Source organism: Meles meles, chromosome 17 (genome assembly GCF_922984935.1).
Source record: "Meles meles chromosome 17, mMelMel3.1 paternal haplotype, whole genome shotgun sequence".
NCBI lineage: Eukaryota > Metazoa > Chordata > Mammalia > Carnivora > Mustelidae > Meles > Meles meles.
Genome location: NC_060082.1, coordinates 53600376 through 54177091, shown reverse-complemented (window position 1 = coordinate 54177091; position 576716 = coordinate 53600376). Strand labels below are relative to the sequence as shown.

The window sequence follows — 576716 nt, the reverse complement described above, 5'->3', positions numbered from 1 at the left end:
TTTTCCTGCAATAAAACCTTCCTCTTCTTGCTTTGTTTTGCCTAAATTTTAACAAAACAAGGAGTACCCCAAATTTTAGTATTCCAATCCTGTAATAAACAGCCACTATGGGGTGGGTGGAAGCCCACAGAAGGGTGCAGAGAGGGGTTTCTGGGAAGACGTCATGCAGATTGACTAGGAGTTGTGCAGTGGATTGAAAGGCAATTAAGCTGAGGGGTAGAGCATAGGCACCAGTGGGAATGGGGCCGTAACAGAACCATGTTCTAGGGGCTATTCGATGATAGTGTCAACAAGCCAAATATTTTGAGATATGGCGTTGGCAGAAGAAAGACACTTCAAATCAGCACCTGTGGATGAGATGGAGCAGCAGCTAAGATTTGAGCAGAGGTGGCAAACTGAGATGCCTTGTGGGGAGTGGGCGGGTGGCCTACATGCAGGAATGCTATTAATAACATTTAGCAGCTGATATGGTACCAACCGTTAGCCATCGGGACAGACACTGGCCATGGACGTGGAGCAGATCCAATAGCCGGGATCCTTGCAACATCTGGCATTTCTCTTTTATTTCTTGGATCTTGCAGAGATCTGAAGGACCTTTAGAGGGGGGCAGGGTCTGGGACAACTAGAGAGGCAGGAAAACATTTGGAAGGCACAGAATAGCACTGATTTACCAAACCAATTTAAAGTATTTCACTAGTCTAACTCATTTAACTAAACTGTACTGGTGGATTATCAGCCCTTCCACTGGGCAAACTGGACTGCGTGGAGGGACAAGGGAGTGGGGCCAACTGCGGTAAGTCTGAGCAGGCATGCGTGATTAGCTGAGTCCACTGGGTTTTTTGTTCAGTGAAAATCTTTTAAAAAACTACTCTTTAACTCTTTGTGGCTGAAACCAAACACATTTGCAGGGCGATCGAGGGCATTTGTCTTCGTGGGAGACATCGTATTCAGATTTTTATCTGAATATCTCATGCATTATAACACCAATGTCTCAGGTGAGAAACCTCAGCTGTTTTTGACCTCTTCATTCATTCATTTCTCCTTTCCTTCATGTATTTACTCAACATTACTGAAGATTCTTTTGTTCTCCACATTTTGTCCCTTCTTTCCTGATACCTTTCTTAGACTCTCCGTCGCCATCTTCCAACTAAGTTCCCAGAATAGTACCCAGGCCTGTCTTTTCTGTACTTTAACCTCCTATGGTAATCCTCAAATTCATTTGCTTTTTTACTTACCTATTTAACATTTATTGGATACCTTCCATGCCCCAGACAGGTGCTGATATAAAAGACTATAAGAGTCTTTTCTTATTGCCCTTAAGGAGTTTTGGTCCAACTCAACCCACTAACAAAGTATTATTGACATTCTGGTTGACATCATTTTACTCAGTCCTTATAGATGATGATTAAATGGCCTTCTCTCTTTTTTGTTTCCCACTTCCTGCTCCTCATGCTACCCTAATAGTTTCCTCAACATCTCACTCCAGGACCTAGTTCTTGGTCTGTGTTTCTTCACACCCTTCTCTCTTCCTTTTGCGAAGACTCTCTGTCCTCCTGAGCCTTCATGGTCATCTCAGGTCTCCAGTGGTACCAGGAAGACTTTCGGCAGCCTAGTTCATCAAGGCCATGGCTTTCTCTGAGCTGCTGCCAAGATCCTACTTCATCTGGGGGAGATTTGTGTCCTTTGCCTATGGGTGTTATATAATGTTACCAAGTTTCCTAGAAGTTTGATGCAATGCAAAATACCACATGCATGGTAGAAAGAGGTTGCTTGACAAAAAGGAGGAAACATATCAGACTGACTTAGCAGAGGAAATTAGGGAGGGGGTGGGAAGGAAAGGAGGATAAGTGCAATTTTTTTTTTTTTTAAGAGGGAAAGATTCCCTCATCTGAACTTCCAAGAGGGCATGAACAGTGGTGAGTTCTGAAAGCAACACTGTGTAGGCCAGACTACAGAGGCCAATCTGGTGGGATGCCTTGAGTCCCATTCAGAGTTGTTGTCTCCTTAGTTTGCCACCATGCCTGCAGTGAGCTGAGCAGAGAAGACACTGGGGAAGATTAAGAACAAGTGGATGAGACTTCTCCATATTTTCTGCTCAGAGTTGTATGGTCAAGCCTGTGTATGTGGACATGGGAGCCAGCCAGGACAACTGACCTGGTCCTGCTGCCTTTCAGGGATTCGTGTGGGAGAAGGGCCCTGTCAGCTTTCAGGGTTCTGCCCACTTCCACACAAGAATATTTTTGCTATACTTAATGTTATATGTTGAATTGTGTTTCTCCCCCAAAAAGATGTGTTGAAGCCCTCACCCCCAATACTTCAGAATGCGTGACCTTACTTAGAGTCTTTATAGATGTAGTCAAGTTAAAATAAGGTTATTAGGGTTGGCCTAATCCAATGACCAATAATTCTTATAAAAAGGGGAAATTTGGACATGAGACAGACACACAGAGGGAAAGCAATATGAAGATACACAAGGAGAAGACAGCCAGAAGATCCAAGCAATGCATCTATATGTCAAGGAACACCAAGGATTATTGGCAAACACCTGAAGCTAAAAGGAGCCAGGAAGGACTCTCCTGTCAGAGAGAGCGTGGTTCTGCTAAAACCTTGGTTATGGACTTGCCTCCAAAACGTGAGGCAATACATTTCTATTGTTTCAGTCTACTCAGTTTTCGGTATGACAGCCCTAGGAAACTACTAGTCCTTCTTAATTTGTCAAGAGTGCCACAGCAGACATGCCTTCATGGTCATCCACAAGCCTACCACAAGCCGTATAAAAAATCACAAGTTTCTTCCACTTAACAGCATGGAGAACACCACTGGGTTTTACAGACACATTTGCATATAGTGGTAGTGTTTATCTACAGGCTAATAACATGTAGTACCTTCTTTGTTGTTCTAGAAATGCACTGTCCAGTAATACATTGCCTACCAGTCTACAGAATAGGAGAAGATATTTGCAAATGTCTTATCAGATAAAGGGCTAGTATCCACCATCTATAAAGAACTTCTCAAACTCAACACCCAAAGAACAAATAATACAATCAAGAAATGGACAGAAGACAGGAACAGAGATTTCTCTAAAGAGGACATACAAATGGCCAACAGGTACATGAAGAAAAAACATTCAACATCACTCAGCATCAGGGAAATAGAAATCAAAACCACAATGAGATACCACCTCACACCAGTCCGAATGGCTAAAATTAACAAGTCGGGAAATGACAGATCTTGTCAAGGATATGGAGTAAGGGGAACCCTCTTACACAGTTGGTGGGAATGCCAGCTGGTACAGTCACTCTGGAAAACAGTATGGAGTTTCCTCAGAAAGCTGAAAATAGAGCTACCCTACAACCCAGCAATTGCATTACTAGGTATTTACCCCAAATATACAAATGTATTGATCTGAAGGGGCACCTGCACCCCAATGTTATAGAAGCAATTTCCACATAGCCAAACTATGGAAAAAGACCAGATGTCCATCGACAGATGAATGGATAAAGAAGATGTGGTATACATACATACAATGGAATACTACTCAATCATCACAAAAATGAAATCTTGCCATTTGCAGTGACGTGGATGGAACTAAAGGATATTATGCTAAGCAAAGTAAGTCAGTCAGAGAAAGACATCATCATATGACCTCACTCATATGTGGAATTTAAGAAACAAAACACAGGAGCATAAGGGAAGAGAGGAAAAAGTAAAACAAGATGAAATCAGAGGGACAAACCATAAGAGACTCTTAAGCATAGGAAACAAACTGAGCGTTGCTGGAGGGGAAGCTGGGGGGATGGTGTGACTGGGTGATGGACATTAAGGAGGGCATGAGAAGTAATGAGCACTGGGTATTATACCAGACTGATGAATCACTGAACTCCACCTCTGAAACTAATAATGCACTATATGTTAATTGAATTTTAATTTAAAAAATAAAATTTTAATTAAATTATTAAATTAAAAATTTAGTTCCTTAGGCACATGAGCCATATATCAAATGCTCAGTAGTCATGTAGCTAGTAGCTACATGATGCAGAATACGGATGCAGAACATGTTCATCACTGCAGAAAGTTCTATTGGATAACGCTCTCAGTTGAATGTTCTGGTTAACAGAGAGATACTGTATGCCTAAAAGATAGGAAGGAAGGAAAGAAAGAAGGAAAGAAAGACAAAGAAAAAAGAAGCCAATATAGTTAACTTAATCCTGAAACTGTACTCTGATAGTTCTAAAAGGGATGCTATAATCCTGAAATATTTTAGAGGTGGGAGGATGAATTTCAATCCTCACTGTACAGAGGGCCAGAATGCCAGCAAATTGAGAGTTAGGTTGATTGAACGTTAAATAAATCAGTGTTTGCTGTCTCAGCTATGGCCCAAGTACAAAATTTAACCAAGTCTGGGGAATAATTTAGAAACATTTAAAGTCATTAGGATCATTAGATCTGACTTGAGCAAAGCAAAATAAACAGCCCTCCTGGCCTGATTTGGAACCAGTTCTTCTATGCCTTCTAAATCAAAGCTAAATCCTCCGAGTTTAAATATATTACAACTATTTTTCTTGGTTTGGATGTGTGTATCCAAACTTCCATGTTTTTTTCAGTGTTTGTTCCACTGTTTTCTGTACCCTAATTACTCACCGTCTCAGAGCCATAAGACTGTAAAAACCAGAGTCTAGTTGCCTCTGCCTCAAGTCCAGAAGTCAACGGAACAGACTGTCTGTGTCTTCCGTGTTCTAGGTCCCATCTTCCATGCAAATGTCATCAGCCCACGAGTGTACTTCGACTTTACCACCGTGATTTCTTGTGCTCCCTCAGTTTTCATAACGGAATTTTTACATTCCTTCCAAACATTTGGGTCAGAGTGACATTTAATTTGCCCCTCTGAACTCTTCACTGCAATTTTCTTTGTCTGGCCTGCAGGGAGAGAGACTAAATTTCCTTTTTTATTGTGGTTAGGGGTTCACCAAGGAACAATGGCAGGAATGTGGCTCTGAATTCTTAAATTATGGATAGCTAAATAATACTTTACAAATAAAGAGGACTCCAGAAAATTCTTAGCTCATTGGTTCACTTAAAGACATTAACACTCTTCTTTAAAAAATAGCTTGGTCTGTATTTAAGAAATGTGTGGTGCTCTGAGAAATAAATTGTCAGAGAAGGACTTTCATTACGAAGGCCAGCCATCTGAATACGTGATTGTGAGATTATTATGCCAACTAAGAGCAGAGATGAGTAATAAAACGAGAAATATTTAATAGGAGAACATTTTCTGTGTTGAGAGTAGACAGATTCTACCACATTTTGGTACAGGTTTCTATCCTTCTTCTGAGTATGGATGATACATGGCCTTTCTCATTTTAAGAAATTCAACAAGTGGGGGTGCCTGGGTGGCTTAGTAGGTTGAGTGTCTGACTCTTGATTTCAGCTCAGGTCATGATCTTGGGGTCATGAGACCAAGCTTCACACTGGGCTCTGTGCTGAGCAAGGAACCCCCCTTAGGATTCTCTTTCTCCCTCCTATGAAAAGATTCAGAATATTTTTAGAAAAATAGCTAGTATTGAGGAAAAAAATTCCAAATCACCAAAGGAAAAATACACACACACACACACACACACACACACACACACACACACTCACAAGATTTCTTTGAATAATGAGATTTGGCAGACATCTCTGTTCTGGTCTTATGCAAATTAATTTTTTTTTTCCACCTGGGTTCTGAACACCTCATGATTTACTCATGGTTTACAATGGGCTGCTTTTTCTTTTCTATCAAGCTTCTTATTTTAAGTTATAGACAATTCTCAGTCCTTACTCCCAAATTTGTAGCTCCAGGCCAGACCTCTTTCTTGGATTCCAGATCCACATACCCAACTTGATGGTCTTATGGACATCTGAGACTTAGTGTCCAAAACTGTCCTTCAATCCCAGAGCAGTTCTACTGATAGTCTTCCCTTGGTCAGTATCTGGTAATTTCAAAATTCCATTTGCTTAGGTCAAAACCTTTGAAATCAAAATAACTCCTTTATTGCACATCCCACATCTACCACATCAAGAGAGCCTCTTTTAAAATATCTCCAGAATCTGATCACCATGTCTCACCATCCCCACTGCCACCATCAGCCGCCAGGATCTCCCCCTTTGATGACTGCAGGAGCTTCTGAGCAGTTTCTCTGCTTCTCTCCTTTCCATGTATAGTTTCCTGACAGCAGCCTGAGTGGAGGAGTGACAAGATCTGACTTATGTTTTTAAACAATCTCCTTCCTTAAGTATCACTCAGTAAGGCCTTGCAGGGTTCTGAGTGGAGGAGTGACAAGATCTGACTTATGTTTTTAAACAATCTCCTTCCTTAAGTATCACTCAGTAAGGCCTACAGTAAACACCAATTTAAAATGACAAGTTACCAGCATTATTTACATTAGCCAAGACTTGGAAACAACCTAAGTGTCCATTGACAACTGAATGGATAAAGAAAATGGGGTGTATATATGCAATGGCATATCATGCAATCATAAAAAAGGAAGAAATTCGGCTATTTGCACAACCTGGGTAGATCTTGAGGGCATTATGCTAAGTGCAATAAGTCAGACAAAGACAAATACTGTATAATCTCTCTTATATGTAAAAACTAAGAAAAAAAAACTCAGAAAAAGAGAATGTATTTATGGTTACCAAAGCAGGGAGATTGGATGAGGTGGTCAAAACGTACAGACTCCTGGATATAGGATGAAGAAACACTAGGGATGTAATGTACAACATGATGACTATCGTTATGTATAGTATAACCATATTGTAGTATAGTAGTATTGTAGTATAGTATAGTATAACTGTACTATAGTAAATATATAGTGTATATAGTAGTATAGTATAACTATATTGTATATATGTATATTTTATTTTATTCTATATTATATTATTTTATTCTTAAAAAGATTTTATTTAGTTATTTGACAGAGACACAGCGAGAGAGGCAACATAAGCAGGGGGAGTGGGAGAGGGAGAAACAGGCTTCCCACTGAGCAGGGAGCCTGATGCGGGGCTCCATCCCAGGACCCTGGGATCATGACCTGAGCTGAAGGCAGACACTTAATGATGGAGCCACCCAGGTGCCCCTGTATGATATATTTTAAAGTTGTTAAGAGAGTAGATCCTAAGAGTTCTCATTACAAGGAAAAAAAATTCTTTCTCTTTATCTCTCTCTTTTTAGAATTAAAATATTTTCTTTTTTTGGTTATCTATGAGATGATAGATGTTAACGAAACTTACTACAGTCATCATTTCACAATATATTATTTTTTTGTACACCTTAAACGTACAGTGTTATATGTCAATTATGTTGAGATATAGAATTACAAGCTACCCTACCCTGGCATTCTCAGTGACCTTAGCCCAATCAATTTCTCATTGCACTAATCACTTTTATCATATTGTATAATTTCCCTGTTTATCATGTATATTGTTTGTCTCTCATCCAAACCGTCCCTCCCCCTGTCCCAATAGAACATAAGCTACATGAAGGCAGATACCTGGTTTGTTCCCTGATACATCCTAAGTTTTGAAACTATACATAGTACATTGCAGGCATTCAACAAATTCTTCCTGAATGACAAAGACAATTTTCTTTGTAATCTACCTGGGAATCTTCAACTCTGCTCAGTGAGATCTACCTTTCCCCGCCTACTCTTAGATAAATAGCTTTTTCAGTTAGATAATGGCGAGGCTGTGGGATAATTCCTGCCACAGGGAGAGTCTTATTTCAGTGCTGCAAATGACCCATTTCTGTGTGATACATGTAATTTGGACTTTCAGTCAAATTTAAAGTGTTTCCTTCCTGCTGGGGCACCTGAGTGGCTCAGTTGGTTAAGCATCTGACTCTTGATTTTGGCTCAGGTCATGATTTCAGGGTCTTGAGATCCAGCCTTGCGATGGGCCTGTGCTCAGTGCAGTCCCTCTCTTTCTTCCCCCTCTTCCTCACTTGCTCTCTCTCTCAAATGAATGAATGAATAATCTTAAAAAACGAAATAGAACTGTTTCCCTCTTGCCAGTTCCTGGATCCTGCAATGGGAAGGGGATCGCGGATACTTCTGTTCCACATTCCCACCTTGTTCTACTTTTCTAACCTCTGTTCACTAGTCCAGACTCTGACTCCTGAAATGAGAAGGAATTAAGGCAATGCACAGTATTCAGAGATCGGTATTTTAACCATCTGTCCCTGTTGTTCATGAGGCTTGGCAAATGTATCTTTGGGATATATTTGTGGTCTTTCCCTTGGGATACATTTTGTGGGTTTCTAGGAAACTCTCACTGGGATCCTCTAATGACCATGTCTGTGATGTGGGATATGGCTGGCCACTTAACACTGCAAACACTCAGGCTCTGGGCATTGGGGCTTCCACTTCACAAGACTCTCTGGTAAACCTCTTGAGCAAGATCTCTTTGAAGATGGCTCCAGTCTGGTTCCCACAAGGGCCATATATGGTGCATGTGAACCTCTCCAACATCCTTGCCTGTGGAAAAGTGCAGTTCTGTTTCCCTGCTTCCACTTCCTCTGAATGCTGCTCTTTTCAGCTGAGTCAGCATTGGTCCATTGAGTGGTTCCTTCACTAGGGACTCTCTCACTAGGTCTTAAAGTGGGAGATAAAACACCCTTTTTTCTTCCCCTTGGTGGAAGAGATAGGACAAGGGAGTGGATGCAGACCAAAGTGACAGCTTCCCCAGAGAAATTCTTATTCTCAGCCTTTTCAACCCCAACCCTGTTGCATCTTCAAGGTTGGTGATAGATTAGGGATTGACAAATGGATGTCTGGGTATCCTCTTTGCCACGTTTTATGGGGGCTATGGGATCTACTATTTTGTTGCTAGCCTATGGGAGAATAAACAGAATGAGCCACAGTTCAGCATGTTCTTACAATTTTAAAATAATAAAGAAATGAGTTGGTGTTGTCAGGATGTCCCCTGATTCAGTCTTGCTCCCACAGGTGGTGTCCTTCTTGTCTTGGAGCCTTCCTGTGCCTGGCTCCTCCTCCATTTCAGGGTTAATCTTAGATATAGCTTTCCATAGAGGCCTGCCCAGCCTAAAGCAGACTCCTGTTGTGCTCTCTCAGGTTCCTCTTTATTTCCGTCATGTATTTATTACAGTTTGTAAACGCATATGTGTTGAAGTGATTAACTTCTGTCCCCTGTATCAGACTATTAGCCCCAGGAGATCAGTGTGGTTGGTTCATAGCAGCCTTGTTGGAGTCCAGGACAGAACCGAGCACACAGCTCCTGCTCAGAAATGTTAGGGGATCCTACACTGTAATTTAGTGCCCCACCGTCCGGTAGGGATGTTGGCTCTGCTGCTGACGAGCTGTGCACCCTCGGGGAAGTTCTTTCCCTCAGCTGTAAGTTTGGGACAATAATAGTACCGATTACTAGGTGATATTACATGAATTAATACAAATACGGGGTTTAGAAGAGGGCCTGGAACATAGCAAGTACTTTAGAGGTGCTTGTAATTGTTCTTAACTGCACGTGGGTGAAGCATTATCTAAGTGGCAGGTGAAGTGTTTCTAGGGACCATTCAGTGAAGAGTTACCTTTCCACTACGATCCAGACAAAACTCACCAATGCAAAATGTTTCAAGGAATGTGAAGGCATCCCCATGGCCTGGTGCTGAGAGGTGCTCTCTAGTTCCTGCGTTCCACAGACCTGGAGACAGAATTGAGAGTAACTGTCTAGTTTAGTGGGTCAAGCTAGCTTTGGAGACAGAGAAATCAGGATCCAATCTTGTCTGTTTTACTTAAAAACTCTAAGATATTGGACACAATGGAGTATTATGCCTACATGAGAAAGGATGAATACCCAACTTTTGTAGCAACATGGACGGGACTGGAAGAGATTATGCTGAGTGAAATAAGTCAAGCAGAGAGAGTCAGTTATCATATGGTTTCACTTATTTTTGGAGCATAACAAAGAACATGGAGGACATGGGGAGATGGAGAGGAGAAGGGAGTTGGGGGAAATTGGAAGGGGAGATGAACCACGAGAGACTATGGACTCTGAAAAACAACCTGAGGGTTTTGAAGGGGCGGGGGGTGGGAGGTTGGGGAACCAGGTGGTGGGTAATAGGGAGGGCACATATTGCATGGAGCACTGGGTGTGGTGCAAAAACAATGAATACTGTTATGCTGAAAATAAATAAATAAATAAATTTTAAAAAATTTAAAAAAATAAAAATGAGAGAAAAAAACTCTATGATATTGGGAGGTTATTCAGTTTCTCTAAGGCTCAATTTCTTTCTATTTAGAAGAAATAATAATACCTAACAATATGATAATAATAGTATTATAACAGTACCTGCCTCACAAGGCTGTTGTGAGGATTACCTGATTTATTTCACTATTTATATCATAAATACTCAAAAAAGGTAGCCATCCTTAATACCGTTACTAGGAACAGTTAACTGAAGCCACAGAAAGTCAGGGGACAAGGGTTCTGCACTCTAGAGGTAAACTTTTAGAAGTTGCATGGATGGAGTGTGTTCTTTGAACTCAGTGTTGTGACTAGCAGGTAGCTGTTGGATATAATCCCGCTACGAGAAAACTAAGCCAAAAAAATTGTCAGTACAAATTAATAGAAGGTATTTATATCCCCTGCTTATTCCAAGTTACATTGGCTGCAAGTAATTTCTAGCATATAACATAAATCAGATTGCAAGCATGAGGAGTCATTTGAATTCTGATAATCTCCAGTTTTACAGGCATGTGAATCCCTTCCCCGAGAACAGCACTTTAGAACTGAATGGACCATCTAAATTGAAGGGGCAGGTGGTATTTCAACCAAACTCAGCTTCTGGGATGCTTGTTCCTTACTCAAATAAATCTTGCAGTTTTAAATGTGCAAAACATTCACATCAGATTCTAAATGTCTAATTTACCAGTAAAAATGTGTTTGGATTACCTCAGAAATGCAGAGTTCCTCTTTTTTTTTTTTTAAAGATTTTATTTATTTATTTATTTGACAGACAGAGATCACAAGTACGCAGAGAAGCAGGCAGAGAGAGAGGAAGGGAAGCAGGCTCCCCGCTGAGCAAAGAGCCCGATGCAGGGCTCGATCCCAGGACCGCGAGATCATGACCTGAGCCAAAGGCAGAGGCCTCAACCCACTGAGCCACCCAGGCGCCCCAGAAATGCAGAGTTCTTATTAGTTCTCTGATAACCTGAGTGAAAAAGCTAGATTTCTGTTTAGTATTTCATTTACATTTATATTTTTGTGAAAACTGTATACCTATTCATTTTTTGCAGGAAGCAAATGAAGTTGATAAAAGACATTCTGCCTACAAGATTAGGGTCTCTCTTCAGAGCCGACTGGGAAGGCTGTGCCTTGGGGCTATGCTCACCACATCCCCATCATCATCAGTCTTCATGATTTGACATTCCTTTTTTTTTTTAAGATTTTATTTATTTATTTATTTATTTGACAGAGAGAGAAAGAGAGAGAGATCACAAGTAGGCAGAGAGGCAGGCAGAGAGAGAGGAGGAAGCAGGCTCCCTGCTGAGCAGAGAGCCCAATGTGGGCTTCGATCCCAGGACCCTGAGATCATGACCTGGGTGGAAGGCAGAGGCTTAATCCACTGAGCCACCCAGGCATCCCTCAACATTCTTTTTTTATTAATTTAATTTTATTTTTTCAGTGTTTCAAGATTCATTGTTTATGTACCGCACTCAGTGCTCCATCCAATACGTGCCCTCCTTAATACCCACAACCAGGCCCAACTCCCCCTACCCTCCAGCCCTCTAAAACCCTCAGTTTGTTTCCCACAGTCCTTAATCTCTCACGGGAAAAGTGAATTGGGTGAAATTGGAAGGGGACATGATCCAACGGTCTGAGGACATTAAGACAGTTATTCTCTTCGACCGTACATACTTGGTATGATGTCATTTTCTTGTTTTTTCAAGAAAACTAAAAGCTAGAGTTGAGATTTTTTTGGCCAGGGCTAATGGAAACTCAAGTAATACATTCAGCAGGACTCCAAATCTGTGGTCACTTGTCTGCTCATGACAGTCACATGTTCCTGCGCTTACCAGAAGCCTGGGGTTATTGTCATTTCTTTGATCTCCCCAGGCTGCACTTCTGAACCTCGGGCTGTAGAACGTCAGAGAAACTGTGTTCCAGTGTTAGGAAGCCCCATGACCTCAGGCAGGAAGCCCCTGGCTTGCCTCTTTGTCCTGGGTCCATTTCCTGTGTGATCCTTCCTCTCTTTCTGCACTTGGGCATTTGGGGGTCTGACTCAAGATTCAGAGAGGCCGAGCTTGGGAGCTGGGGGGATGTGGTAAAGAAAAGGGGCCTTTCCCTCTTTCTCTTAGTACAGTGAAATGCCTGGTCAGGAGACTGAAAAAGAGGCCGAGTCACTCTTTTCTCCTGATGAGACTTTCCTGTTATCTTTCCTACTAAACACCCTCCCTTCACCCAAAGCTTTCCTTCTATCACAAAGTCATGTCTGTAGCACTTGGATGTTACAAATTGGCAGAGAGGGAATGGACCCGAGGGTGACCTGGCTGCATCTCAGTAGTGCAAGCTGGAGTCCACGTTCACCAGGCTATCTGGAATTGTGCACGCCAGAAATGCCGCATGGGGCAACCTTAACCAGAGTACTCCTGTGCAACAGAAATTTACCATGAAAATTGACTGGTCTGCTTTTAGTATTAGCAACTACTTCAAATAAGTCTTTAGGTTTCACTTATGAAAACACTTCTAGCACACTGGAGAAATGAACTATTTTTTTTTTTTTAAGATTTTATTTATTTACTTGACGGAGAGAGGTCACAAGCAGACAGAGAGGCAGGCAGAGAGAGAGAGGGAAGCAGGCTCGCTGCTGAGCAGAGAGCCCGATGCGGAACTTGATCCCAGGACCCTGAGATCATGACCTGAGCTGAAGGCAGCAGCTTAACCCACTGAACCACCCAGGCGCCCGAAATGAACTATTTTAATAGCAATTTCTTCTGAGAGCTTGTAAAATCCACCTTAGCTGTCAAAAAGCATGGTTTATGGAATTTAAGAGATAATACAGACATGCAAAAATCACCCCCTTGTCTCTTAGACAATGTAGGTGAGGTGGTGATGGTGTTAAAAGAGCATATGAACATCTAGTGTTTTATCAGGAAAACTGTGGGATGAGTCAAAGTGCGGGGGTGTGGCAGCTTACCAGATTTTACAACATCCAAACAGAAAATGTCTGTATTTTAAAAATAAAACTATCGAAGTATTATATACAGGAGGATACTTTTGTTGTCTTAAAGAGGGGAGAGGCCTTTCCAAGCAGATACAACACCAGAATTACGAAGAAAAAGTTGGCAGAACTGACTTTATACATTAATTTCTTGTTAACTTTTTGTTTTCATTAAACTTTTTATTTTGAGATAATTGTAGATTCATCTGTAATTGCAACAAGCAATACAAAGGGAGCTGCTGTTGCTTTACCCTAACTCCCCTAATTTTGCAAAAATGATACTGTCATATCACAACCAGGATATTGGCATTCATGCAGTCAAGATCACCACAAAGAACCTCCAAATTACCTTTTAAGACCACACCCACTCACTTTCCTTTGAAACCTACCTTCTACTTTACACTTTGCAACATGAATCTGTTCCCCATTTTGCAACACTAAACTGTTCCCCATTTATATAATTTTACATTTCAAGGATGTTGTGCAAATACAATCATATAGCATGTAATCTTTTTTTTTAATTTGGTGTAACTCTGGAAATTCATCTAGGTTATTGTGTGCATTAATAGTTTGTTCCTTTTTATTGCTGAGTAGTATTCCAGGGTATGGACATACCACAGTCTGTTTAACCTTTTACTCCTTAAAGGACTTCTGGGTTGTTTCTAGTTTTTGGATATGAATAAAGCTATTCATATCATATGAGTATTATATGTATACAATATTCCACATGCAAGCGTTGGTGGACTTGTTTTTGGGTGAACATAAATTTTCATTTCTCTGGGGCAAATGCCCAAGAGTGCAACTGCTGAGTCATGTGGTCTTTGCATGCCTCATTTTTAAAGAAACTGCCACACTATTTTCCAAAGAGGTATAATATTTTACATGCCCATCAGCTATGTATGAATGATCCAGATTGCCCGCATTCTTGCCAACATTTGGCATTTCCACTAATGTTTATTTTAATTATTCTGATAGGTGTGTGCTGATATCTCACTATGGTTTTCATTTACATTTACCTAGTGGCTAATGATGTTGAACATCTTTTCATGTAGTGTTTGCTATCTGTGCATCTTTGGTGAAATATCACTTCATGTCTCATGACCATCCTTTAATAGGATTGTTTGCTTTTTCTTTCTATGTTTGCTTACTGTGCTCTTCCTTCCTTTATGATATACCTAGGTCCTTGTTTTATTGTTTACTTCCCATTTGGAGGACTTCATTTAGCCTTTTTTTTTTAATGTGGAGAGCAAAGCAAGGTTTATTGAGTGGTAGCAAAGCGATGGTGTACAGATCTCCTGAGGAAGAGGGTATTTAGCTATTTTTCAGGGTAGGTCTGCTGATGACAAATTCTCTTAGTGTCCCTTTGTCTGAGAATGTCTTGGTTTCCCCTTCATTTTTTGAAGAATATTTTCACTGGGCATAAGATTCTGGGCTGACAGGGTTTTGTTTTGTTTTGTTTTAAAGACTTTATTTATTTATTTGACAGACAGAGATCACAAGTAGACAGAGAGGCAGGCAGAGAGAGTGAGAGGGAAGCAGGCTCCCTTCAGAGCAGAGAGCCGGACATGGGACTCGATCCCAGGACCCTGAGATCATGACCTGAGCCGAAGGCAGCGACTTAAACCACTGAGCCACCATATCTGAAAAATTTGGCACCCCTTCTTTATGATCTCCAAGCTTTCTGATAAGAAATCAGCCCTCTTTCTGGTTCTTTTTTCCCTGTAGATAGATATTATTTTCTTTGACTGCTTTCAAGGTCTTCTCTTTGTCTTGGTCTTCAGAATTTTACTTACAATGTATTTTGAAATCGATTTTTGGGAGGTTTACCTGTTTTATCCTGGGATTCATTCAGAGTTTTGATTCTGTAGTTTTATGTCACTTGTTAAGTGAGATGTTTTCAGTCATTATTTCTTTGAGGACTTTTTAGCCCGCCCCCCCCCCCTCCACAGTTTTTTCCCTGTCCTTCCAAGACCACAATGACGTGAATGTTAGATATTTTGTTTGAGTCTTAGGTGCTTGTAGCACTATTCATTTTTTTGGTCTATTTTCTCTGTTGTCCAGACTGAGTAATTTATACTGTTCTATCTTCCAATTCACCATGTCTGTTCTCCGTCCTCTCCATTCTGCTGTTGATCCCATTCACTGAGCTTTTTATATTGGTTATAGCAGTTTTCAGCTCTAAAATTTCTACTTGATTCATCCTTATACCATTTTTATATTCCTTTGATGAAACTATTATTTGCTGAGCCTTTTTTTTCATTTGTTTCAAGCATGTTCCACATTTTTCATTGAAGCATCATTATCACGAATGCTTTAAAGTCTTTGTCAGACACTTAAAAAAAGAAGATTTCATTTAATTATTTACCTGACAGAGAGGGAGAGAGAGAGAGAGAGAGAGAGCACAAGTTGGGGGAGTGGCAGGCAGAGGAAGAGGGAGAAGCAGGCTCCCCGTGGAGCAAGTAGCTTGATGGGGCTCAATTCCAGGCCCCGGATCATGACCTGAGCTGAAGGCAGAGGCTTAACCCACTGAGCCCCCCAGGCACCCCTTTGTCAGACACTTTTAACATCTTTGTCATCTTGGTGTTGACATTCATTGGTCTTTTTTTCTCATTCAGTTTGAGATATTCCTTATTCATGATATGACAAGGGATTTTCACTAGAAACTTAGACAATATTGTATTATGTTAAAAGGCTCTGAACCTTGCTTGAATTTTCTGTTTTATCTGGCTTTTCCGGACACCACTCTGGCATGGATAGGGATCTCTGTCTTGTTTTTGCCGATGGAATTAGAAGTCCCGTTTCCCTACCTGGCCTTCATTGACAGGTGAGAGCAGAGCCTCTTTGTTATTGCTGAGTGAGGGTGAAAATTCCTGCTTTCCAGATGGTTCCTACGGACACCACAGCAGGATGGTCTTATTACTGTTGGGTGATAGGGAAGATCCCGAGTCTCCACTAGACCTCCTCTCATGCCACTCCAGTGGAAAGTTTCTGGGTGTCTTGTTATAGCCTTGCTGGGGTGGAAGCCTGGCTCAAAGGCCCTTTGCTGACATGGGTAAGAATGGAGTCACAGCATTTTCTGGGGTGCCTGGTGGAGGAGAGTGACTATTGTCTAAAAAATGTTTCTATTTTGCGGGGCTTAATCTCTCTTGGTCCTTTGACTAGAAATAGCAGACTTCTGTTGGAACTTCTTATTGGCATTTCTGGGTTGGCAGAGACTTCAGCATGAGGTCTGAGCTATCTGAGGCAAAAAGAAAGCCCAGGAAGTGCATCAATGGATTGTTCCTTGGGTCCCAAGGTCCTTAGCCAATCTGCCTTCCTTTTTAGTTTTTAGTTGTTCTTGGTGAGAGGAATAGGGAAAAAGCACATCTATTTCATCTTTCCAGATACGAAAGTATTCCTCATTGATTTTTAAACTCTCTTCTAATACCCAGGTATTAATACTTTTCCTGTGACTCGTGTTGTGGATATTTTCTCCCAGGTACAAATTGTCTTTTAATTTTGTTTTTGAAATCTTTCATCATTTCGTTCACAGGAGTTTTTAAGAAGACAAAAATTTAAGAACAGGTAGAAGAAGGGCAGACAATTAAAACAGAAAGAAATGTGACTGGCTAACAACCAGCATATGACATTTGATATCAACAATTTCATTTTGAAGGACGATGGTGAAATTACAGGGTGATACAAATGTAAGGTTTTAAGGTCACATTTTAAGTTTCAAAATATAAAAGCCATTATGAAAAAATTTAGTGAAATATCAGTCAATCCATGGTTTCCTATATTTATAAAGAACTGTAATAACTATCTAAAACTTTTTCATTTTATTATGATATCACTAGCAGCAAAAAAAAAAAAAATATATATTGATAAGCCAAAAGAAGATATTCAATTTATTACAAGGACTGTCATAGAGATGTTAGAGATTCCTCTAAAACTAGGGATGTAAAGAAGCTGTTTTATTCTGTTTTTGTTCAGTTGCAGAAGAGCTATAAAATTAAAACATGGGAAGTATTTAGAGAGGAATTCCTTTCAAAGGTGTAAAATTCTTAGTAATCTAGGTAAGGCAAATAATTTCTATGAGGGCTAAATGATCTTTTAAGTGTATAATAGAACCATACTGTATTTTACTAAATGCATCAAATTACTAGGCCCCAATAAAGAAAGAAATATTATCCAAATATAAGTTTCCTTTTAGTGTAATGGCCTACTTTTCCTGTTTCCCAAGATGCCTTCAGTCTCTTATGTGCTTTTTGTGTATAGTATTAATTCGGCACCATAATGCCCTTGAGAATTCACAGTGTATCTAGTTTCCTCTGAAAAGGATTTTAGAGGATTACTTTGGTTGGTTTTGTGTTACTGGCCTCACATAATCACATATCCTATATTCGACTGGATGAAAATTACCTCGGAAATTTTGGGAAATTTTATGGATGCTAATATAGATATCTATTTCATCATTATATCTGCAATTGGCATCCAGTTTTCTCCAAGGAAAGGGGACACAGGCACTGTATTATTTTCTAAGCCTCACTTCAGCCTTGTTCGTAATAAATAGTTACCTGAACTATAAACTATCAGGAAAATTAGTTTGATTTATACTTGTCATTTACTTGTCTATTTCCTGAAACAGTTGCTAATGCAATATGCAAGATGGGTAGGGATAGTGACAAAGAGAAGCAAGTTAGCCGCAGTTGGCCAGAAAATTCTCTCTTCAAATTATAGTCTGACATACCAATTAAATGCCTTCATGTCATGATGTAGGTATAAAATAAAAGAATGATACCTGGTTAATTATCCCAACTATGGAAACATAACGCTAATATAATATTTGATAGCCTGCAAAGGAACATTTTTTAAACTAGCAGTATATTCCACTGTATTGGAAGATGGTATTTGTAGAGTGGTTTTAGGTGGGAACCATATGAAATTGTCCCTTTTGTAGGTCAAATATTGTCAATTTCATATGGTTTGATCTATAAAGATCACCTAAACAGACCACACATGTTGGGCAAAACATTTTTAAATAGCAAAATCCTTGACTTCTCTTTGTAGTTGGTGAGCGGGGATGAAGTTGGGGAGAGAGGTGTAATGTGTTGGGTCACATGACACAGGAAACAGGAAAGCCATCTCTTCTGTCCAGCAGGAGATCAGTTTTTACAAGGTGGAACTTCACTTCCTGCCCAACTGGGAAATCTCCACCGCCTTCCCCCTCCCCCCACAACAGGTGCTCTGAGGTGTGAGAGTCTGGGTCAGTCCAATGGCAGAGGAACCATCCATTCCCAGCACGACAGGGACCTGCGACGGATGCTGGAGCAGCATGAAAAATAACATGGAAAAGGGGCGCCTGGGTGGCTCAGTGGTTTAAGCTGCTGCCTTCGGCTCAGGTCATGATCTCAGGGTCCTGGGATCGAGTCCCGCATCGGGCTCTCTGCTCGGCGGGGAGCCTGCTTCCCTCTCACTCTCTCTGTCTGCCTCTCTGTCTACTTGTGATCTCTCTCTGTCAGATAAATAAATAAAATCTTTAAAAAAAAATAACATGGAAAATACAGGAAAAGTAATCGTGGAAAGATACAGAAGTACAAAAAGAGGAGCAGTGCCTCATCTCGATTTATACCATAGCGTGTGACCTACTTTATGGATTTGGTGCTTTATAGAATAATTCTTCAGAAAGCTCTGGGTATTCTTTCCCTCACACACAGATCTGTGTGGTGTACTCGCAGCACTTGAGAAGTGGTTTGGGTTTATGAACTAACATGCTTCCGTGAGGAACAAAGCTACAGTTCTCTATGGAAAATGTCACTGGGTTTCCTGAATTGTTGTTCTACTCGCTGGCACAAAGAGCCCATGTATGTTTTAAAAATCATACAGCCTTTTGGATCTAAGTTTCTGTTGGCTCTTCTCTGCCAAAAATGATCTCTCTTTGACGTATTACTAAGAAGAAGTACCTCAAAAAAAACCCAGAATGTCCCAAAATATGGAGAAGTGGCTCCACACCATAGGCAGCTAAAAGGAAAAGCAGCACAGAACCCAGTCATTCGTTTCTTGAACCGTGTGCAGGAATTGTGTCTGTGTCTGTGTGCTCTAGTTGAAGAGGGAAGATATCAAAGATCTCTTCCTGCAGTGTTCTGGAGTTACTCTCGAGAAGTTGTCCTTGTTTGCTTGGGAACACGCATGGAGAGTAACCGCTGCACATAGCAAATAAAATAAAAACATACAGGTAGAGATTCCAAAGACATGTGTCACGAAGTCCTGTAGGAAGGGGTGGAATTTATACCTTTGGCTGACTCCGAGCTTGGCGCTGACTTTTAAGAGAATCCCCAGATGGCAGCAATGACGGAAAATCAGGACTCGTGGGGGAGAGAGGTCATTAAAACGGGAAACAACTCTGAAGTGAGTCCAAGAGGGGGGAAGCAGGGATCACTTCTTTCCACAAAGTTCCTTTTTGTCAAGAAGATGAACTGATTTTAAAAGATTTCAATTTATTTCTCCTCCAGAGACAATTCACTGTCTACTAAGGTCATTCAAATGAAAATGTAAGCAACCTGGAAAACATCCATTCTATACTAATTGAGACCCCCAGGAAGCATCGAAGACATCTTTTTGAATTTAGTGCCCTTTCGAAGTGTGTGGATCGTGACTCAACAGTCATACAGTACATATATTTTGTTCTCACATATCTATCATGTAAAAGAATGTAAAACCAGCCATCAGGATGCTGACATTGTCTGTGGGGAAAAAGATAAAATGTGGGGAAAAAATGTTTTGGCAAGTTTTCAAAAACAGTAAGGTCAACCTGATTTCTCCATAATTTGAATAACTTTATTTTTTTAAATTTTTGTTATCTTAAAAAAATCCCACTATTTATCTATCTATTTATTTATTTAGAGAGCACACGAGTTGGGGGAAGGGGCAGAGGGAAATGGGGAGAGAGAGAATCCCTAGAAGAATCTCCACTGAGCGCAGAGCCCCACGCGGGGCTCGATCTCACAAGCCTGAAATCATGACCTGAGCTGAAGCCAAGAGCTGGGTGTTAACGGGCTGAGCCACCCAGGTGTCCCCATCTCCACAATTTGAATAGCTCTGAAACCATATCACATTCATTTCAGAGATGTCCTCTGCTTTTGATTTGGTTACCAGAGAACAGTTATACTCACATGAATATTATCAGGAAATCTTGGAGAAGTGATCACTACTAAGATTAAATACATTATTTTAATTATTTTAGATCAAATGAAATTGCTTGCAAACACCATTTCCTTGAGGACGGATTTCTGGTTTCTTTCTCAGAGGTCTTATCCTTGTGGTCAAAGTAAGTGCAAATACTTCATCATGCCACGGTATTTTACTAATCACTCGTCTCCCTAGGCAACACTACCCCAGTAAATCAAACCAGCTCCCTCCACACTGTCTGACAGGGGAAGGCAGCCAACCTGGCCAGACAGCAGGTATGCAAATGTGCGCCACAAATTAAATAAAAGAAGCGGTTGTTTGCAAAATCAGTTTAGCAAGCTGCAGGATATTACCCGCATGGTGGGGTTTCAAACTCTGGCTCCCTATTTTTCTATGCATAATACTCATTTTCAAATATCTAAGACTGGGCAGATGAAACACTGTTGATAATGAGATTTCAAAACTTTTCTGCTTTTCAAATGCTTTCAACTAATCTCTGTTTTTCTGTCTCGTGACAAATAACCCTAGCTTCAGTTTTACAGACAAGATTGAGCCCTGTATCATATGCATGCCTTAATTTTCCTCCTCGCCACCTCTAAAATCCCCATGTATATCCCCTAGACCCTTGTCCACTCCTTTTCTAGGTAAAACCAGCCTTTGTCCTTATTAAATCCGAAGCTGATTATCCAAGCTTAGGATTCCATTTCGCTTATCCTCACACATGATCACACTTCATGTGTGACGTCTCGTGTCTTTGATCTCTTCACCTGCCTTCTCTGCTTGCTCCCCTTCCGAACATACCAGGTGTTTGGGTTCAACATGTGTTTCCTTGTTCATGCCACCATTTCAACTTCCAAGGTTCTCAATATATGTATGGGTAAGGGTTAAAAAATCTAGAATCTATAGCTGGACTGCTTGGGTTCAATTTCTGTTGTTTCTCTTTCTAGCTGTGTGACGTTGTGTGAGAGCTCTCCTGTCGAACAGGCATAATAATAACAGTGGTGTTTTGTTAAAGTGGTTCCGGGGGCAGGTGAGAGAGGAAGCTCTGATTTGTGTGTGTAATTTCCATGGTGTAAATACTTCCACCCTGGTTGATTTCAAGCTACCAGCATGACCTTGCTGAATTCTGAGTTGGGATGAGATGCTCCCATTCAGTTCAGGGGAGCAGGGTCCAGCTGGCTCCCTGTGCAGCGCATTCACAGGATTGCTGTGATTAAGGTAATAAAAGCAAAGCACTCAGAGCAAGCTGTATTAGTAATAAGTACTCAATAAGTGCTGGCTTTTCCATGTCCTTGCAGAGAGAATTTGAAAATTATCCTTAACCATTCAATTATTTCTTTTTTTTTTTTAAGATTTTATTTATTTATTTGACAGACAGAGATCACAAGTAGGCAGAGAGGCAGGCAGACAGAGAGGAAGAAGCAGGATCCCCGCTGAGCAGAGAGCCTGATGCGGGGCTCGATCCCAGGACCCTGAGATCATGACCTGAGCCGAAGGCAGAGGCTTTAACCCACTGAGCCACCCAGGCGCCCCAACCATTCCATTATTTCTTAAATGCGGGGAGGTTTTTGGGCGTAGAGCATGGACTTCGTAGTTAAATAATCCTGGTTTGCATTTTTCATTGTGTGAGTTTATGCCAGTTTTTTCTTAATCTGTACAATAGTGACTACATATTAGGGTGGAAAAATTAAATGAGATAATACATGTAAAATGCTTAGCACACAAAAGATGTTCATTAAATGTTTATTTCCTTATCTTTCCATACTCTATTAAAATTGCCTTCAGATAATTAATACAATGCAAGCCAAAAATATATAAATCTGATGGGAATTTCTCAGTCTTTATCTTCTTGACTTCTGTCTTATTTCATATATTGGTTATCCTCTCTCTGGACTTCCATAACACTGAATCCTTCTTATCTTCCTACCTTTTTTCTTAACTGTCTCCATTAATTTCTTTTCCCCATTCTGCCCTTTATAGATAGACATTCTCAAGGCGCCTGGGTGACTCAGTCAGTTGAACATTGGGCTCTTGGTTTTGGCTGAGGTGGTGATCTCAGGGTGGTAAGATCAGCCCTGTGTTGGGCTCTGTGCTCAGCGGGGAGTCAGCTTGAGATTCTCTCTCCCTCTTCCTCCCCCTCCGCCCTACCTCCAGTCTCTCTCTCTCTCTGTAAAGTAAATAAGTAAATCTTAAAAAAAAGAGAGATAGACATTCTCCATAGTTCTCTCTCTCTTTTTTGCTTCCCCGTCAGTTGTGCTGTTGTTACTGAAGTGTAGTTGACACACACTGCTACATTAGTTTCAGGTGTGCGACATAGTGATTCAATGCCTCGTATGTTATGCTGTGCTCCCTGGGAGCGCAGCAGCCCTCTGTGTTATTACAGTACCATTGACTCTACTCCCTATGCTGTACCTTTTATTCCCACAACTTATCCATTCTGTAACTAGAAGCCTGTACATCTCACTATCGTTCACCCATTTGCCCATCCTCCCCAAACCCTCTATTCTGGCAACCATCAGCATATTCTCTGTATATATAGGTCTATTTCTATGGTTTTTATTTGTTTGTTCATTTGTTTTCTTTTTTAGACTCCATATAGGAGTGAAGTCCTATGGTATTTGCCTTTCTCTGTCTGACTTATTTCATTTGACATTATGCCCTCTAGGTTCATCCATGTTGTTGTAATGGCAAAAAAAATCTCATTCTTTTTTATGGCCGTGTAATATTCCATTGTATATGTCTACACCACATCTTCTTTACCTATTCATCTATCTATGGACACTTGGACTGCTTCCATATTTTGGCTGTTGTAAATAATGTTGCAATAAACATAGGGGTGCATGTATTTTTTCAAATTAGTGATTTCACTTTTTTTAGAGTATCTTTTTGTTTCTGGACATACCAGATATCACACTTTTGTTTTATCATCTCTGGACCAGACTGTAAGTTCCTGGAGGAAGTCATTGTTTACTTTTCCTCACTGTACTTCCTTAAAACACTTACCACAGATATTCATAGCTTTGTAAGTACTTAAATATACTTTTAAGATAAAATTGGTACTCTACAGTAGAAAATTACTAAATTAATGCTGACAAAGCATTTTGTTGTTGCCAGTTACAATGATTGTGTTTCTTTGTGCCAGGCTGTAAAGAACTGTCCTTTCAGGAAAGTTATACCCTATAAACTGTCCAGCTGAACATGTCCACTGAACAAGCAACAAGCAATAAGCTTCAGAACTTCAAGAAGGTGATTATATTCTTACTTTTCATGTGGCTTCTATGTTAGCCACGTCACTGAGCCACTTTCCCCTCCTTTCATGAAGGTAGATGCCACCAACCTGTGGAAGGGTGGAAAGCTAATGACCCTGTTTTTTCCAGCTCTGCATGTATTTGTTTGCATAATCCAATGAAACTAAAGAACTTAGAAGGAACAAAAATGCTACTTCTTATTTTCATATCCCATGGCGCCACATGTATGTCTATTTCACTCTTTGCTGTACATATCTGACTCTCCTGATCTCTCCATCTCAATAGATTGTGATGAGTATCATTTTGCTAGAAATGATGAATAAGAGTCATTATTTCTGGGTCCCTGAAAGGCATTAATATATATAAATTCTACTTTTAAAATTTCTTGGTTAATTAAAAAGAGAGAAACTAGGGTATGAATAAACAGTTTGAAGTCACTCACAGGCACAGAACATTCATAAATAGTTGATCCAACTGTCGTATGTTGCTGCTTTTATGCTATTTATTGTTCTGACCCTAATTCTTATTTATGGATGGCAGCCTAAAGAATGTGACCCTGGATGAACGACTGTTCTGCTGCGTCTGTTGGTCACAGTGAAGAAGTCACTATGCAAACAGTGATCTCTTCTCTCCCTCCACTTCCTGACCCTCTCACCATTTACTGTTCAAAAGCTTCTGAGTCCATTCATGCGCATTGCATGGGCAATGATCATTGTAGAAAGGATGACCTTAATTTTGAATGCAGATCAAAGTGCCTTGCAGGAAAGAAGAATGTCTTATTTGATGTATGGAGATTGATTGGGAAAGAGACATATCTTTGGACATACATTTAAAAAGCCCCATGTAGGTCAAATCAGCTAGAGAAATCTCCCCCCCATAGGAAACATTTACATGTAGCTTTATATTTAGTTGTTTTAAAAACATATGTTGGTGCTTTATTTTCATTTCTTTAGGTATAAAATGTGTTTCCAGAAATATTGTCCCTACAGGGAATAACAGCTCAGTTTACAACATCTTGACTTCTAGTTGTTGTCCAACAAACCAGTAAGGTTAGAGGTTGGAGGTCATTTGCCTCTGAATATCTGTGTTTGTTTCTCTTTGTGTAGAGGCATGCCTCAGAGCAAAAGTTTGCTTCTTGTCCCATGAGAATTTTCAGTCCATTCATTTGTTCATTCATTCATTCATTCATTCATTCAACTGAAGATGCCCAGGTTCCCTCATATTTCTATAAGAGGAGATTGCTACTCTTTTCACACTGGATGAAATACTAATGGAATGACCACTTCAGTTTCCTTGTTCACCTAATTAAATGAACTAATGAAGTTTATTGGTCAGAGCTATTACCTGATAGTGGGAAATTTCTCTTTCAGGAAATGCCTATAGCCTATGTTCATGCAAGACGGGCCTACCTGACTATTCTCCACATCTTAGGCCCACTGGGTGGGATTTTTTAAGGAACTAGAGCTGCAGACGGGAAAGTCTGACAGTTCCATTTGTTTTGCAGGCTCAGTCGTTTTCAAAGGCTCCCCGTTTGGCCTCAGAATCCAGCCATATTCTCCAATCTAGCTTTATCCGTCTTGATTTTTTTGTTTGTTTGTTTTTGTTTTTTAGTTATTGGGTTATCATTATCAAAACTGATTTTTAGATCTCTGTACAACTTCCAATGTCTATTCTCTACCGTGAAGGGCTTGGAGGGGAGGAATGATGAATGTCTGACACTCCGAATCTCTAATATTATGAGATATAAAACAGGTAAGGCAGCAGCCCTCACGTAGCTTATAGTGTAGCTGAGGTAGTCAGGAATGAGCAAATAAATCCAATTAAAAATTTAAAGCATCGTGAGTAAGTTTCAATTTACCGGTGCAGACAGGGATTCATAAAAGACGGTAATCATTGAATGTTGGAGTACTCAGAGCAGGATTTCTTACAGAGGAAGTGGAACTCTGGAAGCAAGGTGGTTTCAAATATGTAGAGAAGCATCTCAGAAGACAGAAACGGAGCCCATTGAGAAATTACAAAGAACAGATTTGGGACTAACATAAGGAAGCTCTTTCTAATATGGAAAAGTCATATTAGTTTAATATTATTGATTCTAGGGAAGGGCCAACTAAAGTAATACCACTTCAAACAGAAAATATAGTAAATAAAAAAAGTTTGAAATTTAGAATTGAAGCTACAATTATGCAAACAAATGTATTTTATTGTAGAGTTAACAGAATCCTGGTTTTAAATACACATATGTACTAATTCTTAGGGTAAAAATAAATCAAATGATTTTTAATAAAATGTTTCTGATTATATTATATGATGGCATGATGTGATAGTTTCTTTTTTTTTTAAGATTTTATTTATTTATTTGACAAACACAGATCACAAGTAGGCAGAGAGGCAGGCAGAGAGAGAGAGGGAAGCAGGCTCCCTGCCGAGCAGAGAGCCCGATGTGGGACTCGATCCCAGGACCCCGAGATCATGACCTGAGCCGAAGGCAGTGGCTTAACCCACTGAGCCACCCAGGCGCCCCGATGTGATAGTTTCTATAACAAGTTCGATTTTTGTAACCTGAGCAAAAAATTTAATGCTTGAAAAATTATTCTCTCCTTTTCTTTTTCTTTTCCAAATTTGGATGCCCAGTGTGCAGTACTGAGATAATCATCAGCCTTGCTCATTATATGGTCTAGTCATTGGCCTTTGGATTTATTTATTTAATAATATAAATCATATCGTCAAATCCATGATCCAATTCAAGAGCCATAATGCAACTTTCTTCTTTGTCCCCCCTATTTGCCTCTACCCTTCCTGTTATCACTGACTTGAATTTTAGGCTTATCATTCTCTTGTCTTATTTCTTTAGTTTTAGTCCTCACATTTGCTTTAACATTTAGTTTTACTGAAGAAGTTTCATGTTATACATAGTCTTTTAGGACTTGCTTATTTTTCAAAATGTAATATCACAAAATTCAGCCATATTTCTGAATATGACTTTGATAGTATACTATTCCATTATATGACCATATCACAATTTATCTATCTTGTTCTTCAGTCAATGAAGTTGTTTCCAGTTTTGTTCTTCTTGCTACAAAAATTCTCTTTAATGTTCATCCTGCTACAAAATTTCTCTTTAATGTCAATCTTGTTCACATGTGCAAGATTGTCTTTTGTCAAACTGTATGTCTAAGAATAGAATTACAAGGTCGAAAGGTATGCGTGTCTTTAATTTTATAAGGTAATGCTAACATTTTTTCCAAAATCGTTATCCCAGTTTATGTCCCCACTAGTAATGTAAAGAATTCTACTAATCCGGGGCGCCTGGGTGGCTCAGGGGATTAAGCCGCTGCCTTCGGCCTTGGGCTCAGGTCATGATCTCAGGGTCCTGGGATCGAGCCCCGCATCGGGCTCTCTGCTCCGCAGGGAGCCTGCTTCCTCCTCTCTCTCTGCCTGCCTCTCTGCCGACTTGTGATCTCTCTCTCTGTCAAATGAATAAATAAAATCTTAAAAAAAAAAAAAAAAGAGTTCTACTAATCCACATCTGCTACAACACTTGATGTTGTCAGGTTCTTCGTTTTTATCAGACCATAGCTATAAAATGGGATCTCATTTGGAATGATTTGCATTTCCCTGATTTCTTGGGAAGCTGAGCTCTTCATGTGTGTTGGTCACATGTGATTACTCTGAAGTGACTGTTTTGTTTTTCTCTGAGCCTCACTTTGTTTCTTTTCTTTTCTTTTTTATCTAGAAATTCAGATAATAATATATATCTTATGGAGTTTAACCAGATACTTAATGCAAAGCATCTGGTTCAGTGTCTGTCATAAAGTCAATCTTTAATAGAAAATTTTTTCCCTTTAATAGAAATTATCTTTTCCTGTTCCTGATGCTATCTTCTGTTTTTCTCCCATATTTCTGGGTTCCTTCCTCCCTTTCCTTCCTCCCTCCCTTCTTCTTTCCTTCCTTCTTCACCCCACCTCAGAACTCCTCTCTTCGGTCCCAGCTCAGTGTCTGAAGCTTTGGTTCTTACGTGGATCATCTAAGAAGCCCAAAGGTGCTTACTACGTCTCTGGACTTCCAAGGGGTCGATCTGAATTGACCACTGCTGTCTTTCTCCCAGCTTTTGGGAAGTACGTCCACTTGGTCTTCTACCATATTTCATTGACAATTTGTTCAGTTTCTGATCAGGCACTTTTGTATCCTTTTAGATCCTGTTCCTGCTCCTCAGACTGACTCTGCATTGTATCACTAGTGGGATCTGTCTTCCCTGGGCCTCTAATTTCCAACCCATCCGGTGGTAGGTGACCATACTTGCTCCCTGGATCCCTAGATACAACTCTGCTATAGGCATCAGAGTCATTTAAGTCTGGGCTTTGCAAAGTTTATTGTGCATATGAATCACCCAGGGTTGCTTAAATGCAGATTCTGATTTGCTACATCTGGGTGGGCTTTGAGACTCTGCAAGTCTCGGGTGATGCCAGAGATCCTGGTCTGTGAAAGGTCTAAAAAACAAAGGTCTAGGTAATTTTTGAAGGTTTGAAGATTTCTTCCGGCTCTGAATTTTTACATGACAGGGACAAATAACACGACTCTTTCTTATAGTAGGCTCTGTGTGTGGGTCTCTATTTAACACAATTTTAAAATTTATTTTTTTATTTTATTTTATTTTTTTAAAAGATTTTACTTATTTGACAGAGAGAGACACAATGAGAGAGGGAACACAAGCAGGGGGAGTGGGAGAGGGAGAAACAAGTTTCCCGCTTAGCAGCAAGCCCGATGCGGGCTTGAACCCAGGACCCTGGGATCATGACCTGAACCAAAGGCAGAACGCTTAATGACTGAGCCACCCAGGCACCACAAAATTTATTAGGATTTTAAAAAATACTCAAATTCTTTACAATATTGTCTTATTTAGAATGAACAACTTGTATCATTTGGTTGAAAGTTACTCATAGAATAAACCATGAAGAAAAAGCACGCTGAAACTTTTGTAAAATAAACATTTTGTGGGTTTTTTTTTTTGTAAGGGAAAAATGTGATGTCCATATCTCTTTAAGTTTTCTTGGAGATTGGCTTTCCCGCATTTATTATTTTGCTTTTATTTTTCACCACAGGAAGTCATTCTCGATAAACCTTAAAATTCAGGATGTCTTGGTGTGCATTTCTCTCCATAACACACTTCAAGGCAAAGCTTTTGAAGTGGAACAAACTTCAAAGTTGGACCATAAGCTTTTGAAGTGCATCTACCCTGAGACTGATTTTTGAAACAAGAGAACGATACGGTCATTCTCCCTTGTGCTTCACATATGACAGAAAAGAAATTTGTAGTGACAAACAGTTGCCTCTAACAATGCCTGAAGTATTTAAACCAGTGAGCACAGTACCCAAATGCTTTAACTCCAGATTATAGAGGCAGAAATAAAAAAAGTGTCAAAAAAATAAAAAGAAGGTCGGAGGCTCTCTTTACTATCTGCAATCGCAGTGGATGAAAACAACTAATTTTCAAGCTTGGTTTGGAAGACATAGGCTAGTTTGTGAGCTGACTACAAAAATGCAAATTTAAGATATTTAAATTAACCCATGGCATCAAGCCTAGTTTTTAATGTATGCTTGAAATGCTAACAAATGTCCTGTGAAATAGAATAAACAATAAAAAGAGATGATCAGAAAAAGAAAATAAAAACATCCAGCTCCTTAAAAAAAAAGCAAAAATATTAATGGGGTATTGGTTGGTTGTGACACAGTTCAAATGGTAAAAATTGTAACTCTATGTCAGGCTCCCTTGTTTTTTTTTTTTTAATATTTTATTTATTCGACAGACAGAAATCACAACTAGGCAGAGAGGCAGGCAGAGAGAGAGGAGGAAGCAGGCTCCCCGCGGAGCAGAGAGCCCGATGCAGGGCTCGATCCCAGGACCCTGAGATCATGACCTGAGCCGAAGGCAGAGGCTCAAACCCACTGAGCCACCCAGGAACCCCAGGCTCCCTTGTTTTCTAAATAAAGTTGTAATTTTTAAAATCTTTCAAAAACTCTAAATACTTACATTAATCAATGACATGCCAGGATGGAAAATCTAGAACTCAATTATCTTTTAATTTCTAATTATAGTTCCCAACTAGAGCTAAAAGAATTTAGGGCGCCTGGGTGGCCCAGTTGGTTAAGCGACTGCCTCTGGCTCAGGTCATGATCCTGGAGTCCAAGGATCGAGTCCCGCATTGGGCTCCTGGCTCTGCAGGGAGTCTGCTTCTCCCGCTGACCTCTCTCCTCTCATGCTCTTTCTCTCTCAAATAAATAAATAAATAAATAAATCTTAATAAATAAATAAAGCTCCCTCTTCACTTTGTGTATGGTGTGTGGAGTGTTTGTGTGATGTGTATGTCTAAAAAAAAAAAGAATTTAATACAAAGAAAATACAAAAGCCTAAATATTATAACACTACACTATGATAAAAATATACACTTATGAGAGGTGAATATGTTACTTTCATTTGAGCATTGCCTTAGAGCAGAATTTTTATATTGTCACTTCTGGTTGTATTTTTTGGTTTCAATCCTCCTACCTCTCATTCCTAAAACTTAGTCAATTACTGAAAATATGTTTTATTAAAATAATTTGAATTCCCATAGCTTGTTTATGTTGATTTCTTAAAGAAAAGCCTGCCTTTTGATTCGTCACCGCAATGTTTTGATGTATCAACCCCTTACACTTCTAGAAAGAAATTATTTCATACTCTCTGTGCTATGGTCATGTCTTTGTCACCATCTCTGTTTTATCTTTTTGATTCTGGAGCTTGCAGTTTAAATTTTGTTGTTATCTTACTGGAGGTGATTGGACGGCAAATTAGTGAGTAACCCAAACAATCATGGATCTTATGCTTAATTAGACTGCAGTTACATTACCTTCCTCAAGGCAACATTGTACTCTTCCACTCTGTTCCTCCCTGTTAATTGATAGGTGAAATCAATCATACTAATTTGAATATTAATACAAGAAATATACCCTTATAAGACCGATGCAACAGGCTGAATCCATGAAACCAGGTTCAGAAATTCAACTGATACATAGGCTGTTTAGTGTCTCTGTGTTCTCCAACCTGGTGGCCTCAATATCGTGTGACTGATCTCAGTGAAACTAGGTGAAAGAGGGGAGGTAGATCATCTCCTATCAGTGACGACAGATAGGAAAAAGCTGAGGACTTACGGCCTCTTGATGAATCAGGGACACCAAATTTCTAAAAGAAGAGTATTTTTTGTGTTGTGGTGATTGCTAAGTAACAAACAATGCCAAAGTTTGTTAGTTTCAACAGCCATTTTGCTTTGTTCACAATTTTATAGGTTAGGATTTTGGGAAAGTCTCCTCTGGGAAGTTTTTCTCCACTCCCCCAGGTGATCACTGGGGAGGCTGGGGTCTTGTGGACCTATTCCCAAAATGAGTTTTTCACTCACTCTCAGTGCTCCTTGATCCCTCTTTTTGTCCATTTGGCTTCTCATCCTCCAGAGGCTCTCCAAGTTGCTCAGGATTATAATACCATTGGTGCCAAAGGAGTCAAATTTCTCACATGGTAGCTAGTGGTCCCCAAGAGCAAGGGTTTTAAGAGAAAGCGAAAATGTATCAAGCTGTAAGGCTTCTAATTACTTAGCTTCAAAAGTCCCAAAGTATCATTCCCCTGCACGCCATCAGTCAAGCGAGTGTCCCAGTCCAACCTTGTTTCAAGGGAAGGGTGAGAACAGATTCCACTTTCTTAAGGGGTCATAACACCAAAATAGATTCCATTGTTTGATGGAATCTATCAGAATGGTAGAAATTAATGGCAGCTCTCTGGAAACAAGCAATCACAAAGACTGTTATTTTTATGATATGGGAATTGACTATTGCAAGACTCTGGGGGCTAAAGTCTATCACTATGCATTAAACAGTTACCTGCAGGAGTTTACATGGTTTCCTAATGGGTGAGCTCCTTGGGGTAGAGTGTATCTTAGGGGCTCAATTCCCTTTAACTTGAAACACATTAAAATTCACTTTGCTAGGATGTGAGTAGAATCAAAAATATTTCAAACAAAATTAAATCATGGTAGCAACTTCAACATTATAATTGATTTTTGTTCATTACCCTTTTATTAATAAAATATGCCCTTGAACATATATTATCTGCTGGTAATTACTTCATTAAGGAAGCATAACTATGATTCTGGACTTAAACTTCTTAGGAACGTTATGAATGTATGAACACAGAACTTCCTCATTAATGTCTGCCAACTGTCTTTGAGGTTAAATACTAGGAGTTCCCTAAAATGCTTCAATTTGACATCTATCATGAATAGCAAAAGTTATTCTATTTTTAGGAAACGAACAGAGGGAAAAAGAGGGAAAAAATTAAATACAAACAAGTATTTGCCCCTACTTTTATTCTCACATCAGAAGTGCTTGAAACAGAATTATGACTTAATCTACCTCTAAGAAATTCTTAGTTAAGTTCAAACAATCTTAAGTCCATTGAAAATGAGCAATTTAAAGACTGGAAAAGACCAGGAGCTGCAGCTCTGGAAGAGATGGAGCCTGAAGACTAGAATGACTCCGGGACAGAGGCGCAAAACCCAGGTCAGGCGGTATTCATGGCCCTAATCAAATGCATTTCTATGGCCACCTCTTTCCACAGCACCAGAGCTCACAAGAGTTGACCCTGACCTCTGGTTTCTGATCTTTACATCATCAAATGCTAAAATGTGCTCCTTCATTTGTTCTTTTGTCAACAAATATCTATTTAGTGCCTCCTATTTTACAAGCAGGTGAAAACATTTAAGGGAGTTGCGTAAGATGCTTCTCCCTAGTTCTTTTGCCCAGAGAAACTTTGATTCGTGTTTGAAATAAACAGAAAACCCAAAGATTTAAGGTAGCACCTGACTCAACGTTCATTTTTATGTCAGCTCTGGGGTGGGTTGGAATCAAATTTCTGCCAAAATCATGGACTTGCAGTCAGCTGAGACATGACCTAGTGAATTTTGTTGGCAAGTTGCTTCCTCGACTAAGGAAAAGTCAAGGCCTGAGTGGTCTGTGGCCAGAATGATCCCTTTGTATGCTGGAGGACGTGGCCTTGTCTCCTCTGAAGCATGTCACCAACTCACATGGAAAAAGGACTTGAGGGGGAAGAGCTTTCTTTTTGCTTGTGGTAGTACAGAAACCGATGTGGAAAATGACGGGGGCAACATGAGTAAAGACACCCTTGGGGAGGTGCTGTATTATTTATTTCCATTTTCTTTGATTTTTGAGATATGCCTTCATGTTTTTAATTTTTTTATTTTTTTTAATATCAGAGAAATCTCTATATTCTAGTGCCACCTTTATTTTATTTTTTAAATTTAAATTCAATCAGCCAACATGTAGTACATCATGAGTTTCAGATGTCGCATTCAGGGATTCCTCAGTTGTGGGTAACAGCCAGCGCTCACCACATCACGTGCCCTCCTTACTGCCAGTCACCCAATCACTCCACCCCCACCCCCATTCCCCTCTAGCAACCCTCAGTTTGTTTCCTAGAGTTAAGAATCGTTCATGGGTTTTCTCCCTTTCTGATGAGTTCCCAGTTTTCCCTCCCTTCCCCCACGATCCTCTGCACTGTTTCTTATATTCCACATGTGAGTGAAACCGTACGATAATTGTCTTTCTCTGACTGACTTTTTTCGTTCGACATAATACCCTCCAGTTCCATCCACATTTATGTAAAATGTAAGTATTCATCCTTTCTGATGGCTGAGTAATATTCCATTGTGCCTATCTATCTATCATCTATCTATCTATCATCATCTAGCTCACATCTTCTTTATCAATTCATCTGTCGATGGACATCTTGGCTCTTTCCATGTTTAATTTATATTTATAAAACTAAGACAAACTGGGGCGCCTGGGTGCCTCAACTGGTTGAGCCTCCCAACTCTTGGTTTTGGCTCAGGTCATGATCTCAGGGTCATGAGATCAAGCCCTGCCTCAGGCTCTGCACTCAGCACAGAGTCTGCTTGGGATTCTCCCTCTCCCTCTGCACCCGCACCCCACGCTTTATCTTGCTCTCAGATAAATAAATAAAATTAAAAACCACTGTAAGCCACACATAGCAATATGGTGCACATTTCTTTTACAGCTCTGGTATGAGTCTGAGAGGAAGTGCTTGGGGTAGGGGTGTGGGTCAGGGTAGAAGGTCTATCATTAAATTAGTGTTTTATTAATATCAAAAATGAAAGCATATCTCCACAACAGAAAGGGAATTTGGGGACAAATAATGACATACAAAATATTCATGATACAAAACCTCCGAAAGCTCAGAAGACAATAGCATTCTGCAGACTGAGACCACTAAACTAGAAAAAGGGACTGGAAGGAAAAAAATAAGATAAAATAATAGAATAAAATAAAATAGAATAAAATAAAACAGTAACTGTGTTATCTTTGGATGGGAATGTTCACTGTGATTTTAATTTTTTCCTAGTGCTTCCCTGTGTTTCTAAACTCTCTGTGGTGATCATGACTTTAGTAGTCAGAGAAAAGGTTCATCAGGAAAAGTGAAGTTGTTTCCTCATCTTTGGGCTTGAACAGTGAGATTTCCATTATGTCCAAATCTAGTTAAAATGCAACCCCCCTCCCAATGTTTCCCTTACCAGTTTGTTGTTCTTTCATCCCATTAGTGACCTCTGTGTACTCCCATGACACCACCCAAGAGGAGACAGAAACCGAGAGACATTTTAGGTAACATCCCCACAGGGAGAAAAGAGCAAAGAAAGTGAAGAACATGGTGGTGAAAACAGGAAGAAACAGGGTGAAGACTCGAGGTTCTCACCCTCCTTTTGAACAAATACAACCAACAAGAGTATCTCAAAGTCTGTACTCTTTCCTCACTTAACCCTTCTCAGTTGGTAGAATTCCCTTTCTCCTTCCTTTCTCAATACTTCTCTGCCCTTCTCTTTCAGATATTTGTTTTTTGGATGATGATAATAATTATGGCTAGCTACAATCTGCATGGTAATGTGAGTTTATAAGGGACAGGGCCAACAAAACTGGCGGCATCACGTTACCTGATTTCAAGCTTTACTACAAAGCTGTGATCACCAAGACAGCGTGGTACTGGCATAAAAACAGACACGTAGACCAGTGGAATAGAGTGGAGAGCCCAGATATGGACCCTCAACTCTATGATCAAATAATCTTCGACAAAACAGGAAAGAATATACAGTGAAAAAAAGACAGTCTCTTCAATAAATGGTGCTGGGAAAACTGGACAGCTATATGTAGAAGAATGAAACTCGACCATTCTCTACACCGTACACAAAGATAAACTCAAAATGGATAAAAGACCTCAACATGAGACAGGAATCCATCAGAATCCTAAAGGAGAACATAGGCAGTAACCTCTTCGATATCAGCCACAGCAACTTCTTTCAAGATATGTCTCCAAAGGCAAAGGAAACAAAAGCGAAAATGAACTTCTGGGACTTCATCAAGATCAAAAGCTTCTTCACAGCAAAGGAAACAGTCAACAAAACAAAGAGACAACCCACGGAATGGGAGAAAGATATTTGCAAATGACAGTACAGGGCCAGGATTCAAATCCGAAGTCCTTCTGACTCCCAAACTCTACGTCATGTGGCTTCCATATGAATTTCTCCATAACATCTCCATCTATCCACAATCCAAGGAAAAAAAATTAGTATTTGATTTTTTTTCTTGTTCAAAATAAAAGAAAATGCTGGTTACAAAACTGCCTGGGACATTTCCATGTCATTTTGATTTGCTCTCAAAGAAAAAGAAAACCCAACCCAAAGTAAGTGTATTTTCCAGCTTTTCCAATGTCAAATGACAATTGCAATATGTGAAATAAGGATTCGGATGTAATCTTCATATCAGAATAGAAATACAAGCTAGGGAAGCCAAGCGAGTAGGCTGTTGAAAACAAAGGACTGACCATAAGCCACAGAACATTTATATTCATATTTCTAAATAGCTCTCATTCATTATATGCTGAGATATAATTCTCATCTTCATCTGAGTTTAAAGTAGGAGAAATTTCCCACTTGTTATAGTAGCAGCATTGAATCAAAAAGCAATTTGTTTTTTGCTAGAAGATAAAGGTGCTTCAAGGCTTCTCTGTACAAATGTGAGAGAGACTCAGCATCGAGAAACCCTCGCTGCTCTCCCGACAATTTTTGTTTCTCCCGTAAACTGCAAACAAATTTGCAACTTTGCTTGTTATGTTAATGTTTTAGCAATGATGAGTGTCATTTGCTGTGGTTCTAATATTTAAGAAGTCTTTCTGGAGAAAATAAATCATGTTAGTTATTACAAAGCTTAATTAGAACTCAACTAATTGACAATTCACATCTACAGCTTGATTATATATGACATCTATTGTTCTTGTCTAGTAAGTGTTTTTTTTAAGAGAACATATTAAAGTGAAATTCACAAAATAAAATGAACTATTTCACTATTTTTTAAAGATTTTATTTATTGGGGTGCCTGGGTGGCTCAGTGGGTTAAAGGCTCTGCCTTCGGCTGAGGTCATGATCCCAGGGTCCTGGGATCGAGCCCCACATTGGGCTGTCTGCTCGGCAGGGAGCCTGCTTCCCCCTCTCTCTCTGCCTGCCTCTCTGCCTACTTGTGATCTCTGTCCATCAAATAAATAAATTAAAGGCAGAGCCTTTAACCCACTGAGCCACCCAGGTGCCACAAAATGAACCATTTTAAAGTAAACAATTCAGTGGCATTTAGTTGTGCAATCACCAACTCTATCTAGATCCAGAACATTTCTATCACTCCAGAGTTGAACTCCTATCTAGTAAGCAGCTTCTTTGCATTCCTTCCACTCCCCAGCCCCCGGTAGCCACCACTCTCTGTTCTGTCTCTAACTTCATCTTTTTGATGGTTCATATAAATGGAATCATCCAGTATGTGACCTTTTGCATCCAGCTTCTGTTTTCAACACAATGAAGTTGAAGTTACTCTGCACTGTAGCACGAATCAGCTCTCCATTCCTTCTTTTGTGCAGGTTTTTTTGTTTGTTTGTTTGTTTGTTTTTAACCAGATGCAGTGTAAGGGACAAATGAAATTGCAAAATGTGGATGTGTACAGTGTTGGGGAGCACCTGGCTGGCTGACTCAGTTAGTAGAGCATGAGACTCTTGATCTTGGGGTCATGAGTTCGAGCCCCATGTTGCATGTAGAGATTACTTGAAAATAAAATCTTAAATAAATCTTTAAAAAAAGTATCCAGTGGGATGATTTCATATCCATACACAGGATGTCCAGAACTGAGTCAACACATCAGTCCACCCCAACACCTCATATATTTACCTTTATTGTTGCTGTTTGCTAAGAACACTTAAAATCTACAGTCTTAGGAAATTTCAAGTATTCCGTAGCTTATCTGCTATAGTCACCATGTTATACAGTAGACCCATAGAATGTACTCATTAAAACAGGAAATTTGTACGTTTTTCCACCCTATTTTCTTTCCCTCACCCTAAACCTCAGGCAACCACCATTCAACTCTGTTCCTGTGAGTTAAATTCTGCATATGTGAGATCATGCAGTGTTTGCCTTTCTCTATCTGTCCTAGTTCACTTAGTATCATTCCCTCTTGATTCATCATGTTGTTTCAAGTGACAACATTTCCTTAATTTTTTACTAACATATAATATATTATTTGTTTCAGGTGTACAGGTCTGTGAATCGTCAGTCTTACACAATTCACAGCACTCACCATAGCACATACCCTCCCCAATGTCCATCCCCCAGCCACCCCATCCTTCTCACCCCCCTCCCCTCCAGAAATTCTCAGTTTGTTTCCTGAAAGTAGAGTCTCTTATGGTTTCTCTCCCTCCTGGGTCCCTTCTTGTTTCATTTTTCCCTGCTTACCCCCCCATGACCCTTTGCCCTGCTTCTCAAATTCCTCATATCAGAGAGCTCATGTGATAATTGTCTTTCTCTGATTGACTTATTTTGCTTAGCATAATACCCTCTAGTTTCATCCACGTCATTGCAAATAGTCAGATTTCAAATTTTTTGATGGCTGCATAGTATTCCATTGTATATATGTCACATCTTCTGTCAGTGGACATCTAGGCTGTTTCCACAGTCTGGCTATTGTGGACATTGTTGCTATAAACATTCAGGTGCACATGACCCTTCGGATCACTATATTTGTATCTTTAGGGTAAATACCCAGTAGTAGTGCAATTGCTGGGTTGTAGGGTAGCTCTATTTTAAACTTTTTGATGAATCTCCATACTGTTTTCCAGAGTGGCTGCACCAGCTTGCATTCCCACCAACAGTATAAAAGTGTTCCCCTTTCCCCACATCCACACAAACACCTGTCCTTTCCTGACTGGTTATTTTTAGCCAGGCTGATTGGTGTGAGGTGGTATCTCACTGTGGTTTTGATTTGTATTTCCCTGATGCCAAGAGATGTTGAGCACTTTTTCATGTATCTGTCGGCCCTTTGGATGTCTTCTTTGGAGAAATGTCTTTCTTGTTTCTTGAGAAAGCCTTGTATTTCTATATACTTTTCTCTCAAGACTGCCTTTGCTGCATACCAAAGATTTTGAACAGTTGTGTTTTCATTTTTATGAATTTTTAAAAATTCTTCTTTAATTTCCTGTTTGACCCATTCATGCTTTAATAGGATGCTCTTTAGCCTCCATTATTGGAAGTCTTTCCAACTTTCCTCTTGTCACTGAGTTCTAGTTTTAAAGAATTGTGGTCTGAAAATATGCAGGGACTGATCCCAGTCTTTTGGTACCAGCTGAGAACTGATTTGTGGCCCAGGATGTGATCTATTCTGGAGAATGTTCCATGTGCACAAGAGAAGAATGTGTATTCCGTTGCTTTGGGATGTAATGTTCTGAATATATCTGTGATGTCCATCTGCTCCAGTGTGTCATTTAAGGCCTTTATCTAAGGCCTGTTGATCTTTTGCTTGGATGATCTGTCCACTTCAGTGAGGGGAGTGTTAAAGTCCCCTACTATTGTTGTATTTTTGTTGACGTGTTTCTTTGATTTTGTTATTAAGTGGTTTATATAGTTGGCTGCTCCCATGGTAGGGCATTGATATTTAAAATTGTTAGATCTTCTCATTGGACAGACCCTTTAAGTATGATACAATGTCCTTCCTCCTCTCTTATTATAGTCTTTCGCTTAAAATCTAATTTGTCTGATAGAAGCATTGCCACCCCAGCTTTCTTTTGATGTCCATTAGCATGGTAAATTGTTTTCCACCCCCTCACTTTCAATCTGGAGTTGTCTTAGAGTCTAAAATGAATTTCTTACAGACAGCATATCAATGGGTCTTGTTTTTTTATCCATTCTGATACCCTGTGTCCTTTGATTGGGGCATTTAGCCATTTACATTCAGGGTAACTATTGAAAGATATGAATTTAGTGCCATTGTATTGCCTGTAAGGTGACTGTTACTGTATATTGTCTCTATTTCTTTCTGGTTTTTGTTACTTTTAGACTCTCTCTTTGTTTAGAGGATGCCTTTCAACATTTCCTGTAGGGCTGATTTGGTGTTTGCAAATTCTTTTAGTTTTTGTTTGTTGTGAAAGCTTTTTATTTCTCCTTCTTATTCAATGACAGTCTAGCTGAATATAGTATTCTTGGCTGCATAATTTTCTTGTTTAGTGCTCTGAATATATCATGCCAGTCCTTTCTGTCCTGCCAAGTCTCTGTGGATAGGTCTGTTGTCAATCTGTCAACCTAATATTTCTACTGTTGTAGGTTATAGACTTCTTGTCCTGGGCTACTTTCAGGATTTTCTTTTTCTCTAAGACTTGTAAGTTTTACTATTAGATGAAGGGGTGTTGACCTATTTTTTTTTTTTTTTTGAGGGGGTTCTCAGTGCCTCCTGGATTTTGATGCCTGTTTCCCAAATTAGGTAAGTTCTCTGCTATAATTTGCTCCAATATACTTTCTGCCCCCTTCTTCTTCTTCTGGGACCCCAATTATTCTAATACTGTTTCACTTTATGGTATCACTTATCCCTTGAATTCTCCCCTCGTAATCGAGTAGTTGTTTATCTCTCTTTTTCTCAGTTTCTTTATTCTCTATCATTTGGTCTTCTATACCACTAATTCTCTCTTCTGCCTCATTTATCGTAGCAGTAAGAGTCTCTATTTTTGATTGTACCTCATTAATAGCTTTTTGGATTTCAACTTGGTTAGATTTTAGTTCTTTTGTTTCTCCAGAAAGGGATTGTCTAATATCTTCTATGCCTTTTTCAAGCCCAGCTATCATCTTTATAATCATCATTCTGAACTCTAGCTCTGACATCTTACTGATGTCTGTATTGGTTAGGTCCCTAACAGTTGGTACTGCCTCTTGTTCTTTTTTTTTTTGAGGTGAGTTTTTCTGCCTTGTCATTTTATCCATAGAAGAATGGATGAATGAGGGGCGCCTGGGTGGCTCAGTGGTTTAAGCCGCTGCCTTCGGCTCAGGTCATGATCTCAGGGTCCTGGGATCGAGTCCCGCATCGGGCTCTCTGCTCGGCAGGGAGCCTGCTTCCCTCTCACTCTCTCTGCCTGCCTCTCTGCCTACTTGTGATCTCTCTCTGTCAAATAAATAAAATATTAAAAAAAAAAAAGAAGAAGAATGGATGAATGAGAGACTAAAATGCTAAAGGGTAAAAATGACCCCAGATAAATATACACTAACCAAATCAGAAGAGATCTAAAACTGGGAGGAGAAGAAAGCAATAAATAAATAAATAAATAAATAAAATAAAATAAAAAATGTGTGCGTGTGTGTGTGTTGTGTGTGTGTATACACATACATACATACATACTGGTGACTAGAACAGAGCCACACACTTGATTTTGCGTGTATTTTGGTCTATTAGAAGAAACTGTCTCCCAAAATTATAAAGAAAGAAATACTTATATGTATACAAAAAATAACGTAAACATGATGAAGGGATGGAATGTGACTATAAAGATAAAGATTAAAAAAAAATTTAAAAAGGAATTGATAAGAAGTTGGCCGAAAAAAGAAAAAAAAAGGAGAGAATGTGATCAGGCTGGAGACTAGAACAAATCCATATGCTAGATTTGGGGTGTAGTTTGGTCTGTTAGAAGAAACTGTATCCCAACATTTTAAAGAAAGAAAAACTTATATGTATACAAAAAATAAGGTTAAATACAATGAAGGGATAGAATATGACTATACGAATAAAAATTTAAAAAGACTTTTTAAAAGGTATTGATAAGGGGGTTTGTGGGTGGCTCAGTCCTTAAATGTCTGTCTTCGGCTTGGGTCATGATCCTGGGGTTCTGGGACCGAGCCCCGCTTTGGGCTCCCTTCTCAGCGGGAAGCCTGCTTCTCCCTCTCCCACTCCCCCTGCTTGTGTTCCTTCTCTCACTGTGTCTCTCTCTGTCAAATAAATGAATAAAAATCTTTAAAAAAAAGGTATTGATAAGATAAAATATTTAAAATAAGAAAGAGAAAACATTCAAAAAAATGGAAAAAGAAAAAGACAATGAAAATGTTAAAAATTTAACTTTGAAAGACTCAAGAATCATGGGAACAAAGCCATGAATTCTATGTGCCGTGTTCGTGTTCTCGTGTTCTCGTGTTCTGCAGTTCTCACTGATTCGTAACCTTGGTCTTGGCTTGGATATTCTTGCTGATCTTCTGGGAGTGGGGCCTGTTGTATTGATTCTCAAATGTCTTTGCCCGAGGTGGAATTGCACAGTCCTTGCCCGGGGCTGGGCTGAAAAATCTGCTCTGGTTCGCTTTTGGGAGCTTTTGTTCCTTGAACGCTTTCCGTAGAGCTCTGGAGGCGGGGAATGGAAATGGCGGCCTCCTAGTCTCCGGCAGGAGGAGCCGAGAGCTCGGGCCTCACTCCTCAGCACGCCCTCCGAGAAAAGCGCTCAATCACTCCTGTCTCCCTGGTCTCCAGCCGCACTCTGAGCTCACCCAGCCTGTGACAGGGCGTTTCTGACTCTGGCGCTCGGCCCTGTTTGGAGTCTCCAAATCCAGCAGATTCCTGCTGCGCTCCTGTGCCACTCCCCAAAGGGAAGGAAGGTGAGTGTCCCCAGATCTGCCACTCTGTGGGGTCCCTGCTCGAAAGCAGTGTCCCGACTGTGCCCCGGATCATAGTTTAAGGCAAACCCTGAGCTGAGAGCCCCCTTCTCTGCTCTGTCTCTGCTGCTGGTTCCCCCGCTCCGATACCTGGGAGCTCTGCTGCACTCAGACACTCCTGGTCTTTCTGTGACCCTGCGGGACCGGAGACCACACTGTGCCCCCGAGGGCTCCACCCTCCCCTTAGCCTCTGGAGTGATGTCCCCCAGGGGAGCAGACTTCTGGAAGTTCCGATTTTGTGCTCTGCTGCTAGCGGTAGCCGGCCCCTCCCCCACCCTGCAATCTCTCTTCCCGTCTATTACTTTGGATTTACTTCTCCGCACGTCCTACCTTCCAGAAAGTGGTCGTTTTTCTGTTCCTAGAATTGCTGCTCTTCTTCTCTTCCATCTCCTGTTGAGTTTGTAGGTATTCAGAATGGTTTGATAACTATCTAGCTGAATTCCTAGGACCCTATGAAATTTAGGGCTCCTACTCCTCTACCTTCTTACTCCTCCTCCCTAAATTTCCTTAATTTTTAAGGCTGAATAATATCCCATTGTATTTATATTACATTTTCTTTACCACTCACCCATCAGTAGACCCTCAAGTTGCTGTTTTCATATCTCAGGTATCTTGAATAATGTTGTGACGCACATGAGAATACTGGTACTCCTCAAAATCATAATTTCATTTCCTTTGGATATACACCCACACATGGATTGCTGGATCTATATGGTAGCTTTATTCTTAATTTATTGAGGAAACTGGTTTCTATAATGGCTGTAACAGTTTACATTGCCATCAACAGTGAAGAAGGGTTTCCTTTTCTCCTCACCACCATTTGCGATCTCTTGTCTTTTTGATAAAAGCCATTTTTAGAAGTGTGAGGCGACATCTCACTGGGGTTTTGATTTGTACTTCCTTGACGATGAGTGACGTGGACCTCCCTTTCATGTAGCTGTTGGTCATTTGTCTTCTTTGGAAAAACAGTACTATTCAGGTCCTTTGTCCATTTTTAAGTTGGTTTATTTGTTTTTTTGTTACTGGGTTATAGGAATTCCTTGTATATTTTGGGTATTAACTCCTGATCAAACTCCTATTGTTTGCAAATATTTTCTTACCTTCCATAGGTTACCTTTTCATTTTTTGATGGTTTCCTTTGCTGTGCAGAAGACTTTTAGTCTGATGTAGTTCTCTTGTTTATTTTTGCTTTTGTTGCCTTTGCTTTTGGTGTCAAATCCAAAAAAAAACATGGCTGAGACCAAAGACAAAGGGATTATCTTCTGTATTCCTTCTTGGAGCTTTATAGTTTCAGGTCTTGTGTTCAAGACTTAATCTATTTTGAGTTGATTTTTGTGTATGGTTTATGATAGGCAACTCGTTTCATTCTCTTGCATGTACATATCTAGTTTTCCTAATAACATTATTGAAGACACTGTCCTTTCCCCATTGTGTATTCTTGGTGACTTCGTCAAAAATTAATTAGCCTGGGTGGCTCAGTTGAGCACCAGACTCTTGGTTTTGGTCAGGTCATGATCTCATGGGTTGTAGTCAAGCCTGGGGTTGAGCTTCATGCTCAGCGGGGAGTCTGTTTGAAGGTTCTCTCCCTTTGCCCTTCCCCCATCCCTATTCTCTCTCTCTTTTCAAAATAAAATAAAATAAATCTTAAAAAAATTAATTAACTATATCTGCATGGGTTTGTTTCTAGTCTCTTTATTCTGTTCCACTGATCTATGTGTCTTGTTTTTAATGCCAGTCTCATGCTGATTTGATTACTATAGCTTTGTAACATAGTTTGAAATCAGGAACTATGATTCCTCCAATTTTGTTCTTTCTCAAGATAGATTTGACCATTCAGGGCATTATGTGGCTTCATACCATCCACTTAATTGTTTCTTCTTTAATTTTTCTCATCAATCTTTTATAGATTTAGTGTACAAATATTTTTTGTAATTATATTTTTTTTTGTAATTATTTTTTGTAATTATATTTTTTGTAATTAATTATAATTTTCCTAATATACAACTGATTTTTGTATCTTGATTTTGTTTCCTGCAACTTTACTAATTCCTTTTTTAATTCAAACAAGTATTTTTTTGTTTGTTTGTTTGCTTGTTTTTTGTTTTTGTTTTTAGTATTTAGGGCTTTCTATGTATCTTGTTACCTGCAAACAGAGATGATTTTTCTCCTTCCTTTCTGATTTGGATGCTTTTTATTTCCTTTTCTTTCCTAATTTGTCTTTTGAGTTCCCAGGAGGATCCCTGTCATGCTGACTAATTAGATGGCAGACCTTCAGGGAGCAGCTAGTAAGGTCTGTTGTCTAACCCCTTCCAGGGAACAACTGGGGACTGGCTTTTTTTGTCTGCTTTCTCTGTGCTGAATGGGATAGCCATGTGGAGGGTGCACATGTCCTTTTAAAAACTGCTTCTTTGTTGTAGTCCTGTAGGATTACATTTCCTCTCAGAACTGATGACTGGGGACTTTTGGGGGGTCAGCCTTGATAATCAGAGGACTATATGTGTAGTCCAAACCCTTAGCTTCTTAGAAAGAAACTGAGATTTGGGGTTCCCTCCTTATTGTGAGGTACAGTACCAAGGGTGAAGTTGAGGGTGTATCTCAGTCTTTCTTCTCGATGTGCATATTTTCTCAGTTGCCTGATATGAAGGGATCAGTCAACTAGTTCCTGGCTTTCTCTCAAAGGGAGTACCTCTATGTGTAGCTGTATATTCTGTGCTTCCATGGGAGAAAGGAAACTCGTGATCTTCCTGTAATGACATCTTGATGATATCACTCCAAAATCATCCCTTTGTTCCTTTTTATGGCTGAGTGACTCTCCATTGTATGGCTCTCCCATGGTCTGTTTATCTACTCATTTGTTGATGGACACTTGGGCTGATTCTACTTTTTGGTTCTTGTGAATGGTGCTGCTGTAGTAAGTGTTATTAGACTTATTTTTTTTTTTTAAATCAAAGCTGTACAAGCACATAGTTTCAAGAATCAAACAGCCCTACAAGCCTTCTTATAAACAGCAGAAGTTACCTGAACCACCCTCATACCACTTTGCTGCTGAAATTCCCCACTCCTTAAAAGTTGGTAGAATGGTTAAGATTCCTAATTCTTTGTGCTCTTTGAAAATTGTTCTGCTCCCTTCTTGGACGTTCTTTCCATGGCCTTTCACATCACATGCATACCATTAATTCTCAGCCTGCATGTCCTCAGGGCTCAGGAACTCTCTCCATTGTCCTCTCCTGAAAAATTCTGTCTCGCTTCTCTTGACTCCATTTTTGTGACCTGCTCAGCACCCCCTGCCCTCCCACCACCACCTCCCATACTACTGTGCAGCCTGGAAATCACTTCAATCCAGGTCAACTCTAGGTTGTCTCCTTCTTGGAGACTGCAGTCCTGTCCTGCCTGTTGTCCACTGGCTAGCACCCCTTTTCCCTATCTGTTTCTCTAGGTGTTTAATGCAAAAGCATGAATAAATCCAGTTGCTGTTAGTCTATCATGACAGGATTCAGAAGTCCCTTCTGTGGAATTTTGGTGATTGCTTTCTTAAGTTTCTTTCTTCCAGGTCAAGCCTTTTTTTGTGTTTGTTGCTTTTGTTTTTCCAATTTCCCCTCTTGTTTATTTTGTTCTTTGTCCTTGGTTAGACATAGAAGTTTTCTTCAAGTTCCTGGTGACTCTAGGCTGTTCATAATTAGGATGAGAATGCTAAAACTGATTGGAAACTCGATGTTTGTGGGTGGAGTTTTTTACCTGATGGTGTCCCTGGAGAGAGATCTAATTCATAGCTGTTTAATATTTAATATTGATCTTCAGTTAAGTAATAGTATACTTTGTTCAGAATTAAGACATGTGCTTACTACATTCTTGAACTTGTAGTGACTGAAGTAATGGCCAGTAGAATGTATAAGGGGAAGCTGATGGAAACAAATAGACTTTCTTTTACATATTAAATTATAAGCTGACCTTTCCTTATTCTGCGTAAACAGTAGTACTTTGTTTTACATGAATTCTTATTTTATTTTGAGAAGATGATTGTATTCATCAGCTTAGGCTGCCATCACAAAGCATCATAGACTAGGCAGCTTAAACAACAGGAATTTCTCACAGTGCTGGGAGCTGGAACCCCAAGATCAAGATGCTGGCCAATTTGGTTTTTGGTGAGAGCTCTCTTCTGGCTTGTACAAAGATGCCTTCTCACTGTGTCCTCATGTGGAGGGGAGTGGGAGAGGGAGAAGGAGAGTGAGAGGGAAAGGGGTGGGAAGGACAGGGAGGGGAAATGGTCTGGTGTCTCTTTTTATAAGGACACTAATTATATCGGATCAAAGGTCCATCCATATGATCTCATTTAACTTTACCTCGTTAGAGGCCTTGTCTTCATATATAGGCCACTGGGGGTTAGAGATTCAACATACGGATTTGGAGAGGCACAAATTCACTCCAGAGCAATGATCAGCTACTTTTTTGTCTAGAATGTAAGCTCCTTTGAAGAGAAGAATCATGTTTTGTTTTGTTTTGCTTTATTTCCTTTTCTCTTTTCTTTAACACTTTTTCTGCTGACCAACCCCTAATCATGTCCATAACCACCGAATCGATAATTAGATCATGTGACTACGTTCATGCCAGATATAGCCTCTTCAGTTCATATTTCATGTTTTTTTTTTTTTAAAGATTTTATGTATTTATTTGACAGACAGAGATCACAAGTAGGCAGAGAGGCAGAGAGAGGAGGAAGCAGGCTCCCTGCCGAGCAGAGAGCCCGATGTGGGGCTCGATCCCAGGACTCTGGGATCATGACCCAAGCCGAAGGCAGAGGCTTTAACCCACTGAGCCACCCAGGCGCCCCATAGTTCATGTTTTAAGGTCTCTCCAAGGGCACTCTGTTTGCAGCGGCCCCCCCAGACACTAAACGACCTATTCAATCACTATGAGATACAGTGGAAGGTAATCAAGATAAATGCTACTATATATAAAAGTCTTTCTCTATCTCTGACGTGTGAAATGATAATCTGGGAATAAAATGGAGAATTTGTGGCCCCATAAGTACACATTAAATGTCAATCTCAAATGAAAGAGTTTTAAGGAGGCACCTGTTAGTATTATAAAACCTCCTTTTAAATCATCTTACCCTATTCATGTATGTGTACAGGAATTATCATAAGATAAAATAGAAAAGTACTTCACAAATCATTTTGCAACCATGGTGAAAATTAACACTTGGGTCAATATTTTTTCTAACGAAATGTTTTCCAGTCTAGCTCTCCACGCCTGGGTGGCTCAGTCGGTTAACACTCCAACTCTTGGTTTTGACTCAGGTCATGATCTCAGGGTCATGAGATCGAGCCTGGCACCAGCTCCAGGCTTAGTATGGAGTCTTCTTTGGTTTCTTACCCCCTCTCGTTTTGTGCGCACCCCACTTCCCACCCCCTACTCTCTCTCTCTCAAATAAAATAAATAAATTTTAAAAAAAGGAAGTCTAGCTATCTGATCATCAAATCAATCTTTTGTTACTTGAGTAATTCTGAGACTATTTCTCTTATAGGAACATTATGAATTATCAGCAGACATGATTTTGTATATCCGTTTGTAACAACTCAGTTCTTAGCTGACCTTTGACTATTTCTGGTCCCTGAATTAAACATAAAGATCAACTTGTGTGACTCATCTGGATTTTAAATTTTGGATGCGACAAGGAGAAAACTTTAAAATAAACATTGCATTTTAATATGCTTATTTTTCTGAAGTGAGTGAATTGAACATTTCAGATTTTAGAACCCATAATGCATCTCTGTGTTTTTCCAACAGAAAAATGAGCAGAGGAAAAACCCATCTTTATTATATTAGCTCTCTGTATTATCTGACTTTGTGTTCAGTGAGATCATTTTGAAAGGTTAAGTGACTTGGAAATTTACAAGATGTTCTTAGTTTCATGTCCTATTCAGTTCTTCTCCCAGGAGAGGACGTTGAAGACACTGCCCATGTTAGCCATCGTTTATTTCTGGCCTGTGGAGCCATTTGGTAAAGCTGTATGGAGGAAAGCGGAAAAGAGAAATAAGGGTAATATGTACCAAGAGCAATGAAGGACATAGGGAAAAATATATGATTCCTGTCCATATGGCATTTTTAGTAAAATCCTGTAAATCAGACTGACATAAAAATTAGGGAACATACAAGACGGAATATAATTAAGAAGTCGGTCATGTGGCATACACTGTAAATGCTAACACGCATTTGGAGAAGGGAGACATCAGTGTATCTTTAGAGGAACCGAGACAGAATGTGTAATATTCTAGGAGTTTATTACTGAAGGGAAGGCAGAATTCGATCGGTAACCGGGAGGAAGGAGTGCATGCTCTCTAGCTGGAACAGCAGTCCTCAAAGACAAGGAGGTGGAGAAAGAGTGTTTCTGCCCAAAGGGAACCTGCTGGAGGAGGGTTTGATTGGAGAAGTTCCATAACATGGGGATAAAGTCGAAGAAAATGCTTTCATGATGTAAAACCATTAACACACAAACGGCTGTTTTTTCCCCCTGGAAATTATTTCTTTCTACCATGCAAAATTTTTTTTTTTAAAGATTTTATTTATTTATTTGACAGACAGAGATCACAAGTAGGCAGAGAGGCAGGCAGAGAGAGAGAGAGGGGGAAGCAGGCTCGCTGCTGAGCAGAGAGCCCGATGCGGGACTCGATCCCAGGACCCTGAGATCATGACCTGAGCCGAAGGCAGTGGCTTAACCCACTGAGCCACCCAGGCGCCCCTCTACCATGCAACATTGGGGGAAATATGTCTGAACTGGGGGTTGTATACAAATGTGGCAGTGGTTCTGGTGGGCTGCCTCTTGGCTTGAGCCCTTGTTGCCTGCATGATCTTGGCAGGATTCTTAATTTGTGAAGCTTTGAATGCTGCTGTAGCCTTGGCCTCTTTCTCCTTATCTTGCTTTACTTCCTTGCATTTTCTGATACATATTTTCACATGTATCAAGCTGATTTCTGCCTGGGATCATAAATTTCTGCCTTCATACCTTCCACCTAGGTTAAGCTTTATAATTTAAAAAAATATATCCTCCCTAGTTACAGCATCTTGGTGAAGGCTGGGGCCCCTGCTGGTTATATGGATGTTTGCTCTTCCTCTTCTTTGGATTCCTAGTACATTTGGAATCTGTAGCACATCCCATTAAATCCTTATCATAAATTCTCCATATTATGTATATATTTGCTTGTGTATCTCATACTTCGTCATGATTTTTTTTTAATAGCAGTGACCACGATATAATATTGGACCCACAGTAGATGCTTGGTGGGCTCGTGTCAATTAAGTTAATTGGTTGATGTTTCTGAATTTTTGGTATGCTTTTTGGTTACTATGACATTCTTAAGGATTGTTTACTAAAGTATGTTTTTAGAAGTCAGGTAGGGAAAAATATTGCCATATCCACTTGAGTTTCTTTCCATTTATTTTGAGATCTTTCACAGCAAAAACTGAAGTAGGAAATAATGAAATGAAATCCTAGAAATAAGTCTAGTGAACCATATAATAAAATCTATTTATAGAGTGTTTCTTAAAGTTTTTCCCATATGATAGTATCATAATTTTGGGTGAATAGTCATGCAGCTGTGTTCCTCTCCCTAAGAAATTTTATATTTTCATTAGTAGATCATCTGAATCTCATCTTAACAGAATTTATTATATTTTAATGTTCATTTTTTATATAGCGAGCTTTGAGAATTCTCACATATTAAAAGTAATTGCTATCACATTTCCTAAAATTACATTATCTCTATAAATGCTCTATAAATGCCTATTCTTAGGCACTTATATTTTTGATTTATATTAAAAAATTAAACTTTAGCACTAAAATTATTATCATTATGTAGATGATTAGGATAAACTCAGAAAATTGTGCATGTCTGAATTGCTAAAACAGATTTACAGAAATTTTTATTTATGAGTATAGATGCATCATACCCCCAGTAAATATGGAACATCTTAATTGGAAGATGGGTGGAATAATACATATTTTTCTTTTTATTGTGTATTTTCCAAAGACCTAGAAGGTTTTTTTAAAGCAACTAAATTAAGATAATTTTGCTCTTTTGTGTGATTTGCTAAATTCTTCTTAAGAAGCTTATTAGAACAAATGTAGCAAAATTATAGTCATATTTCTAATGTGACTTTAATAGAGCAAATGGATATATTTTCCTTCATGTAGCATTTTACTCTTCAAATTCTGTTTATATTAGTATGTTATTTCTAACAAATTCCTTGGCAGAGATAAACTTTTGTTCTAAAAGGGTGTAATACTGGTATTTTGAAAAAAGCAAAAACGAAAACAACGCCTTTTCACATGGTGTTTCAATATATACAAGTTACCAAGCTGACAAGGCACAGGAAACCAGTTTATTTATTTGAGAAGGTGGCCACTATGTATATTACCTTAAACATTAATTAAGTTTCAGATAATTAATACATATGGTATATAATTTTAATGTTTCAAAAAGAGATACAATGTAAAACAAATTTTCTACTTACCCTTGCCTACCAGCAACCCAATTTTCTCTCTGAGTGAACGGCAATCACTTTATTATATGTCCTTCCAGAGATAGTCTGTGCTCACAGACATATGAATATATATGTGTGATGTTTTTCATCTTTTTTTTTTTACCAAACAATATTTACTGAGGACTGTACAGTTTTCAGCTTCTGTGGAGATGTACTTTTTAGTGGCTGATTATTAATCTATTAACATATCTCTACCAAGATGTCTTCAACCAGTCTGCTATCAGTGGGTTTTCTGTAGTTTGTTTCTGAAACAATCTTGCATTCACGCTCCAAGAATAGCTTTGCACCTACGATCCTGGAGCATTTCTAAATTTGTAGACTGAGTTGTTAGCATGAAGGGATTGTACCTGTTGAAATTTGATAAGACACCCACAAGCTACCAGAATAAAACCAGGGTTAGCTTCTTACCAGTGAAGAGGATAAAGCCCTGTTTATCCCTCTCCAGAGTGAAAAAGCATCAAACTTTTTGATTTTTGCAATTCTGATTTTGTAAGGTAGTAAATAAGATAGTAGATGGGATCTTACAGTTCTGTTTAGAAATTTTTTTTATTATGAGTGAAGTTCAATATCTTTTAAATGTTTAAGGACCTTTTCTATTGTATTATAAATGATACGTTTGTATCCTCTGCCCATTTTTTTTCTGTTGGTCTGTTGGCCTTAGGAAGAACTCACCATTATTAAGGGCTAATGACCTATTGCAGAAAATTTTTATCCCTGTTTGGTTTTTGTCATGAAAATATTGGTTTTTTTTCTATGTGCTTGAATTTGTTATTATTTTCTCTTTTGTCTCCTGACTTTGTGTTGTACTTAGGATTTTTCTACCTTAGGATTAAAGAAAAATAATTTTTTCCTCTTTGTGCTTGCTAATGATTTATGGTTTCCTTTACTTTTCTGCCTTTTTTCTTTTTAAAGATTTATATATTTATTTTTAGAGTGATAGAGGGAGAGAGGGAGTGAGGAGCAGAGGGATAGAATCTCAAGCAGACTCCCCAGTGAGCGTAGAGCCCAATGCAGGGCTTGATCTCATGACCCCGAGACCATGGTCTGAGCCAAAATCTAGAGTCAGGTGCTTAACTGACTGAGCCCCCCAGGTGCCCCCTTTTCTGCTTCTTTTAAAGATTTTTTTTAAAAATTTATTTGACAGAGAGAGAGGTCACAAGTAGGCAGAGAGGCAGGCAGAGAGAGAGGGAGAAACAGGCTCCCCACTGAGCAGAGAGCCCAATGCGGGGCTCGATCCCAGGACCCTGAGATCATGACCCGAGCCAAAGGCAGAGGCTTAACCCACTGAGCCACCCAGGCGCCCCTTTCTGCTTCTTTTAAATAAATGTTTTATATCTTTGCTCCATCTGATATTTACTTGGATATTGATATAGCATTATTTATGGAATAATAACTTTATCTAGTAACTCATCTGTATCTTCTGGAGCAGAACGATATTTTGTCATATTCTAAAGACCTCAATGTATTTGTTCCTGTTTCTGGATTCTTTCTTTGATCCATTGATAGTGTGTCTTGACTACTTTAGTACCATCATACTGTTCTGATTATTGTAACTTTAGAATAGATTTCAATATCTGATGACCTCATCATTATTTCTCTATTTTTTAAGGGTTTTCCTGGGTATTTTTTCATGGGAACTTTAGAATCAGCTTTCCTATTTAAAAAAACAAAACAAAACAAAACAAAACCAAAAAAACCCAAACCTCTTAATTTTATTTTAATTGCAATGACAACAAACATATATTTATTTAGGGAGAATGGGCATCTTTGCAACCTTAAATTTTCCTATCCAATAATAGTACATATTTTCCCATTTTTTAAGATCTAATATTGTATCTCTCAGTAGTATTTAAAATATTTCTGCATACAGAGTTTTTATATTTTGAGTACGTTTATTTCTAGACTTTGCCATACTATTTTGAGTACCTCTCTAGTTTGTCTTTGAGCTAGTTTTGGCTATTTTTTGGATTAATTTTGAACAAAATCATCTTTCTGAATTCTCATATTTTTATAAGCATCTAATCTTCAAAAAATGTAAACATTACCTCCTTTCTGCTGATCACACCTTGGTCTGTCTTTGACTTAATGGAAATGATTTTACTGCTCTTGGGCTCTTTCAAAGCAATTTCTTTCATCTATGTTTTCATATTTACTTACATATAACTGAGAAGTCTGTTTTGATTTGTGGTTTTATTCCACATTTGTGATTTCTTTCTCTTATCCCTATTAATTTACTATTTATATGCAAAGAGTCACCTAATAAAACAGGTTCAGGTTTACTGGAGATAGGCAGCTGCCGGATTTGGCTTTCATATTCATGATTTTACTTGATTTTTGCATCTGGAGATTGGTATTGCTTCCTGACAAGCTCAGCAATGCATTTAAAAGTCTTGAATTATTTTATCAAGCATTTCCAAGTGTTTTATGGCCTGGAAGTCCTATATGTCTTTTTGAAGGTTACCAATATTTGTTTTCCAGAAAATGCTTTCCTTAGCTACTTTCACCCCTTGGTCTCTTACTGTATTTCTCTTCTCCATTCTTCTTCCTCTTTATTATTACTTTCCTTTCATAAGTGGTGGGTTTTGTTTTATAGTTTCTTGAATTTATTGGCTATGAAACATAGCAGAGGAACATAGGAAACACGGTGCTTCCCAGTCAAGGAAAGGAATCTGTTTTCTCGAAGGGTTCAGAAGAACCTGTCAGTGTAAACAGCAGTTTCAAAGATGCCAAAGAATGTGGATGCAGAATTCAGCTTATTGGAATGAAACTCTTTCTGACACTCAGAACTTTCACAAACTCTAAAAAGCCCATGGTCTCCCTCACTGGTTCTTTTCAGCAAGACTGCATCCTTGGATGTGTTGTGGAGGAACATGGGGCATGGGGTAGGGAGTTGCAGTGGGTGGTCTCTCTAGTCCCTCGTAGCTCTGATGCAAACAAATGCCCCCAACACTAGCCCCACTCTGGCTGTCACTCTCAATGGCCTTGGATAGCACTGTAATAAACAGCTCTACTGAGTCCGCCTGCCTTCCGTCGAGCCTGAATATAATCAGGACTCATTATTCATAAAACCAGCCTGCACACTCCGTTGCTCATCTTGTGGGGCTCCTGGGAAACATTTCTGGAGTTAAGGAGGGCTGCAGAGTAAAGTTAAAGCATTTCTTTCGTAGGCTTTTAAAGGCCAGATCAGTTTTATATTTCTTCTGCTGTTTTATCTACTATATAGGTAAGCACACACACAAAACTGGTGCACAGTAGTTCGTATATGATTTCAACGTGATGCTTTTCATTTTTTCATAGGCCAAATTGAGTCTTGAGTCATTTTGGACCAAGGGGTGTTTTGAGAGAGTGTTGTGGGACAGGGAGGGATGTGCTGAGAAACTATGGCACGTGAATAATGAGACTATGTGGGCCATGTGAATGGGAGGAGGAGAAAAGAGGCTTAGAACCTTCACTGAAGACTGTCCACGGCGCATCGCTTGGCATAACATGACAGAAAGGCACTGGGCTGCTTTGCAGTCTGCGCTCTTGCAGAATATGTATTTCTAATATAGCGGTAGTGATGTACAGTTGTGCAGGGTGTCTTATATTAGTTTAAGCCACTTACTAGCTTCCAGAGTAAGAAAAATTATACCCCTACCCTTCCCAATTGTTGTGGATAAGAGAAATGAGATTTAGAGGGCCTAACTGCCCATTTTGTTACTCTTAGAGGTGATTCCATCACAACTGGTTGCAGACCAATCAGCCGGTACTAAGTCCAGTCCACTGGACGAGATGCAATATTGCCACTCGGCCCTATTAATCTTAATTTCCCCCCAATTAGTTTTGAAGATCACGACCACTGCCCTCACTCCCTTCCCGTTCGTCTCACACCCAGACAGCCCTTCTTTCTGGCGTGGTCAAGCACATGGCCGCATCTTTCCTCACTTCAATCTAATCTCACGTCACTTCCCAACCTGCCCAAGTCCCTCAGAGGTCAGGTCCTGGATGTCCTCAGAAACCTCCCACGATTCTTCACTTCTGTTGACTGCTGTCCTCTGCTATTTATGGAGCACCCACTATGTTCCAGTCCAGATGTTAAGCTGTTCCCACACATTTTCGGGTTTTAATATCACAGAAAATATAATGAAGTAGATACTGTTTCTCTATCACAGATGACGAAAATAAAGCCGAGAACCCTTTACCTGCCCTCACGCACCTTCTATAGGGTAGAACCAGGGATGAGAATTTGCCTTGCTGTCTAAACGCTTTAACTTTGTTCATACAAACCCTCTACAGTGGGTTCAAGAGCCATAGGGTAGTAGTTACTCAGTAAGTATTTGGTGGTGAACAAATGGATGTTCTTGTATCTTTATCTCTTGACTCTAGCAACCTTGGCCAATTTATTGTTCCCCAAATGTGCATTATGTATAAATATCTGGAGGCTTTTATCCATGTAGTTCATTTTGATTCCAACATTCAGATACCCCTCTTGATACTACTTGTATGTGTAATTTATTACCATTTTGTACTATATACTATTTTTAAATTTCTCATTTAAAAAAATCAATTAGATGGTAAATTTTTTGAGGGGATGCGCAGTCTCTGTAATTCCTTGAATCACAAACACAGTGCCTTGCTCATATTCATGATTATTTGACTAATGTTCGTCTTACCTTTTGGCACCCATACCTCATGATGGCAAGAATCTTGTTCACTTTTGCTGAATATCGAATCCCCAGGGCTGAACACAGGAGCAAATTCCATAACAAGTGCTCAAAATGCTACTATTAATATTCATTCTGCATTGTTATGTGTGAAAAAATGCAATGACTTTTGAAACAGACTTTCATTTTGCCCCTTAATTGCAACACAATCCTGTACAAGTTAATTAATCTCTCTGAACCCAGTTTGCTCATTTGTAAAATGAAATAATAATAGGGCTGCCCACACAGGAGTGTTATAAACACTTTGCACTTAGCATGAGCATAATAAATGGTTTGGTTGAAATAGATGTGGAATACAAATGAACTGTACTGAGATTCATTTCATGATCTAGAAAGTTCATTATAGAGTAACATAAAAGTGTGTTCCTTCTTGAGAAGTCCCAGAACACTATAAATCAAAAGATTCTCAGTTATGTTCTAGGAGGACTCTGAAATATCATCCATACAACCTTCAGCCTTACTGTTCCCTAATCCAGCATTTTCCAGGGCACAGGCCAAGAACAATCGATGTTTAGGAGCTTATGGATGCTCTGTGGGAAGGAGTTTTGCAGTAAAGAAAAAATTTACAACAGCTAGATTAAAAACAGTATCGTGTTCCTGAAAGATACCTTGTAATATGCAACAAATATGGCATAACTTGTAGCATTTCCCACTCTTAATCCACTGAGCCACCCAGGCGCCCCAGCATTTCCCACTCTTACTTGACTACCAAATACTCTTCTTTTCTTACATGCTGTGTGATTAGTAAATATTTCTTAAAACTATCCTTGAGAAAATCAGGATGATTAGTTTCCATTCTTGTGCCAAAGTTCTGAAAAAAAAAAAGTAACCCAGTGAAAAAATTTTTCTTTAGAATATAGAAGAAGGGGTTAGAATAGACTTACGGGTAAGTGTGTTAAATATTCCTAAAATCAGTGTTTTGTAAGAAAAATAGTTACTAAAATACTAAGTGACTAACCAACGTAATGTTTAGATAACAAGGCAAATAAAGCCAAGTTAAAAAAATTTTTATTTAAATTCAGTTTAGTAAACATGCAGTATATTATTAGTTTCAGAGGTAGAGTTCAGTGATTCGTCAGTTTCATGAAACACCCAGTGCTCATTCCATCACGTGCCCTCCTTCATGTCCTTCACCCTGTTACCCCATCCCTCCTCCCACCGCCCCCTCCAGAAACCCTCAGTTTGTTCCCTAGAGTTCAGCATCTCATGGTTTGCCTCCCTCTCTGTTTTTATCTTCTCTTTTTTTCCCTTACGTTCCCCCATGTTTATCTTTTTTGATTCTTAAATTCCACATATGAATGAGATCATGTGGTATTTGTCTTTCTCTGGCTGACTTACTTCACTTAGTATAATACCCTGTAGTTCCATCCACGTCATTGTAAATCAAGTAAAGCCAATTTTTAAAATTTTGTCTTATTCTCCCTCAAACCACCATCTCTCAATAAGTGTGGGAATTTTAACCTGTATGCTGGAAAAGAAACCGAAAACTTGTTTTCATTCCAAATGCATGCTTCTTAGAAGAGAAATTTAAGCATAACAAGAGTAGGACCCTTCAGGTGGAACGAGCTATAGATAAATCAAAATATATGATCCTTCATCACTTCTCATTTTATTTTCGACTATTTACAGTGGTCAGAAAACGACGAAGCTTCTATTCATTGAAGATCACGTGTTCTAAGTTGAGGGCTGGCTGCCATTTTCAAAGTTTTGAGATTCTTTTATTCTCTGAAAAATTGTTTCTGTTTCCACATTGTGTCATGGCTGTGAATATCTATTGGAAGCATTAAGTAACACTTTGTAGATATTGTCCTAAATAAACATCCTTTATTATTGTAGTTTCCTCTTTAATGATTTCCAAAAGCTGAGGTTGAGCTAGCCCCTAAATGTTTTGCTTGGATTCTCCAGGTGATAATCTGAGATAGTGGGAGAAGGGATTCCAATGACAGCACTTTTTTTCCTTTATATTTTTCTTTCATTTTCTTTTTTTTTTTTAAGTGAAATTTACTCAACTTTGCAATGGACTTTTCCCTCCTTAGAAACCATTCCATTTTTCTTTTTATAAAACAGGGCTTTGGGAGCAAGAGCCACTGTGGACACATATACCACTGTATACACAAATTTTTCCAATTATATATGTACCTTAGAAAGGCAATATTTTATGTTGTAAGAAGGTCTACAAGATCTTTTTTCAATAGTCACATTTACTTATAAGGTAGGCAAAACAAAGGAAAAGTTTTTTTCTCGAGACCCAATTTTTCTATCATAAAAACAGTTCCTGAGGGCTGACCATATGTCAGACTTTAAAATAATGATTGAATCATCCCAGCAAACCCTTTTTACAGATCCAAAAATGGAAGAGTCCTGATGTCACCCAGGCAGCAGCTCTTACAGCCTGGCTCCTAATAGCCTCCTCCTAAGACTGTGCGACGTCCTGCAACAGAGACGAAGAGAATTATCGGGGAACAGAAGCTATACCTTCCACCCACATCCCGGCTCTCTCCTCAACCCTTTCCTTGTGAAGTAAATGCTCGGCTTGTGAAGCAAAAGTATACCCCTGTTAGTGGTGCAGTAGATACCTGAGTGGGGATGAGATGTGGAGCTGAGGTCGGGCAGAGACGTGATGTCCGTCCGTATTCAGCACGTGTGGACCCCAGCTCCGCCAGCCATACATGCCGGGTTAACGGTGGACCCCGGTTTAGCATCTAGCACTGCCTCTGGAGGGACTTTCACCAAAGCCTTAGAGGGAGGGGCTGAATGCGAAGTTAAAAGTAAATAAAATAAAATAAAGCGAAATATGCACAATTAATTCTCTAAGAAATTGAGTGACTATGCGGAGTTGGTAATACAGGCAACACACGTGGATTTCCTCTGGTTTAGCCCAACGTTGGTGAGGATGGAAAGGTTATGGCTGGGGCCATCTTCCTGGCACTTTGGGGATCTCCTGAGAAAAAGAGTAGCAAGGGAAAGTGGTGTCAGTCATGGCCATGTGTGTGCCTATAAGAAGAGTGATGCGCCCAAAGGTCCTTGCTCTGCAGGAGGTGGGTCTGGTGCCTGGATTACAGTGAACCTGGACGTGGGTCTTGTTAGCTGTAATTGTGACCTTTTTGTATCCTGTGGGCCAATTTGTTTTAGGAAGATTTGGGTCAAAATTCTGGTATTTATAAATCTGTTTATGAGAAATTTAAGATAATAGGTTCTATCCTCTCAATATGCCCACACTGTATTTATGGAGTTATTTGATCTAATAAGGCATCTTCTTTTATTTAGGAATGAGCGACTCTAATGGAATTCTTTTGTTCCTTTTCATATCCTTACGTGTATCTTCAGTATATGTTTTCATTTTCTTGTATCTTATACTCCATTCAGGTGGTCTTTATATTTCCTATGAAAGACTCAAAATATTTTATATGAACAATAGTTAAGAGGGTCAAAGTCTGCGTCTACATCTATGAACCAGAAGGCAGATACAAAATATTTTTTTAAATTTCTGGTTTCTGAACCAGAAATTACTTCTTTGCTGAAATTCTGTAGCATTATCATATCATATCCTAAAGCTCTCAACCAGGAGAGCAAATGTTCTCTCTGTACCAGGAAATGACTGAACTAGCATCATTTTTTAAAGCATATTTCGTGGAGTCCTGGATGAGCATGTGAAAAATAGTTCCCTTTTATTATTGAGGAAAATTATGCCTGGCAAGAATACAGCCAGTCACCATTAAATGGGTTATTATAAACTTAATTTCTTAATCTATCTGCACAAAGACACATCAATTTTTCTTGTTCCGTTGTTGACATTTGCTGATGCCTAAAGAAAATATATATCGTTTTAAACATATGTCCATGTTTTCAGGTTTGAATTCTAGAGAAAGAGTTATACAAATAAATCTTGGTTAACTAAGCTGGACTTGGGTGAATAATTATGAATGATTTGCATTTTTATTTTTTCTAGTTAAGTGCATCTCCTCAATTAAAATATGTTTATGTCAATGACTTTCTTAGTTTTAAATTCTATGGTGGAGGTGGGTTCTTTCCGACTATCACTTCATACAATCAGAGAAAAGTCAGTATGAATCTTTGCGCCTCAACCAATACTATTTGCTACCATCACGCTGGTGTCTCCTGTTTGTTTCTTAGCCCTGCTGTGCTCAGCCAATTTAGAATCTTAAAAAAACAAACCTACATATATATATACACACACACACACACACGGTCTAGAAGACCTTCCCCAGTCCTATTTTGCCTACATCCTGTGAGGCCTTGTTCAGGATATCCACACACCTAGAAAATTTTCTTTTTCAAATCCTTCCAAGTTTGTCTGTACTACCCAATCAGAATCTTAATACATGCCTTTCTATTCTCTAGGTGTCTCTACCATGTAATTTTACACAAGTAGTAGTGGATATAAGTTTTGTGACTTCTTTGCATATATCTTGCTTCTTCAATTATATTATAAGCCTCCAGAGAACAAGCTCTATGTATCAGTTTAATTATTTTATGTTCCTTCACACTTAGAGGAAGGCTAGTGAGAGGTGGGTAATAATTTTTTGGGCATTGGTTGCCATTTGGCATTTTCTCTGCTAGCTCTCAATTATTCTGTGGGCAGGTTAATTCATAGTCTAACTTAAGTAATTTAATAAGTTTACGATTTCATACAACTTAGTAAGTCATTAGCAAGACATTTCTCTCAGTTACATATAAAAGACTATGGTTTTCAAGAGTTTCATTTCCAATATTTTTTACTCAGGCACTGAGAGCTTGCTATATGTATATGATTGATAGGTAGTGGAGGTTTGTTTTTCTTTTGTTTGTTTGTTTGTTTGTTTTGTGTGTGTGTGTTTAAACGATGTTTTAAATTCAGCCTCAGGGGTCAGTTAAGATATAAGATTAATGAGTGTTAGTATATAAAAAAAACTTTGCAGTTCTCTAAATGTTTTTTTACTAAAAGTTTTTTATTTTTTAATTGTGATGCAATACATGCTTGGTGTAGAAAATTGGAAAATTTGGGAAAGCAGAACAAGCCAAAACAAGAATCCCCCATAATTCCACTGGTTTCCTCATCACGAATACCGTGGTGTATTCTAATACTTACAGTACTTTTACTAGATCAAAGAAGACTAGAACTTTTGTGAGGCCCAAGTTTTTACATTTACATTTTCCTCTTTAAGAAAAAGAATACAGGGGTGCCTGGGTGGCTCAGTTGGTTAAGCGACTGCCTTCGGCTCATGTCATGATCCTGGAGTCCCAGGATCAAGTCCCGCATCGGGCTCCCTGCTCGGCAGGGAGTCTGCTTCTCCCTCTCCCAGTCCCCCTTTTCGTGCTCTCTCTCTCTCTCTCTCTCATGCTCTCTGTCTCAAATAAATAAATAAATTCTTTAAAAAATTAAAAAAAAAGAAAAAGAATACAAAATTATAAATAAAAAATCAAGTTCGAAAAGGAATATTTATATAGAAAATGAAAGAAATCACAGAAATTACAAATTTTGTGATGCAGAAAACTACCACAAATGTCAGAAAATAAGAAATTACTGTTTTAATGTTTTACTGTTTGACACTCCTCCTTATGTTTTGGGTTGAATACTGCTTCTTTGTAAGACAATGATTTTTTAAATGCCATTTTCTACATAGAAGCAAAACAGATCATTTATCTTCCTTCTCACTTAGTTGATCAAAATTCACTTATCATGGATAATTTAGAGGACTCTAGCTTCATACTCCTTAATGGTACTGCTTTATCTGAAACTTCTCTGTTGCAGATGGGAGGGAGGAATGGGTGTTTCTTATGGGGGACAGTCTTGCTCCCACGAAGTCTGTCTAGTTTGGAGAGGGTGGAGATGTCCATGAGATCAAGGCCAAGGTGGCCCTCTGATCTGAGAACTAGGCAGTGACTCACACAGATCTTTCTCCTTAGGGGCAAAGAGAAGACCTGAGTGTTGTAGAAGATTCTTCAAGATGTGTTCTTGGTGGACCTGGTGGATATGGAGGTAGGTGTGGTAGCCTGCAGGCTCTTGAAACTCCAGATGGAGGGTGACCTCCAGCCTGGGGAAATGGCTAAAGCTGCTCTTTTCTTCTTGAAAGAGGACAGGCCTGATTTTGGAAGAGCTTGTGCAAAGCAGGTGCCTGGAGCCAAAGTATGGTGGCTTTGTGGTTAACCTAGTCCTCTTCTTCTTCTTTATTTTTTTTTAAAGATTTTTTAAAAATTTATTTAAGATAGAGAGAGAGAGGAGTGAGAGGAGGAGCAGAGGGAGAGAGACAAGCAGACTCCATGTTGAATGCAGAGCGTGGAGCCTGATACTGGGCTCTATCCCAGGACCCTGAGATCATGACCAGAGCCAAAATCAGAAGTCGGTCACTTATTGACTGAGCTACCCAGGTGCACCCCCTGCGCTCTTCTTGATATATATTTACACCAAATAGTGTTTGAATGATGTGATTTTTTTTTTTTTACTTAACAATACAGTATATTGTGATTTTTTTCTATACTAACAAATATTTTTCTATAATACAATATTTTAAAAAGATGTTCAGTAACCATCACATAATAAAACTTACCCTACTTTTCTTAGTCAATGATCTGTTGCTAGACATTTTGGTTCTCTGTAATTTTTTAATATTGTAAACAACGTGGCATCCAACAGTATGCACCTATCTGCCGCTGTATTTCGGGGTAATCTTTCCTTAGGATAAATTTCTAGAAGTGACAGTTCTGGGTAAAATGGTGTGCAGCATTTTTCAAAGCCTTTTATGTATACATTAAAGACTTGACACGTTGTCAAGCTGTCCTGTAAAAATATTGTAACAATATATCCTCCCAGTAATCATTTATGAGAGGAAAGAACTTTGTGTTTCTTCACTGGAAAACACTATAAATTAAGACTTACTCAGCAAGCCCAAGAGAGCCATTAAGGAACTGTAGACTTTTTTGAGAAAGACAGACACAAGGCATGCCTGTCTGATGCATTTGTCAGAACAAGGCCGCAGAGAAGCCTGCATGAACAACTTTCCAAAAACTTTTTACTGACATCACATCTGTGATCTGTCATTGACTTTTGCTGCTTATGCAGTATGCACGATGTTTGCTCTGGTAGTGAAAGAAATTTAAGACAGAATCTTGAAGGTGTGGGTGTCTTTTGGGAAGCTGGTAGAAGGCGAGGCAGTAGGAGTTCAAGTCCCCAGAACATTGTGTGTCTAAAATGCAATATTAATGTCCTTTGGCTCTGAAGGATGGCAACAAGAAGCTTTTCTAGTAAGTCATGAATGTATCACTATGGTTTAATGTAAGTAAATGTGATGGCATGATTATTTTCTATCCTGTTGTATTTACTATGAAATATGAAAATGCAAGGGAAGATAGTATAATAAAAACTACAGAACACTGTTAATAAAAACCAGGAAAGAAAAAGAACAAAAGGACTCTTGCATATTGCCAAGCAAAGAAACCAATTAATGTTTAAAATGATGGGAGTTTCTACATGTTACATAGAAATAATTTAATTTGTAAAAAATTTAATTGTTTTGGATGTTTAAAGTCTCTTAGGAAGCCCACAATTTAACATTCATTAAAGTCTTACTGTCTAGGGACGATACTTTAGCGTGACATGTTATAAATAAGTCAAAGAAATTTAATCAAAAATTTCATTTCAGGTTCCATGAAAACAAGGAATGGTTCCTTTTAATAACTGGCTCCTGTGTCTTTTCTAGGAAATACGAAGTGAAACACTAGAAACATAATGTATCAGCCTAAGGTAGACGCCACAGAATTGAAATGGAAGGTAGAACAGGAACGTTCAAGAGACATGTGGCACTTGCTGAGTTCAGGGTCTCACGCTACTGGACAGACGTAGGATCTGGGTGTAGGAGGCAAAAATGGCTCTGGCTGGTGGCCCGGGCCAGGCACCGCATCCACTGCTCATATGTACCTCCGACTATGACGTAGTTGGTATTTTCTTTCTCAGTGTCCAAGCCATGTGAGGAGCCCTAGCTATAAGAGAATCTGGAAAGCCCAAACACTCTGGTTGAGTTTTTGTCTGCAGGTGCTAGTTTTCCAGCCTCTCTTGTCCAAGAAGCTACGCTAAAAAATGGTTGGAGTTGTTTTTGAGTAAGCACATTTCCCGATGGGGCACAGGTGATTTAGCTTCTCTTCTTCACACCGAACAGGTTATCACCTCATGGGTTAGAGGTCAACGCTTTTATGCAGAGAATTCACTGAGCAATCTAATTCAGTCGTGTTTTGGGGGTACTTCCCGGGTGCTTCGGGACCCACAAAGAAAAACCATTAAACTACTTCTATGATAACATGACAAGAAAAATCCCCAAATAACTAGAGCACAGAATGCTGTGATTGATACAAGAGAAGAACCAGAAAGTACTCAGAAAAATTCAAAAAGAGGAGAGATTACGTGTGTGTGTGTGTGTGTGTGTGTGTGTGTGTGTGTGATTTGAAAGACATCACGTAGGAGGCAGCACTTGAGATGCACCTTCGATGGATCGAATTTTGGCAGGTGAACACGTACAGTTACAGGTGGAGAGAACAGGATGAGCCGAGGTACAGTACCTTAAAAACATGACTTGGGTTTGGAGAACAGAAAGTCATCAAGTTCTACAGCGACAGAGAGGTAGGGAGCATAATGCCAGAAAATTCTCCCATGATGAAAGGCAGTCACTTCCTTCAGTAGGTGAATGGTGGTAGCAGAAGCGAGGAGTGACAGGCGATGGTTCCTAAGGTTTCGAGCCGGGAACTGACGTGATCGGAGTCTAGATTTCATCAGTATACTCGGGTTTGAATGTGCTGGATTGCTTCCAATAGAAACAGGCTTGGGGTGGGAAGCAAGAATAGAGACTACAGCCATAATCTCGTAGACTGACCAGAAGGAGGTGAGCAAAGGGGGGTGGCAGTGTGCATCCATTCCAGATGCTGGTGGTGAGCAAGAGATACATCTCTGGCTAACCTTGGCTCAAAGGCAAGGTATTGGAAAGACCCATAGGTTGCCTAGAGAAACAAGCACAGAAAACAGAATCCAGAGGAGCCATTGTCAAGAAGAACTTACCTAAGTAGCCTGATTTGACAGGGACCTGCTCTAGCTCTAGTTGGCGGATACACCATGGGTCCCTGGATTTTGCTGTTCTGTTGACTTACTGAAGTGTTCCTACATGTTTATATTGTTTCTTTAATTTTCGCAGGCCCAGATGGCAGAATCTGATTGGCTGAGTTTTTTTCCCCACATGCCACGGGCTGGGAGAGAGGGGCTTCTGTGTGGTAGCTTCTGGAATGGGAGCTGGAAGTCCTGTGGCTTCCCAATCCCACACACAGTGAAGAAGAGGGTTTGGCTGCTAGGAGGCCAAAAAAAGAGAAAAGGTCAGTGTTCATTGGTTCTTGCCTCCTTGTGTGCTTAAGAAACGCACCCTTTATCTACACTTACACTGAAAAAGAAAAACAAGTAATATTGCTCGAACAACCCTCATTTCAGTGCGAAATACCCAAAGCCTTGTCATATTTTGTATCTGGTTCAACATCTCTGAAAAATGATCGTTTTTCCTCTATATGGGTCTTCAGTCCATTTGATATTCTGCCATCTCTGAACTGATTTTTTTCAAGTTGACAATCACCAATAAAAGTCACATACCATAACAGGACAAAGGGGGAGAAAAAGAGAGAGAAACGTTTATGCAGCTGGTCAAGAGGCTATTTTCGGAATTTATCATTTCTGTCCTCCACCACCCTTGATGATCCGTTCCCTTGGGTGTGTGGAGGTCAGGGTGGTCCTAATCTAGTCTGCTTTTTAATTTCTCTGTTCTAAATGCCTCTTACAGTGCGTGGCACAGAGTAGATTAATTACTTAACTTTTCCCCTGGACAGGCTTCTACAAGGGGATGTCCACATATGATGACTGGCCTCCAGCCATGCTCTTCCTGTCCCCCCAGAAGTAGCTGTCAGTCCATTCCTTCTGCTACTCAGAAGGAATCACTAGGGCCGTGACGTTATTTCCCTCCTTTTTACCCATGGTCAGGAGATGCCCGCCGTTGTCAGCTTCCGAGTCAGCGGAACCATTGTTAAATGCTGCAAATTGACTTCTATTTCAGAACGTGTACCGTGTCTTACAGGACAGCCCTCCCACTTTGCAAATGTTGAGTCCTTTCGGGTGCTGTAACTAGGTCTCCAGTAGACTGATTGTATGTCTGCTCCATGCGGATGTCATGGAATGTGATAATTCCAGTGATTCTCACCGGCACCGGCATCTTGCCTTCATCCTTTCACAGCAAACTGGGTTTGTTGCTCAAAAGGAATCCCCTGTCTGGGATCCTCTTACCATGAGGGTTGAAAAGAGCAGTCAGAGCTGGCAGATGGGGAGGGACGGGCAACTCACTCCAGCAGCTTCGTCTGTCTTCAGGACTTGATGGAGCCCGGCTGCCTGTATATCTTCTGCACTTGAAGATGGATGGGCTCGAATTTAGGCCACTCAGGTCATATATATCGCTTAGGTCCCATGGTCCCCTGTAAACTATTAGAAGTTGTTCCATCTTGACCCTGTGCTCGGTAGCAAGCCCTGAGCTTTGAAAGAGGGCCTTCCATGAGAACCTAAGGGACCTCTTCTCTGATTCTCCTTATAGGAGTTTGTGACAATTTTCATACAACATCCCAATCTATCTGAGACCTTTGAGTCCCCCCACGTGGTTGGGTCATAGTGTTGATGCAAAGATTCCTGGCTCTACTGTCTCCCCAGCCAGAGAGCATTATTCTTGCTGTTGGTCTCCCTTAAGGCCAGCGGCTAGCAATCCACTTGGTAAATGTATCAGCACATCGCCCCCAAATGTGACTTCTTTTGCCTTGCACATTTGAAGAGACCCAGGATATACTGTGGCTCTTTTCTTACTGGTGGGGTGATGACTTTGTCTTTTTCTTTAGAAGGGATATCCCACATACCTGAACCACTGATCCCTGAATCGTCGTCTTTACTGAATTGTTAGGGCCTCTTTATTCCTATAGGTTCTATCCCCTGATCTCTAACACATATGTCTCTTTCTAAGAGTACCTGTTAGCTCCTGCTGTCTGGGTCCCGCCGGCACGAGATATCAGCAAATAGTGACCCAGTGTGATGGTTATGTGGTCGATGTTCTATAGGCTTAACAGTGGCACCGGGCTGAGAGTTGATCGAACCCTGGAGCAAGAATGTTAAGGCACACTGCTTTCTTGCCAAGTGACAGAAATTGGTTTTATTGTCTTTATATTTTATATATTAATATTTTATAGACACACACACACACACATAATGCATTGTCTTTATATTGAGATACAATAGAAGAACTTGCCGGGTTAAGAGCTGCAGCCCAGGTACCAGACTTGTAGTGTTTTGCTCCTGAAAGGAGACAACTTCCAAAACAGGTCATGTTTGTCACAGGACTCAGGTTCTCAGAATCCAGTTCTATTTCTAAGACCTATCTGTCTTCTGCAATGGCCAAACTGAAAAACTTAAATGGGGATTACAGGGTCACCACCCCTGCATCTATTAAATCTTTGATGACAACATTCCCTGCAGTTTCTACCAGGGAAGTGGTTAGCTCTTGGTTTTTTCAATTTTGGATTTACTCTTTGGTGAGGAGGAGGAGAAACAGACTTCTCTTTGGTTCTTGCTTTTCCCTCTTATCTCTTATTGCCCCAGGCTAATGAGTTCATATGAAGAACCTTCTAGTTTCTGACGTTATCCGTTTCAACTATTGGCTCTGAAACTGGGGAAATAACCTCAAAATGTGTTGGGGGATTCACTCATTTTACTATGTCTGAACTCCATTTATTGTTTGATTCTCACATCAGACCTCTATTTAGTAAGGATGGAGAATTTTTTATTTAAAAAATCAAATAGGGCGGTGTCTGCGTGGCTCAGTTGGTTAAGTGTTTGCCTTGGGCTCAGGTGATGATCCCAGGGTCCTGAGATCAAGCCCCGTATCGGGCTCCCTGCTTAGTGGGGAGTCTGCTTCTCTCTCTCCATCTGCCTGCTGCCTCCCCACCCCGTTTGTACTCTCTCTCTCTGTCAAATAAATAAATAAAATATTTTTAAAAAATCAAATAGGACCTCAGTAGGTCGCTTATATATTCTGTCCCTAGGAACCCTGGTCACTGCCAAAGAACTGGACCATTTTGCTTGCTTGCTTTGATACCTATTAAAAAACACACCCTACTTTGTTGCTGGAGTGTAAGGCTTTTGCTGCTCCAGGATCTTTCAAATCCACTTCAAATCTGAAAACCCATTTCAGTATAGTGTCTTGCAATGGAATCCCTAGTTTATGCAGATCAGCGACTAAAGAGCTCTTCATAGATACTGCTGTTGTCCCTAAAGAACTTAGGGAAGGAAGTGCCTTCAGGTCACTCTGGGGCTCACAGTCCAAGACTGAGTGGGCATCAGTCCTATGATCAATGCATTTCAACGTTCCTATCTTCCAGAGTCTTCAGAGTCCATTCATTACATTACACTGAGGAATTTCTGGCATTTCAGCTTTGCTTAAAAAGTGTGGTCCAACATTGAGTCAAGATTTCTGTGAGGCAGCTGAACACACTACAAGAACCACGCCCAGCTATCGAGCAAGGGCATTAAATCTAGAATTTCTGCTTGGTGTGCTCGCGTTGATACATTCAGCTCTAATAGAAAACTACATTCCTTTCTTCCTGGGTTGAAATTCAAACACATTCTTGCACATACTCCTTAGAGTTTTGCCAACACAAACAAGCAAAGTTCTGAATTGTTTTTGGTGTATAATTCTTTATCCTTGAGTTTGACTTTTTTTGTTGGCCCCTTGGGGCATGTTTGGATCCAACTGTAGTAGTAGGACTGGTGACAAGGAGTGTGTGTGTGCGCATGTGAGTGTGAGTGTGTGTGTCTGCCTGTCCCCACGTGAATGTTGGGTGGAACATGAGAATTAGCTTCGTTATTGTAGGTAACTCTCTGAGGCAAGGAAGACCTTTTAAAAAATTTCTGTCACATGTGGATATGCAATGTCCAGTTTGAGTTTGTAGATCAATTCTGGAAACTATAGACACTTAAAATAATGACCATTCAGAAAATGTTGCCAAATTGTTGAAATCTGATTTCCCAAGGGATTCATTATCCTGAAATCTCTTTTCCAGATGAAGGAAGATTTCCCTGGATCAGAGGGATTAGATCTGGCTAGTTTAGATTTCTGAATCAAAATCAAGACCCAGATAATACCATTGAAATCTAGCCTTGAATCTGATAGTCCTTTGATCAAAGATGCCCTTCTGCTCTCTGTAACCTCGGTTTTCTCTTTCTTTCTTTTATTTTTTTTCCTCTTGCGTTGAAGCATCTGCTCTTCTCTGTTTATCAGAGATAATAATATATTAAGCTTAAACAAGAACTTGGTTTTTTCATACTCACTTGGGTTTACAAGCCCTCTAACTGCAAATCTAAATAAAAAAAGAATTTAGTGAACATGTTTAAAAACAGAAACAGAAGTCCTTATACATCATACACCACAGTGCTTTTTTGTACTAAAATAATCAACTGAACTATAACAGACTACAATAGCTCTGACATATCCCCGTTCAGTAGCCAATATAACAATTAAAAATTCAGATCATGAACACATCCTGTTCACATTTTACCGAATAGAGTTTCTTTTGCCTGAATATAATTTGTCCTCCCTTGCCTGGGGATCTGTGGAAATCTGCAGCACAGCCAAGTCCCTTTGATTCCTGTTGAGATTCTCATGATGCCAAGTCACTTCTCACATCCCTGACCTTGGGCTCATAGTACTCAGGAGAATGCTATTTACTTAAGAAAGAACAAAGTAGCCATGGGGTTTAAGTTTTTATATATCATTTCTTTGTTTTTGTAAGGATATTATTAAAACAACTATAAAATACTGTGGAAGGAAAGAAAATTCTAATTTCAACTCTAATTTTAACTCCCCGCCAGAGCAAATATTTTCATTCTTTCTTGTGCTTCCTTCATGTCTGAACCAGGAAGGGACGGGCTTTGGGCTTCACAAGCAGCTCAAGTTTCCATGTTTGATTCCAGTCAATTTCAGATACCAATAACCACACCACAGTTCCTTTCTAGACTTCTAGACTTTTACCCGTGTGTGTATTATATATACTTCTGTGTGTATATAACATTTAGATATATTTTACTTTCCGATCCCGGTGTTTCTTTCTCTTGACTAAATTATTAATTTGCAAAACCTTATTTCTTTTAGTGGTGCATGCCCAGAGAGGGTCAGCAGTGGGCTCTGCCTTCCTCCTGACCTTTCATTTCTCTCTCTCTCTCTGTCTTTCTCTTTTTAGCCCTCTTGTCCCCTTGAAAGATGTCAGTGCACACCACACCCTAAGCTGATCACTACCCCCAGGTACTCTTAAACCATTAGAGATTTTAGATATGGGTAGGATACTTTTGATTTAATCCTTGCTTCCAGCCATTGCCTCTTCCCTCCTTGCAAGTCTCTGAATTCATGGGCTCTGTTACCTTCCTTGCCTGCTTTCAAGAGGGGCCGATTATTTTCTGAGCCCATCTCCCCCTCCTAAGCCTTGCAAATGCAACACTTGCGTAAGTACAAAGGATTAACAGTACACCTTGCCTTCTCACGGCTTTCCTAGATGTACAGGCTCAGGGGTGTCTGAGCTCTTTCCCAAGTTACAGGTGGCAGTGTTTTTCCGGTGTGTTGCCACAATGTAATTGGGCTCGCCACCTTTCTGACCTTGGTCTACAGTTTTCTTACGCCCTCCCGATGATCCACCAAACCCATACCACACCGTTTCGGCTTTCTCTTTTGGTAGCATTCCACTTTCAGGGGCCGACTTTTATATCTGTCTGTGTAGGCTCAGTTATGGTGCAGTAAAAACAACTCTAAAATATCAATGATGTAACACCTAACACGTAACATAATGACGTATCAGAGAATCTATTTCTTGCTCATGATGTCCACAAGAGAATTGGATCATCAGAATGATTCAGGGCCTCGGACCAGTGGAGAATGCTTCTGAGTGCGTCTTCTGATGGTTGCCGAGACAGGAGAAAGGTACTGTGCCTATCGCATGCCACCATGACTCTCATCCGTTCTGTCCCCGTTTCACTGGTCATGATAAGTCATGAGCTCAGACTTAACTTCCAAGTGCGGTCCTACTGTTGTGGGGTGAACTGTACCCCTCCCCCAACAGAGGTTGAAGTACTAACTGCCAGGACCTGTGAATGTGGCCGTATTTGGAAATAGGGTCTTCACAAATGTCATCAAGTAAAAATGAGGTCAGTAGAGTGGCCTCTAATCCAATATGACTAGTGTCCTGATAACAAGGAGAAATTTGGATGGAGGCAAACATGCAAAGAGGCAAAACATTGGGAAAACACAGGGAGAACATCATCTACAGGCCAAGAAATGCCCACAGTTACCAGAAGCTAGGAGAGAGGAACGAAATTGATCCTCACAGCCCTCAGAAGGAACTTCTGGCATTTAAAATTGTGAGATGATACAGTTCTGTTGTTTGAAGCCACTCAGTTTGTGGTACTTTATTACAACAGTCCCTAGAAATGAAGACAGCCTACTATGTATGCAGAAGGAGGAAGAAATTGGAATATTTGTGAACAGCATTAGCAATCATCACAATGTCTGTATTCATGTAAAAATACATAAGTTTAATAGTTTTAGTCTAAGTTAATAGGAAAATTGGTCTAATTTTCTCCACTTAATGTGAATTTACATGTGTTGGCATTTTATACTGGCATTTTCATTATTAAATTGCTGTAATATACTTTATGATATAGTCTAAAATTTTAATTTACAATCCTCATGCTGTGAACAAGTACCATGAATTGCAAAACCAAAAATTCTGAGAAGACTATACAATTCTGAGATAGCATCAATTGCCAATCGAGCAATTAATGTGTTTGCCAAGAGTGCAAACACATTATATAGTGTTGCAATTAGTGTACCTAATGCTAACTCTTAGAAAGTCAGAGATTATTGCTAGAATATGGTTGAGCTTATTATTATGTAGATGACATATACCAGTCTGTTCTGTTACTAGACTTTCTGAGAGCTGAAAAATACATGTGCTGTATAAAAAACTTCTATCTGTAAATATTCCAAGAAATATTTCAATTTTATCCCTTAATTCAGAGATACATAAAGCAAGGGCTGGCTCTCTAGGGAATAGTCAATGGTAAAAATCCAAATTAGATTTGTTCTTATTCTCAATATCTGGTGTTGCTCAGGAAGGAAATCCTTTGATCTTCAACCCCTATCCAGATATATATCCTTGTAAGGGATGTTGTAGTACACGCTGGAACACATTCTTTCTTCTTTCCTGCTCCAGAATTAAATTATGTATGAATCCCTGGTGTATATAAATATTTCCTTCTAGTTGGAATCTCACTTGCAGATGGTAGAATGTCATAAATATAACCAAAAAAAAAAAAAAAACCCAATAATAGGCTCAGGGTACTCAAGGTATATTAATGTCACACATGTATGAAAAATGCATGAGATTCTTTCTTAGAGTGAATGGTGCCATTTTTATTTCTTATCTATAGTTAACCCTGAGAAAAAGTGAGCAAAATAACAGGATGAAGTGAAATGTTTTCTTCGGGCTACGTCTCATGGTTTCAGGGTTGAATTAAAGAAATCTTTATTTAGCCCTGAAATTTGTGTAGCACGCTGAGACCATTTCAGTACTAAGCCCCATTTAATAAACAAAAGAATTTTCAGCACATTGTGTGGGAAATAAGTTTCTCAATTCTTGTACTGGCAATGTGTATGCAAGTCTTACTATGTTTCATAAAGCTCCAGACATGGGAAAAGTCAGAGTTCTGGTTAGCTCAGGATGTCAGAGGAAGGGACATGTAAAATCCATTCCATAAGATGACAGATTTTGGCTTGGAGAATTGAAGTTCAGAGAAAAATTTGGTTTTGGAACCAAGGCTCCAAGGCCTGACTCCCACATATGCCTGTTAGATAACATTGTATGTCCAGTACTCTTGGTAAGGTCCTTCCCTTGTTGACTGGACACTTAACATTTTAAAAATGGACTATTTCTTTCTTTCTTTTCTTTTCTTTCTTTTTTTTTTTAAAAGATTTTTTTTTATTTGTCAGAGAGAGAGAGAGAGAGCACAAGCAGGCAGAGAGGCAGACAGAGGTAGAGAGAGAAGCAGGCTCCCCACTGAGCAGGAAGCCCAGTCCAGGACTCAATCCCAGAACCCTGGGATCATGACCTGAGCTGAAGGCAATGGCTTAACTGACTGAGCCACCCAGGAGTCCCCAAAATGGGCCATTTCTAAATGCTATTCAAAGTCTTGCTTAATCTTTTAAATCTTGAGATTTACTTCTGTCTTATACTTTCCTAGATATAATTAGGTAAAAAAGACCATCCTGTCTTATATGTATCAACAGTGAGTTCCCAGATGGCATCTATAGTCCTGAACAGCAGGAAGGGTCCATTCACGATTACTGCTCATCTAAAATGTGCTAAGTATTATGCTAAATGGCACCAGAGTGTACTAATGATTTGGGGGTGTGGGGTGGGGAGAAAGCCCTGGAAATGGAAAATGGGTTGCTGCATATCATATGATTATAAGTGACGATCCCATGAACTCTACTTTAGAGCACCATGAAAGACTTCCCAAAGAAGTGACGCTTGAGCTGGTTTTTGAAGTGTGAGTAGGAGTTTGACAAATGATGGGTGTACAAGAGCACCGTGATGCTCTGAGCTCTTGCCAGGCAGCGAGGGGATATCATGATATAGTGGAAAGAACTCTGGGCAGGAAATCAAGAAACACACGTTCCTGTCCTGATTTGTATGCTCTAACTTCTGGAGAAGTCATTGAATATTTCTATCCTGCAGACTGCTCCATGAAAGTGTTTCAAAAAAGAAAAAAATCTCTATAGATGTAAGGAAAGTACTCCCTCTCAGCAACTGGCTTTTCTACCCTCAGTCCTCTCACACAAGATTTTATGACTATGTCCGTTTGCAGTTCACGTTTTCTCCCTTGCCCCTCTTATTTCTAGTGCTATCTGACATTAAAAGTCATCCCTTTTCTCTTAGTGCAGCATTTCAAAGACAACTCTCACTCAATACCATATACTCATGAAGAGAAAGATTTTAATTTAAGTCTTTTTTAAAAAAAGATTTTGGGGATGCCTTAGTGGCTCAGTTGATTAAAAAAGATTTTATTTATTTGTGAGAGAAGGAGCGATCCAAAGAGAGCTGGAGTTGGGGGGGAGGGGCAGAGGGAGCGGGAGAAGCAGACTGTCCGCTGAGCAGGGAGCCCCACACTGATCCCAGGACGCTGGGATCATGACCTGAGCTGAAGGCAGATGCTTAACTGACTGAACCATCCAGGCGCTCCTAAATTTAAGTCTTAAAATTTAAATACATATTTGACTTCCCAGTATATGTGTGACATTGTGTTATGCACCGCGGATACATAAAGTTCGCTAAGTTCTGCCCATTCCCTCAGGAATTCATCATTCAGAAGTAGAGATTGTTCCAGAAGTAACTGCAACGTAGTCAGACAGCGATAAAGTCAGGGTTGTGATCTAGTAGCGGGGGCACAGATCGACTGTACAGGAGTAGCTCTCTCATGGAAGTCAGACTTGAAAGGTAGTGACAGTTGCCAATGAAGTGGCCTATAGAGCGCCCCTCTGTTTGTAGTGTGTTCCCCTTTGCTTTATATTACAACGAACTTGGGAGGTAAGAAAGGTAACTTTTTTTTTTTTTTTTTAACGGATGAGAAATTCAAACTCAGGGAAAGTAACTCACCTCCCCAGAGTTCACAGTGGCGAGTGGAAAAACTGGGATGGATTTCTAAATTCGGTCATTTTTGCATGGCACCAACTGGCTGGGCACGGATTCGAGGCTGGACATGGGAAAGCACAAGCCTGAGAAACAAGCTCTTGGTATGGCTTCCTTTTTAAAGAATTCTGGTTGAGGGGTGCCTGGGTGGCTCAGTGGATTAAGCCGCTGCCTTCGGCTCAGGTCATAATCTCAGGGTCCTGGGATGGAGCCCCGCATCGGGCTCTCTGTTCAGCGAGGAGCCTGCTTCCTCCTCTCTCTCTGCCTGCCTCTCTGTCTAGTTGTGATCTCTCTCTCTGTCAAATAAATAAATAAAATCTTAAAAAAAAAAAAAAAGAATTCTGGTTGATGAGTGTTTGTTGTGGGGGTATCGGGGTGAAAATCGCCAGTTTCATGGATTAACCAACAGGTGGCACCAGGTCCCAATGCAAGGGTTGTCTTCCTGAAGTTAGAGCCTGGACCACTGACTTTCCCTGAAGGTTTATCCATTAAATTAGGCAGATGAAAGTAGATCTCCTAACTGCTTCCTGGGATAGAAAAGGTCTGCTTACCTACACACCTCAGATCAATAATCAAGAGGATCTAAAGCAGGCATGAGAAAGTGGAAGGCCTGAGGGCTTCGGAACCCACGGGCTTGAGCATATCCATTTTGCCATCTAGAGCTGAAGCCCATCAACCAACAGCCGAGGCCCTCTCCACTCTGTCCTCCACCTCCAAATTGAGGGGACCAGTGCCCGCCTTTCACAATGATTTTTGTGAAGATTTATCCTAATGTGTATACATAATAGCTGTTCAGCAAATGGTAGTTATAGTTACTCATGTCTAAAAAAGAGCTAAGGAAAGCATGAATAAATGTTCTTATAACTTCCTACCCATTTGTTATTAGAAAGACGTATGTGTCCCAAGTCTTTAGTCTGGCATCTACTCTTGGTGGGGTATTATTCTTGTAGCTGTCCTAACTGGAAGAGGACTCTTTGATGAAGACTGGGTAAAGTGGAGAGTATTAAGTGGTAAAATGAAAGGAAAGATGGTCTTTGATTTTGCTATGGGGTCTTTGATTATTTTTCTCAGAAACATTATTTTGTCAACAGCCTCAAAGGTAGTGAACCTATACATATTAAATGCGTAATTGAATACTCTACATTATTGAAATATAAGATACAGAGCTCCTCTTCTCAAAATTTATAGCTTAATTTGGGAGAAAGGATGAATTCCTGTGAAACAGTGGAAAACACTAGGTTATAATTATGCATATAGTTTATTGCTAAATGGTATGTGTGTGTAGGATTAAAGGTCTTTTTGATTTCTTGCTCATAATCAGACTCTGCTCATTTCTGTAACGTTTGGAATGTGATGTCATATTTGGAGAGTAATTTCTGGGGAATCGTAGCCAACTTCTCAAATACAACCTAAAGGAAACAATAAATGAAATCCAGAAGGGTCAAAAGTCAAGTGTGCCCTTACAATCTATCTGTTTTCTCTTCTTTTCTTTTCTTTTCTTTTTTTTTTTTTTTTGAGTGTATGTGAGCAGGAGGTGGGAGGGTTGGAGTCTGGGTGCTGGGTTGGGGGTCAGAGAGAGGGGGAGGGAGAGAGCAGGGGGAGGGGCAGAGGGAGCCTGCACTCTCAGCGTGGAGACCAATGTGGGCTCCATCTTGATACCTTGTGATCAAGACCCGATCCGAAATCAAGAGTCAGGCACTTAACCAACTGAGCCACCCAGGTGCCCCTTTTCCTTTTTTCTTTTTCTTTTTTCTTTCTCCTTTCCTGCCTTCCCTCCTCCCTTCCTTCCCTCCCTTTCTCCTTTCCTTCCTCCCTTCCTTTCTTCCTCTAACAATATCCTTGTTTTCATTCAGCAGGGCAGACCACCGTCAGTAAGTCCGTGGAGTCATGTGAAAATGCTAGTTCAGCTCCTTCAGGTTGCAAAACAAGAGATATGTCAGGTTACCTAGGAGAAAAAGGCTTATTATAAGAAGGCAAAGAATAGGGACTAAACAATGGGAAACTTTCTCAGAAGGTCCCTGCAGCCTGAAAGCTTACCACATGGTTCATATGATCTTACTCCTTTTATGCCTCCTTAACAGCAAAAGGTCTTTGCTTCCTTCTTGGTGCACAGGTGTTCCCTTTTTTTTTTTTTTAATACCAGGGTATCTGCTAATTTGTGACTTATATTCATGCTTTCTGTTAGCTTCTGAATGGCTTCTTTCTACCACTTTTCTCTGTGTGTCTTCTTCTGTCCAACAACTGTCTGGCTGATGACCCTTTGGGTGCTGAATAGAGGATTTGATCATGTTGTCCATACACCATAGACTACATATGGTCCTGGTCACCCAAAAAGCTTCTGGTGAGCTACTTTGGTTGCCTGAGGTCAGGTGCCCTTTCCTGGTTCACTCAATTATTCCCATGGGATTAGGGTTACATGGTTCAAAGCCTAGAAACCTACATTTCAGGAAATCTTTAGAAGAGGGTTGTGGTCATGGTGGCCATTTTGAGCAGGGACAACATGACAGCAGCCACCTTTCATGGAGCTCCCAGTGGGCTATAGGGACAACTACTGCATAAGAAATAAGAAATTAATGTTTTGGCTGAGGTTTCCCACACAAGTTGTGGGAACTGTGCCCATGTGTATTAGTTTTCAACTTCTGCTGTAACAAATTACCACCAATTAACTGGCTTAAAGCAGCACAAACTCATTATTCCATAGGTCTGTAGGCTGGAAGTTTTGTAAAGGTATCACTGGACTAAAAAATGGTGTTGGCAGGGCTGTGTTCCTTTCTGGAGCTCCGTGAGAGGGTCTGTTTTTAGGATCATTTAGGTTTTTGGCAGAATTCAGCTCCTTGCAAATGAAGGTTTAAGGATTCTTTATTTTGTTTATTTATTTTTCTGCTGGCTGTCAGCTGAAGGCCCAGCTTCCAGAAGCCACCTGCTTTCCTTGGCTCCATCTTCAGAGCCAGCAAGAGTACATCAAGTCCTTCTCAAGCTCCCAATCTCTCCTGCTTCTTCTTCTGTTTTCCCACCTCCTTGACAGAGCCTTCTGCCTTCCCCTTCTACTTGTAATTCTCATGTGATAAGATTGGGCCCACCAGAATAATCTAGGATAATCTTCCCTTCTGAGAGTCTGTAATATTAATCACATCTGTGACATCCCTTTTGCCAGATAAAGGAACACATTCACAGTTTCTAGGATTGGTGATGGACATCATTGGGGGGGCCATGATTCGCCTACCATACCATTTCTTGACTTGAACTTGTCTTGGCCATGACAAATTCAAATCCTTCAGAATCCATCTCATTTTTTATGTTCTCCTGAAGTCTTCAAATATTCTTGGCAATACTGATTTTTTTCTTCCTTTGACTTTCTACAGCACTTACTACTATCTATTGTCCCATGATTTTTATTTTTTTCAACTGATTATTTTATTTTATTTTTCAGTGTTCCAAGATTCATTGTTTATGCACCACACGCAGTGCTCCATGCAATACGTGCCCTCCTTAATACCACCACCAGGCTCACCCAACCCCCTCACTTCCCTCCCCTCCAAAACGCTCAGTTTGTTTCTCAGTGTTCACTGTCCCTCATGGTTTGTCTCCCCCTCTGATTTCCCCCAACTCACTTTTCCTCTCTTTCTCCCAATGTCCCATGATTTTGTAGTTCTCTTGATGGTTCTTGATAATCTTTGTGTGCATTTTGGTTTCTGTCATTTTCTCAGTAAGACTGTTAATTCTTGAGGAAATTCATGCATCTTTTGTATTCTTCATAGCATTTTCCCAGTGCTGGGTGCATACAAGCTGGTCAATAAATATTTAAAATATTATATAAGTCACAGACTTTGGGGGAGGAATCCTAATGGAGGATCTGTCTGTGGGATGATAATCGCTAAATCAGAGATGCCAGAAGATTCTCTTAATATGCTTTCTAATTCCCTTCTCTTACTCTGGCAGCCAGAGTTGATTAGAATTTAAATCATTCTAGCAAGACCTTTCAAAAAATATGGGAGAGTCTCTGCTCTTGAATTTTATTGCTTTCTTCATGAAAGAGAGCTTCAGTTGACAATTCAGGCATGGTTAGAATTTAGGAAACCTTTATGGACAAAGATCACATAACATATCATAATTATGCTAAATTCAAGTCTCCTATGAAAATAAGAGAATAGAATGATATAACATTCAGAGTCAGGTTTGATCCCTAGATTCTATCATTTCTCTTCCAAAGTCCAAAAGCACGTCCAGAGAGTAAGGAACAGAGATACAAATATATATGTTATAAAGGACCAGACAACAGTTCATTAATTCATTTCTAGAAACACTGCTTTTTAGTGAGGACTGAACTGAAAATACCCATTGGTAAATGATCTTGGGGCATATGTTCTCCCACTTACCCACTTACCTGCGGAAGGAAGACTGAGGGAGGCCAGGCATGCTGAAACAGGTCTCTCTTTGCTTATTGCATGGAAGATGAAGGCAGGTTGCTTTCTTTTCTTAACAGACATCTGAGGCAGGCAGCCCATAGTGAGTGAGAAATGAAGGATTCTGTGCTGATTTGGAGACCCTCACTGGTTATATGGTCTGGTCTCATTAGTCACTCTGTGATTTCAACACTCAGAGAAGATATTCCTCCTCCTAAGGAAAAGGGAGGAAATGAGGAGAGGCTGGAAATGTTATTGCTACTGCTTCTTCCTGGGGAGTGGAACAAGAGTCTTCTGTGGATGTGTGAGGGCAGGGGACAAACACTAAGCCATCCCCGCCCTTCTAGAAACTAGTCTTTGTAGTCAGTCACCACATTGGGCTCTTCTGCACACGTTTCCTCACTAATCTTCACTGGTTAGGGGTGGGAGTTTTTCTGAGGGAATAATTTGGGTCAGATTATGTCTTCCATGTAGTTCTATCTTGCTTTTATAGTTGCCTTTGTTTTGTTCTTTTGGAACCTCTTTATCTGTAGCATATCTTCTCTTTTGAATCCTGTGTCTCCTATAGCAAGATGGTAAGAGATGCATCTTCCTCCCCAACGTCTTTTTTTGAAAACTTACAGATTTTAGGTGTACATAAAAGTTGCAAAACATCACTAATTTACATGTACCTTTTATCAAGCTTCTCCTGATGTCAATAACTTCTATAACCATAGTACAGCCATCAAAACCAATGACCAAACTTAAGAAATGAAATGAACATGGGTACAGTTCTATTCACTCAACCATAAAGTTGTATTTCACATTTCACCAGATCGCTCTTCCTCGAAGGTCCTTTTCCTCTCCTGGGATCTTACCAGGATCGTTCCCGCCTTAGTCATGCTTTCACTTTAGTCTCCTCTGCTCTCTGATAGCTCCATGTTATTTCTAAGTCTTCCATGACCTTGACACTTTGGGTGAAGATCAGTCAATTTGCAAAATATCTTTCAATTTGGGTTTGTCTGATGTTCTCTAATGACTTGACGGAGATTATACATTTCTGACTAAAAACCACAGAGGACCCAAACAGCCGCCCGGCTTTCAGGCTTACAGGGAGGCTTCACAGACTCCTGTGTCTGAAAGCAACGTGTTCACTCTGAGGTTCCACAGAATTATCAGGTGTTGTTTGCCTTGGAAGCGATTCTTAAGGTAAGAATAAAGCAAGCTTTTCATCCTGACTTGTCAACACCAGTGTATCAGTGGGCAGATGTGTCCCACTACTGTTGATGTTAATGTCCATCATTTGGTTAAGGTGATGTCTGCTTGATTTTCACTGTAAAGTCATTATTTTTACATTTGAAATTGGTCATTATAATGGGGGAGATACTTTGAGAGTATAGTATACCCACTTTTTCCTCAAACTTTTGCCCACTGATATTGAGCATCCCTCAAATCTTTTTAGTTTAGGGTTTTGGTTTTTTTTTTTTTTGTTTGTTTTTAAAGGTTTGTTTATTTGAGAGAGAGAAAGAAAGAGAGAGAGTCTTAAGCAGACTCCATGCTGAGCACAGAACCTGATGGGGGATTGATCCCACAACACTGATCAGGTCAGGGTCTCAGCCCAAACCAAGAGTTGGACTTTTAACTGACTGTGTCACCCAGGGGCCCCTCAGTGGATCTTGTCTGCAATAGACATTACTGTGGTGCTAGCTTAATGGTGATTTTCTAAGTCCCCTTTCACTTTTACATTTTTTTTTTTTACTTTAACATTTATTAATTGGAATTCTTCTGTAAAGAGGAGATGTTCCATATCCTACATTTGCTCATTTATTTGAGTATGTATATCCACAAGGATTCATGGATATTTATTTTGTTCTATGGCTAACGATCCATTATTCTTTTTCTTTTTATTACTATTATTTTGCCCAAGTGGTTCTAGCTGTGGCCATTGAGAGCCCCTTCTAGTCGGCTCTTATAACCCTTTGACAGGCCTCCTTTTGTTTTGCACACTTCCTTATTTTCTAACATTGAAAGATGCCCCAGGCTTCTCTTTCTCTGTTCCAGTCTTGCTGTTCACCAGTTCTTCAAGGAGCTTGGCTTCCTTTTTGGAGAATGATACTTAGAAGATACAAATCTGGGGACTGGGTGTGCTCGTTCTTACTATGGCACCACTCCTCCTCTCAGTAGGTAGTATATATACTAACTCACATGTACATCCATATATCCATATATTTATATATTTTTTGTATATTCTTCCATCTGCATATGTATATACATAGATGTAAATATATCTATGTGTATGTATATATATATATTTTAAACTATGAGTTCTTACTAATATCACTGATTCCAGTCTAATACTATAAGGTCTTTCTAGTCTTCCCCTTTTCCTTATTGGTAATTTTTTTTCCTCCCACAATGGGAAAGCTGGATCTCATTATATATAACATATTTACTTATTTGTTTAATCCTAGAATACCCATAAAAAATTATAGAACTGCTATCCCATATCCCTATAAGAAACAGATTTACTAACTAGAGTATAATATTTTAAAAAAAAGATTTTATTTATTTATTTATTTATTTATTTGCCAGAGAGAGAGAGAAAGAGAGAGAAGGTACAAGCAGGGGGGTTGGCAGCAGTGGGAGAAGGTGAGCAAGGAGCCCGATGTGGGACTTGATCCCAGGACCTTGGGATCATGACATGAGCCAAGGCAGATGCCAGCTGAGGCACCCAGGCATCTCCTAGAGTGTAATATTTTTATATATGGTGTGAGATATAAATCTAATTGTATCTTTTCTGAATGACTTGTCAATATCATTGAGTTGTACCGGCACCACTAACTGTGCTGTTCCAGAACCACTGATTAAAAAATCAATTTTTATCCCAGTGTTTTAAGATGCAACCTTTGTCAGATACTGAATTCTCATTTACACTTGCGTCTGTTTCTGGGCTTTTTAAAATCCTTTCCTACTGACCTGTTTGTCTGTTCATGTGCCAGGGCCTCGCTTTTCTTACAGGAGTTTCATAGTGTGTTTCAGTGTTTGCTGGGGCTTGTTCCTCTCTGCAGTGTTTCTTTTTCAGTTTTTTTCTAACACCCAGTGTATCAGAATGTAGCTATATTTGGAAACAGTCTTAACAGAGGCAATTAAGTTAAAATGAGGTCATTATTGTGGTCCTAATCCAATATGACTAGTGCCCTTATAAAACGGGGAAATTTGGGCAGAGACGCATACTGAGGGAAGATCATGTGAAACACAGGGAGAAGACAGCCATCTAGAACCCAGGAGAGGCGTCAGGAGAAATCAACCCTATTGACACCTTGATCTATACCTTCTGCCCCTCCAAAACTGTGAGAAAATAAATTTCTTTTGTTTAAGGCACCCAGTTTGTAGTATTTTCTTATGGCAGCTTTAGCAAACTAATATACTTGATGCAAGTAAATTTTTTTTTACTTGTATCAAGAGACCAGCCCTAATGATTAATTAATAGTCTTTGTTTATCTGCAAATTCCACTTCAGAGACAGATTTTTTAGACCAGTTTGAACGTACTTTGAGCCTTGATTTTGCTGTCACTGAATCAACCAATAGGCAAGAGACGCAATAATATTTTCAAGCAATGTCCTCAGGGGAGCTAGAAATGTAACTTTATCTTTATATAACTCATCTTTATCTCTCTCTTGAGCCTTGTTTCTGGCTGGTGGCAGAATATTTACCTGGGTAATTCCAATTTTGATTAAGTATTTCAGATTAGGTGCATTTTTTTTTTCTTTCCAAACAACTTCTCAGAGATTGGTTTGGAAAGAGGCAGTGATTAGTCATATTTGGTAGTGGCTACCTTGACGAAGCCTCCTGTCATTATCTCCTTCTCAGCCCCCCTCCTCTCACTCCTACCTCTTAGTGCTCCCTGAAAAGTAGTAGCAAATAGAGCTTCTTCTTTTTTTTAAAATTTATTTATTTTCAGCGTAACAGTACTCATTGTTTTTGCACCACACCCAGTGCTCCATGCAATCCGTGCCCTCTCTATTACCCTCTACCTGGTTCCCCAACCTCCCACCCCCCACTCCTTCAAAACCCTCAGGTTGTTTTTCAGAGTCCATAGTCTCTCATGGTTCATCTCCCCTTCCAGTTTCCCACAACTCCCTTCTCCTCTCCATCTCCCCATGTCCTCCATGTCATTTGTTATGCTCCACAAATAAGTGAGACCATATGATACTTGATTCTCTCTGCTTGACTTATTTCGCTCAGCATAATCTCTTCCAGTCCCGTCCATGTTGCTACAAAAGTCGGGTATTCATCCTTTCTGATGGAGGCATAATACTCCATCGTGTATATGGACCACATCTTCCTTATCCATTCATCCGTTGAAGGGCATCTTGGTTCTTTCCACAGTTTGGCGACTGTGGCCATTGCTGCTATAAACATTGGGGTACAGATGGCTTTTCTTTTCACTACATCTGTATCTTTGGGGTAAATACCCAGCAGTGCAATTGCAGGGTCATAGGGAAGCTCTATTCTTAATTTCTTCAGGAATCTCCACACTGTTCTCCAAAGTGGCTGCACCAACTTGCACTCCCAACAGTGTAAGAGGGTTCCCCTTTCTCCACAACCTCTCCAACACACGTTGTTTCCTGTCTTGCTTATTTTGGCCATTCTAACTGGTGTAAGGTGATATTTCAATGAGGTTTTAATTTGAATCTCCCTGATGGCTAGTGATGATGAGCATTTTTTCATGTGTCTGATAGCCAGCAAATAGAGCTTCTTAAGGCTCTGTTTTGTTTTTGTTTTTGTTTTTTTTTTAAGATTTTATTTATTTATTTGAGAGACAGCAAGCATGAGAGGGGGAAGGTCAGAGGGAGAAGCAGACCCCTGCCGAGCAGGGAGCCCCATGAAGGACTAGATCCTGGGACTCCAGGATCATGACCTGAGCTGAAGGCGGTCACTCAACCAACCAAGCCACCCAGACACTCATGGCTCTGTTAAAATTTTGTTTGTTTATTTGATTGTTTGTTCTATTTGTTTTGCTTTTTTGCAGGCTGAGACAAAACCTTTGCTTGTTATTATGGACCCTATTTGTTAATAAGCCCAATCATTCTGTGCTCTGTAAATGCCAAAATTATTTGAAAGGAACATTTTAAAATTTATCTTTTCCCTTACTCTAAGATCTGATCCTCTGTAGGAGATGTAGGGTTTAGAGTCCTTTCTTTAAAGATGGAGATTCCCACCCTTGGCCCCAAGATCATTACATAGGGAACTTCCTGGTTCTTTTCAATATCACATTCTTCTCCATGTATAATGCATAATTTACGTACATGGTGTCCCAGTGATGCTATCCTTTGCTATTGCAAACGGTGTGATTGTGAATATCCTTTTGCATTTCCAAAGCAATATCCAGATTATCTGTGCTGTCTCTCATTGTCTCTGTATTCCCATCAGCAATGTGTGAAGATGACTTGTTTCCCTACAATTTCACCAACACTGAGGCCTATCACACTTTTAGATATTTGACAATCTGGGAGATAGAAAGAAATTGCACCTAATTTGGCTTAAATATTTACTTCTCTTTTACTGAGATTGGATATCATCTTTTCATGTGTTTAAGGGCTATTTATAGTTTTAGTATCTTATATGTTCTCCTTTTTCCATTCTTCTACTGGTTTTTTGGTGTTACTGATTTTTCTGAGGTCATTACAAAGAATATTATCTCTTTTTCTTTATGAGTTTTAGATATGGTTTCCCTCGAATTGTCATTTGTCTTTTGACATTGTTTATGGTGAGTTTTGCCATCCAAATTTTTTGTTTTGTTACTATTACTTTACAGTTGATTCCTTTGACATGTGTGAATATTTAAAACGAGGAATGCTAGCAAAACAAGTTTTTTTTTTTTTTAAAGATTTTATTTATTTGATAGAGAGAGACACAGCAACAGAGGAAACACAAGCAGGGGGAGTGGGAGAGCGAGAAACAGGTTTCCCGCTGAGCAGGGAGCCCAATGTGGGACTTGATCCCAGGACTCCTGGATCACGACCTGAGCCCAAGGCAGACGCTTAATGGTTGAGCCACCTGGGTGCCCCAGCAAAACAAGTTTTATTTTTCTTTCCTCACTGCCAAAACAGGAAGCAGGGGGCAGTAAGTATCACAGTGTCTTTCAAACTTAACTTTAGATAAGTCCTCTGTAGAAATACATCAGAGTGGATTTGAAGTGTTGTCTGTTCAGTTTTCGCAAAAGAAAAACTGAAAAAGTGGTTTGTCCTAATTTACAGACCTATTAGTGTCTTATATGCTCCTTCAAAACTCTGGACAGTTTTTCTGAAAACAAAACAAAACAAATCAAAACAAAATTAATGGTGCAGAGCAGGTCCTTGGGTAGATGCCATGTTATGTGGAAACAAGCAGGCTTTGGTTATAACAATTCCACTATTGATAACTGCTAGATTCTTCTCCTTTGCCCAAGGTAGTAGATAAGAATAATACAGAGAAAAAAGATAATATTGTGCTTTTGCTTTCACTTCTTGACAAACTTCAGTGAAACAGAAAAGAATATCTTCTAGAACATGTTTTATCATTTATAACATTTTTTCAAAGTGTCACTTGTAAACATTTTCCCAAAACTTCTAGTATGACAAGTGCTACTGGATAGGGGTACATAAGAATTGGCTTCCAACAAAAGGGGTTACATTTCTAAGTGCTGCAAAACTAGAATTTGCCATTAGCATGGCAATGGCATGCTTCTTCTTATTAGCATAACTTTAAATAATCTGGCAAGATTATCCAATTAATTGGATGTATGCTCTCCTGTGTGCCTGAAGGAACCTGTTCCATGTTGACAGCCTGGTTTATTATTAGGAATAAAGGATGGCTTTAGGAAACAGCTGAGCCTGTGGGCTTGCCTTTTCAATAAGATAGACTTAACATCAGCTAACTAAAGCTGAAGTTACAGTCTTGGTTAAAAATTTCTCTAAATTTAAATTTTTTTAAAAAGATTTTATTTATTTTTTTGACAGAGAGAGATCACAAGGAGGCAGAGAGAGAGGGGGAAGCAGGCTCCCCGCTGAGCAAAGAGCCTGATGCGGGGCTCGATCCCAGGACCCTGACATCATGACCTGAGCCGAAGGCAGCAGCTTAATTCACTGAGCCACCCAGGCACCCCTCTAAATTTAAATTTAATGCACACCTAAAAACACCTTTCAACAGACGATAGCAAAATTAAAAAAAAATTGGCAATGTAACCAATTAATTATGAGATTGCACCAAGTTTTCTTTTACAGCATTTAAAACCAGACATTGACCTGTATTCAGTATTTGTTAGAGACTCTCAAGCTCTTCTGAAGATCACATGATTTCTGAATGAAGGTGTAGAGACTCTCTCACTTAAAGGTCAGGAGAGAAGATCAATCCGAACTGCCAGTTTATTATCCTTTAAAAATATTTGGTTCTTATGTATAGTTTTGTTTTCTGTTCTTTAATAGTGTTTAGCAGTTACTGTTAAATGACATGGAAGTGTAAATTTGTGACTCAGTATCCAAGAGCTTTAAGCAGATTTAACATTTCCTTCCTTTTTTAAAAAAGTAAAATCTTGGTCATTCTATTCCAGTGTTTCATTTACAGTGAAGAAAACACACAGGCACCTAACTTAAAACAAATTTGTTATGAAATTTTCCAAAATTTGAAATTAAGGTATAATTCACATATAATAGAATGCACAGATTTTGAGTTTGGCTTGATGGGTTTGGTAATTATGTACGTCCAGGGAACCTCCATCCACAAATATCATATAGAACATTTCCATTTCCTCTAAAAAGTTTCTTTGTGTTCCATTTTAGTCATCACACTCCCGCTCCAACAGGTGGCTACCTGCTGATGGACAGTTGGACTGTTTCCAGAGTTTGGCTGTAATGAATAAGTTTGCTAAGAACCTTGGTCCACATATCTTTTTGTGGATAAATGCTTTCAATTCTCTTTGATAAATGCCTAGAAGTATAATTATTGGCCAAGGGGCAGATATATGTTTATAAGAGGTTGCTAACCATTCTCCAAAGTGGTGTACCATTTTACATTTTCACCAGTAGTGTGTGAGAGTTCCAGGTGCTCCCCATCATCACCAACATTTGGTATTGTCAGTTTTTGATGTGAACTATTCTAGTGAATATAAAATGGAGTTTCCCTTTTGAACAATAATGAGCTTTTTAAAAATATCTCTTTGGTTACTTGTATAGATGTGTGTGTGTGTGTGTAGGTGTGTACTATATATACCTTTTATCTTGGTGACAGATTTATTCAAATACCTTGTCCATTTAGAAGAATAAGCTTTTTTTTTAAACCATGGATTTTTAGGAGTTTATGTGTCCTGGATACCAGATTTTTCAAAATGGATGTTTAATAATTTTTTTTTCTTAGCTTATCCTTTGCCTATTGATATTTTTAAGTGGTAGTCTTCAATGAGCAGAATATTTTAATTTTAATGGGTCTGATCTATCATGTTTTTCTTTTATGGTTAATGCTTTTGTGATCTAAGAAAACTTTAACTAATGTGCAACCTTATAGCTCTTATATTCAAGTTTAGCTCTATGATCCGCTTTAAAATAATTTTTCTGTATGAAATGAAATAGCAGTTGAGGTTTATTTATTTATTGTGTGGATGTGGATTCCAGTTATTTTACTACCATTCGTATGAGAGACTTTCTTTCTCCCGTTGAATTTCCTTGACCATTTCGGGGAAAATCAATTGACTATATATGTGTGGATCTATTCCTGAAATCTCTATTTCGTTTCATTGATCCTTTGTTTATTTTATAGAAATAGCACACTGTCTTGATTAATACTTTTTTATGGCAAGTTTTGAAATCTGGCAGTATACAACTTCAACTTTATTCTTGCTCAAAGAAAATGCTATTTCAGATTCTTTGCATTTTCTTATACATTTTAGAATGAGCTGGTCAATTTCTTCTTCAGAACCACCTTCTGGGATTTTGGGATGGTATTAAAGAGACCATTTGGGTAAAATGGGCAACTTAATAGTATGAATCTTTCAATTTATGAACATACTGTATCCTTCCATTTGTTTAAGTCTTCTTTAATTTCTCTTAGAAATTGTTGTAATTTTTAGTGTAAAGCTCTTGTGCATCTTTTTGCTGGAATTCCTGATGTTCATGTTGCTATTATAAATGGTATTGTTTTATAATAATGATGAGTGGGCATCACTGTTGTGTTCCTGACCTTAAGGAAAAAGCTCAGTTTTCCTCTATTGAGAAAGATATTCGCTGTTGTCTGTTCATAGATATATTTTTTTTATATTGAGGTATGTTCCCTCTATCTTATACTTTGAAGAGTTTTAATCAGGAAAGGATGCTTTATTTTGTCAAATGCTTTTTCTGCACCAATTGAAAGGATCATATGGTTCTTGTCCTTTCTTTTATTAATGTGTACTCTCACATTGATTGATTTGCAAATGTTGAACCACCCTTGCATCCCAGGAATAAATCCCACCTGGTTGTGGTGAATAATCTTCTTAATGTACTGTTGGATCGTATTGGCTAGGATCTTTTTTGAGTATTTTTGCATCCATGTTCATCAGGGATATTGGTCTGTACTTCTCCTTTTTTTTATTATTTATTTTTATTTGTTTATTTACAGCATAACAGTGTTCATTGTTTTGGCATCACACCCAGTGCTCCATGCAGTACGTGCCCTCCCTATTACCCACCACCTGGTTCCTCAACCTCCCACCCCACCCCCCCACCCCCGCCGCCCCTTCATAACCCTCTGGTTGTTTTTCAGAGTCCATAGTCTCTCATGGTTCATCTCCCCTTCCAGTTTCCCTCAACTCCCTCTCCTCTCCATCTCCCCATGTCCTCCATGTTATTTGTTATGCTCCACAAATAAGTGAGACCATATGATACTTGTACTTCTCCTTTTTGATAGGGTCTTTGGTTTTGGAACCAGGGTACTTGTTCAATATAGTATTAGAAGTCCTAGCCTCAGCAATCAGACAACAAAAAGAAATAAAAGGCATTCAAATTGGCAAAGAAGAAGTCAAACTCTCTCTTTGCAAATGACATGATACTTTAGGTGGAAAACCCATAAGATTACACCCCCAAATTATTAGAATTAATACAGAAGTTCAGCAACATGGCAGGATAAAAAATTCAATGCACAGAAATCAGTTGCATTTCTATACACTAACAATGTAACTGAAGAAAGAGAAATTAAGGAATGGATTCCACTTATAATAGCACCCAAAACCATAAGATACCTAGGAATAAACCTAACCGAAAAGGTAAAGGATATAGACTCTAAAAACTGCAGAACACTTATGAAAGAAATTGAGGAAGACACAAAGAGATAGAAAAATATTCCATGCTCATGGATTGGAAGAATAAACATTGTAAAATGTCTATGCTGTCCAGAGCAATCTACACTTTAAATGCAATCCCTATCAAAATACAGTTGGCATTTTTCACAGAGCTGGAACAAACTATCTTAAAATTTGTGTGGAACCAGAAAAGACCCCAAATCACCAGGGGAATGTTGAAAAAGAAAAACAAAGCTGGGGCATCATGACTTGAAGCTATATTACAAAGCTATGATCATCAAGACAACATGGTATTGGCACAAAAACAAACACATAGATCAATGGAACAGAAAAGACACCCCAAAAATGGACCCTCAATTCTATGGTCAACTAATCTTCAACAAACCAGGAAAGAATATCCAGTGGAAAAAAGGCAGTCTCTTCAATAAATGTTGCTGGAAAAGTTGGACAGCCACAAGCAGAAGAATGAAACTGGACCATTCTCTTACACCATACACAAAAATAAACCCAAAATGGACCAAGGACCTCATAGTGAAACAGGAATCTATCAAAATCCTACAGGAGAACATAGGCAGTAGCCTCTTCTACCTCGGCCACAAGCAACTTCTTTCAAGACACATCTCTAAAGGAAAGGGAAACAAAAGCAAAAATGAACTTTTACTTCCTCAAGGTAAAAACCTTCTGCACAGCAAAGGAAACAGTCAACAAAACTAAGAGGCAACCCATGAAATGGGAAAAGATATTCATAAATGACATTACAGATATAGAGCTGGTATCTAAGATCTATAAAGAACTTCTCAAATTCAACATCCAAAAAACTGGATTATTATCCAGTCAATAAATGGGCAGAAGACATGAACAGATACTTCTTCGAAGAAGACATACAAATGGCCAGCAGTCATGTGAAAAAATGTTCAACATCACTTGGCATCAGGGAAATATGAATCAAAACCCCAATGAAATACCACCTTACACCAGTTAGAATGGCAAAAATTAACGAGACAGGTAACAACAAATATTGGCGAGGATGTGGAGAAAGGAGAACTCTCTTACACCATTGGTGGGAATGTAAGCTGGTACATCCAGTCTGGAAAACAGTATGGAGTTTCCTCAGGACGTTAAAAATAGAGCTACCTTATGACCCAGCAATTGCACTAGTAGGTATTTACCCAAAGATACAGATGTGGTGAAAAGAAGGGGCACATGCAGCCCAATGTTCATAGCAGCAACCTCTATAATAGCCAAACTGTGGAAGGAGCTGAGATGCCTTTCAACAGATGAATGGATAAAGAAGATGTGGTTCATATATACAGTGCAATATTATTCAGCCATCAGCAAGGATGAATGCCTACCATTTACATTAATGTGGATAGAACTGGAGGGGATTATGCTAAGTGAAATAAATCTGGCAGAGAAAGATAATTATCATATGGTTTCACTCATATGTGGAACATAAGGAATAGCACAGAGGACCACAGGTGAAGGGAAGGAAAACTGAATGGGAAGAAATCAGAGAGGGAGAAAAACCATGAGAGACTCTGGACTCCAGGAAACAAACTGAGGGTTAAAGAAGGGAGGGGGATGGGAGGATGGGGTAACTGGGTGATGGGTATTAAGGAGGGCATGTGTTGTGATGAGCACTGGGTGTTATATGCAACTATTAAATTGTTGAACATTACATCAAAAACAAATGATGTACTATCTGTACTATATGATATACTATATAACTGAACAAAATAATAATAAAAACAAATGGTATTGTTTTAAAATTCCATTTCAAAATTGTTGTTAGTTTAGTATGTACAAATACAATTTCTGTACTTTACCTTAATATTCTCCACCCTTGTCAAATTCACTTACCAGTTCTTTTTTTTAATTAAATGTCTATTAATTTATTTATTATTACTTTTTAAAATTATATCTATGCTGGCTCACTTATTGGTTCTAATAGGATTTGCTTTCATAGGGTCCATAGGGATTTCTGAGTACACAATCACATCATCTTCAAATAACGACGGTTTTATTTCTATCAAAACTATATGCCTTGTTTTTCTTTTTCTTGCCTTATGAGCCTATTGCATTTAGTACAATATTACTACTGTACTAGGATAGTACAATGAGTAGAAATGGTAATAGTGTATATCCTTGCCTTGCTCCCAATTGTAGGGAGAAAATTTTCAGTGCTTTATAAGTAATATATCACCTATTAAGTCTGTTTTATTTTCCCTTCATTAGATTGAGATTTCCTTTTATTCCTTTTTTGCTGAGTGTTCTTTTTAAAATCATGAGTATGTGTTGAATTTTGTCAAATGCTATTTTTGTCACCTTTTGAACTGATTTTATAATTTTCCCTTTTATTCTTTTCATGTGTCAAATAACATTGATTAATTGTCATATGTCAAACTAAACTTGTGTTCCTGGTATAAATTCCTCTTGGTCGTAATATATTATCCTTGTTGTATATTGTTGCATTCAATCTGTTAATATTTTGTTAAGAAGTTTATGATTACATTCATAAAATATATTGGCTTGCAATTTTCTTTTTCTTTCTTTTTTTTTTTTTTAGGTTTTGGTATTAGGGTTATGTTGAAATCAAAATGAGTTAGGGAATATTTCCTCCTTTGTTTTTCTGCAAGATTTGTATAAATCTTACTATTGTCTTTTACATCAACATTACAGAATAGCAACACTTTAGGCACATTGAATTAATGGCAGTTCAGCAATTTCCAAACTTTGTTATTTTAAAGGAGGTACCTGAGACATATTAATTATCAATTCCTCTATTTTCCTAAATTCTCCTTATTTCCAAGTTACATAATCAGAACTCAGTTTGTATGGACTCTAATTTCTTTTTTTTCTTTTTTTTTAATATTTTATTTATTTGACAGAGAGAAATCACAACTAGGCAGAGAGGCAGGCAGAGAGAGAGGAGGAAGCAGGCTCCCCGCGGAGCAGAGAGCCCGATTCGGGGCTCGATCCCAGGACCCTGGGATCATGACCTGAGCCGGAGGCTGAGGCTTTAACCCACTGAGCCACCCAGGCGCCCCTGGACTCTAATTTCTTGAAGTGACATTTTGATTTTTATGTAATACCACACATTGTGTATAAGGATAATACTAAAGTGATAATTTGTAGTCTGTATTATTTGCAAAAACATGATAGTAAGCATTTTCTATTCTCATCCAATGTCCCTGAAATGAAAATTCATACAATAAATATTTCATAGATATATACCAGAAAGAACATCTTTATCCAAACAGATATATAGGTCTTTTTAAAATCTGGACTTTTAATTTTTTTAAAAAAAAATTTAAAATTTAAAATCTTTAAAAGATTTTATTTATTTGAAAGACAGAGAGAAAGAAAGAGCAAGAAAATGAAAGCACAAGTGGGGAGGAGAGAGGGGCAGAGTGGGAGGGAGAAGCAAGTTCCCTGCTAAGCAAGGAGCCCGATGCCGTGGGGCTCAATCTCAGGACCCTGGGATCAGGACCTGAGTTGAAGGTAGACACTTAACCAACTGAGCCACCGAGGTGCCCCAAACTTATACTAGTTTTTATAGATAACTTTCAAAAATTGGATTAGAAGGATTGGGAGGAATCATTTTTGCTCATTGATTCAAAGTAATATATTAAAAATGTTTTTCCAAAAGTGAGATAATAATAAGAATTTAAAGGAAATTTTCCCCTGGAGATTGTACTTACTCTCCTTTCTTCTTCCTGAAAAATGTGATGATCATAAAAGAACTTAGAGAAATCTCTATCACAGGTGCTTAGTTTACTTAATTAACTTATCTAATTGCTACTTCTACATTTTTAAATTGTAGTGTTTCTATTTTATGTCTTATATATTGTGAACCACCTCATATTTTTTAATAGAAAGGTTATAAAAAATAAATGTACAACAATCTAGAACATTGAACAGAGTGTGGTAAGTCATTTTTATAGTTCTCCCCATAGAGGGTTATAGAACTGTCACAAGTCAGAGGCAGGGTCACCCTCCCTACATTGTCAAATTATGCAGGGAAACAAGAAGTGTTGTGGAGAGGCATAAGGGATGCATCGGCACGTGATACCATCTCTGTTCCAGCAACTTCTAAATTTGTATCTCCTGCCCAGACTTCTCTCTAACTCCATCTTGTGTAGCCAACTGCCTTGTCAGTGTTCACACATACATCTAAATAATATCTCAAGGTTAATATGCCCCAAATAGATTCCTGATCTTCCCCACCATGCCTCATCCTCCCACTGCCTTTCCCTCTCAATAAAGGACAAGTCCCTTCCTCCAACTCCTCTGGCAAAGCATCTTGGACCAGTCTTTGAGTTTTCTTTTCTACTGGTGTCTCACGTCTTATTCATGTAAATATCATCAACCACACTTACAAAATATTTCCAGGAACTGACCCTGTGCAATCAGTGTTACCTCCTCCACCACTACCATGGTCCAAGCCATTGTCATTTCCTACCTAGATTATTGAACTTGTTTTCGAACTGCTTTTGTCCTGTTCTTTTTAAAATGATCTCAGTAATTCAAAGATCCTATTAAAATATAAGTCAGATCTTGTCATTCCTCTGCTCCTCTTCCCTGTTTCAAAGTCTCCAAGAGTTTCCTTTCTGTCTGAATGAGAGAAAATGCCAAAGAGACTTTACAACAGCTCACCACATTTCCATGATCTGGATACTGATCCCCTCTCTGAGCTCTTTTTCTCCTCTTCCTCTCCTTGTTTGTTATTCCACTCTAGCCAGACTGTTCTCCTTGCCGGTCTTTGAACAGGGCCTTTGCACATGCTCTTCCTCCTATCTGGAATGCTTTTTCTAGGTACCTTTATGTATCCTCATCGTGTTTGGGCTTTACTCAATATTACCTTCTCATTGAGGATTTCCCTAGCCAATATAACACTGCAACCTCTTCCAGGACTTTTTGTCCTGCTTCACTGTTTTATTATTTTATTCTCCTAAGCTTTTATTGTCACTCACAAATCATGCTAGTTTCCTTGGGCTGCTGTAGCAAAGAACCATAAACCATCTATCTCAAAACAACAGATATTTATTCTACCACAGTTCTGGAGGCTAGAAGTCCAAAGTCAAGTTGTCAGTAGGGTTGGTTCCCTCTGGAGGCTCTGAGGGAGAACATGTGCATGTCTCTCTACTTCTGGTGGTTACCGTCAATCCTTGGTGTTCTCTGGCTCAAAGCTGCCTCACTCCAGTCTCTGGCTCAAAGCTGCCTCACTCCAGTCTCTGCCATATATTTATGGTCCACCCTAATCTCATATGATCTCAACTTATTTTGATTACACTCATAAAGACTATATTTCTAAATGAGTTCATTTTCACAAATTTCAGGAAGACATAAATTTTAGGGGGAGGGACATGATTCAACTCAATACATTAACATATTTATCTTATTTGTTATCTATTTCTCTCAACAAGATGTAAGTTCATGAGAATTTTGCTCATCACTGCATCCTTCATGCATAAAATAATCTGAGGCACATAGTAGGGCTTAGTAAAATTGTTAAATAAATAATACCCTTGGTTGGCCAAGCTAGATTTCACTTGGATGTCAGAGGTTCAGTTACATTGCACCTGATAATTACTGTATTATAAAGGGAGTCCATTGTTCTAAGAAGTATAGCTTCTGGGCTAGGGATTCAATCATAATCTTTATTCTTTGATTTTCCCCCAAATCTATTCATGGAGCTTGGACTTTTTCCAACCACATTTGAAACTATAAAACAGAAAATAATACCTGTTGTAAAAGACTCCGAGTTCCTGAATAAAAGTACTACATCCATGCAAGGACCATTCTTTTAAGACCGTTCTAATGTGACTCGATGGTAGGGGACACTAAAGAAGCTTGATGTGCTTCTGCTTTCTCTAAATTCCCTGGATAATAGAAAATCAAATAAGGCAGTCCAAGAAAAATATTTCCAAACAAAGCAAATAAAAGCCCTAACATACTTTTGACGTCAAAGCAAAGCTCTGCTCACATTTAATCTTAGTGTGTAAACTCTTGGGTACAGATGAGTCAACAAGCAGCTAAGTTAACAGATAAAATATGAAGGCTCACATCTCAATATGAGCCTTCATAGCCCACTCAAAGAACGTGACTCCAAGTCATGCACTTTTCTTTCACGTAATAGAAATTATATTTGATTTTCTAAGATTTAAATCATTAATTTTTAAAAATTAAATAATTACTTTCTACTATTACTTGGTATTATTAGCAGACTAGGATAAGAGGAACATGTTGGTACCGATGTCAATCTTACTTTATAGTGAGTTGATTATTTAGTTGCTGAGTGATTCCCTCACCTGAGTGAGGTTTCTCGCCAGGCTTTTGTTTATATGTATTTTTTAAAATCGTAATCATAGTTAGAGTGGGATGATACTCTGCCAATGGGATGAAACTTTTCTTCTTTGCTTAAAACTGTTATGGGTTGAACTGTGTCTGACCCTCCTCCCCAAATTCATATGTTGAAATCTGAACTCTCTGTAGTCCCATAATGTGACCTTATCTGGAAATAGTGTCTTTGCATCGTTCAGTACGGCAGGTGTCCTTATAAAAAGGAGAGATTTCGACACAAAGACATGCACACACAGAGAAGGCCATGTGAAGATGAAGACAGAGATGAGGGTGGTGTTTCTAAAAGGCAAGAAAAACCAAAGATTGCCAGAAAACTAGAAGAATCTAGAAGAGAATCACAAAATAGATTCTCACAGGGCTCAGAAGGAACCAATCCTGATGACAGCTCCTGAACTATGAGGGAATAAATATATATAGTTTAAGACATACAGTAGCTTATGGCAGGTCTGCAAACTTCAGAGAACTTGCCAGCAATATCATCTATAGGTGGAGACAGAATATAATTTTTTTTTATTTAAAAATTTTTTTAATTTTTTATAAACACATAATGTATTATTAGCCCCAGGGTACAAGTCGGTGAATCTCCAGGTTTACACACTTCACAGCACTCACCATAGCACATATGTCCATATGTCCATAACCCTCCCCCCGGCCACCCTCAGTTTGTTTTGTGAGATTAAGAGTGTCTTATGATTTGTCTCCCTCCTGAGCCCATCTTGTTTCATTTATTCTTTTCCTACCCACGTGGCATCTCCACTTCCTCATATCAGGGAGATCATATGATAGCTGTCTTTCTCCGACTGACTTATTTCACTAAGCATAATACCCTCTAGTTCCATCTACGTCGTTGCAAATGGCAACAGCATGGAGGTTCCTTAAAAAGTTGAAAATAGAGCTACCCTACGACCCAACAATTGCCCTATTGGGTATTTACCCTAAAGATACAAATGTAGTGATCCAAAGGGGCACATGCACCTGAATGTTTATGGCAGCAATGTCCACAATGGCCAAACTATGGAAAGAACCTAGATGTCCATCGACAGATGAATGGATAAAGAATATAATTTTGGAATTGCAGAACATGGCCTCCTTTTGTAGGTACCTACAGGACGCATAAACCTGATTTTCCTCGGAAAAGGGTGCATGAGACCTTTTCTACTTTGAAGTAGAAACAAAAATCTGCCCCACCCATTGGGTGTTTGTCCATGGGGAGAGTTTTCTGGGGGTTCAGGTTTTTGTGATGTTTGGTCCTGGAATCCATTCTGACCTTGTAGTTTGGGTCCTGTCCTGTGCATGAGAAGTGATTGTGTGAAATCAGAGAGTGAACCATAGAGAATGGGAAGACCTGGACTCAAGATCTCCAGGGTACAAATGTCTTGAGACTGTGCCCTGGGCAATTAACTTTCTTGACAGAATCACTATTAAAATACTCTTTCCCAAGTAGGAAAGGACAGTTTTGATGGTACAGGCAACGCTTCCCCTCCCAGAAAGCCATGGTTTCTTCAAAACACTCTGATTTGACACTCCTCCAAAGCAGCCTCATGTCTCCTGCTGGTTAAACCCCACTGCCTTCACATTTTTGACCTGCCTTGCTCCCCAGCATCTCCGGTCCACAGCAGGCCAAATTCAGAAATCAAACTTTTATCTCTCACCCAATTCAACATTTTTTCCTTTCCCCAGCTTGGGCGTAACACATAGCTCTGCACCCTGCAGCGGGAAAGAGGCTAGTGGTTTGTTCTTTTACTCTCCTCCCTTCACCTTCTTCTTCATCCTCCAGACTCAGTGTCTGAAGGGAGAGAAAAACAGAAGAAAAAAGAGTGAAGGTCTTTTTCCTTAGCAGCTCTTGCTTTTTGTTCTTATAATTTCTTGGCTATATAGTTTCTTGGCAAATGTTAGGTGTCCAACTGTAAATTCTTTTCTCATGAGGCTCTTCTTGTGGGTTCTTCAAGATTTCCCTGAGGGAACTTATGTACTATACCATTCCCTGGCCTTGGTAATGTTCTTTCCTACCGGCTTCAATATGCTCTCAGATCTTGTGCTCTGGAAAGACATGCAAGTCTACACAAGTTCTTTCTGCTAGAAATCCCTTGCCCTGTGTTATGGGCTGAACCCAAAATTCACGTGTTGAAGTCTTAACCCCAAGCACCTCAAAATGTGACTATAGTTGGAAACTGGATCTTTTAAGAAGTAACTAGGTTAAAATGAGGTCATTAAGGTGGTCTTAATCCAGTATGACTGGTGTCCTTATAAGAAGAGGAAATTAGGACAGAAGCATGCACAGAGGAGAAATGATGTGAAGACATAGGGAGAGGATGGTTATCTACAAGGTAAGGAGACAGGCCTCAGAAGAAATCAACCCCATCAACACCTTGGCATTGTACTTCAAGCTTCCAGAATGGTAAGAAAATAGATTTCTAATGATTAAGCCACCCAGTCTTTGGTACTTTGTTATGATGGCCCTAGCAGACTAATATAGCCTGGAAAGCCCTTGGGTGGGTCTCTTTCAATATGGCATAGCCTAGCTGCCTTAGTTGTGTCCACTTGACAGATGGGAAGACTTAGGTATCCCTTTCCTTCCAAATTCCTAACCCCTTCCTCTATTTCCATTCTCTGCAATATCAGAAAACTGTATGTAGCCCCTCTCTTCAGAATATTTTACTTCAATAAACATGCAGTCAAGGGTGTGAAGTCAGGCTCTTCTTTTACAAAACCCCAAGCTCTCTTGAGGTCCTCCTCATCCAGCTTGGAAATGGACACAAAAGAACCTATACTAAGGAAAGAGGAAGGGGCACCTGGGTGGCTCAGTGGGTTAAGCCACTGCCTTCGGCTCAGGTCATGATCTCAGGGTCCTGGGATCGAGCCCCACATTGGGTTCTCTACTCAGCAGGGAGCCTGCATCCCCCTCTCTCTCTGCCTGCCTCTCTACTTGTGATCTCTCTCTCTCTCTCTGTCTGTCAAATAAATAAATAAAACCTAAAAAAAAAAAAAAAAAGGAAAGAGGAAATACCACAACACTCTTTCTTATGTGAGTTTCCTGCAAGTTTGTTCATTCATTGTCATTCTTCCATCTTCCTCTCTTCATTCATTCCACTGGCAAATATTTTGTTGAGTGCCATGCCCTACTTTAGACATAGGAGCGAAGAAAACAAGTTTCCTGATCCCTTGTATCTCAGACATGAAGAAAGATCCCTTAACAAATAAGTAGAACATATGATAATGTCAGATGACATTAGGTACTAAGAATAATAAAACAACATATGAGAGGGGTTGGTAGTTCTGTTTTATATAAGATGATTTTATAAGAGGAAATGCCTCTCTGACACAAGAACTTTTATGTGCCAACTTGTGGGAATTGGAAATAAGGCAGTGAGATTATACGAGGGAAGAAATATCCAGGCAGAAGGAGTAGTTAAGTGCAAAGATCCAGAAGTGAGAGCATGCATGGTTTGTTCATGGAAGAGGAAGAATAGCAGTATTTCTGCAGCACAGTGATCAGGGGGAAAATTGGTAGCAGAGGAACTCCAAAAGGTGGGGCAGTTGCAGATCAGGAAAGGGCTTATAAATAATTGGAAGGACTTTTGATTTTAATCTGAGAGAGATGGGAAGCACAGATTTCCCTTCTTCCACCTCTGTGTGGTCTGTTCTTCACCTGAGGCCAGAGTGATCATCCATTCTTTCCTTCTTACTTAGAAATTCCCAGTTTTGGGTGCCTGGGTTGCTCAGTCATTTGAGCATTTGCCTTTGGCTCAGGTCATGATCCCAGAGTCCCAGGATGGCGCCCCACATAGGGCTCCCTTCTCAACAGGGAGTCTGTTTCTCCCCCTACCCCTCACCCTACTCATGCCATCTTTCTCTCAAATAAGCAAATAAATAAATAATATTTTTTAAAAAAAGAAAGAAATAAATTTCTAATTTCACCAAGGTAATGCATTCATATTTAAAACAACAAAAAACCATTAAACAAAAAATTACATTTCTTAACCTTCCTTGCACATAGGGGTGGTCTTGTAACTAGTTCTGGTCAATGATAGACAATCAAAAATTGTTGGGTGGGGCGCCCAGCAATGCCACTTAAAAAGGGTGCCACTTGGGTGGCACAGTCAGTTCTGTGTCTGACTCTTGGTTTTGGCTCAGGTCATGATTTTAGGGTCATGAGATCAAACCCCAAGATGGACCCCACTCTCTGTGTGGAGTCTGCTTAAGACTCTCTCTCTCTCCAACACTTGCCCTTCAACAAATTAAATAATAAATAAATCTTTTAGAAAAAGAGAGTCACTTCCACTAGCATATGCGTTTTGCCTGTTGTCTTTCCATTCTTCTTACCTGAAGTATGGATATGATGATTGGAACTGAAGGAGTCATTTTCAAGGAGATGCAGTTTAAAAGCACAATTATAGGGGTACCTGGGTGTCCGAATTAGTTGCGTGTCAGCCTCTTGGTCTTGGCTTGGGTCATGATCTCAAGATGGTGGGATTGAGGAACTCCCTCCCGCCCCCACCCCGGTCAGGCTCTGAGCTCAGCGGGGAGTCGTCTTCTCTCTCACTCCCTGTGCCCTTACCCATGCTTGTGCACCCTCTCTCGCAAATAAATAAATAAATCTCTCCTTTTTAAATAAAACACAATGATGAACCTCACACCTATCAGAATGGCTAAAATTTAAAGAAAGGATAGTACTAAGTGCTGGTGAGGATGTGGAACAGCTGGAACACTCTTGGATTATAGATGGGAATGTAAAATACACAACTCCATTGAAAATCTTAAATGTTTTTTAAAAAAAGTTTAACCTACCCTTACTACAAGATCTAGCTATCTCATTCCTAGGTATTTAGCCAAAAGATATAGAAAATTAAGTCCCTATAAAAATCTGTACACAAATGTTTATAGATGTTTTATATGTAATCTCCAAAAACTGGAAACCACCCAAATGCCCTCTAATGGGTGAATGGATAAACACATGGTGGTATGTCCATATAATGCAATTCTACTCAACAACAAGGAAGAATGAACTATCGATACATGCAACAACTTGAATGAATTTCAAATGGATTTTGTTAAGTGAAGGAGCCAAATCCAAAAGGCTATTCAGTGCATGATTTTATTTATATGACATTCTAGAAAAAGCAAAACTGTAGGGACAGAAAAGAGAAGAGTGGGGATGATGGAGGGAACATGTTGATTACAAAAGAGCAGCATGAGATAATTTTGGGGGAGGGCAGTGAAACTTTGTGTATCTTGATTGGGCTTGACACACACTTCTATGTATTTGTCAGATCCCACAGAATTAATTGTATAGCACAAAGAGTAAATTTTACAGTTTACAAATTAGAAAATACAACTTATTAAAAAATTTAAATTCAATTAGCCAACATATAGTACATCATTAGTTTCAGATATAGTGTTCAATGATTCATCAGTTGTGTATAATACCCAGTACTACAACTTTTTTTTTTTTTTAATGAGAAGAAAACTGGTCAGTATAATCTACCCTTTCTATTAGGAAAACAACCTGAAGCAGGAAAGTCAAATCATCTTGATTCCTAAACTTGTTGTTGTAGTTCAAATAATAGATAACTTAATTCCCCTCCATGGATACATAGTCTGGTTCCCATTTTTAAAAGAAGTATTTTGTGTTAAGAAGGCAACACAGTGAACAGAATAGTCTGAGCAATTGAGTTTGGCAGGTTTTTTCCATCTTACTATCTATCCTGCAAAACATTTGGAGAGGGTCAGAACTGACAGAAAAATAAGCAGTACGTTTGGCTTCTTTTATTTCTGGTACATAAATGCTAATATACCAGATGAATTTCACCATCGCAGTTGTTGTGGGGATGACATAGGGATAAAAACACCACAATTTTCTCCCCCCAGAAATTTCCCTCAACTGCGATACACCATTTAAAAAGTTTTTATATGCAAATGATTCAGAAATACTGGGTTATTTTTGTTATTAGAAATGAAATGATTTGGAAGGAATATTTGGTGCTGAGTAGCGATCTAACAAGACAGCTGAAATCTTACAAAAGGACGAAGAGCTGCAGCATCTGAACTAAATAAAGCTGCAGTCTGCTTCATCACCAGATGGAGAGCCCTACAAGCCTCTTTCCCTGTCACCAATTACTCCCCATCAGTTTTCTTTCCAGGGACATGCTAAGAAAGTTCTACACTTAAAGACACATATAGAGAATCCGCAAGCAATTCCCTTCCTTGCCCTAAGCTGGTTCTGGGCCACTTTCCAGGACAGAGGTGAGACCCGCTCTCATTTAACTCACAGGGAATACCAAAAACGAACAACATTTAGTACACTCTGTGCCCCTAGTTGGTACACATGTTATGGTACACATGTTATGGTACACATGTAATAGAGGAGATCTATTTGGGGAGGAGGATGAAACGGGGCTCAATCATTGCGTTTGCACTGAAAGATATTTCTTAGTCAGAGGCTAATACAGACACTGTGTTTGATCCTCTTAGATCAGCCTATAAAATTTGTGATGTTGCCCTCATGCAGGAATGACTCCGTGGTACCCAAAGTCAGCATACAAAAGGCAATGCTAGAGTAGTTGTCCCACACTAGAGGTTAAGGAGGCACAGGGCAAGTAAATGTTGAGGAGGACTCCAAAGCCCCCCTTGGTTTTTCCTAAAGCAGTGGAGCCCCCATCTAATGGCATCTGGACTTTTTACTGGGCTACTCATTGGTTCGATATTTTCTTTTTAAAGCAATTCCTTCGCCTGCCCAGCAATAGTGACATCCTGGCCCCCAACAGTCATCTTTTCCAGCTGTGCGAGTGTAGTGCTTTCCAGCAGGGTGGGGTTAAGGGAAAAAGAAGGTAAGATGGGCCAAGCAATGAAAAACCTCCCCTCCAGTGTTTATGGCTGGGTCTAGAATCCTTCCTTAGTGACCTGAAATACACCTGACACATAGGCCAGGATAGCAAAATAGACTCAAGCAGAACTAATCCAATGATATTCGCTAAGTCGTCATTCCAAAAAGGAATAGTTTCCAGCATGATTGGTGAAGATAAAATGGGAAGTTTGTACAGAAGGGAAAAGAGAAAGTGTATGCTTTATACAGAGATCTTCCTTTGTCCCCAACATCTACCCTGTGCCCCAGACTTCTTTGGAGCTACTGTACTTTTTTCCATCTCCATTATGTCATGGGCCCATTTCCCACTTCTCCCCAAGACTCCCATACTCTCTTGCTTTTACTCCAGTTTGTTTCCACAATGCAGCCAGAGTGACCTTATAACTAATCCACCAGATTTTGTCACTCCTTGCTTAAGACAGCCAGTGTTGCCTTTGCACTTGGAACGAACCCCAACATTCTTGTCTTGGCTGATGAGATTTTGAGCTCACGGGGCTTCTACCTACACCTCTGCACTCAATATTAAACACCTGCTTCCTCACGTATGATATTCCCGGACAACCTTGTGTTCCTCCACCTGCAAAACCCTTCCCCTTCCCAGCCTTTGCACTTGCTGTTCCATCTACCCAGAATGCTCTTTCTCCAACTCTGTGCATGGCTTGTCCCATTCTCTGATAGAAGCTCGAGTTTTCCTGATCACTCCTTAAATGGCCATCTCCAGGTACTTTCTACTCCTCATCCACATTTGTTTTCTTTATAGCACTTCCCAGAATGGGGACTTTAAAAAATTTTTTTTTTTTTTAGTATCTCTCCACAGGAATGCCTATACTATGAGGCAGATAACTTGTCTTGCTCACAGTTCCCTCTCTAATGCCTAACACAGCCTAGAACATTAAAATGAGCTTCTAAAATATTTGTTGAATGACTCAATAAATATTAGTGGGATGAATAAATGAATGAGTAAATGCCTAGAAGGAACTTCTAGTTTCCTGATGTTTTGTTTGTCATCTGAGAAAGTTATTGTTGGTGGCTTAGCTATAATTCTCAGTTAGCTTTTCTGGGTCATTACCTGAAAAATGAAAAATATTTCCAGGATGGAATATGAAATTGAAAACACTAAAGTGTTGGGGCGCCTGGGTGGCTCAGTGGGTTAAAGCCTCTGCCTTTGGCTCAGAGTCCTGGGATGGGGCTCCACATTGGGCTCTCTGCTCAGCAGGGAGCCTCCTTCCCCACCCCCAACCCCCCGCCTGTCTCTCTGCTGACTTGTGATCTCTGTCTGTCAAATAAATAAACAAAATCTTAAAAGAAAAAAAAAAAGAAAGAAAATACTAAAGTGTCTCAGATGAGAGGAAGTTAACATTTTAACTAATGGGGGAATGTCTCTCAAGGTATGTAAAAGTTCCTCAAAAATACCAACTGATTAATGTCCAACTGTCCAAGGTGTCATGTTAAAGACAGAGTCACAAATCAAGGGAAGGTAGGGAGCCACTTAGAGAACTGAGGCACAAGCTATCAGTTCCCTTTGGCTGACAGGGCTTGGGCATTATGGGGGTGAATAGCAAATGCAAAAGCAAAAAGCCAAAGGATAGGGCAGAGGGCAGCTTGGGGGCTCCTTTTGCTTCTCTCATCTTTCTTCTGGATCTGATGCTCCTTTTCTGAACCTTCTGGGTCCTGCTGCCTGCATACAGGGTGAACCTGTGATGAGGACTATCCAACTGGCTCTTCAAACATGTCCCCTGCCCATCCTAGAGCTGAAGCAGGAAACCTAGACTTCATCCTTAGTTCATTCTTTCTTCTGGCTCAGGCCCAATCTAATCGGTGCCATAATGTATTAAGCCTACTTCCTAAATGGCTCTTCCTAAATCTTCCTAACGCTGTCACATCCTTATCTGCATCACCAGAGTCGCTGTCTGGACTACTTCAGCAGCACCCTAAAGCTGTGAAGCCTTGCATTAAACTTTCCTCAAATACATCCTTGACATCAAAGCCAGTGATGGTCAAAGACACAAATCAGAGCATGTTTCTCCTCTGCTTATATTCCTTAATAATATCTCTTGGTGCTTAGATAAGTCTTAACCTGAGTTACAAAACCTGTAGGAATTTGCCCTTTTCTCCACCCCTCCTTTCAAATCACTTCCTGTTATTCCCAGCGGATGTATTCTAAACCCTAAGACAGTGGTGCACTCCAGTTCATCAGACATCCATGGACTCCTTCTCTGTAGGACCTTAGGACGCCCCCTAGCTCAGGATGCTCTTTCTCCCGCTCTTCACCTGCCTGGCTCCTATTCATGCTTTAGGTTGGCCAAAGTGTTGCTGCTTCCAGGAAGTCTTCCCTAGTGTCGTAGCCTAGATAGGAGCTCCTGCTAGATCCTCCTAAGGCACATCTTACTTTCTTTATCATAACTGTCATCCCTACTGTTTGCAAGATAGCTCAGGGAAGAGACACTTCCTGGTTGGTTTACCATTCCTAAATCCTGACACAGTGCCTGGCACATAGTAGGTGTTTAATAAAAGAGTTGACAAATGAATATCCCTGGATTCTCCTCCAGTGCATTCAGTAGTGGTTGTTAGAAGACACTATTTCTCTGTGCTGTCCATCCTGGTGCCCCCTCTTTGCTTTTACTCTGTTCATGCTATGCTCCCCCGACTTTAGCTCCTCTAACATCTGCCCCATCTCAGTAGCTAGGTTCAGTTTTAGGTCAGCTTTTCTTAGCATGCTCTGTTCCACTCATCCCCAGCCAGTTATTGCATTAGATATGGCACCAAAGGGGGAGAAAATAGATGTTTTTATACTTGTTGATTATAAGAAAACTGGAACACAGAGAAGAAGTGCTTGCCTTAGGTAGCAATTTTTATAATACAGAGGTCTTATGCTACAGATAATGCTTGTGTCAAGAACTTTTCCAAATTCTTAATTTCCAAATATAATAACTCCACCACAAACTAAACAGCAAATAATTAAATTATCTGGGATAAAGTGTGATGTTCAGGGACTTTGCAGATTGCCACTATATCTTGCCCAGACTTGAAAGATGTGTTTCAAAAGGTAATCAAAGTGCTCCATAACTCCTCCCCCTCACTTTCTCTAAAAGGCTTTGAGTTTGGTTGTGAGTTCTGCCTCACTTTGGGGACAGGAGTGAAACTCCTGAAAGTCCTCTATGACTTAGATCTCAGTGGCCTGATTCCAACATGAGAACCTCCTTTCCACTCTCTTCCCTTCATTCTTCTCCATGACTTACAATTTGACACTTACCCATGAAACATCAAGAAAAGTCACTAAAATTGGATTTTTTTTGAGTCAAAATGTCTAAAATAACAAGATTCCGAGAGAAAGGAGATGATGGTAATAATCTTGACCCCTTTCTTACCTCTTTTGGTTCTTCTTTGGCATTCCCCTCTCAACATTGCCATAGGAACCACTGACTCCTTTCTTGTCAGGGTGATTATACCTTTTCAGATTTTGACAACTGGAAGATACAAGCAAAAGCAACCCAGAATCTTTCATTCCAAGTTCCCCTCCCACATTGGTACTGCTTATGCAAATTGGAGAAAATAGGCTTTGTTATATTTTATTTTGTATTCTGCTAACAAATACAGTGCATCTGTTAAGTGCTTGTGTGAGGGAAGGAACACTGGTTACCCAGACATATGGGGAAGCACCAGATTTTCTTGGTTTTATGATATTACTTTAACTATCTGCTTGACAGATACAGTAATCATTACAGATTGGAAATACCTTTGTCAGACAGCAATTTCCTGTGATGGGCAGCTTCACAATCCTGCATGATATATTGGGTTGACAGCTTGCAGGGAGATCCAGGAAAAAAAAATAACTGTGAAAGGGAAAAGCTTATTTTAGCCAACAGACTTGGAAATTTCACAGACGTTACAGGATTCTTTTAAAGCTACGCATTATTTCTCCTCATCAGCTGCTAATTAAGGACATTAATTGATCTATTTGTTTGATACTGGAAACATAAGGCTAAGTTCAGCATGTGTTATAATTTATCATGGTTTTAGTATCTTTTGAGTAATTCAAAATTATGCTTTGCAATAAGTGATTTATGAGGAGTTTATAACTATTCTTATTAAATCAGCATTTTTTATGTATTATTCTCTGGCATTACGTACCTCTGGAGACTATTAAAGTTTATTACTCAGCGTTCACTTTAATAGGAACCTTCTGACATTCCCCAAGGGCCTGAGAAAAACTATCCACGAGTTCCTGCCCAATATCAAGTGTGGCTCTGGTTGTAAGGCAATCCTCTTTATCAATACTTTTAAAGGAAACATCAGTGGATGGTTCAAATTTTGATTTTTATGTAATCGTGAATGCTGGAGCTTCCTAGTCATTTTGACTTCCTGACTCATTTGCAGACTTCCAAACCTACAGCCCCAAGCCTGGCATGCAGTGAATGGGAGCACATCTGGAAGACAGCAGTGCTGATAGCTGCTGGGAGGGTTTACACCGGATGCCACATAATCTCATGCACCTAAGTTGCCTGGGTCTTAAGTGTTGACTCTGGAAGGAGAAAGGAGGAATGGGGATTTGTGGGGATATTGAAGAAAGGTACTATATTGGACTTGCATTGTTCTGAAGCATTTTGGTGGAAAAAAATTGTCTGAGCTTTAGACAAAATGTCAAGCTTGCTTCCCAGACAGAGAGAAAGACACAGAGAGAAATACAGAGAGAGAAAGACAGATAGACAGAACCTCTCCCCAAACCCCCCTCCCGACACATGCATGAAGCTATTATATGTACTAGTTGAGATACTGGAGACTCAATATTTGAGAACTGGAATATAGGCTTTTCTTCTCTTCTGTTTAGTATGTAAATTCTTTTTTATACACAATACATAGTAACAAATTGCCTTTCTTATGATGAATTTGGTATGACATTTACAGGCTATCATGACTGCTTGCCAGCCAGTAGCTCAGTGTTGGCTGTACTTCTGTAATTATTTAAATAAGTATCTTATGGGATTTCGTTCTTAATATTTAAACAAGAATGGAAAACAGGAAAACCAAGTGTTTGACACAATTGGTGAAGTGTTGCCACTAGTGAGGGAACGATTAAAATGAAGACTGTGGCTCCCAGAGTGTTTCCTTTTTTAGCTTCTATTGGATACTTGTCAGATGTCAGAGTTGACTGTGGCATTCAGTTGTAAAGAAAGAAAAAAAAAAGAAGAAGTTGGGAATATGTCATTGAAGGTGATCTAAAAGCCAAAGTGTGCTTAGGAATTTAACTTTATTATTATTTTCATTTTTATAGCTTTTTTAGAAAAGACCATCTGCTTGTAATATGTAAGGCTATCGTTCAACTTTTCTGTATTTGGTTTTAGTATGTGTTCTTAGGAATTCACCATGTGTAAAAATAAGAACTCGTCTCTCTACCCCATCACTTTACTGCCTTTCCACAAACTGGTGCTTTCAGGTTCAGAAGATGTCTTTGTCCCCTAATATACCAATACAACTACTTACCATTATATGTGTTAAAATCCATGCATCAACCTTGTCAATTTTCAAAACTATAAACACATTTTTAATACTTTGTTTACTACAAATATTATTTTTATTCATTTTTATGTGTCTACCTTTAAATAGATAGGGGAATTCTTCCCAGGGACACAACCTATTAGAATTATTTCAAGCAACTATAAACTACTCTGAGACTTTAAAACAAAAAGGAAATAAAATAATAAGCCCTCTAGATATTATTAACATTATTTTAAAACTTTCATTTTCTAAAGATCTTTGCTTCAATACCTTAAAAGGCATAGGCAGGGAATAGAAACAGGTAGGTAGGGACAAAGTCCTCGGAAGTAAACTGAAATTAAATTAAATTAATTGTTACTAGCTTTCTCTAAAAAAAGGACAACAGGGGAGGAGAGAGATGGCAGAGGAGTAGGAGACCTAAATTTCATCCAGTCCCAAGAATTCAGCTAGTTATCAAACCATTCTGAACACCTACAAACTCAAAAGGGGATCAAAAAGAAGAAGAGCAGCAATTCGAGGAACAGAAAAGTGACCACTTTCTGGAAAGTAGGACATGTGGAGAAGTGAGTCTAAGGGGATATATGGGAGGAGAGACTGCGGGGTGAGGGGCCGGCTCCTGGCAAGTGGTAGAACAGTGGAGCACAAAATCAGAACTTCTACAAGTCTGCTCTATGGAGAGATGATCCTCCAGTGGCTAAGTGGAGGGTGGAGCCCTCACAGAGGCAGTGTGGTCTCAGGCCTCCCGGGGTCACAGAAAGACCTGCGGGTGCCTGAGTGTGGCAGAGCTCCCAGGTATTACAGTAGGGAAGCTGGCTGCAAAGACAGAGCTGAGGAGAGGGGTCTCAGCTTAATGTTAGCTTAAACCATGATCTGAGGCACAGTTGGGCCACTGCTCTTTGAGCAGAGACCCCACAAGTGGCAGATCTGGGGAGACCCCCCCTCCTCCAGGAGAAGCGGTTCAGGACGATGCGGCGGGAACTGCTGGGTTTGGAGACTCCAAATGGGGCCGTGTGTCAGAGATAGAAACACTGCATCACAGGTTGGGTGAGCATGGAGTGCAGCCTGAGACCAGGGAGATAAGAGTGATTGACTGTTTTTCTCTGAGAGTTCACGGAAGAGTGGGGCCCCTGAGCTCTAAACTCTTACAGGGCCAGATTGGGAGGCTGCCATCTTCATTCTCATCCTCCAAAACTGTATGGGAAGCATCAGGGAACAAAACCCTGGGAGGCTCAGTGGGTTGGGCTGCTGCCTTCGGCTCGGGTCGTGATCTCAGGGTCCTGGGATCGAGTCCCGTGTCGGGCTCTCTGCTCGGCGGCGAGCCTGCTTCCATCTCTCTCTCTCTGCCTGCCTCTCTGTCTGATTGTGATCTCTCTCTGTCAAATAAATAGATAAATAAAAATCTAAAAAAAAAAAAAAAAGCTATCAAGAGGAAACCCAAGCAGATTACTTAGCCTGGCCCCCAGCAAGGGTGGTGCAATTCAGCTTTGGGCAAAGACATTTGAGAATCACTGCAACAGGCCCCTCCTTCAGAAGATCAGCAAGAACATCCAGCCAAGACCAAGTTCACCAATCAATGAGAACTACAAAATACCAGTGTTAGCAGAACATAGCCCATAGAGTTAGTGGCTTTTTTCCCAATGATTCTGTAGTCTTTCAAAGTTGAATTTTTAAAATTTTCATTATTTTTTTCATTTTCTATTTTTTGAATGTTTCCTCTTTCCTATCTTAACCTATTTTAACTATTTTATTTTATCAATACCTCACTAAAAATCTTTTACAATTTTCATTTGTATAGTCGTATTCTATCCCTTCATTGTATGTAACCCTATTTTTTGTATACATATAAGTTTTTCTTTCTTTAGAATTTTGGGATACAGTTTCTTCTAACAGACCAAAATACATCCTAAATCTAGCAAATAGCTTTGTTCTAGTCTCCAGCCTGATCACATTCCCTCCTTCTTTTTTTTTTCTTTTTTCAGCCAACTTCTTATTAATTCCTTTTTAAAAATATTTCTTAATTTTCATCTTTACAGTCATATTCCATCCTTTCATTTTTACCCTTATTTTGGTATATATAGATATATATGGTATATATTTGGCATATATATATGTGTGTGTATATATATATGTATTTTTTTCTTTCTTTAAAATTTTGGAGCCACTTTCTTCCAACAGACCAAAATAACACCCAAAATAAGTGTGTGGCTTTGTTCTATTCACCAGTCTAATTTTATCAGCTTTCTTTACCTCCTGATATCAGGTCTCTTCTGATTTGGTTAGTATATAGTTTTCTGGGGTCGTTCTTACCCTATTAGCATTTTGTTCGCTCATTCATCTATTCTTCTCTGACAAGGAAGAAAAATTCACTTCAAAAAAAAAAAAAAAGAGAGAAAGAAAGAACAAGAAATAGTACTGACTGCTAGGGACCTAATCAATATGGACATTAGTAAGATGTCAGAACTAGAGTTCAGAATGATGATAAAAAAGATGCTAGCTGAGCTTGAAAAAAGCCTGGAAGAAACTAGAGAATCCTTTCTGGAGAAATAAAATCCCTTTCTGCAGAAATAAAAGAACTAAACTATCAACAAAGCGACATAAAAAAAAAGTTATTAATGAGATGCAATCCAAAATGGAGGCTCTTACTGCTAGGATAAATGAGGCAGAAGAGAGGATAATGACATAGTAGATGAAATGATGGAGAATAAAGAAACTGAGAAAAAGAGAGATAAAATGTTTACTGGATCACAAGGGGAGAATTCCAGAGATAAGTGATACAATAAGACAAAACAGTATTAGGATAATTGGGGTCCCAAAGAAAAAGAAAGAGCAAGAAGGATAGAAGGTATGTTGGAGCAAATAATAGCAGAGAATTTCCCTAATTTGGGGAAGGAAACAGGCATCAAAATCCAGGAGGCAGGGGCACCTGGATGGATCAGATCTCTGCCTTTGGCTCAGGTCATGATCTCAGGGTCATGGGATCAAACCCTGACATTGGGCTCTCTGCTCAATAGGGAGCCTGCTTCCCCCCCTCTCTCTGCCTGCCTCTGCTACTTGTGATCTCTCTCTCTCTCTGTCAAATAAATAAATACAATCTTTAAAAAATCCAGGAGGCACAGAGAACCCCCCTCAAAATCGATAAAAATAGGTCAACACCCCTTCATCTAATAGTAAAACTTACAACTCAGAGACAAAAAGAAAATCCTGAAAGCAGCTACGGACAAGAGGTCTGTAACCTATAATGGCAGAAATATTAGATTGACAGTGGGCCTATCCACAGAGACCTGGAAGGCCAGAAAGGACTACCATGATATATTCAGAGCACTTAACAAGAAAAATATGCAGCCAAGAATACTGTATCCAGCTAAGCTGTCATTGAATAAGAAGGAGAAATAAAAACCTTCCAGGGCAAAAAAAAACCTAAAAGATTTTGCAAACACCAAACCAGCCCTACAGGAAATATTGAAAGGCATCCTCTAAGCAAAGAGAAAGCCTAAAAGTAACATAGACCAGAAAGAAATACAGACAATATACAGTAACAGTCACCTTACAGGCAATACAATGGTACTAAATTCATATCTTTCAACAGTTACCCTGAATGTAAATGGCTGAATGCCCCAATCAAAAGACACAGGGTATCAGAATGGATAAAAAAACAAGACCCATTGATATTCTGTCTGTAAGAAATTCATTTTAGACTCTAAGAAACCTCCAGATTGAAAGTGAGGGGGTGGAAAACAAGTTACCATGCTAATGGATATCAAAAGAAATCTGGGGTGGCAATGCTTCTATCAGACGAATTAGATTTTAAGCCAAAGACTGTAATAAGAGAGGAGGTAGGACACTGTATCATACTTAAAGGGTCTGTCCAACAAGAAGATCTAACAATTTTAAATATCTATACTACACTATGGGAGCAGCCAACTATATAAACCAATTATAACAAAATCAAAGAAACACATCAACAATAATACAACAATAGTAGGGGACTTTAACACTCCCCTCACTGAAATGGACAGATCATCTAAGCAAAAGATCAACAGGAAAATAAAGGCTTTAAATGACATACTGGAGCAGATGGACATCACAGATATATTCAGAACATTACATCCCAAAGCAACAGAATACACATTCTTTTCTAGTGCACATGGAACATTTTTCAGAATAGATCACATCCTGGGCCACAAATCATGTCTCAGCTGGTACCAAAAGACTGGGATCAGTCCCTGCATATTTTCAGATTACAATGTTTTGAAAGTAGAACTCAACCACAAGAGGAAAGTTGGAAAGAACTCAAATAACGAAGGCTAATGAGCATCCTACTAAAGAATAAATGGGTCAACCAGGAAATTATAGAAGAATTCAAAAAATTCATGGAAACAAATAAAAATGAAAACACAACTGTTCAAAATTTTTGGGATGCAACAAAGGCAGTCCTGAGAGGAAAGTATATAGCAATATAAAGCTTTCTCAAGAAACAAGAAATGTCTCAAATACACAACCTAACCCTACACCAAAAGGAGCTGGAGAAAGAACAGCAAAGAAAGCCTAAACCCAGCAGGAGAAGAGAAATAATCAAGATCAGAGAAGAAATCAAGGAAATAGAAACCAAAGGAATTGTAGAACAGATCAAGGAAAGTAGGAGTGTGTTTTTTGAAAGAATTAATAAGATATACCCTTGGCCAGACTTATCAAAAGAAAAGAGAAAGGATGAAAATTAATAAAATCATGAATAAAAGAGGAGAGATCACAACCAACACCAAAGAAATACAAACAATTATAAGAATATATTATGAGAAACTATACGCCAGCAAATTTGACAATCTGGAAGTAAGGGATGCATTCCTAGAGATGTATAAACTACCAAACTGATTCAGGAAGAAATAGGAAACCCGAACAGACCCATAACCAGTAAGGAGATTGAACAGTCATCAAAAATCTCCCAACAAACAAGAGCCCAGGGTCAGATGGCTTCCCAGGGGAATTCTGCCAAACATTTAAAGAAGAATTAATACCTATGTTTCTGAATATGTTAAAAAAAGAAAGAAAGAAGGAAAGAAAGAAAGAAAGAGAAAAGAAAAGAAAAGAAAAAGAAATGGAAGGAAAATTTCCAAACTCATTTTATGAGGCCAGCATAACCGTGATCCCCAAAGTAGACAAAGATCCCATCAAAAAGGAGAATTAGACCAATATCCCTGATGAAAATGGATGCAAAAATTCTTACCAAAATACTAGCCAATAGGATCCAGGAGTACAGTAAAAAGATTATTCACCATGACCAAGTGGGATTCATTCCTGGGCTGCAAGGTTGGTTCAACACCCACAAATCAATCAGTGTGATACAATACATTAATAAAAGAAAGAACAAGAACCATATGAAACTCTCAATAGATTCTGAAAAAGCATTTGACAAAGTACAGTATCCTTTCTTGATCAAAACTCTTCATGGTGTAGGGATAGAGGGTACATACCTCAACATCATAAAAGCCATTGATGAAAAACCCACAGCGAATATCATTTCCAGTGGGGAAAAACAGAGCTTTCCCCCTAAGTTCAGGAACATGGTAGGGCTGCCCACCACCACCACCGCTGCTATTCAGCGTAGTACGAGAAGTCCTAGCCTCAGCAATCAGACAACAAAAAGAAATAAAAGACATCTGAATTGGCAAAGAAGTCAGACACTTGCTCTTTGTAGATGATATGATACTTTATGTGGAAAACCCAAAAGACTCCACTCCAAAACTGCTAGAACTCAGACAGAAATTCAGTAAAGTGTCAGGATATAAAATCAATGCACAGGAATCAGTTGCATTTCTATACCCCAACAACAAGACACAAAAAAGAGAAATTAATGATCGATCCCATTTACAATTGCACCCAAAACCATAAGATACCTAGGAATAAACCTAACCAAAGAGGCAAAGCATCTGTGCTCAGAAAACTAGAGTACTCTTGAAGGAAACTGAGGAAGACACAAAGAAATGGAAAAACATTTCATGCTCATGGAATGGAAGAACAAATATTGTGAAAATGTCTATGCTGCCTAGGGCAATCTACACATTTAATAAAATCCCTATCAAAATACCATCAACTTTTTTCAAAGAAATGGAACAAATAATCCTAAAATTTTTATGGAACCAGAAAAGACCCGGAATGATGATTACAAAGCTGTAATCATCAAGACAGTATTGTACTGGCACAAAAACAGACACATAGGTCAATGGAACAGAATAGAGAGCCCAATAATGGACCCTCAACTCTATGTTTAACCAATCTTTGACAAAGCAGCAAATAATGTCCAGTGGAAAGAAGACAATCTGTTCAACAAATGGAGTTGAGAAAATTGGACAGCCACATGAAGAAGAATGAAACTGGACCATTTCCTTACACCACATGCAAAAATAGAGTCAAAATGGATGAAAGACCTCAATGTGAGACAGGAATCCATCCAAATCCTTGAGGAGAACACAGACAGCAACTTCTTTGACCTCTGCTACAGCAACATCTTCCTAGAAACATTGCCAAACACAAGGGAACCAAGGGCAGAAATGAACTATTAGGACTTCATCAAGATAAAAAGCTTTTGCATAGGAAAGGAAACAGCAAAAAAAACCAAAGACTGCTGACAGAATGGGAGAAGATATTTGTAAATGACATATCAGATAAAGGGCTAGTATCCAAAATCTATAAAGAACCTATTAAACTGAACACTCAAAGAACAAATAATACAATTAAGAAATGTGCAGAACACATGAATAGACATTTCTGCAAAGAAGACATCCAAATGGCCCACAGACACATGAAAGAGTGCTTAACACCACTCAGCATCAGGAAAATGCAAATCAAAACCACAGTGAGATACCACCTCATACCAATCAGAATGGTTAAAATTAGCCACTCACGAGATGATAGGTGTTGGTGAAGATGTAGAGAAGGGGAATCCTCTTACACTGTTGGTGGGAATGCAAGCTGATGCAGCCACTCTGGAAAACAGTATGGAGGTTCTTCCAAAACTTTAAAATAGAGCTACCCTATGACCTAGCAATGGCACTACTGGGTATTTACCCTAAAGATGCAAATGTAATGATCTGAAGGTGCATGTGTACCTGAGTGTTAATAACAGTAATGTCCACAATAGCCAAACTATGGACAGAGCCTAGATGTCCATTGATAGGTGAATGGATAAAGATGTGGAATCTATATACAATGGAATACTATGCATCCATCAAAAAAATAAATCTGGTTCCCCCAACCTCCCACCCCCGCCCCTTCAAAACCCTCAGGTTGTTTTTCAGAGTCCATAGTCTCTTATGGTTTGCCTCCCCTTCCAATTTCCCTCAAGTTCCTTCTCCTCTCCATCTCTGAATGTCCTCCATGTCATTTGTTATGCTCCACAAATACTTGACTCTCTCTGCTTGACTTATTTCACTCAGCATAATTACTTCCAGTCCTGTCCATGTTGCTACAAAAGTTGGGTATTCATCCTTTTTTTTTTTTTAATGAACATATAATGTATTTTTATCCCCAGGGGTACAGGTCTGTGAATCGCCAGGTTTACACACTTCACAGCACTCACCATAGCACATACCCTCCTCAATGTCCATAACCCCCTCCCCCTCTCCCAACCCCACCTCCCCTAAGCAACCCCCAGTTTGAGATTAAGAGTCTCAAGAGTCTCACCCCCAAGTGAGATTAAGAGTCATTTATGGTTTGTCTCCCTCCCAATCCCATCTTGTTTCATTTATTCTTCTCCTATCCCCCTAACCCCCCATGTTGCATCTCCATGTCCTCATATCAGGGAGATCATATGATAGTTGTCTGTCTCCAATTGACTTATTTCACTAAGCTAGTCATATGTCTGATAACATTTGTAAAGTGTCTAGTACAAGGTTTGATATATGGTAGACACTAAGTGATTGCATTGTGGCGATCATCCATTGTCCTTGGATTGGCAAGTTGGACTATGGAAAGCTGAATAATGGAGTTTCAAAGATATCCACATTTGAATTCCTGAAAACTGGGAATATGTTATTCTACATGGCAAAAGGGACTTTGCAGATATGATTAGCTTAAGAATCTAGAGGTGGGGAGAATATCCTGGATTATCTGGGTGGGCGCAATGAATTAACAGAGTTCTTGTAAGAGGAATGTGGATGGGTTAGATTCAGAAAAGTCATTACAATATAAGAAACACACAGAGATTGGAAGATGCTATTGCTGGATTTGAAAGTGGAGGATGGGGCCATGGGTAAGGAATGCAGATAGACTCTAGAAGCTGGAAAAGTTAAGGAATCAGATTCTTTGCTAGAGCCTTCAGAGGGTGTGCAGCCCTGCTTACATCTTGGTTGCTGCACAGTAAAACCCATTTTAGACTTCTGTTCCTCAAATGTAAGATAACAAATTTGTGTTGTTTCAAGTCACTAAATTTGTAGTGACTTGTTTCAGCAGCAATAGGAAATGGATACACTGATTATTATTATTTTGGTATCACATGAAAAGAAAAGGACTTCCATAGTCCTTTGGAATGAACAATATTTGATATAAACCAGGGCATGGTAATTCTATTGCCCTTTGATGTTAGTGGCTTAAGTGTGGGCATGTGACCCAGTTCCATTCAATGAGTCCTGAAAGGGAGACTGCTGGGTGGGGAGACTTTCTGGGAAGGCTTTTGCTCCCTAATAAAAAGAGCTGTTGAGATGAGAATCTTGCCCCTTTCTGACTGCCTTGATCAACATTGAAGGAGTATGTAATGCTTGGAGCTGTTCTGAAAGACCGTTAATCATGATGATCAAATCTGTGATAATAAGAGACTGAAAAGTGTGGTCAGAAGGACTGAGCAGATAAAAACTAATGGCTGCTTGAGGTGAAGAGAAGCTCAGTATATTTCCATCACTGAAGCATCAAAAAAGAGCAAGGAGTTTGCAGTTCACACAAATTTAGTTTTCTGTAGGGAATTTGTGGTTGATTCAGGAACATTAGATCATGAACTCAAGATGTTCTGTCAGAAAACAAGCATCAAACAATACGCTGGTATGATTGTTCCAATGTAGGTCTGAAAATCATACAAAACCTTTTTTTTTTTTAAATCTACTTCTTCCACTGAGCTTTTCATAAAAGGACAAACTAATCAAATCCCTTGTACTGAATTTGACCAAGACAGACTTATTATAGAGAAGCATTCCATATAAGATGAATGTTTCTGGAAACTTCTATAATGATTTTTTTTTCTTTTTGAAGAACTTCCTCTTGTTTCTCCTGTCATGGTGAATGGAAAAGCCCAGTTATCTTTTCAGCTACCTACGTCAGAAACTGGGCCTTTGCTAGCTCTCTACTTATTTCTCTCATTACACATCTATTAGCTGCCTTTACTGTTAACTGCACCCACGTCCTCTTCTTTTTCTATCTTTGTCTGATCTCTCATCATTGCCTGCCAGGTTATTGCAGTGATCTTCCAACATGTCTCCTTGAACCTTAAGTCTTCCCCTTTAACCATCCCAGGTCCCAAACTTCAGGCAAATGATCTTTTCAAATGCAAAGCGATCAAACCAATGCCTGCCTCCAATCAACCAGTACTTCCCTATCACTTACAGGGTGAAGTCCAAACCTTTTAGTATCACCACTAATAAATCCTTCCAAAGTGTGGCTCTTAATTGAGGTCTCTGGCTATGACTTTCCTTTCTAGCATCTTCATGTCTAATCCATCAGAATGACCTTCAGATCTGTGGTACAGCCTGGCCCTTCCCTGCCTCTTGCCTTTTATCACACTGCCTCTTGTGCAGCAATAGAAACCCTTCACCTCTCTGTACACTGAGGTCAAGCATCACCACTTCTGTAATGCTCTCCTGGCCCTCTTCTCTGTACGCAGGGGAATTGGCCATTTCTTCCTTGGTGCATACACCCTACCCTCACCTTGTTTTTTTAATCTGTCTCTCTGATTGCCTTCTTAATTTGTGTCATTTTCTTTACAGGCTTAGAAATTGTTCTTTCCCTGTTAGATAGTGAACTTCTGGAGATTGGAAACATTCCTAAGTTGTTAGCCTTTTCCTGGAACTTAATACAGTACCTGGTACGTACAGGGCACTCAATCGCAGAGATGGATGGATAGATAGATAATAGATAGGTAAGGGTTGGTGAGATATTAGAAAGTTAGATGTTTCATAATTGATGTTATTAAGAGCAAAAGGAAACTTACATATTCTTTAATCCCACCCTTTCATTTTATAGTTCTGGATTCTGCTGTCTAAATCTCTATTAAATACTTAAAATGTAACTTTTCTGAATTTAGATGTACTCTAAATGTAAACTATACAACAGATTTTTAAAAAGCATGTATATCTCATTAAAAATTTTTAAACTGATGTGTTTTTATAATGATGCTTTAAATACTTTGGAATAAATAAAATAGAGCATTAAAATGAATTTCACCTATTTGTTTTTACTTTTTACACATATGGCTAGTAGAATACATAATATATATATTACATATATATAAGATATAGGGCTACTAGATAGAAAATTTTAAATTACTTATGCAGTTCATCTTTGAGGCTCACTTTTATTTCTGTTGGACAGGTTTAGCCTAGACCCAGAGTTGGAAAACTAAGGCACATGGGTTACATCCGACTGGCCACATGTTTTTCAATGTCTATAAACTAAGAATGCTTTTCTTCTGGTTGTTTTATGCTTAAGTGGTTACATTTTAAATGGTTTTATAATTACCTAAATAATAGCCTTGATTTTGCCTCTGGGCCAACAGATCCTACAATATTTACCATCAGGATCTTTTTTTTTTAAATCTTTTTTTTTTAATTTATTTTTTCAGCGTAACAGTATTCATTGTTTTTGCACAACACCCAGTGCTCCATGCAAAACGTGCCCTCCCTATTACCCACCACCTGTCCCCCCAACCTCCCACCCATGACCCTTCAAAACCCTCAGGTTGTTTTTCAGAGTCCATAGTCTCTTATGGTTCGCCTCCCCCTCCAATTTTTTTTTTTTAATAAACATATCATGTATTTTTATCCCCAGGGGTACAGGTCTGTGAATCGCCAGGTTTACACATTTCACAGCACTCACGATAGCACATACCCTCCCCAATGTCCATAACCCCCTCCCCCTCTCCAAACCCCACCTCCCCCCAGCAACCCCCAGTTTGTTTTGTGAGATTAAGAGTCATTTATGGTTTGTCTCCCTCCCAATCCCATCTTGTTTCATTTATTCTTCTCCTATCCCCCTAACCCCCCATGTTGCATCTCCACGTCCTCATATCAGGGAGATCATATGATAGTTGTCTTTCTCCGATTGACTTACTTCACTAAGCATGATACCCTCTAGTTCCATCCACGCCGTCGCAAATGGCAAGATTTCATTTCTTTTGATGGCTGCATAGTATTCCATTGTGAATATATACCACCTCTTCTTTACCCATTCATCTGTTGATGGACATCTAGGTTCTTTCCATAGTTTGGCTATTGTAGACATTGCTGCTATAAACATTCGGGTACACGTGCCCCTTCGGATCACTACGTTTGTATCTTTAGGGTAAATACCCAGTAGTGCAATTGCTGGGTCATAGGGTAGTTCTATTTTCAACATTTTGAGGAACCTCCATGCTGTTTTCCAGAGTGGTTGCACCAGCTTGCATTCCCACCAACAGTGGAGGAGGGTTCCCCTTTCTCCGCATCCTCGCCAGCATCTCTCATTTCCTGACTTGTTAATTTTAGCCATTCTGACTGGTGTGAGGTGATATCTCATTGTGGTTTTGATTTGTATTTCCCTGATACCGAGTGATGTGGAGCACTTTTTCATGTGTCTGTTGGCCATCTGGATGTCTTCTTTGCAGAAATGTCTGTTCATGTCCTCTGCCCATTTCTTGATTGGATTGTTTGTTCTTTGGGTGTTGAGTTTGCTAAGTTCCTTATAGATTTTGGATACTAGCCCTTTATTTGATATGTTGTTTGCAAATATCTTCTCCCATTCTGTCAGTTGTCTTTTGGTTTCCTTTGCTGTGCAAAAGCTTTTGATCTTGATGAAATCCCAATAGTTCATTTTTGCCCTTGCTTCCCTTGCCTTTGCCGTTGTTCCTAGGAAGATGTTGCTACGGCTGAGGTCGAAGAGGTTGCTGCCTGTGTTCTCCTCAAGGATTTTGATGGATTCCTTTCTCACATTGAGGTCCTTCATCCATTTTGAGTCTATTTTCGTGTGTGGTGGTGTGGTGTAAGGAAGTGGTCCAATTTCATTTTTCTGCATGTGGCTGTCCAATTTTCCCAGCACCATTTATTGAAGAGGCTGTCTTTTTTCCATTGGACATTCTTTCCTGCTTTGTCGAAGATTAGTTGACCATAGAGTTGAGGGTCGATTTCTGGGCTCTCTATTCTGTTCCATTGATCTATGTGTCTGTTTTTGTGCCAGTACCATGCTGTCTTGATGATGACAGCTTTGTAATAGAGCTTGAAGTCCAGAATTGTGATGCCATCAACTTTGGCTTTCTTTTTCAATATTCCTTTGGCTATTCAAGGTCTTTTTTGGTTTCATATAAATTTTAGGATTATTTGTTCCATTTCTTTGAAAAAAATGGATGGTATTTTGATAGGGATTGCATTAAATGTGTAGATTGCTTTAGGTAGCATGGACATTTTCACAATATTTATTCTTCCAATCCAGGAGCATGGAACATTTTTCCATTTCTTTGTGTCTTCCTCAATTTCTTTCATGAGTACTTTATAGTTTTCTGCATATAGATTCTTAGCCTCTTTGGTTAGGTTTATTCCTAGGTATCTTATAGTTTTGGGTGCAATTGTAAATGGGATTGACTCCTTAATTTCTCTTTCTTCTGTCTTGTTGTTGGTGTACAGAAATGCAACTGATTTCTGTGCATTGATTTTATATCCTGACACTTTACTGAATTCCTGTACAAGTTCTAGCAGTTTTGGAGTGGAGTCTTTTGGGTTTTCCACATATAGTATCATATCATCTGCAAAGAGTGATAGTTTGACTTCTTCTTTGCCGATTTGGATGCCTTTAATTTCTTTTTGTTGTCTGATTGCTGAGGCTAGGACTTCTAGTACTATGTTGAATAGCAGTGGTAATAATGGACATCCCTGTCATGTTCCTGACAATAGAAAAGATTTCAGTTTTTCTCCATTGAAAATGATATTTGCGGTGGAGTTTTCATAGATGGCTTTGATAATATTGAGGTATGTGCCCTCTATCCCTACACTTTGAAGAGTTTTGATCAGGAAGGGATGTTGTACTTTATCAAATGCTTTTTCAGCATCTATTGAGAGTATCATATGCTTTTTGTTTTTTCTTTTATTAATGTATTGTATCACATTGATTGATTTGCGGATGTTGAACCAACCCTGCAGCCCTGGAATAAATCCCACTTGATCGTGGTGAATAATCCTTTTTTTTTTTTTTTTAAAGATTCATTTATTTGACAGATAGAGATCACAAGTAGGCAGAGAGGCAGGCAGAGAGAGAGAGAGAGGAGGAAGCAGGCTCCCCGTTAAGCAGAGAGCCCGATGTGGGGCTCGATCCCAGGACCCTGGGATCATGACCCGAGCTGAAGGCAGAGGCTTTAACCCGCTGAGCCACCCAGGTGCCCCCGTGAATAATCCTTTTAATGGACTGTTGAATGCTATTGGCTAGTATTTTGGTGAGAATTTTTGCATCTGTGTTCATCAAGGATATTGGTCTGTAGTTCTCTTTTTTGGTGGAATCCTTGTCTGGTTTTGGGATCAAGGTGATGCTGGCCTCATAGAATGAGTTTGGAAGTTTTCCTTCCATTTCTATTTTTTGGAACAGTTTCAGGAGAATAGGAATTAGTTCTTCTTTAAATGTTTGGTAGAATTCCCCTGGGAAGCCGTCTGGCCCTGGGCTTTTGTTTGTTTGGAGATTTTTGATGACTGTTTCAATTTCCTTACTGGTTATGGGCCTGTTCCGGTTTTCTATTTCTTCCTGGTTCAGTTGTGGTAGTTTATATGTCTCTAGGAATGCATCCATTTCTTCCAGATTGTCCAATTTGTTGGCGTAGAGTTGCTCATAGTATGTTCTTATAATTGTCTGTATTTCTTTGGTGTTAGTTGTGATCTTTCCTCTTTCATTCATGATTTTATTTATTTGGGTCCTTTCTCTTTTCTTTTTGATAAGTCTGGCCAGGGGTTCATTTAATACTTTTTGATAAAATAAGGGAAAGATAACAATAACTCTAATCTACATAAATACAGATTTTTATGGATACAAGATTCTTTTTAAATCAAACATTTTTTTTTCTCCTAATTAGGGAAAAAACATAAATCTTCAATTCATAAACTTGTAGCTTCATCAGGGTACAGGCTAAAATGACTTCTGGGTGTTAGCCAAACATGTGTTCTGAAGATGACTTTCCATCAGAATTTTTATTTGGGAAAGGAAAAACTTGCATTTTTTTCAACATGAATATAAATCATACAACCTCATTTGTAGAATTTTCCTAGAACACTGAGACAGATATTTGGCTGAAGAATTTGAATATTTATTTTTTTTAAGTAACTATTTATTGAGCTCTTTTTACTTGCCTGTTACTGAAATAAGAGGCATTTTATGTTTATAGTAAGCAAATGAGTTATTATTATTTTCATGTTATAGATGAGGAAACTGAAGGTCAGTAAGTTTTAATTTAATTTAATTTGCCCAGGTATCACTTCAATCTTCATACTTTTAACTGTCATGCATGACTGCTTCTCTAATGACTTACATATTTTAAATCAAGGATATTTCAAAAGAACTGAAAAGTTTCCTACTCGAAGGAGTCCTATGGCAAGTCTTTTTATAAATCATCTGAACATGGAAGAACAATCTTTTAAATTCAACCTTTGAAATATGGCTCATTTTAATTTATTAGGGAGTGATTTAGGCAGGAGGACAAAACAGCAGGTTTCTAAAAGACCAACTCATCTTTTCTCATCACAAGAAGAACTAGGGACACCTGGGTGGCTCAGTGGATTAAAGCCTCTTCCTTCAGCTCAGGTCATGATCCCAGGGTCCTGTGATCGAGCCCCGCATCGGGCTCTCTGCTCGGCAGGGAGCCTGCTTCCTTCCCTCTCTCTCTGCCTGCCTCTCTGCGTACTTGTGATCTCTGTCTGTCAAATAAATAAATAAAATCTTTTTAAAAATTGTATGTTGAATACATGCTCACAAAGCAGACTGTCAATAAATATTTATGGAAATTCTTGTCAATGGCTATAGATCCTAACAGATGAAGACCTAAAAATGGTTTAGAATAAGTGAGTAATGACCTGAGCCGAAGGCAGACGCTCAACCCACTGAGCCACCCAGGTGCCCCTCAACATAGAATTTGAGCAGAACAACTGTGGTCTCTTTTCTGATGGATCTTAAAATCTTGTGAGGAAGATATATCTTAAACAAATAAATAAAATCCATAGAACTTGAGAGGAAGAATAATTCAAATTAGCAACAATTATTGGAATAATAACTTTTCAGTGATGCCATAACCTTAATGCTCTTAAATTATTGGAATGGAGATCTACCTAAGCTTCATTCATCAAAACAGTTTATGGTTAGCGTTCATGGAAATGGTGCCTGAAATTGCCTGAGAAAATTTTCTCTCTCAAGTTAGACATTCTTTCCAATCTTATATTTATTTTTTCATTCATTAATTAGTCACTTAATTCTTTCAATGAAGCCTTGATAAAACTTGTGTTGAAGACCAGTTGTTCAGAAGGTACAGCATGGTTCTTGCCTTCAAGAACCTCCCGAGTCCAGTGACAGGGGGAGATTATCATAAGAGCAAGAAAAGATGATGCCAAATAATTAGTGCTTGAATATAAACATGACTGATATGTTGTGAGAGCATGGAGTTGGGGCAGCAAACTCTGGAGGTTGGGAGTTTTCAGAGGAGGGTCTTGAAGAATGAATAGAACTTTGCCTTGAAAAAAGAGGGATGTATTCCAGGAAGAAGGAATGGCATGTAGAAGGCTGTGGAGGTCTAATGTATTTGAGGGACAGGAAGAAATTCAGCTTGGGAAAGTGTAGGTGTGTGGGTGAAAGGACACGGGTGAGAAATGAGCTTGAGGAGAAAACCTGGAACCTGGTCATGGACCATATGCATGTTCTGCAGAAAAGGCTGAGCTTTTCTCATTGGTGATTAAAAAAAATTTTTTTTGTTTTTTTGAATTTTGTTATTTATTTATTTAGCAACATAATCTGAATTTTTCAAGTTAATCTTCTCAGTGAGAGATACATTGGAGTGGGGGAAATATGTGGTGTAGAAGTCAGTTGTAAGTTGTTGAAACACTTCAAGTGAGAAATGATCAGAAGCCAAAGTAGGGCATAGTAGGGAAGGTGAAGGAGAACAGATTTGAGGCACATTTTAAGAGAAAAATTCATTGATTTTGTTGTTTTTGTTGAATAGTTTGATGTACATGTAAAGAAAAGGGAAAAGTCAAGATGGCCACCACATTTCTGTGTCGAGAGCTACTGGAGTGTGACACCAGTAATTTAGAGAGAAAACAGGAAAAGGAGCAAGCATGGGTAGGGAGGTTGATGGTAAACTGTATTTGAGACAATTCCAGGCTAACACCTCCCTGAGTGAGGGACATGGATGCGGAGGCACTGCCCAGGGAAAAAGGATACAGAAAAGAGTAAAATGTCAGCACCTCACCTTGAAGAAAGGCATAATCCAGGAAGGTGGCATGGTGTAAGCAGCTTATTTCAATAGAGCAAATGTCTTAGCGTATTTGGGTTGCTGTAACAAAATATCATAGACTGGGTAGCTAATAAAAGAAATTATGGCAGGAAGGGGTTAGGGAGCTATGTGGGGTCTCTCTTTTTATTTAATTTTTAAAATAAAAAAATATTATTGTTTATGTATTTTTAAATTTAATTTTTTTAGTGTTCCAAGATACATTGTTTAATAATATAGATAATATAATAATTACATCATGCGTATTCTTTTCATGTCAATCTATACTGGGGAAGGGGGAACCATTCTCCTTTTTTTCATATTCCTATCACAGCAAATAGAAGAGGGAACTTCTCTCCCTTGGAGAGTATTGGAGGGACCACATTCTTCTGGGTTTTTTCTCTTTATGTACCCACTCCTGTGGGCAGCCGTAGCTCTTTGGTGAAATACTGGGCTATATTTTGCTAGTGGGCAAGGTTTAAAGTGTTAGAAATTCAGCTCTAATGATGTGGGCTCACCTGACCCTTCTTCACTTTCTGTCTCTGTGTGGTGAACTCCCCCATGGCAAAGCTGGGCACCTGCTTCTCTTATTGTCTCCCTTCCATAGTAATTAAGCAAGGGAGACTGGCCAGTAGTCCAGGAAGCCTGCTGGGGAACTGGACTCAGAGTCAGTTCTGTGGGTCCAGTTTTCCCAGGGTCAAGTCCTTAGCTCTCTATCCAGGGGAGAAAGGAGGATGTACTTCAGCTTCAACTCCAAGTCCTATTCTCCCAACAAACTGACGATACAAGAGAGCCCCACATAGGGGTGTGGGGGGGGTGATGTGTGCATGCCTGATAAGTAATAAAGCTATTATTTTGATATCCATTTTTCCCAGTGATTTTCCATTGGCCAGAATCCCAAGGAAAAAGGGGCAAATAAGATTTGTGTACCCAACCTCACATTCAAAACCCAGAAATATACTTTACATCATCTTTTTTTTTTTTAATTCCAGCAAAGTTAACATGCAGTGTCATATTAATTTCAGGTCTACAATATTCAACAGTTCCATATATTACTCAGTGCTTATCAAGATAAGTGCACTTTTAATCCCCTTCACCTATTTCATCCCCCCAACCCACCTCCCCTCTGGTAACTATGTTTGTTTTCTATAGTTGAGTGTCTATATTTTTGGTTCATCTTTCTCTCTTTTTTCCTTTGTTCATTTGTTTTGATTCTTAAACTCCACGTATGAGTGAAATCATATCGTATTTTCCTTTGTCCGGGTTATTTTTGCTTAACGGAGTCTCTAGATCCACCCATGCTGTTGCAAATGACAAGATTTCATTCTTTTTTCTAGTGGGATAAGATTCCATTGTATACATATACCGCATCTTCTTTATCCACTCATCTATCAGTGGGCATTTGGGCTGCTTCCATAGTTCGGCTCTTGTAATAATACTGCAATAAAAAAGGAGACTTTATCTCTTCAAATTAGTGTTTTCAGATTCTTCGGGTAAATACCCAGTAGCGCAATTACTGGATCATTGGGTAATTTTATTTTTAATTTCTTGAAGAACCTCTATACTGTCTCCCACAGTGACTGTACCAGTTTGCATTCCTACCAACTGTGTATGAGGAGTCCTTTTTCTGCTCATCCTCGTCACTACTTGTTATTTCCTGTCCTTTTAAATTTAGCCGTTCTGACATGTGTAAGGCAGTACTTCATTGTGGTTTTGATTTGCATTTCTCTGATGAGTCGTGATGTTGAGCATTTTTTTCATGTGTCAACTGGCCATCTGTATGTCTTCAAAAAACTGTCTATTCAGGTACTCTGCCCATTTTTAAATCAGGTTGATTTTTTTTCGGTGTTGAGCTGTATAAGTTCTTTCTGCATTTGGGATACTAACCCTTTATCAGATATGTCATTTGAAAATATCTTCTCCCTTTCAGTATGTTGTCTTTTAACTTTGTTGGTTGTTTCCTTGGCTGTGCAGAAGGTTTTTATTCTGATGTAGTCACGACAGTTTATTTTTGCTTTTGTTTCCTTTGCCTCAGGAGGCGTATCTAGAAAGAAGTTGTTACAACTAGCATCAGAAACATTACTGCCTGTGTTCTCTTCTAGGGTTTTTATGGTATCAGTCCTCACATTTAGGTCCTTAATTGTGGGATCTCTTACAGAAGGCACTATTTCTACCATGTGGGCTCAAGGGCTGAAGTACCTTCCTAGGGTCCTACCTTCTAACACCATTAAGTTGGGCATCAGGATTTCAACATATGAATTTTAGGGGGACACAGGCATTCACATCATAGCAGTGTGATTAAAGCTAAAGTACAAAACACCATTAAATATCAACAGTACTTACCATACATAGAAAAGATAAAAACAAACTTCAGCTCTCCAGCTCTCTCCGCTGAATGAACTATTAGAGTAAATGTAGTGAGTTCCTACACATTAGCACCCTTAGGTCTTTGATTTATTTTCCTGGGCTAGAATTTTGTCTGGTTTTATGGGTTCTAAAGCACTTTGATATTTCCAACAAATAAATAGCTATTAAATAATTATGAAAATAGTATTTGTTCTATTTTGAAATCTCACTTCCATTTCCACTTTCCTCCCACGGCTGTTTTCTTCTGGCTGGAGTTTTAATTGTTTCCTTTCTTATATCCTATTCCTCTGTATATTTCTTCAGTCTGTGTTTTTGTTTTTTTAATATGGCATCAGAGTTTTTGCCATAATGAAAATTATTATCCTCCACTATCATTTACAAGACCCTAAACTACCTTATCCTTGGGGGAAAAGTAGGGGAAAAAAAAATCTGATTTTGATATCCAACATAGATTAAGCCCACCAAGATTTGGCCAGCTTCTAAAATAATTCTTATTCAAAATTTCCCATTGGGGACTTTTTTTTTCATAGAGGAGTAGCTAGAGAAGATGTTATTTTAAGGATTTATGCAATTTAAAAATATTCTTCTAAGGGGAATGTTACGATGACAGTTACAGATAGTGTGAAAAGCAATTAAATATTATTAAATACTATTTTCATCATGTAACAGTATGAATTATATTAATCTTTAATAAATCACTGAAGTTATAAAAAGTATACATTTACTATTATTATTTTCAGGGAGTTCTTGCTTCTATTCACTAACATCCAGAAGTTCCATTCAGGGGAGTGTTGAAGATTCAGAGTTACTGGAGTGAAGCCCTTTTTGGCAGATTTTCCCAAGTGGTTCCCTCTGTTAGCAAAGGTGTGTGGTTGGATAGGGACAGGATTTGGATTTGCTTCCCACTCTCCCTGTTCTTTCTTTCATCCTCTCACAGATACAGAGAGATTTGTTTCTGTCCCTAACTTTCATTGCTTTAGGAGGCCTCGTATAAACTGAAGTGGAATGCCATAATTCCTTCAGCAATACCTTCTTTTAAAGTCTGCTTCTGGGGCGCCTGGGTGGCTCAGTGGGTTAAGCTATTGCCTTTGGCTCAGGTCATGATCTCGGGGTCCTGGGATCCAGTCCCGCATGGGGCTCTCTGCTCAGCAGGGAGCCTGCTTCCCTCTCTCTCTCTCTCTGCCTGCCTCTCTATCTACTTGTGATCTCTCTCTGTCAAATAAATAAATAAAATCCTTAAAGTCTGCTTCTGAGACAGAATTTGGAGTGGCAAAATCTGTTTACATCAATGAGTTCCTACAGGCTGCAATATTCTTTCAAAAGTTTTTTTAACCAGCAGTTAAAAAGAAATCAACACAGAGCCACAATGTGGATTCCCTCTGAGCCTTCCATCAGTTTCAAGATAGAAGGAACAAATAAAAATCTATCATTCCATGTTGTTAATTGAGATGTGGCTAATAGTGGTAAGAAGATTTTTTTCTGGGCCTTCAGACAAATCTCTGTTCCTTGGCCACCTTATAACTATATAACTCTAAAAGGAGAGACAATAACTTACCCGCAGGGTTGTGAAAAGCATCAAACATAAGGCACATGAAAAGCTATTTAGGAATATAAAGTACTATATTAGTATAAGCCAATGTTGCCACTGTAGCTTTCGATGTTCTAGGAATGGAAGTCATGTTGATACCTTCTCCTTCCCAGACCAGGTACTGCTTGGTGGACTGACTGAATATCTGTCGGCAATATCGGTGGAGAGGAAATTTTAAAAACTGAGAGAGAGAGAGAGAGTGGTAGAGAGGAGAATGTGTCTGAGGCCTGGGGGGAGGTGGTTAATAAGAGCAATAAAAAGGATAGGACATCATCTCCATAACAAATGGAGCAATCTTAATGTAATCAAAGTGGGAAAGGGGCCAACATTTAAGGAGCACTTACCATATCCTAGGTGCTGAAAGATGTTGATCTTCACACCCCTCCCCTGAGGTAAGTTTTGTTGTTGTTGTTGTTGTTTTTTCCATTTTATTTATTTTTTCAGCGTAACAGTATTCATTCTTTTTGCACAACACCCAGTGCTCCATGCAAAAGGTGCCCTCCCCATTACCCACCACCTGTTCCCCCAACCTCCCACCCCTGACCCTTCAAAACCCTCAGGTTGCCCCAACCTCCCACCCCTGACCCTTGAAAACCCTCAGGTTGTTTTTCAGAGTCCATAGTCTCTTATGGTTCGCCTCCCCTCCCCAATGTCCGTAGCCCGCTCCCCCTCTCCCAATCCCACCTCCCCCCAGCAACCCCCAGTTTGTTTTGTGAGATTAAGAGTCATTTATGGTTTGTCTCCCTCCCAATCCCGTCTTGTTTCATTTATTCTTCTCCTATCCCCCTACCCCCCCATGTTGCTTCTTCATGTCCTCATATCAAGGAGATCATATGATAGTTGTCTTTTTCAATTGACTTATTTCACTAAGCATGATACGCTCTAGTTCCATCCACGTCGTCGCAAATGGCAAGATTTCATTTCTTTTGATGGCTGCATAGTATTCCATTGTGTATATATACCACATCTTCTTTATCCATTCATCTGTTGATGGACATCTAGGTTCTTTCCATAGTCTGGCTATTGTAGACATTGCTGCTATAAACATTCGGGTACACGTGCCCCTTCGGATCACTATGTTTGTATCTTTAGGGTAAATACCCAGTAGTGCAATTGCTGGGTCATAGGGTAGTTCTATTTTCAACATTTTGAGGAACCTCCATGCTGTTTTCCAGAGTGGTTGGACCAGCTTGCATTCCCACCAACAGTGGAGGAGGGTTCCCCTTTCTCCACATCCTCTCCAGCATCTGTCATTTCCTGACTTGTTAATTTTAGCCATTCTGACTGGTGTGAGGTGATATCTCATTGTGGTTTTGATTTGTATTTCCCTGATGCCGAGTGACGTGGAGCACTTTTTCATGTGTCTGTTGGCCATCTGGATGTCTTCTTTGCAGAAATGTCTGTTCATGTCCTCTGCCCATTTCTTGATTGGATTGTTTGTTCTTTGGGTGTTGAGTTTGCTAAGTTCCTTATAGATTTTGGATACTAGCCCTTTATCTGATATGTCGTTTGCAAATATCTTCTCCCATTCTGTCAGTTGTCTTTTGGTTTTGTTAACTGTTTCCTTTGCTGTGCAAAAGCTTTTGATCTTGATGAAATCCCAATAGTTCATTTTTGCCCTTGCTTCCCTTGCCTTTGCCGTTGTTCCTAGGAAGATGTTGCTGCGGCTGAGGTTGAAGAGGTTGCTGCCTGCATTCTCCTCAAGGATTTTGATGGATTCCTTTCTCACATTGAGGTCCTTCATCCATTTGGAGTCTACTTTCGTGTGTGGTGGTGTGGTGTAAGGAAGTGGTCCAATTTCATTTTTCTGCACGTGGCTGTCCAATTTTCCCAGCACCATTTATTGAAGAGGCTGTCTTTTTTCCATTGGACATTCTTTCCTGCTTTGTCGAAGATTAGTTGACCATAGAGTTGAGGGTCGATTTCTGGGCTCTCTATTCTGTTCCACTGATCTATGTGTCTGTTTTTGTGCCAGTACCATGCTGTCTTGATGATGACAGCTTTGTAATAGAGCTTGAAGTCCGGAATTGTGATGCCACCAACTTTGGCTTTGTTCTTCAATATTCCTTTGGCTATTCGAGGTCTTTTCTGGTTTCATATAAATTTTAGGATTATTTGTTCCATTTCTTTGAAAAAAATGGATGGTATTTTGATAGGGATTGCATTAAATGTGTAGATTGCTTTAGGTAGCATAGACATTTTCACAATATTTATTCTTCCAATCCAGGAGCATGGAACATTTTTCCATTTTTTTGTATCTTCCTCAATTTCTTTCATGAGTACATTATAATTTTCTGTGTATAGATTCTTAGTCTCTTTGGTTAGGTTTATTCCTAGGTATCTTATAGTTTTGGGTACAATTGTAAATGGGATTGACTCCTTAATTTCTCTTTCTTCAGTTTTGTTGTTGGTGTACAGAAATGCAACTGATTTCTGTGCATTGATTTTATATCCTGACACTTTACTGAATTCCTGTACAAGTTCTAGCAGTTTTGGAGTGGAGTCTTTTGGGTTTTCCACATATAGTATCATATCATCTGCGAAGAGTGATAGTTTGACTTCTTCTTTACCAATTTGGATGCCTTTAATTTCTTTTTGTTGTCTGATTGCTGAGGCTAGGACTTCTAGTACTATGTTAAATAGCAGTGGTGATAATGGACATCCCTGCCATGTTCCTGACCTTAACGGAAAAGCTTTCAGTTTTTCTCCATTGAGAATGATATTTGCGGTGGGTTTTTCATAGATGGCTTTGATAATATTGAGGTATGTGCCCTCTATCCCTACACTTTGAAGAGTTTTGATCAGGAAGGGATGCTGTACTTTGTCAAATGCCTTTTCAGCATCTATTGAGAGTATCATATGGTTCTTGTTCTTTCTTTTATTAATGTGTTCTATCACATTGATTGATTTGCGGATGTTGAACCAACCCTGCAGCCCTGGAATAAATCCCACTTGATCGTGGTGAATAATCCTTTTAATGTACTGTTGAATCCTATTGGCTAGTATTTTGGCGAGAATTTTTGCATCTGTGTTCATCAAGGATATTGGTCTGTAGTTCTCTTTTTTGGTGGGATCCTTGTCTGGTTTTGGGATCAAGGTGATGCTGGCCTCATAAAATGAGTTTGGAAGTTTTCCTTCCATTTCTATTTTTTGGAACAGTTTCAGGAGAATAGGAATGAGTTCTTCTTTACATGTTTGGTAGAATTCCCCTGGGAAGCCGTCTGGCCCTGGGCTTTTGTTTGTTTGGAGATTTTGGATGACTGTTTCAATGTCCTTACTGGTTATGGGCCTGTTCAGGTTTTCTATTTCTTCCTGGTTCAGTTGTGGTAGTTTATATGTCTCTAGGAATGCATCCATTTCTTCCAGATTGTCCAATTTGTTGGCGTAGAGTTGCTCATAGTATGTTCTTATAATTGTCTGTATTTCTTTGGTGTTAGTTGTGATCTCTCCTCTTTCATTCATGATTTTATTTCTTTGGGTCCTTTCTCTTTTCTTTTTGATGAGTCTGGCCAGGGGTTTATCAATCTTATTGATTCTTTCAAAGAACCAGCTCCTAGTTTCATTGATTTTTTCTATTGTTTTTTTGGTTTCTATTTCATTGATTTCTGCTCTGATCTTTATGATTTCTCTTCTCCTGCTGGGTTTAGGGTTTCTTTCTTGTTCTTTCTCCAGCTCCTTTACGTGTAGGGTTAGGTTGTGTACTTGAGACCTTTCTTGTTTCTTGAGAAAGGCTTGTACCGCTATATATTTTCCTCTCAGGACTGCCTTTGCTGTGTCCCACAGATTTTGAACTGTTGTGTTTTCATTATCATTTGTTTCCATGAATTTTTTCAATTCTTCTTTAATTTCCTGGTTAACCCATTCATTCTTTAGAAGGATGCTGTTTAGTCTCCATGTATTTGGGTTCTTTCCAGCTTTCCTCTTGTGATTGGGTTCTAGCTTCAGAGCATTGTGGTCTGAAAATATGCAGGGAATTATCCTAATCTTTTGATACCGGTTGAGACCTGATTTGTGACCCAGGATGTGATCTATTCTGGAGAAGGTTCCATGTGCACTAGAGAAGAATGTGTATTCTGTTGCTTTGGGATGAAATGTTCTGAATATATCTGTGATGTCCATCTGGTCCACTGTGTCATTTAAGGCCTTTATTTCCTTGTTGATCTTTTGCTTGGATGATCTGTCCATTTCAGTGAGGGGAGTGTTAAAGTCCCCTACTATTATTGTATTATTATTGATGTGTTTCTTTGATTTTGTTATTAATTGGTTGATATAGTTGGCTGCTCCCACGTTAGATATTTAAAATTGTTAGATCTTCTTGTTGGACAGACCCTTTGAGTAGGATATAGTGTCCTTCCTCATCTCTTATTATAGTCTTTGGCTTAAAATCTAATTGATCTGATATAAGGATTGCCACCCCAGCTTTCTTCTGATGCCCATTAGCATGGTAAATTGTTTTCCACCCCCTCACTTTAAATCTGGAGGTGTCTTCGCGTCTAAAATGAGTTTCTTGTAGGCAACATACTGATGGGTTTTGTTTTTTTATCCATTCTGATACCCTGTGTCTTTTGATTGGGGCATTTAGCCCATTAACATTCAGGGTAACTATTGAGAGATATGAATTTAGTGCCATTTTTAGCCTATAAGGTGACTGTTACTGTATATTGTCTCTGTACCTTTCTGATCTACTACTTTTAGGCTCTCTCTTTGCTTAGAGGACCCCTTTCAATATTTCCTGTAGAGCTGGTTTGGTGTTTGCAAATTCTTTCCGTTTTTGTTTGTCCTGGAAGCTTTTTATCTCTCCTTCTATTTTCAATGATAGCCTAGCTGGATAGAGTATTCTTGGCTGCATGTTTTTCTCGTTGAGTGCTCTGAATATATCACGCCAGCTCTTTCTGGCCTGCCAGGTCTCTGTGGATAAGTCTGCCGCCAATCTAATATTTTTACCATTGTATGTTACAGACTTCTTTTCTCGGGCTGCTTTCAGGATTTTCTCTTTGTCACTAAGACTTGTAAATTTTACTATTAGGTGACGGGGTGTGGACCTATTCTTGTTGACTTTGAGGGGGGTTCTCTGCATCTCCTGGATTTTGATGCTTGTTCCCTTTGCCATATTAGGGAAATTCTCTCCAATGATTCTCTCCAATAGACCTTCTGCTCCCCTCTCTGTTTCTTCTTCTTCTGGAATCCCAATTATTCTAATGTTGTTTCGTCTTATGGTGTCACTTATCTCTCGAATTCTCCCCTCATGGTCCAGTAGCTGTTTGTCCCTCTTTTGCTCGGCTTCCTTATTCTCTGTCATTTGGTCTTCTATATCACTAATTCTTTCTTCTGCCTCATTTATCCTAGCAGTGAGAGCCTCCATTTTTGATTGCACCTCATTAATAGCTTTTTTGATTTCAACTTGGTTAGATTTTAGTTCTTTAATTTCTCCAGAAAGGGCTTTAATATCTCCAGAGAGGGTTTCTCTAATATCTTCCATGCCTTTTCCAAGCCTGGCTAGAATGTTCAGAATCGTCATTCTGAACTCTTGATCTGACATATTACCCATGTCTGTGTTGATTAGGTCCCTAGCCTTCGGTACTGTCTCTTGTTCTTTTGTTTGTGGTGATTTTCCACCTTGTCATTTTGTCCAGATAAGAGGATATGAAGGAGCAAATAAACTACTAAAAGGGTGGCAAAGACCCCGGAAAAATGCGCTGTAACCAAATCAGAAGAGACCCCAAATTGTGGGGGGGAGAAAGGGGATAAAAACAGGTTCTGAAAAAAAAAGAAAAAAAAAAAAGAAAAAAATTTAAAAAATAAAACAAAAAAATATAAAAAAGAAAGAAAAAATATATATATTTAGATGAACTAGTCAAAAAATGTTAAAAAAGAAAAGGGTAAAAGTTTTAAAAAATTTAGCAGAAGAAGAAAAAAGAAAAAAGAAAAAAAAATTGAAAAAAGAAAAAAAATTGAAGTAGCCGCAAGACTAAAGAATCATGGGGAGAAAGCCATGAGTTCCGTGCTTTGCTTTCTCCTCCTCTGGAATTGCTCTGCTGTCTAAGGAATTGAATCTGCTTTCTCCTTGATAGATGAACTTCGTCCTGGCTGGATATTTTGTTGCTCTTCTGGGGGAGGGGCCTGTTGTAGTGACTCTCAAGTGTCTTTGCCCGAGGCGGGATTGCACCGCCCTTACTGGCGGCCGGACTAAGTAATCGGCTCGGGTTCGCTTTGGGGAGCTTCTGTTCCCTGAACGCTTTCTGTAGAGTTCCGGAGGACGGGAATGAAAATGGCGGCCTCCCAGTCTCCGGCCCGGAGGAGCCGAGAGCCTGGGGCCCCACTCCTCAGTGCGCCCCCAGAGGACAGCACCCAATCACTCCCGTATCCCCAGCCTCTAGCCGCGCTCCGAGCTCACCCAGCCCGCGACCAGTTCAAGGTAACCCCGAGCTGAGAGTTCAGTCCTCGGCTCTGTCTCTGCAGCCGGCTTCTCCGTTCTAATACCTGCGAGCTCTCCGACACTCCGACACCCCCGATCCTTCTGTGACCCTGCGGGGCCTGGGGCCACGCTGGCCCCGCGTGGGCTTCACCCCGGTTTAGCCCCTGGAGCAATGTCCCTCAGTGGAACAGACTTTTAAAAGTCCTGATTTTGTGCTCCGTTCCTCCGCCGCTTGCCGGGAGCCGGCCCCTCCCCCCGCGGTCTATCTTCCCGTCGTTTTAGATTCACTTCTCCGCCAGTCCTACCTTTCAGAAAGTGGTTGATTTTCTGTTTCTAGAGTTGCTGTTCTTCTTCTCTTCGCTCTCCCGTTGGATTTGTAGGTGTTTGCAATGTTTAGATAAGCTATCGAGCTGATCTCCTGCTACCTGATGTAGTCTCAGGCTGCTACTTCTCCGCCATCTTGACTCCTCCCCCTGAGGTAAGTTTTATTAGACCCATTTTGTAGATGTGGAACTGATGGCCAGAGTGGTCATGAAACATTCTCAGTCTTCCTATAACTAGTAAATATCAGAAGCCAAGAGCAGAAATCCACTGAAGAAGGCAATAAAATAAGAAGGAACTGGGGTACAAAGTAGAAGATATGTGTTGCCTGAAGGCACTTGAACTCTCTTCCCCTCAAACCTGTGCCAACCTAACAAGGATTCAATTTTGGCACTACAGTGGAGGCAGGAGTTCCTGTGCCAAACATGAAATTGTGCTTAGCCTTTTTTTTGGTACAGATCCAGCCCCCAAACATCAATCAGAACTTACAGGGATCCTTATCTAATTTTACAGAAGAATAAAGTAAGGTTTTTGGGAATTACATAACCTGTCCAAGACCACACCGCATGTAACTGGAGGAGCTGAGATTTGAACGCAAATTTTCCAGGCGCTTAAACAAGATATGGACTCTCTTGGGTCTTGTGTAGTAGGAATATATTATTTTATTTCCATATGTTCAAGCAAAACATTAATGCAGTTCAAAATAATGAAACAGTCATCAACAAGTGAATGGTATGAAACAGGGAAACTTTTAAGATATTTTTGAGACCATGTATAAAATTAGAATACTGACTAGGTGTCAGGTGAAATTAAAGGGTAATTGTTATTTTTGTTAAGTGTTTTAATGTATTATTGTTAGGTAAGAAAATGTCCTTATTTTTTAGAAATTCACACCTGAAGCATTTCAGAGTAAAATGTAATGGTATCTTCACATTGAGATACCACCTGACACCAGTTAGAATGGCCAAAATTAGCAAGACAGGAAACAACGTGTGTTGGAGAGGATGTGGAGAAAGGGGAACCCTCTTACACTGTTGGTGGGAATGCAAGTTAGTGCAGCCACTTTGGAGAACAGTGTGGAGATTCCTGAAGAAATTAAGAATAGAGCTTCCCTATGACCCTGCAATTGCACTGCTGGGTATTTACCCCAAAGATACAGATGTAGTGAAAAGAAGGGCCATCTGTACCCCAATGTTTATAGCAGCAATGGCTACGGTTGCCAAACTGTGGAAAGAGCCAAGATGCCCTTCAACGGATGAATGGATAAGAAAGATGTGGTCCATATACACAATGGAGTATTATGCCTCCATCAGAAAGGATGAATACCCAACTTTTGTAGCAACATGGATGGGACTGGAAGAAATTATGCTGAGCAAAATAAGTCAAGCAGAAAGAGTCAAGTATCATATGGTCTCACTTATTTGTGGAGCATAACAAATAACATGGAGGACATGGGGAGATGGAGAGGAGAGGGAGTTGAGGGAAACTGGAAGGGGAGATGAACCATGAGAAACTATGGACTCTGAAAAACAACCAGAGGGTTTTGAAGGGGCGGGGGGGGGGGGGTGGGAGGTTGAGGAACCAGGTGGTGGGTAATAGGGAGGGCATGTACTGCATGGAGCACTGGGTGTGATGCCAAAACAATGAACACTGTTATGCTGTAAATAAACAAATTAAAAAAAAATGTAATGGTATCTTGGATTCGCCTTTCAATATTTCATGAGAAGAAAAAAGCAAGAGGGAGAGTGAGATGGTATAAAGATAGCAAAAAGCTGACAGTCATTGCATCTAGATGATGGATAAATGGTGGCTTATGGTGCTATTCTCTCGACCTGGTATATATTTAAACTTTTTCTGTTACAAAAATGCAAAAAAAGAAGCAGTTCACTTGAGTTCACAGAAGCCCACTGGTCATGCCAACACCAATATGTGACAAATGAATGTAGTAAATACAGAGGAACAGCTTATTAGCACCAAGCAATTTACATGGAAGTGTCATTGTAAGCCACAAAATTGCACTGTTTACTTTTCATGTGTTAGTGCTTTTTGGGAAAAAAAATGTAGAAAGACAATAATATCTTCTAAGTCAGTTTATTTACTAGGGATAATGTTTGTATAATTGTTTTAATGTGTTGTAGCTTCAAATTTTATTTTTAGCATTCTTTGTTTTATTGGTTAATTCAAAACATAAACACTTCCTGGCTTGAGCAAAATCAGCATGTCACTTCCACACCCGATGGAGGTCATAATCACTTGTTCTGTCTCATTTGAACTTTGTGAAAAGACAAATTTTCACTTTTCAAAAGCTCACAAGTAGGAGGCAAATATATTTGCAAAGATTTTTCCTATTTAATTGCACTCCAAACTACCAGACATTTTTAAAAATCTCTCCCCCCGACATTTACAGACCAAATTTGATGAGGAGATAAATGAAAACAAAACACTTGATAAAAGTTCTTCCCGTTTTAAAAAGTATATATCTAGCTATATTACACGGGTTCATATAAATTTTGTCTAATCCTTTTAGCTTCCTTTATCTATAAATATTTGTCTTCCCAACTTTGATACAGGGAGCTCTAAAATGTTTTTTAAAAAATTAACATTTGAGTATACAGGTTTCATGAGCTTTCCTCTGAAATTTTTGCAGTCAGGTGTCTTTTTTTTTGAATTTGGAATATTTCAGATTATAGAGAAGTAATAATTTGCATATATTATATATAACTGCATAATACCATACCAGTTTAGGTCAGATTTCACTACCAGAGGAGAAGAACCTGAGTCTAGAATATCAACTTCGGGTTTTCAGTGCCCTTGGACTTCAGAACTGCGGGGACTGCGGAGCTGTGTAATGCAGATAGGAATTCCAGCTTTAGAGTCAGACAGACTCTGGTCTAAGTCTTTGAAGTGGCCCTTACTAACTTCCTCACTGGCTTACTCATTTCCCTCATTTATAAAATGGAAGTAATACTGACTTGATAGGATCGTTGTGAAGATAAGTTATGCAAAGTGCTTATCAGAATGCCTGGCCCAGTGTAGAAGGTCAAAAAGTAGTAGCTATTAAAATACTATAAGTGTTAAGTGTACAAAAGATGCAAAAAATATTTTTTATTCTTTTAAGTCAGCCTCCATGTGTTTTTATCTTTGTGTTTATGACTGGGTGGGGTATGCATCTGGGTCCAAGCTATTAGAGAAATTGAACCCTAAGATAATGATCGTGGAGCTCTGACTCTGATGAGTTTTGTCCAGACCAAGGTTAGTGTCAGCTAAGTGATCTTCTAAGTTGGGTAAATTTGAGAGATTCTCAAGCCTTTCCTTACTCCTGGAATCATCCCTACAACTGGAATGCCTATGCTTTTAAGACTTCTTCAAGTAATAGTGGCTGCTCCTTGTAACAAGTTAATTTCTTGCTGGATTACTTCCCATCCCATTTACATGGTCAGAGACAAACTTTATAATTGTTTCTGCATTTGGAATTTAAGAAACAAAACAAATGAGCAAAGGGAGAAAGAGAGAAACCAAGAAGCGGATTCTTAACTCTAGAGAACAAACTGATGGTTACCAGAGGGGAGGTGGTTGGTGGGTATGGGTGAAATAGGTGAAGGGGATTAAGGATTACACTTGTGATGAGCACTGGGTGTTGTACGGAAGTGCTGAATCACTATGTCATACCCTGGAAACTAATATCACAGTGCCTGTTAACTATACAGGAATTAAAATAAAAACTTATAAAAAAATAACATTCTTTCTACTTTTGTTTCTTCTGCTGGTCATTTTCACAGCTCCAGTTAATCTGCCTTTTCTCCATTTCTGACTCAGTATGAAAAACAGTTAAATAATTTATACTTTCTTCCCATTCTCATATACCCACCTTCTAAAGTATCATCATCTTAAGTTCTTCTTTTGATAATCTTTATAATTCTAAACATAACCTACATAAATATTCACTGTTCAATTAATTTTCATTTTAAGATGACAATATTAGCATCCATTCTTTACCCTTCTCTGTTTCTTGCCATCCCTTCTGTCAGACACCTTTTTACTTCTATATTGAGAAGGTGTAAGCACTATATTTTGTTTTACAAGCAAGTTTTATGTGCATTATCTGGAGTTGACTGTGAAAGCCAAAAACCAATGAACAGAAATTATATTATTCTGAGTATATAAAAATATTCACTTCTGGGCCAAGGAATGGTCTAATGCCACAATCAAAGGGCCACTCAGAGGAGAGTGTTGTGAGCTTCAAATTTAAATAAAGTCTTTCTTGTTAACTCTACCTCTTCCTAAAATCATGCCATACTTGATTTTGTCATTTTGACTAATGATGTTCTTGCATGATATTTGTTTGCTTGTGTTTCCGAAAGATTTTGATTGCCTTTTTCCCCTGCATTATATACTCATGTTATTCCATGCTCTCAACTATTGTATCTAGTCTAAGGAGTCTTTCTTATTTCCCAACTTAAACTGTACATATAACACATGAATACACTAACTGTTTATAACCTTGAAACATTACATAAAATGGAAAACCACTTTTAACCATTGGCCTAATCTGAGAACTGTACACCATTCTCACATAACTTGAAAACTTTAATATATTTCATGATGATTTCTGTTGCTGATCTCCAGACTCATACTGTCTATTAGAAATCTCTCCCTGCAGTTAGCCAAAGCATTCTCAAATATAACATGACTGAATTACAAAAGAAATTTTCAGAAGCATAGCGAACTTATGGTTCCACCTATATAAGCTTTCCAAATAGGCAAAATAAATCAAAACATTGTTTAGGGATATGTATAAAGGATAAATGTATTTTAAAAAGCAAGGGGTTCATTAACTCAATATTCTGTGACTGCTTACTTCTCGTGGAGAGAAGCAGGTGTGATCAAGGAGGTGCATTGGGGTGGGAAGGGATTCAAAGACATTAATCATGCTCTTTTTTTTAGCCTGAGTACAAGGGTGTTTGCTTTTAACAATTCACCTATGTTAGATACCCTCCTCTGAACATGTATGAAGTATTTTGCAATTTAAAAGTAGAGATGAAAGACTATCTCTCTTCTCATTGGTTTTACTTATTGTTCTTCAAATTCATTTCTCAAAGCACCCTATTTTGGTTTGTGATTCTCAGTATTCTCTCAGAACTGTTGGCTCTGGAGTGATTAATAACTTTCTAATCAGTATAGAGACAAGTATATCTCATTTGGCTGAGAGCCCTTCCTTTCTTGCAACGTTCTTCTACATTCTTCTCCAGTGGTTTCTCTAGTGGTTTCTTGTCTGCATTTGAAGCCAAATGATAAAATAAAAAACAAATATGAACACATACTACACTTTCATCTTTCTGACATTTTAAATTCTCCCCTTTACCCAATCCCCTCTCAAACAGAGCAGCTCTATTTTTTTATTAACCAGAATATCACACTAACCAGATTACCACCTGCAAAAATGGACAAGCTGACTTCTCAGCTAACCTGAGCACTTTTCCCCAACGTTTTACAATGCAGATGTTTGCTGACTTGACTTGTAAAATTCCAGATTAAAATCTTCCTAGTTTTGAAATAGACTTTAATTTTTTAGAGCAAGTTTAGGTTCACACCAAAATTGAGCCAAAAGTATAGAGAGAGCTCATATATTCCCTGCCCCAAGCAGTCACAGCTTCTATAACTATGAATATTCTATACTTGAGTAGTGACATTTCATCACCAAAAGTCCAGAATTTACTTTAGAGGTCACTGTTGGTGCTGAACATTTTGTGAATTTTGACAAGTGCCTGATGGCACGTAATCACCATTGCAGGAGCATACAAAATACCAACGCAGCCCTGAACATCTTCTGAGCTTGCCCTCTTTAGGTCTCGCCTTCCCCCACCCTGGCAACCACTGATCTTTCCATGGTCTCCATAGCCTTTCTGAAAATCTCATATTGTTGGAATCACACAATATATAAACTTTTTAGATTGCTTTTGTCACTTAGTAACATGCATTTAAGATTCCTCCATTCTTTTCCTCACTTTTTTTTTTTTTTAAAGTGCTGAATAATAATCTGTTGTTTAGACATATCACACCTAACTCCTTCATTTACCTACTGAAGGATATCTCAGGGGCTTCCAAGTTTTGGCAGTTGTGAAAACAGTGGCTCTAAACATCCTGTACAGATTTTTGTGTGGGTACGCTCTTGACCCTTTTTAGCTAAATACCAAAGAGCATGATTGCTGGATAATATGATAAAAATATGTTTAGTTTTGGAGGAAACTACCAAACTGTCTTCCAAAGTGGCTGTACCATTTTGCATTCCCAACAGAGCTGTTTGGGTAGGGATTTCTGCCCACGTTGATCATGTCTGGCCACTGGAAAATTTGTGGTAGAGAGAAAACCCAGGAGGAGTTGGGCTAAGAAATGATCAAAAGATTTGATTATCATACTATTCCTAAAAAACTGCTTTGTTTACAGGGAAATTGTTACAGGCAACCTACTGACTGAGGAGGATGTCTTTTTAAATTTCCAAAGTAAATTGTTATGATAATATGGTAAAAAAAATCTCTTCCGAAAGTTAAATTAACTTGAAGCTCTAAAAAAATCATTTGCCATATTTTACACATTTCATCTGATAAGTAAGCACTTACTGAGCATACACTGTTTATAGAAAAATGAGAATTCAGGAAACAATCTCTACTCTCAGTTCTGTTCCTTGACCCATCTTGTATCCTTCAGCAAAAATTAATGATCACATCATAAGGTCATATTGAATGTACCACTTTTAACAAGAAAATTACTATTGTGCTTGCATAATCCAGCTTTTTCTAAGCTTCAAATTAGCAAGCATTCAAAGTTCGGATTTTCTCCAAATGGGTAAATATGTGATCTCCTTTTTGAGGCTTGCTATATTTATATTTTGGTTTTTATAAATATGTATGGTAGGTTTATATTAAAGATTTTGCAATTGCTGATCCTTTTATTTAATTAAACATTTGAAGGAATGCATTTTTTCCACATTCATAAGTGATCATACGGATTTCCTCAAATTTTCCAGAGGAGAAAAAATAACTATAGTTGGGTGGAGATAGAACATGGAATGGAAAGTTTCAGCCCCAAAGACATTTTTTTTCATCGAGTTATGAACATGTGAACATGGAATTATAATTGAAACCATTTTGTATACTTTACCATCAAATTTACACTGCAAGGAATCTTACCCTAATTTAAACAATGGATATAGGCAACTCTCACCAGTCCACAGGGTTTATTAAATAGCCAGTATAGCACCACTGTAGTAATGATGGTGGGATGGTGGATGAAGTACATGGTCAGCTAGTCAGGGGCGGGGGGGGGGGGGTTAGACACATAAAAGAGCTAAGTAAAGCCTATGGGTATGTCTGACTACGTTTTATATTAAACCCCAAAGTTTTTGAGTTGGTTTAATGCAAGGCAATTATGTTGAGCCAGTGTTATCTCCTGAACTGCTAAATTAAAACAAAACTTTGCCCTTGACTTCTTATACATTTGTTTTTTTATTGTTCACCCTCTAATGATTTACCTGAGCAGGGGGAGACTGATAATAGTGTAATGGATAGCTATAAAACAAACATCAGAAAAGAACGTTAAGGCAGAGGGACCTGGGAGATAATTAATTTAACCTAAAACAGCACGATTTACATGAGATATAAACTGAGGCCCAAAGAAACCAGAATATCCACAAACCATGCAGGTCAGTAAAAGGCCAGTTTCAACCCCCAGGCCTCTGAAAGGCTAGTCCAATGTCGCTTTCCTCTTGAGTCTTGTCCTGCTTTAGTGTTTTCTATGCAGTAGAGGCTCAAATATACTTGATAAGTAAATGAGTAATGGAGATTGATTTTATATTTGTACAAGGAGCATTTAGATGATTGGAAATGAAAAGAGAAGTAAATGGATCCTGATAGAGATTTTTATACATGTATTTTAACATTTTTCCTTAGTAGGGTTAACATTTTAGCCACACTTCATTATTGGTCTTCTGTAAGTTTAATAAGATCCACCATGTTTGGATAAAGTCTCCTTTGAGGAGATGCAGTCCACATATATGGCTCTTCACCCTCTTCTGGTCTGTTATCCATTCATGTCCTGGCCACACACTCCAAAAACATCTACCATCATCCTGGGCAGTGTTCATGCAGATGATAATTTTGACATGCATCTTCATGGGTCCCTAACTTAATACCATGGCTGTCGTCGACACTTGACTTCAGTCCCTCTGTCATCATCCAGGACTGCTCTGGCTCTACATCTCAAGTCCCCATTTGTTTTCTGTCCACAAACTCTTACCCTTTCAGGTTTTTCTGTCCCTTACTGATGCCACCAAGTCCTCTGGTCTCTATAGCCCTCCTTTAACTCCCAAGCTATCAACCTCATTCTGGCTTCCTTTTCTTCTTTAGAAAGAGCCCATGGTCCCTCATAACACAGTTTTGCACATATCTGTGACTCCCTTACCACCTACTCTACAAACCTTTCCACTCGGATGAAATTAATCATCTTATTGCGGTAATTTTCTGTTAAAATTGTCTCCAAGTTGTGGATGGGTGCTTCAGTCTTAGCTTTTTCTTCTTTGCCATCCAGAGGCAAATTCACATGGATTTCTTTTGCAATTTCTTATTTTAGTTCCCTTCAGACACATAACTAAACTTTCCCCTTTTCTTGCTTAGTTAGGACTCTCCTAGACCCTTGAAGGTGGCTGTCCCAATCTCTACTTTCAACTCCTCTCTCTCTTCCCTGACCTGGATCTTATTACCTGGTATGATCCAGGTAATAAGAGGTAAAAACTTGACTTTTTCAGCCTCCCTTATACTAGAGGTGGCCAAGTGGTATAATTTTTTTCCAGCTAAGTAAAGCTGAAGTGTTGGTGCTCTTCTTCTTATTTTACCACTTCCTTCCTGGACTGTGGATGTGAAATTTACGACTGCAGCAGCCATGTTATAACCATGACTTAGAAAGCAACATTCAAAGGACAAGGAAGCAGAAAACCAGATGGGCTCTGTGATAATGATTTTGCGGAGCCACTGTGCCAGCAAGCCACTTCTGTAGCAGCCTAATCTTTCAAAGTTAGCAAAAGAGTGGTTTACATTTGTCATGCCTACTTCCTGTCTTCTTACTGACTTCTCAAACCACAGTACTAAAATTGTTCTTGAAAAGATTGCTCCTAACTTCATTTTAAGTTTCCAGTTAATCTAATTGAGTTTCCTGTAGCATTTGTGTTATTGAACAAATCTTCTTTGAAATTCTACCTCTGGTTTCTCCTGGTTTTCTTTTTACCTCTAAGACAAATCCTTCTCAGCATCTTCTCATTTCTCCACCTGACTTTTCCCATTCCCCCAATTTCCAGTTTTTGCTCTTTCCTAACTGTCCCCCCAAATGATGGTGTCCCAAGGCTCCCTCCCTATTTCCCTTATGGTTTATTTTTGTTTGTTTGTTTTTGTTTTTGTTGTTGTGGGTTGTTTTTTTTTTTTTAGCCCCCTTATGTTTTTATGATTAATAAAACATGTTTAATCCTCCGGTCTTTGATTTAAACACCAGTCATATTCTGGAGACTTCCAAATGTGAACCTCTTATTTTAAATCTCCTTTAAAGTTACATTCACAGCTCCTTAACATGCATCTCAACTTGAATCTTTTATGGGGGAGGGTCCAGTCAGGAGATAGAAAATGCACAAGTAACTTAGAGACTATTTACTATGAAGAAGTGTTAACTAGTAAAAAGTGATTAACTACGAAAAGGAGCAATAGAAGAAAACCCTAAGGTATGAAACAGTAAATACAGAAAGCAACTGGTACTTTTAGGGCTTTAGAAGTGTGAATATATAAGAAATTAAGAATTTTGAAGAGATGCCCTTGAGGGAAAAACTGGCCAGTGGGCACAGGGCTGGAGCTGGTCTGACAAGAGTTTCTGAGATGAACACCCCTGTGCCTTCTACCTGCTAATTTACTGGCTGCCATACTAAAATAAAAGCCAATTGGAAATAGGAAGGGAGTCCTTCCTGGTGGCTTGCAGTGTCTCTCCGGGGCTCTCTGTTGGTAAAGGCTAACATCAAACCAGCTGGCAAAGGAGCAATGTCTATAGGGACAGGCTCTAATGGATGTGGGGACTCAGAGACAATAAATAGATAACGGGCACAAATGGTCCACTTGCACCTCCAAGTCCATCTGCCAAAAGTAGAACTAATTACATTTCCCTCTGATTTCTCTCTTACTGAATTGTATCACCATCTGCCCAGTCACACACTCTGGAAACCTGTAAAGCATCCTAGAGTCTTTCCTTTTTCAAATTCTCATGTTTAATCACTCAAGTCCCACTGATTTTATTTCATTTAGTAAATATCTATGGAACACCTAATATGCCCCAGGTGCTGTTCTAGGTATTGGAGATACATAGTAATGGCCACATCAGACAAAAACACCTACCCACTGAAGCTTATAGTCCAGGACTGAGGGATGGGGCACAGAGGAAAAACAAACAAGTAATATGTTATACAGTATATTTGTAGACAATAGAGTCATAAAAAAATAAAGAGAAAATAAAGAGTATTGGGGTTGCAGTTTTCTATAGGGTGCTTGGAAGGTAGTATTTGAGTAAAGGTTTGAAGAAAGTAAGGGAAGAAATATTTGGGGGGAAGAGCAGTCCAGATAGAGGAACCGACAAGTGAAAAATTGTCAAGAGTGCACCTGGTGTGTTTAGGAGTGAGTAGTAGGAAAAGAAGTTATAGAGGCCATAGACCCATAGAGGAGGACAAGGCTGTGTGGGCTTGTAGACCATTGCAAGGGCTTTGGTTTGTGTGGTTGGAGACCATTAAATGATTTGAACAGGGGAGTTACATCATCACATCTAAGCTCTAGCAGAGTCATTCCGGTTGCTGAGTGGGAATGGTCTAAAGGGGAGGTGAGGGGGAAAATGGGGAGACCAGTGGGAGGCTTTCGTGAGAATCCAGTCAAGAGATGGTAACAGGTTGGCCCAGGTGGTAGCAGTGGAGGGGGCGAGAAATAGTCCCATCCTGGGTGTACTTTGAAGTCTCTCTGTCATCCCGGCCCACACTGTCATTATCTCAGACTTTGCTCTTTATCTCCGGCACTGCCCTCTAACTCAGCTCCCGGCTTGCAGCCCCATCTCTCCTTCTATCCCTTACTAAGGCTGATCTTCACACTGATGCTGAGTAATCTGCAATTCTGGAAATGCAGTTATGGTTCCCTTAACTACTTGACTCCTTGTTTCCAATTGGATAAAGCCCAAATTCTTAGCATTGTATACAAAATCTTGTCTTGTGCTAAATCTTTTCTTTCTCAGCAATGTGCCATGTTCTGGACAACCCAAGTTACTCTCACATCTTCAAATTGGCTATAACCACCTTTTTGCCTTTTCACATTCTGTCTCTTCTCTCTAGAATTCTTTAGAATTTAGTTTTGAACACTTCAACAGTTCAGTAAGTCTTCTCTCACCCCTCTCCACCCAGATTCTTTACCCCTCCTCTGACTCTAATTATCCCACACATTGTTCTGTTAGACACACTTTTACCCACATATATACCCTATGGTTTAAAGCCTGCCTTTCCCCACCCCCAAGAATGAGAACACATTGAAAACAGCGTAATACGGTTTTCATTTCTATATTCACATTTAAAGTACTTAAACATTGTGGAATGAATAAATTAATCTAGTAAATGAGAAGTAAGGGCAAATACATCTAAGACTGAGGCCCCACACACAAAATTCTAGAGAACGACTGTGCCCCAGCAAAGTTCCATGGAAGTCAGCTATGAGCCAGAAATAAATTATTGCAGGTCAGCTGCAAGATCTAGATCTCTGCATGAGGATGGAAGCAAGAAAAAATGAGGGAGAAGAATGTTTTCCTAACACTGATAAATTCTGTCACCAGCTTGGTACATCAGATGGCTGTAACCTATAGGTTTGGACCGTAGACCCTTGATCATGCCAGAGATGGGATTTGTTCTCCCCCCACAAACCAGTGCTGAGCTAGCAAATAAGACTGGAGCCAATGTTATATTATGTGCCATAATATATTTTCATTTTATCCCAGCCCTGATCATATCAGAGGAGGGGTGGTGCTTCTATATTCATGTAGTGTAAGGACCTCACTCACCATGAGCTGAAATCCTTTCCCAGGCTCTGAAGTCAAACCGTCTAGAGTTCTTGTGCTGACATAGAAGATGCCAGATCATGGGGGCACCCTCCTATCTGCTACAGTTCCTGTCTCCAGCAGGCCTTGGAAGAAGAGTGGTAGACAATGTGCCCCTATTGGCATGATATTAAGTTCCTTAACAAACAAAAATCACCTGAACTTCTGATTTAATTTGAATAAGATAAACTGAAACTTTTAGTTGTCTTTTGATGTGGAGATCAGACTGTTCTTCCTTGCATGTAATTTAATTCTTCTTGAGACTTACTAAGATAGGTAGACCAGGAGACCAGATGCTTTATAAAGACCCTGGGAAGAGACTTTAAGCCATTATGGAGAAGGCGTTAGCACACAAAATTTTAGTTATTCCTAAAACCCTTTTAGCCATGAATATGCTGCTAGGCATTTTGATTGGATTTCCCTAAGGTGACTATTTCCCCCCTTTAAGTCTGAGAGTATCCATACAGATTTTGACATATGGCTTTCCATAGTCACCTTCCTTAGCATTCCTTGTCTCCCAGTGGCGTTGGAAACTGCAGCTGGGCCATGGTGGTGGGAGCATGTGACAGTGCACCAGGTTCAATCCTTAGCTCAATGGGATTGCCTAGGCAGAGAGCAGGGTTGACAGTGGGAGTCTGCATGAGGCTAAGCCACATGTTCTTCCAGGGAGAATACCTAGGACATGGGTGAAACTGGGTTGGGATGAGAAATTTGAGTTGACTCTGCCAGCTTCTTATGAAATACCTTGTTGCTCTTTAAGCTGCCTTTCCAATGGCTCAGGGTTGTAAGGCTGTATGTAGCTCTAGCTCTGGGGATATCTTTTTCTGAAATTATTTAAATTTTGATACAAGAAATACAAAAAAGAATCAAATACTGAAAATGCTAGAAGGGTTATGAAACATAATAATACTTCCCCTTAGTTCCTCACCTCTGGTCTACTCTCCAGAGGTAAATTCCTTGTAGTCTTTTACTAGCTTCTTTTATGTTTATCTTCATACTTTTTACACTATCTATTGATTTGCCAACTTTAGACATTTTTTTATAGCTTGATTAAGAAAGATTAGGATTTAGTCCCTTACATGGATCTGCCTCCCCACTCTCAACATACAGCGGAGTCTTCACACTCCATCACTCCAATAGAGTTACATCACAACTTGGGGTAATCAAGATTCAAAGTTTACATTTTTGTGACCATGTAAAAATTGTTCACTGCTGAGCTAAGTAACATTTCCTTGCTTGAACAAACATTTGTTTTCCTGGAGTTAATCATTGCCTCATCTTTTCATTTGTTAATTTTTTTACACCTATTGCTGAATGTTTTCATAATCTTCCACAACCACTTAATGTAATGAATCAGGTCAATAATCAGATTCTTGTTTTCCCTTGAAGATGTCCTTGTTGGAGACTTTCAACTTTCTGCTTTAGTCTGGATGGTGTTCTCTCTTTTGCTTCATAGTTGGTATCCTGGGATTTATCTTTGAGTGTCTTTTTTGGATTCCCTACTTCCTATATCTTGTATCTTTTCCTTTCTGATTTTTTTCTCACTTATTTCAGTAGAGCCCTATCCTTCAATGGCTTTTGAGAAAAGTGCATGGGAAATAAATTTATGAGACATTTCATGTGTGAAAATATATTTATTTTACCTTCACATCTAATTTATAATTTGATTTGGGATATAATTAAGGACTTAAAATAATTTTACTTCAGATATTTGAAGAATTTATTCCATTGTTTTCTTCAAAGATTGTCAACAACTGGTCATTTTTTCTCTGATATTTTTGTATGTGATCTATTTTTTCCTCTCTGGAAGCTTTTATGATTTCATTATTTGGCATTTCAGAATGATGTGGCTGGTGTTGGGCCTGTTTTTATTCAATGAACTAGATAGTGGGTGGGTCTTTTAAATCTGGAGGCTTCTGTATTCAGTTAAGTGAAAATTTCCGGTAGTCTTTCCTTGACAATCCCTCCTCACTCTTACTGTTTTCTCTCTGGAATTTCCATTAGTAGAGTTTTGGATCTGTTGAGCTCATCTTCTAGTCCCCTTATCTCTTCTGCTTTTGTCCAGCATTTAGTCCTCTCATTTCATTCTATGAGATACTTTGGCTTTATCTTCAAACGATTCCACTGAGTTATTTATTTTAGCTGCTGTATTTTTAAGTTCCAAGAATGTTCCTTTCTTTTGTAATAGTTCTTTTTCTCTCTCTAGCTTATTCTGGGTTGGGGAAAGGAGACAGTCCAACTGTTCCTTAGATAATCCTTAGCCACTTTTTGAATTTTCACCACAACACTTCACCACTGCCTTGTGTTGTACATGATGCTTATGAATCATGAGCCTTTCCCAGGCTTTCTGTGGGTGAAAAGCATTGTTTATCATTAGGGTTACAAGTCTGTGGGCACTCATGTTTCACCCTCTTCTACCCTCAGCTATTGGCCACTCCTTTCCATTTGCTGTTGGTTTTCATTTATTGTGGTTTAGCTGTCTCCTGGTTTTACCAAAGATGAAGTTTGTGTTTTGATTCTTAGGACTTCATGCTATTTTCAGATAATTTCTCAGAGAAGAAGGGGACACAAATATCTATTTTGCCACCATAAAACCAAAAATCCTTGGAATATATCTGAAAGACATAATAGAATTTTTCACCCAACAATTATCTGACTGAGGAAAGTGCCCATGACTGCTTGTTGAATCTAATGTAGAAATATTCACGTTCCCTTTATCCTTACACATGTGTAGCCCGATATTTATTTATGCAGTCAGGAAAAATTGTATCACCACAAGCTTTCCTTAACTTGAGGGAAGAAATTGCAGGTTTACTAAATCAAGATATCTGCTTATTGGAAACTACCCATTTCTGCAACATTGGTTAAGCTTTACTCTGATCCTGCACCTAAGCTTAGGCTCTTGACCAGGTGTTTTCCACAACAAGAGACTAATAATTTGACACTGGACAAGTGACAATGACTACTTCTCTGTTTACTCACTACTGCCTCATGTTAATTACAATTTAAGCCTTTTCTTTTCCTTTCCTTCCCTTTTCTTTCTTTCTTTCTTTTTTTTTTAAAGACAGGCTTGGTCTGACCACATGGAAAACCATGTCTCCATGGGTCATATCACAGATGTTAGGCAGTCCTAGCTAGTGGGATGCTATAGTTCTTTCCTAGCGTGATATATATTTGAACTCTATAGCCTTATGCAACTTTGAACATCTTTAATTTCTGGGAAGTTCTCCACCTTACAATGGGTCTGTGTCCCAAAGGTTAAAATCGTATACTGGTCTTTCCATTCTCCTCTGTGTTCAAAGCGCAGGTATGACATCTGGCCTCCATCAATTAAGCTCATCATGAAAGAGTTCAATTCGGAAACTAATAGCATTAAAACGAAGGTGTTGTGAGGCACGCAGCCTGGTGAGGGTGGGAGAAGGGCAGCCATTTCCCAGAGGCAGCAGAATGGACATCCAGCATCAATGGTGCACAATTTGGGGTCTCTGCCCAGTGATGTTGGCTGTGGCAGATTTATGGTATAATGGGGACATCATGCCCGGAAGCATAGCCTTTAAACTTAGTTTTCTGACCTGCCTGGGATATTTTGAAATTATTTTAAAATTTTCTTTTTTTGGTAAACTATCCTTATTGGATTCCGTTCACACATCTTCCTGATTTGCTCATGAGAGATAGAATGTGACACCCTCTCTCACCTGTGCTGTTTCCCTTGTCCCTAATATCTAGTTTGAGCTTGGATTTTGTTCATCTTGTTACTCTACCAGCTTTATATCATGTGAGGAAGTTCTTTTAGCTGATGTTGAAGTTCTGGTCCCAAGAAGTTAAAAAATGTCTTTCAGAAACCACTTTTTAAAAATATTTATTTTCTTACAGAGAGAGGGAGAGTGCAAGAAAGGGGAGGGGCAGAGGAAGAGAGAGAATCTCCAGCAGACTCCCCACTAAGTTCAGAGCCTGAGGGAGGGTTTGATCTCAAGACCCTGAGATCAGGACCCGAGCCAAAATCAAGAGTTGGACACTTAACTGACTGAGCTGCCCAGGAGCCTCATTCAGAAACCATTTCTAAGGAGTCTTAAGTAGGGTACAGGAAATATGGATCAGACTGACTGGGTTAAATTTCAGACCTTGTTGGCCATTGTGGGGTGGAGGGAGGGCAGGGAGGTGAGGATGTGGGGGTGGGGAGAGGGTGAGATCTAGGTGACTTACGTCCCCCCCAGCTCTGCAACACTACTTGGAAGGACAGGTGACTCTCTGCCATTCTTCACATTCAAGTTCTTCCAATAAAATACAATGGTGATTGTGGCTGAGTAAGGTAATATTTTGCTATGAATTCTTATGAGAAAGCTTATTTTAACATATTTTCAGTTCTTTTTTGCTCAGACACATCCTTTATGTTTTCTGTGGAGTGACAAAATACTGACTAATGAAGTTTCCTGCTGCTTCACAGATGCAGTTCAGGAGGTGAAGGTGGTCCTCTAGTCTCAAAATATATGGCTAGTCTTAAGGAATTGCAATCTGCTGTTTGTGCCCTGAGGAGTTACAAACTACCTGATTATTTTACTTCAGCCAGTGGCTCAACCTCGACAGCAAGACTTGTCTCTGCTGTGGAAATGGAGCCATTGCCTGTGGTTCCCATCTTCTGCTCCACAGTCTGAGTCTTGGGGAAAATCCCTCATGTATTTTGCTCCATAGGACTCCTTGAGGCTAGCTAGTCAGAAATGATTATAAGGGGTGTGTATTTTCTTCCATTTTATATAACCCAGAGTGGAAGTATCTGAATACAGCAACTTAGGAATGCAGTTAACATTACAGATGACTGCATCTCATTTATGGCTTATTTTAAAACAGTCTCTAAAATTTTCTGATTTCTTCTTGAACATGTATCTTCAATATGTGTATAATATTAAGTATAAATTATATGCACATTTTTACAATGCATTATATGTATGTACATAATGTATACAGAAAGAGTGACAGACAGGTTGCATTAATATAGATAAAAATCTTAGTGTTTTCTTCTTCCACCCTGATGGATTATCTTGTGTGTTACTTAAGGACCTATGCATCCAGTTTTAGAGATGACTCTGCTTGCCTACACATGGATAGGGCAAGTAGGAAAAGAGAGGTCTGAACATTCTTCAAGGAAGCACCCTACTTTCAAAAAGGTGACTATGCTTCATTCAACAAAGATATGCTTTCTGACCTTGCACTTGCCTTACCATACACATCTTTTGGGGGTTCCTCCTCATACAGAGGAAGCAGAACAGGAGAATGGAAAGAGAATTGATGAGCCTTTGGAGAGCTGAAATTGCAGCTATGCCATTAATTAACCTGTTGATATTGTGCAAGTAATCTGACCTGCTTTCGCCTTGGTTTTCTGCAATTAGGAGGAATCAACCCAGAAGGATCCAGGATGTACTAATGAAACACATTCTTTTCCTGATAGTGTAAATCAGCTCAGATCTGTGATGAGAAATTAGTGTATAAAGAGAGACCAAGATTTTCCTTGGTTGGAAAGGAGGTAGTGTTGGAAATAAAAGAATCCACAGACCTGGAGATTTTTATAAGTGGTGCTCCTGCATAATCACTATATTAATGCCAGAATATCATCTATAACATTCCTGATAGAGGGTTATCTATCTTCCAGCTCTTGCAATTGAAAAGAGTAGACCATTCATTCAGTTAATAAAGATTGGAATTGAGACTACATATTTAATGCTTAAAAACCATGAAATAATACACAAATGTAGCAGAAAAATTTTTATTTATAGATGTACATGACAGGCCTTTAAAAACATCTGAAAATAATTATTATACTCCTCTTAGACTCTTTACATTTAAGATATAGATGCTAAATTATTTTTTTAAAAGACTTATTTATTTTGAGAGAGAGTGGAAGGGCGAGGAGGGGGAGAGAGAATCCCAAGCAGACTGCCTGAAGTAGGGCTTTGATCTCAGGACTCTGAGATCATGACCTGAGCTGAAATCAGAAGTTGACTGCTCAACCCACTAAGCCATCCAGAGCCCAGATGCTTGATTATTTTAATAAGTCTTCACATGCAATGATTTCTAGATACCCTGTTACTCTCTGCTATTCTCTAAATGCTCTGGAATTGGTTTGAGGGTTTCTGATTCTCAAACATGACTCCCAGGGTTGGTTTTCTGGGCAAATACTAGCCCTTGGGGAACTTTGGTAAGCCCCATTCCTGCTCCACAATCACTCACTCCAGAGAATCTATTTGAAAGCAGGCAGGGCTTCAAGGCTTTGGGATGGAACTTCATTCTTCACTTGTTTCTAGATAGCTGACTTGAAGATTGAAACTGTAGTAGTAGATGTATTTTTGGATTTTATTCCATTGTGTCTTTCTGCCTGGCTGGGATCTCAAAGCCAAATCTAGTCAGCTATCTTGTATATGAAAACTCATGTCATTTGGTTTGCCCTGATGCCCTGGATTCTGACTTCATCTATGGCCATCCAAGAACATTCTGCTCTGTGTGACTAAATCTCAGGCCAAATTTTCTTAGAATTGCTTGTCTTATGGTAATCTCAAGCCTGGAAAAGGCTCTCCTTCTTCCCACTCTGTCCCCATCTAAATGGCTGCATAGTTCATTTCACCTTTAAAATACACAGACTTGAATAGTCAGTTTCCCTTATATGTACACATCTTGTCTGTTCAGCTGTTCAGGAGGATACATACTCTATAGGCAGGAACTAGAAATCTTTGTATCTTGATATTCAGTGCAATGCCTAGTGTAAATCCTTGCATATATCACATGCTTATAAGTAGTTGTTGAGCTAAAACAATGGTAAGGTATTACTTCTAACTTAAGGTAGTTTGGAAAATTATTTGATTTGTTGGATCTATCACTGTATTTGTATTTTGAAGAATTTGTTTCCTCTTTGCTGACTTTATAAGTTACAACAGATAAGATATCCCTTTTCATTTTGGCTGACAGGAAAATTATACCTAAGTTCACTTACTCTATTGGCTCCCTGCTCCATTTACCCTCCTCAATCGTCATTTCTCATTTCTGTTTCCATATTTTTATTTTATGCTTCTCTCTCTTATTTTTTTACAAGACCTTTTAAATCTTTTTTGAGGAGAAAGGATATTGTATAAGGCTATTTTAATAGAAATCAAATTGTTTTTATTTATTTTCCATTTAGACATTCAGAGAATATTAAAAGAACTGAACTGAAGAAAATGGAAGAGGCAGAGAAGGTCTAGATGTTTACCCACTAAAGAAATATTCAGCATTTTTACAAAACAAACTGACTGTAATGTTTTTTCTTGGTGTAAAGCAATGTAATCTATGTTGAACTGAATAACTGGAACTTCAAATGGAGAAGAGACTAAAAGATTCATGTATTTCAAATAATACCAATTTCCCAGAATATAGCCATTTGGACAATGCCATGTTAGTATATGAAAGAAAGACAAGTAATTTCCTTGGAGTATACCTGCATGAAATATCTTCCAAAAAGAGAAAATATGAATTTGGGGAATGATGAGAAATACTGAAACTTAAATCAATATTAAATGACTCTAAGGGATATTGAGTAACTATAAAATAATCAGAAGTTTTGTGAGCTGTTTTTGAAGTTGTTCTTATTTATTTGGAAGTCCTGTCTCCATGTTACTGTAATGTGACAAAGTGACAATGATAACTTTCCTATAATCAGTGCCAGAAATGAGTACATATTCCTTATCTAGGTTTTGTTGGAATTTATTATATACTACTTATTTTGCACTTTAATCTTACATTGTTTTCTAATTGATTCAATGACATATTTATATACAGGAGACACAAAGGAGGAAGACCCATAACTGACCATCCAGTATTACTACTTATTTATTTTAAAAGATTTATTTATTTATTTATTTATTTATTTATTTATTTATTTGACAGACATCACAAGTAGGCAGAGAGGCTGGCAGAGAGAGGAGGAAGCAGGCTCCCTGCTGAGCAGCGAGCCCGATGCAGGGCACGATCCCAGGACCTTGGGATCATGACCTGAGTCAAAGGCAGAGGATTTAACCCACTGAGCCACCCAGGCACCCTCAGTGTTACTATTTAATAGAGGAGCTCATAGTCTGGAACTAATCTAGTTATATCGGTTATATTCATCTCCCCTATTTCAGTATGTGATGTGTGGCCCAAGAGAACTATGGTCATGATCTATCAGCCATCATCATAGATCCCAGGAGGTCAAACACTTTGGTTGCCCTTCTAGTCTTACTACCTGTTGCGATTATGTCCATCTTGCCTCTGACAGTTAAGTGCTGCAAATTCCACCCTGCATTCCAGGACCACATCATCCCCATTGATATCAGGAATCCAAATCCATGTAGCCTCCACACCATCATCTCCAAATTACAAAAGATAATCTAGAACCGAATTTCTTGAAGATGCTACTGCCCTTTTAACATGATTATAGTAACTGTCTTTGTGAAAAGAATGTCCTCTAAGGCCCTGTCCAAACATTTAAATGCATGTTATCAAACCATATATAATAAATCCATTTTAACATTTCTACCTTCCTGAACTTTGTACTCTCTCCTCTAATACTATGCCAAAGATGTCCTATCACTCCTACTTCATTTACTGTGGGCCATAATCAAGTGTGCAATTCAAAGAATTTCCCAATCAAACCATACCAAAGTCTTCTATGTATTCTTGCCAAAATATTGAATCTTGAGTCAAGGGTTAGTGCCCCCTTGTTGGTAAATTCTCCCCTTTCTAGTCCTATATTCTGTACTTTCTATCTCACTCTGCATGGTCAAAATCAACTTCACATGTTTCCCTAGTTTCTGCCAGGAAATATTTGTAGGTTTTGCAATTTATTTAATGTGCTGGCTTGTTTTTTGTGTGGGTGTATGTTTTTGTTTTTGTTGCTGTTGTTTTCTTTGAGTTTATACTTCTCTACTCTATGTCAAACTGTGTTAAGACCTGACTCAGTTTGTAGCCAGGAAGCAATGAGGAAGAAGCAACTTTTGTCAAGAACCAAATTTCTACTATAATGCTGTCCTGATTATTTCCTAATAAAAAGTTCATCTATTTAATATGTACTCAGAGCATGCTTATATTTTATGTCAAATTGTAAGGATATCAACTTGGTAATATTTCAGATATGCACTTTTGTCTACAAAGAAATTTTTTTGCAGTGATAATTGTGGAAAATTTATCAAATTTTTTTGCAATGATAATTGTGGAAAATTTATCACAAAGCATTCTTAAATAGTAATCTCTCCCGGAAAATTCAAGTAATGATTGTTTAGTAAAAGTATATACTTAAAAAACAAATTGATATAATCACTTTTCCTGGCCTTTTAGTGTAATTTTATTTAAAGACTATAATCCTATTGATGAAAGAGAAGAAGACAAAAATCTTCATTTGGGATTGTTTTCAGTTGTGTTTCTCCATAGGGAGAATTCATAAGGAGAATAAGGAATTAAGTAAAAGTGGCTTATTTGGGACCTGTGTTCCTAGGAAACATAGACTATGAGGGGGACTGGAAAGGGAAAGATGCGGATTTAAAGTACATTAATGAGTAGTAATCCCAATGGGCAACCAGCACCTAATCCCTGTGGGATCTCTGGGAGATGGTATGTGCATGGAATCCCTCAGAATTATCTAACCCAAGGAGCAAGGGAGCTGAGGCACTATTCTTTAACTCCCAGCAGTCACTAAGTCTTGTCTCTCAGGGCATTGACTCCCTAGCACTCCAGGCCATCCCTGATCACCTTTAAAATGCCCTCAGGTAGAGAATTACTGGTGTTTGCAATTGGGCATTTTTGACCTGTATAAAAACAATGAGTACCAGGGGATATGGACAGGATCTCCATAAATTTCTGTTGTACCAATGCATGATTCCCACATTCTTTAGCATTTAGCTCTCAAAATAAAAATTCAGTGATATTTGTTACTCTTTTATCAGTGGAGAGCTCAGAGAATAGAAGGATCATTTAATGTACAAAAACTAATGTACAAAATCTTTCCCCACCATTCTATTAGTACTGTGAGAGAAAAAAATTTATTTCCTTTGATCACCATGATATCCATATTTTTTGACATGATCATGTCCACTTTCTAAAATTATTGGAATGGAAAGTTTCCTTTTAAAATTTTTAATAATAAGGGGCGTTTTGTTTGTTTGTTTTGTTTAATATTTTAGAGAGAGCGAGAGAGACGGGAAGTAGGGAGGGGCAGAGGGAGTGGGAGAAAGAGAATCTTAAGCAGGCTCCATGCTCAGTGCTGAGCTGGACCCAGAACTCAGTCTCATGACCCTGAGATCATGAACTGAGCTGAGTTTATACTTAACTGACTGAGCCACCCAGGTAACCCTGGTTTAATTTTTTTTTTTCCATTTTATTTATTTTTTCAGCGTAACAGTATTCATTCTTTTTGCACAACACCCAGTGCTCCATGCAAAACATGCCCTCCCTATTACCCACCACCTGTTCCCCCAACCTCCCACCCCTGACCCTTCAAAACCCTCAGGTTGTTTTTCAGAGTCCATAGTCTCTTATGGTTCGCCTCCCCTCCCCAATGTCCATAGCCCGCTCCCCCTCTCCCAATCCCACCTCCCCCCAGCAACCCCCAGTTTGTTTTGTGAGATTAAGAGTCATTTATGGTTTGTCTCCCTCCCAATCCCATCTTGTTTCATTTATTCTTCTCCTATCCCCCTACCCCCCCATGTTGCTTCTCCATGTCCTCATATCAGGGAGATCATATGATAGTTGTCTTTCTCCGATTGACTTATTTCACTAAGCATGATACGCTCTAGTTCCATCCACGTCGTCGCAAATGGCAAGATTTCATTTCTTTTGATGGCTGCATAGTATTCCATTGTGTATATATACCACATCTTCTTTATCCATTCATCTGTTGATGGACATCTAGGTTCTTTCCATAGTCTGGCTATTGTAGACATTGCTGCTATAAACATTCGGGTACACGTGCCCCTTCGGATCACTATGTTTGTATCTTTAGGGTAAATACCCAGTAGTGCAATTGCTGGGTCATAGGGTAGTTCTATTTTCAACATTTTGAGGAACCTCCATGCTGTTTTCCAGAGTGGTTGGACCAGCTTGCATTCCCACCAACAGTGGAGGAGGGTTCCCCTTTCTCCACATCCTCTCCAGCATCTGTCATTTCCTGACTTGTTAATTTTAGCCATTCTGACTGGTGTGAGGTGATATCTCATTGTGGTTTTGATTTGTATTTCCCTGATGCCGAGTGACGTGGAGCACTTTTTCATGTGTCTGTTGGCCATCTGGATGTCTTCTTTGCAGAAATGTCTGTTCATGTCCTCTGCCCATTTCTTGATTGGATTGTTTGTTCTTTGGGTGTTGAGTTTGCTAAGTTCCTTATAGATTTTGGATACTAGCCCTTTATCTGATATGTCGTTTGCAAATATCTTCTCCCATTCTGTCATCCAAATTGGTAAAGAAGAAGTCAAACTATCACTCTTCGCAGATGATATGATACTATATGTGGAAAACCCAAAAGACTCCACTCCAAAACTGCTAGAACTTGTACAGGAATTCAGTAAAGTGTCAGGATATAAAATCAATGCACAGAAATCAGTTGCATTTCTGTACACCAACAACAAGACTGAAGAAAGAGAAATTAAGGAGTCAATCCCATTCACAATTGTACCCAAAACTATAAGATACCTAGGAATAAACCTAACCAAAGAGACTAAGAATCTATACACAGAAAATTATAAAGTACTCATGAAAGAAATTGAGGAAGACACAAAAAAATGGAAAAATGTTCCATGCTCCTGGATTGGAAGAATAAATATTGTGAAAATGTCTATGCTACCTAAAGCAATCTACACATTTAATGCAATCCCTATCAAAATACCATCCATTTTTTTCAAAGAAATGGAACAAATAATCCTAAAATTTATATGGAACCAGAAAAGACCTCGAATAGCCAAAGGAATATTGAAGAACAAAGCCAAAGTTGGTGGCATCACAATTCCGGACTTCAAGCTCTATTACAAAGCTGTCATCATCAAGACAGCATGGTACTGGCACAAAAACAGACACATAGACCAGTGGAACAGAATAGAGAGCCCAGAAATCGACCCTCAACTCTATGGCCAACTCATCTTCGACAAAGCAGGAAAGAATGTCCAATGGAAAAAAGACACTCTCTTCAATAAATGGTGCTGGGAAAATTGGACAGCCACATGCAGAAAAATGAAATTGGACCACTTCCTTACACCACACACGAAAGTAGACTCCAAATGGATGAAGGACCTCAATGTGAGAAAGGAATCCATCAAAATCCTTGAGGAGAACGCAGGCAGCAACCTCTTCGACCTCAGCCGCAGCAACATCTTCCTAGGAACAACGGCAAAGGCAAGGGAAGCAAGGGCAAAAATGAACTATTGGGATTTCATCAAGATCAAAAGCTTTTGCACAGCAAAGGAAACAGTTAACAAAACCAAAAGACAGCTGACCCTGGTTTAATTTTTAAAATAAATACTTCCTGGTGATGGACATTAAAGAGGGCATGTGATATAATGAGCACTGGTTATTATGTAAGACTGATGGATCACAGGCCTGTACTGCTGAAACCAGTAATACATTATATATTAATTAATTGAATTTAAATTAAAAAATAAAGTCTTTTTACAAAGCAATAAGCTATTAACCAGAGCCTGCCAAAAAGTAAGCACCTAGTAAATGTTAGTAGAATGAATAAATGAACCAGAAAAAGTTATTTTTAGTCCTGCTTTATTTATTTTAATTAATTCTAATATTTAGCTATTAGAAACATTATTTTAAATTTTATTGCGGACTTGGGTAATTGGTCTTTTGATAAATACTAGAAGATACAATTATTTTATAAATGATACATGAGTCTACTTAATCTGCATACACTTTCCATTAGTTCTAGCATATTTAGAATGTCAGATTATTCAGTTTAAGTCTATATTAAGGAATTTTTTTGACTTCTGAAATGCAAATACACACACACAACTAGCCATACTCCTTTATTCTTGTCATAGAGGTGTAGAAGATTCTGTTGAGTTCAGAATAATTTATATTTGGCACTGGACTGTATTAAATAATTTATTCTTGAAAAACTTTTTCTTAAAGCTTTTCCTCCTAGCTTCTTGAAATTGGCTTGTATGCACTGAAAATATATCAGTTGAAAATAGAGGGAGTCTAACCCATAAAAATTTGAGGGAGAGAGGAGAAACCAACCTGAAATTAAACATGGACTTCACACAATCCACACAATAGAGAACTGGGTCTATATTTTCTCTGTCATGAACCCATGTTTAGAGCATTTGAAGTCTCTTCATCTTAATTCTCCCCTTCCCTTTGGCTAAGACTATATCTAACTATACCCATTTTTATTGACTTGTGACCTGGCTAATTTCCCCAGTTTCTTACAAGAAGGAAAGTAATGGGTGCCTGAGTGGCTCAGTGGGTTAAGCCTCTGCCTTCGGCTCAGGTCATGATCTCAGGATCCCGGGATTGAGCCCTGCATTGGGCTCTGCTTACTTGCGATCTCTCTCTCTGTCAAATAAATAAAATCTTAAATTTTTTTTTAAAAGAAAAAATATATATTTAGATTGAGAAATTACAACAAATTACAAATTTATCAAAACTAAAAAACAATCCTCCTAATTACAAAACCTGGAAAAATAATATAACCTATTTTTATTAAATACCTGATGCACATGTATAATATTTTTTCCTATGTTTTAGACTGCATATTTTTGAAAGTCTGTTTTCACTATACCTACATAATTTAATTTTTTATAGTAAATAGAAAGATAATTGAGTCTTTCCTCTGAGCATGTTCAGCCAAATGTTGTTTTTATTATTGATACTTTAAAAAATTTGCCTTCAGTCGCCTAACTTCTATATAATGCCCTATAATTGTCGACATTGACATCAATTTGGGAAAACATTTCTCAAGTTTTTTTTTTCATAACTGTATTGTGATATTGAAGGGCTTCTTTAGCTGTGACTCAGTTATTGCCCACCCCTGATTTTTTTTTTCCACCCCTGATTTTTACTCAACTCCCCTTAGATGTATGTTGGTCTTTTTCATTATATCCTTCATGTTTCCCAACTCTTCTTTCATCTTTACTCTCTTTGCCTTTTGTTTATTTAAGTTTTGAATCTTCTCTTCCAATTTCCCTTGCCTTTGGAGACGTGTCTAGCAAGAAGTTTATAAATCTTGTTAATTCTTTCAAAGAACTAGCTTCTAGTTTTGTTGATCTGTTATTCTGTTCTTTTGGTTTCTATTTCACTGATTTCTGCTTTAATCTTTATTATTTCTCTTCTCCTCCTTGGTTTAGGCTTTATTTGCTGTTCTTTCTCCAGCTCCTTTAGGTATAAAGTTAACTTGTGTGTATTTGAGACTACTAATTTTTGAGAAAGGCTTATATTGTCCTTAGGTCTTAGGACCACCTTTGCTCTATCCAAAAGGTTTTGAACTACAGTGTTTTCATTTTTATTTATTTCCATGGATTTTTAAAATTCTTTTTTGATTTCCTGGTTGACCCATTCATTCTTTAGTAGGATGTTCTTTAATCTCCAAATGTTTGAGTTCCTTCCAAATTTTGTGACTGAGTTCAACTCTCAAAGCATTGTGGTCTGGAAATATGCACTGAAAAATCCCAGTCTTCTGGTACCAGTTGAGACCTGATTCATGACCCCATAAGTGATCTATTCTGGGGAATATTTCATATACAACTTGAGATGAATGGGTATTTTGTTGCCTTTTTTTTTTTTTTTTTAGATTTTATTTATTTATTTGACAGAGAGAGATACAAGTAGGCAGAGAGGCTGAGAGGGAAGCAGGCTCCCTGCCGAGCAGAGAGCCCGATGCGGGACTCGATCCCAGGACCCTGAGATCATGACCTGAGCCGAAGGCAGCGGCCTAAACCACTGAGCCACCCAGGCACCCTATTTTGTTGCTTTTACATGGAATGTTCTATATATATCTGTGAAGTCCATCTGGTTCACCGTGTCATTCCAAGCCCTTCTTTCCTTGTTGATCTTCTGCTTAGATGATCTGCCCATTGTTGTGAGTGGAATGTTGAAGTCTCCTACTATTATTGTATTATTATCAATGTGTTTCTTTAATTTGGTTATTAATTGTTTATATAATTGGCTGCTCCCAAGTTAGGAGCATAAATATCTATAATTGTTAGATCTTCTTGTTGGATAGGCCCTTTAAGTATGATATAGTGTCCCTCTTCATCCCTTAGTACAGTCTTTGGTTTAAAATCTAATTTGTCTGATATGAGGAATGCTACCCCAACTTTCTTTTGATGTCCATTAGCATGATAAATAGTTCTCCACCTCTCACTTTTGATCTGGAGGTGACTTTAGGTGTAAAGTGACTCTCTTGTAGACAGCATATGGAGGGGTCTTGCTTTTTTATCCAATCTGATACCCTATGTCTTTTGATTGGAACATTTAGCCCATTTATATTCAGAGTAACTATTGAAAGATATGAATTTAGTGTCATTGTATTACCCGTAAAGTCCCTGTTTTTGTAGATTTTCTCTTTTTCTTTCTGGTCTATGTTAGTTTTGGGCTCTTTCTTTGCTTAAAGGATCCCCTTTAATATTTCTTGCAGGGCTGATTTAGAGATTACAAATTCTTTTAGTTTTTGTTGTCTTGGAAGCTATTTATCTCTCCTTCCATTCTGAATGACAGCCTTGTTGGATAAAGTATTTTTGGTTGCATGTTTTTCTCATTTAGTACCCTGAATATATCATGCCAGCCCTTTCTGGCCTGCCAGGTCTCTGTGGATAGGTCTGCAACCAGTCTAATATTCTCACCCTTGTAGGTTAAGGAGTTCTTGTCTCAAGTTGCTTTAAGGATTTTCTCTTTATTTCTGAAATTTGCAAGCTTCCTATTATCTGTTGGGATGTTGACAGATTATAATTGATTTTTTTCCATTTTATTTATTTTTTCAGCGTAACAGTATTTATTCTTTTTGCACAACACCCAGTGCTCCATGCAAAACGTGCCCTCCCCATTACCCACCACCTGTTCCCCCAACCTCCCACCCCTGACCCTTCAAAACCCTCAGGTTGCCCCAACCTCCCACCCCTGACCCTTGAAAACCCTCAGGTTGTTTTTCAGAGTCCATAGTCTCTTATGGTTCGCCTCCCCTCCCCAATGTCCGTAGCCCGCTCCCCCTCTCCCAATCCCACCTCCCCCCAGCAACCCCCAGTTTGTTTTGTGAGATTAAGAGTCATTTATGGTTTGTCTCCCTCCCAATCCCATCTTGTTTCATTTATTCTTCTCCTATCCCCCTACCCCCCCATGTTGCTTCTCCATGTCCTCATATCAGGGAGATCATATGATAGTTGTCTTTCTCCGATTGACTTATTTCACTAAGCATGATACGCTCTAGTTCCATCCATGTCGTCGCAAATGGCAAGATTTCATTTCTTTTGATGGCTGCATAGTATTCCATTGTGTATATATACCACATCTTCTTTATCCATTCATCTGTTGATGGACATCTAGGTTCTTTCCATAGTCTGGCTATTGTAGACATTGCTGCTATAAACATTCGGGTACACGTGCCCCTTCGGATCACTATGTTTGTATCTTTAGGGTAAATACCCAGTAGTGCAATTGCTGGGTCATAGGGTAGTTCTATTTTCAACATTTTGAGGAACCTCCATGCTGTTTTCCAGAGTGGTTGCACCAGCTTGCATTCCCACCAACAGTGGAGGAGGGTTCCCCTTTCTCCACATCCTCGCCAGCATCTGTCATTTCCTGACTTGTTAATTTTAGCCATTCTGACTGGTGTGAGGTGATATCTCATTGTGGTTTTGATTTGTATTTCCCTGATGCCGAGTGACGTGGAGCACTTTTTCATGTGTCTGTTTGCCATCTGGATGTCTTCTTTGCAGAAATGTCTGTTCATGTCCTCTGCCCATTTCTTGATTGGATTGTTTGTTCTTTGGGTGTTGAGTTTGCTAAGTTCCTTATAGATTTTGGATACTAGCCCTTTATCTGATATGTCGTTTGCAAATATCTTCTCCCATTCTGTCAGTTGTCTTTTGGTTTTGTTAACTGTTTCCTTTGCTGTGCAAAAGCTTTTGATCTTGATGAAATCCCAATAGTTCATTTTTGCCCTTGCTTCCCTTGCCTTTGCCGTTGTTCCTAGGAAGATGTTGCTGCGGCTGAGGTTGAAGAGGTTGCTGCCTGCATTCTCCTCAAGGATTTTGATGGATTCCTTTCTCACATTGAGGTCCTTCATCCATTTGGAGTCTACTTTCGTGTGTGGTGGTGTGGTGTAAGGAAGTGGTCCAATTTCATTTTTCTGCATGTGGCTGTCCAATTTTCCCAGCACCATTTATTGAAGAGGCTGTCTTTTTTCCATTGGACATTCTTTCCTGCTTTGTCGAAGATTAGTTGACCATAGAGTTGAGGGTCGATTTCTGGGCTCTCTATTCTGTTCCACTGATCTATGTGTCTGTTTTTGTGCCAGTACCATGCTGTCTTGATGATGACAGCTTTGTAATAGAGCTTGAAGTCCGGAATTGTGATGCCACCAACTTTGGCTTTCTTTTTCAATATTCCTTTGGCTATTCGAGGTCTTTTCTGGTTCCATATAAATTTGAGGATTATTTGTTCCATTTCTTTAAAAAAAATGGATGGTATTTTGATAGGGATTGCATTAAATGTGTAGATTGCTTTAGGTAGCATGGACATTTCCACAATATTTATTCTTCCAATCCAGGAGCATGGAACATTTTTCCATTTCTTTGTGTCTTCCTCAATTTCTTTCATGAGTACTTTATAATTTTCTGTGTATAGATTCTTAGTCTCTTTGGTTAGGTTTATTCCTAGGTATCTTATAGTTTTGGGTACAATTGTAAATGGGATTGACTCCTTAATTTCTCTTTCTTCAGTCTTGTTGTTGGTGTACAGAAATGCAACTGATTTCTGTGCATTGATTTTATATCCTGACACTTTACTGAATTCCTGTACAAGTTCTAGCAGTTTTGGAGTGGAGTCTTTTGGGTTTTCCACATATAGTATCATATCATCTGCGAAGAGTGATAGTTTGACTTCTTCTTTACCAATTTGGATGCCTTTAATTTCTTTTTGTTGTCTGATTGCTGAGGCTAGGACTTCTAGTACTATGTTGAATAGCAGTGGTGATAATGGACATCCCTGCCATGTTCCTGACCTTAACGGAAAAGCTTTCAGTTTTTCTCCATTGAGAATGATATTTGCGGTGGGTTTTTCATAGATGGCTTTGATAATATTGAGGTATGTGCCCTCTATCCCCACACTTTGAAGAGTTTTGATCAGGAAGGGATGCTGTACTTTGTCAAATGCCTTTTCAGCATCTATTGAGAGTATCATATGGTTCTTGTTCTTTCTTTTATTAATGTGTTCTATCACATTGATTGATTTGCGGATGTTGAACCAACCCTGCAGCCCTGGAATAAATCCCACTTGATCGTGGTGAATAATCCTTTTAATGGACTGTTGAATCCTATTGGCTAGTATTTTGGCGAGAATTTTTGCGTCTGTGTTCATCAAGGATATTGGTCTGTAGTTCTCTTTTTTGGTGGGATCCTTGTCTGGTTTTGGGATCAAGGTGATGCTGGCCTCATAAAATGAGTTTGGAAGTTTTCCTTCCATTTCTATTTTTTGGAACAGTTTCAGGAGAATAGGAATGAGTTCTTCTTTACATGTTTGGTAGAATTCCCCTGGGAAGCCGTCTGGCCCTGGGCTTTTGTTTGTTTGGAGATTTTTGATGACTGTTTCAATCTCCTTACTGGTTATGGACCTGTTCAGGTTTTCTATTTCTTCCTGCTTCAGTTGTGGTAGTTTATATGTCTCTAGGAATGCATCCATTTCTTCCAGATTGTCCAATTTGTTGGCGTAGAGTTGCTCATAGTATGTTCTTATAATTGTCTGTATTTCTTTGGTGTTAGTTGTGATCTCTCCTCTTTCATTCATGATTTTATTGATTTGGGTCCTTTCTCTTTTCTTTTTGATGAGTCTGGCCAGGGGTTTATCAATCTTATTGATTCTTTCAAAGAACCAGCTCCTAGTTTCATTGATTTTTTCTATTGTTTTTTTGGTTTCTATTTCATTGATTTCTGCTCTGATCTTTATGATTTCTCTTCTCCTGCTGGGTTTAGGGTTTCTTTCTTGTTCTTTCTCCAGCTCCTTTACGTGTAGGGTTAGGTTGTGTACTTGAGACCTTTCTTGTTTCTTGAGAAAGGCTTGTACCGCTATATATTTTCCTCTCAGGACTGCCTTTGCTGTGTCCCACAGATTTTGAACCGTTGTGTTTTCATTATCATTTGTTTCCATGAATTTTTTCAATTCTTCTTTAATTTCCTGGTTAACCCATTCATTCTTTAGAAGAATGCTGTTTAGTCTCCATGTATTTGGGTTCTTTCCAGCTTTCCTCCTGTGATTGAGTTCTAGCTTCAGAGCATTGTGTTCTGAAAATATGCAGGGAATAATCCTAATCTTTTGATACCGGTTGAGACCTGATTTGTGACCCAGGATGTGATCTATTCTGGAGAAGGTTCCATGTGCACTAGAGAAGAATGTGTATTCTGTTGCTTTGGGATGAAATGTTCTGAATATATCTGTGATGTCCATCTGGTCCAGTGTGTCATTTAAGGCTTTTATTTCCTTGTTGATCTTTTGCTTGGATGATCTGTCCATTTCAGTGAGGGGAGTGTTCAAGTCCCCTACTATTATTGTATTATTATTGATGTGTTTCTTTGGTTTTGTTATTAATTGGTTGATATAGTTGTCTGCTCCCACGTTAGGGGCATAGATATTTAAAATGGTTAGATCTTCTTGTTGGACAGACCCTTTGAGTAGGATATAGTGTCCTTCCTCATCTCTTATTATAGTCTTTGGCTTGAAATCTAATTGATCTGATATAAGGATTGCCACCCCAGCTTTCTTCTGATGCCCATTAGCATGGTAAATTGTTTTCCATCCCCTCACTTTAAATCTGGAGGTGTCTTCGCGTCTAAAATGAGTTTCTTGTAGGCAACATATAGATGGGTTTTGTTTTTTTATCCATTCTGATACCCTGTGTCTTTTGATTGGGGCATTTAGCCCATTAACATTCAGGGTAACTATTGAGAGATATGAATTTAGTGCCATTATTAGCCTGTAAGGTGACTGTTACTGTATATTGTCTCTGTACCTTTCTGATCTACTACTTTTAGGCTCTCTCTTTGCTTAGAGGACCCCTTTCAATATTTCCTGTAGAGCTGGTTTGGTGTTTGCAAATTCTTTCCGTTTTTGTTTGTCCTGGAAGCTTTTTATCTCTCCTTCTATTTTCAATGATAGCCTAGCTGGATAGAGTATTCTTGGCTGCATGTTTTTCTCGTTGAGTGCTCTGAATATATCACGCCAGCTCTTTCTGGCCTGCCAGGTCTCTGTGGATAAGTCTGCCGCCAATCTAATATTTTTACCATTGTATGTTACAGACTTCTTTTCTCGGGCTGCTTTCAGGATTTTCTCTTTGTCACTAAGACTTGTAAATTTTACTATTAGGTGACGGGGTGTGGACCTATTCTTGTTGACTTTGAGGGGGGTTCTCTGCATCTCCTGGATTTTGATGCTTGTTCCCTTTGCCATATTAGGGAAATTCTCTCCAATGATTCTCTCCAATAGACCTTCTGCTCCCCTCTCTGTTTCTTCTTCTTCTGGAATCCCAATTATTCTAATGTTGTTTCGTCTTATGGTGTCACTTATCTCTAAAAGTCTGTTCCACTGAGGACATTGCTCCAGAGGCTAAACCAGGGTGAAGCCCACACGGGGTCAGCGTGGCCCCAGGCCCCGCAGGGTCACAGAAGGATCGCGGGTGTCAGAGTGTCGGAGAGCTCGCAGGTATTAGAACGGAGAAGCCGGCTGCAGAGACAGAGCCGAGGACTGAACTCTCAGCTCGGGGTTACCTTGAACTGGTCGCGGGCTGCGTGAGCTCGGAGCGCGGCTAGAGGCTGGGGATACGGGAGTGATTGGGTGCTGTCCTCTGGGGGCGCACTGAGAAGTGGGGCCCCAGGCTCTCGGCTCCTCCGGGCCGGAGACTGGGAGGCCGCCATTTTCATTCCCGTCCTCCGGAACTCTACGGAAAGCGTTCAGGGAACAGAAGCTCCCAAAAGCGAACCCGAGCCGATTACTTAGTCCGGCCGCCAGTAAGGGCGGTGCAATCCCGCCTCGGGCAAAGACACTTGAGAGTCACTACAACAGGCCCCTCCCCCAGAAGATCAACAAAATATCCAGCCAGGACGAAGTTCATCTATCAAGGAGAAAGCAGATTCAATTCCTAAGACAGCAGAGCAATTCCAGAGGAGGAGAAAGCAAAGCACGGAACTCATAGCTTTCTCCCCATGAGTCTTTAGTCTTGCGGCTACTTCAATTTTTTTTTCGTTTTTCAATTTTTTTTTCTTTTTTCTTTTTTCTTCTTCTGCTAAATTTTTTAAAACTTTTACCCTTTTTTAACTTTTTTGACTAGTTCATCTAAATATATATATTTTTTCTTTCTTTTTTATATTTTTTTATTTGTTTTATTTTTAAAAATTTTTTTTCTTTTTTTTTCAGAACCTGTTTTTATCCCCTTTCTCCCCCCCACAATTTGGGGTCTCTTCTGATTTGGTTACAGCGCATTTTTCCGGGGTCTTTGCCACCCTTTTAGTAGTTTATTTGCTCCTTCATATCCTCTTATCTGGACAAAATGACAAGGCGGGAAAAAATCACCACAAACAAAAGAACAAGAGACAGTACCAAAGGCTAGGGACCTAATCAACACAGACATGGGTAATATGTCAGATCAAGAGTTCAGAATGACGATTCTGAACATCCTAGCCGGGCTCGAAAAAGGCATGGAAGATATTAGAGAAACCCTCTCTGGAGATATTAAAGCCCTTTCTGGAGAAATTAAAGAACTAAAATCTAACCAAGTTGAAATCAAAAAAGCTATTAATGAGGTGCAATAAAAAATGGAGGCTCTCACTGCTAAGATAAATGAGGCAGAAGAAAGAATTAGTGATATAGAAGACCAAATGACAGAGAATAAGGAAGCCGAGCAAAAGAGGAACAAACAGCTACTGGACCATGAGGGGAGAATTCGAGTTATAATTGATTTTTGAGGGGTATTTTGTGTAACTCATGGTCTTGAATGCCTGTTTCCTTCCCTAGATTAGGGAAGTTCTCAGCTATGATTTGCTCAAATACACCTTCTATCCCTCTCTATCTTTCTTTCTCTGGGACCCCAATAATTTAAATTTTTTTTTCTTTATCATATAGATGATTTTTTAAATCCTCCCCTCATGGTCCATTAGTTGTTTTTCTCTCTTTTCCTCAGCTTCCTTCCTTTCCATCGCCTTGTCTTCTATGTCACTCACTCTATTGTCTCATTTACCCTTGTTAGAGCATCCATTTTAGACTGCACCTAAGTTAAAGCATTTTCAATTTTGTCTAGATTAAAGTTTTTTTTTTTTTAAAGATTTTATTTATTTATTGGACAGACAGATCACAAGTACGCAGAGAGGCAGGCAGAGAGAGAGGAGGAAGCGGGCTCTCTGAGAGCCCGATGCGGGGCTCGATCCCAGGACCCCGGGATCATGACCCGAGCCGAAGGCAGAGGCTTTAACCCACTCAGCCACCCAGGTGCCCCTAAAGTTTTTTTTAAAAGATTTTATTTACTTATTGGGGATAGCAAGAGAGAGAGAGAGAGAAAGAGAGAATGAGCAGCGGGGGAGGGGCAGAGAGAGAGGGAGAAAGAGGCTCTCCCCTAAGCAGGGAGCCTCTTGGTGGGACTTAATCCCAGGATCATCATGACCTGAACTGAAGACAGATGCCTAACCAGCTGACACACTCAGGTATCCCAGTTTCGGCCTGGTTAGATTTTATTTCTGCACTAAGAGATTCTTTGGTGTCTTTCATGCCTTTTTTAAGCCCAGCTAGTAGCTTTATAATCATTATCCTGAATTTCAGCTCTGATGTCTTTTTTTTATCCATATTGATTAGGTTTGTGGCAGAGAGTATTACCTCTGGTTCTTTCTTTTGTTGTGAATTCCTCCTTCTAGTCATTTTACCCAGAGAAGAATGGATGAACAAGAGAACAAAATAAAAAATATCACCTATGACCCAAGAGAAATGCACACTAGACAGATGTGAAGAGGTCAGAACCAACTCCCCAAAAGAAAAAGAAATTGAAAAAAGAGAGAATGTAATCTTACAGTTGGACACAACAGGGTGATTCACTTGGCCCTGGGTGTATTTTGGTCTGTTGTTAGAAGACACTAAGTCCCCAAATTGTAAAGAAAACAAAACTTATTTATATATAAAAATAAAATTGAATACAGTGAAGGGAAGCCAAAAATGAAGAATATATCTGTAAAATGTAAATGTAAAAATTAAAATGAAAAGAAGACTTAAAAACAAAGAGTTGATAAAGTAAGAAATACTTTCACCTAAAAAATAGTTGAAAAGGAAAGAAAGAAAAAAGGAGAAGGAAAATTTTAAACTGAAAGATAAAAGAATCATGAGAAAACAACCTTGAATTCTGTATACTATTTTTCCTAGCACTGGAGTTTTATAGTTCTGTGTGCTCCATAAACTTGGTATTCTCCTGATGTTCCAGCTGGTCTTCTGGGGGGAGAGCCCTGCTATGCTGATTCTCAGGTGACTTTGCATGGGTGGAATTGCACTGCCCCTTGCCAGGGGCAGCACTCAATATAAGCTACTTTGGGGTTTCTGTGTAGTTTTTGTTTCCTGAAGGCTTTCCCCATGACTTTAGAGGATGAAAATAAAAATGGCAGTACCCTGATCTCTAGCCCCAGAGCTGAAAGACCTCAGCCCCCTCTCTTCTGTAAACCCCCAGGGAAAAGCAATCTTTTTTTTTTTAAGATTTTATTTATTTATTTGACAGACAGAGATTGCAACTAGTCAGAGAGGCAGGCAGGGAGAGAGAGGAGGAAGCAGGCTCCCTGCTGAGCAGAGAGCCCGATGTGGGGCTTGATCCCAGGACCCTGGGATCATGACCTGAGCTGAAGGCAGAGGCTTTAACCCACTGAGCCACCCAGGCGCCCCGAAAAGCAGTCTTCATTTTTGTGTGTGCCAAACCCTGAAGTTTCCTGTGGTGTGTACCCATGCCAATCCGTCCAGAGAAGGGAGGTGAGTTGTTGTGGGTTTTCCACTTGCAGGGTTCCCGCATGAAGATCAGTCAATGAATAGATCCTGTCCAGGTTACTGTTTATGGCAATGTGAGCTGAGACTCCACTCACTGACTTGCTGGCCACAGCCAGTTTCCCACTCCAATACTTGAGAATTCTGCAGGCTCAGGCACCCCTGTTCTTTCTGTGACCCTGGGGATTCTGAGACTACTCTGTCCCACCTAGGATTCTGCCCCACTTTGCCATCTGAGCACCTTTCAGGCAGGGACATCTCTCACTGGAACAGACTTCTAAAAGTTCAGATTTGGTGCTCTAGGGCTATATCACTTTCTGGTAGCTGGCTTAGGGAAGCTCCCTTCCCTTGCTATTTATTGATTTTATTGCTTTCATGGTGCCATATCACCTGTGTATTTTGGTTTTGACTGTGAGCTCACATTTTCTGGAACTTTATCTAGGGGAATATTTTAAGACCTCAGTTGAAGGTGCTTAAATCCAGAAATGATTTTTGTTTGCTTCTGCTTCATCATCAGAAAACTCAAGACTACTTTAAGGTTAATTCTCAGCTCAAGGTTTTATTTTTATTTTTACTTTCTTTTACATTTCATAGCTTGTATGAATTTCAGTAGCAGCTTCTATTTCTGAATTTCTAGGGGGGAATTGCCCCCTTGACTCAGTGCTAATGTTAGGACAAGTGTTTATCCTGAAACCCCCTTCAGTGGATGGACTTTCAAGTTCTCTCTCACATTGAAGGTGATTCCCATTGACATCCCACATTGTAGGGGTGTTTGTTTGACTCCCCATCTCGAGTTGGCCCTGGACTCTGTCTTCTTTGCCTCATACCCAGGGCCATCAAAATTCAAGCTTAAGTTCACCAGGATTCAGCTGATTCTCTCAGGATGAAGTGAGTCAGTGCTCTACTTCTCAAGTCACCCTTTCACTGATTTTGTTTGTTTGTTTGTTTTGTTTTTGTTTTAGCCTCTGAGCATTGTTTCCTTCTTTTTCAGAACAGCAATACTTTTTTTTTTCAGAACAGCAATACTTTTTAAAAATGATGTTTAAAAAATGTCCACTGTATTTAACGTTCTCAGCAAGAAGGTATTTCAGGTTATCTAATTTCAGTATTGTGAAAACAGAAATCTCTGTATCTTTTTTTTTTTTTTTAAAGATTTTATTTATTTATTTGACAGACAGAGATCACAAGCAGGGAGAGAGGCAGGCAGAGAGAGAGAGAGAGGGAGAGAGAGGAGGAAGCAGGCTCCCTGCCAAGCAGAGAGCCCGATGCGGGGCTCGATCCCAGGACGCTGGGATCATGACCTGAGCGAAAGGCAGAGGCTTAACCCACTGAACCACCCAGGCACCCCCGAAATCTCTGTATCTTTATGTTTAAAGTATTAAACCTGTGGAAATAGGAGGGATTATGAATTCCCACAGCCTCATGTTTGGATCCCACATCCACCAGTTATTTTGCATAGCTTTGAACTAATCACAGTTCCTCTAAATCTGTTTCCTCAACTTTGAACCAGAGATAGTAATATTATCTATTATCAATGATTATTACTGTTAATGTAAAGTACCCAGCTCAGTGTCTAGCATATTGAAAATATCCAATAAGTGGTAGCTATCATCATCATCCTAATATTACTATATATATAATTTCTTATGATGTGTACTATTTAACACTTATTGTGTGTGTGTGTGTGTGTATACACATAAACCATTTTAACATTTTGTTGTTAAAATAATACATATCCAATTTATATACTTTGGAGCGCACAATTCTTTTTTTTCAGTTTATATACTTTATATATAATATATAATATATGTAATCTCCATGTATGCTTTTATAGATAGGTAGATAGATAAATAGATAAATTTATCTGTTCTTTATCCTAAATTTTTTTTTAGTTTATGATATACAATCATAGACAAATAAATTAAATCCATAAAACATGGGGCACCTGGTGGCTCAGTTGTTAAGTGTCTGCCTTTGGCTCAGGTCATGCTCCCAGGGTCCTGGGATCCAGCCCCACGCTGGGATCTCTGCTTGGTGGGGAACCTGCTTCTCCTTCTCCCACTCCCCCTGCTTGTGTTCCCTCTCTCACTGTGTCTGTCCCTGTCAAATAAATAAATAAAGTCTTTTAAAAAAAATCTATAGGGGCGCCTGGGTGGCTCAGTGGGTTGGAGCCTCTGCCTTTGGCTTAGGTCATGATCCCAGGGTCCTGGGATCGAGCCCCGCATCGGGCTCTCTGCTTGGCTGGGAGCCTGCTTCCTCCTCTCTCTGTCTCTCTGCCTGCCTCTCTGCCTACTTGTAATCTCTATCTGTCAAATGGATAAATCTTAAAAAAAAAAGGGGGGGGAGGGCAAGAAGGCAGAGTTAGGGAAAATGTGTAATAAAGATTTAAAAAAAAAAATCTATAAAATGCTTCCCCATATATTACACTGCCAATCCCCTACTCCAAACTGTCATCATCCCTCATCGATATTATTATTACAGCCTCTTAACCAGTCTTTCTATAACCAATCTTGGGCACTTTCAATCTACTTTGTATATCTTAATGAGAATTATCCTGCTGATATGTAAGTCTGTTCACATGATCCCCCCTGCTTAATGGTTTTCACTGCCCTTGAGATAACAGTAAATTCCATTATGTGGCTGATGAGTCCCTTTGAGCCTTAACCCCACTTCTCTCTAGTTTTGCCTGGTGTCTTGTTTCACATTTGATGTTTCAGCCACAATGAAGTCCTTCCAGTCCTTGGGCTTTCTTTCACTTCCAGACCTTGATACAAGGTTTGTTCCTCTTGTCTGAAGTATTCTTCCTCTTCATTCCCCTTTCCATGGATAATTCCTATTCATTCTACAAGTATCCTTTTAAAGGTTCCATTCTTCAAGAAGCGTTCCCTGAATTCTTGTCCACTAAGTTAAAATTGGGTGCTCCTGCTTCCTCAATTCTCCCGTTCTAAGATGTTGTGTGAGTTTACTGGGAGCAGATCCATATCGATTTTGTAGAACACCAACACCAGCACAGAACCCACCATAATGCAGGTGCTCAAAATCTCGAAATACATGAAAGACTGAAGCAAAAATCATTAGTAATTTTTGCCTTCAGCCTCATCCCCACCCCCACCCCCCGCCTTTCCCACCTTCCACTGCTCTCTCAAACTAACACATTTCAGTTCCTCAGTGGTGCTGTGTGCTCTCTCTCTCTCCCAGGCTTGGCACCTGCTGTTCCCCAGAGCAACAGTCTTCTTCCTGTTGATCTTGCTAAGTGCTCCTTATCCTTCAGATGCCAACTTACATGCCACCCTCCTTTGAGATGCCTCTTTCACCCCTGCTGCTACTTAGATAGGTGTGGCACTTCCGCCCTCATAACACTACCCACAGGTTCTTTCAACATTTGTTGAACTATGTCTTCCCTGTTCCCTTTTGGATATCTACTGCATATCCCTGTTCCTGTCACAGAGTCTGAGTACCATCAGTTTTTGAAGAATGAGTGAATGAGTGACTCCATCTTCTCCTAAACACACTGTGGAAAACCCTTTAGAAACAGTGGTCTCTGGGTATTCCTTTTCACTTCTTGGGTAAACAAAACCCAAGATGAATTTAAATTTGGGGACATGATATTTTATTCAGAGTGGGAGGTATCAAATTATAAAGGGAGGTTCCTGACATTTTTGGGTTTCATATCCCATTTATAACATAATTTTCAGCATGTGTCATATTTTTATATGTTTGTGTTTATACAAATACAGGCATTTTATACAAATATGCATTCAATATAAAACACAAGATACGGGACGCCTGGGTGGCTCAGTGGGTAAAGCCTCTGCCTTCGTCTCAGGTCATGGTCTCAGGGTCCTGGGATCGAGCCCCACATCGGTCTCTCTGCTCAGCAGGGAGCCTGCTTCTCCCCTCTCTCTGCCTGCCTCTTTGCCTACTTGTGATCTCTCTCTCTGTGTCAAATAAATAAATAAAATCTTTTTAAAAAACCCAAGATAAAGTATCAAGATAATTATAAACAGAAATTATCATCTACCCCCACACTCCATCTTGAACACAGCCTTAGAGATCCCGTATGCAGATTGAAGGGCACTAACCAGACCTTGGCTCTATTGGTAGTTGCATAATTCACAAGCAGTATAACTTTGGTCATAAACTCCAGGTATGTTTAAAATTGGAACAATAGCTAATATGTGTGGTTTTTCAATGATTAAAGAAGATACTATATGGAAAAATGGTAGAAGGCTGAGCACATATCACGTGCTAAATGTTATCTCACTTAAGTAATTCTTCTGATGAATTATTGTTAGATAATTTAAAGTATTCTCAACTTATTTCAGATATAACATATGACTGTATGCTGCAATTATTTTTAATTATTGTTTTATGACATCATGTAATGGAAATATATTTATTTTTATTAACCAATTTGATTCTGCTATAAGGAAGATCATTGGAGTAGTACATTGTTATTTTGACATAAAACTTATTTTAATTCTTTTGATATGAACTTCAAAAATAGAGTATTTTATATATATATATATATTTCCTAAGCATATAGATATGAAAATTCAGAACTGTATGTTATTAGTATATGCAAATATCTTCCATTTTTAAAAGAATACAACAGTGGAAAAATGTATTGGTAAAACCATAATAATATTTTATTTTTGGTCAATGGATGATCTACAACACTTCTTCTGAGCTAATAGAAAATTAAACTATGTCGCAGGCTTATCTACAGTAAACAACACTCAGACAAACAAACTGTAGAATGTCATGATGTGAAATATGCTTTGCAGAAAACAGTATCAGGTAAATGGATAGAGAATCGGGGGGGTGATGCAAGCTGTTATTATAGCAGGTTGGTCAGAGAATACTTCTTTGGAGCGTATATTTGAGCTTAGACCTAAAGGAAGTGAAGGAATAAGCAATACAATAACCCAGGTAAAGGGAAGAGCACGTACAAAGGTCCTCAGGTGAACGTGCACATAATATATAAGGAGTCAGTGTGGCTGCAGAGTAGGTGAGGGAAGACCTGTAGAGTTATCCAGGGGCTAAATTATGTCAGACTTTGTCATACATGCTAAGGAATTTACATTTTACTTTAAATGTGGTGGGAAGCCCTTGGATGATTTTGAATAGGGGCAGTAAGAAATAAGATGCAGGTTTAAAAGGACTTCTCTAGATGTTGCTTGGCCACTATACTAGGGAGAGGAAGGGAAGGAGCAGAAGCAGGGAGATAAGCAGGGAGCTATTGAAATGATTCAGGTAAGAGGGTGGCTTGCACTGGGAGGACGGGCTGTAGTGGTGGGAAATCTCTGTAGCTAAGTCTATACATTCAGCATGTGCATGCCTTTTAGTGCCTCCGCCATCAGAATTTGCTGATGGATTGGACTGGAAGTGCAGGAGAAAGAGAAGTCAAACATGACTCCAAGTGACTGAGTGAATGGAGGAATCATTTGCTGAAATAGAGAGCAGTGTGAGTTGCCACCGTTTTTGGAGGGAAGATTAAAAAGTTGGTTTGGAATTTTTAAATTTGAGATGCTTATTGGGCAAAAAATGGATATGTCAGCAAGACAGTTGGACACACTTATCAAGGAGGATGGGAATTTCAAAGCGACCCATGATCAGTTAGTATTAAAAACCGGGACATTAGAAGACATCACAAGATTTTCTTTTCTATCACTAGTTTTCTTCTTGGAAACATTAAGTAATAATTCTATCTTTCCATTATTGCACAGGAAAATTCAAATGATGAGCATAATATATGTCAGCTGATTTCGTCACCCAGAAATTAACCTATGTATGATAATTATTTAAAGGGTTTCAGGTACTTTAGATGCATTTGCCCTTCAAAATGAACCTTTTTAAACCAGAAATTAAATTAAAAATTTTATAAAATTCGTTCTGTTTAAAAAGTGAAAATGAGGGGCGCCTGGGTGGCTCAGTGGGTTAAAGCCTCTGCTTTCCGCTCGGGTCATGATCCCAGAGTCCTGGGATGGAGCACCGCATCGGGCTCTCTGCTCAGCAGGGAGCCTGCTTCCTCCTCTCTCTCTCTGCCTGCTTCTCTGCCTACTTGGGTTCGCTGTCTGTCAAATAAATAAATAAAATCTTTAAAAAAAAAAAAAGTGAAAATGAAAGGTACTCTTTCCCAACAAGGAAAAAAAGAGTCTGAAAGATGCTTAACACAGATGTGAAGCAGCAAATATAAGACCTGAATTTGAAACCAATTTTTTTTAAAAAATTATTGTTCAGAGCCCAACTTTTAAGCCATATATATTGCAATCATTATGTTTTTTTAAATTTTTTTTAAATTTTTTTTTTGCAATCATTATGTTTGACAAAGACTGTCATGTTTTCTCTTCTTCTCATTTGCTTTTTTGTGAAAAAGTATAACTTGTTTTTATTTTCCTAATTTAAATTCAATTAGCCAATATATAGTACATCTTTGGTTTCAGATGTAGTGTTCAATAATTCATCAGTTATGTGTAACACCCAGTGCTCATCACATCACACTGGGCATTAAGAAGAGCATGTGAAAAAAAAAAAAGAGCATGTGATGTTACAACACTTGTTTTTAAATCACAAATATCTACACCATTAAATTAAATCATTTAAAAAGTTAATATTATTTTTCATGTAGCATTCTGAACCATGTACTTACATTTTATTATATATTTCAAAAGTTCTGTTCACTTTTCTTTTTTTTTTAAATATTTTATTTATTTGACAGAGAGAAATCACAACCAGGCAGAGAGGCAGGCAGAGAGAGAGGAGGAAGCAGGCTCCCCGTAGAGCAGAGAGCCCGATGCGGGGCTCGATCCCAGGACCCTGAGATCATGACCGGAGCGGAATGCAGAGGCTTTAACCCACTGAGCCACCCAGGCGCCCCCTGTTCACTTTTCTGATTGTAAAATAAAATATATGCTTTGCAAAAATTCACATAATACAAAAAAATATGGAGAGGAAACTTCTACCATTTCTACCATAGAGAGCGAATCACCATTAAAATGCTAACTTTTTTTGGAGTGCCTGGTTGGCTCTGTGAGTAGAGCATGTGACTTTTGATATCAGGGTTGTGTGTACAAACACCATGTTGGGTGTAGAGATTACTTAAAAAGAGCATCCTGTGTGAGAGATAGAGAAATTAAGACAGAGAGCATGCACATGAGCATGAGCACAAGCGAGGAGCAGAGGGAGAAACAGACTTCTCACTGAGCAGGAAGATTGATGTGGGGCTTGATCCTGGATCCTCGGATCATGACGCAAGCCAGAGGCACACCCTTAACCAACTGAGCCACCCAGGTGCCCACAAAATTACACCTTTAAAAATAAATAAATAAATACATACATACATACATAAATAAAACAAATGTGCTGTTTTCCCAGACTTTTTTCTGTGCATGCACATGAAAACACATACATATACACACTCATACTTTTTTTAAAGACCAATATAGAAATATGATAAAATGGCAAAGCCATGTTATGTAATGGACATTTAAGTATGTGGACTAATAAATACAGATTGCTATTATTTTTTGCATTAGTTGCTGAGTATTACATTGGTAGGAAAATCATCACTTAACTTAGCAAATCTCTAACTGGTGGATATTTCAACTATTTTCATTTTCCTCCATTAGAGTCCATATTATGGACTGTCCTTAAAAGGGTACTATTTACAATAAAAATGCTGATGTCAAGTGACAAATTATCTTCTGCAGACATTGTGCCAATGTATATTCTTATTGGTTTTATTGGTAGAATCTGAAAGTGCTCCTTTGCTCCAATTCTTGCCAGCATCTTGTTTTATGATTTTTGCCCATTTACTCAGTGAAAAATATTGCTTCCCTATCTTTGATTAAATTTGATTTTTCATTACAGTATTCCAAATTACAATTTATTCCTTTGTCAATTTGTAGACTTTGTCCCTATTTCCCTTGTGACACTTACCTCTTGAGTTTGCTTGCATATCTCTGAGAATTTTATATAGTAAAGATACCAATCCTTGATTGTCAAAAATTGTAACTGTCCTCCCTTCCCCTTCACCCTTTGTCTTTTATTTCCTATATGTTTTTTTGGCCCATCGAAGTTTTTATTTGTGTTTTTTTTAAATGTTTTGTTTTTCCTACTGACAATTTTCTTTTTTTAAAAGATTTTTATTTTTAAGTTATCTCTACACCCAGCATGGGACTTGAACTTACATTCGCAACATCGAGTTGCATGCTCTGCTGAGTGATCCAGCCAGGTACCCCATTAGCCCATCAAAGTTTTATCATTTGGTGTATCTCAATCTATCCTTCATACATTTGATGACTTGATGCTGTATTAGTTACTGTTTCATTTTTAGTTTTTGGTATCATGATTTAGCCTGTTTGTTAAGCAATATAATCATATCCAGTGTGTCATTTTCTACTTTTTGAAGTGCTTTCTTATATAGTATCTTGTTTTATCTTTACAATAACTATGAGAAATAGGCAGAATAGGCATTATTTTCCTCATTCTCTTGATGAGGAAGTTGAGCCCCACAGACATGAGAAACTAACCTGAGTTAACACAACTGGCGAGTGCTCAGGCTAGAAGATCAACTTCAACTCTTGCGTTCTATCTACACCAACAAAAGTCTTGTTCAGTAACTGTGTGTGCAAGACTTCTTGTTTGTGTCCACATCTCCTAGTCTTATTTTCATCTTTTAGCAGTTAGCTGAGGTTGGAGGTACGTGGTAGGTACTCACAACATGCTTTGCGGTGGATGCTCTCCATCAGTGACGACGACGATTTCATCATTGAGTGACTACCCACTGATTGGTAACAGCCTTTAATAGGCCTATGAATTGGATGCTGAGGTGACATCTGGGAAAAGTGTGTTGACTGATGAGCGACATTTGGGTTTGAGTAGTGGAAGACCACGCATGCATGGTATTGGAGAAAGTAATTTTGTGTACAATTTATGTTTTGCTTTTGAATTCCCTCTCTGATTTTTAAAGTAGTCTTTCTACCTAGTGTTTTTAAATTGTGGCATAAGTTTACTCAACACTAAGAAGTTTATAAGAGATCTATGATTGTTTGAAAACAGTAATTTTGTAAGTTAGGCATACTCTGTGTGGGTGTGTGCATGTGCAATACACATGAGTTCCTTGAGGAAGGGTCTGTGGCTTTTTGTCCACTGCTGCCTCCCCAGTGCCTGCATACATTAGGTGCTCAATCAGTATTTATTAAATGAATGTATAAAATCTAAATGAGTTCCAGGGTTTTATTTTGAAACCATGGTTTCTTTTTTCTTTTTTCAGTTTATTATCTGCTTAAGTAATTACCTTTTCTTTTTTTTCATTTTTAAAATTTAATTTAATTGTGTTTGTGTGTGTGTGTGTTCCAGAATTAATTGCTTATGCACCACACCCAGTGCTCCATGCAATACGTGCCCTCCATATTACCCACCACCAGGCTCCCCCAACTCCCTCCACCCTCCCCTCCAAAATCCTCAGTTTGTTTTTCAGAGTCCACAGTCTCTCATGGTTTGTCTCCCTCTCCGATATCCCCCAACTGCCTTCTCCTCTCCATCGCCAGTGTCCTCCATGTTATTCCTTATGCTCCACAAGTAAGTGAAACCATATGATAATTGACTCTCTGCTTGACTTATTTAGCTCAACATCATCATGGTTTCTTTATGTGTTGTTTTTCATTGATCAGAAGATGAAATCTATCCCTGTCCGAGGATTGGATGGGCCCTGAAACTATTAGAATCAAATAAGTTAAACAGGACATTTAATTTCATGAATTTCCAGAGTTGTCATATAGAGCCTTAGGATTACATGGATCAAAATTTTAAATCTACTTCCTGACTGTTGATTAGATTGAGGCACGTGTAGTAGACTCATGTAGTGTAGTGTAGTCTAGCCTTGGAAGGAGCTTAATAGTTGATTCATTTGCCATTCTATTCATAAGTATGAACCATTTGAGGATTGTAATACTAATCTTTATATCACTAACACCTAGCATATGGCCTGGTACCTCTTGAGGAGGGAAATTCTTCAGTTCAAATTCATCTTGTTTCAAAAATGGAGGAAGAATTAGTAAATCAGTTGGTCAGAGTTATAGTTTAGTACATGGTTGGGTTAAAGGACATTAAAACCCAGGACTGCACTCATAGTGTCTTTATTCTTTATCTCTACATCTCTATACTTAACCTTCATCGACAGCTACATCCATACCTGTCTTTCCATCTATATGCATTATCTGTATTTCCTTCCTGTCTCTTTCCTGGGAAAGTTAAGGCCATAAGGTGAAAATTTTTCATCTTCTCCTCTTCTGCTCATTGTAATAAGGTAGTTAAATGAATTCAAGGACCCCCTTGTGACCTGAGCATCTCTCTTCGTATGAAGGCAACTAATACAACCAGATCCTAAATTCACATTCGAAATAGTGGTAGTAGTGGAAAATAAAATGTCCCAGTTGGGTCTCCAGATTAGGCTTTTGATGAAAGAGTATTAATTATCAATAAATTGATGTTTTGACTTTTGTTCTGCTCCTGTCCTTGGGGATAGGGTTGATCTAAAAATCCTTTAGGGAGGAGAAATGAGTAGCAGGGAATTATAGAAAAATAATTGGTTTTGCTTCCTTTTGACAGCAATAAAAGTAAGCTCATAATCTATTATAGCTCACTTTATTCACTATATAAATGTTTATTGAATGAATCAATAACTTCTGTTGAGCTCACAGTCTGATGCTTGTCTCCCTTCAAGGATGTCTCTCCCAAGAGATTGATCTTTGGTAAGTTTGTAAAATATCAACTACCTTAATAGACTGAAATTTTAAATTAGAAAATAATAGTTCTGTACTATATATATATTTTTAAAGATGTTATTTATTTATTTATTTGACAGACAGAGACCACAAGCAGACAGAGAGGAAAGCAGAGAGAGAGGAAGGGAAGCATGCTCCCCGCCGAGCAGAGAGCCCGATGTGGGGCTCGATCCCAGGACCCTGGGATCATGACCTGAGCCGAAGGCAGAGGCTTTAACCCACTGAGCCACCCAGGCGTCCCTGTACTATATTTATTTTAGGGGAAAAATTGATCATTGTAGAGACAGATGGTAGAGTTCTCACCTTTTAAAAAAATGCAAATAGGAGCTTTTAGAAACTTGGTGTAAAAATCACATAAGAATACAAATTAAGGAACAAAAGTTGCAATCTAGGAGGTAAACTGTGCATTTCGGATATTTTCAATTCTACACAATGACAACTGAACTGATCAGTCATCTTTGGTAGCAAGTACATAAATTTTGTAAATGGACAATCAGATAACCTCTAAATTAGGAAAGAAGAAAAAGAAAACCCATCTAGCTGCCGAAAACAGACAGCACACATGGCAAAATGAAAGAAAACATGAGCAAGTGAAGTGGGAGTCACTGGATTAAAGATGTGCTTTATCACACTCCATGAGGAAAAATGTGAACATAGAATGTCTAATACTATTGAAAATAGTACCTACTGATATTGCAGCAGGTATTGTATAAGGGAAAAAAAGGACTAAAATAAGAGGGGAGCGGGCTATGGACATTGGGGAGGGGAGGCGAACCATAAGAGACTATGGACTCTGAAAAACAACCTGAGGGTTTTGAAGGGTCAGGGGTGGGAGGTTGGGGCAACCTGAGGGTTTTGAAGGGTCAGGGTTGGGAGGTTGGGGGAACAGGGGGTGGGTAATGGGGAGGGCACGTTTTGCATGGAGCACTGGGTGTTGTGCAAAAAGAATGAATACTGTTACGCTGAAAAAATAAATAAAATGGAAAAAAAAAAAAAAGCAAGACATATCCAGAGCAGGAATTTTCCTTTTTTTTTTTTTTTGACCACACAGTTCCACCTTTCTTCCTCTTGCCCCCCACCCTCAGTGTGAATACTATAATTTGGAGATTCCTATAATTTTTATGACCCATTGAGTCACTCTCCCAAAAATGTTTAGAAATGTCCATTCACTTAGAATGGAGATGCTGATGGTGTGATTTCTATTGTTGGAGGAAGGGGAAACAGGGAGGAAGGAAGTGAGAGGGAACAGGGGAGGAACCAGGGTGTCGTGTCCTGGAGGAGAGGTGCTTATCAAAAATGGATGAAGGCAAGAGATCATGAAACAGGTGTTTCTTTTCAGCTTCATTGTCCTGAACTTCCCTCAAAAGACTTTCCTTATAAGTAGGATGACTATATAATGTATTGTCACAACAGAGACACTTTTCTGAGTGAGATGGAGTGCTATTAATAATTATGCCTGTAATGGTGTAAATCCAGCTTTCCTAGGCAATGAATTCCTAGGAATAAACGTCCACTTTACACCAGGTTCCCTGTGGCACGAGCTCTATGTCCTGTGATTACTATCTTCCCCTTCTCTCGTAGATACTACTAGAGTTTGATCCGTATTCTCAACCACACAGGCTCCCAAAAGGTGGATACTCTGCCTTTGTTTCCTTTGTTTTTCTCACAGCACAGAGCCTAATAGGCGTGGAATATGTGATGCTCCCTTTCCAGAGAAACCCCAACAATCTTCTTTTACCTTCACTTCTTCTTTGGATCTTTATGACTCTTTCAGTGCTCTGTGGTAGGCTAGTCAAGGGCAAGCCAGTCAAGGGAATGGCTTTTCCACTCGCTGCCAACTCTTTTCCTCTTGATGGTATGTGTGCTTGGACAGGATTTTCTTCACCAGAAGTCTAAGACAGCTGTAGGCTTAGGGAAGGCAACAAAACAAAACAAAATGAAACAAAACATTCTTGCTGCCATGCTTTAGGTCCCCGGACTCAAATAAGTCTCAGCAAAAACTGCTAACCATGTGGGTCTGTCTAGTTTATCAGGATCCTGCACTGAGACTGGAGATCAAAGTTCCAGCTGGTAATAAATTCTTCCTTTACTCAGCTTGTATGCAAAATAGATAAATATATAGGGAGGGTTTTCACTTTGGCTTCCTTTTATTTTCTATTTGAGCTTTCCAGTGCTCATAGTTCCATCATCTGGAATATCCTGTCTTTTACCTTCCTGGAATCTTCAGGCAATATCAAAAGTTTTGAAGTTGTTTAACAGGTCTGTATCATTTTCTCAGAAGCTAGTAATTCTCCAGTTGGGGGCTATTCAGAAATATTTCAGAGACAAAGGTTTTATTTACTTCCAGACACCAACTCTTTCTGTTCAAATATCTTTGGTTATATTTCTTTACTGGTAAGTTGAGCATCGTTTCCAGCAATTGAGGAACCTTTTCTTTCTACTCTGTTTAGTCCATGTTCATCTCACCAATGCATGGCATTGATTTTGCTGTTTGTTGTTTCTTTATGTTAGTTTTACCTTTACTTTTAAAAATATGAAATATACATCTATGAAAACGTGTGAGCATATATGTACCTCTTAAAGAATAATAACAATAAGCCAAATATTGGGTACGCACTACCCAAGTAAAAGTAGAGTATCAGAGACACTTCAGAAATTCTCTATATGTTTTTTTCCAATTCTATTCCCATCCTGGGTAATATTTTAACTATTGTGTTAGTCATTTTCTTATTTTTCAAATAATTATTTTTAAAATTGACTTTGTATTATTTATCTCTAGGCAATATATTATTTAATTTTACCTTTTGTTTGAACTTTCAAAATGGAAACTATCAGTTTACACTGCAAAACAAACTACTTCAAAACTTATTGGTTTGAAATAATAATTATTTGGCCATAATTTTTAGGTCAATAAAAATCAGTTATTTAATTGAAAAATTAAGCTCTGGTTTTTCTCTGTCTAAAATACAGTCTTTGAAACTAAAATAAAAAAGTAAAATAAAATTAAATAAAACACAGTCTTCCCATATGTCTGAGATTTTTTTTGACCATTATTCTCATATCTTTTCATTACAACATAAAATACTATTGATGAATGACATGAATTTTTTTCACAGATGAAAAATTTGACATTATGATACAATGGACTTGCAATAAAACCAAATTAAAAAAAAAATAAAGAACCAAGACCAAAACAAAACAACGGTAGAGTAACTACAAATTGCTTTTTGGTATGCTATGATAAGCTTTTTTTCTTCACTTAGATTTTCTTTTTTTTTTTTTTTAAGATTTTATTCATTTATTTGACAGAGACAGAGGGATCACAAGCAGGCAGAGAAGCAGGCAGAGAGAGAGGGAAGGAAGCAGGCTCCCTGCTGAGCAGAGAGCCTGATGATGCAGGGCTTGATCCCAGGACCCTGAGATCATAACCTGAGCCGAAGGCAGAGGCTTTAACCCACTGAGCCACCCAGGCACCCTTTCACTTAGATTTTCAAAGGCAATTGTGTATACTCTGATCCGATTTTAAGACTAAAAATATGAAAACATTTTTATACACTTTGAAATAATACTATATAATATATACATGCCGTTGTCTGGTTTTTCCACATTCCCAAACTTTCCTTGAGAAAGCTCTTAAAAATTATGTTCAACAGTAGAAAAGTTAAAGTCTCTTTTTTTTTTTTTTAAGATTTTATTTATTTATTTGTCAGAGAGAGAGAGAGAGAGATATCACAAGCAGGCAGAGGTGGAGAGAGAAGCAGGCTCCCTGCTGAGCAGAGAGCCGGATGCGGGACTCGATCCCAGGACTCTGAGATCATGGCCTGAACCGAAGGCAGCAGCTGAACCCACTGAGCCACCCAGGCGTCCTGAAAAGTTAAAGTCTCTTAAAAATGTTTCTTTTTTACTTGAGTGTAGTTGACATACAATGTTACATTAGTTTCAGGTGTATAATATAGTCAATAGAGTGATCCAACTTCTTATGCTGTGCCCACCACAAGTGCAGCTCCCATCTGTCACGGTTCAGCACTATTAAAACAACATTGGCTATGTTCCCTACACAGTACCTCTCGTTCCTGAGACTTTTTCATTCCATCATAGAAGCCTGGATCTCCCACTCCCCTTTACTCATTTTCCTCACCCACTTTCCCTCTCATGAGCATTAGCTTGTTCTCTGCTTTCTGTTTGTTTGTTCATTCATTTCTTTTGTTTTTGGATTCCACATATTAGTGAAATCATAGTCTTTGTCTTTCCCAGTCTGACTCATTTCGCTTAGCATAATACCCTCTGGGTCCATCCACGTTGTGGCAAGTGGCAGGAACACATCCTTTTTATGGCTGCAACTATTCCATTATGTATGTGTGTGTGTATCTTGGCTGTTGTAAATAATATTGCAATAAACATAGGGGTGCTTATAACTTCTTGAACTTGTGTTTTCCTTTTCTTCGGGTAAATGCCCAGCAATGGAATTATTGGATTATATGGTATTTCTATGTTTAATATTTTGAGAACCTCCATACTGGTTTCCCCAGTAGCTTTACTAGTTTACATTCCCATCAACAGTGCACGAGGGTTCTTTTTTCTCTCCACATTCTCACCAACACTTGTTATTTCCTGTCCCTTTGAATTTAGCCATTCAGACAGGTGTCAGATAATATCTCATTGTGTGAGTGTGTGTTTAAAGATTTTATTTATTTATTTATTTATTTATTTATTTATTTGACAAACAGAGAGAGAACAGGAGAGCACAAGCAGGGGTAGAGGCAAAGGGAGAGGGAGAAGCAGGCTCCCTGCTGAGCAGGAAGTCAAATGTGGGGGGCGGGGCGGGGCTTGAGACCATGACCTGAGCCAAAGGCAGTCACTTAATTAACTGAGCCACCCAGGCGCCCCTCTCATTATGGTTTTGATTTGTATTTCCCTGATGAGTGGTGATGTTGAACATTTTTTTTCATGTGTCTGTTGGCCACCTGTATGTCTTCTTTGGAAAATGTGTTTTCAAGTCATCTACCCATTTTTAAATCAGACTGGGGTTTTTTTTGGTGTTGAGTTGTATGAGTTCTCTATACGTTTTGGATATTAGCCTCTTATTGAATATGTTATTTGCAAATATCTTCTCCCAGTCAGTAGACTGCCTTTTGTTTTGCTGATGATTTCCTTCACATAAAAAACAAAGGCTTTTTATTTTGATGTAGTCCCAATAGTTTCTTTTGCTTTTGTTTCCCTTGCCTTAGAAGACATATCTAGGAAAATGTTGCTACAGCTGATGTCAAGGAAATTACTGCTTGTGTTCTCTTGAAGAGTTTAAAATTTTAAAAACGAAAACAAATAAGACAAAACTTTTTTAAAGTCTTATTGTCTACTTTCCAAACATCAACTTTTTGTCCTCAGTCCAAAAGTCAATGTTCCATTTTTGAAATTTTTTTTTTTTAAAGATTTTATTTATTTATTTGACAGAGATCACAAGTAGGAAGAGAGGCAGGCAGAGAGAGAGAGGGAAGCAGGCTCCCCGCTGAGCAGAGAGCCCGATGTGGGGCTCGATCCCAGGACCCTGGGATCATGACCTGAGCCGAAGGCAGAGGCTTTAACCCACTGAGCCACCCAGGTGCCCCTTTTTTTTTTTTTTTTCATTTTTGAAATTTTTATAATGCATGTATTTTCTGCTTCTCTCTAGCCCTTGCTTAAGCACACACACACACACACACACACACACACACACACACTCATAGACATTGAAAGCACTAATGAGTTCCACATAGGAGAGATGAGTTAATTGTTTAAAAATAATAGGATAAAGTTAAGAAGATGCAAAAGCAGCTTATGTTTTATAAGATCCCCAAAGAAATTAAATGGATCCAAAATGAGCTGATCATAGGAATTGTCTTCCACATATAAGAGGCCAAGCATCCACAGCTCTCTAGAGTTCTTGAACATAATTAGCTAATTTGAATAGAATAGTTGAACTATAATTTTATATAATGATATCTGAAATTATTAAAGTATAAACTACATTTGTGTTTAGTCATGTTAATGTAGATTAAGAAAATATAGATTTGCTAAACAATTACGTAACTTGTGAGGATTCACATTACAAGAAGAGTGACCTCATTTTGCAAAACTGTGAGTTGCTTTCCTTGATGCATGTAAGTGTTGGCTAACAAGTCATTAACCACTTTGTAAAAGCAAAAATGAAGACAGACAAATCCTGAAAGCTACACCTTTAGGAGCCATTGCTAAGAAAAATAATTCAGAAATGGAGCTAAAGTATGCCTAAAACTGTACAACAATAAAAATAAGTTTTTAGTACTGAAATAGACTTCACCCAACATCTTCAGACATATATCTTTCAACAAATACCTTTTCATGTTTCCTATATTGTTCTACATTTTAAAGGTCTTTCTCTCTCTTCTTTTGTTTGAGTGTAGTTATATGAGACTCCTGCAAAAATCTCCTACTTGGCTCCTTACTTGGGACCTAAGATCCACTTTTCTTATGAGAAGCCAATGAACAAGTGGGTGGTGATGATAATGTTTTGTTCTTAGCAAGGAGACCACATCGCATCTGATAATCTATGGTTAAATGTTCTCCTTATTTGGAAACAATCCTTTTTTTCTTTATATATTTTTATGAAAACTAAGGTGAAACTTGCCCATCAGTGTTCTAAAATAAGGTGAAATAGAGTTGAACATTTGAAACCTGAACCACCACAAAGGGTCATATTTTCTTCTGTGGAGGGAAAATTGTACAGCTGTGCTCTGTACATCAGTCACCTTGACTTACTGCACAAAGCCTTGGTTGCCTCCACAGCAGTCCCTCTGTTATCTGGCCCTGCTATTCCAAGATCCATCCTGCTATGGATTCTGATACTCCTCAAATAGTTGACAAGCTCCTCCTCTCAACAGAGGGCAGGAGCTGTGTGGGTTTTTATGATTGTAGTGCTCTTGGTAGGGACCCAAGTGAGAAAAAGACTTTTGGCCACTCCTTACCTCTTGGTCTCCTGAAAATTTCCTTTCACGGAAATGCAAAGACTCAAGGTACTCTTCTGCACAGTTTGGGGAGGCACCATCAGTGTGGTAGGTAGTAAGACAAGTATACATTGAATTCTTATCTGTTAAATAATAAGAACATAATATGCCTCATAGGAGTAAAATGATCTAAAAGTGATTTTATATTTTGTTATATTTTATTTTTAATGCACAATGGTTTTGTCCCCATTTCCGTAAATGGCCTAATAACACAAAAATTCTTGAGATAGGTGTCCAAAAGGAGAAATTATCTAACCAGAATCATGGGCATTTCTTCCTATGAGCCTCTACATCTTCTATGTGGTGGTAATAGGAAAACAGTGAAAAGATTGGATGCATCTCACTCCTTAAGAGGCAACTATTTATATTTGTTATCATTATTACTTTACATTTTCTAGCTTTCAACCTTCCATATTTCAAGAAGGTAATTTTTTTCCTATGAACAGCTAATGGGTGTCTTGGAGTACTTACTGGGAGGGAGAAATAAGAGAAAAGAAGTATCTACTTCAAAAGATGATATTCACTTCAAATTTGCTTCATTACTCTTCATAGATTCCTTTTCTTAGGCGGGAATGGTTATTATAAGACTGGATAAATACTATGAGGTGAAAGCAAAATAAGAAAAAATTTCCTATGTGAAAAGTAAAGATACTTTGTGTTTTTTGATAAGTAGATATGTGTGTGTGCATAAAGTGTGTGTGTGTGTGTGTGTATCTGTGTGTGTGTGTGTGTGTGTGTGTGTGTATACTTGCAAAATAAGCTGGCAGTAAAGCAGTTGAAATAGCAAAATCTGAAAATATGTACATGTAATTTATATAGACATGTAAAATATTCCAATATATATCAGGTTCTTACCTTTTCTTCTTCTAGAGCATTAGATGGCTTGATCTCAGTTTAGAGGGGTAGTTTTTCATCCTGACCTCCAGAGTCTTTATATCTTAGAAAAAATCACAAAACATATGAAGCAAGATAAACTGATTTGAGAAATCAACTCTTATTTTCCAGACTGAAGGCTGAGAGGAATTTTTGCCTTCCTGTCCCTTTTGGAGGGTTAGCCAAGCATTTGTATTGTAGGACCTAGGCCCATGTTTCTCCAAGTGTGGTCCTGGAACCACCTGTTTTCATTTCTTGCAAATTTCCGGGAGCCACTCAAACTGAATGAATAAGATGTACTTGTTAAAAGGTACTTCAAGTGATTCTCATGCACAGAGTGTTTTGAGAATGATTGACCGAGGGCCCTGCTCTTTCCTTTTGTATCATTTCAGGTTCAGCCATAGAGCCTTTGTTGGGTAAGTCAGGCTCAATAAGAGATGGAGGCAAGTTGCCCAGAAGAGAGGTGAAGAGGGCAGAGAGGCTGATGCTTGGAAGAGAGAAGAGAATGGCCAGAGGAGGAATTCAGTGAGCCAGGCTGAGTTGATAAGGAATGGATTCTCTGCGCAGAGATTTGCAAAGCTCCTCAGGAGGTAGCAGGTTGCTGATGGCAATGACTCATGGATGCTGGAAGATTGACCCCTGTGGCTGGGCTGGCGCTCTGTGAGAACAGACACTGGAAGGGGCACCTCTCTAGCTTGCTTTAAGAAGTATCAACAGGTACTTGGTACTTGATCAATTATAGCAGAAAGAGAAAATAAATATGGAAACCACCACTGACCAAAGACCAGGCATACCTTCAATTTTCTGACATTGCATAAATATTCACTGGATGACTGTATGGGATAAGGGAATAAGAGAAAACATGTATTACTTGATTACACTCCTGAATTTAAAATGTTCTAAAGACACTCACAAGAAGACCAACTAACACCCCTCCATAGACAAACACCATTGTGAAAACCCCAGGACCCAGGGATATGGCTGAAGTACTCACCTGGATCACAGACACCAAGAAGGACTGAATTAGAAAGGTAGGAGGAGCTGCTTCTCTTTAACTACATTGCCCTTCCCTATCCTGGCACAGTACTGCACCAAGATGGCCCCCTTAGGCCTGCAATTTCTCCAGTGGGAAAAGAGAGCCCAACGTGGACATTCAGTTTCCCAGGCATCGCAGGACAGTTCTCAGGAGGTCCGCTCAGGTCTCATTTCATGAAGGCCACTGGGGGTATCTTTAGGGCTTGACCACTAAGGATCAGATAGAGATGAAGGGAGTGGGTTTACAGCTACCAGGTCTCAGATCTCAGTGGACCACATTCCTGCTTGCAGCAGTGCCCATGCACAGATCTCAGCCAGTGGGACCCCCATCCTAGTCAGATGGGCAGAGTCAAGCCAGTGGACCCATTTGGCCAGGGAGATTGGATGGCAATTCAACTTGATTTGAGTCCCTAGCCAATGAGCCCTACCTGCCATGGAGTTTATCCCATGATCACACTTGGGAGAAGAAACATATTCAAAAACCCATCTGTTGAGCACAGCCTCCAGTCCTATCCAACCAGGAATGGGGGGCCTAGACAAGAAACCCAGGGAGATGCAGAATCCATCGCACATTCTCATTTGGGCAAGGAGCCAATCCAACAGCCTTGTCCAACTGTTGAGCATAACCTTTGGCTCTATATAATCAGAGAGCATGAAGAGTGACCCCGGGCAGCCTTCAGGTCAGCCTACAGCCCTACCAAATTGTGGAACACAGCCTGTAGCCTTGCCCAGCCAGTGTCCCCACCCGCCTAATCAGAGAGCATAGCCTGCTGCCGCATCTGACCAGGGAGCCTGGACAGGAACCCTCCTCAACTACGAAGCACATCTTCCAGTGCTGTGCAACTGCGAAATACAGCTGGCGGCCCTGCCCAGTCACAGTGTCTGACCAGGAAACCTAATCAAAAGATCAGCACAGCCTGTAGCCAGCAGCCTACCCAAGTGCAAAGGCCAACCTGTGGCACTGATGAATTTTGGGATAGCCTATGGGCCCCACCAAATCACAAAGCACAGACTGGGCCCTATCCTACCAGTAAGGTCTGTCCACATCCCACCTGAACATGAAGTCCATCAAGCAGTACTATCCAGTTGAGGAGTGCAGCCCGATGCCCTGCCAGACCAGGAGCAATTGTGGAGCCCAGCCCACAACCCTGCCCTACTGCATAATCTAACTGGTGGTACCACCCTGCCAGGTTGCTGCCTGCCTCTCCTAACCACAGGTGATTGCAGAGCCCCACCAGTCACCTCACTTGACTGTGGAGCACAACCAGCAGCCACTCTCAATCAGGGAGCCAACATTGTGGCATTGCTTCAACAAAGAGCCCAGCCAGCAGGCCCACTCAACTATGGTGCTCAACCAAAAGGACATGCTCCGTACTCCCTGAGCTTAGAGCATAGGCAGCGGTCTCACCCAAATCAATACCCTCATAGCAAGCCCTGCCTTCCCATGGACTCTTCAAGTTAGATGACATATCCAGTACCCCACGCTGGGCTGACTAATGAAGGGCTTTCCCTGCAAACATGGACCTATAAAGTCTGGAAGAGGAGACAACTTACTTAAATGTGCACATACCAATGCAAGGATATAAGGATCACAGAGAATTAGGTCAACATGACACCAGTTTAGTAAACTACTAAAGATCCAAGGACTGACATGAAAAAAATGGAGCTCTATGGACCGTCTGGCTAAGTATTCAGAATAATCTCATAAAGAGGTTCAGCGAACTACAAGAACACACAGACACCATTAAACAGAGTTTAAAAACAAGCAAACAATGCATGAATAAAATGAGAATTTCAACAAAGGAAAAGAAACCATTAACAAAAACCAAGAGAGATTTTTTTTTTTTTTTTTCTGAAGACAGGGCAGAGTAGGAGGATGCTGAGCCCACCTCTATCCACAAACACACTGATGTGTGTGACTCCATATAACGCAATTCACTCCGAAAATGACCTGAAGACTAGCAGAACTATAGACACAAGAAATAGTCACATCAAGAAGGGTAGAAGGGACAGAGATACAACCAGGAACCAAAACCCCAGCATGGCAACTCACAAGAGGGAGAGATATTACAAGCATGAAGTGCCTCCCTGGGGAGTGAGGAGCGCAAACTCCACATTAGGCATACCCATTCCTGGGCACCTGCACCAGAAAGATGGATTCCTCTAATGTCTGGCTTTGAAAATCAACAGGGCTTAACTCTAGGAGAGTTGGAGGGCTATTGGAAACCAGGACTTCGCTCTGAAAGGGCCAGTGCACTATGTCACTTACTCCTAGACCCAGCACAGAGGCAGCAATTTGAAAAGCTCCTGGGTTATATGTGAAAGAATAATTGACTAATTTTAGGGCATGTTCCAGAGGGGCAGGGATCTATAGAAACCTTCTCCAAGAACAGAAGTGCTGGTGGGTGCCATTTTTCTTGCTCTTCTTTAGTCAAACTGGCTGGACACCAGTGAGAGCCAGTTATGACATTCTCCATTTACCTTGCTAGTGGCTGCTTGCCCTGCCTTCATGTTCCTCTGTAGACCCACCTCCTGTAGACCCAAGATACCTTCCTGGCAGGTGCCCCCCAAAACAGCCCTGCCCTACCACACCCAGCAGGCAGATTTGGTCTGAATTGGTGGCTCGCAAAGTGACTCCCACCCCAGGGGACTGGGAGGGTTGCCCTGCCCACCAGCACATCCGCAGCAGTTGTAACTGGGCCTCTCTTCCAGCTGCATCAGGGCCTAATCCCACCTAGTAGTAAACCTACAACAGCTACAGCCAGGCCTCTCAGCTAGCTGTGCCAGCGGGCCAACCCCTACCCACCAGCATGCCCAGTGTAGTAGCACCCGTCATTACAGCTAGCCGCAATGAACATGCTACTAACCAACCAATGGGTCAACAAAGAAATCAAAGAGGAAATAAAAAAATACCTTGAGGCAAATGAAAATGGAAAACAATGGTTCAAAATCTTTGGGATGAAGCAAAAGCAGTTCTAAGAAGGAAGTTTATAGTCTCAACACCTAAAGGAACTGGAAGAAGAACAAACAAAACCCGAAATTAGCAGAAATCAGGAAATAATAAAGATCAAAGAAGAAATAAATGAAATAGAGAAAAAAAAAACCCAGAAAAGATAGATGAAACTAATAGCAGTTTCTTGGAATTTCAGTATTATTTCAATGTCTGAAAAAAGCATCAAGTTATGTATTAGATATTTATCTCTTAAACCATTGAATCATGAAGTAATAGTTCTAAAACTAAATAATATAATCATATAATGATGTGACTAAAATATTCTCTAGATTACATTTTTCCTCAATATATGAATAATGGGATGGAAATTGAGTTATTTTGATTATACGATGAAATCATTAAACACGTTCCCTCTATTATATGGGCAGTTGGAAATAATAATTTTAAAGGTTTTATCTTGAACTCTAGATAATAATAAATTCTCTAGTCTGTGTCTGAAATATAATGCAAGCATTTGACAAAGCTTTAGGCCCGACTTTTTCTTTTTTAAGAGAAAGGCAATCTGAATCATGGCATTCTAGGCTATTCTAAGCTTTCCCTATTTTTTTTTCCTTTTTTTGTGAGTATTATGGAAAGCTTCAATTAAATCCTTGGGTATGAATGGAAGCCTTTGATTTGGGGGGAAAAAAAAAACATTTCTTGCTGGTTAGGATGTCATCCTAGAAAGAGTAGTGCATGATGGGTAAGGGAGCCAGGCTCTTTGTCCTGCTGACACCAATGAACTGTGTGACTGAAACAAGTCATTTCATGTCTCTGAATCTTAGTTTTCCCATTTATAAAACAGAGATAATATCTTCTGTTATGCTTATTTGCAGAATTATTGGAAGTGTAAGTTGAGCTCGTCTCCAATGGTCAAATGCTTCCTGAGATAAAAGTAACGTGGACATCAATAATGGAGAGAAGAAAAATTAATGAATGGACTGAGAATCCGTAGAGATTCCAACAGGTATCAAGAGGATGAAGAAGGGTCAGGATGCCCTGAAGGCATGTATTCAAATGATACAGAACTTGCAGGAGAAAGAGAATGCCAAGATCAGCAGTGGTGGATGCTAGGACCCCAGACACATAGGAGTTGAGGTAGCTGAAGCCCCGAATATTCTTTCCGTGGCTCCAGCCAGGGACATTGTCAGTGTTAACCATCAGCTAAAAATGGGAGTTTTCATGAATTGAGTGACAGGGAGAAACTGAGAAGTTAGAGGAGGAACAGAAGGAGTGAGGCGCAAGGGAAGAAAGATACTTCTGGTGTTCTCATTTTGTCTTCTACAAGGGCTACAGAATAAGAGAAGGAAGAGGAGAAAGGGAAAGGAAATAAGAAATACATGGCTTCTATGCAGGAACAGAAGTATGAAGACCCTTCCAGGGAAAGATATATTTAGTTGTAAGGAGCAGTGTTAGCAAGAGGATATGTAGTGGAAAATTGATTATATATTCAATTTGAATCAACACAAGAAACATATTTGCAAGAGGCCTAATTCTGGAAACAGGAACAAATACATCTTCAATTATCAGAGAAGCTAGTTCTAACTTTAACATCAAGTTAAGAGAGACAGGACTAGAATCTGTAGACCTTTTGTGGAAGACTTCATCATCTGTCACCTAGACTAGTATAGTAGTTTCTACCTTTTAGTTTCTGCTGCTGGTCGCCTCCTGTCACATATGCTAGGCATGGCTGTCAGAACGATCTTTAAAAAAACACACACACACGACTCACAAATCTGATCATTGCCTAGAAGTATTTATTACTTATATAATAATGTCCAAATTCTTCAAGGTGACCTTGGTAACTCTGGTCATACTCCAGCCTGCCTCTCCAACCTCATCTCCCCAATCCCTTGATCCCAGAAAGTTTTGTCTATTACCAATTTTCTCACTCTGCAGAGCTACTAGGAATCTTTGAAAGCAGATCTGCCCTGGATGCCTCTTACAGACCCAGCACCATCTGGCTCCAGATTTCTGGTCCCCACGCTGCTTGTTTCATCCACACAAGATCACTTTCTATCATCTCCAGAACAGTTTTACTTGGATTGTAGCTGATGGTAAGTCTGAAGCTGTGAAAAGTCTGAACTCTAACCCTACCTACAAGTTAACAAGCTCACCTGCCATCCTTTTCGTCTCTATCTCAATCCCAGTCTGCCTCCCTCTCCACATCTATGTGTTTATTATCTCTATCTAGATCCATAAACATAACATCCCAGGGTCAGGGAACACACCTTCCTTAGAGAACAGTTCCCCAAGCCCTAATTCTTCATGTGGTGGCACAGGGAACTGTGTTGCGTCTCTACTTGTATGTAAGGGTGTTTGCATACAGGGGGGAAACCCCCAAATTAAGAAACTTGGAATTTATATCAGACTTATTGGCATATCTGACCCCACTCTGGGAGCTTGGAGGGATGTAGGGGAAGAGGAAAGGAAAACAAAGGAAGAGAGAAGGAGGCAGAGAGGGAGGGAGAGAGAGGATTTTGTTTGGAATATAAATAAATCCTCTCTGGGGAGAGGTAAGAAAAGTGTCCACTTTGCCATTCTGTGATGTAAACAAATGGGTCCAGGGAGATAAACCTCTCTATCTCTCCAGATGTCTCTATCTTTAGGTTGCTCTTCATTTATCCTTTAACACAGGTGCCAGTGCTCTTTTCTCAGAAAGCCCTGGCTGGAGAAACAGGAAAATATTCATGGAATCTTGTCTCCCCAAAGCTACCCTGCCTTGTACTATTTCATCTCATTACTTCCTGGTATCTCATCTTCTTTCTCTTTGCAAAAGATGAGGCAAGGCTATAAAAATTAGCACAATTTGTTGTTGTTGTTAATTTAATGTAATTTTTTTCAGTGTTCCAGAATTCATTGTTTATGCACCACACCCAGTGCTCCATGCATTATGTCCCCTCCATAATACCCACCACCAGGCTCACCCAACTTCCCACCCTCCTCCCCTCCAAAACCCTCAGTTTGTTTCTCAGAGTCTCTCATGGTTTGTCTCCCCCTCCAATTTTCCCCAACTCACTTCTCTTCTCCATCTCCCATGTCTTCCATGTCATTCCTTATGCTCCACTTATGGTTTCACTTACTTAACATGATTTTCATGGAGGTTTTGGGATGATGGGAAGAAGGCATAGCACACAGAGTCGTTTAGGATTGGTTCTGGATGTGGTCACTTTCAGCATTCACTAACCCTGAAGCAGGCCCATCTTCTGGGACTGCCCTTCAGGTGACTGGCTGCCTGTATCACAGGAGCCAGGTGCATGGACCCATCCTGCCTTCCCCAATTAAGGCTGCTCAGGAGCAGTTTATGTGCTTGGAGAGCCCACCACTAATGCAGAGATGGTGAAACAGTACAGTGGGCACAACAGAAAGCCGTGTCTCAATTTCAGCTAGATAGATGAGGAGGCCTGCACTGCAGATCGATGAAGGAATTCTATATGATGTAATAAATGACTCTGGGAAAGGTTTGCATATTGACGGAAATTAAAATATATCCCACTTCACACCAATAGCAAAATTTAACTTAAGGGAGGTTAACTACTTAGGTGTGAAAGGTAAATATATTCCATTAGTCTCTCTCAATAACAAACTGTGTTTTCTGTCATATGGTATGTGCTCAGTATACAATGTTTGAAAATACCTTTTAAGATTCAGGAGAGATGTCTCTATGTCTCTAGTGCCCTTTAATATATATATATATGGAGCATAAGGAATAACACAGAGGACATGGGGAGATGGAGAGGAGAAGTTGAGGGAAATTGGAGGGGGAGATGAACTATGAGAGACTGTGAACTCTGAGGAACTAACTAAGGGTTTTGGAGGGGAGGGCGTGAGAGACCCTGGTGGTGGGTATTGTGGAGGGCACATATTGCATGGAGCACTGGGTGTGATGCATAAATAATGAATTTTGGAACACTGAAAAGAAATTTAAAAAATAAATAAAAATTTAAAAAATACATATATATTTAAGATACATATATAGTTTGATATTTTTCTATTGCCTTTATTTAAAAATTTAAAATTAAAAATTTTAAATCTTTAAATTCATTTTTAAATTGATATTTTGAATTGATTCCATGAGACATTAAGATGAAAAAGATCAGAGATATGCAAAAACTTAGAAAAGAATGTAAATTCAGAAAACATTCAAGGATATAGTAGAACTATAAAATTGTATTTTTTCTAAATTTCTTTCTTTAATGAGTAATTTTCAGCTATTTAATAAAATCTTTGGGTAAGGCATTCTACCTTGCTTTCAGCTCTCCTAACTCTAAATTATTACTAAATACCATGAGTTAAGATTCTGCATTTATAAGTACTTATGGATTGGGTTGAATAACTGAATTTAAAGAAATTTTAATGACAGCAAATTTAAATTTCTATTCATCAGGCAATTATACTGCTGTATCTCTTGGTTTCAAGGTAGAAAATGAAGGTGTTGTTCACACAACTAACATTGCATTGTATTATACGACACCACCGTATTTAAAACGATGTTGGAATGTGCAGTGGGCACTTGTCATTGTTTTGTCTATTCAAATTCATTCTTACTCGTGGGGATCCCCCACCTCAGCGGGAGTGGGTTGGTATGGAGGCGAGGATGGTGGCAAAGACCTTCTCCCTCTACAGGAGTTGTCAGGGCTCCCCTCTGGCTTGCTCAGTCGGCCTGCAGACGGATTCCCAGGGTCTGCCACCGAGAAACCCTCTTCTCAGGAGCCAGTGACATGAGGGGGTAGGGAGAGGCAGCTCTCTCTGTGGTCACAGGAGAGTGGCTCCAGGTTTGGGGTCCTGAATGGGGAAGCGCATGGAGTGGTGAAAGTGGCTGTAGCCAGATGAAGTGGTTGCCAGTTGATGCTGGTGGGGTGTTCCCTCCCCTGAGTGGAGCTGACTCATAACCCATTCCTTTATGGTCTTGTCCTGGAGCCTCCAAAGATCATCACACCTCAACAATGTAAAAAAAAAAAAAAAAAAAAGTATATTTTCCACATTCTGTGTTATTCCCTGCTGAGCAATACCATGTGTAGAGCATTTTATTTCCAGTTTCTTTTTACAGTGTCTTGTCTGCTCACAGTAAATATCATATTTCTTTAGTTTTTAGAGTCTGCTCCCAAACTGCCTTTGAGAAAGTGCTTGAGCTTGAGTACACATATACACACACACACACACACACCTACAAAACAAACAATAATAGATAGGGGATAGAAACTGCCCCACCAGAAAATGAGAAACATTTATCTCAACAAGCCAACTGAGTCTTCAGAGACATAACTCTACTAGAAACATCAGTACTTGGAATGGATGCTATGTTGTTGCATTGAGGTGGGTTTTTTCCCATAAAAATGAAGGAGCAATTTGCCCCAAATTTAATTTGATTCCTCATCTGTCAGGAGACAAGAGTATTGCAGTTTCAAATGGCATTTTTTTTCCAGTTTCTAGCCATAAGATTAAAAGAAAGGGAAAAAAGCAGGCTAAGCATTGTTTATAAAAAAGGAAGTAAAAAAGTAAGATTAACAGAACTTAAGGGGCAAGAAAGACCATGGTGTTAATATAATGCATATATGTCTCTTTTGGCCAGGCAAGCAGCCCAACACCCAACCAGTTTGATTTTTAAATGATCTCATTACGTAGGCCTCAGTAGGAAACAGATCCATACCTTTCACTATTGGAAATTGAAAAATCGTGTTATTCTCTCATCTTATCTCTGAAAACCAGAGCAGGCACATGTGATTTTGACTCCACTGTTAGGTTATTCCTGTCTGGGAACCTGAGCCTTGAGAAGGAGCTGTGGAGATGTGAGCTTTGAGCTGTGTGTGGTCAGGTATTATAGCCTGCTGTTGGCTTCCAGACCCCCTTGGCTCCTGCTTACATTTCAAACCTACTTCTTTACTTTGCAAACCCCTCTAGAAGATATTATTAATCTCACCTATCCATTAGAGAGCCAGAGTTACTTTCTTTTGCTTGCAACCAAGAATGTCAATCAGAGAAAATGATAACTTTTCTGAGTCATGAGAATAAAAACTCTAGGATATTGGTCATGGTTGGGATAGGAGGGGGCCAATAAAATGACACCTCTGCATTCCTTGTGCAAGTTCTTAACTGACATCATTTCACTTATTTATCTTGTTTGTTTTTCCCAACCTTCATCATAGATCAATGAGCAAAAGATTTTTTTTTTTTTTTTTGGTCTATTTTGTTTATGGCTATATCCCCAGCATGTTAGATAGGACCTGGCCTAGAACAGCTTTATCAGTTGAATGGATGGATGAATAAATGAATGAATGGGAAAGGTATATGAAAATAAGAACATCAGCTTTCTTACAGATATAAGATGTGATCAAATGTATACCCCACAGCTTCTGGCCCTTTCGATGCCACTGGCAGATAGCAGAGCAGGACACAGGTTCTCCATGGGCAAGCCAGCTGACAAGAGAAAAGGAGGGGTAGTACCAATTATGCCAGCTTATCACTTCTAATTCTGCTTACTGATCATGAAGAAGAGTGGACAGGGGGTGGACATAGGCCAGGAGCGTTATGACAGGGAAGCTCGTTCCAAAGGAAAGAAACACGAGGTGGTGGGAGGCACTGCCCTGTGATAATGAGTGGTGATGTCCAGATTTACAGCTGTCTGGGTGATACTGACTGGGGGTTACAAAGATGGGTCATGGTGTTATTTACATTTAGAATTTGATTAAAGTTTGGGCTACAAGTAGGAAGAAACTTTTCCCACTAAAATGGCTTTAAAATCTTCCTTTCACCAAAACTATGAGCAACAAAAGAAAAAATAAATAAATAAAATTTCATCAGAATGAAAACTTTTATGCTTCAAAAGACACTATCCAGAATGTGAAAAAAAAACAAACTATAGAATGGGAGAAAATATTTGCAAGTAATATATCTGATAAGGGTATAGTATTCAGGATATATATAAAGAACTCTTTTAATTCAACAATAAAAATACAAAACCCTAATGAAAAGGTGAACAAAGGACTTGGATAGACATTTCTCCAAAGATATGTAAATGGCCAATGAGCACAAGAAATGATGTTCAGTATCTTTAGTCAGTCATTAGTCACCATGGTGAAATGCCACTTCGCATGGACTGGGATGCCATAATAATAATTTTAAAATGGAAAATAACCAGTGTGAACAGGCTGTGGGGAATTTGGAACTCTTGCACATCCCTGGTAGAAATGTGAAGTGGTTTGCCTACTGTGGAAAACACTTTGGTGGCTTCTAAAAAAGTTAAGCATAGAATTACCATATGGCTCACCAGTTCTATTCCTAGGTCTATACCAAAGAGACTGAGTGTTGGCAGAGAAGTGAGGAGGTCATGGCCCTGAGAGAGCTCTAATTTCAAGAGTTCTGAGAGGTTAAGAGGCACCAGCATAGTAGATAAGAAAGGGCAGCGGTGAGATGGGAGGGAAGGCAAGGAAGGATAGCATCCTGGATATTCTAAAGAAAATCACAGACATGTAGTCACAGATGATATAGGGACCCAGTGTCTCAAACACTGCTCTTTATTCAGTCAGGCATGGACTGAGAATTGGCCACTGGATTTGTCAATGTGATTATAATTTGAGACCTTTACAAGAGCAGCTTCAGTGTACTGATGGGAGAAAATCCTGCTCAAGTGGGTTTAGGAGACATTAGCAGAAGAAGGATTGCAGACAAGGAAGGCAGTGATTTCTTGGCTGAATTTTTCTACAGAGCAGGGCAACAGCTGGCAAAGGAAGTGGTTTCAAAAGAAATTATTTGAAGATGAGAAAAGTAAGAGCATTCTGTAAAACACATTAGGGTACAGCAGAATAAGCCAGGAAATACTGACATCTTAAAGACAGTAGTGGTTCAGTAAGGAAAGATCAAGACTCAGGATTAATCAATAAGGTGTTAATATCCAAAATATAAAGAACTCAAACAATGCAACACCAAAAACCAATCTGATTAAAAAATGAGCAGAGAATCTGAATAGACAGTTTTTTGAAGAAGACATATAAATGGCCAACAGACCCATGAAAAGATGCTCAACATCATTACTCATCAGACAGATGCAAATCAAAACCACAATATCACCTTACACCTCTCAGAATGGCTAAATTTAAAAGGATAAGAAATTGAAAGTCACTACTTTGCGAGGATGTGGAGAAGAAGGACTCCTCATGCACTGTTGATGGGAATGTAAACTGATGCAGCCACTGTGGAAAAACAGTACAGAGGTTTCTAAAAAAATTAAGTATAGAAATACTATATGATCCAGTAATTCCACCACTAGGTATTTGCCCAAAGAAAATGAAAACACGTTTAAAAAGATAGAGACACCCCTATGCTAACTGCAGCATTATTTACAATAGCCAAGATACGGAAGCAACCCAAGAGTCCATCAATAGATGAATGGACAAAAATGTGTGTGTGTGTGTGTTTATACACATATATACATACATGGTGTGTGTATACATATACACACATATGTTAGTATGAGCTCATAACTGAGGTATTTAAATATATATTAGTATGTATTAGTATGTATACAGACACATATGTATATATGTGTATAGATATCTATAAAATGAAATATTAGTCATAAAAAGGATGGTATCTTGCCATGTGTGACAACTTGGATGGAACGATTATGTTATTATAGTAAGTGAAACATTTCAGACATGAAAGACAAATAGCATATGATTTCATATATATATATATATGGAATCTAAGAAACAAAATGATGAACAAACAAAAAGCAGAAATAGACCCATAAATACAGAGAACAAACTGATGGTTGCCAGGGCGATGGGGGTGGGTTATGGGCCAAATAGATGATAGGGAGTGGGAAGTACAGGCCTCCAGTTATGGAATGTTTAAGTTACAAGGATCAAAGGTAGAACATAGAGAACATAGTTAATGGTATTGTAATGGTGTATGGTGATAACAGCATAATGTATAGACTTGTTGACTCACTATATGTACACCTGAAATGAATGTGACATTGTGTGTCAACTATACTCGAACTGAAAAAAAGACTAAGAATTAATAAGAAAGACTTGAAGAAAGAACTGGTCTTAGTACTAACTCGATCACATGGGGGATGAACAAGATGGAGACACTATGGAGAAAGCAGTAGAACCCATTCTACTTTCTTAACCACATGAACATAGAGACATGGGAAATTCTCACCAGAACCCACTGTCAAATAAGTTGTATATTCTTCTCATTTCAGTTGGTAAAGGTGCATTTTTGGCAACATCGCTTATCATCTCAAGCCTTGGTTTCTTCAGCTATAAAATATAGATAGTAACAGGGCATACCTCATTAGTACATGGTATATACCTTTCTCATCTTTATAAAATCCTAAAATAAGAAATTCCTCTAAATTTTGTATTATGTATGTAGGCCCAATACTCAAAGACTCAGGTGTGATTTCTCACACCTGACTCATCAGTGTGGCCACCATCTATACTGCTAGAGCAGGGTTCTGGGGTCCCCTACAGTGTGCGGCATTATCTCTTCAGTTGAGGGACTGTGAAGAGAAAGTGTATAGATAAAATCAGGATGGGGGAGTTTGTAGAGGACGACAGATATTTGTACATATGACAGAATATTTCACTATTATAACAGTCTGGTGATACTAGGTAATATTCATTACCCCAGGGGATCCTGAGTTTAGAAAAATTCTGATATCCAGAGTGGGAAAAATCAGGTAAATAGTACCCCTGATAGAAATACATGGTAAGAGTGCTTCTTTCTATTTGGCTAGCCTAATTTTTCAAAAGCAGGGAAAGTCAGCAGAAGTTAAAACTTCAGGAAAATAAAAACTTTCCTCTCCATCAATGTGTGCGTCTGTGTATCAAAGTATGGAGACTGTTTTTTTTTTTTTTTTTTTTTTTTTTGCCAGCCCCATCTGCCTACTCTTTCTTGTTCCTCCCTAGGAGAACATTCTAAGTATTGGGTCAAGCTGCTGGGAATGTTGAGATCACATTATGTAAAAGGTTGTGCATTTATCTGTGCATAGTTTCCATTCTAGCTTCCACGGGGTAAACAGATGTATGAGGTCAGCTATCTTTCTCATTTCTTCTTGACTTTAGGGCCTGAATGCACAACCATTCTTCAGAATTAGTTGATAATAAGAGCTGGGGTTGCGTTCTAATGAGGTTTTTAGTCTAGATCAAGTTGTTGTGCTTCTGTCTTTGCCAGATTTGGAATAGTATTCTGTATACCATGTTGTTTAATTCTTTAAATTTTTGTTTTTTAGGGGGGAATCCATGGGGATAGAGTGATTGACTAGTCATAATTAGGGTACCTCTAATTTCTCTAATAATATCATTAAAATCTCATTCTAAACTGCTAACAGAACAACCTTTAAAAGATAAGAGGGTTTGGGCATTTGGGTGTCTCAGTCAACTCAGGTCACCATCTCAGGTTCCTGGGATCAAGCCTGCATCTGGCTCCCTGCTCAGTGGGGGGCCCACTTCTGCTCCCTCTGCTGGTTCCCCAGCTTGTGTTCTCTGGCTCTCTCTCTCTCTCTTTTTAAGATAAATAAATAAAATCTTGGGTGTGGTACATAAACAATGAATCTTGGAACACTGAAAAAAGAAAATAAAATTTAATAAATAAATAAGTAAATAAATAAATATAATATAATAGGGTTGATTAAGGTAAATGAAGATTTGGTCCTAAAAAAAAAAAAAAAAGAGGAGTGGGGTGCCTGAATGGCTCACTCAGCTAAGTATTGGATTCTTGAATTTCAACTCAGGTCATGATTTCAGGGTGGTGAGATCAAGTCCCACATCAGGCTCTGCCAACAGTAAGGCATCTGCTTGAGATTTTCTCTGCCCCTCTCTCTGCTCACACTCTCTAAATACATTAAGTAAATAAATAAATATTTTTTAAAAAACACAAAAAAGTGACGGAATTGTTGAGGGACACATTTCAAAAAAGAAGAAGGAAGTAAATCAAGAAGGAAAAAAATCATAGATACTTTAAAGGACACAGTAGACATTTCTATAAGCTAATGCAGTGGAGATTATAGATGACATAAAAGGTTAAATGATTGTGACTGGGTACATTTAAATATAAAGAAGGTAATAATCAAAGTTAGTAAGAGGAAGATAGAAATAGTCAACCATAGGAGTGCCTGGGTGGCTCAGTCGACTGGTCAAGCAGCTGCCTTCGGCTCAGGTTATGATCTCCGAGTCCTGGGATTGAATCCTGCATCAGGCTCCCTGCTCATTGGGAAGTCTGCTTCTCCCTCTCCCTCTGCCACTCCCCCTGCCTGTGTGCTCTCTCTCTCTCAAATAAATAAATAACATCTTAAGAAAAAGAAATAATCAACAATAACACCATGAACAGCAAAAGCATAACAGACTTCCTAAAATTTTCAAGAAGAAGGAAAGATGAGTGGTTAAATTAAGAGATGAGAAACCCTCTACTTAATATGGCATTTGTACAGAAATGATGGAAGGTGCAATCATTATTAACTGAACTATGAGCCTACACAATGTGGATGACTGACAGTTACAAATGTATATTATCATCACTTTGTCCTTTTGTATTTTAAAGATTTAGAAGCAGATATAATACTAAATGCTTTAAGAGATTGACTATCTTTTAATCTTGAGCATCTAAATAAACATGTAATAGTAGTTATCTCAGCTTTAGTTCCCTGGAAACCCAGCCCTGGAGACACTGAGATTTATATGCAGGGAGTTCGGGACTGGGGGGGTCCTCTTGGGATGAAGGCCAATGAGGGAGTCAAGGAAGAAGACTTGGGCAAAGAAGAAGTAGAACTCTATGTAGTTGCCACAGAGGACTCAGCTGGCTGCAGGAGTGCTGGAATTGGCTTGACCCTGTAGAATTGAGCAGATACAGGGCAGAAACCAGACAGGGGGGTCTGGCTTTCTATCCCCATCAACCAATCATTGGGTGTGGATTGTCCTTGTGCATAAACTTGGATGAAGCATTGTTTCTGGCTGAGGGAGGGTCTCAGCCGTGAGTGGTCAAGGCTCTCCCAGAAGCCCACAGAATGGGTACCCTAAGCTTGAGGTCAGGGGGTCTAGGTGGCATAGCACAGCACTCACCATGTCAATTTTTATGAAATGTTTTCTCTTAGGTAGGAGAATACTTCTGGATATTATCCTTTGCTCTTAAAGAATAGTATCTGTTAACATTAGGCAGCCAGGCAGATTATACTGAGGAGATCTTTTTATGACTGTCTGAATAATGTATAAAGGAAGAAAATAAGATTTAAAAAAAATCAAATTACTGCTCTCCTAGCGCACATTCTCCTAATAGATATGTTTCTGGACATTCGGTAATCTGTATTTATTCTCTTATACCATTTACTACAACGTCTGACCCAGTGACCTGAAAGATAGAATGCAGCTACTAAATATGCCTAATTTTCACCAGGCAATGGCTGAAGCTTTGTAACTGCTAGGCTAATGTTATTCTATGCTAATGTTGGTTTCCTTGTGACTTTTGGCTTTATCAGTCAAGATGGAGGTGATGTATGACCCCTCAGGTGCATCTATGATTATCATTATCCCATAGGTGTGAAAATAAGAAAGTCATATACTGGAACATTCAGAATATATTTACCTGTTGGTAATGAAAACTGGATTAAAGAGAAGTAAATTATTAGAGTTGAGAAGAAATTAAAACCGCTGTTTAATTCAAATCAGCCAAATCTCACACTGTTTTTCTTCCTTCAGTAAAGAAGAAAATCCAAGGGAGAATTTTTTTTGGTCCCCCAGAATTTGACTTCTGTTCAGTTTTAACACTGTGATCAGTTACTCTCCTTCTGGAGACTTTCTTCTCTTGGCTTTCAAGACATTGGTTCCTTCCTGATTATTATAGCACATTACTCCATTCTGGCAGCCCCTCCTAGCTCTGCAAGGACCCGTTTTTCTCTCTCTACTACTTATGTGTAGATGGCTTCCCAGTTTTCTTGTTACTTCTCTTCTTCATTCACATTACACTGGCCCAGGATTGTATGGCTTCAAAGCTACAGAAATTCTGCTGATATTTAATTGTATTTCTCCTGAGTTCCTGACCAGGAAATCCAATGACCTAGTAGACAACTTCACTGCATGTTCCAGACATCTCAACTCAATACTTAAAAAAATATATACCAATTAATAATAATCCTTTAATATTCTCTACCTTGGGTGAATATCATTTATGACAGTCCCAGTTGCCCAGTAAGAAAATAAAATTATTTTTGACCCTATCTCTCCCTCCACAAATTTGTTATCCAATCCATCTTCAAGCACTCTTGATTTGTCTCATTGTCTCTTGAAATAACCATTTTATCTGCATTGCTACTATTTCAGGTTTCTCATAATTTTTTTCCTTTATATTTCTGCACCAACTATTTTTTTCTCCATTGCAACTCTGCCTCCTTTCAATCATTTTTATAACGATGAAAAAAATCTAACTCTCCTAACAGTTGTTGTGAGAGTTTCTTCTGAGAAAGAAATACTCTTTATGAGACTATGCCTTGATACGCCTGCTTAGGGTCAGCTGGATCCACCCCAAGACAGAGATGTTCACAGGAATCAGACATGGAAGCAGAGGGCATGCTGTTCAAATAGAGGGAAAGGCATTAGTACTTCCTGGAATATTCCAAAAAGAAGTGTGAAAATCACAGTGGTCCGATAGGGAAAAAGTAGAGATGAGTGCCCAAAGCAACCCAGTAAAGCCCTAGGGCAGTGGATTGCCAAGGATATTTTGGGAATAATACTTCATTTTTCATCAGTTTACATCATTGAGATGTAAACCTTTCTGTATCTTTCCTAAGAAATCTGTGCAGTTTTCAAAACCAAACGAAATGAAACCACACTATCAAAACTAAAAAACAAACAAAAAAACAAAGACTATGTAAACAAAATGAAACTGTTGTTATATTGTGTGTTTGAAACTGAAGGAGAGAATTGGATGTCTGATTAGGACTGATGTTGAACAAGAACAGGAGCCAGAGACTGGGGAGGCCAACCAGGAATTCCCTGGGAAATAGCAGAGATCTATGAGAAGACCATGGACTTGGGAGAACCCAAGGGCATTTCCATTGTGTCCCTGGGCAGGGTCAATACTGCTGACATCTGGGTTACACACATGTCACAGTATGGTCAGAGCCATTATGTTTTCAAAAGCACAAATATATCTTTCCAACATTCTTCAATAACTCTCTAGCTTCCAGAGAGAACCTGATTTCTTCTTGGTGAACACATGACCTGCAATGTGCACCATCATCCCCCATCATTTCTGCCTCTGTCTGTAAACTCTAGTCACATACAGCTAGTGAGCCTACCCTCTGTGCAGTGCCGTTCACCTTCTCTTCTCTGATTAGCTAAGCTCATATTTTGATAAATTTAAAAATATTTCCCTGTCCTTTCTCTCTTCCTTTACCCTTCCTCCTTCATTCAACGTGTGAATCATCTGCTTCTGCCTATTCATAAGGTTGGGAGTTGGAGAAAGGATATTTTCATTTCTTTGACACATATGTACCAAAATATTTGAATGGATATGTAACAAAACAGATATGGGTGATGTCAGATGGAGAAAATAATATCCATTGGAAATGTTGTAAAGGGAAAGCGCGTATTTGGAAGAAATTCAGGTATACTTATATAATTAGAGATAGTAGCTAAGTAATCAAAAGCTAGTTTTATGTATATATGTAAAAAGACAATTACAATGGCCCTCTATCTCCCAGGCTGCACAAAGAAGAGATCATATGCCAACACAACCTCAAGGGGGCCATCTGCAAAAGTTCTCACCAGGAACCACGAAAGCTACCACCTTGATTTTGGACTCCCCAGCCTCTAGGACTATTAGTAATAAATGCCTTTTTTTTAAGCCCCCCCCCCAAAATAAAAGATAATTACAATGCAAGGTGGAAAATGTGATGGAAATAGCCTGCAGAAAGTCCTAAGGGATTACATTAAAAGGACACATGATCCAGTTTCAAGGACCAGCAAACTTCATTGTTTTTGAACTCTAGATGCCTGGATCTATAGGACAACGGGAAGCTATTTTCAATATTTCAGTATAAAATAGCCAGTAGAAATGGCTCATTTACTATGGCAGAGCTGCCCATGTTAATTAAAAGGTCAACTTTCTTTGCTTTAGCCTGGAATTATAATTAGTACACTATGGAAATATTAGTTATCCCTAAGCTCCTTAGAAGTTTTGGTGGGCAGTTATGTCTTTGATGAATAAAGCTCAGCAAATATGTTGCTTTACTCAATAAATGAAGTTTGGTAGATAAAGATCTTTCAGAAAAAGGGGTCTCAGTGTAAATATAAGGAAAGAGATCCTTATTATAAAATTGTATGTCAATTACACTTCAATAAAAGAAGAAAGAAAAGAGGTCCCTATTGGCAGACAAACTGGAAAAAATGTACTTAAAAAACTAGTATTTAAACATAGTATTTTTAAAAACATAGTATTAAAAAACAGTATTTTTCATACTATGGAAACCAGAAAAATGGCATTTGTGGATATAATAATAGTAGTTTGTACATATCAGCTGGACTTTTTCTCTCCCAGAATGGATTTGGTTCTTCTTTCCCATATGACTCCCTCCTGAGCAATGACACAAAACTGTACAAGCCCAGCCTCCATTCACCACCTAAACGCCAGCTGCCTCAACTCCAAACCCCACTATGTCCTTGGGGCTGGGGGAGGGGACCTGTTCTGTTCTCAGGCATTTTGCAGTTGGTTAACTTGACTGTATGTTCAAACTGCAAGAGACTACACAAAAGAAGAGACTTCTCTGCTTGGTTCAACATTCTTGAGAATGCCACTATGGAGACAGACAAAAGTCAGCGGTCCCTGGGGGTGGGGCCGTATCTTCAGCACCTGAGCCAACAGTTACGGTTGTGCTAACACTGACCTGTGAGCGAACACTCACTGGTGTGCACAACAGAACACTTTTCTCACTCCGATTCTCCACAACTACCAAAATAGAGACTTCAGTGATGAATACAGGAAAGGGGAGAAGGAGGGTTGAGGACTTACTACTGTCTTTAGGGTAGCATTGACAAGTCTGCTTCTACTTACCTACCCCTGTTGCTAGAGCAATTTGTCTTTCCTAGGCTTCACTTTCTTCTCCTAGGTAGTGGGGATTCTAATATCTGTTTTGTTTGGTTGTTTTAAATCACTTATAGATAGTTGGACTTTTTCTTAGCATTCTTTCATGTGCATCTACCTCACCAAGCCCACCTTGGGCCCATTCTACCACTGTATCTTTTCCTCATTCACAAATTCTTTCCATTTCTCTAAAAACAGTGCCTGCTTCTTAGACTTCTATTTTAACTGCTGTGATAAAGTATGATTTCAAACTGATACCTCTATTTCCCAGTTCTCCGATTTAAGCAAAACCTGTTCCATTACCCTCCTGGTGAGTTCTATTTGCCTCTCTATAGATGGCAGGTGCAACTTTCATTTGTGGCAATGGGAGTGTTCTTCCTGGAAATCAATTCAAAGGAACCCCAGCTGGGGAAGAAAAGAGTCTCAGGCGAAAAACAACAGCAGAGACATCTGCTCTTTAAGGATGTCTAGGTCTTTCAGTGTTTCCTTGGGTGCTGCTTTGGGTAGGAGTGCCCTCAGAGGGGACCGAAGTGGGAAATCACCTGGATCCTGTGTTCTTAAGACATTTAGAACTAGTTTGCTATAATTTGTCGTGTAATAATACATTTCCGGGTACATAGAAAAATGCTTTTTGTTTCTGTTTTTGCCTGTGGAAAAAAAATGTCTTAAAGTGGTTTCATATCTTATTTGATTCTCCTAGCAGCCCTTTCCAAGAGCTGTGAAATCCTGGAGCTGAGAGGTAGCTTAAGGTCATTTAGGTCAATGTGTTCCTCTTCCGGCAAAGGAAACTCACTCTGGAGACATTAAGTAGTGAAAATCTGGGACCAGAACCATCGTTGCCAGCTCTGGGTCTGTGCCCTTTATTTACTGTGCCTTTCTATCAACCTCAAGGAGTTCATCAGTCTCATATCCCCCACTTCCTTCCACTTCCCATTATGGAAGAACACATTCTGGGTTCTAGGTTAGTTCTAGATTTTTTGCAGGCAATGGAACAAAAGGCTTTACATTTCTTATACTAAAAAAGGTTTTGATTAAATAGTTCTTGCTCTGGGACATGTATTCAATGTTCTGCATTTTAACCACATATCAGTGATACTTTACCTAACCCAGCTATACCTTGGTCCCCTCATTTGATTCCTGGAGAGAGAAAGTCATTTACTTAGAGAAATGGAAGGAGGGTAGGTTTGGTAATCTACCACTCATTCTAATGCTTGTGGGAGTTTTCTTTTTTCTTTTTTAAAAGATTGTATTTATTTACTTGACATAGAGAGAGAGAGATCACAAGTAGGCAGAGAGGCAGGCAGAGAGGGTGGAGGAAGCAGACACCCTGCTGAGCAGGGAGCCCGATGAAGAACTCAATCCTAGGACCCTGAGATCATGACCTGAACCAAAGGCAGAGGCTTAACCCACTGAGCCACCCCGGTACCCCTTATGGGAGTTTTCAGTCAATGTATTTATTTGAAAAGGAAAAGATCCAAAATGAGAACTAAGGAGCCACTTTAGAAATATCTAGAAGAGTTCCCAGTAACCCACCATGCAGGCTTGCTGATAAAAACTCAGTTGGGGACCTGGCAGGTCCTGGGAACATATGTGAGGCTCCTTATTCCTTTGCTTTTGAATCCGAGTTAGCTGGATTAGCAGAGTTGATTTTGACTTGACTAGCCACACTAGTCATCATGGAGGAGGTGAAAGAGAAAAAAAATGGCCAGTGACTTGACATAGGAGACAGACTTTGCCCAGGTCAACTTACCACAAGAAGTCTCGGGTCCCATGGTAACTTTAAGGAAGTGTAACCTTTTCTACTGTAAACAAAGACTTGTGCCTCTAGTTCTGAAATCAGATCAGCAACTCCTCCTCCACAGAGAGGGACTAGATAGACTAATGTGGGGTCAGAACAAGGAGACAGAGCAAAAAAGTCTCCACCCACCATCAAGACCCACCTCAGAGAGCCACTGTGAGACTTGAAAACATCAATTTAAGCCAACTCCTTAAGGATATAATAAAGGCCCACCATGGTTGAGTTACTCTAATATCAGGGTGTTCCTTATCCTCTAGGGAACTGTGATAACACCAAGATGAATCCCATCACTCAGGAGATGCAAGCATGTGAACTTCACTGGGGAAGTGAGCCCCCCAATAAGATGTTTCTGTTAGTGGAGGATTCCAGTCTTTGTGGGCAATGATAAACGAAGCTGCAAGAATTCTTTCATTTCTACAGTTGATGTTGAGAAATCATCTTCCAATTTCTAGGGTCTTAGCAGGTTTTTGTTCAGTTAAGAGTTTACATTTTCACCCCAGAAATCCTTTTAAAGGGTTTATCTTCTGTTCGTGATGCTTTCACACTACAACATCTATTTTTTATGTCTCTGATTGAATCATTCGAGGTTGATAGAAAACTCTCCCTCTTAGTAAGGCCCCTGAAGAGCCCCTTCTAATAATCCTGCCTATTAATGTCCTCTCCAAGCTATGAATTTCCATGGCACCAGGATATACAAGTGTTCTGTTAAATTCTGGGCATTGATTAAAAATTCAGGACCTGGGGCGCCTGGGTGGCTCAGTGGGTTAAAGCCTCTGCCTTCGGCTCAGGTCATGATCCCAGGGTCCTGGGATCGAGCCCTACATCGGGCTCTCTGCTCCACAGGGAGCCTGCTTCCTCCTCTCTCTCTGCCTGCCTAGTTGTGATTTCTCTCTGTCAGATAAATAAAATATTAAAAAAAATTCAGGACCTACATGACTCCAAATATTTTCTAGCTCTTGCCATAAAACAGGATTAAAAAAGTATCTAAGAGCACATACTCAGAGCTAGGCAGCTGGAGTTTAATCCAAGGTCCATTTACATGCTCTGGGGCCTTGGGCAAGTTACAAAATCTCACTTGTGTTAGTTTCCACATCTGCAAAATGGAAGTAATAATAGTACAATCTAATAAGATTACAAGAGTTAATATGTATAAAGCTCTTAGAGGCATGCCTAATGCTTATAGCAAACATTATCATTACCATTATTTTATAACTAAAAATAATATAAAGCTCCCTTTCCATAACTCTTTATGAGAACCATGTAATTTATGAAATATGCCATGACCTGACTTCCTTGCTCTTTGGCAATGTCCTCTCTGGGTCTTACTTCATTGTTGAAAAGATGCCACTAAGTGCAAGAAAATAATAAGCAGTTTTGGAAATGAACAATACAGAGATGAAGAAAAATAATACAGTTGCAGAGTCAAGGAAAGCTTCACACCTGAAACATATTACATGTCTATCCTAGTGCATGGATGCAGGGTAACAGAGGAGGCTGACATGGCAGACAAGCCCCTGAAACTAGAAATATCCTGAGAAGTTTAGACACTTATGTCCAATTGGACTGTACTTAAATCATCCATGTCAGAATCAAATCTATTTCCACTTTCAGAGCAATAATCTCTTTATTCTGGTGATATATAAGATTTTACCAACCACTAGTGAGTTTCCATGTGATGTTTCCTTAAGTGCTTCTTGCTGGCTTAATCCTATTTGGTCCCTGGGTGGTCCTCTCTGAAAATAAAGAGGTCCTGGTTAGCACCAACCACACATTTCTTTATATACTTGAGTTATAATTACTTCACTCATCTTCTGACTAGGAATCTTTACTCCACCACAATCTTGGTTTTTTGTTTTTTTTTTAACCTGTATTGGGAATTTTGTTTATTTATTTATTTATTTACTTTCATCGTTATTATTATTACCTCATTTATTACATCACCCCACCACCATCATTATCAACAATAGTGCTGTGTGGCACATGTGGGTTCTTACTGTTTATTGAATGAAAGAATGAATGAATAGACATCAATGTTATAGTTAGCCTCAAACTACCTTTCCAGTCTTATTTACTATTCCTCCTTCCCCCATTCTAATTTCTTTTTAAAAATTAACATATGATGTATTTCTTGTTTCAAGGGTACAGGTCTGTGGTTCATCAGTCTTGGACAATTCACAGCACTCACCAAAGCACATACCTTTCCCAATGTCCATCACCCAGCCTCCGCCTCCCTCCTACCCACTGTCCCTCTGGCAACTCTCAGTTTGTTTCCTGAGATTAAGAGTCTGTTATAGTTTGTCTCCCTCTCTGGTTTCATCTTGTTTCCTTTTTCCCTCCCTTCCCCTATGATCCTCTATCTTATTTCTCAAATTCATCACATCAGTGAGATCATATGATAATTGTCTTTCTCTGATTGATTTATTTCACTTAGCGTAATACCCTCTAATTCTTCTATTCACATCATTGCAAATGGCAAGATTTCAGGTTTCCTGATGGCTGCATAGTATTCCATTGTATATAGGTACTGCATCTTCTTTATCCATTCATCTGTTGATGGACATCTAGGCTCTTTCCTTAGTTTGGCTGGTGTAGACACTGCTGCAATTAATATTTAGGTACACATGCCCCTTCAGATCACTACATTTGTATCTTTAGGGTAAATACCCAGTAGTACAATTGCTGGGTTGTAAGGTAGCTCTATTTTAAACTTTCTGAGGAACCCCCATACTGTTTTCCAGAGTGGCTGCACCAGCTTGCATTTCCACCTACAGTGTAGGAGGGTTCCCCTTTCTCTGCATCCGCAACCCTCTCCTGTCATTTCCTGACTTATTAATTTTAGCCATTCTGACTGGTGTGAGGTGGTATCTCACTGTGGTTTTGATTAGTATTTCCCTGATGCCAAGTGGTGTTGAGCACTTTTTCATGTCTGTTGGCCATCTGGATGTCTTTGCAGAAATGTCTGTTTGTGTCTTCTGCCCATTTCTTGATTGGATTGTTTGTTCTTTGGGTGTTGAATTTGATAAGTTCTTTATATATTTTAGACACTAGCCCTTTATCTGATACCACATTTGCAAATATCTTCTCCCCTTCTGTCAGTTTTCTTTTGATTTTGTTGGCTGGTTTCTTTGCTGTGCAAAAGCTTTTTATCTTGATGAAATCCCAATAGTTCATTTCATTTTTGCCCTTGCTTCCCTTGCCTTTGGTGATGTTTCTAGAAAGAAGTTTCTGTGGCTGAGGTCAAAGAGGTTGCTGCCTGTGTTCTCCTCAAGGATCTCGATGGATTCCGGTCTCACATTGAGGTTTTTCACCCATTTTGCCTCTATTTTCGTGTGTGGTGTAAGGAAACAGTCCAGTTTCATTCTTCTGCTTGTGGCTGTCCAATTTTCGCAACACCATTTGTTGAAGAGACTGTCTTTTTTCCATTGGGCATTCTTCCCTGCTTTGTCAAAGATGGGTTGAACATAAAGTTGAGGGTCCATTTCTGGGCTCTCTATTCTGTTCCATTAATCTATGTGTCTATTTTTCTGCCAGTACCATACTGTCTTGATGATTCCAGCTTTGTAATAGAGCTTGAAGTCCGGAATTGTGATGCTGCCAGCATTGGTTTTCTTTTTCAACATTTCTCTGGCTATTTGGGGTCTTTTCTGGTTCCATATGAATTTTAGGGTTATTTGTTCCATTTCTTTGAAAAAAGTTGATGGTATTTTGGTAGAGATTGTATTAAATGTGTAGATTGCTCTAGGTAGCATAGACATTTTCACAATATTTGTTCTTCCATTCCATGAGCATGAAATATTTTTCCATTTCTTTGTGTCTTCCTCAATTTCCTTCAGGAGTATTCTAGTTTTCTGAGTACAGATGCTTTGCTCTTTGGTTAGGTTTATTCCTAGGCATCTTATGGTTTTGGGTGCAATTGTAAATGGGATTGATCATTAATTTCTCTTTCTTGTGTTTTATTGTTGGTGTATAGAAATGCAACTGATTTCTGTGCATTGATTTTATATCCTGACACTTTACTGAATTCCTGTATGAGTTCTAGCAGCTTTGGAGTGGAGTCTTTTGGGTTTTCCACATAAAGTATCATATCATCTACAAAGAGCAAGTGTCTGACTTCTTTGCCAATTCAGATGTCTTTTATTTCTTTTTGTTGTCTGATTGCTGAGGCTAGGACTTCTCGTACTATGTTGAATAGCAGTGGTGATAGTAGACAGTCCTGCCATGTTCCTGACCTTAGGGGAAAAGCTCCGTTTTTCCCCATTGGGAATGATATTCATTGTGGGTTTTTCATCAATGGCTTTTATGATGTTGAGGTACGTACCCTCTATCCCTACATCATGAAGAGTTTTGATCAAGAAAAGATGCTGCATTTTGTCAAATGCTTTTTCAACATCTATTGAGAGTATCATATGGTTTTTGTTTTTTCTTTTATTAATGTATTGTATCACATTGATTTGTGGGTGTTGAACCAAACTTGCAGCCCAGGAATGAATCCCACTTGGTTGTGGTGAATAATCCTTTTACTGTACTCTTGGATCCTATTGGCTAGTATTTTGATGAGAATTTTTGCATCCATGGTCATCAAGGATATTGGTCTGTAATTCTCCTTTTTGATGGGGTCTTTGTCTGCTTTGAGGATCAAGGTCATGCTGGCCTCATAATTTTCCTTCCATTTTTTTTTTTTTTGGAACAAATTTGGAAAAATAAGTATTAATTCTTCTTTAAATGTTTGGTAGAATTCCCCTGGGAAGCCATCTGGCCCTGGGCTCTTGTTTATTGGGAGATTTTTGATGACTGTTCAATCTCCTTACTGGTTATGGGTCTGTTCATGTTTCTTATTTATTCCTGATTCAGTTTTGGTAGTTTATATGTCTCTAGGAATGCATCCCTTACTTCCAGATTGTCAAATTTGCTGGTATATAGTTTCTCATAATACGTTCTTATAATTGTTTGTATTTCTTTGGTGTTGGTTGTGATCTCTCCTCTTTTATTCATGATTTTATTAATTTTGGTCCTTTCTCTTTTCTTTTTAATAATTCTGGCCAGGGGTATATCAGTCTTATTAATTCTTTCAAAAAATAAGCTCCTACTTTCCTTAATCTGTTCTACAATTCCTTTGGTTTCTATTTCCTTGATTTCTTCTCGGTCTTGATTATTTCTCTTCTCCTGCTGGGTTTAGGCTTTCTTTGCTGTTCTTTCTCCAGCTCCCTTCAGTGTAGGGTTAAGTTGCGTATTTGAGACATTTCTTGTTCCTTGAGAAAGCCTTATATTGCTATATACTTTCCTCTCAGGACTGCCTTTGCTGCATCCTAAAGATTTTGAACAGTTGTGTTTTCATTTTCATTTATTTCCATATATTTTTTGAATTCTATAATTTCCTGGTTGACTCATTCATTCTTTAGTAGGATGCTCTTTAGCCTCCAGTATTTGAGTTCGTTCCAACTCTCCTCTTGTGGTTGAGCTCTAGTTTCAAAGCACTGTGGTCTGAAAATATGCAGGGACTGATCCCAGTCTTTTGGAATGGCTGAGACCTGAATTGTGGCCCAGGATGTGATCTATTCTGAAGAATGTTCCATATGCACTAGAGAAGATTGTGTATTCTGTTGCTTTGTGATGGAATGTTCTGAATATATCTGTGATGTCCATCTGCTCCAGTGTGTCATTTAAAACCTTTATTTCCCTGTTGATCTTTTGCTTAGATGATCTTTCCATTTCAGTGAGGGGGGGGGGTTGTTAAAGTCCCCTAATACTGTTGTATTATTGTCACTGTGTTTCTTTAATTTTGTTATAATTGGTTTATATAGTTGGCTGTTCCTGTAATGAGGCATAGATATTTAAAATTGTTAGATCTTCTTGTTGGACAGACCCTTTAATTATGATACAGCATCCTTCCTCCTCTCTTATTGTAGTCTTTGGCTTAAAATCTAATTTGCCTGATAGAAGGATTGTCACCCCAGCTTTCTTTTGATGTCCATTAGCATGGTAAATTGTTTTTCACCCTTTTACTTTCAATCTGGAGGTGTCTTAGAGTCTAAAATGAGTTTCCTGCAGACAGCATATTGATGGGTCTTGTTGTTGTTTTTTTTTTTAATCCATTCTTATACCCTGTGTCTTTTGATTGGGGCATTCAGCCCATTTGCATTCAGGGTAACTGTTGAAAGATATGAATTTAGTGCCATTGTATTTCCTGTAAGGTGATTTTTACTGTATATTGTCTCTATTCCTTTCTGTTCTATGTTACTTTTAGGCTGTTTCTTTGCTTAAAGGATGCCTTTCAATATTTCCTGTAGGGTTGGTTTGGTGTTTGCAGATTCTTTTAGTTTTTGTTTGTCCTGGAAGCTTTTTATTTCTCCTTCTATTTCCAATGACAGCCAAGCTGGATATAGTATTGGTTGCATATTTTTCTCCTTTGGTACTCTGAACACATGATGCTAGTCCTTTCTGGCCTGCCAGGTCTCTGTGGATAGGTCTACTGTTAATCTAATATTTCTACTGTTGTAGGTTATAGACCTCTTGTCCTGAGTTGCTGTCAGGATTTTCTCTTGGTCTCTGAGACTTGTAAGTTTTACTATTAGATGAAGTGGTGTTGACCTATTTTTATTGATTTCAAGGGGAGTTCTCTTCCTCCTGGATTTTGATGCCTGTTTCCTTCCCCAGATTAGGGAAATTCTCTTCCATTATTTGCTCCAATATACCTTCTGCACCCTCTCTCTTTCTTCTTCGTCTTGGATCCCAAATATCCCAATATTGTTTTGTCCTATGGTATCACTTTTCTCTAGAATTCTCCCTTTATGACCAGTAGTTGTTTATCTCTCTCAGTTTCTTTATTCTTTATTGTTTCATCTTCTATATCACCATTCCCTCTTCTGCCTCATTTATCCTAGAAGTAAGAGCATCCATTTTGGATTGCACCTCATTAATAGCTTTTTTGATGTCACCTTTGATAGAGTTTAGTTCTTTTATTTCTCCAGAAAGGGATTCTACTTATCCAGAAAGGGGTTCTCTGGTATCTTCTATGCTTTTTCCAAGCCTCACTAGCATCTTTATCATCATCATTCTGAACTCTAGTTTCTGACATCTTACTAATGTCCATATTGATTAGGTCCCTAACAGTTGGTACTGTCTCTTGTTCTTTTTTTTTGAGGTGAATTTTTCTGCCTTGTCATTTTGTCTATAAAACAATAGATGAATGAGAGAACAAAATGCTAATAGGGTAAGAATGACCCCAGAAAAATATACACTAATCAAATCAGAAGAGACCTGAAATCAGAGGGTGAAGAAAGGAAAAAAAAGATATGATTAGGCTGGTGAATAGAACAGAGCCACATGTTTGATTTTGGGTATATTTTGGTCAGTTAGAAGAAACTGCCTCTCCTAATTTTAAAGGCAGAAAAATTTATATATACACAAAAATAAGGGTAAATATGATGAAAGGTTGAAATATGACTGTAAAGATGAAAATTAAAAAGGATTTTAAAAGAAATTGATAATAATTTGGTTAAAAAAAAAGAAGGAGAGAATGTAGTCAGTCTGGAGACTAGAACAAAGGAATATGGTTGATTTAGGGTATATCTTAGTCTGTTAGAAGAAAGTATATCCCAAAATTTTAAAGTAAGGAAAACTTATATGTATACCAAAAATAAGGTTAAATACAATGAAGGGATAGAATATTATTATACAAATTTAAAAAGATTTTTAAAAAGGTATTGGTAAGATAAAATAGTTAAAATAGATTAAAATAGTAAAGAGGAAAAATTTTTTAAAATAGAAGAAAAAAATTAAGGAAAATTTTAAAAATTTAACTTTGAAAGATAACAGAATCATGGAGGAGAAGCTATGAATTCTATGTGCTGTATTCCCCTAGCACTGGTGTTTTGCAGTTCTCATTGATCTGGTAAACTTGGTCCTGGCTGGATGTTCTTGCTGATCTTCTGGGGGAGGGGCCTGTTGCAGTCATTCTCAAATGTCTTTTTGAGACTTTGTTTTTCTTCTTGCCCAAGGCAGAATTGCACTCTTCCTCTCAGGAGCCAGGCTAAGTAATCTGCTTGATTTTGCTCTTGGGAGCTTTTATTCCCTGAACACTTTCTGTATGGCTTTGAAGGATGGGAATGAACATGGCGGCCTCCCAATCTTCAGCTTGGAGGGGCTGAGAGCTCGGGGCCCCACTCCTCAGTGCACCCTCAGAGAAAAGCAATCAATCCCACCCGACTCCCTGGTCTTTGGCCACTCTCTGTCCTCACCCAGCCTGTGACCGTACGTTTCTATCTCTGGCTCACAGCCCTGTTTGGAGTCTCCAAACCCAGCAGATTCCTGCCTTGCACTCTTGTGCCACTATTCCTGGAGGAGGAAGGAGGGGGTCTCCCAGGACCTGCCACTTTTGGGGTCCTTGCTTGAAGAGTAGTGGCCCAACTTTCCTCAGATCATGGTTTAAGATAACCCCGAGCTGAGAGCCCCCTCCTTAACTCCATCTCTACAGCTGGCTTCCTGCTCTGATACCTGGGAGCTCTGCCACTCTCTGATGGAGGCTCCCTCACTTCGTGGTCTGTCTTCCCAAATATTGCCTTGGATTCACTTCTCTGCATGTCCTACCTCCTAGAAACTGGCACTTTTCTGTTCATAGAATTGCTGCTATTCTTCTCTTTGATCACCTGCTGATTTTGTAGGTGTTCAGAATGGTCTGATAACTAGCTGAATTCTTTGGACCAGATGAAGTTTATGTCTCCTACTCCTCTGCCATTTTGCTCCTCCTTCCACAATCTTAGTTTTAAATGAATACTTCCATTAGCCCTCAAGAAGTTATTAAATTTGGATCCCAGTCTGTCTCAGGAAATGGGAAAAGCAAATGCTGAAAACATCAGCAATAGAAAATGTGTCATTGATGAGGCCATTTAGTAATTATCAAAACCAGGCCTGGGGGTTGAGTCATTGCTCTTGGGAGTCAGATGTATGAGTTTCAAACCCATCAGCTAAGTGATGCTGAATAATTTTTTTGTAGTTGTTTCTCCTATCATGATAGTGATAAGACCACCTATGGGGGTAAGAAGGAGAGGTCTTAGCACAGTGTTTGGCACGAAGGGAGCACTGCTCACAGGCAGGCAAGCTGAACACAAACCAGACTCTACCCCTCCCCTGCTGACTCTATCTTCAGTGGTTTCCCATTGATCTGGGGATTATATCCAAACTCCTACTGAGACCCACAAGTCTCTTTGCGATCTGGCCCTTGTCCAGCCCTCATTCTCAACCTCCTCTACTTTCTGCTTCATGAATGACCTTCTATTTCTCCAACAACCACATTCTTTCCTGTCTTAGGAATTTGCCTTGTTCTGTACTTGGAATGCCTTGATCCCTGCTCTTTACACAATGAGCTCTGTCTGATCTACAGGTATAAGTTCAAATATCTCCCCTGGGAAGCTTTTCTTGACTTCTGTGCTAAAGGAGGTTCCCCTGTCGTGTCACCCATGTTACTTCTCATGTCTCCCTGGTTGTTTACTTTGGTGCATACAATACAATCTGTGATCCATGTTAATTATTTATTATTTTATTCAATTCCTTATTGTTTATCTCCAGCTTCTAAGGAGGTAATTCCTAAAGCCAGGGATCTTGTCTGCCGTGTTCAGTGCTGCATCTTCAACACTGGGAAGTGTCTGAAACATAAAAGGGGTTCAATGAATAGTCTTAAATTAATATTTTTTGGAATATTCTTTGTTAAGTAAATTGTTAATTGCTAAATATTGCATTATAATTTCTTATATTAAAATGTCATCCTTTGTATTTATGTTATATCATTATCTAAATAACAATTAAAATTAATAAAATGTCTTTAAGCTGTTGTAATAATGCACCATTAAACTTATTTCCAGTACTTAAGAAGGAAACTTATTTCCAGGATTAAGAAGGAAAGCCAAAAATGCAAACACTTGGCTGGTTAACTATCTGAGTTAGAGTGAAGTAATAGTCACACCCAAAGCGTATGAGTAAATCCAGTCAGATGAATTGCAAACTATATTTTTAGTAATATCTAGAACCAAGTAATGCCATAATATTTCTAATAACATCTGGAACCAGGTAATAACAATATTTTGGCATGCATAGATAGAACCATTATTTAAATATTTAACAGGCTGATTACATGCCTTTTTTTTTTAACAAATTTGTATATGAAGACACAAGTGAATTTCTATGTTGCATTTTAGCTTTAATTTGATGCCTATATGTCCACTTATTTTTTTAAGGTATGATATAAAAGCAAGAGAAGGACAGAGAGCCCTAGATTCAACAGAAGAGGATTTTATTTCTGGTATTGTCATTCTCAAGCTGCATGAATTAAGGTAAGCCAGTTCATCTCTTGAAATCTGAGTTTTCTCATCTAGGATAAGTATCATAGAATCACTATAATTAGTGATTAATTGATTAATTAGTAATTAATCAGACAATGGATAGGAATTTTCTTGACACATAGTAGTTTTTCTCTAATAAGGTGACAGAGGAAAAATGGTGTATTTGACTTTTTAATATGCATTTCTTATTAATAATTTTTCTTCTTTCTTTGTAATATTTCCATGTCATTTTCCATTTGATTACAAAATAGCTTTTGACGAAGAAAACAAAAGCAAAGCTCAAATGCTGTATGAAAACAAGAATAATTCAGCAGTTTTTTATTGCATCATTTGTTACCTGTGAACACTGAACAAGGTTCATTTAACTTAAGAACTGATAAATTCTTCCAAGAGTAAACCTATTAATAAATATTAATGTTATAGAGATTTTCTACTAAAAGAGAATGGAGTAAGCTTTGTACATGAGTAGGAACATTCTAGATTCTCCACCAGACTCTGAATTATGCAGAGATTTCAATGTTGTTTTAAAAAATCAAATGCTTTGAATGCTGGGTATTTCCCTATAGACTTTCCTTTTCTTCTTTCCTTCAGCCTACATCAGTGATTCTCTTTTAGTTGCATAAGATTACTATGCAGAATTCTATATATAAACCACATATACTCTAGGGACCTGGGTGGCTCAGTCAGTTAAACATCTGCCTTCAGCTCAGGTCATGATCCCAGGCTCCTGGGATCGAGTCCCGAGTCAGGCTCCCTGCTCAGAGGGAAATCTGTTTCTCCCTCTACTCCTCCCCCCTGCTTGTGATCTCTCTCTTTCTCTCTCTCTCTCTCTCTCATGCTCCCTCTCTCTCTAAAATAAATAAAGTCTTAAAAAAAAAACATGGGTACTGCTCTTTAAGTAAATCTGGATATTTCAAAGATAATTTTAATTATATACAAGTATGACTTTACCTGCTGAGAGGCAAGAATTTACTTGCCTGCCACTGATCCTTTACAGGCTGGCTTTACAGTAAAAAAGTATATTTTCCTTGAGGCTCCATGCAAACTAGCTTTGCATCAGTGCTTAAGATGATCCATCCTCGGGACACACATGGGTCGATCAGTTGGTTAAGTGTTTGACTCTTGATTTTGGCTCATATTATGATGTCAGGATCCTGGGTTTGAGCCCCACCTTGGGCTCCACACCCAGCAGGGAGTCTATTTCTCTCTCTCCCTTTCCTATGGCTCCTCCCCATGCTCCTGCTCTTTCTCCCTCACATAAATAAATACATCTTTGGGAAAAAAAAAAAAAAAGACGTGATCAATCCTAGTCACCTGCAAGTTTGGACACCAACTTTCTCTTCCCAGACCATCATGGTGGGGAGGGGCTGGAATTACCCTTAACAGTGAATGCTTAAGATGGCAAGATAGGATTGGAGCCAACGTTCTGTCAACTCATATTATTAGTGTATCTTGGCCTTTGATCAACCAGAGGAGGAGCCATGCTTCCCTAATCATGAAACATAAAAGCCCTAGAGCCCAAGGGTTGGAGTCCGTCTCTTAGAATCTGCAATACAGGCCTGCCAGATTTCTGTGCATAGCCCTAACAGGTCTGTATATGGAATGATTGGCTATTTGCATTGATTTACATGATATCCATTGACTTAGGGTCCTTCTTTCTTTATAAGATGCTACTCTACTGTACTGATTTCTCATCATCTCTTAAGCCTCATCCCACCAGAATTATAATAGATGGGCAGTAAGTATAAATAAATTGTAGGCATTTACAAATTTTACTTTTTAAATTTTGAAGAGGAAAAATTCTCCAATTGTTTTATCTCTTTTTCAAGGGTTAGAAAGTAGTTTAAGAAGATTTAAGACTAAAACCCTAAACCTCAGTTTTTCAGCCTCTAGTACTCTTCTGCCTATATTGCTATGTTGTTGAAATCTAGTCCATTAGATTCTATTAGATCAAAGAAGCAGTAACAACAACAGCAATAATAACAATGTAGACATCATTTTCCAAGGGTTTGTGAAATGAACTTCAAAATATTATCTTATTTAATTTTCCTAAGTACCCTCTGAAGAAGCTATTACTATTTCTATTTGTGTTCATAAGTGAGTAAATTGATGCTCAGAAAGAGTAAGGAACTTATCTGTGGATACATAATAAAAAGATGGTCAATCTTTCAGCCAAACCTAAATCTAACCTTAGATTGCAAGCATTAAAAGTTTTTCTCTACCATCTTTATACTCTGGAAGTAAGAGGGACATCCAGCTCTGCCACATTACCCCAATCTCTATTTATGTCTTTTTGTCCTCAGTATTTGGGGAAGCCTATTTTATATAAAGAAGCTTATGTTTTATTTTTCTTTATGCATTTGAGGCATTGCCTATATAGTTATTGACCAACTTTTTTTCATAGAAATGTTATTTCTTCTCAATACTTTAGCCACACAATAAAATCAATTTCAGTAATAAATTTATTTGAAGTCCATTTACAAAGAGACTATTTTTAGAAGTATTGATTAAACATACCTACACTTTTCTAATATGACCATTTATCTGATTTCAAAAAATTCACTGTACTTTTGAAGCATCAAACAAATAATGGCAGAGCTCATTGATGGAGGCTAGTGATGATAGAGGATGTTCTTTTATCCTACTAAAAATATAATTTTATTTTCATAATATTTTTCAATATATATATAATATATAGAATATTTTCCAAATATAATTTTATTTTATTTTGTATCTTCTTAACAAATGTGGGAAGTGACAGAAGAATAACAAAAGGAAAACTTTAATTTAAGATATGGGTAAATAGTTCTACCAACCTCCGAAAACACAGGAGTGTAATTCTATTGTAGTACATAACAGCTAATGTTTATGTTGATGATTCTGAGTTTATGTTGATGATTCATTACGTTCTATATAAATGCTCTCTTAGAAATGATAAGAACACTTTAAGTACACTTTAGAAAGTTTTAATTACAAGTTAAATTGAAATGTAAACTATTTATAATTATGAGGATAAACCCTAAATTAGAAATCCATGATTCAAAGACACATATTTTCTAGGGATCTGTACTTCAAACCCATGAAGAACTGAGTCTACCATTTATTTTCAAAGTATTTTGGAGACATTGGGTAACCCTAAAGTCAGTTTGCTCTCCTTCGGTAGTTTGACTGTCTGTGCTTCCCTTTCTTCTTGAGGGTAAGAGTGAAAGGGATTTGGAGTCAGTTCAAGTGAGAATGAGTCCCTGCACTGTGGTCTTGAGCAAGATTTTCACCTGCCTTTATAAGAACATGGTAACTACAGATTTTGTTTGTTTGTTTGTTTATGGCCAAGAATAGTTTCCTTTCCCAATTCTTAATGGTCACTGAACTCTTCTGTGGGGACGTTCTTCATATGGTTTTGTTGATCAGACCACATTCTCTCACCACAGAAGTGGGCAACATGACCCAGGCCTAGCCAGATCACCCTGTTCAAGTAATGAGTTCAGATACGAGGATATGATCTAAGCCAAAACCATCAGAGTCTTCTTCAGGACTTTTTTCCCCTAGTGTTGTCAGAAAAAGGGCAGTCTTTCTCCCTGTTGGAATTACTAACTGTAAGAGTAATGTCAGCCTGGAACTTTGGTGTTCATCTTTGATACACATGGAAAGAGCTTACCTAAAAATAAAGCCAGCTCAGAGGGAAACAGCTGAGAAATCAAGATGAGGTGCCAGAAATGTGATGATAACCTTTGAACCTATGGACTCAGCCAGGCCCGAAGGCAACACTGTTTGCTTTCCAGTTATTTGAGCCAACTAAACTCTATTTACTTAACATAGTCAGCATTGGATTTCTGGCAATGTCATCCAAAGAATTCTTATTCATATATTCGCTAAACCTTGGTTTTATAATTTGTAAAGTGGTGATGAAATTCACGATGTCATCAAGGACAATTTAAATAAAATGATGTATGTCAATTACACAGCATGCATTGCATTCTCAATAAATGGGCTCTGAATTCAACAGCAAATTCCATTTCTCTAGGGCCTTTCATTATGATTTCACTCTATCCACTTCCCAGTTGATAGCTATTCTCACCTCGCCTGGATGGGCCACTTGATGTTGGGGCTGCATTTTCCATGGTCGAGTTGGTCAGAGAGATTCATCCTGCTCTTGGCAGGCAGATGTTCTTAGAGGCAAAGGCCTCTGTCCTGCTGTGACTGGAATTATGAAAGATCTCACCTAGAGAAGACAGAGATTTCCCAAGAAGGCCACATTTAAAGCACAGATGAGCTGATTTTGGTCCTGATTCAGGAACATCTGGAGGAACAGCTGTGGATGACAAGAACGTGTTTATCTCTTTTGAAAAGAAAAGTAGTAAAAAGGCAGGGAGTATAGCATGACCAAATACAGATCTCTTTCCATCATCCAAACTTGGGATGGGAAATAATGAGTAAAAACACAACTTGTTTTTGTTTAAATTTTTTATTTGAGTATCATTGACACACAATGTTACATTAGTTTCAGGTTATAACACAGTGATTTGATAAGTTTATGTATTATGCTATGCTCACAAGTGTAGCTACCATCTATCCCCATACAAGGCTATTAAAATACCATTGACCGTATTCTCCGTGCTCTACCTTTTAGTCTCATGACTTATCAGACCTATAAATACGGAGAGCAAACTGATGGTTGTCAGAAGGGAGGGGGGAGGGGGGATAGGCAAAATGAGTGAAGGGGCTGAGAGATACAGGCCTCCAGTTATGGAATAGCTTGTTTTAAAAGAAAATATTTTAATGAGTTGAGAAGGTAGAAAAAAGAACTAAAGTCTTAAAACCATTAGTCTTTGTGCCTCCTACTCACAGCTAATATTAGTAGTAAGGATCTAGAAAGCATATCAATATTAGATCTCCAAGTTTTCCCCACTGGAAAAAACCTGAACTTTCTTATTCTTGGAAGGTTAACTCCCTTGGGATTACATTTGGGAAATGGTATTAGTGGCATTCCGAAAAAGCTCCTAAAATGTACTATATGTTTACAAGGCAGTGTTTTTTTCTTTTTTGGCAAGATTAAAAAGATTATATGCTATGACTTTTCACAAAATCAATAGCTTGGGCTTAACCTCACAGCCTTATGATCATGACTTTTAAAAGAACTTTTTTTTCAAATAAAGTGCCTGCCTTATATTTCCCAAAAATAGGAAAATAAAATTTAACATTTGTGATACTTGGGAGAAAAAAGAGAATAGTTGCAATTTTATGGCGTAAACTCTAAATATAGTAACTATGTATTTTTTTTTCTTGTAGTCAAGTTACTGAGGGCTTAGAACCTGATAATAAACTAACGGTGAAGTTGTGTTAGGTCAGTTATTACAAATTTTCTAATTTTTGTGTGGAGACTTCATATAGAAGGCAGTTCTAGAATACTCATCAATGTTAGTAGAAAGGAGAAATTCAGGTTTGTTTTTAAAGGGGAGAAAAAGCCTTGCAAAACATATGGGTTTGGCTTTATAGCAAACAGTTTCTAGACAAACATAGATGAGCGATTTCACAGCAGCAGGGCACCCATTTATGTAAATACTGAACTGTGGGACTCAAAAAAACAAATTCAAAGAAAAACATGATTTATCAGCTTGAGTTTCTCCCCCGAAAACATACTAAAAGAATAAACAGATCAACATTAAGGAATGCTTTCAACAAGAACAACAAGCAAAGCACAGTTTAGTGTTGCCCTTGACACAATTTTTCAGTTATTTAGAGACTTTCTCTTAGCTATTCTTCCTTTTGGTATGCATCATGTATGTGAAATCATCAAACGGTAAAATACCGTAATCTCCTAATTGCTTTTCCTTTGAAATATTGCCCATTTAACTTCTGGTTGACCCAACAGATATGCTGCATCCATTATTAGATAAAAGGAGGTACTAAATATATACCTGACTTAGAGAGCAGTTTACATACAAATATGCAAAGTGCCTTACTGGGAAGTGTCTTTTTTTGTAGGAAGACATGATAAAGAGGCTGAGATCTTACAGTGACTAAATATACAAAGTAAAGGGGAGATTTAAAAATGTTCTTCTGAGTAATCTAGGTTTGAAACACTTTTGCCTAAAATAATCAGGTAATGGACAGAGAACAATTTTTGTTTCTTGATTTATCACTGCAATTTTCTTCACTGACTGCTTCGTGTAGTCAAAAACCTGTGCAAATATAACTGTTCTGAGAATCGCAAAATAGACTCCAGGCACCCGTTAGACAATGTTCAGCAACTCACATCTTACCAAGCAGAAGACAGGGTCACCAGCCAGTTCCTCTGTGGTCAACCATTTTCCTACTCTTCTTCTTGATATAGTTATGCTTATGCGTGAAGAAGTTCACTGCAGGGTTAAGATGCTAAGCAACTTTCTGACATAAAAACAGAACTGTATATATTCCTAAAATAGCATTACTGACAATGAGGCTAATCCATTTAAATTGTTGCAGTGCCCATGTTAATGTGAATCCTTGTTTGACTATCTTTTTATATAAAGGTTAGGGCTAAAGGCTGTATTTAATGGTAATTGTCAACGCTGAAGATACTTTTATTTTCTTCTTATAAATAAGAATAAACACATTAAAAAGCTCAGAAATTATAAGAGTGAGGTAAATAATTTCTCAAACACATTTTATATCCATTTATGAAAATCTAACCCTTGTTGAAAAACTTTTCTCAATAAAAAGATTACATAAAAAATAATTTCTCAATGAGACTATCATTTTTAGTATCTAGATTAGAGACCTAATAGATATAACTTTTTAGATCAAAGGCTTAGATAACTTAATATTACTAAAAATGATGATCTTAAATTTGTGTGTGTGTTTTTTTTTGTGTGTGTGTGTGTTGGTAAACTCAAATTTTAAAAAAAATCAACATTCTAATTGGCTTGGTTTTATATTAGTTTTATGATTACTTTTATATTAAATCCACAACATTTAATAAGCTAACATTTTTCTATGATTATGGTTTCCTACTAATAGGCATTTTCAGCTTTTGGGAATTTGTTACAAATGGCATTTTGTATTAGGTACCTATTTTTTGCTTGTATGACAAAAAACTATTAGCAGCTTTCCACAGTCAAATAGCTAGTTTTTGCAAAGCATTTTAGTAGATATGGTCATGTGTCCAGTTTAAAATACCATGTAAACAGTATTATAACTGTGAAAAAAAAAATTTTAAAGATTTTATTCATTTATTTTAAAGACGGAGCATGGGTGGGAGAGGAGGACAAGGAGAGAGACAAGCAGACTCCATGGTTTGTGCAGAGTCAGACTCAGGGATCGATCGAGGGCCCCAAGATCATAGCCTGAGTTGAAACCAAGTCAGACGTTTAACCAACTGAGCCGCCCAGGTGTCTCTACAGTGAAAAAAAAAAAAAAAAGTAAATCATTTTATTTACCTGCAGTATTCTTTTTTCTACAAATCAAGCTGCTTTCACTTTTTCTGAAATTTCTTCTAATTCTCTCCCTGCTCACAACATTTTAAATAGTTTTATTTACAAACCATGCATTTGTAAGGAATTTGTACATACTATAAGTCACATTTAAATTACTCTTATCTATACCATTTGCTTTTGAGTTTCAGCTTTGTTTTTTTATGAAGAGCTTTATTCTGTGTTATTTTGGATATCTACCTTTTTTTTTGGATATTTCCATTCAAAATTTATTTTTTTTTTTCAGCGTAACAGGATTCATTGTTTTTGCACAACACCCAGTGCTCCATGCAATACGTGCCCTCCCTATTACCCACCACCTGTTCCCCCAACCTCCCACCCCCGACCCTTCAAAACCCTCAGGTTGTTTTTCAGAGTCCATAGTCTCTTATGGTTTGCCTCCCCTTCCAATTTTTTTTTTTTATAAACATATAATGTATTTTTATCCCCAGGGGTATAGGTCTACCTTTTAACCATGGAAAGTAAATGCAGATCTTGGGTTATTAAAAGGTTTTATAGGGGGAACCTGGGTACCTCAGTCAGCTAGGCATCTGACTCCTGATTCTGGCTCAGGTCATGGCCTCAGGGTCCTGGGATCCAGTCCCAGGTTGTGCTCTGCACTCAGCATGAAGTCTGCTTGAGATTCTTTCTCTCTCTCTCCCTTTGCATCTACCCCCACTCACATGCTTTTTCTCTCTTTCTCTAAATAAATACAATCTAAAGGTTTTATTTAAAAAATTTGAAGCCAAATATCTATTTTTGTTACTTAACCTTAAACACTACATTTTTCTGGTCATACGGGTGAATATGGTATGACAAACAGAAAGTCTTGATGCCAGCATGGGTTGTGGTGTCTGTTCTTATGAACTTCTGATAGTAACTAAATCTGGCCTGAATGTGAAATTATATTGATACTATCATTATTCTGGCTGCCCTGGTAAACACTAAAGAATTCATCACATCACTTTTCTTCTTGAGTTTCATTCTATAGAAAATCAAACAAATGAGAGGCACAGAGACATGCTCTGCTCCAAACTTCAGTTATTCATGGACCCAAGCATATATAATTACTGGCTCTTTCTTTTTCTCTACTAATAACTTTTTGGAATGACTGCTATGTAGTAAGCACTATGCCAAATATTTTACCTATCTTTTCTCCTTTAATTCTCCTAATGAGCTACAAAGTAGGTCCCATTTTGCAGATGTAGAAACAAAGATTTCCAGAGATTGGGAACTTGCCCAAAATCACCTCTTTCTGGGTCAACACAGTAAAGCCCGGATTTGAGCCCAGACAATTTTACTCTACAGCAGGTACCTGTACCCACTATACTAAGAGTGAAAATTTCGAGAAACTCAACTGATGAGAAAATTCTCATCACTGTCATTTCATCACTGAAAAATCAAATCACTGTCCAGAGATTTATATGTGAATATCAAGACCATTAGTCTAGAGCATTCCTGAGCCATCTCAGGACATCTTAGAGGTATCTCATTTCTCTTAATATTATTGTTTTGTGGATTTCTTTCTTCTTTTTTTTTTTTTAATTTCAGGGTTTATTTATTTATTTGACAGACAGAGATAACAAGTAGGCAAAGAGGCAGGCAGAGAGTGAGAAGGAAGCAGGCACCCCACTGAGCAGACAGCCCAATGCAGGGCTCAATCCCAGGACCCTGAGATCATGACGTGAGCTGAAAGCAGAGGCTTTAACCCACTGAGCCACCCAGGTGCCCGATTTTGTGGATTTCTTTACAGTATACTGTGGAACCACCTTGCATTTAGGATCATGACATGGTCCTCTGGCATCTGCTCAAGGATTTAGTTCTTCATTCCTGGAGGGCCCCGAGTGTACTTGGGAGAAAATAGATTCAAATGTGGTTCACTTTCTTTATGTAGGATATCTAAAGATATATGAGATGAAAGAGAAGATAACATAGATGTTTCTCTCTTTGTCATGGCCCAGCCACTATTGCTGCATGTTTAGCGTTTGTTGCGAATGATGGAGCTAGCTTGGTATAGTGGAGATCCCAGAGCCTGTGTCACATGACACATCTAGTACCAGGAGTCTGGAGGGTCAAAGAAGGTCCTGTAGATCATTCTTCTTGGTGTGAGTTGATAGTAGTCAACTATTAGCCAAATTATTCTGTCAAGACTAGTCGTCAAATTATTCTACACAGCTATTCTACAGTCTAGAGCCATTTAAGGAAAATTTTCAGCTCAACCTCTTAGGGAGTCAGTGGAGAAAGCAACAATTCTACTTAGAATCCTGGAGTATGGTAATAACTATTCCTACAGAGAAGCATTTTATAAGCGTTTACTCTGCATGAATACACTTCTTTTTAACTAAGGATTAGAACTGACAATGTTTCTTCTTGCCTGGCAAATTGTGCTTCATATTTTTAATTTTATTCTCTTTTGTTATCTATATTGTGTTCCTTCTTTGAGATACTGTTTTGGTAAGTTTGCCTTTCATGGCTAAAAGACAGGTGTCACACAATTCTGTGAAGGCTCCTGAATTCTTTGGGTATGACAAAAATCAACTGGAAAAGCTATCAAAAGTATGAGTTAGTTGTCTTTCTCAAAGTGGAAGTCTTTCAAGAAATAACTAGTGAAAACTTGATAATGATGTATTTACAGATAGAAGTAGAGTAAATTTAACTAGAAATGAAGACACAGATTTCTTAAAAATATCTTCTTGATATTCTGCATTTATGTATTATTAATGTCCACTTTGATAAATTGTTCTGCTTGTTTCTGTTTGCTTTATTTTAAAGTGTGTCTAACTAAAGGGATCACAATAATTACTCCACCACCCTCTGCCCCTTTCTGTCTTTAGCAGCAGAGAATGGTATGCTCTAGTATTTTAAGTTTTAAGTTATTTAATTTTTAACTAATTAAAAATTTTAGAACCAATATAGATTCTATAGTATAATTTTACGTCCAAATAACACTATATATAATCATGGAACATATTTTTCAAATAATTTCTCATGAATATGAACACCCTGGGTAAAGAAATCAGATAATGACATTAACTTCTTTTTTTTTTTAAAGATTTTATTTATTCATTTGAGAGAGAGAGAACAGAAGCAGGGGGAGTGGCAGAGGAGAGGGAGAAGCAGACATCCCATCAAAGCATCCCATCCTGCAACCCATGAGCAGGGAGCCCATCAAATCACGGCTCTATTCCAGGACCCTGGGATCATGACCTGAGCTGAAGGCAGACACTTAACTGACTGAACCACCCAGACACTCCAAGGCATTAATTTCTTGTGCAGAGACTTTGCTAGCAAACCATGTGAGAATTTAATATGTGATTCATTAAGGATTTATTCAATACTTACAATGAATTGTCCACTTAATTTACTATCTAGAGGGAAAATATCACTGGATTGTATGACGGAAAGTTAGGAGCCCATAAAAATTAACATCATATGAAATACTGTATTTGCTTTCAAATAGTTTATCATTTTAGATCAATGAATTAAAATCTCAGTGAAACACGCTGATATGCTGTTTTATGTAAAGAGCTGATATTATAAACTATTAGTGTGGATGTGTTTCACAACAGTCTTGAATTATCTTGTCAACTATTTCTTCTATCTCTGACCACTAGTATCAGGGAGGCGTGAGACCACATACATGTAAGATAGTAAGTTCTCTCCCTAAAGTCTTCAGCTCTAGATGGTTTTTGAACTGGGTTAGGTTGAGTAGGAGGTGGCCAAATAAGGCAGTAATTTAATTTACTAGACATTCTGATTAAAACAAAGACTGTATTTCAAGTGTATATGCTCTCTCACTCACGCTTTTATTTTTCTCTCAATCATTGTCATTCAGCAATCCACATTTTGTAATATAGAAAGACATATAGCTATATCTATAGAAATTCAATACAGACATGATCACTATCAACATTTCAGTGCTCTCTCTATATTCCAATTTAGACTTAAAACTGGCTTAGCATAGGAAGCTGATTTTGCCTATAAGAAAGGAAAAATTTCCCTTTCCCTTCATGTCTATGTTTGAAAATTAAAATAAATCTACTCTATAATGTAGCAAAAAGTAAATTAGATTGGGAATTGATTTGGTATGGATTTAGTTTCTGGTCTCCTTGTAAGTAGCCAATAATTAACAGTGTGACTATGGGCAAATCATTTAACTATCTTGGTCTAGGTTTCCCTATTTGTTGAAGCGATTGGACTGGGTAACTTCTAAGACTTCTATCATCACTGTGATTCTCTGACCCTAAGAATTTACTGAATCAACCCTCTGCTAAACATATGGACAATACAGAAATAGCATTAGACATTATCTTTGCCCCCAAGGCCTTTGAGATCTAATCATGGTAGAATGATAAGACTAATAACATTAAGTTGCTAGGAAAAATATAAATTTAATAGATACATCTGTAATATGCTTTTTATTTCCTATGAGCTTTTAAAAAGAGCTCTCTCTCTTTTCTGAAACTTTCCTCTTATGGCTTCCAAGACACTACTCTCCTGGTTTTCCTCCTACTTTACCAACTGCTCCCTCTCACTCACTTTGCTGACACGTTTTTTCCTCACTAAATATTTCTGTTCCCTATCTGGGTCCTCTTCCATCTTTGCATACTTTCTCTGTATATGATCTTATTGATACTCATGCCTTTAAATGTTATCTATATTTTGCTGATTCTCACATCTATGTTTAGCTGAGATTTTTCCTTTGAGCTTCTGGCTCATATTTTAAACTACCTACTTGATCTCTTCATGTGGTTGGTGTATAGAAGCTTTGATTTCAACACATCTTATACCAAACTCTTGATTTCTTTCCACTCTCTGTCCTCTTAATAAATACTAAGTCTGTCTGTATTACTATTGTTGTCCAAGCCAGAAATCTTAGGCCCATTCTTGATTTCTTCCCTTCTTTCTTTCTTTCATGGCCAAGCTATCTGCATATCCTGATAATTCTTCCTCTGAGTTTTACTGTGACCCTATTTACTTCTCTTTATCACTACTCTGCCACCTTGGTCCATACAATTGCTCTTTTTCATTTGGGTCATCACAACTGCTAATTGGGTTCTCATGTCCACTCTTGTCATTTACTATTCTTTTTCCAAACAGAAGCTGGAGTAATCTCCTTCATATGTAGATCAGATTATGTAAGACATCACACCAAATTCTGCACATTACTCTTGAAAATCAAAGCACTTTACCATGGCCAATGGTGTTCTGAATAATGAAGACTTTGACCAGCTCTATGGTTTCATCTTGCAGCTCTTCCCCTGGGCCCTTTCCTCACACTCACAGCTCCACTGATCTTCTTTAGTTCTATGAATAACCAGGTTCTTTTCTGCCTCAAAGCATTTTTGCATTTTTCCTGCCCTCTGCCTGGATTACTTTTCCTTCCATTGTATGCAAGACTGACTCTTTCTCATCTTCCCATCAACTTTGTCACCTCCTAAGGAGGTCTTCTGGGGCATCATGTTTAATACAGTCCTGGTCCCTACTAGTCTTTATAATAGCATTTATTACCCTTTTTCACTACACTCATTACAACTTATAATTATTTTATTTATTTATTTGTTTATTTTTGTGGATAGTCTTCCTGAAGCTGACACTAATAGATACCTATTTCATATCCAGTCCTACTTCTTCTTTATTAAGAAACCTTGTTATGGTTTGGATGATCATTGCACCGAGGTAAACAAAAATACTCACTTTCCTAAATTCTCTTGCTGATAGGAGTGGCAGTGTGATACATGTCTGATCAGTGAGTCATAAACTGATGATTTGGGAGGAAGATCTTGCTTACTTGGACTTCTGGAGAAGCTCTTGCTTACAAATATCCTCCTACTTCTAGAACTCCTTTATGGTTCCCCCATGAAATGTAGACTTGATGTCTGGAGATTCAATAGCTGTTGTGCAATTCATGAGTAGGAAAGTCATGAACTCAACTTGATGGAACAGAAAGAGAAGAGTCTGGGTCTTTGACAACAAAAGCTCAAGAGCTATCAGCTCTACCAGGCCTGGACTAACTTACTTTTATAATTTTAAACTTATACTCCATATGCTTAAGCTATTGATTTCCAGTTTTCTGTTATTTGACTATCTAATGCATTCTTCACAGTCACATTTCCCTCTTAAATGCAACTATACAAGAATAGCAATCATGATATCTTGTAGCCCTAGCATCTTGTCAAATGCCTGATGTACAGTAAGCTCTTAATGAGTATTTGTTAATTTAAGTCTAGATTTTGAAACACAAAAACAACTACAAAAATAGTCAAAGCACAGCTTAGAGAAGAGTATTTTCAACATATATGACAGACATAATTTAATACTTTTAAAATATTCAGCTTTTATAAAGCAATAGGAGAACCCTTGTGATTCCAGCAGATAAATAAGCAAAATATACAAAAACACCATTCACTTGAGGTAATAAGATTAATAAATGAAAGAAAAAATATGAATAATGAAAATAATAAAGATCAAGAATAATAAATTGGCATATTTATCTAGCAAAATATTTTAAAGAATTGAATGTTGTAAAATGCAAAGTGAAACAGATACTTTAAATTCACACTTTTTATAGTATGAGCCAGTTCAACATTTTTGGAAAGAATTTTAGTGTTACACATCAAAACTCTAAAAGTTATTACCTTTGATACAGTAATCCTTTTCCTGAGAAGAAAATTGTGACGAAGGATGATATTTTACACAAGAAAATCATGATTGCACCATTTTTATCATATGGGAAGAGAGGAAGCAGTTTAAATGCCCAACTCTAGCGGAATCATTGTTCCTCAGTTTCTATGAAATATTACGTGGTCATTAGATTTAAGTGTGAAATCTTTGTAGAAATACAAAATGGATTACTCCAGGTGTTAGCACAACTGAAGAAGTGAGCATCACAGTCTTCTCTTTGGCAGAACATGGATGATTGGAGACGGCCTCTGTGGATACCATAGATGCTGCCATCTTTAAAGCAACTCAGGGTTTTTAGAATTGTCCAGGTTGGAATTGTAAACCACAGAATATGGGAGATTTATTGTATTGCAACCAAAGCACCACAGTTGACATAGCTTTGAAATTCGAGGATATCTAAAATGTGATCACTATCTGTAATATCTTATCACTATCTTAAACATGGAACTGGTCATGGCTGGGTCAGCAGTGGTGGGTGACACTCTCTTGGTTTATTAAAAAGAGCCGGAATCATGTTGATGATACCTTCCTTTGCCCAGTATTTCAACAGTGTTCAGTATGCTGGAGATCTTTCCCCATTTCCTGCATCCCAGTTATGCCCTTGACAATGACACACTTCAGGCAATCTAAATAAGCCTGAGGTCCCAGGGTTGACAGTGCATAAATTCAATATAAAATGTCATCCAAATAAGTAATACAGGTGGATTTGAAATTAGCATCTGCTTTCTCCATCATAAGAGTTTTGTGATCAATTAGGAAATAGCTCTTTCCTAATTAAGCATTTGAGCAAGTATTTTGGCATTGGCTTAGGTAGGCACTGTAAGCAGGCAATTTGGGTAATTCAAAAGTCAGTCCTGATTTCAAACTGTCCTAACTCAAAATCACTTACATAGCATCAGAAAATGTTTCCTACTGTGTTGATTGGCTTTGATGAAAACATACCTCTGAAGTTGGAAAATATAGGAAGGGGTGGAAGAAAAGAAAGTGGCTAAGTGGAATGGCTAAATTGCTGTGATGTATGAATGAAACAAATAATTATCCAAATGACTCTCTGTAGGATTCAATTCAGAGAGTAATCAGCTCAACTCTATTTCCTTCCTCTGAGTAGTTTTTTCCTGTTTTTTTGTGAGATCTGGTTCAGCTGAGACTAAGGTTATTCTATTCCAATTATTTTATTTTATTTTGTTATTTTATATTTTATCACTTGAGCTCCTGTTTTTGTCTATACAAGTTAAATGAAATGGCTTTGGTGAAACTAATGAATTCTGTCCATGAAACAATTTAATAAAAACAGCTTCCTTTTATTGAATGTCTATGAGGTACCCATCTTCTCTTGTGGATTATCTCAGTTAATCTTCACAATCGTTCTGGAAGCTAGATATTATTTTATATTATTACTATCTATTTCACAGGTAAAGAGTCAGAGCCTCAAAGGGTTGAGCTATGACTTCGGACAAAGGACGCTGGTTTATCTGGTTCTAAAGACTCTGCTATTTGAATCACACATGCAGCCTTTTAAAAGAACTTTTTTTCTTTTTTGAGACATAGCTTTGCTTTTGCAGATGCAATTTTAGCTTTTTATTAAAGACAAGGGTGAAGAAGAGTTATTACACACGTATGGCATTTGCAGATCTTAGTATCTCTGGTTTGGGAAAGAATTGTAATGCTGCCACTCAGTACTCCACCTACCTCTGGCAAAAGGAAGATTAGAAGATTGGAAAGTTTGACATGACTTTGATGTGTTAAATGCTAAATAGTGCTGCACAGGATGAAAATTCTTTGGAAGAAGACCATGAGTATAACTATTTTTGCAGGTGTTTTAGAGCAAAAATCTGTTCAGTCAGTGATTCCACATTTTTGGGAAGGACATAACTAGGAAAATTTTTAGTTTTTATTTTTTTTCCAAGGAAGCATCATGAAAATGCCAGAAATGTAGAGGTAATTATTTTGATCAAGTTTTATGTTACTCGTTATGATGGCAAAATCAGTTTGTCCTTTATAGAATCATTTGTCAAAAAGCTTGGAAATATGGCACATTGGTAATTGCAGCAGAAGTGATTACATTCAGTTTCTTTTTTTTTTTAAAGATTTTATTTATTTATTTGACAGAGAGAGATCACAAGTAGGCAGAGAGATCACAAGTAGGCAGAGAGGCAGGCAGAGAGAGTGAGAGGGAAGCAGGCTCCCTGCCGAGCAGAGAGCCCGATGCGGGACTCGATCCCAGGATCCTGAGATCATGACCTGAGCCGAAGGCAGCGGCTTAAACCACTGAGCCACCCAGGCGCCCCAACATTCAGTTTCTCGATTAAGAAGAAAGTAAATGAGTGTTACCCATTAATTAACAAAATTACAAAGAGTCTCAATTCAAATATACACTTATTTTCTTGATGAAGACAAGGTGATTTGACATTCGTCAAATCCCCTTGCAGTCTGGGTAGAGAAGGCTAGACTTGCTCAATGTCAAGGGAAAATAAATGGAAGCTCTATTAGCAATTAATTCAATGAAATACATAGGAAAAAAAAATAGGGGTCTTAAGAAAAAAAATATTGGTTTACCAGGACACATGGAATTACAGAGGAGGGACCCACATTAGAAATCTTTGACAGTCTTGAAATATAGCTTTGTATTTGGCTATAATCCAATTTACAGACCTGTGTTTAACCAGATGACAACTAAGGTCATGACCTGAATCAACCAACAGATTGATTCAGAGGAATTCAGAAAAGCCTAGCCCGTGTAGCCTTGGAGACATTCCTCAGCCTCCGAGTTGACACAAAGAAGCAGTAGATACCCTGTGACTGCATGGGGGAGTCTGCTCCCGAATAAGGCTCTTTCCTTTTAAAACCATGAAATAATTTCCATTAAGCATGTGAGAGTTCTTTTAGAAACTTTTTGTGTGGGCTGTAGCTCATTTTCATTACTGTGTGTGTGTGTGTGTGTGTGTGTGTGTGTGTGTGTGTTTTCCATCATTCAGGACAATTCATTAGAAAATCCACCAAATTTATTTGAAGTGACCAATTAATCCTTTAAGATGGAACAATTAATATGCAAATTGTCCCACATGAAGAGTTTCAGGAGGAATGATTTACATTGAGAATATACAGCCCTCCAGAAATTAAAAGAGACACTGTTTTACTGTCACAGATTTTCAAAAATCCATGTGATTTTCTTCTATGGTTCATTTTATTATCTCCTTGCCGAGAAGTACCAAAACAAATGAGCATGCCTGTCTTAAATGCATTACATCAGGATACTAATAGAAGGATATTAAACAGGATAGTCATATTGACAAAAGACCTGATGAGGCAAATAGCAATATACATAAATAAGTATGAATTCAGAACAGAATAATTACATCAAAAAGTAAATAATTAGCATTGCCATTTCCTTCTCAGAAATGCTCACAGGGAAATGAAGGACGGAGGTCATTTTGAAAACATTACCGAATTGACAGAGAGAGATCACAAGTAGGCAGAGAGGCAGGCAGAGAGGCAGGCAGAGAGAGTGGGAGGGAAGCAGGCTCCCTGCCGAGCAGAGAGCCCAATGCGGGACTCGATCGAATTGACCGAATTGAATTACCGAATTGACAGAGAGAGATCACAAGTAGGCAGAGAGGCAGGCAGAGAGGCAGGCAGAGAGAGTGAGAGGGAAGCAGGCTCCCTGCCGAGCAGAGAGCCCAATGCGGGACTCGATCCCAGGCCCCTGAGATCATGACCTGAGCTGAAGGCAGCGGCTTAAACCACTGAGCCACCCAGGCACCCCAATAAAACACCTTTTTAAAATCGTATCCAGTAGGGGCGCCTGGGTGACTCAGTGGGTTAAGCCTCTGCCTTCGGCTCGGGTCATGATCTCAGGGTCCTGGGATCAAGCCCCGCATCGGGCTCTCTGCTTATCAGGCAGCCTGCTTCCCTCTCTCTCTCTCTCTGCCTGCCTCCCTGCCTACTTGTGATCTCTCTCCCTCTTTGTCAAATACATAAATAAAATCTTTAAAAAATAAAATAAAGTATCTGATACTCACTAAGTGCTTTCTATCTACAATTTACTGCTCAGTGCTTAGCATGTCATCCCAACCTCATGGCAGCTGTGTCAAAGGGGAACTGTCATTACTGTATTACAGGACAGCACCCAGGGGGCAAAGTAATTGACCTGGGCCACCCAGGTAGGAGGGCCAAGACCTGAGCCCAAAGACTGGACATGGGAAACCACAGTTCTGTGCTCTCTCTGAGAAATATGCCAGAAAATGTCATGGACATTTTTTCTGAGCTTAAGTAGTAAGCTGTTAGAAAACTAGAAAGATGAATATTACTGTTTAGATAATTTTTATCATGGTTACTTCTTGCTATTATTATTCTAAATATGCAATAAGAAATACACAAGTAAGGATTAGTGCACAAGAGCCTTGTTTTTCCACTGAGCTCAGGAAGTGTTTTGTTTTTTTTTTTAAAGATTTTATTTATTTATTTGACAGAGAGAAATCACAACTAGGCAGAGAGGCAGGCAGAGAGAGAGAGAGAGGGAAGCAGGCTCCCTGCTGAGCAGAGAGCCCAATGCGGGACTCGACCCCAGGACCCTGAAATCATGACCTGAGCCAAAGGCAGCGGCTTAACCCACTAAGCCACCCAGGTGCCCCGAGCTCAGGAAGTTTTAAATGTCATCATCTCATTAACTTACCTTAAATTTTCTTAATAAAAGATTGAAAAAAAAACATTTGTTCTAAGTGTGTAGATGAAAAATATCGAGTTGGCTACATAGATACTGGTAGTGGATATTTATAAGAGAATTCAGTCAATTATCAACATTATTTTGGAAAACTGTTACTTTCCACAGAACCACCCAGTATTAGATTCTTTTTCTATATACCTACCATTATTATTTATCCCTATCATTCACATTTCTATCATCATCATCATCATACTCATATTCATCTTTTTCCCCAAATTCAAGACAACCGCTTGGAATCTATTTTGCAGGCATTGCAGGCAAAGACAATTTTAGTCTAAAGTATTAATTAATTAATTCAATTAACAAGCAACGATCAAACATGTAGTCCACACAAAACACTACATTAGCTGCTTTGTAAGAATAATCTCAAAATTCTCTTTCTAGAGCCTGAAATTTCACTGGGTCAGTAAATCATATGTATAATTACAATCCAAGGACTTTTCAGGTGAGTACTTAGAAAAAGTACAGAATTACATAGGAGTTCATAAGCTGTTTCTAAGAGGGAATTAAAGATAGAGAGGAGGGAGACCTGACAGTGGTCACTGAGAAAGGGGCTTTTTTTTTTTTTTAAAGATTTTATTTATTTATTTGACAGAGAGAGATCACAAGTAGGCAGAGAGGCAGGCAGAGAGAGTGAGAGGGAAGCAGGCTCCCTGCCGAGCAGAGAGCCCGATGCGGGACTCGATCCCAGGATCCTGAGATCATGACCTGAGCCGAAGGCAGCGGCTTAAACCACTGAGCCACCCAGGCGCCCCGAGAAAGGGGCTTTTAAATTGAGCTGAATTTGAATTGAATTGTGTGAACAGTACATTGTGTGTTTATGCAAATCTGTTTGTTCTATAACACATTTGCAGATTTTTCCCTTAAAGATATGGAACAGCCTGTTTTAAAAAATACTGTTCCGGACAGTTAGCTAGCGCAGCTCAAACGGTAGCTCTGTTGCTTCGTCGCTGTGTGTCTTAGGCAAATTATTATGCTGTTTCCTCATCTGTAAAATGATGATGTAATAGCTATCTCATAGGGTTCTTCTGATAATGACAAGAATGAACATGGGTAAAGCAATCCTCACAATTCTTGGCACTATGTAAAAGTAAACAGCAAGGATCAATATTTAAGTAGGGGTGGCAAACTCTAGTCAGTGGTAGACATTTAGGATGTATAGGTAATAAGGCAAGAATTATTTCATACATTTTAGGGGCACCTGGGTGGCTCAGTTGGTTAAGCATCTGCTTTCGGCTGAGATCATGATCCCAGGATCCTGGGATCAAGCACCGATTTGGCCTCCCTGCTCAGTGGGGAGTCTGCTTCTCCCTCTCCTTCTGCCTGCTACTCCCCTGCTCATGGGCTCTCCCTCTCAAATAAATAAATAAAATCTTAAAAAAAAAAGAATTATTCTATATATTTTAGAAATAGCAGAGAGGGCATTTTGAGGTAAATAAAGGGTAAAGGCACAGATATGGAGAAACAGGTGTTGTTTAATGCAACATTTCCATTTTGTTTTGTCTGAAGGAAAGTGTGTTTGGACTTTAAATAATTGTTGTATCTTACTTATCATTAGACATTTACAGGTCAGATAAAGAAAGAAGTTTTCTGAGGACTCATAAACATTAAATGTTGAATTCTATACTTTGCATTTTTGATGGGAGCAAACATATCATCCCCAATATTGCCTACAGGAAGTGGATAAAGAATTAGAGATAAAACAGGGTAGAACCCACTGAAATGTAATTGCTCTTTTAAGAGGATTAAAAGCAATCATTTTCTTCTGCTCTGCATGTTTATATAGCAAAGAGGCATTATTATTCCTGGTCTTTTCAGAGAATAAGAACTGCTCTTCAGTGCTATAGAACAATATGCCTGATTCCTAAAAGAAATTTTTTCTCTTTAGCAAGTATCCATCATTCTGATCATTTTGCCCATTCAATATTGTTAACTCAGGGAAAGTCTGTTTCCAATCTTGTATTCCCAAAGCGTGTTGATTTATTTTTATAGGACCGCTCAGATTTTTATAGTAAAAAGCCACTTGAAAATCTTGTCTAAATACATTCAGGTGCATGCTAATTAATTTTTCTCCTGAAATTTGCACAACAAGAGAAACAGCTGGAGACAGTTTATTAACTAATTGAAAATCTTGAGCTTGGGAGATGCTTGGAAAAGAACAGAAGGGGAAACCAGCATGGGATGAAAGGAGACAAGTGTTCTTCCTGACAATGAGATATAGTATTTATCCCTTTGCCCATTGACTACTCCCTCTACAAAGCTTCTGGCTCAGAAATAGACTGGAAATTAAATTAAATCTTGCACGATGCTTCAGAATGATAAATGTATGGTCTTTTTTGAGATTTGGTATTTGATGGTTGATACTGCTATATTATGTATTTCAGAATGCTTTGTTTCAAATGACACTCAACTCAAAATAGTTTAAGCAAAGAAGGGATAATTTATTGACTCATTTAACTGGGAACTTTAAGAGTTCTGATTTCAGGCATGGCAGGAACTCAAGTAATGTACGGGTTCTATCTTGCTGTATCTCATAACCCTCTTTTGTTATTTGGTCTGGGTACACTTTCTGGCTGGTTTTCTCTATGTGGTAGAGAAGGCAGCCCTCATTATCCCAAACTTAAATCCTTATGGACTATAGGAAAGGATGGCCTACAAGGGAAAGGAGATCCCAGTCCTCAACATACAGATATAGAGAAGACCCTATAAGCCTGGCTTGTGTCAAAGGTCCTCTCCTCTATGATAAAAACCTTTAACATATACATCATACATATCACTTGATGAACTTGCTATAATGCAGGCTCTAATTAAGTTTACTTTTATAGCTGTTAAACACATAACTTAATCCCCAAGGCCAGGAATTAATAAAATGTGCTTCATACCAAGGAAGGAGATGAATAATAATGAATGAAATAAATAGAAATCAAGAACAAAATGATTCTGTCACTTAAAAAATTATTTACAGGGGAGGAGTCAAGATGGCGGAGAAGTAGCAGCCTGAGACTACATCAGGTAGCAGGAGATCAGCTCGATAGCTTATCTAAACATTGCAAACACCTACAAATCCAATGGGAGAGCGAAGAGAAGAAGAACAGCAACTCTAGAAACAGAAAATCAACCACTTTCTGAAAGGTAGGACTGGCGGAGAAGTGAATCTAAAACGACGGGAAGATAGACCGCGGGGGGAGGGGCCGGCTCCCGGCAAGCGGCGGAGGAACGGAGCACAAAATCAGGACTTTTAAAAGTCTGTTCCACTGAGGGACATTGTTCCAGGGGCTAAACCGGGGTGAAGCCCACGCGGGGCCAGCGTGGCCCCAGGCCCCGCAGGGTCACAGAAGGATCAGGGGTGTCGGAGTGTCGGAGAGCTCGCAGGTATTAGAACGGAGAAGCCGGCTGCAGAGACAGAGCCGAGGACTGAACTCTCAGCTCGGGGTTACCTTGAACTGGTCGCGGGCTGGGTGAGCTCGAAGCGCAGCTGGAGGCTGGGGATACGGGAGTGATTGGGTGCTGTCCTCTGGGGGCGCACTGAGGAGTGGGGCCCCAGGCTCTCGGCTCCTCCGGGCCGGAGACTGGGAGGCCGCCATTTTCATTCCCGTCCTCCGGAACTCTACGGAAAGCGTTCAGGGAACAGAAGCTCCCAAAAGCGAACCCGAGCCGATTACTTAGTCCGGCCGCCGGTAAGGGCGGTGCAATCCCGCCTCGGGCAAAGACACTTGAGAGTCACTACAACAGGCCCCTCCCCCAGAAGATCAACAAAATATCCAGCCAGGACGAAGTTCATCTATCAAGGAGAAAGCAGATTCAATTCCTAAGACAGCAGAGCAATTCCAGAGGAGGAGAAAGCAAAGCACGGAACTCATGGCTTTCTCCCCATGATTCTTTAGTCTTGCGGCTACTTCAATTTTTTTTTCTTTTTTCAATTTTTTTTTCTTTTTTCAATTTTTTTTTCTTTTTTCTTTTTTCTTCTTCTGCTAAATTTTTTAAAACTTTTACCCTTTTTTAACTTTTTTGACTAGTTCATCTAAATATATATATTTTTTCTTTCTTTTTTATATTTTTTTATTTGCTTTATTTTTAAAAATTTTTTTTCTTTTTTTTTCAGAACCTGTTTTTATCCCCTTTCTCCCCCCCACAATTTGGGGTCTCTTCTGATTTGGTTACAGCGCATTTTTCCGGGGTCTTTGCCACCCTTTTAGTAGTTTATTTGCTCCTTCATATCCTCTTATCTGGACAAAATGACAAGGCGGAAAAAATCACCACAAACAAAAGAACAAGAGACAGTACCGAAGGCTAGGGACCTAATCAACACAGACATGGGTAATATGTCAGATCAAGAGTTCAGAATGACGATTCTGAACATTCTAGCCAGGCTCGAAAAAGGCATGGAAGATATTAGAGAAACCCTCTCTGGAGATATTAAAGCCCTTTCTGGAGAAATTAAAGAACTAAAATCTAACCAAGTTGAAATCAAAAAAGCTATTAATGAGGTGCAATAAAAAATGGAGGCTCTCACTGCTAGGATAAATGAGGCAGAGGAAAGAATTAGTGATATAGAAGACCAAATGACAGAGAATAAGGAAGCCGAGCAAAAGAGGGACAAACAGCTACTGGACCATGAGGGGAGAATTCGAGAGATAAGTGAGACCATAAGACGAAACAACATTAGAATAATTGGGATTCCAGAAGAAGAAGAAACAGAGAGGGGAGCAGAAGGTCTATTGGAGAGAATCATTGGAGAGAATTTCCCTAATATGGCAAAGGGAACAAGCATCAAAATCCAGGAGATGCAGAGAACCCCCCTCAAAGTCAACAAGAATAGGTCCACACCCCGTCACCTAATAGTAAAATCTACAAGTCTTAGTGACAAAGAGAAAATCCTGAAAGCAGCCCGAGAAAAGAAGTCTGTAACATACAATGGTAAAAATATTAGATTGGCGGCAGACTTATCCACAGAGACCTGGCAGGCCAGAAAGAGCTGGCATGATATATTCAGAGCACTCAACGAGAAAAACATGCAGCCAAGAATACTCTATCCAGCTAGGCTATCATTGAAAATAGAAGGAGAGATAAAAAGCTTCCAGGACAAACAAAAACTGAAAGAATTTGCAAACACCAAACCAGCTCTACAGGAAATATTGAAAGGGGTCCTCTAAGCAAAGAGAGAGCCTAAAAGTAGTAGATCAGAAAGGTACAGAGACAATATACAGTAATAGTCACCTTACAGGCTAATAATGGCACTAAATTCATATCTCTCAATAGTTACCCTGAATGTTAATGGGCTAAATGCCCCAATCAAAAGACACAGGGTATCAGAATGGATAAAAAAAACAAAACCCATCAGTATGTTGCCTACAAGAAACTCATTTTAGACGCGAAGACACCTCCAGATTTAAAGTGAGGGGATGGAAAACAATTTACCATGCTAATGGGCATCAGAAGAAAGCTGGGGTGGCAATCCTTATATCAGATCAATTAGATTTTAAGCCAAAGATTATAATAAGAGATGAGGAAGGACACTATATCCTACTCAAAGGGTCTGTCCAACAAGAAGATCTAACAATTTTCAATATCTATACCCCTAACGTGGGAGCAGCCAACTATATAAACCAATTAATAACAAAATTAAAGAAACACATCAATAATAATACAATAATAGTAGGGGACTTGAACACTCCCCTCACTGAAATGGACAGATCATCCAAGCAAAAGATCAACAAGGAAATAAAGGCCTTAAATGACACACTGGACCAGATGGACATCACAGATATATTCAGAACATTTCATCCCAAAGCAACAGAATACACATTCTTCTCTAGTGCACATGGAACCTTCTCCAGAATAGATCACATCCTGGGTCACAAATCAGGTCTCAACCAGTATCAAAAGATTAGGATTATTCCCTGCATATTTTCAGACAACAATGCTCTGAAGCTAGAACTCAATCACAAGAGGAAAGCTGGAAAGAACCCAAATACATGGAGACTAAACAGCATCCTTCTAAAGAATGAATGGGTTAACCAGGAAATTAAAGAAGAATTGAAAAAATTCATGGAAACAAATGATAATGAAAACACAACAGTTCAAAATCTGTGGGATACAGCAAAGGCAGTCCTGAGAGGAAAATATATAGCGGTACAAGCCTTTCTCAAGAAACAAGAAAGGTCTCAAGTACACAACCTAACCCTACGCGTAAAGGAGCTGGAGAAAGAACAAGAAAGAAACCCTAAACCCAGCAGGAGAAGAGAAATCATAAAGATCAGAGCAGAAATCAATGAAATAGAAACCAAAAAAACAATAGAAAAAATCAATGAAACTAGGAGCTGGTTCTTTGAAAGAATCAATAAGATTGATAAACCCCTGGCCAGACTCATCAAAAAGAAAAGAGAAAGGACCCAAAGAAATAAAATCATGAATGAAAGAGGAGAGATCACAACTAACACCAAAGAAATACAGACAATTATAAGAACATACTATGAGCAACTCTACGCCAACAAATTGGACAATCTGGAAGAAATGGATGCATTCCTAGAGACATATAAACTACCACAACTGAACCAGGAAGAAATAGAAAACCTGAACAGGCCCATAACCAGTAAGGACATTGAAACAGTCATCCAAAATCTCCAAACAAACAAAAGCCCAGGGCCAGACGGCTTCCCAGGGGAATTCTACCAAACATGTAAAGAAGAACTAATTCCTATTCTCCTGAAACTGTTCCAAAAAATAGAAATGGAAGGAAAACTTCCAAACTCATTTTATGAGGCCAGCATCACCTTGATCCCAAAACCAGACAAGGATCCCACCAAAAAAGAGAACTACAGACCAATATCCTTGATGAACACAGACGCAAAAATTCTCGCCAAAATACTAGCCAATAGGATTCAACAGTCCATTAAAAGGATTATTCACCACGATCAAGTGGGATTTATTCCAGGGCTGCAGGGTTGGTTCAACATCCGCAAATCAATCAATGTGATAGAACACATTAATAAAAGAAAGAACAAGAACCATATGATACTCTCAATAGATGCTGAAAAAGCATTTGACAAAGTACAGCATCTCTTCCTGATCAAAACTCTTCAAAGTGTGGGGATAGAGGGCACATACCTCAATATTATCAAAGCCATCTATGAAAAACCCACCGCAAATATCATTCTCAATGGAGAAAAACTGAAAGCTTTTCTATTGTCAGGAACATGACAGGGATGTCCATTATCACCACTGCTATTCAACATAGTACTAGAAGTCCTAGCCTCAGCAATCAGACAACAAAAAGAAATTAAAGGCATCCAAATTGGTAAAGAAGAAGTCAAACTATCACTCTTCGCAGATGATATGATACTATATGTGGAAAACCCAAAAGACTCCACTCCAAAACTGCTAGAACTTGTCCAGGAATTCAGTAAAGTGTCAGGATATAAAATCAATGCACAGAAATCAGTTGCATTTCTGTACACCAACAACAAAACTGAAGAAAGAGAAATTAAGGAGTCAATCCCATTTACAATTGTACCCAAAACTATAAGATACCTAGGAATAAACCTAACCAAAGAGACTAAGAATCTATACACAGAAAATTATAAAGTACTCATGAAAGAAATTGAGGAAGACACAAAAAAATGGAAAAATGTTCCATGCTCCTGGATTGGAAGAATAAATATTGTGAAAATGTCTATGCTACCTAAAGCAATCTACACATTTAATGCAATCCCTATCAAAATACCATCCATTTTTTTCAAAGAAATGGAACAAATAATCCTAAAATTTATATGGAACCAGAAAAGACCTCGAATAGCCAAAGGAATATTGAAGAACAAAGCCAAAGTTGGTGGCATCACAATTCCGGACTTCAAGCTCTATTACAAAGCTGTCATCATTAAGACAGCATGGTACTGGCACAAAAACAGACACATAGATCAGTGGAACAGAATAGAGAGCCCAGAAATCGACCCTCAACTCTATGGTCAACTAATCTTCGACAAAGCAGGAAAGAATGTCCAATGGAAAAAAAGACAGCCTCTTCAATAAATGGTGCTGGGAAAATTGGACAGCCACATGCAGAAAAATGAAATTGGACCACTTCCTTACACCACACACGAAAATAGACTCAAAATGGATGAAGGACCTCAATGTGAGAAAGGAATCCATCAAAATCCTTGAGGAGAATGCAGGCAGCAACCTCTTCGACCTCAGCCGCAGCAACATCTTCCTAGGAACAACGGCAAAGGCAAGGGAAGCAAGGGCAAAAATGAACTATTGGGATTTCATCAAGATCAAAAGCTTTTGCACAGCAAAGGAAACAGTTAACAAAACCAAAAGACAACTGACAGAATGGGAGAAGATATTTGCAAACAACATATCAGATAAAGGGCTAGTATCCAAAATCTATAAGGAACTTAGCAAACTCAACACCCAAAGGACAAACAATCCAATCAAGAAATGGGCAGAGGACATGAACAGACATTTCTGCAAAGAAGACATCCAGATGGCCAACAGACACATGAAAAAGTGCTCCACGTCACTCGGCATCAGGGAAATACAAATCAAAACCACAATGAGATATCACCTCACACCAGTCAGAATGGCTAAAATTAACAAGTCAGGAAATGACAGATGCTGGAGAGGATGCGGAGAAAGGGGAACCCTCCTCCACTGTTGGTGGGAATGCAAGCTGGTGCAACCACTCTGGAAAACAGCATGGAGGTTCCTCAAAATGTTGAAAATAGAACTACCCTATGACCCAGCAATTGCACTACTGGGTATTTACCCTAAAGATACAAACATAGTGATCCGAAGGGGCACGTGTACCCGAATGTTTATAGCAGCAATGTCTACAATAGCCAGACTATGGAAAGAACCTAGATGTCCATCAACAGATGAATGGATAAAGAAGAGGTGGTATATATACACAATGGAATACTATGCAGCCATCAAAAGAAATGAAATCTTGCCATTTGCGACGACGTGGTGGATGGAACTAGAGCGTATCATGCTTAGTGAAATAAGTCAATCGGAGAAAGACAACTATCATATGATCTCCCTGATATGAAGACATGGAGAAGCAACATGGGGGGGTAGGGGGATAGGAGAAGAATAAATGAAACAAGATGGGATTGGGAGGGAGACAAACCATAAATGACTCTTAATCTCACAAAACAAACTGGGGGTTGCTGGGGGGAGGTGGGATTGGGAGAGGGGGAGCGGGCTATGGACATTGGGGAGGGGAGGCGAATCATAAGAGACTATGGACTCTGAAAAACAACCTGAGGGTTTTGAAGGGTCAGGGGTGGGAGGTTGGGGGAACAGGTGGTGGGTAATAGGGAGGGCACGTTTTGCATGGAGCACTGGGTGTTGTGCAAAAAGAATGAATACTGTTACGCTGAAAAAATAAATAAAATGGGGGAAAAAAAAGAAATGGTAGAAGCCAAGAGACAATAAAACAGCATCTTTAAAATGCTGTAAGAAAATAACTGTCAATCTATAAATTATACAATCATTTTCAATTTCCTTCAAAAGTAAAAGTAAAATAAACATATTTGCAGATAAAAAAAATTACTTACAGAAATTAAATAGTTGGGATACTGGAGTAATCAATTTAAGTCTCATATAAAACAATAATGACACTCTTTTCTTCTTGGAATAAACCAAGAAGAAAACTAAGCATCTTAGTGTCACTCCTTAGTTTTATCCAAATGATAGTTGTAATAATTTATACTACCCACCTGTATGCAATCCCATTATATCTTCATAAAAGTTCTGAGAGGAAACTTATTTGCAATCTGTGCTATCAAATGCATATGGGCCTCCTCACTCTGAGCACCAACCGCTGCCTTGCTCTGAGGACCAACAATATGACAGGTCAGGTCCCTAACTTGCTCCTGTCTAGTGAGAGAAGCCAGGGAACTGCCTCTCATTTAATACTTGGTCATTAAAATGGCTCTTTCATTTTGATCCCCTGTGTCTGGCCTACCACCACTTTGTGACTTTTTTTTTTTTTTTAACTGACTTTGGATTTCCAGCATCAGATATTTTGGTTCTGACACTGGCCATAAATCTAAGCCTGTGTCCTGTGCTATTGGTTTTACTTGATAAAGTTTCCATCTCCTGAGTCTGTATCAGACAGGATTTGGAAAATAATTATTTGAGTCAGCTTTGTCTCAATTGCTTCTTCTGGTTTGTTTTTAAATTCTTTAGAAAATCTGTTAGTCCTCATGTTGGTCATACCAGTTTGTATTCCAGATCCAATATATCCATGATTTATAAAAATACTAATCCTGATAATAATGACGAAAATGATGGCAAAAACAAAGTTCTATTGAGTATTCTGGGCACTGTTGTAAATACTTAACATATATTAACATAGTTCCTTTTCTTAATAACTGTAAGTGTTCAATATTAGTCTCTTCATTTTAATATTTGGTAGAATTCCCTAGGGAATCCGTCAGGTCCTGGACTCTTGTTTTTTGGGAGGTTTTTTGATCATTGCTTCAATCTTGTTACTTGCCAATTTCTTCCTGTTTCAGTTTTGGTAATTTATAGGTTTCCAGGTATGCATCCATTTCTTCTAGGTTGCTTAACTTATTGATATATAGCTGTTGATAATAATTTTAATGATTGTTTCTATTTCTTTGGTGTTAGTTGTGATCTCTCCCCTTTTCGTAATTTTATTAATTTGGGTCCTTTTTCTTTTCTTTTAGATTGGTTTGGTCAGTGACTTATCGATCTTATTAATTGTTTCAAAGGACCTGCTTCTAGTTTCGTTGATGCGTTCTACTGTGTCTCTAGTTTCTAAATCATTGATCTCTCCTCTAATCTTTTATTTACCTTCTTGTGCATGGGGTAGACTTAATTTGTTGTTGATTCTCCAGTTCTTTAAGGTGTAAAGAGAGTTTGTGTATTTGGGATTTTTCTATTTTTTTGAGTGAATCTTGGATGGCTATATATTTCCCCCTGAGGACCACCTTTGCCAAATCCTGTATGTTTTGGACTGATGTGTTTTCATCCTCATTGGTTTTCATGAATTGTTTAAGTTCATCTTTGACTTCCTGGTTGACCCAAACATTCTTGAGCAGGATCGTCTTTAGCTACGAAGTGTTTGAATTTCTTCCAAATATTTTCTTGTGATTGAGTTCCAGTTTCAAAGCATTGTAGTCTGAGAATATGGAAGGAATAGTCTCAATCTTTTGGTATCAGTGGAGAAATGATTTGTGACCCAGTATGTGGTCTATTCTGGAGAAAGTTCCATGTGTGCTCGAGAAGAATGATCGTTCTGTTGTTTTCGGGTGGAATATTCTGTATATATCTATGAGGTCCATCCAGTGTGTCATTCAAAGCTCTTGTTTCTTTGTTGATTTTCTGCTTAGATGACCTGTCTATTGCTGAGAGTGAAGTGTTAAGATCTCCTACAATTAATGTATTCTTATCAATATGACTATTTTGATTAACAGTTGGCTTAGGTAGTTGGCTGTTCTCATGTTAGGGGAATAAATATTCACAGTTGTTAAATCTTCTTGGTGGATAGATCCTTTAAGAAGGATGTAGGGGCGTCTGGGTCGCTCAGTGGGTTAAAGCCTCTGCCTTCAGCTCAGGTCGTGATCCCAGGGTTCTGGGATCGAGCCCCACATTGGGATCTCTGCTCAGCAGGGAGCCTGCTTCCTCCCCTCTCTCTCTCTCTGCCTGCCTTTCTGCCTACTTGAGATCTCTGTATGTCTGAAAAAAAAAAAAAGAATGATGTGTCCTTCTGTATCTCTGACTACAGTCTTTAGCTTGAAATCTAATTTATCTGATATGAGAATTGCTACCCCAGCTTTCTTTTGAGGCCAGCTGCATGAATGATGATCCTTCATCCCTTCATTTTCAGTCTGGATGTATCTTTAGGTTCAAAATACATTTCTTGTAGACAGCATATGGATGTGTCCTGTCTTTTTATCTGGTCTGCAACCCTGTGCCATTTTATGCCAAGCATTTAGGCTATTCACATTGAGCATGATTATTGAAAGATAAGTTTTTATTGGGATCATGTTGCCTGTGAATTCCTTGTTTCTATAGATTGTCTCTGTAAATTTCTGTTCTATATCACTCTTGGGGTTATTCTCTTCATCTTACAGATGGGGAAATCAAGGCCCAAAGAAATGAATTAATTTCTCCAGGTTTACAGTTATTAAAAAAAGAGTAGAGCCAGAAGTTGAGGCAGGTAGTTGGTTACAGAGCTTCCTAACACCAAGGAGAAAAATATGCTCTATAGTATTTTAATATTAATGACAATAATCCTGATTGCTTATTATGTGTCATACTGCCTTTCCATGATCGTGATGATGATAAATATAATATAGAACTATTTAGTTTACAAAATTATGGTGTCTCTTTCTTGAGTATGGATATAGTAGGGGTTTGGCATGGTGGCCATCACAATCAAAAGACACATGTATATTTGAGACCAACTGGTTAACAAGGGTCACTATCTAGAGGAGACATGCCCTGTGGGAGGAGATTAGAGAAGGGGATATCAGTTTTGTCTTCAAATTGGCAGACCATGCTCTCAGCAAAGGGAAGTTGTTGTGTAAACACACTCCTTTTTAAGTTAAGTCATTAACTTAACATTTGTTATCCTTAAATAATTTATCAACATTTGTCCTTTCAATCATAAAGAACACTGTTGCAGAGAGAAATTCTGTGTGTACAATTTCCTAATTTTTTTGCACATCCAGGGGCATTTCAGTATTTTGTACTGATTGGCACCCACAGCCACTGTTCTGCTGGATCGTTGCTTCATCCAGTTCTGTCCAGGCTGTTTGCCAGAACTATTTCATTAGAATTTCCAGAGGTGGTTCCAGGCATAGGTATGTTTCAAAAGCTGCCCAAAATAATTCTGGTGAGCAGCTCTGGTTAAGAAATATGACAGTAGAATCATAGAACCAGAAGGTCTTGGGCAAAGTTAATGAGCTAGACCTCAGAGAGATAGAGTTACCTGCCATGACGCAGTCATGGGCAGAGCTGGTGACAGGGCCCACTGCCTTTGTGTCCTGTTGGACACTATAGTATTTCCAAGAACAAGAAGGAGTAGAGTCCTCCCACACTACTCTTCTCCCATTGCCTTGGCAATGGCCTGGAAAGAGCAGGACTGCCATTTGGACCGATGTCTCTGTGACTGTGAACAGTGAACAGCACACTCCTTCTGCTCCACATCAGAACAGATTCTGGTTCCTGTCTCAAGAGTGCAGCATCTGTGATTGTCTAGTCCCCTCTCTGGTCCGTTCTCCTTCTATCCCAGTTTACCTTCTTGGATGTGATTCCCCTTCCCCAGCATTTTTGTGAAATAGCTGATGTTTTTCAACATAAATGTAAACCGCAAGGTAGGAAGAAGTCTATCCTGAATTGTTCTATCTAGTTCTGAAAACCTTTCAGCGTGCTCAGAATCTGCGGTGTTTGCACCAGTCATACCCAGTATTTTTCATGATAGATGGATCTTTTCAGTAACTTTTTCATTTATTTTTATCTGAATATAAATTAAAGGAAAGGTGGAGACATGTTTCTCTTATATTTTTTTTACTTCCCCATGCCACATATTAATACTTTGATAAGGAAGATCTGCACAGGCAAGGAAAGAACATGCATCTTTGAAATATATAATCTATCTCAGTTCTAAAATCATGTGACTCCACTTTTGTCTACATCCAAGAGGCATTAAAAGCCACAACCTTCCAAAACTCAACTGGCCCAGAGCTGAGGCGGCAGGACACCCTGGCATTTGTTAGTATCAGGCATGTAGACTTATGTTTATTCAGCTCCATAACAAATTATCCATAAACCCTTGGAAAGAGTTCATCAGGACCCCAACATTTAAGTTACAAAGAAATGAAAACCTCCTTCCCTGATTCAATATAACACTGGAAGAGTGAGGATGGGGGATGGATAAACGTCGGATCATTTTACCTAAGATTTCATATTAAGACATAAAAATTAATGCCCTTTAAACTAGGTGTTTAAAGGGGCATCAAAGGGGGGAATGATAGGGAAAAATTGTACTCTAAGATGGCTGACCAAACCAACAAGGGAATTCCAGTCCCTGTCTCAAAGCCCTTCTGGGTTCTTCTTTCCTACCCCGTTTCCCACGCATACCAAAAGTACGAAGTATGTGGAAGTAGAAGGGTATAAATCCCCATCTCCGCTTGTGCTCGGGATTCAGACCTTTGGAGAACAACCTCTTCTGAGCCTGCCAGTCTTAAATAAACCTCTGATCCTTAAAAAAAAAAAAAAAATTAACATATATGTTGCTGAAGATATCTTAAAAATATATTGTTAAAAAAGGAAAAGAATAAATGGGGGAAAAAGAAAAAGAGAGGTTTTTGTTTTTGTTTTCCTGGCAGTATTATCTAAACAAGCATCTCACTGAAAACAATTAGACATGAGGGTTGAAATATTTCACATGTATTGATGAGTTGTAAGGTGTTTACTGGTGAAGCAGTCAGAAATCCCTAGAAGCCAGAATGTCAGTGAATGCCAGAAACCTGTGAGGTACATTTAAGCCACTCTTCTCTTGAGAGCACACAAATCCTGGTGACTCTGTGATAACAATTTGGTGGTCACACAAAATGCAGAATATATTCACAAAGCCTAGTTCTAAAATATACCTAACTGGAAATTCTGAAGCCTGATACTTGGGAAAAAAAATAAGAAAGAAAAATATTTAAAAAGATATTTGCTGAGAATTTTCCACTCCAAGTGAGGCTTTTCAATCTTATAAATCTAGGCCCTTCTACATCTAGACAAATTTTTACACATCCTTAGTGTAAGCATAAACTAGAAATAAATGTTCCTCAGGAGGGAACAGTAAAGGATCTTGCCTATCTTAATATTGCAGTTAACTCATGGGAAAAAAAGAATCCCTTGAAAATCTATAGCTACAGGGGCACCTGGGTGGCTCAGTGGATTAAGCCGCTGCCTTCGGCTCAGGTCATGATCCCAGGGTCCTGGGATCGAGCCCCACATTGGGCTCTCTGCTCCGCAGAGAGCCTGCTTCCTCCTCTCTCTCTGCCTGCCTCTCTGCCTTCTTGTGATCTCTCTCTCTGTCAAATAAAAAAAAAAAAATCTATAGCTACAATTCAACCCTCATACAGATAGGTGATATAGATTCATCCTGTATGTGTGGCAAACAAAGAAATAAAAGATTTTAACTTAAGATTTCAGAGAAAATGGTCCTGGGATCGTAATGCTCCAGAAAGTGCCTGGCAGAAGCAAATACAAATTGCCTCAGGAGAATCTTCATTTTAGGCCTCAAAATTCCCACAGGTCAAGATTAAGTGACCCGAGTATACAAACACCACAAAACACACTAGGACATACCGTACTATAAGTTAGAACCAGCAGAAAACAAACCAACCTGAAGAGACTTTCAATATCAACACAGAATGTTCAAGAGGGAGTTGAAAGTATAACAGGAGAACAAGACACTACTAAAATGTTCTTTGTAGGTAGAAAAAGAAAAAAAAAAACAAAAAAAAACCAACAACAAAGAAACAAACCCGGAACACTAAGAAGTAGAAAACAAAATCATTAAAATTTAAAGATCTATAAATGAACTCAACAGTAGATTTGACATAACATAAGAGAAAACCAGTGGAGTAGCAGGTAAGTATGAGGAGAAAATCTCCCTGGGATTCAGGAAAATGAAAAATATATGGTTAAGACCCATATAGGATTTTTAAAAAGAAAAAGTGCGATATAGTCTAATTATGGGTTCATAAATTGATAATAGAATGACAATGGGGAAGAGTAGAATATTACAAGTTAATGCCTGAAAAATTTCCACAATTGATCAGAGGTACCAATCCTTATATTCAGGAAGCTCATTAAATCACCAACCATGGTAAATTAAAAAGAATGCAAAACTAGACATTACATACAGTTGCAAATGGAGGGGGGGAGGTGGTGGACAGAAAGGGGATGGGGAGGGAGAATTTTTAAAAGTAAAAGAAACCAAAGAAAATTAAAAATGTAATTCAACTGGCACTAAATTTTTAATAGCCAGGTATGCAGAGTCAAATTAATTGTCAAATTAGAACCCATCTAAACTATCAAGAATATAAGCAACATAAGGGTAGTTTTAGGTAAACTAAAACTGTCAGCATTTGCCTGTAATAGACCCTCACTAAAGGAAGTAGTTTGGGCAGAAGAAAAATGCTTGTAACGTTCTAAAACATAAGGAATGGAGAGCAAGGAAATTGGTAAACCACTGGGCAATCCTAAAAGAATATTGAAAGTATAAAACAATAACAATAGTGTTTAATTTCTTAGATTAAAAACAGTATTGATTAGGAACAATATGAAAATAATTCAAGGATGCTTAGAGCCTATATTTTGTTAAAATCAGTATGCATATTAAATTGTGGGGGAATGCTAAAAAAAAAATCAAACATAGTGCATAGCTTCCAAGCAGAGAGGGAAGAAAAGGAATATAAAAATCTCATTCATTGAAAAGCATTCAAGAAAAGACAGGGATGAAAATAAATAGTTCACATGTAAACTCAATTTTATAGAAACAAGTCTACATATGTCAGTCATCCTAATAAATATAAATGGACTAACTCTCCATTTAAGAGATGAAAATTGGCAGGCTTTGTTTAAAATTAAAAAAAAAAAAGAAATTCATCTATTTGGTAACAGATATACCTAATTCTCAAGTCACAGAAAAGTGAAAAGACTAGAAAAATATCCAATTATTAAGACCTGAATAAAGACTATTTATTTATTTATTTATTTATTATTTATTGGTAAAGACTTTTCCAGAAGTTTATAGCAATTAAGATGGCTTGGTAATGGTGCAGGGATAGTCAAATAGGCATGTCACCCAGGCTCTGTCAGTCAGTAGTGGCACTCATGCCACCCTTGAACTCCAGAGCTAGTCATCAAAAGGTGGGAAGGGCAACGGTGTCAGTGATAGAAGTATTTGCAGTAACATCAAGGTCAAGAGGAGCAAATTCACTGCTTGGCTGCAGCAGCAGTAATTTCCTCATCAGACTGGTTCTGCAATATGATGTTGGATGTTTTTCCTGGAACATTACCTGGAGCTAGGAATTCCATGAACTACCCTACATCCTTAAAAAAACAAACGCTCTCCTGCTGTGATCTTGCACTCAGGGTCAATTTCTATTACCAGTAACTAAGAATCCTGACTGACAGAAAAGATACCACCTGTCACCGTACAAAGTTATTACAATATTATTGACTATATTCCCTGGGCTGTACCTTCCATCCCCATGACTTACTTTAGAACCAGTAGTTTGTGAGAAAAGAAAACGTTCATGAACTATTGGTGGGAATGTGGATTGCAGCAACCATGTGAAAACTTCAGATGGAACTTCCTCCAAACATTTTTTTTTTTAATAGGAATACCATACAACTCAGCAATCCCACTTCAGCAATTTTTGTTATCTGCAGAAAAGGGAAGAAGACAAAATCTCGCCTAGGCACTTACTTCAGGACTGTAAACTGGGATCTTGTCACTTTGATCTTTCCTGCAAAGTGGTGGCATGTTTCTGAATTCCCCTACTTTGCCATGATTTTCTCTCCTCTATTTATGGCAAAATGTGAAAGATCAGGATCTATGATCAAAACTATATCAAAGGTTGGGGCACCTGGGTGGCTCAGTTAAGCCTCAGGGTCCTCAGATAAGATCCCAAGTTGGGCTCCCTCCTCAGTGGGGAGCCTGCTTTTCTCTCTCCTTCTGCTGTTCCTCCTGCTTATGCTCTCTCTCAAATAAATAAAATATTTTTTAAAAGAACTATATCAAAGGTAGAAATAAACAGAGGCAAGCAATGCTTATTTAATAAAAGGCAGACTCGGTTTTCAAAATTTTATGAAGATGGTGTAAAAAGAAACTTCAGGGGCACCTGGGTGGTTTCTTGTCCAACTCTTGGTTTTGGCTCAGGCAATTATCTCAGGGTCCTGAGATTGAACCTCTTGTTGGGCTCTGTGGTAAGTGTGGAGCCTGCTGAAGATTCTCTCCCTCTCCCTTTGCCCCTCGCCCCACTCATGTTCACTCTCTCTAAAAAAAAGAAAAGAAAAGAAAAAGAAAAGGAAAAAGAAAAAAGAAACTTCAGCTGAGAAGGGCTGGTAATAGACATGGACTGCCTTTGTATTTCAAAAGTGATACTCAACTTGTTTGGAGATTTTTTTTTTTTCCTTCTTCTCCACCTGAGTTTTTTTCTGAAATTGAGTCCTATGTTTCCACTTTGACCAAGTATTAGTTTTCTTAAATAATTATTCATGTAATTCTTTGTTTAATGCCTACCTCCCTGGGAGCCTGTTAAGTATCAGGAAAACAGGGAAAATGCTTGTCTTATTCTCTCTAAGGGTCCAGATGCCCAGCATACACTAAGTGATTCATAAAAACATTCTAAATTAAGTGAAAAATAGTGAATGAATGGAAAATGATTGAAGCAAAAAAATTTTTTAAAAAGTTTACTATGCTATTGGAAACTTCTTCTTTCCTCAATTTTCCTCCTGTTTTCCATCAAATGACAAAATTGAAGAACTGTTATATCCTGTGGAGTGTGGAAATTCATAGTACTAGTTCTGAGCAGTATAAAATAAATCTAAAAAAAATAGTAAAACAGTAACTTTAGTATGAATGGTTTCAAATATAATGCCATAAAAAACACTTTAAGAAATAACATATTCAGCATAACTGATTGGGAGTGAAGAATTACATATTATATTTTCCTATCTGTAAACCAATGAAATGACTTTTTGATTTACAGACAAGTTTAAGATGCTCATTCAAAATTGAACTATTTTTACAACAAAATTGTTAATTAAGTGGCCTCAAAATGTCGAGATTTTACATCCCAAATGGGCAAAAATTCTCAGGAATTTTTTTCAGGATGGCCATTAAATTTTGTATATTTGAACAGCAGATTAATCTACAGAGGTTTCTTCTCTTTGCCTATGTAGCAGTATCTGCTCTAACAAACTTGACTTTCCTTAGGAATTACTCCTTTTCAGGCTTTAAATGAAATTTCCACTTTCTCCCTGGACCTTCTTAATTAAACAATTCATCTGCCTGGACAGTGCCCATTTCTTCTTCTTCTAGACTAATAGCTATTTGGAGCTTTTACTTAAAAACCTTTCTGGATATTTATAATAAAAGGGGAATAGCAAGTCAGATCTGTAGTGGTTTTCCATGACTGACATTGTAATGAATGTATGTGATGGTGGGCATGTTGGAGAGGAGATGAATTAACCTTTGTTGAACATCTCTGCAGAGGGACTGCCTTCCATGTAGCTCCCCTAGATCCAGTCTCCTCTTTCTGTGTTCCTTCTCCAACACTCCACTCTTTCATACTTCCAGTCTCTCCTGAATGAACAACCCTGAGCCAGCCTTCTGTGGGGCCCCAAGCATCTGGAGTTTTCTCCATTTTTCTTGATCTATTTTTATGGCTTAAACTTGATGTATTCATTTGCTAAGGCTGCTATTAACAGGTACTATGGACTGGGTTGCTTAAATAACAAGAATGTATTGTGTCATAAATCTGGAAGCTAGAAGTCCGAAGTCAAGGTGTCAGCTGGGTTGATTTCTTTTGAGGTCTCTCTCTTGGTTTGGAGGTGACTGTCTTCTTCCTGGTTTTTTTTTTTTTTTTTTTTTTTTTTTTTTTTTTTTGCATAGTCTTTCCTCTGTGCTTGTTCATATTCTAAACTCCTCTTCTTATAAGGACCCCAGTTACAATGGATTAGGGCCCGTCCTGATGATGTCATTTAATCTTTTTTTTAACTTCATTTAATCTTTTTTTTTACTTCATTTAATCTTAATTACCTCTTTAAAGATCCTTTCTCCAAATACAGTCATATTCTGAGGTACTGGGGGCTAGGACTTCAGCATAGAAATTTGGGAGCATTATAACTTAGCCCCTAACACTCTATCTATATCTTATTTCTCTGGGCTTCAAGAGTCTATTTGTGAGTTGTAAAAAAAAAAAAAAATCAGAGCATTTGTTGTTTCTTCTGTCTTTGCCTTCATCATAGAACAATCCTAATTTTTGTTGAGAAAATGAGCAATAAGATTATGCCTAAAGAAAAGCACATGGGTTACTATTTTAAGACAGTATTTCACTACTTCCTAAAATTAATGACCTCAATCACATAGGTGCTGATGGTGTCAGTTTATGCAAGTGGAAGCGGACCTACAGAGAGTTTAGGTCATGTACACAAGGTTAGTGTGGCAGGATTGGGAGGGAGGAATGTTTGTCTCTAAAACCCAAGCTACAATCAGTTTAAATTGGGCAAAGAGTTTTCAATATTTTTATATGTTCTTATAGTCTCATACTGCTCATAGTTAATGGAAGAACAATATAAAAAGTTTGGCATAATAATAATTACCCTGTCCATGGTAGGATCCTCTTATTGCCATAATGTGCTCAATGAAGAATTAACGAACCTTGTGGTTCTGCCCTGTGGTTCTAAGACCTTCCAAAGATCAGTATAGAACAGGGTAGGAGAGAAAGTGTTTCCCCTACACTGATTGGGGCAGAGCCCAGGTCTCTCAGATCTGTAAACTTTAGCCCATTCCTGGGAGAGAAGTACCAGCCATTTTTTACCCAATGTCCCTTGCCATGTTTGTCTACTCAGTATAAATATCAAGAAGGAACAGAGACAGTAGGTATATAAGTTACTGGGATAGAAAATAATTTCAATAAATGTAGAATTATTTTCCACATTCAGGGAATGTTTTCCTGTGTAGAAAGGAAAAGGAAAATGACCGATCTAATAATTTTGACGATGATAATCATAATGACAATGAAATGGTGGAAATTATTACCATGTGCTATGTTTTGGGCTGTGCATATAATTCTATTAGTGAGTTAAAAAAATGATCTTGACAGACCCACTGAAATGGAAAAATCACAAAATTAATTAAATCTATTTGTTGTTATTCCTGGCAGATTTTATTTTTAGATTTTATTAGTAACAAAATAAGTAAGTTTATTCATAACAAAATAAGCTATTTATGTGAACTCCAAGTCACATAAATCACTTGTGTCTTTCTTTTCAAACAATGAAGAAAATATCTGTTGCTACTTTATTGCTACCTTGTTAATAATTAAATTTTAACCAAGAGGTTGGAAAGAACACGTTAATACAGTGATTTATTTGCTAGACCAAAGGCTACAGGGAGAGGAGTGTACAATGAGGGTGAAATGGGAGAATGTGGGGATGAGCCTGGGGATTCTGAGCCACCAGCTGGAGGTTCTGGGACTGTGAAGGAGGGGTTGAAGGCTTGGGCTCACTTATACAACAATAGGAGAGGAGAGGAATGTACAAAAAGAATACTGTGGAGGAATAGGATGTGTTCGCCATCTCCAGCATAGATGAATTAGAGATGGGTTTAAATTACAGGTTTTAATTCGCTTTAAAGAATTTTTCTCACATAAAACTTGCAAAACTCCGGTAACAGTTAATAAAGGAAAATAATTCATTTTGCCAGTGTTTGTTGGGTGTCTTCTCTGTGTCAGCCCAATGCATGCATCAACAGATAAGAGAGAGTCATTGGCCTTATTCTATCTTATAGTCTTGCAGAGTCTGTATAATCTTCCTGGATATCCTAATGAATAGGACAGAAGTCTTCAATGTGATTATTATGCTGGAATTTTTATTTTTGAATTAAATCAAGAAGGGAATTTGCCCTGTTCTCTGAGGTTTGCTGCTATTTTTGAGGTGTAGAAGAGAACCCTTTTCTCCAACCCTACCAGGGACTGTGGACAGTGGAGTCATTCATGCTACCCCAATTTACAGGAAGCTTTTAAGAAGAGCTTACCTGGGACACAGAACATTGGAGTTAAGACAAATACTTTGCTTCTTGGTGAGGTGGAGCTTCAATTTCTTATGCCCCAGAGGGCCAGTGGGCTGAAGAAAAGGAACAGAGGACTGATGAAGGGAAGAACAGAGGAAACCCTTCCTTGTTTTGGGGTTCTAGTCACAGTATTAGCCTAGTGCCTTGGATCCCAGCTTGCTCCTGGGACTCTTTCTTCCGTCCTCCCTCCCTAGAACCACAGCTCCCCTCACTGGTCGTTATCTCCTCCCATGAGGCAGGTCCCTCTGATGCCACAGCCTCTCCACTGTGGGTTTGCTGTCTGTGGCACAGTCCCTGACCATCTCACTGATGGGCAGTTGCTGCCTTTGTTTCTGCCCTTGTTGGGCAAAGAAGGATTTAAGGAATAATCCTTAACTCATCAGAGCCCTTCCCTTTTTATACTCAGTTTGTAAGATGCTGATTCTGGCTCATTGGGATTGTGGAAAGGTTAACTGTGATGAATGATTACTGTGTGTGCAAACCATAAAGTTAGAAGCTATCTGTATTGGTTGAATAATAAATTCACTACGTTTGCCTTTGAGAACTGTGCAAGATCATGGGAAGCTAGAATGCTAGTTGAAATGTCCAGCAGAAACTGGGAGTGACAACGTATCTGTGATAGTAAGAATACCTGTCAAGGGCGCCTGGGTGGCTCAGTGGGTTAAAGCCTCTGCCTTCAGCTCAGGTCATGGTCTCAGGGTCCTGGGATCGATCCCCGCATCGGGCACTCTGCTCAGCAGGGAGCCTGCTTCCTCCTCTCTCTCTTCCTGCTTCTCTGCCTACTTGTGATCTCTGTCTGTCTAATAAATAAATAAAATCTTTAAAAAAAAAAGAATACCTGTCAAGGCAGGTAAAGTTAGTTGGTGGGTGCAACAGGCGCATGGATTGATGAAGTCCATCTGGTGCTCACCCTGGACACAGGGTCTGAACACTGGACCCACAGGCCAACTTGTGGTCTTAGAAGAATGAGTAAATGTTGAGAGTAAATATCTGAAAAAAAAAAAAATCTTTTTAGGATGGAGCAGACCCACGGTCTGCTCCTTCTTAGAGTTCTGTGAGGAGCCAGTGGTCCATTCTTTGTCTGCCTGAGCCTAGAAACTGCTCTGCGGCTGTCCCACCAGCCTTGGGGGGCTCAAGTCTTCCACAGTTCTAAAGTCTAAGCTTTATTTTGTGCTCTGGCTAATTAGAGGTGGAAGAAATAAGGCAAAGGCTTCAGCTTTTCTTTCTCTGCTCCACTAAATAGCCTTGGGGCCAAACTCTCCCTTTTGGAAGAAGGAGAAAGGAACTGGTAATTAGCGTTTTGAAATGCAAATCCGATTCACTTTCTCGCTTGCCCCAACACTGCCTTAATACTTGGGCTTCCTGTCCCAACACTTGCTACGGTCTTCAAAGGGCAATTTCCCTGCTAGTACATTGGACTCTAATGTATAAGACTAATTATTATATTTTATTCATTGATTTGTTCAATTTAAAAACAAAATACTTTTTAGCAACTATATTAGATGAATAAAAAAGTAAATATTATCCCTAATTTTATTTTTATTTTATTATTTTTTTTAAAGATTTTATTTATTCATTTGACGGACAGAGATCACAAGTAGGCAGAGAGGCAGGCAGAGAATGAGAGAGGGAAGCAGGCTCCTGGCTGAGCAGAGAGCCTGATGTTCAATCCCAGGACCCTGAGATCATGACCTGAGCCGAAGGCAGAGGCTTAACCCACTGAGCCACCCAGGTGCCCTTCGTCCCTGATTTTAAAGATTTTATTTATTTATTTGACAGAGAGAGAGATCACAAGTAGGCAGAGAGGCAGGCAGAGAGAGAGGAGGAAGCAGGCTCCCTGCGGAGCAGAGAACCCGATGTGGGGCTGGATCCCAGGACCCTGAGATCATGACCTGAGCCGAAGGCAGCGGCTTAATCCACTGAGCCACCCAGGTGCCCCTCGTCCCTGATTTTAAAGAAGGAAACTAACAGATGAATAGTAAGTGACATAACATGGAGGACAAGGAGGTCATTAAAAAAAATTATGTATAGAATAAAATAGAGACCAAAGGAAGAAGGGTCAGGCACCATAGTTAAAATGACCTTTGGGTGAGTTTTGAAAGTTCCCTAAGTCAACCTTAGTGTCCACTGAGTCCTGTCTCTAACACTGGGGCCAGGCCAGGGCAGACTTGCTTCCCATACTAAAGTCCTGTGGCCTCTGGGATTAGTTAGTCTTGTTCAGAAACTAGCACTCCAAAGCACTTGGTTATCTTTAGCTTGAGGCTTTAATTAATCAGGTTTTGCCGATTTATCACAATCTGAAGCAAGTGCAAGAAAAACATCAGAGTAGAATGGAGAGGCACATTTCTTGTCTCAGAATTCACGGAAGATTGAAAGCTATAAAGACGCAGCTTAGAACTGAGTTTTGTTTACTTAGACTTCATCAGTTTGAGAATAAGGATGCCTTACTGCTATTAAATGCAAAAACAAGAGTCTCACTTGCTACTGGTGTTTTAAAACAGTAGCATTCAGCATGTTTTGGAGAATTGAAACTGGCTTTCACTTGCTGCACCACAGCATCTGTGCCTCGAAGCATTGTCTGTTGATTAGACAGTCACAGTGGCTTTACTGAAATAGTTTTTCAATCAGGTAAACTACCAATATTACAGGATATATGATGCTATTGGTTGTAGGAAAGAAAATCATCATACCCTGAGACTGGGAAGTAGGTCAGATTTTCAAACAAATCTGAGGCATTTGGCTTCAACATTTTCCCTGATTTTGGCAAAGACAAAACCAAGATTGTCATAAATAGAGAGATGCTATCAGTGACCCAACCATAAAAGGTTTATTAAATCTTTTTTTAAAATTTTTTATTTTTTAATTTCTTTTCAGTGTTCCAGAAGTCATTGTTTATGCATGACACCCAATGCTCTATGCAATATGTGCCCTCCATAATACCCACCACCAGGCTCACCCAACCTCCCAAAACCCTTCAGACCCTCCAAAACCCTCAGTTTGTTTCTCAGAGTCCACAGTCTCACATGGTTCATCTTCCCCTCCAATTTCCCCCAGATCACTTCTCATCTCCATCTTCTCTTGTCCTCTGTGTTATTCCTCATGCTCCACAAATAAGCAAAACCTTATGACAATTGACTCTTGCTGTGTGACTTATTTCACTCGGCAAAATCTCTCCCAGTCCCGTCCACGTTGATACAAAAGTTGGGTATTCATCCTTTCTGATGGAGACATAATACTCCATAGTATATATGGACTATATCTTCTTTATCCATTCATCCGTTGAGGGGCATCTAGGTTCTTTCCACAGTATGGCGACTATGGCCAGTGCTGCTATGAACATTGGGGTACAAATGGCCCTTCTTCTCACCACATCTGTATCTTTGGGGTAAATACCCAGTAGTACAATTGCAGGGTCATAGGGTAGCTCTATATTCAATTTCTCAAGGAATCTCCACACTGTTTTCCAAAGTGGCTGCACTTGCATTCCCATCAACAGTATAAGAGGGTTCCCCTTTCTCCATATCCTCTCCAACACATGTTGTTTACTGTATTGTTAATTTTGGTCATTCTTTTTTTTTAAATTTATTTATTTTTTTCAGCGTAACAGCATTCATTATTTTGCACAACACCCAGTGCTCCATGCAATACGTGCCCTCCCTATTACCCACCACCTGGTCCCCCAACCTCCCACCCCCACCCCTTCAAAACCCTCAGGTTGTTTTTCAGAGTCCATAGTCTCTTATGGTTTGCCTCCCCTTCCAATTTTTTTTTTATAAACATATAATGTATTTTTATCCCCAGGGGTACAGGTCTGTGAATCACCAGGTTTACACACTTCACAGCACTCACGATAGCACACACCCTCCCCAATGTCCATAACCTCCTCCCCCTCTCCCAACCCCACCTCCCCCCAGCAACCCACAGTTTGTTTTGTGAGATTAAGAGTCATTTATGGTTTGTCTCCCTCCCAATCCCATCTTGTTTCATTTACTCTTCTCCTATCCCCCTAACCCACCATGTTGCATCTCCACGTCCTCATATCAGGGAGATCATATGATAGTTGTCTTTTTCGATTGACTTATTTCACTAAGCATGATACCCTCTAGTTCCATCCACGTCGTCGCAAATGGCAAGATTTTATTTCTTTTGATGGCTGCATAGTATTCCATTGTGTATATATACCACCTCTTCTTTATCCATTCATCTGTTGATGGACATCTAGGTTCTTTCCATAGTTTGGCTATTGTAGACATTGCTGCTATAAACATTCGGGTACACGTGCCCCTTCGGATCACTATGTTTGTATCTTTAGAGTAAATACCCAGTAGTGCAATTGCTGGGTCATAGGGTAGTTCTATTTTCAACATTTTGAGGAACCTCCATGCTGTTTTCCAGAGTGGTTGCACCAGCTTGCATTCCCACCAACAGTGGAGGAGGGTTCCCCTTTCTCCGCATCCTCGCCAGCATCTGTCATTTCCTGACTTGTTAATTTTAGCCATTCTGACTGGTGTGTGGTGATATCTCATTGTGGTTTTGATTTGTATTTCCCTGATGCCGAGTGACGTGGAGCACTTTTTCATGTGTCTGTTGGCCATCTGGATGTCTTCTTTGCAGAAATGTCTGTTCATGTCCTCTGCCCATTTCTTGATTGGATTGTTTGTCCTTTGGGTGTTGAGTTTGCTAAGTTCCTTATAGATTTTGGATACTAGCCCTTTATCTGATATGTCGTTTGCAAATATCTTCTCCCATTCTGTCAGTTGTCTTTTGGTTTTGTTGACTGTTTCCTTTGCTCTGCAAAACCTTGGATCCTGATGAAATTCCAATAGTTCATTTTTGCCCTTGCTTCCCTTGCCTTTGCCGATGTTCCTAGGAAGATGTTGCTGCGGCTGAGGTCGAAGAGGTTGCTGCCTGCATTCTCCTCAAGGATTTTGATGGATTCCTTTCTCACATTGAGGTCCTTCATCCATTTTGAGTTTATTTTTGTGTGTGGTGTAAGGAAGTGGTCCAATTTCATTTTTCTGCATGTGGCTGTCCAATTTTCCCAGCACCATTTATTGAAGAGGCTGTCTTTTTTCCATTGGACATTCTTTCCTGCTTTGTCAAAGATTAGTTGACCATAGAGTTGAGTGTCGATTTCTGGGCTCTCTATTCTGTTCCACTGATCTATGTGTCTGTTTTTGTACCAGTACCATGCTGTCTTGATGATGACAGCTTTGTAATAGAGCTTGAAGTCCGGAATTGTGATGCCACCAACTTTGGCTTTCTTTTTCAATATTCCTTTGGCTATTCGAGGTCTTTTCTGGTTCCATATAAATTTGAGGGTCATTTGTTCCATTTCTTTGAAAAAAAATGGATGGTATTTTGATAGGGATTGCATTAAATGTGTAGATTGCTTTAGGTAGACATTTTCACAATATTTATTCTTCCAATCCAGGAGCATGGAACATTTTTCCATTTCTTTGTGTCTTCCTCAATTTCTTTCATGAGTACTTTATAATTTTCTGTGTATAGATTCTTAGTCTCTTTGGTTAGGTTTATTCCTAGGTATCCTATAGTTTTGGGTGCAATTGTAAATGGGATTGACTCCTTAATTTCTCTTTCTTCAGTCTTGTTGTTGGTGTACAGAAATGCAACTGATTTCTGTGCATTGATTTTATATCCTGACACTTTACTGAATTCCTGGACAAGTTCTAGCAGTTTTGGAGTGGAGTCTTTTGGGTTTTCCACATATAGTATCATATCATCTGCAAAGAGTGATAGTTTGACTTCTTCTTTGCTGATTTGGATGCCTTTAATTTCTTTTTGTTGTCTGATTGCTGAAGCTAGGACTTCTAGTACTATGTTGCATAGCAGTGGTGATAATGGACATCCCTGCCGTGTTCCTGACCTTAGCGGAAAAGCTTTCAGTTTTTCTCCATTGAGAATGATATTTGCGGTGGAGTTTTCATAGATGGCTTTGATAATATTGAAGTATGTGCCCTCTATCCCTACACTTTAAAGAGTCTTGATCAGGAATGATGCTGTACTTTGTCAAATGCTATTTCAGCATCTATTGAGAGTATCATATGGTTCTTGTTCTTTCTTTTATTAATGTGTTCTATCACATTGATTGATTTGCGGATGTTGAACCAACCCTGCAGCCCTGGAATAAATCCCACTTGATCGTGGTGAATAATCCTTTTAATGGACTGTTGAATCCTATTGGCTAGTATTTTGGTGAGAATTTTTGCATCTGTGTTCATCAAGGATATTGGTCTGTAGTTCTCTTTTTTGGTGGGATCCTTGTCTGGTTTTGGGATCAAGGTGATGTTGGCCTCATAAAATGAGTTTGGAAGTTTTCCTTCCATTTCTATTTTTTGGAACAGTTTCAGGAGAACAGGAATTAGTTTGGTAGAATTCCCCTGGGAAGCCGTCTGGCCCTGGGCTTTTGTTTGTTTGGAGATTTTTGATGACTGTTTTAATCTTCTTACTGGTTATGGGCCTGTTCAGGTTTTCTATTTCTTCCTGGTTCAGTTGTGGTAGTTTATATGTCTCTAGGAATGCATCCATTTCTTCCAGATTGTCAAGTTTGTTGGTGTAGAGTTGCTCATAGTATGTTCTTATAATTGTCTGTATTTCTTTGGTGTTAGTTGTGATCTCTCCTCTTTCATTCATGATTTTATTTATTTGGGTCCTTTCTCTTTTCTTTTTGATGAATCTGGCCAGGAGTTTATCAATCTTATTGATTCTTTCAAAGAACCAGCTCCTAGTTTCATTGATTTTTTCTATTGTTTTTTTGGTTTCTATTTCATTGATTTCTGCTCTGATCTTTATGATTTCTCTTCTCCTGCTGGGTTTAGGGTTTCTTTCTTGTTCTTTCTCCAGCTCCTTTACGTGTAGGGTTAGGTTGTGTACTTGAGACCTTTCTTGTTTCTTGAGAAAGGCTTGTACCGCTATATATTTTCCTCTCAGGACTGTCTTTGCTGTGTCCCACAGATTTTGAACCGTTGTGTTTTCATTATCATTTGTTTCCATGAATTTTTTCAATTCTTCTTTAATTTCCTGGTTGACCCATTCATTCTTTAGAAGGATGCTGTTTAGTCTCCATGTATTTGGGTTCTTTCCAGCTTTCCTCTTGTGATTGAGTTCTAGCTTCAGAGTGTTGTGGTCTGAAAATATGCAGGGAATGATCCTAATCTTTTGATACTGGTTGAGACCTGATTTGTGACCCAGGATGTGATCTATTCTGGAGAAGGTTCCATGTGCACTAGAGAAGAATGTGTATTCTGTTGCTTTGGGATGAAATGTTCTGAATATATCTGTGATGTCCATCTGGTCCAGTGTGTCATTTAAGGCCTTTATTTCCTTGTTGATCTTTTGCTTGGATGATCTGTCTATTTCAGTGAGGGGAGTGTTAAAGTCCCCTACTATTATTGTATTATTATTGATGTGTTTCTTTAATTTTGTTATTAATTGGTTTATATAGTTGGCTGCTCCCACGTTAGGTGCATAGATATTTAAAATTGTTAGATCTTCTTGTTGGACAGATCCTTTGAGTATGATATAGTGTCCTTTCTCATCTCTTATTATATTCTTTGGCTTAAAATCTAATTGATCTGATATAAGGATTGCCACCCCAGCTTTCTTCTGATGCCCATTAGCATGGTAAATTGTTTTCCATCCCCTCACTTTAAATCTGGAGGTGTCTTCGCGTCTAAAATGAGTTTCTTGTAGGACCATACTGATGGGTTTTGTTTTTTTTATCCATTCTGATACCCTGTGTCTTTTGATTGGGGCATTTAGCCCATTAACATTCAGGGTAACTATTGAGAGATATGAATTTAGTGCCATTATTAGCCTGTAAGGTGACTGTTACTGTATATTGTCTCTGTACCTTTCTGATCTACTACTTTTAGGCTCTCTCTTTGCTTAGAGGACCCCTTTCAATTTTTCCTGTAGAGCTGGTTTGGTGTTTGCAAATTCTTTCAGTTTTTGTTTGTCCTGGAAGCTTTTTATCTCTCCTTCTATTTTCAATGATAGCCTAGCTGGATAGACTACTCTTGGCTGCATGTTTTTCTCATTTAGTGCTCTGAATATATCATGCCAGCTCTTTCTGGCCTGCCAGGTCTCTGTGGATAAGTCTGCTGCCAATCTAATATTTTTACCATTGTATGTTACAGACTTCTTTTCCTGGGCTGCTTTCAGGATTTCCTCTTTGTCACTAAGACTTGTAAATTTTAGTATTAGGTGACGGGGTGTGGACCTATTCTTGTTGACTTTGAGGGGGGTTCTCTGCATCTCCTGAATTTTGATGCTTGTTCCCTTTGCCATATTAGGGAAATTCTCTCCAATAGACCTTCTGCTCCCCTCTCTGTTTCTTCTTCTTCTGGAATCCCAATTATTCTAATGTTGTTTCATCTTATGGTGTCACTTATCTCTCAATTTCTCCCCTCGTGGTCCAGTAGCTGTTTGTCCCTCTTTTGTTCAGCTTCTTTATTCTCTGTCATTTGGTCTTCTAGATCACTAATTCTTTTTTTTTTTTTTTTAAGGAAATACTTGAGCCGAGATTTGAAGGAGCTAAGTTTTGGTTTTTTTTTTAAGATTTTATTTATTTATTTGACAGACAGAAATCACAAGTAGGCAGAGAGGCAGGCACCGAGAGAGGGGGAAGCAGGCTTCCTGCCAAGCAGAGAACCTGATGCGGGACTTGATCCCAGGACCCTGAGATCATGACCTGAGCCGAAGGCAGTGGCTTAACCCACTGAGCCACCCAGGCGCCCGTATATCACTAATTCTTTCTTCCGCCTCATTTATCCTAGCAGTGAGAGCCTCTATTTTTGATTGCACCTCATTAGTAGGTTTTTTGATTTCTACTTGGTTAGATTTTAGTTCTTTAATTTCTCCAGAAAGGGCTTTTATATCTCCAGAGAGGTTTTCTCTAATACCTTCCATGCCTTTTTCGAGCCCGGCTAGAACGTTCAGAATCGTCATTCTGAACTCTTGATCTGACATATTACCAATGTCTGTGTTGATTAGGTCCCTAGCCTTCGGTCCTGCCTCTTGTTCTTTTGTTTGTGGTGATTTTTTCCCACCTTGTCATTTTGTCCAGATAAGAGGATATGAAGGATCAAATAAAATACTAAAAGGGTGGGAAAGACCCCAGAAAAATGCACTGTAACCAAATCAGAAGAGACCCCAAATTGTGGTGGGGGGGGGAGAAAGGGGATAAAAAAGGTTCAGGAAAAAAAAGAAAAAAATTCAAAAATTAAAACAAATAAGAAAAAATATAAAAAAGAAAGAAAAAATATATATTTAGATAAACTAGTCAAAAAATGTTAAAAAAGAAAAGGGTAAAAGTTTTAAAAAATTTAGCAGAAGAAGAAAAAAGAAAGAAAAAAAATTGAAAAAAAGGAAAAAAAAAATTGAATTAACCGCAAGACTAAAGAATCATGGGGAGAAAGCCATGAGTTCCGTGCTTTGCTTTCTCCTCCTCTGGAATTTCGCTGCTGTCTTAGGAATTGAACCTGCTTTCCTTGATAGATGAACTTCATCCTGGCTGGATATTTTGTTGATCTTCTGGGGGAGGGGCCTGTTGTAGTGACTCTCAAGTGTCTTTGCCCGAGGCAGAATTGCACCGCCCTTACCGGGGCTGGTCTAAGTAATCGGCTCGGGTTCGCTTTTGGGAGCTTCTGTTCCCTGAACGCTTTCCGTAGAGTTCCGGAGGACGGGAATGAAAATGGCAGCCTCCTAGTCTCCGGCCCGGAGGAGCCAAGAGCCCGGGGCCCCACTCCTCAGTGCGCCCCCAGAGGACAGCACCCAATCACTCCCGTATCCCCAGCCTCCAGCTGCGCTTCGAGCTCACCCAGCCCGCGACCAGTTCAAGGTAACCCCGAGCTGAGAGTTCAGTCCGTGGCTCTGTCTCTGTAGCGGGCTTCCCTGTTCTAATACCTGCGAGCTCTGCAACACTCTGACACCCCCGATCCTTCTGTGACCCTGCGGGGCCTGGGGCCACGCTGACCCTCCGGGGGCTTCACCCTGGTTTAGCCTCTGGAGTAATGTCCCTCAGTGGAACAGACTTTTAAAAGTCCTGATTTTGTGCTCCGTTCCTCCGCCGCTTGCCGGGAGCCAGCCCCTCCCCCCGCGGTCTATCTTCCCGTCGTTTTAGATTCACTTCTCCGCCAGTCCTACCTTTCAGAAAGTGGTTGATTTTCTGTTTCTAGAATTGCTGTTCTTCTTCTCTTTGATCTCCCGTTGGATTTGTAGGTGTTTGCAATGTTTAGATAAGCTATTGAGCTGATCTCCTGCTCCCTGATGTAGTCTCAGCCTGCTACTTCTCTGCCATCTTGACTCCACTCTCTAATTTTGGCCATTCTAACTGATATAAGGTGGTATCTCAATGTTGTTTTGATTTGAATCTTCCTGATGACCAGTGATGATGAACATTTTTTTCATGTCTCTGTTAACCATTTGTATGTCTTCTTTGGAGAAGTGTCTGTTCATGCCTTCTGCCCATTTTTTTAAAAATATTTTATTTATTTATTTGACAGAGAGAGAGGTCACAAGTAGGCAGAGAGGCAGGCAGAGAGAGAGGGAGAAACAGGCTCCCCACTGAGCAGAGAGCCCGATGTGGGGCTCGATCCCAGGACCCTGAGATCATGACCTGAGCCGAAGGCAGAGGCTTAAACCACTGAGCCACCCAGGCACCCCTTTTCTGCCCATTTTTTGACATGATTATCTGTTTTCCGTGTGTTGAGTTTGAGGAGTTCTTTATAGGTCTTGACTATCGGCCCTTTGTCTGTAGTATCATTTGTGAATATCTTCTCCCATTCAGTGAGTTGCCTCTTTGTTTTGTTGACTGTTTCCTTTGCTGTGCAGAAGCTTTTGATCTCGACAAAGTCCCAAAAGTTCATTTGCGCTTTTGTTTCCTTTGACTTTGGAGAACTATCTTGAAAGAAGTTGTTGTGGCCAATGTCGAAGAGGTTACTCCCTATGTTCTCCTCTAGGATTTACCATAAAAGTTTTAGGTCAGGAGCAAACTCATCTTAAAAATTTTTCTCAGTGCTCTTCAACAGCTCAGTTTCCCAAAGAGAGACCCTGTTGGACAATTTTAAGAGTGGCTTGGTAGAGAAGTTGTATTACTATTATTCAAATATTATCCTCTCATTTCACCCTCATGTGAACTATATGGTATAGGTTGTATTATTTCTCTTTAATGAATGATGAACTCAAGAGCAAATGAAATTGATATCTTGTCCCATCTCAGACAGGTGGCACAGGACAGACCTGGGATTGGAATATACCAAATCCACATGCTTTCCATGATACCACTCTGAAGTTGTTCAGTGGAGATTGTAGGCTCCTTGAAAAAAATGATTACTTTTGGCATTCTTCTTCCTCATTTACCAAATATTATTCTGGGAGTAGATGGTTTGATACCTCAATTTATGGCACTATTCTCTAGAGATGTGTAGGCAACTCTGCCAAACAAAAGCCAAAATGTGAAACTATAAAATCTCACTGACTAACACTTTATGGCTTTAGAATAAAGTATTTTCAATGACTCTAAAAGATTGGATTTTGCTCTTCTTGTAAATTATGAAGTTAGCCACCACATTTCCATAAGGGCTGGTAGAATGCACGGATTCCTCAAAGCAATAGCAGTAGCCAGAGCATTGGTATTTTTCGTGTCATTGCTCCAGAACTCAGTTCCTACTGGGTGATTCAAGAGGGCCAGATAACAACTGCGTATGCCCTGGTCACATTACAGGAGGGAACCTTGAACATAGAAAACTCAAATCTTCCATAGTAGATAGTAAGCATGCCTGTCATTGACTCCAGAGGGAGACACTATTTCTATTTTCCCAAACTATTCATGATACAAACATCCTTGAAAATGTAGTCCATAATGAAGGATGGATAAGCAGCTTGCAAAATGGCAAACAAAGACCACAGAGAATTGTCTCCCAATATATCTTCTCCTCCTTTATATGTTAAGAGGGTTCTGCAGACCATTCCAATATATGGGAAGGGAGGTTTTCCCTACACCATTCAACAAGGAAATCAGCGGCACCAGCTAAGGTCTGTTCTCCAATTCACCTCAATTCTCACACCATCTACACGGAGGTGGCATCAGATTCCACAGGGGAAGAGCTAGTTCCACAAGACTTCCCTTGATTCGGATGCCAGTTGCAAGCCCAGGTTGTAACCCATGCTTCTAACTGCCTGGCTATAAACCAGAGGTTCCTATAGCTCCCTCCTTGGATTAGATTAATTTGCTAGAATGGCTCACAGAACTCGGGAAACCCATCTTATCCCTAAATTGCCAGTTGATTACAAAGGCTATTAAAGGATACAAATCAAGAGCCAATGAAAGAGATGCATAAGGCAATCTATATGGGAAGGGTGCAGAGTTGCCATGACCTCTCCAGCTGCTGGCAGCATCTCCACATGTTCAACAACTCAGAAGCTCTCTGAACCCCCTCCTCTGGGAATTTTATGGAGGTTTCATGACATACGCATGAGCGATTAAATAAATCACTAGCCACTGGTGATTGATTCAACCTCCAGCTCCTTCCCCCTCCCCAGATGCAGAGTCGGATTGAAAGTTCCAACCCTCTAAAGACAAAACCAGAGAGGGAGACACACTCTAAGAGACTCTTATTTTTTTTTTTTTTTAAGCTGTAAGAGACTCTTAAACTTTTTTTTTTTTTAAGGATTTTATTTATCCATTGGACAGAGAGAGATCACAAGTAGGCAGAGAGGCAGGCAGAGAGAGAGGAGGAAGTGGGCTCCCTGCTGAGCAGAGAGCCTAATGTGGGGCTCGATCCTAGGACCCTGAGATCACAACCTGAGCCTAAGGCAGAGGCTTAACCCACTGAGCCACCCAGGTGCCCCTGTAAGAGACTCTTAATCATAGGAAACAAACTTGTTGCTGGAGGGGAGCGGGGAGGGGGTATGGGGTAACTGGGTGATGGACATTAAGGACAGTCTGTGATGTAATGAGCATTGGTATTATATAAGACTGGTGAATCACTATCTTCTACATTTGAAATCAATAATATATTATATGTTAATTAATTGAATTTAAATTTAAAAAATAAATTAATTAAATTTAAAAAAAAGAAAGTTCCAACCCTCTAATCACATGGTTGGTTCTCCTGGCAACCAGCCCCCAACCTTAGGTACGTTCCAAAAGTCACCTCATTAACATGACATAACACTCCTTTGTTACTCTCATCACTTAGGAAATTCCAAGAATTTTTGGAGTTCTATGCCAGAAAAAAGACAAAGACTGAATACATATTTCTCATTATAAATCACAGTATCACATATGTTTATATGATCAAGCCCCTCCTTACCTCTGCAGCCTCAAGTAGAATTCCTTCCAACCTCACTTGCTCTGTTCCCAGCACTCTAGGCCTTTATCAGCTCCTGAGTCTGCCATGCTCCTTTCTTTCCAAGTTCTGCTATGTGGGTTCCATCTGTGGGTTTCAATGCCCACTAGCAACTCCTTATTCTTCAGGTCTCAATTTAATTTTCCTTCTTCAAGGAGACCTCTAACATCACACCAATTCCCCCAGTTCCTTGACTGGTCTGAAATTCTGTCTTAAGTATAAGCTTACATGTTATCTGGGCTCAGTTTCACAGAAGCTGGCAGAAGACATGAGTCTCCTGGATCAGAGACAAATGTCTGTATTGCCACAGCCCATCAGGGAGCAGAGGTATACATGGCCCTACATCTCCCTGGTCAATGCTGCACACACGGTGGGTTTGCCTTACAGCTAAGGAACCTAAAGCTGGAGAAACTTCCGTCTTCTAAAAGGGACCGCCAGCAAACCTACACCATGGAAAGAGATATTATCTTTAATGTACTATAGGAAACAAATCTTCTCTACACCCCAGAGGGCACCGTCTCTATCTTCTGAGGCTGCTTATTATGCATACATCCGTGAAGAGAAAATACAGAGCCAAAGCTGAGATAAGACTTACATAAACATGAGAGATCCTTGGAGACTGGTCTTCCAACACCTCCTCACTACTTCATCTAGATTATGGTAGGTTTCCTTTGTTATAAACTCTTATAAAACTCTTTTTTCTCAATAACACTTATTCCAGTTACATTTAACTAAGTATTCGTGTAGGTATTTGTTTATGTCTTTCTCAGTCGATTCTAAGTTCCACATGGGTAGGGACTTTATTTCTTTTGTATCTTAAACACCTAATTCTAAGCAAAGCCTAGAATGATGAATGAAGGTGGTTGTGGCCTCCATAATGGCTTTTAACCTCCTACAAGAAGCCTTCCCAGATTCCCTAGATACTGATTTAGTGTCCTGTGAGCTCTGTCATAGCCTGCGTGTGGCTCTATCATAGCACTCCATGCATGACTGAAACGGTATCTTTATTTCTCTAACTCATTTACTAGACTCTGAGTTTCTCCCCAGCAGAGTCATCTTTTCTCCCTGAGTGGTGAGAGCAATGTCTTACATAGAGTAACAGCTTACTGAATACGTACTTTTATGTGTACAGATCTAAAGATCCATAGTCCAACAGTCTTATACATACATTAAACTGTATTTTTCTGTTCATTTCCTAATGCCCTGTAAGAAAAAGAATAAATAAATGACATACATAAAATTGTACCATTTTGATTCAATGTGTGATCCATACTTGACCCAAAGAGGAAAAAAGTAGGTAGCTTATTTGAGCAGCAGCATTTATGTGGTTTGGGATTATTAAAACTTAATTGAACACAACTGCCAATTTAAGATGTTTTACTTATATGTCTGACATTTTTTAGCTAAAAATGACCACTGTGAGGGGTGTCTGCAGGGCTCAGTCAGTTAAGCGTCTATCTGACTCTTGATATTGGTTCAGGTCATGATCTCAGGGTCTTGAGCATCAGGCTCTGTGCCCAGCATGAAGCCTGCGTGATATTCTCTCTCTGCATCTCCCTCTGTCCCTCTCCACCCTCTCTCTCTAAAAAAATAAAAAATAAAAATTTTAAACAATGATCCCTGTGCTGTTTATTACATTGAATTCAAACTATTATTCATTTATTAAAATAAGATGACAGCCTAGGTTAGTTGGAAGTGCATGGGCTTTCGAATAAAAACAAAACACAACAAAACAGATACCCAATCCTGATTTAATCATTATGAATTCAGGGAAGTTGCTATCATTCTCTTGTTTTCTCGGTTCAAAAATAGGAACTTGTATTTATTTTATTGCGCCAAGAAATCGACGTTACATTTTTATTTGTTTTGTAAACACATCTATGCCTCCTCTCCTCGAACGTTAGAGAATTCTTTACCGCGCGAATCTTGGCAGGCGGCAAAGACCTCTTCCGCCTACAAATCTGGAGGCGACCGCTCTCCTCCGCCACAGGCACGTGGCAAAGCATCTGCCAGTCGGATTCGCCTGCTCCAGTTTTTTATTCTGGCTGCTGACATAATAGAGGCACTCACTGCCTTTCCCTTTCTGTCAACACGGGCAGTAGCCGTGATCGCGAGGCTTAGTTCTTGGCACAGAAATGACGGCGATATGCCCAGTGCCTGACAGGGGCAGCAACCTTGCCTTCATCCCATCAGTTCTGCGGCGCAATTTTGGGCATTGTTCCTGGAAGCTCAGCACGAAGTCGGCTTCCCGAGCACCCCCAGCCACTCTGGGAACTACCTGATATATCCTTAATCTCTTTTTCTGCCTACTCAGTGAGAGTAGGCTTGCTGGAAACTAAAATCCTCAAGTGGGTGCCATGCTCAGCAGCCAATTGAGGCCTCAGCCACATGATGATGACCTCAGCCTCTGCAGAGCCGGTGGGTTTGGCAACTGAGAGCCCGGCTGATAAGCTCAGGTCAAGGCTGTGCTGAGAGGCTTCCAACAAACCCAGAGTTTGGGGCCTTACATGCCTCATGCTCCGAGCATCGCACACAATCATTTGGGTTCAGAAAGGTGAAAATGAGGCAATCAGTGGTGATTCAAGCAAACACATAGTCTCTTTCTTTTCTCTTTTGTTACTTTTTGTCTGACTTAATGCTCTGAAAAGATTCTTAGTTATTTCTTTCTTTTAGAGACAGTGCACATGCGCAGTGGGCAGGGACAGAGGGAGAGGGAGAGAGAGAATCTCAAGCAGACTCCGCGCTCTGCACAGAACCCATATGGGGCTGGATCTCACAACCCCGAGGTCATGTCCTGAGCTGACACCAAGAGCAGGACACTTAACCGACTGGCCAACCAAGTGCCCCAGTGCTCAGAATAAATACTTTCAGTCCCTCGCCAAGGGAGTATAGATCAAGGTGTACAGTGAATATGAAATGCTGTCCATCTAAAAAGCAACAGGCACTTAATAAATAAATAGCAAGGGGCAGCCAGTTTGGGGGACACACCAATCACTTAATTGAAATGGAGGCATTTCTAAAAGTTCTTTTATTTATAAGACTTTGGCCCCAAAGTAAGGCATTATCGTAATGTATCTTTGGGAGAAGTGTTTAGTTTCTCTCACTGTAAGTTTTAAACCTTTCGCACAGAGTTAGCCTTTAATTTTGCTTTTATTTTTTTATTTTATTTTTTGTACAGATTTTATTTATTTGAGAGACAATGAGTGAGAGAGAGCACAACAAGCAAGAGCAGAGGGAGAGGGAGAAGCAGGCTCCCGGCTGAGCAAGGAGCCCTATGTGGGTCTCAATCCCAGGACACTGGGATCGTGACTTGAGCCAAAGGTAGACGCTTAACTGACTGAGCCACCCAAGCATCCCTAATTTTGCTTTTAGAGACTTTCTAAATTCCCTAAAACTACCAAGAATAATAAGCTATATATATATATTTTTAAAAAGTCCTGTACAACTTGGGCTTAGGGAAAAATAAGGGATAATATGTCCTTTAGAGCCCTGGGGTTAGAGTCACGAGGGTCTGATTTCTGCTTCCCAGCTTGCCCATTGCCCACTGTGTGATTGATAGCTGGACGCTAAGACCCTCCTTGCTTCAATTTCCCCCTTTGTAAGAGTGAGTCACAAGTCCTGCTTCACAGGGCAGTTTTAAGGACAGAATACTCGAGATCATATATATATTAAAGCTTCTGCTAGAGACTGATCAGGAAGTGGCCAAAGGGGATGACTTGATTTTGATTCTGAAATTATTCTGACATAACTGAAGATTATTTCATATGGTGAAAGGGAGAAATGCTAGGCTCTTCCATATTACAATTAATGTAGATTTTCAGGAAATTGCTCTTTTTGTTATTGATATTTTCTCATAACCTTAGAAAACGCCAAAAATGATCGTTCCAAATCCTTATTATGGAGGGGAATGGTTTTGTTTTGTTTGTTTTAATAGGAGTGGGAGTATGGGGGCTTAAGGGAGAGATGATTCAGATCATGATAAATTGGGGCTACACAGAACTTTTCCTTGCTCTGGAGTGGAGCGAAGGGGGCATGGGAGGCGAGGGGCCGCCTGGAAGGAGAAGCAATCCCTTCTGTTTGTGTCTTCTGCCCCAGAGCAGTGGCAGCGCTACGCATGCGCGAGTCTGCCCTCCTTGCCCGCCTTCTCTCCCACACCCTACACATGCGCGGAAGGGATTCGCCATCCTAGAGACTGCAATTCCCAAGAGCCCAAACCTGCATGTGCATAAGGAAAAAGTGCCCTTGAAATGGGGCGGAGGCATGAAAGCACTGATTGTGGCTTATAAAACTCGCCTCCTCTGAGTGTGAAGGATTGAGAGACGTGAGCGTTACACGGAATGTCTCAGAGAGTGGGGATTGATGTGTGTCCAGAGCCCTTTGTAGAGCTTATCACTGTGTGACGTTGGCCTGAAGCCTTCGCTTGATGGGGGCCTTTCCGAGCTCTTCCTGCCCCGCTGCTGGCGTGGTTCAGAGCTGTCTCCGGAATGCTGGAACGGCTTTGTTACACCCCCAAGTCATTCCTTTTGCCTGCCATGCTTTTCTGCTCAGGCTTCTCAACTTTTCAGTCTCTTGTCAGAACATCCTCTTGGGGAATGAGGCTCTTCATCTCCTGCCTGGAATTCTAAATGTAAAAAGCAAAAGTTGTTAACATCAAGGGAAGTCTCGATCCGCAGAATCTGGCACCCACCTTCAGGTAGTTAGTGCCTTTGGTGGAAGTGTTCCAAAAGTGTGTTTACTATTGACCATGCCCCAACCTGACAAGCCTGTGGACTTGCTTGTGACAGAGGTGGCTTCTCGGGGAGTCCCTCAGCAACGTCAGGCAGCTTTCTGTGTTCAGGTCTCTAGTGGTCTGGTTCAGATACTTCTAACCACCTGGATGTCCAGTCAGCCAACACAGTTCTGGAAGAGTTCCTTCAAGGAGGAGAGATGCTTCTTTTTTATGGCTATACCACTGAACCCACTTTGTCTGTCCCTCCTGGACAGCTCATATTTGATTAATTTTGCTCAGTCTTGGTTTTCTCATCTCAAAAACTGGGAATAAGATTTTCAATCTTGCAGAATTGCTTTGAGGATTAAATGAAATAATGACATAATGGTTGGAAACCACTTGACATGTCATGGGCCTGGAGTTTCCTACTCTTCATGTTCATGACTGTCAAAATTTGTCCTTAGAGATGATCTCACCATCTGTTTTCTGAATGGGTCATGCTGCACAAAATGCCACTAAATGATACATAGAAGAATGACATTCAGACCACAATAGAAAACATCCAGAAGCTTCTAACCAGAGAGTAATTACTAATTATACCCAAGATCCCATTAGAGGGGGAGAAAAAGCATGAGAGACTGTGGACTCTGAAAAACAATCTGAGGGTTTTGGAGGGGCAGGGGGTGGGAGGTTGGGTGAGCCTGGTGGTGGGTATTATGGAGGGCACGTATTGCATGGAGCACTGGGTGTGGTGCATAAATAATGAATTCTGGAACAATGAAAAGAAATTTTAAAAATAAATAAAAAAAATTTTTAAAAGATCCCATTAGAACTTTTAACTTCATTACACCTCAAACTATATATCTTTCTGATTTAAATATGAATGTTAAAGATTTTCTTATAATTTGTAATAATGTGGGAAAGAAAAAGGTAATTGATGATAAGACAAAATTATCTGCATAATCACTGATGCATTGGTCCATTATCATTAATGATTCAGAAGAGCCACCTTAGTGACAATTACAGTCACAGATTTTATGTTTTCTTAGATGGCAGGATTTCACTGAGGTATGTCTGTGGTGTTTTCCAATAGAATGGCAAATTTATTAATAAGTAGCCAAAACTGTTTCTCAAGATTTAGCATATTTAGTAGGAGTTAGATTTGTATATGGAGTTGCAGCAGGAAACATCATTCCTAATATAATGTGATTCTCTTATTAGGCTGGTTTTAGGAGATGATCCTTAATTCTCCTTCGTGCCACTTTTATCTGGTTGATCCTCACAAGGCTGATTCAATGACGGCTCCTTCTTGATTGTCCATAGGCAATCACTGTAATACTAACTTTAGTAAATAAAATCTACAGTGACATCAAACCATATTTTGGTTAGCTGAAATGTATGGGATTTTCTTTGTGTTTTCACAGTATGTGAGGATGAGAGCCGGTAACAAGAAATATTAATCTGTTGGTACAGGACTCAGAAACACAGTAAAAAATCGATGAAGAGTGCTTTTACCACCTTTCATTCTCACCTCTATCATTTAGTAAAGAATATCAATGTATCAGGAAAGGGAAGAAGAAGAAGAAAATGACCAGAGCTGTAGGATTATTGAACAATCAATGTGAAACAGTGGAGGATTAACTAGGATATACAGTTTGGCTCCCCGAGCCAATTTTTTTAAAGATTTTATTTTAGAGAGAGAGAGAGAGCATGGGCAAAGGAGCAGTTGGGGATGGGGAAGGGGGAGAGAGAACAGGGTGGGAACAGAGGCACAAGGAGGCTCCATGCTGAGTGTGAAGCCCAACTTCTCATGAACCCGAGGTCATTCATGACCTGTGCGGAAATCAAGAGTGGGATGCTCAACCAGCTGAATCACCCAGGCACCCTGCCCCAGGCCAGATCTTCCCAGGGAGATTCTGTTGGCCTTTCGCACAAAAATAATTCTGTCCCTCACCCTCAAATACTATAAAAGCCACTTAGGCGTAGGGTATCTTGGAAATTATTGGAGACAGAGAACGTGACTGTGCACAGATGCTTAAATTAATGCAGCCTAAAAACAATCCTGTGACTGGTTTATGACACATTTACATAAAGGCAGGGATATGGAATTTCTAGGCTCATTACTCTTGGTATTGAGATAAACTCCAGTGAATTAGTTTAATCAAATGTTTCAGGCTTCTAGCCCCTTTTGACTCTTAAATACCCAGCTAGGGTCTTATTTTTGTTGGTGTCTCATCCCAAATTAAGTCAGGTAATGAGTGACCAGAAACAGATTCTTTTTTTTTTTTTTTTAAGATTTTATTTATTTATTTGACAGACAGAGATCACAAGTAGGCAGAGAGGCAGGCAGAGAGAAAGGAAAGGAAGCAGGCTCCCCATGGAACAGAGAGCCCGATGCGGGGCTTGATCCCAGGATCCTGGGATCATGACCTGAGGTGAAGGCAGAGGCTTTAACCCACTGAGCCACCCAGGCCTCCCAGAAACAGATTCTTAATAAAGAGGCCAAACCTGAAAAGTGCCATCTTGAAATGTAGTAAATTAAATGAGTTAAGTAACAAAAAAAGAAAAAAAAGTCCATGTCAAGTAAACTGTAATTAGATAAACATAATGTCATGATTATGGAAGTAAAGTATCCCTTTCTGTGGGATACGTAACACTGAGAAGTTTTGAGCATCTCACATAAATTGGAAAAAACTTGGACATGAGTAATAAAAATGAAGGAGCTGGAAGAACTGATTTCTGGGGAAGATGAAAAGAATTTAACATGGATAGCTTGGCTAAGTGAAGAACAGATCCTTTGATTAATAACTATGCATTCTTGAAGTGCACAAGCACTAAGAAAAAAATCAGTAAGCTTCTGGGTGTGGAAAACATGAATAATGGAATCAATTAAGTACAGGAAAATCGGTTGAATATAAAATGTAAAATATCTATTTCTGGATTTTTCAGATGTGCCTCTTGAGGTACTTTCAATGTTAAATATTTTCTACAAAATGGATAAGTTCTTAATATTTTCCATCTTGTTTTAAACAAAAGAAGCAAAATCTCCCAAGGGTTTGAAAGGATGCATTTTGTTCACAGAGACAGGGTGGTTAGATTATGGGGTCTATGATCTTCAGAATAAAATTTCTTGAATCTAATGTAGTTGGTCCTAAAGCTCCAGAAGGGGTTCTACTTTTTCTCTGGGAAATTTCTGTCAGGCCTCTGAGAGTTGCCAGGGCATTGGCACCCATTGGTGTAGCACGGCCTGAATGCACATTATCACCTCGTCAAAGGCATCTGGTTTCATTCAAATGTATTAATGAAATATATCAGCATGGTTAAGATAAGGATTTGATTTCTGAGACATAAGCTACAAATCCACCTGCCATGGTGAGGAATGAATCCAGGGATTCCAGGAAGGATGGCACAATGGTTTAACACACACACTCAGGTCTCTGTCAGCCCAGAGGGTCTTGAAATCTACTTACTAACCATTTAATCTTGGGCAAGTGCTTAACCTTTCTAGGGCTTCCTCAGTTTCCTCTTCTGTGAAATGCAGTAGCTCCAAGGGTTGTTGTAAGGATTATGTCAAAGATTATTTTTATAGAGCTTATCACAGTGCCTGATTCTTAGCCAGTGTTCAGTAAGTCTTAATAATTATTCTTGCTGTTACTAGCCCTGCCTTCTATCCTGATTATATCCTCCATCCATGAATAAACCTGTCCTTCCAAAGTTGAGGACCAGTGGTGGGCCATTCTAGAGGGAGTTCGGAGACAGAAGATGTTGTCATCGTTCCATGAGAAAGCCTGGGGATATTTCACATCAATATATGTGATGGTAAACCCTCCACGGTTACAACTAAAATCTGAATAGTCTGGCATGTCCAAATTATAATATTATATTATAGAATATTATAATATTCTGATAGAAATTCGGTTTTATTACATTTCATTATGAATAAAGTCACTTTGTTTATTTCTCTTCTTTTTTATCCCCAAGTCTTAATTTACTAGTTTTATTTGTGTTCTTTCTGTTACCAGTTTTTTAAAATTCTAATTTATATTCTACTGTGTTGTAGTAGTGTCTGGTTTTATTATAAACCACTGCAAATCCTTTGTGTGGGAAATAAGGACATAAACAAATAAACGAGATATACATAGCTGGTCTCCAAAGAAGACATAAAAATGGCCAACAGATAAATGAAAAAATGCTCCACATCATTTATCAGGGAAGTACAAATCAAAAACACAGTAAGATACCACCTTATGCCAGTTAGAATGGCGAAAATCAACAAGACAGGAAACAACAAATGTTGGCAAGGATGTGGAGAAAGGGGAACCCTCCTACAGCGTTGGTGAGAATGCATCCCAGTACAGCCGCTCTCAGGAACAGGATGAAGGTTCATCAAGAAGTTAAAAACAGAGCTGCCCTATATCCCAGCAATTGCACTACTGGGTTCTTACCCCAAAGATACAGATGTAGTCATCCAAAGGAACACCTGCTACCCAATGTTTATAGCAGCAATGTCCACAATAACGAAACGGCAGAAGGAGTCGAGATGTCCTCCACCAGATGAATGGATAAAGAAGATGTTGTTCATATATATAATGGAATATTACTCAGCCATCAGAAAGGATGCATACCGACCATGTACACCGACATGTATGGAACTTGAGGCAATTATGCAAAGTGATATAAATCAATCAGAAAAAGACATCACATGATTTCACTCATATGTAGAATATAAAGAATAGTCCAGAGGATTATAGGGGAAGGGAGGGAAACCAGAAGGGAAGAAATCAGAGACTCCTGATGAGAAGAATGAGAGACTCCTGACTCTGGGGAAACAAACTGAGGGTTGTGGAAGGGGAGACAGTGGGGGGATGGGATAACTGGGTGACGGGCATTAAGGAGGGCATGTGATGTGATGAGCACTGGGTGTTATACACAACTGATGAATCAACGGACTTGATGTATATATGTTGGCTAACTGAACATAATAAAAAAATAAAGTATAAAAAGATAATCTAAAAAAAGAAGAAACATACATAATTGAAATACTTACAAACCAAATTATAAAATATAATTTAGGAATATATGCTCATGGTGTTAAAGAATAAAAGAAATTCATGCCCATGAAAAATAACAAATTAAGGATGCTGATTCACCTTGGAGGAAAAGAAGGGGAATTTGAGGAGAATCCAAAGGTCTGTAGCGATCTTAGAAATATTTGGAATGGATATAGGGAGGTGAATAGAGTGTAGGCTTCTGTACGATGATACAGTTTTCACTCTGAGTGATCCTGGCAAAGTTGGCATGAAGACTGACTACTAAGACAAATAAGATCATTCCAAAGGTGACGAGAACTCCAGAGCACAGTTGGCTTTTGCATGTGTTGCTCGAGACTTGGTTCTCTGTGCCCCAGCTTGTACCTTCTGATAGTGCTAATGTTTCTTGCTGGTATGAATATTTTCTGTCCTTATTATTTTATTTTCTGGGAACTTGTTGTACATACAAGGGTTCTATTAACAGCTTTGACATCTGAAGTTTTTAACACCAAATGCTTTACAGGCACCATCTCATCCAAATACTACTTACATTTCTTTATTCTCTTCTCTTAAAATCTTTGTGATTCTATACTCAGAATCAGCAGAATTGACTAAATTGAAAGATTCTCACTTCTAGGAAGGCTGCTGCAGCGACCACGTCAGACACTGGGTTTTTAGGTACAAGGTGTGGTTGGACTGTCTTGCCTGGGTTAATTGTTGTGAGGGCATGGTTCTGGGTTAGGAAGACCTAGAAGAGACACAATTGGAAACCAGAGCCTAGAAATGGAAAATAGGGATCTTGGGAAAAACATGTAGAGTGGGAAAAGAGATCAGGAACACAAGATAGGATCTCTTCACTAGGCCCACTGGAATCCATGGGCACGGGATTAAGTTTGGAATTGAATAAACATCAGAAGTCAGTCAGATGAGGATGTCAGCATGAGTCACATGCTCACAGACACACAGCTGGTCATTGGGAGAGCTGGCTTCAAATCTGAATCTGCCTTACACTAGAGTTCCTGTCCTGTATTTCTATGTTATGAACTTGTGTACGTAGTTCACAGTTAACTTCTGCTCAAGTGAGCAAATGTGTAAATCCCTTCATTTGTCTATAAAAACCTAATTTCTGTCCCAAGCTCCTATTGTTTCTGATACAAATATCATCATGCAGTCATTATTAGGGAAACTTAGTCATGTTAAGTTGCTGTCTGTCATTTCAGGTTTGAGGTTTTTCAACCTCAAAACCTCTCTTGTCCCTAGAGTTAATGCTATGCTTAGAAGGCTATGCAAATGGTGGAGAGAGGTTTATTTCATGATTTGGATCTTGGTGGTGTGCCATTGTCCATTCATTTGATCATCTGGCTTGTCTCCACCATAATGGCGTTTTAACATTCTCAGTTAAACCCTAATGGATGGGCCACTTTATAGTCTCTGCATTGTAGTCTTTTCCACTGTAATTCTTCTATAACCCACCAATACTATCTTCTGGCCAACTGCTGCACCCACTCTGGGGGACCCCAACAGCTTTGGGTGCACTCCCACCGATTCCAGGGTTTGAAGGGATCTCTTAGGTTGTCCCCAGCCCTCTCCCTTAATTCTCTGTATCGGTCACAGCACCCTGGCACAGTCAGCTGCTTTCCAAGTACTTGACCCAAAATTTGAGGCTCGACTCTCCTAACTTCGAATCCAAGAACTTAAACGGAGGGCTGAAAGAATTTTTGGGTCCCCTTGGAGGTTGAGCTTGAAGAAAGGAGAGGTTAGGACACAGTCTCCCCACCTCTCTCATTAATGATTAACTCCCATGGCTTGTCTCTATCCTGTCTCTATAAACTTTTCTTCCCCAACCCACAGCAGTCTCTATCTAGACTGATGTGGGGGTGAAGAGTTAAATCAGGCTGACAACATCTACTTCCTAATCCTTCAGTCTTATTCATGGATCTGAAATATTTGAGCTCACTTGTTCAGCTGTTCCTTTTGAAACTCTTCCTTAGAGCAAAATGGTCTGTGGTCTCCCAGCCTGTCAGGGTGGGTCAGTTCTGTAGGAGGCTAAGAGGGAGCAAGGCTCTAGTCCATGCTTGCCTATCATTTTCCAACTTCAGCCAAATAATTACATCTTGTCAGAGGCATCTTTTTTAGGGGAGATCCCAAGCATTCATAATAGTATTTTGTAAAAGTTGCTGATGTTGAAAGTTTGCCTAAATAGCTAGGACTTCATAAGTTCAGTAAAAGTTACTTAATTTGCTGTTCTGCTGTTACTTCAGGGACCTTGACATTTAAGACACATAAAAGGGAATAATTATGTAAGTTATAAAATTAACAAGTACTGTGGCAGTTCACGAAATACCTGAGCCAAGTCTCTCTTAGTGCAGGTGTTGTTTCAAAGGTGAGAAAAATTTGGCATTGACAAGGGATGTCAATTGTGTGGGCTTGTGCTACTTACACTATCAATCACCCCTGTGTGCACAGGAAACAGCTCTGTTACAATCATCTTTCAGGGATTGCCCAGATCCCTTTTGTTCATTCAAAATGATTTCATTCTTGACTCTTCCTTCATCTTCCATATCGAAGCAGAAACCAAATTCTGTCTCGTGAATATTTGTCCTGGCTTCTTCATCCCCATTATTACTGCCTTAGTTCAGACTCTTATCATCTCTTGTTTGGAATATTATTACAGCCTCTAGTCTCTTCCTCCCTCACCCTCTGTAGCCTCTACTTACACACAAGTGTTCTTTATAAAATAAAAACCTGATCTTGACTCTCTCCTTTGAAAGCCGTGATGCCTGTCTGCTGCTTACAGAACAAAATGCTAACCCTTGAGCAAGGGGTGCAAGACACTTCACCGCCTGTGCCTACCCCATGTCAGCATGAGGGCAGGCATGCTTTCTCTCTTTCCATAGATTTTTATTGAATGCTTTATGGAAACAAATATCAATGAGCGCAGGGAATGCAAGCTGAGCCAGTCCATTTGGGGATCTCCCTTTGGGTGATGGGTGAAGCTGGGAAATAGGAAGTGAGGAGCCGTAAATGGTTCTTAACCAAAGCCAGTCTGAAGGAAGGAATTTGGAATTTAAGAAAGAAGCTAACTTGAGACACTGGAGAACATTCTGGTTATTCTGGGCCCCACCCTGATGTTCTCTAAGGCCACCTGCAGCCTAGAGCTATTCACAGCTGACTCCTTGGCCCCCAAAATGTGTCCTTTTGTCATGCAGGTTTAAGTTATGTTTCTACCTTTTTTAGCAGAAGCTGATCTCGTGAATTTAGTGACTTAAGATCTACAGAACCATAAAAGAAATATGTTATTGTGAGGAGGCTCTCAAGAGAGCAAACCAATTCTCATTTCTACTATCATCAGTACTCCGATTCAAAAGAAGCCTGATTATTTTTAGGATAGTCTAGATTAGAACACCACTATCTCAACTTCTAGAAGAGGAGGGTCATTAAGAGTCATCTTCTCCCATCTGGGTCTATCATGATGCCAGCTTTCTCAGTGTGGTGAAAAGGCATTAGAGCATAGAAAAGAGAATCTGTTTCCTGGCAACACAGAGTCCAATAGGCTCTTGTTGCTTTAGGTGCATCTGACATTCTACTGGGGCACAAGTGGGCCCCTGCCGTGGCCAGATTGTTTTCATGTTTTATCTGTTTTCTTTTGGAAAAGGTTGTGCTCTCTACTTTGTTTTGTGATGTCTAGGGGTACTGTGTTTATGTGGTTTTTGGCAAGCGTGCTTGACCCTGGATTCCTCAAAGTGTCGTTCTCTGAGGCAACAGAATGTTCACTAAAGGCTCTTTCAAAAATACAAAAGGCTTTTTTGGGGAGGAGTCAGTCCTTGATTGGTTAAGGTATAATTATTTGTCAGGATGAATATACTATTACTAGGACATTTTGGAACCGGAGCAAAACTTAAAATAAAATTCAGCAATAACAACTCCATGTAAGAAAACTAGATAGATGCCTTCTGACGATCTAAGATTCGTATCACCATTTTCATCTTTGCATTAGATGTTTATCTAGCAGATCTAATGGAGAACATCTTGCCAAGATTTGGAGACACCAAGACAAGTATAATACGTTTTCCAACATCTATGGGATTGCAATCTTGTACAGAAGTCATGGCCCATATTGGTATAAGGAGAGTGTGTCTAGACTACACAGAAAAAAAGAAAATAGTGAAAAAACAAATACCCTATCCAGTAAGACTTCTCTGGCTCTGCTATCTATAGTTTGGCCTATCATTCTCTCCTCAAATTTCTCTCCATTGGTTCAGGAAGCTCTGAGGGAGGATATCACTAGATTTCTTGTCTACTAGGTTGATTCCAAGAGGTCTTCCTCCTGCCTTACTGGGGCAGGTCTTTTGGCTACCCTGGAAGACCACGATGTTCTTTCTCCTGCTTTTGGTTCTTCAGGGATGTCTCTTGCCAGCAGTGATTTGTAATTTTGTCCTCTCATCTGCTTTCCAAGTGTAGGTCAGTTTAACTTCCTAATCAGGCTTCTACGGTCTTCCTTCTCTCAGCTCATGGATCTCTGCCTCCTGGGTGATTGCCCTGCTCAAGAGAGGATAGTGTTTTCTGTGCCTATTTGATGCTCTGGTCTATTGCCTGCGTTAAAGAGAAGAAGCACTTTATGTGTTCTGGGCCTTACAGAGATCTTCATAAAACAGCACTTTTATTTATTTACTGTGTAAACTTTAAGTCCCAGGGATTTCAGCTGAGTTCTGCAGGGGTTATTGGGTAGCACATGATTGATGGGTCAGGGGAACAATGGGAGCAACATATATCAGGTGGACCTAAAACCACCCTGCCTCTCCCACACTCACCCACTAGGCTTGGATTAGCCTTCACTGACAACAAGTTATGTTCACAAGATCTTATCTTTATCAACCTCAACACCCCTTTTCCTATATATTTGCTTGATAAAAATACATCAAGGACACGCTCTGTGTCAGTTACTCTGCCCGGCCTTAGGGTTATGCTGGTTGATGAAGTATCCCCCACTTCTGTCATGGTGCATGTTAGCAGGAGAGATTGTAGCCCCAGAATGTCTGAATATCCAGTGGATAAACAGCTTCTATTGGCCTCTAACCCCTACTGCCCAGCAGATGAACAACAGAAGGTTGCATTTATGAAACGCTAAGGAAAGAAGCACCATAGGATTTCAGAGGAGCCATTGAGTCTTGGAAAGGCTGGACTGAGCTCTGTGGGAGAGATGGGAATTTGCTTGAGACTTGAGGGAATGGAAGGACTAGATGAATGGAATGAAATGATGAATGGAAATGCAAAGGAATGCCATTCCATGAAGAATGCATACCACGGGTCCAAGAAGAGAAAGGCAGTACAGATCTAAACATATGCATGCCCGGAGGAACACTCAGGACAGTATGTAGTCACACTGACCTTGACTCAAATCACGGTTGGATCACTTAGTACGCTTGTGTGTGACCTTGGGTTAGTTCATTAAGTTCTCTTAGCCTCAGTTTCCTAATCTGTAAAATGAGGATATCAAAACCTACTCCATGGGTTTTCCTATGGATTATAAGAATACAAAGTATGTAAATGTAAAGCACTAAGAATCATGCCTGGCAGATAGTAAGTGCTCAAAACGGGTAGGTCCTGCCAGTTTGGTTGGAGCAGACGATGCGTGTAGGTTGAAGGAAGTACTCGTTTTGTTATTTCATTTTTGGAGTTTACCCATTGCTGTTGAGTGGGAGAAAATGCCTGAGGAACACTCTATGCTTTGTTACTCACACGGGGAGGAAAAAAAAAAAAAAAAAAAACTAAGATGGGAAAGTCAATGGGGGAAATGGACTGGTTTCTTGTACTTCTTCCAACCTCTTATCAGATGTGCGGAGCACCTGACTCAGCCCAGTTCTGTGCATGCACCAGACACATGCACCAACTGGGGATGGGAGAAGGACACTCCTTTTCTACCTTTGTCCTTTCTTTGCCATGCAAAGCAGGGGAGACTGTGTGAGACGACCTGATCACATCAATGTCATGTCCTAAGATCAAGTTGAGTTATTTTAATTTAAAAAGCTATTAATACACAAGGCTCAAACATCTCTCCTTCCCTTCAAAAAACACCAGCTCCCAAATACTTAGCTTTATTTGCTCCAATTTTGTCTTGTCCTTTGTAGTATAGTAAACTTCACTGACTGATTTGACTGGCTCAGTCCCACTGTTGGCTTCGAAGTCTGTTTCCTTTATAACCAATTGGAACCCCAAATCAACTGAGTGCTGCATAAACAGGGGCTTCGAAGTGAAGATGCCGCTTTGCACTGGAAGGACAAAATAGATCAACATCTTTAATTTAGAGTCTGCATACACAAGTCCTTGTTGAAATCTCACCTGAGCTGCCGCTACAGCCACAATAAGGTAAAATTAGCAGATTCAGAAATAATACGTCTGGCCCTGGTTGGTTCTCAATGTCTCTTTGCTAAAAGAATGCAAACTTGTCCTAGAAAATCTGAGAGAAAAGCAAAGAAATATCCCACTCCTCTCAGGGGGAGTGGGATATTTAAAAGTTGCAATAAAAAAACAACTAAAACAAGAAGAAAATGAGAACATTTGGTGAATTCAAAAGAATAAAAAACAACAAGTAGGAAAAAGAATAATTCAGGATACAGGCACCTGACTGGCTCAGTTGGTAGAGGATGCAACTCATGATCATGGAATTGTACGTTTGAGCCCCACGTTGGATGTACAGATTATTAAAAACAAAATCTTTATTTAAAAAAAGACTTTTTGGGGTGTTGTGGAAAAAGAATGAATACTGTTACGCTGAAAAAATAAATAAAATGGAAAAAAAAAGATATCATTAAAAAAAAAGACTTTTTTGGGATAGCTTAACAGTTCGCAAATGAGAAAAATTAGGAAGAGTTGTTGAGAGAATGGTCCCCCGTGTTGGGTGGGGATCCAGACAGTTGTCTGCATTGAATGAGATGGAAGCAGTTGGAACCTAAAGGCTGGATAGTAGGAGGAAAAATCAAATGGGATTATAACTCCATTCCAGTGGATTCCTTTATTATGAATGAACAGCAGACCAAATAGCTCCTATCATGACTTTAATAAGCAGGGCATCCCTAAATTTGTATTCCTTGTCCTTTTGTTTCTCATATGGCTTCTTAGCCTTCCTTCTGGCGGGGAACCGCTGAGCACCACCGCATTACAGTGAATGAAGTATTTCCCAGGGGCGTGCCCGTGAGAACCCAGGGGGCACAAAGCATACTGTGTTTCCTGGGCCAGACCCCTGACTGGGCACACGTTAGGTGTTCTGTGAATGTCATGATATAAATCAACGAAGCCATGCATTACCTCTGACATCCCAGAAATGTTAAAAAGGGGGAGGAAAAAAAGGAGAAAAGAAAGGAGATACGAAGCCACAGGTCTTTGATTCCCAAAAGGGTTTCCCTGCTAACATCAGGTTTTTCATGTGTTTGATGAATGAACCCGAATCAGTCTGGCACCGTCGTGACAGTAACTGATGGGCTGACAAGCTGTGCTCAGCCTGGTAAATCACAGAGAGCCGCATGTGGTTTTCATGGGCTGCCAGTTTTAAGCTTCTACCTGACAGATGTCTGTCAGGCTGTGGCAGGAAGAACAAGCCTCAGGGAAGCCCCTCGCTGCTGTCTTGCGCACCATGGGCTCTGAGCATTAGCCTCCCTCTCCCTCCTATGCAATCCCTCTTCCCTGGGCCTAGAACTGGAGGTATTTTCATTATCCTCCTTCTGGAAATGAGAGTCACATTAGTTATGGAATGTGATTGTCCTGATCCTAGAGCACGGAGAGAGCCTAGTACAAGATGCAGATTTGAGCATCACAGAGACGCTACTTGGGAATGTGAAAGTAAGCAGGTATCAAGGAGTCCGGGGTTCCTGATCAATGAGAAGTGGGTGTCCTGGTTCTGTAGATTTGCCCTAACGATGCAGGTCATGTGCTTGGGGTTTATGGAATGGAAGCTAGAGACTGAAGGTTTGTGTCTCCCCAAGTTCTATGTCGAAACTGGATCCCCAGGGTGGTAGTGTTAAGAGGCAGGGGCTGTGGGAAGTGATTAGGTCGTGAGGGTGAGGCTGCCATGAGTGCCCCAGCAAAGGAGACCCTGGAGCCCCCCTCTCTCCTTACCCCAGACAGGACCCAACAGAAACAGTCTGGGCCCCAGGAAGGAGCCAGGCCCTGAATCTGTCTTCATCTTGGACTTCCCAGCCTCCTACAAATGTTAGTTGTTTAAGCCACCCAATCTAGGCTACTTTTGTTATAGAAACCCAGATGGGTTGAGACAGAACCTATGGAGTGGTGCTTGTTCCCTGGAACAATTTTGGATTCCCCTGCCTCTGGCAGCATTTGGCAATGTCTAGAGACATTTTTGCTTGTCCCAACTGGCGGCATGTACTACTACCAGTCTCCAGTGGAAAAGACCAGGGGTGCTGCTGGATATCTTACAATGCATAGGACAGTCTCCCCCACCCCACCAGGAATTATTCCGCTCAAATTATCAGAGGTGCTGGTTGAGACAGCTGGTTGGGGAGCCTGAATGCTCTAGCTCAGTGCAGAAGCTGATGGGTTTAATTTCTAGAAGGATTGCTGCCTCATTCTACTTAAGTAAACTCCCACTCAGAAACCTACCTGATGACCTTGCTCCCCACTTATTTATTTATTTATTTATTTTATTTGACAGACAGAGAGCACCAGTAGGCAGAGAGGCAGGCAGAGAGAGAGAGAGAGAGAGAGGAGAGAGTAGGCTCCCTGCCGAGCAGAGAGCCCGATGCTGGACTCGACTCCAGGACCCCAGGATCACGACCCGAGCCAAAGGCAGCGGCTTAACCCACTGAGACATCCAGGCACCCCCTTGCTCCCCATTTAAAGACAATTTGGACTTTACTCTATTAAAATTTAGCTAAACTAATATGCTCTGCAGCAAATATATTTCAGAGACAAAGAACCACACTTCCGGTCTGAAGGCTGTGCTGTCCTCCCATGGTCTCACAAAGTCCTCCAGAATATTCCCCTGTGCTGCCCTCGTCCCTAAACACACTCCATGCAGTGATATGTAAGGTGTCCGCTTGGTGTGGGATCTGCTTTTTGGCTCCTGGCTTGCTGAGATTTCTGTGTCACTGTGTTGGCAGTGATGGTCCCTCCCTCTCTGAATCATGTCCCCCTTCAGCCTGCGAATTCATATATTTAAGTCTTAACCCCCCAGTGCCTGAGAATGTGACCGGAGTTGGAGATGGACCTTTAAAGAGGTGACTCAGTTAACAAGAGGTCATTCAAGTGAGCTTTAGTCCAATAGGATCAGTGTCCTTATAAGAGGAGATGAGGACAGAGACAAGTACACAGGGGAGACCAGCAGCATCAACATCTCCTGGGAACTTGTTAGAAATGCACATTCTTGGCCCCAACTCAGACTTGCTGAATCAGAAACTCTCGAGGTGGGACGTACCCTTTGGTGTTTTTATCAAGCCCCACGAGGGGTTCTTATGCTCTGTCAAGTTTGAGACTCTGGTTATAGTGTCTGCAATTCTCTGAGAATTCTCTTTTTTTTGTTGTTCTCAGCACAGTTACTTCTGCCTGCAAGAATTCTTTGGTAGCTGAGTCCCTCCCTGGAATGACATCTTTTTCTTCCCTTAAAACACCCTTCAATGCTTTCCTAAGAGAAAATCAACAGAAAGGTTCAGTGATGCAATGTTTGGTTCTCTAATCATCCTTCCATTAAAATGAGAGCATTGGCTATTTCTTCCCCTGAAAGTTATTTTTTTTCCCAGACCAGGGTTATAACATCTTTCTCCCCAGTCGCAATGTTAAATGTTGTTTTGTGATATCGTCAGGCTCTAAGTTCCAAATTTATGGAGTCAAAGAGGAAAGGGGGAAGGTCTCAGTAGTTCTAGATAAATAGTAATGTTAATAACTTAAATTCATAAAGCACTTTTCAATGTTCAAAACCCCTTTTACACCTGAGACATTAGTTTCCTCACCTATAAAGTAAGGATACTTATCCTTAGCTTATAGGTTTTTTGTTTTGTTTTTTTTTTAAGATGTATTTATTTATTGCAGAGAGAGAGAAAGAGCACAGAATGGAGAACAGAGGGAGAGGGAAAGAGAAACACAGCCGATTCCACATGGAACATGGATCCCGATGTAGGGCTTGATCTCAGGATCCGGAGATCTTGACCTGAGCCCAAACCAAGAGTCATAGGCTTAGCTAACGGCGGCACCCAGCAGTCCCAGGTCATGGTCTTTTAAAACAAGCCCATGAATTTGGTTTCCTACTTCCCAAATGGGAAAATAAGATTCAGAGAAGTCACATGGCATAAGAGGTCAGTCCTGCAAAGAGATAATATGGGCCTGGTTTTCTCTAACTGATACCATCGCTGAAAACTAAGAAAGACCCCATTTGTTCCCACAGTATGCTTTTTAGCACTGAAAAGGAATGGTTTAGCCATCCAGGGCCCTTGCTGTTATGTGCTTGGGAAAAAATTATGCTTCTTACCTCTTCTGACTGTGGGTCCTTGGCCTCACTATAAATAACTCACTATAAATACCTAAAATGTATAGCCTAGGGGGCCCTGCTTTCAATTCTCTTCTGTAAATTTACAGAGGAGAGAAGACAGAATTCTCACTCTGACTAATTAGGGCTAGAGATGATTTTTAAAAATGCATTGTGAGAAAAGCAAACCCTCCGTGGCACGGTACTGTCAGCCGCGGGAGGGCTTCGGCGGTATTTGGTTGCAGGACGCCCTGGAGATAAAGGTGAATCTTCTTGTGGACACCGATGTCACCGCAAAGCAGCCTGAGGACCACTGGGGAAGGACAGGTGCTGTCCCCAAGCTGGACAACTCTGTCTGTATTTGACTCAGAAACTCTGGGTGACACTACGGATAACTGACAAACGATTACCGGCAAAGCACCCAGACAGATTCATGTCAAAGACTTTGCAGGAAACTGGAAAATGCTGCTGAGTCCTTGACGGAGTAGCAGAATGAGGAGCGTGCCTGTGCGAGTGGGCGTGTGTGCGTGTGCGTCCTGCTGACGACTGTGGGTGAGTGCATGTGCATGGACGAGTGCGTGTTTAATGTATTTTATATGTGTGTGTTTAATATATTTGGGGGGCACCTGGGTGGCCCAGTCGGTTAAGCATCAGTCTTCAGCTCAGGTCATGATCTCAGGGTCCGGGGATGGAGACCCTCCTCAGGCTCTCTGCTTGGCTGGGAATCTGCTTCTCCTTCTCCCTCTGCCCCGCCCCCTGCTCGTGCTCGCTTACTCTCTCCCTCTCTGTCAAATAAATACATAAAATCTTTAAAAATATCTATCTCTGTGTGTTCCCTATAATCGCCACAAGTGTTTATGAGGAAGAACTTGGAATGATGTGTCAGCGTGTTAGGATGTCTTTGAGAAATCAAATTTCTGGGAGCCATGGAAATTGAGGTGGAATTTTCCTTGGTTCTCTTAAGGAGAAATGAGTGCCAGGATTTAGGGTATAATTAGAATTTGTTAAAGTGTATTCTTGGCAACCGCCTACTTAATAGGTATTTTATGTCTTTCTCCCCCTTTCTTTCAAGGTGAGAGTCAATTGTCTGCCATCCCTTAGCGCACTGGCATAGTCTCCCGCTGACCGCTGAAAACTGCCACCTGGCCCTGTTGTTTTTGGTCCTGAATGCGTAAGTTACTGTTGCCTTTTGCAGCATGATGATATGATTAAAGCTCCAAATAACTCACAATAATAACACAAGAGTTAGGGGCACCTGGGTGGCTCAGTCGGTTAAGCGTCTGCCTTCGGCTCAGGTCATGATTCTAGGGTCCCAGGATCAAGCTCTGCATCAGGCTCCCTGCTCAGAGCCTGATTCTCCCTCTGCAGCTTCCTCCACTCATGCCCGCACGTGCATATTCTCTCTCTCTCTACATCAGATAAATAAATAGATAAAAGATCTTTTTAAAAAAAAATACAAGAGTTAACATTTATTGTTTACTATGCACTGGACATCGTTCTAAAATTTTATGGATAATATAGAATTTAACTTCTACAATTTGGAGGCAGACTGAACACCTATACTCATTCTCCTTCTTTTCTGTGAGCTTATGGTAATGAGAGCAGAGAAATAATTTTTTTAAAGAGGTATAAATCAGACATTAAAAACCGGCAAACCAAGGGCTGGATCTTGCCAGCAGATGTTATTTTGATTGGCCTTTAGAATATTTTGAAAAATATTATTTCCTGACACTTAAAAGCTAATGATCTCTGGTAAAAGTTAACATTTCTGTCAAATCTAGAAAATCAAAGATTTGACGACACTTACATTTTCTTCTCACCACGGGCTGGGGGGTGATACTGGTCACCATTTCAAATGAATGGCGAGTCTCTAACAGGAAGCTACACAGAGTTAGTTTAATCTTCCTGGACCTGGTTGTCCTTTGATTTCACAATTCCTTATTTAAAAAATTCCATAATGGCAAAGGGAGCAGGAGAGGGGATCAATGAATACGAAATGTCAACATATTTCTAGAAGATTGAAAGCGAATAGGAAATTTTGATTTGGAAATCACGGCTTGAAATATTCACAGGCTAGTGGCATCTGGGTGGCGCCGTCGGTTAAGCGTCTGACTTGGGTTTCAGCGCAGGTTGTGGTCTCAGGATTGTGAGATCAAGCCCCACATTGGGCTCTGTGCTCAACGCAGAGTCTGCTTAAGACTCCCTCCTCCTCCCCGTTCTGGGCAAGCTCGCTATAACAAAATTTTCACAGGCTGGAAGGAGTAGCAGAACCCTGATGAGGCTACAGAGTCTGGGTTCGTAGGCAAATGGCGGCGTGGAAGGAGGTGGAGGGCTGACAATGAAGGGTGTATCTGAAATCTGTGTGGGGCAGTCAAGCTCTCCCCTAGGGGCCATTACAACATGCGGATGTCTTCTCTCAGGTTGGAAACCCAGTTTCTGTTTTTTCTTGGTTTATTTTTTCTCTCTCCCTCTTTTGGCTTCATTGAGTGATCACCGACAAATAAAACAGATATTTAAAGTGTACGTTGCAGTGATTTGATGTTCACATACATAGTGAAAGGATTTTGACGCAGGTCTCCCCTGCTATCCGAAAGTAGAGCATTCCCATGAAAACTTTCATAGGCCAAAATGGCGTAAAGTGAAGAAGAGTTACTATTTCATAGAAGTGAAAATCTTCTTTTGGTGAGGGAAAACAGGTACTAATTTAGGTCTTTCATAAAAGCAAAGTGCCGTAAAGCAAACTTTAGGGTGGGAGGGGGAAGCCTGTGTATGTGGATGTATATGTTGTGAAGGGATTCCCAACAATCAGTTAACACATCCATCATCTCACATGTGTGCCTTTGTTGTAGTTATCATTTGCTGAGAACATGTAACTTCTACCCCACGGCCAGCTTCAGACCATCTTCATCTTAGAGCTGAAACTCTGCACCCTTCTACCAACCTCTCCTTCCCTGTCCCTACCGAGGTTCCGGCAATCATTTTACTACTGTTTCTATGAATTTGACGTTGTTTTAGATTTCATATATAAGTGATACCATGTAGTATTTGTTTATCTTTGTCTGACTGTTTCACTTAGCTTCTTTCTCATGGCTGAATAATATTTCCTCATGAGTGTATGTATGATGTATACATCCATACACAAGGACATTTGTGTATATCCATGTACAAATATATTCATACACACACATGTATAAACATTTTCTCTATGCACTCATCCATTGATGGACGCTTAAGTTGTTTCCTTATCTTGGCTATTGTGAATAATGTTGCAGTGAACATGAGAGTGCAGATACCTCGATATCCTGTTTTAATTTCCTTTGGATATATGCCAGTTATATGGTAGTTCTAAGTGTTAATTTTTTAAAAAAATTTTAAGATTTTATTTATTTATTTGACAGAAAGACACAGCAAGAGAGGGATCACAAGAAGGGGGTGTGGGAGAGGGAGAAGCAGGGAGCCTGATGTGGGGCTCGATCCCAAGACTCTGGGATCATGAACTGAGCCAAAGGCAGACATTTAATGACATTTAATGACTGAGCCACCCAGGAACCCCCTAAGTGTTAATTTTTTAAGGAAACTTCACACTGTTTTCCATGGTGCCTGAACCAATTTACATTCCTACCAACGGAGCACAAGTTTCCCTTTTCTCTACATCCTCATCAACACTCATTTTCTCTTGTCTTTTCAATGACAGATATTCTAATAGGTGTGAGGGATATCTCATTGTGGTTTTGACTTGCATCCACCTGAAGATTAGTGATGTTGAGCCCCTTTCCACGTACCAGCTGGTCATTTGTATGTCTCCTTCAGAAAGGTGTCTATTCAGTTCCTTGGCCCATTTCTTAATTGGATCGTTTGGTTTTCTGCTATTTGGTTGCACGAGTTCTTAATATATTTTGCATATTAACTCCTTGTCAGAAATAGGATTTGTAGTTATTTTCTTCATTTCATTTTGTCAGTGGTTTCCTTTGTTCTGCAGAAACTTTCCAATTTAATGTAGCCCCACTGGTTTATTTTTGTTTTTGTTGCCTTTGTTTTTGGTGTCAAATCCAAAAGTCATTGTCAAGACTGATGTCAAGGAGCTCCTATCTATCTTTTCTTCCAGGAGTTTTATGGTTTCGGGTGGTTTTTTTTCCCCTAGAAAGGAGCAAAACTATTTTAGGGATAATTGGAGCAGCTACTGTCTCTATTAGTGCTCTGAAGCAAAGTTTTCCTCCTTCTAGCATATGGGCCAGCGTGCCAGCCTAAGAACCAGCTCTGCCCTTCCCGTGCCCACAGTCACTGAACTTCAAGTCAGCTACTTTGTTGTCCCATTCTTAAATGTGAATCAACAACCAAAGGTTACCACTCACTTTTTTTTTTAAAGATTTTATTTATTTATTTGACAGAGAGAGAAATCATAGGTAGGCAGAGAGGCAGGCAGAGAGAGAGGGGGGAAGCAGGCTCCCTGCTGAGCAGAGAGCCAGATGCAAGGCTCCATCCAAGGACCCCAAGATCATGACCTGAGCCGAAGGCAGAGGCTTAACCCACTGAGCCACCCAGGCGCCCCTCCCACTCACTTTTGAAAAAAAAGTAAAAACTTGCAAAGTGAAAAAGAAACATCAAGATAAACATGTATGAAACCTAGTCCTGGGGTATATAGATAATTCATGCACAAGAGATAAAGTAAAACAAACAAACAAAAACAACAACAAAAAAAAACTAACTTGTATCATAAAAGAGATCCAAGAATAATGCCTCCACAAAATAAAAACAGAATGCTATAATAAAGGAAAATCCAAAAGCAAGAAAGACAACTTAAAAATCAAGCACGTGACTTACACAAAATTTGAAATCAGTGTTGGTAGATAGATCTCTCAAAAGTCACCCTGGGGGCACCTGGGTGGCTCAGTGGGTTAAAGCCTCTGCCTTCGGCTCAGGTCATGATCTCAGGGTCCTGGGATCAAGCCCCGCATCAGGCTCTCTGCTCAGCAGGGAGCCTGCTTCCTCCTCTCTCTCTGCCTGCCTCTCTGCCTGCTTGTGATCTCTCTCTGTCAAATAAATAAATAAAATCTTTAAAAAAAAAAAAAAGAGTTACATGAATTTTTATATTGAAAGGGGACCACTGAGGAGTATGTAGAACAGAGAAGAACCTAGACACATCAACAAAGATAAAAAAAAAAGTGACAGAAAGCTCTCAGAGGGGAAAACGCAATGCAAAATGAAAAATCATGTTATCCTTACCCGTAACAATAGGCCTCCTGGTTCTGAAGAATGATTTGAACTTGAGGACTTGATTACCTATAGGAATGATGCATCAGGATGCCAAGTTAATGATCAGGTATTCTTTTCAAACATGTAAGTACCCAGAGAAAGCTCTTCTAGAAAGTTCTTCAGAAGAAGCAAACAGATTAAAAAAAAAAAAAACCTAAAAACGTAGGAATGTGAATTAGTGGAACTAACCCAGGGATCCAGTGAAAATAAAGTATAATCCCATGATAATGAGATTGGAGACCAGCTGGAGAATCTCCATCGTTATCAGGCAGGGTATGTTTCTTCACTGTTGTGTGGAAGATGAAGAGTAAGGAAGTGTGTGCTTCTTAAAGTTTAGCAATTTCCTCAGTTCTCGTAGTCAGATTTGTACCATAGAAATTGTACTATGTTAACTCTTGTTTGTTTTGTGAAAGTATATACTAATTGGTTATTTTTCATTTATCGTGTAATAACATGGTTCTGTGTTTTATGTGATTGCATTAATTTGGACCTCAGTCATTACGATGTGGTATATTTTACTGTGCATCCCAGGAAAAAAACACATACATAATGAGCCTACAGAGCAAATAGTCCAAATGAGTACAGGCATCCATCGCCCCCTCCTTCTTATTTATTTATTTATTTATTTATTTATTTATTTATTTATTTGACAGGCAGAGATCCCAAGTAGGCAGAGAGGCAGGCAGAGAGAGAGGAGGAAGCAGGCTCCCCTCTGAGCAGAGAGCCCGACATGGGGCTCGATCCCAGGACGTGGGGCTCAATCCCAGGACCCTGGGATCATGACCTGAGCCAAAGGCAGAGGCTTTAACCCACTGACCCACCCAGGTGCCCCTACTCCCTACTTGAAGACTTTTTACTTTGCTTCAAAAGCACGGTGCTCCCCTAGTTCTCCCACCTCAGGTCCACTCCCCGGATTTTTTGTTTGTTTGTTTGTTTTAGGTGTGTGTGTGTGTGTGTGTGTGTGTGTGTGTGTGTGTGTGTTTTGGTTGCTTCTCCTTCCATACTCTAGGATCCTGGAACGCCCAGGGTTCCATTGTCAGATCACTTCCTTTCTCTATCCACACTCATCACTCACTCACTTCCCAGATGGCTTCATCTAATCTCATGGCTTTTAATACCGTCTCAATAGAGATGAATTCAAAATTCATATTTTTATTCCAGAATACTCTGCTTTTCAGTAGATGGCTACTAAAGCCAGCAAAGCTTTAAAGCGTCCAGTCATCCTCGACTCTTCCTTCCACACTCCACTTCAGATCCCTCAGTAAAGCTTGTTGGCTCTGCCTTTGAAAATCAGGATCCCAGTGTTTCTGAACACCTGCACTGCGGTCACTCTCCAGGCCCCTGTCATCCGCTGCCTGAGTTTTCACAAATGCCTCCTCCTCACGATCACCTGGCTCCCTGGACACTATTCACAAGACAACTGCCAGAGGGATCCGTTTTAAATGCAAGCCAGGTCATATCTGGTCACTGCTTTAGACCCTCCACTGGCTTCCCATTTCACACAGAGAAAAGTCAAAGCTATCTCACTGGTCTACCAGACTTTACATGAGCCCTTGTCCCAGCCTTCCACGTTGCCCCTCTGCCAGTCCTTGCTTTTCTTTAAATTTGCCAGGTGTGCACCAATCTTGGAGCCTTTCATTTCCTGCTGGAATACTCCTCTCCAGGTATCTCACTTCCCTACCTCCTTCCTGTTCTTGCCTAAATATCACCTTCTTGGTGAGAACTTCCCTCCCTTCCTACCCTACTTTTCAGTGTAGCCCAATCCCCCTTTCCTGCTGTATTTTTGGTCTTTGTAAAACATATCATCACCTGAATTATTATTTGTATTTATTGGTTGATTGCCTGTTTCTCTTTGAACTGGAGTGTGGCTTTCCAGAGGCCAGGGTCTTCTGTTCATTGTCATATTCTAAGGGCTACAATGGCGCCTGGTACTTAGTACGTGCTCAGTAAATATGTGTTGAACAAATGCACGAATACATAAGTAGGTTCCAAGTCAAATGTTTTCAAGATGGATTGAATAGATTCAAAGGAAGAGATGAAACAGGAAAGGGGATAAAAATATTAGAAATAGGATTAAGAAAGCATACATTTTCCCTCTCAACCTGCAATAATGTAGTTGTATATACACTGTTGGAAATGGACATTCTTATAAATAGTATAAAGGACCATGGGGAAAGTAGAACCGTGTTTAACAATGAATTTGTAAACACTGTTTTAAAAATCAGTGAAATTGGGAGTGAATTTCACATGGACCAGGCTAGAGCTGCTTTCAAATTTTTAAAAGCCGCTGAGCTTCAAGAGCCTCTTCTGTGAATCCTACTTTCTCTTTCTCGGGCTCGCTCAGTGGATTGGGAGCAGGAAGAGCGGAGCAGGAAGAGTGGAGTCAGCATCACCAGGAACCTGTTAGAAGTACCAATTCTCAGAGCCCCACCCAATCTGCCAAACAGAAACTCCTGAGGTGGGGCTCTGAAATTTGTTCAACAGTCCTCAGCTGATCCGGATGTGTGCTAAGATTTGTGAACAATAGGTCTGACCCAGCCTAGCTCTCCTGAGGGCACTACTCCCTTGCAGCCCTCTCCAGTGGATGCTGTTTTCCAGTTGCATTCCTTGGACCACTGGCTTGGAGGAAGCATGGACTGTTGTCCTTATTCCTATTTGCCTCTCATAGACCACCTTTACTCCCTCCTCTCACAACCCACAACACACACACACACACACACACACACACACACACACACACAGTTCATCAGACCTACTACCATTACACCTCCTTTTTTTTTTTTTTTTTAAGATTTTATTTATTTATTTGACAGAGAGAGAGAGGTCACAAGCAGGCAGAGAGAGACAGAGAGGTAACTTTTGAGTCCAGGCTCCCCGCTGAGCAGAAAGCCCAATGCGGGGCTCGATCCCAGGACCCTGAGATCATGACCTGAGCCGAAGGCAGAGGCTTTAACCCACTGAGCCACCCAGGTGCCTCACCATTACCCTTTCTTATAAGCCATCAACCTCTGTCTTCTGCCTCATGTGCAATCAAGGTAATATTCCCCCATTTTAAAAACACAAAACAAAAATTTTAAAACCCACCCTGAATGTCTTCTCCCTTCTAGTCATTGCCCCAGTTCTCATCTTCCTTTTTTTTTTTTTTAAAGATTTTATTTATTTATTTGACAGACAGATCAGAAGTAGGCAGAGAGGCAGGCAGAGAGGGGAGGGGGAGAAGCAGGCTCCCTGTGGAGCAGAGAGCCCGATGCGGGACTCGATCCCAGTACCCCGGGATCATGACCTGAGCCGAAGGCAGTGGCTTAACCCACTGAGCCTCCCAGGCGCCCCTCTCATCTTCCTTTTACAGCAAAACTCAAAATAATTCTCTAAAAACTCTCTTTCATTTTTCTTTCAAACTCACTAAATCCGGTCTTTACTAGCACAGCTCTATTAAACTGCTCCCATCAAGGTCACTTCGCTTTGCTAACTCCAATGAGCAATGTTTAATCCTCACCTTATTGACCTGTCTACAGCTTCTGAAGGTTCATCACACCTGCCTCCTCAGAATACTTTCTTCCCTTGATGTCAAGCCACCATACTCTCTTCATTTTCTCTAGCTCAGTCTCCTTTGCTAGAACTTTCTCCATGGTTGAGTACTAGACTAATACCCTGATTTCTAGAGCTCAAGACTGTATGCCAGTGGCTAGGCACCATAACTGTTTTGCTGATTGTTGACATCTTGAAACAAGCACGTCCAACACTGAGCTCCTCGATGTTCCCTCCCAGGTCTACTTCTGTCCAGTCTTTACTTTTCCAGCTGGCAGAAACTCCTTTCTTTCAGTTGCATAGACCAAAAACCTTGAGTTAGCCCAGGCTCCTCTTTCTCTCTCATGCTACATCCAAGTCAACAGCGAAACCTGTTGGCTCAGAATTTGGCTGCTGAATGTCCCCTCCACGGCCGCCATCCTGCTCCGAGCCTCCATTACACCTCGTCTGGGTTGCGTAGTGGGTTCCTACCTGGTCCCGTTTCCTTACTTGTTCCCCATGGATCCATCCTCAGCACAGCCCTGGACGGAGCCTGCTAACCCTAAGTCAGACTTTGTCACTCCTATACTTGGGTGTTTTAGTGATTTCCGCTCTTCCTCAGAGTGCAAAACGAAGTACTCATAATGGTGTAAAACGTCCTCCATGACCAGCCCTCCATTACTCTCTCGATCTAAATTCCTGCCCACTCTCTCCTTGCCACACCAGCCTCTTTCCTATGTTCTTAAACACTTCAGGCACATTTCCCCCTCGGGGTCCTGCCCTGCACTAACCGCTCTCTTTGCCTGGACTGTCTTTCTCCACGTCTCTCTCTCCCTCCCCATCTAGCTCACTCTCCCCCACCTCATCACTCAAAGGTCACAATTCCAGTGGTCCTTACCTAGCATTTCAATTTTCTTTCCATTCTCCCTCTCCCTTTCATGTATTTTTTTCTCTCTTTATAACTTAGCACTATATAACACTCTACAACATACAGTCTATTTTATTTACTTGTGTTGTTCATTGTCTCTTTTCTACATGTGAATATAAACTCTATAAAAGTGGAAATTTGTGTCTCTTTTGCTCTGCCCTAGTTGCCAGAGCTGTGCCTGGCATATGGTAGACAGTTCACATCTATCTATTGAAAAATGAATGACTGAAAAGCTGAGCTCTTAATTTCAGAAATGTATTTACACTCAGCCACAGGCCCAAGGGAGAATATAAAACTCTTGCGTTTTTAGTGGAAAGAATTTACAGATTTTTGTGAAAACTTCCTTAAGGCCTATCCTTCCTCTCACTTGATTGTTAGTTGCATGAGGACTGGGACTGTGGGTTTTGCTCACAACTCTTCAGGGCCAGGACCAAGTGAGGTAAGTGAGACCTGTGCTTTGGGCATAAAATTTAACTGGGGAAAGGTACATCAGGTTATTAAAAACAGTAATGTTTTATCCAGTAATCAAGATAACATTGTAATGCAATAATTCTTAAAAGTCAAAATTAGTGCAAAAATCTGTGATGAACAACGCATCAAAAGTTTAAATAAAGGTAGTACTGACTTCCTTTAGCCTCAGTTACCAATATGACTCCCCGTTGGTTATAATTTTAACTTTCGGTACCTAATGACCATTTGCCGAGTGAATGAATAAATGAAGGCCAGCAAAGGATTGTATAGTAAGAGGAATTTATTTATTTTTATTTTTTAAAAAGATTTTATTTATTTATTTGACAAACAGAGATCACAAGTAGGCAGAGAGGCAGGCAGAGAGAGAGGAAGGGAAGCAGGCTCCCTGCTGAGCAGAGAGCCTGATGTGGGGCTCAATCCCAGGACCCTGGGATCATGACCTGAGCCAAAGGCAGAGGCTTTAACCCACTGAGCCACCCAGGCACCCCAGTAAGAGGAATTTATGTCTTGGAGGCCTTTCTTTGTGCCTTGGCTTTAATAACTAAAGAAACGAACGCTTACTAAGTGCCAGGAACTTACTGAAGTGCTTTATAAATATATACATATAATAACTTACTTAAGCCTTCCCTCAAACCCTATAAACAGTTGTTACTATTACCATCTCCATTTTACAGATGTGGAAATTGAGACCTAGAGAGATCAAGTGACTTTTGTGAGTTCGTACATCAGGAAGTGCCGGAGTTAGCTTGAGAGTGGCTGTGTGACATCTCCTTGGATAGGAAGACTGACGGGTCTGCAAAGCACCAGGAGACATTTTAGGAAAAGGGAATCTAAGCAAATTCCTGTTACCGTTATAGAGCAAGTTCACATGGACACCAAAATAAATCATGCAAACATAGGGAAAAAACAGATGTCACAATGCAAACGCTAGGCTAGGGAAACTAATGTGGAATTATTTTATGAAGCATGTCAAACATATGGAACAAGTTACCAAGCAGGGGCATTATAGATTTTTAGTTTTGTTTTGATTTTTTTCTTTTTCTTTCTTTCTTTCTTTTTTTTTAAGTACCATTAGTTTTAGAAACCAGAGCGTAAGTATAGAAGAAAAGAAAGTGAGAGAAAGAGAGAAACGATCCTATCCTCTGCGGCAGCAGACACAAGTTTCTCCAGTAGTTTTCTCATCATTACAACCTTCAAAAAATAATCTTTTCCAATGAGAAATAAATCATGGTGTTCTTACGGGGGTGCGAGCCATCCAGTAAGTTCTAAATGGTTTCGTATAGAAAGGATAGGCTCGCAGGTGGGGATCACTTGCTAGAGATTATTTGCAAGTCTATTCATAGCGAATGCCATTGACGTTAGCCACACTAACTTGAAATTTATGGTGCAAGGGCTTTGTTGAGGTTTATCCACAAAAAGAAGATTTGCCATTTAAAATGTGTAAGCAAGTTTTCAGAGAATAGCTAGCACATTTAATCGAGTATAATGTCTATATCCTTTATAGGAGCATGATGTTCCTTTACTTTGTGTGAAATAGTCAAGTCTTACGGCATGTTGTGAATGTTGGCAATAACATATGTACGAGTGTCTGGCAGAGATGTCAGGGGTGAATGAATGTGAGAGAGCTTTCATATTTGCAGTCTCTATCTTAAAACAAATCGTGTAGTATTTGGGTAGTGACCTAGAATTACAGCCTCTCAGACAACAACTTCTCATTTCCTTCTCCGCTTCTCAAAGCTTGCCTGCAGGGGCAGACTCCACACAGACCCCAGAGTCCCAGACTTTCTCTCTTGAGGTCCTACGCTATCCACCTTGGCAGCTGCGCCAGTACATCTAGACTGGAAAACAGTAAGAAAATAAATAGATCGATCCTCAGGCTCCAAGGAGACATTTATATTTCAACCCAACTTCTTTTAAGATGTGTTGAAATAAGGTAAGGTGTTTTTTTACCCTCTTGTACTTTTACCTGAATTTCTGGGGCTCTTTGAGGTCTCCGAGGGGACTGAAAGCCCAGTGTAGTTGTTCTTACAAGACTTTATGAGTACTTCTCCACCTGCACCATTTTGTCCCATGTGTTCTTGAGAAGTGCAAATGGCTCTTGGAGCAGTTTGGTTTATCCAAGGAATGATTCTAAATCACTAAAAGCTCCAGTGGAAATAACGGAGGCATTTTAAAGTATCGACTTTCAAGGCCAGGGTGGGAGGAATAGGCACAAAATATCATTTTTCAGTGTAAGATATAAACTAATTTGGTATCTCTTAGCAGGAAAATGGGAGTCAAGGTGTCCTCCTTCTCCAGCTCTGCCTGCGGGAACGGCAGCCATCTCCTACTTGGCATCACGGCCACCTTCAGACCTCTGGGGAAGCCCAAGGTCATTACAGAGAGGACCAAGAAGTTCCAGCACCAGTCAGAGAGATATGCCAAAATTAAGTGGGACTGGCAGAAACCCAGAAGCACTGACAATAGGGAGCACAGAAGATTCAAGGGCCAGATCTTGATGCCCAACGTTGGTTACGGGAGCGACCAAAAACCAAAGCACATGGTGCCCAGTGGCTTCTGGAAGTTCCTCATCCACAGTATCAAGGAGCTTGAAGTGCTACTGATGTGCAACAATTCTCTGTGTGGAGATTGCTCACAGCGTCTCCTTCAAGAACCACAAAGCCATTGTGGAAAGAGACGCCCAGCTGGCCATCAGAGTCACCAGTCCTGTTGCCCAGGCTGTGCAGCAAAGAAAATGAACAGACAGAAAGCTTATGTGAGTGTCGCATTTGTGTTAATAAAACCATAAAACTACCAAAAAAAAAAAAATCAGCGAATCTTGTGACCAGACTTCTTTGATATTTCTTTAATCCATCATATGGGTTTGAGAGAAAGCACTAGCTTTATAAGAGGCTGATAAATGTAATAAGACCATGACTTTACAGTCTAAACTCACAAGAGGCTGAGGGACAGGCGTGGCAAACTTGTTAAAACACTCTGCTATCAATTAGCTGTGTGAACTTGAACAAGACATTTCACTTTTCTGGACCTTTGGATTTTGTTTTTCTCTATAATTTTTTCTTCTGCATATGCAAGATGAAGTTAATAAGTTTGCAGATATAATTTCATTCATTCCTTGGACAAATGTATCGATCTTCTACTTTTGTGCCAGGCTAATTACCAGATACCAACAATTCAGTACCAAGCACAATAGAATTGGCTGCTATGCTCTTGGAGTTTATATTCTAGTCGGAAGAGACATACATTAATCAAAAATCATAAAAAATACAAGGAAATCTATAAATTAATGAATTTAAAGGGGGAAAATACTTTGAACTATGTTGGCATTTAAAAGGGGGAATTGAGCTAGTCTACCACGGGCATTATATTCTGTGCTAGGGATAGTTCAGGAAAAAGAAAATGTTTGTGACCACATTTTTAAAAAAATAGTTTTATTGAGTCTCATAAAGAAAATTTTGTATTCTTATTTAATGATATAGAGAAAAAAAATTAGTAGCTTATATGAAAACTCTTTACAGGTACAAAACCAATTTTGTCAGGCAAAGGCAAGCTTCTAAGAATGAAGTACGGATGGACCTCTTCTATGTGAGAGAGAAAATGGGCCACATTTGTGAGCTGCCTTCAAAGCATGGAATGGGAGGGAGTATGTGGAGTCTAATGGGCAAGATGGCAGACCATGAGGCAGTGTGACCTGTGCCCCTCTCCTGATCCCTTAAGTCTTAAAACTACTCAATTTGCAAAGTGCTTCAGTGGAAACTGGTGTAGAGGTTGGACTCTGCAATTCTAGCCAATAGGCAAAAAACTAGAAATGCTTGAGAATATCAGCTGTTAGGATGAATGGGTAAAGATGTGGTATATATACACAATGGAAAATTATGCAGCCATCAAAAAGCCAAAATCTTGCCATTTGCAAAGATGTGGATGGAACTAGAGGGTATTATGCTAAGCAAAATAGGTCAATCAGAGAAAGAAAACTATCATCTGATCTCTCTGCTATGAGGAATTCGAGAGGCAGGGCAGGAGGTTGTGGGGGAAGGGAAGGATAAAAATGAAACAAGGCCGAATCAGGAGGGAGACAAACCATAAGAGACTCTAAATCTCATGAAACAAACTGAAGGTTGCTAGGTGTGGGAGGGGAGGGATAGGGTGGCTGGAGGATGGGCATTGGATAGAGTGTGCACTATGCTGAGTGCTGTGAATTGTCTAAGACTGATGATTCACAGACCTGTACCCCTGAAGCAAATAATACATTAAACGTTAATAAAATTTAAAAAAAAAGAATATCAACTGTATCAACTGTCAGGAATCCATAGAAAGCAGAACTAGGGTTCTTTGGGCTCACAAAAGTATAGCATCGGATTGAAGGTTAATTTCAAGAAGATTTCTGTGGGGAAAGTGGGTCCATAGGCATTGGAGGTATATTACAATTTTAATTATACGCTATATATATTAATTATATATATATTAAATAGAAGTTATATATACAATTATGTATATATTAAATAGAAGAATGCCCAAGAGAAAAGTGACGCTGTTTTCACTTCTGGAACGGCATCTGATGTCTCTGATGTCTGTGTGCATGTCCTCTCGGCCTCACCTCCCTGTGGGCTGACCTCACAACAATGGCGTCTTCTGAGGGCACATTTCTTTCTACCGCCACTGGGGCCACTGGCAGAAGCCTGCTCTCATCAAACCCTTGTTTGTCTCTACAAACGAGGAGGTTGATGTCTCTGGGGGCATTGCCTTTATTTAGAACATGCATGCCTTTATTTAGAAAAGAGCGAGCGATATGGAAGATGAAGGCAAAATCATTTCAAAAGGCTGATTGTTTGGCTAAGCTGTGAGAAAGTATGATACAAATGGCATTATGAATTTACCTTATCATCCACCCAATGTGACATAAAAGAGCACAGATGTAAAGAACTGCCAAATGGACATTTATTCTAAAATATGCTTTTGCTATTAGCTGAGCACCTAAGGCAGGCTTTGGTTTCAGGCCTCACCACATTACAGAGAAAAAAAAAAAACAAAACAAAAATATTTTAAGTTGAAAGTCTTCAAGGTGCTCTTCTCATTTATATGTAATTTTGAGAGTCTCAAGCCCTACTTTCCTAAAGGATCAGTGTTGTTACTGATCATTTACCAAAGTTTATGGCTGGGATCTTACAAATTTCGTATTTATTACTTCATGTAAAGCTTTTTTCCACTAGCAAAAACCAGCACAAAATCATAAAAGAACCTCTGGGATTCATCAATTCTCCATATTAATACCTTGTGTCATGATGTCACTGTACAGTGCTTAAGGATTTTCTGTGGTATTGTGTTTTATACAGAGTAGTAAAGGGAAATAAATAATTATATATACGATAAATCATATCTATCTCTATATGATTATATATAACTATATATTTCTATATAAAACTATATTTGTATTAATACTCATAATTATACACACATACACAGATGTTCTTCCCCGGATTCCCTTGAAAATTAAGCTTGACACGAGGTTTAATGGCAATGCTTTATTGGGAAGAGAATCCCAGGGTAACTCGAGTGAGAAAGTGTGGCAGAGAACAGTGGGGAGCCAATGCAAGAAGATGTGTTAGCATGCTGACCACTGCTTCACAAAGAGCCGCAAAGAGGGCCATTCCATCCGCTGTGCACCTGCTTGCGCACGTGTGGCATTGTTTGGTACGGACAACGTGGCAAAATCCTGCATCTAAAATCCCATCTGGGGAAGAAGTGAGCTGATATTTATCTGACAGCTCTCCTTCATCTTCTGCTTCCAGGGGGGGTCACAGTTTGCTTCATGGGAGTTGACTCAGCAATACTCAAGAATTTCTATCACCTGGTCCCTTTGGCAGCTTTGGAGAAGCCAGATCCTTCTGCATGTGATATGTGCTTCTGGCTTCTAAGTCTGGAAATAGTGGGAGGAACCAGGACTCTAGAAATGTTGTTTGTTTGGCCTCAGATATAAAATCATGCTTCAGACTCCAAGATCTATCAGTAGCTGAGATGGAGGAAGTTGCTGAGGGTCTGGGAAATAGGTAGAGCCAAGAGAATACAGATAGGAGCTTAAGTTGTGTATAATTCAACTCAAATATACGAATGTAGACGTAGCAATAGTATCAACCTAATATACAGTATAATGCATTCTCAGATTTCTGCATTGAAGGAGGAAAAAGAGGTATGTATGAGCTTCTACGGAATAGAATTTAAAAATATGCTGAGCTTTGGAGGGGGTGTTTGTATTTGCTGAGATTCAAGAAAAAGTCTGAAAACAGAGTAATGAAGACGTATTTAGGGTATTTGGCTTAGGAAGCTGAGAAAATCACCTTTACCTGCTCACCTCTCTCTTGCCCTTGGGTTTTCACTTGCAGTAAAATCATGTTTTTCTGGAAATAGACAAGATAGTACTCCAAAAAGTGCCAAGAATCAGATACCTGGGGAGACGTCTTTCCAGAGCAAAAGAAATAGGTCTTTGGGTTTCAAATATCTTCCCTCCCCTGCCTATAGAAGTAAACAAAAAAGAGGTAAGAAGCCTGAACAATGAAAGTGAAGAAGCTAAATCAATAAACTTTAAATTCAGAAACCTGCAGTGTGGATAATAATCTTTCATGTCAATAAGACTGAGAGTTACAAGTGCTAAATTGTAGATTTATTTTCTAGATGCTGTAGGAAGAGATCTGTGTATGAAAAAGTGTGTTCTAGAAATCAACAATGTGAAGGATCAAAATAAAGTACACTTATAACAGGAAGTTATTATGAAATAAAGTATCACAGGTAAGTTGATTTTAAAAATAAGAGGCAATTAACTTTGGAGTGAGACTCTGGAAGTACATTAGAGTTCCATATACAGAATGGAAGAATACAAACTCTTGAAATACAAGCTTTCAGGAGATAAAAATATCTTTGGGAGCCCTGTAACGGTGTGTTTGGTACTCTAGAACGATTCAAGCATTTCTGCATTAGATATTTATATTCTAATTGCAAGTCATTTGTTCTAATTGGTTAATATAGGCCCTAAATACATGAATGTGGAGAATTTGTTTAAGATAGATAGAGATTGCCCCACGGAAATGACACGTTTACATCTGGAATTGCGGACTAGTGTCCTGTGGGGGTAAATCATGCCTACAGATATTTCTCAAAGGTTTTTAAAAATCAGGAAATATTGCATATGATATTAATGTATGACCATACCAGGTGTTCAGTCTTCTGAGGCTGAAAGTGTTGACTGGAAGGGTCCTCACCTTAATTCAAATGTACCCTTGATGCTGGTGCTCTCCCCTTTCCTCACTCCCATCATGTCCAAGCCAATCATTCTTGTCTTCTGTAGGCAATTATAACTGTTCTCCTACTCAAACAACCATCTTCAAGAAAATTACTCCAGAGAGATGTCACCCAAGTTTTCATCTTTTAACTTGTTGTTAGTGTTTGCTAACTTTGGTTTCACCATGCTCGATGGTTTTGTTTGGTCCTTATGTGCTCCTTGTTGCTGTCTCTGGCCATATCTCCAGCTCTGCCTCTGCCACAGATGCCATGTTGATGTGTTGCCTTTTCTTTCTTGGGACACTTTCCTCCTACTCTTGTTGGAGTTTTGTTCCCTCTTCTTCCACGGTACTGAAAGCAAACTCTATAACTCTTATGGTTGAGTCACACTGATATCCATCCAAGTGGTTGAGTATGACTTCTCTACTTTCACTGCACCTGTGATAGAGAGTTTGCATAAATATCCCAAATTTTCTATGTTTCCCCGTATTCACATTCTTTGGTAGTAGATGCCCCCCAAGACTGAGTCCAGGCTTGCCTGGTACCTTGCTTTGGCCAGTGTGATCCTAAAAAGTTGACCCGAACAGAGGCTTTAAAATGCGCTTGCACATTTCCACCCCCACTTTGACCTCTGATTGCCTTGAAACCATACTCAAGCTGGCCTGAGAACACACCTAGGCTAGTCTCTTAGAAGGACATGCATGATATGTACAAGTGAGAACACCAGAAGAGCTCAGTGGTCCCAGCTGGGGCTTCTCCCTATCACAGCCTGCAGTCAGCTGACCTTCAAACACATTGAAGAACCCAGCCAAGATCAGAGTCACTTCCTTGACTCACTGCTGATGCACAAATGAGCCCAGATGAGAACCCAGAATTGTCATGCTGACTTGTACAAAAATTGAAATAATAAATGCATATTGTTGAAGCCATTTAAGTTTTGGAGTAGGGTTGTTACACAGTAATGACTAACTGATATGGTGTCCCAGTAAGTGAGATTTGGGTTGAATTTAGGATGTAGTCTTCTCATGAAAAATGAGTATATGTATGAGAAGAGCTACACACTTAACAATATGCTAAGAAAAAAATATTCTTACTACAATTTGAAATTGCTCAGAAACAAAAAAAATAGAAAATCATCAAAGGGTTGCTTTGGGGTAGGTTGTTTTGATTTGGAAGAATGTAAATATGTCTCATTCTAAAAAATCAAACATGTTCTGGAGACATTCAAACCCAATGTTTGTGTTGTAAGTGGCATTCCAAACCCATTTCCACGTAGGTAGGGGAGCTTGGACTGACATACAGAAAAAATTTCCCAACAAACCATTGCCTTCACTATAACTTTGAGGTCTCTGTGCAGAAATGTGAGTAGAAATAAGTGCATTAGGAACCTCAGAAGGTTTGGCAGTGCATTTTAGATGCTTATCTGAGCCACACGAGTTAGGAATCTGGGATGGAAAGCTCCTAAGAATAACCATTCTCACGAAATTTCCAATCCCTCTTGTTTTTGGCAGAATTTTAAATTCCGTGGAAATGGCTCATGTCGCAAGACTTCTGTGTGGTGTTGGCCAGCACCAGGAAGAAGAGCGGCCCAGGAAGGGAAAACCAAACCAATGTGGTTGCATGTTTTCACGCCTTTGAAAAGGTTCGGGTTTGGCTCAAACCAAGAAAGAGCACTTGGGGTTTTATTTTCTGCCAGCTCCTTCAAATACCATTCACCTGACTCATGACGCTTTGAACATCAGGAGGAAACAAGGGAGTGCATAAATTTCCAATATTCCTCATGCTTAGACATTCTTTGAATGAGGCTTCCTCTTACTGGGAGAAGAAACAGGAATACCACTAGATGAAGACGGGCTTGTACTGTAGTCTTTGCTGAAGGGTGGAGTGGCAATGCGATTTGTGAATCAGTCAACTCATTATGTGCCACAAAGGTAGGTGATACCACCAGAATTCATTCCTCCCCTTAGACAGCCCACATGGTCAAGGAAGGGGGAAGAAGCTGGACCCAATTTTCTGACTTGTTCTGAAATTTCACTGGAATTTTAAAACCCAACAATGTCCCTAATTTGTGTTCTTGAGAATAATTTTGCCATTTCACTGTTGCATGTGCGGATTCTACTGTCTGGAATGTCCTACCACCTGTCGTCTGCCTAGCAAATTCCACTCATCTCCCCCATGCGGCTCAGACGTCAACCTTTATCTCACCCAACCTAATGAACCACTCCCTCATCTTTGCTATCCCTCTACATATTGTACAAATTTATATTGGTGTGTTTTAATATACAAAACTGTGTTCTCAGCACAGTGCCTGGGGGCACAGTAGATGTTTGATAAAGGGAAATGGATTGCACGATGCTAACACTGTACAACACTATACAAGCCTTCCATCAGCATTAGCCTCTTCCTTATTTCTCCACCTCATGCTACTCACCCACTCATCGTTCCCAACTAAACTTTCATCCCTGCAGGTTCCACACACCCTCTCCATCTTCCAGGCCACTCTGTCTGCCACATATGCAAACACAAAAGGTCAGCGAATGCAACTGATCTAATTCTAAGGTGCTCATGTAAAGGGATCTTCACTTCCAGATTCCAGCAACATTTAAAGCACTGAATATTGGACTCCTAATAATATGGCAATATTTGGATTTATAATGTGGAAACTCTTTCTCGTGAAGGTAAAACAGGATAAGGATAATCTGATGTAGTTTATTTTTCAAGGTGCCAGTGGCTGGCTGGGGACTTGATCAGATAATGGCATGACATGGTACTAATGAAGCAAAGGTCAGGGTTCGCATCCCTGTCTAGTCCAATTAGCATTATTGTTTTTCACATTTCCCTTCCCTTCCTCTCAATCTCAGCCAAGTCTCCTGCAATTTACAGCAACTGTGCAAAGGGGTTCCTGAAAAGAGAGGACAGGAGGGGCCAAACCCACTCGTATTTCTGGAAAGTAAGCCGACAGCTCATATGTTCTTGTGTGTGTATATATGTGTGTTTGTGCACGGGAGGGCCACTGCTGGCTTTTGCACAAATATAAGTGTCTGCCTACCTAATCTCTCTCTCTCAAACCATCTGAAAAGCATTCGTTGTTTGAGTCAGCTGGAAGGATTATGTTACTTGAATACTGGTATTTAATGTATATTATCACATTTGTTATCATATCAAAACCAGATGTTCAGAATTGGGGCTAGAAATTCCATAATACGGATCGTATTACCTCAGGGTCACCCTACCACCTAATGCTCACTGCTCAGCTGTATTTTGTTCTGGCTTTAATAGAGCAATAATGTGTTTCCACAAGTCTTAGTCTGGTATTAGATAACATGTGGGCTAATTTTGGTGGGTTGAGCAGACTGGTAGGGGGTTATACAAACCAGAGCAATTTGCTTTCCCAACAATAGGAAAATACATGAATTGTTGCTAATGGTCAAGACATCTCTCTCTCGCTCTCTCTCTCTCTCTCTTCTCTTCCCCCCCATCCTTACCTCCTTTCTTCTCTCTCTCACCCTTTCCTTATTTATAATTTTCTTTCATTCTTTGTCATTGGTTCCTTTATTTTTTTTAAAAATCATCATTTTTACTGCCTCCACATGTCCCTCAATCTTCTTCCAGAAACAGAATCTACCTACAATTACTTTATCGCGGCCGAAGCTATTTGAAGCCTTCCTCTATTTGCCTTTCTCACATGGCTTCTGTACTGATAAAATTAAAACAAGCAAGCTCAGAAAACTGATAACATTCTCAATTTTTACCAAAAAAATGATAATCAAGGCAATTTAGATAAGGTGAAAGAGAAAGAAAGAAAGCAAAGCCCCGGTGGAAGCGAGCCAGCGATTCATCTGTTTGCATTAATAGGTTCCAGCAATGGCAGTACAGGCACGGAAAGCCTGTTCGCCACTGGACTTAGCAAGCACATGAGCTTAAAAATAAACTTTGACAACGTAGATCTCTTTGTCCTTTCAGGAATGGAAAACATCATGTACTTCAAAGCATACTAAGCCTGATTTTAAAATCTAGTTGGGCTATTGTTACCGTGGCAATTGGGAGGGTCTTCAGGCAGTCCGTGGAGGCTTCGTGGGCAATAGTGCTCAAGCCACAGACTAGTGAGAGTAAATGACGCTGGCAAATCTCAATATGCTCCTTCACGAGGAAGAAACGTCTGTCTTTTAAGCTCCCTGGAACAACCGGGATCTGGTTCCTCATTTCAATTAGGAAATCTCTTTCTGAACCAAACTGCTAAGACAGAGTAATTGAGTAGCACGTTTCACTTGCGTACAGCAGCGTTGGTTCATTTTGGAGTGTTTTTGGACAGGAAATCGATCTACAGGGTAACTTTCACACAAGAAAGGAAACAGTATGGGACGATGGCTTGTTAGTACAAGTGACTCTGTTTTGGATATTACGGACAAGAAGCCTTGGTGGAAGAACGGCGTTCAAGATCAAAAGCATGATGACTCCTGATGAGAACATCCCCAAATGATGAACCCACAAGCAAAAAGGAACTTCTACCGTAAGTATCTTAGCAGGAATCACGTATCTCATTTGTTTTCAAATTTTCTGGAGTACATGGAGAAGATTTCCAAGCGAGTATTTGATGTAGGGAGTCTTCCTAGACAAGTCTATAATTAAACTCATTGGGTGGTTCCAACAGAGGGTTAGTTACTGGAATTTTTTCCATGACCTTGCAACACTGAAATAAATTGCACGTTCATGTGGGCATGTTTTATATAATAGGCATGTTATATCAGGCTTTTATTGTGTGATGTCTTAATTCTGGCAATGCAAAGTTGACGAACATGAGTATCTACACATTCCATTACATTTGGACTCTGATCATTTAAACTGTCTTTGCTTTGGCTTCATGTTACAGTTAATCTTATAATCAATTTCCACATATAGATTGACACATGTTATTTGCAATTTACTTAGAATATTAGTTATTTTCTCAGCGAATCTTATTTGTTTACTAGGGAAGAGATAGCTCAGAATCTTGGAAATGGGGAAGAAAAACTCTGATAGTTTACACTAAAACCTGGGAATGAAGGCTTTTTTCTTTTTACATTTCCATATTTATTTGGTGAGTAGTTATTGTTTGAAAAAATTGTTTAGGTGTCTCTGTGTAAGATTTTTCACTCCCTTGGAATAGGATTATGATCTTGGAAATGGAAATCAAGTTCACCAATAGCATAATCCTATGTAAATATTCAACATCGCCAAGTCCGTCTTTAGTTCCTGGCAGAATACATACTTATGTGGAAGTTTTTGAATGTATTTATGTTGGTGTTGGGTCATAGGACAAATGTCTTGCTTGTACAGTAATCATTTCCTATTAGGATTCTATTTATTAACTTATCCATGAATGTGACTGAATTTTGTTTAACAGAAACTGCATAATAATGAGGTTACACTGCATTACTGTTTCCAATAACGAATTTCTTTAAAAATGAAACTTCTAATCAATTTCTATTCTTGATTGTTTTTTTCTTCAAATACAAGGGTTTGTTCAACTCATTGTTTATTTGAAGGGATATAAAATTTTTGGAGCAATTCAGTATATAAAATATCAGCTGATTTCCAATTAGGATGCAATTTCCAGGTGTTAATTTGTAGCCCTGGAATTGTAATTAGCTAATTTGGATCCCCCTCTGCTGAAGATTGGTGGGTAAGCCAAGGCATTGGCCAAACCCTCAAATGGGGGAGATCATTTTTTAGGTGTAAGGAGCATGAAAATAAACTGAGAGGCAAGTGGATGACGAGACTCTTGGAGTGAAACCAAGTGTTCCTGGAGTGACAGGAGAAAAGCAGAAAACACGGAGAAAGGCACTGAATGGGAGAGAGCTAGAGAGGTAAGGTAGTTTTATTAGAGCTGTTGTCTCTATCTTCTATCATGCCAGATAATAATGCCATAGATAACTGTTAAACTGAATACATGTCCGTTTCCTATTACAAGTAACAAGAATACTATTCAGGGGGCGCCTGGGTGGCTCAGTGGATTAAGCCGCTGCCTTCGGCTCAGGTCATGATCTCAGGGTCCTGGGATCGAGCCCCGCATCGGGCTCTCTGCTCCGCAGGGAGCCTGCTTCCTCCTCTCTCTGTCTGCCTCTCTGCCTACTTGTGATCTCTCTCTGTCAAATAAATAAATAAAATCGTTAAAAAAAAAAAAAAAGAATACTATTCAGGTGATTTTACCCCATCTTGTGAGAAGTGGTGGTAGAATCCTTTGGGTAGAAACTGACAGGAACTGTAACTAAGCAGCAATTATCATCAAGGTAAAATACTTTGGGGTAATCATATACAGCATTTGGATAAGCTTAAATTATCCCATTAACAGTTCAGTTCTGTCTCCTACTTAGAGGTATATTTTGCATATGATTTATACAGACAAATCTGTCAGAATATAATTCTTATTAGAATAAGACATTCTATAGGAATCATTTGGAAGCTCTCTTAAGAATTAGAAGATTTATTGATATCATCCACAATTTTTCAGGGTAACGTCATCTGGATTTATTATGTAGACTTCTGGAACCTCCATCAAGAAATGATATAACGTTAGAGAAGTCCTAAGGCATATGACTATTTAACGAAAGCCAAGTCAGTAGTATATGGTAGAATGATTACGATTTTGAGGATTATCTTCAAAAGGAAAATGTCAGCTTAGAACCCCTCCACCCTCCAGAAGGATTGGGATATAGTTGCTGATGACAAATAAGAACTTGAATTTTTATGGCGTGGTATATTTTTTTTCTAGTTAGTTGTTTGATATCGGAAATATCTATACCAGAACTATTCAAGATTTGCCATACCAAGAGAAATGAGTTCCCTGCCATTGGTGATATGATATAGACAAGGAGATTCAAAATAGAGGGGAAAGAAAAGTATTTGGTGAGACTTGGAGTCAGATAAATGTTTCTTGGAATTCCAGACCCCATAATTCCAGTTACTTATAGGTTATGTGACCTGGAGAAAATTACTCAAACTCTAAGTTTCTGATTCTTCATATATAATATGGAGTTGACAATTCTTCCTCCTTGGAATTACTAGTGTAAAGATTAAATGAGACTATTTGTGCCATGCTTGGCCTATAGTAAGAGTGTAGTAGGATGGCTAACCTACCTACATGAGCTCTTGGGGCCATTCTGAAGAAGTGGTTCTGGTCATTCTAGCTGTTTAAAATAATTCCTAAATTCCTTGGTTGTGCTAAATGCTACCCAAAGATGAGGCTCGATGGAACTATCTATTCTTCACTTAGTGAGCCCCTAATATAAGAAAATTGGTAAGCAAAGCCCCTATAAGTGCAATGAAAGAATGAGTGAGGCGATCAGAATGTACAAATCAAAAATAACTAAGTTTTTAAAAGATGATTTAGACATGTGAGGAGGTAAAATCAATTTGATTGACTGTCTGCAGTCCTCAATGATTCAGACAGTGGAAACACTGGATTGGCCATCATTAATTAAGTTTCCCTTCCATCCTGTGTCTAATCCTGTGTCTAACCGTAATCAGCAAAATCATTCTCAGCACAAAAGGGTTTTTTGAGAGTTTAAGGACTGCAAATGTTTATCTTCAAGATATTTCCCATGACATTTTTCTATAGAGCCTACAGAAACCAAAGTTTTATGTGGACAGTGTATTTTGATGATTTGATTTATTGTTCATTTGTTACAAGTGCAAAGCACTTGGCAAAACCATCATTCTTATACTCAGGATGAAACTGGCTTAAGCAATGTTTCCACATCACAGCTATGAAGTAACAATCTAGCTGTCAGATTTCCTATGTGGAAAGTTACCATGTATTTGGGGGAGTGTCGGCAGTGGCTATTAAAGAAAATATTATCTTGCATCTATATAGTGCCATTTTCTTTTCAAAGGATTTCCACATATACTATTTCATTTGTTCTCATCCTTAAAGCAGAGAGGGATGCTACATTTACTTCATTTGCTGCATGATATGAATAATAAAGCAGAACGAAGCAGAATGTTGACTATAGAGAAAAGAGACTTTGCATCTAGCATACTTTGTCTAATGGTTTTATGACAATCACTGATTTTTGTCCAGAAATATATAATTCATCTGCTTCTTTCGTGCTTTAATGGGAGCCTTAAACTAAAGCAGTAATTAACACTTAGGTTGCATTGTGCCTTCCACAGAGACCCAATCAACCAGGCACACACCCACAGAGCAGACCTAGAGCAATTAGGTCAACCTCAGTCGAGTGTGCAGAAAAACCTGAGTGTCTGCAATCCCCTGTCTTCTCCACTACCAATATATCCCAGACACTTCAAGAGAGTAAAGGTGTTCATATCTACTCATTTAAACCTTTTATTTTACAAAGGAGTCAAGGCCACAAGTTGTGATCTTGGCAACCTTGCTTGGCTGAAATAATATGGATCTGGACAACTGGATTTTATACAATTTATATTATTTTATTTATATTATATTTATATTTATATATTTATATTATTTTATTTATATTATAGATATAATTATTATATAATTATATTATATATATATAACACTATAATAATTATATCTATAATATAATATAAATATAAATAAATATAAATAAAATAATATAAATAAAATAACACTATAATAATTATATGTATACCAGTTAATTAGGTGACAGCATCAGGTAAAACTCTGCTCCATAGCTTCTCAGAGGCTGGTCGGCTACTACATCGTGCAGGCATCGATTCTGAGACTCAGGGCATAGATCTATCTGTCGACTCAATTCTAGTAATCAGAAGTCTTCCTTGGTATGACTGAAGATTTAGGCAGCAGGAACCACAATTTACAGGTACAAGAGAAAAACAGAAAAACCATAGAGTAGTAGAATTCGACTAGCTCACGGTCAACCACAAGGTGATTTGGAAATGCAACATGTTGATTTTTTCATATTAGTAGCCGTAGGTGTGCAAGACTCTTTTTACCCAGTTCCTCATTTTCTTTTCATTTGAAAGGCTAACGTTGCTACATGTTCTATGCAATCGTTTTGGTTGGTGGTATTTCATGAAAATGTAGGCTTAAAGAAGAAATCGTGGAATAGAGAGGGCTTTGATGCATTTGAATGGAATCGAATGAAGCTTAGAGAAGCCCTTCCCTGGTTCTGCATGGGCACTGCTCAGAGGGTATCCCATGATTGCTCCTTCCTCCTATGAGAGAAATGGCCCCTAAGTTAGACTAAGCGCAGCAGAGCTCGTGGTGATGTGATGACACGTCGTCACATAGTATGAAGCCAAAGGCTTTGGTTTCCCTCATGCTCTTTTGAAACCCAAGCTGCAGGGTCAAGGTGAATAGAACAGTCCCGTGCAAAAGGCACTAATTTCTTTTCACACCTTGACAGTTTAGAGTTCTGAGTAGTGCAGTCCTGAAAAAGTTCTTGCTTCTTTGCCTTCATGTTTTTAAGATTTGATTTATTTTGAGAAAGGTGTAGGATTCTCACTCCTTCAGGGTGAGATAATCTGCTCACGGAACACAGCTTTTTGTTTGATATATAGACACACACACACACACACACACACACACACACATATTTAAGTTATTTAAAAATCCACATGAAGTAAAAATCCACTAATGTTTGTGTGCGTAGTTCTGTGAGTTTTGACAAATGTGTCGTCTTGTAACCAGCACCATAATCAAGATGAAGAACAGTTCTTTCACCCCCAAAATATTCTCTCATGATGCCGCTTTCCTATGGAAACTCCTAGGTCCTGGGACCACTTACCTGTTTTTTGTTTCTATGGTTTTGCCTCTTCCAGAATGTCATAGAAGGGAAATCAGAGAACTTGCAACCTTTTCCGTCTGGTTTCTTTCACTTAGCAGAATGCATCGGTGGTTCCTCCCTGTCGTCATGTCTATCCATCCTTTGTTTCCCTTTATTGCCGAGCAGTATTTTATTGTACCAGAGTGTGTTGATTTTTTTTAAAGATTTAATTTATTTATTTGACAGAGATCATAAATAGACAGAGAGGCAGGCAGAGAGAGAGGAAGGGAAGCAGACTCCCTGCTGAGCAGAGAGCCCAATGCGGGACTCGATCCCAGGACCCTGAGATCATGACCTGAGCTGAAGGCAGAGGCTTTAACCCACTGAGCCACTCAGGCGCCCCCAGAATGTGTTGATTTATTCAACCCATGAAGAACACTCAGGCAGTTTTTGGTGATTCTGAACAATGTTGCTCTCCATATAATTTGCTTTAAACATGGGTTTCTGTGTGAATCTAAGTTTTCATTTCTCTAGGGGAGATGAATACCTAGGTGTGGGATTGCAGGTCGTATAGTAAATGGAAATTTCCAGAGTGACTTTACCATTTTGCCTTCCTACCAGAGATTTGTAGTTGCCCAGCCTTCCCGCCTGCCCTTGATATTGTTTTATTTGTTCATTTGTTTTTATTTCTTAACCATTCTAAGAAGTGGATCTAGTCAGATACAACGGCACTGCATTGTGGTGTAAGACATTGAGCATTTTTTCTTTTCTTTTCTTAAGATTTCATTTATTTATTTATTTATTTGACAAGAAAGAGAGACAGCGAGAGAGGGATCACAAGCAGGCAGAGTGGGAGAAGGAAAAGCAGGCTCCCCACTGAGCAGGGAGCCCGATCTGATCCCATGACCCTAGGGTCATGACCTGAGCTGAAGGCAGACGTTTAACAGACGGACCACCCCGGCGCCCCCATCATTTCTTTTTTTAAAAAACATTTTATTTACTTATTTAAGAGAGAGAGAGAGAGAGAGAGCATGCACGGGTGGGAGGAGGGGCAACGGGAGAGGGAGAAGCAGACTCACTTGCTGAGCAGGAAGCCTGACGTGGGGCTTGATCCCACAACCCTGGGATCATGTCCTGAGCCAAAGGCAGATGCTTAACTGACGGAGCCACCCAAGTGCCCCAGGCATCTTTTCATCGGACTGTTTCTTATTTGAACATCCTGTTGGGTGACATGTGTTCAAATCTTTTGTCCATTTTTTTTTACTGGATCTTTGTTTTCTTATTGTTGGTTTTTTGTTTTTTTTTTTAAAGATTTTATTTATTTATTTGACAGAGAGAAACCACAACAAGGCAGAGAGGCAGGCAGAGAGAGAGAGAGAGAGAGGGAAGCAGGCTCCCTGCTGAGCAGAGAGCCCGATGCGGGACTCGATCCCAGGACCCTGAGATCACGACCTGAGCCGAAGGCAGCGGCTTAACCCACTGAGCCACCCAGGCGCCCCCTTATTGTTGGTTTTGAGAGTCCTTTTAAAATTAGGGGTATAAACTCTGTTGGATTTGGGATTTGAAGGTATTTTCTACTCTCTGCTCTTCGTTTTCTTAACCATATCTTATAAAGAAAAAGGTTTTAGTTATGATGAGATACAACTGATCCATTTTTTTTTCTCTTATGGACCAAGTTTTTCATGTTGTAGCTAACGATGTTTTTTCTAACCCAACTCGCAATGATTTTCTCTTGTATTTTCTTTTTTCAGAAGATTGTAATTTTATGTTTTACATTTAGGCCCATGACCCACTTTGAGTTAATATATTTTATAAAGTAAGAGGTGTAGGTGAAGGGATATATCTTTTGCATGTGAATGTCCAATTGTTTCAGCACCATTCCTGGAAAAGTCTATCATTTTTTTTTTAAAGATTTTATTTATTTGTTTGAGAGAGAGTATGAGAGAGAGCATGAGAGGGGAGAAGGTCAGAGGGAGAAGCAGACTCCCTGCGGAGCTGTTAGCCCGATGCGGGACTCGATCCCAGGACTCTAGGATCATGACCTGAGCTGAAGGCAGTGGCTTAATCAGCTGAGCCACCCAGCTGCCCTGAAAAGACAATCTTTTAACCATAGAATTGCGTTTGTACTTGTATTAAAAGTCAGTTCACTATAGTTTTGTAAGTTTATTTCTGGACTCTCTATTTTGTCCCATTAATTTATGTGTGTATACTTTCACTAATACCATACAGTTTTGATTAGCATGCCTTCACAGTAGGCCATGAAATCATGTAGTGTGAGTTCCTCTAAATTTGTTCTTCCTCGAAGTTGTTTTTTCTACATTTTTTGTTTTTCCATATAAAATTTAAAATCAGCTGGATGACATCTACAAAAATCCTGCTGGCATTTTGATTGGGATAGTGTTAACTCTATAGATAAATTTGGGGAAAGTTGACTTCTTACTAATATTTGAGCCATCTAATCCATTTGTTTTGTTCTGCTTCATTTCTAGCCTCACTTTTATAGTTTTCCTCATACAGTCTCTGCCCATTTTTTGTTAGATTCATATGTGGGTATTTCACTTTTTTTAAGGCTCTTGTAAATGATACTTTCAAAAATTTCTGTTTCTACTTTTCAGTGTTAATATGTAGATATATGTTATTTCATGGACACAGAGCTTTTATATGTATATGCAGATATGTGTAGAGAAAGCCTACAAACCAACATGAATATACCTAACAACCACGTAGAAAAAGGCCAAACACACACACGGAAAAGAAAATATAAAGTAAATACAAGTGATTTTTTAAACATAGAATGAAATTCAATTTCACATGCAGGAAGAGAAGGGGAAAACATTTGGGAAATCATATGGGAAATATTTTGACATCTATGTTATCAAAGGTGTGGGAAAACAGATGTTTTTATAAATTACCAGTGACAGAATTGATGTAAACTTTATGGAAGACACTTTTAAATGTATATGAATATTACTGATGGACATAATCCCAGAGCTAACAATTCTGCTTCTAGTTCATTCTATGGATACGTAGATGGATGACATCAGATGTCTAAGGGTATTTACTACGACATTTCTTAATACCAGAACATTAGAAATAATGTAAATGTCCATTATTGTGGATGTGGTGAAATAAATTATTGTATGTGCACATTGTTGTATGGTTGTGGGAAAAAGAATAAAGCAATATAATATACACTCATGGAGAATGTCTCAACAAGACAATAATGTAAATTTCTCATTAGAATATAGCCTTCGTAACTAAACTGAATGCTCCACAGTGCAGATTTTTTTCCCTTTAATTCACTGTTGTACCTAGAATAATCTTGGTACATAGTAGGCTCAGTAAATACCTATTAAATGAATTAAGTGAATTCATTAAGAAGAAGAAAGTAGGATGCATGATATTTTGAGTTTGAGGTGTCAAAAATCTAGGGGGTGAAAGATGCCCATTAGGTCATTGGAAATAGGATTCTCGAGTTGGAGATAAAATTCAGAATTGTTAGTTAAATCCATAGATGAAGCTGTGAAAGATGTGGAGAGGTAAGTATATTGAGAAGGGGCTGGGCATTTCCAAATAGTGGCATCAATATATAATGAGCAGGGGCGCCTGGGTGGCAGAGTGGGTTAAGCCTCTGCCTTCAGCTCAGGTCATGGTCTCAGGGTCCTGGGATCAAGCTCTGTGCTCAGCAGGGAGCCTGCTTCCCCATCTCTCTGCCTGCCTCTCTGCCTACTTGTGCTACTTGTGATCCCTCTCTCTCTCTCTGTCAAATAAATAAATAAAATCTTTTAAAATAAATATATATATATATAATGGGCACATGGAGAAAGAAGATCCAGAGAGGAAGCTGATACTGGGCCACACCAGCAGTGAGAATCTAGGGAAAATGGTATGTGGAGCCGAAAAAGGGACTTATAAGAGAATGGGCAACTGTATCAAATGCCACAACTAACGTAAAGATAAAGACCCCAAAAAAGGCTGAAGTGTGTTCTTTGGAGTTGGTGGTCAAGAGAGTAACTGCAATGGCGTGCTGACAGCCAGAAGCTGTACAAGCTTGAGGAACCTAGGAAGTGAGAAGCGGTATGGATATTAAGGCAGTGAAGTAAGAGGAAAGTGAAACGCTAAAAGTTATACCAGTGTTTTAGATGTGCAGCCATAGCAGAAAGGAAAGAGAAAGAGAGAGGCAAAGTATCTAATAGGAAAGTTTATGTCTTAGTTGCCAGAAAATTTAGCTCAATTTTTATGTTCATAGCAGGGAGCCAGAAAGAGGGAGAGATCCATCTAATAAAATGTTGGATGGGTTGAAGTTCTGGATGCGCAGAGACAATAGAGTCTAGCTTTCTGAAATAAATGGTTTGATAAACGTGTTGGCCAACCGGGAATAGTGGAAATAAAGCTGCTTGCCCACGGTGGTAGAAGATTTTTATGCGTGTGGGGAGTGGTGTTTCAAGTCTAGGCGTGATGTGTATAAAAGATAAATTGTACACTAGGACTCGTGGGACATAGTTATAATAGAAATTTGATTTTTGTCTTCCGCAGTCTTTTTAGGAATGTCCATTAAGGCTAGTTAGTCCTTCCGGTTCTTGAGAGAACAAGTAGAGCCCGACTTCTTAGGTAAAAATGTGCCTAGGATCCCAGGAGGAGGAGGGAATGTCCTGGTTATTGCTATGGAGCTCTAACCTTTTGAGTAGATGGGAAAAGAGAGAAAGACATTCCCAACAGGAAAAAAGTGCACGAGAAGCAAAATATCGCAAGTATTTGTTTCACAGCATAATGTACTTTTTCTTTATAGTACATATGATAATTATGTAAGCTCATTTGTAGGATTATTCTTCATTTAATGTTTCTGTTGGGTTCTGGGTACCCAGGGGATTTTTAAAAAGAGGTCTGTGGGGGTGCCTTGATGGCTCAGTTGGTTAATCATCCTACTCTTGATTTGGGCTCAGGTCATGATCTCAGTGGGATTGAGCCCCACATCAGACTCCCTGCTCAGTGTGGAGTCTGTTTGTCCCTCTCCCTCTGTGCTTCCTCTGCCCCACTGCACTTTCTCTCTCCCTCCCACATAAATAAATAAGTAAAATCATAAAAAAAAGAGGTCTGCATGGGAAAACACAGAAAAGAGCAATATGTCATCTGATGGTTCTGCTAACAGGAGAAACTCAAAGCAATCAACAATAATTACTAAAAAGCATGGCAGGCCAACTTGAGAAGATCCACTGAAACTGGGAGGGATTTTGCCCAAGCCAGTAGTAGTTACGTCCAAGAAGCTCACGGTAAGATCTGAAGTGTGTAGAGCAGAGGGGTGAACTCTCAAAATATATAAATCAGGGCTCCTTTACAGAACTGATTGACTTATAATCAATAACATTGACTTATGACTGAAGACTTATAAGGCTATATTCTAATGAGAAATTTACATTATGGTCTTGTTGAGACATTCTACTTGAATGTATATTATAGTGCTTCATTCTTTTTCCCACAACCATACAAAGTGTTTCACACTTTGAAACACTTCTTTTAAAAAATAAAGCATTTTATCTATTTGTTCAATGAATAACCATGGCAAGCCTCAAATGTATTATTACTCATAGAATTGCAGTTAAATAAGGATTGAAAAGGAGAGAATATAATATGTAATGAGTATATGCTCTGATAATATCTGTATAGTATAATTATTAAAAATAGGTGGGGGTATGTTTATAGCAGCAATGGCCACAGTCGCCAAACTGTGGAAAGAACCAAGATGCCCTTCAACGGACGAATGGATAAGGAAGATGTGGTCCATATACACGATGGAGTATTATGCCTCCATCAGAAAGGATGAATACCCAACTTTTGTAGCAACATGGACGGGACTGGACGAGATTATGCTGAGTGAAATAAGTCAAGCAGAGAGAGTCAATTATCATATGGTTTCACTTATTTGTGGAGCATAACAAATAACATGGAGGACATGGGGAGATGGAGAGGAGAAGGGAGTTGAGGGAAATTGGAAGAGGAGATGAACCATGAGAGACCATGGGCTATGAAAAACAATCTGAGGGTTTTGAAGGGGCGGGAGTTGGGAGGTCAGGAGAGCCAGGTGGTGGATATTATAAAGGGCATGTATTGCATGGAGCACTGGGTGTGGTGCATAAACAATGAATTCTGTTACACTGAAAAGAAATTAAAAAAAAAAAATAGGTGGGGGGCACCTGTGTGGCAGAGTCAGTTGAGTGTTTACTCTTGGTTATGATCTCAGGGTCATGAGACCAAGCCAGGCTGGAGGCTTAGCACAGGGTCTGCTTGAGATTCTCTCTCCCTCTCCTTCTGCCCCTCCTGCTTGTGCTCTTTCTCTCTCTCTCTCAAATAAATACATAAATCTTTAAAAAGATAGGTGGATGTTGGGGATGGCATATGCTAAACAGCAATTTTCAATGTATTCAGTAATCATATTGTTGGTAATATTAGTATTGCTATTTTGAGATTATTCTGCATGCAACATGAATAAAACAAATGAGTAATTATACTATATTCTAACTGTATCATCCCCTGTGACCTTGAGAACCAGGGTTCTTGATATGGAAAAAAGGGGGGCATAGAGGAAATATATAAGCTAAGTAAAAACTTTTAGTACTGAATCTGAACTGGGAATATCATTATTAACTCATAAGGTATTTAAAACATATACATATATAAACACACCCATGTAGTGTATAAACTGTATATATGTGATTAAGAACATATATAACAGGGTAGGTATGTAATACATTATGTATGATGTAAGATATAGGTATACATGTATTTCCCAACCATGTCCATTGGAAAAACCCAGAAAAAATTACCAAGTACCCAGTAGCAATGAGAATCTTTAGCCCCAAAACTATGGTGTTCCTATACCATTTTCCTACTAAAAGAAGTCAAGACATTTTTTTTAAAAGATTTTATTTATTTATTTTGACAGATAGAGATCACAAGTAGGGAGAGAGGCAGGCAGAGAGAGAGAGAGAGAGAGAGAGAGAGGAGGAAGCAGGCTCCCTGCCAAGCAGAGAGCCTGATGCGGGGCTCGATCCCAGGACCCTGGGATCATGACCTGAGCGAAAGGCAGAGGCTTTAACCCACTGAGCCACCCAGGCGCCCCAAGTCAAGACATTTTTGAGAAATGTGCGACTCCAAGTGTGAGTCAAGAAATGTAGGAGTTGAACATGGAACATCTTGTTGCATCATATAATGAAGAAGTTCTCAGGACTCACAAGGCTATGTCACTGGTTCATGACACAGATCCAATCTTAAAAAGCTGCTATTAGCTAAAAATGGGATGATTTGAGCAGGATAATAATTGCAACGAACTCAAATCCATCCAATGTTTAAATCCTTGAGGTCATTATGATAAGGAAGTAAGTAACTAGAGATTCAGGGAGGGCCTCTTTGAAAGTGTGAGGTAAGCTGAAATTGAAGGCTAAGTGGGAAACAGTTGATGAAGGCAACAAGGAAACGTATAGGTCAACAGCCAGTGGGTAGGAAGGACTCAGTCCTGTGAGGCTGGAAGGCAGTGAGTGAAAGGGTGAGAGGTTCAACATGACGTTGAAGAAATAGTCCAGGCTAATCACTCAGGAACATGTAGTCGTGCTAACGGCTTGATCTTTCTTCAGAAATGTGATGGAAAGTTATTGAAAAGTTGTACGAAGGGAAGGGAATTGATCGAATTTGCTGCTATGGGGCCCATGGATTGGAGGAGTCCAGAGCAAAGTGGGAGAGAGAGGGAGAGTTAGGGGCCGCTGCAAGCAGGAGATGAAGCTGGCTAGCTCTGGGAAGCCCTCTGGAGGGCATTTCTCCATCAACATGAGAAAAGCAGTCTAAGAGAGACTTGTTGCCCTTTGGAGTAACTTGGAAATCTTCTATGTGCTCAGGATATGATAAAACCAGCCCTTTTATCCTCATTCCACTTTATCCGTAACGGGATGTAACATACTTTTCTCCTACAGAACCTGGACTCCATGTAAACCATGTAAAGTTATATTTATAACAGAAAATTAGGAGGCCCTGTTCTGTCTAGTCAAGTGATTATCACTTTGCTTTTAAAGGCTTCCAAATCAATAAAATCGTTTATTTTCAGTTTGTTTTTACCTTTTTTGAAACAAAGTATAGACCTTCCAAAAGATGGGTTGCAATTACAGACTGTTTCTTCCTGAGTTCATATAAAGACAAAAACAAAAGAGATTTCTATGTAAAAAGGAGCTATGTCTCCCCTTGAGAAACACTCATGAGCAGGGCTGATACTCGGTTGAGATGCCCAGAATGACAATGTCAGTTGTTAATGGCTAGTGCTCATTTCTTACTCCCTCGGTTCTGATTGGTCAGTGCAGACGGATTCATGTTTGTTAAATATTAAAAACTCACTCTGCTCATGGATAGTAAAATAATATTTCCAATTATCATTTGGAACATTTCAATTCATCTTCTATATGGTTGGGATCAGAGGGTGAGGATAGAACCATTCAGACATGTCACAGACAATCAATCCCTTTGAGGAGCGGCGAAGGAAGACTGTTCAAGAGATTGATTTTAGAGGTGTCCTAGGTCGTCTCTTCTCCTGTTCTCTGTTTCTCGGTATGCTTGGATACTCTGCATTCAGAAAACTCCAGCTAGTTTGCCTCTCTTTTGCTTTTTTTTTTTTTTTAAGATTTTATTTATTTATTTGACAGAGAGAAATCACAACTAGTCAGAGAGGCAGGCAGAGAGAGAGGAGGAAGAAGGCTCCCTGCTGAGCAGAGAGCCTGATGTGGGGCTTGATTCCAGAACCCTGAGATCATGACCTGAGCCGAAGGCAGAGGCTTTAACCCACTGAGCCACCCAGGCGCCCCTTGCTTTTCTTTTTTTGACACCATGATATTGTTTTGCTTTGAAAAGAAGACCACGATGTCTTACCACATTTGATTAAGAAAAAAAAAAATCCAGAATTTTGTTCAACACAAGTCCTTGTGGATCTATTGATCAAAGTTGTTAACTGTCTTTTTCTTCCCTGTGGAATGAATATGCATTTTCTACCATTTCTGCCTTTGGTAGTTCATTTGATGCTCTTCAGAAGTGTGATGTTTGGCATCTTTTCAATGTGGGTATTCTTTAAGGATGGCTTTGTGCTCTGAGGATGAACTCTCTTAATAAAGTTTGGGAGCCAATTTATTGAATAAGTATATCAAACTTGAACTATTAATAATCAAAGTTAAAGTACAACTTAAAAAGTCTCTCAGGCTGCCATTCAGCTTGCAAATTGGTTAAAACCTAGTAATAACACTTATTATCTTTTCATATGCTATCTCAGAAGCCAACTTCAGAAGAGGGCTTCCAAAACTATTTTCAGCATCAATACCTTTAGATCTCAGTGGTTTTCCAGTGTGATTATTTCAGGATGGTACTCATTTAGATGTGCGAATTCTAAAAAAAATTTGCTTTATACTTTATTCTTTGATCCCACCACATACACTCAGGCAAATTATTGGGATTAACGAAATCTCCAATTAAGGGTGTCTGGCTGGCTCAGTTGGTAGAGCATGTGACTCTTGGTCTTGGGGTTCTGAGTTTGAGACCCACACTGGGTATAGGGCTTACCTAAAGAAAAAAAGAAAGAAAGAAAACAATCTCCAATTAAAATGTCATATATAGGATATTACCTCTTAATTTCCTTTTATAATTCTCCTGGTCTGCCAAACCGTAACTTTCCAGTATAAAAACACATTTCAATAGTGATGAGAAGACAGGATCATTTTAATAGTTTTAAATGATCCAAGTGTTTTTAAGTCACAGAATATATATTTTCACTGATAGATAATAGCTGGATATTGGATATTAAGAACATATTTTTTAACTTTACAGTAATGGCCAACTGTCTCTGAACAGTGGAAAAATTATGCTTGAGAGAGTCATATGAAATGTGTATGATTCTCAGCTTATTCTCAACCTGAACGTTTAAGAAAGATAATTTATTTTTCCTATAAAGTGAATTTAACTTTTGTTCTAAGTTCTCCATTTTGCTTAGTAAAAACTTAATCTTGGATGAGTTTGGGGTTACTTCCATGGTTTCAGTCAATTCTCATCTTCTCAGTCAATTCAGGACCTTCCCAAATCCCATGTTTGCTTCCAGGCTCTGGTGCTTTGGAAGGTCCAAGTCCTTGACGTGGATGATTTGACATCAGCGTTGGTAGCATTTGCTATGCCGAGTGTGGTTACCAAATCCTTACAAGTTGAGTCTGCCTTGTCCTAACCATCAGGCCTCATCAGGTCTGTTCGGCGGATCTCTGAGCCCCTCTCTGGAGATGTGACGAATGTGTGGCTGTTCCCCTGTACCACTCTGGGTCCACAGGGGGACTCTGATGCTGTCTCAGTCCCTTTTTGGTCGGACACCTTATGCAGCTATTGTTACTCAAAGGCTACCATGAGGAGCAGAGCAAAGTGCATTTTAACAACAACCTACAACCTGCCTGAGGCCTGCAGAAGCAGGTGCGAGTTCAGGCTCCTCTTGGACCCCCAAACCTGTCTGGGGATGTGCTTCCTCCCCCGCCTGACTTGGCCTAAGATCAAGGGAACGTATGCAGCCTCTTCCCAAGGATTCAGGGTATTTAATCCCTCATCTTCTCTCTGATTTTCCTTTTTCCAGCCCAGATCATCTTCAGGTTTTCTGAAACAGAAAAACAAAACAAAAACCCTTGCATTTCATACATCACTAGTTTTCCAACTTAACTGTTTACATAAGGACTTCGGCTTTTCTAACTCAAATGTCAGTGATTGACTTCTTTGTTCCTTCCTTCCCAGAGGCTGTAAGCCTAGAAGTGTCTTCCTCAATGGGGTAAAGTCACATGAGTATAAAAGAATGACTAAGAACGAGGGAAAAGAGCCCAGTTATATAACATGAACAGTATGGTTGTGTACACATGGCTTTCCACAGCCTACAGATTTTGAAACTGAAGGATGTGACCCTAAAATGTGAGTAGTCCTTTTTAATGGAGATCTGGCTACTGTGAAAGAGCCGTGTCAATCCCTGTCCCATTACTGATCTTTCATTCCGGGAGCTTTCTCTAAGGCTCAGCTTGTTTTTTTGTTGTTGCATTCCCACCCCCCCACCCCCACCCCGCCCAGTTAGATTAAAAATATATTCTTAGAAATGCATGGAGTCTGGGCTCTGGCCAGCTCTCTACTTCTGTGCACCCCTGTTTGACCAAGAGAATTCCTGCTATATTACCCAACTGTGCATAAATGAATGTGTCAGTTCGGTGACCCTTAATGAATCACCTTTTAATATCGGCCCCCTGGCCATAAATGTGTCACTTCAATATTATTTTACAGTTTGAATTGAGATACACTGAAGCTTTTTTTTTTTTTTTACACTGAAGCATTTTGAGAATGGAAAGACATGAAAGTATTTTACTTTAAATGACTGTATGGTGATTGTACTCAGTAGCTGAGTGCCCTAGTTAGTGAGGCCAGGCACGTTGTAAACACATTTGGTGCTAAGTATGTATAGTACAGCTAACGGCCATCAGTCAGCAAATGTCTTTTAATGAGCACCAAACTCCTAGACTTGTGACACATCTATTTTCACTAACAATGGGAGAGGCAGAAAAACTATTATGAATTTCTAAAAACCATTTTGGTCTGCAACTTTGATCCTGGGGATAAAACTTAGATGCGAGAAGGTGCTCCAAGCTCCGTTGATCCCTTGAGGGAGTTATGCTGGATGCTGGAGAGCTCACCTTAAACAGTACCTTTCTCTCTGTTTTGTTTTGCTTTGTCTCCCCTCCACTACACCCTCCCGTCCTTAAGACCCAAGGAGAAGCAATCCACCTGCGGGCAGAAGTGAAGTTGTTGCTGGGAAGTGAGCCAGAGAAAGGAAAGGTAGCTCCTTTGGGGCTGGAGACATATATTTGTTTGGCTTTTGGCAAAGTAGCAGTGACACGAGGCACCCAAGGAAGGTATAGGGAGCGAATGGGGTGAGTGCCCCCCATCTGGATAGCCAGTGGACTCTGGACCAGAGAGGATGGGTCACCTGCACTAAAACAATCCTGGGTGGGGCCAGTATTTGGTCAAGGACTCCCTGGGGTCTGGAGCCAAGGCTGGGGCTCTGTCAGGCGTCCACACAGCAGCCACATCAGCTTCTCACAGCCTCTGTAACCAGTGTTGCAGGTGAGTCCACTGAGCAAGTGGACTGGGCACCTGCAACATTGGTTCCCCAATCCTGGCATTCAAGGCTCTATAAACCTATGCAGTCTTCCAGGTTTATTAACACCGTTTTCATACAAAAATTCTTGTGCTAGCTCAGGTTCCTGAAGCAAGATCTGTTTTAAAGATGACTTGTGGTTTGCTGCCCTAAGCTTTTTCTCATATTATTCCTCTGACCTCTCAAAAATCTTACCTATGTGCTAAATTGCACCTCCTTCATAAAGCTTTTCGTGTCTGAAAACTCCCACTGAACAAATGTTATTTAAATATCAAAAAGCCTTAAATGAGGAAAAAAAAACAAACCTCAGTGATTCACTAATTTTCTCCACTGAGAGACTGACTGCTTGTCGTCTGTATTTCAGTGATAATATAAAAGCAAAGTTAATTGCCCCACCATTGTCTTTGCATTCATCCCTGCCACCCCCCAGAGCTAATACACTAACAATTACAGATTAGACTCCTTCAGCTTTCTTCTTGCCAAAACAGATATCTATAGGAGTTTATTTTTTTACCAAAGCGAAATCATATTAAACACATTACATTGCAATTGTATATTTAGCTTAATGATACATCCTGGATGTACAAGGTGATACGTCTAGTGGTTAAGAGCCAAGGCTTCAGGGTCAGGGTCACATTGCCTGGGTTCAAGTCCAAGACCAGAAGGTAAATTATATATATATATACACACACACACACACACACACACACACATACATAAATATATATATAAAACATATAAAATAATTTATATTATAATAAATGATAATTACGTCCCTTTGGGGGAATTTATTTAATCTCTTAGTTTCTTTATTTGTTAAATGAGGATAATAATAATTTGAACTTCACGGAGTTGTTCTGAAGGTTAAAATAAGTTAGTATATATAAAGTGCTCAGAACAACACACACAATGCATGGCCCACATAGGTCAGAAAATATGCTTATACACACAAACATAATTTTATGTAAAGCAGATTATCATAATGCTTGCATTTCAGTATAACATTTTCTTTTTTATTTCTTCTTCTGGTCCCTACTTCTCTTTCTCCTTCTTCTCATATTTGCCTCTCCTACTCCAACCACTTGAATTAATACACACATTACCCAGTACAAACCTACCCTTCACTAGTGCAGTCTTATACGTCGTCTTCTGTAATGCTGTTAATGACTGTCAAACCTGATCTCATATATATCCATGCATACCTATAATATACATGTGTGTACGTGTATACACATGTGTGTGTATGCTTTTGTCATGGTTTACCTTACAGAAATGAAATCATATTATACAGGGTTAGTTTTTTTTTTTTTCAATCTTTTACTTTTCTCATGGAGTAATTGCTTTTGGAAATCCCTGTAGGTTAGCAGATATGAACAATAAACTGTGTTTTATGGATTACCATAATTTTCCCCTTTGTGTACACATTTTTGCCATTCCAAAGAGTGCTACAATAAACATCTGGGTTCACATATCTTTACTTTTGGGGGGTTTTGGAGGGTTACTTTCTATGGATATATACCCAGGAGAGAGATTGCTGGGCCAAAAGATTTATGCATTTTTAATTTTAATAAATGTTCCCAGATTACTTTCTTTTTTTTTCCAGATTACTTTCTAATGGATCTGTACCCATTTACATTTCCACCAGAAGTGCAGAAAATACTTTTTCCACATATCCCCACTGACAATAGTTTCCACTATTTAAAATTTTTGTCAGACGGATAAGTTTAAAGTGGTGGTTTATTGTTAGCTCATTTTCCATTTCCCTATTAGCAAATTTTTTTTTAATTACATGTATTTGCTGGCCATTTGGATGTGCTCATCTGTGAATTGCCTATTTATATCTGTTCTCATTTTCTTAGATTGTTGCCTGTTTATTGTCAATTTTTAAAGCTCTTTTCATATAATCATAGCTTTTAAACCCTTATCTGGCATCTGCATTGCAAACATGTTTTCTGAATTTGTTTATTGTCTTTATTTATAGTATCTTCGGCCACACAATACTTCTTTATTGCTTCTAAGTGTTCCCCAGAAATCCTAATAAAATATTAAAAATATTTTAATATTTATTTATTTAAAAGTAAAGTCATTTAACATTAAAATATATAAATATTTATTTATTAAATATGAAAATTATTTTAATATTTAACACTATCTACTTTTTTGTATATGACATGAGATAGGACTATAAACATATATATACACACATACATACATAGGTACATTTTACATAAAGTATGTTTTATGTATATTTTAAAGTATATAGATACTTTATATACATATATACTTTTTATATACATGAATTCACACTGATATTGATGATTATGATTCAACATCATGAAGTTTATCCTAATCCTCCCCAACCTCCGTTTATTTGTCGCTCCTTTCTCTGACAGATAGAAACCTGGTTCCTGTTATCACAATTTATTTACTTATTTTTCCAACTTCTAGTACACATCTAGTTTCAGAATTACTAACCTGAACCCTTGTGAGAAACAAATTTGCCAGTTTGAGTTAATATTTTCAGACAAATCATTTTGTCTTTGATTCGGTGGAGAATTTGCACGTCAGCAAAATTAAATTTTCTAATCCTTGAATACGCTATGTCTCAATTTTCTTGTCTTTAATTTCTGTCAACAATATTTTATAGTATTTAGTGTATAGACCTTGCAAATCTTTCATTAAATTTATACCTTATTATGCCAGAGCTTTTTGCATGTTATTATATATGGTTTCCTTAAGTTTACTTTCCAATTTTTTGTTGCTAATATATAAGAATGCAACTGATTATGTGTATTGGCTTATTCTGCTTGATAAATTCACTTACTTGTTCTAATGTTTGCTTTGTAGGGGCCTTAAGATTTACTAAGCTGGTAATGAAGTCATCTGTAAATAGAGATTATTTTACTTCTTCAATTCTTTATGCCATTTATTCTTCTTTTTGCCTTATTACACTTGGTAGGACTCCAGTTCAATAGCAAATGAAATGTTAGAAATAGATATCCTTACCCTGTTCTGGATATAATGTTTCATCATTATAAATGCGATTAGCTGTGGGGTCTTTTTGTTTGTTTGTTTGTTTCATAGCCAATTTTTTATCAGGTTGAGAAAGTTACCTTTTATTCCCAAGTTGCCAACAGCTTTTTCCTTTTATTATGAATGGGGAAGAATTATGTTACATGATTTTTCGATATCTATTGTGATGACTATGATTTTTATTTTATCTTTTATTATTTTAATTTGGTGAATTATGCTGATAAATTTTCAAATTTAAGCCAATCACCTTTTCCTCAGGTAAACTCCAATTGCTTGTGATGGATTAACTACTTACACACCATTGGGTTTAACTTACTGGTTTTGTTCGGGATTTCCAGAATCACTTCATGAGAGATATTGTAGCTCTCACTTTTCTGTAATGTCATTGCCAGGTTTTGATAGGAGTTTAAACTGACCTTGTAAAATGTGTTAAACATATTCCCCTCTCTCCATTATTTTTTTTTGAAGAATTGTATAATACTGTACTATTTCTTCTTCACCTGTTTGATAGAATTCACCAGGGAAATTACCCATGCCTAGAGTTTTCTTTGTGGGAAGGTTTTTAATTACTAGTTCAATTATTCAACAGTTAACATTTAATATATAGATGTTGTTACTAAGATAGTCTGGTTTTTTTCCTAAGCCAAGTTTGATGATTTGTGTCAAATTATCAGAGTATCTGTCAGTTTCATCTGTGTCCTTAAATTTATTGGCATCATAGTTTTTAATGTGCCTTTAAGGTCTTCTTAAGGTCTACAGAATCTATAATGCTTGCTTTCATTTCTAATATTGATCATTTTGTATGTTCTCTCTCTTTTCTTGAGAGGTACCCAAAGGGGTAGAAACTAGATATGTGTGCTCAGTGATACAGTGACAGATTATTAATCCTCTTCTAAGACAGGAGAAGGTGCCCAAGACATGGTAGCCACTCGGTCTCCTTGTGTTCTCATTTTGGAGATAGAAAAAAATGCAATCCACCTGTTTATCTCTTCCTCAAATATTAAAGGTTAGAGAGACCCTGCATCTCACTAGGGACATCACAGACCCATCCATCCTTTCCAGATTTCTGAGGATATCTCGAAGGTAAACCTTCTCCAGCATCTACCTCCTTGTGCTAGAGTAATGTTTTCCTCTGAGCTTAAACCACACCCCAGGGGAGCATATTCACAGCTCATCGACTCATGCCCTCCAGACATATTTTGCTTCTTGGTACCAAGAGTTGTTGGTACCTCAGGAGATGAATGATTGCTTAAGAGCACCTACCTGTCAAGGTGAGAACCCCCCCCCTCCATTTCAGAGTCCAAACTGTATACTTTAAGTTTGTAAGCATTGTCTAGAAAGGTCTATCTAAAGATTCACTCAGCATTTCTAGTGCTGTAGACAAGCTCCAGAATCACTTCTTATTTTTATCTTCGTACATCTCATTTTGTCCCCAAAGAATTGGCAAGAAGACATTACACCAAGTCAATGGATTATACTCCTGGAGCAGGAAGCTCTCTTCCTTTGTTTCTCAGTAAATTTTAAAGATATATTCCTTATTTACAAGATCTAATCAAGAGGTATGGTTATCTGACATTGTCCCTCAATATGGTCCTTCTTTAACATCACCGAAACCACCAAAAAATGTTTTATTCCAAGCACTTTTGCTTCCTGAATGCCACTTTGTTTGCTTCTGTTTCTCTTCCCTCTCTCCTGTTATAAGGTCATTTACATGAAAATGGCATTTTAAGATGGTTTATCAATATGTTATGATTCTTTTCACCTGTAGCCCAGAATACGCTCATGTCTTTTGTTGTTGCCATGGAAACAATTATGCTATCAAAAGAAGAGAATTAAGATTTCAGTTAGGGTAGAAATTAGGTTGGACAGATAATGTTGAAGAAATGAAAAGGTGCCTATTATTTGTACCTGAAGAAAAACAAGAGATAATTTAGATAGGAATCCATCATTTTGTTTGAAGACTATCTGTAAGAATGTAAAATCAAATTTGGAGCCATTTGTGGGGGTTTTGCTCATACAGTAAAGCCCAAAAGAGTATCATTATGTGCCTTGATTGGTCTTTAATCATTGTCAACTGCACTGAGTCACGCACAAAAATTACTCTCACCTGAATATACTCCTGTTTTAACAAGCTAACCCGTAACTTACATTGGGATTCTTCCAGTAAAGCAGAGACAGGTCTGCTCCCTGTTTACGAAACTTCTCATTTAAAAACAGGTTTAACCTTGAAAGATAAAGGATAGCTTAATCAGCCATTTACTACAGAAGCCACCGAGTTATACAGTATTTTCCTTAAAGTCTCCATGTGGGAGAACTTTTCCTCCCAGTTTTCCAGTAAAACCTTCCATGATTGTTTATTCTGTGACTTTCTAAACTAGAAATGAATACTTGTCAGATAATGTAGAATTGGATACTGAAAAGAAGTAACTTGAAGGTAAGATATTTTATTAATTGATAGAGGGGCTCGATTTAAATGGGAAGGAAAAATCACACCATTTAACCTGGTGTTGGTTTAGAGTAGGGAAAACTCACGACTTGAAGATATTTTTTAAATGGTTGTCAGCGACCAAGCACAATTTTATTTAATGGAATATTTTGGAATTTTTCTTTACAATGCCTCTTTCTATATGTGTTTTTCTCCTTTTAGACACTATGAATAGTTCTGTACTTGGATTATTGCCATCACATACAATTTGCTTTCTAATAATTTTTTATTTATCCTCTGGTGAACTCATCTACTCCGGGCCTCCTATAACCAGAGTGTTTTGACAGAGAGGGAATAAATGAAGGGTTGTTTTTTTTTTTCTATAAATTGTTTATTGTCTCTCAGAAGAGCTGATTTTCTGCCATACATTGTCACATAAACCAGGAACTAAACAACCTGATATTTACAGAATATTATGGAATGTCATTCTTTGGGTCGAGGTGAGTGTTTGGTATATTCCAGTCCCTGTGCTAAGTATTATACGTCGTATTACAGTAACGTAGGAGTCACAGGCTTTTGAGCCGGATAATCTGGGGTTGAATCTGAACTCCCCACCCTTACTGTCACGGAATGTTGGGCAAGTTATCTAACCTATCTCTGCCTTTTGCTCTTATCTGTTAAGAAAATAGTACTCTACCCACCTTAAAGCTTGTTGCAAGGCACAAAAAGAGGTGTTACGTAATAACTGCAATCACCTTTAATCCTTAAAAAATAAACCTAACAAGACAGTACTATTTTCCCTTCCGTTTCGCGGGTGACAAGGCAGATGGTTAGAGAGGTTACATGGCTCGCTCAAGTGCACAATCCTCCTCGTGCATTACCAGATCAGAATCCGAGCTTCGGCCTGATTCACTTGCAAGACCTCATCCTTTCTGAGGATAGGCGATGTGGCTCCGCTTCCAAGTAACGATGTGATATTGGGAGAGGCAGGTAACCCTTCAGAGTCTCCATTTGCAAAACTGGTCGACTCCTGGGGATCCTGGGGCTTCGCGTAAACAGAAAGTCTGACCCCCTGCGTGGAAGTCTATGCTTACGAAGTGAGGAAGCCCCCATCCCCGGAAGTGAAGTGGAACCATGTAGCAGGAGGCTGTGTGGGGTTTTAGGCGGTGGGGCTACTTGCTAGCTGGGAGGTCTTAGGCACACCAGTCTGTTCATGCCCCGCTGGGATCCAGCCTGCTATCACATTTCAGTGCCCGCCAGCACTACACCAGGTGAGAATAATATCCACCAGCCATGTCCGCTCTAACGGCTGTTGAAGGAGCAAATAAACCACTTGACACGAAACCGCGGCTGGCACAGCATCTGCGCTCCGCAGACAAGAGAGGGCTGTGTTCTCTGCGGTCCGCTCCGCCATCCTTCCCTGGCGCCGAGCCAGCCAAGCAAAACAGGCCTGCGCAAATCTGGGACCTTTGACCCAGCGCTTGCCTTCCTTTTCGACGTTTATAGCTTAAGTTTCACTCTTCCCTCCCCACCTACCATCTCATTTCTAGCTGGATTAAGAAAAACCATTCCATGTTCGGCATCAGTAGTCAATGCTTCAGGAATCAAACGCTCAGTGAGAAGAGGATGCCTCATTCCATTTTTCTGTCTGGTTACATTTTGGGAGCTTGAGTAAGTAGCTCTACCACTTCTTAGGGATTTACTTTGAGTAAGTTATTTTCCCCCACGAAACCGAATTTTTCTTATCTGTAAACGGAGGATAATAAAAGCCACTTGCAAAAGTTAAATACGATAGTAGCATTAAATATGATACACAGTGCTTAACAGGATGCCTGGGGCGTAGTGTGTGCTAACTGGTCGTTAGCTGGTGAGAGTTCAGAGAATGTGAAATGAGCTGAAATTCAGAGACAAATTTTGTTTCTTGTGAGCAGCTCTGATTCAAGGTGGGAGGAAAGGGCAACTTTTTTTTTTTTTTTTTTGGTCCTAAAATGGAATTTGGAAATTTTCTGTGGTTCATGCTGTCCCTATCCATCATTAATATGGACACTTAAGAAAATCATATAAAGTCAGATTGTAATATGTTATTTTGCTGAAAATGTTGGGTTTTAAACTCCATTCTTTGTTTTCAAAACGATGCTCTAGTTAGTTTAGATGTCCCTGGGGAGATGGAGAGAATTAAAACATCATTCCCACCACTGATGAATTTCAGATGAATCAAGGATTTTACAAGCGTATTCTGAGACATGTAATTTAATCAGGAAGGGGCATAACCTGTTAAACGTGGTTTTGTCTAGAGTATCAGATTTGGGGCTTTTCAGAAGCATACTGAAAAAAATGTTTTGTTTTGTTTTTTTTATGTGGGAGTTGGCAGTTTCACAAACAGTATTTATGAATAAAGTCATGGAGAGGCCATAAAGACAAAGGAACAAATACTGAAGAAATCATCTCATTGCATTTGTGGGCAAGGCTTGTCCAAAGAGGCTGTTTTATTGTAGACACTGGTTTAGGAAACAGAGGTTAGGAAAAGAAACTTGGGAAAACCCCTATAGAAGCTGGAGTTTTGTAAGATGGGTCGGTGATGGACACAAAAGGGTCAATGGTTTGTGAACAGGAAGAAGAACACATTCTTGTCCATAATAGAACCCTGAAAAGGGCATCAGCAGAAATAGAATGGATGGACCAAAAAAGTCCTAAGCTGATTTGCCTAAGAATAATAGCAGGAAGGTAGAAAGTACAAACACATTGTCTTTACACTTAGTTTAAAATTTTCTGTCAGCAGCCATGTTGCTTGACAGTCACCAAAGATGCTAAACTTAGAGTCATCTTTTACTTCTTCTCTTTTATCAGATTCTGGCTCTTACTTTATAAACCCTCTTGGGTTGAATTTACTTACTTCATTCTCTCATGAATTCATGACTGGTCTTGTCATTTCCTACTTGGACTCATCTCCAGAAAAATTTTCTCAAGACAAATACCCATTTTTATCTCATTTACTTTTTCTAAATTCACAAAGGTTCCCACTGAACCAATGGACAAAATACAAACTCATCTCTCCATTGGAGGCTTTCTCCTTGAATCTAATCTTATCTCTAACTATATAATAAATGTTTACTAAGCACCCAAGATGTACCATATCTTCTGGTAGGTACCTGTGATCACTTGGTAAATAAGTGCATGTCTTCGGGGGCTAACACAATTAGTATTTGAACTGGTCCTTAAAACACATGTCACTTCACACCCACTAAGGTGACCGTTATAAACAAACCAACAAAAAAGAAAATAACAAGTGTCAGAGAGGATGTGGAAAAATTGAAGCTTTGTGCATTGTTGGTGGAAAGGTCAATATTGTAGCTGCTGTGAAAAATAGCATGGCAGTTCCTCAAAAATTAAACAAAGAATTCCACATGATCCTGCAATTCCACTTCTGGGTATATATTCCCCAAAGAATTGAAGGCAGGGAATCAAACACATACTTGTATAACGATGTTCATAGCGGCATTATCCACAATAGCCAAAATGAAGGCAACAAGAATGTCTGTGAATGGATGCATGATAAACAAAATGTGGCATGTGGAGACAATATAATATTATTCAGCCTTGAAAAGGAAGGAAATTTTGACACATGCTACAACATGGGTAAACTCTGAAGGCATCATGCTAAGTGAAATAACCAGTCACAAAAGGACAAATACTCTGACTCTAGTTATATGAGGCACCTAGACTAGTACATTTACAGAGACATAAAGTGGAAGGTTGATTTCCAGGGTTGGGGTCAGGAGAGGAGAAGGGAATGGGGAGTTAATATTTAATGGGTACCAACTTTCAGTTTGGGAAAATGAGATGTATGACAGTGTTGGTTGTGTAATAATATGTATATACTTAATGCCACAGAACAGCACACTTAAAAGTAGTTAAGATGTAAATGTTATGTTATATATATTTTACCACAATAAAAAATAAAATGAAATTGATATTGGGTAGTAAAGAGCAAGTTAGATTGTCCCCCAAAGTTGAGTTAACAGGGTAGATGAAAAATTCAAGAAATCTGTACCTGATGCTAAAAAATGTTAACATTATGAAAAAGACAAGAGAAAAGTTAGATTTATAAGGATTCCCAAAATATTTAGAGAATAGGAGGATAAGTCAAGATAATGAATAGGAAATAATAGAAGAAGCTTTTGTTAAGTTGAGAAGAACACAAGTTTGCAAATTGTACAGGTTCTTTGAGTACAATAAATCAATGAATACAGAAAAACACATTTATTTCAGTGCTGTTTTTCTCAAGTACATTCAGGAAAATATAGTCTGGGGAGAACAGTTGAGTATATATTAATAAATTTGGAATTAGTATAAACATTATCTTCCTCTTAGTGATTTGTAAACCTCTTTAGCTCTGGGAATTCTGTTGGTGAAGAAACTGTCAATTTTTATAAAACCCCAGCATTTCCCAGGTTTATTTGAACAAAACACCTATTACTATCCCAAAACACACTTTGGAAAGGACAGTATAGTTGAAAGTGGATGAGATTTTTTTACCTGGGAGACCAGAGCTTGAAGGCCAGTTTTCTGAGTCCCAATTTTCTCAGTTAGAAAAGTGAGCATAATAATATCTATTTCTTTGGGTAGAATACTTAAAATTATGGTCGCTTGGCAAAATAACCTATAGTCAACTTACTTAATTGATAACCAACTACCACCTATTTTCATACCCACACTGTGAAAAGTAGTATGCTGAAAAATGACACCAAAAGGACACAATTTGATGGGAGATATGGCAATTGGGCCATAACTGGGGATCCCAATACCTGGGAGTTAGGGGGGGTGTGTGTGTGTTGATAGTGAGTTGGCAAGAATTCTTAAAAGATGAAGCGTATGGGGCACCTGGGTGACTCAGTTGGTTAAGTGTCCAACTCTTGATCTCAGCTCAAGTCTTGATCTCAGGGTTGTGAGTTTGAGCCCTGTGCTGGGCTCCACACCCAGTACTGAGCCCACTAAATTGAAAAAAAAAAAAAAAAAAAGCAGCAGCAGCAGCAGCACAAATTTGGGATTAGTTAAACTATAAGGTAGTAACTACTCCTAACAATAAAATAAACTTTAATGGTCTCATGAAACTCAATACTGGCTGGGTGGAGTAATTTGTCTGTGACTTTGTACCATTAATTATGTCCCTGTATAAGCTGCTAGAGGGATATAATCTCTTTTCTGAATGTGACAATTTTCCTTTGCAAACTAAAATTCAAAGAGAACTCTAATCTTGCTTGTTGCTGTTCATCAAAGGATGACCTTGTGAGTAATACTTGAGATAAAAATGTTTAAGGATTATGCATATCTTGGGTTTTTTTCCTAAATTGCATATGAAATAACTCAAAATATGCATATAACCTTGGCTTAATTTGATAGATAGCATCTGAAAATCTGTCCTTGAATTATTATCTGAAAGTCCCGTTCTTCCATCTATGTATAGTTTGGCCTTGAATAATTTTTTAAAATAAGAAATGCCCTTGAATAGTTTTCCAAGGTGGTCGATGCATTTTCAATAGGTTTTCCTGGGCACTCACCTATAAATAAAATTTTCCATTCTGTTGTTCCTCATTTTGCCATGCTAGCAAATGTATGACTTCTGTAAGAGTGTTGGTGTGTGTTCTATGAATATGTCCCTTGATGCTAATATTGGTACAGTCAATTTGTAGTAATCACCCTGTTGAAGGACTCACTATTGGCAAAACACACACATCCATTATGTCGTAAAAACAGCTCCAGAATAAGAGACTATGGACTCTGAAAAACAACCTGAGGGTTTTGAAGGGTCAGGGGTGGGAGGTTGGGGGAACAGGTGGTGGGTAATGGGGAGTGCACGTTTTGCATGGGGCACTGGGTGTTGTGCAAAAAGAATGAATACTGTTACGCTGAAAAAATAAATAAAATGGAAAAAAAAATTAAAAAAAAAAACAGCTCCAGAATGTAACAAGTGGGTTCTATAGCTTTCTGTGTGATTGATTACATATATTAATAGTTCAAGTAATCATGGAAAAATTTAGTATACAAGAATTGTTACAATACAGGAATGATTCGCAAATATTTAGATCTCAAGTTATCCTCACACTGTGAATTCTAGGTCATAGCCAGGAAAATAGAGCCTAATGGAATTGTCCCCCGGGGTGAATAGAAATCTCTGCTAACAAATGGTTTTGATTTAGAAAATACTGTTTGAGAAATACAACAGCTCTACATTTTATAGAGATGGCCCTTGGCATAAAAAATATATATATACACACACACACGCACATGCATATATATGTCTGTATATATATGTATCTAAGAAAAATCTTTAAGAGATTAAATATATAAATATTCATGCATTTTAATTTTCTCTGTTATCTCAATTTAATGGTTTCCAGGTGAACTATATTTGACTAACGTCAAATTTGATCTTCTTATACAAGAATAAGGAATTTAAGGAGACTGCATTTTCTGATACAGAATATGGATTCTATATCTTTCAACTTTGAATGATCATAAGCAAATAGCTATGTATAGCATAGTTAGAAGAAAGCTGACCTTAGAATAAACAAATACAGGTTTTGTTGAATTATTACCATATTCATAGACTCAGATCAGTTTTCTCAGCTTTTTATATAAACAAAATTTTATTTCTTCCTTTTATATTATATGAAATCTAAAAATATATAAATAACATGACTTAAAAATTAAGGTAATGGTAAAATAAATTTTACATCAAAAGATTCTTGTTGACCATGTGATATAAATTTGAGTCTTGACCTTGCTTGGTTGTCACAAGCTTTTCTATCCAAGGAAGTATAAAATTTGAGCAGGGTAGGGCGCCTGGGTGGCTCAGTGGATTAAGCCGCTGCCCTTGGCTCAGGTCATGATCTCAGGCTCCTGGGATCAAGCCCTGCATCGGGCTCTCTGCTCCGCAGGGAGCCTGCTTCCTCCTCTCTCTCTGCCTGCCTCTCTGCCTACTTGTGATCTCTCTCTCTGTCAAATAAATAAATAAAATCTTTAAAAAAAAAAAATTTGAGCAGGGTATAGGTCAATTTCAGTGTTGTGTGGCAAAAGAGAAACTAAAATATCTCTTTATAGTGGTTTCCTAGCAATTATCTAAAATGAACAAGTCAGACTTGATTTAAAAATTTTTTAGATAGAGCCTGGAAAAGATTGAAGATGACTAAAAATATGGCTCCTTATAAAATTCATCCATTTCAGCATCATGATAGGAAAATACTGCCTGGGTTCAATTGACAGAAAAATTAAATATAATTTAGTGTTCTCCTTGAGAAGTTTTTTTTTTTTTTTTCACAGAATTTAGGCAGATATATTAGCACTAATTCCTATTGTAATAGTTGGCTTGCACTATAGCAATAAAAATAATACTTCATTGAATACCTACCATGTGCCCATTATGCTAAGCATTTTGCTTTAATTTTGAAAGAGAATTTTGACTTCTTTGGATTTTCTGACTTAATTTTCAAAACAACTGAATGAAGCAGTTAGGATTATAAACTTTATTTTAGAAATGAGGTTTAGCAAGGTATAGGAACTGAGACTTTGAGAGATTAACGAATTTGCCCCAAATCACCCATCTAGCAAATGACAGAATCCAGATTTGGTCCTACAGCTTTTTGATTCCTGAGTCCCTGATCTTGATCATAACTTCACAGTACACATGATCAATACTATAAGCAATGATATGGTGTTTGTGCTCTCTATTAATACATTAAAACTTCAAGCATCTCTGGAAAAATTGCCAAGCTCTTTCAAAAATTACTTTTTACATTTTGACGTACTTAAACTTTTCTCCTTGCTCTAAGAATGCAGAAACAATGCAGATTTTTGTCACAGATCTGATCAAACATATTTCCCTGTAACAGTCATGCTACAGAATTAAATATCACAATACAGACATATTTTTTGTCTATATTAACAGAAGAATTTTGTGAACAGTGGTCAGATCTGTATCAAGGAAGGCAAACAACACCGTGGTTTGGAAGCCAGTGTTTACAAGATGAAAATGCAGAGAAGTCCCCAAACCTTACGTTTTCTTCATTTAATTTTATCACAAATTTTTATCACAAACGCAGAATTTTTGGAGTAATGTCAGTGAACATTCTAATATCTTTTCCAATTCAGTTTGTTCACTCTAAGTAATTTTGACATACCTTCAAATATACTGCTGGGCTTTTCTAGGGATCTCCCTGGATTGTGAAAATATTAGTTACGCTCCAGATGGAGATACTGAGCACAATTATTCTTCAATAGATGCATCACTACTAGTTGCAAAAGCGGGTGATTTTTTTCTTCTAAATCATGAATCTGGTATCTACTCTAAGTCATCAGGTTAGCCCTTAACCTAGAAATGAAGGAGTAATATTCTGAAAAGTCTCTTGTGTTTCATTTGCAAGCAAAGTGTAATAACCTTCACGCCACAGCCTTCATGAGAACCTCTGGTAGTAAGAGGTTTTGTTGTTGCTGTTTGACATGCTCAGTGATTCAAGGAGGAGTTTCACATGAAATTTCCATAGCCTTTGTGGTTTCCTGAATATATTTCTAACACTGGCTGATCTTCTATGCAGCAGAGAATCCTGCTTTGCAACAAAACAAACAATGACAACAAATAAAACAAAAAGTTCCATGCATTCTTGGCTTTTAACAAGGCTTGCATGATTTTGGATTCAAATTCTAGTCAACTCAAATGGGCCACTTGTGTTTTACCCAGAGTATATTGTATTCCCTTCTTTGCTAGGGCTGTGACTTCCACTGAGCACTCAACTAAGGGGACTAGGGAGACTGAAATCCACCTTGTGGCCCACCAAACCCATGTGCCTTGGTCAAGCTGTGCCAACCAGGAAGAATACCTTCAGGCCTGGAGATGCATCAAGTTTTGTGTTTATCAATAGCTTTTATCTTTCTTTTCTGAGTAGTATTCTCACACATGAGGTATGACAGTTTGCACCATGCATCCATTTAGGGAATCTGGGTTGTTTCCACTGTTTGGCTGTTATGGGTAGGACTGCTATGAACATTATTATAGATTTTTGTGTGCACCTAGTTATTATTTCTCTGATGCTGAAGAGAATAATTGCTGAGTCACATGATAATTATATGTTTTATTTCATAAGAAACTGCCAAACTGTTTTCCAGAGCGAATGTAACATTGCTCTCTATTTAGCCTTTCTCTGCATCCTTGCTAACATTTGATATTGTCACTAAGTTTTATTTTAGCTGCTCTGACAGGTAGATAGTGATATCTCATTGTGTTACTGTGTTTTTAATTTGCCTTTTCCTAATGGATTTCCCAAATAACCTTTAACATGGTTAATCATATTTACATGTACTTATTTGCCATGGGTATATTCTCTTCAGTGAAATGTCTCTTCATGTCTTTTGACCTTTCTTTCTTTCTTTCTTTCTCTCTTTCTTTCTTTCTTTCTTTCTTTCAAGAGAAGGAGAGAGAGAGAGAAGTGGGGAGGGGCAAAGGATGAAGGAGAGAGAATCTTACACAAGCTCCTCATTCAGTGCAGAGCCTGATGCAGGGCTTGATCTCAGAACCCTGAGATCATGACCTAAGGCAAAATCAAGCGTTGGTTGATCACTGAACCACCCAGTCAACCCCTTGACCATTTTCTCATTGGATTTTTTTTGAATTGTGATTTTGAGGGAACTTTATATATCGAATAACAGTCCATTGTTGGATATGTGGTTTACAGATATTTTTTCCCCACTTTGTAGCTTGTCTTTTCATGCCTTAACAGGATCTTTCACAGAACAAACATTTCTGAGCATCTGAGTTATTAATTTTTCCATTTATGGGCTGTGCTTCATGATGTCAAGTCTAAGAACTGTTTTTGCATGGCCCAAGATCCCAAAGATTTTCTTTTATTTCTTTTCTAGAAGTTGTGCAGTTTTAGATTTTACTTGAAAACCCAAGTTTAATTTTGAGTTAATTTTGGAATAAGGGGTGAGGTTAAATTTAAGTTCTTTTTCTCCCCCCGCCCCTTGGAAGTCTAATTGGTCTAGCCCCATTTGATGGAAAAACTGTCCTTCTTCCATTAAATTGCTTTTAAACCTCTGTGTAAAATCAGTTGTGCATATGTACATGAGTTTGTTTCTTGATTCTCTATTCTGTTCAATGGACCTTCACTGTTTTTATTACTATAGATTCACAGTAGGCTTAGAGATTAGAGTGATTCCTTCTATTTTATTCTTATGTGTCAAGATTGTTTTTGCTTTTCCAATGCCAGTAACTTTCTACATAAATTTTAGAATAAGCTTGTTTATGTCTATAAAAGCCTTGCTGAGATTTTGATAGAAATTTTAATTAAGCCTATAGCTCAATCGGGGGAGAATTGGCATCTTTATGACACCGAGTCTTCCAATTTATGAACTTCCAGCTTTTAAGTCTTCTTTGATTTCTTTCATCAGCATTTTGTAATTTTCGACATGCAGATCCTATACATATATTGTTAAGTGTAAATCTAAGCTTTCATTGTCTTCGGAGTAAGCATAAATGGTACTATATTTTAATTTCAGATTCTACGTATTAGTATTTAGAACTGACAGTGTTTTGTGTGCTGGGATGATTTTTTAAATGTTGTTCATAACTCAAAGAACTCTTGTAGTATTATAACTTTTCATTAGTTAATTCATTCAACAGATATTTACTGGGAGTAGCTGTGTGCCAAGAACTATTCTAGGTGATGGGGATGGAACAATAAAAAAATAGGTAAAGTTCCTGTATTATTGAACTTACACTTTAATAGGGGGCTAGGAAGAAAGAAGGAACATGAAAAATAAATGTGTAATGTTCTGGATGATGATAAACACTATTGTGAAAAATTGCAGATTAAAGGCATGGTGACTATATAATTTACCTCCTAAATTGGAAGACTTTTGAGAATGAAAGATGGCACTGACTTAATGGCACACATTAAGCAAGAAGTTTTATAAACTTGGATTCTCCCAGCAAACTGGCTTATATGGTCATTTTGCTTAAAGTATTACAGAACACTCTTTGAGGTTGGAGGTAGCTATTGTTGATGCCCTCCAGGCAAAATCCACCATAAAAACACTTGTAGTTGAGCAAAGTTGGGTTTATTAACTCTTTGCAATGAGGGAGATCACATCACAGAGAACTGTGGAATGTCTCAATAAACGGTTGTTAATTATGAGAGGCTTATTATAGGATTTCAGACTGTGTTAGGTGGTTTTGAGGGTGTTTCAAAGAAATGTGGTTTTCCTTTTGATTGACTACTGTCAAAAAGTTGAAGCAATTCTATGACTGCCTTAATAATCTTAATTTTAAATATAAAGTAGAGGGAATAAAGTAGGGGGAAGTCTGAATAGAGAGTCGTCATTCATGATTACCAGGAAAAAGGAGAATGTTTGACAATGCTTCTTCTCTCTCTGTTCACACACAATTACTTGTTTATATCTTGATCTATCATATCCCAGAGTAGCCATGTCTAATGTTGGTGTTCTATAAAATTGTTCATATTCAAAAGAGAATGTTTTTGCTAGAGTTAGGACAGCTCCAAGCTGATGGTAGTCAAGACTGTGTTTTCTTCCTTCTTCTTCTACATAAGGTAGTCAGAACCAGCCCTTCTAACAATAAAGGATATGAGATAGTGAAAAACCTGAAGGATGTGAGATGGTGAGTCCTAGGCCATCTGGCCCTCAGCCTTCAGGTTGGGGAAGCAGTGGGTGCAAAGGTTCTGAAATGGGCGTGTACTTGGTGTGTTTAAGCAACAGAAGGAATGTCAGCATGTGGCTTAAGTGTTGTGATGCAAGTGTTAGGTAATCATGTTGGGAAGATAGTGGTGGTCCAGAGCCTGTGGGGTCTTGCAGGTCACTGGAAGGGTTTTTGCTTTAACCCTGGGTGAGATAACAAAACTTTGGATTGCTTTGAGTAGACTGAATCATATAAATATTACGCTTTATTTTAAAATGAAGAATATGTTCTCCTTTAAACAGAAAACACGTATTATTATTTATGACATTCCATTATTTATTCATTCAACAAATATTTCGTAAGTACCGATTACATTCCAGGTGACTGGTCTAGGTTACGGGCGATATATCTCTAAACAGGAGGGACAAGACACCTCCTGTTATGGAGCTTACGGTATGGTGGATAAGACAAGTGGAAGATGAAAAGTTATGTAATTTTAAATAGAGATGACAGATGTAACTGCGATGAAAATTAATTCAAGGTAATTGCATACAGTGTTTGGGAAAGAGGGGAGTTATTTAGGATGATCTGAGAAGAACTCACTAAAAAATGATCTGTGGGAGAACCTGGGTGGCTCAGTCAGTTAAGCATCTGCCTTTAGCTCAGGTCATGATCCCGGGGTTCTGAGATGGAGCCCCGAGTCAGGCTCCCTGCTCAGCAGGGGAGTCTGCTTCTCCTTCTCCCTCTGTCCCTGCGTGTGTTCTCTCAATCTCTCTCTCTCTCAAATAAATACATAAAATCTTTTAAGAAAAGATATGGGGACAAACCCTTGAGTAGGACAAAAAAATCAGCATTCCAAGGAGAGCACGTGTAAATGTTCTGAGAGAGGAAACCTGGCAATGTTCGAAAAACGGTATAAAGCCGGGGAATCCAGAGATCTGTGAAGGAGGGGAGGGTGCTAGGAGATGATGTGGAGAATAGTTCCATGTAGTGAGAAGCCACTGGAAGCTTTTAAAGAGATATGGTGGAATCTGATTGGGGTTTTACAAAGAACACACTGGCCATGGAGCAGAAAAGGGACTGAAGGGAAAGCAGTTGAAAAGTCATTGCTGTGGCCCAAGCGAGTGCTGAGGACTGAGACCTGGGCCAGTTGTGGATTTTGTGAGAGACATTAGATTCAGGATAAATTTTGGAATGTCCGCTCTCAGGGCTTGCTGTTAGATTCAGTGGTTTTTCAACTGGGAATGGTTTTCAACCTTCCAGGGGATATTTGAAAGTATCTGGAGACGTTTTCAGTTGGCGTCACTGGGAAGGGCTACTAGAGGCCAGCCATGCTGCTAATCATCCTAGAGTGAACAGGGCAGCCCTCCACCCCCACAACAGACATTATCCAACTGGAAATGTCAGTGGTGTCAAGGTGAGATCCGCTGGATTAGATGTTGTGGGAGAGAAATCCATGATAACAGACAGTGCCCTAGGTCTTAGGTATCAGCAATGAATGGTGTTTTGTAATGAAAAAGAAGGCAGGAGGAACAATTTTCCATCATGACTGTCACACAGAATTAAGCAGCATACTATAGACGAAGATAATTATAGGTGGTTCTCTAAGTTTTTGCCAATGTGCTAGATTCTTCTCTTTTCCTTCCTGCAAATGATAGCTATGTTAAAGTCAGCTGGCTAGATGCAGGAGATAAGCAATAGGTTACTTGCTTCCCCCAAACCCAGAGGGATGTGAGCTTCCCATATCTTCACTTGCAGGATTTTTTGGTGTTTGTATTTCTCGGTTCAGCCATTTAATGATGAGCTTGAGGATCTCATCATAAAATGGAGACAAGGTGAACAAATCAGTGGAGACACATGGAAAACTAAACTCCTCTCAGGCAGGGGCATGCTACCTCTCTCCTGGAGATTCTCCCGGGATAGTAGTGACAGTGACTTGGCATCTTTCCTAGGTGATGGCTAGGGAAATATTGGAAAACAATTAATCGACTGACAATTGTCTGAAGTCCTAGTATGTATGAGGACATGAGGTTAGACATCGGAAAATGTGTTGAATGAGCCGTTAATAAATGGATAAACAAGTAGGTGGGGAGAGATGAAATAGACGAGGCAAATTGTAACAGCCGGTGGAAGAAACTAAATGTATGCCATGGGGGTTTTCTAAATAGAAAATTCACCTGAAAAAGTTGTTTCCATGCTTGACCTCAAACCACAATTTTCACCAGGAAATACTAGAAAATGGAAAATGGAAAAATAAGTGAATACTTTCTCTTTTCTGCCCCCTGTGTTTCTAGCTTACAAAGGTACAAAGAGCTAGAGAGAGCTTGGTGAGTTGCGTACAGCCCTGGCTATTGTGTCCTGCTTTCATGTATTGCGACTATTTTTTATCGAGACTTTTCAAAGCTGCCTTAGTAAATCAAAATAGCCCTCCACCTGAAATAAATGATAGCATAAACCCCACAGAGTCTGTAATCTTTGAGCTGCAGCTGTATTTTTTGAGCTTTGTTATTTCTGTCAGTATTAATTCCGTGATTAAACAAATCTGTGGTTGCTGAGATTTCCTTTTATTCAGAGTTGACAACGTCACATTCCTTGGTGGAAAGGAATTGGGTAGTAAAAGACTGTGAAAAGGACTTCTGAGTCTTTCTCCTCCAAGTCAGAAAGGCTCCTTTTAAATGTTAGCTCTCATGGCTGAAGCCCTTAGGCCAATTTGAAAAAACTTTCCAGAGGTCTCAAAGGTTGCTTTGTTTTCAGCACCATCCTTCCACCACATAATCCGGACACATAATTCATTACACGAGTATAAATGGTACTGTATTCTGTTCAGTGCAACTTAGCTTCCCAGACATGTACCAAATGCATGTTTGAAGCGTTCGACTCTCTTCTAAGTTGCATTGCACACCCGCCAGGGTTGAGATCCTGTTCCAGGCTGGGAACAGGAATGCACCAACCGTGACTTAGTGTGCAAGAGAAGAAGTAGAATAAGTCTGCAAGTTCTTTGTCACAGTCGCTGGTGTGTCTTTCTATAAATAGCAAGTGATAAAGCAAACCACAAGAAATGCAGGGAGACAAGGAAACTATTAGCAGACTAGGGATGTTTTTTGAGTTACAAGAGAGGGGTTTGGGGCCTTTTCCATGCAAACCAATTGAGGCTTGTTTAGAAAGACTGTTCTCAGTGCACGTGTACTTTAGACCATTTTTCAGTATTTCTAGTATGCTCTTTCCAGTAGGTATGATTTTACTTGTCTTTACCAAATACTAGAAATGTTTATGAAACCATATCTTTAAATCACTAATTTAACCAAACATTCAAAGAATTAATACTAGTCCTTCTCAAACTCTTCCAGAAAATAGAAGGGGGCAGCCCTTCCAAATTCATTTCATAAAGCCAGAATTACCCTGATACTAAAAACCAGACAAGGATACCACAAGAAAAGAAAATTATAAGCGAATATCTTTGATTAATATGGATGCAAAGACCCTCAGCAAAATATTAGCAAACAAACAAATGCAACATTACATTAAAAGGACCATACACCATGATCAAGTGGTGTTTCACTTGATGTTCGACATCCATGATCAATCAACATGATACACCACATCAAAAAAATGAAATCATATAATCATCTGAATAGATGCAGAAAAAGCATTGGACAAAATCCAATGTTTATTTATGATAAAAGCTCTCAACAAAATGGGTACAGAGGGAACTTACCTCAACACAATAAAATTCATATATGTCAGACCCGCAGCTAATATCATACGCAATGGTGAAAAGCCAAAGCTTTTCCTGTAAGATCAAGAACAAGAAAATGATTCTCACTCTTGCCACTATTATTCAACCTAGTGTTGGAAGTCCTAGCCAGAGCAATTAGGCAAGGAAAAGAAATAAAATTCATCCAAATCAGAAGGAAAGAAGTAAAAGTGTCACTATTTGCAGATTACATACTGTATACAGGAAACTCTAAAGATTCAACCAAAACCTGTTAGAATTAGTGAATGAATTCAATAAAGTTGCAGGATACAAAATCAATATACAGAAATCGATTGCATTTCTATATACTAATAACAAACTAGCATAAGGGGAAATTAAGAAAACAATCCTACTTACAATTACACCAAAAAGAATAAAATACCTAGGAATTAATTTGATCAAGTGAAAGACCTGTACACTAAAAACTATAAGACATTGATGAAAGAAGATGCAGAAGATATGAATAAGTGGAAAGCTATTCCATGCTCATAGACTGGAGGAAGTAATATTGTTAAAATGTTCATACTACCCAAAGCAATCTACAGATTCCGTGCAAACCCAACCAAACTTCCAATGACATTTTTTCACAGAACTAGAACAATCCTAAAATTTGTATGGAACCACAACAGACCCCAAATAGCCAAAGCAATCTGGAGAAAGAAGAACAAAGTTGGAGACATCGTGCTCCCTGATTTCTTTCTCTATTACAAAGGTATAGTAATCAAAACTGTATGACACAGGCATAAACAGGGACATGTAGATCAATGGAACAGAGTAGAAAGCCCAGCAATAAACCCACACATACATATGGCCAGTTATTATACTTACAAAGGAACCAAGAATATGCAGTGGGGAAAGGACAGTTGTTTAGTCCGCATTGAAAATCGGTTATTTAATGTGGCTACCTTCATGAATTCTCAGCTAGATCTTCTGGATAGCTGGCCTCAGCTTCTGGATCAGCACTTGCTGCTTCACTTTCACTGTTACGGAGATGGCTTCTTTCCTTAAACCACATGAGCCAACCTCTGCTGGCGTCCGGCTCTTCCGCCGCTTCCTCCCCTCTCTCAGCCTTCATAGAATTGAAGAATTAGAGCCTTTCTCTGAATTGCATGTTGGCTTAGGGCATATTGTTGTTGATTTCATCTCCCATCCAGACCACTCAGACTTTCTCCATATCAGCAATAAGGCTGTTTCACTTTCTTATCATTCGTGCATTCATTAGAGTAGCACTTTTAACCTCCTCCAAGAACTTTTCCTTCGCATTCACAATTTGTCTAACTCTTTGGTGCAAGAAGCCTTGTTTCTGGCCTGTCTTGGCTTTCAACATGCCTTCCTCACTACGCGTGTTATCATTTCTAACTTCTGATTTAAAGTGAAACGTGTGACTCTTCCTTTCACTTGAATACTTAGGGGCCATTGTAAGGTTATTCACTGGTCTAATTAAAATATTGTGGTATCTCAGAGAATAGGGAGCTCCGAGGAGAGGGAGAGAGAGACATGGGAACGGCCAGTCGTATATGCATAATATTAATTAAGTTATATGAACATGCTTTGTGGCATCCCAAAACAATTACAATAGTAACATCAAAGATCACCAATCACAGATCACTGTAACAAAATGAAGTTTTGTTTCATTTGCTTTTTTGTTTCTTTTGCATATTTTTGTATTTTTATATATTTTATTTATTTGTATTATATATTATATATTTGTATATTTTGTTTAGATTTATACAGACATATACAAATATATATATTTGTATTTGTATATTTTGCTTATTTATTTATTATCTGTTATTGTTTATATAACAAATTATTTATATAACAAATATATTGTTCTTTGTTATTATTTTTTATTTGTTTAAATTTGGAACATAGAATTAAAATTCTGCAGTGATTGGATTAGATGAACTATTTAGTCATCTTACATGGCTATCATAATTTATCATTAAATCTAAAATACAACAGAACTCTGAAAGTTTGACCTTGAATAATTAGTTAATATTATGCTAAAAAAGGTCAATGGCACTTTGTCTCTTAGAGTATAAATTACCGTTATTCCTGAGCAAACAGCAGAGCAACACTTAAGATGTATCAGTGTCTGAGTGTTTTCATACCACCTTCAGACAAGTGTTTTCTATTCCGCACTGTTTGTGATTAGAAATCCTCACTACATGCTCAGAACGTTTTTAGGTTTCAGGGAAAATAAGGCACTCAAGCTATTAACAAAGACGAACAGATGAGTACTGTACTGTTCATTGGTTCCAGACAAGCTGCAAGAAGGCATCCCCGAAGGGCTGCCTTTGTAGTTACAGGCATATTCTCGGGAGCTTGGGTGGTTTAGAAGAGGATAGGGACATGGTCTTCCAGCTACCATTGGAAGAATTTTGATTTGATTATGAGGAAGTAAAATAGGCTCCCAGAGCCTTGGCGGTTTCCTACCTTCTTTTGGGTTTCGTATTTCCCTACTTGAATAAAGACAAACAATATTTCTAGTCTTTCTTCTTTGCAAACTTCCTCCCATTCCTCCATTCACTGCAGTTTAAACCCTTTACCTTCTGGCTGAATTTCTGTATCTAGTAGGAATGTTCATTGGGGCTACAGTGGAAATTCTTGTCACCTGCCATCGATCTTTGGATATACCTGAGAAATGGCTACAACCAATTCATGTGGAAATCTACATTCAGTGACAATAGAAGGCACTGTCCTTGAAGGATTCTTGTCTAGTGACATAGCAAATTGATGGAAATTTCTCTTTTCTATATCGCGGCTTACAGGTTACAAATCCCAAAGCCCACATAAAGTCTAAGGCCACCTCAAATATAAATTACTCTGTGTTTAATTTCTTAAAATGTGTCAGAATTCTTGAGGGCATGGCTTATAAATATACTAAAAAACATGGACAGCTAGGAGCGGGAAGTTCTCTAGAATAGCTTGTTTCACAGCAACGGTATCTGTTACTAGTGTTTATCAAAAGCCGTGACTGATGAAGTTCTGACATAATGACTTTCTGAAAGTTTGTTTAGAAAAAGAGAAACAGGTTAAGACAATAATACCATAGTTATCTAAATATTTTAAAGCATAAAACATCTATTTTAAAAAGTGATATCCAGTCTATGTTTGTAGGGCAGAATGTACTTTAAAAGCTTCCTGGGGCCTCCTGGGTGGTTTAGTCGGTTAAGCCTCTGCCTTTCGGCTCAGGTCATGATCACAGGGTCTTGGGATTGAGCCCCACATCAGGCTCCCTGCTCACCAGAGAGCCTGCTTCTCCCTCTTCCTCTGCCTGCTGCTCCCCCTGCTTGTGCTCTCTCTCTCATTCTCTCTTTTTGACAAATAAATAAATAAAATATTTTTTAAAATAATAAAAATTTTAAAAATAAAAAAATAATAAATGAATGAATGAATGAATAAAGGTAGAGACAACAGAACCAGATCTAACTCCTGGCAACTTTGTTACTATTCTGGAGACTCATCAGTAGAATAGGTGTAATACTAGCAATTATCAAAAATGTTTGTTGTAAGAATGAAATGAAAGTGGTTTATCGCTTACCTAGTTCAGAACAAGTGATATATAAATTCATTATCTATATCACCCCATTTAGGTTTATAGTCTTCTGCTCATTTCCTAACCTGTCCTTAGCCATTCTCCTGCTACTTGCATTATGTTGTTGGATTTCTGTATAGTCAGAAGACTGTGCTTGGAACAGTAGCAAACCAGAGTACAAATACTTTTTTTTTGGAATGAAGATGAGCTTTGCATATTTAAGCATGGAAATATTATAAAATAATTGTGATTTTTTTTAACATTTTTGTTCTTTTTGGCTCAGTGTATTTTCATTTTGAATTATACATGGTGGGTAATATGGGGAGAAGGAAAATGATCTTGAAAGTAGTTATCATCCTGGCTGGGCAGGTGACAAGTGTCCCACAACTACAGAGGGACTGGCTGGGAGGCTAGGACAGAGCCTAGTCTCCACAAAACGGTACAACTCCGAGTGGGAGAGCTGAAGCAGGAGCCACGTAGGTGACAATGACAAAAGATGGTTCCTGCCTCTGTCTGTATTTATATGTTAGGAGCAACGATTTGGGGGAGCAGAAGCTCCATCAACCTACCTTGAAGTGGCTTCTGCCCTTCTTTCAGCCCTGATAGTCTAGGACTTGTATTTTCTACCTGTAATAACACCAAATTTCAGATTCATAATAACAAGACAGAGGTGAGGGACCAAGCAGGACAGCTGGACTAAAGCACAAGAAGGAAAAAGGAGGAGAAAAGGAAGAAAGGGAAACAGGCCAGGGGAGGGGAGAGAGAGACAGAGAGGAGGAGGAATGGATAGAAAGAAAGGGGGCAGTAAGATGAAGGTAAGAGAGAGAAGCCACAGAACAGAGCTCAGGCTGAGGACCACAAGCTTCAGAGTCAGACAAACCTGTTTTCACACTTGGCCTTTCCACCTCCTGGCCTGGTAACCTTGGGCAAGCTTCTTTATCTCACCAAGCCCAAGGGCACCTTTCAAGAAGGTTAATCATATCTCCCCCAGGGACGTTGAAGAGGTAATTCAGACCATAAATGTACGCATTTATTTATTTCATACTCAATAAATAATGGTAGCCATGCTGGTGATGAGGAGGAGGAGGAGGAAGGGCAAAATTAACAAAATTTAAGAAGAAAAATAAAGAGATGGAGAAGCAGCCCGGGGAATGGGAAAGTAGAATATGAGGAATAAAAAGGGAAAAGATGAACATGAAAGGGACTGATGTTTTCAAATGCCAGGTGGACCCAACTGAAGCTTTGCCCCCAGCCCTCTTCAAGGAATACCATCTCTCTTGCTTACCCACAGTCAGGAGCCTCCACCGCCGAAATACTTCTCATGTACTCATTCAGGGCTGGCAGAAGCACTCCCTGACAGTTGTGATCTTTGCTGCCTTCTTTCCCTTCCAGGGGGGACAAGATTGCACCTTACACTGTGCCTTTCAGCACCAAGACCTTAGGACAGAATCCAGGACCATTGGTTGTACATGGTTGGGAATGGATATATGCTCACCTTAACTCTCTGTATCTTTTCAGAAAATGCCAAAGGCAAAGGAATCATCCGTGACCCCTTTCTTTCACCCAGCAATAAGTCCTGTTAATGTTACCTCCAAAACATGCATTAGCATCCACCTCTTTATGCTACTATCTCTTTAGCTCATGCCACCATTGGCCATCACCAAGAGTCTATCACAACCCTTGCTTCTGCTTTTGCCTCCTTCAGTGTCTCTCCAAAGATGACAGTCATTCTCCCCTTTAAAACCCAGTGGCTTCCCTTTGCACTATGCAGAAAACCTGAACTCTTTCTCCTTGTTTACAAAGCCCTGCATAATTGGCCCCCTGACCTTTCCAATTTCATTCTACTTTTCTCTTTGCCATTTACCCTCAAGCCACACTGAAGATGTTTTCCTCCCTGATTCTTGAGCTTGCCAAGTTTTGTTTGTTCCCCTCTAGGGCCTTTTGAATGGTTATTTCTTTTCTTTCTTATCTTTAATGCCAGACTCCTTCTTGTCATTCTGATGTTAGCTTAAAACTCACCTTCTGAGCAGCTTCAGATTACCATTCCATGTAAAAGTCAACCAATCTCCTGGATAGCTTTACCTTATTTTATTTCTTCATGTGGGTGCATTCTCACTTCTGTCTTTCCCGTGTGTGTATGTGGGGAGATTATATATATTTGTCTTCTTGTCCCCAGAATTTAAGATCCAAGAGAGCAGAGACCTTTCTTGTCTTGTTCACAAATCTTTCCCCAGTACCAAGAGTTGTGTCCAATTTATAATAGGAATTTAATAAATAATCTGTTAAATTAATTATTCAACCTGTGACTATAGATACCTTGCCAGTATTTCAAATTCCTCATAGGTAATCAGCATTCCATTCAAGCCATTAATTTAGAAAACCTTCCCATTCCTCTCTTAATTTGGTAGTGAGTAAAATTTGCTAAGTCAGCAGTGATAAAAATGACATGAAAAGCTATTTAGAAAAAAAAATTAATATGATTTTACTTTTTTAAAGTTCCCAACATATAAACAGCTCAAGGCATCCACCTGCCTTGTGCTGAAGTGGGGATTAGGGTTTAGGGAAAGAAAAAAATATCATGTTAGGACTTTCAAAACAAAATCTCCCATCATGTCAGTGGCTTTAAAAGACAGACACCATTGAAAGAAAAAGGTTTTTCTAAATAACTATAGCTCCCATTTAATGGTTCAAAATGCCAGGCCCAGCCAACTAGATCCCAGAATTTTGGATATGGGCAATCTATGCTAGACAAAAGAGGGGAGTAAAAGGAAAGTCTATCTAATCTAATCCTAGAGAAGAGGAAGAAAGAAAGATGTGTGCGGTACAAAGACATGCATCCTTTTCTCGCCCTTTGGTCTCAATCCCAGGGTTACAGAACCCTAGGGAATACACATGGCAAACCTCAGGTTCTGCTCTCTTTTTGTGATGAGATCCTCACCCAGAGAGGCCTGGAGGTAACAGGAAAGATGAGCTTGGGGCCTCTAAGGACAGAACAGTAAGCATGGTGCAGTCTAGACACATATAGAGATGACTACGTCACTCTGTATAGCCTGGCTTCAGCTTCCCTGGGGCACTGGTTCTGAGGTGAGGACAGACAGGCCTGCCTGGGGGTCCGTAGACGATAGTAGGCTCTAGGGGGTCCAGAGAGTCAGAAGTGCCAGGCAGAAAGATAGAGTAAGCAAGCGAGGTCTGAGCCCCAACTAAAGAGAGGTAAAAATAATACTCTAGGTGTAGTGACCAGACAGGTAGGAGTTGATATCAGCAGAACGTTCTGGGACAGACCAGCCTGGTGATGCTTCTGGAGGGTCAGTGACTCCACAGCGAAGGAGTAGCATGTCCTCGGGGACCCCTTTAGTTCCAATACCAGATGATGTGGACATTCTCCTGTGCCGTAGGCACCAGCCCTAAAAAGTAAGGAAACGAGAAGAATCTGAAGGACGGAGCAAGTATTCTCAAAAGGCTGCGTAACACCTAGATGCCTGCTATAAGTTATTGGCTCAGATGGGCTTTTAACCTGATTTGGATTCAATTTCTAACCCCCTTCTTCCCTCCTTCTCTCTTTCAAACTCTCTCTTTCCTTTGTTCTTCCCACCCTCCCTCCCTCTCTCTTTTTTTCCTTTGCCATGTAGCAGGGGACAGATTTGGGGAAAATCAGAGTAGTTTTAGACAAAATTATGGATTTATATTTTCTCTACATACCTTAGAATAGTGTAAATGACTTTTATTACCCATTCTACAAGGTTGAACTATAGAATGTTCATCGTTTGTGTGTTCACTGAATATAATTCCCCTTTTCCAGAAAATATGACCAATAATATTGGCACAAAATCTGATTTCTTAAATTTACCACTATTTGTGTGGATAAAAAAGTATAAAAGAATAAATTTAGGGAGATATTTAGGTATTTCAGCTAACCAATTTAAGAATATAGGATTATACAACTAGAAGATGATATATATATATTTCTAAATATGTTTTCTGTTTACAGAAATAATCTGTATCTTAAAAAAGTAGAAAAAAAAGTAGAAAAAATTTGGATCATACAATCATGTATTAATAGAAATAGATCTAGTACAAAATTGTTAGCTTGTTGTATATTCTGCTTTTTACCTTTTTAAACTTTGACGTTATCGTAGAAAATTTATACAGCATGCTATGTACTATGCTCAATTTCCCAAATTTTTTGTTTTTAAGATTTATTTATTTATTTTAGAGAGAGAGAGAGAGAGTGAGTGGGGATGGAGGAGGGGCAGAGGGAGAGAATCTTGAAGCAGACTCCGGGTTGAGCATGGAGTTCAACATAGGGCTTTTTGTGGGGCTTGATCTCATGACCCATGAGATCCTTACCTGAGCCGAAACCAAGAGTTGGATGCTTAACCAACCAATTTCCAAGCACTTTAAATGTCCATTTAATCATATTGACAACATTTTTTCATGCCACTGAAACATCTTCAAAAATAATTTTGAGGTATATGTAATATTCAACAATGCATATATATTATGATTTATTTAACCATACTCTAATGATGGACAATTAACTTGGAACATTTTTTTCTCTTGGAAATCTTCTGTTTGTACATAAGATTTTGTGTGTATTACCCAGTCAAAATATGGTAGCATGTTAACTAACTTACATGAGACTCAAAGGTTAGTGCTAATGAATTCATCTCTTACCACCTATGGTCACCTTCCGACAATACAGCCTTCGCTTATTCCCAGAATGTTTTGAAGCATCTGCTTTAGGCTTCCACGTTAAAGGAATAAGATTTAATGTACTTTAAATTTCAAAATTAGTTATAAATGTGCGTCTATTTTTATAATCTATGTTTCAAATTAAGCATCAATGTCCTTGTTAAAATTTTTTTTTTCAGAAATGAGACATCATGTGCTTCTATGTTTTAAAGTTAAAATGCCAAAGAATGAGTTCTTTCATTGTTTTGTTGTTGTGGGATTTTTGTGATTAAAAAATTATTCATCCTGCTTAAAAAAACAACAAAACAACTTATGATAGTCTGTCAAATATGCAAGGAGTCTTATAGATTAAGAGTTAACCAATTCACTAGTGTTAACTTTTCTTGGAGCCTTCTCTAAAACTATTCTAAGAGTTAGTTTGGATGACTGAATGAGAAGTGAATTTCTTTAAAAATAGTCCGGAAGTACTATTTTTCTCTAACAAAAAAATGATTGTCCTTATAATTAGTTTTACCTACTGAGGTTAAACCAGAGACACTGGTTCAGGCTGTTTCCTTGGGAACAGATTATTTAGGAAATAGCTGAGGGATAGATTGGCTCAGAAGGAATTATTAGTATTTATTTTATTTTTAAAAGAAAATAAACTTGAAGTGTTAGAAGATTCCATTAAACATGAACTTTAAGCTCTAAAATTTATTGATAAATTACAAGACTGTTTGAAGTAATTTTACAGTGTAATAGTAGAGGCTAACAATCTTCAACACAATATTATAATTCTCATGGTAACATTCTCCCTTTCTTACCAAATGCTCTAGCCAATACATGGCTTTCATTAAATACCACACAGGTGTCTGACAGAGTTAATTGTGTAAGCCTGTTCAAAAGGCCAGAAATTGTTCTCAGGGAATCAAAACATTATGCTGGAAACCAAAGATACAGATAAGAGTGTGGACTTTAAATTAAAGAGAAGAGGTGAGTCCCGGGCAATAAACAAAGGCAGTCAGTATTGGTTAGAATATCTACCATCTTTTTTTTTTTAAGTACCAGTTCAAATTAGTTTAAATCCCTTGAGATATAAACAAGACATATGACCAGTTCATGAGTCAAACTTGTTGAATCATGTGGCTGATTGATACCTTTGCGATTCTACAATATTGGATATTCCCACGTAGGTGGGACACACAGGGAAAATGAATATGGTGTCAAGCTTCAAAAAGGTCAATTCTAAGAAGGGAAAGGTAAAACATATATAGAATCTGCAAGAACCCTAACCTAGAAATACATAATAAAATCTTTAAGCTAATATTCACAGTTAGTCATGGGATGGGCTGAAGTTTAATTCAGAACTCTCAAGTAATATTGGGTTAGGCAAGTGTGCAGATAAGACCACAGAAGACTTGTTTAAACCAAAGGCCTGCTTGTAAAATCTTTTGGTATTTTTCAAGCAAGTTTTACCGATCTCAAGCTCTTTATTTGTTCTTCAAACATGTATTACAGCATTTACTACGTGTAGGGAATTGACCAAAAATTTGGGGATACAAAAAGTAAAAGATATAGGCCCTGTTTAAAAGAAGGATGAACATTTAAAAAAAACAACAACAACAACATCAATGAATACAGCACAGTGAGATAAGAACTATAAAAGGTATGTCAACAAATTGGACCATCTAGAAGAAATGGATAAATTCCCAGAACCATATAATGTACCATGGCTGAGTCATGAAGAAATAAAACATCTGAATGGACTGATGACTAGGAAGGAGAATGAATTAGTAATCAAAAACCTCCCAACAATCAAAGAGATGAACTTAGTCCTAGAAGAAGAAGTCCAACAAGCTTCTGTGAGAGAAAGTCATGCTAAATCCTAGAAGGGGTCCTGAAAGCTGAGTGAAAGTTAGCTAGATGGATTTGGGTCAAGGACTGAAATTTTAGGCAAATGAGTCCAAGCATTGGAGAGCTTGGCTTTATTTTGTGTGTGTGTGGGGGGGGGGGGGTGTTGGGGGTATATAGCAGTACTAAAGCTGGAAAATAGGGTGATAACATGTGGTAGCAAGGTAGAAAATGAAACTGAAGAAATATGGATTGTACAGCCTTCTATTTCTTGCCAGTAGCTTGAATTTTCATCCAGAGAGCCATGGGAAGCCACTTGAAAGCTTTCAGCAGTGTTTTATTCTGACCACAGCAGGGAAAAAAAGATTAGAAAGAGGGCTGGTGCAAGGACACCAACTCAGGGGCTATGGCAGTAATCCCAGTAAAAATGATAAAGTAACATGTCCATCTTCCTTAACCAATCCACATCCACATCTCTACATGTGCTTGCATTTTTGGATTCTCTGTTCACATTTCATGAGCACTTGAAAGCTACTTTTCCTGCCTCTTTGGAGAGTAACTGTGCCAAAAATAACTAATATCTATTGAGCTTTTACCATATGCCAGACACAATTCTAAGCCTTTACATGTCACAAATTATGTAATTCTCATATATAACCCTGTGAGGAAAGCCTTATTATTGTATTAATATTAACATATTAATATTATTATATAATATATATTATTAGTATTATTTTGGAGCTGAAAAAGAAAAGAACAAAGGCATCACAAAGCAAATAAGTAACAGAAACTTGATTCAGAGTTTGTTTTTGACCAATTTGCCATATGTTTCTTTGCTTTCATCACTGTCTTTGATAACATAAATTCCTTGGTTAATTACTCTCCTCCATCCTGACTATTCTCCCCAACTTTATTTTGATTTTGTTTTAGTTCAGTGAGATTTCAGTGTTCCACTTTCTGTCCCTGGACTTGACCCTGTCAGGACCCTGGTATTGGGTTGATTCCCCAGCTGGAGGTACCTGCCTCCAGTTAAGATTTGACAGCCTAAGTAGTGGGATAGAGAAGATGAGAGAGAGGAGGTTCAGAAGGAGTGGGAGAGAGAAAATCCACAGCAGTCTCCACATCCAGCCTGAAGCCTGACCAGGGGCTCAATCTCACAACCCTGGCTTCATGACCTGAGCCAAATCAAGAGTTGGACATTTGACCAACTGAGCCATCCAGGTGCCAAAAGGGGTACTTTTAAAACCACTTGTAACTTAGAATTTGTGGGATTTGTTGACTAAATGCATATATTGGGTTAGGGAGACAACAGGCACAAGGATATTATACCACAATTATTGGTTAAATCAATATTCAGTGTTTATATTATTATGATTTAAAAATATTTTTCACTGGGACCCATACAGGAAAATGTGAGTATACTTCCTTTCTAGTACTACTGGTCTTTTCTCTGGAATTAGTAATATTCTTTATTTTTTCTTTGCTTAGTTTCCTATGTACCTATCACTATATATTCACTCTTTGAGAGAAGTATAAACATTTTCTCAGTGCATCACCCATAAGGAAATCTGTCGAGTTCATTTTTTTACTTGCAGACATTTCTCCAGTCTTCTTTAACTTGGCCCAACACAGATTATTTGCTCTGTAAGCCTATCTGATGTCTGAAGTCTTGGGGTTTCCCTTCCCATGTTTCTATGAATTGCTTTTGCCTCACTTCTAGACCCTGTACTCCATGTCTTCCAACTTCTTATTCTGTTTCTTAGCTTTGTTGGAGTGTATCATCCCCCAACTGCCAAGAAAGTTCATGGAAACTGGGCAGAGTCCACATCATGCCCCACATATTAACGATGGACATGCATTCTAATGTAGGTCTTCTGACTTAATTGGAAGCACCATGTCCTGCTGGTTTTTAAGTTTCGAATGTCATCTCAGTATAGGAGATAAATATTTTGAGAATGTTCATGTCCAAAAATAACTATTTCTGGCATATGATTAGTTTGGCTAGGTATAGAATTTTCATTTGGAAAATTTTCATGCAGAAATTTGAAGTTATTGATAAATTGTCTTCAAATTTTGATATTAATATTCATAGTCCAGTATCACTCTGAATCCTGATTTGTGGTATGTGTTTTTTTTCCCCCTTTTTATGAGGTTTTCTACTTTTGAGGGTTTTTTTTTTTTTTTTTAATCTCCAATGTTCTGCCGGGTTTTACCTTTACATTTATTGAGCTGTACACTCTGTGAGCTGTTTCAGTTTTGGTGAATTTTGGTGTTTAGTTCTGGAAATTTTTCTTGTAACATTTCTTTGATAATTTTCTTTGATAAAATTTTATCTCTTCTCTTTTTGTGAAACCATGATTATTTTAACAGGAGAGCTCTTGAACTAATCCTCTATCTTATTTTTATTTCCTATTTTCTATTCTTCATGTTTTGTGTTATATTTGGGGGGCAATATCCTTAAATTTATGTGCTTAAATATTTTTTGCAATTATTTAATTTCTGCTACCAAAGTTTTTATTTCCAAGAGGATCTTTTTTGTCCTCTGAATGTTCCTTTTCTTTGCTCTCCTGTTTTTATTTTGTGGATGCAAGATCTTCTCTCTTTTTTTTATTATTAACTAATTTTGTTGGATTTTCTCTTAAAAGGTAAGTTTACTTCTTTATTCTGGCTTTATTGAAATATAATTGACAAAAGTGTGTATATTTAAGGTATACGATGTGATGATTTCCTAAAGTATACATTGTGAAATAATTACCACAATCAAGCTAATGGATATGTCCATCATCTCATCTAGTTAATTCTCTTAGCTCTCAAAATAATAGCTATGGTTCCTCTGAAATTTTCTTTGGGTCTCTGGATTGTCTCTGTTTCTCTGAGATTTTTGCTTTTCTATTGCTTTGATCTTTTTTGTGTTAAAAAATTTCCTCTTAAATTTGATGACCCCTGGTGGTCCATTTATATTTATGAGACTAACAGTGAGTGGGTAAGGTCGGGATATATTGTGGAGTGCTAAGTTTCTCAGTGGCAGACTCGCCATAGGGATCTGGCAGACAGTGAGCAATAGACCTGTCTTGTTGAGCCTGTCAGCTTCTCCATAAATTACCTAAGACTTGGCCTAGCGAGGTGATTTAAGCCTGCTGTCAGCATTCTGAAAGCCAGGAAAGGGAAGGGAGTATTTCTCTAAACTATACAAATAGGACTGACTTTTTAATTTGATCAGTATCTTTTCCCAATTTGTTGGAATTCGTGATACTTTTCTTCACAATTATTAGGTATTTGAATGAGTCTTATAAACTATGATTGTCACCATATAGTTTAAGATTGATAAGACTAAAAATCATCTTTGCAGATAAACTATTTTATTAATTTGTTATAATGACAGAAATTTTTACCGTTAAATTCTATAAAGAAAGCTTTCTTTAAATGGAACTATACTGCCTTAAATAAGTGTCCATCATCCACTAACAAGTCATGTTAGCTAGTCATCTCTTCCCAGGTTCCTGTACAAAAACTGGCATGCAGAACAGGTTATTGATGATTGAGAGGAGAATAGAAGAAGCATATAATGCGTGACTGACTAGTCTTCATTTCCCTAATGGAGTATCAAAACAGAGCATCCTGGGATGCGTTAGGAACCTGGCAGATAGGACACCAAGTGGAAATGGGGGGAAAAATAACACAAAGAAACAGAGCCACTAGAAGAATTCTCCCTTCACAGTATTTTCAAAGAAAAACCCAAAGTAACAGCTGCTTATATCTGTAAAGGTGAGAGCTTAAAAGTGAACAGAGTAGCAAGTAGCCTATAGAATGTGTCTAGGAAGGTCTCATGCATGAATCCACTTGAGTAGTTCCAAAGTGTGAAAAGGAACATGATGTGGGGAATGATATGACAGAGAAAAAATATATTGTTATCTGATTATTAGCATTTTATTGTAATCTAAGTAAGCAATGCTGGTTCACATGTGCTCATGTAAATAGAGAAATGAGATCCTACAAGAATCATTCAAGCTGGGGCGCCTGGGTGGCTCAGTGGGTTAAGCCGCTGCCTTCGGCTCAGGTCATGATCTCAGGGTCCTGGGATCGAGTCCCGCATTGGGCTCTCTGCTCAGCAGGGAGCCTGCTTCCCTCTCTCTCTCTCTCTCTCTCTCTCTGCCTGCCTCTCTATCTACTTGTGATCTCTCTCTGTCAAATAAATAAATAAAATCTTTAAAAAAAAAAAAAGAATCATTCAAGCTAAAATACCACCTTTATCTGAAATATCTGAAATATCCTGATAATTGAGACAAAAGTGTATCAGTGTTGCATTTATAAAAGTTTTTGTGCTATGGATAAGTGCCTTTTTTGCTATGGATAATTTGTGTCTGTGTGTGTGTGTGTGTGTGTCTGTGCAATATGGATCCAATCAAAGAAAAGAAATAACTGGATTGCACAGAGTTTAGAAAATGTAGAAACTGCCCCAATGCTAGACACAAGACGTTTGGCCACATTGCCTTAGGCTGCCGAATCCAAAGCCTAGAACAGTGTTCGCTTCCTTGGGTGATTGCAGCAGGCTTGGGCTTGCTCAGTATTTTCTCAGGAGCTCACCGCTCTGACCCTGAGCGACTCTATTAAGGGATGCAGGTAACTGGGAAAGCCTTGGCTTGTTATAGGTACAACTAGTGCCTGGGTCAGGCAAGAAGAGGACAAAACGACTCCTAAGTCTGGTTTTCCAGGAGCCAGGAAACAGAGGCCACTCTGATCTTCTTAAACATCAAGGCCAAGCTTCATTAAGGGCAGAGAGGTTTAAGATTTCAGTGTGCAGTGTGCAGGCTGAAGTCCTTCTCTGGTAATTGTTTTACTTATACTTAAATTCCTTTGCAGTTTCGAATAGGTCTATCTTCCTCTTCCTATGAATGGTTTCCCCACATATACCTTCTTTCCTTCTTGTGTTTGTGGTTTGTGCAGGATAGTGGAGCAGTGTTTATATATTAGCTGTGTTTTATCAGATTAGGTTATTATTTGATTTGGGGAACCTCTGAATATGAAAAGTGATAAGGGATTACAAATTTGCACATATTGGGGCATCTGGGTGGCTCAGTGGGTTAAAGCCTCTGCCTTCGGCTCAGGTCATGATCCCAGGGTCCTGGGATCCAGCCCTGCATCAGGCTCTCTGCTCAGCAGGGAGCCTGCTTCCTCCTCCCTCTCTCTCTGCTGCTGCTATGCCTCCTTTGATCTCTGTCTGTCAAGTAAATAAATAAAATCTTGAAAAAAATTGCACATATTGCATACCCCTTAAAGTAATTTTAATTGGAGGAATTAGATATCATCAAGGCTTTGCTTTCTTATACATAGAGATACATCTATATACTTTAAGCAAATCTTTGTAAAATGTTACTTAAACAAAATCTTGGAAAGATTTTTTTTTTTTAAAGATCTATTTATTAGAGAGAAAGAGAGAGAGAGAGAGAGCACCCATGGAGTGGGAGGGGTAGAGGGAGAGAAAGAATCCCAAGCAGACTCCCCACTGAGTGCAGAGCCCCACATGGGGCTCACTCTCACAAGGCTAGGATCATGACCTGAGCCAAAATTAAGAGACATTTAACCAACTGAGCCACCCAGGTGCCCCAGAGAACATGAAGCCCTAAGACAAATTGTACAAAGCCAGAACCTGCTCTCTATTTTATCTGTTTTCAAAGTTCGGAATTTGTATGCGGTATCCTCAGGTACACATACCTGTGAACCAGAAGTTGCAGAGAAACTTACAAGTTCTTTAAATTTTTTCAAAAGAGGTTTTTATTGATCCCTAGTTTTAGCCAGATTTTCAGGGAAGAAAAAAAGACCAAAAGACAAGAGATGAACTTCAGCATCGAATTCATGAATTGAGGTAGATGAAGTACATGTACTGAACATTTAAGATCCCAGAAACAAAGGCCGTAGCAGCCATCATCTGGCAACGGTCTAGAGGTAAATTATGGCTTCTTAATCTTTCAGTTTCCCATTAAATGAGAATTAGTTACCCAGGAGCCACATGATAAAAGGGACTTTATCTAGCAAATGCTTTTAGGAAATTGTGCATGTAATTCACTAGCAAGCCTCTTTTTCTAAGCAACTGCTTTGTTTTCACAAATATTATACACATTCTTATTTGATGGGAGAATTTGGATAACTTGCATTAGCAACCCACATAGTGAGTCTGGCCACTAACAAGTCATATGTCTTTGGAAGAAAAGTTGAGATGAAGTGAAGGGAAGATGTCTCTTCTGAAATTTCCATAGAGAAATTCTGACATTTTTTTTCCCTGCCAGTGCTCTAAACTGGGTGTGGATTTGGTGACTGGTGGACTGTTTCTGATGCCGATCTATGGGTCACGGTGCATGGTTCATGCCTTGCCTGTCCTTTCTAATCCTGGCCTCTTCATTCAGAGGATTTTGCTTTGTTACAGTAGTCAGTAGAGGGGGCTGGCCAAGGTAGTCTGACAGGATGGAAAAGGAATGGGAGAGACCCGTGGCCCCTTTCTCTTTGCCTCATATTCACAGGACCTTCTTTCATTATTATATAAATTAAGGCTGGGGCACCTGGGTGGCTCAGTGGGTTAAGCCTCTGCTTTCAGCTCAGGTCATGGTCTCAGGGTCATGGGATCCAGCACCGCATCCGGCTCTCTGCTCAGCAGGGAGCCTGCTTCCTCCTCTCTCTCTGCCTGCTGCTCTGCCTACTTATGATCTCTCTCTCTGTGTCAAATAAATAAAATATTAAAAAAAAATTAAGGCCAACTATTAGATTTTAAATAATAGAGCTTTTTATTCTAAATTTGATCAGGGAAAATAGATCATTCTGGAAGACTCTGAATATCTCAATATGGATAAATCTTGACAACATACATTCTGAATTTTTTTAAAAAGTCAATTGAAAAGAATTCCTATAACATGATACTATGGTGGAAAAATTAAAATACTTTATATTTGTTACGGCTACATACATACATTGGAAAGACATAATTACAATCCCAGGAAGGATGAACACCAACTCCAGAAGAGTGGCTATTTGGGGGAGGGAAAAAGAAGAAAGGAACGCAGGGGTGGAGGAGGGACAGCTGAGTCCACTGGACTCTTACTGTAATCCACTTTTCCTCAAAAAAGAAAAAAAAGAAAACCTGAAACAAATATGGCAAAATGTTAATACCTTTAAAATCCAGGTTTATGCTATTTTCTTTTCTTTTAGAATATTTAATAATAAATTTATAAAATTTATATAAATAAAAGTCTCTGAGGTTGCTGAAATACTTGAGTTCATTTCAACAAACCTTTATTGAGAAGCTACTATGTATTAGGCATTAGGGGCACAAACAGGAGGGTGACACGGTCCCCCCTAAGGGACTCACGGTCAAGAGGGGAAGCGAGATGTACAAATACAATCAAATGTGCTGATGATGACTATGTTATGCATGATGGTTTCTAATAGAATGGTTCACTCTGTGATGACCTTACTAGGATAATGTTGAGGAAACCTAGCCCAGATTAATGACCAAAAAATCATCATGAATTGAATTTAAAAATGACCTACTTTCATATTTAACATTTTAAAGAAATTGCGAACAAAGTATTCTCAAAAAGAGTTCTTCAAAATATGATGGAATTACTCCCATCATAATTTATTTAAATAAATATTTATTATGTACCTTAGCAGAAGTTTCCTTGGTGGTCCATTCCAAGTGCATCTTTATAATTCATTTTTGGTTTGGTTTTTTTGTTTTTTTTTCATGGAAATGTTGTCTTCCCAGCTTGAAATCTTTACATAGAGGGCTGTCCGGTTTTCATATTCTTATCACCCAGTCTTTGGAGTTTTAGTATAGTCCTTTATAAACAATAGTATTTGTTTGATTTTTATTGATCACATACTTTGTTATTGGATTACAGTAAAGGGGTACTTAAACCCAGACTGAGAACACAGGATCAAGGACAGCAGGGAAGACACCCGAGGTTAAAATCTATACTGCCCCAAATAGGCAGATACAATATATGAAGAATATAATGCCACATATAAAAATAGTGCAAATGGCATCCATCACTTTAGGCAAAGGAAACACTACAGTTAATTACCAAGAAGGTTGGCAAGGCATTTTGGAATCTGAACAATGCACTATTGGCTCCCCTTCTTGAGAAAATATTAATGGAAAACACTAAAGTTTTTTTCCACCCAACTTTCTTCCAAAGAAAAACTGCCACCAAACTTTGCATTCCATTGTTGGGGTAGATATCAAAGTGAAAAAAAAAAGGCAGTTTATTTTGTTCACAGCTGTACTTGGTGGCCAACAGATTTTCATCAACAATTGTTAAAAACAGTAAATATACTCACATCTTAGTTTTAATTAAAGTGAGCCTGATGTGATGTGATACATTAATATGTGTATATGGATATTAATATGTGAACATAATGTGAGAGGAATAATAGAAATCCCTAATCAGTCCGCAAAGAGGGAACAGGTACAATATCTGAGTCACGGTAGTAAACACACATTACACCTGTTGGCCCAGTAGCAAACTCAGTTCCTCTTTGTTGTGTTTGTGGGTTGTTTGCATTCATCGGTCCCCTTGGCAACCAACAACTTGGGATATAAAAGTTTTACTTTAATCACAAGCCTGTTTGTGGAAAAGAAGAGTTTTATCTGCATCCAGAAAACAACATCGATAATAATGAAAGAGGGGGAAAAAGCAAGCAAACCCAGAAGCATTTAAGGTAATCATGGTTGCTAAGGAGATATAAAGTAAAGTAAATACAATTAAAGGGACAGTTTCAGATAGCAAGCATCCAAAATGTTGAGGCCAAAGCCAGAGGGAGATCGTAGAATATACGTGGTGAAGAAGGTGGCACCACCCGATCTATAATGGTTAGAATAGACTTTCAGGTCTGTTTCTGAGCTCCCAAAGTCACCTTGTGAACTCACCCAGGGTCTCCCTTCCTCGCTTAACTGTATCCCACATCCTTGTCCTTTGTTGGCACATCCTGGTAGGGACTCCCATCAGGTGGGTGGGAAAGGTTCCCTGCCCTAGGAAGGAGCTGCCTGAATTTTACCTGGAACAGAAGGTCTGGAATCTGATTCTGCCTTTTGCAGCCTAGATTACCTGATTCCTTCCGGAATTCTAATTGCTCATTTGGTTCCTGAAAGCTAGCTTCCAGGGGTTTGCTGGGTCAAGCCCCAGTAGATAATTGACCTCTTTTTTTCGGTTTCACTTCTAACTTCTGAACCATGTATTTTTTCCTCCCTCCATGGTTCAGTGCTATCAATGAAGTAACAGTATTAATAGTGACTTAAGTTTGTTGAGTTCTTACCATATTTCAGGCACTGTTCTAAACACTTGCCAAGTATCAGCTCATTTAGATCTCATTAAAAAGTTGAGGTTAATATCCTTTTCATCCCATTTCACAGATGAGAAGACAAAGCACAGCTCATATGTGGCTGGGGCTGGACTTGAATCTAGGCAGCTCACAATCTGCACCGGTGGGCTATGCTGACTTTCATAAGAATCTGTGTGATAATAGAATTACGTGACATAGGGAAAGGAATGGAAGATATATAATGACTTTCAATGTACCAAAGATACCTTGATGTGAATTAAATGCTTTTTGATCATAAATATCACAGTTACCATGAAATCCTTGTTCAAAGGTCGTAAGAGCTGATGATTTTGTGTGTGTTGAGATAAGGGTGGTGTTCCGGTCACACCAATTCAGCAAACTTTTGAATACCTACTATGTGTTTCTAAGATAGTGAAAAGAATTCAGGTTAGATACCTGACCTCAGAGAGCTTTTTGTCTGTTAGGGGAAGCCAGACATAACATTAAGTACGCATGAATGTAGAAGGTGCTATATCAGGACACACGGGCAATTGTGATCAAATTTAGCACAAGTAAAGAAATCACAGGGGTGATTTCTCAGAAGAAAACAGTCAGATATATGATCTAGCAACTGTCCTGCATAAATTAAATTAATTGTGTGATTATATTTTTTATCTTTTAATGTCTAAAGAAGGAGATTTCATAGGAACTTGGGTCCAGGTTCAACTTTCTTCATTGTATTTTGTTTTCATTCAAAGTATAGTCATAGGAATGATGGCGTATTGAAGTTTCTATCCTGGTTCCAATCGTTTCTCAACGGGTGCTCGTAAACGTATTTACATAATTGGCTACGTTAGTCCTGGTGTGATGCTGACGTGTCTTGTGATCCTCAGGATCTGAGAGAAGTTTGTAGAGACAGTGACAACTCCGAATGAACGTTTGCCCGCAGTTATTACCTAATTATTCCCATTAATTATCTCATGGGAGGGTTTGTGGCGATGGTGGCTGAGAAGGTCTGTATTTGAGTGGTTGCTCGGGGAAGGTCAAAAGTGCTCTCTGGAATATCCAGCCTAAAAACCCTTCAGATGTGACTTCCAAGCGGAAAGCTGAACCAACATAAGAGCATTCCGTGGTAACTAACCTGCATCTTCGGACTCCAGCCACAACCCCTGTTGTAGGGCTGGAGTCCGATCCCCGGTTGAAGCATCTAGCGGTGCCAGAGAAGTAAGCAGGCATTAAGCTGAAGCCTGGGAGAAACATATAATTGGGGTGATTCCATTAGAAGCAAGTACTACTATCCCCGAGAAGAAATGACAGCATCTGACAGTCATTCTTTCAAAGGAGGAGGATGAACGGGAACATCCAAGGGAAGGCTAAGTTACTTCATCAAATTTGCAGTGCAATGCGTGTTGGGGCGCAGAGTCTGGGGCAGGTGAGGGGTTGCTTCTTCTGTAGCACAGCACGGTAGCTGGAGCTCCAGGACAGGGGAGCTTAGGCAGTGGAAGAGAGTTCCCATATGTGATCTGGCAGGGAGGGTGAGTATTGGTGAAAGAGAGCATGGGGCTAGGAGTAGGGTGAGGTCAGGGAGGCCAACTCATTCTGGTATGGGGTTGGATCTGCTCTTTCCTTAAATTTTGAAATTTTGATCGTCATGGATTTTTTATACTACTATCAATTTTCAATGATAGTATTAAAATATTACTTATCTTGATCACTGTTTTTTTTTTTTTACGATTTCATTTATTCATTTGAGAGACCAGATTGAGAGAGAGCATGAGAGGAGGGAGGAGGTACGGAGGGAGAGGGAGAAGCAGGGAGCCCAGAGCGGGGCTCAATCCCAAGACCCCAAGATCATGACATGAGCCGAAGGCAGACACTTAACCCACTGAACCACCCAAGTGCCCTTGGTTACTGTTTCTGATACTCCTTTAAATGCTGTACCCAGGAGGAGTGCCTCACTGGCCTCACCCTGCCAGCCTTGACGGACTGCAGCTGAAGTAAGATGTTTCAACACTTACTGTAGCGTAGAAAACAGTCACTGCATTTTATTATAGATGTGACCTCACAGAACATCTGATGCTACCTCAACCCAGAGGCTAAATCAGAGGACCTCAGGACCATGTGCAGCCTACAGACATGGTTATTGTTAATTTTGTACTTTTTTTTTTTTTTTAAGATTTTACTTGTTCATTTGAGAGAGAGTATGTGCAGGCCAGAGAGAGAATGGCAGAGAGAGAGCACGTGCATGAGCAAATGGGGGCAGTGGGAAAGACAGATTCCCCACTGAGCAGGGAGCCCTATGTGGGACTCAGTCCCTCAATCCTGGGAGCCCCAGGTCATGACCTGAGCCAAAGGCAGATGCTTACTGACTGAGCTACCGAGGTGCCCCTAATTTTGCACTGTTAATTTTGGAAAATGATCTAGTTGTCCCCATTTTAATATTGAAAGATTTCATCCAAAACAACATAGATATCTGACTTTTCTTTAAAAATTAGAAATTAGGACTGGATCTACGTTTTTTCATGGCAGTAATCAACTAAAACTGACTCGAGTCTATCTTCCAGCTCACTTGATACGTGTATGTTACTGCCTGGTGTTGTAGACATTGAGATTCTGGGCCCTGATTAATTGCAAGATTCTCTCAATAATACCTCTTAAAATGAGCTTTCATCCATTTAATAAGTATTAATTTTTGTGCCTACTGTGTGTAAGATACTGTACTGAGAACAAGATGACCAGGTCCTTTCCCTCTTGGAACTTGTTCTAGTCTCCCTGGCAATGTTATGGGCTGAATTGTAGTCTCCCCGAAAGGTATATTAAAGTCCTAACCCCAGTACTTCAGAACATGACTTTATTGGGAAAGAGGGTCTTTCAAGAGGTAATCCTGTTATAATGAGGTCAGTAGGGTGGGCCCTAATCCAGTATGACAGATATCCTTTCAGAAGGGGGAAATTGGGATACAGAGGAAAAGCAGTGTGAAGACACACAAGGAGATACCCATGAGACTGGAATGATGCATATACATAGAAGCCAACCAACACCGAGGATTGCCAGCAAATACCAGAAGCCAGAAGCAGCAAAGGAAATTCTCCCCTTGAGCCGTCAGAGAGAGAGCATGGCTCTGCTGATACCTTGATTTCTGACTTCTAACCTCTGGAATGGAGACCAAGATTTCTGAGGTTTCCAGCCACCCACGTGGTGGTACTTGGTTATGGCATCCAAGGACAATAATATAAGCAGTAACAAAGTAATGACTTAAACGAGTGGCTTAATAACAGTAGTGACCAGGATCATGAAGAGACTGTACATGTAGGTGTGGGCTGATCTTGTTAGGACCTTACCGGGCCTTTTCTAAAGAAGGTGTGTATTAGCTGAAGTCTGAAAGACAAGTAGAAATTATTTTCTAGGAGTGAGGGAAACAGGTACAGTCTGGGCTGGAAGGATTGATGTGTGTGAAGGCTCCAAGGAAAGGAGAGGTGGGGGATATTCAAGAAACTGGATACCCAGCTGGTGGCTGAACCAGGAAGAGGAAATTGCAGAGCTTGGCCATGGGCCCTATATAGTAGGATTGACTCACTGTGTTACTTTGCGGAGGTTATTTTAGTGTCTTCAGGGATAATAAGAGTAGCTACTTCCTACAGTCACTATGAGGATTAAATGAGATAATAAACGAAAGGGTCTTAAAACAATGGCTGGCTTGTTGCCTTGATAGATGTTACTTATTGTTACCATTCCTGCTGTTCTTGTTACCATTATTATTGACAGAATAAGGTATACCCTTTGCATATTGGTCTCTATCCTGAAAGCAATGGGAAGCTAGCGTATGCTTTTAATCCAACTTAACCAGATTTTATTTTGATGGGGATCTACCTGACTTCAGTGTGTGGAGAATAGATGAGAGATGTGGAGGTGAGGCCATGGGCAAAAGGTCTAGGGATAAGTGTGGTGCGGCAGCAGGCTTGCCGTGATCACTGTGTGGATTCAGAGAGACAGATACAACCATCCTACCAATTCTACCAAAAGCTACTTTGTTTTACAGCTTTCTTATAGAATAAACACATCCTGGCTGATGCATGAGTTATTAATCTCAATTCTGCCATAAACTTAGTAGACGGCCATGAGCAAGTCTTATATGTGCTCATTTAATCACAGACACAAAAAGATAGAAAGGAAAGCTAGACTCTTGAAATCTCCATAGGGTGAAATTAAGATCTTTGGTTATTGAACACATTAAAAAATATCTTTAGGAGATTCCAAATACATTCCCTATTTGTTTTTTTCTTGCCTTCGTGTCTTTGACTTCATTTTAGAAGAGAAATCAAATTGATTTGTTCTTCACACACGAAAAAATTGATTTGTTCTTCATTGCTGTCAGAATTTGTGATCTCAGGCAAAGGCAAAATGCTGGGCTGGCAAATGTTCTCAACAAATATAAGTTTTAAATAAAGCACTGGATGTACTGAAAATTCATTAGGTAATGAAAGCCATCAAAAAAAATTGAAAATGCTCTAGATCTCTCCAGATTTATGGCTGACTTTAATAAAAAGTGTCACATTTGATGTAATTAGTTTGCCTAATATTGGCAGACTTTAAAAAAAAATACTTAATGAATTCATTGTTGGTGGAGGATTTACCTGTGATGCCCGGGATGGAGAGTCTAGATACGTATCAAAAATGTTCATTTCCTACTGATAGCTTATGACACTCAGCTTTGCAAGGGGAAAGAAAATCTAGAGCAAGACTTCCTCTTTGTAAACTCAGTAAATTCCAACGTGTTCTGAATTTATTCTATAGCAGAGTGCCATTTTATAAGGCTTTCTTTACTTAGCAATGCTCTTATTCACTATCTTATTCCTGGTTGAGCAAAATTATATATCAATATTAGCTTATATTTAATAATTAACACTGGCGGGGACACATGATTAAAGCACTGATGTTTATATACAAAAGATGGGTGTATCGACTTACATGAATTTTCAAAACTAAACAGAAATCACACAGAACTAAGAATTACCATTATAAAAGAGATTCTTGTTTACTTGAGAAAATCTTACCTTCCTTCCTATTTTTTGTGCACATGCGTTTATTTTAAAGTAAGCGCATATACAAACCCACTAAAAATATTGCGGAGTGTTATATATTTTAGAGTGAGTTATTTCTGCAAAATGAACGTCCTGATTTTGATGAATTTTGCAGACTTCTAGGGGGAAATGACATTTTTTTTTCACTTTTCAGAGTGAGGCCCTTTAATCTGAAATCCTCCCAGCAGCTCCGTGATGTTTTGCTGAATAGACACAGACTTGGTTGCATGAGTGTCAGTCTTTCCTTATTTTAACTCTGCAATTGTAAAGATCTGCATATCTTCTTGGCGCCCCTATATCCCCAAACACTGGAACAATGCCCTTCTGACACGCAGATAGTACTAAATAAATAAATGCATCATGGAATGAGTGAATAAGTGCATTTCTTGTACCATTTCTTGTACCATAAATGGTATAAAACATTTAGGTGGTATTGCAGATAGAAAGAACTTTTAGACTGAACACCGTTGAGAATGAGGATGAATATTCATCTGTGCCGATGCCTGCCCGTCATTTGTCAACCAAATCAGGAGCTGCCATCTATCCCAGTTTCTCACCCCTGCAGAGACGGCCTCTGTGACTATGAGCAATCAGAGCACAGTGAACCCAGATCCTGCTCTTTGCCCGGGATGCTCAGTGTGTGCTCCAAGGACTAGCGGCTTCAACATCACCTGCAACTCGTTCTTTGTGCCAGTTCTCAGGCCTCACCCCAGATGTGATGCATCAGACACTGTGCAGGCGGGCTCAGCCACCTGTGGTCTCTAAGCACTCCAGAGGGTTCTGATGCATGCTTAGGTTCAACATCCACTGCTCTAGAAAGCCTTTGCTCTTCTTCCAATGACATCCAACTTTCCTTCTAATGAACACATTCCAGTACTTCAGATGAATACGTTTAGGCCTTGGAGGAATTGCCTTCTTAGTGTAATTTGTATAGGTTAAGTCTGACTGACACTTTATAAGCTCACTTCGAATTTAACTCTTAGGAGTTATAGTATCATTTGCTGCCACATTTGTAAGTCACCCCAAAACTTTGCAGCTGAAAAATAGGAAACATTTATGCTCCCCCAGCTTTCAAGGGGTCAGGAGTCTCAGAGGAACTTAAAGTGAGTGGTTCTGGCTCAGGGTCTCTTAAGAGGCTGTACCTGGGTACAGTGTAGGACTACAGTCATCTCATGGCCTGACTGGGGAAGGATCTTCTCCAAGCTCATTTGCTTGGCTGTTGGAAGACCTCAGGAGATGTATTTCCAGGCTCACATGGGTCTCTCCTCAAGGCTGCTTTATCCCATGGCAGCTGGCTTACACCAGAGGGAGAGATCCTGAGAGAGAATAAGAGGGAGTGCATGGTCTTTTTATAACCTTGTCTTGGAAGGAACATCCCATCGCTTACACTACATTCTGTTCATTGACAGCCCCCAGTCAGGGAGAAGGTAAAACATGGGGCATGAATACCAGAGGCAGGAATCATTGGGGTCAACTTAGAGACTTCCATATCGGTAAATTATTTCCCAATTTCTCCAATTCCTTGCACTGCAATGTTTCAGTTAGAACTCTTGATTTTTAGTGTTGGAGGTCTCAACACAAGCTGGCTTATACAAGAAGGAAAAGTGTGTGCCTTACGGTGAGGTTTGATATAGAGGATCCATTGCCTTACGATGAGGTCTGATACAGAGGATCCATCGAACATGACCTGGTCATCTTGCATTTGTTTGCTCCGTATTGGCTCTGTTCTCTGGTTCCTCCTCCACTCTTATTGGGCTAATAAACTGAGGTTTATGGGTTCAAGGTCAGTGGTATAGTGTGAAAATCTCTTCTCTCAGAAACTGTGACATAAATGTCATTGGCTGAGTGGGTCACAGGTTCATGTCTGAATCAGCTGAAAGGCTGAGGAATCATGATTGTATTGGCCGAGACCCAGGACATACACTGTACCCACAAGTAGGATGAGTCCCACAGAAAACACAGCAGGTAGGAGAGAGGGAGGTCAGTGCCCTCCGGAAGGACCACATCACTCAGGCGTTGCACTGGTGTACCGTCTACATAGTTGTCTCCTCCAAGTTTGCAGTGAACTGGAACCTCTCGGAAAATGCCCGCCCTCTTCCTCACCATTCACTTCCCACACCAATGGATCATAGAGCCCTCTTGATCGACTGCTGCCTCTCGTGTCCCCCCTTCCCCTCCCATCCCATGAATCTCTCACCTGGACTAAAGCAATAACATCTGAATTCGCTGTCTACATTGTTATCTGCCTTCTATCTGTTCTCCATGTAGCTACCGGAGCGGTTATTCTCTGTTTTGTTTTTGTTTTAATGCCATCTGATGAGGCTAGTGCTTTGTTGAAAATGTGTCAAAGTCCCACTAATCCCACTCATGAAAATCCAAGTGCCATGTAACCTGGCCTCTGCTTGATCATTTGATCACTGTCTACTACCAGTCCTCTCTCTCTGAGCTCCCCAAATTCTAATTACGATGTTTCTGCCCACCCCAGTCTCTCCACGTGCTCCTCCTTCTCTTGAGGAAGCTCTTCCCTTGCACTGTGGCTCTCCCTCTCCACCCCTACTCTCCACCTTCTCCATTTTCAGGGCTCACCCATAGACTCCTTTAGATAGGCCAACCCTGACCTTCTAGCATTCGATACTCTCACAGCACCCTGTACCTTCTCTTTCTTGCACTTAACTAGCATTTTAATTTTTGCTTGTTTAGCACCTTCCTTCTCTAGACCAGAAGCTTAATGAAGGCAGCAACCTTGTTATATCCACCAAGCTCCTGTATGGCAGCTGGTGGGCATTCAGTAAATATTTGATGGATGTGATTCATTCTTCCTTTTCTCAGATCTATGCAATGATGTTGTCCAGAAGATTAAATAAATGGCAGGAGTTACCATAGAGTTAAAAAGTTGGTGGTCTACCTTGGGCTGGTTCATGAGGTTTAGCCAATCACAGGAGAGAATAAAATTCTCTTGAAGACTTAGCAATGGTAAAGTCATATATGTGGTCTCACTTTGATTCTTAGGACAATCCCTTCTGAGTTCAGTGTATTCTCCCTGTTTGGTAGATGAGGAAACTGATGGACTGATGGTCAGAGAAATAAAGTGACTCCCTCAAACTCACATGGTTTGCAAATGGTAGAGACAGGACACCCACGGAGGTCACTTGGACTCCAAAATAACAAGTCTGATTGGAATCATGGGAGGGACAGTGGCATGCTTTTTTACTTTTTTTATTTTTTTTTATTTTTTGATTTTTTTGGTAACTATGAGTAGGCCAAGGTCAAAAAGCACAATAAACATAGAAGTGAAGTCCTGTAGATTTCATACTGCTAGTTGAAGAGCAGAACAACAACTCTGAAAGCACTGGAATGAAGGGAGTATAGAATTTGAGGGGGCTCAGTCTTTTTATTACATATTTCAGGTTTTCCTGTCCACTGAAGTAAAATTAAGCGATGTTGAATAGTCCTGTGGCATGAAAGAAATCAAGTCTACTTAGTTTTTCTATTTTACTTTTTTTTTTAAAATATTTTATTTATTTGACAGAGAGAAATCACAACTAGGCAGAGAGAGAGGAGGAAGCAGGCTCCCTGCGGAGCAGAGAGCCCGATGCAGGGCAGGGCTCGATCCCAGGACCCTGGGATCATGACCTGAGCCGAAGGCAGAGGCTTTAACCCACTGAGCCACCCAGGCGCCCCTCTATTTTACTTTTAATGGGATTTATATGTGTTAAGAAATGAAGGCATAAAATTAAACAAGATAAACCTTCCCCTTTCCTTGTTTCTCCTGCTTCAATGATACACAAACTGGTCTACTTCCTTCAAACACAGTGAGTTAGTATGTGTTTGGTACAAGAAGGCTCTTAAAGTGGTAGGAGTATTTCACTGCGGGGGCTCTGGGGGCTACAGCGGAAAGCAGGGCTCAAGTCAGTGTGGAAACTGGTTTCTTGGTTCTTTCAAGTTATTTGTGAGGCTGAGGCTGGCTTTGGAGCAATTCCTGCGATGTTACAGTTTGGAATTTTTCTTTTGATCTGGTTTTAACGTCTCTATAAAGAAAATCTGTGCTCCCCTCCCCCACCTACACTTATGGGTCTAACAAGAGAATAATGCAAAGAGGATGACGGAAGACAGCTACTGTGGATACGCCGCTGGAGAAAAGGAGGGGAAAAGACAGTTCAGCATTTGGGATTGGCGGTGAGTCCTCCATGCCACGAGTCTAGGAAAGGGGAGCACTATGCAGAGGTGCATAAAATGTGAGTTAATCCCCCTCTGTAGTAAGCATGAGCCAGTCTGACAGAGGACAGGAGCCTGGCAAGGTGTGGTTAAATTTGCAGAAGACTGAGAGCAAGAAAGACCAACCTGTTAAAGGAAAGGAGAGAAGTTAACAAGCAAACCTCAAAGTGTTTGGGATCATTTCATCTGGAGAACAAAAAGCCTGTGATAGGATAGAAATACTTCTGAAGGTGGTGAATCCATCTCACGTCCTATATACGCTGAATACCCTGGTTCCAAATACCTGAAGAGAGGCCAGGTGAACGATGCCCTCATCACACTGTCATTCAGATGTTTCTCGAACACCTGTTTCGAACCAGGCACTGGTTATTGTGGATATTATGGGATCAGAGAGATATGGCTTCTGCCCTCACTGAGCTTACAGTGTAGTCTGAAGAAGCACAACGCAATATGACAAGTGTAAAAACAGAAGGTCAAGTTGCCTGGGAAGCAAACAGCGAGACACCTGACGAACTAGGATTTGGGAGAAACTTCCAGACTGTTGGCAGGTCTGAAGGACATTACCTGTGATGATTAGTTTTAGGTGGCTTGGCTCCCGTACCTAGTTATTTGGTTAAACACTTATCTAGGTGTTGCTGTGAAGGTATTTTGTACATGTGGTTGCAATCTATAATTATCTGACTTGAAGGAAAGATTACCTTTAATGATGTGGGTAGGTCTCATATAATCAGTCAAAGGTCTGATGAGCAAAAACTGACATTTCCCAGAAAATAAGAAATTCAAGACAGAAGCATCAACTCTTGCCCGAGTTTCCAGCCTGCCAGAAAGGCCCTAGGAATTTCAAATGGACTTGCCAACCCCCACAACAGTGTGAGCCAATTCCTAAAATAAATCTTTTGCACACACGTACACACATGCCCTATCAGTTCTGTTTCTCTGGAGAACCCTACTAATACAATGTCTTTGTCATGTAAAGCTGGGGGAGGGTGTGTGAGGGAAGATGAAGGACCCAGAGAGGCCTGGAATGAAAAAGAGAAGCCAGATCAGGAAGCAAATTATATGTCACCTAGAGAGTTTGAAACGGTTTTAAGTGAGAGGATCAGATTCACATTTCAGAAAGGACATCCGATTATATTGAGAGCAGAAGTGGAGAAAAACATGTTTCTGTTCCAGCAGGAAGGAATTCCTAATAAGGAAGACGTTTTTTAATAGGAGGAAGAGGTGCTGAGTCCATTCTGGAATTTAAAAAATAATTTGGCATTTTCGAACATGGATGGCCACAGTCCTGCCTAAGGTTTATTATGTTCTTTTGGCCATCAAGGGTGTTTCTGCTCTGCCTGACCTCCTCTGGGTCCATAGCTTCCACTAGCTTCTCCCGTCTACACTTTTCACGAGGATGTTTTCCCTGTAGCTGGCAAAATACTTCAAGTTGGCCCAGAAGCCTTTCTGGGAGATAAAGCACAGCGGTGGAGGTGGGAGGGTGCAGGTCAGCGGGCTATTCCCGCAGCCAAAGTGAGGAGGAAGAGCGAGTTTACACTCGGGTTCAAGTTCTGTTACATCACGTGGGTGACGAGGGGGACTAACCTATTTCAGCTGCGCGCTCTCCTCCCCTCCTCTGCGGGTTCGGTGCCCGCACCCCTGCAGCCACGCGTTCAGCTGCCCCCGCGCGGCAGTCTACGAGTCTGGGCGGGGCCTGGTATCCGCCAAACTGGGATCTTGATGCGGAGGTGTGCAGGAGCGCCGGGCTCAGACTGAGGTCCCAGGTCTCCCACTCCGCTGCTCGGCCGAGAACAGCCGCAACCCCTGTCCCCAGCAAAGGGGTCTTGGCCTGAGAGCTTCCGATTTTTCTTCCATTCCCTCTGCACCCCTAGATGTCTTCACCCTAGCTCCCGGTGCGTTCCCCATCCGTTCTGGTTTGGAACCTTCTGTTGTCAGAGGTCGCTGCCCAGGTTAAGCACTCGAGGAGGTGGGGTGTGGTGGGGGTTGCTGGTGACTCGACAACACTTCCCCAGGCGTAGACTGGAAGGAGCCAGCAGCCCCATTACCGATCCACTCCGGGGGTCGCAGGGCGCCAGTGGGGGCAGCTCTCAGTACAAACCTGGGTGGGGAGGGTGGGCAAGGGGAGCGGAAGACGCATACGTGCAGGGGTCCTGGGACCCGCGCCCGGGAGCATAGTACCGCACCCCGCCCTGGAAGGAGACAGGTTGGAGCTCGGTCTGTGCGCCAGATAGTGAGAATGGGCATGTGGGGAGGGGGCAGCGCCAGTGGAAGGGGCTGAGGGAAGAGGCAGCAGGTGAGCCCCACGGCAGTGCCCCCAGGCGAGGAGGCAGGGGAGACGCCGGCGCGGGTTAGGCTAGGAGGGGTTGCGGAGAGGCGAGCCCAGGCGGGGAGACGGAGGGTGGGGGGAGGCGAGGGGGAGGGAGTTCCGAAAGGAGGGAAAGGAGCCGGCGAGGGACGCGAGCAGCTAGCCTGGCAGGGAGAGCGGCGGAGGGCGGCCGAGCTGCGGGCAGGAGGGCGCCCGTCGCGCCGAGCCGGTGCCACACCCCCCGCCCCCCGGGGCCCGAGGGCTTTGCCGGGGGAGACACACAAAGACATGCGAACAGGGGCAGAGCGAGGCTCGCGCACAAAGACGCCGGGGCGCACGGCCGCTCGGGCTGCACCGACCGCCCCCGCGCCGCGCCGCGCCGGGGACGGGCCAGCGCGGAACCCGGGGCGGAGCGCGCGGCGGCGGCGGCTGCCGGCCGGCGCGGGACCCGGGTCGCCCGCGCTCTCCGGGTGACCCGGGCCCGGCCGCAGGCGCGTGCGGGGGCGGCGGCGCCCGCGCCCAACTTGGCCTCGGCCTCGCCCTCTGCCCAGCCCGCCGGTGTCCCCTCCTTCCCGCGATTTCGTTTCTTCTCACGCTCCCCCCCACCCCCTCCCGCGTCCAGCCCCGCTCTCCCCACCTTGTAAAACAAAGCCGGGGAAAATGCCTGCCCGTGCAGCTCGGAGCGCGCAGCCCGACTCTGAATAAGAAGTGAGTACAATGGCGTGTTTGTAAAAGCTTCAAGTCCGTCTTTTTCAAAAAACATTTTGAATGCTGCATGCCTCATGCTTCCCAGCGCCTCGCGGGAGAGACCCGGCTATAGAGCAGGAGGTGAGACCCCCCGGGTGACCACCCCCGCCCCCAGGCCTCCCGCCCGGCGCTTTCCCGCCCCTGCCGGGACCGGGAGGGCTGCAGATGCCCGGCCGGCAGCAAGTGGACGTCCTCCGCCTTCGTTTCCCGTCCCAGGTGTTGGGTCATAATCTCGGCTTGGAGGCAGACCGAAGCCGGGCTCCTCTCCCCGCTACCGCTCCCCCCTCTCCCGCTGGTGCCTGGGGCTTCTGCATCTGCTTCGGGTGTGGGTTTGGGACACCTTGGGGGAGTTTCCGAAGGAGGAGGAGGGTCAGCCCTTGGGAGCAGCAGACAGGCAGGACGCATGGTGACCCTGGTCACACTTGTTGCCCGTTGCGTGGTGGGACAGGCAGTGGTGCTGAAAAAAGGCTCGTTTCTCTTGCTATTGAGTCGTCAGCTGCGGCCCCAAGCGTGGAAGGCATACCTGCGCGAGCATGGGAGACCGGGATTAAGAGGAGACTGTGATGTGCTGGAGGAGGGAGGTAGTGATGGTGATGAGTGTGTGCCGGGGACGACTCTTTGATTCCTTGTTCTGAGGCGCGTCTCTGCCTGATCACACATCAAACGATGTGAAGATGGAAACACAGAGGTTCCCCATGTCAGACTGAGAGAAAAGGCTGTTCTTTTTTATTTTGGTGTTTTACCAATTGCTGTCCATTCTGTCTGCCAAATGTGCATTTATATATATTTCTGCTAATTAAAAAAATAAGGGAGTAGCTTAAAAGAATTAAACTTCTGTGGACATTGGGGAGGGTATGTGATCATGGTGAGTGCTGTGAAATGTGTAAGCCTGACGATTCACAGACCCGTACCCCTGGGACAAACAAGACATTATATGTTAATAAAAATAATAAAAAGAAAAATTTCACAGAATGGGAGAAAAAAAAAGAACTAAACTTCATCAGGAAATGTATTAGCTTAATACACACACACACACACACTCTCTCAATCTTTTAAAAACCTATCTGTCCCTTTCCCCTAAAGGCATATCATTGTAATGTGTTAGTGTGGCATTGGGATTTAGGATTGGGATTTGGACGCATCAAGGTAAACAGTCCTGGTGTTTTCCACTTCTACAGAGTAGAAGGCACTGATGTGAAAAACCAGAAATACGAGAGCACAGATCATTGGAAAGGAAAGGCTTGGAAAGCTTCCTTTAGAGAAATAATGTGGATTTCCTGTTATTTTTATTCCAAAGATGGGTTAACTTTAGATAATGACCTTTATTTTTCACTCAAGACACACTATGTCGCTCGGCGGCAGGGTGGCGTAGCTAGCCAGCAGGTGACAGTCATATCAGCTGTTATCAGCATGTCTGTTAAAAAAGTTTCCCAATGAAAACATTAAAAGACATACCCAGTGCTAATTTTGAGCGAAGTTGCCTTTATAACTATTACATGACAAAGGTGTCTACTGGTTAATCTGAGCAGGTGACTGTATCAGGAGGGAAACAGGTCCATACCTGGATCCAGCAGGTTGAACCACCGTACATTGCTGAAATGAGCAGTTCAGTCTGTACAGTCACTTCTTGGAGCTCTGACTTCGTGTCTTCAAAGTCAGAGCCATTCGGGGATTCTGCTGGTTTGAGGGAGCCCTCTGCTATCGGCCACCACTGTACAACACTGCTTAGGTCTGGGGCTTCAAATAGCTTTGTTTGCGAAGCTTCTTTGTGACGGGCAACTGATGCTTTATTTTCTGAACTCAGACTGTGGTAGACCTTCGTGTAACTCACAGTGGTGGTCAGGAGTGTAGGGTATCTAACCCTGTGAAAGCTGACACTTTCTGTTCTCTTCTTATCCTCGAGTGATTTCAGGTTCTTGTAGGGTATTTGGGTGTAATTCCACAGGGATTTCTCAGATGCTTACCTAAAAGTGTCTTCTAGGTTAGGTTATTATATCAGACCTGTATTATATATACCAGAGTAATTTTACTTTTATCTGTAACAATTATGGACTCTACATTCATTGTTCTGGTTGAGTTGGTGGTTTTAAAAGTCCCTCTATACTTGGTTTTTTGGTTTTGTTTTGTTTTGTTTTCCTGGCTACTCTGTTAACATTTTGGTTCAGTGTTGCCTTTCCAGTCATTCTGTAGCAGATGGCTTGTTTTCCCCTTACCAAGCAGAAGCAGAAGTCTAGTGTCTTTGTATTTTCTGAAAAGATATCCATTAATGATATTTTTGAAGAGCTGAGATAAATAATGGATTTACAGTCACCTCAGAGCATATGGGATTTTGTCAGGGAACACATAAATCTGCTCTCATGGAGCAATTAGCTTTGTACAGAGCACGGAGGGTCTAAGGTATAAGATAAGGTTTTACTTTTTCTTTTTTTCTGGATAATGTTCACTGTTGAAATGGAAGGAACTAGTCCCATCTTGGCTGCACCTAGGATTGTGCCAGAAGAGGTAGCAAGACTTGTTTTTTCAAGATGTCAGAGATTATATAACAAGATACAGAGACTGTTTAATCATGAACCACTTTAGAGGGTAGGCAAAAAAGAAATGATTGGGCAATTGAGTGGTTTACTTACCATCGTGTTTTACCAGAAAATGACTAATGTTTTACTTTGAGCAACAATGTTTGGATCCCAAATTCGCTTATAATGCAATCCCTCTATTAAATGAATGTTTCCATAAAAATAAAGAATATTCCTTATGTCAGTTGCTTGCGGTATAGAGGGTTAAGTTCTTGAGAACAGGAATCATCCATGAACCTTCTTCATGAGTATTTATGAGATAGTTCAGTAATGCCAACGCTTAGGGGTTCAGTCTTTGTTGAGTAGCACGGCGAACAGATGTAAATTTAAAAATTAGGTAAGACCTCAGGCATTGTTTTATTTTATTATTATTTTTTTAACTTTCTTGGTCCACCTCCTGTTTCCTTCCTCCCATCTGGAACCCCAGCAGCAGCAGAGAGCTGAGACCCAGCCCCTTTTCCTTGATAAAGTCCTGGATGCGAGCTAGTGGGAGCGCTCTGGTTGGTTCCAGACCTTCCACCAGGAGGGCCGTGGAGTTCAGTCCGCCTTTGCTCAGCCCTTAAAGAAGCCCAGCCATTGCCGCTCTCCTCTTCTCCGACCTAACCTTCCTTCTCTGTTCTTGTCAGTGGCGGCACCTGACTTGCTGGACCCTAAATCTGCCGCTCAGAACTCCAAACCGAGGCTCTCGTTTTCCACGAAACCCACAGTGCTTGCTTCCCGGGTGGAGAGTGACACGACCATTAATGTTATGAAATGGAAGACGGTCTCCACGATTTTCCTGGTGGTTGTCCTCTATCTGATCATCGGAGCCACCGTGTTCAAAACCTTGGAGCAGCCTCATGAGATTTCACAGAGGACCACCATTGTGATCCAGAAGCAAACATTCATTTCCCAACACTCCTGTGTCAATTCGACTGAGCTGGACGAACTCATCCAGGTAATCACGGCACAGAGGAGTTGTCACCTGGCTTCCTCTCTGGGGAAAGAAAGTCATGGCAGGAGGAGGCCTACCCACAGTAGCCCAGTGGCGTGCCTGGAGGGGGTCCGGTTCCACTTTCTGTTAAGATCGACTCCTCTCCTTTCTGCACTTCTTCCCTCTTTTCTTCTCTTTCGCTTCTCCTCCTTCTGTTCCTTCTTACCCTCTTCTGCTCCTCCTGTCCCACCATCTCCCTGATTTGTGTTTCTTTGCCTGCCCTTAGAACGGCTAATGGATGCCTGTGGGCATGGGGTTGGCTTGCTGGAGGCGCTTGTGGTCAGATTAGCATTCCCAACTGAGAAACATTGCCGTGGCAAGTGAGAGGAAAACCTAAGGCCGAAAAGTGCTTTAATCATGCTGGGAGCCATCATAAGATAGAGGAGAGGAGTTTGTGGTGCGAGCCTCTTGAGATGGGTGGCCCTCCTGGTTAACAAGTTGCAGCTCACCTCTTTAACCCAGCCAAAGTATAACTCTGAAAACTGCCTTTTTTAGGCGCCTAGAGAGATGACGCATCCTTGCTTCGTTAAACCCTAACTAAAAGCAATTTACTATTACACAGAAAAATGGAGTTTTTGAATTCTAAAAAAATAATTTCGTTTTCATGTACTCGATCACGGGCGGAACAGTGTTCTTAAGGAAAATACTTTGTGACAAAAGATAATCACAAAATGATTTAAACATTTCAGTTAGACTATTTGGAGATGGCTGTCTTTTTTGTTGTGGATTTCTTTTACATAAAACAATTCAGTGGTCAAACCAAGAGTCTGGTCAGAAGAAAGCCCTAGAGTGTTCTTTCAAGGAGAGATCTAGCTGACTGGTTGTGGGAAACATTTTAGTTGTACAGATACTCATTTTCCTGTAGAACCTACTTCTCTTAACTGGTCTAAGTCAGATTAGGTTGAAAATCATCCAATCATCTGAACATGTTCTTCCTTATCTTCTGTTTGGTTTCACATCTTTCAAATGAACAGTAGATTGAGGGAGGAAATTCTTACTGTTTTTAATCCAGTTTCATATTCAAAGACCTTTTCTCTCTTATTTGCCTTCTGCCATGGATACCCCAAAGGCTACCTCTGCCCTTCATGCCTCTCTCTATTTGTAGACTACACATTCAAGTTCTCACTCAAGTTTTACTAAAAGCTATCAAAGATAGTATTCGCTTACCCTCTTTTAGTTCCTTCTATATTCAGACACTTCTGCGTCTCAACTTCTTCACTTAGATTTTGAAAAGACTCCTCAGACACTTATATACAACAGTGTTTTCAGTATTGACAGTGAACCTGCCAACAGATATCATTGTCCCAGGTACCGCATTGTCTGTTTCTCCATAAGATCACTTCTCCTTCGCTCTTTGTGCCACAGAGCTCTAAGAGGTACTAAAAAATCTTAAAGAATTCCCATTTTTCTAGGGTTTTAAAGGACGAGCTCTAGGTTGTCTTGGAAGTAGCATCAGATAGGATGTGTTTTACACTCCAGCTGAGCACTTTCTAGAGGCGTCACCCTGAACAAGTACCTTTGCTCTCTGAGCCTTCAGTGCTCTGTCTGGAACGCAGAAAGAGTATCTACCAAGCAAGGTTGCTGTGAAGAGTGAAGAGATAATCCCTATAAAGCATCTAGGACGTCACAACGTGTTAGGTTCCTTTGCTGCTGTTCCTATTTGCTCCCTTCCCCCCACCCCTACTCCATCTCTTTATTGGGTTGAAGTATCTGATTCAGGCAATTCGGAGTGAATTCAGAACTAAGAATTCAGTTCCATTCTTAGCATCTGAAGCAGTGTGGTGGGTTTAGGGCAGGGGGGGAAATGCCTGGGCTTTCGGGACAATGCTGGCGGAAACCCTGTGTGAATTTCAAAATGGTCTCTCTGTTCTGTACAACCTAGACTTATTCATCACTGTGAAAATAACTTGAAAGTCATAGCAGGTGGAGACAATCTGGAGGTGGAGACTGATTATTTTCGCTCTATTGTTTTTGGAATGGATACAGAGAGAGCTCACCAAGGACCTAATCTTTTTCTTTCCACCCCACAGAGGAATCTCTTTTAGCTTTATTAATATTCACTGCTGATGAGAATCTTCACTTTTTAAAAAATCTCAAGTATTTTTGTGCTTATTCCAAAGCCCATTATTTATTTTCATATCACTCATCTTTAGAACCCCATGACTTTAATAAATTATTATATTCTCTTCAAATAAAGTTTCTTCTTTATAATGGCATGGCTTCAAGGATCCAGATCAGTACTTAAATAGGGAAGAAGGCAAATGAGCCAGTCATCTTATATTAGAATTACGTTTCATTCATATGATTCTCGTAAATTTCCACATGGTTTTCCCCACATTTATTTAATCGTCCCTTAAAACCTCCTGAGTAGGTATATCACAGCATTAAGGATTAGGGAGCTAACACACAGCAGTCTCAGGGACTTATACCAGACAGCATTGTGAGCATGAGAGATGAGGTGTCCAGAACCTTGATCTGCTGTTATTCCCAGGAGTCTTGGCTGGGTTTAGCGTTTTTCCATGCTGAGAGGGGGAACCAGGTGGAGAAGTTAGAAGTCCAGTCCTAGTGTTGGTGGAGAAGGACTTCTGGATTCCTTTTATGAAGAAGCAGGAAATGGGTCATCAGACTGTGAGGTCAGGTACAGTGGATCTAATTTGGCCTCAGGCCCCAGGTTATTAATCACATCTCTGGACAGGTTATGGTGACCTAACAAGCCATGCTTGCATCCCAGGGTAGGGGAGGCGAAGGAGAGGAGGGGCGAGAACACAGCTTTGAGGTTCCTGAGAACAGTTGCTTCTTCAGCTGCATGATCCCAGCTACGCTTTCCCTCTGAGTGCCGTCTTGACATCAGCCGTCCAAGGCAAGATGGAGGGTAGAGGGGCGGGCAGAGCTGTTGAGACAAAGGAATCCAATGGGCTAAAGTATTTTGAACGCTTTGATTTTCACCATCCATTACATTTAAGTTAGTGTGACGTCAGTACGGAAAAACATGGACACACTGACATTTTGAGAGTCATGAATGCCATTGACAATAGCCAAAATGTAATGAGCACGGACTATGTACAAGGCACCACTCTAACCTTTTACATGTGTTGTCTCATTTAATTCTCAAGCAACCGCATGACATAAGTGCTTTATTAAATGCATCTAACTTAGGTGCACACTGAGGCAGAAGGAGCTTAATTTTCCAAGAGAACAATGTGAAGAGTGCACTGTTATTTAAACCTAAGTGGACAGACTCCAAAGCTTATGCTCTTAGCTCCTGTATTACAGCCTCTAAAAAAGTTAATAAACATTAATTTTGCTGGAAAGCTTCCTGTTATTCCACATATGAGAGTAGAATGAATAGCAAATTACAGTCCTCTATGCATAGTGACATGCGTTAGATAACATATCTCTTCCTCAGTATATGAATGTGGAGTATACAACCTGAGTTTTGGGGGGGGGTTTTGTTTAGTTTTTGAGAGAGAGAGTATATGTGTGTACAGGCGAGGGGTGGGGGGGGAGCGACGGGAGCAGGAGAGGGAGAGAGAATGGGGAGACCCATGTTGGGCTCAGTCTCATAACCTTGAGGTTATGAGTTGGATGCTTAACTGACTGAGCCACCAGGCACCCCTGTAACCTGGATTTTAATATTCTTTTTGGAGAACACTTCCTGGTTTTCTCCTGTTTGAATGTGGCAAACCAGTAGAGGCGTGGTTCCTTTGGATATGGTCGGCTCTCAATCTGGTCACTTCCATATTTGCGGAATCGGTTCTGCCATTGAAAAGGTAGAGCAAGATCTATGATCTGTACATTGATAAAAATCATTGTATCATTTGAGTCACACAACCCCTGTGAGGTAGGGAGGGAAGGAATGCTATCTGTTTTGGGGTGGGAAAATGGATACATTTGCATGAGGTCATGTGGTCTCAGGTCTAGAGTCTCGGAGTCCTCCTCCTGAGGGGATTAAATTCTCTTTGTGCTGTTCCTTCTCGGTTTGGTCCTTACTCCTTCATCCAGTGGCATTTGCAGGGTACGTCCAGTGGGTTGACCTTCCTGCTGGGTACTGGGGCAAGTGAAACCATCAGAAAAAACATCTTTAGGCACTCCCTCCTTCAAAGTCAAGTGAAGGAGACTACCATAAACACAGCCACAGAGGCACCTGGGTGGCTCACTCGGTTAAGCTTCTCCCTTTAGTTCAGGTCATGATCTCAGGGTCCTGGGATCGATACCCCCCATGGGGCTCCCTGCTCAGCGGGAAGCCTGCTTCTTCCTCTGCCCCTTCTCCCTGCTCATGTTCTCTCTCAAATAAATAAAATCTTAAAAAAAAAAACCCACCAAAATCATAGCTACTAGAAGTTCTTAGAGATTGGAGCTGGACTACTGAGGAAGAAATGAACCACTTAATGAGAGCTAAGAAGACACAGAGAAGAGGTAAAGGGAAACTGGATGTTAAATGGGAACTCAGAGTAGTCAGCGGGGGGTAGGGAGGGAGGCGAGGGGATCAGCAGGTGTTCTAGGCAGAAGGAGCATGATATGCTCCAGTAACCGAATGATCTAGACTGAGGAGCAAGGGCATCAGCAAGTCTAACAAAGGAGGGCCTCCTTTACACGTACCAGGGAGGTGGGCTTTCTCCTGAACCTGCTCCCTACCTGGGGTAAATGGGCCATTGGGGCTCTTGGTTGTTTTCCAGGGGATACCTGGAGCGGCATGTCTTCCTGGAACACCAGCGAACTTCAAAACAAAACCAAAAACATTGTTTTATATTAATTATATAGTCATTCATTCATCCAAAACTATGTATTGAATTCCTGCTATGTGCATTATCCCAGGGACAGAAATATGGTGGAGAATAAAACAGATGAACATTCTTGTCCTTGGGGAGGTTCCATCCTGCTGAGGGAAGATAGTATGTTAGATAATAATAAGTCCCAGTAGAAAAAATAAAGCAATGGAAAAGGGTAGGAAATGTTGGGTGGTGTTGGTGATTAGTTTTACATAAGGTCACTGGGGAAGCTTCACCGATAAGGCAACTTTTGAGTAAAGGGACCGAGGAAAGTAGCAGTGTGGCTCTCTGGGAAACAACACTCAGGCAGAGGGATCCATAGTAGAGAGGCCCTCCCTGAAGAGAGTGTGCCCCTGGCAGGGACGGGGACAGTAAAGATGCTAGAGGGAGCAGTAGAAGATGACATCAGGAAGGTAATGCGGGCCAAGTCCTGTAGGGCCTTGGAAGTTCTAATATGGAGTAGACTTCTGGTACAGATGAAGTCCTGGACTGGCTTGTTTCTCCAGGATCACTCTACTCTGGCTGCTGGGTTGAGAAGAGAGTGCAGGTGGCCACAGACAGAAACAGAGGGAACCATTATTTGGCTGTTGGGATTATCCTGGTGATAGATAATGGAGGCTTGAACCAAGATGGTGGCAGTGGGAGTTGTGAGACATGGTCAGATTCTGGGTACATTCTAGAAAGAGAGCCAGTGAGATTTACCAATGGACAAGATTGCAGTACAAGGGCGAGGAGTTAAAGAAAAACACCAAAAGTTTTGTCCTGAGGAGCTGAAAGAATATAGTTCCACTCTCCTGACATGAGGGAGAGCGGCAAAGGCACTGGTGGATGGGAGGACGTCAGGCCCTTCGTGTTATTGGATATTGCATGCAGAGCGGCAGTTAGACAAGAGTTCAATTATGGAACAAGATTCGCAGGACCCAAAATAAGAGGAGTTCCAGACCTCCATTGCCGGAAAATGATAGAATGTACCAACAGCACCAAATAAAGATGGGCACCACAAGCAAGGGTTGCATCAGAGGCCTCCCTCCACTAGGCCATGCCATGCCGTTCTGCTCTCTTAGATCCAAAGCCCCCCATGTGTACATGGGATACCTCGGGACCAGGGAGCCCAAGATAACATCTTGGCTGGGATTTCTGCTACCCCGCTGGTCACAAAGCCCTGTTCTTACCAAGTAGCTAGCCTCAGTGGCCGAGCTTTCTGAGAGTCTCACTAAGACCAGGTGCAAGTCATCCATCATGCTGTTATGGATAAATAATGGGACAAGAGGGTCCTAATCTTGCAGACACTCTACCGACATGGTTATAAAACAACACTCCGGGTCAACAGGTCTCACTCTTTTACCTGGGGATGATTCCATGCAGGGACTTCAGCGAAAATAGTCTCGGCAAATTCTGGCCAGCACAGCCATGTTGAATTTGAGATGCCAAGAGCTCATTATCCAGAAAACCTTTAAAAGGGCTTTCTTTTCTTATCGGTGCCTTCACTCTTCCTGTCCTTTGGATAAATCTCTGGAAAAAGCACTGCAGATATTAGAGTGTGTAATCTTCTTGGATGTGTGAAAACATTGTAGGTTGGATTATTTTAGCAGATTATTTGGGAGCCATTTTAAAAGACTGGACTCTAATGGTGATAATTATTCAGGAATGCTGTCTTGAGAATTACAAGAGGGACTTAGAATCATGGGAGCTACAGAAGTAAGTCTTAAGAAAGCTTTGTCCATTTCCAGTTTCCCAAGGACTCTCCCACGTACTACTGTCTTAGTGAACAAACTTATTTTTGCCTCCCCTTCCTGTCCATATGTTCATGCTATCTTGACTTGCAGAATGTTGTATGTAAGTACAACAAATAACAACTGAAATATTTTTATACACTGTTTCTTAATTATACTTAGGTTTTTATAATAGAGCATCTAAGTAGCTTGTCAGGAAATGATTTTACCTCCAAGGGCTCTAATGAAGATTAGCTAGTTAATATTGGTTTAAAAAAAAGAAAAGTGCTGTGTGAGTATTGTATATTAATAAAATACTACTCAAACTGATCTGATTAAAAAGGAATATTACTTAAAAACAAAGGCTAAAACATTAGTTGATGGCTGCAATGGTTGAGAATGAGAGAAAGTACTCTCCATATACATTGGAAGACATTAAAGAGTATTTTTTGGCTGAAGATTTATTTAGTCTAAGCTAAAAACAGGACTCAAATGTAAAACTCAGTCCAATAGTATTAGAGTGAAATTTGACCAGTATAGATCTGTTAAGAGCGATTTTGATGATGGCTTTAAAATTCTTAGAACATGTTTGTATTTAATCATACTTCCGAGGAAGTTTTGTTTCGTTTTGTTTTGTTTAATTTATTTGACAGACAGAGACCACAAGTAGGCAGAGAGGCAGGCAGAGAGAGAGGAGGAAGCAGGCTCCCCGCTGAGCAGAGAGCCCGACGTGGGGCTGGATCCCAGGATCCTGGGATCAAGACCTGAGCCGAAGGCAGAGGCTTTAACCCACTGAGCCATGCAGGCGCCCCAGAACATGTTTGTATTTAATCATAGATTTGTACACTTACACTTTAAGCTATATTATTTAATTCCCACATCTCTTAGATATATATTTTTTTAATTCGCATTTGTAAAATGTTCAGCAAGAGAAAAAAATGGCACCTTGGTCAGATTCTTTCTTTGGCCTCCATCTCCCGTGCCTTCCTCATAGATAAGAATGTGTGCACCACAGTGTCTAGTGATAATAGCTGGCCAGTACGATTGTAATCCGAGTCTGGGTGTTTCTAGAAGCCCTGCCATATACACTCTCTCTCTCTTGTCTGGTCAGGAAGCAGGTTAGGCTTCATCCTCTCCCTTTTGCAGGTAAGTCAACTGAGGCACAGAACGTTTAACCCAAGTCCCTCTTAATCTTTTTAGCTTGAAATGCTCCAAGTGGCACAGCAAACATTAGGACAGAGCTGCTGTTCAGGTGACTCTAGAGTTCACGTCTCCTGTACCAGAAGACTTCTCTAGAAACTACATTCTATTTTGTTGTTTTCTCACCCTGGGTTCCTCTCCTATTCCTATCAAGCAAATCAGATTTCCAGCCCGTGCACCTGGGATGCACGCTCCGCCTTTTGAGTTGCCGGTGCATGTCTTTGCTCTGGGCTCCTACTAGCGAAGGTCAGCAGTGGAAGGCACAGCAGGTCTGTAGTTGTGAGTGCAAAGTATATAGTCCTGGAAAACTCGAGCCCAATAATGAGGCCACAAATAAGCACCTAAAACATTATGCTTTAACTTGCATGGCAGGCGCTGGTCGTGCTGAGGCATGAACAGGTGACGTAAGTCAGGGAAGGCGATTTCAAGCTGGAGAACGTCTTACCTGGAGGAGACAGATCAGGATGGAAAGAGAAGGAGCAAAGGGAAATAGTTTCAGGGACACAAGTTAATGTTCTGCTTATAGAATTACAAGACTTTTTTTTGTTTTTAACCCCTTCTTGCTTTCTGGCATTCACAAAGTAACAAAAGTGTCCTGTACAAAATCCGAGTATTAGGAGAAGGTACAAAGAAAAAAGCAGAGATCTGAAATCCCTCCACCTAGACTTGGCCAACACCTCTCGTATGTGTGTGTCTTTGTATGCACACACACACACACACACACACACACACATTTCCACACAGAATTTTACACATGTGGGATCACGTATGTGTGTCCTCTTACCACCTACATTGTTTGCTCACTGTTATGTTTGGGCATACTTGGGGAATATTTCAGGTCTTGAATTTAGATATTATTTAAATATCCACTAGTTTAGTTAGTATCTTCATCAGTAAGAGAATGAGGTGATATTTTGTAATCCCTTTCTGCTGTTTCTCTGCCCTTTATTTTTACGAACATTTGACATCTTGGCTGGATCAAGACAGTAAACAGTAGTTCATCTAGCTCAGTAGTTTTGCCTTAGCTATGCTACTGATGGACATGTGAACACAGTATCAGAATTCCCTTTCTAAAACCATCTTTAGAAGGGGTGACTATACCCCGGGCATCATGACAGTATGAAAAATCCAGCACGGATCTAATATACATAAACTTACTTCTCTGGACTATTCGGATCTGACCACATTTCAGGGTGTAAGACCTTCTCTAATAGGTGTCGCGCATGCTTCTCAATAAAATTTCCCTTTTCATTTGATCTTTCATAAAATTACGTCCTTTACAAAGTTTTAGACCATTGCCTGGTGAATTTTGTGAACTAAGCCATGTAATTCCCATCTAAAGATAGCGACATCACCCTTCTTATTTTTGTCCCATACCCCATGGAGATTTCATTCTCAGTCAACTCCTTGGGCCTTGGCGCTCTGCGGTGATGTGTGTCTTGGGTCTCTGCTTTCTAATAGCCTTGTTTTGTCATCGCTTCCTTAGCTCGTAGACTGGCCCCTTGATTATTTTACTTCTCTTTTTTGGGAACTGCTTTCTGCTCAGTTAAAACTTTGATTAGTGTCGCTTTGAGCTGTGGGCGGTATTCCAGAAGGAGGGATCATACCTTAGCACAAGAGGAACTTTCTGTTTTAATTCTTTCTTTTTCGTTTTCTTCCCCCCTTCCCTGTTTTATTTCTGTTACCTCTCTGGTGATGCCTGGTGTTGCCCTGCGTGGCGTTGTTGGGTAATGTCCTCCAGCGGAGTCCCAGGGACTCCAGGGGCTTCTTCTAGGTTAATGAAAACACTATTTGAAAAGGGGAGGTGGGGGCGCCTGGGTGGCTCAGTGGTTAAGCCGCTGCCTTCGGCTCAGGTCATGGTCTCAGGGTCCTGGGATTGAGTCCCACATCGGGCTCTCTGCTCAGCAGGGAGCCTGCTTCCTTCCCCTCTCTCTGCCTGCCTCTCTGCCTACTTGTGATCTCTCTCTGTCAAATAAATTTAAAAAAAAAATCTTTGAAAAGGGGAGGTGGGTTTATTTTCTCCCAAGTCCATTAGTTTTTACTTAACGAGGATGAATCTCTACCCTCATCTGTACTCTGTCTGCCTTTTCACCCAGGCTTGCAAGGTTTTAAAAAATGTAATTGAACATTAGGCATTTCACAATCTTCAGAATCATGATGCTGTTCCCACACTTTGATATTCTCCTTTTTAGCGTTAAATTAAAACATCGCATAATAGATACCTACATTTACATTGATCCCTTTAAATAAATATTTATTTAATCTACATTTTTAAAAACTGTTAAAACCTTTTATTTAATTTTATTTTATTTTTTTCAGTGTTCCAAAATTCATTGTTTGTGCAAAAACCTTTTTTTTTAAGATCTGTAACCAAACATTTTTTTTTTTTTTAAGGTCTTATTTATTTAGACAAAGTGTGTGTGTGCCAGCAGTGGGGAGGGGCAGGGCAAGAGGGAGAGGAAGAATTTCCAGCAGACTCAACTCTAAGCCTGGAGCCCGATGCAGGGCTTGATCCTGCAACCCTGAGATGATGACCTGAGCTGAAAGCAAGAGTCAGACACTTAATCAACAGAGCCATCCAGGCGCCCCTATAACCAAACATTTTTATATAATGGATAATTTTTTATCAGTGTTCAGAAGATAATCTTTTTATGACTCCTTAACATTTTGTGAATTCATTTTTCTTATGTTTTTATATACCCCCATACAATGCCTATTTGACTGTCGAAATGTACTTTCTCTACGCAGAATGGCTCTATTTCCCCCCTATGATCAGTTAGCTTGCATATGTATTCAGAAGTATCCTGTATTGCTTTCACTTCATATTGCCTTTGATTTTTCTCAGAAGACTCCAGTTTATTTAGAATTTATTGTTATATGTGAGAGAGCTCTAATTAGCGTGTCTTCAGTCTGTAATGATGTTGAGTGAAAATGCCAGTATTCGAAGACTGTTAAGTTAAAAAGGATATATTCCTTTTTAGGGGTACCTAAGGAATTTCCCAGACGCTCATGAAGTATAATGTGTTCTCTGGTGATGAAGCAGAGAAGGGAGCTTTGAGAAATATGCAAGGCAATGGCTGTCGGACAGTGGAAAAGGGAAAGATCTCCATAGACACCATCACGTGATCACATGGCTCGCATTGATGCACATTGCAGGGAAGAGAGCCTTTAATTCTTAAATTTTCTATTTTTAGGATCCCAGCACAGTTTTTTGACTATTGTAAAGTTCCTTTTTTTACAGTTATGCATCTGTTCTTATTTTGCTAAAACTCACTTAGAGGAACATGGGGATTCATCAGAAACTCGTAATTGCTAAAACAGGATGCGTTCTTTTTGGGCAAATGAAAAAGTCTCCCTTCCTGTCACTATTATTCATCTACTATAGAGCTTGGTTAGAAAATATCTGATCTAAGTGACAGATATAATGGAATGAACCCCTCTTTCCTTGGATAGGAAATGCTTTCAGCACCAGGGTGATATTAATGGTCCCAGGGAAGTAGATTCTGAAATTTATAGGTGAAAAGCCATTGGTTTGTGTGGACCCCGAGAGCAGAGATACCTCACTGCTCCTCCAGATTGGAAGGGGAGTTCTCAGGGAGGTTTTGTGTTAACCCAAGACCATCACACTGTGGATATGTGGTCATGGGTGTGTTCCCATCAGGGTGACAATGTGGTCAGGATTCACAAACAGATTTCCAAGCAGGGCAAGCCCATACAGACTAGAAAGGAGAAGCAATTTCTTCTTCATGGATTTAGAGTGCTTCCATTTTATTTTGCATGGCAAGTAAAGGGAAGGCCTCATTTTCCTTCAAATGGATGGCCATGGAAATGCTTACAAAGTAGGATCTTTAATGGGCAGCATAGCTTTGCACAACAGCATCTCAGGTGGTCAGAACCTGGGTGTTTCTTGAGCAAAGAAGCCAGTGAATATGGCAGATGTCTTCTCACCCTTGATGTTAAAGCTTGCTTTGGAGATGGTGTTTCTTTTAGGTAAAATAAAATGTACAGTGTTAATTGCATAACAATCCATAAGAGAATTTAAATATTCCCAGGTGTGGTTCTGACATTCTTGCTGCATTAGGGGTTGGTGATGGTTTCTGAGCACACTCAGTGTACTCTTGCCTCCTCGAAGGTGAGGTCGGCTGCTGTTGTTTTCCATTTGTCCCAGTCCGTACACTCATTGAATGCAGGACAATAATAGAGACCATTATTCCCAGCAGTCCCAAAATAAAATTTTGTGTGTATGTTCGATATCCATGTATGGCAAAGTTACATTTAACCATGGGACAAAATAGCTTATCATTCATGCAAGGAAAAAAAAATCGATCTATGACATAGTTTTCTGAATCTGACTTTTTTTTTTTTTTGGACATTTGGCCACACACCGAACATTCCGAGTTCTTTTTCTGAATCCCCGCTCAGAACTATTTTTGTATTCACCTGTCATGTTCAGATAACATACTAGCTAGCGCTTGTAGACACCTGAGATAAGACAGTTGGTTGGAAGGTCTCTTCCTCTAAAGGAAGAAGTAGTTAAAATGCACATTCATTCATTTATTCATCCTGTATGCAATATGTCCTGAAAGGAATTGTTCCAAGCAGGGGCATAATACGCGTAGACTACGACACAGCAGACTGACAAGAGTCGTGCTATCATGAAGCTGCTATGTTAGTGAGGAGTATCTAGGTAAACACTCTGCTGGCTTGGTAAGGGGGTGAGATCAAATGAAAAGAGATTAGTTGAAGACATTTCAATGAAAGTTGATTTTCGGAAAGTATTTTAAAGAAGTAGGCTCAGGGGGTCAGACCGGGTTTGGGTTAGTAGGAAAAGACTGTCCTCTCTTCTCACATTTCAGAAAGAGGCGCTCAAGCGTGATGACCCAGGTAATATGTGTACTTTGGGGGAAGATAGAGAGGGGAGGTGGCCCGTTGAGGGTTCTGAAGCTGATACTAGATATTCGACGTGTTTAAGATTCCTTGTGGAGATAATTTTAACAAGCATAGATAATTGCTAGATGAATCTCTTTCATGGGCTCTCAGTTGCAGAAGTGCTTTATTTTATTTTAATTTTCTCAAAATAAATTCTAAGCTTCTCTTTGAGGATAAAAGATATTTTATTTGACTATCTTTTAAAGTTTATTTTTTTATTTAAACCCTTCCACAACCCTATTGATATTTTTGGGCATGTTACAGCTTACAGGCTACTACAAATGATTGGGTAACTCCTTTTTCCTTAATAAACATAAATTTTCCCTTTTTCTTTCTCTAGTTAACAAGTTTCAGAGCTTCACAGTGTTTTCATTTCTGGAAGATGTTTTATCAGATGATGACATTTGGCTCTTGCTTTGAGCTGGCCTGAAAATCTATTTCTTGAGGCTAGTTTTAAACGATTTGGTTTAATTAAAATTGTCAGTAATCTTACTTTATTATAATGATATCATTCTTGAGGCGTATTTTTCTTAGACGCTGTACTGTGCTGTTACGCAAAAAGTATTTTTTGATAGGACGGGAGCTCTTGCCTTATTTTCCATTCCTCAACACCTCATGGCCTTATTGTTTCTTGATCTGCAGAGAGCTTGTGTGTCATTTTGGGTGTTTGCATTTATGTTTCTTTCGCGTGAGTCTTTCCTGTTGCAGGATTGCATTGCTTCAGGTAGCCATCTTGATAGGGACCTAAATGAGATTCCGTTCTTGAGGGAGAAGAAATAAATTAGTCACTCTCATCTATAAACCAAACTAGGATATGTGTCTTAGAGTCTAAAAGAAAATGTGGAGAAGAAGCACACAGGCTAACTGTATCTAAAAGGTAGGGAGTTACAGAAAGTATCAGTAAAATTTTACTATAATGCATTTTGAATTATTTGCATATAACATTTTAAGGAATACACTCGTTGAATTTAGAATGTGGAATCTACAGTACCTGTTGTCTCATCTAACTCTGTCATTTCAGAACTGAGAAAATAAACTACTCAATCATTTTCAACTAAGAGCATACTACCAGTTAGTGACATGGACCACTGGGTCCATGACTTCGAACTCACCACACTTTTCCCTTCCACCAATTTCTCTTTTTTCCTCTTACTCTTGTAAATATCAGCATGCTCTTCCAACATATTTTATTTTCTTGAAGTAAGTAATCAAGATATTTTATTCTCTGCCCTCTGGAACTGCAGTCTGCATACAGTCTGTGGACCCGCAGAGATATGACTCATGATTCTGTATTTATCATCTCAGGTTTCCTGCTACCACTGCTTTGCTGCCTTGTATGCTGAAGGCATGACTGAAAATCTAAGAATTTTAGGATTAGGGGAATCCTGAATCTGGAGGGAAAAAAAGTGAGCAGTTGCCAGATGATGTTATACATGGATTTTTTTCCAAGATTAAGTCTTTTAATTAAAGGGTGATAAACCAAAATGCATTAGGAAAAGAGAAGCAAAAGAACTTAGAATTTTTTTTAATTTTGTCTGGTAAATGAATGGAAATTCCATGAATTCCACCTGTTAAGTGAAAATTTATTGAATTCTTAATATTTATTGAATTCTTACTATTGTATACGTGGCCCTGTATTAGACTAGGGGATTTTTTTCCTCTCAAAGTTATATTTTATAATACATATTTTATATTCTTTTTGTCTCACTTTGTCATGTGTTATATATCTATCTCTTTAATGGTAGATTTATGGAACCCTTTTCAGAGGCTTTGTAGTAAGCTATTTTAAGGACGTACCATAGTCCTTTAAAACTATTCTTCGATGTCAGGGATTTTATCTTTTATTTCTTTCTTTTATTGTGGTAAATAACACATAACACCAGATCTACTCTGTTAGCAAATTTTTAAGTGCATAACAAAGTATTGTTAACCGTAAGCACAATATTGTACAGCAGATTTCCATCTTCCTTCACTAAAACTCTGTACACATCGAACAGCAACTCCACATTTCCCTCTCTCCCCAGCCCTGGCAGATATCGGTCTACCTTCTGCTTCTATGACTTTGACTACTTCACATACCTCATGTAAATGGAATCATTGTTTGTCCTGTTGTGACTGGCTTATTTCACCTAGCCTAATATCCTCAGAGCTTCATCCATGTTGTAGCGTGTAAAAGAATTTCCTTCTTTTTTAAGGCTGAGTAATATTCCATTGTATGTATATTCCACATTTTCTTTATCCATTGGTCCACTGATAGATATTTCAATTGTTTTTACCTCTTGACTATTGTGAATAATGCCAAAATGAACATGCAAATGTTTCTTTGAGGTCCTGTTTTCAGTTCTATTGGATGAATATTTGGAAGTGGGATGGTTGTACCAGAAGCTAGTTCCATTTTTAATTTTGAGGAACATCTTCACTATTTTCTATAGCAGTGGCTCCATTTAGATTCCTACCAATGGTGTCCAAGTGTTCCAGTGTCTCCAAGTCTTTGCGAACACTTGTTTTGTTCTGTTTTTCATTTGTTATAGTAATGGCCATCTTACAAGATGTGACGTGATATCTTACTGTGGTTTTGATTTACATTTCCCTGATGATGAGTGAAGCTGAGCCTCTTTTCATATACCTGTTGACCACTTTTATATTATTTTCCAATAAATGTCTAATCAAGTCCTTTGTTCATTTCTTTTTATTCATGTTATTTGAGGATTTTTGGCTAGATAGTTATTGGAATTCCTTTTATATTTTGGATATTATTAGCCTTTATTCAATATATGGTTTGCAAATGTTTTCTCCCATTCTATAGGTTGCCTTTTCACTCCATGAATTGTTTCCTTTGCTGAGAAGATTTTAATTTAATGAAGTCCTGCCTATTTTTTTTTAAGAATTTATTTATTTATTTGGCAGACAGAGATCACAAGTAGGCAGAGAGGGGGAAGCAGTCTCCCTGCTGAGCAGGGAGTCTTTTGTGGGGTTCGATCCCAGGACCCTGGGATCATGAACTGAGCTGAAGGCAGAGGCTTTAACCCACTGAGCCACCCAGGCACCCCACTGCCTGTCGATTTTTTCTTTGTTGCCTGCACTTTTGGCAACATTTCCAAGAAACATTGCCAAGACCAGTGTTATGAAGTTTGTCTCCTGTGTTTTCTTCCAGGAGTTTTATAGTTTTAGGTCTTACACTTAAGCCTTTAAGTTTTAGGTCTTACACTTAAGTCTTTAATTTTGAGTTGATGTTCATATATGATGTAAGATAAAGGTCCAGTTTTATTCTCTTGTATATGGATGTTCAGTTTCTCAACACTATTTGCTAAAGAAACTATCCTTTCCCCATTTATAATCTTGATAGTCTTGTTGAAGATCATTTGACCATATTTGACCATATATGTATGGATTTATTTCTGGGCTCTGTTCTGTAATGTTGGTCTATATGTGTCTTTATGCTAGTACCATATTATTTTGATTAATGTAGCTTTGTAATATGTTTTAAAAACAGGAAGTGTGAGGCCTTCAGCTTTGTTCTTTGTCAAGATTGTTTTGGTTACGTGGGGTTCTTTGTAGTTCCACATGATTTTTAGGATATTTTTCCTGAGAAAAAAATGCCATTCATATTTTGATGGGGATTTCATTGAAGCTGTAGATCGTTTGGGGACTATATGGACATTTTAACAATATAAGGTCTTCTAATCCATGAACATAGGATTTCTTTCTATTTAATTGTCTTCTTTAATTTATTTAAGCAAATGTAATAGTTTTTATTATACAAATCATTCACTCTGTTATATTTACTCTTAAGTATTTTATTCTTTTTGATGCTATTGTAAATGGAAATGTTTTCTTTATTTCCTTTTGGATCATTCACTCTAAGTATAGAAACACTGATTCTTCTGTTGGTTTTGTATTCTGTAATTTTGTTGAATTAATTTCTTAACATATAAAATCACATAATTTGAACAGAGATACTTTTACTTCTTCCCTTCCAATTTGAATTCCTTGTATTCCTTTTTCTCGCTGAATTACTCTAGCAAGGACTTCCAGTAGTATGTTGAATAGAAGTAATCAGAGTGAGTTTTATGCTTTGTTGCTGATCTTAGAAGAAAAACTTTCAGTTTTTCATTGTTGAATATAATGTTAGGAGTAGACTTTTCCTATGTGGCTTGTATTGTGTTGAGGTAATTTTCTACTTCTAGTTTCATGAGAATTTTTATCATAAAGGGTATTGAATTTTGTCAAATGCTTTTTCTCTAGGGATGTTCATGTGATTTTTATCCTTTGTTCTATCAATGCAGTGTACCGTATGATGAATTTTCATGTACTGAAACATCTTTGCATCACAGCTATAGATCCCACTTGGTCATGGTGGATGATCCTTTTAATGTGCTGTTGAATTCCATTCGCAAGTGTTTTGTTGAGGATGTTTGTATCTGTGTTCATCAGGGATATTGGCCTGTAGTTTTTACTTGTACTTTCCTTTGTCTGGCTTTGGTATCAGAGTAATGCTGCTTCTGTAGAATGAGTCTGGAAATGTTCCTCCTTTTTCAGTTTTTTTTTTTTTAAAGAGTCTATGAAGGATTTGTGTTAATTCTTTAAATGTGTGGTAGGATTCATCAGTGAATCCTCTGGCCCTGAACTTTTCTTTGTTGGGAGGTTTTGATTACTCATTCAATCTTTTTACTTGTTTAAGTATGTACATATTTTGTTTTCTCTTGACTTTCAGTGTTGGTAGATTGTTTCTAGGAATTTATCTATTTATTTTAAGTTGAGAATAATTTTTCATAGTATTCTCTTTTAATCCTTCATATGTCTATGGCATTGGTTGTGATGTTTACTCTTTTATTTCTGATTTTATTTAATTTGAGATTTCTTATTCTTTTCTTAGTCTAACAAGGTTTATCCATTTATTTTTTCAAAAAAAATTCTTTTTTTTCTGTTTTTTGTTTTTTACAGGGGAGTAGAATTTACTAAAAACATCTGTACAAAATACAAATAATAAACTGGGAGGTATTTATAATAAAGGTGAAAGGAAAATACTTCTTATCCTCGGTTTACTATGTCTTTTAATCAATAAAATTAAGCACAACAGAAGAAAAAACAAAAACAAAAACATGAACAGAACTTCCCTACAAAGGAAGTAATTTGAAATCTATCATACTATAGTTGACTTGTGTCTTCATCTTTACTCTTTGGTATATTTCGAATTTATAGACTTATTGTACCTTTGTGATCTGAAAAGTGTAATTATATTTTAAACATTTATTTGTCAGCTAGCCTCTGCCCCTCTTTAGCACTTCATGTTTCCATTTATCCATATTTCCATTTGTTTATTTTTTGCTATGATTTTTCATTCTCTCGTTCCCTTATTTCTGCTCTCATCTTTATTATTTCCTTCTTTCTGCTAACTTTGAGTTTAGTTTGTTCTTTTTCTGGTTCCTTGAAGTGTAAAGTTAGGTTCTTCATCTGAGATATTTCTTTTTTAATATAGTTTACCACTGTAGACTTCTCTCTTAGTACTGCTTTTGCTGCAACCCATATGTCTTATTCTGTTATGTTTTCATTTCCATTTGTCTCTGGACATTTTCTGATTGCCCTTTTGCATCTTCTTTGACCCATTCTTCTTTGACCCATTGGTTATCTTGGAATGTGTTGTTTAATTTCCACATAACTGTGAATTTTCCAGTTTTCCTTTTGCTCTTGATTTCTATTTTTGTTCCCTTTTGGTCAGAAAAGATACTGGGTATGGTTTCAGTCTTCTTGAATTTGTTAAATGACATTTTTGTAACCTAACTTGTGATCTGTTCTGGAGAAGGTTCCATGTGGGCTTGACAAAATTATATATATATATAATATATATATATTATTTATATATTTATATATATATAATTTTTATATTTATATAAATATAAAATTTATAAATTTTTTATATTTATGTATTTATAAATATATATATATTTATATATAGTGTGTATATATATATATATATATATATATATATATATACTTTTTGTTGAATGTTATGTTCCATGTATGTCTGTTAAGCCCACTTGGGTTACAGTGTTGTTCATGTCCTCTGTCTCCTTATTGATCTTTTGTCTGGGTATTCAATCCACTATTGAAATGGGAGCATTGAAAACTCCTGTTGCAACAGTGTTGCTGTTGTTTCCCTTTTCAGTTCTGTCAGTGGTTGTTTGATATAGTTGGGCACTAATGTTGGGTTCATATATATTTATAATTGTTATATCTTCCCAAGGAATTTTTACCATTATATAATGCCCTTCTTTGTTGTTTGTGGCAGTTTTTTAATTAAAATCTATATTATCTGATAAAAGTATGACCACATATGTTGTCTTTTGGTTACCATTTGCCTGGAAAGTCCATTTTCTACTTTTTCATTTTCAGTTTAGGTATCACCTTAATCTGAAGTTGGTTTCTTATTGACAGAATCTTATTGTTGAATCTTTTTTTAAAAATCCATGCAGCCACTCTGTATCTTTTGGCTATGTCTTTGAATCCATCTACATTTAAGATAGTTATTGATAGGAAAGAACTTCCTATTAATATTTTGTTAATTGTATCCTGTTTGTCTTGTAACTTTTTTGTCACTCTTTTCATCCTTTGCTGTTGTCTTAATTTTTGCTGATTTTTTTTGGTAATCATGTGTTTTTTGTTTTGTTTTTTTTTTTTTTTCTTTCTTTCCCTTTTCCTTTTGACCATCTTCTGTAGGTATTTTTTTTTTTTTTTAAGATTTTATTTATTTTTTTATTAGACAGAGATCACAAGTAGGCAGAGAGGCAGGCAGAGGGGGAGGGAAGCAGTTTCCCCGCTAAGCAGAGAGCCCGATGTGGGGCTCGATCCCAGGACCCTGGGATCATGACCTGAGCCTAAGGCAGAGGCTTAACGCTCTGAGCCACCCAGGCGCCTCTGTAGGTATTTTTTTTTGTGGGCTCCATGGTGTTTATATGAAACATTTTGTCATTACAACACTATTTGAAGCTGATAACAACTTAGTTTCAATTACATATCAAACGTCTTTTTCTCCCTCCTCAACCATTTTGTGTTATAGAGGTCACAGATCACACTTTTAATTTTGTATCCATGAACATATTTTTTAGTTATAGTTATTTTTATACTCTTATGTTTTAACTTCTCTATCAGAATTAAAAATGATTTATATGTCACTATTACAGTTCAACAGTACTCTCTATTTGTCAACCTATCTGCATTTACCAGTTAAGTTTATGCTTTCATGTGCTTTCTGGTTGCTCTTTAACATCCTTCTACTTCAACTTGAAGGACTCCTTTTAACATCTCTCATAAGGCAGGTCAAGGGGTGGTGAACTCCATTAGCTCTTGTTTATTTGGGAAAGTATTTATGTTTCATTTTTGAAGGAGAGTCTTACCAGGTAGAGTAAACTTGGGTGGTAGTTTTTTCTTTCAGCACTTTGAATTTATCATCCCATTCTTTTCTGCCCTGCACATCTTCTGCTGAGAAATATGCTAATAGTCTTATGGGGACATACTTGCATGAGCTGTGTCAGTTTTCTCTTGCTGCTTTTAAAGTTCCCTCTTTACCTTTGACTTTCAGCAGTTTGATCATATGTGTCTTGGTGTGAACTTCTGTAATTCATTCTATTTAGAGTCTTCTGGTCTTCTTGAATCTGGATGTCCATTTTCTTCCACAGATTTAGGAAGTTTTCAGCCATTATTTCTTCAAATTAGCTTTTCCCTCTTCTACATCTGAGACTTTTGGGTGTATATTGTGCTTGATGGTAGTCTATAAATCCCTTAAACTTTCTTTACTCTTTTTTATTCTCTCTCCCTCTTTTTGTTATTTTGTTTTGTTTTGTTTTTTGTTTGTTTGTTTGTTCCACTGGATAATTTCAAATGTCTTGCCTTGGAGTACCCTGGTTCCTCTGCTCAATCATATCTGCTGTTGAATTCTTCTAGAAATTTCTGAATTGGGTTATTGTATTCTCCAGCTCCTAAGTTTCTGTTTGGTTCTTTTCCACGTTTTCCATCTCTTTGTTTATATTCTCATTTTGTTCATGCATTGTTTTCTGAACCCACTGAACATCTTTATGATGGTTCTTTTGAATTCTTTGAGGTAATTCATATACCTTTGTTTCTGGACATTTATTTTTTTCCTTTGATTGAACCAGGCTTTTCTGTTTCTTCATATGCCTTATAGATTTGTGTTGTGATCTACCCATTTGACAAAATAGCCACCTCTCTCAGTCTTTGCAAACTGACTATGTACAGGGAAAAGCTTTTGTTAGTCAGTGCAGCCTGAGATTCTGCAGGCCTCGCAGATCTTTTCTGTAGATGCTTTTCTTGGACTTGTGCATGTAAATTCCCAATTACTTAGATTTGCCAGGTTTTGTGTGTTTTGTTTTGTTTTTTGTTTTTTGTTTTGTTTTTTTTTCCAGGAGCTTGTAATCTCTTGCTACCTCTGGTGCCTGTCTGCAATGCTGCAGTTTTTCCAGAGCTGTGGCAAGTCTCCCAGGTTTTTGTTATTTTCAGTGGTCCTAAGGTTTTTAGTGTAGGGTGCTTCCCATCAGTCTGTACTTTGAGTTGGGTGAGAAAAAAAAAACATTCCTTTGGGTAACCCCTCCAAAACTCAGAGTGTTTAACATATGTTCCACTCTTCCCTTTTCCCCTGAGGGAGAGGTTGCTAAGCTCTGTTGACCTCTACCTGCTACACCATGGGACCCCTGGAGCAGATGCAAGCTGCCCAGCTCAATTGTGTTCTCATTGTCCCCCAGACATCTAGAGTGTGACAGGCCCTATCAGTGCTCTGACATGGGCAAGGCAAAAAACAATCCCTTGGGCAGTGCCCCCTCAGCATTTGATGCATATTCCAACTCTTTGCCTCCCCAGGGAGAAGCTGGGGGCAGGGAGTTTTCTCCCTATTGCACCGTGCTGAACTGGGGAAGGATTATTGTGTATAAGGGTCATGAATTTTTCTACCAGCTTTGATGTGACTGGTTTTGTGTTCATTTGGAGTTCAGGACACTCTTAACTGATGTCTGGATTTCTCATTAAGGGAATTAGTTTGTGCATTGTTGAACCAGTATTTCAGTTAGAGGGGAAGGATCTGGGGCTTCCTCTTTCACCATTTCACTAATATCACTCCTTGAGGTTATGGGTTTTAGAGCCATGAACAACTCAAGTAAGGTTCTTATAATTATAGAAAGAAAAAAATAAGTAAACTAATAAGCACATAAGGAAATTTCATATTAGAATTAGAAAATTCTAAGTGTTCTGAAAAAGTAATATAGGTTCCATGATAGAGAATTGCTGCCTCGGCTAATTAAATTGGCAAATGAAGGAATTCATGTATTTTAGCACAACCTGAAAGATAGTCACCCTTTGCACAGATGTATGAATAGCTGGGGGAAGGCATTCCAGGTAGAGAGGAGAGCAAGTACATGATCTGACTTATGTTATCCTGAGAGGAATAGATGTAGGTGGACAAAGTTGGAACCCTGGCGGAATCTGGTAGTCTAGATGAGGACAGAAGCCGTGGATGTGATGACACAGGGTCAGAGGGATATTTTGAAGGTACAGCTAATGGGATTTGATACGAGTTGTGAGAGAAAGAAGTGAAGAATGATTCATAGGTTTGGGGCCTTAAGAACTGTAAAACTAAAGTTGCCGGTTAATGACAAGAGTAAAACTCAGTTGAATCAGGTTTCAGGGAGGAGCTCAGGAGTTCAACTTGGCGTGATTGGTCTGAATTGCCTTTCAGACATCCAGGTGGGGAAGTAGTCCTGAATGAATAATATACTTGGGAGTTATCACATATTGATATCTAGAGTCTTGAGTTCAAATGAAATCACTTAGGAGTGCGGAAGGATGGAGGACAGAGCCATAGGCTCAAAGGTGAGGGAGACGAAACATCATTCAGGGAGCCTGGAGGAAAGCTAGAGAGGGTGGTGTTCTGTAGGCCAAGTGAAGACATGCTGCAAGGTGGAAGCAATTAGTTGGGGTCAAGTGCTACCGCAACGTCTTACTCTCTTCACCATGACCTGTAGTCTGCAGTTAGTGCTCTGCCCTATCAGTTCACAATAGTGACCATTTGTGTACTTAGAAATCAGTGAGCACAAAATATGCCACGGACAATTCTTGAGCAGCAAGCATTACACTAGACACATAGGCCGTGTGTGACATACACATTGAAGACAAGGCCTGATGACCGTTGGGATACATTATACACATATGGATAAAATAAATAAGATGTTCACCCAGCTTCGAACTTATGAATGGATTCTTTTAGAAATTTATTTATAAATGTATTTCTGGCTTGGGACTTTCCGTGTGTTTTCACATAAAAATAATACTATAAATGACATCTACGTCCAACGCTAGGACACCAAAGCTATAATACAACTCAACTGTATCATCAAGACAAGAGACTGTTTTACCAGGTTAATTATTGGGTTTTTTTTATTTTGAACTAGTGATCTATTTAGTCTCTCTATGCCTCAGTTTTTATGGAAGGTAAATAATACATATGTGATTCCTGTTAAGGGACACCGTATTGATAATGTTCACAGTGTTAATTTCATGAGATGGTTGAGCACCTCAGGACTTGCACTGGTGGTTTCAAATCATTGCTTAAGGAGACAAAGCTACCTACTGGACATCCAGTAGATGTGTAGCAGGTGACTAAGAATAAACACAGTGAGTGACATTCAGGTGTATTCAGTCATCTCCCTGATGCCAACACTCTGGATTCTCCAGAAACTGCATGTTGCTTTGCCGTGATCATGCATTTCTCTCTCTCCCTGCCCAGTTTAAACCTATTGTGCTCATTCCACCAGAATAAACACGTGCTTGGTTGGAAAGAGTTTGGGGGCAGGAGAAATGAAGATCACTAAGGATGCTGGGCCAACTTGATACCTCTCCAGGCATTTGATCCATCCCCCACTAAATGGGGACAAATGCATCTTCATACTCTCAGCCTCTGAGCAGAGAAGACCCTCCAGCCTCATGCCTATCATGTGGATTTGGGAGCATCTTCCCTTTCATAGGTAACCGTGCTCTGAAATGCTCTTGAGAATGAAATCCTTGTGTGAATGAAGATGAACAATAGAGCATGTGTGAGTGACTAATGAAGAAAACATGAGGAAAGATGCCAGGCTCATTTTCAGGGCTGATGGTTGTGGTCTGACACTATTAAGTCAGTTTGAGAGCTGCCCGAGGGAAGGGTTTAATTGCATTTTTGTGCAGTAACTACTGGACAGGTGTCAAAGGGTAGCTCTATCATTCCAGTTGGCTTGGAAAAATAAAAGAAATTCTACCAGGTTCCTGTTTCTCAAGAAAATGGATGTTAACCAATTCAATATTTGCTATGACTGGTGAGTGTATGGGTGTGTAATTGAGAAGTACGGGGAAGACTTGGAGGAAAGCTAAGGATGGGTATGAATCACTACGTTTTGGGAAGTTATTCATATACTATTTTTGCCATCTTGATTTTGTGACATTGAGCCAAGAAATATAAACATATTAAGCGCTTTTGCCAGACTTCCTTTTCTCTGTGTAATGTTAGCGAGTCATTAGTACACTTACTCTGCGGTGTATTAAGGAATTTGCCTGGAACTTGAAAGCATAACAATTTCTTTTAGAATTACTAATGGCAATGAGTCAACTCAGTTGAAATAAGGAATACATAAATTTTGGGGGGGAAGGGAGTTGGGTGGGAACTTTAACAGAGGATCTGCCAACCAGAGTGTTACTGAAATGTTTTAGTATTGTAATATTTTGCCTTTACTGATGGCTGATTTGGGTTATAGGAAGTCTGATTTATTCAAACACAAATTTGATTAGATGGCTACTTTGTTGGGTGTGTGTGTGTGTGTGTGTGTGTGTACAGAGCCTGAGATTTTCAATCCTTGCTATGATCTTTTAGTTACAAATTCAGAAAGGGCAGGGGAAAAAATCATTTGTTTTTAAAATGCATAATAAAAAAAAGTTACCTTTCTGTGGAAACTTGAATAACTTCCCTATTTCCCCTGTGATTACTTTTATATAGGTATGAAGCACTTTTTAGTTTAGATTTGTATCTGTTATGGAAATACAGGCTTAAGTGTACTGGAAAATCAAATTAATAGGGATCAGAGGCATTTTACTGAAAAAGCCATAAGAATCCCTAAATTTGGGAATTCTGTGGATTCATGTAATTGACAGAAGAAAACTCCCTTTGCTCATTTTGGGCTGTTTTTCTCTCATCAGTTTAGAGCTTCAGGCCTTTAAAACAGAGCATGAATAAATGCTGGTTAGTGTTGTACGCCCCAGGCAAAATGGTATAAAAATATTGTCTTAGATGCCGTGTCTTCTTGATCTCAGGTTTCTGCCTACTCAAATCCTATTTTAAGGACAACCTCTTTTTAAAAGAGCTTCCTAGATAGAGTGACTATGACTTGAATTAAGTTCCTATCTGATTCTTCTAGAACTGTCTCTTCTTTGTTCTCTAACTAACATTTATCTTTCCCCCTCTACTTGCTCTTTTGTTTCTTGTTGACTTCTTGTTCTACCTCCTTTTCCCTCATATTTTCCTATTCTTTAAACTCTTTTCCACCACCAAGGCTGAGATAAGGTGGAAGGGGCCAAAATGATAGAGACTAATACTCTGATAGAATATTAATATGCCATAGAATTATATGGAATCCAGAAAAACATGGAAAAATGCATAGCTGGGGAAATGCAGGTTTCAATATGCTTGCTTCGATGCATTTTCCTGGATCTCCAGAGTGGCAAGGACCCAAGGGTCTTGAGCACATTTTATCCTTTCTGCATTACAGTGGCATTTCACACCAGGCTCAAAGAACAGAATTTTAGTGTTTCACATTCAGTCCTTGTCTGATGTATAAGTCATCTCTATAACAACTTTGCAAATGGTCATTTGACCTTGGACACAGTGATATAAACTTATTTATTAGTAGAGGGTTGGTTATTTAAAGTATTTTACATGTAGCTACTCAGTGATGTATAGATGACTACGAAGTGAGGTATTAATGGCTTCAAAATGCCTTGGAGCATATTTATGTTACAGGGAAATAGTTGAAAGCACTCTTAATGATTTTAAGCATGAACAGAACCAAAAATGGAATGTATTCATGTTGCAAAAAACGTTTTAGGACCTACAGAGTGATCTTTTTTATTTTTATTTTTCCAAATGTCCAGTAATCTGTAAATTCATGTTAGGATTAAAAATATTTTCCAAAGTGGTTATAATCAGGGAAGGCAATTCTAATACCAATCAGTTTGCCTCTTTCACTGGGCTCTGTGGGTGACATCCTTCTCTGACTCCCTGTTCGTTCCTACTCTGAATTTTAAGCTTTTGTTTCTACTAATAGGAAATAAATTTACACTTTCAAAAGAGAAAAAACTGTACATTTCATTAGTGTGTATAAAAATAGCTTTAGCATGCAATGGGATAATCTCTAAATAGAAAGAAAGACATGGGAAGGTAAGCAAGACATTTACTTTTAGAGGCACTTTCTAAAGCCTGGTGTGTAGAAACATCTTCCCTTAGGAAATACTATCTTTTTTAGATTATAAGAATTAAGTTTTTGGGGGTGCCTTCCTGACCCACTTGAACATTGGCTGTCGATTTTTTTGTTGAGCATTGGGGTCGTGAGTTCAAGCCCTATGTTGGGTGCAGAGCTTACTTTAAAAAAAAGAATTAAGTTTATTTGTGAAAAGGATGCTTCTTTATAAAAAGTTTCTAATTACTGTGTGGTTAAACGTAGGTAATGGATTTCTTGGAAACAGGTTCAAGGATTTTGAAAGGCTTTTAAAGAAAACATGAAATGTATTTTGAGTCAAATTGTTTTCAACAAGAACAATAGATTAAAAACATCACTGCATATTACCTTTCTCTCTTAAAAGATAGGCCCTGGAGAAACTGTGAAAACTTGCTTCTTTACCAGACTCTAAATATAGAATGATTTAATCACCTGTGTTCTGTATAAAATATGCAAATACACTACTCCATCTTTTTTCTCCACAGAAATCAAAAATATATTTTTTAAGGGGGGAAAGATTATGAGTGTTAGATTTTAAAAACATCTAACCTTTGTCCGTTCTTAAAACAGTTTATTTAATTGTTGAATATAATTTGGGGTTTTCTTTTTCTTTATAGAATTCCTATAGATTCCTCTATTTTGCATAGAGAAAACATGTGTCAACTCTGTATAACTATAGAATTCCTGAAAAACGAAGTTTATCAAAACTAAGTGTATCTCAAGTTCACATACCAACTTGGAGGCTAGAATGTATATTAGTATAGAAAATGAAGATAGAAATTTTCTTCTACAAAATATAAACATCTTAAGTATTAGATAATATGCTCTGACTTTTCAGATATGTGCAGAAGTTGGACATGACTTGAATTCCGATAGGAATTCAGTAGTCAGTCCATGTTTTCTCAGAATGGAATTCTCAGCCATATAGGGTTTTATTTAATGTGAGAAGTATATATTCTTCATGTGGAACTGTAAGTAAGACCATAACTGATACTAACAGTTTCCTGCTAATGGGAATTTAGCCTTAATCCTGAAAGTAATAGATGTCACACTGAAATGAGAGTTAGCATCTTCTTACATACTATTGACGAAAACATAAGGGCCATTCTTTTGTATGCTAATATGAAGTTGTCATTTTGTAGGACAAAAGGGCTTAGATATTGACCATTTTACATGGTTCAACCTAGTACTATGTTAGCAGAGAGCTGCCCTTGGAATAGTCCTCTGGAGCAATATGCTAATACAGTGTGGTTTTCAAGAAGTTGTTTCCTCCCTTGTTGGATTGTCTATGGTCCCAAGTGGTACTCTGACCAAAATATTATCTTGTACAAGAAAGCCAAGGTCATTACTTTAGTTTCCAGAATACCACGAAAGGACAAAACAGTGAAGAAGATCGGTTTGGTTTCTGGGCATTTGGACCAGTGGTACAAAGATTACCATGGGCCACCTTCGTATGGAAATTTAAAATACAGCTCTGTAATGCTGCTTCTCTGTCGAACCTAATTTGATACGTCGAAGAAACAGTCCCAATGATTAAGACTACTCCATGTGGGGCACCTGGATGGCTCAGTGGTTTAAGCCACTGCCTTCGGCTCAGGTCATGATCTCAGGGTCCTGGGATCGAGTCCCGCATCGGGCTCTCTGCTCGGCGGGGAGCCTGCTTCCCTCTCACTCTCTCTGTCTGCCTCTCTGTCTACTTATGATCTCTCTCTGTCAAATAAATAAATAAATAAATAAAGACTACTCCATGTGACTGACATTCGAGGAGAAGCTTCTTGAGCAAATGATGTCTGTAAATAACATTTCAGATAGTTGTGGCCAATAAAGTTAAAAAAAGAACACTCAGGAAATGGATAAACAAATGTGACTCCTCGTTGATTCAAATACGCCAGTCAAGGTGGCCTAGGCTCCGCCACGCAGTTCGTGCATTATGAGCCTGTAAGAGTAAAGGCCATTTTGAGATCATCTCTGGTTTTATGAGCAGGGCCTTTCAAAGCAGTTCAGATCATCTGACATTAGGTGATCAGAGTGTTGACATATATAACCAGAAGGTTAAGAATGAGATGAATAATGATAGTGTTTGGCAATTGTACTCCTATATTACTGCATATAATTGACGGGTGATGATTATTTTTCTGGTGTAATAGTACATCGTAATAATACCTACCAGTATATCTTCTCACAAAGTTCTTTGGCAATGAGAGCATCATTGATTGTTTTGCTTTTCTCATCATGCATTTTAAAATAATCTTGCTTACAAACTTCAAGTGTTCAGATGTGTTGTCGTGAATGTGTGAATTGATTCTTTTCCTAAAGACTAGGTTCCTTTCAGGATGAGAATGGTTCCCCCACAAGGAAATAATGGCAAAAAAAAAAAAAAAAAGATATATAATCATTCCTTACAGAAATTTGGCAAGATAATATTTATATTTTTCTTTAAGCAACTGTGTAATAATACAGATGTCAGTGTAATTGTAACTGGGCCTGGCCATTATATCAATTTATTGGAAATAGCATTCATTCCAAATGAGAAAAAAATGAGATCAATCTTAAATACCAAGTTAAAAGAAGTTGCCAGGGCACCTGGCTGGCTCAGACAGAAGAGCATGTGACTTTAATCTCACGATTGTGAGTTCCAGCCCCATGTTGGGTTTGGAGATTACTTAATAAATAATTTTTTTAAAAAAGTTGTCATTGGACCAGTTATGCATACATCACTGGTATAACTCAGGGAGTAATACCTGATAGTGTAGAATTTTTACATCACTTAAAACTTTCAAATTATTAATGTGACTTTGCTTTTAGGATTATAGGTATGAAAATATATTTTAGTCAGATCATGATTATGGTATGAACAGAGGAGGAATTTGTGGAAGGCATTCGGAACATTCTGTATTGTTTGGTTGAATGTGAACATCTGAGCCTGAGTAAATGGGAGAAAAAGCGAGATTAGAACTTAGGGTGTCACCTGTATTTTAAGTTCCAGGATATAACCTACTTTTAAAACAATATATTCTTCAGGTCTTCCCTGGGATTATTTAATTTTCATCACATTTTCCTTCAATGACACTAGCTGGTCAAGTACTTCATAACACATGAAAAAGTTGTTCCTAGGCTTTGGACTCACAGAAACATTTTCATGATCGCCAGTGATTGCCTTGTGCTCCAACACTAGTCTCATACAATTGCAAATAAGTGTGTCTTATTAGTGCTTGGTGTCAAAGCTGAATATAGTTCCAAAATGCCAAATGACACGGAGACAACTTCTTACAATTCAAGAATGCACAAAATCACAGTAGAACTCTGTGAACTTCTGTTCTAAAGGCATCACTGTCATGGAAACTCACATTTTTTTATCATTACTTTTATGAGTAATTACCTTTATCATCTCAGTGAGTACAGAGTTCTTAGAGCTCTATGTGTCAAATTTCAACTCATACCCTGACTAGGACCATGTATTCAGCTTCCTTTTCTTGATGCACATTCTGTGATTTTCTATATACTAAAGATCAAAATTAAACGTGAATCCAGCCAAGATTATCTTATACTCTTTCTACTGTAGATTTTAAGTTGGGAAGCCCTTCTTTAATCAACACTTCAAGGAATTATTTGTTAGGATTCGATGCATAGGACCCAAATTTCCTTTACTCTAAACAATTTGACTTATTTGTAAGTTGTCAACATGACTTGATGGTTTACAGAAGTGACCTTTCATGGAAAAATGAATTTTTATTATTGATGAAATGATTGTTACTTTAGTCACCTAATACGGCACATACAGGAACAGTTCTAATGAAGGTATTTGTTAAGTGCTTTGACAGCCTGAACTGATGTTGAAATTCAAGACTCTTATATCTATCAGTACACTTGCCAAGGGCAACCAGTTTCCTGCGGATGCTGACCGAGAGATCTTGTACAAAAATATAAAATAAATTCACAAAAATATTCCAAATAAAGAGCCTCATGGTAGACTCATTCTCATCGTGACATGACATGTTCCCAGTTCCTTCTCAAGCCTCTGTTGCAATCATCACAGCTCTGTGATAACTATTTACAACCCACACATGACCAGACTTTACTTTTTCTAAGTCTACCTTTGCTTCTTTTGCACTTAAATAATTTATGGTTTTTATCCAAGTGTCTGGGTAATGTTGTACCTCATTATTGACAACAAAAGAACTGGCTAAAATAATGGTGCTGAACATATAGGCTGTTTAAAGTCAATTGCTGGAGAAATTAGCTTGCTTCTAATTAATAAAATAATTGTATTTAATGGGGTGGATTCTAAAGACATGCCTTGTCTTTTCTCATTTATAACTATGTCACCTGGGATGCCTGGGTCACTCAGTTGGTTAAGCATCTGCTTTCAGCTCAGGTTATGATCCCAGGGTCCTGGGATCAAGTCCCACATCATGCTACTTGCTCAGTGTGGAGTCTGCTTCTCCCTCTGCCTGCTACTCTCCCTGCTTGTGCTCTCTCTCTCTCTGAAAAATAAATAAATAAAATCTTTAAAAAAAAAGTCACCTTTTTTTTTTTACTTCTTTGTTGTTTACCCATTGCTTAGCATCATAAACAATTGATAAATATTTTTGAATAAATGAATATATTGGAGAAAAGTCTAAAAAGTATAAAAATATACTTTTTTGGTAATGTAATTACAATGTATCTAAATGTATCTAAATCTACCCTCCTTCTCTTTGGTATTTCTACTCGCAGCATTAGCTTTCCTGTGAGTTGCAAAGCTAGCGAATTACCAGTCTGTGCTTACAATGTTTATGTGCACCTCCCTTGTGTTTATTGTTATCTGAAAATATTTCCAAAGACATTTTTAGATATTCAAGTTTCACTTGTCAGTCCTTTTTACTTGCTTGCTCTTGTATTTATTTAATTAAATACCATTTTCTTGCCAATAGTCAGTATATTTAATGATAAAACACTAAAGCATTGAGGACTTTATGCTACACAAAACCAAAGAAGTCTGCTTTCTTTTTTTTTTTTTTTTATTTAACATTGCTCTGGAAATACTGACCAACATAATAAGGGATGAAAGGTAATAATAGAATATAACTTTTGGAAGATGAAGAGGTAAAATACCATCATTTGTAGAGTTATAAGCTTGCTTACTTTGGTTCTCCAGGTACAAAACAAAATCAAACCAAAAAGTTTCAGTATACAGCAGCGGTTCTCAAGATGCTATCCCAAGACATTCTCAGAGGTCTGATGAGGTCAGAGATATTTTCTTGAAAATACTAAGGTGATTTTGCCTTTCCACTCCCCTTGTCTCATTTTCAGAAGCTATGTGATGTGTTTTCTAGTAAGCTGAATGCATAAGCATATAATCGAATCTGTTTTCTACTAATCCAGAAATTTAAGAATTTTTTTTTTAAGGTTTTATTTATTTACTTGACAGAGAGAGTGAGAGCCAGAGAGCATGGGGCGGGTGGTGGGGGAGACAAAGGGCGAGGGAGAAGTGGACTCCCCACTGAACAGGGAGCCGGATATGGGAGTGGGGCTCCATCCCAGAACGCCAAGATCATGATGTGAGCCAAAAACAGTCATGTAACGGGGCACCTGGGTGGCTCAGTGGGTTAAAGCCTCTGCCTTCGGCTCGGGTCATGATCCCAGGGTCCTGGGATCGAGCCCCGCATCGGGCTCTCTGCTCCGTGGGGAGCCTGCTTCCTCCTCTCTCTCTGCCTGCCTCTCTGCCTACTTGTGATTTCTCTCTGTCAAATAAATAAATAAAATAAAAAAAAAAACAGTCATGTAACTGACTGAGCCACCCAGTCATCCCCCTTTTTTCTTTTTAAGATTTTATTTATTTATTTGACAGATCACAAATAGGCAGAGTGGCAGGCAGAGGGAGAAGGAAAAGAAGGCTCCCTACTGGAGCTCAATCCCAGGACCCCGGGATCATGACCTGAGCTGAAGGCAGCTTAACCAACTGAGCCATCTAGGCGCCCCTGGAAATTGAAGAGATTTATAAAACTACAAAACAATTCCTCTCTTCTCACTAAATATTTTTTGATTTTGGAGAACAATTGTCTTCATAAAAGTTGGTTATTTGTATTAACATAGAATGGCCTTCTTGTTATTTTTACACAAATTAAAAAATTTTGAAAATTAGAAATCTTAGTAAATATGGTACATGTCAATAGTTATAACTCACATATACAAAAGACCCCTGATGTTGTCAGTAATTTTTGACACTGCAAAGTGGTTTTGAGATAAAAAAAAATTGGAGCGTTGCTACTGCAGAGAATGGGCAATGTGTACTTGTGTATACAGCAGCAATAACCAGTTATAATTCAAAAGGGGAGAAAGCAGAATGCCTAAGAATAACCTTACAGAGCTAAGAGGAAGCATATAAAAGTACTCTATTTCAGGATAGTAAAGGGGACTCGATAAATGGAGATGCATACCATGTTTTGTGATAGGAAGTTTCACTATTACAATAATGTTCCGTTTCCTTAATTAACTTATGAGTTTCATATATATCCAAATAATGCAAATATGTTAAACATGTGGGAATGAAAGTTTCTGTAAAATTTAATTAACTGATTCTAAAGTCTACGCAAGAATAATAGATTAGTAGGGCACCTGGGTGGCTCAGTTGGTTAAGCAACTGCCTTTGGCTCAGTTTATGATCCTGGACTCACAGGATCGAGTCCCACATTGGGCTCCCAGCTCCATGGGGAGTCTGCTTCTCCCTCTGACCTTCTCCCCTCTCATGCTCGCTCTCTCAAATAAATAAAGAAAATCTTTTAAAAAAAATAATAGAGGGGCGCCTGGGTGGCTCAGTGGGTTAAAGCCTCTGCCTTCAGCTCATGTCATGATCCCAGGGTCCTGGGATCAAGCCCCGCATCGGGCTCTCTGCTCAGCAGGGAGCCTGCTTCCTCCTCTCTCTCTCTCTCTGCCTACTTGCGATCTCTCTCTCTGTCAAATAAAAATAAATTAAAAAAATAATAATAGATTAGTAGCTACACAAAACATTTTTAAAAGAATAGTCAGAGAGGCCTGCCTTATCTTTATTGAAGTTACAATAGAGAGGTGAAAAAAAATCAGATATCTCCATAGCTTTATTGTGTGCTGTGCATATATGTGCGTATATCTATATTTATATGCATTTAATGTATAATCAAGCTTTTTTAACTTCACTCACAATAGAGGATTTATAAATGTAAACAATTCTTACCATTTCACTAAAGATAAAATATTAATATTAGGGGTAATAGCATTGCTAAGCATTTGTAAATCATTGCAGGGGCAACTGTAAATTGTAACCATCTTCCTGGATAGTTACTTGATATTATAAATTAGGTGTATTAAAATATTCATAATATTTAATGTGACAAATTTATTTCGAGCAATCTCAATGAAATATTCAGAAATGAAAAAATATTTATACTTAAATATGTTCGCAGCAGCACTTTTCATAATAAGAAATTTTAGAACCACATATACATCTACATATCTGGCAGGGATTAAGTTAATATGGTAATGACAAAAAAGAACTATATGTAGAAAAATATTAAATAAAAATAGAGAATATGCCTTTCTGTATTTTCCTAATTTTTTACAGTAAATATATTACTGTTAAAGTTTTTTCAAAAAGCATTCCATTCAATTAACTTCACACAGAACTATTGAAGTTTTAATTTATAGGGTTAACAAATCAGACAAATGAAATTTTATATTGCGTTTCCATTCTGAATTACCTGCTCTTTTCCATCTGACAGTAACTTCCTGGGGGTAGTGTCCCCATCTTCACAGTGTTGTTTTTGTCCATTTGGCAGTAGTCTAACCTTAAACAAGTCACTTTATCTCTCTTGGTCTTCAATTTCCTTGCCTATCAGATGATGCTCCTTCCAATTTTAAAATCTGGAAATTAAATGATAAAGATTTCTGAAACTATATGCAGAAACATCTTTTCCTACAATCTGTATGTCTCTCTTTTACTACCCAATTTTCTCCTAACATATTCTCTTCTATGTTTTGTGCTTCTGGATATTCCCATCCTCTGCTCAACATCTGATGACTGAAGGGATTATAATGTCATCTTTCTGTCTTTCTGAACTATTCAAGACAACATCCAGATCCTAGTGTCCCTATATGAATGTTGCTGAGTTATTGTCATCTATGGATCTTTGGTGGTATTTTGGTGATGCTATGACAATTCTATTGTCATAGAACTTATAAAAAGTCTGCAGAGATTTTAAAAATCTAGATACACATGGACTAACTGAAGTATGATAGTGAATTGTTTCTGCCTTAGCTTCTTATCTTAGCCTGTTTTGCTGGAACTTATTGATAAATACACTGTACACTTAAACACAACCCAGGCTTGGCTGCCTATGTTTAACATTCAGAATGATGAGCACTTTGGAAACACTTGCTCTGTGATGAAGCTATTATATATTATTTAACTTGTAAGTTTGCAATCTGATATTTTAACTCTGGGGTGCTTACTAAAAATCGTGGTTGTATGTAGTAGTGAATTCAAATAAGTCACTGAGGTTAATGGCTAAGCTGCAAACGCATATTGATACAATGTGATATGCTCCACCCAGAGCCAGTCACTTGATCTCCATACCATTTTCTTATTTATCTTATTACGTTCTTTAGTATAAAGCCTTAATCTATATTGTATACTTCAAATGGAAAACCAAGCCTTAGACTTGATTCTCTTTGTCTAATTAGTCAACTGGGGTGAAATATACACTGTTTGATGCCTCCATGTGATTCATGTGTACTGATGAATTTCTTTTTAAACTTGCAGCAAATAGTGGCAGCAATAAATGCAGGGATTATACCTTTAGGAAACACCTCCAATCAAATCAGTCACTGGGATTTGGGAAGTTCCTTCTTCTTTGCTGGCACTGTTATAACAACTATAGGTAGGAGACAACTTATTTTGTTTTTTAATTTTGGTGCAGCTTGTGAGCTAAACTTCATGTTTGAATTTTTCTTTTACAGTTGGTCACATTGGTCCATGGAAGGTAGAAAGCTAGAGTTTAGCACATTGATTTTGAAAAGAGGGTTTAAATGTTGAACAAAGGAATGATGGAAATGAATTATTGTACCAGAATACTAAGTTAAGTTTGAAATACATAAGAACCCAGAGTAAAGCATTTGAGTCATTTGACTAATGGATAGTAATGTCAAGAAATGGCTTGAAATGATGGTTTGGGGGGTGGGGCAAGTAGTTTCAAATTTTCCTGCATCTTTGATTTTTTTTAGTGTAGAAAGAAAAGATTTAAGTACGGTTTTGACATTCTTTTCGTGAAGTTCTTATTTGAGATCACCTTTTTCAATTTGCAAATTTTAACTCACATTTCAAAGAATTGTTCCTGTTCTTATATGCTTGTCTATTATAATTACTTCGGGGGTTTTAAAAAAAATACATTGTTTTTGCGATAGCGCCAATGTATAAAAAAATCAACACTGGAATATGAGGATTACAAGAATAATTTAAATTTAAGCCCTTGCTGTTTGCCTTCTACTCATGTTTGTTGTCATGTAAAAAGGACCACATATTGGAGCACAGTCTCTTTTTGGGTTGACGATACATACACTCAGCGCCTTCTTGGAAGCAGAACGGGTATATATACATGACTTTGCTTCTGGTAGTTAGTCATTCAGTGCCTAAGAAATATCCACAGGCTATAAATACAGACCCCATAGTGAAAATCACGTTTGCCATGCTGTGGGGATTGGGAAGAGTTACAGCTGTCTTTTTTCATGGAAGGAGGTGGGTTTAAAGCCTAATTTTCAAGATAGGGAAGGAAATGACTCATCTCAGTTATGAAGGAATTTTAAGTGGTAGAAGAATTCTTCCCTTCTACATATGCTTTTGATGAGATTTCCTCTCATGGGCCTGGTGTCTGGTTTTGGGGTGTGAATTATGATTCTTAACATTTTCATTTTAGTATGTGATGCCATTGATAAATTATGAAGTAGATAAGGTTTTCAAATCAGTGCTTTATATCAACTCCTAAATAAGAGGACACTGACAGTATTTGGATGAACTCTTGCTTAAAATTTTCGTTTTAAGGGAGACAAACCATAAGAGATTCTTAATCTCACAGAACAAACTGAGGATTGCCTGGGTGGGGGGGAAGGGGGGAGGGGGGTTGGGGGGGTGGGGTTATGGACAGTGTGGAGGGTATGTGCTGTGGTGAGTGCTGTGAAGTGTGTAAACCTGGCAATTCACAGACCTGTACCCATGGGGCTAATAATACATTATATGTTGATAAAAAATTTTTTTTCCTTTGAGAAACATTTGTAGAGTCCTGGAATTACCCAAATCCACTGTAATGCCTCTTTGTGCTTGGTCACGTGCCAATGAAATCAATACCTGAACATGTTGATTTTTGCCTCTGTGAAGAGGTCAAGGAACTATATTTACTCTTACATTTCCACCAGCGAGGTCAAAAGTGGTGTGGCTGTGAAAACCTGGAAGAATGGCAGCCTTGATTTCTAACCATAATAACAGGTTCACTTTGGAGCTTAGACGTCTTGGCCCATTTCTACTATGGAAATAACTGTTTATTGTATAAACTACTTAGAGTCTAGAAGGGGGGGGGAACCTCACAGACTGAGTGAGAATAGTTGGCTCCTGCCCCCATGAAAACTCAGAAGTCCAGGTTCTAACTCATCATGACCACCACTGAGTTATTCTGCAAGAGACTCAGTCATTACACTGACTTACAGTTGCATCATGTTTGTAGACAGTCTCATTTTTTGAATCCCAAATTCAGTAAGTTTCGCAGACATATACTTCCACACATGGAAAAAATAAACCATTATTACCGGCCTTACCCCAAATTATAGCCATTAAGCATAGGAGCTGATTATTCCAGTTGTGTAGGTAGCTTCCGACAGCCCAAATCGCCTCCTGTTCTATCTCAGACTTTAGTTTTAGGTGGATTAAGTCATTCCAGGTCACCCACATTTCCTCCATGTTCTTTTACTCCGAGGTCAAGCTCATCTCCTCCGACCTTAGACTAGATTATGGTCTAGGGCAAGGCAAAAATTTTGCCTTCTTGCATACGTGTCCATTTGACATCCAAATCACCATTCAGTAGAATTCAAAGTATAATTATTCATCTTCATCATGATCATAATCGTGTGAGCTTTGAAGTGGTTTTTAGCAATCTCAGAAATTGTAACCTCTAGCACTAGCTGCCTTGTATTAGTCATTGAAAGAAAGAATTTGAGACAGTTTTGGAGGAAAAATTGCAGTGGCTTTTATGGGGAGCCTGATATAGGCGAGGCTTCCCAGAGCTGCGTTAGCTGCTGCTGTCCAAGATTCGTCTATGCAGCATTATCAATTTGTCTAAGAAGCCCCAGAGACTTGCTGTTCATGGGAAATATTCCCAAAGGAAGTTCAACTATACGAAACAGATTATTAAAACTTAAGGCCTAATTTTAGAGACTTTCTTCATATATCTGCACACTCTTTCCAAAATCATGCACTTCCAAACTGTGCACAAATTGCATTCCACAGTTGTACAGACTATAATCCAACCTTGACTGTTCTCATTCTGTTGGCTCTGACTTTAAAGTACATCCATAATGTAACCACCGTACTCCATTCAAACTGCCACCATTTTGGTCCAAGGCAGCATTGTCTCAGTGTCAAAATCCTTGCAGAAAGAAGGCTTCTGCTGAGAGCGTCTCTGTGCTCTCCACCTTGGAGCAAACACTGTACTCCTGCCCACCTCACCTAGTAAGATGCACGTTCTATGAGGTTAGGGATTTTATGTGTTTGAGTCTTTCCTGTATCCCCATGCTTGACCCATAGTGGGTGCTTAACAATCAGAATTAGTAACAAATAAACATTCAATGGTATGAACTGTGGCCTGTTGTAGATTATGTAACACTAAATTGATACCTATTATACTACATTCTTAGCTCTTTCAACAGATTTTAGTGCCAGCTTTTTTTGCTAGTCTGATCATTTATTTATTCAACAAATAATACAGCATCATCACTCTGCTACTATCAAGATAAAAGGTAAATAAATTACGTGACCCTAAGCTGTACACATACGAATAGTCATTTATAATATAGAGTACCACATGCTCGGAGTTAAGATTATTTAATGGGAATCTATAGGAACTACACTTTAGGTAGATACCAGGTTAGGAGGATGGATAAGGAAGGGACAGTCCTTTTCTTAGCAAATGTTGTCCTAGTTGAGACCTGGAAGAGAGTTAGGAGTTTCTCAGGTGAATGAAGGTGGAAAGGGAACATTCTAGGCATTGGGAGTTTGTGTGGGGCAGATTAGGGCCAAGAACATTATGTTCTGTTTGGGGATTGCAAGTTATCTAAAACTGTTGCTTGTAGTCGAAGGGATTCCTCATCAGGACCATGTAAATCAGTAAGTCAGCGTGAGTGGCTCCTGTTGGATCAGTGCTACTTCTGCCACTGCCTGGATAGGAGGGACGCAGCCCCTGCTTGCAACCCAATTTGGGAGAGAAAATGTACACTTACGAAATAACTGGAGAATAACAGAGCTAAGTCTTGTGTCATCAAATGTTGTATGGAACAGTGGTTCAAATAGTGGTTTAGGAATTGAGAAGAAGGAAAGTACATGTGGGCTGGAGCTAGGAGCGGAGGTGTAATGAGGGAAGTTGGATTTCAGCTATAGCTTTGAAGGACATGTTTTGGTTTAGATCAATGGAGGGGAAAAGGGCCTCCAAGTCATGACAGAGCTGACCGTCTGAGCAAGAACACAGAGTGGCATGAGCTTGGTTTATTTTGGGGATAGAAAAGTAAGTATTTAAATAGACTACAGGAACTGTTTAAAGAGTAGTGGGAAATACTATTGAATGATTCAGTTAGGAAGGATACGGTTGAATATAATGTGATTCCTGAGACCTACTATAATAAGATAGAACATGGGTTGGTTTGGGGTTTTGTTGTTCTTGCTGTTGTTGGAAAGTGAAGTGACAGGTGAAAAGTGATATTAGAAGATGCATCTGTCAAGAAGAGGATGCGTGGAGACTGATGGTGGAGAGAGCAATTAGGAACCCATCCCAGTGACCCACGGAAGGGGCATGGGAAGGTTGACCAGGATGGTTGGAGTTGGTGTTGCAAGAAGAGAGGAAGACATGATGTTGAAGTAATTAGATGCAAGAATCAACAGGCCTTGGTGACTAATACAAGTTGAGCATTGAAAGGAATATTTAAGCAGCAGGCTTGCAACTGTTCCACAGGGCTAGTCTATCCTGTGAAGAGAAGAAAGTTAAAAAATGGCCAAGATTTCCTACATTGTGTTCTATGTGGTAGCTTCATTTTCATAACCCTCCCCCCAACATTTCCTTGTTATTCTTTAGTTCAGACAGACTAGGAATGCAAGGTAGATGGGCTCCCTCCTGAAGCTCTCATTAGGGCTGACGAGACCAATGGTCAATCAGTACATTAAAAAAACAAGACCATTGCAGAGGACAATAAATGCGACCCAGGAAGTTCATGTTTGGTGTTAGACAGTAGATCAAGGAGCCAAAGCAGGGAGCGGGACGTGTTCTAAAGAAGACGGATTTAAGAGCTCTCCGAGCAGGTGACATCGAAACTGAAATCGGAAGCGTGAGAAGAGATCAGCTAGGTAGAGGAGAGTGCGAAGATGTGTTCAAGCAGAGGGCCAGCAATAGCGAAGATCCTGAGTGGGACAGAGGTGAACATATTCAAGGACTACAGGGGAGTCCCTGTGGCAGGACCTGGAGGAAGAAGCAAGGTTAGCAAAATCAAGAGGAGCTGGGGCATGTGGGACTCGGCAAGTTATAGCAACAGTCTGAATTCAGAGGGAAGCACCGAAAGATTTAAGCACAAGAGAGGGAAGATGTGACCCAGCTGCCATCCGGAGGGCATGAGGGAAGCAAGAAGACCAGTGAGACTGTGATCCCATTGAGGTGCCTGGATGGCTCAGTCCATGGAGCATCTGACTCTTGATTTCAGCTCAGATCGTAATCTCAGGGTCTTGAGATCAAGGCCCGCCTAGGGCTTCACACGCAATGGGGAGTCTGCTTAAGCTTCTCTCTTTCCCTCTCCCTTTGCCCCCAACCCAGTCTTTTAAAAATAATGAAGAAGGTAATCCCATTAATCCCTATGAGCGAAGAGCTTGCCTTGAACTAAGGAGGTGGCCGGGAGGAGGGTAAATCATGTATCTGCCCACATTTTACCCTCCTCACTGCGACCTTAACAGATACAGGATTAATAAAAGAAAGCTTACATGGAAATATACTAATCCCTGAGCATCGTGCCAAAGGGGGGTTATTTTTTTTTTTAGATTTTATTTATTTATTTGACAGGGAGAGATATCACAAGTAGGCAGAGAGAGAGGAGGAAGCAGGCTCCCCGCTGAGCAGAGAGCCCTATGCGGGGCTCGATCCCAGGACCCTGGGATCATGACCTGAGCCAAAGGCAGAGGCTTTAACCCACTGAGCCACCCAGGCGCCCCCAAAGGGGGACTATTTGTGTCTTCTGTTTTAAGTTATTTTAAAGCTAATAAGAAATCCCCAAAACTCTAGGACAAGCTGTTGGCAAAAATGATGTAATGGACGTATTCTATTTTGAGTTCAGTTTAAATATCGGAATAAAATGTCAGATGATTTGATTACTTGGAGGCATTAAAATATAATGAAATTATCCCCAGCGGAAAGTAAATTGGAATGCCTGAGCCAGGATTTGCCCAAGTTTATCATTCAATCATGGTCTCTGAGCATCAGAATGCAGATAACAAGGGTCCCACTATGGTCCCTAGCAACTGTGAGATCCCAAAGCATCACGCTGAGACTTCTGGAAGACATTTTTTTGGAGTCGCAGTTCTCCTATTTACAAAGGACTCTTGTTTCCTACTCCTGGAGTCTAGAGATTGAAATCAGTTATGTAGCGTCTGTGTTTATTTTTCCTATATTTCGAACCAGCCACCAGAACTTTTAGTTTGCTTTTAACCCTTTATTGAATTGTTAAAGCTATGATGGCAATGGTCCCAGACTTAAGGGCAAACCCCTATTTGGCTTGTTGATAACACAATGCTCAATTGATTAGAGAAGGAACAACAAACAACAACCCAAAAAAGGAAGAAAAAAAATTAAAGGTTTAGGGGAACTGTCACAAGAAGTTCCAAATAACAGAGAGATCGATACCGGGAAGGCAGAACGTATATCGAAAACTTCAGTCCTCTGCATGTCTTCAAGCAGGAAATTTACCATTTCTGTTGGACATGGTAGGAAACTATACCTTCAAGAGTGAGGGGGAAATTGTAAGACTATTTTCTGTTCGGTGTGGTGATTTCATGAAACCACTATCTGAACTTGGAAATGAGTAGACTTGAAGCAGTGGTGTAGAATTTGACAGAGAGCGTTCTCCCGGGGGTAGTGTTATTGCAGGTTTGGGTGTTGGGTGTTATCTTATTAATTTAGTACACTCATAATTCTGTGGCATTTCGCTAGTCTTTTGGCTGTTCTCAGAGAACTGCAGATTGGATTCTGGAAACCGTTATTTTTATTTATTTGTTTTTAGAGGGGGGAGCTGAGTGCAAAACCCCACACTAGGCTCAATCTCATGATTCTGAGATCATAAAGTGTGCCCAAATCAAGAGTCAGACGCTTAAATTGACTGAGCCATCCAGGTGCCCCTAGAAACCCATTTTAAAGGAAAGTTAAACAGCTTTCGGGCAGCTTAAGGGCAAATAGTCTTGGGAGATGACTTCTAGCGCTGACCATGCAATATCCTTGCATTTTTCTTTATGGCAGTTTGTTGAAGTGGATGCTTATTTTTCCAAAATATGTAATTCTGGTGTTGTGCATTTGAAATACAGAAGTTGAAATTAAGAAGTTGTTTTGGGTCTTTGATTCTGTTTCACTTCCCATCCACCTAAATTAATGAAAATAAAGCCTATCTCAGGATATTAACATATGTTCCTGCCATTTGAAATCTTCACCTAGGTTCATTTATTTTCCAAGTTAACTGTATTTCTCAGAGAAAATGCCTCATGAATGGTAGTTAAGTTTGCAGAGTACAAAATTACATTTGATACGAAATAAAGCACGACTATTGCATAAATTTATTGTAGACTCCAAAGCAGTAATGAAATAGTCATCTTTTCTCATTGGCACATGTATGTTACATCAGTCACAAGTTCAATTCAGAGCCCCTAGTTCTCAGAATCCTGTGCTGACTGGAAGGGGATTAGGCAGCATGAGGGATACAATCTTCCCAGGAGTGAGGAAGCATTTTTGTTTGTTTTCGGTAGTAGGAAAACTCATAGCAAGGTAGTACAGCTCTGACAGAAACTGGAGGGCCCAGTGAAGGGGGTTGCTGGCTATGGTATCAGTATACGGGCCATTCATTTCTTGGCTATGTTCAAGTCAGGAATTGCTTGTATTCTGAAAAAAACAAACTTTTGTATATTTCTTCATACTTTTGGAAAGTTTGCAATAACATATTTTTAATCTTCTGGAAAGCCATCACTATCAAATGTGATCAAGAAACTATCCCCAAATTAGAAGCAAGCAGTTGCCATGAAGTTCATGCCCTGAATAAATACAGAATCTATTTCTTTCCATTTTCCATTTCTTTCCATGCTACCCTTGACATGTAGCACTGCTCGTCATGGTTTATAGATTTTAGAGAGCATCTGATCGACCACCACGTATGCAAGGATTGCTCTGAATGAGACTAAAACTAAGTGAGATGATTATCGGAAAAATACTTTTTGTAACTGTCTCAAATATTTCATTTGATAAAGAGGAAACATTATAGTATTTATCTGGGCCTGTCTGCTTGCAGCTAGTAATTATGTTACATACTTGTTGTCTTCCCAGTCCTTTGTATGAAATTTTTTAGACTTGTGCAAACTTATTCTTGGACAATCGGCTTTGTTATTTATGTGGTACTATAAATGTGGCGTGATATTTACAAAAGGATTGCCTGGCCCAGATGAGGTTCATGTGTGAGGATGGTGATGGCGGTGCGCGTGAACCACGTTACAGAAATGACTCCAGTTCATGCAGCCAACTCTTGTTCTAACATACCGTTGGGGCAAGTATTGACTATATGAACAATCGAAAGTCACGTTCGTCCAAAAATGCACACTAATTACTAATTACTGACTAGTAACTAATTAGTAACTAATTTCTAGTACTAAATAGTAACTAATTAGTGCTAGTAATTAGTTATTAATTAGTAACACTAATCACTAATCTTAAATTTTTTCCCTTTTCAACTTTATTGTTAAAACAAAAACAACAACTATGGGGGCAAATTTAGTCGACGTGCTGTACCTCTTCCTTCTAAGCTTAGGTTCCCCTCTTTGACGATGCTAACAAAGTGAAATGTCCAAGGGTAAGTGGCAAGAGAAGAAAAAAGGAAAGAGGGGGTATGAAATAAGTAATAATCTGCCCAAGTAGCTTATTCGAAGAGTGCATGTTTTCATAGTTAATTTCAGTGGCATGTGTAGATCATGGAAGTTATGCTTTAAATAAAAAAAAGAGACGTGGGCATAACCTCCTAATTAATATACATTGTAGTACAATTAAATAACATGCTCAACATTTTTATGTAGCTACGTTACTCAGCTTTACTCATGCAGTACAGTTTAGGATGAAAGTGTTTCTCCCTGTTTTTTAAAGAAATGATACAGTAGAAGGAATATCAGGTGTCACTGCAGAAAATCCGAGTTCAGGTTTTTGTTTTTGCCACTAGCTAAAGTGGTATTCTTGAGCCAGTCACTATTCTATTATCCTTAATTTTCTTGTGTGTCAGTGGAGCTCATATTTCTCCCAGAGTTGTTGGAAAGTTAAATAAGATTATGTATGTGAAAATACTTTGCATCCTGAATGACAGTATATTATTTTAGAATAAGCTGATTTTATTAGAGTAATTTTTATTAATTATTAAAATAAGCCAGTATTATTTTTGCACGTTTATTTGTATTAGTAATGTTAACAGAGAAAGAAATACCTTTTTCCTTAAACCTTGAATGCATACGTTTTCATTCTTATAATAATACATAAATGTTTGCCTTCACATAACTTATTAAGATTTGCTCAAACCAGTTATTTTCACAATGCTAAGTGCCAGATTTGACCAGTTAGTTCATGTAGTGAATGTAATTTTAAGTTAACTTCATGTACTTAATTTAAAGAAATGATTTGATTGGTTATTTAAGTGATCTATAGATAACCCAAAGTGTGATCATCAAAATAATATATAATGTGCCCTTGAGGTGTTACTATTAGCTGAGTATCATAAAAATTAGTATTTGTGTAAATCTGTTTTCTATAGGATTTTTTAACATGTATGCATTTATGTTAGTTAGGATATGTTAAGTTATTTTCTGTAACAAACAATTCCCCTATCTTGGTTGCTTTACAAAATGAAAGGCTATTTTTTATTCATACTATACATTCAGTGTGGATTGACAGGAGGGCCCCGCCCCATGTTTGTGCTCAGAGACAGGGGAATAGCTCTTCCTCATTCAGTGTCCTTTCCTGTCCTTTCCTTTGGCCCGAGGAGCAGAGCATGGGAAGCTACACGCTGGCTGATCCAGTTTCATGTCAGTGCGCACATCGTTTTCACTCAGGTGACATTGGCCTAACTAACTTTTAAGAGGCTAAGTGGGGAAATGCAGTCCTACCCTGAGCTCAGAAGAATCCAGATATTTGGTGATAGCCCTAATTAATACCATAAACAAATATACTCATTAAATACCCCTCCTTTAAAGGTTACTTGATATTCAAACTAAACATTATAAGAAAATATATTTTATATTTTAATTTGCTTTCCCGAACTTTGTCTCCTTTAACACCATCGCTAGAATAGGACTTGTTTTTCCCATGTAATATTGGCTCCCGTTGTATTATTATTGTGTTCCCAAACTACCTCCCTATATAATGGTTTCATCAGTGAAACTATCTCAAAGTAAAAATAAAAATTGATATGTAAAATTCTCATTTTAGCTTTTAGGCAGAAATTTTGCTGTTATTGGTGATATTATTTAGGGATTCCATTAGCATGTAGAGCATTTTATAATGATCTTGTAACATGGTCAAAATCATGATGATAAAAACATTAAAACTGGGAAAATAAATTAAAAGACCAAGTTGTTTTTGATGTAGAGGCAAAATAATGCAGGGGTCAGCAAACTATGACCTACAGGCAAAATCCGACCTGCTACCTGTTATGTAACTATTAGAGCACAACCACACCCCTTCATTTTAGTATTGTCTTTGGCTGGCTTTGTGCTATAACTGAGATCCCATGGCCCGCAAAGCTGAAAGTATTTACTATCTGGCCCTTTACAGAAAAAAACAGTGAACTAAAGGAAAGAGTGTAAAACCAGGAAAAAGGATAGAGTTGATAAAGAGAAGCCCTAGATTTGAGACTTGGTTCTAATATTTATTTACTATGTGAGTTTGGCTACATCATTGAAATTTTCTGAGTTGTTTCCTCATGTGAATATTCTAAGTGGTTTCCTAATAAGTGAATAATAATAAATGTACTTGCTACCACAAAGCATTTTATGAACAAAGAATAGTATATTTAATAATGTTTTACAACTATGCACAAAATATTGATCATTTTTCAAGAATATGCTGGCTTTGTCCCCTCATTGTCCAGTGAAGGTTGACATAGACCTTGTGACTCAAGTTCTGTGAACTCTGGAAGGTGTGCAGATGAGCTTTAAGGTTTGAAATCATGCTTCCTGGAGAGAGAGGGTCCACAGTGTGTATCAGATTCCCAGAGGGGTCCACAATCCTTAAAAAGGTTTAAAACCATTGGCTTAGATAATTTCTACTTTAATTTTCAGGCTATAAAATGTAATTTGGGGGGTACTTCAAAAATTGAAGGAAAACACCATATTAGAAGACATAACAGCAATATGATCACTAAATAATTGCTTAGAGAACTGAGGCTTGTGCTCAGAAGGAAACCATGAGAAATGATAGTTCTCAAAAGCAGGAAATCTTATTCTATTGCTGAGTTCTGAGTGATATTGTAATGGCAGGTAGTCTCAGTTCTCCCAAACTCTGGCGTATTCTGAGTTGTTTTCTGTAAACATGATAAGAAATGTTCTATTCTAGAACACTAGAGTGCCAACAATCCCAACCCATGACATTCTGCATTTCAAAAATTCAGACTTCGCGAAATAATTTAAGTAAATTAAATTTAAGTGTCGGGAAAAGGAGCCCATGTATTTTCCTTGGGAGAGATAGTAGGGGGTAGAAATTACAGGCCTATGATAATAGAAAAGAAATTGTTATAATAAAGATACTCTTAATATGGATAATATTCAAAAGAAAAAAACAGCATAAACCTGATTATAAATTACGTTTCATAAAACTCTTTGTCTTTCTGCAATGTTTCCTGCTCACTTCTATAAATGTTTGCTCAAAGTCTAAGGATGTGCCATCCTAACTGCCTTTCAAACTTCATAGAAACTCTAGGAAAGATATAAATCAAGGCAACTTGAGATTTTTGTTTATGTCAGTATAGAAAAGAATACTCTTTTGTGTGGCAACACTGGGTGTGAAAATAGTGAGGAATTCATGATATGCTCACTTAAAATCAAATGCTATATACCTTTACTTAAAAATTTAATAAGAATACTATGCAGCCATCAAAAGAAATGAAATCTTGCCATTTGCAACGACGTGGATGGAACTAGAGCATATCATGCTTAGTGAAATAAGTCAATCCGAGAAAGACAACTATCATATGATCTCCCTGATATGAGGACGTGGAGAAGCAACATGGGGGGGTAGGGGGATAGGAGAAGAATAAATGAAACAAGATGGGATTGGGAGGGAGACAAACCATAAATGACTCTTAATCTCACAAAACAAACTGGGGGTTGCTGGGGGGGGTGGGATTGGGAGAGGGGGAGCGGGCTATGGACATTGGGGAGGGGAGGCGAACCATAAGAGACTATGGACTCTGAAAAACAACCTGAGGGTTTTGAAGGGTCAGGGGTGGGAGGTTGGGGGAACAGGTGGTGGGTAATAGGGAGGGCACGTTTTGCATGGAGCACTGGGTGTTGTGCAAAAACAATGAATACTGTTATGCTGAAAAAAATAAATAAAATGGAAAAAAAAAAGAAGTACATGTACATGATTAACCAAACACATGAGAAACAAATAAGCAGTATAAAAATTATAGAGTGACAGCGAAGTGTCCTGCCTGCAGCTGACCCCCAGTCTCATTCTCTACACAGAGTCAACCACTGTTATGTATTATTCTGAACATCATTTGGGTGTGTGCTGGTGTGTCGGGTTGTAATTAACATATACAGTGTCCTTTATGTTACAAGTGAAAGCTGTTCTCTGCTTTGCTATTTCTGCATAATGGTCTTGAAACAGTTTTCTTATTACTTCCTAAAGATCTGCTTTATTTTATCAGCTGCATAGTATTCCATTTTAATGATACATTGTATCTCTGCCGCTTTGATGGTCATTAGTTTTTGTCACTAAGAGCAATGCAACACTGCTGTTTAAATGTTATGTGACGTATCTATATAGATATGTAGATAATATACTGTATCTGTATACATGTGTGTGTGTGTGTGTATATATATATATGATTTCACATTTCTTTGATCCAATACCACTTTTTAACAGTCCTTCTGTTATGCTTGTTTTAAAAAAAAAATCATGATTGTGACTATTTTGTTAATCAAATTGCAGTTATCGATTAATCTTTTCTTCAATATGATAACATATGATTAATAGAAAGAAAAATGCAGAAAAATATAAAAAAGGGAAGTAACTATCTATGACTACGTTTCCTTGTAGCCGTGTACCTGTTTGTGCTTCCTTGATATGGTTGACATAGTTGATATCATATCAGAATCCCTGATTTTTTAGAAATACTTATCATAATCCTTTTTTAAAAATTTTTTAATTTATTTCTTATTTTTTTTATAAACATATAATGTATTTTTATCCCTAGGGGTACAGGTCTGTGAATCGCCAGGTTTACACACTTCACAGCACTCACCATAGCACATACCCTCCCCAATGTCCATAACCCCCCTCCCTCTCTCCCAACCCCACCTCCCCCCAGCAACCCCCAGTTTGTTTTGTGAGATTAAGAGTCACTTATGGTTTGTCTCCCTCCCAATCCCATCTTGTTTCATTTATTATTCTCCTATCCCCCTAACCCCCCATGTTGCATCTCCACTTCCTCATATCAGGGAGATCATATCATAGTTGTCTTTCTCCGATTGACTTATTTCACTAAGCATGATACCCTCTAGTTCCATCCACGTTGTCGCAAATGGCAAGATTTCATTTCTTTTTATGGCTGCATAGTATTCCATTGTGTATATATACCACATCTTCTTTATCCATTCATCTGTTGATGGACATCTAGGTTCTTTCCATAGTTTGGCTATTGTAGACATTGCTGCTATAAACATTCAGGTGCATGTGCCCCTTCGGATCACTGCGTTTGTATCTTTAGGTTAAATACCCAGTAGTGCAATTGCTGGGTCATAGGGTAGTTCTATTTTCAACATTTTGAGGAACCTCCATGCTGTTTTCCAGAGTGGTTGCACCAGCTTGCATTCCCACCAACAGTGTAGGAGAAAAGAGAAAGAACCCAAATAAATAAAATCATGAATGAAAGAGGAGAGATCACAACTAACACCAGAAATACAGACAATTATAAGAACATACTATGAGCAACTCTACGCCAACAAATTTGACAATCTGGAAGAAATGGATGCATTCCTAGAGACATATAAACTACCACAACTGAACCAGGAAGAAATAGAAAACCTGAATAGGCCCATAACCAGTAAGGAGATTGAAACAGTCATCAAAAATCTCCAAACAAACAAAAGCCCAGGGCCAGATGGCTTCCCAGGGGAATTCTACCAAACATTTAAAGAAGAACTAATTCCTATTCTCCTGAAACTGTTCCAAAAAATAGAAATGGAAGGAAAACTTCCAAACTCATTTTATGAAGCCAGTATCACCTTGATCCCTAAAACCAGACAAGGATGCCACCAAAAAAGAGAACTACAGACCAATATCCTTGATGAACACAGATGCAAAAATTCTCGCCAAAATACTAGCCAATAGGATTCAACAGTCCATTAAAAGGATTATTCACCACGACCAAGTGGGATTTATTCCAGGGCTGCAGGGTTGGTTCAACATCCGCAAATCAATCAATGTGATAGAACACATTAGTAAAAGAAAGAACAAGAACCATATGATACTCTCAATAGATGCTGAAAAAGCATTTGACAAAGTACAGCATCCCTTCCTGATCAAAACTCTTCAAAGTATAGGGATAGAGGGCACATACCTCAATATTATCAAAGCCATCTATGAAAAACCCACCGCAAATATCATTCTCAATGGAGGAAAACTGAAAGCTTTTCCGCTAAGGTCAGGAACACGGCAGGGATGTCCATTATCACCACTGCTATTCAACATAGTACTAGAAGTCCTAGCCTCAGCAACATAATCCTTAAAGATACTATAAATTTGAGCTGGTTGGCATAAGATACCTGCCATTGGATAGATTATTAATCTTTCAAATTAAAAACTAAAAACAACGGCTTGGGTCTTTTAATATGAACTTCAAAGATCCAGAAAGTCATTCCTTAATCTCCTTGTCATTTGTGATGGCTACTTGTGATATACTGTGCTGCTTTACCGTTGTAAAACAGAAAAAAAAAACAACTATTTTGTTCATTATTCCCTAGGCAACAAGATCCAGTCATACAACAGTATAATCATACATAATCATACAACAGTATAATCCACCATAAGATCCAACATATGTCACTCAAACTGTGAGAGAAAGAATTCAGCATGCCATAAAAATACCTTGTTAGTATGAGGATTTATCTCACAATCATTAGCTTATGTAAGTTGTCAGACCATTTTTTTCATTGAAGCTACATGAGCGGAATAAATATTTGCATGTCTGCAAACAGTTTTCTTGCGTGAAAGGTAATTTTGTTGGATATAAGATTCTAGAATCACAACTTTTCCCCATCACAACACCGAAGATATTTCTGCTTTGTCTTTTGGCATTCGCTGTTAGGAGAAGTTTGATACTGGCCTGATTTTCCTTCCTTTATTGGTAACCTCTTCTCCCTGTCTCTTTTTTTGTTTGAAGATTTTCTTTTAATCTTGCAGCGGTTTCATTTATTTTGTTAGTTTTTTTTAACCTTTCCTTAATTATGTTTTTGACTATTCTATTCTATTCTGATGATTGTGTTTCTACCTCCAGGGACACTGACAATTTTTGCGTTGTTCTTTGCTCTCAGTTTTCTCTCTATATTATTGACATTTTGAAATTCCTCCTGCCTTTATTTTTTTCTATAATTCTGGAAATTCTTTTGTGTTCTATAAGCTCCAGCAATGGTTAGAATTTTTACTATTTCAGTTCTCCTTATTATCTTAAATACAGATTTAATTTTTGCAGTTGTACAGTTTTCTTTCAATATTATATTATCCTATCCATCTTTTTTTCTTTATTTAATTTTGTCTTTACATCTCAGTGAATTCATTTTTTGGTGGCTTTAGACTCCAGATTTATAGACCTAATGTTTTATTCTCTTCTATCATGCCTTCCAGACATATTCTGGGCTCTGCAGTATACCACTTTTAGAGATGCTCTCTTCCTCTTACTCATTCATTCACTTGGCAAATATTTATTGAGCAACTATTAAGTAGTGTCTAGATGGTTGGGATACATCAAACAAACAGACCAAAAAAAAAAAACTAGTGAGAGATTTAACAAGGAACTAAATTATATGGCGTGTTACATGTTAATTATATAGCTGTGGGGAAAAAATAGAGTAGGAAAATAGACTAGGAGTGGGAGGTATAATTTTAAAGGAGTCTAAAAGATGATATCTCTTTTCCAGTTTTCTATATTACTTGCTTTCACTTTGGATCTGTGTTTCTAACTGGTGGACACAGAGTGGGGATGGAGGCCCAGAAATTCTTTCTCCTTAATTCATTGTGGGTAGGCTTACCAGCAGGATAACACAAGTAGCCTTAGCTACTGGTGTGTGCATTTCAATCTACTACCCTCTCCTGAGTGGAAAATCCTCCCATAGTCTCCATGTATAGGCTCTGAATTGCTATAGAAACAAGGAAATAGTATTATTTTATAGTTATTGTTCTGAGCTATCTTTGAGACAGTCCTATTACCTTTCAGGGTTGGGCTTTCCTAATAGACTGAATTCAGGGCAAAGGAGCCCACATTTAGGACAAGGTCAGGCCTTCTCCTAATGACATGTGTTCATGCTTCACTTGAAGGTCCAATGAGGGTACGCAAGATATTAAGACGTAAGGATGCTTCCTGGTGCAGATCAGTGGTTTTCATACTCCCTCCACCCCCTGGGATCCCCTTTAAATTAAACTTTCTGAATTTCAAGCAGATATGAAACAGAGAAGTCGATCTGTTTGTGGCGTGAGTGTCTGTCTGTGGTGGGGCAAGGGATGGTGGGCTGCATCCAAAGTCAGGCAGCTTGCTTCAGCAGCAGGGTAGGTTTGGAGGTCAGACAGATCTGTGTGGAGCACTGGCTGTGACTTCTGACTAGCCCTTACGTGTTAACATTTCTGAGCCTTGGTATAAATAAGTCTTAACACTTATTTTTAATAAGTTTTATTAAATGAATGTTACTTTGGGAATCAACTGAGAAGATACCCATTTTTGGGTTAGCAAACCAAGGCACTGAGAGGTTAAATAATATGCCAAAATCATGCAGCAGGTACATGGCTTTAGTGAGGTTTTAAACCCACAGAACTTGGGTCTGGTGTTGGCACTTGTAAGCTCTGATCTCTGTGTTGCATCCTATGCTGAAAAAAAGTAGAATCGATGTGTTTTATCATAAATTGTGAGTGAGCTGATGATAACCATCCAGATAGATAACTATCTCCCTCCTAATGGTTAAGAACTTAGTTCTAGACTCCTCCTTTCTAGGTAAAGGGGCTCTGCCATTGTTACTTTTGGAAAATTTACAAGTAATTGGCAGAAAATCGGCTTAAAAAGCACTGGACCCTGATGTGGCCTTCAACACTCTTTTTACTTATAAATTCTGAATTAAGCACAGTATAGCCATCTTCCTTTACATGTGTGAGAAAAACCTTGTATGATGTTTTGATGTTGACGGTATAGTTTTTAAACATGTAAATGTACATCCTTGGTTTTCTTCCGCTGTATATCTTTACAAAAAATGAGATGCACAAATAAATTAGTTGGAGGAAATTTAATTTGTCAAAATCAAAGAATGCATGAGAATCTAATCTCCTAGCGGAGATGAATCTTTAAGATGCCAGTGGCTGTTGCATTTAAAGTGAATTTAATCAATGCCCTTTAATGGTTTTGGTGATGTGTTCTTTCATCGAAATGACCTGACTTCAGCTGTCAACACTCAGGGTCATTATCTGGATAATTATGCATCTTTCAGATAAGTTGGCTGTCACACTCTCCCTTCTGTCTGACACAGGCCGCTGTTGATGAGTTTTGCATTACTGCCCCAAGGCCATAGCCAAAGCAAGCATAGTTCCTTAATTTCGAGTTAAATCATATTAAATACAGACATTCAGCACTTGAAAACTTTGCATTTTATGTCTTCAACCTATGTTCCCTTGTGATCACCCAACACTTGTCTTTTCTTGCTCTCAGTTTTCAATTTTTTTTTTTTTTAATGAATGATGCAGTGAGAATTCCATTGGACATTTCAACCCGTAAATTTCCTAGATTTGTTTTAAAAAAAACTGCAGATGCCAGGGTGCCTGGGTGGCTCTGTCATTAACCATCCGCCTTTGGCTCAGGTTATTATCTCAGGGTCCTGGGATCGAGCCCCGCTTCGGGCTCCCTGCTCAGCGGGAGCCAGCTTCTCCCTCTCCCATTCCCCGGGCTTGTGTTCCCTCTCTTGCGGTGTCTCTCTCTGTCACATAAATAAATAAAATCTTTTTAAAAAATAAAAATAATAATTTTAAAATGCAGATGCCTTTTCTCCCTCAATTCATGACACTTTGTACTGTGAATATGGAAAACTAATAGGCCATCTCAGACAAGAGCCTGCCTAGCAATCCTCTGAGAGATGTCCAAGTAGTCCTACAATAGCAGCCTCTGCTGTGATGGTTCTGAGTTTGACCACTTGCTCTCGAAGGCGGAGATTCTCTGAGAGCTGCCAATGCCTGCTCGGCCCTGTCAGTGAGGGGTGAACTGTAGTAACTTCCGGCACTTCATTTCCAGGATTACTTTATTGGTTCAATAGCTGTTTTTGTCCCATCGTGTAATCAGCAAAGGGAGGAACCTGGAAAGAAAATGTGGGCTCAACTCCTAACTTTAAACATGTTTCAAGTGAAAAAGCAAAATCATCCTCAATGTCACCGTTATTTTTATCAATAGCTGGCCCCGATTCTGAGTGTGGGTGGCATTACCTGAGCTATGGAGTGAGTCTGTATGGCCAGGAAAAAGACTTAAGCTGCCACTGTGGGCCAGTCGCCAAACTAACACCTTTATGTCTATTATATCACATACTCCTGATTCCTCTTTTACAAATGGGAAGCTAAGGCACAGAGGTTTTTAAGTCACTTTCTCAGGAATTAGAGGGAGCAGAGCTACCATTCAAACCCAGATATTTGGGCTCTAGAACCTACGGTCTTAACCAACATGCCATACTGACCTCAATATACTTGAAAATAAATTCGAATGAGTGTATTTGACTTATTTTAGGAAAATGATTGCAAATCAAAGATAATATAGCTTATTTGACCATTCAGGTTATTCATGTCTACTAAGGTCCAACTTTCTAAAATGCAGAAAAATTTAATTTTTTGCATCTATTGTTTCTATTGTATTACTTTTAGGGTGGTTTGATGATCGATTAATTATCTAGTTTTATCCTTTTACCACTTACAGTGTCAAAGAAACAATTATTTAATGATACTCATTAAAGAAGGTACGACAAATTTTCTTTTGGAGTGTTGTGATAAGTATAAGGACCGTGCTGTGGACTTTTGTAGTAGGGGAGAGAGATTGGGTTCAACTCTGAATACAACAAGGCAAAGTGGGAATTTATAGCCAAGGAGCAGGGAAGAGGTCAGTGGATAGAAAATTACTAAGAAAAGACATTAGGGGTAAGGGAGAATTTGGGCTAAAACAACCATCAAAATTCTTGCTAGAGGCTGTTGGATATTCAGAGATTACCTTGGCAGTGGTGGAGGATGAGGAACCTGATGGGCTGTGGAGAGCGATAATATCTTTAGGTTGGGGGAGTCTGTCTAAATGGACTTAGCAGGATTCGTGCTAGAACTGGACTTAAGGAAGGACACAGGCGCCCAAGACTTAATCCAAAAAGAGAGCTCAAAAGAGCCTGACCAAACTCTGGTCAATCTTTGCTGATAGATGGTACGGTTTTGTTTGTTGCTTGGTTTCTTTTGTATTCATTTTTTGTTTTTTAAGTAAACTTTACACCCAGAATGGGGCTAGAACTCATGGCCCCAAGATCAAGATTTGCATGTCAGGCCTCCTTATTTATTGCTTATGTAGTTTATTGTTTGATACCATGTATGGTCAGGAATATGACGTCAAATTATACTGAAAGTCCTATTGAAAATTCTTTTAACAGTAACTGTTAAAAGTATGATTTCCAGCAAATGTGTTATCATAGAAGCTCAGATTCCTGATTTATAATCTCTCTCGAAACATGGAAAAATTGGGGGCACCTGAGTGGCTCAGTGGATTAAGCATCCAACTCTTGATTTTGGCTCAGGTCATGATCTCGGGGTCTTGAGACGGAACCCGCATGGTGCTCTGCACTGGACATAGAGCCTACTTAATATTCTGTCTTTCCCTCTCCCTCTGTCCACGCCCGCTCCCTCTCCCATGTGTGCTCAAGTTCTCTCTCTCTCTCTTTGAAAAAAAAAAAAAAAAAAAAAGGGTGGTGGGGGCACCTGGGTGGCTCAGCGGGTTAAAGCCTCTGCCTTCGGCTCAGGTCATGATCCCAGAGTCCTGGGATCGAGCCCCACATCGGGCTCTCTGCTTGGCTGGGAGCCTGCTTCCTCCTCTCTCTCTCTCTGCCTGCCTCTCTGCCTACTTGCCTACTTGTAATCTCTATCTGTCAAATAAATAAATCTTTAAAAAAAAAAAAAAGGGTGGGACAACACTTCATTCATATTTTTCACTAGAAGTAGTTCCCCATTTCTTTAGTGCTACTGGGTCATTTTTCTCTTTTCTTGAGATAAAGGGAGAATTGGATAATAGCTAGTTAAATAGCACATGAAATGCAGCCATTTATAGAAATACTTCATTATACCTTGAATAGATCTCTGTTTATTGGCTTGAGCATCAGAAAAAATAGTCGGCCAACATTTAGTGGTCATGTTTTATCAAAAATGCATATCTTTATGAGGCTTCTGGGTAGTTCATTTGGTTGAGCAACCTGCTTGTGATTTGGGCTCAGGCCATGATCTCAGGGTTGTCCGATCCGTCCAGCCCTATGTTGGGCTCCTTGCTCAGCAGGGAGTCTGCCTGAGATTCTTTCTCTCTCCCTCTGCCCCTTCCCTGACTCATGCTCACACACACTCTCTCTCTAAAATAAAAAGTTCTTTTTGGGGGCTCCTGGGTGGCTCAGTCATTAAATATCTGCCCTCAGCTCAGGTCATGATCCCAGGGTCCTGGGTTCAAGCCCCTCATTGGGCTTCCTGCTCAGTGGGAAGCCTGCTTCTCCCTCTCCCACTGCCCCTGCTTGTGTACCTTCTCTTGCTGTTCTCTCTCTGTCAAATAAAAAAAAATAAAATAAATATTTTTAAAAATGCATATCTTTAAAATAACTCAGAATTAAATCTAAAACCAGTTCGATGCACTCTCTGTGAAAGGCTTGTGGAAACTGAGAAGGACTTGAGATAAGCTGTTTCCCTCTTCCCTGGTTGTCCTCACTTGGAGTTCTTCTCACCAGGGGACGGAGAGCATTTTAGGACTAAATGTGCCCTCACTCCTCCCCTGGCAAGATCTCTCTCTCTCTCCTCCCATGCCCTCACCAAGCACATCTTTGCCTGGATGAAAAAAAACATGGGATGTACTTCCATAGTACTAAAGAAAAAGCTGGGAGAGTTAGGCAACAATGCACAGGTAGATTATTATCATTTTTTTTTTTTTTTGGCAAAATTCCTTTGCCAAGGGAATTTCCTCTCAACTTTTAACTTTCAATATAGGTAATATAAAAGAATCTTGTTCACAAAAAGTGCCTGGTAGCAATTTAATCAGATAGTCCTGATTTTAGAAAGGCTCAAAACCCAACAAGAAATACATAACTTCCTAAAGATTTGCAACTTTACAATTGTGATGTAGGATTTTTATTATATAAGTAGCAACCGAGGATAGCGAGGGAGCCATCTTGTGAAAGACTGTTTGAACTGCAGGCCCACGGCTTCTGGGCCAAGTCCAAGTGGGATGATGTTGAAGTTAAAATGTCAGACAGTCCTTTGATTTAGTGACTTTAACTGACACCTTTGTTTTGATGCCTCTATCCTTTCTTTTCCCGTCTAACTAGGTAAAATAGCAAATAGTGGCAGAATGTCACTGTATGTCAGAATGTCAAATAGTGGCCATGTCCAGGTGTGAATCCATACTCGGTGGTTATAGAACCGAGAAGAACTAACTTTGAGAAACAATATCTACAGTCTTGATCCCAGATACTTACCGCGAAGCAATTGAGTTAATAGTTTAAATCTCAGTCCTGACGGTTAGCTAACTGTTTAAGGTTGAACACAGTATTTCGCTTCAACAAGCCGCAGTTCACACATTCAGAGCGCAGGGATAATTAGTTGTGCTTAATCTCATCGAGTTGTGGATGTTTAGTTAAGTGTGCTCAGGAAGGGATGAGCACTATATCTAGCGCATAGTGAGAGAGCAATATTCGGTAAATAATAGTGTTGGCCCTTATTTTCTTTTGCAATGAAAATTATTTCATTATTTTTTATTATTGGTAATAACAACCTAGTAATAGACTATTGTCATGGCCGGCCTAAAGGGGTGCTGTGATCAAGGTCATCCTAAATACAGAGGGACAGAGGCAGACTTACTTGAGACTGATGAGAGTTAAGCTTCAGGACCCCACTTATATGGGTTTACTTCCTAATTTTTTATTCTTTTTCCTAAAGAGCCTCCTCCCCCTATGGCTTTAGACCCATAAACCCTGACCCTGTCACAGGGGTATACATCAGAATCACTTCTGTAGATATTTAAAAATACATGTACACATTCCCCTCCCCTCCCAATGGAAGACAGTAATTTACTTGTTCTGGGGTGGATTTTTTTTTTTTAATTTCGTATGTGATTCTGATGTGCACCCTTGTTTTAAAACTTGTGATCTGGAAGAACAATGTACAACTCTGTGAAAGTTCTGAAATGAATACATCTTTTTATCAAGACACGATTTAATTGTCTTTTAATTAGGATCATATTTTTCTGGAGATGTATTTTTTTCTCCAGTGTTTGGTTGGGTTCTTTGCTATATAGCAAAGCTGTGACTTTGACTAGCTTTTTAAAAAAGACCAGATGTGATGATTATCATTTCACTTCAATTTCTGAAAGGCTTGCTCTTTTTTAGGTTGCTAAGCGAGCACATGCTGAATTTATATTGTTCCTTTTCTCACCTACTTGTAACGTCTTACTCTTATGCCCTACGATATTAATGTTTTTCTGCATCTAAAATAGTTTAAGTTGTTTTGTATTAAGGTAATATTTTAATTGTTATTTTCAGAGGTAATTTTTAAAATACAGTTTGCCCAGATCAAGAACTTCTCTTTTCCTTGTCAGTCCTGAATAAAATTAAAAGCAGTAAAAAAAGAATCCTACTGTAGTTTAATTTAGATATGAGTAAGTCTATTTAATTTTAAAATGAGATATTAATGAAAGCCCATAGATATTCTCAATTCAACCAATTTTCTTGAGCATCTGTTATAAGCAAAGCATGACACCAGATGTGTAAAGGAAAGACAAAAATTCTAAAACAGAATCCCAAGAAGTTTATCACCAAGAGAGGGGGAAAACATGTAATTAAAGGGCAAGAATTCATGTTAGAGTAATGCATAATTCCTCCAGAGGCAATGGAAAGTACTATTTGTCGAAAGAAAGCAAGATCCCACCTGGCTGGAAGAGGAAGGGATGCTGGGTGTTGGAAGGGGGAAGAGGAAGGACAGACAGGATTTCAACATGGTAACTGAAGGGCCAAATTGGTGCAACCGTCGGAACAAACAACATGAAACACGTAAAGAATCAGAAACGTGGGCTCACTTTCTTCAACAAGTCATTAGGACTCTGGTGTTACTGGAAGGTAGAACGATTGTATAACAAGGAATATGGGGAAATAAGCAGTGGTGATTTGTACAGAAAGACCTTGGAACATCTAGCATTGAAAAGGAGTCTCAAGACGGCAGGTGCTGGGCCTTGGGGAGAATGAACTATTTTGAGGCAGATTTGGGTGAGAAAAGGCCACACTCAGGCTGTTTTGAGGCCTCGAGGTAGTGGCAGGAAGGGAACCAAAGGGTTGTTGAAGGGATCCGGATCCGCCTCGCTACCTACAAAACCACAAGGCTTTAGGACCTGGGCTTGAGGGAGATTTGAGAACTCTGGCTGTGCGTTGATTGATTTAAGGCTTGATGGTAGTAGCGAGGCTGTTCATGTTGGGTCCTGGAATTGTCCAGATGAGAGAGTGGCAAGACAAAGTGAGCTGCCAGTAGAGTCCCCTGCCGGTCACCACTAAGAACAAAACCCTGAGCTCCTGTGGGGAGGGAGATGACACCAGTCTGATTATCTTGAAAGGAAAAGTACTATTCAGAAGTCAAAGCCATAAATAAAACCCATGGAGACAAACTGTGTGCAGAAGAGATTATAAGGGCTAAAGAGAGGAGAGGGATGGCTTCATGCCGCTTCTTTTCATAACGCCACCATTCCGGTGAGATCCACAAGCAAACAGCTGTTTGAGAACATTCTAGATGCAAGCTCTGAAACTTCATCAGGTTCTCTTGAAAACCTCAGCCCTTAGGATGAGGAGCTGCCAGAAGAGAATGCAGAGGGCTGCCAGGAAGGGGAGACCGTAGGGAGGGAGCTCTGGGCAATTTGTTTAGACATTGAGTGGAAATGCACCGGGGCAGTAGTGATGACTAAGACATGGTGCCTAACCTTACAGAACTTCTGATTACAGAACTGAGGATTACAATCTGGTGAGACAAGTCTTAGGATAGGCACATGTGTACGCAGGAGGGAGGTCAAAGTCAGTCTTGGTGGTGTGTAGCAAGGGCTCCAGGGAGGCTTCCTGGAGAAATTATAGCTAACCTAAATAATGAGGGATTCTTAGGGGTGAGCCAGGTGAAGAGTGGGTGGGGTAGGGTGTGCGTTTGAGGCAGAGGAAGACACATAGAAGGGCTCAGGAAGGAAGTAGTTAAGTTTGGTTAACTTATTCGTATCTTTCATCTGCATGGTACTTGCTTTCACATAGGGTGAAATATTTGTCCCTCCAGAAGAGTAATCTGTTTGCTCAGCACTCCAATTGAATAATCATCCCATTTCCGACCTACTCGTGATATTAAAAAAAACAACAACAACAACAAAAAAACCAGTATGTGCGATTCCTGCCCTTATTCTATTTTTTTTTTCTGTTATTCCATCCCATTCTACAGTAGCTCAAGCTGTTCTCTGAAGTTCTTGTGTATGTTTTGATCAGAGGACTTACAGGTATCTCGTATTTCCCTTAATACTATAAATAAGTCATATTCTATCTCATTTAGCACTTTTAAAAGAGTGCTTCAATATTATAATGCCGTTGGTTTCTACATATTTATCATGCCTTCGGTTATTTTGCTGAGCTTTTCTCTATACAATGTTCAGTATTCTCTTGTATTTACTAGATATTTAATTCCACCCATAACTAATATATTTATCTTTCTTTTTATAATAATTATTCCTTTTCTATGTTTACTGCTATTGCTCATGCTAGAACTTGCAGAATAACACTATTTAAGAGTTGTAAAATGGATGTCTTTCCCTCTGGATTTTTTTTTTTTTTTTAAATTTATTTGACAGAGAGAGGCAGCAAGAGAGGGAAGGAATACAGCAGAAGGAGTGGGAGAGGGAGAAGCAGGCTTCCTGCTGAGCAGAGAGCCCAGTGCGAGGCTCCATCCCAGGACCCTGGGATCATGATCTGAGCCTAAGGCAGATGCTTAAAGACTGAGGCACCTAGGCGCCCCACCCCTCTGGATTTTTTAGGGGGATTCCTCTTGTGCTTTAATATTAAGTATGATATTGAATGTTTTGAGATAGGATTCTGTGTCATGATAAGATAACTTTCTATTTCTAGCTCTCAGAGAACTATAAGAAATGGTGCAGAATATTGTCCAGTGTCGTCTTGACCTATAAGTGTGTTTATAGCTATTCTGCTTTTACAGTATTTTTACAGTATTTCAAATAGTCATAATGTCTACAAAGAGTTATATGCTCATGACCATCTATCCATCTACTTTCATCGTATCTTAACATTGCTTCATGCTGTTTCTGTTGTTACTGGGGTTTTTTTGTTTAATTTTATTTTTTCAGTGTGTTACTGTTTTTAAATGAAACAATACAAGAAGTTGAAGACCCATTATTGTCCTTTCCGGTCTCACCAGGAAGCCACCTCTGCACTCCCATTCATCAACATTCATTGATGCGGTGATCTTCTCTCCCCCTTTGGCCGATACCCGTACTTGCAGATGTGTTTGGGTCTGTTTCTGAGCTCTCTGTTCTGTTCTGATTGGTCTCCCTCTCCCTAACCGGTAACCCAATGTCTTACTCATAATGTTTCTTAATAGCCATAGCAGGTTTCCATATCATGTAGGACATACTTTCCCACCTCATTTTTCTCCCCAAGTATTCAAATATTTCTTAGCTATTGCTGGTCCTTTACTTTCTTACAGACTTTTATAAAAGTTCGTAAAATCCCACTGAAAATGCTTTCAAAATAGCTATTGTAGTTGTATTTAGTGTAAATTATGCAAAAATAACACATATATCTTCAGGTTTCTTTTTTTTTTTGCAAAATAATGCTGCTCTGCCTTTATTGAGCTTGCTTCTTAGTTGAGAAAGGTAAACATTAAACTAATTAATATAAGGAAAATGTTTTTTTTTTCCATTTTATTTATTTTTTCAGCGTAACAGTATCCATTGTTTTTGCACAACACCCAGTGCTTCATGCAAAACGTGCCCTCCCCATTACCCACCACCTGTTTTCAGGTTTCTTTTTATGCCATTTATTTTGCAAATTTTGGGGTAATTGTATCCATAAAATACTCAAATGTTATTTATCTATATTTATTCTTAGCTATTTTATTGCTAATGTTATTGAGATCCTTAGATTTTTTTTTAATTAGTTTCTTTTCAGCATAACAGAATTCATTGTTTATGCACCACACCCAGTGCTCCATGCAATACGTGCCCTCCCATTGCCCACCACCTGATTCCCCAACCTCCCCCCCCCCCCAGCCCCTTCAAAACCCTCAGGTTGTTTTTCAGAGTCCATAGTCTCTCATGGTTCATCTCCTCTTCCAATTTCTCTCAACTCCCTTCTCTCCATCTCCCTATGTTCTCCATGTCATTTGTTATGCTCCACAAATAAGTGAAACCATATGATAATTGACTCTCTCTGCCTTTACACTATATTGGCTGATTGGTTCTTTCCGGGAGGGAGTATAAGAGTGTTGTGGCCTGTTTGATTAAAGCCCAGACACCGGATCTAAAATACCTGGGTTTGAATCCCAGCTCTCCCACTTCACTAGCTCTATATCCTTGGGAAAATGATTTAACATTTCCATGCTTCAGTTTCCTCATTCACAAAATGAGAATATTGAAACCTACCCCCTCAGTGATTATTGTGAGGATTAACTAAATCAATATTTAATTGCTTGTAAGAGTGTATCGCACATAATAAGCACATATAAATGTATTATTGTTGTCTTTCTTGACTTTGAATCTAGAAAACTTCTTGGCTTTATTTTTTTTCATGGCTTTATTATATAGACAAGTATATTGTCTAAAAAACAGTTTTAGCTTCAAGTTTTGTTTTCTCATTTTATTTTTTTTAAAAGAAGCCTATAGCATTGACCTACAATAGAACATAATAGAAAAGTCATGAGGACGATGTATTTGTCATGATCTGTATCTTAAAGTCAATGCTTTCAAGCTTCTTCTTAAGAATAAGTTAGCTATTGGTTTTTTAATTTAAAACCGTGTTAATAAAACTCCATTTCTATTCAATTTTGTCAAATGCTTTTTCTGCATCCTTTATATCTATAAAGCTTTCCAGGTTATACTCAGGCCTCCTCAGTCCTATAACTTTTTAATCTCATTATACTTAAGAGTACATTTAGACTTAAATTCTGTTTGAATGGTATTAACATTGTTATGTTGACTTTCTTTGGATCAGGATTTGCTGACAAGTTCTTTCTCATCCCTTTATTTTAATCTGATCTGTGATATTTTTAGAAATTCTAATAATCCCTGTGTTTAATCTATTTACATAATCTGTGATTATTTAGATATCTGGACCTTTTTCTTGTTGATGTCATACTCTTTCTTTGTTCCTTTTCCCACTATTTTTCTACTCTTTTGTTGGAATGATTGTGGTTTACCATCATTCTTGAACACGTTTTTTTGGCTACTGCTTTATATTTCTAGCATTTTAGCCAAATTGCTTACTTATTAAATCTCCCCATTCTGCCATCCAAGTTGTTACTGTTGTCCGTTGCACATGTCCGTGCGCATGTTCATGTATGTGCACGTATTTTGCAGTTAATAGTTGACCATATTTTCTGACATTTTTTCCACTTCCATACCCACTTCTGTTTCTCTTCTGCTGTTTTCCTTCTGGGTTCCTTTTCTTCTTTCTGATGTACATAATTTCTCAAGCATACCTACATAGTGATTTTAATGAGGGTTTTCTGGGGGAGGTAAGGTTTCTTGGACTTTGCTGGGAAATGCTAAGATAGGGCTTTTCATTCTTCTTTGATAGTTTAGCTAAATATAAAATTTCAGGGTAATGGTTATTAGCAATTTGAAGATATCAGGACTCCATTATTTTCCAATGACTGTTATTACTCATGTGCTGTTCCTTTGTAAATAATCTTTTCCCTGATAGCTTTTCAGATTTTATCTTTATTTCTTTTTTTTCCATTTTATTTATTTTTTTCAGTGTAACAGTATTCATTCTTTTTGCACAACACCCAGTGCTCCATGCAAAACGTGCCCTCCCTATTACCCACCACCTGTTCCCCCAACCTCCCACCCCCGACCCCTCAAAACCCTCAGGTTGTTTTTCAGAGTCCATAGTCTCTTATGCTTCGCCTCCCCTCCCCAATGTCCATAGCCCCCTCCCCCTCTCCCAATCCCACCTCCCCCCAGCAACCCCCAGTTTGTTTTGTGAGATTAAGAGTCATTTATGGTTTGTCTCCCTCCCAATCCCATCTTGTTTCATTTATTCTTCTCCTATCCCCCTAACCCCCATGTTGCTTCTCCATGTCCTCATATCAGGGAGATCATATGATAGTTGTCTTTCTCCGATTGACTTATTTCACTAAGCATGATACGCTCTAGTTCCATCCACGTCGTCGCAAATGGCAAGATTTCATTTCTTTTGATGGCTGCATAGTATTCCATTGTGTATATATACCACATCTTCTTGATCCATTCATCTGTTGATGGACATCTAGGTTCTTTCCATAGTTTGGCTATTGTAGACATTGCTGCTATAAACATTCGGGTACACGTGCCCCTTCGGATCACTATGTTTGTATCTTTAGGGTAAATACCCAGTAGTGCAATTGCTGGGTCATAGGGTAGGCTCTCTATTCTGTTCCACTGATCTATGTGTCTGTTTTTGTGCCAGTACCATGTTGTACTGGCACAAAAACAGACACATAGATCAGTGGAACAGAATAGAGAGCCCAGAAATAGACCCTCAACTCTATGGTCAACTAATCTTCAACAAAGCAGGAAAGAATGTCCAATGGAAAAAAGACAGCCTCTTCAATAAATGGTGCTGGGAAAATTGGACAGCCACATGCAGAAAAATGAAATTGGACCACTTCCTTACACCACACACGAAAATAGACTCCAAATGGATGAAGGACCTCAATGTGAGAAAGGAATCCATCCAAATCCTTGAGGAGAACGCAGGCAGCAACCTCTTCGACCTCAGCCGTAGCAACATCTTCCTAGGAACAACGGCAAAGGCAAGGGAAGCAAGGGCAAAAATGAACTATTGGGATTTCATCAAGATCAAAAGCTTTTGCACAGCAAAGGAAACAGTTAACAAAACCAAAAGACAGCTGACAGAATGGGAGAAGATATTTGCAAACGACATATCAGATAAAGGGCTAGTATCCAAAATCTATAAGGAACTTAGCAAACTCAACACCCAAAGAACAAACAATCCAATCAAGAAATGGGCAGAGGACATGAACAGACATTTCTGCAAAGAAGACATCCAGATGGCCAACAGACACATGAAAAAGTGCTCCACGTCACTCGGCATCAGGGAAATACAAATCAAAACCACAATGAGATATCACCTCACACCAGTCAGAATGGCTAAAATTAACAAGTCAGGAAATGACAGATGCTGGAGAGGATGTGGAGAAAGGGGAACCCTCCTCCACTGTTGGTGGGAATGCAAGCTGGTCCAACCACTCTGGAAAACAGCATGGAGGTTCCTCAAAATGTTGAAAATAGAACTACCCTATGACCCAGCAATTGCACTACTGGGTATTTACCCTAAAGATACAAACATAGTGATCCGAAGGGGCACGTGTACCCGAATGTTTATAGCAGCAATGTCTACAATAGCCAGACTATGGAAAGAACCTAGATGTCCATCAACAGATGAATGGATAAAGAAGATGTGGTATATATACACAATGGAATACTATGCAGCCATCAAAAGAAATGAAATCTTGCCATTTGCGACGACGTGGATGGAACTAGAGCATATCATGCTTAGTGAAATAAGTCAATCGGAGAAAGACAACTATCATATGATCTCCCTGATATGAGGACATGGAGAAGCAACATGGGGGGGGTAGGGGGATAGGAGAAGAATAAATGAAACAAGATGGGATTGGGAGGGAGACAAACCATAAATGACTCTTAATCTCACAAAACAAACTGGGGGTTGCTGGGGGGAGGTGGGATTGGGAGAGGGGGAGCGGGCTATGGACATTGGGGAGGGGAGGCGAACCATAAGAGACTATGGACTCTGAAAAACAACCTGAGGGTTTTGAAGGGTCAGGGGTGGGAGGTTGGGGGAACAGGTGGTGGGTAATGGGGAGGGCACGTTTTGCATGGAGCACTGGGTGTTGTGCAAAAAGAATGAATACTGTTACGCTGAAAAAATAAATAAAATGGAAAAAAAAAAACAAAAACAAAAAAACAAAAACAAAAAAAAAAAAAAAAAGATGGGATTGGGAGGGAGACAAACCATAAATGACTCTTAATCTCACAAAACAAACTGGGGGTTGCTGGGGGGAGGTGAGATTGGGAGAGGGGGAGCGGGCTATGGACATTGGGGAGGGGAGGCGAACCATAAGAGACTATGGACTCTGAAAAACAACCTGAGGGTTTTGAAGGGTCAGGGGTGGGAGGTTGGGGGAACAGGTGGTGGGTGATGGGGAGGGCACGTTTTGCATGGAGCACTGGGTGTTGTGCAAAAAGAATGAATACTGTTACGCTGAAAAAAATAAATAAATAAATAAAAAGGGGGAAAAAAAAAAAGAAATGGGCAGAGGACATGAACAGACATTTCTGCAAAGAAGACATCCAGATGGCCAACAGACACATGAAAAAGTGCTCCACGTCACTCGGCATCAGGGAAATACAAATCAAAACCACAATGAGATATCACCTCACACCAGTCAGAATGGCTAAAATTAACAAGTCAGGAAATGACAGATGCTGGCGAGGATGCGGAGAAAGGGGAACCCTCCTCCACTGTTGGTGGGAATGCAAGCTGGTGCAACCACTCTGGAAAACAGCATGGAGGTTCCTCAAAATGTTATCTTTATTTCTATATTCTTTGTTTCTCTATGATGTGTCTAGGCATGGGTATATATTTATTTATCATATTTAACACTAAGAGTGCACTTTTTTTTTTTTTTTAAGATTTTATTTATTTATTTGACAGACAGAGATCACAAGCAGGCAGAGGCAGGCAGAGAGAGAGGGGGAAGCAGGCTCCCCGCTGAGCAGAGAGCCCGATGTGGGGCTCGATCCAGGACCCTGAAATCATGACCTGAGCCGAAGGCAGAGGCTTAACCTACTAAGCCACCCAAGCGTCCTGGGTGTAGAGATTCTTAAAAATAAAAATTTTTTTCTTTTTATGTTGGTAGATGGCATATTTATTTGATTTTATTAACAATTTGGAATTTTTTAATTCTAGTGTTTTCTTCATCTTTCTGTCCTGAGTATCTAGCACAGTGAATGGCATGTAGTAATTATTGAATAATTTGTCACTGAACAGAATTAAATCATACTGTTTGCTGTGATATTTGATTTCTTCTTTTTTTGCATACAACTTAGTGTTTTATGATATAGAATTGCTCAGAGTAAAGTAATAGTATGCAGTATTTTTCTTACCTGAATTTTCTTTCCATGAGATTGGAGTACTAGAGTTCTACCTCCTAAATTTTTGGTCAGAATTACTTAGATTTTTTTTTTTTTATTGTGTTTAACTCTAGAAGGGTCCACATAAGTGCGATTTCAGATTATTGTTGCTTTTATCATTGCTGTTATCAATAAACATCATCATAAACTACAGTCTCCACATTGAATACTGGCTAAGAGAGCAAAGATTTTCATGAAATACTATTAAATAAAACTCTTAAATCTGGTATACATACACTGCAGCCAGTAAGTCCAAATAGTTTAACTCTGTTACTCACTACCTGTAAATCTCACTCAGAGGGTAGAAAGACTACTATTATCCAAAGGTATTGCTTATTACATGTTCAGCCTGACATTTTTTTAAATTTTTAAAATTTTTTTATTAACATATAATGTATTAGCCCCAGGGGTATTTTTAAATCACCAGGTTTACACACTTCATGGCACTCATCATAGCACATACCCTCCCCAACGTCCACAACCCAACCACCCTCTCTGTACCCGCCCCACCCCGGCACCCCTCAGTTTGTTTTGTGAGATTAAGAGTCTCTTATGGTTTTTTCTCCCTCCCGATTCCCTCTTGTTTCATTTATTCCTTTCCTACCCTCCAAACCCCCCATGTTGCCTCTCAACTTCCTCATATCAGGGAGATCATATGATAATTGTCTTTCCCTGATTGACTTATTTTGCTAAGCATGATACCCTCTAGTTCCATCCACATTGTTGCAAATGGCAAGATTCATTTCTTTTCATTAGTCTGACATTTTTCAGTGGATGTGAACTTGTTCGTTAAAGTCGGCTGGTTGACAGGCTTTCAGTAAATCTCAGGTATACACAAAGCCAATGATGTACTTGGGGTTTATCAACTTACCATTTTGAATATGTTTATTTCCCTATAACAGATATAGCTTTAATAATCCAAGTTTTATATAATCTTGGTGGCAGTCTAATTTAGAACATCTCAGATCACAAGTGCAAACGTTATAGATTCAATCCAACTTCAGACAAATTAAATGAAAGCTTGGCTCTTTGACCAAGGGGAACCCTCGGAAGACCCACAAGAAAGGTGTTTGGCTCTTTCTTCACTGCCCCTTGGAAAAGCTTTTGGTCTTTGCATAGAGTTTATGCACTTCCTCTGACATACAGCATCATTATATTTTTTTGTATAGCCATGTTTATCTTTAACTTCTTTATGATTCTGTCCTAGAAGTTGTGCTTAAAGAGTTATTCTCCTGCCCTTTTTTTGTAGTATTTTATGGTTATATGCTCTTTATATTTGATGCTTTAATCCATTCAAAAAATATTAGTGTATAATGTGAGGCAAGGACACCATTTGTTTCCAAATGACTTACTCTTTATTCCATCACTACTTACTGAATAATCTACTTCTATATTGACTTGAAATAAAATACCAAATTTTCATTTATATGCTGAGATCCCTTTCTGTGGTTTCTGTTGTTTTCTTTCATTACTTTGCCACATCCGTTTTTTTGTTTGTTGGTTGGTTTTTTTTTTTTTTTTTTTCAAGTTCCAAGAAGGCTTTATTACACGGGGGGTGTGAGGGTTCAGTCCTTGTCTGTCACTTTTGTCATGGCGGTGAGGACGTTACTCAGCTCCTCTCTCTTTCTCTTGGCATGGATGTTTGCCCCTACTCTTTTCTTGATGAACTTGAGGGCGTGCTTGTCCTTGGAGAATTGAGCAGCTTCATGGCTCACCGTTCATAGGGAGCGAAGCCTCCCCCCTCTCGGATCATGTCCGCATGAACTTGGTGTGCTTGGTGAGGCACCCATGGCTGCGGCTGTGCCCCAGCTTGCTCACGTTCTTAGTCACCTTGTGGCTCTTGTTGAGGCCCACGGCCATGGGGTGGGGCAGAGCCATGGCTGGTGCTCCGCAACTGCTCCCACGGCAGAAGGGTGCCATATTGTTTTAATTCTTAAAATTATAGATAATACCTTTTTAGTTTGGAACCAGACTTTGCCTCACATTAGTCTGCTTTTAAAATATTTATTGAGGGCACCTGCGTGGCTTAGTTAAGCAACTGCCTTTAGCTCAGGTCATGATCCCAGGGTCCTGGGATGGAGACCCACATAGGGCTCCCTGCTCAGTGGGAGGCCTGCTTCTCCCTGTTCCTCTGCCTGCCCCTCCCTCTGCATGTGTGCTCTCTGTCAAATAATTAAAATCTTTAAAAATAAGTAAATAAAAAACTTTATTTAAAAAATAATAAATAAAATAGAATATGTGTTGACTGCTATTAATTTTATTCCAGGTGAATTTTAGAATCATCTCATTAAGTTGTAAAAATTTTTTAAACTATGGAACTTTGATTGCAAATATAATAAATTTATAATTAGTGGGGGAGAAATTTGATTTTTTTAAATTCCCATACAGAGATATTCTACTTCCCTGTATTTTTTTTTCCACTTTCTAAAGTATTGTGAGTTTTTTAGATGTATATGTCAGTCAGTCCACGAAGAAAACTTACTGATTACCAATTATGCACTAGTTAATAAGTCAGAAAGATTTTGGAATTATAGTTGTAAAAATATTTATAAAAGTAATAAATCAATGTCTCCACTCATAGAACTCATAGCCAAGTGGGGAATATAGACATTAAATGAACTCTTACAAATAATTAAATAATTGCCAAGTATGCACAGTGCATGAAGAGGGGTATTATTTATTTGTAGTATTAATTCATGATCCCAGAATAATGGCCTGTTCAATTGAGACTATTCAAATGAGAGTGGCATATTTGGGTCTCCTGCTAGATGGTCCACTTACAATGTACTTATAGTAGCTTTCCAGGGAAGGCCCTTCCCTTAGAGCAAAGTGAAGCAGCAGTGATAGGTTCTAGTGGTGAACATAAATATAAATATCAAGGGTTGGCCCACAGGCATGGGCTTGGCTTCCCTCCAGATCTCTGGCACAGACTACATACAGTCTCTTAAATTTCACTGTATTTTATTCTGTAGCATATTGGTAAATATTAGGTGAGGGAGGCTAAATTATATTGCTTGTCAATTTCTGTGGTATAAATATTCCTTCTATAGCTGATTCCAGGCTACCAATGTGAAGTCAACTGACTTGTAAAAAATCCTGATGATTTAAGATCTCTCAGGTGAGCTCAAGTATACCATTGGAACCTGCCCCTCATCCCCCACCTCAAGGTCCTGTCCTCTGGTTTCTGCTTGACCGCACCTCCTCCAAAGTCATGCCCCATCCCTGGTCAGTCTTGTCTATTCCCTCAAGCTCTTTGGAAGGCATACATTTTACTCTCTTATTTTGCATGTTATGCCATAAACTGACTTCTGCTCTCCTCAAAGGATACATTTTGTTGTGAACACCTTAATTTAGAAGTTAAAAGAGAACAAAACAATACTATGTCTTTTCTCTTTTCTTCTAGCTGTAACAATCCATTATGCGCTGAGGCAATGAAGATGTTGCTAACTGACCAGGGAAAGAGTCAGGAAATTCAGACAGTCGCAATGATTAATATTGTAAAAGCTTAGCTTACTGCTTAGAATCAATGGATACCTTTCACAAATCCGTTGATAGAATCAAGTCATTTAACCAGTGCCCATTGATTGCTTAAAATATGTGGTAATCTGTGGAGGGAAGTCTCCTCTTATTTTACTCAGGGGAGAGTTTCATGAGGGACCATCCTCTGATCAGCCATTTCATTCTCTCACCCAAGGAAATGTTTGGGGAGTTGTAGGCATTCCCTTTATGTCAGAAAATTGCTGAGTCACTGTATGTGTCTGTCCTTGGGAAGTGGTCAGTCTGTGAAGGATGTCACTAGGAGGCACAGATCCATCATACAGCTCAGTATAATGGTAATGAAAGACATATTTGGAAGGCACAACAGAAGACATCTCAGGAAACTTCATTCCTTCATTCTCCTTGGTCTCTCTTCTGCTAACTTTGACTTGGAGGTAATAAAAATGATGTACAGAGATGCTATAAAGCCCCTGTCTCCCATTTTTGACCAATGAAAGGTAGACTGGCTTTCCTTATATCTCGAATTCTCTTTGGATCTTGGGTTATTGCATTGGTGATGGAAACAGGCTTTCTGTCAGCTTTTCTGAAGATGTTCCAGTGGCCTGCAGGTTGATTCTGAGTCAATGATGGATGAAAACTTGGAGGCTTTGTTTCTTATGCCCATTTAGCTTTCAAGGAACAGATCAAATTGAGCTGTCTGACAGCTAGACTTTTATTTTTTGAACATTAGGGCCTGTTTGTCACAATGCTACAGTCAGAATTTTTTTTAAAAATTGTATTATTATCTATTAATCTGTCACAGCTGCTAACTCGGGAAATGAATGGGTGAGCTCTGGTGTGCTGCCCTGGCCAATGGCTCTGTTCCAAGGAATCCCGAGGGGCCTGGACAAATCAGAAGCAAAGCTCCTCCCTGGGTTTGTCAACACCACTGCCCAACAAACAGATAAACTCATGATAAGAGAAGCCAATAACTCAAGAGATAAGGATTTGGAAAAGAGAAAGGCAGAAATTTATTTCGGGTGCTGGCAGCTGGAGGAGGTGGCAGATTCAAGTCTTAACAACTGACCTCTCCACCAGTAAGATGGACACCTAGAGTTTTATAAAGAAAGATTAGGGGCAGGGGGTTGCATGCAAGAGAGCGGGTAGAGCATGCAATCATAGATGAGGGTCAGTACGTTACCATGAGGTCAGGGTCACGGGCAGGGAAGGGGACCTGTGAGGTGGAGTCTTCTAGACATTCCATTGCTATCAGTGCTTTGTGGTCTGGTGTCTGGAATGTTTAAAACATGTGGTAAGAAAGAAGCACAGAGGATTTTAGTTGGAGCATGAGTTAAGCTGTCTTATCTATTTCTGGTTTTAACTATTGGAGCCTAAAGTTGAGCAGGAGGGCTCACTAACAGCATCCCTTATTTTTCATCTCTGGTCCTTCCTGAAGGCAGCTTACTTCTTATGGCTAGAACTCTGAAGACCTTTTCCCTCTTAATCAAAAAAGAGAAAATGGGATGGAATAGGATGACTCAGAATTCAGCCCTACCTCTGACCACGTACTTATTCATCCGGAGAGGCAATAAAGAACATTGTTGGATCTTAGCAAAAAACTGTCTGGAATAATCAAAGAACCTGTGTCAAAGCAGTCCACCCTGCTGACTTAGCAGGGCCTTCTCGTTCTTGCTACTCTGCTGATTGATGATAGACTACAGGACAGAGCTGAGATTGTTGAGTTTCCTTCTTGGATAGCATTCAGTAGTGGTGCACTGTCCCAAATAGCTCAGCCTAAAAATTTTCCCTTAAAATTACCTTCATACAAGATTTCCAGGCCCTTTGCACACTTGCCCTGGTTGTTGTATCCTTTGTACATATTGCTCTGGTGTTCAGCACTCCAAGGCATTAGTAGATACGAACAAAAAAGAACAGAGGGGAGACAAATGAGATAAATGTGTAGACACCATATGTGAAAAGTTGCCTTCTTCTATGCATGCTATTTTGCCAGTGCTCCTTCTAAAGGATGGCACCCCTGGTTTGACAGAACATAGTGAAGAACGCTGTGTATTCATGACCCCAATAATCTGGCTATTAAATAGTTTGTACACTGACCGGGCTAAATACATTGATCTGCTCATCTTTACTTACTACCAACAGTATGATTAATAGTAATTATAATAATTATTATTCTACCAACTAAATATAAATATTATTATACCACCTAAACATTATTATACCACCTAAATATACCACCTAAATAAAAAATAATTATTATTATACCACCTAAATATATTATACCACCTAAATATATTATACCACCTAAATATACCATATACCATATGAAAAAATTTCCTGAGCACCTTTCATGTGATACCTAACTCGATGAGGTAGATAATAATAGGAATATAACCTTTACCAAATTAGGATATAATTTACTGAAGGCCGCATATCTCTTGAGTCAGGAATCCAGGAATGGCTGTAATATATTGTCAAACTCTTCCAGAGTATTTATCCTTTTATTTATTTATTTATTTATTTATTTATTTATTTGAGAGAGAGCACAAGCAGGGGTAAGGAACAGAGGGAGAGGGAGAAGCAGACTCCCTGCTGAGCAGGAAGCCCAATGTAGGGCTCGATCCCAGGACCCTGAGATCTTGACCTGAGCTGAAGGCAGATGCTTAACTAACTGAGCCACCCAGATGCCCCTTTCCTCATATTTCTTTCAATCAGTTAATTTTAGACTTTAAAGGAAATGCTTTTAAAAGCCATAATGTTTGCATACCTTACTATAAATCTGTGGACTTTAAATTGGATTTAACATGTATTTAACGTGCTAAGACATTGGTAAATCCAAATATCTATTTCCATCTGATACAAACATGAAATTACCTTACAAGCTGTTTGATATAAACATGCGTGTACCTCACCTCACCAAAAAGTTGCACTGAGATGGCAGAAAACATGAAAATGGGGAGGGGGACAGTCCATAGTGTGTTGAAGGCAGGGAGGGTATTGAGGAAACCACAACAGGAATGGATTTGAGGATGATACGAAGCATATGGATCCAGATGACAATGAATCTGAATTAAGCAGCCTACATCCCAGGTACAAGCAAAACATAGGATTCTGAAAAGAAAATTAGAAGCAGAAGTGAGCCCATGGGCTATAGCCTGCAAGTTAATCAAAGTTCTATGGAACCACTGATCTTAACTTGCACAGTGGCTGTTTCCAGTCCGCCCCCAGAATAAAGCTGTGACCACAGCTTTTCAGTTTGGGAGGTTACTAGGGAAAGCACAGCAGAGAAGAGGAAAGTTGTTAGGCAGATTTCAGTCCATGCGTTCTCCACCAATAACATTTTCTACTGATTTAGTCTCCTCCCCGCCTCCCTGGTACTGAGGGGGACACCCTTCCAAATGGAGATTTCCCTTCTACCTGTAAATGTCTCCTGCAAAAGTGTGACCTGTATTTGGTTTTCAGAGTCTCTCATGTGCCCACAGTTTCTTAAAAAAATAACCACCTTAAAATAATCAGGATGCCAAAGAGTCATATCTCGGGGTGGCAAAATTTGCTTCCCTACCCCTTTGAAATCCTCAGAACATCCTAAGGCAGTATGTTCTTCTCAATAAATGATAATGAGGGGCACCTGGGTGGCTCAGTGGGTTAGTCTCAGGGTCCTGGGATCGAGCCCCGCATCGGGCTCCCTGCTCAGCAGGGAGTCTGCTTCCTCCTCTCTCTCTCTCTGCCTGCCTCTCTGCCTACTTGTGATCTGTCTGTCAAACAAATAAAAAAATAAATGACAATGAGAGCCCTGCAGTTATCAGTATTATCAGTATAGACAGACAGAAGGGTGTTTAATGAAAATATTGGTTTTATTGCATGTGTTACCCCCTTGGTTTTCATCATCAATTTTAATTGGAACATTAACTATACTTTGTAGATTATTGAAATGTTTGCTTATTTGGAATATTGTATATTAAAATATATGTGGGGCACCTGGATGGCTTGGTTAAGCGTCTGCCTTTGGCTCAGGTCATGATCCCAGGGTCCTGAGATCAAGCCCCGCATTGGGCACTCTGCTCCGTGACGAGCCTGCTTCCTCCTCTCTCTCTGCCTGCCTCTCTGCCTACTTGTGATCTCTGTCAAATAAATAAATAAGTCTTTAAAAATATATATTTATTTAAAAGGGATTCTTATATGTTAAAAATCTGTGATTCATATCTTTTAACATTGGGAGATTTATGAATTACCCTTGAGGTTGCTGAAAAACAAAAGTTAACTGAGTAAATTTGAAAATCTAATTGGCTTTATTAAATGATTCATGAACCAGGCAGCATCCCATCTAGCAAGTGGAGGGGAGCTCAGAGGAATTGCACAACATTTTTATAGAATAAGGGTGGGGGCAAGAAAGTCACTAACAGAAGAAAAGGTTTTTCCAGACAAGGTAACTTTCCCTGAGAGGGAAGTTCAGGAGGTCTTATCAGGCAGATCACTTCATCTTCTTTTCGGGGAGGGGGAGATGGAGAGGGCCATGCGGCAGACACTTTGCTTCTGATAGGAAAATTCCTGACTGGTTCAGGTTGAGACTAAGACTACATTTCTGGGTGAAGTTGAAAATGCAGTCAGATCAGCTATTAATCACCAGTTTGGGAATTCAGCCCAAGTGGCACCATTTTGGGCTGGTGGTTTTGTAACTGGGGCATAGGGGAGTAAGAGCCCCTGGCTCACGGTCCCAAACAGACCATGTTCAGACACTCACTGCTGATAAAATCCGAAGGCAGAGAAATGAGTGGTGATGAAACCAGAAAGGAATTGATTTCAGTGAGGCCAACACCAGAAGACAGTGGACTAACATTGCAAAGTCTGTCTCCAAAAAGCCAATAATACTTCCAGGTTTACACAGGAAAATATGGGGCAAATGTGGGTGGGCATGTGCAGGTTAAATCCGTCATTGTCTTGGAGTCAGTTACGGGCAGGGTCTTGCTGGCTCTGGGCAGACGCTATGGCTTGAGGCAGTAGAGTCTGTCTCCTGCCTGCTCCACGCCCCAAGATGGAAAGAAGAAACCAAGCAGAAAAGTTTGAGGTCAAAACAGAGACAGCCCGAGTCCTCTTTCAGTTTTCTTTTTAACAATGTCCTATGTGTTAAACTATTACTCGTTTAAAAACAACTGAAGATAATTTATTTTTTTATTCTTTTTTTTTTTTTTTTTTTGTATTTAGGATTTGGAAATATCTCACCACGCACAGAAGGGGGGAAAATATTCTGTATCATCTATGCCTTACTGGGAATTCCCCTTTTTGGTTTTTTGTTGGCTGGAGTTGGTGATCAACTAGGGACCATATTTGGAAAAGGAATTGCAAAAGTGGAAGATACATTTATTGTAAGTATAATCGCCTTTTAACTACATATGTTTAAATTTTTTTAAATTTTTCTAACACCTCAGGTATGAGTAGACAATCAAGTTATTGGGTTTTCCATAACCTTTTATATGTACCTCTATTAGCATGTAACTCACTTCATATTTTTGTAATTAATTTGAATGAATAAATTAGTGCATGGGAAAAAAAAACAAAAAATATGCAGAAATAAAGTAGAAATCTGACAATCTTAGCTTCCAATTCCAGATGTCTTGACTTGCTGTATTCTCTTAAGCTAGTTATTTTACCCTGAAATCTCCATGTGGTCATTTATACAATATGAATAACGGTACTGGCAATGCAGAGGCACTTTGAGAGTTAGAGGTAATAAATAAAAGCTTGGGGCACCTGGGTGACTCGGTCAGTGAAGTGTCTGACTCTTGGTTTTGGCTCAGGTCACCATCTCAGGGTGGTAAGATGGAGCCTCCAGTCGGGCGCCTCACTCAGGACAGAATCTGCTAAAGATTCTCTTCCCCGTGCGCCTGGGTGGCTCAGTGGGTTAAAGCCTCTGCCTCTGGCTCAGGTCATGATCCCAGGGTCCTGGGATCAAGCCCCACATCGGGCTCTCTGCTCAGCGGGGAACCTGCTTCCTCCTCTCTCTCTCTCTCTGCCTACTTGTGATCTCTGTCAAATAAATAAATAAATAAATCTTAAAAAAAAAGATTCTCTCCCTCCCATTCTACCTCCCCACTCCACCCCACCCCACTGCTGCTTATTTGCGTGCACTTTCTCTTTCTGTCTCTCAAATAAGTAAAAATCTAAAATACATACACACATACATACTTAACATAGCTAGTAAATAACTGACAGTGTTTTCTAATTTAAAATTTGCTTTGGTACCTTTGTTCATTGCTGGTGGTGTTCTAAATTTATATAGCCCTTTTGTGAAGGACATTTTATTTAGCAAACACGATAAAAGTGATCATATACTTTAATTCAGTGATGTCACTGATAGAAACTTATCCAAGGGATGTAATTTAGTAGAACCAAAAGTAATATACACGTCTTAAGATGTTCGTGGCTGTATTATACTCAATAGAAAAGGATAAGTAAAATGAAAATGGTTTTATTAGAATGGTAAATGAAAAATAGTAATAATACCACAATGATTACAAGTTTTTATTCCTGAAGAAAATGACCAAGAAAATAGTTGCACGAGAGGGGGGGTTGTAAAGAAGATGTTACTCCCATCATCTGTGTTACAAATACATTTTATTTACTCTTCAATAATCTCTTCATCTCTTCACAAACATTTCAATGAAGTATTTTACATGTAATTCTCCTGATAAAATAAGTCTACTGAGTATTGGTTTTTCAATTTATAGTTCCAGTTTCTAGCATTAGTTATGTTTCCAGTTCCAAATTCCCTCTTAGATATTTCTATAGTTGGAACAGAATAGGTTGATGATTGTAAAATAGGAATTTCGTCCCATTCTGGGTAATATGCTTTTCTTATATTGATATTAAAAGTATCTTGTATTTTTATTAATTAAGAGGGAAGATTAGTGGCATCAACTTGGTAATGATGAACTGTTCCTTCATTCAACAAATTTATTTTGCTTAATTTTTTTTTATATTTGAGTATAATTGACATACAACATGACCTTAGTTTCAGGTATACGACTTCGTGATTTGACAAGCTTATGCATTATGCATTATGCTCCCCACAAGTGTGGTTACCGTTTGGCCCATTGCATTGCTATTAGAGTATCATTGACTGTTTTTCTTACAGTGTGCCTTTCATTCCCTTGACTTACTCATTCCATAACTGGAAGCCTGTATCTCCCTCTCCCCTTCACCCATCTTCCCCATTTCCCCCCTCTCCCCGCTTCGGGCAACCATCAGTTTGCTCTCTGTATTTATACTTCTGGTTCCGCCTTTTGTTTATGCATTTTTCCCCCCAAAATTTTTGGGTGCCCACTGGTCACCAGGTGATGTTTTTCATGCCGCATCTACATCGGTGCTTAAAACACGGCCTGTGTCCTGGCGGTGAATTCATTCCAGTGGTCCTGATTCCACGCTTGGTACTAGACGCTGTCGTGAGAACTTGACCAACATGAGTTCATTTAAATGTCACATATGTGATAAGGACGGTAGGCTAGAGAAAGTTTTTTTTCACTTTCCATTGTGTGGTTTCATAGATCTTTATCTCTAGGAAATTTTCAAGTTCTAAAACTCAGTGGGTTTTATATGGTGGGCATGTGACCTGTAATTTTCATAGCAGATAGGACAGAACCAGTTAACAGATGGAGAATATACAGTGATTAGCCTCAAATGAAGATTCGGAGATAAACTGCCATGTGTACAAACGTAGTATGGGATACGGGGGAGATTCTTGAGAAGAGAAGAAGGTTGAAAAGACAGCTGTAGTGGAAAGGTGTTTAAGATTCAGCCTTGCCTACCTGTCAGGCTTGATCTATTTAGTTGTACAGTTTAAGGCCACAGAACAGAGAGACAATTCATCTGGTTCACGGAGGAATCAACTATGGACTTTAAGTCTGTTAGTATTTCAGTGTAATTGGTAGAACAATGATAGGAAAACACAGGAGTGAGGAGGAAATTTTTCATAAAATTAATCATTTTCTCAATTATCAATACAAACTATTTTGTCCATGGGTCAGTTTTGTCTATCTTCATATATTTCTAGAATCTATTTGGCCCGCAGTCAGTAGTATGCCCACAGAATAGAAATATTTCAAAAGTAAATCAGGTAAACAAAGAATGATGTACAACTGAAACTATGCTCAGAGCAAATTAATTTATTTCAAAAGCATTTTGCCTGTTGTAAAGCTATGTGCACCGTCATTGGTATTGATTGTTTTGGGTTCTTTGTGTTATGCCCAATTTTTATAAGACAACTGAACATTCATTATAAAAGGGGAAAAAAATAACGACCTCACTTGCGAATTTGCTGAGAACGGGGTATTAGGTACGCCCATGGTCAATAAATCTCAATCAGTGTCTCTCTCTTGCTCTCTCCACTCTCATCCTTAGAAGTGGAATGTTAGTCAGACCAAGATTCGCATCATCTCGACGATCATCTTTATACTGTTCGGCTGCGTACTCTTTGTTGCCCTGCCCGCGATCATATTCAAGCACATAGAAGGCTGGAGTGCCCTGGACGCCATTTATTTTGTGGTCATCACTCTAACCACCATTGGATTTGGCGACTACGTGGCAGGTAAGTGTTTTTCCTGGCACCGACCCTGCTCTCCTAACCCGTGTCCTTTAGTTAGACCTTCCACTCAGGTGTACAGCACAACCCAGTGTCTGTCTTAATTTCCCAAGCCTGCTGTCATGAGCCAAGTGCTCCAAAAGTGGGTGGCTTTAAACAAAAGAAATTCATGTCCTCACCGAATTTCAAAATCAAGAGGACTACTGAAACATGGTCCCTCTGAGACTCTAAGTGGAACCCCTCCTGGCCTCTTCCAGCTCGTGGACGAGGCCATCCGTCCTTGCCTGTCCTGCTCCATTACTCCCATCTCTGCTTACGACATCACACGACATTCCTTCTTTCTGTGTCTCTGTCCCTGTGTCCAGATTTCCCTTTTCTTACACGGACACCAGTCATACTGGACAAAAATTCCTCACTGTACTCCAGTACAAGTTCAGATGAACTAATTACATCTTCAGATGTTCTGAGGTACTGGGGATTCGGACTTGAGCATACCGTTTTGGAAGACCATTTTATCTATAACAGGGACAGAGAGACGAAAGAAAAGTCATTCTGGGACACTGGAGGTAGACAGAAGGGTGCAGTTGGAACATTTATTTTCATTCTAGAAAAGAAATTTGAGTTGCTGTTGTTTAGAATCTTATATTCGCACCCTAATTTCAGAAACCAGACAATCTGCCTCTAATTTTTGTTTTTTATGTATTTATTTTTCTTTTACTGTTAGACAAATTCAAGTTTATCTTTGCTCTTTTTTACTTAAGCCTTTTCATGTCTCAGTTTTACACCTGCAAACTTCAGAAGATGTTCTAAGCTACTTTAAACCTTCTTTTCTCTAAGGTATTTATCCCATTTAATTTTCAGTTCTCAGGACAGTATTTTTTACATTTACCAGTATCCACACTTTTTATTCATGATTTTTGGTATTTCCTTTTCTACATGTTATTACAATTGCAATTTGCTTTATTGTTGTATCTCTTGGGTCTTAAATTCTGTGACTTTAACTCCCTCTTTAGCATTTATATTATCCAGTTATCATTATTGTTCTAATTCCCATTTTAAATAAATTGTAATAACGGCGGTAAAAGTAAGCACAATGGTGTTCTATCTTGGATCATTTTGACCAGCTCTTGAAAATCTAAACCATTCTTTTTTAGAAAATCTAATTTCAAGTATTAGAAAACTTGCTAACCATATAGTAGGAATGTGCCCTTAAACTTCACAGGATAAACTCACCAGCCTAATTTAGCTTTATGAGAGTTTTATACTTTCTGGCTGTTCACTGTTCTTTCTTGTCCCAAAGTTCTTAAATGTTTTCAGAAAAAATATTTTGCACAGTTCTATAAAATCTCAGAGAAGGCTGATAGTTCATCTGTTTCTACTGATTTGTTAATTAGGGTTTAATCTGGCAAAGCCTCAAGCTGCCTTTGAGGATGCACATGCTTTCATGAAGGAAGCATATTTGTAGTTCCTTATAGGAAGACAAATTTCTGCCCTAAAACACCCATTTTTCTACCTCTGAGGGTGTATGGTTAGCTTAAGTTGAAGTGGAAAAATACATTCGTGTAGGAGAAAGTAAGACAGTGAGATGATAACAAGATTCAGACTTGGGATATGTTAACCTTGGCCTCTTGCACTACTTTATAAATATCATTAACAAGGTCTTGGAGCAGCTGTGGAATAAATAGGTATTTGGTGAGGAGTCGAAGGCCAACAGCCTTGCACTGCCTATGTTATTTTAATTTTTAATAGTAACGCAACATTTTATTTATTTTTCAGCTTTGTTGCGATATAACTGAAAATAAAATTTAAGGGGCACCTGGGTGGCTCAGTGGGTTAAAGCCTCTGCCTTGGGCTCAGTTCAGGACCCTGGGGTAGAGTCCCACACAGGGCTCTCTGCTCAGCAGGGAGCCTGCTTCCCCCTTTATCTCTCTGCCTGCCTCTCTGCCTACTTGTGATCTCTGTCTGCCAAATAAATAAATAAAATCTTAAAAAAAAAAAGAAAATTTTAGATACTGAAAGTGTACACATGGTGATTTGATATAAGTATACATTAGGAAAGGATTTCCACTGTCTATTAATTAACACATTAACATATCCAATCCTTTCACATAGATGTCTTTTGAGGGAGTGGGAAGGGGTAAGAACATTTAAGTTCTACTCCCAAGAGATTTTAGTAATACAATACAGTGCACGTGTTATTTGGAGAAATTGACAGACTCCTTCAGTCTAGTATGTGTCCTGGTCTGATAAAAACAAAAACAAAAAAACCCTCAAAGATTATTAAAAAAAAAAAAAGTGGGTGGAATCCTAAAATAATGTTGTATTTGTGACCACAGTATAAAGTGGCTTAGAAAAAAAGGAACAAATATTTTTACTTTATGGTTTTGTAGAAGATTGAAAAATAATACCTTTTTTAAAAAAAGATTTTTTTTATTTATTCAGAGAGAGAGAGAGACAGAGAGTGTGAGCACGTACAAACTGGGGGAGGGGCAGAGAGAGACACCCCGCTGAGCAGGGAGTTCCGGGAGGGGCTTGATCTCACAACCCCTCATGACCCTCTCAGATCATGAGCTGAGCCAAAATCAAGGGCTGGAGGCTCAACCCACAGAGCCACCCAGGCGCCCCACCTATTCTTTTTCTAAAACTTACCTCAAGAGATCAGCACTTTGAAACTGGCTAGATCATATGGGGCTCTAAATAGCCACTGGAATAGAAGAGTAGTTCACTAAGAACGTCTTGTGTGTACGCGTGGGGACCCCAAATCCAGAGTCCTGACAGAGCACTATAGGGGAACGTGGTCGCAAAATGATATTTGTGTGACATTGTCATCTAATAAACATCTTTATTATTACTAAGATTTTATTCTGTCACACCCCTTGCTAAGCCCATTACTGGGATTTTATTTTTATTTTGCAGAGGAAGCCATAGAAAGCACTAGAAATATGCCTTGCTAATAATTAGCTAAGGAAAGATTAAGGTGGCAAATGCTGAGAAAGATAACATAGAGCAGAGTTCTTACCTACCAAGCAGGTCCCTGTGCCCAGGGAGCGGTTTTGGAAGGAGATGTGGCAGAGGCTGGTAGGAAATGTGTTCTCTTAGCAAGGTTCTTTGGAAAAAAACAAAATCTTGAGTTCTTTTTTTAAGGACCTGAGAAAAGAATTGCCTCACTTAATTCAATAGAGTACACGCAGTGTTTGCTTCTGGGTAGCTTGTGGCCAAGCAGCAAAAGTCAGCTACTGAGCAAAAGGCAAGCATCCCATTTGGGAAACAGCAGTTGTCTCCTTTGTAGAACCTTCCCCTTTGAGATTCCACGTCACTACGGATAGTACTGTCACTTAACCTTGGTATCTTTGCCAAGGAAAAGCAGGAGACAGTGCTCTAACTTGAATCTTCCCGTCTTTCTATTGGGCTGTAAATACCACAAGAACACAAAGATACACGTCCAGCAAGGCACCCTCACCGTCCCATGCCCTTCTCACACCTGCCAGCCCTGCTCTGAATGCGGTGAAGGTTCAGTCACATTGTTGTATGGAACTCCTTGGAAGATCAATTAAAGAACATACTCTTCAGACTGATGTTATTAACGGAGAATAAATCTTGCAAAGTGATGTATGAATGTCTAGGATGCAGGTTGTCATCTTGGTGGGATTATTACAAGCATCTCGAGAGCAACAAGTAAAGACACGTGGTGTTTTAGACCAGAACTCTGAAGCAGAGAGCTCATCTCTAGGGTATAAGCAAGAAAGTCCATTCCGGGTATATTTTCTGCCATGGGAGGCAAACAAGACAACTCCTGTTTCTGTGTATTTTTAAGCCTCATTCCTTACTTTCTCTTCTTTCTATGTCATAGTGTTCATGATATAATATATAAGAGCATCATAGATTTTTTTTTTTTTTTTTTGAGAGAGAGAGAGAGAAGGAGTGGGGAGAAAGGGCAGATGGAGATGGAGAGAGAGAATCTTAAGTAGGCGCCACACTCTGCAAAATGCCTAATGTGGGGCTCGATCTCACGACCCTGAGATCATGACCTGAGTTGCAACCAAGAGTCAGACACTTAAGCGTCTGAGCCACCCACGCACCCCAAACATAACAGACTTCTGATTTATAAACACACACATTTAAATGTGTGTGTGCAAAACCTTTTCACTGTTGGTACTATTGAAACAAAATCATTTACAGACCACTAGTAAAGACAGGATAGACAGGGTTCAAGTTTCCTTGTATATGTGACTAAAAACAGGAATTCCGCATTTAGTAGTTTTTCTGCAGCAAAAGACCTGGAAATTTTAATTTTATATTCATATTTATGCAAGGAAGGTGTCTTAGTGGCTGGTTGATTCCCTTAGTGGTTGGTGTGTGCTCCTTCCAAATGGGCTTTTTTGTTCGCTCACTAGCTCTCCATGTTCTAGAACTAAAAGATTACCCAGGAGGCCACAGGCAACTCCCACGCTTACTTTACACATGAATAAACAGATTCCTATTACTAAGACTAGTGCTTGCACATAGTAACCCATCCCAAAAGGTGAAGAGAGGCAAACTCAATTATTTAGCAAAGTGTCATTTACTTGATTTTAGCAGTGCCTGTAATTTATCATCAGATTACTCAGGGAAGTTAAAGTAACTTTAACAGCAAAAATTATGTTTGAGAATTAACCGTTAATTCCTATGGTCTGTTTCTTAACTTTTGCCATTTCATTTTTCATGTAATGAAAGGTCTGGTGATAAATTGTTAAATCATGCTTACCTTGTAGACTGAGAGCTAAATCAGTTTTTCATTAAAACCTAAGCAGTAATATTAATTATGTGGAAATGTGTGACAGATTGAATTCTATTTATACAGGCTTGCCTCTATGACTAGTCTTCCAGGTCCATGGTTTTTGTTTTTGTTTTTAAATGGTGATTCTTCAAATTTGGAAAGAAGTCAATTAATTACCAAATAAAATGCAATTTAAAATTCTTTTCCAAAACCAGTATCTCCTTATATATGCTCTTGGGGTAAAAGTGGGTCATGCAAGCTGAGAAAAAACATGGCTACATCTTGTTTAGAACCTGCCTAAAGAAGTCCTCAAAAAACACCCCTTTTCATAAACCAGGTTTGTTCATAAGACATAATTTGAATGAGTGAAAGTCAGATGAAAATTTATATTTCACAAAGCAGTGTCCTCATATTACCTATTCTTCTAATAAAAAACAGAAATTTTAGCCAAAAATTTAGATGTTCTGAGAAATCCTCATGGTTAATCTTATGAAAATACATTTTCCATCACAGCATAAATTTAATTAGCCATCCAAATATATCTTCTTGGAATTTGGAGCAGTGAAATTTAGTATTTTTCGTTGAATAATGAAATTTTCCATATCTCACAGGTAGTTATTGAAGGTGTAGGGGCCAAGGGCATGCTGCCCCCAAGGTGGGCCACTTTGGCACAAAGATTATTTCGAGTTAAAAGTACTCAAAACGCAATAGAGGCAGGAAAAGCTCTCTGCCTACCCCACAGCTGCCTGAATACATTTCTCTGGAAATGAGAGTCTATACCAGGAAAAGAGCTATTAACAGAGACTCCCCTTTACCTAAGAAATTTACCTGCATAATAGGACAACCTTTGTTTTTCCAAGGATCTCCTCTCACCCTCCAGGTAATGGCCTTCTTCCCCTTTGTCTTCTTAGACCCCTACCCCTCTCCTTGCTCATAAAATCTTCATTGTCTTTGGAATTTCCTATCTCTATGGATTCCCTGCCCGTATACCTAATAAATCTGATTTTCCCCCTGTTGAATCTGTCTCATGTCAATTTGGTTCTAAGTCTAGGTAGAAGGACCGTAGGGCAGGGGAAGGTCTTCCTTCCTGACCAAAGCTTATGGAGTTAATAGGCTTTAGGCTTAGTATCTTATGCTCCTCTATACCAAGGTAAAATTCTTCTGGAACTTTTACCTTTACTAAATTTTCAAATTTTCACAGGTGTATAATCATTTGTCGTCACATTTTTTTTTTAACTTGGGAAGAACATATTTATCTATCTCAAGATTGAAGTTTTCGGGGCGCCTGGTGGCTCAGTGGGTTAAAGCCTCTGCCTTCAGCTCAGGTCATGATCTTAGGGTCCTGGGATCGAGCCCCGCATCGGGCTCTCTGCTCAGCGGAGAGCCTGCTTCTCCCTCTCCCTCTGCCTACTTGTGATCTCTATCTCTCTGTCAAATAAATAAATAAATAATCTATTAAAAAAAAAAAAAGAATGACGTTTTCTTGGAATTATGTTTTCAACGTCATTATCGGAAAGGAAGATTTTAGTAAGCAAACTATTGCTTTTCCCTACAACTGAAAATATGACTCATTCAGTGGAGTGCTCAGAGCTTGCTTAATGGAGGGGAATTTTATCATGAAAACATATAAATCTCTGTTGGAAAATCAAATCATGGCAGGCATTTCGGTTCAAAACAGTTCTAGCAGAGACCCTCTAGAAAACAGTTCCTGGTGTTGCCTGACGGTTTTGCAACTGTGTCAGTGGCCAGTTCGTAAACTTGCTGTTATTGAGCTGATCAATAACGGTAAAAATTTGCCAGAAATTCACCAGATAAGAAGGAAAGTAGCTGGTGAAGAGTAAGGTCTACGGAGGAAGAGTCACCCCCCAACCCAATGTCTCGGAAAAATCATTTTTATCAGAAAGGGAGGGTTTCTGTGACTCCCAGGGAGAGGTATTATATGATCATTCTCCTGTTTGTGTAGATATTTAGCGAGCAGCGAGCATATACTGCCTACCAGACACTGTGCTTGGCACTTAGTGATAATGACGGCTCTAGTTCCTCTCCCTTGGGGACAGAATGTTTGAAATCTGGGAGCAAAAATTAAATTCAATAGGGAATTTTTCTTCTCTTCCTGGTAGTCCTTCTGTTTTATAATACAGGAAACTACGGCAGAGAGCCTGGCCATCCCCTGATCGAGCCAGCGACTCTCAGAGAACTCACAACAGAATGGAGAGTGTCTGCATGATGAATTAAATGGGATTTGACCCAAATGGTCCAGAAGTCCTAGGATCTGGGGACAAACCGAGAAGTTATTTAACTTTTCAGATTCAGAAGGAATCCTTAGAAGCATTGTGGAAACACACAGGAAAAAAATGAGAAGGAAAACATTCAGTGATTTATAGTTATGGCTTAGTGAGACAGGCAGTAAATCGTACTAAGTATAATGAAAAAGGCTCCAAATTGCTCTAAATTGAGACTTTAAAAGGTAATTTCTAGGTATAACAATTATGCACATCTTAAATACTATAGGTTTCCATCCTTGTAAAGGATGAGTGAGTGATAATATTTTGATTTTTCTTTGTGATCATGAAACCCCAGCTCTTCTAATGGCTGTTTTCCTTAATTTAGACAAGTACCTAGCAGGAAATGGACAACATGTTGAATGCTGAAATTAAAAATCCAAAAAATATAAGTTCAAATACTAGAGAGGTTTAGTTACCATTTTTTGTCTTTTATTTTTCTGACAATAGCATATGAGAAGTTTGGTTTAGTAGGTGAGCTACAGTTTAATACTGAAGCGATACCTTCCATTTGTAATAAAGAAAGCAGAATTTGCAACATTATTGAAAGGGCCTCTTGGGTCTTGAAGCCCTGAAAAAATTCTTCATTCAGTTAAATTGCTTTACTATAAAAAAGATAAGCATGCTAAAGTAGAAAATAAGCCCCCCCTTTATATTAAGGTGGAATAGTTTTATTTAATAAAAGTAAAGCTAAACAAAAAAATTAAAATCAATATTTGATATCTAAACTAAAATACTTAAAGACCAGTATAAAAAAATGATGCCCACTTTCTTTAGAATAAAGTTCTATGTCTGTATCTATATTCTATAATATAAATATCATTTTAAACCAGAGGACGGGGGCTTGGCATTGATGATTTTAGTTCAGAATAGCCAGATGATTCTTTAAATCTAGAATATATCTTCTTTTTTGTTTTCTTTATAAATATTCTGTGGTTCAGAAGCATCTCAGGGAAAGAAAATTAAAAGTAGGAGAGGGCTTCGCATACTCAAGTTTTTCAGTGCAGAATAGGGCCAACCTCTGGGAGCTGTTGGAATGAGGACAGACGCAAGGTAAGAAAGCTCCTGATAAAACAGTGATGTGGGAGAGCGAGGTTCATGTCTCAAGAACCATTCTTCTTGTCGAAGAAGGAATCTTGCGGACAATGGAGCGTGAGTAAAGTGATAGAAGTTTATTAAGGATACAGGGAAAAGCTCTCAGGAGTCAGAGGGGTTATAGGAACTCTGATACCTAGTGAAGAATGGTCTGATTGGTTTCCTTATCTCTGGTTTCTTTTCATCTCCCCCATTTTGAATCTTGTGAGCCTGATCCCGTTGGCCCCTACCTATCTCCCTACCTAGCCCCACTGTCCCTTACTTATTCCTCCCCCCTGGAACAGTAACCCTAGGGATGGCATGATGACCACTCGGGCTGCTTCCTGCTGAAATGGGGCAGCAGCCTGTGTGGCAGTTAGAATCTATCTAGGGCCCATGATATGGCTCCAGTGGGTCATGATGGACAGCAAAGGGGACATGCATCAGCACATGCAAAACAATAAACATAAAACAAGTTATTGTGCCCCAAATTATGAATACATCCTTTACTAATTTTGTCAAATAGATCAATGGATGTTTTGATCTTATTTAATTGATCACAAATGTCCCCTATTAATTGGGACACCTTGTGGGAGTTATCTGTAATGTGAAAACCACATGAGAGGAAATTCCTCACACCCCAAATGGTGTAGCAATAGTAGACAGAGAGTAGTGGCTCAGTCTCAGGAAGCCCCTCTCCCACTTCACCTAGGTTTTGGCTGAGTTTGCCTAGTGCCTGGGAAGTATCATTTAGAGTCTGGCCGAGCAAGCATACTGTTTTGCTTATTTTATGTTGTAGTCCTATCCTAAGTCCTGGAAATCCCACAGTGAGCTTTGAGGCTCTTTTTACCAGGAGGGTTCCTCGATGCTTGGCTAACGTCTTTGTTTGTCATTGTACCTCCGCAGAGGTGACTTCCAGGATAACCATGACTAAGGAATAAAACTGTCAAGAAATCCTCTTTGAAGTCTAGCTTGAGCAGTCCTCTAATTAAAAGGAATCACTGGCAAGTGGAAGAAGACTTGTCTTGGGAGATAAGGGCATCCCCAAGTGCATTATCCAATTGAATCATAAAGAAAGTGGGCTCATCATTTCCTTAAGTCCATAATTAACCCCATGCAGTGGGGCACCTTCTCATTTTAAAGGAGCAACTTCATTATCCCAGCCACACAGAACTGGTCAAAGGGCTAGCTGAATTACATAAATGCTGGGGAATAATTCCATTTTTTTAGTTCAAATAATCATATGCCTCAGGGGTCCCGTTGTTATCCTCCCAGAATAAAAAGCACAAAGATTGTCTATATGAGCTATTTTGGCAGTTTCTCTGAGGTTTACCTCAAGTTGTCTAGCTAAGGTAAATAGCATTCAGACAATCAGAGCTAAAATTTAACATCCGCAAAGGTATGTTATTGAAACGTGATTTCTCCCTCTATGGTAACCATCATTTTTAAATCAGAGATAGCCAAATCAGGACCAATATGTTTATAAAACAAGTCCAGTTTTAATAAACTTGGCCTAATGATTTACATTAGCTCAGCAAGAATAATGAAAGATCTTACAGAATTATTATCTTTTTGAATCTGCTTTGCTGGAACTTTTTTAAGGAATCACTAGGTTGAACTTTGAGTAGCCTCTCCAGGCCAGAAGCCAAGCCAACTACTTGCCATCAGACATGCCTGCAATGTGGGCAGATTCCTCTTCTGGAGGTCCCTAAAGATTGTCTATATGAGCTATTTTGGTACAGGAACCCGCCAGGAAGTGACATTCTTTACTCATCTGGTGAGGCTGCTGGGAACTCTGTAAGCAAGGTATCAGGCCCGCAGTTCCAAAGGGCTTTATGGCTCCAGGTTTCATAAAGTCAATCTTAGCTCCTTAGAGCTGTCTGGCCACATCTGAGTCTATGCATGTCTTTCTCAAAGATGACATTCCAATCCAAGCCTTAGTAAAATAACCCATGTTTCCAATGGTATCCTGTTACAAGGAGAACAGATTCTTATTGAACTTATGCAAATGATTATGTTTGCCATGGAAGAAAGCCTATTGAGACCTTCTGAATTTCAGAGGATTTAGGTATCCAGAAATGTTAAATGCTTTAATGCTTTTGTTTACACATGAATACTTTATCCCACTTTTGTAAGTCATAGATACCTTGAGAGACAGTTTCCTCCATGTGGGAGAGCAAACATTAGAGAACCAGCAGTGTTTCAAATAAGAGTCACAAAACTATAATCAACTTTTAGTTCATTTAGTCCCATGTTACTAATTCTTATTTAGTTTGAATTCAGCCTTAGTTCTAGAAATTCCTACCTATTTCTCTTTTAAAGATACCGAGTACCTATATTTGTCCTAAAAATCCTTTATATGAATCTTCTTGAAGATGGACCTCTTCTTGCAAGAGAATAAGAACAATTATAAATGACAAAAATTCAAAATGGATATGGTTAAAGATTAGAACTTTAAGAATTGCTTATCATCTCTAGAATAGTTATAGCATTTACTGGAACAATACAACCTAAGGCCTATCATTTGTTTAACAATTCTTCCAGAGTAACTTAGCATAACAAATAAAGCACCTAATGAGTTAACGAGACCTCGTTTACAATTTAAATCTTGGAAAAGTTAAAACCTTAGAAAGTTTTAAAGCATATGCCTAAATAGGTTTAGGGAATCCTCAAAAACCTGATAAAGGCAAAACAACTGTGTTTTCTGGACAAAGAGAAAACAGCTGTTTCTTTTTTTAAAGAGCAGATCAATTAATTCAAGAAAACTCTGTCGTTTGAACTGAGAGAAAGCAGACTTTCAATCTTATACACATACTTTAAAATCCATTTATTTCAATCTTAGTCCGCTCTGACCACATTTAAAATTCCTCTCCAAAAATGACCCTTCACAAACCTCTAACTTTCCTTTGCATTCATATTTTGTCCCAAGCCATTTCTCTTCAACCCGTCTCATTTAGGACAAAATTACCTTCTTTTACCTTCAACAAAAACGAATTCCCATTCCTTCTTTCTTACGTATCTCCTACTTTTCTACATGCAGAGTTGTTTTCCTTATGTCTATCAGTTTTAATTACATTTAGCAGAATTTTGCATTCTTAGACATCTTAGTCTCCAGCGAAAACTAAGTAGTCACCAGTTGTGAACTGTTGCACCAAAACTTTAGACAGCAGATTTGTGATTCAGGTAGGCACAAAGCCTATTTACCAACAGACTTAAATATCCTTAGTTTCTTTGCGATAAGTAGTCAAAAGCACAAACCTACTTCTGGTAATCAGTGATTTAGCACTTTATCCTATTTGGAAAAGTTCTAGATCTCCAATGATTTTAATGCCATTTGTCATCCGAACCAAACTTTAGTTTCAGGTTACTAAAGACTTTGAAAATGATCTTAGCAATTACCCATGAAAACTTGGGAGAACAGACAATTAAGCATCATCTTAAGTCATCTTTTTGCTAATAAATTGCAGCAGAGACAGCATGAACTTATTTGGCCTTCAACAGATTTTGGTGGAATAGATGTTTCGTATTTCATGCTGATAATCTTAAAGACATGTCTATTTTAATTAAAGCAACAAACTGAAATTAGTTTAAAGACCAAGTTGTGTTCCACCCGGGCCCATTTTTATTTATTTATTTTCTTTCTTTTTTAAAGATTTTATTTATTTGACAGAGATCACAAGCAGGCAGAGAGGCAGGCAAAGAGGGTGGGGGGTGGGGAGCAGGCTCCCTGCTGAGCAGAGAGGCCAATGCGGGACTTGATCCCAGGACCCTGAGATCATGACCTGAGCTGAAGGCAGAGGCTTTAACCCACTGAGCCACCCAGGCACCCCACAACCGGGCACATTTTTAAAAGTCCGTTTGTTCCCCATTGTCAATTTTACCGAGATCCTGGGGGCGGGGAATCTGAAAGGAGCAGGTACCACACCCAAGGTGCTAAGGAAAAAGGGGGAGAGGGATGGGGAGATGGAAGAGGCAGAGGGCAGCCAGAAGGCAGAGAAAAAGGGTTCCCAGTTCTGAAGCTCATCCACTCGGACAGATGAGCAAAGGCCATGTTTTCCCACCAAGTGGGATTAGGCAGTCCGTGTCAGGCCAGAGAAGACAGGGAATCTCCCCGAAACGAAGGGAGTTTCGGCAGCTGCTTGGGAATATTCCTTAAAGTCCCCATCCTGCAGTGGACTGTTAACCACAGCTGGCTCCACTCATAGACATTAACCTGGGAAATGAGTGAGGGAGAAGCCCCCATATCTGTTAGGGGGAACAGTGAGAGACCGTGAGAGTGAGAGTCAGTGTCCCCTTTGCTGGGGGGGGGGGGGGGGACGGGGGGCTGTGTTTCCTCCAGCAACCAAGAGTTACTGGGAGAAGGACGATTTAGTGAATTGTTCAATAGGTCAGAAGGAGGATACTAGTCTGGTTACCCCCAAACATGTTCTGCGAGACGCCCTTAGGTCTAGGTCCTCATTTAGAGCCCTAAGAGCCTGGATGGACCAAGGGTACCTCCGCTATTCATCCTGTTTCCCTGCAGAAGAGACCTGCTCTGAGCATTACAGTGTACAGCATTACATCATCCTTTCCTAAATTTGCAATCCAAATTGTCTCCAGGGGGTTAAAAGGCACCCCAAGGGAGAGTTCTTGGGAACTGAAGGAGACCACGCCTTATTTTACCTTGCCTTGAAGAAGCCGCAGTGTTTAACCCATGGAAAACATTAGAAAAGCTTGACAAGGGGAGATTACCAATTTTGCAGTACCCAATCCAGAGAATTTCCCGCGGAGGCTGGTTGGTTTCCCATCTCACGATCCCAGTTGGAGCCAGTTACCCCATACCTGTCACAGAGAGGGGACGCTGAAGTCATCCCTATATTGTAGTTCTCACCTGTGAAACAAGGCGAGGCATCCCATGGTTTCCTACCCAAGGTGAAAGAGTAGCCTACCATCTTGGTTGAGGAGGGCTCGGGCCAGCCTGAGTAGCCAGTCTCACCCATTCATGGTCCATCACCAGATCTTTCTCTTCTCCTCTGAAATCCCCCCACTCCAAGAAAAACCTGACCTAATAATCATAAGGGTTTGGTACGGTTAACCGTTTAAACTTTGATATTCTTTTTAGAAGGCTAATAATGTGAGCGAAACAGCTACAGTCTCTCAGATATGTGCCGCTGAGAGACTGTAGCTGTTTCGCTTCCCCAGGGTGTGATCCCCTCCAGGGCCAGGTCTCTATCCTGTTACACATTTCCAGCCCCCAAGATCACTCATGGTAACCAGAGGGAGGTTCAGAGCCCTGGATCGCCTGTCCTCACCTGCGCTCCCGGCTCCCCAGATGAACCTTAAACAAAGTAGGGAATCCTCATAATCACCTCAGTCTTTGGAGCTCTCTGCATTGAGCCCTCGTTGCTTGGTCATGTAAATTCGCATGCATTCCTAGCCCATGGTGCATTATGAGTCTGGCTGATTATAAGCCAATTTCAATTACAGTTCCTCACCTTATCCCTTGAGCACTCTTCCTGTCCATCCTGAACCAAGTTCTCACAAAAGACACTTTTTTTTTTCCATTTTATTTATTTTTTTCAGCGTAACAGTATTCATTGTATTTGCACAACACCCAGTGCTCCATGCAAAACGTGCCCTCCCTATTACCCACCACCTGTTCCCCCAACCTCCCACCCCTGACCCTTCAAAACCCTCAGGTTGTTTTTCAGAGTCCATAGTCTCTTATGGTTCGCCTCCCCTTCCAAATTTTTTTTTTTTAATAAACATATAATGTATTTTTTATCCCCAGGGGTACAGGTCTGTGAATCGCCAGGTTTACACACTTCACAGCACTCATGATAGCACATACCCTCCCCAATGTCCATAGCCCCCTCCCCCTCTCCCAATCCCACAAAAGACACTTTTAAATGAAAAACTCTTATATCGACCTAAGCAACACTTCCTAAAATGAATCCCTGATTCTGATCAGAGGAGATTGGAAGGACCTGAGGTCAGAGAAAACCATTTAAGAAAAGCCAATGAACAGAAAGCAGAGCTGGGCGGGGTTAGGCAAACATTCCCTGCTTAGGAGAAAAGGGGATTGATCAAACCTTTCTCCAGAAGCCTGTCACCTGAGACTTTAAGACCAGCGGCCTGCTATTTGCCTTTAACTGGCCAAGAGGTGCCCGGTTTTGTTGTTTTTTAAAAGAGGTCATCTGTGGGAGAGACTTCTCCCAGGAAAGAAAAGAAAGCGTCCGCTTTTACTCATGTTTCGATGGGAGTGATCCCGGGTTTTGGCACCAAGATGATGCAGGAGAGCGAGATTCTTGTCTCATGGAGTCGAAGAATGACCCTCACGGACAACAGAGAGTGAGTAAAGCGATAGAAGCTTATTAAGCAAGGATACAGGGGAGAAAAAGCTCTCAGGACTGAGGGGGTGCCAACAGGGTTGCCATTGAGGGCTGTGAGCGTTGGGCTGTTATAGAAAGCTAGCCGGAGGACTGAAATCTGTTTAACATCTCCAGTGACAGCACCACTGAGTAGGGAATAGTGATAACACCTTCCATGGCTCATTTCTTTTTTCGGGTCTGGTAATTCTTGATCACAAGTAGCTGTTACAAGAAGACCTCACCTCTGACACCTAGGACACGATGGTCTGGTTTGCTCCCTTATCTCTGGTTTATCTCCCCCATTTTGAATTTTGTGAGCCTCCCTTGGCCCTTTCTCTCTCGCTCTCGCTCTCTCACTCTCTCGCTACCTAGCCCCACCCGTCCTTCAGACCCACCTTGCTTCTAGGTAAGGCCGTTGGGGGAAGGAGGGGAAGAGGCACCCCTTGTTTGTCTTAGAGTTTCCAGCCCTAGCTGAAGTGTCTCCATGCAGTGTGGACACAAAGGGCTGGTGGGGAAATGACAGGAAGGACAGCCGCGGAGATCGCAGGTGACACGCGCAACCTGGTCAATGAGAAAAAGCCTGTGGTTTGGAGCCGGGGAGCCCTGGCTTTGGATTCTAGTTCTGCTGCCTCCTTTCCTGTGTGGCCTGCCACTTGTTCTCCTCCCTACGGGACGATGGCTTCTCTGTCATAAGTGGAGCCACTTCCTGTTGGGATTTCTAGGAGCCAACACAAAAATGGTCTTCTACTCCCGAGTTCTGCACAGACTATGAGAGGGATGACCATGAGCTACCAGCTTGATTACTGACAAAGGCAGCCGGAGATGTGGCTTCAATCTATAGTGAGTGGCCTTACTGATAGCCAGGACCTAAATCAATGGAAATGTGAGGACTGGGATACAACTCCCCTCAACACTTGACCCCCAGGGCTTTAGGGTGGAATGACTTCATTTTGGAGTCATTCATTGGAGTCAATGACTTCATTCTGAGTCAGTCTTTCTCAATCAGATTTTGAGTATTTTGGAAATCAGCTGAAATGAGCATAGACTGGGCTTATAGGACGAGCCGGGCCTTTATCTAAAAAACCTGTATGTGCCTGCTGTAGTAGCCTCCTGGGCTGTTCTGCCCCCTGACCAGTGATTCTTTGGGGCCAGCTTGGAGATGGTTTTGTTAATGCTAGATGGATTGTTCCAAGCAAATGTTTAGGAAACCCACTATTGCCAAAATGGGTTCCTTGCAATAATGCCATAAGTAATATAGTAATAATAATAATAAACCTTTCTTGAGCTACAGTTCTAGAAATTTAATCTGCTAGGTCAGATTAGATTCTGGCTAATCTCTTAAGCACTAAGGAGAAATCTAGAGAAAAATGGCGCCATCACGTACCATGAACATCAAGAAGAGATTTATTTTAACGACTGTTTGAACAGTTTGTAAGATTCCTGAACACTTTATACATACCTCCACCCCTCTTTGCTATTTGGATTACCATCTGTCTGCTCTCCTATAAAGATTAGCTAGAAAGGTCTGGAAATGGAAAGGACTTGTGTGTGTATTTTCAGTAGAAGCAAACAGCCGTGAGGTGACTGATCCTGCCAAGTGGGTACGGAGCCCCGGAGGGGAGTATGGATCATAGTGTCCTACAGGCTGCATCTCGGGAGTCTGTGCAAGGAGGGGAAAATGATGGAGTAGCCAAATGGAAATGGGGGTGGGGGGCACAGGACGTGAATCCAGGACAGAGAAATTACCCTAGGTTCTTAATCAGTGAGAGACCCCCGCATGTTCAGATTTCCTAAATTTTGCTTGACTAAAATTGGTGCTTATGATAGCCAGAAAAATGTTTGTTGACATTTCCTGATTTAAAAATAAGACTAACAGCTCCTTTTTAAGTAAGTTATCATAATATTACAGATATTTAAATTTGGATTCTTAGATCAAGTGGATGAAATAATGCAGAGGTTAATTCATAAATCTTGGCTATCAGAAAGCAAATAGGACTTGTGAGTTGTTGGACAACACTCCTGTGTACATTAGTTTTTCCCAAATCCTTCTGTGGCTGGTATTTTATCCTAAGAGTGGCAGTGCAGAATGGGAAACATTCCCGGCCCGAACGCTCAGGCTTAGAATCCACTGAAACTTGTGGGATGAGCATTTTACCCAAGTATAAACCTTGGGGTGATTAAGCTAATTTACTCTTTTCAAACCGTGACATCCTGTTTACAAGAAAGAAGACCTAAAAAGTCATCTTGAGGATGAATTAACTTTTAAAATCAACATGTTGGTGAACTTAAGTGTTAAGTGAGTCACAACTATTTGGATGAAGATTTTCTGGTTTTGAAAGAGAAAGTACTTGGGGGAAAATGTCATTTGGGTTTCACTGAGATGGAAACATTTGAAAAATGGAATTTGCTAGCGAGCCTATCGTATAACAAGTTTCCACACACACTTCTTAAGTCACTTCTGTGGATTTGTAGAGCTGCTTACCCCCCTGGGCCAAGTCTTAAGCATCACGAGATGCGTCTGGCCTCCACAATCCTTCCCAGAAATGATACTTTTTTCTACAATATTTTGAAAGTAACATTACTTACTTTGGAAACTGTGTTTCTAAAATTATTTTTTGTCCCAAAAGCAAGCTGAACCTTGGTCTGTTCATATTACTTGCCTGATAGAAAAATGTTCTTTTTTTACCCTGACCCTTTGATATTTGAAAATGTCATTGCGGGCAACTGAAAGTCTAATTTATAGTCATGTTACATTCAGTATTTTGTATCTGACTTTAATGTATACTTGCTATTAATGTATAATGTTCTTCTGAATGTGTGGATTGGATCTTTGTGAACTGAATATATCCCTGACCCCTCTCAGCATCCCATCTCTGCATTGTTCTTACTACAGTCCTTATCTCTCACTCGGCCCCGTTAGGCATTAGATCTTTATTTAAGGATCCTGCTGCCTACCTCCACCTGCTGGTCCTCAAGCACTTTAAACCTATCATGTAGCAGTTTCAATTACTTTTTTTTTAAGTTTACTTATTTTATTAATCTCTATACCTAAAGTGGGGCTTGACCCTACAACCCCGAGATCAAGAGTCGGTGTTCTTCTGACTGAGTCGGCCAGGCCCCCTTCCCTCCCCTTTTTTTAGTCACTGTTCCTTCCTCCTGTGTTTCCTGTTCAGTTGCTGGTATCCTCTCCTCTGTTGGGAGGAGGGACAGAGGGACTCTGGTCATCCTAGAGCCCTTCCTTGATAATGCTGCCTCTACTGGCTTTTCTTTCCCATTCCAGCCCTAACTCAGGCACAGTAAACTCTTGGCTAGTTCAGAACAAAGGTTTCTCATGGGACTTCTTTATCAGCCTTCCTTCTCTGCTGCTGGGTCTTCCCATGCATATGGTCAAACATGAACAGAAGACTTACCACCTGTAAACTCTACCTAGGGCCCATCCCATCAGGAGCAGATTTTTACAACCTGATACAACTCATTTTTTTCTAGATTCCTCTCTTCTACCCATCTACTCCCTGGCCCCCATCCATATGTAACATTAGCTACCAAAAGTCCTTTGAATATGTCGTATATTTTTATACTGGATTTTTCTCTGTTTTGATCTTTATTACTGAAGACTCCCTTTCTCTCTTCTCGCCTTTCCCCTTCCAGAAGTAAAAAAAAAAAAAATCATTTTTTCCATGTCCTGTCGTAAGCACTTTTTAAAATTCTTTCTTGATCTACCCCATTATGAACAATTGTCTATGTGAGGCTTTTTCAGGGTAAATTATGAATTTATCAAGAGAGAGACTTGTTCTTGCTCTTCTGAAGAGAAGTAACTGTTGCAGTATTGGGGAATTACTAAGTGCCCCATTAATATGTGCTGAGGTAGGGATGCGTTGAAATGATTCTCATAGGTGTAGTTTCTGTATCAGATGGATGGAGAAGTAACAAAGGTTCGAGTAAAGCAGAAGAGCTCCTTGGCTAATTTTTTTCTTGAGAGCCAAGGATTTAATATGTGACATACATAGGAATTCCTCTGAAAAGTCAGAAACTAATGGATGGCGGTATTACCTGCAAATTACTGTTTGTTCCAATTAGCCCACCAAGGCATTGCCTCAGGCATTTGTTATCAATCCGTTGTATTGGTGATTTTAGAATAAGAACCACTTTCTGTCCAGGTTGACTTTTGATTGGTTTGCATGAATTGATTGGGTAGCACGAATTGATTGGCACTAATGTGAATATGCGAAGTTAAATGCGTACCCAAAAAAGTGTCATTTCTGTCTTTTACTTGTTGTAGTAGAGAAATGAGTACTTGAAATACTTAAGTACTAGGCTAGTTGAGGCAGATTATAATAAATGAAAAAGAAACCGAAAAAGGAAACTCATGATGACCTGGAGATGTAATGAAAGGTTTCATTAAGAACCTAGTGACTGAATATAACACTTGGATGTTAACTAACTGGAATTAAAATAAAAACATAAAAGAAAAATAGTGACTGGTTCTTGAAAAATAGTAAGGACAGGAAAGAATCCATACGAAGAAAATGATGTGGATCGATCAACAGGATTTCCGTTGCGTAGACCACAATTCAGTTGTTAACTGAATTTTAACAATTCAGTTAAAAAATAATTCTTTTAACAAATTATCCATATTGTTTACTTCCGTAAGAATATGGAGTGATTTTGTTCTTTATTTTCCCACGCAGGTGGATCCGATATTGAATACCTAGACTTCTACAAGCCTGTCGTCTGGTTTTGGATCCTTGTAGGACTTGCTTACTTTGCTGCTGTCCTCAGCATGATTGGAGACTGGCTCCGAGTGATATCCAAAAAGACCAAGGAAGAGGTAAGAGTGAAGGAGTGTGCAAAAAAACACTCCTATTTAGCTAATTCCGTAAACATTATTTTTCATCTTTTTTGACATTTTTTAAAATAGATGTTTAAGGTTTTTAATATTTATGTTTGGTGTGAATTTGCTGTATGTTAAGTGTAATTCAGGTCACAGATATTTACTAAACACCCCTATGTACCAGGTGGTGAGGCTGATTTATAATGAAAAGAAGATGTAATTTAAAATATTTTCCTCGCTATTTCTTCTTTCTTTTTCTTTTGTTTCATTTTGTTTTTTCTTTTTTCCTTAAGGGCAAAGGCAAGTGTTATTCCACAAAGAGAAACAGAATAGAAAATACTTATGTCAAAATGTCAATAGCATGGAAAAGTGAATGTATCATATAATATTGAATCTTTTTTGCTTTATTGAATTATTTCCTTCTTTCTTATGTCCCTATAAATGTGTGCAAGTACACACAGGTATGTATACATACGTGCCCAAAGCTGTATGAGTTATGGCCAAGTGCCCTGTGTACAGATTTCAGGTGTTAAAAAGATACTGTCTTACCCATCTTATACATCTATACATATAGAAATGCACATTCGAATACTGACGCATGAAGTTTTAGAAAGTTTAAAATTTTAATCTTGTTCTTGAAATTTTATACTTTGGAAATTACGTTTGGATTTCATATTTACAGGCCCAGAAATATTATCGGTTAAGTGTGACAGAGTAGTGTTTTATTATGGATTCTGTATTTTTGGGTTCTTGGAGTTAGCCAACTTTCCAATTTTTTAAGAGAACAAATCTGTAAAACCTTCAACTGTTGTACCCATTGTCTTCCTCTAATTATCCCTCCATTTCATTATCCCGTGGTGTTCATATGCCAGGAGATACCAATTTCAAAATCTTTGATAGAGCAAGCATGATTCTTTAAACCTAAACCCAAAAGAAACAGAATAAGATAGGAAATGATAAAAATAGTTTCTCCTACAATACTTTCTCTGAAACTCTTCATCAAGTAAGATCTTATCAGTACCCAAGGTGCCTATAATCATTAGACGGTGTGTTAGCCATCCTTCCCTTCATGGAGATCCTGTTTCTCCATTAGGAATTCACGTAGTCTGTATGCATTAATCTATGTTTTAAGATTTTATTATTTTATTTATTTGACAGAGAGATCACAAGTAGGCAGAGAGGCAGGCAGAGAGAGAGAGGAGGAAGCAGGCTCCCTGCAGAGCAGAGAGCCCGACGCGGGGCTCAATCCCAAGACCCTGAGACCATGACCTGAGCCGAAGGCAGCGGCTTAGCCCACTAAGCCACCCAGGCGCCCCACATTAATCTATGTTTTAATTGCACCACAAAACCAAAATCTTTTATTATCAACAAATCGAGACCGTGTGTTTGACATTCTGGTTTAAATCCTGTGAAAAGTTCTGCTTTGAACCGGAGCCCAGGTGATTTGTCTCCATCTTAGACTCATTGTGTGTGTGTGTGTGTGAGAGAGAGAGAGAGAGAATGAATGTGAGGGAAAGAGAAAGAGAGTATTGTAATTGTTTCAGTTTCCGTGTACTTTTAAGGATCTTGAGCTGCTAAGGGAAAAAAGGAAATTCTAACTAGGAAATGTTTTGAATAACATAGCTAAACAAACAAACTCAAACATCTAGCCATAAAGTGACTTTTAAAAATATACACAAGGGTTTATCTTTTTAATTAATTAACTTTTAAAATTTTTGTATAGCTGACCCACAATGTTGCATTAGTTTCGGGTGTACAACACAGTGATTTAATATCTCTATACAAATGTAACTACTCTTTTTTTTTTTATTTTAATGATTTTATTTAAGTCAAAAAATGTGGCTACTCTTTGCTACCATACAACGCTACTACAATATTATTGACTGTATTCCCTGTGCTGTACCTTTTATCCCTGTGGACTTACTCAATCCATTACTGAAAGCCTGTACCTCCCTCTCCCCTTCACCCATCTTGCCCCTCCCCCCATCCCCTTCCTTCTGGCAACCACTGGTTTGTTCTCTGTATTCATTTGTCTGATTCTGACAGGCATTTATTTTGTACATAAAATAGAACTGAAAACATACCTTCTGCAGTTAGATAGGAAAAGTTTTGTGAAAGACACATACATATTATAAAGACATTATATATTATATACATACATGCAGACATAAATACTAAGATTATTGTGGATCACAGTCCAAAAGTTTGAAAGCCACTACGGCACATGTAGAGCGGTGGGAATTTTTATTTTTATGGCACTGGTATAGATGATTTGATCAAAGATTAAAACCGGTGCTACTAAAAACCAGAGCTTTTTGTGATAGGACTAGCTGCTACAAAGCTTTAACACACTTCTCGAGAGTAATGGGACAACAGTCTGCCTTAGTGTGCTCAGGCCGCCATAACAGTACCATAGACTGAGGGGCTTAACAGACATTTATCTTCTTACAGCTGTGGAGGCTGAAAGTTCATAGTCAGGGTGCCAGCAAGGTTAGTTTCTGGTCAGATCTCTCTCCTTAGCTTACGGATGCTGCCTTCTCCCTGTGGTCTTTACACATTCTTTTCTCTGTGCACCTGCCGGAGAAAGCATTCTGGTGGCTCTTCCTCTTCTTGTAAGGACGTCAATCAGCCCTGTAGACTCAGGAATGCAGTCTTATGACCTCACTTAACCTCAATTACCTGCTGAAGGCCCCATCTCCAAAGACCATCACGCTGGGGGTTTAGGGCTTCAACTTATGCAGCTTTAGAGGACACATTTTGGGCCAGAACACCATCCTTTGAAATAAAGTGCAATTCCTACATTACCTGGCTTATTTAGCATGAAAAACAAGTTCATGTGCTTTCTAGTGCATGATCTCCATGATTCTCAAACCGAAGTATGAGGTGGGTCAATGTGCTTTCAGGCTTTTAAACACTGAAAAGTAGTAAACTTTTTTTTTTTTTTCGTATTATAAGTCTTTGAGCCTTTGCCTAACCATTGGAGTCACATGTGGTTTCTGGCCACCCCATCTGTAGAAAGCTTGTGTGAGTAAAGGTCACAAGCAAAAAGTTCCTGGGAGCCCTCCTGGAGCGGGGGCTGCAGCTGCTCTGGACGGTTGAGCCCATTAAAATGGAGCCACCAGTCTGAGCAGATGTGTGTTTTGTTATTTATTTATAATCCAGTTTAGGGAGATGACAGAGTGGAGTTACAGATTCAACAGAAAGAAAGGCACAATTTATAGCTGATCTATAGATGATCAGAGCCAAAGGTTTTATAAACGGAAATACTACAAAAATGTCTACAGTGATTAAAGAGGGATTATTCGATCATTTTATTTTGAAATAACTCCTGAAAGGGTATAATTAAATAAAATACAACTAGATACATTCTAGCTGTCACCTTTATGCAGACGGATGTGCAGGCCGGGTGACTGTTCGTCGTGTGTTCCTTACCTTCTGTCCCTAAACCATTCCAGATACCATAACGTTTACAAACCATCTACATGTTCAGAAGCAACAAGGTTATATCTAGCTCTTGGTCTTGATGAATAAAAATGCTACATATTTTTGATAACTTGAAATTCTATTAAAAATATAACTAATATAGAAATACAAAATCATATATAGCATCAAGTTTCCAGGTGATAATATTAAAACACATGCTTTCCCTGAATGGAAAATATTTTGCCTAATAATGTCTGTTATATATTTTAAACATATTCTTAAACCAGATCAGTTGAGTATAAAAATATACATCTCATCACATATGGCCTTATTTCTGGGTTTGTTAATATTAAAATATATTTTGTTTCCAATAATAATGGAAATAAGGACTAATTTTAATGAAAATACGGTTAGAAATAAGGAAAAATCATTTTTGATGAATGTGCGGGAATAAAATATTTTGGTATACCTGATCCATCTGAAATATTTGCAGAAGAAATGGTTAGTTGAAGCAAGACAGCATTGTTTCAAAATGTCACACGTAATTATAGTTGATCTGCAATCCTCAAGGGAAATAATAATGACCTCAATCCTTTTTCCATGGAGACACATGAGTTTCTGTAAAAGTGTTTATTTGTCTCATTATTTTTGAAAGTTTAACGGAGAGTAGGCACCTGTTCAGCAAGAATTGTGACTAATTATCTTTTCCTATTAAGCCATGTCCCCTCTTCTGAGGAAATGATGTTTCCTTTTAGAAAATAAAGATTACTTGGGTATTCTGGGTCATACAATAAAACCACTATCTGAGGCAGGTGTAATAAAAAGAAAAATGTGACCACAAAAGTCAGAAGGGAAATTTGGAAACAAGCACAGAATAGTGCTTCCTTATTATGCATCATTTTCTACTGTTCACAGGCCTTGTTTGAAAAGGCTGTGATTTCTGCATAGGCCTTGTATTGATCGATGTAGACATTCCCGTGTCTGGAGTGTTCCTGTCTATATGTGAGACGGACACCCCCACAGAGCAGCCCCCACCCCTGGCCTGCACGCCAGTGTTGTCTGACAGCCGGCCGCATGAGTGGAGAGGCTAGCATCACAACTTTACCAATGTCATATGTTTTACTCTCTGGAGGGGTTCATGCTAACGGAGATGCTCACGCTAGCAGGTTGGCCTCCCGTCTAAGTCAGAAAACTGCCTTGGGTTGGGAAGCTGTGGTTCTGGAAGGCGTGCAAGACTGTGTCCGGAATTTAGTTTGGCCCAGGGCCCTGAGGATATGGAGGAAGACGGTTTTCGTCCGCTGCTTAGCTGGTGGCAGCAGTAGGTCTTTTCCAGACCTCCAACGGGATGGGGAGGCCTCCCTTTTATGAAAGAGCTGGGACTTGGCAGCCCTTTTTCCTGTCCAGGATGGGCAAGTATAGAGCACTTGCAGGCTGAGTCCTAGAAAGATAGCAGCAGACACTTTCTGTTCCTCCTTATGGGAGAAGGGCTTTGACTAGGAAAGGCTTGGCTGCCCTTTAAAATCAGTTAGCCTTTATTCTGAAAACCTGAGGGAGCCTCTGAAGGATTAAAGTAAGTGGAATGAGTGACCATGTCAACATTGAGGAAGATGGATTAGGAGCAAAGCTGGATGCAGGGAAATCACTCGGGAGAGGTTAGGGGAGGAGTCCAGGGAGTACAGAACGAAGGCTCTGTGGTGGCAGTGGGACGGGGATGAAGGTAGGGGTTTCAAAATTATTTGGGGGATCAGAGGAATAGGACTTGGTAACCCATTATCTTTGAGCAGGAAAGAGAAAAGGAGGGGGACCTCCATGGTTCTGGCTTTGGATGGAATTACAAAAGTCAGGAAGATGAGAGATTCTGAGGGACGAATGAAGATGTCATTTTGAACACGTTGTGATGGAAGGATGTGTTGGGTATGGGGGGCTAATGTGAGTGTAAATAAAGTTAGAAGGATGGGAGCTGGAGAGATAGTTTGGGGGGTGTTCATCACTACATAAATGACAGTGTAAGCTGTGAGTACAAATCAATTCACCTAATTGAGATTGGTCAAGTAAGTCAACAGTGGAGTTAAACATGGAACCTGGTGTAATACTTTCATTTAAGGGGGTGGGGGTGACATGCAGGCACCATAAAGGACTGTTCAGCAAATAATGTATTCAAATACATTGATTCACAGTAGGATCTGCTGGAAGGACAGATGAGTTGAGGTTTTGAAGGGAGGATGATTATCGTGATGGATCAGATGGGCTAAAGACACTGGGGGGGAAGGGGGAAGGAATGGAACATAAATCAGAGAAGTCACAAGAATTCCCATGAGGTTGTGCTCCAGGACTGTCACTCCTATAGGGGGAAAAAAGTGTAAACCTTGATTTTGGGACTGTGCCATGGAGTGGGTATATTCCAAGATGGTCCTTTGGGCACATCAAGCACAATTCCCAAGGCCAACAGTCAGTGTTTTTAATGGAAATAGGAGCCCTTGGACCACAAGTGACAGAAAGCCATGTGCATGGCAGGGCATGGGGTTGAGCAGCGTTGACCGCCCTGATCCTGGGTCCTGTTGGGCATGCATACGTGGTGAGTATGGACAGTGAGAGGGAGGGAGGTGAGCTGTGGAATGGCAGCGTCAGTTTGGCAGGACAGGGGAAAGACTGGAGGCACGGCGACCAGCTGGGAGATTATTTAACATCAAATTGATTCCTAAATCATTCATTTAAAAATTACTTATTAAGTACTGTATGATGAGTGCTGTATTAGGTCTGGGAGTAACTTCATTGGTACTAATTTGAGGCTGATGTCTTTTTTGGGAAGACTCCATAGGTGATGGATTTCCTAACTGATCTTTATAATGTTGGCTTTTACTTTTCTTCTAGAGATGGAAAAAGGAGTTTTGACTAAGAAGACACTTAGTCTTTGATTAATTCCTAAAATAGCCCACTTTTACCTTTTTCCGTCCTCTTTGCCCCCTTCCACCCTCCCTCCCTTCCCTTCCTTTCTTTAACCTTCAAACAGCATGTATCAGACTTTGTAGTTGTTGCTTTGATTTCCAGCATCCGGTGGGAGTGGGGAGTGGCATTACTGTTCAGTTCAAATTTTTTTTTTCTTTTTTTTTTTTTCAAGATTTTTTTATTTATTTATTTGACAGAGAGAGATCACAAGTAGACAGAGAGGCAGGCAGAGAGAGAGAGAGGGAAGCAGGCTCGCTGCTGAGCAGAGAGCCCGATGCGGGACTCGATCCCAGGACCCTGAGATCATGACCTGAGCCGAAGGCAGTGGCTTAACCCACTGAGCCACCCAGGCGCCCCAGTTCAAATTTTTTCTTGGTGTATTTTTGTTGTTCTCTGTTGAGATGCTCAAGGAGTGGTAAATGACTACAGTTGGACTATGGGCACAATATACAGGGATCATAAGAATTTGCAGGTTTATATTTCCGTGCATATAACTCTTTGCCTCAAGAGTAACAATAAAATTAAATAAATGCCGATGTTATCATGATGTGTCACTTAAAATAAGGCAGATATAATGGTCCCTTCTTTTCTATCCCATGGGGAGGGAGGTGTCCCTCACTGTGCTATGGGGAAAAGCTCAGAGCAGTCAGACTTTGAGGTTCATCTGTTGGTCTTTATTTGACTCTACTTGGTTGTGCTGAAGCAAAAGGTCCTTCTCATTCCAGGTCGAGTCTCAGCTGGGAAAGTTATTACCTATTTACTATTAGTAAATAGGAATTTGGAAAGGAAAATAAAGATAAATAAAAGAACAAATAACAATGTAAAACTTAAATTATGCTTTGAGGCAAGAGTAACTCTTATACCCCAACCAGTATATGTCTAATTTCTAAGTGAATTTTATGGACAGTGAATTTTATGGAATTTTATGTAGACTCAAGACCCCAAATTATGTCTCTAGATCATCCCAGGATTATATTGCATTCCATAAACCTTTGCATGTGTTAGGAGGCTCTTACCAGTCAAAATATATGCTAAAAACAAAACAGGATTTCAGAATGGTGAAAATGGAAGTTCTTTTCTTCTAGAATGTGTTTTATTTCTTTTTTAATATTAAATGAGACAACTCCGCTATTAAATATAATTGCTAATAAGGAAACTGAAGCACAGGGAGGTAAGATGATTGCTTAAGGTTATAAAGCTTAAAAGTGGTAGAATTAGTCATCAACACAGATGGCTTGATTCCATGATCCAAGCTTTTTGCAAACTGCTTTTTTTTTTTTTTTTCTTTTTTTGGCTATGCTGCTTCCCAAGGCTAAAAAAGTTAGGTATATATTATTGTATTGCTTTTTTTTTTCTTATTATTTTGTATGTAGGTAATATCAACACATTACAAATAAGTATAGAAAAGGGTTTTGTGAATTTCATCTGGTCACTGATTGTGTTATGGTACAAGTCAGTGATCTCTTGAAATCTAAAGTTTTAACATTCTTTTAAATGAATGGAAATCATTTCTCTGATTTCCAAAAAGTGCATGGGCTTTGGAGGCCTTAGAACTGAGATTTAATACTATCTTAACTATTTACTCGCTTTGCAAAGTTCACCAAAATACCTACTCTGTTAGAATCTCCATGTTCTAAGAGACTATGGACTCTGAAAAACAACCTGAGGGTTTTGAAGGGGCGGGGGTGGGAGTTTGGGGGAACCAGGTGGTGGGTAATAGGGAGGGCACGTATTGCATGGAGCACTGGGTGTTGTGCAAAAACAATGAATACTGTTACGCTGAAAAAAAAAAAAAAGAATCTCCATGTTCTTATAAAGTGAGATTTAAACTCCTTTGTGAGGCTGCTTTATAAAGATTTAGCAGGTAGAGGGTGGGATGTAGCTAAGTGCTTACTAGATGCTTGTTCTTTTCCTCCTGGGTGTCTGAAAAAATTAGTATCAAATTACCATCCCAAATCAAAGAATCCTATAAAACTCTAAAGCTATCATCTAGGTATTATCATATATTTTTTGGAAATGCTATGAATGCTTATATGCCATAGCATCTCATCCGGTTGAAATAAAAAGTAAACATAAAAGAAAAGGTAAACAAGAAAACGTTCAGGTTATATATATTGCTAGAACTTAATCACAAACACAAAGACCATGTGAAAAGTCTAGGAAAAATTGAGTGCAAGTATTTCAAGTATATTATATGTTCTATGGACTTGAAAACTAGGTCCTGCATTAAATGTTCCTTAAATCTACTCGCACTACTATTATTTTAAGTCTTTTCTTAAATTAGAGCTGCAGATTTTCTAGCGTCTTGATGTGTGGACTGAGGCAGAATCTATTTGTATTTTTCCTTTTATTAAACCAGGAAAGGATAGCTTAATTTTAATTTAAAAAAATATGCAGAAAGATTCCTTTCTTTTTTTCTCTCTCTCTCGCTCTCTTTTAGATTGAACCCTCACTATTTCTAAATTATAACTTCTTTTTGCTCCAGGTATTTCACAGAATGTCCTCTCGTAATGGAAATTCAGAGTAATTTTTTCCTATTCATTTGTATATAATAGGAAAATAAGTTAATAGTTTTGCCTCAAAGCACTATAAGTAATTTTATTTCCTTTCGCTAGAGAGCATATTATGGGGATTTAATGCATCAAGATATAATGTTATCTCTTTTGACTGTTTTGATACCGTTATCTGTTCTGAGAATTTGTGTTAAGAAAAGTGGTCACCATGAACTTTGCTTTCAAAATTGTTTTTGGACTTTCTTCCTCAAACCAAAGTATTGTGCTTGCCTGTATGCAGAGCTAAAATCAGACTTTACAAAACATCAAAGTTGTGTTTGCTGAGAACACAAGCAAGTGTGTTTTCAAAGATGGACAAACAAAATAAATTTGTTTTTAGTTCCTCGTCAAAGATGGCTCTTCCTAAAAGAATATTTGTTTGTGGTCGTTGGGAGCTGAGTAGGGGGGCCCACTTTGAAGTTTAATCAGGGATTATTTGATCATCTTTTGCAACAAAGTGTGGTGATTTGTTTAGTGTTCGGTGCAGAATATCCTAATTGTAGTAAAGGAATTTGTTAGTTCTTCCTGCCTAAACTTGATTTGAACCGAAAGAATGGCTTCCGATGAAAGATGATGTGTGTGTACACACACAGAGATATAAAATCTGTTTCCGAACAGGGAAGATTCCCTGTTCTTCTTCCGGTAAAAGAGTTAGTCCTTCAGTGCTGTTCATGAAATATGTGTCTCTCCTTCCAGACACATGTGAGAATTACACTTCCTCTTCCCCTTGTGGTTGGTGAGCCATAGGAATAGTTCCGGCCAATGACCTGTGGCCAGAACTGATATGAGTCAACCAAGAAGATGATTTAATTGTACCTGTGAGCCCCCAAGAGTATACTTGGCTCCCGCACAATGACCCTAGGAGACCATGGTGCAGTGTTATCCTGGGTCCCTAACTAACACCGTGAGCAGAGGCCACTGCTGACATGAGGGCAATTAGCCTGAGTGAGAGTAACCATTGTTGCTTTAAGGCACTAAAATAAGGGACTGTTTGCTAGAGATTATAATTTCCTCTATTTTGACTAATCTTGTAAAACAAACATTGCTTTAATTCAAGGAAAGAGTTAGGATAATAATTTGGAGGATTAAAATTTTGTCTTGTGCTCATATTTGGTGAATTTTGTATTGGTCTCCAAATCTGATGAACTTGGTATATTGTCTGAATTTATAATATTTAAGATACTATGTTATCTGTTTTTATATTATTTAAGACGCATTAGTGGTTCTATTAGAACAGAAGCATCAAGGTAAAGGTTGAAGCAACCTGTTTTTTAAGGAGACTATAGGTGGACTTTAAATTGTACAGAGACCAGATAGTCCTGTTTCTGTAAAGAAGCGATCTCTGCTCTCATTCAGGATTATATAGTCGTTCAGGATTCCATCCAGTGATATTGAATCTGTTCTATACGTAAACTTTCTAGAAGAGACTCTTGAACTGATGCTGAGTTTCATAAAACCAATGCATAACATCAAAGTAATCACAGATATAAAAGAGCAAATATCCTTATTTTTTTGAAATTAGGTTGAACTATATGAAATTATTGACATTCAACTATTTTTGACTTTAAGAATCACAAATTCCATATGGTTTAACCTATTATTCTAAGGAACTGTATTTACAAACCAATTTCTACAAATATTATAATTTTCATAGTATAAGTTATACATTGGATTATGACCTACACTGGATTATGACCTACACATTTGGCAAAATCGTATTTGGCTAGACATTGCTTTATTCAGCACTTGGCTAAAACCTGTCAAAATTCCATTCAATTATGTATAAACTGTAGACAGATTATCCCAACTTGAAGACAATTGGTTGTACTTTCATATTCCACACATCTGTCCTCATTACACTTGTCAGGGGTCCCTCCAGACTGTAGTTCTGGACTTCCCTGTTCTTTCCTTACCTGGACATGTCATAACTGCTGAAGCTTTCTCTGGGGCCACTGCATCCCAGTCACAGATAGAGGTTTCTCATTTTATTCCTAAAACAGCTAATATGAGGCTGAGACCATCTATAACTTTGGGGAAGTCTTGAGGAATACCTCAGGGAATTACAGAGCAGAAGCAGACAACTTGATACTAAATGATCAAAGCAAATTGCTCCTAGAGTCCCTTGGTCTTCTCTAAGTGTCCCTCATCAACCTCTGGCTTCGTGGCATATTGTCGGGCTCTGTTTATCAATCAAGACGAGTTCAGTCTCTTGGGTGTTCCCTCTCCTGAGGGCAGAGACCAAACCAGTAGAAAATCAGTTGACATGATAATAATACATCCAATATATAAATATATATAATAATAATAATAATACATCCGATATATAACTATAAATATATATAATATATAAAAATAATATATATATTATATTATATTATATAAATATATATATAAATTTATATATCAGATGTATTTATATAATTATATATACTATATATATTGGATGTGTATATATATTAGTATATCTAAGATATATCTTATATATATTATATATAATATATATAATAATATAGATATAAATAATATGTGTCATATATATAAATATATAAAAAATATACAACATATGCAAACATATTCTCCCCCAAATGGAGATACCCATTTAAATTATTACAGATTATATTGATTGGTCTAAAGCTACTCCATTTGGATCGCTTCCTCTGGCAAGGTTGTCCTAAGAACTGGGGATAGGTACTTGACGTATATGTCTGTGATTAAACAAACAAAACAGACAGAAACAAACATGCTCTCCAAAGTAGTCACTTTCATAATGAGATGAATGCAACTTACAAGGATAAACTCTAGCTCCAGAACATCAGGTGTTTATGATTCCTGAAATTTCAGTTTTTTTCATCTTTAGAATTAAAAAAAAAAAAAGGAAAAAGAAAAGGCTTCTTAAATCTTATAGCTAAGTATCCCTGCTACACATGGTTATTCATCACTGCCCTGGCAATGACTTTCATAATTTCTCTACACCAACAAGCACTTAGTTATCTGTTGAGGAAAACTGTATGAAATATTGCCCTAAAGCCTAGTAGAAAATCAATCATATTGGGAGATCCTACTATACAATTTATTTTTAAAACTGGAAGCTGTGTATATAAACCTGATGATACTCTTTTTTTTTTAAAGATTTATTTATTTATTTGACAGACAGAGATCACAAGTAGGCAGAGAGGCAGGTAGAGAGGGAGGTGGAAGCAGACTCCCCACTGAACAGAGAGCCCGATACAGGGCTGGTTCCCAGGACCCTGAGATTATGACCTGAGCCCAAGGCAGAGGCTTAACCCACTGAGCCACCCAGGCACCCTAAAAGTGACTATGTTCTTGAAGGTATTCTCACAAATGCCAAGGTTTGTAATGTGTTTGTGGTCCCTTCAGTATCCTGGTGCCTACAAGTGAGAACGTGGGACATTTATTTTAGTGAGGGTATTTCTATGTTATTTGCTGACATATACATAAAAGTCTTTGCACTGACCATTCCCTCCATCAGGAATGCTCTTTGCTTTTTTCCAGGATTATCTATCAGGCTCACTTGCTGGTATTTTTAAGTCTTCTTTTCTAAAATTTTTTTATTTATTTGAGAGAGAAAGAGAGCACGCATGTGAGCACAAGCAAGGGGAGGGGCAGAGAGAATCCTCAAGCAGACGCCTCACTGAGCTTGGAGCCTAAAGCAGGGCTCGATCCCGGAGCCTAAAGCAGGGCTCGATCCCAGACCCTGGGATCACTACCTGAGCCAAAGTTGGAGGCTTAAGTGACTGAGCTACCCAGGCACCTCAAGCCTTTTTTTTTTTTTTTAAACAACTTTAGTGTTTAATTATGAAAACAATTTGCCATTCAAAAACAACTTCAGGGAAGAAAAATCTTCCCCATTAAAATAAAATAATCAGGGGCACCTGGGTGGCTCAGTGGGTTAAAGCCTCTGCCTTTCGCTCAGGTCATGATCCCAGGGTCCTGGGATCGAGCCCCGCATCGGGCTCTCTGCTTGGCAGGGAGCCTGCTTCCTCCTCCTCTCTTTCTCTGCCTGCCTCTCTCCCTACTTGTGATCTCTATCTGTCAAATAAATAAATAAAATCTTTAAAAAAAAGAAAAAGAAAAAGTTTAAAAATAAATGAATAAAATAATCAAAATTGCAAATATTATAGCTTTTTACTGCTTTAAAATGGTCCTTGCAAGGCTGTCCCTCTACTCAGGATCTTTCTTATACCATCACATATTGAAGAGAAAACAGCATTACATTAATGCTCGATAGTTTCATTTAATTTAAGAATTTATTCAATGATTTTTTTTCATCTTTGGCTTTAGTGGTCTTCTTTGACACATTAAAAGTGCTGCTACGAGGATGCCTGGGTGGTTCAGATGGTTTAGGTCTGCCTTTGGCTCAGGTCCTGGGATTGAGTCCCACATCGGGCTCCCTGCTCAGCAGGGAGCCTGCTTTCTCCCTCTGCTTCTGCCTGCCTCTCATCTCTCATGAATAAATAAAATCTTAAAAAAAAAAAAAAAGTGCTGCTGCGGTAAGGAGTATGTGGGAGAAACATTCACCTTTTTGTCACATATCATCTGAGAGCAACTAAACTCCTCTACCCCCAGCAGTCTTGATTCTCCTCTCCTTGCCTTTTTCATCATATTTACCCAACTTCTAACATTCTATGTGATGCACTCATTAATTAGATTTCATTATTTATTGTCTGATTCTCATTTTAAAAGCTCTTGTTCATAAGAAAAGGAATTTTTTAAATTTTACTTCATCAGAATCACGTAAAACAATCCTTGGCATATAATAGATACTCAATAAACACGTATCTTGTACTTTTTAGGTGATAAAAGAGAAACAGGCTAGTCTTTCCTCTCTGGCAAGTCAGAAATGCTATTTTAATTTAGTTCATTTTTTACATTTTTGGTAGAAACAAAGTGTACTTATTTTGGTTACTTTTATTCATTCTATCATTGCTTACAGATACAAATAATTTATAATTAAGATATAAAGGATGAGGGACACCTGGGTGGCTCAGTGGGTTAAGCCTCTGCCTTCAGCTCTTGGGGAGCCTGCTTCTCCCCTCTCTCTTTGCCTGCCTCTCTGCCTATTTGTGATCTCTCTGTCAAATAAATAAATAAAATCTTTTAAAAAATATAAAGGATGATTAATTTCATGATTAAATACCTTGACATATAAGCTACTTAGAAGTTTCAATGAGCTAAAACTATTTATATTTCAGTTTTAAAAACCTAAGCAATTACTCTAACATATCTTACTCTGTAAGAAATAGTACAGAGTTTGTTTTTTTTTATTAACATATAATGTATTATTAGCCCCAGGGGTACAGGTCTGTGAATTGTCAGGCTTACACACTTCACAGCACTCACCATAGCACATACCCTCCCCAACCACCCTCTCCATACCCCCTCCTCCTGGCAACCCAAAGTACAAAGTTTAACACCGTCAAGCTAGAAGGTAGTTTAAGATAGTCTCTAGCTGCAATCAGATATCAGGAAAATTTCATTTTTATTCCTGATGTGATGGTTTTATGACCGGAAGCTTCTTGGAAATTTTAATACCTTTATTGTTGTTTGTTTTGTTTTATTTTAAAATAATTGATCCTTATGATTCCCTGTGGCTACCTTAGAGAGTTCCCTCCACTCCCACCCCTGCCCATGTGAAATATTGCTTATAGGCAGCTGATACTATTTTAAGCACCAGGAACTTTTCCCAGAAGACTTTAATATTTCTAAATTTTCTAGGCTATATAAAACTGCACAGTTGCTGATTTGAAGGCCATTTATTTTATTTGAAAAATGAAATGTATGCATGAGTGAAGAAAAATGCAGGCAGGCAGGGAGATTTGTGCATAACTGACCTATTTCTAGAGAAAAATACACATAATAATAGTATTTGTTAAAAGCAAAGAGAGTTTTTAGAGAAACTGTTTTCTTAACATGAAAGTAATTTAATATGGTGTCCTAAAAGAGGAATTGGTATGTTTTCCAAGATCTCTAATTGGAAAACATAGCTACTTCTAATGCATCATGCTAAATAATCTGCTGTCTGTTTTTTTAATTAGAAAATGTTTGCTCAAAAACGCTGGCTTCTAAATCATTGTTAATTTAAACAGCACAGGTTTTCTCCTCCCATTATTGGAAATGGTGTATGTGAGACTCAGTTTGACCCACTGGGGAATTCTGAACGAGCAGTTTTGGAAAAGAAGTTGTACTACCTCTCCTCCCCTCAACAATTTTAAGCACTAAACAATCCTCAGAACAGGGGGCCTGGGTGGCTCAGTTAAGTGTCTGACTCTTGATTTGGGCTCAGGTCCCACTCTCAGGGTTGTGAGACTGAGCCCTGAGTCAGGCTCCGTGCTGGGCGTGGAGCCTGCTTATGATTCTCTCTCTCCCTCTGCCCCTTCCCCCCTACTTCCTACCTCCCACCCACACTCATGCTTTTTCTGTCTCTCTCTCTCAAAAAAAAAACAACAAAAAACCCAACTTCAGAACCACTGATACCATTTCAGACACTTACATGCTAAACTAGATATTTTGTATTTGTACGTCATTAATGACTACATGTAAAACAAACTATTTATAGTTTTTATTTGGCCTGCTTGACTGGAAGAAAAGTGTTCCTGGCTTTGAGACATCCTGTAGTGTAAAGCCTATCAAAAAATGAAAATGTAACCAAACCAAACCAGAGTTTGTACGCCCGATGACCAGCAAACCACAATAACTGTCACCGAGCTCTGGCACTGGAGAAAGACAGGTGTTCATTTTGGCGTGGCACCGCCTGAAAGAACAGGGAGCTAACACTCAAAAGTCCTGAACTGCCTGTGGCTTACAAGGGAGAGTTTTTAAGGCAAAATTTGAGGCAGGGGTCTCCTGAGAAGGTGGACGTCATTGATTGGAGGTTAATGAGGTCATGCTAGCAGGTGTCCTCATGCCGCTTAGCCTGGTCACCCAGAGGTCTTTTCCATCCTGAAAGACTTGTAATCTAAAAGATTATTCTTAAGTTAGCGATTTCATTAGGTACACTGGATTATCATTATCTTTAGGGTAGTGTGAATTACCTAGTAAGCTACTGGAGTCGCATTCTGACCTGTTCCTTGGCCAGTCTGGCCATGCCTGGAGGCTAGATGACCTCTCGTGTTCATTCTTTCATCTGAAGTGACAAGATGGCAGCTGGCTTAAAAAATGCTTTACATAGTTTCCTATCCAAGATAGACAAAGGCTCTGTTACCCGCGTTTGACTGGTGGGAAAGCTCACATGCTTCACACGATCTTTGCATGCAATGGGAGGGTGATGCCATTATTAATGGTTTTTTTGTAGGAAGCTTAATGAAAAAAATGGTTGTCAGAGGATCCTGCTTATTTAAATAAGAAGTTTCAACCTTACAATATAACCCCCCCATTTTATAAGTGTAAGCTGCAGAATTATCGTAAATATCAGTTACTGTTCAACAGTCATATGCTAAAGCTGATCTTATAAAATAATAGTTCCTTAAAGTAGAGGAGCTGTAGAAATACAAATTTGAAGTTGCTTGGAGAACCCCTACCTTGCCAGATCCAAGGATTTGAAGTGTAGTTCTGGTAGGGTGAAAGCACAGAACTCAAAAATGTTTCAGAAGTTCTTGGGAAATGTCAGATTTCTAGAATTTAATATTTGATGAGTGTTCTGTGTTCTACCTACTTATTCTGTTGTCTATTTGTGGGTCTTTTCATGCGTCCTAATTCACTGTCAACTGACCCAGAAACAACTTGAGATATATCTGTCTACATCATTGCTTGTTTGACCCTGGTCGCTATTACAGATACATTCCATTTGTCCGCATTTGGCATCCATGAGTAGCATGGTGTGGTGCTCTTGCATTTACTAAGCTCTCAGGTACCCTGGTATTTTGTCTCACTAGGGAATCATGTGTATGGCTTGTCCCCCATTGGACAATCTGGCAATTTGTAGAGATCTTTAAACTAAAGAAAAATGGAAGTTTCCTGGAAGTTCCCATCTTCCATTACTTAAAATGCACAAGCAATCAACTTGACATCTGCAGGTAGGAAGATAAAGAAGCTAGTGAGAGAGGGACGTGGGAATAATTAGCCTTCAACAGCTCTGTTATGAGCCCACAAGATGTTCAATTCAGACCCAGGCAGAAAGTTCCATCTCCCCTTTTCTCTGAGCATTGGTTTAATGTCAGCAGTAATGAAGCAAGGCTTCCTTAGTCAGTATCAAATCAAAAACAGTAAGTAATGCTGGCAAGGTGCCTGGAGAAGCATTGAATTAGTCGTTGCTTCTCCTCTGCCATTTCTCAACCTTCTTGCATATTCCTTGCCCCTTTATGCTTGATGTAATACAGGCTTCCTCAAAGAACCAGACCAAGGTATAATACAGACCCATTATAACACCACTCTCTGTTAAATGGATACAAACAAAAATGGGTCACATTCTGTTCTTGAAAGTATAAGGAGATGTCATAAATGCTACATATGAAATCAGCTTGCCCCAGGAGATTAGCAGTGGGAGAGAATGGGTTCAACTTCATTTTCTCCCGGTAGAGTTCCTTACTTTTTACGGAGTATGAGTGGATGCTCTGGACAGCTCTGCCCCCACAGGCAAGTGGTGTTAGTGCCCAACATGCCACATACTCTTTAGAAGCATTTGTTGATGGGATATTAAAGTCTAGCTCTTTGACTTTCCTTTCACAATGAGTGCTCCGGTGTTTTATTCTTGCATTCGGTGGTGGTTTTCTCCCTAAATTCTAAATCCATAAGCCATCAGTGGATATAGCTGGGGAGACAGGCTCACAGACTTGTGATTTGCATGCACGATACTCAGGGCTGAGAGGCTAGCGGTGCCTTTTGTCATGCCCTCCATGTTTCTGTTGCCCCTGCAATTTTCCATCTTTTCCTCCTGTTTCTAATGTAGCCTCATTACTGTTTGGCTGCATTTACTGAAATGTCATGCTTGTAAGACAGAGCATGTCCTGCACAGCGAACAGCATTTCCATAGAAGTAATTTGGCAATGCTACATTGGGCTTGGGAAAGGCTGGGATTGGGCTGGGAACACTTGCTTCATGTGCAGTGAACATGCTCTTCTCCTTTGGTTCAAATACAGAGTGAAGGAAGAATTCTAATTTTTGCATTATTTTCCAGAACCACATGACCACTTTTCCTCCTAAATGTGTGTTTTACACATTCATTTAAGAATAAAAGCATGAGGGGCGCCTGGGTGGCTCAGTGGGTTAAGCCGCTGCCTTCGGCTCAGGTCATGATCTCGGGGTCCTGGGATCGAGTCCCACATCGGGCTCTCTGCTCAGCAGGGAGCCTGCTTACCTCTCTCTCTCTCTCTGCCTGCCTCTCTATCTACTTGTGATCTCTCTCTGTCAAATAAATAAAAAATAAAAATCTAAAAAAAAAAAAAAAAAAAAAAAAGAATAAAAGCATGAGGGGTTCCTGGATGGCTCAGTTAAGCCTCTGCCTTTGGCTCAGGTCATGATCCCAGGGTCCTAAAATCAAGTCCCACATGGGGCTCCTTGCTCAGTGGGGAGTCTGTTTCTCCCTCTGCCTGCCACTCCCCCTGCTTGTGCTGTCTCTCTGACAAATAAATAAATAACATCTTAAAAAAAAAAAAAAAAGAAGAAGCACAAGTCTTTGCAATCCAGTCTAAAGATGGCAATGAAAGGGCATTCTGTGGACCGGGCTGTCCAATAGAAATAGAACGCAAAGTACAAAAGTAAGCCACGTATGTAAGTATACATTTTCTAATAGGTTCACTAAAAAAGTAAAAAGCAAAAGATGAAATTATTTTTAATAACATATTTTCTTTGACCAGTATATTCAAACTTGTATCATTTTGATCTATAAATGAGATATTTTACATTTTCTACAATAAAATGTCAATATCCAGTATGTATTTAAACATTTAGAGCATATCTCAAGTCAGATTGGCCATGTCTGAAATATCCAATAGTCCGAAATGGTGGCGGTCCGTGGCGTGGATGGCACAGCTGTGGGCTAAGAATTGGATTAGAGACTATATTACAGAATGTAGACTCAGAATTGCTGGCATTGATCTGTTTTCAAACAAAGCTGCTTCTTCCGTGCTAATGGTATAGATAGTGGTTTTCCTTCTAAAACTGTGGTGTCCTTAATATCGTTTCAAGGAGTTAGAATGGAGAAGAGTAAAAGGCAAATTGCAAGGCAATGAAATAAATATGTAAATTCACAGTGTTTATTACACATGACACAAATGTGTAAATTATGTACTCTTTCTCTTGTCTGAAACAATTCTTGGAGAATATCTTGATTTTTATACTTCTGTTGATACCTCTGCCTTTCATCTGTTGTGTCAAAGTGAAAAGCTCTACATGGATCATCAGTTATTTCAGACAATTTCCATAAATGTCAACCACCTACACCCATGCAATTGTCCATAAGAGTTTACTCTATGAGGGAAATTTCTGGAAGCAGTATCTCCTTTGGAAAACTAGTTGGAAATAAAATTTTCCTGGTTCAACTTAGACCATATTGAATATTTTCTCTACATTCCATTTTGCATTGCTTAAATATGATAAAGATTTTTTAATCGAGAGAGCATATCCTCAGAGAAAAATGTATTAACCTCTAAAAATAATACCAAAAAAGAACAACATAAAGACTTGTTCTTTTCTCACTTCCCTGTTACTGACTTCTTACCTTCTTTTACATGTGTTTCAAGTTTTTATTTAAATTCTGCATAATTAACATATAGTGTAATATTGGTTTCAGTAGTAAAATTTAGTGATTCATCGCTTACATACAACACCCATTGCATATCACAAGTGCTCTCCTTAAAGCCCATCACCCACTCAGCCCATCCCCCCCGCCCACCTCCCCTCCAGCAACCCTAAGTTTGTTCTCTTTAGTTAAGAGTCTCTTATGATTTGTCTCCCTCTCTGCTTTTATTTCCCTTCCCTTATGTTCATCTGCTTTGTTGCTTAAATTCCACATATGAGTGAAATCATATGGTATTTGTCTTTCTGATGGAGTTATTTCTGATTGACTTTTATTGACTTATTACACTTAGCATAATACACTCTTCATCCATGTCATTGCAAATGACAAGATTTCATTCTTTTTTATATTTTTTATATTTTATATTCTTTTATATTTTATATAAAATTGAATTTAATATGTCATATTTTATATTTATATTCTTATATTTTTATATATTTACACGACATCTTCTTTCGTCAGTTGATGGACATTTGGGTTCTTTCCATAACTTGGCTATTACTGATTATGCTACTATAAACATCAAGTTGCATGTGCCCCTTTGAATCAGTATTTTTGTAACCTTTGGGTAAATATCTGAAAGTGCAATTGCAGGGTCATAGTGTAGTTATATTTTTAGCTTTCTGCAGAACTTCCATACTGTCTTCTAGAATGGCTGCACCAATTTACATTCCCACCGGCAGTGTAAGAGGGTTCTCCTTTCTCTGCATCCTCACCAACATCTGTCATTTCCTGAGTTGTTCATTTTAGCCCTTCCGATTGGTGTGAGGTGGTATCTCATTGTGATTTTGATTTGTATTGCCCTGATGATGAGTGATATTAAGCATTTTTTCATGTTTCTTTTTACCATTTGTATGTCTTTGGAGAAATGTCTGTTCATGTCTTTTGCTAATTTCTTGATAGGATTATTTGATTTTTGGGTGTTGAGTTTGATTAAAAAATAATAATATGCTTTTAAGGTTCCTCCTTGTCTTTTCATGACTCAAAAGCTCATTTCCTTTTAGCACTGAATAATATTCCATTTCTAGATGTACCAGGTTATTTATTCATTCACCTACTGAAGGATATCTTGGTTGCTTCCCAGTTCTAGCAGTTATGAATAAAGCTGCTATAAACATCCATGTGCAGGATTTTGTGTGGACATAAGTTTTCAACGTCTTTGAATAAATACCAGGAAGCAAGGTTGCTGAATCACATGGTAAGAGAATATTTAGGTTTGTAAGAAACCACCAAATGGTCTTCCAATGTGGCTGTGCCATTTGCCATTCCCAGCAGCAATGAATGAGCATTCCTGTTGCTTCACATCCTCACCAGCACTTAGTGTTGTTTTCTGTTGTTTGCTGCGTTGTTAATTTTAGCCATTCTGACAGGTGTGAAGTAATATCTCATTGTAGTTTTGATTTGTATTTCCCTCATGATGAGTGATGTTGAGCATATTTTCATGTGTCTGTTAGCATCTGCATGTCTTTGGGAAAATGTCTATTCATGTCTCTTTCATAAATTTTTGTTCTGCTTTTTAATTTTTATTTATTTATTTTTATTCTGTTTAGTCAGCCACTGTATAGTAGTACATTAGTTTTTGACGTTCTGTTCAATGATTCATTAGTTACATATAACACCCAGTGCTCATCAGATCACATGCCCTCCTTAATACTCACCATCACCCTGTTAGCCCCTTCTCCCACCCCCTCAGTTTGTTTCCTAGGGTCCATAGTCTCTGATGGCTCATCTCCTCTCTGATTTCTCTCATTTCTTAACTGGATTTTTTGTTTTTTTGTGTGTTGAGTTTGATAAGTTCTTTATAAATTTTGGATACTCTTTACCTGATATGTCATTTCAAATATCTTCTCCCATTCCTTAGGCTGCCTGTTAGTCTTGTTGATTGTTTCCTTTGCTGTGCAGAAGAAGCTTTTTATCTTGATGAAGTCCCAGTAGTTCAGTTTTTCTTTTACTTCCCATGCTTCCAGAAATATGTCTACTAAGAAGTTGGTATGGCCCATGTCAAAGAGGTTGCTGCCTGTGCTCTCCTCTAGGATTTTGATGGCTTCCTGTTTCACATTTAGGTCTTTCATCCATCCTGAATTTATTTTTGTGTGTGGTGTAAGAAAATGGTCCAGTTTCATTCTGAATGTTGCTGTCCACTTTTCCCAACACCATTTGTTGAAGAGATGGTCTTTCTTCCATCAGATATTCTTTCCTGCTTTGTTGAAGCTTAGTTGACCATATAGCTGTGAATCCATTTCTGGGTCTTCTCTTTGTTCCACTGATCTGTGTATCTGTTTCTGTGCCAGTACCATACTGTTTTGATTACTACAGCTTTATAACTTGATGTTCGGAATAGCAATGTCTCCAGCTCTGCTTTGCTTTTTCAAGATTGCTTTGGCTATTCAGAGTATTTTGTGGTTCCATACAAATTTTCGCATTGTTTGTTCTAGCTCTCTGAAAAATGCTGTTGGTATTTTGGTAGGGATTACATTAAATGTGTAGATTGCTTTGGGGTGTATAGACATTTAATAGTATTTGTTCTTCCAATCCATGAGCATGGAATGTTTTTCCATTTCTTTATGTCATGTTCAATTTCTTTCGTAAGTGTTCTTTAGTTTTCAGAGTACAGATCTTTCACATCTTTAGTTAGGTTTATTCCTAGGTATCTTATGGTTTGGGGATCGATTCCTTGTTTTCTCTTCGTGCTGGTTCATTGTTGGTGTATAGAAATTCAACAGATTTCTGTATGTTGATTTTCTATCCTGCAAATTTACTGAACTTGTGTATCAGTTCTAGCAGTTTTTTGGTGGAGTCTTGCAGGTTTTCTACATAGAACATCATGTCATCTATGAACAGTGAAAGTTTGACTTCTTCCTTACTGGTGTGGATGCCTTTTATTTCTTTTTGTTTTCTGATTGCTGAGGCTGGAACTTCCAGTACTATGCTGAATAACAGTGGTGAGTGTGGACATCCTTTCTTGTTCCTGACCATAAAGGGAAAGCGCTCAGTTTTCCCCCATTGAGGATGATGTTAGCTGTGGGTCTTTCATGTATGGCCTTCATGATGCTGAGGTCTCATCTTCTTTTTCACACTCTATTAACTCTCCAGCCACTCACCTATAACTCGAATGGACAGTGATTCTGGTAATATACCTGATTAGAGACTGGTTTAGCCCTAGAAACCTAAATAATTTTTTCCTTTGAGTATCATAGGAAAAAATTCATATCTAGCAGTGCTTGTAGTAAATTTTCCAATATTCTTACATTCAAAATTAATTTAATGGGTTTAAATTTTCTTTAATGGTATTAAGTTTTTGTTATAATTCCAGTATAGTTCACAAACAGTGTTATATTAGTTTCAGGTGTACATATAGTGATTTGACAATTCTTTTTTCAAAATTTTTGTTAATTTTTTTTGTTTTTATTTTTTTTAATTAATTTATTTTTTCAGTGTAACAGTATTCATTGTTTTTGCACAACACCCAGTGCTCCATGCAATACGTGCCCTCCCTATTACTCACCACCAGGCTCACCCAACCTCCCACCTGCCGCCCCTTCAGAGCCCTCGGGTTGTTTGTCAGAGTCCATAGTCTCTTATGGTTCGTCTTCCCCTTCAATTTCCCCAACTCCCTTCTCCTCTCCGTCTCCCCATGTCCTCCATGTTATTCCTTATGCTCCACAAATAAGCAAAACCATATGATAATTGACTCTCTCTGCTTGACTTATTTCACTCAGCATAATCTCTTCCAGTCCCATCCATGTTGATACAAAAGTTGGATATTCATCCTTTCTGATGTAGTATATATGGATAAGGAAGATGTGGTCCATATATAATGGGTTTAAATTTTAAAACAATGACCTTCAGTTTACCTACTGAACCAGATCAATAAGTGTGATTTAAATATTTTCATAAATTTAGGGTAAATAGCTTAAAGAAGAAGCAATTAATATTCTCTGCACAGTTTAGTTTTTTAAAGCCCTCTGGGCCAACAGTTGTGCTTCAGGCAGAGACTGGATCTGGAGATAACAAGTTGACACAGTTAGACACACTGTCAGACTTCAATGACCACTGTCCAATAGGAAACATGATAGACAAAAACGAGAAGCCACAGTGCATGCAATACATAGCTATCAAAGGATGTACACGAATAGTGTTTGAGGGGATTTGGGGGATGGTGGGAGAGTATAGGGAGGAGTTGAGAGGGACTAATGGGCTAAGACATTAATGGACCAAGAGTCTACAAGGCTCAGTGGAGTCACAGTTTAGAATAATGATGGTCAGAGAGTAAATATCTAGAGAGGTTGGAATTATGGTCAGAGATAAGGTCCAGGATAGAGAACAGATGAATGGGTTTCCACCTGCAGCAAATGTTAAAGAATTGGGAATAGTAGAGGTAGATGTTGGTGAGGCTCTTGTTCTCAGTGAGTCATTCATGGAGGCTGGAATTCCCCAGTATGGTGGAAGGAGCTGCAGTGCAAGGGATATTTTATAGTTATTTAACTACATATTTTACCATCTAAAATTTAACATGACCCGCGTGGGATTGTGATAGCCCCAAACCCCAAAATATCCTTCTTCTCTCATGTCCCAGTTCTCACTAAATCTCACTTAAACCCTATTCTTTTGCTCTTGCCAAAATATTTTCAGTCACTCTGGATACTTTATTATTCTCCATCTCCATGGCTCATACATCACAAGTTCGAGGGTTAGTATCATCAAAGCACAGCTGTGCTTCCCTCTGCTCTGTGTCTCTCTAGTTCCAAAGCTACCATGTTAGCCTGACTGACCCCCACTGCAGCATCTTATCTAGATGTCTGCCTTCTCTTTCCATCTCCCAGTGATCCCTTTCCTTTCTCCAGTTTGTCCAAAAGTTTTACTATGAATTTATCTGCAACAACAAAACAAAACTGAGGGTGTGTCTCTACCATATGCATGTTTACTTATAAGTTACATACATGTACTACCATGTTCCTGTACCGATTTATTAGATACATATTTAAGATACAGGCAAAGGTAGAAATGTTAAAAGATGAAAATGAAGTCATTTAAAAGTGTTTTGTGTTCATTGATAATAAAAAAATTTTTGCTTTCACTAAAAAATATTAATAATGAGGATAGTACAATTTGAATGTTCCATTACTTTTTGAGATCTTGGATTTAATGTTCCACATTATAGTAATTCCCAGTTCTACTTCATGGTGCAGTTTATTTTGATTCTTGATTTAATGGCTGTTGTGTCTGGAAAAGCTAACTCAGAGCCAAATGGAAGGAGGACATTTTTTTATTTTGCCTGTTGAACACTGTGCTCATTTTTCAGTATCATTTCACAAATTGTGCAGATGGTTTTCTTGAGCCAGGAAATAGCCATCTTTACTGATGTCAAATTGTTATCTTACAGCTAGTCCACACTGAATATTTGTTTGGGAGACTTTTCAACAGTTTGTAAAAATCTTCCAAGTTTACTAGTTTTAAGACATGTGATTTGATAAGTGGCATGCCATATAACAATGACAACATTTCTAAACACCTATTTTAAAAAATTCTTCTTCTGGGGGCCAACTAGGTGACTTGGTTCAGTCAGTTAAATGTCCATCTCTTAGTTTCTGTTCAGGTCACGATCTCAGGCTTGTGGGATCGAGCTCTGAGCCCATATGCGGCTCGTGCTCAGTGGAGAGTCCGCTTGGGATTCTTTCCCTTTCCCTCTCCCTTCCCTTTTGCCCCTCTCCCTGCTTGTGTGTTCTCTCGTCTCTCTCTCTCAAATAAATTAATTAAAATTTAAAATTTTTTAATTTTATTTTTATTATTATATATTTATTTTTTCAGTGCTCCAAGATTCATTGTTTATGCACCACACCCAGTGCTCCATACAATACATGCCCTCCTTAATACCCACCACCAGGCTCACCTAAACCCTCACCCCTACTCCCCTCCGAAACCCTCAGTGTGTTTCTCAGAGTCCACAGTCTCCCATGGTTCATCTCCCCTGTGACTTCCCCCACTTCACTTTTCCTTTCCTTCTCCTAATGTCCTCCATGTTATTCCTTATGCTCCACAAGTAAGTGAAACCATATGATAATTGACTCTCTCTTATTTCACTCAGCATAATCTCCTCCAGTTCCATCCATGTTGACAGAAAAGTTCGGTATTCATCCTGATGGAGGCATAATATTCCTTTGTGTATATGGACCATATCTTCTTTATCCATTCATCTGTTGAAGGGTATCTTGGCTCTTTCCAACATTTGGTGATTGTGGCCATTGATGCTATGAACATTGGGGTACAGATGGCCCTTCTTTTCACTACATCTGTATCTTTGGGGTAAATACCCAGTAGTGCAATTGCAGGGTCATAGGGTAGCTCTATTTTTAATCCCTTAAGGAATCTCCACACTGTTTTCCAAAGTGGCTGCACCAACTTGCATTCCCACCAACAGTGTAAGAGGGTTCCCCTTTCTCCACATCCTCTCCAACACATGTTGTTTACTGTCTTATTAATTTTGGCCATTCTAACTGGTGTAAAGTGGTATCTCAATGTTGTTTTGACTTGAATTTCCCTGATGACTAATGATGATGAATATTTTTCATGTGTCTGTTAGCCATTTGTATGTCTTCTTTGGAGAAGTATTTGTTCATGTCTTCTGACCATTTTTTTACATGATTAGCTGTTTTTTTGAGTGTTGTGTTTGAGGAGTTCTTTATAGATCTTGGATATCAGCCCGTTGTCTGTAGTGTCATTTGCAAATATCTTCTCCCATTACGTGGGTTGCCTCTTTGTTTTGTTGACTGTTTCCTTTGCTGTGGAGAAGTTTTTGATCTTGACGACGTCCCAAAAGTTCAATTTTTCGCTTTTGTTTCCTTTGCCTTTGGAGATGTGTCTTGAAAGAAGTTGCTGTGGCCAATGTCAAACAGGTTACTGCCTGTGTTCTCCTCTAGGATTTTGATAAATTCCTGCCTCACATTGAGGTCTTTTATCCATTTCGAGTTTATCTTTGTGTATGGTGTAAGAGAATGGTCGAGTTTTATTCTTCTCTACATAGCTGTCCAATTTTCCCAGCACCATCTACTGAAGAGACTGTCTTTTTTCCACAGGATATTTTTTCCTGCTTTGTCGAAGATTATTTGACCATAGAGTTGTGGGTCCATATCTGGGGTCTCTACTCTATTCCACTTGTCTATATGTCTGTTTTTGTGCCAGTACCATGCTGTCTTGGTTATCACAGCTTTGTAGTAAAGCTTGAAATCAGGCAACATGATGCCCCCAGGTTGGGGCTTTTTTTTCCCAACATTTCTTTTTCTTTTTTTTTAAAGACTTATTTATTTATTTATTTGACAGAGACAGAGACAGAGAGAGATATCAAAAGTTGGCAGAGCAGCAGGCGGAGAGAGAGGGGGAAGCAGGCTCAATGCGGGGCTCGACCCAGGACCGAGATCATGACCTGAGCCAAAGGCAGAGGCTTAACCCACTGAGCCCCCCAGGAGCCCCTCAACTTTCCTTAGCAATTCAGGGTCTTTTCTGGTTCCATACAAATTTTAGGATTGTTTGTTCCAGTGCTTTGAAAAATGCTGGTTGAATTTTGATCGGGATGGCACTTAAAGTATAGATTGGCCTGGGCAGTACAGACATTTTAACAATGTTTATTCTTCTGATCCATGAGCATGGAATGCTTTTCCATCTTTTGGTGTCTTCTCCACAATTTCTTTCATGAATGTTCTGTAGTTTCTTGAGCATAGATCCTTTACCTCTTTGGTTAGGTTTATTCCCAGGTATCTTATAGTTCTTGGTGCTATAGTAAATGGAAAAGATTCTCTAATTGCCTTTCTGTTTTTTCATTGTTAGTGTATAAGAAAGCAACTGGTTTCTGTGCATTGATTTTGTATCCTGCCACATTTCTGAATTGCTGTATGAGTTCTAGTAGTTTGGGGGTGGAGTCTTTTGGGTTTTCCATGTAAAGTGTCATGTCATCTGTGAAGAGAGAATTTGACTTCTTTGCCAATTTGAATACTTTTTATTTCTTTTTGTTTTCTGACTGCTGTTGCAAGGACTTCTAGTACTGTGTTGAACAACAGTGGTGAGTGTGGGCATCCTTGTCATGTTCCTGATCTCAAAGGGAAGGCTGCAGTTTTTCCCCATTGAGAATGATATTCACTGCAGGTTTTTCATAGATAGATTTTATGAAGTTGAGGAATGTTCCCTCTATCCCTGTACTTTGAAGAGTTTTAATCAGGAATGGATGCTGTATTTTGTCTAATGCTTTTTCTGCATCAATGCAGAGAACCATGTGGTTGTTCTCTCTTCTCTTATTAATTTGTTCTATCACATTGATTTGCGAATGTTGAACTGCCCTTGCATCCCAGGGATAAATCCCGCCTGGTCATTGTGGATAATCGTTTTAATGTACTATTGGATCCTATTAGCTTGGATCTTGTTGAGAAACTTGGCATCCATATTCATGAGGGATATTGGCCTGAAATTCTTCTTTTTGATGGGGTCTTTGCCTGGTTTGGTGATCCAGGGTAATGCTGGATTCACAGAAAGAGTCTGGAAGTTTTCCTTCTGTTTCTATTTTTTAAAACAGCTTCAGGAGAATCGGTATTATTTCTTCTTTGAATGTTTGGTAGAATTCCTCAGAGAATCTGTCAGGTCCTGGACTCCTGTTTTTTGGAAGATTTTTTTTTTTTTTATCACTTCTTCAATCTCATTTCTAGATATTGGTCTATTCAGGTTGTCAGTTTATTCCTGTTTCAGTCTTGGAAGTTTATAGGTTTCCAGGAATGCATCCATTTCTTGTAGGTTGCTTAACTTATTGGCATATAACAGTTGATAATAATTTCTGATGATTGTTTCTATTTCCCTGGTGTTAGTCATGATCTCTCCCTTTTCATTCATAATTTTATTAATTTGGGTCCTCTCTCTTTTCTTTTTTTTTTTTTTTTCATTTATTTTTTTCAGTGTAACAGTATTCATTCTTTTTGCACAACACCCAGTGCTCCATGCAAAACGTGCCCTCCCCATTACCCACCACCTGTTCCCCCAACCTCCCACCCTTGACCCTTCAAAACCCTCAGGGTGCCCCAACCTCCCACCCCTGACCCTTCAAAACCCTCAGGTTGTTTTTCAGAGTCCATAGTCTCTTATGGTTCGCCTCCTCTCCCCAATGTCCATAGCCCGCTCCCCCTCTCCCAATCCCACCTCCCCCCAGCAACCCCCAGTTTGTTTTGTGAGATTAAGAGTCATTTATGGTTTGTCTCCCTCCCAATCCCATCTTGTTTCATTTATTCTTCTCCTATCTCCCTACCCCCCCATGTTGCTTCTCCATGTCCTCATATCAGGGAGATCATATGATAGTTGTCTTTCTCCGATTGACTTATTTCACTAAGCATGATACGCTCTAGTTCCATCCACGTCGTCGCAAATGGCAAGATTTCATTTCTTTTGATGGCTGCATAGTATTCCATTGTGTATATATACCACATCTTCTTTATCCATTCATCTGTTGATGGACATCTAGGTTCTTTCCATAGTCTGGCTATTGTAGACATTGCTGCTATAAACATTCGGGTACACGTGCCCCTTCGGATCACTATGTTTGTATCTTTAGGGTAAATACCCAGTAGTGCAATTGCTGGGTCATAGGGTAGTTCTATTTTCAACATTTTGAGGAACCTCCATGCTGTTTTCCAGAGTGGTTGCACCAGCTTGCATTCCCACCAACAGTGGAGGAGGGTTCCCCTTTCTCCACATCCTCGCCAGCATCTGTCATTTCCTGACTTGTTAATTTTAGCCATTCTGACTGGTGTGAGGTGATATCTCATTGTGGTTTTGATTTGTATTTCCCTGATGCCGAGTGACGTGGAGCACTTTTTCATGTGTCTGTTGGCCATCTGGATGTCTTCTTTGCAGAAATGTCTGTTCATGTCCTCTGCCCATTTCTTGATTGGATTGTTTGTTCTTTGGGTGTTGAGTTTGCTAAGTTCCTTATAGATTTTGGATACTAGCCCTTTATCTGATATGTCGTTTGCAAATATCTTCTCCCATTCTGTCAGTTGTCTTTTGGTTTTGTTAACTGTTTCCTTTGCTGTGCAAAAGCTTTTGATCTTGATGAAATCCCAATAGTTCATTTTTGCCCTTGCTTCCCTTGCCTTTGCCGTTGTTCCTAGGAAGATGTTGCTACGGCTGAGGTCGAAGAGGTTGCTGCCTGCGTTCTCCTCAAGGATTTGGATGGATTCCTTTCTCACATTGAGGTCCTTCATCCATTTGGAATCTATTTTCGTGTGTGGTGTAAGGAAGTGGTCCAATTTCATTTTTCTGCATGTGGCTGTCCAATTTTCCCAGCACCATTTATTGAAGAGGCTGTCTTTTTTCCATTGGACATTCTTTCCTGCTTTGTCGAAGATTAGTTGACCATAGAGTTGAGGGTCTATTTCTGGGCTCTCTATTCTGTTCCACTGATCTATGTGTCTGTTTCTGTGCCAGTACCATGCTGTCTTGATGATGACAGCTTTGTAATAGAGCTTGAAGTCCGGAATTGTGATGCCACCAACTTTGGCTTTGTTCTTCAATATTCCTTTGGCTATTCGAGGTCTTTTCTGGTTCCATATAAATTTGAGGATTATTTGTTCCATTTCTTTGAAAAAAATGGATGGTATTTTGATAGGGATTGCATTAAATGTGTAGATTGCTTTAGGTAGCATAGACATTTTCACAATATTTATTCTTCCAATCCAGGAGCATGGAACATTTTTCCATTTCTTTGTGTCTTCCTCAATTTCTTTCATGAGTACTTTATAATTTTCTGTGTATAGATTCTTAGTCTCTTTGGTTAGGTTTATTCCTAGGTATCTTATAGTTTTGGGTACAATTGTAAATGGGATTGACTCCTTAATTTCTCTTTCTTCAGTTTTGTTGTTGGTGTACAGAAATGCAACTGATTTCTGTGCATTGATTTTATATCCTGACACTTTACTGAATTCCTGTACAAGTTCTAGCAGTTTTGGAGTGGAGTCTTTTGGGTTTTCCACATATAGTATCGTATCATCTGCGAAGAGTGATAGTTTGACTTCTTCTTTATCAATTTGGATGCCTTTAATTTCTTTTTGTTGTCTGATTGCTGAGGCTAGGACTTCTAGTACTATGTTGAATAGCAGTGGTGATAATGGACATCCCTGCCGTGTTCCTTTTCTTAATGGAAAAGCTTTCAGTTTTTCTCCATTGAGAATGATATTTGTGGTGGGTTTTTCATAGATGGCTTTGATAATATTGAGGTATGTGCCCTCTATCCCTACACTTTGAAGAGTTTTGATCAGGAAGGGATGCTGTACTTTGTCAAATGCTTTTTCAGCATCTATTGAGAGTATCATATGGTTCTTGTTCTTTCTTTTATTAATGTGTTCTATCACATTGATTGATTTGCGGATGTTGAACCAACCCTGCAGCCCTGGAATAAATCCCACTTGATCGTGGTGAACAATCCTTTTAATGGACTGTTGAATCCTATTGGCTAGTATTTTGGCGAGAATTTTTGCGTCTGTGTTCATCAAGGATATTGGTCTGTAGTTCTCTTTTTTGGTGGGATCCTTGTCTGGTTTTGGGATCAAGGTGATGCTGGCCTCATAGAATGAGTTTGGAAGTTTTCCTTCCATTTCTATTTTTTGGAACAGTTTCAGGAGAATAGGAATGAGTTCTTCTTTAAATGTTTGGTAGAATTCCCCTGGGAAGCCGTCTGGCCCTGGGCTTTTGTTTGTTTGGAGATTTTTGATGACTGTTTCAATGTCCTTACTGGTTATGGGCCTGTTCAGGTTTTCTATTTCTTCCTGGTTCAGTTGTGGTAGTTTATATGTCTCTAGGAATGCATCCATTTCTTCCAGATTGTCAAATTTGTTGGCATAGAGTTGCTAATAGTATGTTCTTATAATTGTCTGTATTTCTTTGGTGTTAGTTGTGATCTCTCCTCTTTCATTCATGATTTTATTGATTTGGGTCCTTTCTCTTTTCTTTTTGATGAGTCTGGCCAGGGGTTTATCAATCCTATTGATTCTTTCAAAGAACCAGCTCCTAGTTTCATTGATTTTTTCTATTGTTTTTTTGGTTTCTATTTCATTGATTTCTGCTCTGATCTTTATGATTTCTCTTCTCCTGCTGGGTTTAGGGTTTCTTTCTTGTTCTTTCTCCAGCTCCTTTACGCGTAGGGTTAGGTTGTGTACTTGAGACCTTTCTTGTTTCTTGAGGAAGGCTTGTACCGCTATATATTTTTCTCTCAGGACTGCCTTTGCTGTGTCCCACTCCTCTCTCTTTTGTTTTGGATTAGCTTGACCAGTGGTTTATCCATCTTACTGATTCTTTCAAAGAACCAGCTTCCAGTTTCGTTGATGTGTTCTATTGTATCTCTAGTTTCTAACTCATTGATCTTGGCTCTAATCTTGATTATTTCCCTTCTTGTGCATGGGGTTGGCTTAATTTGTTGTTGATTTTCCAGTTCTTTAAGGTATAAAGAGAGCTGATGTATTCAGGATTTTTCAGTTTTTTTGAGTGAGGCTTGGATGGCAATGTATTTCCCCCTTAGGACCACCTTTGCCATATCCCCTAGGTTTTGGACTGATGTGTCTTCATTCTCATCAGTTTCCACGAATTGTTTTTCTTCTTTGATTTCCTGGTTGATCCAATCTTGAGCAGGATGGTCTTTAGCTTCCACGTGTTTGAACTCCTTCCAAACTTTTTCTTGTGGTTGAGTTCCAGTTTAAAACATTGTGGTTTGAGAATATGCAGGGAATAATCTCAATCTTTTGGTATCAGTTGAGCCCTGATTTGGGACCCAATATGTGGTCTATTCTGGAGTAAGTTCCATGTGCACTCGAGAAGAATGATTATTCTGTTGTTTTAGGGTGGAATGTTCTCTATATATCTATGAGGTCCATCTGGTCCAATGTGTCATTCAATGCTGTTGTTTCTTTATTGATTTTCTGCTTGGATAATCTATTACTGAGAGTGGCTTAGATCCCTTACAATTAACATATTAAAGGGTCATATCAATATGACCCTTTATTTTGATTGTCAGTTGGCTTATGTAGTTGGCTGCTCCCATATTGGGGGCGTAAATATTTATAATTGTTAGGTCTTCTTGGTGGGTATACCCTTTAAGAATGATGTAGTGTCCTTCTGTATCTCTGACTACAGTCTTTAGTTTAAAATATAATTTATCTGATATGAGAATCGCTACCCTATCTTTCTTTTGAGGCCCATTGGCATGAAAGATGCTTCTACATCCCTTCACTTTCAGTCTGGATGTATCCTTAGGTTCAAAATGGGTCTCTTGTAGACAGCATATGGACGGGTCCTTTCGTTTTATCCAATCTGCAACCCTATGCCATTTTATGGGAATATTTAGGCCATTCATGTTGAGAGTGATTATTGAAAGATAAGTTTTTTTTTTTAAGATTTTATTTATTTATTTATTTGACAGAGAGAGATCACAAGTAGGCAGAGAGGCAGGCAGAGAGAGTGAGAGGGAAGCAGGCTCCCCGCTGAGCAGAGAGCCCGATGAGGGACTCGATCCCAGGACCCCGAGGCCATGACCCGAGCCGAAGGCAGCGGCTTAACCCACTGAGCCACCTTGGCATCATGTTGCCTGTGAAGTCCTTGTTTCTATAGATTGTCTCTGTAAATTTCTGTTCTATGTCATTCTTGGGTTCTTTCTTCCTTTATAGAACCCCCCCCTTAATATTTCTTGTAGTGCAGTCTTGGTGGTTGCATACTCTCTAAAACTTTGCTGGTCTTGGAAGCTCTTTATCTCTCTGTCCATTTTGAATGTCCACCTTGCTGGATAAAGTATTCTTGGCTGCATGTTCTTCTCATTTAGTTCCCTGAATACGTCTTGCCAGCCCTTTCTGGCTTGCCAGGTTTCTGTGGACAGGTCTGATGTTATTCTGATGGGCCTTCCTCTGTGCATGAGGAATCTCTTCCCCCTAGCTGCCTTAGGACCTCTCTTCTAAATAAATTAAAATATATTAAATCTTAAAAAAAATTCTTCCATTCATATTACATATTTATCTTGTATCCCTTAAAGCGTTAGAGTACATGGATTTATTTCAAAATATCTGCCCTGTGGCATCCAAAAGAAAACATTTGTCACCCCAGACAAATTTTAAGAATGCATAGGTGATCTTTAAGTGGTTTACCACGAGGCAGCTGTATGTCAGTGCCTAAGATTTTCATGGCTACACCCCATCTTATTAGTATTACAGAAATTCTATGTAAAGATTGTAATTTTATAAAAGTTACCACATTGCTGAGAGCCCATAGCCTGTAAATTTTAATATGCCAGAATACACTGATAGCAATGAAGTGAGGGGGCCCCTTTCAACCCGCCCATCATCAAAATCCAGCCCTTTCCTTGTCATTCTTCCAAGGTCCACAGGGACCAAGCAAGGGTATCAGTATCATTCCATATATTAAATATTAGTAGCAGCCTAACAAAAATAAAAGTTGAAGTCCTATTCTTGTCTCTGCACTCTCAGGACTTTTTTGTCAACATATGTGGTACAGGCACAGAAACCAAAGCCCCCAAACTGATGTTGCTATTCTCTGCTTCCGATTCTTCAGTTGTCTTGCATTGCTTGAGAATAAATTTAAGATCCTGGAAGTAACATGACTTCTGTGGTCATGCATAACTTGGGTCCTGCCATCTTGAGGCTTCATTATAATCGAGCCATATGGGCTTCTTTCAATCCTCTCATTGCACCAAGCTCTTTTCCACATGTGTCCCCTCCCTTCCCTTCCCAGGTTCTGTGCTCTGCCCTGGCCTTGCCTGCTCTTCCCCAGGCTCATTACCTTGCTGACTACAGAGATCATTCTGATCTGAGATCAAACGTCGTATTCCTCCAGATGTCCTCTGACCCCACCCATCTAATTCTTCCTCCTCCTCATATGCTCTCCTGCCATTCCTTTTGGCTTCACTGCACTTAATCATGATTTTTCATTATGTATTTACTTGTGAAATTACTTGTCTGTCTCCCCCAGTAAGCACTATGAGGGCAATAGCTTGTCTCCTAACATATTCCAGTGGGCCTTTGCCTCGTGACGCTCAATGTCTGAAATTGATGGCATTCTCCCATAATACTCTCTACCATCCTCTTGTCTGTCATCTGCCAACCTCCGTATGACATCCCCAGATTCCTGTGGCTCATGGGATACTTACTTGACAAAGTTCTATTAAGTGCCTACAGCTTGCCTGTACTGGGCTCAGCAGTTGAGATAAAACAGTAAGCGAAATGAAACAGGAAACCTAGGCGTGGTCTTCCACTGTACTTAACATCAATGTTGAATTTACTTCAAGTAGCAGGGATTCATAACCTTTTCTGAGTCACATGCTCTTAGAGAATCTGTGAAGAGCTCTGATCCCCTTCCCCACAAAAAACTTCACAAATCCATCAAAAACTAATAATGTCCTACTGTATGGTGGCTAATTGAACATCATGTTTTTAGAAATGCACAAATCCTCATAGTGTATATACAACTGCAAGAGTTCCACACAGTCTCTGAAGTTCATGGTTGGGTGACACATCCTAAATGTTCAAGAGCACCAAAATATTTACATTCTCTTTGCCAAAGTCTGGGATAGACGTAGAGGAAAAGGTGAAGTGGAGAATAAAGGATTGAGCTACAACGTGTGTTTCTGGAGGAGGAGAAGGGAGTGACATAGCTATGTCAGCATAGCTACGAAACACCAGTTCAAAACAGGGGTCTTCACACTTTGTGTGTGTGAACTCCCTGAAAGCATTTTGAATAATGAAGTCTGTCCGTGCATATTTTATGTTGAAATCTAAAATTCTTCATTTTAGGTTAAATCGTCTTAAAGGATAAAAATTTCAGTGACTTTAGATAGTGACACTCAACGACAACTACGATCTGTCTTTTTCAGTGTACCTACCAGTGAAATACAGATATCATAGTAATTGATACCACATATAAGTCTAAATGACACTGAAAAAGCTCTTCTCATTCCCCCCTCTTAGATGGCACACAATTTTAATTTGTCCCATTGTTTGGATGTTAACTATACCACAAAAAGTGGTGTCTGCCTGGCTTCTCCACTATAAAGTTCCTCTTTTCCCTGTGTATTTTTTAAAAAGATTTTTCTTATTTATTTGAGAGAGAGAGCATGAGTTGGGAGTGGGGAGAGGGAGAGAGAGCAGACTCCCCACTGAACAGGGAGCCTGACATGGGGCTCAGGTCCAGGACCCTGAGATCATGACCTGAGCCAAAGGCAGATGCTTAACCAATGGAGCCATCCAGGTGCCCCTTCCCTATGTAATTAATGCATGTTTTGTGGGGACGTTCTTTGAGATATTATGGTTATCCCTTTCATCCTCAAACTTATATATATATACAAATATATACACATTTATGTATGCATGTATGTCAGTCTGCTATAATCGACAAGCTATTAACTTATTTTGATCCTCGAGTCGTGCCACAGTTGGCCTGCGGGAGCCCCTGCAAGTTGTCTTCTGGGCCTTTTGGTGTATTCCCGTTATTCTTTGAGCAATTCTTTACTTTCTGGCACAATAAAGGGTTCCCAGTTCAACTTAAAATTTTTCTACTTGGCTTCAGAATCATTCATTTCTTGAAGGAGCCATGGTTTCTTTTAGTGGATAATGCTATTTAGAGATTTGGGTGCTCGTCGCTAATGGTGTTGTACTCTTCCCGGACACTCTCAGTAGACAAAGCTAGAGAAGATATTTTATACTCATACATACACATATTTCTATCTATTTGGTATCTGTGTATCTTAAAAACCATGAGGATGTTAACTGGACTTTGGTGAGCATTTTGCAATATATATGAATGTCAAATCGTTACATTGTAATGTGAAATTAATATAATGATATGTCAATTATACCTAAATTAAAAATAATAATGGCAGGGGAAAAAATGATATACCCAGTTTCAGTCTGACATAAGAGTTCATTCTAATTTTCTGCCTTTTTTTAGAGAGGGAGTGAGGAGGGGCAGGGGGGAGGGGAGAACGAACCTTAGGCAGACTCCACACTGAGTATGCAGCCTGATGTGAGGCTCGATCTCACAACCCTGAGATCATGACCTGAGCCAAAATCAAAAAGTTGGACACTTAACTGACTAAGCCACCCAGGTGCCCCTAATTTTCTGTTTTTTTTTTTTTTTTAAATATATTTGTAATTCCTTTTCTATAGTGAAATATCTGATTCTCATTATTTTCAGTATATTATTATTTGATCAGTGTCCTTGTATGTCACCATTGCTCTCCCACCCCCTACCCTTCAGGGATGCCTTCCCCACGCTGCTTGGTCACCAGCACTGTGCGCTGGGCTGCCCTGGTGTGGATTGTCCCCCTCATCCCTTCCGTGCTCTGAGACCGCACACTGGGCTCCTACCCCATTATGCAGGTACTCTGATATGCCACACTGGTACCAACTACAGTCCCCTCACCAAACCGGTCACACTGATGTCTCCCTAGTTCTGCTTCATCTAATTACTTTAGGGCTGAGTTGTTTTGGAAGGAGAGCAGAAGACGAAAGGAAGCAAAAGCATTTTTTTAGTGCACAGGTCTCATAGCCCCGTATGAACATAAAATGCCCTTTTGTTATAAGTAGCTATTATTTTTTTAAAATATTTTATTTTTATTTGACAGAGACAGAGCAAGAGAGGGAACACAAGCAGGGGGAGTAGGAGAGGGAGAAGCAGGCTTCCCGCCGGGCGGGGGGCCCGATGTGGGGCTTGATCCCAACACCCTGGGATCATGACCTGAGCCAAAGGCAGATGCTTAACAACTGAGCCACCCAGGCACCCCTATAAGTAGCTATTATTAAATCCAGGTTTCTTGAAAGAGTTTTGAAACAACATCATATGTTTTGATTTTATCTTTTTAAAGATTTTTTTATTTATTTGAGATAGAGATCAAGTGGAGGAGGTGGGGCAGGCAGGGGAGAGAGAGAGAATCCAAAGCAGACTCCATACTGAGCATGGGGCCTGACACTGGGCTCAATCCCATGACAGCGAGATCATGACCTGAGCCAAAATCGAGTCAGAGGCTTAATTGACTGAGCCACCTGGGCACCCCTGTTTTGATTTTATTGAATATATAATCGATATGTTTTGTCGAGAATGCTTATAAAGTTTCATCAGACCTTCATTCTGTTATTACTTTTGACTGGTATTTGTCACACAGCTATATACCTTTGAGAAAAACCACAAATACAGCATTACCCCACCATCACCCCATCACAGAGTTTCCATCTTGTACTGTGAGACAAATAATCCACCTACTGTAACTCATAATCACGAGTACATGAAATTTTATAGAAGTACATTTTATATTTTTATGAATTTTAGTGTCCTTAGCTTTACATACAATAAAACGTTCTGTAAGTTGGATGAGCTCCATAATACAGATTGTTGAAGTAACTCTAATACTAGACCTGAGGGGAGAGTTTCAAGAATGTTCGCTGATAGGGGCACCTTGGTGGCTTAGTCTGCTGGGCGTCTGCTTTTGGCCACTGTCATGATCCCAGGATTCTGGGATCATGTCCCACATCAGGCGCCCTACTCAGTGGGGAGCCTGCTTCTCCCTCTCCCTCTGGCACTCTCCCCTCTCATTCTCTCTCTCAAATAAATAAAATGTTTATCACTGAACATTTTTTTTTTTATACTGACAATACATCACACCTATATAAAACTTAAGTCTACTATACAACAAGTGAATGTCTGATTTTGCAGCCTACCTTATCATTAAAGCAGTTAACATTATGTATAATACTTGCAAATTTTTATGGGCAAGATATTTAAACTCACAGGATTAATATTAGTATTGTTATTTTCTTTGTCATTGTTTTGTACTTAATTTTTGCACAATTATGTTAATATGTATGGTATTAAGAAATGGAGAAATTACTAAAAAAAGTAGTTTAAAGAGACCTTATGAATATCACATATACTTTCCTGGAAACCAGAGAAAAACATCATGTACTATTCTGTCAAGATAACGTGACACTTAGTAATCCTTTTATTTGGGTTGTTTTTTGTTTTTTTTTTAACCTGGTCGGTGAAGAGAATACTTTGAATTGTTCTTTTTAACAGTGCAGTTCAACAATAACAACGAAATGTCAGTACTTCAGAAAATGAATAATAATTGTCAGGAATTATAGTCTAGGCAACCTCTGAAGTTGGAATGCAAAGTAGGCTTCAAATTATTTTTACACATTTAACCAGAGAAATGCTTTCAGCTTGGCTACCTGCTTTTCATATTTAACCTTCCTGACGTCATTAAGGTCTGTAAGTATTTGAGCACCGAGAACAAGAAATTAACATCCCACTGTCAAAGGGACAGGATAAGGCATTGGACAAAGACAAGAAAAACCTCTTTAGTTTTATTCCTGGTGAAGAAAATTACTTAATGGCCATTCAATCCTAAATGGTCAGCTTTGCTTTAGATTCTTTTGAAAACATCCTTTGGGGGGAGGGCTGGAGTGCCTGGGCAGCTCGGTCAGTTAAGCATCTGCCTCTTGATTTTTGGCTCAGATCATGATCTCAGGGTCCCAAAATTGAGCCCCAGAGGCTCGTCACTCAGTGCAGAGTCTGCCTGTCCCTCTCCAATTTGCACTTGCCTCACTCAAAGAAAGAAAGAAAAGAAAAATCTTTTTAAAAAAAATCTCTTAGGGAGAAGGTTCTCCATCCAAGTGATTCTGGCCATGTCAAAATGCTACAATGGAACATTACTCAGCTATAAAAAAGAATGAAATCTTGCCATTTGCAACAAGATGGGTGGATCTAGAAAGTATAGTGCTAAGTGAAAAAAGAGGAAAGACAAATACCATATGATTTTGCTCATATGTGGAATTTAAGAGACAAAACAAAACAAAAACAAAACAAAAATTTAAGAAAAATTCTCATATGTGGAATTTAAGAGCCAAGGGGAAAGAAAAAAGAGGCAAACCAAGAAACAGACTCTTAACTGTAGAGTACAAACTCACCGTTACCAGAGGGGAGGTGGGTGGGGGGATGGGTAAAATAGGGTATAGGGATTAAGGAAGGCACTTGGGAGGAGTACCAGGTGTTATATGTAAGTACTGAATCTCTCTATTGTACCCCTGAAACTAATATTACACTGTTATGTTAACTAACTGGAATTTAAGTATAAACTTTAGAAGAAAACAAAGGTTAGAGGGGCGCCTGCGTGGCTCAGGGGGTTAAGCCTCTGCCTTCGGCTCAGGTCATGATCTCAGGGTCCTGGGATGGAGCCCTGCATCAGGCTCTCTGCTCAGCAGGGAGCCTGCTTCCCCTTCTTTCTCTGCCTGCCTCTCTGCCTACTTGTGATGTCTGTCAAATAAATAAATTCTTAAAAAAAAAAGAAAGGTTAGATCTGCATGTTACAAAGTTTTTTTTAAAGAAAAGTTGAACCTCTTCCAAGTATTATCTAGTACTTGAGTTGGCTTTTGTTAATTGGAAAACATCTTACAAAAACCTCAGAGTTTCAGAAATTCCTCATGTACTTATGAGTCTATGAAAGGGACTGGCCTACCTATAATGAGTGATTATTGTTCATAGTTAATTGAGTATACATGAGAAGAAAAAGCCAATTAGAATAGAAAAATAGAGATAAGGTAGGGTAATGTCTGTAGGGAGAAATTGACTAGCAGAGATTGTAGGACTTCAAAACATGGCCATGTCCATGAACTGAGAATGGAAGGGAGTCATTCAAGAGAAATGATTGGTGGAAAGAGATTTGAGGGGGGAAGAAATTGAATTGCTATCTTACCACAAAGGACTAGGGAAGTCACTGTTGCCAGATTTCTAAATCATACCACCAATTTCCACCCTAAAGTAGCTGCCTGCTAGTAATTGGAAAGATTGTTGCTGAGCTATTCAGTCTTTGGAAGTGGACAATTTAGAATATTAGCAAATTTCTTATTACTCAGCTATTAATGATCTGAAAACCAGGGACGCCTGGGTGGCTCAGTGGGTTAAGCCTCTGCCTTCAGCTCAGGTCATGATCTCAGGGTCCTGGGATCGCGCCCTGCATCGGGCTCTCTGCTCAGTGGGGAGCCTGCTTCCTCCTCTCTCTCTGCCTGCCTCTCTGCCTACTTGTGATCTCTGTCAAATAAATAAAAACTTTTTAAAAAATGATCTGAAAACCAAAACTCTGTAAATGTAGAATTTCAAAGCTCATGGGTAGGTGGAAATAGGGTAGCTATGATTCTAGATGAAAAGCTGAAGCAGAAAACACTGGGTTTTCCAAGGTAATAGAAACGTATGGAAGGGCAGAAGACTTGTTTGGTGATTCCAAATTCCCAGTGGCACCTACAATCCGATTCTGATGCATGGGTCGAGCAAATAGCATTCCATAGAGAACTCTGCCCTCACCAGCTTTATGTAGGGCTGGGTATCTAGACCCTGAATGTGCACAGATAGTACTATAACATCAGCAGGGGAGATTTAAAAGGAAGAAAACTATTCAAAAATTTCTGCAATTCAGGAAAGTCAGCAGTAAGCCTAGGACCTGGTCCATAATAGCTATTCTGTATGTGACTGTTGAAACCTACAGTTTCCATTTTTACATACTTTTACTACCCTTGCCTATATACATTCATTCTTTTGCATAGTTTTAATAAAAATAAAGACAATTTTATCACTTTATTTAACACATAATAGGAGAAAAGAGTTTCTATAGCTGAGTACTTCTCGGAAGCACCGATTTCTTAAATGACATTTATTCATCTCCATATTATGCTATTAAATATATGGTTCAGAGGCATCTGGCTGGTTGTCAGAAGAGCATGCAAATCTTGATCTCAGGGTCATGAGTTCAAATTCCATGTTGGGTAGAGAGATTAAATTTTTAAAACTTTAAAAATGTATATATAGTTTAGAGACTATCTTCATACCTATTTTTTCCTTTGGTGAAAATTCTTACCCAGAATAAATTTCTTTGGATTAACTGACTTTGATCAAAGGCTATGAACATTTTAGTGATTAATAAAATCAATTTATAAACTGCCTTCTCTTCAGGCTGTACCAACACACACTGATATAGAACTTCTGCAAATATCCACTTTCCTTGAGAGCCCCTGAGAGGGTCTGTCCACAGGAAGAGAGCTGTGTCAGTCAAGGGTCACAGATTTCTCCCTAGTCAGTCAAAGTTTGTTCAGATTACCATGTTGGGTACTTTTATGGGAAGAAAATAGGATGCATATTCTCTGTCATTAAGCTTACCATCTAGTTTGGGGAAACTAAACTTTATTCAGTCACTCTATCCAAAGCACTGTCCCAAATGCTACAGTGTTGAATGAGGGGAAAGAAAGATGAGCTTGATACGACGTTAGCCAGTGATCTTTACCCTCAAAGAATCTGCCTTGTTGGTTGTTGCCTGGAGTAAATGGGGTGATAAATATTCTTTACGCTTACAAATATGCCTCCTATGAACTTCATAAATTACAAGTTTCTAGAAGAGTGAACTTTCATCTTTCTTAAACCATCCTATGAACCTTAAGTGATTTAGGAAAATTTGTTCGAAAAGCGTTGAAATTTGGGGCAAATGCTTGGTTTTAAATTATGTTGCTACCATTCCAAGGGCCTTCTTTGGTATTATTTGAGATGTTTTAGAGGACCTGAACTGTAGGGCTTAGAACTACTACCGAGGAGGCAAATTCTATAATCATGAGACTTTGCTACCTTTAGTAAGCTCTAGATGCTTAAAAAGTATTCATAGTTGCTGACAAAGATGTCGGTGATTCTTTTAATGTGGAAGTATTATTTTTTTTAAAGACTTATTTATTTGACAGACAGAGATTACAAGTTGGCAGAGAGGCAGGCAGAGAGAGAGAGGAGGAGGAAGCAGGCTCCCCGCTAAAACAGAGAGCCCAATGCGGGGCTCAATCCCAGGACCGTGGGATCATGACCTGAGCTGAAGGCAGAGGCTTTAACCTGCTGAGCCACCCAGGCACCCCGTTAATATGAAAGTATTATTTAAAGGTTACATTCCACAAGGATGGTGAAGCCTAGGTTGTGGGGTGGCCTAGTCAGGTATTGTCATGCAAAGTGGTGAGAATGATGGTAAAGGTTAGGGGGCTAGTGAGAAAGGAATTTGACTTAAATGATCTTTACAATGGGCATGACTTTCTTCACGCTGAAGATGAGACATTGGTAACATCATAGACTTCTTAGAATGGTGAGGAGACTTTACAAAGACTAGAAAGTTTAAGGAAACATACTTTGAACCTTTACTATAAATAGACCTGGCTGCATCTCTCTCCTGAAAGAAATAGGATTCTCGGGGCGCCTGGGTGGCTCAGTGGTTAAAGCCGCTGCCTTCGGCTCAGGTCATGATCTCAGGGTCCTGGGATCGAGTCCCGCATCGGGCTCTCTGCTCAGCAGCAAGCCTGCTTCCCTCTCTCTCTGCCTGCCTCTCTGCCTACTTGTGATCTCTCTCTGTCAAATAAGTAAATAAAAAAAAAATCTTTAAAAAAATAAAATAAAAAATAAAAAATAAAAAAAATTTAAGAAATAGGATTCTCCCATCAGAGTCAACCAAGAGACACAGCACACTCTTCTTATTGGAACATGTTTCCCAAACATGATTGATTTTTCTGCCATTCATTCATTCACTCATTTGTCCAACAAATACTTACTGAACCCCAACTATGTACACTATAAGTTCTGGGAAAGCGGAACGAGACATGGCAGACTTATCCTCTCTATTGCCGTGAAGCCAGAAGAGCAATTATACTTGTAGTTGGAATACACTGTGATGAGTAATGCTAGGGAAGTACAGGCTGCTGGAATGACCCTATCATCGTGGGCGGGGGGAATGGTTCCATGAAGAGGTCTAGTTGAGGACAGGTAGGAAATGCAGTAGGCGCTAGAGAAGGACTGGGGAACAGTATTCTGAGCAGAGAAAATAATGAGCAATGAATGAGTAAAGGCAGAAGAATGGAGTGGCATGTTTGAGGAAATAAATGTTCAGGATGGCCCCCAAGAGTAGACTTTGAGAACGATCGTGCTTAGGATTGAGGCTGAAACAGGTAGACCGTAGACCACATAAGCCACTTTAGAGAGTCTGGACTTTATCCAAATGAAAAGGGAATCAATTGAATGGTTTTCTGCAAGGGAAAGTACCTGATCGATCTGTGTTTATTAAAGGTCACGCAGGCTGCTGCATGGATGATGCATGTCGAGGTAGGTGGATTAAGTCAGAAAGACTGGTTAGGAGGCTCAGGACAAGACCACAGTTTTGACAACAGGAATGGAGAGAAGCAAAAGGAATTGAGAGATGTAAATCAGCAAGACTCTGGGCTGATGTAAGATTGAATGAGAGGGAGAACAGAGGATGATATTAAAGTTCAGCTTGGAAGACGCAGTGGTTTATGGTGCTGTTCGCTATAAAGAAATTAGGTAAGAACAGGTTTGTGGAGTTAAATTATTTGGAGAGAGGCTGAGTTTGAGATGCCTGCAAGTCAACCAAAGTGAAGGCGTTTATTAGCGATCAGTTACACAGACACAGAACTCGGCAGGGAGATTAGACCTAGAAGTATGAGTTTGGGAGTCATCCATTGGAATGCCCAGAGAACCAGAGAACCCTGTGGAGCAGAGCTAGTCAAGGAAAGGGTAAGAGAAAGCACCCAAACTGACTGAGAAGTAGCCTGAATCGTAAAGCAACACCTTGAAAGGGTGCTGATTTGGTAACTAGGGCCAAAGATTGAATGATGGGGAGGGAGGGACTCAGCAAAACCCTTTGCAGCTATGAAGATGGGGCCAAACAGGGACAGTGAATGGTCCTCCTGGATTTAGTGACAAGGATGAGAGCGGTTCTCTTCCAGTTAGAGAGCGAGTGCTCGTAGCACTCGATTTTCTTCCTCTTCTTGTCAATCAGATCGCATGGCCTGTGAGCATGGAGTAAAAGTCAAGAATTTTTGGACTCCTGGGGAAGACCTCTTCTCTGAGTCAAGTGTATAAGCTGCAGGAACATTTCTTGTGATTCTCTTTAGGCACTACTTTTGCTCATCTTTGGTCCTCTGCTTTGTTACTAAGTGGTGTAAACTGCTTAGTTTTAGGGAGATGACATACTCTTCAAGTTAAAGATTTTTTTTTTCCTAAAAATCCAATGAAACAAAAATGTTTTAGTGCATTAACTTGTAATTATCCAGAGCACCACATGCATTAACATTTCAATCAAGGAAAGTTTGACTTATATAAACATTACGTTCTAATTGCGTGGAAAACAAGAAAGCCCCTTCCGAGTCTGAGTATACAACTTTATCCTCATTAACAGAAATGGGTCTGTACTTGAGGACATTGTTATTTGATCAGTAATGAATACATTGCTATGGACAATTCTAGAAGGTCGGGATTTTTCTGAAGGAACAGGAATAAGTAATTCTTTATTTTGATGGCCTTGATTTCATTTTTGAGGGACTTTTATTTTTCTTTTGTTTCTCCCCCCTTATTTTCAAGCTTGGGTTTGAGTGGCTGCATTCCTTAAGTCAAGTATCATGAAGAATAGAAGGTTCAGGGCACGAGAGAGGGAACAGATAACCACTGTTGGTTTAGAGAAGTAGCCCTAGTGAAGATACTGGGAAAACATCTATTCTCCCAGTATCTTTAGGAAATTATGGCAGTCTGTCCTCACCCTAGTGTAAGCTGCTATACGGTGGATTTCCATATGATGTGAATTTGCCTTGGACTCCTCCAAAACATATTTAGCCCTTAGAATTAATAAGATTGTACTGGCAGAAGAGGGTGGGCGAGACCTCCACGTTTGAATTCTGTCTTAAGTTTTTTTAACCTCCTAGCCTCAGTGAAATGAGGGAAATAATAGAATCATCCTCATTAAGTTGATTAAACACCGAGCATAGGAGGCACTGAATACACATACAGAATTTTACACAATCCCATGACACAGACCCTTGGTAATAATGAGAGTCCTCTCTAATAGGAGTAAATGTTTACTGAGTTCTACACTGAATGCATCATTATATTTTAAAATATTCTTCCAGCTATAATAATGAGTAGGTAAACATAAATACTCTCTTGCCTTGGTCTTCCTTTAACTGATGAAATACATCTCCCAGTGTATCTGGTCACAGGAGAATTATTCAGCCGTACCTTGAAAAAAGAAAGAAAGATTGTATTTGAGAGAAAAAGAGCATACACACATACACACAGGTGGGGAGGGGCAGAGGGAGAAGCAGACTCCCTGCTGAGCAGGGAGCCTGACCCAGAGCTTGATCCCAGGATCCTGAGATCATGACCCAAACCAAACACAGACACTGAACTGACTAAACCCAGGTGCCCTTGTTCAGCTGTATCTTTTATGCATGCCTTCAACACGCCCAAAGCACCTCACGACTTAAAGATCTGTATAACACAGGGGTTAAGTAATCCATTGCCTTTCTGGGGAGAGTTGCAGACAGACCTCAGACCATAGTTAGTTTCACTGGGTGCTTAGAACCTGTGAATTACATTGCAGGCAGAAATGTCCCATTTTTTCAGTTCTATATCACTTAGTCTATATCTGGAACTCTCCATTAAGCTCCCAAAGCACCCTTAGCAAGCTATAGCATCACCAGGCTCATTGTCGTAAGTAGTCGCTGTGGAGTCCTTTATAGTTTAAGGACACACACACATATCACTTGTTTCTCCTGTGAAATCGATTACTACTATCCTTATGTTATAGATAAGGAATCGGAAGCTGAAAAAGGTAAAATTGCTCGCCAGCGGGCGCACGGACTGTGAGTGAGAGAGCCGGACCTAGAAGCTGTCATCCCACATGCCCTCTGTTTTTATCAGCTGATACAGACTAGGAGGTAGAATAATGGATACTAATAGGGAAAAATGACTAAAATTGGCTAAGAGGGGGGAAAGCCATTTGCAAAACCATGTTTACTAGAATACCATTTTTGTAAAGATATTAGTGATAATCAAAACGGAGGAGGCAGAAAGTACAGTCTGTACACAGAGAAGACATGTGTGCCCTAAGACGCCTATGCTATGCCCGAGGAAGTGGCGGCCGCCGCAGGTTGAGTGACTTCACTTGATTCCACATTCATGGAGAAACTATTCCTTGGACTTACTCTCCAAATGGGCCTCCAAGTGGGCTTGCCAGTTCTCATTCCTTTGCTTTCCCTGAAAGCAGAAACAAAATACTTTACTGCTTATTTAGTAAACAGAGAATTCCCCACTGGCCAGTGTGGGGTTGGACACAGAGTCCTTGCACACACCACTTCCGCTCTCTCAAACCTCTGTTTGTGCCCCGAGCACACAGCGTGGCTTCCAGGACCAGCTCGGTCACCTGGGCCCACACTCCAGGCCTTGACTCGGGCTTACGCTCCTGCTGTGTCTCACTGCCTTTTCTAGATTCAAATACTTCTTGAAATTATGGATGAAAAAGGTTAACGCAGAATATTTTAAAAAGTTAGAGATTGCCATTGTACAGCAGCAGAAGTTTCAATGGTGCGATCTGTGTACAAAATAACAAGCCCATCTAGTACCTCTAATACAACCCGGGTCAGAGTTGGGAGTTCACAGGTTAATTTTTAGAGCCCCTGGACAGAAAGCCGAGTGTTGCCCTGCCCAGCATGCCTAATTCAATTCTCAGACCTCCCGTATCACAAAGGGCTACCATCTTCTTGTTTAAAACACGACAATAAGATGATCCGAGGATAAAGCACACAAAATGCTGACTGTCATGCGGGTGTCTCTTTGTGTTTTCTCTGCGTGATGCTCCAGGTGGGAGAGTTCAGAGCCCATGCCGCTGAGTGGACGGCCAACGTCACGGCCGAGTTCAAGGAGACCAGGAGGCGCCTGAGTGTGGAGATCTATGACAAGTTCCAGCGCGCCACCTCCATCAAGCGGAAGCTGTCCGCGGAGCTTGCCGGCAACCACAACCAAGAGCTGACTCCCTGCAGGAGGACCCTGTCTGTGAATCACCTAGCCAGCGAGAGGGATGTCTTGCCTCCCTTACTGAAAACTGAGAGTATCTATTTGAACGGACTGACGCCACACTGTGCAGGCGAGGAAATTGCTGTTATCGAGAACATTAAATAACCCTCTCTTTGAAGAACCTTAGGCATAGCCATAGGTGAGGACTTCTATCTGCTCTTTATGACTGTTGCTGGTAGCATTTTTTAAATTGTGCATGAGCTCCAAAGGGGGAAAAAATAATAGATACACCCATCACGGCCATCTACCATCGAGAGAATTGGGAATTCTGAGCCAGCACTATCTTTTCGATGATGCTTGTTGAGTGGTCCACTTTCCTCGGCAAGTGGAATGAAACAAGCAATGTCTGATGCCTTTTTGTGCCCAGACTGTTTTCCTCCCTCTTTTCGTAACGTGCCATAAGGCCTCAGAATGAATTCTAATTGTTTCTGGTAATCATGTAGCTTCGAGGGATCAGTCCTTAACTTTTCAGGGTCTACCTAACTGAGCCTAGATACGGACCATTTATGGATGACGACGTTTCTTTTTGTAAATGGCAAGAGATTCTTATGCAGCCTTTTACCTAAGAAATTTTCTGTCAGTGCCTTATCTTCCGAAGAAACAGAACCTCTCTAGCTAACGTGTGGTTTCTCCTTCCCAGCCCCACCCCTAGGCTCACCTCTGCACCCCTTTATCCCACAACTCCTGTTTGAACACCATACCTTGCTGGGAACAGTGTGTACACTGAAATGATGATGCCCAAAGAAGGAACAGATGCCAAATTAGATGGACATTGAAGCAACACTCAGAAATTCTAGCGTTAAAGGCACTGCAAAGAAATGAGGTGCACAGACGGCCCCATATACCCAGTGTAATTATTTCCAACCCGGTAAAATTGGCTGCTCCAAACAGTCCCTTTTTTTTTCCTGGCAGTATTTGGAAGTAATTCATTCATCACTACACCTTAAAAGGCAGAAGCAGAAGGAAAAAAAAAAAATATATATATATATATAATGCTATATACATATATATACGTGTGTGTATATATATGTATGTGTGTGTGTGTGTATACACACATACATACATACACATACTCTGACAGAAGAGAAGCTGTTAAACACGGATCTTACTGGAGGTGATTTAAGATAACCGGTGCGAATTACCGTTCCGAAGAAAAGCAGACAGCACAATAATGTGTTACAACCATTTGCTAATAAACATTATACTGCCAGCACCTACTTGCTTTTGTGATGTGGAAGAATAACCCGATGTTTCTTTCCCTGGGTGACTTTTGCCAGATGGGAGGTGATGCTGTTGTCAGAGCTGGGCACAGTCTCACCTTGTGCAAGTGTCCCCCTGGAGCTGTGACTGAGCATGAGAGAAATTAAAACTGGGATCACTGTGATATTGCACATGGGAAAAAAATGCAGATTGCAGGCATAATTCATCTTTGACATTAGAGAAAAAGCTGTTCTAGCACAATTTAAATCTTGAGAGTTTTTTTGTTTTTTTGTTTTTTTTTTTAGATAGAAAAGGCTGATAACCCTTTTTAGTTGAGTTTTATATCCTGTAACTCTTTGGATGTTTCCAGGATTCAGAAGAAATTCATTAAAGGCACCTAGTAGATTGCTACTCTCTTTTATTTTCATACCTAGATCTGCTGTACTTTGTATATATAATTTTTCAAATGCAGAAAGAAGACAACTTTCCCAAATACAATTGCAAACATTTCTTTTATCTGGGGGGCGAGGGTGGTAGAAATATCTGAACAAGTGGCATTCAGATTAGGGACTTAAAAAATAAACTGAGGATCTTTAAAAAAAAACAAAAACAAAAACAAAAACCATCTAAATAGATGCTTATTTTCCAAAATTTAAATTTAAGCTAGAAATGTAAATATTCAGTTAACTTGTTGAAGGTACTTTTATAAACTTAAAAAAACTCTAACCACAATTTTAGAAAGTGAGGCTCTTTTAGAAAGAAAGCTACACCCATTTCTTCGATAACTGTTCAAGTTCATATGGTGAAATGCACCATGTATAAACTGTGAATTGTATTGACAAATAAAGTTTGTAATTAAAGTCAGCATTTTCTGAGTCTCCTGCTTGCTGCTGAGAATGGAGATGGGATTCTAGCCGAGGAGAACTCCAGGATGTCACTTTTCATGCTGAGTTTTCTGTGGCGCCTTCGTTCACAATATTCAAGAACTATTTTTGATGCAGTATTACTACCCTTGTTAAATATGTGCAGAATGTTCTTCCTGGTGACTGTTAATCAAAAGTAAATATCCGGACATTTCCCTTTTACAATATGATATTTTAAATAGCATGTAAATTCCAAGTTTGTTTCTATTACATTAAGACATATTAATGTCTTATTTTATCATTGTTAGACCCTGTCTTGACACTGAAGTAATCTGAATGCCAAACACAGGCACCTGAATATTTTTTGTAAGGGAAAAAAACAATCCAAACATCCTGGCAATGTCGAAGCCCAAAGAAGTCAGTTGCCAACTAATCTTCTAGACCTCATACCCCAGATATTTGAACAACATGCCTTATCAGTATCTTGCATAAATGTATTGATTCATCCCTAAGCATCCTGATGGCTCAGTGTATATCCTAAAGCTGGTTCCCAACCTTATCCTCAAAATTGGGGAAAATCTAAGAAAAACTGTATATTATATCAGTTTTATTTCCTCAAGCTTTAATGTGTTTACTTACGGTGAAAAGAACGTGGATACAGATTTTTGACATGGTCTAGAATTTTCTAGTGAACTTATTTTTTCATCGGACCAGTTTTAAGAGTGAGTAGTTTTGCCCTGAAGAATAGCCACAAAAAAAAAAAAAAAATTAAGTACTAGAACCAAGAAGGATCAGGAACCCTTTGATATGAAATCTTAGATGTGGATTCTTGACAAGAATCCTCTACCTTACAGCTATTAAATGTAAAAGTGATTATTTTGCAGTTCTTTGAATTTCTTATACAAATCTATATATTTTGCTACCTAGTTAATGTTATCCACCCTCACTTCAATAACATTTAACTTTTGTAATGCAGGAAGAAGCAAAACTTCTAAAGCCAAGAAAGAACTGAATAATTCGTTTCTCAGTGGTCAATAAAGTGGGAGCAGTCTGTATGTAGGGCTTTATTTCTTTCTCAAATTCTAAGGACCAAGTGATGTGTAAGAAAGACTAAACCCCACCCCACTTTGTATAAAAAAAAAATCTTAGAATTCTTTGATTCTTAAAGGCTAGAGTTTCAAGCGGACTAAAGGAAACTTTAGATGAAATACCAAAAACAAAAACAAATTCAGCCATTGGGAAGACTTGAGATAGTTATTTATGTCTAAGAACTACAGATCTAGATCCACTTATATTGTTTTCCTTTTTTTAAAAAAAAATTTGCTGTTCTAGTAAAATCATAACTTATTTGTGGTTTGCATTCCTTATTAAAGTATGAGTATAAATTTGCTTTTGTATAAACTAAAAGATGTCTCTATTTGAATACTCATAATTCCATTAAAATTAATATATGATTTTGCTCCAACATGAGTCTACTTAAATGTCCTTTTATAGGGAAACTTACTGGCCTTGCAGTAAGTTTGGTTTATGTGTTCCAAGATGGAACCTGGTTCCTCTTAATGGGGACTTCTGAGGGTAACTCACTTACTATGGTTTTCTTAGTAAGGGGAAATCTTCATAAGCTCCTGTCCTTCCTTCATCCCACCCTACCACAAAGGTTTATCCAGTTTTGGTTTCACACATGACACTTCCCAGATCTCAATGATGCTTTCCCAAAAGACACGGATTAGTTCCAAGGACCAGGAGTTTTGACTCTGCTCTTTTGACTCAACACCATTTGTTCACTAAACCTCAGTTGTTACTATTTCTAATATTCATAAAATCATTGCTTTTCCCTATTATAATTAGCACTATAAAATATTTGCACTGTGTCATGCTTGTCTCAATTTACAACTATTTTTTCCTTTTTTTCTGTTATTCCTTTCCAAAATATTTCTTATTGCCTTGTCTGTATCCTTTCTCTTTTGGACCCTTGGGCTTGTTTCTCTCCAAGCCATCTAGCCATCTAGCCAGTTCCCATTGGATATTTCCACTTCTCAAAGGCATTTCAACATATCCGAGATTCTCCCGATATTTCTCCATACACAGCCCTCTTGGTGCCACCTATTTCAACAATTGGCACTACTTATCCATCTGGCTGGGCATTATCCTTAATTTCCTCCCCCCTTCAACTCCACAACCCCCTTTCACCAAAGCCCTACAAACCTGCATCCTGAATATGTCTTGGATTTGTACGCAGCCACTACCTTTATCCAAGCCATCGCCATGTAACTCCCCTTGGACTGACTGCTTTTGCATCATTCTCTGCTCCTGTCATTGATGGTAGAGTGGTCTTTTTAATACACAAATCTGATTGTGTTACTCTCCAATATAAATCCACTAATTGTCTTTCAATTCTATGTAAGACCAGAATCCCTCAAATGGCCTACAAGGCTTTCTTTAGGTCTACTTTATGCCATCAGCTTCAGACTCATCTTGTATCACTCCCTATTTCTCTGTACCCCAGCCCCACCGCAGTTCATTGGTAACGTTACACTGCTGTCCTCCCCTTTGCCTGAAATGCTTGCTCTCCTTTTACACCTCGGCCTTTCTCACCCTTTCTCAACAAAATTTTACTCATCCTCAGAAACCAGCTCAAGTATCACTTCCTCTGATAAGCCTTCCCTGACACGAATTCCGGTACCTTCATAATATAATGTATAAAATCCCATTATTATCCCTCGATTTATGATTAGATATTCATCATTATTCTTTATAATCATTATTTTCCTTCCCCACTAGAATATATTTGTGTTGGCTTGCTATTTTTTTTAAAGATTTTATTTATTTATTTGACAGAGAGAGATCACAGAGAGGCAGAGAGGCAGGCAGAGAGAGGAAGGGAAGCAGGCTCCCCGCTGAGCAGAGAGCCGGATGTGGGACTCCATCCCAGGACCCTGGGATCATGACTGAGCTGAAGGCAGAGGCTTTAACTCACTGAGCCACCCAGGCATCCTGGCTTGCTATTTTTATTTCTAGATCCTAGCCAAGTACATATAGCAGGAGCTCCAAAAGTTCATGATGAACAAATAACATAAAAACGGGTTAGGGGGCGCCTGGGTGGCTCAGTAGGTTAAAGCCTCTGCCTTCAGCTCAGGTCATAATCCCGGAGTCCTGGGATCGAGCCTCACATCGGGCTCTCTGCTCAGCAGGGAGCCTGCTTCCCCCCCCCTGCCTGCCTCTCTGCCCACTTGTGATCTCTGTCAAATAAATAAATAAAATCTTAAAAAAAAAAAAAAACGGGTTAGTTGTAACAGTCTGATGTACACTTCTGTGTAAGTATCCCAAGTTTTCCCCGCTCCACAAACATCAGTCCTCATCTACTGGGTTAGTAGTAAATGGGGAACAGAGAGCAGTTATTTCTTCTATTTACTTACAAGCTGGTACTAGTTACTCATTCCATAGAAGAAAAATCAAGGCCAATTCTTCAAACAGAGAGACTATCATTTGTCATATACTTGTTCCTTATAAACCAGGGTTTCATTATTTTCATTTCCAAATTTTGGCTCACAATAGATACCATCTAAACTTTTCAATTATAATCTTGAAAAATCATTTAGAAATTAATTGTAAAATATGTTTTTCGATACTAGTAAGCGGATGCCTCTTATTAGTAGAGAGCTAAGTACACATTTATTTCTCCTTGCCAAATGAAATTCAGCTTTCTCATGCTTAAATTTATAAGCAGTCTGGGAAGAAATCCATTATTGGGCACATTTTGAACTGTATCCAACTGAGAATATTAGTCACTTACATGGTATAATTTTGAAATTAACTCACAGAATAAACACTGGTTTCCATGTAGCTGATGCTTGACTTTTGTAGTTGGTATTTCTTCTTACACTGTACAATTCATAGGGAGAAGCATATAGATTTTTATCCTCAATTTAAAAATATTTTATACATTTAACTATTATTGACATCAGACTCTACGTTTCATGATTTTTCTTAAAATTTTTTAAATGAGGGACGCCTGGGTGGTTCAGTCTGTTAAGCCACTGCCTTTGGCTCAAGTCATGATCCCAGAGTCCTGGGATCAAGTCCCACATCGAGCTCCTTGCTCAGTGGGGAGCCTGCTTCTCTCTCTGCCTCTGCCTGCCACTCTGCCTGCTTGTGCTCTCTCTCTCTGATAAATAAATAAAATCTTAAAAAAAAAAAAATCCTTTTCTAAAATGAGCATCAGTGGCAATGTCTGGTCCCGATTCAAATTTTATCATTGCCCAAGTATGTCAGAGTTGGAAAGATAAAGCATCAAGATACAGTTAATATATCCAATTAACCCATCCTTTTTCTCTCAGGTGCAAAAAATCAGAGTTTACACATGCACTGAGAAAGTTTAATATTGCCAATTCTAGATATATATCAATAGACTAGCCAAGTGTATGAGTCTCTTCAATGATTATGTTGTATGTACAAACAAAATATTACCCTGCTCATGGTTTACCAAGTCAACATTTTTCAAGAGCCTTTATTGTGCCAATTACTGGAAACACTAAGCCAAATAAATGTCTGCTTTCTGGGAGACAGCAGTCCAGGCATCAGAGAGTGACATGCAACACAGAGAGAGGGAAGCTTCTAAGTGCCGAGGAGCCCTGACGAAAAGGCTCTTGCCTTCGTATGGCCTTGGGAGGCTGAGGCTAAGGAAGAGGGAGGGCTAACGGTGGAAATCTACAGACATGGCAGAGGAAGGTCTCAACCGGGGCCCCAGGAAGGAGGGCCTCCAATTGGAGGTGCCAGCTTCTGAGTCCTTGCCTGCCACTTCCTTGAAAAACCACAGTGGGCTGGCTCTGGAAAGGGCAGCTCCCTCCCACGCTCCCTGCCGGGCAAAGGCTTAAAACTGCCCGTGGTTGGGCCTAAAGGACCACACACAGGATTTTAGCCTGGAGCCAGACTCCTCAGAAGGAATGGTGATGCCTAGCTGAGAATTTTGGATTTGGCACTGGAAAGACATTTCGGGCTCTAAGATAGGGAGGGATGTGAATCGATCTGCACTTTGAGGTTGATGGCTCTGCCAATGGTATGGGGGTAGAGGCTGAGCCGAAAGAGCCGGGTTCGCGGCGGGAGGGCAGAGGGCTCTGCAGTGGGCCCTGGGGAAGGGGTTCGGGTCCAAACCATATGAGGGCCACTGGGGGTGCTGGTGCCTTCCCCCCTTTACCTAGGATCAGAAACCTGGGGCTGGGAGAAAGTGGGAGAAGATTCGCCAGAATAATATGATGTTTTCAATTTAAAGGATCCATGGGGTCATCCAAGTGAAAACCCGCAGTGGGCAGTTAGGATACTCAAATGCTCTCAGGTCAGGCATCCCAGGTAGAGAAGTGCATGTGGGAATCACTCACGTGAGAGGTGCTGCATATTCACAGTGAGAAGCTGAAGTTACTTACCATCGTCCATAGCATTAAATAAAAGGCCGCCTTCGAAACGTTAACCCAGTCTGGAATGATATACGTTGGTCAGGCGTATTTCACTGCAAGTCAGAAGACCCTCTCAAATGAATTACATAAGGACTTACTTGGGACCTTTCCAACCTAAACGTGAATCAAGCATTGCTTTCAGGTTGGTACTGCAGTAATCACACTACCTTTTCTTTACAGTAAATCGGCAACGCATATATATGTTTGTACTTTATTTTAGCTGGGCTTCCACAACTTCATTGGTTCTGCTAATTTTAACTATGTTCCCAGGCTACCCTCTAATCTTGAAAAGGAGAAATAAAACTAAGATGTGGATTAAAAATAGAAAAATACAAATGAAAATGGACATGGAACCTGTTGGTTCCTGGGCCAGATTCCCAGTGTACTGGGCTGGTGGCCCCATATCCCAATGCTCTGAGTTTTAGATGCTAACAGCCCACAGCCGCCCCCTTTTCTGGAGAGTAACCTGCACATCAGAAGCCACCACTGGGAGATTAGCCAGCACCAACCATAATGTGGGTAACACCCAGCTAATAACTGACATATGCCTAGCAAAATGCAGCCATCCTTCCCTAAGGTAGGACTAAGTCTGTGCCCCAACTTACACTCCAGAACTCTCTGTTGGACCATGTGGAGGCTGAAACCACATTCTTGCTTAACACCTTCCCCTGCCCTCTCCTGCTTCCCTCCCTCCCTTTCTCGGGAGGGCACATTCCGAAATGTCATGTGCATCTGAATCCCTGTCTCAGACTCTGCTTTCATGACAACTACTGAAGTTACCTACTGGAATAGAAGGTCAGATCCAGGGTAAGGAGAAATAAAACACAGAAATGTTAATACAGAAGTGATGACTCAGAGCCACTTACATGGCTCACAGTTTCTAGGAAGCCCAAGTGGAAAGTAAAACCCTCATTAATGACTTGGTTCTCATTGTCCACAATGAGAAAGTACATCCACGTCTCATGAAAACAAAGCCTTTCTAAGGCTGAGTTCTAAAGTAAAAGTTTGATTTGGGGCTTCATATAGGTAGCAGAGAGAGATGCAGGAGAGAGAATACAATATCCCTACAAAAATGTTACAGTGGATTCCATGACTGTTCTTGATATTAGTTCTAGATATAAGATCACGGGCAAGCCCCAATTTTAGTTTAGCAGAAGCATCTCTTCAGTGTAAGTCAAAATAATAAGACCCATGTGCCCATCTTTTGGGTATCTGCTTTAGTAATGTTTTAAATTTCCAGAATAGAAATGCTTTTACAAACTTCAGTTATCTCTAAGAATAACTAGAAAATTGGATTTTAAAGGGCAAATTTCTGGGTTCCACGACTACAGAAGCTCCTGAACTAGGTACAGAGTAAAGCCCAGAAAATGAACCCCCATCTGCCAGTTCTCTCAAGATTTACATTTTGAGAAACTGACATAGAACACGAGGTAGAAATGATTTCTCAAATTTTTTTCATTTGTATCAACACAGTTTTCAATAAGAATTGGAGAGCAGAAATTTTGTGGTCTTATCCTCTGATACTTGACCCAACTACTGGCATGTGTATTGTAAATTGAGTACAGATTGGCCAACTTTATAGACTGAATATGTAGATGATAGGTCGGGTATTTGGGGGCACGCTAGGTCAGCCAAGTTCGACATGGCTCACGAGGAGGTTGGCTATGACATGATCCTCTGTAGAGGCAGGTTAAGAACAAGAAAGGAGTCTATTCACAGTTCATGTAGGAGTTTATGGAATCTACCTCACTGATAGTTTTTGTTTAAAAACAAACTTTTCCTAGGGCCAGCTCCACTTTCATATTTGATCACTATTCTGCATTCCATTGGGGACATTTCTTTTTCAGGTAGAATTCTGAAAACAGTGTAAGATTTGAAATGGCCGCATAAGACACACCAAAAATATTGTACGCCTTGAAATGATACAGCTGCAGTACAGGCTGGAGAGATTTAAAGCGTTTACCTTGGCTTCTACATGTTACAAAGTGAAGCGAGCTGGGTAAACCCGTTACAAAATAGCTGAATTAGGGAAGTTCAAAGACATACTGTGATTGAGGGAGCGCGATTAACAGCTAAATACAATACACTTGGGAAATATATAACAATATGGCTTCTAACTAGATCAGTTTCTCAACCTCTGTGCTACTGATTTTTGGACTGGATAATTCTTTGTTGTGGGGCATGTTCTACACATTGTGAGATGTTGGGCAGCATAAGTGACCTCTACCAACATTGTATACATACCACATTGTATATGTGTATGTTGTAGGTTGACATTGTAATGCCAACCAAGAGGAAATCACATACTCCAAGAAAAGAAACAGGTGAACACTTCATTAAATACACACAAGTCCAGAAATTCTCACAAGCTAGGGAATGTGGTGAGAGAATGGCAACAGATGGAACTTTTCTTCAAACCAAAGGAATGAAACCAATGAATGAGAAGAGGTACATTGCCTGCAATTTCTCCTGAATTAACTTGACCTGATTCAGTGCTAAACAGAGACCTCCCATGATTAAGCTCAGATTTGGAGAATTAAAGCCATTTTTGACATTGCGGTCCAAATTCTTACACTGCTCATCTGTGGGCAGCCATTGTAACCAAGGTAAGCGGTCAGAGAGGAAGCAGTTCCATCTGCCACGCATTAATTAGGTCTGCATTTTGGAGGCTAGTGGCCTCAGGAATAAGACTTTCTCAAAACCCCTTTACCCTGAGAGTCAAGTAAATCCTCTCTGAGCTTTCCCCAGCGTGTTCTCTGAGGAAGCCTGCTGCAGTGGTACAGTCTCCCTTGAAAAGGTCTTACCTCATCTGAATCCAAGTAGCAATTTCCTTCACCAAAATAAGGCTCTTGGCGTTTCAGTGTAGGAATTAAAAAATATATTTCCTATTAATTTGTGAATGCTGTTCCCATGACAAGGCTGAATTTTTTTTCCATTTTATTTATTTTTTTCAGCGTAACAGTATTCATTGTTTTTGCACAACACCCAGTGCTCCATGCAAAACGTGCCCTCCCTATTACCCACCACCTGTTCCCCCAACCTCCCACCCCTGACCCTTCAAAACCCTCAGGTTGTTTTTCAGAGTCCATAGTCTCTTATGGTTCGCCTCCCCTCCCCAATGTCCATAGACAAGGCTGAATTTTAAAGGCTGTTTAACATTTGCAGTTTGATAATTTCTTACAATCAGCTATGGAACGTGACCAACATTACAACGAGGTATTCCAATTCTCATGAATTACTTTGGCAACGGCTCTCAGCAGAAAAACACTTCACCAGAACTTGGTCATCTTCTGCCACATAAGCATAGTGGTGCCCTCTGCAACCTCTAGGAAATGCACCGGAGATCAAAGACTGGGAAGGTTTGGGACTTCTATACCCTACTTAACCAAGTGTCACAGGGCTTTTTCAAAATTTTTTTAAGTTGACTGCCTGAAATTGTTACTTAACTAGGTGGATCTCATCTCTTGTTAATGTGACTACGAGGACGCAAAGCTCTAGGTCAGCATTACTCAAAAATAATTAGTCAAGCACTACCCATTGGTATTCTTTGGGGGAAAAAAGAATGCTTTGTGGTCAAAAAATTTGCAGATCCACAGCTACCACCAGCAAGCTAAGGGCTTTGAGCAGTCTTAGCATAAAGAATCTGTATTAGTTAATTACCCCAAATTTAGCAACTTGAAACAGACATTTGTTTTCTCGCAGAGTTTCTAAAGATCGGGAATCTGGGAATGATTAGCTGGGTGGTCCGGCTCAGGGTCTTTCATGAGGTTACAGTCAAGCTGCTGGCTTGAACGATTGCTGGCTGCAATCATTTGAAGGCTTGACTGGAGCAGGGGAATCTATGTCAAAGATGGCTCACTCAAATGCATGTTGGTGGGAGGCCTCAGTTCCTTACCACAAATACCCCTTCACAGCCCTCCCAGGTGTCCTTATGACAGAGCTGTGGGCTTCCTATAGACTTGAGTGATCTGAGAAAGTGAAAGCAAGCAGGAAGCTGCAGTATAAGTGTATTATAAGCTTCTTATAATCTAGCTTGCGAAGTCTCACTAGTCACTACACTTGTATTCTACTTGGTGGAAGTGAATCACTAAGTTGGGCAAGAAAGGAAGGGCAACTAGGCTCTTCCCTTTGAAGGGAGCATCAAACATCATGTGGACATACTTCAAATCACCACGTAGGGTTTAGCCTGTCATTTTATTTCACCACAGAAGTGTCTCTGACCATAAGACTTAATGCTATGTTAATAATCCTGTAAAATGGAAAATAATTGGGGAAAAGCTGGGGTACACTCTTGATTTTCACTCAAGGAAATGTAGACAATGAAAACATACAGGTTATGTATATATACTGTTAAGTCAACAAAGTATCATCCTTGCTTTCTTCTTTTCTAATTTGGCAAATAGATCTTGGACATTTTTAGAGAGAAGTTAATTAACTAATAGTCCTGAAATAAGTTATACAAATGTTTTAGAAAATGTTACTCATTGCATAACACTTACAATGCTCATTCTGTGTTCAGTTTGTTATGCTTGGAGACACAGTCTAGATAAAAAGGATTTCCCCAGCTTCAATATAAAATGATAACCATTGCAGAAACAATAAAGTGATGATTATGGCCTGTGGGAGCATTTTCCCAGACAGCTGTTGAGAACTTTTAAGTATAGGAACCTTCAAAACGGAAGTAGAAGGTACATTTATACGTATCTGTTAGATACTGATACAATCAATTAAACCAACCGAACTGGATTACGTATTTTAATAAATCATTCTGGGTTTCAGATTGGAGTTTAAGCTTTTTGACTCTGTGACCAAAAAAATAACTTGGGGATAGATCATTATTTCTCAGATAATTCATAATCCATTCTGCGTACTTTAAAAGTATAAATCTCAAAAAAGAAAAGGGAAACTGGTTATTAGGAGTACAGGTTACTTTGGTTCTTCACAAGTGAACTTCATTCTATTGATAAATTTTCTTGGAATAGTAATTATGGTTTTAGTGAAACAGAATCACTGTGGCAAAGGCAAGAAATCATACCTGTACCTCACTGTGGAAATAAGAGCAGAAACGATGTCCTATTTTTAAAGAACATTAAGTATCAGAGAAAATATGCATCTTTTCATTACTTACTGTTTTTCGAGGGCAACTGGGTGGAAATCTCTGTATGACTCTCTATAGTTCTGCTTCTTCTGCCAAGAATCATTTCTGTAGATAAACATAATTCTACTCAATCTTGTTACCCAGTTGCAAAAAAAAAATGATTATTTACCATTCAGATCCCAAGAGACTGGATTATCAGAAAAGGAAAAAAAAAAAAAAAAAAACACTGAACATGACAGGACTGACCCACAGGCAGGGAATTTTCTGGAATAGCCCCGAGGGTGATGCTGACCATAAATGAAATATAGCAGGAATCTTCCTCTAACTTTTAAACAAATATATATATATATATATATATATATATATATATATATATATATATACATCTGACTCTGAAAGTAGATTAGATAATAATCGTCTCAGATAAGTTAGTATAACTACAGCATATCCAATTCTACCTATTTAGAAGCCATAATTCTTTCTTTCATCAATTAAAATAAATAAGGAGAGACTTTAATTAGTGGGGGCCCTTTAGGAATGGAGAATATGAACACTGATACAAAGCCTGGAATATTACTGGTTTCAGGAGTCTCATTTGCCCCCAAATGCTCTCCTAAAGGAACAGTGTCTGAAACCCATTAGAAATAAAAGATAGTTTCAAAAGAAACATAAATATTACCCCGCTACTTTTAAATTCTTCTTACTTCTGGGATATTGTCCCAAGGAAATAATTTTAGAGAGGAGGAAGAAAATCTGTAAATACAAAGATGTTTGTTTTTGTATTTGTAATACAAAGTGTTGATTATGTAACCAAATTCCCCAGTCATCATTAGATCACAGGAACTATCGGGCTCACAGCATTATTAAGAACTTGGAATTCTTGGAGCATCGTTTCCTTACCTTCGGGCAGATGCTCTTCCCCTGGGCATTTCCAGAAGTCCCCAGAGGTGTCCTCATGTAGCCACAGACCAGTCTCCCAGTGGGCATCCCTCTTGCTCTGTGCTTCTCACCAGAGACTGCCATTTCCCATGGGTATCACCGCTCCTGCTCTCAGGTAATCCTGCAGTACCTGTGACTTTTCCATTGCTTAAGCCATGCCATTATTGGGAGACAATGGGGATTGTAACCCAAAGCAATTTTGTTTAGTGATTTCCAAAGCTTACTGAGAAATTGAATTTTTAAAACTTACGTTACTTTTTACTGATAGCCCTTTGCTTCCTATGTATGGAAATGTATTCTCGGTTCAACCATGTATATAGATTATGATTGCAGCCACCATGCTGATCTCCATATCAGTATTCCTTCCTGAGCCTGACATTTTACTGCTAGACTAAAATCATCATACCCTACACCTCCCTTCTAGGTCCCCATCCAGACAGGCTTCTGTTGGGCACAGAACATCAGTTAGCGGGCCTAGATCTATCAGCCTCTATCTACCTAAATTTCAGGTGAGGCTCCAAGTTAAATCTTTGCTATATTTCTGTTATTAAAAAACTAGAAATAGTGAGTCCTCAAGAGATTACAGCAGAAAATGTCAGTCCAATATGATATGATTATGTTAAATATAAAAACATTGCAAATAGTGTATAGTCTCTAACATTACACATAAAAATCATGATTTAGCAACCATATTTCACATACCCAGAGATTAGGGCAATAAGCATGTAAAAACAAACCAGGTAAACATATATTGTATGTTGTACTTTAAGTATACATATAGATATTTTACATATATATGAAAAATTATATACTTTTACATTATTGGGTGGAGCAGAAAGAAATATATATAGTAACCTACTGACATTTTAAATGTTCATCAAAGAACCCAGTAAAATCCCAAGGGAAAGAGAGAGTAGGTGGAAATTCTGTCAAAGCCTAGAAAGTAATTCAGGTCCAAAGAATGGGGTTTAGCCAGGGTGGGAGACCAGACTAGGGGATGGTCCTGGGGCAGTAGGAATCTCGACTTACGGGGGAAAACAACAGGGGATCAGGAATTTGATCATGGAAGGAGAGTGCCAAGGGTTCATCAGACCCCTTTTGATTTTGCTTTGGGCTAACCCAGACTTCAATATTTGTTTCCTCATGGAGTGTCATAACAAAATTGCCAGGGGCCTTATTCAGAGGCTAACACAAACTTTTAAAATAACATCGATTTTTGTCCTTGCCCTGAACTCATTTAAACTCTCAGCGCTTCTCAGTGCTTTAACTCTTCTCCTCTTTCAAGATCTGTATGTTCGTTACAGCTGTACAACACATCACAATTATGTAATTGTATTTAATAAATGACATTAGAGCAACTACAAAAGTCTGGCTTAGGTCACACTCTAATCCATGTTGAAATAACAGTAAGAGGTAAATCCAACCGTACATTTGATTAACTGGAACAACTCATCCTTGCTCGCTGAGTCCTAGAGTTATAAGGCTTTCTGAAATCTTTCCAAAATCTTAGGGGAAAACCTAAGGTTGATCCAAGGCTATTGAATGGAAAAGCTGGCATAGTCATTAAATGTTAGTGACCCCATCTTAAGTGAAAGGAGGTGGGCCTATCAGTATGTTCCAGAGGGTCCTTAGGAGCAAAGTATACATACTCCTGGCCCTCAAAACTTGTCTAAAGAACAGAGTCAAGGTTGATTGGATTTTAGCCATTGATCATTGGGAATAAAAGATGTTTGTACACAAAGATGAAAGGAAAAAGACGTAGACGGTATCAGTCTCCTGATACCTACCCTGTGATGGCCTGAGATAGGAGTATCTTCTCATCTTCTCACAGAGAATATGTTTTTCTCTACTTGGGAATTCATATATCAGTTTTTTAAAATTTTGTTTATTTATTCATGAGATACAGAAAAAGAGAGGCAGAGGGAGAAGCAGGCCCCCTGCAGAGCAGGGAGCCTGATGTGGGACTCGATCCCAGGACCCTGAGATCATGACCTGAGCCGAAGGCAGATGCTTCACTGACTGAGCCACCAATTATATATGGTGCCCCATATATAATTTTTCTTACAGTCTTGGTTGAACCATAGTTCTCTGAAGACAGATACTTTGCTTTTGTTTTACTTTGTCTATTCAGAATGCACGATGACTTCAGCTGCTACATATGGAATGTAAGTTTGTGCAGGGGGAGGAGAGGGAGGCAGGCAGGTGAAGGACGTAGAGGAGGGAGAGAGAAGCTGATCTAGAAGAGTCTAAGAGTGGTGGGGAGGTAAAGGTTGTGACATGAGTTTTTAATTTTGGTTATTAAAGAGGTCTTGTTGGGGCGCCGGGGTGGCTCAGTGGGTTAAACCTCTGCCTTCGGCTCAGGTCATGATCTCAGGGTCCTGGGATCGAGCCCCGTATCGGGCTCTCTGCTCAGCGGGGGGCCTGCTTCCTCCTCTCTCTCTGCCTGCCTCTCTGCCTGCTTGTGATGTCTGTCTGCCAAATAAATAAATAAACATCTTTAAAGGGGTCTTGTTAAAGAAGAGGTCTGCACAAAGGCAAGTTGTCCTCAAATGCCTGTAGTAATGATCCTTTAATGCCCCAAATGCACTAGTAGAACCAAAGTTACCAAAGTTAAATCTTTCAGATCCCACAGCTGGAATCTTTCCTGCTATGCTAATCCGCACCCCACAGATACCTACTGCCTGGAGTCACAGGGTTCCCATAGTAAGTTACAGGCTCAGTAGGTGCCAGCAACACTTCCTACAACAATGCCTCAGGGAACCATCAGCGGGGAAACATCAACTCCTTCCTGAGGCAAGATTCTTATTCTTTTCACAGACTGTTGACGTGATGCTGGAGGCTAGCCCTCCTAGACCTAGAAGAATCACTCAACATAGACCATGGTGACACATAACTTCACTTCCTTCATCCTGCCCTGGGTCAAGAAGGAGCCCAATTTTCAACCTCAGCCTTTAACTCGAAGACCATCCTTTCCTTCTCAGCATGTCTCTTTCATCACCGGTCACCAGCATGGGGGCTACCAGAGCAGCCACACAGAGTAGTTGGCAGGATGTGTGTTTGGGGAGCAGCTGAATGTGATCTCCTTCCTCCCACGAAATCACTGTCACCTTCAACCCACCCCCCCCCCCCATAGAAACACACTCTGGCAATGTCCATGGGGAAGAGACAGAATCTTTGTAGACTCCATCCAAATATATTGGAGGCCAGAGTAGGTAGATCCTTGAATTTCTGAAAAAATATGACTGAGCATTTTCCGCAAATTAAAAGGCTACTGAAGTTAACATCTAATTTAGGCAGCAGTTTCTTCTTTGCTACAGTGTGGTCCAAACTTTTTATGTCATACAAGTAGAGGCACATTCATGAGTGGCTCAGCAAGCTGACACCTTACACCGCCTTTGACTGATGAGTGCTTCTGCACACCAAAGGGTTGGAAAAGGCTTCTTCCCCAGGAAGTATTTTGACTGCTTGAGGGATTCAAATGGAATAGTGCATCATCACAATTTTAGGACACAAAGTGGAAGTGAAAACATGTTCGGGTTCTCTGCACACAATATCCCAACCCCCAGACCTTGCAATTGGCTGAAGATGATCTGTTATGTGGATCTAGTGAAAAGGTCATCCAGGTCATCGTTTCCGGAACCAGAATATATATATTAGGACTAAAATACTGGTCTTTAAACACGGTTCATTTAATTGCATTAATTAGGGGCCCTTTGGAAAATTACTGTTTCTTTTAATCTTGGAAATCTGCCTCATAATCTTGGCTGAACGTTGTCCCATTGAATACTGGCACCAAAAAATGGATCCTTAGATTGAACTTGAGAATAATTCATGGTTGAACGGTAATGGTGTCCTAGTCTGGGTTCTAGCCCTAATCCTGCTCTGGCCTGACTATGAGGAGGTCAAGCAAGAGGAACCTCACATTTCTTATCTTGCGAATACAGGGCAGCATCCAAATAATCCCTATCAGGAAAAAAATTCTGATACTATTACACCTTCTTTTGTGAAACTCCCGAGCCATTAAAATCTATCTACCATGCCAAGAAGAAGGAGTGCAAATGAGAAGGACCAAGGGCAGGCCAATCAATTCAGCCATCCAGAGATGAACAGTGGCTGGGGCTCATGTCGCCAGTGGAAAGAATGAGTGTCAAAAGAGAAGAACTCAATTATTTTCATTTCCAACCTCATTTCAGGCCAACAAGATCTTTCCATTTAAGGCTGTGAGAGAAAAATCCAGGCCACTCTGGTCAGTAATATTTGGGACAAAAGGTGCCATGATAGTTGTTTTCTTTTGAGTGGCATTCCATTCAGTAGAAATTGTAAACATGCCTGGCACATCTGAGTTGTCACTTCCCTACAGGAGAGCTTCAGAAAGCACACTAGCACACTGCCAAGTGGGAGGGTTGTTCCTCTAGTTTCCCATAGAGGAATTATTTATCTGTCTCCAGGGCAATTCTCAATGCAACATCTCAGAGCAGATTACAAATTTAGAGTCAAGAAAGATGACTAGACCCAAGTAATCAGCTGGCCATCAAGGCACAAACATAAGCAAGAATGAAAACAGACGAGAGGCTTTGACCACTACTGAACGGAGGTGGAACGACCAGTTAGCTCTGAATTAACAAAACATAGTATTTTCCTCATATACATGGTACAGCTACATGTTATTTAATCTCTGCTGTAAGGAGTTTCCTTTGCTTACCGTGATTATTACATGAAAGGTGCATGAATTTGGAAACTCTGTTTCCGCAGAGACTACTGTTAGTAAGTATACTGAGGTGGGTTAGTAACTTTGTAGAAAATGTGTTTTCATTGTCATTTCCCTTGTGTTTTATTATATTCCAAATCTAAATTCTATTCCAAAAAATACTGAGAAATTTCACAGTAAACATGCAGTTAAAAGAAATGAGAGTATAACTAAGACTCAAATTCATACACAAAGAGTTTTTATACCAAATTGCAGTCATATAAAATCTTAGCCCCCTGACCAGTTGTAAAACTTTGAAAATCGGCTGCCTGGGGACATTGGGCTGCATTTATTTGTTTCCCTCTGTACCCGAGAAAGGCAGTAAATTTTACTGGGCACTTATTATGTATAAGACATCATCGGGTTGCGGGGGACGGTGCATGGCTGGCTCAGTTCATGGACCTTGTAACTCTTGATCTCAAGGTTGTGAGTTTGAGCCTCATGTTGGGTGTAGACATTACTTAAAAAAAATTTTTTTTAAACCCACACATATCATCGGGGCTTTACAAATACTGGCATTTAACCATCCCAAGAATCCAAGAAAGTAGGTTTTATTAGCCACCTTTTTACATGTAAGGAAATGTCCCTTAAATATACCAAATAGTTTACTTAAGATAATACACATAATAACTGAGATTCTATCCCAAGAGTCCTTGAACTATAGAATATATTCCTTTCACCACTACCTGTTTTCCAAACAAAATACAGAGTTTGAGCATATGTTCAGATAAGACTCCACTCTATATGGGCTAACTACTCATAAGCTAGTAAGAATTTTATTTCTCAGTTTTTATTATTCCTCATTAATTCTGTATACATATACTATAGATTTATCTAAAATTTAGACCTTTTTAGTGTTACAATCTCAAAGAAGAGATGGAAGAGGAAGCCTAATGAGATGGGTTTTTTAAAGGTCTGGTCCTTCCCTGGCTCTATAAGATGCCAGGATTTCCAGTTTTCTATAACTGATCTGCCATAGGTGTCCCCAGTTATACTGGGTGGTCCCCAGTTCTCCCGTTAGAATGATGCGTGGGATTGCAAACTCACCCTTCAGACCACCCTGGAGCCAATCCGTTTTTGTATAACCAAACACTGACTAACCCAGAGGCTAAGCATATCTTGTGAACCAAACTAAATGTGACTTTTTGGGAGACAGAGTTGGGGACACTCCCAAGCGCTCCATGTGGGGGTTGCTGGGTGTATGGAATTCCTTGGGGGCATGCATGTCAACTTCTGCGAGTGTAAATGGGATGTCATCATCATTTTTCCCCCAGGGATTGTACTTAGTGACCACTACTGCTGCTGGCGGTGAAGTGCCAGTTGTAGGATAAGTTATAGGTGGTGTGTTTGGGGTACAGGGATGTATGCAAAAGATAGTGAAGAAGGAGCTCCATTTCTCACAGTTCTTTTTGCTCCTTACACATAAGGCATTCTGTTAAGAAAGAATTTACTGCAAACTCTTTGTATCAGGGAGCAGAATGAAGAATAAATGGTGATCATCTTGGAATCCCTGCATAGAAAAGAAGTTTCTGAGGAACAATAAGGGATCTCTTCCTAGTGTAGAGACCCAAGTTTGGGCTCAGTAGACAATGTTAGAAATATAGTGGTATTGGGGCGCCTGGGTGGCTCAGTGGGTTAAAGCCTCTGCCTTCAGCTCAGGTCATGATCTCAGGAACCTGGGATGGAGCCTGCATCAGGCTCTCTGCTCAGCAGGGAACCTGCTTCCTCCTCTCTCTCTGCCTGCCTCTCTGCCTACTTGTGATCTCTGTCTGTCAAATAAGTAAAGAAAAATCTTTAAAAAAAAAAATATAACGGTATTTTGGCCATCATTTTTTTTTTAAAGATTTTTTATTTATTTATTTGACAGAGAAAGAGATCACAAGTAGGCAGAGAGGCAGGCAGAGAGAGGGAGGAGGAAGCAGGCTCCCCGTGGAGCAGAGAGCCCGATGCGGGGCTCGATCCCAGGACCCTGAGATCATGACCTGAGCTGAAGGCAGCGGCTTAATCCACTGAGCCACCCAGGCGCCCCTTTGGCCATCATTTTTATATCACTTCAAAAAGAAAGTAAATGGATTGTTACCTGCATCAACTATTTGAATGTATGCTTATAACATAATCTAAGATGATTCAACATTACACATTAAATACAGACTCAAAAGTGAACTGTGAAACTCTGATATTAGTATAACAGTCTTCTGTAAATTCATTGTATTTATAAATAACCACTCATTTTCAGCATTTTGGAGGACCTCAACAGGCTTTGGTTAGCATGTTCTCAGCCCAGATTTCCAGACAAATTCTCTTTTCCAAATTATATTTAGCTTGAGGTCTGAGTCTGGAAAGTGAGCAAGCTACTGTTCCCTTGGTTTCCTCTCTAATTTGTTTCATATTTACTCTTTCCAAAGGTGTCCAAATCCTACGGACTGGCACTGGCTGCTGGGTATTTTCTGCCCTGCCAGGTGTCACGAAATTTAGTTGCAGTGCCTCATCACAGAAATTGCTTGATTTTGAGAGATTTTGGACAACTGTTGATGAGTTTTTCTTGTAAGGTCTGGAGGCATATGAATTTTTAAAAATATCACTTTTCCTACTTATTTTTTAATTTTTTGAAGTATAGTTGACACAAAAGTGTTACATTAGTTTCAGGTGTATGACATAATGATTCAACGTCTCTATATAGTATCCTGTGCTCACCGCAAGTATAGCCACCACTTGTCCCCATACAGTGCGATTACAACACCATTAACTATATTTCCCATACTGTATCTTTTATTTCTTCCTTGTATTTCTATGACTTATTCATTCCATAACTGGAAGCCTGTATCTCCCACTCTCCTTCACTCATTTTATTTCTCCCCTGGGCAGCCTTCCTCTCTGGCAGCCATCATATTGATCTCTGTATTTATAGGTCTGATCCAACTTTTTGTTCATTTATTCATTTGTTTTGTTTTTTAGATTCCATATACGAGTGAAATTGTATGGCATCTGTCTTTCTCTAACTTATCTGACTTAGCGTAATACCTTCTGGGTCCATCTATGTTGTCTGAAATGGCAAGACTTCATCTTTTTTTTTAATGGCTGTAAAACACACACACACACACACACACATACTCCACACTTCCTTACCCATTCATGTATCAGCGGATACTATCCATTTGTTCATCAGTGCTTCCAGGTTGGCTAGTGTAAATAATGCCACAATAAAGATAGGGGTGCTTATATCTTTTTGAATTAGCATTATCATTTTCTTTGGGTAAATACCCAGTAGTGGCATTATAGAATCATATGGTATTTCTATTTTTAATTTTTTGGAGAAAGTCCATACTGTTTTCCAGAGTGGCTGCACCAGTTTACGTTCCTACCAACAGTGCATGATCGTTCCTTTCTCTCCACATCCTCGCCAACACTTGCCATTTCTTGTCTTTTTGATTTTAACCACTCTGACAGGTGTGAGGTGATATCTCACTGTGGTTTTGATTTGCATTTCCCTAATGATCAGTGACGCTGAGCATCTTTTCATGTGTCTGTTGGCCATCTGTACTGTCTTCTTTGGAAAAACATCTACAGGTCCTCTGTTCATTTTTTAAATTGGGTTGTTTGTTTTTTTTGGTGTTGAAGTTGTGTAAGTTCTTCACATATTTTGGATATTAACCCTTTATTGAATATATAATTTGCAAATATCTTCTCCGTTCAGAAGTTTGCCTTGCTGTTTTTTTGATGGTTTTCTTTGTTGTGCAGAGGCTTTTTATTTTGATGTAGTCCCAACAGTTTAATTTTGCTTTTGTTTCCATTGCCTTAGGAGAAATATCTAGAAAAATGTTGTTACAGCCAATTTCAAAGAAATTACCGCCTGCGCTCTCCTCTAGGATTTCATGGTTTCAGGTCTCACATGTAGATCTTTGGTCCATTCTGAGTTGACTTTTGTGTATGGTGCAAGAAACTAGCCCAGTTCCATTGTTTTGTGTGTAGCTGTCCAGTTTTCCTAGCACCACTTATTGAAGAGACTGTCTTTCACCCCATTGCATATCCGCACCTCCTCTGTCCTAGAGTAATTGACCATAGCTGTGGATTCATTTATGAGCTCTCTACTCTGAGCTCTCTACTGACCTCTGTGTCTATTTTTGTAACAGTGCCATACTGTTCTTTTTACTGCAGCTTTGTAACAGATCTTGAAATCTGAAATCGGGACCTCCAGCTTTAGTCTTCTTTCTCAACATTGCTTTGGCTATTTGGGTTCTCCTGGGGTCCCATACAGATTTTAGTATGTTTGTTCTGTTTCTTTGGAAAATGCTGTGGATATTTTGATAGGGATTACACTGAATCAGTAGACTGCTTTGAGTAGTAAAAGTACTACTTTAATTCAAAGTATAAATAAAAAATTCTAATAATTATTCTCCTTCTAGTTTATTCCAAACACTTAAAACTCCTAAGTATTTATAGTTAACTCTAGGCTAGGTTCTGTTTGATCTGAAATTACTTCTAGGAATATACTATTTATTTAGAAAATGTCAGAATTGAGAATATAGGACAATAAAGGTATTTTCTTAATACATAGTACTAATTGAATTAAATATTCTGGAAATTTCTTTAATATAATTATTAAATAAATTTTTTAAAAGCTGGCAAACCTTACGAAATAATACTTCTCCGTGGTGCCTGTGTAAAAAAGTCAGCTGCAAGACAACAGGGAGATTTCCATAATTATTTTAATGACATTTTTCAATGGCTATCCATAACTTTTCTGTGTCCTTAACATTTTCCACTTGACTTCTGATGTTAGCATCCCAACTTTCTTTGGTGAAATACTCCTCCCCCATCCCATGTAATTCTGTCAGTAACTCTAGTCAGAATATCTCGTCCTGCTGGGTACATTCCACAGCACTGGCCACAGTGACCAGCTTCCTATTACATGTCTCTCTCCAAAATTCCTTTATGCCAGAAAAAAACATGTGCACCATTTCTCTCTTATTTGATTTGTAATTATGGACTCTCCATACAGTCATAGGCTCTTCCAAAGATGGTCAGGCTAGCCACCACTGAAATAGAGGGGTTTTTTTAATGGCTTTGAAGATGCAAATAATTCCTAGTGTTGGATACCCAAACGTTCTACTGAAGCTTTGGTATTTTTCTAATTACCTCATGTTATGACCAATGTAACTGGTCAGTCTTTTATTTACCTCCTCCTGTGTTGTGATTTGTCCCACATTTGGCAGATTGTACAGACACGCATCCTCCACCACTGAATCAGACTACCTGTACAGATCAAAGAGCTCTCTTTTCAGACGGTGGAACAGGGAAAAATCTTGAAAATACCTAGTTAAAACATATTTGCCACAAATCTTTTCTTCCCCTCCAGGGAGGATTAATTTCTCAAGAAACTGATAAATCAGTTGAACCTGGGTGGAAACTAACCAGAAAATCTACATCAGACTTTCAGGATATGCTCAGTTTACTGAATTCGCACTAGACAGACTGAATTCCCTGTTCACTGTTAGCAGGTCACATACCCCCTGGCTTGCAATGATTCAGCCTTTGCAATGTGCCGCTAGCATTCAGGGGACCATCCTGCTCCCCTGCACCACAAGTCCAGGAGCCAAAGGGCAACAGTGAGAGTCCTCTCTTGCTCAGTTTTGGAATCATTGTTGTGTCTGGGATGCTGCAAAACTACACTTGAGGTCCAACAGCCACCTCGTAGCTCCAAATGTAACCATTATTATCTGTGTTTGGTCTCAGCCAAGTGTTACGTTCAGAAGTACATATCCGAATGTCTAGTCTTTACTGCAGCCTTATGTGAAAGGATAAAGTGAGGGATTTCAGGTCATACCATGCAGCAAAGCTATATATCCACCTACTTTTTTCACAGTACCTTTCACAAATACCCTTTTTCACAGTGTGACATTCACCCTCTCTCCAATTCCTTCTCTCTTCCAACTCTTCCAATTTCTCCTAATATGGATCTTTCCCTTTCTCTGCTTCTCTTATTTTTTTCTTTATTCTCCTTTCAAGGGTCCCCTGCCCTTCCTAACAGAATTCAACATAGACATTCTATGGTTTCATCTTAGTAGAGGTCCAGCCAAGGAGAAAAGCAAGAAGAACAGAGAGAATTTAACATAAATTGTTAACTAGGAATAAAGTTGATAACTCAAAACAATGAAACAATAAAAAGAGAATTTTATAATATCATAGAGACAGCAACCACAAGAAGTCACTACTATTCCTGGCACGGACATAGAAAAGGGTTGATAGTGGGATTATTAAAACTTAGAGACTTAAAGAAGGAGCCCATGTAGCTGAAACTCTCACCTTTAAGGAACAGGTGCTGCTTGGCGGGTGCCGGGGTATCTGAGGGAAGGTATGATCTTGAAGAAAACTGCAAAGTCTTGAGAGAGCTACAAACTGAATTCAGCTACTACTCTAGGAAGGAACTCCCACCCTGGGATGAAGTCTTGCTAGGGTGAATCACACAGGGATGACGAGCGGACAGCCCACAGGGAACAGGAAAGACCAAGTCTCTTCGGATTTTCTATCCAATTTTATAACCTACTTCTGGCGCCCTCTATTGGCAAAGTCTAGTGGCAACAAGAGATGATGGCGGTTAATCTTGAGTAAAATGAGGTCCACTTGCAAGGCAACAGTCCCTAGGCAATCTTTGCAAAGTTTTCAAGCAAGGGAAGGCTAGTCTTTTCAGACAGAGGCAGTCAGCATCTACTGACAAAGGAGACTCAGAGTGACTTTGGTCTAAGATTCTTAGCTTCCCCTGATTGCAACTTGATGTGTCCATTTCAAGTTTGAGTCCTTATTCCTTCCTAATTAAGGCCCCCAACTTTCTCATGAGAGACTTGGTGACACTAAATTCAATACATATCATAATTTTGCAAACATAGTATTTTGAGTTTGATGTCTGAAATATTGATCCTGTGGCTATAAAAAAAAAAAAAAAAGATTGATTTAGGGTTACCATGGAAGCTTTGTGGTTCCATGACCTGAGCTAAAATTATAAAGACTTGTTCATCATTTCTGTTCCGTAAGCACTCAGTGCACCCATCAAAATCCATGCCATCCTACCATCCTTACTGGCAACTTTATTGCCACCATCGTTGAGTGCAGTAGCCACTTGAGTCCCCAAGGCACTTCTTCAGTAAATACTTCATCAAAATCAATCACAGGCAGTAACTTGATTGATTGTAATGAGGCTACCCGCCATAGGCTTTAGAATCCCATTTCCCATTGGAAGGGAGATCAATATTGCATTTAAGCTCAAGAACATGACTAAACTAATCCCCAAATAATTCTGAGGATCTGCGTCCTGAAAGGACCCCTGGAAACCAATTTCTCTGTAAGCAAGGGCTCATTCAGGAGACAGACACAACAGTACCTATTTGAACCACGAAAATTTAATATGAAAAACTGTTAACTAGTTATAAGACTCCTAAATAGGTAATGGGAAGCATAACAAAAGAACTTGAAGGTATCAAGGATATCAACTGCGGAAAACAGCTACCACCCCTCGGGTTGAGGCAACAAAGGGAAGTGGTTAAAATTATTAAAACAGAACTGGGATGGGGTTCTGCGGAGCCGAAACACAGATATTTGAGGAAAAGATGCCACTCAGCTAGTTCCCCACGTATCTAAACTCAGAGAAAGGGCCCTGTGGGCTTGGGACCCAGGTCTGGAGAGGGGACATCAGACCATGCTTGTTGGGGGTCTCTGGCGGGGAGCCACCAGGGAGCTGGTTCGGCGAGCGTAGGAAGAACTACCAAGGGTTTTAGCTGCGGCTATGGGAAGCAAAGAAACTTCCTGCAGAGGGAAGAAACAATTCTAAAGTGATGCTTCGGGTTACCACCCTGGAGAAGAATAAAGACAGAGCTTGTCCCTCCGGCAGCCTGGCGGGATCTCTCTAGCGCCCCTCACTGGCAGAGCCTAACAGGCACCAACTGGCAGCCCCGGGACCACAGAGCAGAGGGTGAGTCTGGAGCCGAGGACAATGACTTAGTAACTGGCAGAAGCCTCTTCTAGTTCTGCTCTTTAGCCTTATAAATCCAAAGCAGGGCTCTGTTTGGAAGGCAGACAAAAGGAGAAAAACCCACGTCAATCTCACATTCTGTCTTCAGCGAATTCACTAAAAGCCTGTTGTTTCCTTATTCCAGCTTTGGCACGACTCACAACATTCTCTTCGCCCCCCACCCGGTTTTTCTGCCGCTTCTCTAACTCCTCCATCTCAGTCCCAGTCCTGAGCCCTGGGCTTCACCATTATTCCCCCATTCCTGTCCTTCCCCCGTACTTGCCATTTCAACAGGTGGCATTAACTTTCGCAAAATCACCACAGCGAGATATTGAAGAGTCGAGCCCCACTCTCATCCAGCCCGCCAGAGGGAGGCAGGAACCTGTGCATCCTGCTTGCTCCCTGATCGCCTTTCATGTATCTTTCCTTGCTTCCTTCCATTTTGCCCAACCCTATTTAGGCCTTAGTCATTACTCATTAGCCCACTCCTAAACGATCTTCCTGCCTCTGCTCAGGCCTCTAATCCATCCGCACGCCACCATGCTAGACCTCCCTCAGTGGTTCCTAACACTGCAGCCCAGGGATACCCCTCTGGCCCTGGGCCAGGGACAGCAGAGGAACATTAAAAAATGCAGATGCCTAGGGACGCCTGGGTGGCCCAGTTGGTTAAGCGACTGCCTTCGGCTCAGGTCATGATCCTGGAGTCCCGGGATCCCGCATCGGGCTCCCTGCTGTCTCCTTCTCCCTCTGACTCTCCCACTTCTCATGCCTCTCTCAAATAAATAAATAAAAATACAGATGCCTGGGCCTACCACTAGAGGCTTTGTTTGAACTGGTCTGGGCAGGTGTCCAGGCTTTTATATTCTTTAAGCAGCCTGTAGGTGACTCTAACGTTCAGCCAGCGGAGTGAGACACTGTTGTGAGCCCAAGCACACGGGGCTGCTTCAAAGAGCATTTCTATCTCGCTACCCTTATCTTCCATCCCTCTGTCTCATCACACCAAGCCTTAATAAACTACCTGCTCTATTGCCTCAGATATCCTCTCCATTCCTTCTCCTTCTTATAAATTCCGGATCCATTATTTAACACTCAACACAAGAAGGGACTCAACCCCTTAAGACTCAACCCCTAAAGCTGTAGAATGAACAGCACTTAGCTGCCCTTGGCAGAGGCTTTGGAGTCAGAAAGTTTCCATCTCAGCTCTACTCCCTAACACAGCTACATGGCCTTGGGCAAGTTGCTTTAGCTTAAGCTTTGAATCCTCATCTCTAAAACAGAGATAATACTCACCCCAGCGTACACAAATAAACAATGTGGTTGCTCTGCCTGGCACGGCTGCCTGGCAGCGGATACTCTCTAACAATCAGCAGTAGCGTACACTCGCATCATCTATCTTTCTCCCCCATCAATTTCAAGCACAGCATTGGCAAGAACCATCTCTTTCATTTTTCTACCATGATACTTAACACAGCGTTTGACACATCATAGGTACTAAATCAAATACCTATTGAATGAGAAAGACACGGTTCCTGTTCTAGACTTCTCGGAGTCTGTTAGGAGAGAGAGTCAGACAACCAACCCAACTCTGCGAATTTCTATTCATTCGTTTCTCTCTCTTGCAATTACACCATGGGTGACTCATGTAGATACTCACAATTTTTTTAATTGACTTTCGTGAGGTGATCTAGCACAAAAGTATTTCCTTAATCTGCAAATTAGAACTGTTAGCCTCTCTGAGCTCCCATTCGCACACAGTACACCCATTTACTTTCCAATGACATATGTTGAGAATCACATGCATCAGGCATGACCATAGGTTGTGGGAAGACGTTTGTGGATTTCTCCTCTGGCCCATTACACATTAGAAGGAAGGGAGGAAAGAAGGAACGGGAGGGAAGAAAGGAAACAAAGGAATAGAGGGAGGGAAACAGGGAGAGAGAGGGGAAAAAAAGAAAAGCCTCCTGAGATGGCTGCATTCTCCTATGTCCTCCCCCCACATCTCCACATTTATAAATTTGTTCTTTGCTCTTCATGGTGTTTTTAAAGAAAGGCTATGCCATCTTTCAAGACCTATTTCAAATACCACCTTTCCATAAGACACTAAATGATCTTCCAGTTGAAATTAATCATTTCCCAGTGGAGGTGTGATCGTTGCACTTTGTGTCTGCTTCCTGCCTATCCCTTCCCCTACCCCTTCCCCAAACCCCTGCTGGAGACAGCTGGTCTACCTCCAGCTCACCCAACAGACTATGTACTCTTTGAGGCTGGATGACAACATGTTTCTTCATGCCCCTCACAATATGTAGTATAGTTCAACACACAGAATTGTTATCCAACAACTGTTTTCAACTATAATTCTGTTATCCAGGGCTTTTTTTCCCCCACTCTCTTTTTACCCTCATTTACTGGAATATTTGCACCACAGTCAACAGGACTATCACCACCATTATTATGACACAAATGTAAATGTTATTGGGATTAAAGGAGTTGTGGAAAATAATTGACAAAGTGAGTTTCTTTCCTTCAGCTTAATGGGAAAAAGCACAACCACAAAAACACTTATCTTTAAAATGTCTACAGTGAAGGTAGAGAAATGCCATAAAAAAACACAACATATTTCTGAAACCTCAATTTCCTCTGAGTCATCCTTAGGGAAATACGATATGAAAAGAAATCAGCACAGATTCCAGATGGGAAGGTTCCTTGAAATACCCTCAGAGTTGCATGAGGATGTCCTCTGAATTGTTTACAATGCATTAATCTACAGTGGGTCGGAACAAGAAATGTGTGATCCAGCCTGATCCTTGTCTCTCTCCAAGCCCTCTTAAGTGTGCGTTGTAAGTTCATCCAAATAAGAAGTATTTCCTTGAGTTTAGAGAATTCAATAACAATTACTGAGAGCCTTCTCTGGGTCTCTTAAGTCACTGCTTTAACACAATAAATGATCAGTGTATTTTTTTTATTCCATGAATCAATTATATACCACAAAAAAGAGGCAGCAGATCAAGGAGATCAAGAGCATGAAATCTGGAGGTACGTTGCCTGGGTCTGAAGATTTATTATGAATGTGTGACCTTGGACAGGTGACCTGAACTCCTTTGCCTCAGTTTTCCCATTAAGAAAACTTAATATCGGGGCACCAGAGTGCCTCAGAGGGTTGGGCCTCTGCCTTCAGCTCAGGTCATGATCCCAGGGTCCTGGGATTGAGCCCCACATCAGGCTCTCTGCTCAGTGAGGAGCCTGCTTAGCCCTCTCTCTCTCTGCCTGCCTCTCTGCCTACTTGTGTTCTCCATCAAATAAATAAATAAAATCTTTTTAAAAAAAGAAAATTGAGTATCTCTTAATATGTATTAAGATGTATATATCTTAATATGTATCTTACCTATCTCTTAATATGTATTTGTATCATGAGGTTGATTAACACCTATCAGTTTCTTAAAAGAAGAATAAGACAGAGTAAGCACTCAGTAAGTCAAGTATCCTCCTTCCTTCTTTCCTTCCTTTCTTCTTCACTAACAAATATTATTGAGGAACCGCTGGGTGCCAAGCACTCTTCTATGTGCCAAGGAAAAAGAGGTAACCGTCCTTTCATGAGGGGGAGCCTTTGTTCCTAGGGGTAGCCTCAAAATAAGCAAACAGGGCTACACCATGATGCCAGACGGCAAGGACTGATAAGTACTAGGAAGGAAAATAAGGCAAGATAAAGCAAACATGTGACTGTAGCCAGTGTAAAGAGGGGCAATAAAATACGGGTATCTGAACCACTGTAGGTCATTGTTTTAGATTTCACAGTACATAACATGTGCTTACTGCTCTAGCCTGATGCCTAGAAAGAGCTCATCGAAACTGCTGCACTTTACTTTGTCACTTTATATTTGCCCCTGGGATATCTGGAAGCCCAGATTGTCATAAAGTAGAGCTGACCACTTAAACAGAGGCCTGGAGCCTTGATATATTCTTCAGAATCTGCAGAGAATCCATAAGGCCTGAAAAGCCATGACGGAGGGCAGGTAAGTCTCTGGTCGACACTGTAACAGTAAGAGCTACATTTTGTCAACTATGAAACTGACACTTCAGGAAGTGAGACACTTGCCTTGGCTTTACAACTGATCAAATGGAAATGGAATACATACCCCATGGGAGATGTAGAGATTGAAGCTAATGGTAAAAGTAAAGCGATTCAAACCCATCATGATCAAACTCCAAAGTCCATGACATCTCCCCCAGGCAGTCCTCCTGATCCCAGCAGGCAGACGAATGTAGGCATCAAGGACGTGCTTGCCTCCAGAGTAGAAACGCCTGGATATGAGTGATGAGTCCTGTTTAAAGATATAGGCCCAATCAGGACAAGAAACGCTCCACAAACAGAAGGAACTAAATAAAGGGCCTGACACTGAAGAAGAGGAGAATCTAGAACAAGAGGAAAGAGATTCGGAGCATGGGTAGTTACAAGAGTTTGACGTATTCAGCAGCCCACTTATTAGCAAAGAGTCACAGGTTGGTAAGAGATTAACAGATTTTGCCTTCTGACTCATTCTAAAAATTGTAGGCCTCCATATTCCCAATGGGCATGGAGCCAGACCTTCTGCTTACGGTATAGTTAAGACACACAGTGATCAAAAACAGTTATGACACTGAAAAAAATGTGTCATAGAGGTACCATGATTATTATTGAGTTCCTATCTGTCATCCTTAATCCTGAGGATTCCTGATCCTTAGTCTTTAAATAGCAATGGGTACCACGTGTCAACCCAGCTGAATCATTAGGTACCATGAATCAGAGGTAGGCACTATATAGAAGAAAGCACATAGGTCTTGAAACTGCAATCTGGGTTTTAATTTTAATCCCCCAATCAATGAGACCTCATATATGGGTCATTCAATTTCTCTCAGATTCTATAACTACAAAATTGGCACCACCACCATCTCGTTCTATAGTTTTTATAAAATTGTTATTAAGATCATCTGAATTCATACATTTGAAGAGTATGAAATATTGACAAACAGGGTGACTGTTGTTTCCATATAGTTGCAGGTAAATTTTTATTGAATGAGTTCTATATACATTTAATACCAGGATCCATCATTACTTGTGTTCATTGTGGTTAATTCTTTGGCCAAATTTTCAACTCTTGCAAAAAGGAATAGCTTCTCAAATGCATCTATTTATAACTTTGAATTTTCTATGTTGGCTTTACTCAAATTTAAAAAGCCAACATCTTGAGTCCAAGTTATGAAAACATCTGAGCCTATCCACATCAAGTGGAAAGGCCACCTCTTCCAGAATGGTGAGGAAAACTGCTAAGATAGATGTTCAGGGCGACCCCTGACAGCTGAGTGTGGAAGGTTCCTTGGACTCTTCTGCGGGTGGTAATCTGAACCGAAGAGGCTTCAGAGGTGGTCCTAACTGCAGATGGAAATTATCAAGGGTCCAGCGCAACAACAGAACAGAAGGCAGCTGTGTTATGCCATTGACCAGCGTCTACTCAGGGGAAAAGCAGGAAAGCTTATGAGCGTGGTAGAAAGAATCAGACTCTTGTACTGGTTTGCTTATGCAATATCATGAACATTATTCACTTTCTTCTTTCTCCATACTTACAAATATTCTCCAATGAGTCCTGTCATTAAAATATGTGTATTTTTAGCTTAAAAAAGGACGGGGATGGGAAGAGATGTTGGGTTCTCTGATCTCACTGTCTGGAGACATTGGGTTAACATGGAGCTCAGTGACATCAGAAACAAGAGAAGGATTAAGTAGACAGGTTTAATGCTCAAAATGCTCTGAGTGAAGGTGCTAGAGGCCCTTAACTACATGGACCATGTTGGTTGCTCTTTTCAAAGAGTGAGAAACAGCGCAAAGCTATAAGGCAGAGAAATGGCTCTGTGGTCTTCGCAGATTCAAGCACCATCCACGTGGTACCAGCCTAAAGAAGAGAGTTATTTCTGAATGTGAATCTTGCAATCCCAAGCCTGGGATGGGATAGTGAATGTCCCAGCTACTGGTCCACAGAGCGGAACACCTCGTAAGATAAACCCTCCGCCCCCGTCTAGACTTCGCTCGATGTGTGGATTTTACCTACGAAAACCATCCATGTTTGGCGGCCCATAGAAACACTGGAAATGCCCACAACCAGATTCTTGCTCTGATCAAAATTCCCCCCAAATTAAAACCGGGGTGGGGGGGTTCTCTAACCGAAATTAACTCTGCAACTGTGTCATCCAGATGTACAAAGTCTTTGACAGTTTGTTAACAGACTGCACACAGGACTGATTTGGAAAACAGAGAAGCTGCTGTTTTGGCATTTGATCGTCAATGCCCGTGAGTTCGTTGTTTGTCGGACCTTTACTGGAAATCTGAACATCTGACTGACTCTGAGAATGGCTTCGTTTGGTTCCTGCCAATCAGGATCCTCCTGAGGCCTCAGAATCTTCTACACAACTTAGCTTCCTGTCAGGTCCTATCAAGATACAGCCACAGTTCAGGGGAACATATGTGGCATTTCACATTCTATACTCCCAAGAACGGCGTGTCCAATTCAATTAGTTATGATGATGGGCACTGTTCTGGATATCACTGATTTTCTTACAGAATAAAGGAGATGGGTTGTGTGTTTTCCCACTACTTTCTTCCTGTTGATGAGTTTGTACAATGCATCAAAAGCCATTTAGTGGCACCTTGTTATGTTCTAACCGGCTGTACCTGCAATGATACCCAACAAAACCCACGAATCAGGCTATGGCTTCATGATGTCCAAAGTCCCAGTACAATTAGTTTTTAAAAAGTCAAACTCGGTCTGTTTCCTTTACAGGAAAATTCTGAGTGTTATTAGTAGAAATGGCCTAATTCATCCAAAAATTTCATTTAAAACATCATCTCAGGTCTTAGTCATCTCGGGCTCCCATAGTAAAATATCACAGACTTTTAGTGGCTCAAACAGCAGAAACTTATTTCCTCACAGTTCTAGCCTAGAAACCCAACAGCGAGATGTCAACATAGTTGATTTCTAGTGAGACTGCTCTTCCTGGCTAGTAGAAGCGACCTCTTGCTGAATCCTCATGTTGTTTGGGGGGTGGGGGGAGCGAGCGCGTGTGCATGCAAGCTCTCTGGTGTCTTTTTTAATAAGGGGATTAATCTCATCGTAAAGGTCCCACCCTCAGGAACTCATTAACATATTTATTGGTACAAAAATAAACGAAAATGTTAGTCCTAATTACTGGGGCAAGGTACAAGCAATACAAGGGTGCACAGGACACAGCCCCTGATTCTAAGGAACGCACATAGAACAGAAGAGGCAGGCATCTCCCAGTAACACAGGCACCCGCCAGAAGAGAGTTCTCGCAGGTAGTGAGCAACAGAAGGAAGACTTCATCAGTGGCCTCTGTGGGGCTTAAAAAAATGTTCTTTCAGGGGTGCCTGGGTGGATCAGTGAGTTAAGCTGCTGCCTTCGGCTCAGGTCATGATCCCAGGGTCCTGGGATCAAGCCCTGCATCGAGCTCTCTGCTCAGCAGGAAGCCTGCTTCTCCCTCTCCCACTCCCCCTGTTTGTGTTCCCCTTTCTCGCTGTGTCTCTCTCTGTCGAAGAAATAAAATCTTAAAAAAAAAAAAAAAGGTTCTTTCAGACACAGTTTTTTAAATTGGAAATTTACAACTTAGGAAAGAGTACACAAAGTAATACTATCATACAACATTTGAAGTGCTAACATAAGGAGGGAGACTGGGTTTTTATCTTTAAAGGTCCAGAGCTTTAAATAGAATCAGTGGATGTAACTGAAAAGATAAAAAGCTTGATATAAGGTAGAATTTTCTAGAAGTGAAAGCTGCTAAAGGCTGGAAGAAGTTTTTTTTGAAAAAGAGAGAACATACGCCAGGAGTCTCCTTTAAAGAACACTTTCGCTTTGAAAGAGGGTTGGGGTATGCAGAATTTATGTTCTCTTTTGACTCTGAGGTTCTATAATTTACCGAGATTCTGGTTAGTACATAAGAAAAACAATTTTGTTTTGAATTTCTTCTGCTTTATCTTAAAGGTAAATTTCTTGTAATATTTCTTGGGTTTTATTTAACCCATAAATCCCATGACAGTGCCCCCAGTGACCAAAGCCAACAGTTAGCCAACAAGTGATTATATAAGGTAGGCTTTGAGAATGGAGTGAAGAGGGTTAAACAGTAAAGCTGGAATAGAGCAAACCTTCACTGGAGGGTGAAAGAAGCAATATCTATGCATTATTAGGGGACAAATCTAGGAGGATGTGGACTTCCAGGCAAAAATAAAAAGCTTGACATCAAACAACAACGGGCTATTGGAAGTTCTGGATTGTAGGACAATATGGTGAAATTAACATTTTAGGAAGACTATATTGTCAGTAGCGTAAGGAAGATTCAGCTATTAAGCAGAACTCAGGTGTGAGGTTTGGGTAGTAAGGCTGGGAGAGGCAAGACATGACACAATGACACAGAGGATTCATCAGGACTGGTGAATTGATTGCAATGGAAAGAAAGAAAGGATCCAAAATTATAGTGCTCTTTCAAGTCTGAGGTACTAAGAGAATTGTGATGCCCTGGACAGAATAGAGGAGTTAGGAAAGAAACTTAAGGAGTAATGTTTCTGGCTCCAATTCTGGGGAGGGGAGAGGTTTCCTGCACCACCAAGAAATTCTCCAGCACCAACTGAGTGTCCTACAGTTCAACTCAATTCTGATACTCTCGGCCTGGAGATAGTCCCACAAGACTGCTCTCCCCTTCAGATGCCAATCACAGGCCCAGGCTCTCACTTGTACCTCTGACTGACCGGCTATAAATCAAAGGTTCCTCTCTTGAGTTCAGTTAATTCACTAGAGTGGCTGACAGAACTCAGGAAACCAGTTTACTTGCTAGATTACTGGTTGATTATAAAAGGCCATAATTGAGGAAAAGCCAGATGAAAGAGATGCACAGGGCAAGGATGGAGAAAGGGCAAGAGATTCCATGTCCTCTCCAGGCGAACCAATTCTTCCCAAATCTCCACAGGTTCACTAACCCAGAAGCTCTCTGAACCTAGTCCTTTTAGGTTTTTATGGAGGCGCCATGACATAGGCATGCTTGATTCAATCGTCTACCATGGGTGACAACTCAATCCTCCAGCCTTCCTTCCCACTCAGGAGGGAGGTTGGGGTAAGACTAAGAGTTCCAACCGTCTGATCATTTGGTTGTTTCTCCTCCCAACCTGCCCCAATCCTCAGGAGCTTCTCAAAACCCACCTTATTACCATAGCAAAAGACAACTTGATTACTCTCACCACTTAGAATATGATGTCAAGGGTTTGAGGAGCTCCTATGCCAGAAACAGGAACAAGACCTCATATATATTTCTTACTATAAATCACAATATCACAGTCTAGATGGAAACGTCCTGGAGACCTGAAAAGATTGCAGGTCATTTTTTTAGCTCATGATTTCCTTTTATATCACGAGACACTTACCTGAAGAGAATAATTCAGTGATGTGTGGAGTTACATCCCTCGGGAGTGAAAAAATTGTTCTTCCATTCAAAATCTACTGTCTGAATAGAAGATAATTAAATTCCTACTGGCTCTGTTTCACTTTATCTTTTGTTGACTTTCGATTGATTTTTTTATGTCAATAACAACAAAACAATTTTATTTTTTACATTTTTTGAATTTGTCATTATTTCAAAGTAGTTTCATTCCAGCAAGTCATGCACTGGTTTTCTAAGGAAAGGACCCAATTCTGTTCCTATAAGGTCTTTCAAATTACACTGTAATGTTGTTTGGATAGCTGTATATTATTATATTATTTTATGCTGTTGAAAAGCATGTAATATTATCTCACTTATATGACAAGTAAAATATTTTGTTGTAAAGAAAAATGTCTTCCATAAATAAAAATACAGAATGGTATATACTGAACCCATTTTCTGCCTTCACCTATTATCAGCTTTTGACCAATCTTGTTTTTATTTCTTCCCTATTCACTTAGCCCCCATCTCAAATAATTTTAAAGAATATTCTAGACACTATATTATTTTATATCTAAATAATTCAGTACACATCTCTAAAAGATATGGACTCTTTTTAAAAAATATAATCACAATATCATTATTGCATTTAATAAAATTAAAATTCCCTAATAGTCTTATATACCCAAATTATCTTACCATTTTATTATAGTTTCTTTTGGCTTCTGAATCCAAATAGAGTCCATATATCATGATTGATTGAGAGCTCCCCTAAGTCACATTTAATCTATGGGTACTTCTTCAATCTATTTTTTTTCTTCCTTTCAACTTTTTGTTGAAGAGGCTAAATTTTGTCCTGTAATTTCCCATTGTCTACATTTTGCTGATTGCATCCTCATGGGTGTCATTTTACGTATGTCTCTTTCCTCTACTTCCTGTAAAATGTTAAATAGATGAAGTGGTTTCATCAGGGTCAGGTGTAATTTCCTTTTTTTTTTTTTTTTAAGATTTTAATTATTTATTTGACAAAGATCACAAGCAAACAGAGAGGCAGGGAGAGAGAGAGGAAGGGAATCAGCCTCACTGCTCAGCAGAGAGCCCAATGTGGATCTATTTGGAGCTCGATCCCAGGACCCTGGGATCATGACCTGAGCCAAAGACAGAGGCTTTAACCCACTGAGCCACCCAGGCGCCCCTCAGGTGTAATTTCCTTTTAGGCAAGACTACTTCACAGGTGGTGGTGTGCTCCATTATGACATATATAATGTCTGGTTTTCTCTCTTTTTGTGATTTTAGCAGCCATTGGTGATCATTGTCTTATCTCTTATACAACATATTATTCACAAGAAAGTGCTTGAATTTTCCAACATTTAAATTACTCTCAGGAAGCTCTAAAGAGCTGCCAATAAGTTCAGCACTCCCCTATTTATTTCTTATGACATTATCTTTGCCTCCTAAAGTATTTATTTAAAAACTAATTTAAGAACACATATATTTAAGTAACCTAGGAATAACAACCAAAAGAGCATTTGGTTATTTGAATGCATATATCATAAACACAAAGTTTATTTACCTTTAAATATGTTCTGTTTTTTCTATTTCTTCCATATTATCAGTTAAAAAAAAACTTATCCTTTTAAATAAGCTTTTGCCATTTTTTTCTTTTTTTTAAGATTTTATTTATTTATTTGACAGACAGAGATCACAAGTAGACAGAGGCAGGCAGAGAGAGAGAGAGGAGGAAGCAGGCTCCCCGCTGAGCAGAGAGCCCGATGCAGGGCTCGATCCCAGGACCCTGGGATCATGACCTGAGCTGAATTGTCACTTTTTTCTAATTCAAAACCTTTTTCACTGCATAGAGGACAAATGTTCTTATTTGGATTTTACAGTAGTCAAGACATCTTGTGTTTTCTGTGTCATTGATAGACACAGACCTCACCTTGAAAATAGTGAGTTTTTATTTCCTATTCAACACTTTGTTTTCCAATATAATTTGCATAAAATGTTTATCTATGACTTTAATAAAATTTAATGATTTATATATCCTTAATAAGAGAATTATTAAGGATGTAAAAATTTTTCAACATTTTTCTTTGACTCAAGTATGTTTGTTATATATTGACTCACATTAATATAAAATACCTCTTCCTTCAACTCTCCTACTTTTTAAAAATTTACTTCTCATATCTGAATATGAAAAAGGTACCTACTTTTTGGTTTCTGTGCTCTTCATGGATGGAGCTTTTAAAGCAAACAAACACATTTTTTCTCCTTTTTTTCCATCATTATACCAGTCTGACCAAAACATGGTGGTGAGAAAAATAATCTCACAAAACAAACTGGGGGTTGCTGGGGGGAGGTGGGATTGGGAGAGGGGGAGCGGGCTATGGACATTGGGGAGGGGAGGCGAACCATAAGAGACTATGGACTCTGAAAAACAACCCGAGGGTTTTGAACGGTCAGGGGTGGGAAGTTGGGGGAACAGGTGGTGGGTAATGGGGAGGGCACGTTTTGCATGGAGCACTGGGTGTTGTGCAAAAAGAATGAATACTGTTACGCTGAAAAAATAAATAAAATGGAAAAAAAAAAAGAAAAATAAAATGTGGAATCAGACGTATAAATCCACAAACAAACTGATGGGTGCCAGAGTAGAAATGGCTCAGGGCAGGGGCAAAACAGGTGAAGGGTAGAGGGAGACACAGGCTTCCAGTAATGGAATGAATACATCATGGGAATAAAAGACACAGCATAATAAATATAGTCAATGATACTGTAATAGTTTGTTACTCTGGCAGATGGCAGCTACATTTGTGGTGAGCACAGCCTAACACATAAACTTCAAATCATTGTGTTGTACACCTGAAACTAATGTACCATTATTTTTCAACTGTACTCAAACTTAAAATTAAAAAAAAAAATAGAAGAAAGAAAAAGAAAAGAAAAGCAAGGGCTAGTATAAGTCCTGGAAAAATAAAGCTGTTGTTTCTCAGTCATTTGAGAAGTGCCAAAGTTTCCAAAGTTAAAGAAAAAATAAATCAACCAAAGAAATCTGAGAAAATATTTTTATTTGGAAACAATTTCTCTTAAAAATATTAATGGAGCATTGATCTGTTTTTAAATTGACCTTTCTCTCTAATCAGGCTGCTTTATAGCAAAAAAAGAGAAGAAAAGAAGAGCTAGGTCATGCAGTGACCTTTAGAAAGGTCTATTCACCTCCAGTAACCTTTTTAATTTGTCAGTTTACTTTTTTGGTGGTTGTTCCATTTAAGGTGTGAGAGAAGGAAGAGTTCTCTCTGAAGAAATTGAGCAGATTAAAGACAATAAATTATTATGTCAGAGTGAAAGCTCAAATAAGAAACACCATCAGGAGAATGGCCAGATGGTCTGGATAATGATGCTGTATATACCCAAAGAAAACCACAGCTGTTTGTAAATGCATCTGTTGACAAATGTTCATTTTGAATGGAAATCTACTCCAATGAACCAATGAGACTATTTAATTGAAGTTTAATATGAAAGCAGAAGAAATTTAATAATAGAACAGAACTTTAAAGAACGATCAGCCTTCTGCTCAGCACGCACCATCGTTCTTTTG

The 576716-nt window shown here is 39.4% G+C and overlaps 1 protein-coding gene and 1 pseudogene across 3 annotated transcripts; one reads left to right on the top strand and one right to left on the bottom strand.

Moving 5' to 3' along the window:
* Positions 1–317962: 317962 nt before the first annotated feature.
* Positions 317963–539436, top strand: KCNK2 (potassium two pore domain channel subfamily K member 2). Of its 3 annotated transcripts, none has more exons than XM_045981939.1 (7): positions 317963–318026; positions 391231–391541; positions 426487–426604; positions 467085–467245; positions 470277–470463; positions 489608–489747; positions 537160–539436. In XM_045981939.1, the coding sequence occupies exons 1-7, from the start codon at positions 317993–317995 to the stop codon at positions 537475–537477; spliced, it is 1269 nt and encodes a 422-aa protein (XP_045837895.1). In that variant the 5' UTR covers positions 317963–317992; the 3' UTR covers positions 537478–539436. The 3 variants fall into 3 exon arrangements, with proteins under 3 accessions (XP_045837895.1, XP_045837896.1, XP_045837893.1); XM_045981940.1 differs by lacking the exon at positions 317963–318026 and adding an exon at positions 387493–387992; XM_045981937.1 differs by lacking the exon at positions 317963–318026 and adding an exon at positions 388026–388112.
* LOC123928200 lies at positions 459953–460265 on the bottom strand (annotated as a pseudogene).
* Positions 539437–576716: the final 37280 nt, after the last annotated feature.

What these genes read in the sequence shown, in the direction of transcription:
- KCNK2 (XM_045981937.1), top strand. Translation starts at nt 388,067, where the DNA reads ATGCTTCCCAGCGCCTCGCGGGAGAGACCCGGCTATAGAGCAGGAG. An exon ending in ACCCGGCTATAGAGCAGGAG is followed by an intron (nt 388,113 to 391,230) that starts GTGAGACCCCCC and finishes TGTTCTTGTCAG; the next exon opens with TGGCGGCACCTGACTTGCTG. An exon ending in CACTGTTATAACAACTATAG is followed by an intron (nt 426,605 to 467,084) that starts GTAGGAGACAAC and finishes TTTTGTATTTAG; the next exon opens with GATTTGGAAATATCTCACCA.